Raw genomic sequence first — 426,817 nt, forward strand, 5'->3', positions numbered from 1 at the left:
TCAAATTATTCTGGGTATGTGTCAGAGAAAAGTGCTACTCCTACTATGACAAATGCTTCAGACTAAGAAAAAAAGAAATCTAATGACCTGCTAATATTAGGAAGAATGAAGTTACAACTATTCCACATTTGCTTCCCTTTTCACAGTAGGCTGCCATGAAAAAATTCTTAGAAAACCAAACAAACAGAGTTGCAATTTGAGTATAAGAGTAATACTTGTTAGACTTACCTCAAGAAAATATAGCTTTCCCAAACTTCAATTAAAATGACATTTCTTTTTTTTTTTTCCTGAAAGAAAAAACTCCTGCATGACTTGAAAACCAACAATTTAAGTGCTTTCATTTATTATAAAGTTTCATAAAATGTATCCCTTCACCATAATGAAAAGCCTAGTTTCTGTCCTGTTTTGTCAGAAGTAGCCTTTATGTGAGGGGTTATTTTTTTATGCTTGGAAACACCGCCCCCTGCTGTAACAAATGCTTAATTGCAGAAGGATTTTTTTGCTCTGAAATGAAAAGGATACAAAGAATAAAGATACAAGTATTAAAGTGAAAGAGACTTTATTTTGAATAATAATATTCATTCCATTGATATTCACATATCATTCATTCCATTTAATTTTCATAGTGCATAGCTATGTATGGAAGTAGATAAGGAAGAATTAACATTAGAAATATCTAAGGATGGAAGTATAGAGGCAAAGAAGGCATTTGATATATACCCATGAAAAGGCATCATAGGACAGTATCCATTAGAAGAGAAAGAAAACCATGCAAAATGTCTATCCAAACCACAGCAGGCAAGTGCAAACAGTACAAGTTATAGTTTCTTGAATACAAAAAGTATGCATGTTCTTTGGATTGAAAGCATAATATAAATGAGTGGCTTGGCTTTTACGTCCAAGCCAAAAATCATCTATAGAATTAAAAAGTGTGGATGCCACATGTGACAATAAAATATTCAAGGCCACAGATGGAGGTCATCAGCTTACAAAGAGAATACTGAGAGGCAGAGCAAATAAAAAAAATAGAGATATGCGATAAAGCCACCTCTGCCTAAGTTAGGAAATAGCACATGCATAGGCATTAAAATGATAACGGCTCTTCATACTATGCTGCATTTCTATTTTCTCTGTCAAAAGAATTCATTGTGTATCGCTACAAAATTCAGTGAATAAGATGAGGCAATAAACGTAGGACCTTGGCATTAGGGCAAGTTTAATTTCCTTTTCATTTTATACAAGAAGTGAAAAAGAATATAGAACATGAAATGCTCATCTTTCCATTCAAATACTAACTTTTAAGTGTTTCATATATACTGTGTTTGGCACAAAGGGGGCAGGAATATGAAGAATGATTAAACCCAAGCTTCCAACTCAAAAGATTTTACATCTGGAAAGCCAAGAAAAGGTAAAACTCCTCTTTACCATTTTTAAAATCAAATGCTTAAAGCAGGTTTTAAAAATTGATATGAAAAATTTGATAAGGAAAAACATCAAAGAAAGATACTGAACAAAATCTCCTGGTTTCCTTTATAGTTTGTTTTTTTCCTTTTGTTTTTCCAAATTGCATTTTACAGTAGAAATGCAGAGCACTTTGGTTAGCTATGGCTCAATATTGCTTGGTACTATCCTCTTAAGACATCATCTTCTTACACTCCACTGAACAGAAAACCATCCCTTCTACCGGCATGAACTTCTGCCCAATGAGACACTTGCTGCAGCAGGAGCACAGGAAGCACTCTGTGGACGCGTGCCAGCTGAAGTTGTTATAGGTCACCCGCTGCACTTCGGGATCAATGGCATTGTGGCATCCTTGACATACCTGTTAAGTCAATTATACAAAGAAGAGAATAAGATGAGAGATCTAACTGTGATGGTAACATTTTCACGTTAGAACAAACTCAGCGCATTGCTTTAGATGGCAGATTAAACTAAGAATGACAACCTCAGAGATATACAACTGAGAATGACCTTCTTCTCGTTAACCTTCATAGCCAACAATTGTTAATGGGGGTCTATATGTGGAACACTGTGAGAAATAACAGGTGAAGTCCAAACAGGACTCAGTGCTTGCAAGATATCCCCATGGCAAAAAGTCTTGATGGCAAGTTCCAAAGCAGTGTGTTTGGTTCTAGTGTATTCTATTAGATTGTACATTAGCAATTATTAAAAAAAAAGTTTTATGATTTTTTCTATACTACCAAATGCTGACAAGGATGTGGAATGATAAGAACTCGCATTCACTGCTGGTGGAAATGCAAAATGGTTCAGCTAATTTGGAAGACAGCTTGGCAGTTTCTTAAAATTAAACTTACTCTTATCATACAATCCAACAATCATGCTCCTTGGTGTTTACCCAAATGAGTTGAAAACTTATGTCCACATGAAAACCTGCACATGGATGCTTTATTTGTAATTGCCAAAACTTGGAAGATGTCCACCAGTGGGTAAATGGATAAATAAACTATGGTACATTCATACAATTCAGAGCTAAAAAGAAATGAACTGTCAAGCTATGGAGGAACCTTAAATGCACATTACTAAGTTAAAGAAGCCAATCTGGGAAGGCTACATACTGTATGATTCCAACTATATGACACTCTAGCAAAGGCAAAACTATGGAGAAAATAAAAAGATCAGTGGTTGCCAGGGGTAGGGAGTAGGGGACAGGGAGGTAGGAGAGATGAACAGGCAGAGCACAGAGGGCTTATAGGCCAGTGAAAATATTCTGTATGATACTGCAACGATGGATATATGTCATTTGTCCATTCTATACATTTGTCCAAACCCATGGAATACACAACATCAACAGTGAACCCTAAGGTAAACTGTGGACTTTGGGTGATTATGATATGTCCATGTAGATTCACCCTTGTTAAAAAACGTACCACTCTGGTGAGTGACGTGGATAATGCTCAAGGTGACGCATGTGAGGGGAGTAGGGAGGATACGGGAAATCTCTGTATCTCCTTAACAATTTTGTTGTAAACCTAAAACTTCTCTAAAAAATAGGCTTTAAAAAAAAAGAGATTTTTCCTCACTCACTAAAGCTTTGAAGTGGTAATTTTACCAGTGTTACCTATGACACATGAGATTATTAACACCACTAATTTCTAGACAGTAGTAAATGAAAGTCATGTTCAAAGTAATTAAGGACTCAGTCAAAAAATACTGACAGTGTTTGAGAATAATTAGTTTGCACTATAAATATAACTTGTAGTTAACTGGCTTCTGTCATGTCATAATTTATGTATAATCTAATATCATGGAACATTAACACTTACATTCCATATACCATTCAGTGTACATGTATGTTATGTACAGATAAATATATGACATACACACATCTACACCCACAAACACACATAATTTTCTTCTTTAGCTGGACATGTATAGAAAGAAAATAAATGAATAACTGGCAATATTACAGCAGAAAACAAAACTACCCAGTTGAGAGCTCCAAAACACTAGATAGTTCATATGCTTTCTTGTTTATATGTATTATAAATCAATGTGTCTAAAGTTTTTGTTTTAAATATTTTATAACCAAGGAGGAAACCAACAAGATTGTCCAGCATTACATCAAAGTGACTCATCTTCCACACCCTTCCTGGTCTCTTAATGTGATTGTCAGGAATTCCTGAGAGATGAGGGTGGGTGGGTTGAGGAAGGTCATTTAGCCTGAGCCTTCTTACTTGAAAAGACCTGAAAGTGTGGCTGCCACTCAGTGGGTGAACTGGCTTAGGGTGTGAAGTGAGGCCTTGTTATAAATATGCACTTCAGACCTGCAATATACTTTCCATATTTTTTAGAACTACAAGCCTTCCTAATTACAGAGATTGTAGCTCCTTAATTCACAGGTTATGTCAACCCAATCTTCCCTGAGAAGCAAGGGAGATACTCTCTTTGCATGATCGATCCACTATTCCTGAATACAACAAAAATGAGTGTTTTGATTACAAACATACTCCTAATTTGTAGCTGCACCATGCAAGCAATTGCTTTTGTATATATTCATTTTTTATAGCTTTGTAATTCATTTAGAATGTTGCCCTTTGTTGTTTTCTATATTTCATATTAATTTTTCAATATTTTAAAACTTGTTTGTATACAATACACGCATTTCACACTCAATTTTTTATTCCCTTGATTTTAGACCATGATCTACCTTCTTTATCTCAGCCCTCTCATAATGTTTGTAGATCTTTTTATAATCTTTCAAAACTCACATTTTCATTTGCAATTTAAAAAAAAGTGATAACTACTGTTCAACTGCACATAAAATTAAGGAAATTGTTTTGGTAAAAAAAAATAATTAGCACACTGAATGGTATAGGAATTTAGGGTTTGTGGGCTTCATGAAATTTAGTTTTATTAATAATTTGATTGCCATTCATCCCAAAGTCTGACATGATCCCAGGTAAAAACTACCGATCCCTCGTTCTTCATAAATCTGAAAGCTGCCCAGGTCCCAACCAAAGGTCTGGAGACTCCAGGACCAGTCAGGGAGATGATGTACTTCACCACTTTCTGCTTGGCATTAGATTTTTCCTGGATTCTTAATTAAACCGCTAATAATTCAATAAGTTCTTATTTCCTTCAATCCCTCCTACTTTTTATTTATTTGTATACACAATATAAAATTGATGACACTTGTAATGTGCTCTCTAGAAGGAGGATCCTGTGAAATCTCAGAGATGTGAATTCTGGGGGTGGCCATTTGAGACTAGAATTCCAGAGACCATGCAGAGACAAACTAAGTGTATTTATCACTTTCCTCCTTCCAGGTTAATTTTTTCCTCAGAAAAGCCCTGTTTTGAATTGAGTTCTTGGCTTCAGGTCTAAAAATAATTTGTATTCTCACTCCTTTTTTTTATTCTTTTTAAGATGAAAAGATCTAAGCAGATCAATGCCCTGAACTAGATAATCTTCAAATTTTTATATCATTTAGCATGTTGCATGGGTACCTCTCTTTGCTATCAGCTAAGGTTTATTCAGGTGATGGATAGATATGTTCATTTTAATATTAAGCAAATGGCAATAGTGTATCTTACTGAGAAAGTAAACCTTCTAAAAGAAATCAGGCCATATTATAAAGCTAAATAATTTAGAGATTCTCTCATTCTCTTTTTAATCATATCTGCGGTTATTCCTCTCCAATGATTATTGCAATGCAATGGAGAGAAGCTTGTAACAATAAAGGAGCTTCATCTGTTTAAAGCTTTATTCTATAAATATCTGAGTACCTACAGTGTTGTTCTAGTGTTGGAAATAGAACAGAAAAAAAGCAGACAAAATCCCTGCCCTCATGGAGTTTACATTCTAGTCCTTGAGACCAAGGTAACATACCCCTGTAATGTGTAAAATGCACATTATGATAATTCTCTTCTGTAGAGAAACTGTTGCAACAACATTTAGAGAAGCGTTTTTTTTTTTAGCTAAATGACGTATCAGGCCATATGATGATTCAACATCTTATCCCCAGGTATAAGGAAGGTCCATGTTGACCCCCAAAGCAAATGAGAAATGTTAAAACACAAGTCAGTCACTCAAACATTTCCTAAGTGCAAACATTGAGGGTATGGAAATAAAGAGGCAAGCTCTATCCTCCAGCTGTTTACAGTCTGGTGGAAGAGACAGATGAATGATATTAACAATTCCACACACGTGGGCAAGCACACACAGAGCCCTGTGGGAAGAGAGGCATCCAGCCTAGCCAGAGAGAAAGGGGTGGAGCTTAGGGTAGGGAATCAGGAAAGGTGTTCTGAAAAAAGTTAAGCCTAAACTGAGTCTGGAGCATTGTGCAGGCACAGTCAGGTAAAACAGGGAGGGAATTCCCTGGCGGTCTAGTGATTAGGACCCAGCGCTTTCACTGCCAGGGGTCTGGGTTTGATTCCTGGTTGGGGAGCTAAGATCTGACAAGCTGTGTGGTGTGGCCAAAAAAAAAAAAATTGTAAATAAATAAATAAATAAGTTAGAAAAACAACAGGGAATAGGACATATCAGACAAAGGAATTAGTGTGAGCAGAAGACAAAAGAACAGTGTATAAACTATGAAATGCAGGTAACTTGGGAAATGTATGATTTGGGTTAGATAACTAGTAGAATTGGCTGGACAGGTAAGAAGGGGCTGGATCTATTAAGCAAAGGCTTAATGATCAGATTTTCATTTTAGAAAGATTATCTTCCATCTTTATGGAAGGTGGCTTTGAACAAGAAGAATGGAAGTGGGGAGGCCAAATTAGAGGTCACTACAATAATCCAAATGACAAAAAAAAAAAGTAGTTGTAACTGTGAGAATCTGAGATATATCGATGAGGCAGAGTTGACAGAAAATGACAGCTGATAGATATATCTGGGGGCAGTGGGTAAAGGTTGAAAACTGGCATTGACACCAAAACTTCTTACCTTATTTTCATTGTATCATACTCTGAGAACTATACATAATAAATATGTCATTTTATTCCTTAGCCAGGAGTCTCCTCTACTTGATAGCTCAGGGAGATCTTTAACTAGTACTTATTTATCTGCATGTAAAGTAAACATCTATCCTTTTAATACCCCCTGGGTTATAAGCTTTACCACATATGGTCAACTCTTTCTTTATCTACTCTTTATTTAATTTATCTATCTCTGGGCAATCATTCAACAGAAGCTCTGTGTAAGCAGGGTGTGTATACATATATATATGTACTTTCACACTAAATATTTGAATGTTTGGCTCATGCAAATAAGTATAAATATGCCAGTCAAATTTTGTTATATATATCAATTCAATGAGAGTTTAAGAAATAGGCACTGTACAATGTACAGGTAGCAAAAACAAAGCCACAGTGGGTGATCTGGTAACAAGAACAGAAACATAAACATTAAAATAGAGCTAAAGCGTATGAAAAGCCCCTCAATACCTTAATTTAAGTGAAATCTGATCTGTATGATGAGAATCAATCAATCTCACTCCCATTAAGGAACTTTTTTTTGGTGGGGATTTGATTATCATGTAGCAGTTTAGAGTGTAAACTGCACAGGTAGAATCTTGAGGTGGTTCATCCTAGTCAGTGCATGTATTGTTTTGAATTACCTGGATTTTAACACCCTATGGTAGGAATCACGTGTTTCCTACTTAAGAGTAGTGCTTTCTGGTTCTCCTTTGTAGGAGGCTTAAATAAGGCAGGTCAAGGCTACCACATCCCAAGATGTCTCTTACCACAGCGTGGTTCTTCACATAGCAGGGCTTGCACACGGGCTTGTCATTGACCATCACGTATATTTCCCCAGCTAGGATGTTGTCACAGTCAAAGCAGCAGAAGTGTTTCAGATGCCAGTTCTGGTTTTCTGCCTGGGTATACTCATTGCTGAATATCAGCTGGGAAGAGGATAAAAATAAGATCAATCATGTTTTTTCCTTTTTACTACAAATAACCAAGCTAGGTTCTTTAGACCAATAAGGGATTTAGATCCACAAGGAATATCAGTCAACTTTTTGGGGTATGAAGTCTGAAAACAACCTAAAGCTTGAACTTGGGTGATTATTTAGTTTAGTTCAAATCAATCTTTTACGTTTCTGGACAGTATTTCATTAGGTAACACAGTTAACATGGACACTCAGAATGACTGAAATTAAAAGTTTTTTTCACTCAATTTCTTTGGATATAAATAAAGCAACTAATGCTTGGTTAATTCATCTTACCTTCTCGCTAAGGGTGGCCTGGTTACCATGGTGAAGGAACCATAGGTGGGTGCAAAAAGGAGCCTGCATTTAGGTGGCCCCAGAGAACATACCTCATCACAGCCAGCACACCGGGGTTTCTCACTGTCACAGTAATGTCTGCCACAGTACAGTTTGCCATTCTTCCAGAAATAAATCATGTCGACCAGGAGTTCATGGCACGTACTGCAGACGAAACAAGCTGGGTGCCACAGTTTATCGTAGCCGGCCCTTTCAGCATAGATGGCTGGGTCTCCTTCCTTCATACTCAGTTTGCAGCAGTAGCAGGACTGAAAGCAAAACCAGCCAAAACAATCTAGTCATCCTAAGACTGGCATTTCTCATCAACAGTTTTAGTAGGAATTCAGAGAAGCCACTTTCAAGGAAATAATTTCTACTGAAATCAGTAATTTGTCCATGTAGGCAATATGGTGTTAGTATTTGTGAAAAGGAGTCTCTTGGCTTTCTCCAGGTTCTCCAAACCTAATTCTTGCACCCTATGTGTAACAGAGCACTGTTTTCTGAATTAAAGCTGCTTATGGAAAAAGGTTAATAGTAATTTTCACTTCAATTTTAGTAGTTCTCTCAAAAATGATTACTTCAGAAATTATTGTACTTTTTTTTTTTTTAAATACAGGACTAAGCCTTGTTGGTTGATGTGCTAACGGGATCTATGAGAAACACATTACAGTAAGTTTAATTCTTATTTTTTGTTCATCTGTGTCACAATTTGCTTCTACTTTCAAGGCATAAAAAAAAGACTTCAATATTCCTCTCTAGAGAGACTTTTTAGAAGTATGATTGACCATATATCCACATAAATTTAAGTTTGAATTTTAGGCATGTTCTCACAAGCAAAACTGAATTAACCTAAGCATGTATTATTCTTATTTATGGGAAGAGACAATTAACATCAAAATTATGTTTAGAAACAGACTCTAGATTGTATGTTGTATTCCAGCACGACACCAATGCTAACTGCTATGTATACATAAAACTCACAATTATCTTCGGCAACAAATAATCAGAAAACCTGGCTTTAGACCAAGGCTTCAAACATGGTAGACAATTCTCTAAAATAAGCCTAAACTGAATTATAATTCAATTTATTTCCCTCATCTACTCCCTTTTGGAAACAGAGTAAGTGTATTCCTCCCTGTCGACCCCGCCTCCCCACCAGCCATTCAAAGAAATGGAATGAACCTGTAAAATATACCAACTGGCCCAACATCGTGACTGTTATCACTTACATACTGAGTTCTTTTGTGTTCGGCCGATTTGTCCTCCATGGCCCCTACCGCTGTTGTGGTGCTTCTATCTCCTCCAGGAATGTATGTTCTGTTGGGGCCTTGAGCGTCCATGTCACGGGGTAGTTTGACATCTCCTACTCCCAGAGCCTCGCTCTTATATTTCTTCACAAACTGCTCCATCTCCTTCACCTCTTTGGGAGACAGCTCATGGCACTTTGAAGGGTCCTGGTCATGAGCAGGGAGTTGCTTTGCCAACTGCTTCTTCCGGTACTGCGCCCCCTCTGAGCCTGCCACTGGCTGCTTCTCTTTGGGCAGCATCTGCATGTACTGCCTGGCCTAGACCACAGGGAGACCGGTGTTAACTGGGAGATGCTTGGCCATCATATAAATGATATTTTACAACACTCATTAGAATCAACTTACTGAAGAAAGAAATCAGTTTTATCCATTACTAACAATTGATCTTCATAATATTAATATCTTGAGATGTTAACATGTTAAAAATGGTACAATAAATAGATTGAGGTCAGTAAAAATGAACACATTTTTCTTCATGAAATTAAAGCTTTTTTTTTCCAGTTTCTTTTAATGTTTACATGTGCTAAAATCACTTTGCTGTACACCTGAAACTAACACAACATTGTAAATCAACTATACTCCAATAAAAATTTTAAAAAACAAACCAAAAAAACACAACTGTATAATTGCAAGAGAATACAGTTTTTTAGGCAGCATGTTTAGAATGGTCTAAGGATCATCAGTATTTTCATCACTATAAGAAAATGATATCATCACAAGATTCACTCTTATGATTTAACTAACCTTCTTAAAAGATTTCCAAATGTCTCCTCTAGTTGTTATATTAGTGGAAATAGCTTGACACAAAATTGCATTTTTTTGCCTTACATAGTAAAAGAAATATAGTGTTGAACATCTTTTGAGTTATAAAAAATGAAAGAAAATTCTATTCTTTAGATGTTCTTAATTATCTTAAGAGAAATCGTCTCAAGAGTAACATAGAAGTTACTAGATTTATACAAAACATCTGTTTTTCATTTAATTATTAAAAATGTCAGACCATTTCTTTGAAAAGGTTAACACAGATTATCTAGGTAGTCAAAAATTCTATGAGGTATCTAATCTTACTTTCAAAAGACCAATAGGAGTTGTAAGTCAAAGTAATGGGGACCCCAGAAAAATAATAGACCTGAGGTTGATTAGGGTCACTAAAGGAATTGCCCTAAATAAGTAGCCCATGAACTTTAATACAGGGACTTCCCTCCCCCTTATTATTTACCAATGCCTGATTCTGGACAGGAGGAGCCCATTCATAGGTAACTGTGTTGATGGAGACATTCTTCTTGGCAGCAACTGGATTGGTCAGTATCATAACATTGCGTTTATACATGGGAATTCCATCTGATTTTAGCTTTGCAATCAGGGTGGTATACTTGGTGTCTTCAAAAAGTTTCCCCACTTTTCGATCCTCTTCATTGCTCAAGAGGACATCATGCTCTTCTTGGCCACACTTGCAGTTACGACATATTTTTCTATAATTTTGGAGATAAGTAGGCAATGATTAATTAGATCTAATCAGTCATACATGTATAGTTCAAAATATACTTTTACAAATATTCCATATAATGGTATGCAAAGTCAAGTCTTGGGGAGGGTGAGGAGATTACAAGTAGCCATCCATAAATTTAAACAAGGAAACATATAAATGCATCTTCACTTTATAAGACTTTGAAAAAAGTTAGGTTTTGATTAAAAAGTGCATGCTCAAGGGGGCATGTCTGAGGATAACCCCATCTGGTATTCCTCATTCTCTCAACCAGATATATAAATAAAACAAAATCACCAAAAAACTATCACAGCAAGTAGTTTCATATTTTACTGCATGATAACAGCCATTGCCCATGGGTTTTTGTCTTTTTTTTTTTGTTTTATTCCCTAAGTGAGAGAGAAGGAGGTTGATATATCCTTTTCTGATCAAGGACGGTAATCCAAGATTTAGGTTTAGCTTTTATCATTTCCTTTCTGTCCCCTTTCCAATTTCCTTTCCTCTCTTTTCTCATGTTCTATTTTCTTTCTCCTTTCTCTTTCCTTCCCCCTTCTTTTATTTCTTCAAACACTTAGTGATCACCTATCATGCGCTCCCTTATGTATAAGAAGACAGATAAAGTCTCTGGCCTTCTTATAGTTGAAGGACACCGACTCTCTTCCCCAGACTGGTCTGGCATGTAATCTTTCATTCACGCAATGTATATGAGTGTCCATGTGCCACGCAATGAACTTGATACTAGGACATAATAGTGAAAAAATTAGGCCCAATCTCTGACATTCTAGAACTTGCCACCTGGTGGGGAGACAGACATTAAACAAATACACACACATACAAACACACACACACACCTATAATTGCATTTGTGATAAGAAAGAAAAGTACAGGATACTTTGAGAGGGTATAATTTTGACTTAGAACTGGTGAGGAAAGGACTCCATAAGAACATTACTCCATAAGAAAGTGACATTTAGGTTGAGATCTGAAGGATGTGTAAAACAGGTGTGAATTGTGTATGTGTGTGTATTTGAGAAGAGGTAATGAAAGGAGAAGAAAAGCCTCCAGACATTCTGGGTAGAAAGAGTATTTGGGTGGTCCTGAATTAGGAAAGAGATTGTGCCCTTAGGTCCCATGATCAGAGAAGTCTGGTATGACTACAGTGAGGTAAGTAAATGGGGTGGTGACAAGGTTGGAGAGGTAGGCAAGCCTGAGATCATGCAGGGACTTCTAGGGCACATTAAGAAAATTGGCTTTCATTATAAGAGCAATCAGGAGGCACTGAAGGCTTTTAAGTAATGGAATAACATGATTAGATCATTTTCAAAAATTGTAATACCTGCCACATGGAGAATGAATTAGGGGTAGACATAATTGAAAGTAGGGAGACTGGTTAGCATGTCAATGGTGCATCCAATTTGCAATGGCAAGGTTCTAAATAACAGGGATTCTACTGCTACTTCGCAAGTGGAATTTACAACTTGGATGGTTATTGTTTTGGCCTGGGTAAGATGTGTAATAGCTTGGACTAGAGTATTTGATGTTGGAGATAAAAAGAAAGGAACAAATTTAAGATATCCTTGAATGTTAAACTGACTAAACTTTGTGGACACAGTGATGATGAAGGGAAGGTCCAGTCTGTTTAAAAATGAACCCAGGTTTCCAGGATGAGTAAGTTGGTGAAAGGAATGTATTTTCTTAGATCGTAAAAGCAAAAGAACAGATCTGAGGTATGGGGCAAAAGGTTGGTGAAAGTTATCCAAAACTGAAATAATAAGTTTGAAATGCCTATGAGACAGGGTAAAGATATCAAGTAGATTATAGGATATATAGATCTAGTGTTAAAAACTGTAGCCTGATAGAAAATATAAGTTCGGAAGTCAGGGAATTAATTGAACAGATCACTTTCACTTCCTGGGGGAAGAGCAGAGGAAGAAGATGAGGACTCAGGAAGGAGTCTGGCAAAGGAGCAGAAGCTGGAAAAGGTGACAGAGGAAAACAGAGGAGTAGAGAGACTTTGTGGGGTTAAAAACATATACTGGTACTAAAATACAGGGCAGTGATAGCATATAAGTTAGAGGGAGGAATCTGAGTTTTAAAAAAACATTCTGATATCCTTATATTGTTCAGGAAGATACCGAAGATATAGATTAACATTAGATGTTAAACATGTATGTTAAAATATCTAGATAACTAAAAAAGAAATGTAATTTCTAAACTAAAAGAAAAAGGAATTAAAGTATAAAAATGTAATTAGTCAAATAAGAGAGGAGAAGAAAATAAACGGAGGCCATTAGGACATGCAGAAAGCAAAAATTAGATGGTTGATATAACCCAAGCATATCAACAGTCACAATAAATGGACCCATTTCTCCAGCTGAAAGATGAAGGCTTTCAGAAGGATAATACAACAAAATTAAACAATATGCTGTCTGTAAGAAATGCTTAAATTTTAAACACAGAAAGGATGAAAGTATAAAGATGCAGAAAGATTAACCAGGCAAATACCAACAAAATGTAAGTTAGATACCTATATGAATGTCATATAATTAATGCTTTTTCCTTTAATGACTATTAAAAAGAGTCACTTCATTGTAACAAACATTTAAAAACACTTCTATGATATAACAATTCTGAACTTAATACAACCTAGTAACCTAACTTCAACATATATAAGCAAAAGTAACAGAACTATAAGAAATAAATGAACAAACCCATCATTATGGTGAGACTAAAAAAATTAGAAATGAATATTTGAATAACACAATTATCAAGCTTGATCTAACAGACACATAAAAATATCATATCCAGTGATTGGAGAACATACATTCTTTTTATAAGTATTTGAAACACTCTGAAAATCTAAACATCTACTATGCCATAGAGCAAGGCTCAAGAAATGCCCAAGGACAGATCATCAACCACATTATCTGAACAGAATGCAATTATGTTAGAAATCATCAGCAAAAATGTAACTACAAAGTACTTTTTTAAAAAAGACTCAAAAAATTCAATGTTGAAAGAAAAAAATCACAATAGAAATTAAAACAAAAAACATTTTAGGAAAAAAGAAAGCAAAACTATTACTTCCTGAAACTTGTAGAACACAACTAAAGGGATGCTGAGGAGGACATTTATAGTTAAGGTATGCTCAAATTAGAAAGAAGAATAAAAATTAATAAGCTAAGTGTTTAATTCAGGAAGTTAGGAAAAATTCAGACTAAACCTAAAGTAAAAAAGAAGGAAAATAAAGATAACAGCGGAAACTGATAAAGTAAATGTTTGCTTCCCGTCAGATATAGGAAAAGGATTCAATACATTTCAACATTTCTTCTGATTACATTTTAAAGTAATTTTAGTTGTAGAAGGGAATTAGGATTTTAGAAAGGGTGTCTGGAAAAAAACCCCACAAGACTCAGCATCCATCACACTTAGTGCATTCATTTTAGGATCTGAAGCAAGAAAGCAACCTTGCCATCGTGACTTCATTCATTTTGTCCTGTGGGTACTAATCAGAGCAGTTAAGAAAGTTCAAAGAAATACAAGTCATAAGGATTCATCAGAAAGAAAGAAACTAAACTGTTGTTAACCACACATGCTATGACTGATCATATAAAAATGTATCAGCATCATTAAGAGTTTAATAAGTCTTATGGATTTAAAATTAATATAAATCATTGGATTTCTCTACATCAGAAAATTAGCAAAAAACAAAACAACTAAAAAACTCTTTGCCAAATAACAAATTATTAAATAATTATTGATTTTTGTGTCCTGTTTTCTTAAGGTGAGGTTTGCAAACTGAGAACATTAGATCTGACTTATACAGTCTCAGAAAGAGAGAGAAAGAAAGGGACAGAGTGTCAGAGATATGAAGGTGGAGAGGCTAAATACTTCCCTTGTGCACACATTGGTCAGAATTCTTTATTTGGTAAGAATTCGCTGAAGAGTTTGCATATTCCAGTTCAGCTATAAAAGACTCTTACATCTGGTTATCTCATACTTCCATCTAGTGGAAAGGAGCATACTATTCTACTACAGTATGTTCTTCATTCTTGTTCTTCGGTTAACAAAAACAATATAATTATTCATAAAACTATCACATTGCTTTTGGATCAAGTTTTAAATCACACCTTCCTGAGGGTAAAGAGGTAGGTTGGGAATTTAGTTCTTAATATAGATAAATAGATCCTTATATGGCTTTGAACTATGGCATGCATACTAATATTAGCGAAGTGGTTCACTAAAGAAGGAAGTAATAATTTTACAAGGATGTGATGAATACTGGAGTTCCTTTGGAAATGTTTATTATCCAGTTCTACACCAGTACAACATATATGCTATGAAATGAGGGGAGTTAGATTCTAGAATCTGAAAGACAAATAGTAAAAGAGTAAGTGAAATAAAGCCTGCGGGCTTTCTAAAGCATGAACTATACTACATACGACAAGCTGTAGCATGGTTATATAAATTATATTTACTATGAAAATGTTATATAAAAGAGGTATATTAACCAGCGATATAATAGCCATCTCTATATTTTTTCTTATTTTTCATCTTGGCTATTCTTGGAATATTTACATTCTGAGAAAATCTATATTCCCTGTCCACCCCTTCACCCACCTGAAATACCTTTATTAAAGCAAGAAAAATCAGGTTAAAACACTACACCAATAGCAGCAGTGATGAGGGAAAAAGAAGTAGCTAAAGAAGTCAGACTATGCCTGATTATCAGTTTTCTAAGTGGGGAAAACCTATGATTGACTCATGATAGTTTTTAAAATCCCAGTATATTATTAGCCTCATCTGCATCCTTACCCCAGCATGGTAACCTGCAGTAACAGAGCACTTGGCAGGAATGTGACTCAAGAAGGGTAGGATGGTTCTTTTAGTCAGAGTTGTCATCACTGAAGTAGCTGGAATGACCACATCCCTTCCAGACTCCTAATACCAGAGCTCCATTTCTACAATAAAAAGGGACAGCTACAAACTACTAGGCAAGAAATAAACCCATAAAATCTGGGCCAGGTGCCAACGGCTATCCATGTGGAAACGTGTGCCATCTACTACTTATCTAGGTTTAAAAAAACGTTTTAAATCCTTTTCTTGGGATTTTAGTCTACAGTGTTTTATATTTGAATCTCCCATATTTAAATTAAAATTATTTTATTTTTAGAAATATCTTTTAAGAACTTGCAAAGTCATCTGGAAAATAGCCAATAAATTTATTAAAAGGAGAATTTTGTTAAGGAATTAGGGAAGAAAGAGATACCATTATCTTTGTATCTAAGAGAAGGCATGAGGATGAGTGGGACATTTATAATATATTTAATTTCAGTCTAAAATAACCCAGATTCCATCCCTTTTAAGAAAACAAGGAACTTTTAAAAATTGGTTTTATGCCAACCTGAAACAAAACAAAAACAGGGCTTAGGTGAGCTTAGTATCCATGTGCTAGGGGCTATGTTTGTAAGGTTTGTACAGTATCTTTCCTCAGATGATTCACACATAACTTCTGATGATATATGTAGACTTAAATAGTTTATTTTTATTAAATTTATTTGAGCCATTCCAATTCAATAGCAGTTTGGGGGAGTATATAAATCAGTTCCCATATTTAGCACAGTTGTCTTATCTCTAAATCTTCTAAACTGCCCTAAAGCAATTCTCCCCAAGCTCTCCCTGGGATGTTAATTAAAGTTGTGTGAAGGGAAAAAAGGGAGGGGGGATTCTGAATTTAGTTTAAAACAGTCTTTTTTATGACTTTCTAAAAAAGATGTGAGAGTAGACTGGTAGACTGGGAAGCTCTAAGACCTGGGAGGAGGAGGGTTGTTTGTACTAAAAAGTTTTCGTACAAAAAAGTTTAATGCTGTTAACACATACACATGCAAAGATTAATATGCATGACAAATCAAAACTGTATTCTCAAAATTTTACATTACAACTTCAGAGTTCTTAAGTCCATGAGAGACAGTACCAAAATTTACCAAAAGCATTGCCTCAGAAAAGTAGATAGATAGATTTACAGTTTCAAGCTGAAAGCAGTCAAGAAACTATCCCTCATCCCCTCAATAGAGAAATTATTTTTGTAGTACTATTTGTAAAAATTATTATTTTTCCAAGGCAAGTAGTAGCAACTGGAGTGCTTTGACATGCTGCCAGCAGTCACAGTGATTTAAAGGAATGGTCATGGCACTGCTATAAACCAATAATTTAAAAGAGTTGGAAGCTGCCCTTTTACAACAGGGATATACATATATGGACTTAAGCGTGGGCCTCTGTTACAGAATTCAGCACAAGCATTAATCCATTTATGGTGGGGAATTTTCAGTTTTCAGCCAGCTCTAACCCAATCAGAAATTCTACGGAGAGATGTATGCTATATTCAAGTAACACTTTTCTTGTAAAACGTAACTCTTTTATTGGAAGGATTTATCAAGGATAAGACAAACGAATAATTCTATTACTTATATGATAAATGATCTGTGGTTCCAATGATATGAAATAATTGGCTATAAACTCCTTGATATCTTGGGTTTCTGTCTTGCATTTCATAAATATTTGTTATCTCTAAATATTACTTAAAAGTGTGCCCAGAAGATAGTAGCTCTTATGTGATAAGCATCAGGTCTCCTCAACCTTTTATTTTTTTCTGGTCTTGTAATTACTGTTGCATTGAAAAAAAAGGAGAGCTTACAGTTAAAATATTATTGTCCACCAAGATGTCTATGCCGCAAAAGTGCCACATGTAGGGTGGATAGTCTGGTGCAGTCCACAGTTAACTGGGCAGGACAGTGTAAAGATGGTTCTGAGTTTCTGTTCTATCCTGTAGAAAGGTGGTGATAAGGAAGGTTTTGGCAAGCTTTGGGTCCAAATTCCAGCTCTGCCATCTATAAGCCTTGCTTAGTAAGTTATTTAACTTTCTTAGTCTTTGACTTCTTGTATATAAAACAGGAATACTACCAGTTATCTCAAAAGGTATTATGAGGATTAGGTACAATCAGGTAAATAAAGCAGTAAGCAGAATTTTAAGAAGGTCCCATGACCTTCACCCCTGGTGTTATTCCTATTATTATGTTACTTTATATGGAAAAGGGGAGATTATCCAGGTGTGCCTAATCTAATCACAAGAGCCCTTAAAAAATATTAAGTTTTCTCTGGCTGGGAGCATGAGAGGAATTCAGAGAGATCGAAGGTGCAGAAAGAATTCTAAGCACTGTTGTTGGCTTAGAAGATGGAGGTTGCCAAGTGCTAAGGAATGTGAGTGGCTTCTAGAAGCTGAGAGCAGCCACTGGCTGACAGCCAGCAAGGAAACAGGGACCTCAGGCCTACAACCACAAGGAAATGAATTCTACCAACCTGAGGAGTGAGCCTGGAGGCAGATTCTGACCCCAGAGTTTCCAGATTAGAGCTCAACCTACCCAACACCCTGATTTCAGCCTTTTGGGACCCTAAGCAGAGACTCCAGCTTAGCTGCCTAGACTTCTGATCTAAAGCATAAATGGATATTGAGTTAATTAACAGGTGTTATTTTAGCCTGCTAAATTTGTAGCAATTTGTTATGCAGCAACAGAAAACTATTACAAGTGTTTATTGGTGTGTGACATAGAAGATGTTCATGTATATTTCTTATTAATAACTAATAGGCTCAAACAAGTAATTTTTAACTCCCTTGGGTTTTAGTTCTTTGATCTGTAAAATGAGGTTTGGCTAGCTAAGTTATGAGTCCCACTCTAAACTTCCATACATCTAACAGTTCATTTTCAGCTTTTTACAACTTTTGAGACACACCTTGAATAGACAGTCATGCCTGTTGCATCTCTTCCACTCACTCTCTAGATCCATTCTGCACAGTACCATGTGCTATGCCCTAGGAGGCTGACCCCTAAGGACTGCAGCAGTGTGTTACCTTGTCCCCAGCAATGGAAAGCACCAGCAGGAAGTCCAAGTGATGAAGAAAATGAGGTCTGAGTATTTATTTCCTGGCTTCCTACAAGTGTACAAGGTGCTAAGGGGGAAAATCATTTACTTTACTTGGGAGTGTGCAGAAGCAGGGAAAGAGGGTGCTATGGACTGAACTGTGTCCCTCCCCAAATTCCTATGTTGAAGCTGTAACCCCCGATGTGACTATATTGGCAGACAGAGCTTTTAGGAAGTAAAGTTAAATGAGATCATAAGGGTGGGGTCCTAATCTGATACGATTGGTGGCCATATAACAAGAGGAAGAGAGAGATCTTTCTCTCTCTTTATGTACACACACAGAGAAAAGGACATGTGAAGACACAGTCACAAGGTGGCCATCTACAAACCAGGAAGTGGTTCTGGTGAGGATGCTTTGATCAACCATGCTGATGCTTTGATCTTGGACTTCTACCCTCTAGAACTGTAAGACAATAAACTTCTGCTGTTTAAGCCACCAGTCTATGGTATTTTGCTATAGAAGCCTGAGCTGACTAATACAAGGAGCAAAGAAGACTTCTCAGAGATAGTGCTTGGGCTAAGACTTGAAGAGAACAGGAAGGACTTTTTGTTTCCAGGTGGTGAGATGTAGGGTCTTTCCAGGCAAAGGGAACATGAGACAAGGCACAGAAATTTCAGAAAACAGCACGTGTCCAAGTAGTTGAAGCACAGGTACCTGAAATGGGAGGGGAAGCTGGAACAGTAGCAGAGGCCAGATATTGAGGTTTAACATCAAAGGCCAAAGACTTTGCTTAAAGGATCAACTCCAGTGGGAAGACACTGAAGGTTCTTAAGCTATTGGGAAGTACATAATAGTATCCATTTTCAAAAGACCATTCTTGTGGCTGCATAGATGGCCAGACTGATAACAGTGAAGAATAATTAGGCTCTGATTTTCACAATGTGCTCCATGAGGCCCTAAGGGTCTCAGAAGTCAAGGGTCACCGTGAAGATGGAGGAGGAAGCTAAGTGGACAGGATCCTGAGACCCCATGTCCACTTCAGTCCCAGCCCTGAAGTTCTGTGGCCCTGGACCAGACCTGGAATCTTTGTTACACTCAGGACAACCAGCCTTAGAAAGTCTGTGAAAGTCTTCAAAGACTGTACTGAAAATGGCTCATCTGGAGGTAAAGGCACTTACCCTCAAGCCTTCCAGTTGTGGTGAAAAGGTCAAGGAATTATCAAAAATTCTGAGAAATGTGTCTGGACTCATGCCAGGAATAAGATAGCACTACTAAATAACACCATTTAGACAGACTATATAAACCCAAGTTAGATTGGAGGCCATGACAAAGCCCTAGTCTTTTATGGCTCTTAGAAGATTCTCAGACAATACCCAGGTAAGGAGATGAGATTGTGTGGAAAAACTAAAATAAATAAGTGATTTTCATGTCATAGATATCTGTTCTTATCTGACATTTTTATCTGAAAATATCAGATGATAGTTATCTATAATACAAAAATAACATAGAGCAAATAAGAACTACTATAAACTAACCTGCTTTAGAGAAAAGATGCCATCACTTAGGAATGAGCTTTAAAAATCTCATCAGCAGTTTTTGGCAAATGTACAGTCAAACTAAAAAGAGTATATTTCAAGACTGTGAAGCAAGCACTGTGCCCAGCAGAGGGCAGTGCAGCTCTCCACAAAACTCACTGAGTACAAATGAGAGTCGCGCTCACATTAGGAGCTGAAATATTCTAATCCATGAAAACTATTTTGTGTCTAGTGACTTTACCTTTCTAAAACGTGACAGACATATTGACAAACTGCTATGTCCCTTGAAGAGGTAGCACAAGGAAGAGCTATTAAAGTCTTGTAATTTTAAATTCCCTGGAACATATTAGCTCCTTCCAGATAAAGAACTGTATCATCATTTGGGGAGGGCTAAGGTTTCCTTTGCCTTCACTATTTAAAACAACTGTCTTTGTTTCCTAAAACTTACTAAATAAATGAGCTTTTAAAAGAGCCTAATATCCCAAATTTTATTTTACATTCTCCTTTAACTTATACTGTATACAACCTCAATAGCTGAGGACATTTTTTATTCTAGAGCGTTTCCTATGGAAATACGCAGTACAAAAGTGGTTCTCAAGTAAGATTCATTCCAACAGGCAGCTTCCATCCTAATAATGTATGGTTGATCGTTTTAATTTTTTTCTTCTAGCAATATTGTGCTAATTCTAACTTTGAACAGACTTATAAACTACCATTACGGTCTTGACAGCCACAGATGAACATTTATGTTCTTCAAAAGAACAGGTTTAAAATACCAATTTTAGGTTTATATGATGTATGATAATACTTTTTAAAAAACATGCAAATAAGAGCTATAAAAAAATACACATTTTTGATCCACTAACATTCATCCTCCACATATATAGGCACTTGATTCAAACCAAAACAATGGCAATGAATTATTATTTTTTTAAACTCGGGTTTCAAAGTTTTTCAGTAGTAAATTTACAGCTGAAAATTTTGAAAAGACCTAGATTCAAGTCCATTTCCTGAGAACTAGGACATGACTGCTCAATTCATCATATTTATTATCGCAAATATACAGATGTGCAGTTATACATTTTTAACAAAAGAATAACAAATTAATAAATAGTCCTTCAAGATCACCACAAACTTATTTGCCACTCAGAAAAGAGACGTATTCAGTATTTCAATCTCATAGGAAAACTGAAGAACAGCAAATAAATCAAACAATTCTAAATATAGTTACTATGGCCCAATTAGCTCAAATAATGATGGGAAGTCAAAATAGCTTTACTTCTTAGAAAAGAATATAACAGATCCACAACTTAGCAACCATGCTGGGTAGCCTGTAAGCGATCTCTGCTGTCTGAGGAAGCAGTGACAAAAAGCAGGAATTACTATTGTGGTTGTGGTTTTCAAAACATTACCTCCAGAAGTGCAGTTCGAACCCCTCACATTTTCCTTTGCATTTTAAACAGGGGGCTCCAAATCCTTGCTCATGTCCTAAGCCCATCTGTTAAAGAGAAAACAACGTGAACCTGTTATTACATTTTTTAAAAAAATCTAAAAAAATTCAATAAATTACACCTTTAATTCCATTTACCACTCCTGTTGATATAACTTGCAAATAAATCTTTTATGAGTGTCACATTGTTTAGTCAGTGATGACACCCAGGTATACTAAATGGAGATTCCAAGTACACACACAACATACTTTGTATTCTTATTGCTTTTTTTCATGAATAGAAAAACATTAGAATACAACTACATAGAAGACTACAAATATTGCAAGTGACAAAAAGTCATGAATTTATCTCTTGTGGCCACTTCATGCCCTGTATACAATAGATACAGGGAGCAGTCAGAGGAGCCAGAGCTCGGAAAGCAAGCCTAGCCCCAAATGACATATTTTTTGGCAAACACGGAATATGCAAATGATTTAGGGAAATACAATTTAATATTATTATTTTATTTTTTGATAAATATAATAATAATAATAATAATAATAATAATAATAATAATAGCAACAACAAACATATTGAATGCCAGGAATAGAGATAAAGTACTTATCTCATTGAAATCTTACAGAACCTCATAAAATGCTTATAAAGTAGGCAATATTGTTCTCCATCTTAGAGATGACAACTGAAATTCAGAGAGGCTGTAGAGCTTGCTTAAGATCAAAATGTTAATGGTAGAGAAGAGATCTGACTCCAGGTCTACCTGATTCCAGGGTCTGTGCTCCTATGCCTGAGGTAGGGGTGGAGGGGTTGTACTACTGTCCTTATTATAGCAAACTATTTCCCTTTCCAGTATTAAACAATAACCCTCTGGAACTCCTGAGACATGACTTAATAAGCAGAAGAGGGGGGTGCAGATGAGGGAAGGACACAAGAAGGCAATGGAACCTCTTTTACCCAACTATTGACACTAGAGTAAAAAAGATTGACTGGCTTTGTTGCTTCAGCACATCAGCAAATCACCAGTGCCTCGATTATTCTGTAGTTTAAATATCACATCAGTGACTGCTGACAAATTTGTTACTGCCTAGTGTCTGGCGTAAGAGTTCAAGCCAGATGGGAGATTTATTTCAGTGGCTCCCTGTTGTAGCTTTACCAAGTTGTGTTTCTCACTGTGCAATCAAAACCACATTGTAACTTGTTCCTTGAAAGATCAGCTTGACCATGCCCTGAAGTTTAAATGAAGCCCTTCCATTTTTCCCTAAAGAAAATGACCACATCCTCTTACGATAACTAAGAGCATATTCAAAACCAGCTGGTTCACTCAGCTGTTTAGGAGAACCTACAATATTTTAAAGGTATACCCTCTCAAGAATACTTTCTAAAGGGGATAAAAATCCGTCCAGCATTAACTAAACTTTGTCACCTTTGCCATGTCTCCATTACCAATTTTCAAAAGATTTAAAATTCTCTAAATTGTATACTTTAACACTAGACACTTTTTTTTGAAAGAATCAAATTATTTCCTTGTCACTGATCATTATAGTGCACAGTACGGAAATAAAGTGGGTTACGCAAAAGACAGAGAATCTAGCTATTTTAGTTTTCTGGTCTTTTGCAAGGAACATAATTAAAGAGTTTTCTCCATTACGATATCCACAGTAAAATGAACAGCAAATCTAAAAAGAGGTCAATTCTTTTTCAAGCCCTTTCTAGTTTTCCATTACAGGAGACCTAACAATCCTGAATCCTCCTGGTATATGGATTTGCCTCGTACTGTGTTTCATGCATCTCCTGCTAAACTCTGATCCCAAATGAAAATTAAGATTACATTATTAAGGCTTAATCACATAGCTTAGTTTAAATCAGCTGCTTCAAACTCTCTTGTATATAATTCACAGTAAGAAATACATTTTATCCCATGAAAGAGAACATGCAGACATACACAAACTTATATGTAAGTGTGTATAAAATCCTGAAACAAAGATTTACTGGCTTATATAATAATGGAGAACTAAGTATGCTTCTGCCTCTAAGTTAAATGGCCACCTAAACAAATTCTTGCCTGCCTTCCAATCTAAATCATCTGGTCTGAGCAACACTGGCCTTAATAAACTACCAGGAACATACTGGACCAATACCATCTCATTCTGCATTTCTGAATGAAACTCGGAAGCTCAGCTAATATAACTAGAACCTCAGTTAGTCAGCAGAGATTTTACACTAAGGCCTCAGTGTAGCTCATTGCTGATTTACAAAGTCAGCCTTGGAAAGGGGCAAGTTGTTTCTTTCCTACCTGCTTTTCAATCTTCTTAAAATGGTTATCAGTTTATTTATTAGAATTATTAGAACTGGTGGTGTCTCACGAACATCTACTCTTTTAAAGTGCCCCACATATTCTTAGTGCGGGACAGGCCTAGGCGTCCCCCTGGTGTAAGAGATCAGGAAACTAAAATTCAGAGGAGAGATGATTTGCTCCTGGTGGTACAGCTAGTCAACAGCAAGCTAACCTAAAACCCAGTGTCTGACTTGTGCTGCACTGTGCTAGTGCTGCTGGGGCAGACTCCACAGGGTGTCCAGTGGGAGCCCTTCCATTTTCTAAAAAGATTCCCTGCTTCATTTCTGCTTCAAGGAAAAGAACGACAAGCCCCAAGCCTCCTGCAACGCCTCTCAATGGAGATGACTTTGAGACCTCTATAAAGAGAAGCCTTGAATCAGGCAGGGAGGTTGGGAAAGCCCTTTTGAACAAGTGATAGCCGAACTGAGCTGGAAAGGATGAGCAACATCTAACTCAGTAAAGAGGAGGAGGAAGTACGTTCAAGGCAGAGGGGACACCATATTTGAAGCCTGTGACAGAAGAGGGATGGTTAGAGCTGAGGACATCTTAGAGTACTTGAGAGGTGATACGGCCAGCCTTGCAGCAGGCCAAGTGGGGTTCTCTCTCTTTTTTTTCCTTTTCCTGAGGAAGAAATAAATCTCCTGAACAATTTGGTACGGTGTCTTAGGCCACCAGATTTAACAGAGAAGACATTCCCAGAGAAAGGATGATACTCTAAGGAGGAAGTTTTAGAGAAAAGCCATGCAGGCAATGGGGGTGGGGTGGAGAATGGGGGGAGGGGGGCAAGAGCCCCTCTTAAGTTCTGCTGGCCAAACCTCAGGGTTAGGGAGACCCACGAAAATAAAGTGCGTTATGCAAAAGACAAGAGAATCTAGCTATTTTAGTTTTCAGGAGACCCGACTCTGAGAAAAGCAGTAATTTGAGAAAAGGGCTCTGCAGTCTGCCCTGGAAAGCTCAGAAAGCACTGCTCCAATGTTCTTCCACCCCTGCAGGCCGGCCTGCCTGGAAGGTCAACTTAATCTCCATACAGGCTCTTTCCTGCAGTTTGGGTTTGTGACCACCTTAAGAACATGTCCCTTCCCACCTTCCCAAACACACACACTTTGCTCTTCCCCCAGGGCCCAGACATAAGGAGTGAGGGGACTCTCAAAAATCACAAAGAGACAACAAGTAAATGAAAGAGAGTGGAATGAGGTCATGGCAATATGATACACTCTCTCCTGCTATAACCCAAAGGAAGCAGTTCTAATTAAAAAACAACACTCAAACCAAAAAAGCACCTAGTTTTCAAAACCACTGTTAGCAGCTAAAGTGATTAGAGAGTTTCAGACTGGCAATGAATTTACTCTCTTTAAGGGAATTTTATTAAATTTCCCCTGTAAACGAAGCTATAAAAACTCAACCTCCTTGACACCCAGCATTGAAGATCTCTAACTTATGCCACTTACTGGGTGGATACGTCTTCCATAATCTTACCCTTTTTATCAACCTCAGTTAGGATACAAAAGCACAAAGCCACTCAGACAACAAAGATCTGTGGTTCACACTCCAGCATCTTCCCTGTTTCGTCGATGTGCCTAGTTCCAGGCTAAATTATAATCCAGAGTGCAATGTGTTCTCTAATCCTGTTCAATCCAATTTAGATGATAAAATTGCACCCCAGCAGACACATCCCTACTGGTGTGAGGCAACTTTCTTCTGCTTTTGTTCCCACGCCAATTTAGGCATCCAGGCATCTGCTACCCTCCCTTTAACCAGTCAAACATATATCAAATGAAGTAAAATGTACTGATTTTACTCTGTAGTAAAATGAGTTTCAGAGCCAGAGCTGCCGTAGGCACAGTTTCTCAAGACCTATTCTGAGACCTTTTGGGCAGAGGTCACAGGAGCTGGGATTCCCCAACTCATCCTAGTCTCAGTTTGAGGGTCTGGAACCCCATCTGTCCTAGAGGCTCAGCCAATTTCTCTTCCTCCTTACTCTGTGTTCAGGATTCCCTTAAGTCCAGGATCCAGAATTCTTCTCACTATACCTTGTCCTTCCCTCTACCCGCAGCACAGACTGCATCCTTTGGTCAGGGTCCTTCTCCTTTCCTCAAGAGCCATGGCTGTTACTCTTAGACATCCAGATCTCACCGGTTAGTTTCTGCCCAGGTTTCTGGGCTGGAGAATTGCTGGTGAGGGATGAGAACAGGGAAGGTGTTATTTAACGATACCCATGGTGTGTGGGAGGGGGTGGTAGAGAGGAAGAGGAGTCCAGAAAGTATTAGCTCCTCAGCTAAGGCAGCCTGGCTGCTTAGAACGTGAAGTTCAGATCCTTGGAGTAATGTAAACACCAATATATGTGTGCTCATATGTCATATGTCACAAGAATTAGCTACACCAGGTATTAAGGAAATGATCAAGAATTACATGGCTAAACAGTGAAAATGTAGAAAGGGCACTGGAAGAGAGTCAGGAAAAACTGTGATCTGGTCCCAAGGTATTATATCACTGCCAAGTCCAGTGATTTTAGAAGTCATTTTTCTTCTTTAGGCTTCATCTAGGTAATGAAGGAATTGAACTAGATCAATTCCAAGACACCTTTTAATTCTAAAATTATGACTGAAAATCATGTTTCAGATTAACTTCATCTTAGTTGTTATTCAGCATGGTCATCTCCTCAACATTTAAACCCTAAATAGAAAATAATTATTTGAGAAAGCTAATATATTATTGGCTCTTGCAGGTCAGAATCATTTGGAATTCAGCTTGGAACAGTAGTTTATAAAGTACACATAGGAAACAAAAAATTTACGTTCTGAGGGATAAGACACAGTTCTGTTGCACATAATTATTTCAACAGCAAATGTGATATAGCATTCCCTGCAGAGTCAATGCTTGGTGCCTGAAAACACATGTTTTTCATAAGCACACAAGTCCCAAAGCTGTCTACTTCATATAATTTTAGTAACGCATTCTGGCCAGCATCAATCCAGGGTTATGACAGATTAATTTTTCTTCTTCGATGTCCAAGAAAACAGGTCCTTTGGATTGACTATATTTGGAAAAACTACTGTCACGCTTTAAGAATACCTATCAAGGTCCTTTGAAAAAATAAAAATGACGTATAATATTTATTCTGAAATACTAGTCATAGACAAATAAGACTTTTAAAATATCCTTAATTATAGGATCCAGATACTGAGCTTATAGCACTATGATCTGTGCCTCCAAACATCCATCATCTCCTGCTTGTTTTAGAGTAAGAAATGGGAATGGGTTCAATTTCTCCATATTCATAATTTCAGGCAACCAGATAGGCTGGCAACATTTCAAGTGACCCTTGTGACCCAGGAAAGGGTACTGCATGTCAGATACTTTAAAGAAAGAGGAAAGAAGAGTAGAGAACATCTGGTATTTCAAACACAGTCTGAGTTGATCTGGATACAATTTGGGTCTGGAAGATATTATTCAGTATTCATGGTGAGATCATCTGATTCATGCTGTTTTCATAACCAAATTTCCCTCTGGAGCAAAAAATCATATGTGGTTACTAAACAAGCAAGTGTTACTAAGACTTCTTTAATCATCTTGGAATGAAGCTGACCAAGGTAGATTATATGAAATACACATATATTCTCTCTCTCTGTACATGTGCATCTCTATTCATCTACCTATACATATATATGTATACATGCATTCATATTACACTCTTAGGCATTTTAGAGCTTGTTCACACGAATGAATATTCTGGACAAAGGAACTGCATTTCTAAGTAAATAATTCCTCTCAGCACGTGGCTCTTTTAGAAACCTGGTATAATCCGTGAAGTTCCCCCCACCCAAACCCAAATCGATATGTTTTCATTAATCTCTGACATAAGATTTTAAACAGTTTTAGATTTTTAGCTCAATGCCTGTCTTACATTATCTACTAAGATTTTCCGTAACCACCCCCCATAGAAAAAAAAAAAGGTTAGGTTGCATAGAAAACCAGACTTAAATGTAAAAAGAGAGGCATCCTTTAACTTCTATAGTTTGCCAAGTGTTTTAGGTGAGAGCACTTTATAGGTGAGAATAATTTATTGTGATTAAGAGCCACGATTAATTATTCCTACTAAAATTGCTGTTATCTTTTCCTTTGCTCATAAGAACGAAAACTTCCCATCTCTCACTTACTGAAGTCTGAAGTACATGAGAACAAGAATGAAGAAAAAGTCGTTACCTAGTCACCCAAACTCGGGCCGGGAGGCCTTCTTTATCCTTGTCTAAGCCATGCTTTTTACGTCCCTGTCTTTTCTGGTCTCTTCTCTAAAACCTACACAGTTTCCTCCTTCATCTCCACTCCACAGTTCGTGTTCAAACTTCTTATCACATCAACCTGGGAACATACTCTCCAAACTAATCACTCCTTTCATATAATGTCATAGTGCTGCTCCCAAAATTATTTTAATAAAACCCAAAGATGATAATAACATTCCCCTTGTTAGATATTTTTAATGAGTGCAGTGAATTTCACATGTCTTAGCCTGGCAGAGAAGAGCCTTTTCAACCTGGCACCACCCTCGCTCCTACAGCTCCCTTCCTCACACCTCTCCCCTCCAGCCATGCTCTGCTTCTAGACAAGCTTTTTCCTTGCCTGGATCTCATTCCTCTTCTCCTCCATCTGGTAAAATGCTACTCTCTATACACCCAGTTCAAACAGCAGTTACTCCGTGATACCTTCCTTGAACTATCCTCAGCGAAGTTCTTCTGAATTCCTATTGGTCTTGGTTCAAATTCTACTATTTAGTCCCTTTTTTCTATACTATGACATCCATTTACCCCACTAGACTGTGAGTTTCTTGTTCATATTTGAATTCCTGACGCCTGCTACACAGCCTGAGATTTATAGAAATGCCAAAAAGTGTTATCTATTTATTTAATACTTGTTTTAATTACCAAATGATCTATGACATAGCACCTTTACCCCAAGGAATTCCCATTGCTTTTCACAAGAAAAATAATTTAAAAATTTTTTAAAAAGGGCTCTGGCGGGCTTCCCTGGTGGCGCAGTGGTTGAGAATCTGCCTGCCAATGCAGGGTACATGGGTTCGAGCCCTGGTCTGGGAAGATCCCACATGCCACGGAGCAACTAGGCCCGTGAGCCACAGTTACTGAGCCTGCGCGTCTGGAGCCTGTGCTCCGCAACGAGAGGCTGCGATTGTGAGAGGCCCGCGCACCGCGATGAGCGGCCCCCACTTGCCGCAACTAGAGAAAGCCCTCGCACAGAAACGAAGACCCAACACAGCAAGCAAGCAAGCAAGCAATCAATCAATCAATCAATCAATCAATAAACCCAAAGTTTAAAAAAAAAAAAAAAGGGCTCTGGCACGGGTGATGGTGATAATAAGAGCAATGGCAAATATTTATTGAGCAATTATATTGTCAGGCATGGTTATAAGATTTTTACATGGATCATCTCATTTTATACTCATAACAATTCTATGAAAACTATTAATTATTATCTGCATTTCATCCAGATGAAGAAACTAAAGCAGAAAATTGTTAACGGGCCCAAGGTCAGTTGCATTGCAGGATGCCTGTTCTTAACCTCTAGTGCCTAAACATAGGTCATGAACATGGAAAGACCCTGGGTTAGATAAATATTTAGTAATTAATTTTTTAAAAATAGAAAGAAATATAACTTTAACTTGAGATCAAAATATTATAGCCAAGAATAAAATACTCAATGAAGGGTCTTTAGTTTTCAAGACCACTTATTCAGAAGTGGGAATAAAACTCTTCATAGCAGATTCTAGGATTCATTTCCACATCCCTTCAGCTTTTCAGCGCACGAAGTACAAAGCCAGAGCCCTACATGAATTTGTATCATAAAATCCACTGTGAGACAAATGGACTGACACCTTTTTGTTCACACATAGTAGTAAATCATCACTAACAAATCATTGTGATAGGAAAGAAAAGGAAACAAGTGATCTTTCAGTCTAAATAGTTTATAATAAATTCTATTCTGGAGGTACTGGGTCAATCTTCCTGGAACTTTAACAAATTAAATAGATAACTCCCACCCAGTCTTCCCCTACATTTCTTAGGTCAGTACCAGTATTAGGTAAGTGACACAAGGGCTGTAACCAAGGCAATCTGTCTACTTCGATCTGGGATGTCAAATTGCAGCAGATTACCTAAGACATCCATATAACTTCAGTAAATATGGTAACGTTTTTGACAAAGATCAGAAGTAGATCCTGCTGCTTTTTTCTAGGAAACAGTAATGAATTTTAGTTTTGGTAGGATACCTTGAAGCGATTCTAATTATGCTTTTTATTAATGAGCACTGGTAGTTGTGAAGGTGGAAGTGGTAGTAAAAATACCTCAACCACCATTTGTTAAGATGTTAATACCTACCAGGCACAATACATACATCACCTTATGTAACTCTCAAGACAACCTGTGGGAAAGTGTTATCACTCCTATTTCACAAATAAAGACACTGAGACTTGGAGAGATTAAGAAATTTGTCTAAGATTGCCCAGCTATCTTGTCGGCAATATGCCAAGTGCAGAGCTGAGATTTGAATCTTGGCATTTCTAACTCTAAATCCTGAGCTCTTGACTACAAAGTCACCACTTCTTTCCTCCAAAATGAGACTTTGAAGATAAGTAATAATTTAAATGAGTAATATGCCTCATCTGTAACTTCTGTAGAACAATAGATTTTGATCTGAAAGACTGCTTATTCGTCACCAGCCAGAAGCTCTCCTTCCTAGACAAACCTGAGACTGATTATAAGAAACCTGAGTGTCAGCTGCACTAACACTGAATGCCCTGAGGTGATTAATCACACACACAAGAGGGCCCTCAAAAGAACTGGTCAGGAGTCAAGGAAAATATCCAGGGTCCTGATGCAAAATAGGTCTCTTCCAATGTTATAGCAAGAGAAAAAATGTTTTAAAAGAAACAACGAAATACAAATGAACAAATTGAATCTCAGAGTTGAAAGATCTTTATTCAAAACATGGAGACAAAAAAAAAAACAAAAAAAAAAACATGGAGACATCACTAGTACTGAAAATTACTTACTACATTATATAAACGAATCCATACATTTATGCAGTGTCCAGCAGTTATATAATGAGGCAAAAACTGCAATAATTCTTTTCATTTTTTCTTTCAAATCACTAAATTCCTAAATTTATAATGGAAAATCTCTGCATTAATTGCAAATTACCCTAAAACTTAGGGGCCGAAAATAACAAATATTTGTCATCTCATAGCTTTCTGTGTGTCAGGCAGGTGGGAGTGACTTACCTAGGTGGGCTGGCTCAGGGCCTCTTGCAAGGTTGCAATCAGGGGTCAGCTAGGGCTGCAGTCATCTCAAGGCTCGACTGGAAGGAGATCCACTTTTAAGCTCTCTCACATTGGTACCTATGACATGGCAGCTGGTTTTCCCAGGGGCAAGTGATCCCACAGAGAGTGAGACTACCCAAGACAGAAGCTGCAGTCTTTAATCTTGAAAGGGATATACCATCACATCTGCCATGTTATATTCCTTGGCAGCAATTGACCAGGTACAGCCCACACTCAAGGGAAGGGGAATATACAAGAGTATGAATTCCAGTAGGTGGGGATCAATGGGGGCCACCTTAGAGACTGTCTACCACAGCCTCTATTCTGTTTTGATTTTAAATACTAAGCGATTTGTGATGACGGACTTTACAAAGGGAGAGGATATAGGGTGTGCTTATCTACCACCCCTGACTTTATTTTTTTCCATTTCAAATATTTAAATGTGTCTTCACCCCAACGGGCATAGTAAAACAAAACTTTGCTCATTCCTTTATAAATTCTCTTATTCACCTCAATTTAACTGTTCACTCAGTCAAGATCAGGGAACAGTCTTCCAGAAGGCAGGGTAGAATATGATTTTTAGTCTCTAAGTCTTATTCTCTAACCATCTCAATGTATATACATACACACTTGTGTGCACACATACTTGTGTTTTAGAACACAGTCACAAACCAGAATACAAAATATCAGGTTTGACTAGCAAGAAATTTCTAGAAATATATTTAAGAGAAAAATTTCACAATTTTTATATGTCATAGTCCTTAATGAATAGAGAATAAAACTGGAAAAAGACTGATATAAACCTTATTCTATTACATAACTCTTCTGGTGATGGAAAGTAAAGGAAAAAGTATATAGCACTTCTTTGTGATATCAGAATGTAAATTACTTGATTCAAATTAGGTAGTATTTATAGTCACCAGTTCATAACTAACTTCTCAGTACTGTATACTTTTTTGAAACCTAATGTATCCTCACCGTATTATTAGGGACAAAATAATTTAGATTTTTTTAAAGAGATTGCACTTATTTTAGGTAGCAAATTATAAAAAGAAATGTATTGTGTCTGTTCAGTTTATGCTGGCTCCTTATAAACATTTTTCAAACTGATTACTATCAAATAATTTTTAAACTCTTACGTAAAGGCAGTCACTTGAGATGTTCACCAATAGAATACCTCTTCTGCAAATTCTACTCAAAAAGGGCCTCCTCCTAACTCTGTTACTTTGAGAAAGACAATGCAGGCTATAAAAATGTCACAGGCTACAATTGCTGATGAAATGGCTTCTTAATTAGGATAGGCTGAGCTCTGGCTCAGTGGAAAGACTCCGTAATGCATTTGCTTTTATACACAGGTCTCAGAGACTCCCAATTATTAGCTATAAAAGGGATTTTTAAAACTTGATTCCAAAAGCCATCTGTAGGAGTCTCTTAAAAGAATTTAGATCATGACAAACAGTTCTAATTTGGTCTTGTGTCACTACCTTCACAGCTGGCTCTAAAGAGTGGATTCCACAGATAGTGCTGTGTACTGAGAAGCCTTTATTAAGACTGCATATCCCAAAACTTGAATATTGCCATCATTGTTTACCAGGCCTAAGGGCTATAGTATTATTTCTTTAGGAGTAACCTGTTATAGGAGTGGGGTGAGGATAACTATACAATTAAGTAATTATTGCCACTAATTGCCTATCTAATCAGAGCACATGCAGGAAAAGAGGACAGTACAGGCATGTTTTCAGAGCCAGAATGAAGGGAAAGGCCTGTGGCGTTGGTTGAGAGAGCTGTTAGAGAAGGATGCCCAGGGAATCATGAGCATCCAAAGGAACCTGGAGAGAAAAGCCCAACGGAGAGAAGGCTTTCACAGAAAATTGGGGGTAAAAGGCACAAAAAGACAATCTTCTCATTTTCCACTTTTGCCCAGGATTGGCGTTCAGGTGTATTTAGAGCAAAAACAAAGTCTTATAGCACAGTTAGGGGTCTTGGAAACTGGGAAAGGAAGGGAGAGATACAGAAACCCTACTGCCAGATGCCTTATGCTTATTTACTTATTGTTCAGCCTTTTCACACCATCCCTTACTCTGGAAAAAATGAATTATGTTTATATGATGTGTTGTGTAAACATAAGTGCCTTAACTAATTTTTGATCCATCTTCTGATTTTTGATCTATTAGAGAAGTGGTTTGGATTCACATGCTTTTTATTCTATATTTAAACTATAGCCCAAGGACTTTGTCACTACAAAAGGTACACAGACATCATCTTAGACTTGTCTAGGGTTCAGGGGAAATAGACAACTTTCAAAATCAAAATTAGATTTGACTAGGTTAAAAGGGGGCCCATTCTCAAGTGACCAATGATGTCAGGGAAGCTACAGTGTCCTGATTCTTTATTCTTTCTTATGTACAGAGGGCTACAAGGGTAATTCAGAATGAGAAAAGCCTTCTCTAAGACCTTTTCCATAGCTTTCACTGTGGGAGGCTGAGAAGACTTACATCCTAGCAATAGAGGGGGTATAAGTTATGATCTGTTGCCTAACAAACCACCCTTAAACATCGTGGCTTAAAATAACAATCATTTATTCTGTAGTTTCCGGTCATGATATTCTGCTCATGCTTCTGCAGTTTAGCGCCTTGGGCTGGGTTCAGCTGGATAGTTCTTCTGGTCTGAGCTGGGCTCACTATATCTGTAGTCACCTTTCAGGTGAGGTAGGGACAGCTAGTATGGGGGAACCTCGGCTGAGATGTTTCATCTTTCCTATGTCATCTTTCATCCTCCAGTGGGCTGGATTAGGCTAGTTCACATGATAGTAGCAGGGTTCCAATAAAGTAGTTAGAAGCAAACAAGCCCTTGTGAGTGTGGAGCTTCTTTTTACGGGGAGCCAATGTAGTCCCAACCCACAGCTTGGAACCAAGCCCAGACTATATCAGCTAGACTCCAGTGAAATTTCCTCCTCTACCTCAAGAGATGACAAAGTGTATTAAATAAGAATCAAGATTAGGCTAGAGAGATAGATCCTCAGCAGTAGGTTAGGTTCCTGTACAAGCTCAGTGGCACACTTCCTAAATTCAAACCTGAAATCTAGGAAAGTCACAAATCACTACAGATCATGTACCTTGGCTTTCTTTTAGAAGAGTCAACACTGAAAATGTTACGGTGTGAATACCAAGGGTTTACAGACTTTTTGCAGCCATGTTTCTTTGGTTCATTTATTTATTCTTCCTGGAATTCCTTCTTTGCCTACTGAAACCTTATTTATCCTACAGAAGTTAGTTTGAATGTTGTTTCCTCCATAATGTTGTTCCCAATATACCCAATTAAATTACTTCTGTTTCTGAAACTTCATAATACAGTAGCCACCCCTTATCCACATTTTTGCTTTCTATGGTTTCAGTTATACACGGTCAACCATGATACAAAAATATTAAATGGAAAATTTCAGAAATAAACAATTCCTAAGTTTTAAATTGCACTCTGAGTAGCGTGATGAAATCTTCAGCCTTTGCTCAGTCCTGCCTTGGATACGAATCATCCCTTTGTCCAGTTTATCCAGCTAGGTAGTCACTTAGTAGCCAACTTGGTTATCAGACTGACTGTTGCAGTACATTGCAGTGCTTGTGTTCAAGTAACCCTTATTTTTACTTAAATACATTATTGACTGGAGACGTATTAATTCGTCTTTTGTTACCCGAACGTTATTGACCGAAGACGTATCAATACATTTTTAGAGAGTGGTACAATTAACATAACCGTGAGAAGTTGTTAGAGCTTAAAATTGATCAAGGGTTCATTATACAACTTATGATTGTCGTTATCATTCACATTTTGCTCCGTTAGGTTTTTGGGCCAATCTTGTGTATATTATAAACGTAAAATTTTCAAAAATGATGCATTGCGAAATGTTGAGTGCAGAAGAATTTTTCGGTGAATTTTATGCCGATACTTTCTCCGACTGTCTGAGCGACATATATACTAGTGTCTCAGAAAATGATAGTTCTTCAGAATATAGTTCTGATTCAGATGATGTGAATATTAGACCAACAAAAAGACAAAAAAAACCTTAGTGATCGATTCTGATACGGAAAGTGAAAATGAAACTCACAGTGCTAGAGAATGCTCCTTTGCTTCTACAGAAGAGTGGATTGAAGACAACATTTCACGAAAATTAGAAGAATTTACAGGGGTGTCACGTTTAACTAAAGACTGTAATAACTTGCAAAGTGTTAGTGAAATAACAGAATTAATTTTTGGCCAGCCAAAATAAAAATCGCTGGCCACAGGCATTAGTTTCTGGAAAAATTCCCCGGTCAATAACGAGTTAGTAATGGCTCCAAAGCGCAGGAGCAGTGATGCTAGCAATTCGGATCTGCCAAACAGGAGCCTTAAAGTGCTTCCTTTAGGTGAAAAGGTGAAAGTTCTCCACTTAACAAACAAACAAACAAAAATTGTACGCTGATGCTGCTAAGATCTATGGTAAGAAGGAATCTTCTATCCATGAAATTGTGAAGAAGGAAGAAGAAATTCATGTTAGTGTTGCTGTCGCACCTCAAACTGCAGAAGTTATGGCCACACAGTGCATGCTAATTGCTTATTTAAGATGGAAAAGACATTAAATTTGTGGGTGGGACACACAAACAGAAAACATGTTCCAGTTGGTAGTAACATGTGGCACCAGAAAGCATAGAGCCCATACGAAGACTTCAGCAAGGGATCCCCTAAAATGTGTTACACCATTTACTGCAAGTAAGGGATGGTTATAAAGATTCAGGAATAGGTTTGGACAGAAAAATATAAAAATTACTGGAGAGGCTGCGTCTGCCGATGAAGAAGCCACTGCTGGGGGGCTTCCCTGGTGGTGCAGTGGCTGAGAATCTGCCTGCCAATGCAGGGGACACCGGTTCGAGCCCTGGTCTGGGAAGATCCCGCATGCCGCGGAGCAACTAGGCCCGTGAGCCACAACTACTGAGCCTGCGCGTCTGGAGCCTGTGCTCCGCAACGGGAGAGGCCCGCCCACCGTGACAAAGAGTGGCCCCCGCTTGCCGCAACTGGAGAGGGCCCTCGCACAGAAGCGAAGACCCAACACAGCCAAAAATAAATAAATAAATAAATAAAAATAAATAAAAATAAAGGAATTCCTTTAAAAAAAGAAAATAAATTAAAAAAGAAAAAAGAAAAAAACACCTTTCAATTCAATTATCAAATCAAAACATTAAAAAAAAAAAGAAGCCACTGCTGAATTTGTGGCAGAGTTGAAGTTAATTAAGGAGAGAGACCACATCCACAAAACTTTTATTACTACAGCATATTGCTATAATTTTTCTATTTTATTATTAGTTATTGTTGTTCATCTCTTACTGTTGCCTAATTTATAAATTAAACTTTATCAAAGGTATGTATGTATAGGAAAAAACAGTATATATAGGGTTTGGTACCATCTGGGGTTTCAGGCATCCACTGCGGGTCTTGGAACATATTCCCCGCAGATAAGGGGGGGGATACTGTAGTTGTCTGTATTCCTATTATTGCACTGCTACAAAGTGTGGCAGCCTGCAAACTGTTGGTTACCAGTCTGTGATCAGACATAGAAAGAAACTGAGAGAAAGCAATTAGGAATTGTTAAGCAATTTGACAGTAATTTTATGTCTGATATACTTATTTTTTAAAAAATTGGCCTCGTATTTGTCTTTTTTTCCTTTTAGTAATTCATTTTTATTGTTTTAAAAGTATCAGCCCATGACAGATTCAGAATTTTGAAAAAATGGTTCCTCAACATAGATATTTTGAGCAACACTGTATTACAGCACTTATTTCATTCTATCTAGCACTGTAGTTAACATACATGTCTTGCCCACTAGCTAGCTTGCCTACCTTCCTTCTTTTATCTACCAAAGCTGACATCACAGTATTTTGGGGGATACAAGCTCCACAGGTGATATTGATAGAAAAGGAGTTGAGATTCTGTAGTCTTATATTTAAACTAACCCTTTAATATTCTCTATGAAAAACAAAGGGTGACTTTGTTTTGTTTAACCCCCGATTATTTTTATTGTAGGCCAGTACCCCCATGAAGGAAATATATTCTTTACCTTTACTTTGTGACTCATTCTATCAAGACTTCTATGATGTTACACTTATAGAAATAAAAATCCACCTAACATTTGCATAATCATTTTGCAATGAAACATGATATCACTTTATCTTCAAACAAAGCACAGGCAAGTTCATGGTGGCAGCAGACTTATTAATGGACTCAGCACCAAGGCATTGGTGCTAGGCTTTCAGCCTCTTTTTTGCTAGGCTCACTGTTCAGATAAGAACCTTTATAACCAACAGACACCCTGAAACCCCTTTTTAAAATCTGTATGGTGGTCAGAATGTCACTGTAATAAACACAGGCTGAATCATTTGTGATTTGAGGATGATCCAGCCTCATTCAGAGATTAATTATATTTATATACTGGTAGCCTAGCTGTCATTTAGCAGATAAGCTCTCAGCAGTGCTCAATGCCTGGCTTCTCCTACAGTTTCCCCCCTCAAGCCATGCTCAAACCCAAGCAGTCCTGCTTTCTTGGCGGACTAGCCAAGGATAAGAGAAGTTAGCAATCCTAAACTATGCTCTTCTCCTTTGTTGAGTATGACCAAAATAAAAGTAATGATACCTAGAATCAACCAATTTTTATAGCTAAATACTCATTGTGATAGAAACATGAAACACTTTCATAGCACTGTTCCCAAATTATACCTAGTAAGTTTCTTTTCGTTCTTTCCTCTATCACCTTCTGTTCTTTCTTAATGTTCTTGTCACTGGCTATGAACAGTGATTAAAGTGGTTGAGAAGAAAGGAAGAAAAGTAATTAAAAAGTCATTTTAGGGTCACAGCATGAACTTGCATTAGAAAATTACAGTCATGCATATTATTATCTAATTTCCCATTATTTAAGTAGGGAGTTAGGTAGATCAGGTACTTAGAAAAATAAGCGAAACCAAATATGACTTGAGCTCTTTTATAGGAGAATCAAAGATTGGAGCTAGATAGCTGAAAAGCATAACCTCTAAATTTAATCCTCTAATAACAGTGCTTAAGGCAAGTTTTAATACATGGATTTTACTCAAAGACTAGGGGTGAATTTATCAATTATCAAACTATTTTTCCTTAAAATCTTGAAAATTTATGAGGTTTTAAAACCCATTTTGAATTTGGTTAGTCTTTTCTCTATTTTCCTCTCCTGGAAAAAGTTGATTTCATAATTCATAATTTATATAATGCTCCCTGAACATCACCACTTTGTAAACAGCAAAATAATTTCCTATATGTACTATATATTAATGATCTAATAAACAGATTTTTTAAAAGTCATTCTTTCAGGTACCATGACAGTAGTTACCAAACAAAAATTAGTAATGACTGTAAACAGGAAACGCAATACAGGCATGACTCTTGTAGGGCATTTGTAATCAGGAAAAAGACAGTTTGTGTATTTTATAGGTGTAAGATTGTAAATATTTTAGCTTTATCTAATTATGAGCTTTTTCATATTCTAATACATAAAAGCTGCCTTCTCATTTCTTTTTCATTTGCCATTACTTAAGACAAATAATAACCCCTAATTACAAAGTTTGCAAAACCGGGAACCAATGCCAAGAATCACCACTAAATTAGGATATTCTGGGACTTCCCTGGTGGCGCAGTGGTTAAGAATCCGCCTGCCAATGCAGGGGACATGGGTTCGAGCCCTGGTCCAGGAAGATCCCACATGCCACAGCCTGTGCGCCACAACTACTGAGCCTGTGCTCTAGAGCCCACGCACCACAACTACTGAAGCCCGCATACCTAGAGCCCTTGCTCCGCAACAAGAGAAGCCACTGCAATGAGAAGCCCACACACCATAAGGAAGAGTAGCCCCTGCTCGCTGCATCTAGAGAAAGCCCGCATGCAGCAACAAAGACCCAACACAGCCAAAAATAAATAAATAAATTTATTAAAAACAAAAAGATAGGACATTCTGTGTTGGAAATCTAGTGTACTCCTGACCTGTAAAGAGTTCACTAAGGGATATAATCCCATTTGCGCTTACTTTCTATCATTTATTTTGTCATTTACTTTCATTTACTTTTTTTTGCTCTATCATTCCTCTCAACAGTGTAAGTTCTATAATACAAGATACCTTGCCTTTTTGTTCACACTATACCCCCAGAGTTTAGAACAGTGCTTTGCACATAAACTACTCACATAGTTTTTAAATGACTCATCTTATTTTGGGAGAGATAACTTTTAAAGACAATAAAAGCTCCATTATTTTTCATTTTCCTGTAATTAAGTACCAAGGAAAGTGATACATCATGCCTAGGCTTATTTGACTCATGCTAACAGAGCAGTTTATATGCCTTTGAAGCTTTCTTTATACTACAGATTTAAATTAATTAAACTTAATGTCTTCAAATACCCCACAAATATTTAAAAGGCAAACTAAGTAAAAACAAGTTGAAAAAACAGCTAAGACCTATAAAAAAAAATTGTTTCATTTTTCTCATGGACTTCACAGGAGTATATACATGCCATTTCATTAAAATCACATATATTTATATATTCTTGGCTTGTATGATTTTTAAGCACTGTGGAACACTATTATACTTGGTAAACTATAATATTTTCCATAGTCAAAAAGAGTAACAGCGTTTGAAGAAATCTTAGAAATCACTTGGTTCCCCTATTGATTTTTATAGATATGAAAACTGAGATCCAAAGTAGCCAAGATCACAAAAACTAGAGTGGACCCAGATCTACTAACTCTCAGCCCAGAGTGAATTTAATGATATACTGATAAACAGGAGTGAGAAAGCTGATATAGTACAGAAGATCTTTCTGTATACTACAGCTCTTTACCTATACTGGCACTTACTGACCTTTTCTAATTTCTGAACACACTGTAGTGATCTGGTTTGTAAAAAAACATATTCAAATTAGCATGGGGCAAACTACTTCTGGTTCTCAGAAAAAGAACACAGGAAGTAGTACTCTTTTACCAATTTATCATTCTCTTTCTACTAAATAGGCCCCTCAGAGTAACCCTGATGGTCCATGATGTTAATTTCGTGCTCACAATGCTGGTATCATCCTAGAGCTCAGTGAGAGGCTAACAAAATAGTTCAACATTTTGGCATTTCCTACTGCTTCTCGGTAGCTCTTGTATGAACAGTTCTCTTCCTAGCATTGAACTTATTTTTTTGTTTTTAACTGCTCTATTCTAAGCTGCCTGGTCTGCCATTCCAGTGGCACTTTGAGCACTTTGCTGCTAGGAGAAAGAGAGGTTTAGCCTACCATGCTATGTGTAAGGCTTTCTATCAACTCTGGGCTTCAGCAGGTAGAACAGATTCTTCTACAGGCCAACCATGAGTGCCTCTATACAATTCCAGATGTCACTGGTTGAAATCCCAAAGCAGAGAGCCAAAAGCAGGGTCGCTATTGTTCAGAACAATATTAAGTAGCTAGGAGGCAGCATTATCATTGCTCCCAACAAAAGCTGGGAAGTTGGAAGAATCCAGAAGATATGGTCCAGAATATTATTGGAGCTTATGGAATTTCTTTGACTGTAAAAGTCTCGCAGAAGTTCCTTTTCGTGATATTTTTACTTATTTAGACCTTGTTTCCGTGCAAAGAAGGTCAAAGGCAACTTACACTAAAGGGCATACATATAACCATGGATAAGGTATAAATAAAATGTAGAAAACCAGTAGGGTGGTAACTTTATTGGAATAGAAACCATTTCTTCCAATATAATTCCTTTAAACAAACCAATAAAAAATGTTGAAATGGACCTCAGGTTATTTCTCTTTTTATATTAGGGTACTTCATTCAACATATATGTAGTGATCAAGGCAAAGGATATCAGAGGACTCAGGCTAGGTGGCATGATGGGAGTTGCATGGATTCTGAAGACTATGGTTCAAGATCATAGTTAGGTTCTGCCAGTTTCAGATTAATGTATCTAAGCCTTAGTTTCTTTATCCTTAAAGTGAGGCTAAGATCTACTTCATAAATTGCTTTGAACAGCAAACAAAATAACTATACAAGTATAAATAGGATATGAATTTCACTCTCAAGAAGCTTGCAATCTAGGTAAGAAGAAGACTATAATCTACAGGGAGAAAGTGATGAATGTCCTAAGAGTTATGATAACATACTTAGGGAATACAGAAGAAAGAGATTTTCCATCCAGATAGGAACAAGAAGAAAGATCACCTGGAGAGTGATGTGTGGTGTGGGTAGGGTAAGGAGTGTGTCTTGAAAGATGAGTAGTATTTAGTATTGAAGGTGAGCAAGCAAAGTCAAGGAGAGAGGTGATGGTACACAGCTAACAGCCAGCAGAGACATAAATCCCTAATTCTACTTCACAGGATAAAATTAAGGAACAAAATCAATAGAAAACCTACTATAGTTCTATTCAAACCAATATTCAGAGCAAGTTAGAGAAAGTGACTTTTCATATCCAATTAATGTAATGACTGACACTATGGGTTGGAAGAGATAAAAGCCCCGCTGAGGACCACTTTATTCTATACTTGTTCTGACAGAGTAAATGCCTCTAAGGTAAAGCCCTGGAAGTACGCTGCCCTCCCATTATCCCAAGCCTTGCCAATGATTCTCACAGCAAGAATGGCTTCAAGCAGAGAATTCAACTGTAGATTTGTGCCTCCAGGTCACCATTTACTTGCCTTTTCCATTCAGTCAGGGGCCACCTAAGAGAAAAGGCTCATTCTAATTTCTAATGGAAACAATCTTTGTGGTTCAGTACTCTCTCCAAGTGCAATCACTTGGTTTCACTTTGGTTTTTTGGCAAATGACAGAAGCTTTCAAAACATGTTTGGATGCTGAGAAAGGGGGTTTTTAGTGACTTGTAATCTTTAAAGTACATCTCATCTTTTTAAAATTAAATTAAAGAAACAAAGAAAAGAGTCCTAAGAAAAAAATATGCAAGACATCAGGAAGGATCAAAAGATGGAGGTTAGAATGGAGGCAAACAATGAATAAGGTGTAAAATTAAAAGCTCTGCAGCAATTCCAGGCAGCATAAGGGAAATTACTAGAGTTCTCTTTCTCTCTGGTATGTTTTTAAAGGGAAAAAAAGTGATTCTCATGGGAGAGTAACACAGAAAGGAAAGAAGAAAACATCTGGCTGTGGGCCATGATTTACCATTCACCACCAAAATGAGACTCTGTTTCTGCTTCTCAAAGTCTATTGCTTTTTCCAAGCAGACACAGGCTCTACTTACACGAAGTCAATTATAATGAAGAGACATAAGATAAGGAAGAGATCTAGACAAATAACTCAGAAGACAGGGCCAATATGTAAAAGTCAAATTCTACTCTAAAATATTATTGAAACAAAAACTCTGTATAACCAAACTAGCTCTCACATCCTAGCAACAGCTCACTTACCTCAAACAAAACAAAATATAGTAAAATGTAATTATAAAAATTCCTTGCCTTTGTGATTGTGTGTTTTAACTGGTAATGAATCCAAATTTATGCCAATGATATGGACACCCAAGTTCTCTTCTTATAAACAAAGAATCTTATAATAGTATCATCCACCTAGGTGGTTGTGAATAAAGACAACCCTTTTTAATTCTTTTTACACGAAATGTTAATGGGAAAGTAAAGTAACATTTATCATCTGCCTGGAGAAAATTTCTTATGAAAACAACAGTACAAGGGTTTTAGAAGGAAAAAATGCCATGTGTCTTAAAACAGAAGTCAAATTTAGTTTTACTTAAATGGTTGTGTCTTTGTTCCAACTTCCAACCAGGCTTTTTAAAAGGTACATTCAAACTATTAGTTTTCTTGTATACCCAAGTCAAAAAGAAGGGAGACCTGAAAACTATTTAGGTACCAAAATAGGGTAAGAAGGCTCTGATCATAGATCAGAGATGATCTTGTAATGTTTCCTTCTTCTGGTGTCTTAGAAAGCAATTTCTAAAGGGAATGCAAGTTTCTTTTTGAGATTATGAAATGTGTTCCTGGGACCTCTAAATTCTTTGTGCTGGGAAACATTTTGTTGAGTCCACAGAACATTAAGTCTGTCAAGGGTCCTGCATAGACACAGAGGGTATGGTTGGCAGTCAAATTGGACATCTTTGGGATCTTTTAGTACTTTCCAATTTACTAGTTGAGGACTCTGTCCTGAGAATCACCAGTGATGACAAAGTAGTGAAACAAGGATTTGTTACAGTCATGGTATTGTCTGTAAAAAGCTTTAAATTTATGGAATCCTTTTTCTTGAGGGTGGGGGAAGGGGAGAAGGAGGATTAGAGAGAAGGATAAGATTCTTGGTTGAAAAGATAACCTTTTAAAGTAAAGGGGAGATGGAGGAGAAAAATTACACCATATATCAAGAGCATTACTTATTATAATCCACATTCTAAAACTAAGGAAATTGTTTATAAATAATGTCTGGATTTTTCCCTTGCTAGCGCATGTAATTCTTAACTCTGTACTTTCTCCCTCAGAATTACTTGTTCTTTGTCTCAAATAATTTCAAAATCACTTTTGGATGTTGATTTTTTTTTTCTTTTAAGTAGATGTTATTTTTCAGAGCAGTTTAGGTTCTCAGCAAAATTTAGCAGAAGGGACAGCACTCCCATGTAATCTCCCTACGCCCTTTCGAAGCTTCCTCCAGTGTCAATATCCCACATCAGAACGGTACATTTGTTACAACTGATGAACCTACACTGGCACATCATCATCCCCCAACGTCCACAGTTTATTTTAGGGTCCACTCTTGGTGTTGTTCATTCTGTGGGTTTTGACAAATATATAATGACATGTAACCACCATTATAGTAGCATACAGAATAGTTTCACTGCCCTAAAAAAATCCTCTGTGCTTCACGCATTCATTCCTCCCCTCCCAAAGGATGATGACATTTAAAAAGTAATTTTTCAAGCAATATATGTTTAAGCATAGACAAGACCTCCCAAATTTCTGACAAGTACTAAATTACCCACTCTTTCTCACTTGAAAGACAAAATAAGAAGTGTTCATCAACAGAAGACTAATTAAGCACCAAACAAAATGCTTTCCTAGTAGCAAGCAAAATTAACAAGAAATTTTAGTGTCATCTAAAAGCAAAGAAAATAAGAAACCAAACTGGAAGAGAACAGAATGCAATCAGGACTCTCAGAATTTACACTATGTTTTCCCGTCCTTGGATTCCCTTTTGAGTGCCGGTTCTAGCCATAAGGGGCAAACTTTTTTTTCCCACTGCAGGTTTTCATTTTTCAACAGCCTCCTGACCTACTATTTTGCACTTGCATACACTTTCAAAAATCCAGTTCTGGGCATGAAACAGAATTAATGCTCAGGTCAGGAACTTTGTCTTTAGAAGATGAAATAATGGCAATGTTGGCAACCCACAGTGGGCAAGAGAAGAAAATAAGGTTCTATTTTTTCCCCTTTTTCTCTCTGCAAAACTTCCTTCCTTATTTGATAAGGAGCAGCTAGCTTAAATTTACCGCAAAGTAAATATGAGCAATTCCCTGGAATGAGATCTTTCACACAGAACTTTACACTGGAATGTGACATCAGCATTCCTTTTGAGTCACAGTGTGGTCCCCACCTCTTTCTCCCAAGAAACGTAAGGCTCCCCAAATCAGGGAGCGGCTCAGGTAGGGCCGTGGGGACTGACGCCCGGAGGGCAGCCAGGCAGGAAACGTCTCCTGGAGCTAAACCACTGGTGACAATCGTCCTTTGGGGACAGGTGCCAAACAGGGAGAACACTTTCTTTGGAAGAGGGAGGCAGTGCTTTGGAAGTCAAGTAATGCATGACCAAAGAAAAAAGAAAAAAGAAAAAACATCATCACCTTTCACGTTATCACCAGCCGCGGGTGCGAAGGAAGCACATTCAATCAACGCTCACTCTAGAGAGCCTCGGACAGCCGAGCTGGGAGGGGAGGAGGTCTGAGCTGTCACAGTCACATCAGTGACCCCAAACCACAAAGGCTTAATGAAGTTGAACTTCCTGAGGCAGGAAGAAGTAGTGTCACAGCCTCGCCTTAACGCGCCCTAACCTCATCCTTTTCTTTTAGGGAGGCACAGGCGCAGCTGAAACATCTTAAGGAAAGTTTCGAACACTTCCAACCGTTGGACGTGGTTAGACAGGGAAAAATGTCCCGTGCCACCTTCGCGCGCGCACGACTCTCCGTCGCCCCCAGGTTTCAGGAGTTTGCGAGGCCGCCGGGGAATCCCCTCTACCGGGAGGGTCGGGTACCTGGGCCCCGGGTTCCGGAGACCCAGAGCTGGCTCGCGCCCGGTGGCCCGTGCGCCCCACCCGCCGCTGGCAGCCAGAGGGCGGCGCCCCGCGCAGGTGAAGCGGCCGCTGCCCTGCTGCCCGCGCCGCCCTACCTTCTTTACTTTGGCCTCCAAGTCCATGTCTGTGTGTCAGAGGGGTTCCTCCTGCTGTCTGGGATCCAACACCCAGGCCCGCCTGGCCTCCGGCACCGCTGCGGGTACTGGGGGAGAGCTGCTGGGTCTCCGGCGCCACTGCCGCAGCCACTCGCCCGGCGCCGTCAAACTTCCGCCGCCCAGTCCTCTACAGACGGCCTGAGGCGGGGACAGGGAACAAAGAGGCCCAGGCAGCCAATGGCAGCCGGGCCCCGCCGGGCAGCCGCCAATCACCGAGCGCCGCACGCACCTTCGCGGCCGGAGCGCGGCGAAGGCAAGGTGAGGGGCGGGACCCCGTCCGGGGCGGCGCCCTGCGGAGTGCAATTCGGTATCCCTGACCTGGTCTCTGAAGCTGCCCTGGCCTTCAGCCGACCTGCTGGTAAAGAATTGGAACCCAGCCTACCTCCAACTAAAGAAGAGCCCTTCCATTCAGTCAGCTTGTACCTGTTTTTGCTTGGGACCTTGGATATGTGTCCAGCGGAGTATTATACCACTACTAGCTTCTTGGTTTCTTTTCCTAGCAAAGAGATCGTGGAGGTTGTTAGGGATCCTTGTGATGGGTGTTGCACCCTAATTTCACTATTAAGTTGTGGAGATGGCCTTTTCTTAAATGCTTTTCTCCAAGTCCCAAGCACTGGCTGGGGATCTCCTCTCACAGCCTTAATGTCAATGAAGATGGTTATGTGTTTTCTGAGCACTTGGTAGTTCAAAGATGAGGATGATGTGAACCACTTCAGAGACAGGTTATGTCATTCCTTTGGAAGCAGAGGCTTGCCCTTTGTCCTTGTTGTGTGAAATGGTGTGAGGGTGCTCATGTGCCTCATGTTTTGATGAAGCAGTTTCATAGACATAAGCAGCACTGAAGCACTAGAGCTGGATACAAATCATGGCCTCATTCAGGAGCAATTGCAATGAACATACCATTAGCTTGGTGGATCTGAAAGGGATCCTAAGGATTATTGAGTCTAGCTTTCTCATTTTGCAGGGAACTGAGGACCCCAGAGGTATAGGGACCTGCCCAATTTCGTAGTCTCCTGGGGGCAGAGCTAGTGCTCATGTGTCTTTAAGCAATGTCTCCAGCATGTTTGGGACAGCAAACACAGCATTTTGATTAATTAAAAGAGAATAATCCTTCCCCCCCCCCCCCGCCCCAGTTCACGGTAATGACAGAAAACTATAATGGTCAGATAGCAGGTGACCTCTTAATCTGGCATCTAATTTTAAAAAGGAAAAAGTCCCAAATCATGTAGATATTTAGGTCCAGATTTCTCTCCCCTTTACCTCTGGAAATTTGGTAACTGAAAACACCCCAAATTCATTTTAGCTAACACTTTTAACCCTTTGCTTACTTGGCTATTTATTAATGTTGTTCAACATGAAACCAAGCAAGACCCTGCAGTACCTTCCCAGGGACAGACCCCTGGTGTCCTCTGCTCCTTTTCTGTAGAAGAGCTTTAGCCACCTACGCCTTTCCCAAGTTCCAAAGAGCAGATTTAAACAGAGAACTGAGAAAATGCAGAAACAAAGGAAAACAGTCAAGCAAGACTAAATAATAATAGTTTAACCATAAAATAAAGTCAAGGACCTTTAGTTCCTCCTTAAGGGCTATAGATAATATCCTGAACCATATCCTTGAGTTGATTTTGCAAAAAGCAGACCCTCCCCCCCAAGATGAAAACTGCTGACCACCAGCATGTAGACCCCAGACCAGTTGGAATGAATGAATCTTCAGGGATTCCTGAAACAGCACCCTGTTAATTCACCATTGACCAATCAGAGAATTGTGCACAAGCTGGTCAGGCACCCTGCAACCCACACCCCTAATGTTGCCTTTAAAAACCCTTCTCTAAAAGCCATTGGGGTGTTCCAGTCTTTTTTTTAAATTATTTATTTATTTATTTATTTATTTATTTATTTTATTTATGGCTGTGTTGGGTCTTCGTTTCTGTGTGAGGGCTTTCTCTAGTTGCGGCAAGTGGGGGCCACTCTTCATCACGGTGCGCGGGCCTCTCACTATCGCGGCCTCTCTTGTTGCGGAGCACAGGCTCCAGACGCGCAGGCTCAGTAATTGTGGCTCACGGGCCTAGTTGCTCCGCGGCATGTGGGATCTTCCCAGACCAGGGCTCGAACCCGTGTTCCCTGCATTGGCAGGCAGATTCTCAACCACTGCGCCACCAGGGAAGCCCTGTTCCAGTCTTTTGAGCATTAGCTTCCTGTTCTCCTTGCTTGGTGCCTTGCAATAAACACTATACTCTACTTCACCACCATCTCATGTCAGTAGATTAGCTTTACTGTGCATTGGATGAGCAGACCCAAGTTCAATTCAGTAACAGAGCATTGATTTATAATGTGATGTTTTCCTTATCCTATTAATAAACTAAAAATGGAATGACCGAAATGGTCATGAATTTTTCTTCTCACTCAGTTTAAGTAAAACTTTCCCATCCCATTTTCCCAAGCCATCCTATAATGTTTGGGCCCCTGCAAAGTTTACCCAGTGTAAGCTCCAATGAGCATGAGGTTTAGTTATGACAAGGCAACTTGGTCTCTTTCAAGGAGCTTAAAATGTCCAGTGAAACAGTTTAAATAAGGCATCAAACAAATGTTGTAACATAAATTTTGGGCTTATTTGGTGAAATTTCAGAGACAATACTAAGAAAAAAATGGAAACATTTTTTTACCATCATATTTTGCCCTTCTCTCTCTCTTCCCTCTCAACCCTCCCAGCATCACTTTGTGTATCATTGGCAAGGTGAAATGCAGTGATTTCTACCTGGAATCATTACTCTGCCAATTATATAGAAGATAACTTTGAGGTAGATAAGTATTAAGTTAGGAGGATGAGATTTCAATTTCTTATTTAGCTATTCAAGTGTTAAGCTAAAGAGATATTAAGGAGTTAGAACTGGCATTGATGACAAGATGTAGTTGATAACAGAAAAATGAGTAGAAGATGACACACGTTTCTGGCTTGATCATTTATATAGATGGTTCAGGAAAAGGGAAAATACAGGATGATGGGCAGTGTTTTTTTAGTTGTGTTTTCTTGGGGGTGAGGTGGGGACAAAGGGTACAGTTTTTTTTTTTTAACATCTTTATTGGAGTATAATTGCTTTACAGTGTTGTGTTAGTTTCTGCTGTATAACAAAGTGAATTAGCTATATGCATACGTATATCCCCATATCCCCTCCCTGTTGCGTCTCCCTCCCACCCTCCTTATCCCACCCTTCTAGGTGGTCGCAAAACACCGAGCTGATCTCCCTAAGGGTACAGTTTTTAATATATTGGGTTTGAGGTTGGGATATTGAAGTAAGATATCCAAATATAAATCTTAGATATGAGACTTGGACTGCTATGGTAATTTAGGAGTCAACATCTTACATAGACAAATAATTGAAAGCCATGGATGGAGTAAGATCAGCATGGGAGATTGCAAAATAAAACAATATCAAAGACTACAATTGAGCAAAGCTGAGCAAGAAAAGCACAGAAAGGAGATGAGGGTTAGTCAGATGGTAAGAAAAAAAAATTAGAGTCCCAACAACTAAGAGAAGAAATTCAAGAAGGAATTCATCAACAATGTCAAATTGTGGAGAAGTGTCAAATTCTCATTGGATTTAACAAAAAGGAAGTCATTGGTAAACTTGGGAAGTGATAGCTATATCCCATGTGAAATAGGCTGTGGGCCAAACTGAGGCAGCAACAATTATGGAGAGTTAGAAGGAGTGACCAATTATTTTAAGGAGGTAGAAAATATTGGAATTGAGTGGTTGAATTGAAGGGAGGGAGGATGAGCATAGAGTGACTCTTAGGAATCTATTTTGGTAACTGGTATGATGGCTGTAAATCACTCAAGATAGGAAACAGGAGGAGGAAGTTTGAGAAAGATGAGGGGTTTCATTTGTATGTAATGATTTTGCAAGGCCAATTGGATCTGAGTTTGGCAGTCAAAAGAAACATCTGGGCTGGAGATACAGATGACTGATTATAAATACACAGGCACACACATCTACATATACACATGTGCATATAAACACACACACATGGTCAACATACTGTAAACACTAGGAAAAGGAAACACCAATTGGAAAGTTTTCTATACCAGGTAAGGTAAATTTTCAAGGTAAAGCTGACTGTATCTGTCTCCTCAATTATTAATGTGGTCCAAGGTGGCCTCTTTAGTGAATATTAATCATTTATTAACACCTGTTAGAGGAACTCCTGTGCTACTGACATAGCTATTATTGCTCATTAGCAGCTTGTATAGGATTACACATTGTTCTATAGGGATATACCAACATTTCTCAGAGCAAACTATTACCTGTAAAAAATTTTTTAATTGACTAGGCATTGGGGATTGGCTAAGCAAATAATGGATGATTCACATGATAGGTTTATATTAAATTGTTTTGTAACAGTAAACAATTATAATGTTATAGGAACAAAATAGAAAATAGAATTTATATAGATTGTGCTCACAACTATGCAAAAATATCATACACAGAAAAGAAACATGAGGAAAATTCACTAAAATGTCAGCAGTGGTTTGTCTGTGATTGGTGGGTCCATGGGGATTCCTTCCTTCTTTTAAAAAATATTCCATGTTGATCATGTCATATTTCTTAATGGAAAAACCTTATTTAAAAATATATTATAGTGAGTCCCCTACATACGAATGAGTTCCATTCCCAGAGCGCATATGTAAGTCCAATTTGTTTGTAAGTCCAACAAAGTTAGCCTAGGTACCCAACTAACACAATCAGCTATATAGTTCTGTACTGTAATAGGTTTATAATACTTTTTACACAAATAATATATAAAAAACAAATACAAAAAATAAAGAAAACATTTTTAATCTTACAGTACAGTACCTTGAAAAGTACAGTAGTACAGTTCAACAGCTGGCATACAGGGCCTGGCATCAAGTGACAGGCAAGAAGAGTTACTGACTGGAGGAGGGAGACTAGGTGGGAGATAGTAGAGCTGAAGATCATCAGCAATAGGAGATGGAGGGCAAGCTGCAGTTTCACTCACCTGACATTGATGGCACAGGTTCTGGTTTCTTCCTGTATTCAATTCTACCCTCTTGAAAAAATGATCCAGTGTTGTCTGGGTAGTAGCTCTTTTTTTCTCATTATAGATGACACGGTAGCCCTGGATTGCATTCTGAACAGCTGCTGCAACCTTCGTTTACAATTCTACGTTCGGTTCCTGTGCCTCAAAAACTAACAGTGCCTCCTCAAATAAAGAAAATCCCCTTGCTATTTCCTGCATCGTGAATCTCTTAGTTCTTCAGTTACTTCTTCTTCCTCTTGCCTCTCTTCGTCCTTTCTATGGGCCTCCAATTCCATCAGGTCTTCTTTAGTAAGCTCCTTGTATTGCACAGCAAGGATGCATCTTTGAAATTTCCCAACTTGAAGGTTCCTATGTAGGAGACTTACTGTATTCAAAGCATTTTAGGAAGATAGGGCAGTGGCAGCATAATTTTTCAATCTGCCTGAAAATCTACATTAAAAAAACAAACAAACAGATCAACTGGTTAGCAAAGCTGAAAGCTATGGACAACCTTTACAATAAAACTGGGTGGCAAGATATGTCCATAAATCCCCAAACACAAGAGGTAAGGACAAACCACCAAGAGCCACAAGACATGCATGTATAAGAAATTCTGTCGGGAGAGGGAGGGAAGCAATAAGTTGGTGTCCGATGGACAGGAAAATTCAAGATGTTCTCCTCCAGTTACTCATTTTAAAACACTGCAGGCCAATTTTCTAACAGCAACTGAAACAGTGAAAAGTGACTGAAGGGGCTGAAGCAATCTCACCCTATGATATCTCAAAACTAACCCACCAGGACTCCTTTCTAGGAGAGGATCCCACAACAAGAAACTTTGTCGAGGGAAATCAAAATCAAGTAGGATGGGGCAGAAGAGACAGTGGAAAGTGAAAGGCTAGAGGAGCTCTCTCCATTCGAGTAGCCAGTAATCACATGTAGTTGTTTAAAATTTAATTAGATTAACTAAAATTAATTAAAATTTAAAATTTAGACATATTTCAAGTGCTCAACACCAGAAAGGGGAACAGAGTCCGGAAATCCGAAAAGTCCTGCTGTATTTTTAAGCACTCCATAAAAACAAGGGAAGATGGAGCTCTCTCAAGTTGGACACGGTTTTCTGAACCCTGCATCATTGTAAAAGTTTAGGAAAATTAATATCACATAAAAATAGGTAACAGTAAATGTTATATTAAGGTCAAATCCAATACAAGGTTATAAGAAAAGAGAGAAAACAGAGCAGAATAACTTCCCTACAGATAAAGAAAGAACGTCAGAAAGATGTGTCCACAAAACAGAACAAAACTATAAGCTATTACTTTAAAACAAGTTAAAGACATTACAAAGTTAATGCATGTCATGAAAGGACCACACAAATCAGAGTTAGAAAAACTCAGAAGTGAGGTGATAGAACTCAGGAAAGAATTAGAAATGAAGAAAATAATATTACATAAATGAAAACTAAAGTGAAAAGAATACTAGGGCAAAAAACTGATAATGCCTACAAACAATGGATAGTAAAAATTTTTTTTTCTAACAAAATAAAAAAATAATGAAGACAGAAATATAGCGTTTTCTAGAGAATGTAACAAATATTGAAAATAAGATAAAGAGATCAAACATGGATGATAGGAGTCTCTGAAGAAGAAAACCAAACCAAAGGAACAAACAATAAAAAAATGTGATTCAAGAAAACTTTCCTGAATTAAAAAAAATGATATGAAACTAGATATTGAAAGATCATACTGCATACTTGAGAATATATTAACTCAAAATAACCAACACAAGACATAGTCTAGTGAAGCTACTGGACTTTGAACAATAGGAAAAAAATCCTTTGGGTATCCAGCTTTAGGAAGGGATGTGACTTACAAGGGGAAGACAAATATATTAACATCACACTTTTTCTACAGCAATCCTCTAAATCAGAAGAAAGTAGAGTAACATATTTAAGCTATTCAAGAAAGATAGTGTAAACCAAGGATTTTATATGAAGTGACTTTCAAGTATAAAGAGCACAAACTTTTATAAACATAGAACTTAGGAAATACAGTTCACATGAGCCCTTCCTGAGGAATCTTCACATGGCTGTTTTCTCTGTGTCTGAGTCTAAATCTCTCCTCTCTCTCATGAAGACACCAGTCATTGGATTTAGGGCCGACCCTAACCTGGTATGACTTCATCTTAACTAATTACATCTATAAACACCCTATTTCCAAATAAGGTTGTATTCTGAGGTTCTGGGTGGATATGAATTTTGGGGGGACACAATATGACCCATTACAGTGGGGGAACAAAAGTAACATACCCACAATAAAACTACTACTTGGAAAAAGCAGAAGCAATCAGTGGCCATTGTTCCACAGCAAACACTATGTCTTGCAGAATTGAGAATATAAGAACTAAATTTACTGTCAGCGGGGCTAGTTCCTTTGTCTTCTACTGTAGATGCACTGGATTATTACTTCTGGAAAACTCTTCCTTATCCAGTGTTCCCTAAGGTGAATTTCTAGAAAGGCATTGATTGAGGTTTTCCTTCTGGAGAGCTGTGCTAGCATACCCACCTTTTTGGAGGACTGAGGTATTTGGGATAACATAACACCTTTTGCCAGGCTTGAGACTTAAGGTAACTATATGCCTGTCATTTTTATTTCAGGGGAACTTTAAATCGGCATTTCTCAAGCATGAGACCAATGACATTTTGAGCCAGATAATTATTGATATTTGTTGCAGAGGGCTGTCCTGTGTATTGTAGACTGTTTAATAGCATTCCTGGCTTTAACCCACTAGACGCCAGTAGCATCCCTCCCCAGTTGTGACAACCAAAAATATCTCCAGACATTGCCAGATGTCTTCTGTGGAGTAAAATCATCCTCGGTTGAGAACCACTCAGCTTTAAATGATTCCAGAAATCTATTATCTGTTGCTGTGTAACAAACCACCCTAAAACTTAATACAATACAATAATACAATAATAATTGTACAAACAATAATAATAATACAATACAAACTTTACACAATAAGAACAACAAATTTATTTTGCTCACAGATCTGCAGTTTGAGCAGGAAAGGCCAGAATCCCTTGTCTCTGCTGCATGCATTATCAGCTGAGATGGCTGAACTGGAGTACTGCAAAATGGTTTTACATGACTGGCATGTTGGTGCTGGACCTCAGTGATGTTTGTAGGGGGGCGCCTCAGTTCCTCTCCAGCTAGGGCCTCTGTGAGCTGCTTGGGCTTCTTTACAACTTGGTGGCTGAGTTTCAAAAGCAAGTGTTCCAAGAGAGTTAGGTGGAATTTATGGCATTTTTATGATCTGGCTATGGAAGTCACATAGTGCCACTTCTATCATGCTCTGCTGTTTGAGATAATCATAAAGATCTGCTCAAGTTTAAGCGGAGGAGACATAGACCCCACATTGATGAGAGGAGTATCCAAATCACAATTTAAGAAGAGTATATAGGATGGGAGATATTGTTGCAATCTTCTTTGGAAAATATCATCTTCTACCTTCTACCCTATTGTCAAAAAAACTCACATCCCTTCCACATGCCAAATATAATTATTTCATTCTCCAAGATCTTCAGGTCTTCTCAGTACAAAGTCTATTATCTGTCATCTAAATCAAGTCTAGATGTGGATGATACTCAAGTGTGGTTAATTGGTTACAGCTCTTTGAATACCATTCCTCTTGATCTGAAAAACTCTGAACTAAAGAAACAAGATATCTGTACCTCACACACACTTAATATATAGTGGGCCAGTCCTAGAATACCTGCTGTAGACAATCCCTTTCAAAAACGGGTAAAACAGGAGGCATATAACAATCACTGTTCCATAGCAGTTCTGAAATCCAGCCAGGACCATGTTGTGACTTTCTTGATTAGGATTCATTTCTACTCCCTGGCAATTGTTCTTCATGGATCTTGGCTCCACTCTCTGGAATCTTGGCTCTGCTCTCTGAGGCATTCTTCCTTTTCTGTCAAAAGTACTCCATGTTTGCTTTTGGGTCATTGTCTCAATCTGCTTCCTGAATGCAAAAGTTAGGAATCCAAAGCCCTCTTTGCATTTTGTACTGACTCTGTCCCTTTCAGTCCAAGCTGGTATAATTATTTGAAAAATCATGTGTTGTCTTATGTGTCAATGTATAATCTATTTTATTAAGCCAAAGTCGTATCCACAAACCTCTCTGATACTATCCTTTCTTTATCTTGTCCTGCCAGTGTGAAATTTCCATGAGATATTACATTTAGTATTCTTAGAAACTCTCTATTTTAAATGCAGAAGATTTCTGAGACACACCCTTAAGATCCTTAGGGGTCCTGCCATCTGTCTAAAAGTTTATATATGAGTCACTCTGTTAAACCTTCCTGATGTCTTAACAAAGGCTGTTACACACCAGCCTGGATTTGATCTTTACCCAGAAGTCATTTCTCAATTCTTAATTTAAAAATTATTTGACATATGGAAATGTTGGGTACGGGAAACAGTTTTACTTTTGAACGCAGACAGTACCAGTCCCTTTTTATTTAACAGTGCATTTCAGTCTTTAGTTCATCTCTCTTCTCACATTTTATCATAGATGGTAAAAAGAAGCCAGATGGCACTTTCAATATTCTTCAGTCATCAAGTTCTAGGTATTTTCTGTTTTCTACATTACTGCAGACAACAATCTTGGCAAACTTTCTGCCACTACATAACACCTGCTTTCTTTCTTCTAGCTTCTAGTAACACTTTCATACTTTCCTTTAAGCCCTCACTGATAGCTTCCTTTAGCTTCAGATAACTGTCGCCTAGAAGCCCATTAGACTTTCAGATAGTATCCTTAAGGCCCCTTAAGTTTCTTCTCACTTCTTCCCAAAGCCAGTGCCACCTGTTTTAGATTATTTTGGGGGTGGGGCAGGACCCTACTTCCAGTGCTCAAAAGCTGTTGTTGTATTTATTGCTTTGTAACAAACCACCCCAACGTTTGCTGCATAAAACAGCCATTTTAGTAGGGGTAAAAATTATGTGGGCCAAGAATTTGGAGAGAGCATAGTGGGAAAGTATTGTTCCATGATGTCTGGGACTTTAGCTGGAAGTCTTAAAGGCTAAGGATGACAAAATGGTTGGGGAACAAAATTCTCTGGAAGTGTCTTCACATGTCTGATTAATGATCGATATTGACCAGTACTATCAGCAAGAACATCTAAATATGACCTCTCTATGTGTTTTTTCTGCGTAGGCTAGTTTGAACTTCCTCACAGCATGGTAGCTGAATTCCAAGATCCCAGAGAGCAAGGTGGAAGTGCATGGCATCTTTCTGAACTAGCCTTGTGCTCAGTAGAGGGTTAACTCAGCAGACCTGGGTTGTTCAAACCCTGCACATTCCAAATATAAGATTGGCTTTAATTGTCACCTAGGAGATAACCTCTAAACCTTTGGAATATCCTGCCTGAGAAAAAAGTCTTTGTATATCTGGAGACTTAGGATATGTTAGATGGTTTATATTAAAAATGTGAATCTTGGTAAGGGCCTTGGACTGTGCTGTATCAATTTGACCTCTTGAGGGGCTATAGACTGAGTAACTAAGATCCATGCCTATGTGAATGACTACTAATAGTAACGGTGGACACCAATGCTCAGGAGAGCTTCCTTGGTTGGCAATACTTCATGAATATTGTCACACATCATTACTGGGAGAATTAAGTGCTGTCCTTATAACTCCACTGGGAGAAGACAACTAGAATCTCATGTCTCTCCTGGATTCTGCCCTATGTGCCTTTTTCCTTTGCTGAAATTAATCTGTATCTTTTCATTGTAATAAAACATAACCATGAGTATAACAGTTTTTCTGAGTTCTTGAGTCTTTCTACTGAATCATTGAATCTGAGAGTGGTCTTGGGACCACAGACATAGGAAAAGGCTTGTTTCTGTTACATCATGTTTGACGCTTTTGCTGGAAGACTTGAAACCTGAGGTTGTCTCAATGGTTAGGGTTAGAATTATCAGAAGGTGTTTCATGTGTCTAGCTGATGATGGCTGGTGATTAGGACAATCAACAAGAACATCTATAAATGGTCTCTCCATGTGTTCTTTCAGCATGAGCTAGTTTGAACTTCTTCACATATGGTAGCTGGGTTCCAGATTAAACATCAGAGAGCAAGGTGGAAGTGACTGACATTTTCCTGAACTAGCCTCATAAGTCTCATGGCATCGCTTTCACTAAATTCTGTTGGTCAAGGTAGTCACAAGGTCCACTCAGGATCACGGGGTCATAGACTTTACTGTGCAATAGGAAGGATGTCAATATCACATAGTAAGAATATAGCATGGAAGATATTTTTGTGGCCATCTTTGGAAAATACAGTCGGCCACTCTTGTCAAGTAAAATCTTTGTATCTCTAGCCTATAGCCATAGATTTGATCTCTTAGCAACAAGTTTGGGTTTCTATCTACCCCCTCTAACCTCAATTTAATTGCCTGCTCTAGGCCACTGTCCTCAAACAGAGATAATAGAAAGCTTCACCTTGCCACAGGGCTAATCCCTGGTTACTATGGCTTGAAATGAGGGTTTTGGAGAGTAGTCTAGTAGGGAGTACACAGGAGATAATTTGGTGAATCATGGGAGATTAAATCTTCCCCATTTCTATGATTCCTTCTGAAAGCACCACTCTAAGCCAACACACTACAATTAGTATGGGACAAAGTGTTCAGTCTTTGTAATGAGCAGAACACATGATTTTTTGACCTTCTGCTATTTTGGATTTCTGGCAACAGGTGGAAAGTACTTCTCTTAAAAACACTGTTGATTGATCCCAAGGGATCCTTTCTTCTTTCTGATGAGCCAGCTTGGATCCTAGCTTATCTCTGTCTTGTAACTTATGAAGACTTCAAGATGTCACCCATACCCTCCAATACCCTGACATTTGCTATGGAATTCTTTTAAGTGACAGCCTTGATGTGTATGGCCTGTGTCCTAACAGAAAACTGGAAAGAAATTTGACTAACTTTCTTAATATCATTTTCAAAGAATTGTATCTCATTGTCACCTCCCTCCACCAACAGAATCACATATTAAAGTCTTTCCTTTGCAATACCCCATTTTCAGATAGTAATTTCTCAATGTCTTGCCATTATCTAGTTGCATAGGACAGAAACATAATTTGAACTAGTTTAAGCCAATTAGGTTTATTGACTTCATTATAATTCTTACTCTCTCTCTCTCTTTCTTCCTCCCCCCGCCCCTTGCAGTATTTCAGGTTCATTCTCTCAGACAAGCTTCTCCATGTCATGGGTGACAAGGCTACAGATAGTTCAAGCTTACATCTTTCATAACCAAATAAAATAAGGCTCTTCTTTACAAGTTCAATTTTGAAAAATTCTGGGAATGATCTATGATCAATCAAGCTTTCTTTACTTATTATACTAAGGAGTCACAAGGTGTTATTATCTATTTAAGTCCCTTATAATCTTAAGGAAGATACTGGCACAAAATACTCATTTTTCTATTCTAGGAAAAAAACATTTTTCTTTTGTTATTTTGGTTGAGAAAACTCCATACTATTGCACCAAAATTTAGTAATATTTATTTTTAACCTAAACCTAGAGCACTGAATAATCCTTCTTGAATTGCTGGATGAATTTAGAAATGATGTATAAAGCAGAAAGGAAAGATATTATCTGTTTCTCCTACAAGTCAGTGTTAAATGTTAATAATAATGCTAAGTATATGCTCACTACTTTCCTAGGCAAACAAGGAAAATGTGATATAAAAGATAGGGTTGTAAAATAAAAGGATGAGACATTATAGCATTGGAGTTTATTGAGGTAATTGGCTAGGAATCCCTGTGTGTCTTGTAATGGAGAATTTCACATCATTTTTATAATAAATATTTTCTTGTGGGCAAATGCAGTGAGTGCTGAATGGTATTTGTGGAATTATTGTCTATGGCAGCATACTTCCTGGGTAGAATGATACCTTTTAGGAATAAGCAATGAGGGCTTTTTAAATTTTGCTCAGTAATCAAAACAGCTGTGGAAAAGAACCATGAGCACTGCCATAGACTAAATGTTTGCGTCTCCCCCAAAATTCATGCTGAAACCTAACCCCGATGTGGTAGTATTAAGAGGTGGGCCTTCGGGAAGTGATTAGGTCATGAGGGCAAAACTCTCATGAACGGGATTAATGCCCTTATAAAAGAGACCCCAAGGAACTCCCTTGCCCCTTCAGCAATGTGAAGACACAGGGAGAAGCAGGCTTTCACCAGACACCTAATCTGCTAGTGCCTTGAACTCAGACTTCCCAGTCTCCAGAGCTATGAGAAATAAATATTTGTTGTTTAAGCCACCCAGTCTATGGTATTTTCATTATACCAGCCCAAAAGGACTAAGACAAGTACCATGCAAAATTAAACAAATATTATTGTCTTACATTCTTTTAACTATTTTAGCAGTTTATATTTTAAACAATGTAATTATGGTTTTTCTAGTACAGTGTTTTAGTACAGAAAAAGACAAGTTGGCTTGTACATAAGACACAGTACTATGTGCAATTCCTATACAGCTCAAAGCTCACAGATATTTTAATTCTACATTAATTATAACACAATACCTTGCCTTAAAGGAGTGTTATTACTTAATAGTAAAATCACAATTTTACTTTATAGGAAAATATTCTTCTATCTAATATATTGTCATTTAATAAATTTTCTTACCTTAAAAGTTTACACAGATCTCATTTTTTTTTAAACTGATTTTCCTTGGGTATACCATTTCCTGAGAGCTCAATATGTTATGGCTAATGGAAATGTTGTACTTTTAAGATTGCCTCTTAACCATAGTATAAATATGAGTCTCTGGTAAGCCTAAGTGTGAACACAAGCTACTAATTTATTTTTCATAAGTTGAATCAGTCCTAAAAAGGGATGACAACAGCCTATTGATGACTATTTTAGTGTCATGCTTGCAGTAATAGCTGGGTAAGGAGGAAAATCAATTATAGTTCTGAAAGAGATGTAGATTTTGTTCACTTAAAACTCAGGCTTTTGGGGCTTCCCTGGTGGCGCAGTGGTTGGGAGTCTGCCTGCTAATGCAGGGGACACGGGTTCGAGCCCTGGTCTGGGAGGATCCCACATGCCGCGGATCAGCTGGGCCCGTGGGCCACAGCTGCTGAGCCTGCGCGTCTGGAGCCTGTGCTCCGCGGCGGGAGAGGTCACGATAGTGAGAGGCCCGCGCACCGCGACGAGGAGTGGCCCCCGCTTGCCGCAGCTGGAGAAAGCCCTCGCACAGAAACGAAGACCCAACACAGCCAAAAATAAATAAATTAATTTAAAAAAAAAAAAAAAACTCAGGCTTTTAATCCCTGGACAAAAACCTAGCCTGGAATGCATTCTAAAAGGCATTTCTTCTACCATAAGAGGATGTACTAACTCCTAGACGCCTATCATTTAAACAAAAGGATTAGTCAAAATAATGATGTGAGAGATATGCCAACATGTTCTTTTTGAATACGTGAAAAGGAAATTGCGCAATAAAATTTCCATCGTATCTCATCTGTTTTTGATAGGTCATAGAAGCTGTATCAGTATTCATATGTGCACGAGACATTCCAGGAGTATCAAAGGTGAATGAATTAATTGACTGGTTTGCTTCTCCTTAAGACTGAAGTTCTCTGTAACCTTAAAAAATAAACACCTATACATATTCAAAATAGGTATACAGTTAATTTTGTCCTGGTGCTTCTGCTTTTGGTGAATAAAAGGAAAGAATGTTACATTTCACTGCCTGCAGCAGGCTACTAATTCCATTCAGTTTAATTAAACTCAGTTCAATTTATTTACTACTGAGAGCACATTCCTCTCCTAGTCAATATGGTATATAGCCCAAACATGTAAGACTATCCTCTTTTTCTCAAGTCCTAGTGTGAAAGGAGTGAATGCATAGTAAGAAATAGTTAAATATCAGTTAATTTATTCAATTAATGCAAGTTATAAGTGATAGACAGTAAGTGCTATAGACTTTAGAAATAAGGTGTTATAAGCACATTTACAAAGCTCTGCTTATAACTGCAAACTTCTGGAAATAACCAACATGCTCATTATCATTGGAGAAGATAAATAAGTTGTTTATATTCACACAATGGAATTCAACATTTAGAATGAATGAACTGTGGCTATATGCATCAACACTGGTGAATCTTATACATAATATTGGGGTTGAGCAACCAGGTAGCTCCATTTAGGAAAAGATGCAGTTAGAGCGAGTCCTTGTACTACGCACTGATATAAACTCAAAGATTTAAATGAAATTATGTAAGTACTGGAAGAAGACATAGGAGAATGTCTTGATAAAATTAAATTAGGAAAGTACTTTGTACCTTTGATTAAAAATCCAGAGCTATGTTAAAACTGTCAAAACTAGTTACATTTAAAAAAATTTCTTGGTGGCAAAACTACAATACCCAAGGTGAAAAGACAAATGACAAATCAGAGAAAAATTGCTACTCATGTAAGTCTAAGAATTAATATGCTAGGAATTAATTTGAAAAAGTATCAATAATTTAAGAGAAAAATGTGCAAAAGACATGAGAAGCTATCTCACAGGAAAGACAGACAAATGGCTTTAAACATAAGAAAAACATACGCAACTTTAATTATAATACAATAGATGCATTTTACACCTATTAAATTAGCAAAAATCTAAGTTTAATGAGATAGCGGGGAAACAGGCACTTATATATCATTGGATGAGCATAAAATAGCACACCCTTTCTGAAGGGCAATTTGGTAATGCCTGTCAAAATTATAAATGTATTTCCCCTTCAACCCAGGAGTCCTACTCACAGGAATTTATCCTACAGAAATATATGCACACAGAAAAGAAATGGCATATGTTATTATCTGCAACATTGTACTAGTAGAAGATTAGAGAATATCCAAGTGTCCATTAGTAGAGGACTAGTTATAAAACTATGGTAGATGGACACCATGGAATGTTATGAAGTTATAAAAAAGCATAAGAAAGTGCTCCAAGATTTATATGGAAAGATTTATATGTGACGTCAGGTCCTTTATAAATTAAAAAGGTGGGGGGGGGCGAGTAAGAATACAATTGTGTTTGCTTTTATTGGAAAGATTCAAAAGAAGCTGATAGGAGTGATTATCTATGGGGACAATGTAGAGGGGGACATAGGTTGGCTGCAGCAGGGGAGGAAGTCAGGCTTTCAGTATTTTGTATTGTATTGTTTTGCTTTTTGAACCACGTATGTAATACCTACTCAAGTTAACTGACAGACCCATGATGATAAGAAGGAACAAAGTACAGAAGAATAAATACATTATGATTGCTTTTATGTGAAGTTAAAAAAAGACAAAATGTAGCAGTTTATTATTTCAGGAAATATACATGAATGATAAATTCTGTGAAACAAACCAGGAAGTAGTAAACATAGAATTCAAAATGGTGTTTACCAGGTTTGGGGAGCAGGGGATAGAGGTATAGAACAAGGAGAATACAGTTTTAGAAGGGAAAAAGGAAGGAAGGAAGGAAGGAAGGAGGGAAGGAAGGAAGGAAGGAAGGAAGGAAGGAAGGGAGGGAGGGAGGGAGGGAAATATAGAAAAGAAAAAGAAATAAGAGATCAGTGAGGACTATAGGAGTTTAGTAAGACGTCTTGGAAGAAGAGGAGACTTAAACTGGTTCTTGAAGAGTGTGAATTCCAGTAAATGTAGTTTACATTAATGTATTATTATAGTTTACAAAACTTTGCATACACGTGATGTCATATTGAGTCTCATACTGAGGCAGAGAGGTGAGAGCAGGCATTCAATAACATAGCCAAGGCACAGAGGATATGAAGGCATAAAACCTTGAGGAATTAACCTAGCTGGGCAGTTGGACTGGCAGTAATGAGTAATAGTCTAATAGATTCACAAGGTTTGATTATAATGGGATTGGGAGCTTATCTCAGAAGCCATTAAATGTATGTTTGTTTGCAGACAAAGACAGATCCAAGAAATATTTGAGAGTTGAACACAGCAGCATTTCTTAGGCCTTACCTAACACTGCCTCTAGCCTTAAGGCTTATCACCAACAATCATCCACAGGAGTAACATCTCCCAATCCAGCTGTCCAGCCAGGTAGATCCACTGATTATTTAGGAGTGTGTTGTTTAACTTCTGTATGTTTGTGAATTTCTCAAATTTCCTTCTGTTATTGTGATTTTCTAACTTCGTTTCACTGGAGTTGGAGAGCACACTTTGTATGATTTCAATTATTTTAAATCTGAGACCTAACATATGATCTCTCCTGGAGAAGGTCCCATGTACATTTGAGAAGAATATATATTCTGATGTTGAGGGAGTGTTTTATAGATATTCTGTGTCTGTTACTATGTTTATAATTTGATCAAGTTTCTATATCCATGTTGATCTGTCTAGTTGTTACATCCATTATTGAAAATGGGATATTGAAGTGTCCAACAATTATTGTTGAATTGTCTATTTCTCCCTTCAGTTCTGTCAGTTTTTCTTCATGTATTTTGAAGCTCTGTTGTTAGGTGCATACATATTATTGTTGTTTTATCTTCTTAATGAATTGACCCTTTATCATTATGAAATGCCCTTTTTGTCTCTAGTAACAATTTTTATCTTAAAAATCCATTTTGTCTGATAATAGTACAGCCACTCCAGCTCTCTTTAGTTACCATTAGCATTTGTCTTCTGGGACAAAGTAGTGTATAGGAAAGAGGAGGAAACTAATGTTTATAAAGCTTCTAAAACTTCCTGAACTATGCAGGAAAATTCCCATATAAGCAATATTCTTTAACTGAGGATGATAATGCTTTCCAGGAATGAATACTTTCTGGCTTACCTCAATATTGTTATTATATAATAAAGTCCTAAGTTTTTTTTTTTAATTAATTAATTAATTTATTTATTTATTTTTGGCTGTGTTGTGTCTTCGTTTCTGTGCGAGGGCTTTCTCTAGTTGAGGCAAGCCGGGGCCACTCTTCATCGCGGTGCGCGGGCCTCTCACTATCGCGGCCTCTCTTGTTGCGGAGCACGGGCTCCAGACGCGCAGGCTCAGTAGTTGTGGCTCACGGGACTAGTTGCTCCGCGGCATGTGGGATCTTCCCAGACCAGGGCTCGAACCTGTGTCCCCTGCATTGGCAGGCAGATTCTCAACCACTGCGCCACCAGGGAAGCCCCAAGTCCAAAGTTTTGATAGAGAAGGTATAGAGTTTTTGAAAAACCAGGAAAATCTCATTCTATGACATGAAAATTAGTAAAAATCATTCAATTGCATAACTACTTAAATACTGATGGGCCATGATTGTGTTTATAGTTCAACACAATAGACCAGGTATAGCCTTTAGGAACATATTATTTGAAATATGACTGATATAGAAAACACATACACACTTTCACTCACATCCCTCAATAAATAATTGATTTAAGTATGTATACAGATGGTCCCCTACTTACAATGGTTTAACTTATGATTTTCAACTTTATGATGGTGCAAAAGCGATATGCATTTCAAACCATACTTTGAATCTTGAATTTTGATCTTTTCCCTGGCTAGTGATATGCATTAGATCTTCTCTTGAGATGCTGGGCAGTGGTGAGCCGCAACTTCCAGCCAGTCATGTGATCACAAGGGTAAACAACTGATAAACTTACAACCATTCTGTACCCATACAACAATTCTGGTTTTTTACTTTCAATACAGTATTCAAAAAACTACATGAGATATTCAACACTTTATTAAAAAATAAGCTTTGTATTTGATGACTTTCCCAACTGTAGGTTAATGTAAATGTTCTAAGCACGTTTAAGGTAGGCTAGGCTATGATGTTCAGAAGGTCAGGTTCATTAAGTGTATTTTTGACTTGATATTTTCAACCTACAATGGATTTATTGGGTCATAACCCCATTGTAAGTTGAGGAAGATCTGTGTTAGTTTTCTATTGCTGCTGTAACAAATTACCACAAATTTAGTGGCTTAAAAAATACAAATGTATCATGTTACAATTCTGTAGGTCAGAAGTCCTACAGGGGTCTCACTGGACTAAAAACTAAGGTGTCAGCTGGATGCATTCCCTTTTGGAAGGTCTAGGGGAGATTTTGTTTCTTTGCCTTTTCCAGTTCCTAGAGGCTTCCTGAAATCCTTGGCTCATGGATCCCTTACTCCATCTCCTGACCCTGCTTAGGAGAGCAACTTAGCATCTCTCTGACCCTGCTTTCATCACATCACTTTCTCAGACTACATGTGGGAAAGGTTCTTTGCTCTACTGGGAAAGGTGATTAGACTGGATTCATCTCGATATTCCAGGATAGTTTCCCCATCTCAAGGTCCTTAACCTTAATCACATCTGAAACTTCTTTTTTTTTTTTTCATGTAAGGTAACATATTCATAGGTTCTGGGGATTATGACATGAATATCTTTGGGGGCCTTATTGTGCCTATCACAGTAGGGAAAATTAATGAATTCTAAAACCATTAAATAAATGGTTGATGGGGAATACAGATTATATGCAGGTCCCAAAAGAAAATAATTTAACTTTAAAACCGAGAGATTAGCTCGTCTCCCATTTTTTAACTCAGTAATCCCATTTACTATCACTAATAGTGGGACATCAGACATGATATGACTTTCTATGTGATGCACAATGTTGTCCACAGTATCACCTAGGAAGAATTCTTGTTAAGAGTATAAACCTGAACATAATGCAGGAGGTCCAGTTTTAACCTCCAGTATATAGGAAATACAGGAGATAGAGGGTTAATTTAAAGGATACCAGAAGGAAATGAACAAAGCAAGGAAATGTAATATTCTACAAGACAACTTGTCTCAAGTTTGTATTGTAGAGGAAAAAGGAAGAGGGAGTTGTAATTGTTTTAGATTAAGGGAGACAACAACAAAAGACAATGCATGGTTCTTGATTATCTCTTGGTTTGAAAATAAAAACAGTTATAAAATATGTTTTGGAAATAAGTAGCAGTATTAAAATATAGACTGGGAAATAGATGACATTAGGAAGTTTTCTAAATTTATTAGATGTGATGACAGTACTGTCAATAGGTAGGAGAATGCTCTTATTTTCTATAAATGCATGCTAAAGCAGTTAGGTTGAAGCATCAGAATATTTATAATTTATTTTATAATGGTTCAAGAAGAAAACATATACAGAAGAAACAAATACGGCAAAGTGTTAACGATATAGGGAGTCTCTGGGTGATATTTTGGTACTTCTACTTTTCTATATTATTAAACATTTTCATGTTAGTAAAACTTTAAATATCTAATATAAAAGTACATATACACATAACTTAATTGCAGTATAACCTGTTGGAGATAATGAGGTTGTCATTACAGAAATAATGTCATCTGAAGGAATAATTAAGAAATAAATGTTTGTCAGCTTTGTCTAGTCTCATCTTTTCTCATTGTTCTAGGGGACAGACTATTTTTCCTCTCATCTTTTTTTTAGAAGAGAGGGAGAGAGTTTCTAGAGTCACTATAACATGATGAAATTTTTAGAACTTTCAGTTTTTTTCAGTATGTTTGGAGGGCTCACCAAACCTTATACGATCTATATGTTGGGCTCCAATGTGTCCTAGGCAGATAACCAGTCCCAATTCTTGAAATGGGAAGAGCATGTTTCATTCATTTATCATGTGATAAAGCTGCCAGTGCGAGAGACTACATGGAGGTCAGTAAACCACAGACCACTGACTCACTTGAAGGACTCATCCGAACTTACCTCAATCAAGAGGGTCAGGCATCCAATAAACTTCTACTGCTGTAAGGTACCTGGTCTTCTTGATGAGTGAATGACACTGCTGGAAAAGCCCTTGTAATGATGTAATGACAGCTAAAAGATACTTGTTGAGGGCTCGCCAGACAGATATTGCAGGAGTTGTTGGAGACCCCTGGTGGCAACATAAAGGAAAAACAGATCACCACAAAATTCCAGACTTTTTTAGTTTGGAAATCAGAGTAAATGGAAACTGAAACCAACTTCTCTAAGTCTCATTTACTTCTCTGACCTTTCCATTTCATTTTTCTTTCTCCCGTTCTTTAAAAACTTTGTCATTCTTTAAAGGTTTTTTCATGCCATTCTTCTCATTTATATGTTCTCCTTTAATGATCACATCCATTCACCAAATCATAATTTTAGCATGGTTTTCTCTATTGAGCTTGTGCTCATACTTCTAACTCCCTGCTAGATTTCCATTTAGATAGCTCTTAAACTCAGCATGCCAAAAGAAAGTTCCTTGGGCAAACTTGCTAATCCTTTATTTCCTATCTCAGGAAATGCTGTCATAATACAGCCAAGCCAGAGGGCTTATACTTCCATAAAGCATAAAGGTACAAAGAGTCTTGCACACTTACCATGTACCAAGCACAGGAATAGTTGCTGGGATGAAGAAAATTAAGACATATCTTAGAGTGGAGTAAAGAAAACAGACCCTTTAATGTGACAGAGGAATGTATATCCTGCTTTGGGAGTTCTGAGGAAGGAAACCTAACCCAGCCTGAGATGGAAAGATTCAAGATGAAGGATTCCTAGAAGAAATTAAGAGCAAGCTATACACTGTACACAGTAAGAATTTGTATTATGGGCTGAACTGTGTCTCCCCCCACACACACTCCAAAGTTGAAGTCCTAACCTCCAGAATGTGATGGTATTTGGAGATAGAGACTTTAAAGAGGTAATTAACTTAAAATGAGGTTATTAGGGTAAGCTCTAATCCAATATGACTTCTGTCCTTGTAAGAAGAGGAAATTTGGACAAGATGGAAGACAATATGAAGACATGGGGGAGAAGACAGCCATCTACAAACCACTGACCTTGTCAACACTTTGATCTCGGATTTCCAGCCTCCAGGAAGTAAATTTGTGTTGTTTAATCCATGTAGTCTGTGGTACTTTGTTTTGATAGCTCTAGCAAACTGACATATTCTGATTTCTTTTTCAAAATAAAGGTAAGACTTTTCTAAGCAGAGGGAAGAGAATATGCAAAACAAGTAACCATGAACGATCATATCTTACTTGTGAAACTAGAGTAGTTCAGTATGACCAGATTACTGGGTATGCAGTGGGGACCAGATGTGGGGAATTGGGGGGAATGAGGCTAGAAAGAGAGGGGGAGGCCAGATTATGAGAGGCCTCATGTGCCAAATTAAAATAGTGGAAATTGAGGGTGAAGATGCTATGGAATTAAAGAAGGTAGTATTAAAGAAGATCTCATATTATAGTTAGTTCCCTCTAATTAAAGTTTATTACTGGTGTGCAACTCTTAGGGCTTTGTCTAATCCAGTTTTCCATGTTAATACTATTATTTCATGATGGCAATTACCAGTTGTTCACTAGATAGAGGACTACTTTTAAAGAACTACATTAATCCTTATGTCTCACAAGATGTTTATCCCCCGCTGAGCAATCTAAATATTTTTTTACTGAATTTTATGTCAATATTCTTTCCTTCACATTTTATTCCAGCTTCAAAAATTTCTTCTTTCCAGTGTTTATATTTTAACAGTATCTGGAATTTGTTACAGCAAGGCTGTCAGGCTGATGCTTATATAAACTGTATCTAGCTAGAATATCATTACCTTTAAAAGTCAGTATTTTTATTTCTCAAGTCTTAGTATTTATTTTGCTTCTTTTTAATTATGATTAATTTTCCTAATATCTCAGATATGGATAATTTAGCTTTATTGCCCTTTCTTCAATCTCTCTATTATCTTTCAATGCTTGGATAGGACAGAACTGTTATGCCTAATAAAAAAAGGTATAAGCTCCCTGAAGGCAGTGGCCCTGACCCACCTGTTTATCAGTATGTTCCCAGTGCCTGATATAGTGCCTGACATATGATTGATAATAAATATATTTTATTTTATTTTTATTTTTTAAAAATTTTTATTGGAGTATAGTTGATTTACAATGTGTTATTTTCTGCTGTGCAACAAAGTGAATCAGTTATACATATAGCCACTCTTTTTTAGATTCTTTTCCCATATAGGTCATTACAGAGTACTGAGTAGAGTTCCCTGTGCTATACAGTAGGTCCTTATTAGTTATCTATTTTATATATAGTAGTGTGTATATATGTCAATCCCAATCTCCCATTTATCCGTCCCCCCCACTTCTCCCTGGCAACCATAAGATTGTTTTCTACATCTGTAACTCTATTTGTGTTTTGCAAATAAGTTCATTTGTACCATTTTTGTTAGATTCCACATATAAGGGATAATTGATAATAAATATATTTTAAAGGAAAAATACTGTTTGCTCACAGCCGTCTATCAACAAATCCTTATAAGACAGTTGTTCTTAAATTAGAGCAGTACTTCAGAATCCCCTGGATTTTCAGTATACATATGTGCTAGTCCCTCCCTATACCAAATACGAATTTGAGAGGAGGGGATAGAGGGTTCTAGGCATAAGTACTGTACAGTGAAAAATCTTCCAACATTATTATTATTATTTTTTAAATTGAACCCTGATGTAATAGTTTTTTTTTTTAATACTTTATTTATTTATTTTTTATTTATTTATTTATGACTGTGTTGGGTCTCTTAGTTTTCGTGTGAGGGCTTTCTCTAGTTGCGGCAAGTGGGGGCCACTCTTCATCGCGGTGCGGGGGCCGCTCTTCATCGCGGTGCGCGGGCCTTTCACTATCGCGGCCCCTCCCGTTGCGGGGCACAGGCTCCAGACGCGCAGGCTCAGTAGTTGTGGCTCACGGGCCCAGTTGCTCCGTGGCATGTGGGATCTTCCCAGACCAGGGCTCGAACCCGTGTCCCCTGCATTGGCAGGCAGATTCTCAGCCACTGCGCCACCAGGGAAGCCCCCCAACATTATTTTTATATTTACTACTAACTGATAAGGGCAGAAGTTGTTACTGCTTTCATCTCAGGTAAATTCCTCCTGACCTGGGTACAAGGATGAGGAAATAGGTAGTGAGTGAAATGTTTTGGAGAAGGGGATTTTACCTAGAGCTTCTCAACACATTCTTTAGCTGCTTGTACTATTCATAAGGCTGGTCTCCACTGAGATCAATATCCTGTGTAGTCTTATCTTAAAAAAATGGTGGCTCTGGAAAGATGGGTAGTCCAATAGACTTAGAATCAGGGTTTTATGGCTAGCTTTTGCACTTATTAGGTTTGAGATCTCAAGCAAAATGGTTAGCTCTCTGAGATTCAGTTAACCTCATCTGTAGAAAGGGTGTAATAATATCTACAGTTGACCTTTGAACAACGTGGGGGTTAGGGGCACCAACCCTCCAAGGAGTCCCCAGTACCCATATAATTTATAGTCAGCCCTCCATATCCGAGGTTCCCCTTCATCCTCGGTTCTGCATCTGTGGATTCAACCAATTGCTGATTGTGTACTACTGTAGTATTTACTATTGAAAAAAATCTTTGTATAAGTGGACCCACATAGTTCAAACCCATTTTGTTCAAGGGTCAACAGTATTTGAAAAATAAGTAAATATCGGCATTTGAGGAATGAGTTGTTTTGATTAACTTTTGTACTTGAAGAGTACAACTTGCCACTCTGAACCTTAAGGCATGTGTTTTGCTTTCAAGAAGTAAACCAAGTGCTATTTATAGAAAAAAAAGAGGTGTGAAGTTCTTAATAATAGACTTCCAGAGTTAGCTGTCTTCATAACTAAAATTACTGCTAATTGATTTCTCCTCCTGTAACTCAAATCAAGGACACAGCTGCAATGGCTTTTGGCAATGCCTTTCCAAACTGCCCCTTTAGGACAAGGCAGATCTCTCTGTGTTTTAAAGCCTTCATATTAGCTAGGTGATGGTTTTTCACCACTAGAGATTTTTTCCCTGTGTCTTTGTAAGGGAACTTTCCATTCTAAGCAACTGAAACTGCGTAAGCTGGTTTGTTCTAAACATGAGGAAATGATAGCGAGTACAGGGATACCATGGGTCCCAAGGACAAGAAGTGCTATTGGGCCTCATATGGCTCTTGCATCAAGAACGGAAAGTTACAGGAGCAGAGGAATACCATAAAGCACCAATATCCTACCTATTTGGGATACTTTGCAATGATGACTTCTGTTTATAATAGGGAATATGGTAGAAAGACACAGAATTTGATACATAAAAAGCAAGGAGGACATATAAAGTCACGAATATTTGACTATCAAGCTATAAACACTGATATGCTTCACATTTTTGTTTTAAGATTTACTTTGAATTTTTTGCTTATTTTAAAATTAATAGGAGTACTTTACTCAAATACTGGAAAATGGGAAAAAATAAATGCAATCCCCCGTATTCCTACCATCTTAGCACAATAACTGTTTGTCTTTTAGAGTAAGATTTCTTATGCATTTTTCCCCCTACAGTTACAAACATGAGGGTAGGTAAGCGTGGTCAGAGGTTGGAGTCAGGGCACCCATAGGAATTCCTTTCTTTGTGGCATTTAAGGGAAGCTGTTAGAATTTAAATTTGTAATTTCTTTCTGAGATTGTTCTGATCTGCCAGTGAACCAGCCATTCATGTTTGGCTGATGTGCTGTGAATTCTTACAAAGGTTCGTGAAGGGAATGGTCTCTCAGGATCCAGTGCAGAAACCGTGTCAGCCTGCTGGGACACCTACTCCAGGATCCCAGATGGCACTGGGCAGTGCCAGAGAGTGTCCACTGGGTAGCTGGCAGTGGAATTTCCGAGGGCCTTAGAGAAATGTGCAGAGGAGACAGCGCCACTGTCAGCTATTGAAGAGACATGAAGTACACTCTTTAGACAGATATTTGTGTAAAAAATCAGAGAAAAAAGTGAGTTATAAAGGGTAAATACAGCAGGCCCAGTATATGGTAGAAGTTCTATAAAAAAGAAGAGGTATGGCAGGAAGAAAATTACCAAAGACATAAAGGAAAATATCTCAAATTAGAAGAAGAAAGACAAAAGTATGGAGATAGAAAGAGCACATAGAGTTCAAAACAGAGTATAAGAAAAAAATGACTCATACCTACACATATTCCCATGGAATTTAGTTAATCTCAGGGAAAAAAAATCCAATATCAATAGCTTTCTTAAAATATAGGTAACACCTGGGCAATTCAAATCATAAAAAATAATTTATCTGAGTTTCAATAATAGATAAAAACAAAATTAAGAGATGTTTTACTATATCTTGAAATCTTATTTTGTGTGGTAAAAAACTATTTATGCTTGCTTTTCTATAATATAATAGATGAACCTCTGTCTCTTTGTCTGCCTCTCCTAAAACCAGTGGTAAGGGATGTGAGAGGTAGGGTGCTTTTAATTTTCTATAATTGAAACAAAATATAGACCCTCACCATCAAAATAGAAAGTAAATAAGACTTCATTGAAAACAAACAAACAAACCCTTTTGACTAATATTTCTCTCTTAGATCTCTAGATCTTTCTTCACACTGTCCTACAAAAAAAGAACTAGTTAATTAAGAGCCCAACAAAGAGAAGGGAGTCCCCCTGCTAGTTGGCCAAGAGGTTCCCTAAAATATTTTTATATCTTTCTTGGTTTTTATTCCCCTTCCTAGTGGCTAGTCCCATTTTTTCAAGTTCCAGTTAAGATAGTCTTCTATCAGTCATATTCTTCTGTTTCTCATAGCTCATCTCTCTCAGATACAAGATCAGAATGATATTTATGATACCCATGAGTCACACTCCTGATGCCTCAGGATAATTGCCCTAGGAATCCTTCCCTCACAGGCTTCCTGTGAGACTCAAGTGAGGTTAAATATTTGATATGACCTTCAAAATGTACTTTTTTTGTTATTTTTTAAATATGTGAGCAACTATGCCTTTATTTATATAAATCTACACTGTACATATAAATCTACATTTATAAACACATCAGTGAAATACAAAGCTGGAGTTTTGACCACATAAAATGGATTATCTTTCAAACCACAAATTATCCTTGTATTGTAGCAGTTTTACATTTAATAGTAGTGTGTGGCATTTTTCTATTTAATAGAGAGGTGTACTCACTAGGCATATAATAGATTTTAACTGAGTTATTTTTATTCATGATATTTAAAAATGATAAGTACTTATAAAACACCAAAAGACATCTAAAATAAAATTCTAGTCATTTCTGTAAACCAAATTTGACCAAAAAAATTCTTTATATATTGGCAGACAGGATATACTCTGGAAAGGTGAATTTATGTGTAGCCTCCTACCCTATTTCAATTACCCTGTTGATGCAGACCACCACAAGAACTTCTAAATACACACTGAGTAGATTTGCATGCCCTTAAAAACAGATCTTTGGGATATCAGCAAAATGGCAGAGCAGGCAGCTCCAAGCTCCTGTCTCTCTACAGAAACACTGAAAAGAAACAGAAATTGGCAGAATCAACTTTGTCAGAACTCTGGAAAACAGTCAAAGGTTTACAGCAACCAGGTGAATGCTGAATCAAAAACAAACAAACAAACAAAAGGCAACTTAGCAATGATAGAAAAGCTCTGTGGCATTTTTTACTTCCCCTTGCCCCACCCCCTCCCCAGCTTGGTGGTGTTCTTGAAGGTGGCAGCCCACCTACCCAGTGTAAGACTCTGACCCCCAGTTCCATAGGGAGCAGAGCAGATCTAATTGGCAAAATATTATGTTTGTCTGTTCTAAGTTCTCTGGGGGCTGCCTGAGACACTTATGCAAGGTCTCTAGTTTGCCTAACTTGGAACTCACTCAGGCTGGAAAAGTGGCCAGCATTGCTCAGAAACATTGTAAGGTGAGGAACAACCCACAGCCAGCTGGGGCTAAAGATTACAATGGAGACACAACAGACTGCCCAGAGGTTGGGAAGAAAACCTGGGGAGAATTGTTTTGAGAAATGAACATGGAAAAGCATCCATGTATATTGGGGAATTTAGAAAACCACACATTTGCTCAAGGAAGGTCAGATGCTCAGAAAAGACCATAGAATGCCCTAAGATTTTACCTCTGGCTGACCTCTAGTCTCAGTGTAAGCAGGAAGTGAAGTCTAAGTCAGAGTTGTAAACAGCCTGGCTGTGTTGAGGGAGTGACTCATCACAGAGCCAATCTGTGAAAACTGGGAGAGGATTTTTTTTTTTTTTTAAGTTCCTAGTGTACAAGGAAATTGCTGTCAAAATACTAGCTGAACACAGATAAAGGAACAAAGACTTCAGTGGCAACACACAGAAATGGAATAGTTTATATTCATTTGGAATTGTAAGGGGCCCTGAATAGCCAAAACAATCTCAAAAAAGAGGGCAAAGTTGGGCAACTCACATTTCCCAATTAAAAAACTTACTCTAAAGCTACCGTAATCAAAACAGTATGGTATTAGCATAAGCCTAGACATATAGAACAGTGGAATAGAATTGAGTGTTTAGAAATTAAACCCATACATCTATGGCTAATAGACTTTCAACAAAGGTGCCAAGACCATTCAATGGGTGAAGACTCATCTCTTCAATATATGGTGTGCAGACAACTGCATATCCACATTCAAAAAATGAAGTTGGAACCCTACCTCACACTATAAACACAAGTTAACACAACATGGGTCAATGACCTAAATGTAAGAGTTAAAACAATAAAACTATGAGAGGAAAACATAGGGGTAAGTCTTTTTGACTTTGGATTTGTCAGTGGATTCTTAGGTATGACACCAAAAGAAAGACTGACAGAAGAAAAAAATAGATACATTGGAATTCATCTCAAACTTTTGTGTATCAAAGGATATTATCCAAAGAAGTGAAAAGATAACCTACAGAATGAGAGAAAATATTTTCAAATCATATATCTGACAAGGGACTAGTATCCAGAATACATAAAGAACTGTTACAACTCCACAATAAAAAGACAAACAACCCAATTAAAAAATGAGCTATGGATATGAATAGACATTTCTTCAAAGAAGATATACAAATGGCCAAAAAAGCACATGAAAAATGTTCAACATCGTTAGTCATCAGGAGAATATAAACCAAAACCACAATGAGGTACCACTTTACATCTCCTGGGATGACTATAATAATAATAATAAAATGGAAACTAAGTGTTGGCAAGGATGTGGAGGAATTGGAACCCTCTTACAGTGCTGGCGGGAATGAAAAATGATTCGGCCATTGTGGAAAGCAGTTTAGGAGTTCTCAGAAAGTTAAACATAGAATTACCTTATGACCCTGCAATTAAACTCCTAGGCATACATCTGAAAAAATGGAAAACAAGCACTAAAATAAGTACTTGGACACATATGTTCATGGCAGCACTATTTGTAATAGTCAAAAAGTAGAAACAGTCCAAATGTTCATCAACAGATAAATGGATAAACAAATTATGATTAAAAATATACATTTCAGGGACTTCACTGGCAGTCCAGTGGTTAAGACTGAGCTTCCACTGCAGGGGGCGCGGGTTCAATCCCTGGTGGGGGAACTAAGATCCCACATGCTGTGCCACCCAGCCAAAAAATAAAAAATAAAAAACCTGTCTTGTTGTCATTAATACACACACACACACACACACAAACACACACATATATATTTCAGCCATGAAAAGAACGAAGTACTTATACATGGTACAGTGTGGATGAAGTGGATGAACCTTGAAAACAGTATTCTAAGTGAAAGTCAGACATGAAAAGTCTAATACTGTATGATTCTATTTATATGAAATATACAGAATGAATAAATCCATAGAGAATTCAGATGTCCAGGGGCTAGGGAGAGGTGGAAATGGGAAGAAATGGCTTAATGGATACAGGGTTTTACTTTGAAGTGATGGAAATGTTTTAGAACTAGACTGAAGAGGTGGTTGCATAACATTGTGAATGTACTAGATATGTCACCAAATTATCACTTTAAAAATGCTGAATTTTATGTTACATGAATTTTATTTCAATAAGTTATTAAGAAAACAAATAAATCCAGGAAACACTTGAGACTGGCTTGAGGCAAATTTTCTTGTCTCCAGAAGCTATATCTCAACAGACAATTCCATAGGAACATCCAGTCTATTCTTCCCTGATGTTTCATGATAATGAAACTTCTTTCTCCAGGAACAAATGCATCACCCGTTCTAATCATTTTACACCAAACATGGTCTCTAGCAATGGCACAAGGAGTGTGAGGCAGGTTGTTACAAGGTGATTGTTGATCCAGTGTTGCCAGAGTGGGTTTATAAACATCAAAGATAAGAAAAGGGCCCAGAATGAAATGCTTCCAAAGAAGCTTCCCCCCAAACACAGTGAGCTAGAGTCAATCCCTTCCCATGACACCATGATTCTGTAACTGGCAGGTGACAACACGTGGTGGAGGCGGGTTTTGAGGGGTATGTGAATGAGCTTAGGAAGCCACAGGGGCACATCCTCCCTAAATGTGTGCTTCATAGCATATTTATAAAATAGAAATGGAAGGAACGAGTTTCTCTAAATTGATCACTTTATGGACCTTCTTGTGAACAGTGATGTAGGGCTGATTTATTCACGTGGAAAGTTACATAACTTTTGCCAGATTTCTTATTTTACACCACAGGTAAGTCCTGTGCTTAATGACAGGTTCTCAGGATGTAGTAGACCCATTTCAGAAGTGTTTTCTAAGTCCACTACTGAATCTTCTCTGAAACTGCTTGCTCCACTGGGGCCTTCAACCCCTCCCTTGCTCCCAGAATAAAGAGAGAAGAGTAATACAAATGAGGGGACGCTGGTTACTAATTAGGTGCCAAAAGATTCTGACTGAAACTGACATAACAGGACAAGAAGTAGAGGCTTAAGTATATGTCTTAAAAAGCTTCCCGGGCTGTTTCACATGGCATATACTGAAAATGCTGTTTGTATGGCACTTGGAGGTAAATGGATGAGGCCCTTTGATCTGGAAGTGAGCATCCTGGGAGATCTGGTAGTCCTAGGCCTGGAGATCCTGAGAGCCAAGGAGATAAAGATATCTGTACATCTGTTATACGTATGTGGTATAACCACCATGCCCCAGCTCACCTATTTATAAGTTCTTATTAAAGTTATGTGGAGAACTAAGGGGAGCCTTAAAAATAGTAGCATTAGAAGATATACAGATTGCCAACAAACACATGAAAGAATGCTCAACATCACTAATCATTAGAGAAATGCAAATCAAAACTACAATGAGATATCACCTCACACCAGTCAGAATGGCCATCATCAAGAAATCTACAAACAATAAATGCTGGAGAGAGGTGGAGAAAAAACCCTCTTGCACTGTTGGTGGGAATGTAAATTGATACAGCTACTATGGAGACCAGTATGGAGGCTCCTTAAAAAACTAAAAATAGAACTACCATATGACCCAGCAATCCCACTACTGGGCATATACCCTGAGAAAACCATAATTCAACAAGAGCCATGTACCACAATATTCATTGCAGCTCTATTTACAATAGCCAGGACATGGAAGCAATCTAAGTGTCCATCGACAGATAAATGGATAAAGAAGATGCGGCACATATATACAATGGAATATTACTCAGCCATAGAAAGAAACGAAATTGAGTTATCTGTAGTGAGGTGGATGGACCTAGAGTCTGTCATACAGAGTGAAGTAAGTCAGAAAGAGAAAAACAAATACCATATGCTAACACATATATATGGAATCTAAAAAAAAAAAAAAAAAGTTCTGAAGAACCTAGGGGCAGGACAGGAATAAAGATGCAGAAGTAGAGAATGGACTTGAGGACACGGGGAGGGGGAAAGGTAAGCTGAGATGAAGTGAGAGAGTGGCATGGACTTATATATACTACCAAGTGTGAAATAGATAGCTAGTGGGAAGCAGCTGCATAACACAGGGAGATCAGCTCGGTGCTTTGTGACCACCTAGAGGGGTGGGATAAGGAGGGTGGGAGGGAGACGCAAGAGGGAGGAGATACGGGTATATATGTATATGTATAGCTGATTCCCTTTGTTATAAAGCAGAAACTAACACACCATTGTAAAGCAATTATACTCCAATAAAGATGTTAAAAAAAAATAGTAGCATTAGAAAATTTAGGATGATACCACTTTATACACATTAGAATGGGTAAAATGAGAAATACTGACAATATTAAGTGTTGGTGAGGCTGTAGAACGACTGGAACCCTCACGTATTGCTCACTAGTGTGTAAAAGTACATAACTCTGGAAAACAGTTTGGCAGTTCCTTAAGGAATTAAGCCTTTCACTCTATAGGTACTTTGAGTCCTTGTACTTGGTATATTTCTGTCCCTATTTGGACCTTTTTCTGCTACACCCCAAGATATTAATGAAGGCAGGGGCAAGACCAGCATCCCATGGCAGAACTTCAGGGATGGACGTGGGCCCTATAGAAGAGCTGAATTTGGGGATGAAGGAAGTGGATATCTTTATTTTATTCAGGAAATCTTAGACGAGCAATTTTGACAACGCGTGTTATAATGATTTTCAAGCTTGAATTTCTAGTTAAGAAGTACCTTTTTAGAAAGAGGGTAATTTCACTCAGATGACACAGGACTGGTGATAGAGGAGATGAAGGTTGCAGCCCAATGTTTTTGATGTTGCTGGTATTTATCGATTCCACGTTGAGTTCTTCCCACTGGAGCCAACTTCATAAAAATAGAAAAGTCCTAGAGTATTATTGGCACGTATAATCGACGAATTCTTTGGATTGAACTGAAAAAGAAAATAACTGATTTTTTTTTTAATTTGAAAGATAATTTGCTCTAACCATTAAGCCTTTAAATTCAATACACTGTTAATCTTGATGTTTATGGAGCCCCTTCTGCTGAGAGGTAACAATTGAACATGTTTATTTCTGTGTGCAGTCTAACCTGTCAAACCTGTTAGGAAGGCACTTGAAGACAAAGGCTTTGGAAGTGTTTTGCTGCCACCTAATGGAATAAGTGGAATATTTTTCATTATTCTGCAATAGACAATTTCCCTTTTACCTCATGGAACATTCATATAAACCTCTAATAATTATTTTAACAAATATACTTGCATTGCAAATAATTTTTAAAATTTATATTAATTTTAACATTATTGGTGTATGTGTGTGTGTGTGTTCTGGTGGTGGTAATGCAGTGCGTATGGTAGAATGTGAAAATTAGTTTGATTAACCAGGTTTGAATCTAAGCGTCATGACATTTTCTAGAATTTTATTTGAATTAAATTTACCAAAGGCTTAAGGATCTAATAGATTGTTTATGAATACTGATCTTTTTTTTGCTCAATGAACTTTAAGCAATTCAGATAAACCTATGAGTGAAATGAAGAGTTAGTCATAATGTGAAAGGACCCTGGGGGAATAAATAGGAAAAGCATATATACATATATATAAATATGTGAGAGAGAGAGGGAGAGATATCTGCCTGTTGAGCTTGAAAATATTCAAAGTTGTCTTTTTCTATTTATAATCTAATCTCATATTGTATTTATTTTAAAAGAAGGCAGGGATTGATTTTTGCCTCTTTTGCTCACTGATGAAGAATGCCTGGTACATTCTAAGCATTGGATAAATAGTATTTATGTGAGTATGTAAACTCTAGAAAATAAAGGAAAGAAACCAAAATCATCCATAACCCCTCTTGTAACATAAACCACATTAGTCTTCTGATGATACATAACTATGTAACTTGCAGTTCACTAGGCCCCTTCTGTCCCTTAAGTAACCTGAGGGTTGCTAGAGGATTTGACTGCAAAGTTTTTCATCTACATGTCCTTCTGGAGTATTTTTCAAATCCCAGGGGTCCTCCTCCATTGCCAGTTTCCCTTTGGACTCTGGTATTTCTCTTCCCCCTTTGGGATTCTGAGGTATATTTACCCCAATATATTAACACTCTTTCCATTGGATCCATGGAACCTCTTGGCTATCCTATTGCTTTATCTTCCACAAAACCATCACATACGGTTTTCTAAGAGTATGTGACTTCTTTAGGACAAAGACAATTTTAGAAAGGAATTACAAGGTTGAAAGGACCAAACTTAAAGGCTTAGTTAACTTGAAGTTTCTCTTGTCCCGCATGTTAAGGAACCTAAATACTTACGGCTTCACGGGGATGGGGCTTTATGGATGACTTCTGCTCTGCCTTCTAAAGATTACCAGCCAGTTGTGTCTCCCTTCTAGCTTCACACACTCCTTCTTTGACACTCTTCGTTCATAACTCTACTATTTTCTCTTGGAAAAAACCACCACTTTCCACAGGAATGGCCGTCACTCCCTGGATCCACCTGGGTCTGATGATACTCTGGGCTTCAGTCTGATGGACACTGACATTCATCACTGCCCAGACTCTAGGGGGACTGGCTGCAGTCATAAGAGACAATGAATGCAGGTCCTTCAATTAGAATTTCCTTTTTAACACTTTCACAGCAAGAACTGTGTGTTTGCTGATCCCTTTATTACATGACCTATTACCCAAAGTACCTTTCCTCAAAGTAATGACTAGGAATGATTATGGGAAGTTAAAATGTACGCTTTACCATTCAGATGTGCAAGAAAAACCAAGTAACCTTTCTTTACTTTCTTTATTTTTATGTTGTCTTGCTTACAAACCCCCATCTTTGCTACTGGGAGACTTGGGGGATAGGCATAAATATAAATTAAATAGCTCATGCTTTTCTGTTTTAAAATAGTCTCTTTTGGTTAAATTCAGTGTCTCTTTTGTTAATCTCAGTCTTTCATATATTCTCTTCTACTTTGTTTCACAAAACTCACATCAGAGCCAAGGAAGAATATTTGCTTTGTACTTTGTCTCTATCTGTGGCTCCCATGGACCTTGGGTTGGGTTCTTTGGGCATCAAATTACACTCTTATAACTTAAATCACATCAGTCTTTTGTTGACACATAACTATGTAACTTACGGTTCACTAGCACCTTCATTGGGCTTTCCACGTCCACTGCCTCTTCTAATGTGTCCTCAGGTGGTGTAACTTGTGTTCTCTTCTCTTGGCATTGATATGGTGTGAGATTAAACTTGGTCCCCTCCCGCATCTGACCAAATCCTGTCCTGACTCTGTCGGAGAGGAAGAAAATTTCCTCCACCCTTCTAAGTTCTTATGGTTGGTCTAAGAATTAAATTGACATGAAGCCGATTAACAGGAGCAAATCACACAAAAGTTTAATAACATGTGTACATACAAGAGCCCCAGAAAATCTAACCCACCAAAAAGGCTGAAATTCTCACCTTAAATACCATCTTCAGCTAAAGACAAAAGAGGATGTTGAGGGTAGTGGTTTGGGACCTCAAAGGGGAAGAAGGCACTTGACATGGAGATGGAAAAACAAATGTTTGGTAAACAGATATTGCTAGGCCATGCAGAGACACAGAGAGAAATTTTAACAAACAGACTTTGCTAGGTTCCTCCCTGTCTACGCACCTAGTTCATACTATAGTTTTATATGGTGACAGCTCCCTTCCTGGAACAGGTCCCCATCTACATTCTTTAGGCAGTTAGGGGGAAGGTCAGAGTTTCTTTCTGAGTCTTTTGGGCCTTGATTGTTTTCATCACGAAATAATCCACATGCCAAAGAGACATTTTGGGGTGGCAAATTTTGCTACAACTCCTTCCCACTATATGTGTCCCTGAAGGTCCAGCTATGATTCCAGTTCAATCCCTTACATGGGTAGTTAGCCTGAAAGCTGTGTGGTATAAGATAACTTCCTACTCATCCAGACCCCTCAGGTAAGCTCACTTCATCTACTTTCCACCCCACATGGGAACTTCTGGATCACTTCTCTGTTACTCAGGAGGCAAGGGGATGATGCAGGAATGCCCAGCCCCATGTACCTAGACCCTTTTCTCTGGCCCTGCTGATGTAGGGTTCCCCACGGTGTAAACTGGAGTATCAGCTCAGTTGCTCTCAGATTCATTCTCAACTTATTTGGAATTTCTATAAGAATTTCTATAAACCACTGGGTTGAGGCCCTTTTCAGGTACTTGCAGCTTCCTTACCCTGGACTTGTCTCATCTGACTTTCTCTGCTTACTCCCTGCATCTCTCATCCCATCTCCTATCCTCACCCCCAACATTCTCCTTCCCAATCGTTCATTTGAAACTGATAGGTGGACATGAGCTCCAGAATATTATGTGCTATCCTAATTCTTCTCTACTCATACCTTATAAAAAATTATATATTCAGACCTCTAAGCTTGATATGCAAAGGCAAACTTCAGATTTTAGAACATTCTTTACTCTCTCAACAAAGCCTGACTTTCAAGAGTATTCTCTTGCTGTGGACTCAAAAATTGAAGCTTCGAGCTTCAAAGAGAAACAATGACCTCTTTGTTCCAGGCTTTTATCACTTTCTTTTTCTAGGACATTGAACTCTATGCCTTAGCCTTAGTGGTAAAAGGAATGGCTTTTAAAAGAAGGAGAAAAATAGGATTAATACAAGGGAAAATACAATGTGAGGTTTTTCAAAATGCTTTTATTTTCAAAAATTTATTTATTTATTTCTTAGAACATACTGAGGAAGAAAATGCTCCACATGAGCAAGGCTCTGGGAAACCCTTGATATTATAGGTCCCTACTGCAATGCTGAAGAGATGGGCAAAGTCACAGAAGAAGATCTGTTTGCAGTCATTGCTGCTGCTGTTACATGGGGAATGGCAAGGCCTGGATTGCATTGTTTTGCTTTTGTATCACATTCAGATAGAAGATGTGGATGGGGGATAAGGGGGAAGGATGTGTAGCTAATTCTTGCTTTTGTTAAAATCACAGAATAAATACAATTTTAAACTGGGATGTAAATAAAACTTAGTGATAATATATTAACAACAATAATTCTTACTTTCAATGTACTTGACAAAATATTTTTGTTTCATTATATCATATAGAACCTTCAAAACCTTTCATTTAGGAGTTGTAAGTCCTACTTCAGAGATGAGAAACAGAATCCAGGGGGTATTAAGTAACTTCTCTCATATGTGTAGATAATCAATGCCAGCTAATGAATGGTGTTAATCCATTTATATTTGTTGATGTTGTTCTTGTTTAAATCATACCATAATACCTCTGCTGATAAAAGATATTATAATAATAATAGCCTTATCTCTTTTCTGCATGACATCCCTTCACCTGTTTGAAGGTCTTTATTATGTGTCTCTGTCAGATCTCTCTTAGTTTTCATAACAAAAAGGCTAAAGAAAGCTGGTAGGGAGGGAATAACCAAAGTGGGTGGAAGAGTCATTATCAAAGGAAGAATATGAGTGTGTAGAACCAGGAAGCTGAGTCCAGAGGTCCCACTCTGAAGGCATTTTAACTTCACTTAGAGTCTTCTCTCTTGATTTTTCCCTCCACTAAATCAAGTCAGATAGGATCTTAGACTCATAGAATTGGGAGTAAAATTGCAAATGTTGAACTATTCAATGCTGGAATTCTATAATACCTAGTAGTGTGATAGTAAATGTTTAGCCACCAGGCCTTGGGGGAAAACAAAGGCCCTTGTTTTCAGTGTTTGCTGATATTTTTGGTGTAAATACTACCATGATGGCCAGTTTCAACCTACTGAAATGATGTCAGTGAACATGGAGTTTGGAAGAGTTGCTAGCAATTATCTCTTGTGAGCTGGTACAAGACAACTTTAACAAACCATTCGTAGGTTGATTGGAACCCTAAAATGCTACCTAGCCTTAGCTTTGAATAGTACTGTGTCCAACATTACCATTCCACTGTTTGGTAATTCTAATTATTATTGTTCCTTTCCTGATAATGCTTCTAAAATAACCTTTGGTCCACTTTGGCCTTAGTCCTCCCTGTTTATTACCATCTTAAACCTTCCCTTCTCCAGGATGTGTATTTTTTGCTAATTAAATCATATATATATATGATATTTTTCACATGCCAAACCATTCGGATAACCCTGCCTTGGTAATAATAACCCTGCCATTGTTAATGTTCTTTTACAAATTTGATGTTTATAACTGACCACATAACACAGCTCAGTAGAACTCTCATACCCTTTTAGATAGATATTTCTAACATAGATTAAGTCTATGTTGTTTTTCTTTTCTTTCTTTTTAACTAATTAATTAATTTTTAGCACCCACATGACTTAATTGGTTACTTTTGAGCTTGTGATCAACTACCAAAAATCCCCTTGGTCTTTTTCATGAGAATGGCTATTTTTACATGTCTTCCCTATCCCAATCAACCAAACTATAGAATGTTATCACAAAATGATCTACTTGCAGATCATCTAGTCCAAGTTCCTCACTTTAGAGATGAGGGAACTAGAGATCACAGGGGTTAATTAATTGAAATAAGATTGCACACCTTGTTGGTGACAAAGTCAGGTCTAGACCAGATCTTATGGCTGCTATAATTTCCTTGTATTCTATTATTTCCTCTTACTCTTAGAACACCATCAGATAGGAAAAGCAAGTTCTGTTAACTCCATTTTAAACATGATAATATTTAGAGTCAGGAATACCAAGTAATTTGCTAAGGCTACATGGGCAATAAATGGCAGCTGATTTTTTGAGCCTAAGTGTAAGGCTGTTATAGTTTATAATTTTGGTTATGGCCCCTTACATTCATTAGACTGTGAGATAATTTTTAATTTTGGCTATGTAATCCAGGGTTTTAACCATTCTTCCCATCTTCCCATCTTTTATAAGTGTAATAAGAATAGGTCTCTGTCAGCCAGGGTCCCGACAGAAAACAGAAGCCAACTCAGATGGTTCAAAAGAGTTTAACAAAGTATTATATTAGTTTCCCAGGGCTACCATAACAAATTACCACAAACTCAGTGGCTTAAAGCAAAAGTTAAGGAGGCCAAAAGTCCAAAATCAAGGTGTTGGCAGATTTGGTTCCTTCTAGAGCCTCTGAATGGAAAAAACTGTCCATGCTTCTCTCCTAGCTTCTAGTGTCTGCCAGCAATCCTTGACATTCATTGGCTTCAAAAGGCATCTTCACATAGCCTCTTCTTTGTGTATCTTTTTGTGTCCTCTCCTCTTTATATAAGGATATCAGTCATTGGCTTTAAGGCTCACCTAAGTCCAGGATGATTTTATCTCAAGATCTTTAACTACATCTGCAAAGAGCCTGTGTCCAAATAAGGTCACATTCTGAGGTTCTGGGTAGACATGAATTTTTGAGCAACACTGTTCAGCACACTACAGGTACCATGTATGAAATTGTGGGTGGAATAAGGAAACAGGCAAGATGTAAGAAATGCTTACCAACCCTAAGCTTGAAGGGACAAGAAGAGGAATTGTGCCCCAGGGTCCCACTAAGGTGGACCAGTGAAGGAGGGGCCCACGGCAATAATTCTAGCTGTAGAGATATGAGTGCCCTGCCAGGACACTGGTTTCAGAACAGGTAGAGAACAGGAAGGAAACATCCCAACCACTTTCTCCTCTCAGTTGCCACTCTTCTTCGGATGATTCCTGTTAACCACATCCAACCAGAAGCCAGGTGTATAAGTTTCCTATTACTGTTGTAAAAATTACTACAAACTTCATGGCTTAAACCAATTCAAATTTATTATCTTATAATTCTGGAGGCCAGAAGTCATACAGAGGTCTCACTGGGTTAAAATCAAGGTATCAGCAGGGCTTGTTCCATTCTGGAGGCTCTAGTGGAGAATCCATTTCCTTGCCTTTTCCAGCTTCTAGATGCCATCCACATTCTTTAGCTCATGACTCCCTTCCTCTATCTTAAAGCTTGCAACAGCAGATTGAGTCCTCATATCGCATCACTCTGACCTCTTTTGCTATGTAAGGCAACATATTCACAAGATCCAGGGATTAGGATGTGGACATCTTTGGGAGGAGCCATTCTTCTGCCTGCAGTATCAGTTGACAGCCTTTAGGATTTAGCCTCCTGGGCAGGGTTGGATACAAGTCATGTGGCAATGGAGCTTATACAATTAGGAGGTACTCTACAAAAAAAATAATTCAAAATTATCTTAGGCACAATGCTTGGAAGGGGCAATACATGAGGGGCCCTGAAGAGGAAGCTTCATTAGCTCAACAGTAAATCAGCCTCTGCTCCTGGGCACAGAACATGGCAAAGCAGGGCAGAGAATAATCTGGGGTGGGGCAAATGGGCAAGAGTCAGAAGAGCATGCCTTAAACATTCCTCCAAATAGCTGATTAAAAGTTTGACTTGTGTGGAATCTGCTGCATTCTACTAGTGCCTCTACTTCAGAGTGATACCAATCTTCTTCAGTCAGCCATAAGTCAGCTGATTTTTGATCATCTTTTTCATGAGGATAGCATAAGAGATGGCCAACAGCTTAGGAAACTGATTTATACCATGCCTTCATAGAAGCCATTTTTCACTCTTACTGCATTTAGGCAAATGTATAGTAATGGTATTGGGGTTGGTGTATTCCTACTCAATACTATTCCTTAGCCTTTTAAGGCAGTGTAGATTTCATGGGCAACTTTCCCTCCAGTCTTCCCCTCAAATGACCTGTAACAAGTTTTTCACTCAATCCACAAAACGTACAACTGAACCTTAGGTTTTATAATAAGTTCAGTCTTATTGTATCACCCATGGAAGTTCCATCTAGCCATAGTCTATTCAATTCTAAATTTGCTTCTCTCTTGTGACTATGTAGTGTATTTGATACAGAATTTTTCTTCTAGATCCCCTAAGTTCTAGGACTTTACAGCGCAGTCATATGAGAGTGAGTCAGCAGTTTAATTCCAATATCTGTCTCACCACTGCCCAGGGACTTTCTAACAAGAACCAAGACAGTTATTAGTTTTATTATCACCCAAGTAGAATAAAGAGGAACTACATTAACAAGAATAGAGAAGTGAAGAATACCAATTGCCCATGTCTTAATAGTAAAAAAATAAAATAAAATAAAAAAGGAGAAAGGGAGTAAATTCCACTGTAGATTTTACTTTATGAAAATAGAGCGACTTCCTGAAGAAAGTGTGGTTTTCAGGGTATTTTCTTGTTTTATTTATTTCCGCAAGTAGGAGGAATTCTCTGATTGCCATAATTGAACCAAACTTCCAAATGGGAATTGCACTGAAAATAGAAAAAGGAAGGGAACTAATTGCACTTATAGACTGTAGAGGTTAGTGCATATAACCTAATGATGGACATTCTGGGTAATGTTCTTTTTTCAATTTAGGTCCATTGAATGAGCAAGTCACAAATAACCATAATGAAGTTAGGTGTTGGTTCAGTCTCTTATATCTATCAGCCAAGGGCTTTATTTGATATTAATATCTTAAAAAGAGAAATTCCTAACTCTGTAGTGAACATTTCTTAGATTTTTTTCTCCAGATACTTAAACAAAATATGAAAAGAAATAGCAATGGAGTAAAAATCAAAGGAAATTCAGGGAAAGGGAACTTTTAAAATGAAAGTGATGGTTATTTCAAGTGCTGGCACTTTCCAGAAGCTCATTGTCTGACTTAAATAGTCCATGGAGCACAACTTAATCTTTGATTCAACAGCAGTGCCAACACAAAATGCTACTTTAACATGTCCTATGCAAATGTGACATAAATACTGAAAGACCTCAGATGACCTTCTGGCTCGGTCACTTACTACCTGTGTGATCTTGGGTAAGATACTTAATTTTTTTAACCCTCTATTTCTAAGATTTAAAACGGGCATCATGTTATTTTCCTTAAGGTGCTGTAAGAATTACAGGTAATATGTGTAAAATGCCTATCGCCACCATAGGCAATTATGGTGCAGTATTACTCATATTACAAATTGCATAGAAGTTTTTAATTAGTTTATGTAACTCTTTCTTTGTATATTTAATTTTAAATAAGATTCAAGATTTTAAAATAATCTCTAGCTGGGGAATTATATGCATTTGTTTGTTAATGGGAGCGATAATTTTGGGTGAAATAGATAGCATACATCTTTCTCAATCTTTCTCAGTCAAAGGGGCTTTCCTTTGAGGATATGGTCTGCAGATGTTTATTAAAATGTGTCTCTTCTTTAGTAGAAGAAATAGAGAGCTCAATTATAGCTAAGTTTTACATGGTATATTCTATAATTCTTAGTCTTCAAACTCCTGGGCCACAGATAATTGTTACAGTACTTTATGGAAGAACAAAACTATTTTCAGCAATATTTTGTGTAATTACAAAGGATATAAATACTTAAGGAAAACAAGTACGTGAACATGGAATTTTTATAGTGAATGATAGCAAGGAAAGTCACTCACATTTTCCAGATATTTCCAAATAAGTTAAAAGATTTCATAGAACTGTATTTTAGTTTCTTTATCTATAAAATGGGGGGAAACCCCATAAATCTCTTCCTCTCAAGTCTCACATTTGTAATACTTTGTCAAGTTCCCTATGGCAGAGTCTCCTAGATGTCACTCAGATGCATTCTCCCCTTCTTTATTAAAAGAAATTATGAGTTTCAGCAGGGGGCCTGGCTGCTTGGCTAGGCATTATGTTTCCCAGTTTCCCTCACTGACTTAGTTCTGACCAAAGGGATGGGAGAGAAAGTGATGTGTGCCACTAGAAGATGAAGGAAATGGGACAGGTACATTGGCTCAGAGATGGAAACCCCTTGTTGAGAGTAGCAGATCGCTTATACCAGTCCTGAGACCTCTTATCTCTGTACAATTATATGAACACAAAATAAACTACCTTGTTTAAGGTACTGTATTTTGGTGTCTATTGAAGCTTAGCCTATGCCCTCCTAATTTGACTCACCAGAGGAACATAGCACTGTCCTACAGAAAAAGTAGGCAGTTTCTAGATAAACATTATAGTGGGGTCTTTACCACACTGAGTGTACACTCCTGACAGTCGGTAGTGGTAGTCAGAAAAGTCAGAGTTCTTTTTTTAAAATTAATTAATTAATTAATTAATTAATTAATTAATTAGTGGCTGTGTTGGGTCTTTGTTGCCGCAGGCGGGCTTTCTCTAGTTGCAGCGAGCGGGGGCTATTTTTCCTTGCAGTGTGCGGGCTTCTCATTGCGGTGGCTTCTCTTGTTGCAGAGCATGGGCTCTAGGTGTGCGGGCTTCAGTAGTTGTGGCACATGGACTCAGTAGTTGTGGCTCATGGGCTCTAGAGCACAGGCTCAGTAGTAGTGGCGCACGGGCTTAGTTGCTCCGCAGCATGTGGGATCTTCCCGGACCAGGGCTCAAACCTGTGTCCCCTGCATTGGCAGGTGGATTCTTAACCACTGCACCATGAGGGAAGCCCCAGAAATGTCAGAGTTCTTTAAAATTTCTAGAGATTCTAACTGAGCAGTGATCCATAGTTCTGAGCTGTGCAAACATTAGTAGTCTCAGAAGTTCTCAGTAGTTATTGGAGCTGCCTCCTGGCTTCCTTGACTTCAAGATGTAGACTCACATCAGCCTTAACTTTTCTTCTTTGCTTCCGGACTGCCCTGTGGCTTCTTTGGCATGCACAATCCAGATTATGCCTCTCTGCCTTCTTCCTGTTTCCCTGGGGCATGACCCCCAACCAACCTGAGCAACTGACTTTGTAACTGTCCTTTGGAACTGCCTGGGAATGTAGGTCCCTGTTTGGCTTCTCTGGCATTAAATGCTGGGCTATAGCTTAGGGGGGGTCACTTTTCGATTGGCTCAAATTTCTCTGAAGTTTAGGAAAATGCCTTCTATAGAGAGTTTGAGATTTGTAAACCCAGACACTGGTAATAATTCTGCTGGTTGTATGTAACAAAGGGAAATGTTCTTGCAATAATAGAAACCAGTAACTATTGAATATTTTGCAAAATGATGTGTCACAGTAATTCCATGATATCTCATGGTTTGTTTTACCCCCTGTTAAAGTGTCATAGAAAATTCGATTGATTTAGAGGTTCATCTTAGACTTCTAGACTGATGTGTCTGTTGTACTTCATAAGCCTACATTGCCTCTTGCTAGCTGTTCTTTCTAAATAACTTGTCTGATGTCTCCAGTAATAATAGGTCCACAGGTCTTTTTTTTTTTTTTTTTTAAGCCATATGTGTTGCCTCCATGTTCTTCTGTCTATCTGGATTGTCTTGATTCCTAATTTTCCCATTGAAGGTCACGTTTTGAAAATAACCAACCTTTAGCAAATACAATCTCTCCTCCTCCTCCTCTACTTCTTCTCTTTCTTCTTTTACACAGACTCTGTTCCTGTGCATCTCTCTTTTTTAAAAAATTTTTATTGGAGTGTGGTTGACTTACAATGTTGTGTTAGTTTCAGGTGTACAGCAAAGTGAATCATTTATACATATACATATATCCACTCTTTTTTTAGATTCTTTTCCGATATAGGTCATTACAGACTATTGAGTAGAGTGCCCTATGTTAAACAGTAGGTCCTTATTAGTTATCTATTTTATATATTGTAGTGTGTGTATATCAATCCCAAACTCTCAATTTATACACACACACACCCCGCCCCCTGCTTAACCCCTGGTAACCATAGTTTGTTTTCTATATCTGTAACTCTGTTTCCGTTTAGTAGATAAGTTCATTTGTCCCCTCTTTTTAGATTCCACAAATAAGCATTATCATATGATATTTATCTTTCTCTGACTGACTTACTTCACCCAGTATGACAATCTCTAGGTCCATCCATGTCACTGTAAATGGCATTATTTCATTCTTTTTTTATGGCTGAGTAATATTCCATTGTATATATGTACCACATCTTCTTTATCCATTCCTCTGTTGATGGACATTTAGGTTGCTTCCATGTCTTAGCTATTGTAAATCGTGCTGCTGTGAACATTGGGTTGCATGTATCTTTTCGAATTATGGTTTTCTCCGGATATATGCCTAGGAGTGGGATTGCTAGATCATATGGTAGCTCTATTTTTAGTTTTTTAAGGAACCTCCATACTGTTCTCCATAGTGGCTGTACCAATTTACATTCCCACCAACAGTGTAGGAGGGTGCCGTTTTCTCCACACCCTCTCCAGCATTTATTGTTTGGAGATTTTTTGATAATGGTGTGAGGTGATACTTCATTGTAGTTTTGATTTGCATTTCTCTAATAATTTGTGATGTTGAGCATCTTTTTTTTAGCCATCTGTATGTCTTTGGAGAAATGTGTATTTAGATCTTCCACCCATTTTTTGATTGGGTTATTTGTTTTTTTGATATTGAGCTGCATGAGCTGTTTGTATATTTTGGAGATTAATCCCTTGTCAATTGCTTTGTTTGCAAATATATTCTCCCATTCTGAGGGTTGTCTTTTTGTTTTGTTTATGGTTTCCTTTGCTGTGCAAAAGCTTTTAAGTTTAATTAGGCCCCATTTGTTTATTTTTGTTTTTATTTTCATTACTCTAGGAGGTGGATTGAAAAAGATCTTGCTGCGACTTATGTCAAAGCATGTTCTGCCTATGTTTTCCTCTAAGAGTTTTATAGTATCTGGCCTTACATTTAGGTCTTTAATCCATTTTGAGTTTATTTTTTTGTATGGTGTTAGGGAGTGTTCCAATTTCATTAGTTTCTATGTAGCTGTCCAGTTTTCCCAGCACCACTTATTGAAGAGATTGTCCTTTCTCCACTGTATATTCTTGCCTCCTTTGTCATAGATTAGGTGACCATAGGTGCGTGGGTTTATCTCTGGACTTTCTATCCTGTTCCATTGATCTATATTTCTGTTTTTGTGCCAGTACCATACTGTTTTGATACAGAAATCTCTTGTGCATCTCTTAAGGCAAAGCCCTTCTTTCTTCCTTCACCATGTCAAGAGGCTATTCCTGACATACATATACCCCTGCATATCAACACATTCCTTGGCTCTCTCGTTTGACTCTTGCCATAGTAACATAGCTCTGAGAATGGCTGCAGAAAGGAAATCTGATCCATGTATATATTATATAATCTATAAATATATTTATATGAATTTATATTAATATATGAATTTATATTAATATATAAATTATATATATATATATATATATATATATATATCAAACTACTTGGAGCCAGTTGTCTCACCTGGACTATTTCAATAACCATCCAACTTATCTTCCTGCTTCCATAGTTGGCCTCCTACAATGCATTCTCCACAAAGCAGCCTTGATGATCCTTTGAAAATGTAAGCCAAATCATGTTCTACTCTGCTTAAAACTTTCCAGTGCTTTCTATCTCATTCAGAAAAATTTCATTGCCTTCATCATTGCCTACAAGAGACTTGGTTCCTCCTCCATGTCTTTGATCTCACCCCTTGTATTCATCCTCTTCTCAAGGTGCCTCAATCTAAATGGCTTTCATGCTGTTCTTCAGCTACACTAAGAACATTCCTGCCTCAGGGCCCTTGCACATGCTGCACCCATTGCCTGGAAAACTGTTCCCTCGAGTATCCACATGGTTCACAGTCCTAATTCTCTGCTCAAGTGTCAGCTTAACAAGGAGATTTTTCCTTACCACTTATCAAAATCACCCTTGCCTCCTTCTTTTCTCACATGCAGCCTCTGCTTGTCACTGTCTGTTTTCCTCCATCACAGCAGAGAATTTGCCTAATTTGCTTAATTATCCACTCCTCCAGTGCATAGAACAATACCTGACATGGTAAATGATTAATAAGTATTTAACACATTAAAAATAATTAAACACTTGGCTAGTGAAAAGTATTACCTGAAAAAGATGTTCTCAATTAGTCTATAAACCAGCATTAGACATTGATTAAAGGCTTAAATAATTGTTGGAATAGAATTTACCTTTAGTTACTAATATTTATTTAGTATCCATTGTGATATAAAATATTTTACTTGGTGATAGGGCATTTAGAGAAGAATAGAATATATTTCTATCCTTTAATAAGGGCAACACATAAAACTTGTATATTATTTTATTTGTTACTCAACTTTGTTATATAAACAAAGAAATCATTATTGTACCCATTTTACAAACGGGAAACTTAAGTTTAGAGTGCTTAAATGACTTGCCCAAAGTAATGCAACAAGTTAGTGAGAGGTTCAAGCTTTGCTACTAATTAGTTTGCATTACTTTGGACAACTATCCAGATCTCCAAGCGTTGTCCTCTTTCCATATGATTAGTCTGCACATTCATTGTAGAGGCAAGATAGCTCACAGGAGGGAGTGGAGGCTTGTTCTTATAGACACAAGTATTTAAAGGTACACTACTTTTGAAAATAGAGTAATTATAATTTCATCCCCTGAGCCAGTTAAAATTGGTTAGGTTAGGCACATAACTTCCAGATATCAGTAGTTAATAAAATAGTTTATTTTTCATTTGTGTTACAAGCCCAATGTAGGTGATAGGAGGGTTTTGTCTATCAGAGTCAAACCCAGGGGCCCTGGGTTGATGGAAACTCTTTGGACACTTGCTTCCATGATCACCAAGGCAGCCAGAAAGGAGGGCTGTAGAGCCAAGCACCAGCAAGAAATGTTTCAAACCCTCTTATTTCACTGGCCAAAAGTTAGTTCCATGGTCACTCCTAACTTCAAGTGAGTCAGAAGTATAGTAGAATGGAATATGAATGAAAATGGTGAACATTAAATGATTACCACACCCACCCATTGACAAATACTCATACAGATACAGATACACAGATGTATGTATGTTACTTTTCTTTTCTTTTTTTTCTGGAAACATAACTCACTTGTTCTTCCAAATCTTTGACTGAAGCAAGCCCAGTATTTCCTACTTGAGTTTGTTAACTTTTCTAGAAGACAACTTGTAAAATCCAGAGAAACTACAGCCAGACAATGATGACAGAGGAACAATTTATCTTTTCCTAGGAGCCTTCACCTAAGGCAATATTGTCCTCTTATTACACATTGAAATTTGTGCTTACTTCTCAGTTTTTATATTAATCACTTCTAACTTTTATTTGTATATAGAGCACTGTTGATAGAATAATAAAATATTTGATGGGGGGAAAAAGAATTGGGTTGTCGTTTGTAATTACAAATTATTAAAATCATGGTCAGTTAAATATTACTCATTCTCTTCAAAACTATAGTCAGGAATATGAGAAATGAATGTAATACCAAAAAGAGGAACTAAATCATGCTTTATATAGCTTGGCCTTCCTTAGAAGTAGAACAGGTAGAGAAGTAGGAGTCAACAGAAAGATAATGCTTACAGTACATAGAAAGCAAATGGAGAGACTGACTCTTACAGATTATGTTCCTGAGACATTACAAAGGTAATTTTTTCCTCCAAATTATTTAATTGGAACTATAAAATATAAAATAACATATATCTAGGGGTTTAAAAGCACAAAACTATAAATTTCAACTTAATTTGAAATGTTTACATATTAAAAACGTTTAGATTTTAAGTTACATTTTACTCTATAAATTAGAAATAGATAAAATTTAGTGCTATTTTTTAAATTATTGGTAACATTTGATTATAATGCTTCAGTGATGAATTTAATAGAAGAAAAAGGAAATGAGTTGAAGAACTGATATGTGAGATTTCTAAATAGTTTTCTCTTTTGGCTGTGCAAAAATGGTTTCAAATTTTGCCAAAGTTTATAGAGAATTGGCATGAGTATGTTTATCTCATTTTATGCAATATATGTGTTTACAAAGAACTGGTTGAGGATATAATTATTATCTTAATGTAAGGGATATAATCTATCTATCATCTCTCAATCATCTATCTAATTTAAAGAAAGATCACCAGACAAGAAAGTTATTCTATAGGGTATATTTTTGATAAAGAAGTATGCATTATAAATTTGAAAATTTGAAAATTATATATCCTTAAAGTGAGGCATAAATAGATTTGAATTTCATAATTTAATGGGTGATATTTATTTCTCATTATTCACTGCAGTAAATACACTTGTAACTTAGTGTTCATTTCATTTATCACATTGAATCCTAGTTCAGATAGCCCTTAAATGGAGAGAAATGAGTTATTTAAAAATAAAAACAATTAAAATAAAGTCTGTGGATTAGCTATATGAATGACATGAAATACAGATTGTTCATATTTGTATTTGTAATGATAAATTATATAATAAATAAATTAGTTCAACATTTTATAATCTTTTAAGATAAAAAATTCAAGGATATTTGATTATACCTTTTTGTCACTTCATATTTTTAATATAAGCAAGCATCAAAAATAAAAGCAAGTACAATTAAGCAAAGGCCCTCTTCAAATCATAATGTTAATGAAGAATTGTGAAATACTATAAGACCGAATTTACATTGTTATAATATGACATTAGTACTATGTTTTTACAGTTGTATGCGATCATAAAAGAAAGGAAAAACAACTGTTTATCCATTATTGTTTAAGCAAGGCCAACACAGGACTTCATAAAATATTTTTATAGCTCAGAACTTCATTCTCAGCTCCACACTTACCATCTCATTTTTTGTTTTCCCTCTGTTTCCTGGTTTCTCTTCCCCCCCCAAACACTGTTCATTCCCTACTAAATGTATTTTGTCATCACATATTATTTGTAATAACTAATCCATTTCACTTACAGCATATGTTTTCCTTACTATGTTATTCCACATGCACTGAATATAGTATGCATTGTATGCATACTGTCAAGTAAAATTCAATTTGTAATGTTATTTTACTTGCTCATATATTCTGAACTGAACATCTAGGATCTTCTCTACTGTCATAAAGGAAGTTAATGAGAGAAAAAGGAAGAAAATGGGAAAAACAAGCCAAGGAAGAAAAAAGAAGAGAATGGAGAGAGAAAAGACAGGGGAAGGAGGGAGAGAGTGAGAGAGAAAGAAAGGAAAAAGAAAGGTTTCTTAAGAAATATAAGCAGCACTAAGCTAGTTCTTTTCATGTGCTTGCGAATCTTCTGCATGTGAAAGGAAGGTGTTCTGAGATAGCACATTTTAGGGAATATGATAGAAGAAGGACACAATTTAAAAACAGAACATGAGAAAGTATAGGAAAGATCATCTGAGACATGTTAGAGGCCTAATATATGATATCAAAACTCTTGCTATGATTGGAAGTCCCCAAATTACTTTCTAAGTCACCAATTTTAATTGAAGATACTTCAGAATAAAGTTTAGTACACACAAAAGCAGAGATGAAGGGAGAGGGCCAACAAGTCCAACTTAAGCTAAGTCTTCCATATGGTCTAAAATGTGTATGTGTAGCAGAATTACTTGATCATAGGATGTGAATATGACAAAATATTTTAATGACCTTTTAGTCCAAAACCTTCATTTTGGAGATGAGGAGATGGAGGCCTAAGTATCTTTTCCAGTTACAAACAAGGAGCCAATAGGAGACCTGCCTAGATTTCATAGCCTGTATTCTTTTCCCATTAAGTTGAGGCCTATTAACATTACTACGGAAAATGTCAGATTTGTGGGCTACACTCAGGAAATGTAAAAGTAAGCCCTTGAGAAACCAAGCAGAAATTCTAGAGACTCACAAGAGAGAGCTACAAAATACATGTGACCCATTTCTTTGTGGCCAAGCTGTTTGAGAGATTCAAGGCTGAGGATGGGTGCAGTTATGGGGAAGCCCACATGAAATAAAATATTTGTCTAGTTTGTAATATCTTGTTTTCCCATGTTTCAAATGTATTTTGCTAGTTGTGGGTTGATTGTAATCTTAGAAGTAGGACTGAACAAAACAACTCTTTGCGTTAGCCCTCTGAGGTAGACTCTGGCAGGCTTGCTGTAGGTTCAGTGGCACAGTAAGAAGTACAACATGGAACTATGTCAAGTGTATATCAGAGAAGTGCCTTTTGTAGAATAGTCCTTCTTTGATATCTTAAATAATGTGATATTTGATCATCTGACGTCCCTTCACCTGGCTAACTTCTATTCATACTCCAGTTCTTAGTTTAAATATTAATTCTTAAAGGAAACTGTCTCTGATTCCCCAGTATAGATTAGATCTCCCATTACATATATTCATTGGACTATGTACTTGGCATTAATCAATATGATACATGTATCAGTCAGGAAAACAGAAATCACACTAGATCTTTCAAGGAAAGTGAATTTAATAGAACGAATTAGTTATGCAATTGGCAAAATAGTTGATTCCATACTCTGGGTTCTTTTCGTACTGGACTGGGGTCAATTAACAGTGATATGGAAGATGTCAGATTTGTGGGCTATACTTTGGAACTGTAAAAACAAGGTGAGGTAACCCAGATTGGGAGTGTGTTTATGACTTCTTAGGGTGCCTAGCAGGGTGCTAGAATTGCCAAAGGGGACAATTTAGCATGGGCTACTATAGCTGAGTTAGGGAAATCAGAGCCAAGGATGGGACCCCAGAAGGGTCACACCCACTTTCATGGACACCACCACAAGGCAAAGAGAGAGGAATAAATGCCCAATAGAGAGGAAGACCCATGACTTTTCCCCTCCTGTCACCTTCCAATATTGTATCAATTCCTCTTATCAGCCAAACTTAACTGGAAGTCAGTTAGCAAGGAAATATGGGAAATATACTTTCTGGGGGTCTCTGGCCCCCTGTAAATAAGGCACAGAACATGGAAGAAAGTGATTGACCTCAGACAAATAATGTTAGTATACTAAACAAGTATATATTAATTAATGCTATTATCAGGGTAATGCCAGTCTTTCCAGGCAGTCTCTAATTTCCATGGATCAAGAATGTATCTGCCTTATTCACTAATATATTCCCAACACATTTCATAGTGCCTGGCCCATAAAAGATTTTGAATAAATAAAAAAAATATGGATGAATATTATTATTGCCACTATGCTTTCAAGAGTCATGATCTCCACTGAGAGTTATGTGCTCTTTCCAGTGCCAGTGTGAATAGCAGCTCTGTGATATACCAAGAGATAGTAAAGCCTCCATCTGAAGAAAGTGAGGGATAGAGATGAGAGCAAGGAAGGAAAGGAAGGGCTTTAATAAGTGACAGAGTTTCATAGCTTATAAAGTTTTCTTCAGCCTGAGTCTTAACTGCATTATCCATCTCTCCCTCACACCTTGGAGGCCACTCTAGTACATGTATCAACTTGGGAAGATTTTTGTCAAAAGTGGGAAGACAGGCATCATATGAAGAATGGCCACTGTAGCTCAATACTCTTACTAAAGTTAAATGATGATACTCCTAATGTCTGTTGCCTGACAATGTTTAGTGAACACTGTGTTCTTTACCATTATGCTAGGGCAGGATCACTCTTCTCTCCTTATGGTTTTATCTAATCCTCTGCTTCAAGGGATGGGCCACATACAAAAACTTTCAAAACCTAGGGACACTTTTTTGTTTTCCTTTTCCTTCTGTGACTCCAATTACATGTATATTAGCCTGCTTGAAGTTGTCTCATAGCTCACTGATAACCCCTTAATTTTTTCAGACTTCTTCTGTTAGTTTAATTTTGAATAGTTTCTACTATTATGTCTTTAAATTCACTGATCTTTTCTTTGGTGGTATCGAATCTGCTTTTAATCCTATCCAGTGTTTTTTTTTTTTTTTTTTTTACTTCATTATAAATTTTATTTGGTTTGCTAACCAGTAACGGAAGAGAGAGCTTTTTTTTCCCTTTGCCTAACTATTGCTAATCACTATGGGTAAAGTGAATGATCAGAGGTAGAATGCAAAACACAGAATAAGTAACTACAACTATAGCATCAAAGAAATAGAAAATAGCCAGATTAACAATCATAATTGTTGCTTAATTTGCTCAAAGGATATGGAATATCAAGGCTATTTGTCCAGCCTTGTTGGTGTTTCCTGGTTGCAAGCTACTCCAGTTCCCAGGCTAGGATTTATATTATCCAGAGTAAACTTTATTTTAGACATTATATTTTCCTTTTCTAGAACTTAGATATTTTGTAGTATCTTTCATGTCTCTCCTTAAAAGGCTCGTTCTTTCCTCTACTTTCTTGAAAATATGGAGTATGGTTATAGTAGTTGTTTCAATGTGCTTTTTATTGTTGCTGTCATTTGTGTGATTCATTGGTCAGTTTCTACTGAATCAGTGTTTTCCATATTATTCTTCATATTTTCCCACTTCTTTGTATGTCTGGTAATTTTTGATTGGATACCAAGCATTGTGAGTATTGGCACTTTTAGTACTTTTTAGAAACATTTTTGAGCTTTGCTCTGGGATGAAGTTAAGTTGCTTGGAAACATTTTGATTCTTTCACAAGTAGCTTTAATTTTTGCTAGATGGAATCGAAGCAGTCTTTAGTCTAAGGCTAATTTTCTGCCTTAGTAAGGCAGTACCTTTCTGAGTACTCTTCTTGAGCCCTGTGTATTTTCTATCCCCTGGCTCTTGGGAACATAAACCGTTCCCAGCTTTGTGTGATCTCTAGAAATTATTCCTACTACTTCTTTCTGGTAGTTTGTTGCCCAGCCAAAAGGTAGTTTGCTTATACACGTGCTCTGATCAGTACTCAGCTGAAGTCTGTAGGGGAACCCTCTGTGGATCTCAGGAGCTCCCTCTCTTTGTAACTCTCTCTGTTGTGGTACTTTGCCCTGCAAATTCTAACTGCCTTTGCCTCCCCAGATTCTTGTCTTTGTCTTCTCAATTCAGAGAGAACTCTGGGCTCTGCTTGGATTCTCTCTCCCTGTGGTGTGGTTTGGAAACTCTCTCCAGGAAGTAAACTGAAGCAATCACAGAGCTTAAGTAGTTTATTTTCCTTCTCTCAGGGATCACTGCTCTCTGCTGCCAGTTGTTCAATGTCTGAAAATCATTGTTTCATATATTTTGTTAGACTTTTTAGTTGTTTAAGATACAAGCGTAAATCTGGTCCTTTTTCCTCTATCTTGGCTAGCAATGGAAGTCCTTGACATTTTTTCCAAACTAAAACTCATGAACACATTGCTCCTAAATGCTATTTTTTAAATTCTAAGTTTAATCCAGGTACACTTGGAGAGATCTGAGTATTACTCTGCACCATCACTTCAAAAGGTTTTAATACTTTGATAAAATGACCAGAGAGATCTACATTTATGTTTAAATTATCCTATTTCCTACATTGGGATATAATTAAAAATTTTCCAGGAATTTAATCTTTGCTGAAGTCCAAGGTGCTTACTGAATTAGAATGGATATTTCAGTGAAAAAAAAGTTAAAATCCAGTGAAACAAATCAATTCAGATTTTGTTATTATCTTATGAACCAATTAAATTGATGACTTTATGTTATCTTACACTACAGATGTTCATTCACTATTTCATCCATCAAAAATGCAAATCTTCCAATTATGAAAGTTTGTATAATGATATAAAGAGTTAAGTACATTTGTCCTACTGAATAAAAGAAAATTCCATTGTAACAAGTTTTCATTCTTGTTGAAAAAAAAACAAACCCTGTTAAGATAAGGAGAAAAATTCAGCTGGAGAGTAAAAATTTCAAAAGCTAGTATCAAATGAAAATGTTCTGTGTTCAGATTAATGTTAGAAAAAATCTGTTTTGAATTTAACTGAGATTAATCAATCTTTCAAAAGAAATTCAGACTTTGTCACACATTTATTCATTTTCATGTGCTAATGATGGAGTATATGCTACACACAACTTGCTAAAAATCTACTGCATTATTTTCAAAGGAAATCAATGAAAATATTGTAGTGTGAATAAAATTATGTTTAGAAGTTACAATTTTAAAACCTCAGATGTTGGTTTTATACTATTTATTATACTCACTTAAAAGAGATGCATACCAAAATTAATGTTTATCAAATTAAGCTTTGAGCCAAGACAAAACCATACATCACAAGGGCTTTATTTCTATATGAACAAATATAATTTGAGTTTGAACCAAACTCACATGTTTTCCAATCACCCTTACTCTACCTCTGGATGCTAATATAAGAACACAAAAACCCTTTCATGAATTTTTAAATGTTAGTTTCACTTCCAGTTAACACACTATTAAAATAGTATTCCCCTAACTATACACTCTGCAAGAAAGAAATGTGACAGCAATAAAAATGCAAACATATTCTCTAAACATGTAGATGCCAGGGTAGTTGTTGTTGTTGTTATTGTTATTGTTTTAATATCCTTAACCATTTGTATATCACCATGTGACTGTGGTGGTTTAGTTTTTGAGCAGGAAGTTGAGCTGTGGATTTTTTTTTTCTTTAAGGCCATTTAATCATAGTTCTAGTGACTCCACAATAAAATTTAAAGACAAGGAAGCCCATAATCATTGTATTCAATATTGTAATAGAGGTCCCAGAAGATATAATACAATTTATTCCCTGACTTCTAATTTAAAAACAGATTTAATTCTTCTTATTATAAAAATAATTCATGCATATCATTGAAAATCTTGAAAGTTGAAGTTGGTAATTGGGAAGTCATAATTCCACTCCCCAAAGAAGAGGAGCTTTAACTGAAGTAAGGTTTTCTATTAACATTAAACCATTTTAAGTAAGAGACAGAAGATTAGTAGTAAACTGTAAAAGTAAACAAGGTGTAACAAAAAGGAAATTTTAGATTGTGTGAAATATGTTTTGGTCTGTTGGAATGTGAAATTATTTGGATTTTAAAAGTCAACAGAAACTAACATCTAAAGCCCAGAATTAATTTACTAGGTGGGGAATCCAGATAGGGAGGAGGAAATTTTTTGGGTTAGTCTGATTTCCATCTGGTTGCACATTGGCTGTTGTAAAGGAATTACAGTATGGATGCCCCATTACTTAGAGGCAATGCAAAATACTTGAGGAGTTAATGGTGAACTGCTGAGTTCAGTACCTCTTAATGTCTTTTTTCCAGCTCTTTATTGTCCCAAGGCTGAAAAGTTGTATGAATTTTTGTTTTGTTTAGCTGGATGTAGAATGTGGGAATCGGAAGAATGAGAGAAAAGTGTGAATTTTTCTACTGAAATTTGAAGATATCACTAAATATAACAGCAAATGTATTATTATTTAGAAATAACTCAAAAAGCCTCTGTTCATCTGCTTGAACTTGTATATACATACATACACCAGTCATACCCTCTCCTTACTTGTGTGTTATTCTTACACAGTATAATAGTTAAACATTGATTATTTGTAATCCTCAAAATTAGATATTGTTATTGATTTATTTAGATGCTTATTTAGATTCAACTGCTTTTTTTAACTACTTCTGTGCTCACCATTCATTTTAGCCCCTCAAACCTTCCTTCTCAGATCATTTTCTTCCTAATTCCTTTAGTGAGGGTATGTTGGTAATAAACTCTTTCAATTTTTATTTATCTGAAAAATGTCTTTATTTCATCCTCATTTTGAAAAGATTATTGAAAGCCTTTTTTGGGGGGGGGGCTTCTCTTCTCTCCTCCAACGCTCCCTCCTCCAGCTTTACTCTCAGTTGATGATCTTGCAAGATCTGATCTATGTGATGGAAGGAAAACCAAAAGAGGTACGGTGTGGCAAGTCAAGAAAATATATTAAAGAGTAGTGATTGTGTCAAATGCTACTGATAGTAGAGTATAATGGAAATTGGGAATTTAGTGCTGGATTTAGCCATGTAACCTTGAAGTAAGCGATTTGGTGGTGAGGCACAAACCTGATTGGATAGTTGGATAAGATAATTGAGAGAAATGGAAATAGGCCTTGAATAGTAGTTATTTCAAGGACCCTTCCTGCAAAGGGAACAGGGAAGTATTGTGGTAGCTAACCATGCAAATAAGGGTGAAAAAAACTTTTTAGAAATATTTGGAAGAAAGAAGAACATGCTATATGCTGATGTGAATGTCCAGTAGAAGAGAAACAAGTGATTGTGCAGACGAGAGAGGGAAGAATTGCTGGAGGAGTCAGAAAAAGGATATGAGGTCCAGCACCCAGTGGGTCATGGTGAGTTCACCTGAAGTTTCAGCCAGGACTGTCCTACACTTTCACTGATATGTCTAAGTATGGATTTCTTTCCATTCATTCTCATTGGGACTTACTGAGGTTCTTAAATATGAGGATTTAGTATCTTTCATCATATCAGGAAAGATCTCAGCCATTATTGTTTCAAATATTTCTTCTACATCTTTTCTCTCATTCATCTCTGGAACTCCAATTAGCAGACACGTTGGAATCTTTCTATTTTCATGTCTCTTAACTTTTATATTTTCCATTCTTTTGACTCTTTGTGCTCCATTTTGAATATTTTATCCATATATGTCTCAGAATTCACAAAATTTCTCTTCACTTTTGTCTAATCTGTTGTTTAATCTAAACTTTGAGTTCTTAATTCTAGTTATTACATTTCTTCATTTCCAACAATTTTATTTTATTCTTTCCTCAAATCTCTCCAATCAGTTCCCATAATTTCTTCTTCCTCAGTTGTAGTTGATTATGGTCTCTTTTATTTATTTAACAGTAACAAGTAAACTCATTTTGTAGGCTTCTTCTGATCATTATAAGATTAACCATCTTTGAGAGTCTTGTTTGGCAGTTTCTTGATTTATATCTTAACTCTCATTTATAGTTGTTTGATCCTTTAGTGTTTGGTGACTTTTCACTGTGAGTCAATCTTGAAGCATTAACTGTGAGACTTCTTTGAGGTGTGTTAAAGTGAGTTTGTCTGTGTAAGGCTTGTGTTTGCTTTTGTCAGGAACCTGTGTTTACTACCAACCCTGGATCACTTTAATCGACATTTCCAGACATGGGTATTTTGGACCATAGATATAGCCTGAATTCTTGCTTTAGACACCTGAGACTGAGGCCTGTGGTTAGGAAGGGAAGACCATTAAATTTCTCTGACCTCTGTATGCTCTCCACTCAGAGGTAAAGCTGCAGCATGCAAGTGTCTCCACAGGCTCTACAAGCAGGGCAGTTTCTTTCAGGCACTGACCATAGTGTCCTTTCTTCAGGGGTTCTGGCTTTGGTGGATTTTCTTTGATCAACTTAGGTCTTGGACCTTTGTCTCTCTTGCCCCAACTGTAAGCCTTTAAAATTTTGACTGCTAGTTTGTCAGGGATGGCAAACAGTCCTGGGCAAACTCCTGCTCTGGGGTTTACTTCTTCTGGATTTGCAGTTTTTTGTGTTTCTGGTGGTTGAGGAATTTCTTGATTGTCTTCTCTTGCTCAGACAGATATTAAAGTGATTTCTAAAAATGCTATTCAGCTGTATTAGGTACTACACTGGTAGGTTTTTCACTTAATTTCTTGTCCTTCATAGTTGCTACAAACAGAATTCAAATATTTTCATTTCCTGTCAGTGTTTTACCTTTGTCTGTGATTTTAAATTTTCTTTCTCCATATTCTACTTTGAATTTGAAAATGTAAAGAAATTGATGATGACCAATTTTTATCATGTACCATACTTGAGTCTTAAAATATTACTTTTTCAACTGTCCCAGAAATTATGGTATTTCAATTTGTAAGCAACCTGAGAAGTTTTGCCTGCTCTAGAATTACCTTGTTTTAGTGGGTGTCATGGGTATTTCTGAGACAATGTTACTGAGGAATTCAGGTCCATTCATGTGTGGACCTAAATTAATCCAAAATAACTTGATTTCCTGCAAGTATTTCTGAAACTGAAGCTACTTGAGACCTGATTATAGCTCCTGCATCCCTTAACAAATCAAAACTTCATTTTTGGCTTTGCAGTCTTGGTACTTGGTTGGAAATACTCTGCTTCTCAGAATTGCCTGTAATCCTTGAGCTCAGAGTGTTTGCTGAGTGTGAGTCTAGCAATTATGATATTCTACATATATGCAGAAAAGGAAGTGGCCTCTGTGGTGTGATTTTTTTGGGTGCTGCCAGGCCCCTCCTGACCAAATGATTTCCTCCTCTTTTTAACTGTGGTTCAGAGATGACAGTTTTAGCCACTTTACATCATACAGCAAAAGCAGAAGTCACTATCTTCAGATAGTTCAGGGAAAGAGCAGGATTTCTAGTTATCAGCCTGCTCTCTCCTTAGCGTGGATTTGACTATAAGATAAAGTAAATGTCACTTCCCAAGGTTGAGAGCCTAGGGGGGAAGAGATTTAGGACATGTAAATTTCTAGGGAAAGAAGAGGAATCAGTTTTATCTTGTTTGGACAATTTACTGTTGTGAAAGAATAAGCATCCAGAATTTCCTGAGATCAGGGTAAAAGAGGGTAATTATTAGTAGTATACTGTTTTATTTGTATTTATTTTTACTTTTTTGCCACAGTTGGCCAGGATTGCATTTTCCCCTAGCCATACAATTTGTATTAGTCAAAAAAGTTCTCCAGAAAAACAGAGCAAGTGTGTGTGTGTGTGTGTGTGTGTGTGTGTGTGTGTATCAATCTTGAGTCTTCATGAGTTGATGTTGAGTCTTGAGTCTGAAATCTGCAGAGCCAGCCATCAGATGGGAAACTCAGGCAGGGTTCCTATGTTGCAATCTTGAGGCAGAATTGCTTCTTCTATGGGAAACCTGTCTTTTCCCTTAAGGCCTTCAACTGATTAGATGCGGTCCACCTACATTATGGAGGCACTCTGCTTTACTAAAGTTTACCTGTTTAAATATTAATCACATCTAAAAAAATACCTTCATAGCAGCATCTAGTTTGGTGTCTGACCAAACAACTGGGCGCCACAGCCTAGCCAAGTTGGCATGAGAAATTAATCATCACATAATCCTTTAAAATTTTAGTGGACTGCTTGCCAATTTCATTTAGCATGATTGCATTTACTATATCCTCAAAACTTTTTTGTCATGCCAAATTTAGTAATACCCAGATGAGTGATATTGATGGAGTTTTTGTGCTAAGACACTCTACCCTTTCCGAGTACTTGAGTATCAGTGAATCAGGAAATAGTTAAAAAGGGCTTGCAGATACCCTTCCAGGAAGAGGAAGGGTATCTGCAAGCCCTTCATCTCTAGTCTTCTCTGGGCCTCTTTCTCCCCATAATCCTGTACTAAACTTTATAATTAGAGGCATTGTGATACGTTTGTAGAAAAAGTAGAGACAGCACAGAGGACAGGTTTCCTCAGTTTTCTCGCTCTTCCCAGATCCCATACCAATGGTCAAGATGTTGCAGTTCCATAATAGAACATCAGTAATATACACATCAAGGAGTGATGTGCATAATTCAGTTTGGCAAGACATCTATTCATTTCTTGATTTAGGCTTCAGCAATTTCAGTTCATTAAATATGTTTTCTCTATCTGCATCCAGATGGGACCCCTGGACTGTTTTCCTCTTTTATGTTGTACTTCATTGATTATCACAAAGAGTAGGCATCACATTTTAAAATTCTCACTCTAAACAAAGAATTCTCCTAAAACATTGTCATCTTTGGGGCAATATCATTTGAATTCCCAGACACTATAGGTAGGATTTTAACTAACTGCTTCAGCATCACGTAACATAGACAGTAGGATTTTCATACCGAAATAAAAATTTTACCCCACATATTCTCTACTCAGCTAGCTCTGCATTTTCTCTGAAGGTCTATTATGGCAACCTCTCTGTATTGATTAGGGGAGTCTTGTCTTCTGTAGCAAAAAGACCTCATGATATAGCAGTGCAAATGAGATAGAAGTTCACTCCTCTCTTGTGCTGGTCTGTCAGGCAGGTGGTGTGGGCACAGTGGGAGAATCTTTTCTCCTGAAGGTCACAGGTACATTGGTTGGTGCGTTGGCTTTGTCATCCCAATTGTGTTTCTGTTTCTGGTCCAAGACAATTGTTCCAGTGGTCGCCATTTTCCAGTCAGTGAGAAAAGAGGAAAATTCAGGGTAGGCAGCTTGTCTAAGGGAGATAACCATAAAGTTGCATGCATCAATTTCACATACATCCTATTAGACGGAACACAGTGATATGGTCACACCTAGCTGCAAAAGAAGTTGGGAAGTGGAAGCTTGAGTACTGGGCTACAATCAGTGGTCTGTGCTACACTTACACCTGGCATTAAATTGTTTATTATTGCTAGCAAAGAGTTTTTGTAAATTATAATAATAGAAACATGCTTGAGTTGGCTTAAACAAAAATGGAGAATGTATTATAAAGATACAGGGAACTCAAGAGTGAGAATGCAGCTGGACCTCAGGAAGAGACTGGAAAGAGGAAATGAAAATTCTCAGGACCCTCCCTTGTCAGTATCTCTGCTTCTTTCTGCAGTTCTGATTCATTCTGTCTCCATAACCTGGCTTTTTGTGATTGTCAGGCCACATAAGGAAAAGAGCATCTACAGAGCCCCGGAGTTAACCTGCGACAATTCCAGCTGCATGCAGAACTCATTTGGCTTCTCTGAATCCCAATTCCAGGTTTCTAGGAGGGGGAATTCGGTCCAGCTAGGGTCAGGTATCTACCTCTGTCCACTTAATTGTGGCAAAGGGGTATCAAATAATGCAATTGTAGCTGGTAGAACCCAACAATGTGTGGGAATGCGTTCTGAAAAATAAGGTGGGGCTCCCTAGAATGTGTCCACAGTTCCAGCCTTATCAGTCTTCTTAGAAATCCAGCACTTAAAAGAGGACCCTTGTCTTTTGTGCCCAGCTCTTCCAGTTTACTGATAAAGTGAGTGTTCCTAGGGACAAGCAGAATTCATAGCAAATTCTCATCAGTTGGGAGTTTTGAAGAAAATGAAGAATTCCTTCAGAAGATGTATATTTTTCTCACTGCATGGACAATCTTTGCATCACAGAAAATTGTGCTTGAGAAAAAAGAGCAGCTCTGACAGCTGTCAGCTGGTAGCTGGCCTGATCCTAACAGCTAAGGCATGGTGTTCTGCTTATCCTAAACAGCACCAGCATCTGCTGAGGTCACTCTGAGATTATGATAGAATGAGACAAAAACCAAACCCTGTGCCAGCCACAAAAATGACCAAACGACTCCCTCTAATGGCTGACATGAGTGGCTGCATTTGTTTACCAATTACAGCTTTAGACAATCTGTGTTTTCCTTGATTCCTAGAAAATTACTGGTACCCAACCACTGAATTACCCACAATTCCTGATAACATCCAATCTAAAGCCAAGGATGCTTCTTTGAACCTTTCTTAAAAATCACCTAATACGGGGCGCGGCCTGGGCGCCGCTCTGCTTCTGCAGCTCCTCTCCCATCAGCGTGATCGACGGCACCTGTGCTTCCTCATCCTGCCTGTTGCCAATTAGTCTCGCTGCCTGCTGGGAATCTCTGCTTCCCCGTGGCTTCCGCCGCCTCCCGGCCTCCGGCCCCTTGGCTTTTGCGGGAGGTCAGTGCAGGCGGCTCCCCCTTTGAGCCTCTCCCTGCAGCCGCCCCAGGAAGCATGGACAGTCTTGGGGGGACACCCAGGCTCCTCAGCACCTGCCCCATGTTCACCCCGGACTGGCTTCCCGCCTCTTTCCAAACTGCTTTCTTCTTTCCACCCGCTCCGGCCTCGCCGAGGTTTCAAGGTAAGTTGATGGCGGCGGCAAGATGGAGAAAAATAGTCTCTAGTGACCGTCGGGACGGGTGAGACTGTGGTCTGGTTTCCCTCGGTGAGTTGTGTGCCGTCCGTTGAGAATTCCTGCCGAGGCTCGTGAGTTCCGCGTAAGGACTGTTCGGGGAAACTGAACCCGTTTACGAATCCTTTCCGTTCAACTCGCCTGAGAACAATCATGATTTATAAGTTTTCAGTTAAGAGAAACCATTTCTAAATAACTGAGAGCACATACCTAATATTTTAGCCTTCACTCACCCTATACTTATTTCTTTCTTTTTTTTTATTACTTTCTATTGTAGTATAGTTGATTTACAATGTTGTGTTAGTTTCGGGTGTACAGCAAGGTGAATCAGTTATACATACACATATATCTACTCTTTTTTAGATTCTTTTCCCATATAGGCCATTACGGAGTATTGAGGAGAGTTCCCTGTGCTACGCAGTAGGTCCTTATTAGTTGTTTATTTTATATATCGTGGTGTGTAGATGTCAATCCCAATCTCCCAATTTATCCCTCCCCTCCCCTTACACCCTCTTAACCATAAGTTTGTTTTCTACGTCTGTGGCTCTGTTTCTGTTTTGTAAATAGGTTCATTTGTACCATTTTTTTGGATTCCACATATAAGCGATGGCATATGATGTTTGTCTTTCTCTGCCTGACTTGCTTCACTCAGTATGACAATCTCTAGGTCCATCAATGTAAAAAAAAAAAAAAAAAAAGAAAAAAAAATCACCTAATAACAAGCCCAACCCCTCTAACCAGCTCCCTGTAACATCCTTGAACTGAGGTGCTCCCTAATTCCTCATGAAATAAGGTCTCCTTGGCTGCAGCAAGTAATCAATGTAACTTTGTTTGACCTCAGCGGTACTTCCATAGTCCTTGGTTGGTGATGCTTCTCTAAGGCATCTGACTGAAAGAAAATCAACAAAATGAAACACTCTAAGCACACATGTACATACACACAGAGACTCTTTTTGTCCCTTTGATCTTCTGTCCAGATGGACTGAGCATGTTTTCAGGCTGGTGAGTTGGTTTGTTTGGAAAATTATTAGATATCTATTATAAGTCAATTGGCTCAATAGTTTGTTATGAGGGAGTGTGTTACAGAAACTTCATTTTTTACTTAGCTTTTAAAAATTATTAAACATTTGGACAGATACCCATGAAAGACTATTTATTATTTGTGACATTAAGACAATGATGAGAATATAATAGTTTGAACGGCTCCAGCTCCTTTTCACAGTTCCAGATATTTAAAATTACTCAAGCAATTTAAGTTTGGAAATGGCAATTAGCCTGTTAATTTTTACTTTTACTAGTTGTATCCTCGCTAACTGTTATATCCCTCCTGTGAATTCCTGGAACAACTTCTGCAGCACTTACTTACTTACCCTGCATTATTAATTAGCATGTAATAGGTATGCTTCTGTTTATGTACTTGTGTAATTTGTTGATTGTAAATTTCGGAGAGTATTGACCATGTAAGAGGGTTTCTCCCAAGTCTCCCACAGGGCTTGATACTTTTATACAGAGTAGTTGTTTTATTAACAAGTGGCTGGTATCTGGAAGGTGGGGAAATTCGGTGCCAGTCTGGAAAGGACTAGATGGGGCAAGTGCCTTGAGGGCATAGATTGTGTCATATTCAACTTGATGAGGCTGCTCTATAAATATTTGTAAAATGATGAAAAGACTGCAATGGTATGACCTCTAGAGTGTGGAGAGTCTGGTGAGGGTCACAGTTGGGAAGGAAGAAATTGAAGATAATTTCCACCTGATATACCATTTGCCTCTAAGTCTGGGTGTGTGGACTACCATATCCCTTTAAGTAATACATTTAAAATAGTTATGGCCATTCATATGCTATAAGGCACTGCCAACATATCATTGCTTTAGTTTATATTGCACGTAACTTCTTTTATTATTATTTGTTTTAAGGATATAATATTGATACCTTGAAATATGAAGTTATCCTCAGCAGAAATTCAGGATATTTACTCTAGGCTATCTCAGAGATGTTTGGGACATAAAATATCTCCTCATGGAATGGAGTCACTAAAAAAAGACATGTTTATTGAAATATGTTATTTATTCTGTGGAATACCAAACAAAATACAGATGAAATTGGCTCTACCCTTGGGAGAAGAATGTGAAATTGTGGTATCTAAACAAAGAGTAGGTTCTTTTCCTGTCTAAGCCACACTTTTCTTTCATTTATCTCACTTTTCACCAAGCTTGATCTCTCAGATTTGCCTCTTTTTCTATGTTGAAAAACCAATCATCTGGTCTTGGCCCTATTATCAAAACCACAGATTGTGTTAATAACCAAGTAATGCATTTTCTGACAGTCCTTCACCTCTCTTGGTAAACTTCTACTCCTGCCTCGACAGCCAAATCTGCTGTGACTGTATTTCTAGAACATTCCTTCTATTGCCTCACGTCCCAACATAAAACACTATAATGGCTCCCCTCTGCTTTTTAAACTGGTGGACCTTTTTCACTTGAACCTCTACAATCCAGCCTACTGGAGGTTATGCCCTTTTCTGTTCAAGCGCCTCTGGATGCCTGGTCCAGCTGGCTTCTCTCTGTCTTCTGCTTGTGCAATGGCCATTTTTGTATCTGTGTCCTTTCACTTGATGATTTCTCACCTGGTTTCTCCTTTTGCCTCCTTTTTTTCTCCCAGGTCCCTGAATCCTTTAAGATTTAGTTCAAGCTCCCACTCCTCTCTAACCCCTTCTTTTCCAGGACACAAATATAATCTCCTGTGAATTACATTGGTGATTCTTGCCAGGATCCCATAGTTTATCACTAAATTGTTTTCTAGTTGCTTCTTATGATTGGATCGACTTTCCTAACCTTGATAATTAACTAAATGAATCCAAGGCTCATTGGTTTAAACTCTTTTTTTTGACGTTACCTCCATTCTTGGAATGCGTTGTAAATATTAACAATAAAATGCTAGAGCGATGAAAGGTGAGCTTTAATCCAAAAAAGCACTATCAAGAAGTGGCTCCTGAATGGAGAAGGTTTGTTGAAAGGCTGGGGACGGGTTGGGAAGCGATGAGGATTGCGCACTGTTCAGACACAGTGCGGGATGGAGTGCTGGGCAGTGAATGGAGCTGTCAGCTCTGGTTAGACTTGGCCATTGTTCCTGGGAAGCCCGTGTTAGCTCCGAGTAAGAGATAATTCATCAGAACGCTCTTGTACTTTTTCTCTCTTTTGCTCTGGGGCAGAAACTGTTCTACTTCACAGGCTGAACTTTTTACCTCTTGCCCTGTGAGGCAGAAACACGCTGCCTGAGTGCTTCCATTTTGAGACACCTTGTAGGAATCCTTATTGAATTGCTTTAGAAGAGTAGATTCTCAGCCCTCTAGTGCAGCCATCTGCCACAGTAACCCCAGAGGGTGTTATTTTTCACTCAGAGGCAGAAGCCTCCTGTAATATGGGCTCACTGGGCTTTTGGGGGGGGAAAAAGACAGCATTTTGCAAGCCTAGTTCTAATTGAATATCCCCACGTTGCAATTATTATTGTATTTCAGTCTTGTAGCCTTTGTTATAGAGGTTTTTGTGTGAGTTAGGAGGGGACGCTTTGGGTGACTGTTCAGGCTTTTACTTTTCTTCTTTAATTTATTAAAGTTCAAATTAAACAAGGCTCCTGCTGTCACCAAAGTTTTCTGAACTATTTTGTATAAATGTTATTCACCCTTTGAAACCAATACAATTAAAAGTTGTGTTAAGAGTCGTTCTTTTCAAGGCTCTGAACTTTTTCTCTAAGGATTTTGAACTTGTTTCAGGTCTTTGATTTCTTCAACGTGTTTCAGAAAAGAAGATATACATGTTCTTTAATTGCTTCTTACATTAGCAAAGTTATACTCTGTCTCTTAGACAAAAATCTTTAAATGATTGCATTTCTCTGTAGATTAGTAGCTTGCTAATTTTCAGGATGAAATGAACTCAGGAAAAAAAATCATTTGACGAGGTATCTCAGAAACTCACTTCAAAAAGAAACAGTAGATGCAGATTCTAACAAGGCCCCATCTGAGATCAGAGCTTCTGTATGACATACTGGGGACATCTAGTGGACGAAAGACAGAATGGAACATAAAACTACCCTCAAGCAGGATCCTCACTTTCAGATAACATACTTTAAAAAAAATCAGAAAAAATTTCCCTCCTATACTAACATCAGTATGCTTTCTCTGAAGATAAGATGCCGGGTTCATTTTAAACCTGCTTTTAACTTTGTATGTTATTTTGAACTCTTCATGACTATAATGGCTTATCTTTCTTGATTAACTTGGTATAGTTTATTGTGGCAGCATCAGATGTTAATTTAATACAACCTATGTGTAGAGGGAGATATCTTACAATCAACCTTGGAGAGGTAGATTTACATAAAACAGATAAACGTTGTATTTGGCTAGTTACGTAATCTTGGGAAAGCCTGTCTGAATCTCTTTTCTTTCACATTTATGGTTTTCTTCTGGTTTAGAAATCTGGGATACTATTTGTATAACATTATTTTTGTTTTCTATACTATTTGATACGGTTCAAGGGTTTTTCACAACTATCATCTAAATTGATTCTTAATAAAAATGTCCTGGCTATTTAGTTCAAATTTTATTCATTGATGCTCAGGAAGGTGAGGTGACTTGTGAACTGAAGAAAGAATCCAGGTTTCTTGGCACTCATTCTGACACCCTTCTAGGAGCTATCACTGTTGGCACAGTGCCAGTAAACTTCTTAATGTTTGGGGGAACCCAGCTAAACTGTCAACAACTAGTCACTATCAGCTAGCATCTACCATTACCATATCCCTTACATACATCATTTCTATTCATCTTAATAACCTTGCAGAAAAGAATTGTTTAAACCCAGTTTAAAGTTGAGAAAGTTAAGACTCAAAGAAGTGAAATAATTTGCTCAATCTCATCAGAGGGTCTTGTGATAGGACCTATGTTCACACCCAGGTCTCTGACTTTGTTACACTAAACTGAAAAGCATCCCTTAACCAAGCCAGGGAACCCAAGAAAGCTGGTGCTGGGTGTGTTTATTTCCCCTGAGGATTTAGAAGCATGTTGGTAGGTATCCCCAAAGTCTCAAACTAGACCTCTGGACACAAAAACACAGGCACATAAATACAACTTAGAGTTGAATAGCTCAGAAGATCTCTTAAAAATCATTTTAAGAGACAAATTCAAGCAATGTGGTGAGTCTTTTACTGAGAGGAAAAGATCAAGAAAATTTATGACAATTGCTGGTCACTACGAGGTCTATATTAATGAAAAAATGATATTTAAGGTATGATAGAGACACAACAGGACATATAAATATATTTTAAGATTAGCCAAAGACAAATTTATGGAAGAAACAATTCTAAACAGCAAAATTGATTAAATTTGAAGGAATGGTTCATGAAATTAACAATTTTTACACATTCTCGGTTGCCATCAAAATGTATAATGCAATGAAAAATATTCATTAGGAAGCAATTTGGAATAGAGAAAAGGATCAATTAAGTAGATGTGATGACTTAAAAAGTCACATAATATATTTTGCTAACATTGAGTTGATTAATTTTACTTGGTTAAAAATACTTTTAAAATGTGGCTAAAATGAAATATTGGTCATATCTTTAGAAACAGCACCTTTTTTGATATTTCATTTATTTTCCTACAAATGTTTAATTTTACAAATAAATCGAGAAATTATTTGGATACATTGTATATTGATATAAAACAGTGCTCAAGAATAAACTGGTTTTCTGGGGCTTCCCTGGTGGCGCAGTGGTTAAGAATCCACCTGCCAATGCAGGGGACACGGGGTCGAGCCCTTGTCCAGGAAGACCCCACATGCCGCGGAGCAACTAAGCCTGTGCGCCACAACTACTGAGGGCGCGTGCCACAACTACTGAAGCCTGCACGCATAGAGCCCGTGCTCCGCAACAAGAGTAGCCACCGCAATGAGGAGCCTGCGCACGCAACGAAGAGTAGCCTCCGCTCGCCGCAACTAGAGAAAGCCTGTGCGCAGCAAGGAAGACCCAACGCAGCCAAAAATGAATAAATAAATTTATATATAAAAAAAAAAAAGAGTCAACTGGTTTTTGAAAACTTGAAAGTCAATGAGTTAGTATTTTAAATAATATTAATATTTAAATTTCTATTGAGTTTGAAAACATACTATGATTCATTAATGGTGAAATGTTTACGTTATTATCTTTGATCCTTTTAAGAGAAATTCATTGTGTTCAGTAATTACATTTTGAAAGAGCAAATCTTCCATGGTGACGAAAGAATTCACTTATTAGTATATAATTATAGATTTCACCTTAACTAGATCTGTAATCCTTGAAGTATGTCCTGTTTACAGCTATACCATTGGCTTGATGAAATTTACCAAAATTTAATCAGTTGTTAGCATTTAGCCATATGTGAATTTTATGTAACTCCAATTAATATAAATTAATATACATTTTAAAGCAATACTTTTGAATCATTAAGCTATTGGAGTTGTTTTCATTAATAAGTTCAAAATATTACTGCTTAAAAGTCATATCCATTAACAATGTCTTATTATTATGGTTTCCCCTACCCCTCCTTTTTTCCTGAGTAAATTAAATGCATGGCTTAAAACCAGTTTCCTACGTAATGCATACAATAATCTCAACACCTTCTTGGTAGTATAAAGGAATATATAGAAAAGATTCATATCACTGAACCAAAGAAACTGTAGGGGTATGCAAAATAAACAAATGAGTCACATACATACTAATAAGCTTTAAGTAAAGCCTTCTTTTATTCACGGTGAGGAACCAATCTGTCTTTGCAGAGAACCCTAAAAACTAATTTTCTAAAGCTCTATTTTTTTCACATAGTTTTAGTGATCAGGCACATTATAGAAAGGTAGTAACTAAATAAATATCATTTTAGTTTAATTAGATTAAAAATTAGAAATGCAAATTCTCCTTGTACTATATCTACAAGCCCTCATCTCTGTTTTTATGGTAATACCCTTTTAATGGTTTAAGCCTATGAAGAAAAAACACTGAAGATTTTTAACTAGCCGCTTTGCAGGGGGCAGAAAGGAGCAAAGAAGATTTAGTGGTGAAAAGAGCAAATAAATAGGTGCTCCAAGATTAAAAAGAGGGTAGAAGTGCATGCTGAGCTGTTGAAAGACCTCTCTGTGTTTAAAGAAAAATATTGTTTGGTGCTTTCACCAGTGCATGATCAAAATAAGAGGTACAAATTAGTTCATGGCTGCTGAAGCTACAAAACATCATGCAGAGCGCTGTCTTTGGGAACGTTTTAATGAGGAGAAGAGGTCATCAGACTGTGACATTGCTTTTCAGAATTCTTCAAGAACAACACAGACTTCCTGTTCCAAATGTGGTAGAGAATAAAACAACCTTAGTAGTAATCGTACAACTTTTGAACCATGTTCCTTGGAAATGCCGTACAGTGCTCATTTTGTAGCTTTAGTTAGCCATCTCAAAGGAAACGCTTCCATATTTTCCATGTGCCCTTATTTCAAAAGTACAGTGAAACGGTGGAGCTTTAACATGGATTATATTTATAAAATAAAGTTTTATTCAGGCTTCTAAAGAGATTTTAATGTTTTCATTGCTCCAGGTGAAATGGTACACGGTGGCTCTGTTCATTAACATTTAGCATCAGCAAAAAATCAAGGATTACCACATACAGCATAAAAGGAGGGATAGTATGACTTTGAAATTAAATTCACTACAATCTTAGTTTTGCCGCATTTCAAAACGTGGTTTTAAAATGTATAAGTTGTTAATGACATTCTAGGTCAAATATTCATAGCCCAATATCAGTCCTACAGAGACTGGCATTATTCAAATGTTGCAATGTATTTGAACAGAAGCTGAAGAGGTTTTCCTAATGCTTAATAAATAAGACATTTATTTTGGTTTCAAAGACCAGTATTATAACAATGTTTAATACTTCACATACAGGTTGGTGCATTTTTGCCACTCCACTGTGAAGCTAAAATATACCTTTTGTTTTCCATTAGTATGGCCACATTTATAGGATTTGTATAGATAGAGAAAATATTTATGTCCATATATTTAACTCAGATATCAAAATAAAAGATGCAAAAACAGGACTTCTAATTTTTCATATAGTAATGCTTATAATCTTATTAATTTCAAAGTTTTCTAATAATATTTTTTTTCCAAAATAAGGGATTCACAAATAATCACATTTCCTCTTGATGTGTAAAATTAATTGTCAAATGTGTGAAAATAATGTCAGAGACCTAAAGAGAAGAGTTTTAACTGGAGTTGAGAGGGAAGACAGGTTATTTCTGTATGCAGTAACATTTCTGATAAACTTATAAGTAAGAGGTGATTCAATTTGTGTACAATTAATTGATTGAGAGGGAGCATTTTTTTCCTTCCTCTTTCTTTATCTATTTTTCTTTTTTCTTTTTAGCATAGAACAGAAGTCAAACATAGACTCCCTGCTTAACGTGTGATAAAGGATAAAAGCTGTAATTCTAGTTTTACAGCTTTTCAAGTATTTAATCGAAGTTTCTGAACTTACATAGATCATTTACTTGACTCAGTCTTTTATATTAATTTCATTTCTTTTAATGTATGTAGTCTTTGTTCTTAAATATTCTTATTTATAAACCAGACACATTTATGTTGACATCCTTAGCATGCAGAAGTTTTCTACAAAGACTAGTGAGGTAGTTCTTTTTATCTTAAGCTTTTAGTCTGGTTTGCCTGGCCTACTATCTTTTGGCTTGATTTGCAGGCTTTTCCTGTCAATGATTACATGTTAGGAGCTTGTGTCAATCTGGGTTTTTTTTGTTTTGTTTTTTGCATTATTATCTTTCTTGACCTATTCTCTTTTATCTACTCTATGAATTTAACAGTGTTCTACTTCATCAACATTGTTTTAAATCATAAAGATGTCTTAGGCATCTAATAAGCTGCTATACATTAGGCTTCAATTAGCACTTATTACAATAGCATAAGTTAAGCCCTGAAAAACAATGCAAAAAAATGACAAATAGATAAGAGGTAGAAATCTAAAATTTTCTTTTAATTATTTCAAAATACAATTCAGTCAAGAAAGAAAAGGCTGAATTTTTGGGAAATCAACAAGGGTGGCATGAAGAATCTTTAATGTAAATGATTAAGTTACGTTATAGTTTCCAAAACACATTTTTCAGCAAAGAAACTTTCTAATTAAGAAAGGAATTAGTTTTTGTTTGCTAAATAAGAAATGTTTGCACTTTTTGTTACCAGGAATCTTAACATAAGGCATTGTGATTTAAACAAATATTAAATTACTATTTATCACTATATAAATAACTATATAACTTTTGAGAATCAACAGAAACTTAAAAATATTATAAGCACTTTAAAGATTTACGATAGCTTTTATTGCATACATTTATTTCTCTTTAAGTTACTGTAATAATGGCTTTCTTCATCTCCTAATCTATAAGAAAACCATTTTGAAGAAAAATAAAAAGTAACTGGCAAAGCTCTAAAATTGACATTGTTCTGTACCAGAGCTGTGTTATAACCATCCTTTGGGCCCTCTGCTGGAAAAGTAGAATCAAGTCTCAAATAATGCCTTTTTAATTATATCCTCTAGTATTATAGATGTAGGACTGTACTGTATCATACCTCTGTGAATGTAAAATATCTTGTACCTGCTTTATGATACATAGTAGTGACCGTGCTTTATCAGATCTGTTTTTAATGACGTTATTCTAGAATGTTTACTTTCCAGATGATAATTGAGAAGCTAATTTAAAAAAAAAAATGGTGCCAGGTACCACAACAGTAACAGAATTTGCTGTTTTCTGAGGTTTTGTTTTTAACCTTTTTTTTTTTTAATGGAGTGTGCTGGATGTCTCTATAATTTTGTTCTGATGACTGCAGAACCTGGAAAAGCTGTTGCTGCTATTGATGCATAACATACTGCTGTTGGTCTTTTTATATAAATAAATAAATCTATCTGTCTATCTATCTATCTCTATATATACATATATATATAATTTGAATTTTTGGAAACTTTAGCTGTGCTGTCAACTTCGGAGAAGTATCCCAGTTGTACTGTGTTGGGTTGGCATTGTACAGAAATCAAGAGCCATATTGGTCTAGAAACATTAAACATAATTTTTTCCATTTGTACAGGGGTAACGCACTGTATTAAATATGTAAGGTCTTATCTACATGGGTTTGATTACAGAAACTAATAGAGTATTCTTTAAATAAAAAAAAATAAAATAAAATTGACATTGTTCTGGAAAAAGGACAAATAAGAAATGAGATAAAAGCAAAAATAAGTGATTTCAAAGTGTTACCTATTATATTGCTTACATTTTTACATAAATATTTATTATATAAACATTCACAATAAAATGAAAAGATGTTTTGCCGTTAGAAAAAAGAATTCTCACATTTTTTCAGCTACTAATGTTCTATAGTTTGTTTAAATGCTGAGTAAATGCTATAGTTCTCAAAGAGTGTTCCATAATGGCCAGGGAGTCTCTTAAGACACTTTCAGGAGGCCCACAATGTCAAAATTATTTTTATGTTAATTGTAAGATGTTATTTGCCATTTTCACAGTCTTGGTATTTGCGCTGATGTTGCAAGAGCAATAGTGAGTGAAATTTCTGGTGTCTTTTCATGAATCAAGGCAGTGGCACCAAACTGCTAGTAATTACTGGGTTCTTCACTGCCATTTACTCACAGTTAAAGAAAAATACTGCCAGTTTTACTTAAGAATGTCTTGGATGAGGCAGTAAATATTATTAACTTTATCAAATTTTGACCCTTGAGCACATTCAGTTTTTTTTGTTTTTTTTTTTACATTCAGTTTTTTAAGAGCTGTACTTATCGATGACATTCCAAGTAACTCCTGGATAATAACTTTGATCTGTTCTGCATTTGTATTTTCCATTCAGTGTAGACCTAAATGGCCAAGTATTTCATCTGATGCCCAAAGAAGCAGAAATTTATTCAAATCCTTGAGAAAACACTGAGAAATGATATTTTTGAGCAGTGTTGTATAGATAAAACTAAAGGATACAGCTTATGGTTGATTGAAGGGATTTCCATGAGTAATTTTGACTGTACATTTTTTTTGGACTCATGGGTCAACTTTAGGCACTAACTCCTAAAGACGATGCTGCCAGCTGCTCTGTAGTATATCCCATCACCTGCTGTGCATGTGATGATGGAACATCACCTAGATCTAGAGGGAACAGCACGAGTTTATCATTAAAAAAGAAAAAAGTAACTATTCCCACCTCTCCATCAAATTCTCTCTACAGATTTTTGGAGCATAAAGTGAAGCATAATGATCTAATATGATTACAGGCAAGAGTAAAACTTCAAAGGAACATTTTTAGCAAGGCAGAAAGTGGCAACCATAATTAAGTACCTGTATCCTACCATTTTATTGTGCCATGTAGAAAAAGCTCTTTTCAAGCCATTTTATATTTAATATGTGTTAACATCTCAAGGGTACTAAATATTGCAAATCATCGCTGGCAGTGAGTACTTCTAGGGTAGAGTCTCATCCTAATTTTTATTATTGCTTAGAAATCTCCTTCTTTATGGGTAGTGGAAATGATATAAAAGCTGGAGGAAACAAAATACTTGAGGAAACAATTTTTTCAAGTACTCTCATGTTCTCTAGAAAAATATATTTAAATATAAACAATAATATTGCTAATTAAACTCATTCCTTTTCCCCTCTATTTTATGTTATTTATTTATTTTTGGCTGCATTGGGTCTTTGTTGCTGCCCACGGGCTTTCTCTAGTTGTGGCGAGTGGGGGCTACTCTTCGCTGCGGTGCGTGGGCTTCTCATTGCGGTGGCTTCTCCTGTTGTGGAGCACAGGTTCTAGGCATGTGGGCTTCAGTAATTGTGGCATGCAGGCTCAGTAGTTGTGGCGCCACGGGCTTAGTTGCTCCGTTGCATGTGAGATCTTCCCGGACCAGGGCTTGACCCCGTGTCCCCTGCATTGGCAGGCGGATTCTTAACCACTGCGCCACCAAGGAAGTCCCTCCCTCTATTTATTTTAGAGTATTCTTTCTATGAAGTAATATTTTACCTGCATTTAGTAAAAATAATATAACATGATTACACTTGTTTTTACAATAGGTATAATGTTGTTAGACTGGTAAATGAGAAATCTGTTCTACATATATATTTTCATGATATCTTTGTGGCCAAAGTGAAGATACATGTTCTGAATGATGATATTGTTAATTCATTTTAACTGATTAACAGACCAGTCTTGATTAGTGGATCCATATTACCCAAGAAAAAAGTCTGTAGTGGCTGATCTTTGTGCCCTGTTCTTGTTTTTAACCTCTCCAAGATATTTATAAATTATTTGCATGAGGGTTTGGATGACTTACTGATGGCATATTGACCCAACTTACAGATGGTCTGAAAGCACAGCCATATCTGTTTATCATCTATTGCATATTTAAAAATTAGTTGCAAATAAACTTACTTTAAAAATTTGCTGTACATAGACAATACTATAAATGAGATCATGGGTCTTAATGTACTGGGTACAAATTTGTATTAATACACATTGATGTAAATTCTACTAAAGGAAAGGGAAAGTTTGGCCATATAGTTATGTCATATAGTTAAATTAGTGTTCATAATATATTTTGGGAAATTTTGATCTAGGCAAGGCTTGGCAAAAGGAAAGATAAAGGGACGTCTTTGAGAAATAATGTACAGAGTAGAGACAGTAGGACTGGAGACACATAGTTTAGCTCTAAATGAACAGTTTTACAAATGTTATGTCTGATGTGCCTGTGGTACATAGGTGGAGCTGTCCACTAGTTGGTTGCAAATATGGCCTATGGAGTCATAGTTATCACTGGTGTGAAATTATATTATGAAATATATATTGTATCTATAACTATTTGCTCTTCAATACAAACCTGTGACTGAGTTACTATTCTCATTTTATATATTTATTCATTCACTCATTTATTTATGTAACAAATAATTATTAAGTGCCTACATCTGCCAATAACTGTTTTAAGTGCTGGGATGCAGCAGTTAACAAAACATGCAAAACCCCTGTTTTTCTGAAACTTCATTCTAAGATGAGGCAAAAAAAAAAAGAAATTTAAAGAAAGATTAACTAACCTAAGCTAGTAAGTGGTAGAGTCCAAATTTAAACCCAGGTCATCGTTATTTTAAAATCTCAATTTGTTGATCTTTTCAATATAAATCAACCATATGATGTCACAGGAGAGAGAGACAGAAAGTGGGGGAGGGGGGGAGAGAGAGAGAGAGAAAAGGAAATTACAAAACACTAATAGTGGTTATATGAATAGATATGGCACACAGAACAAGGAAACATACATTTCCACCACAATTAAATTGGTCATCTTATGTCTGGGGTATTATATTCCATTTTTGGCACTTTAATAATTCTTATGAAGTGAATTTTTCAGAAGAGATACTATGATAAACTATACTATATGAGAAAATGGATAATTGCATGAAGTCAAAAGACTTCTCTTAGCCTTGGTGGTTGTATTATAACTATGAAGGATTGTTAAGTGATAGAGATTTGATTGGTCTGAAACCAATAAGGTTGCCCAATCACAACAATTAGGGTTAGAGTTAGGGTTAGGGTTGCATGACAGTTTTCAAGCACTTTGTGGAAATCTTTTATTATATGAAATATGAGATGGACAACTTCTAAGGCCCCTTCTAACATGTGGAATATTAGATGGATAACATAGAAATTTATGATTCTATTCTAGAATTCAAATATATTATTGCTTCTGCATGGTTTTCCATTACTTCCTTTTAAATTAATGAGGTTTTTCTATAAATTAAAATATAGAATATATAAACATTTCATAACAAAACTTTTTACAATCCCTCCTTTTGTTTCTTTCTTAAAAACTTGATAAAATCTCTACTGACTAATGTTTCCTGTCCTAGTCTTTTGTGTTTAGAGGTTCATCACTTTTTAATTTTTCTTTCATCATTTGGTATCTTAGAAAGGAATGTAAACAACAATGTGTGATAAATTTGGAATGATTATCTGGACAGTTTACATATTTTTTAAACTCAGAATTCTGACCGCTTGTCCCTTATAAGTCTCTTCACTGGAGTTTCACCAAGTCTTAAATATAGAGCATTAGTTTTTCTTGTAGGTTACCATATTATCAATTTCACTTCCTTCTCTCTGCATTTGATAGAACTCCTTCCATTTGCTTACATATCTGTCATGCTGTACTAGTTGGCAACAGTGAAAGAGACAGATTAGGTTTCAGTGCTCATGGAATTCATAGTCTAGCTAATGAATGCATAAGAAAACAAAATACTAGCATTCTGTGATAGGGCAATATTAGTGAAACTACAGGGAACTAACAAAAGAAAATAGCAGCCCTGACCTACACTTTATTAGTCTGAGGAGACTTCTAGTGGATAGGGCTTCAAATTTGTAAGTGAGCAGAAAGGAATTTGCCAAGCAAATGTGTGTGTGTGTGTGTTTGTGTTCTTGCATTTGTGGTAGTAGGAATATGGTGATATAAACAAGAATGCAGAAAAAAATATTGACTCATTAACATCATAGTGTGAGGGCAAGGAGAACACTGGGAGTTGAAAGTGTTAGACAACCACCATTGAAGGGAAAAAGTACATAGGGGAATGACAGTAACTTTCTTCTTCTTCTCAGTTTGGTTAAGAATTGGCTTCAGAAATTATAAAAATGTAAAAATATTAGGAACCACAAAGGTAACAAGAAAAACACCATACAAAGAGTGTTGTGTTCTAGATCTTGTTCTTTCACCACTTTATTGGTTAGTCTTGGGAATCAATTATATTACTTTCACTACACAAATTACATTTGATGTTCTCTGTATGCTTAGTGAAATATGGTGTGCCAATGTAAAGGCAACATATGAGAAAGAAAATGTAAATTTGTGCTTGTTTCCCTTATATCTCTCAGTAACAACTCTTACTCCACGTTATACAGGTTGCCTTCTCAAACCCAGTCACCCACATACCTGTATTATTCTTTGCTCACTTGCCTTTAAATAACATTTTTTTTTTTTTGGTTGAACTAGTCTTTTTTACCTATTTTACTATTTGTAGAGTCTTTGGGTTTATAAAGCCTTTCTAAATGTAAAACCAAAGCCAGAAACCACAGGAAAAGATAAGAAGATGAACTACTAAAAAACAGGTAACTCAAAAAGGATATATAGCTTTTTAAAAACACAAACTAAACATGCTCTGAAGCAAAATTCAAAAGGCCAATAAAACTGAAGCTGTGAACATACTAGTTTGAAGTCACATTCCCCATATTCAGGAAGTTAAACCAACTTAAATACATACCCAGCAGAACACCTTATATGAAGCAGAAATATTTAAAGCTAGTAGAGAGAAAAGAATGATTACCTTAAAAGGGGTGAGAATTAGAATAATTGAAGATTTCTCATCAGCAACAATAGAGGCCATAAGATAATGGAGTAGTGGAGGGAAAATAATTATAATGTAAAATTTTATACCTAGCTAAATTATTACTCTAGGGTTGGAGCCCCAGCTTTTATTTTTTGAATCCTAATCTCCTTTTTCTTGGTTTACTTCCACAATTGGCTAAAGTACATTATTCAGTAGTGGTCAGAAGAGTATGTAAGGAAATGAAATTTCATGATATCACGTGTTTGTAAGATTTTTTTTGACCCTGACAGCTAGGCCTAATAACTAACTTGGTAAAGATTTCTAGACCAAAAGTCATTTTCCCTCAGATTTTGAAGGAATCATACCTCCATTGTGTTCTTGCTTCCTGTGTTACTGATACCAATTCCATCTGGCCATCTGGAGTTCTAACTCTTTTTCACTGAAATTTCTTGATAGTGTGACTTTGTCATTCCTTTGATAGGTTCACGAGGGCCTTTTCAATCTGGAAATTGATGCGCTTCAGTTCTAGGGAACTTTATTTATTAATTTATTAATTCTTTGATCATTTTACCTACCCCTCTTTTTTCGTTCTAGAATTCCTAGTTGTTTACCTAGTGTAAACAATTAAGAATTCTTATTTTTTTCCTCTCCTATATTCATCACTCTTTTATTTTTGCATTTTGGATAGTCTCTTATATTTATTTAGTTAATTGAAATTGATTTTTTCTGTTTTTAGTGCATCCTGATTTTTATTTCATAAAATATATAATATATCACATATATTTTATAAAATATATAATATATAAAAAATATAAATATATAATATATAAATATATAATATATAAAATATATTCTTTTATCACTCTGAGGCTAATTTCAAGCTTTATTTATTTTTTTCTTTTACCCCCCATATACATTGTCTCATTTACTTTAAGTTCTTTTCCTGTGATGGTCTTATTGGGAAATACTTTTGTACGCTTGGTTTAACTTCTCTAAAGAATGAATTTCCCACCTCCTACCATGTTGGAAGAGGACTAAATGTAGAGTGGGGACATGGAGAGCTAACTGCTTCTACTCACCCTTTCTCATGAGTTTCCTATTTTCATTACTAGGTTTCTGTGGTATCAAATTAGCTCTTCTTGCTGCTTTTTGTACAAGGTTTGAGATTTCAGTTTGTTCAGTTCTTTTATACTCACTCTGGTTGTTTTCCAAATCTACAACTTTAATCTTTGACCTCAATTGTCCTACATTGTAATTCCCATCTGGATATTTCATTCTGAAAGGCACTTCAAGCTGAAAAATATGTCTGAATGAAGTCATCAACTCTCCATAGATACCAACCTTACCCCTCTTCTGTTCTTAGTTTCCCTAAATGGCATTATCTTTGAGATGATTCTCTTGGTTCATATTTGATCTGATCAACCAAATCTCAGTTAATTTTATCTCTGTAGGATGTCTTGGAATTCTCTTCCATTTTGTCCTGGTCACTACATATACCACCAACTTTACTTCTTCTCTAAACTAATGTAATATAGCCTCTTAATGGATTCCCCATGTCTCCACACTCAAGGCCATTCCGTGCATTGTCATCTGATTAATTGCCCTAAAGCACAACTGTGATTGTGTCACTCTCTTGCTCAAAATTTCAAGACTCCTTCTTTGCTAGATTAAAGCCTAATTCTTAAGCTTGGAATTGACTGTCTTCTATATTCCTGTTTCAATCTAGCTTTCCAATATAATTTCTCAATGTTTCATTTCACATTTTCTGTATATCCCAGTAAAAAAATTAATATTCTCATATTCATCTGTGCCTTTGCACATGATAAAATCTCTGCCTGGAATGCTTTCTCTAATACTTCCCAACCCTGCATATTTAAACCATACCTGTACAATAAGATGAATCACAAATTCTGCCTCTTCTATCAAGTACTCTCTTGCCCTATTTAATGTACCTGCCATACATTTTTTGTTACACATACTGCTTTTGGGGGTCAGTTGTGTAATTGATTTACTTCTTATTCCCAAATGACTAATATAACATCTTGCTAATTGTGAGCCTTTAATATTTGTTGAGGTATGAAAATATAGACTATCTGCATAATGTGTGGTATACTTACTTAAAAGTTACCATGGAATTTTTTACTATCTGTTATATTTTAAATTGTATAGGCCTTCTTGCCCCAGTAAGAAACTTGAGGGCAGGGTCTCTGGCATTTATATTTTTTGTTTCCTTCTACAGTATCTTGCACAAGGACTTGCATATGTGTCACTCTTTTGTGGTGAAATAGCAGTATATACACAGCATATAAGTAATTGTCCTTTTTCGATCCCTTTGAAAATGTCAGTTTAAGAATTGGGGAGGGGGAGATTTACATAGGAGAGGCATTTTTTTCTCTCTCTCCTCAAGATAGAATCAGCTGCTACCCCTTAAAATAGTCTAATTATTTTACTGGGAGCCTCGTTATAAAACTACTTGCAGTTGCACTAGAAATAGAATTCTGGTGTCACTTAATGAGATTTTTCAAGTTCACATTACTTATTCTGCAGACTTCTTCATTTGAGTAGATTATTTAATATTTTATTTGTTTTATTATTCACATTTTGGGGGTAAAATATTTCTGTTCACATTCGAAGTTGGTTGAATTGTATGCCAGAGTTTGAGTGCAGAGAACTTTCTCCTGGTCCTGTTATTTCCAAGTGTGCAGCTGCCTAATCTGTCTGTAATTCATATCCCTGGAGCAGATTTTCTGCTGCTACCCAAGAATTAAAACGTTGTCTTACCTTAGAATGCAAGTTAACATTTCATTACCTTTTAAATAACAATTTCTTTTTCTTCTGTGTTTCTCCTCTTTTTATCTGTGAAGTGAGCTCCTCTCACTGGCTGCACCCAAAGCAACTATATTCTACTGCAAACTTCCATGATTAAATTGTTCTACATATTTTGAAATATTAGTTTAAATGTATCCTGGCATTTTGAGAGATACTCTTTTGTCATTACTGTTTTACATGATAAAGGAGGATAGAATTAACATTTTTCAATTCATAGGGTATAATTCCGTCAATCTTTCCCCATTCTATCCTCCCTCCTCTTCCCTTGTTCCCCACCACCAGACCACCAAAAGCACTTTAATTACAGGAATTCTTCTCTATCCCTTTCTAAATAAATCATTTATTTATTGCATTCTATGTTATGTTTAATACCATGCTGAGGTTTGTGGGAGATACAGACATGTTTAAGTTACAGAATGAGGACTTCCCTGGTGGCACAGTGGTTAAGAATCCGCCTGCCAATTCAGGGGACACGGGTTTGAGCCCTGCTCCGGGAAGATCCCACATGCCGCGGAGCAACTAAACCTGTACGCCACAACTACTGAGCCTGCACTCTAGAGCCCAAGAGCCAAAACTACTGAGCCCACTTGCCACAACTACTGAAGCCCGCGCACCTACAGCCCATGCTCTTCAACAAGAGAAAACACCGCAATGAGAAGCCCGCACACTGCAACGAGGAGTAGTAGCCCCTGCTCGCCACAACTAGAGAAAGCCGGTGCACAGCAACGAAGACCCAACGCAGCCAAAAAAAAAAAAAAAAAAAAAAGAAGCTATGGAACGTTCTTGGCAGACATAATACACATAAAGCAATTAGAAAATAATTAAATAGTAAATTCAGTGGTAATAACCATGAATGTAGGAAGTTAGAGAAGAAAGAAGTGAGCTTGGCAGGGGTAGTAGATGAAAACTAATAGAAAAGGTGGAGTTTGAGTTGGATCTGAGTACTCAGCGATAGGTAAAAGCGTGGTTGTGTCTGAGATTTGGAGGTTGTGAAGCAACAGTGAGGAAAGTAGCCTAAGGGACAGGCAATACATTTACTAAGTGGAGTGTGGGGTTATGTGGGTTAGACCAGGCTTGTTAAAGATTACAACAGGATCCACTTAAGCATTCAAGCTTTTAATAGGGAAGTGGTATGACAAAAGTGATGTTTAAGGAAACTGACCTCAGGTAAGACTCATAGGGGCTTATGGCATAAAATGAAAGAAGAGGAACTCAAAATGTGACAAAGTAGACAGCTAATTGTAAAGATTAAAATAAAGATAACTGTAAACAGAAGGATTTAGAGACTATTTAGAATTATAAACTAGAAGAGACCAAGTATGAAAGGAAAACGGGAGGTTGGAATCCAAGGGACAAAAGGAGACGCTTCAATGTTATGTTACATTCTGGTAACAAATCCCAATATTTCTGAATTTCAATGCACTTTGTTCAAGTGCAATTATCCTGCTGGGGCCACTACGTGGTGATCTTTGTTAGTTGGTAACTCGTGATTCCTTGATACGAGTTCAACAGTTACAAGAAAACCAATATTTTTGTTTCAAACAATTCCCCATGTACAACATTGAAACCTATGGATATACATCTATAAATGATTTTCCTTCTTTATTCTTTTATGTCTGTGCTCTCAGGTAAGGGAGATAGGAAGGAAATAAATATTTAGGTCTCAGTCCTCATACCTGTTTGGCTTTAACACTATTCCCGGCATTTCCCACTCCTGATCACTGCTGTATGGGAGAGTGAAACAGTAAAAAGCATCCTTTATCATACTGGCCTTTATTGGTATCATCTCCTAGGGCTTTCCTACTGTAAAGCCAATGTGGCCACGGTGTGGTGAATGGGGACAAGGGCATAGACGGCTTGGTTGGTGGATGGTTCCTATGCCATCACCTTGTTTTACTGATTGCCAACCCTCATTATGCCAACTTACCCTAGAGTCTCATCTTTGCCCCTAGAGGGACCCCCACCATGATGGAGTTTATAAGCTAGGCCACAAGGTACTTACTCCAAGTTGAAGAAAGTCTGCTACCTGGCAGATGGAAAGGGAGACAACTTGTCAAGGGGCCTGGCACATAGCAGGCACTACCAATGCTTGTTAAATGAGTGACGGAATGATGAATGAATGAATAAGCATCAGTAATGCAGTGGAGGGAAGAGGTGGTCTTGGTCCCAGAATGCTGAATGAATGTTTCCATGAAAATCTTTTTACATATATGTTGCACTCTTTAGTACTGTTGGTGCAGGTGTGTATCGATTACCTGTTCCTTTGTACCCCATGGATGTACAGCTCAACAACCATGGCTAAGATTGATCTGCGGGGAAATGCTTTCTGAGCTCCAAACATTTAACTTACTAATGAACTTTTGTTAACCTGTGACTTTATTCGAAGTTATTATTAAATTAAATAATAGCACAGTTCATAAAAGTCACTTTTGAAGTGCTTAGTCACAGCAATATGTAATTAACAGTAAAGGCTTAAAGTGCAAACAGGGGTCTTATCTATCTAAACACTTTTTTAATGCCAAGCTTCCTGATGATCTTTAATAAACCCTAGCAATTGTAACAACAATTACAACTTCAGTGGCTTCAGTAAGTCTGAAGGCTCCTCCTAAATTTATTTCCAACATTTCCCAGTAGAGAAGAAATTCTGGGCACCTTGCTATAGCCATACATCTGTTACCTGTTCTGAAAATTAGGTTGTCAATTTTCTCTTTAGTAGAAGAAAGGAAGGTTATTTCCTTTCCTCCCAATAGCTAAATTTAAATGAATTTTTTATTTTACTGATTTATTCTTGACTGCTTTTTCCTTTCCATTTGACCTTTTGGGCCAATCAGGGCTTTTAGCCAAGAATCAAAGAAATCTGAGTCCTGGCTTAGGCAAATCCCAGACTCATTTCTTTTACCTTATTTCCCTGCTTTATCTCTGTCTGGCAGAGGTAATCATCACATAATATTAATCATTTGGAACTCTGACCCCTGAAATAAGTGAGTCTGTAGCACAAAGTTTCTTGGTAGCAAGTCAATACATTTATGCTACACTACATTTTAAAATAGTAATTTACTTTTATTTATTTATAAAATTCCTATAACATAAAATTCACTATTTTAACCATTTTAAACTGTACAATTCAGTGACTTACAGTACATTCACAATAATGTGCAACCATCACCACTATCTAATTCCAAAACATTTTTGTCACCCCCAAAAGAAGCCCCATACACATTAAGCAGGCTCCCCATTCCTCCTTCTCTCTAGCCTCTGACAACTACTAATCTGCTTTTTCTCTCTATGGATTTGCCTCTTCTGGACATTTCATATAAATGGAATCAAGCAATATGTGTCTTTTTTGTGTCTGGCTTCTTTCACTTAATATTTTCAAAGTTCATCCACGTTGTTAACATGTGTCAGTACTTCATTCCCTTTTATGGCTGAATAATATTCCATTGTATGTATAAAACACATTTTGCTTATCCATTCATCCATTGATGGGCTTTTGGATTGTTTCCACTTTTTGGCTATTATGAGCAATGCTGTTATTAACATTCATGTCCAAATTTTTGTTTGAACAGCTGTTTTCAGTTCTTTTGAGTATTTGCCTAGGAGTGGAATTGCTGGGTCATATGGTAATTCTAGTTTTAATTTTTAGAAACCTCCTTTTATTTTATACATGCTAATATTGGTTATTCTTCAGAAAGTTATCAGATAGGATTTATTATGCACCAACAAATATTATTTTCACATGATGTCTTGGACTGGAATATTTATCCATTAGCTTTTGTCTCCGTATACGATAGGAAGGTTTGAAAGACAGAGTAACTTAGATAATTAAGGAAACATGAAATAGTATATTTCTTCAATGAAAATCACTGAGGTATCCCTCTCCCTATCCTATGCTTTCATTCAACAAATATTCACTGTGTTCCAACTGCACATCAAGAATGATTTTGAGAACTAAGGATACAGGCAAAAAGACAAAAAGGTTTTTGTCCTAATGGAACTACATGTAGGAAGGAGAGAGAATTTTAGAGATGAATAAGAGCTATGAAGAAAATGATGAAGGAAATTGGTATGGGGTCTCTATCATAGACTATAAAATCAGTGCTTCTCAAATTTTAGTGTGCACGAGAATCACCTAGGGATGATATTAAACTACAGATTTGAATTTAGTAGGTCTTGGGTAGAGCATGAAATTCTGACTTCCCAACAAATTCCCAGGTGATGACCATGCTGCTTTAGGTGGGCAGGAAAGACCTTACAGTTTACTAAATGACTTTTAAGTGGCAACATGTATGTGGAATGTGCATCAGGAGCCAGCCAAGTTAAAATCTAGGAGAAGAAATTTCCAGGAAGAGAAAACAGCCTTTGCAAAGGCTCCATGGGGAGAGTAGGCTTGGTGTATCTGAGGGAAAGTGATACAGAGCAGCAATCCCATCTCTTTCCCTAACATTTAGGGGTTATACACAGAACAAGCTACAATTCCTTGACCCTCTGTTACGCCAGTGACAACCTATTCCCCACCAGCAAATGAACTAATTCATTCCTAGACCCAACTGTGCCTTTACATCAGCTTCTTTTATCTTGTCCAATATATTTTTGCAAAAAATCCTCTTCTCTCATACCATATATTATAGCTCTAATTTCTTTTTAACCTTTATTTTATTTGTATTTTGCCATTTTCACTTAACATTGTGAGCATTTTCAATGTAATTATTCTGAAACATGATTTTTTATGGGTATATTGAAGTAAATTTAGAAGTTCCTGGATTTGTATAGCTTCCATTGTTTTAATTCTTTTCAGGGGGACCTGTTATAAACAATGAGTATTATTGAGTGAATATTATTATGAATATTATTGTGTATATATCTAATGGTTCATCTCCAATTAGTTTCCTAGAATGCATTTTTAGACATTTATTTATTTATAATAACTAGACTTTTTTTAAAATAATTAATTAATTAATTTTATTTTATTTTTGGCTGTGTTGGGTCTTCATTTCTGCGCGAGGGCTTTCTCTAGTTGCGGCGAGCGGGGGCCACTCTTCATCGCGCTATAATAACTAGACTTTTGATAAACAAAGCTTAATTACTCTCTAGAAAAAAAGTTCTAATTTACATTTATACCATCAATGAATAGTCCTTATTTCACCCGCTTTCTCTCATGTTAACTGGTAGTATAATCATTTATTTTTTAACTTTTATTGAGATACAATTTACGTACTATAAAATTCATTCTCTTAAAGTGTTCAATTCAGTGGGTTTCAAAGTATATTCATAAGTTTGTGCACGTAATTAAGATTTTTAAAAATTTATTGTATTTAAACTCTTGTTATTTACAATTTTTGTGGTTGTTGTTGGTTTTTCTTAGGTTTTCTATATAGCTATTTGTATCATTTACAAATAATAATCTTGTATCCTTTCAGTAGTCTTAACTCATTTCTCTTTCCTGACCTACTGCAGTGGGTGGATTCGTGTTTTTCTCAAGTATTGCTAAGACTATTTTGCTGTATAATACAGGAGTTTGGAAACATATATTTTGAAGTCAAACTGACATGAATTTAATATTCAACTTACTAAATATGTAGCATGGGACAAATTACTAGTGATTGTTTTCAGTTTCTCCATTTGATAACAATAAAGAGCATTAATAAATAGACTTATTGAAACTGTTGAAGGAGGTAGTAGATACAAACTGCTTAGCAAATTTTCAATGTATGGTGATATTGATATTTTTTGTGTGTGAATTTCTAAAGATTGTTTCTGCCCAGGAAATAAAAATATGTGAGATGATACACAATAGAAGACTTGTGCTATTATTAAATTATGTTCGTATAAACATAGTTGCTGTTGAACAGTTTCTTCTAGACATCCTTGAGCCAGATTATATCTACCTCTCCTACACTGTTATGTTATTTTATTATGCTGCCTACCCGTAACCAGGATCTTATTTATGCCAGCTCAGAAATATAGCTGTTTATATCATTAAAAACCTCCAGAGAATCTGCATTCTCCCTTGGGTAACTCACAGAGGTGCCTCACGGTCCTTATCGCCATAAACTCTTAATTCCTAAATTAGATACCTCCTACAGTACTTTTGGACTTTTCTCTTTGGTATTGTAATCTTTCATAATATGCAACTATTAAATTTGTTTTTGTTAGAGAAGGACTGTTGGACTATACTAATCATGTCTAAATCCTTTAAATATACCTCATTTATTACTTTCAAAATAATGGGATAGACCTGAACAATTGTGTATAGGTGTGGGACTTATCTAGGGGGTAAAAGAGGCACCAGAATGCCTTGAAATTAATTTCTCCATTAGGAAACGATGCCAGCAGGCAGCCAATTGATCAAAAGAAACTGTTGTAACTTTTTAAAAATGCAGACACAGTCAGTTGGTTATTTTTAATGTATAATTGAGCACAAACATTTTAGTGAAGAGCTTAATAACTCTGAATAATGCAGATTATTTTGGAATTTGCAAATATTTTACAGTTCTGAATGTATTTGAAATGGAGGAAATACATAATTGAACAGAAAGTTTTAGTGTTCTTTATATGTTGAGGAATGTTTTTTCTTTGTTAGACTGACCATCAGCAGTGGTATGAAACAATGATTCAGAGGCAGAGATGTCTATTCTTGTCCCAAGTCAAGGCATTCACTGAAAAAATTGCTTCAGGCCATAACTTTGGCATGCCATGGGTTAAATAAAGGCCAACTCCAAGTAAAAACTAAAAATCAGTTGATCTTTTGGTGTTAAATGGACAAAATAGTTTTCCTTTTAGATTTTTTTAGTGCTCTTATAATTCAAGGGTTTTGGATTTCTTTTTCCCTCAACTGAGAATTTTCAGGCCAGTGAGGTCCATAATGTATACGAGTGACTTGAGGCATTTTGAAGGGGAAGAGAAGAAAATTGACCATATTTTAAAAATGTTCTTACCTATACTGGCTCTTGCATGATATTTAATAACTCAGTGACGTCGCTAGCCCATGGGGGCTGACAGTGGTTTTCATATTTAAATTAGTCAATAGTCATTTGGAACACTGTTATCTGGAGAGCTAGGTTCTAACCCCATCTTTGGCACACTGTTTTTTTTTTTTGTAAGAGATATCTAAATACAGACTTGTAATTACTTTTTAAATATTTCTGCTAACTTATTTATCTTTGTTAGGGAGGTGGTTAAATGTTGTGGTTTATCAGTCAATGGGAGCTCAAGAGCATGTCCCTTTGCATTTTAATCTTGACCTCATCACATTCATTAGACAAGGATAAAGGTGATACCTGCTCAACAGGGTGTTGAAAGGATTGCCTATGATGGTTCATATGATGTGACCATCACATAGTAAGAGCTCATTCAAGGTCCACTTGTATTAGGGTTATTATTATCCCTGCTTTGTGTCTTCTGCAAAGAAAATATTATAAGCAGCAAAAATCAAATAGAGGGCTATCCAATTATCTGGTCAGTTCTGACACATACTAACAGCTCTATAATAAATGCTAGTGGTTGCTGTGTGATGAAGTGTCATATGCGTGGTGTAGACACTGGGCGCATTCTGCTCAGTGGCTGGAGACTTTCTTGGATTACCTGTGTAATTCAGGTCATTCTCCAAAAGCAATCTCCCTTAGCCAGAGAGATTAGGTGAGAGGTAGGTAGACAGCTTCTTAATAATTCCCAGGACAAATCAGACTTAATAGATTTTTACCATAATTAATTTATTTGTGGGTCCACGAGAGTGAGTAAAGTCTCTGCATATCTTTGCTGGAGACAGTGGCAAAGCACAGACTGTTCCAAAGTGGCTTATGCTTCAGATCAAATGAGAAGGGTCCCATCTTTTCCCCTTCTTTGGATTAAAAGAGGTTGATTATTATTATATTTGTTTGCCTAGGCTGAAAGGAAAAGTAAAGTAACTAATGTGGAATAAAATTCTCTTCTCTCCTTTTAAGAAAAGCCCCTGCTATCAGAATGCAAAATAAGTGATTTTTCCTATTAAAAACTGACTCTTTAGTGCAGAAAAAGTCTCCCTGTGACTAGTGATAAGTGATTGTGAAAATAAAGGCTTACTGCAGATCACACCAGACCAACCAGAGAGCCTGGGAGCTGAAGAATCAGTAAATCCAAAGAGAATCAGCCTGAAATTATGTCTATTTTTGTAACATGTGTTCTTATTTGTTCATTCATAGAATAGGAGATTCTATTATTTTCAGAGTTGTAAGGGGCCTTACAGGCGGTTCACACAGAAGATGTTCAGTAAATATTTACTGAATAAATGCATGAATGTATTCTAATGTCCTTCTCATTGTTGAAATTCTTTCCATATTTTATATACTACAGAAAGTCACTTAGCTTGTGCTTGAACATTCCAACGGACTAAAAGCTTACAAAATTCTGAGGCAGACTTTTCCATTGGTGGATCGCTCTAATTATTAGATCTTTCTCTCTTTTTTTAAGATTTTTTTTTTGATGTGGACCATTTTTAAAGTCTTTATTGAATTTGTTACAATATTGCTTCTGTTTTGTGTTTTGTTTTTTTGGCCCCTGCATTGGAAGGTGAAGTCCCAACCATTGGACCGCCAGGGAAGTCCCTTTCACTTTTTTTGAGCCAGATTTTATCACCCTGTAATTTCTACCTTTAGGTTTTAGTTTGGTTTTATGGAGGAACATTAAAATAAATCTACTTCCCCTTTCACATGAAAGCTCATCACATGTTTCAAGACAGCTATCATGTCCCCATAATTCTTTTCTTCTCCAAGCTAAACTATCATTGTCCAGATCATAGCATTTCCAATCCTTAACCACGCTTATTCTTCTTTTCCTGTTTTGGGTTGGTTTTTATTTTGGCCAATGCTTCTGATATATTTATTTATTTTATCATTTACCATGTAATGAGTACATTTTGAATGAACAACTGTGCTGACTATTTTGTATACATTATTTTATTTTTTTTTTTTTTTTTTTTTTTTTTTTTTTTTTTTTTTTTTTTTTTTTTTTTTTAAGGATTTTCTTATTTATTTATTTATTTATTTATTTATTTATTTATTTATTTTTTTGGCTGTGTTGGGTCTTCGGTTCGTGCGAGGGCTTTCTCCAGTTGCGGCAAGCGGGGGCCACTCTTCATCGCGGTGCGGGGACCGCTCTTCATCGCGGTGCGCGGGCCTTTCTCTATCGCGGCCCCTCCCGTCGCGGGGCACAGGCTCCAGACGCGCAGGCTCAGCAGTTGTGGCTCACGGGCCCAGCTGCTCCGTGGCATGTGGGATCTTCCCAGACCAGGGCTCGAACCCGTGTCCCCTGCATTAGCAGGCAGATTCTCAACCACTGCGCCACCAGGGAAGCCCTACATTATTTTATTTAATCCTTATAACAACTATATAAAATAGGGTTTTCCCAGAGAAAACACTGTATCAAGGCCACCCAGCTAAGAGGTATTATTTGGATTCATACTGCCTCTAAATAACCACCAAACCATCTGTGAGTAACTTATCCTTTCTGTACCTCAGTTTTCTCACCAGTGAAATGGGGATTATAATGATTCCTACCTCCTAGGGCTATCATAAAGATTAAATGTGTTAATAATGTAAAGCATTTAGGAAAGCAGCTGGCCAATAAAAAGCATTATAAGTGTGAAACAAGCAAAACTAGCTTATGCTTTCATGGACCTTGCAGATGTGGTTAAGTATCTTAAGACAGAGATATCATCCTGGATTATCAGGGTGAGCCCAATGTAATCACCACAGTACTTATAAGAGGGATGCAGAAGTCAGAGTCAGGGAGAAGGACATGTGACCACAGAAGCAGAGATTGGAGTGCCCCACTTTAAGGATGGAGGAAGGAGGCACAAGCTAAGGAATACAGGCAACCTCTAGAATCTGAATAAAGGAAGGAAATGGATTCTCCTCTAGAGCCTCCAGAAGGAACCAGCACTGCTGACACCTTGACTTTAGCCCAGGGAAACTGATTTCAGTGTCTGTCCTATAAGAGAAAAAAAATTAAAATTGTGTTTTTTAAGCCACCAAAGTTTTGGTAATTATTTTACAGCATCCATAGGAACTAGTAATCAAAACTGTCTGAAGCCTGGCATAGAAAGAACTCAAGTATAAAGAACCCGAGTTACTTTCTGTGATCAGTATCATAGGCACTGTGTTCTAGTCAACGTCTAAGAAAATACATTTTACATACAGAAGGTTCCCCATTGCAGGTAATATTCCTAAAAGCCTTGAGATAGAGGTTTATTAACAAAAAGCCACACTAACAATATTAGACCTGCCCTTCTTTGTCTCCTTTTCTTGGGTATCACCAAAACTCATGACAGTGTGAGCTTCTCTTCTCATGCCTTTGTCTTCATTCTCTGGCAAATGTCTTCCCTCCCTCCTTACTTTTGGTGTCTCCTTTGGATATTTGGGAGTGATATGCTCCAAATTCTCTTCCTAACTGGTGTCTTTCTTTTAGCCCCTCAAATGCCTGTGGTCATTCTTTGCACCCTTTGGTCTTAGCTGAGGGAGACTCTGGTATTTCTTAAAGCTGTTGCATTTCTTGGATGCTGCTATTATGAAGCTTCAGTTGTTTCAGTTGCTTCAACTGAAGCAATCTGGCCTTCACCCAGATCTTCCTGTGACACTGATTTGCATGCCTTGGGAGCCTACCTCTTTTTGTCTTCCTGTAATTTAGCTGGGAATGTGCAGAAACCCTCCATCTCCTTTGGAACTCTCTCTTCTTTCTAAACCATGTATGCTGTTGTCAAATGTAAAGAGGAGAATTGCTGCTTTTAGAAAAACCTCCCCCTTCTGCAAATTATCACAGGGTTACATACACCTATTAATTCACCCCAAGTTTTCACCTTTGTTGTTTGTTTCATTTTGTTTTTGTTTTAGAGGCCATAAAAACACTGGACAGATTGAGACTTTGGTCAGCTGAAATGTCCAAATCTATTTTATATGAATTTATGATGAACCTGGATATTTCCCACTTCACATACTTTTATAATTTTGAACCCAAATGAAATATTGTATATTTTCCACCTAAGTGAGATTGACCCATTATTCTAGGCTATAACGCTATTAATAATAGTAGTAGTTTATTGAGTATCTATTATGTATCAAGTACTGCTAGGAGTACTGTTAGTGGTTTAAATTATTAAATTGTTAATAATAGTGATTACTAAATTATGCTGTTATAATAATAAATAATTATTAAGATAATAATAATAATTTTATTTTTAAATGTTGTTTGTCTTTCAGTGAGTGTTATTTCTCCGACTTATCTTTTTCCTTATATTTGAGTAGCATCCATTCTGTGTATTTCTCTAAATCTTGTTAAATGTGTTAAAAGTAACAGGTAAATGAAGGTCCTGTGTCCACCATTACAAATGTTACTCAAGATCAGTTTCCCAACTTCTGTCCATTTGTCTCCAAGAGCCCTAAAATATAGACATCCAAGGCCTGAGAGCTATTTTCAAAGTATCAATAAGTGAATTTTTTGGAAAAAATTAGATTTATGTTGAGTTATTAATCAGCTCTCATTGGGAATGACAGTTTTAACAACTTTGAACCTAACTCATAATTGAACTCACATAGATTGATTTTATTAGTAAATGCATTACAAGAAACTTTGTGAAATGTTTTGCTGAAATTAAGAATTGCTGATGTCTTCCTGACAATCACCTTAGGAAGATATATCACTAATTTCATTTTATAGAAGGGTATATTAGTTTAGTAGGGCTGTCATAACAACTTACCAAAAACTTGGTCACTTAAAACAATAGAAATTTATTCTCTCACAGTTCTGGAGACCAGAAGTCCAAAATCAAGGTGTCAGCAGGAGTGTTTCCTTCCTGGGAGTCAAGAGGGAGATTTCCATGCTTCTCTCCTGGCACAATTCCAGTCTCTGCCTCCATCATCACATGGTCTTCTTCCGGGTGTGTCTGTCTTCTCCGTGTCTCTTCTCCTCTTCCTTTCAGGTCACCAGACATGTAGACTAAGGGCTCACCCTCCTCCAGTATGACTTTATCTTAACTTGCAACTTAATTACATCTGCAAAGACAGTGTTTCAAAATAAGGTCATATTTACAGGTACCAGAAGTGAGGACTTCAACAGATTTTTGAGGGAGACACAATTTATCCCACAACAAATAAGAAAAAAGAGAAATAACTAAAGTAACCGGGGTACACATATAGAACATGAACCTAGAACTTTTGTTTTCATACAATACTCTTTTGACTTTATGCAATACTAAACTCTCCTAGTGAATTCCTCTTTATTTTTCATGACTTCCTAGACTATATGTTTAATAATCTGCTTTGAATTTCACGGGGGCTAAAAATCAAGCTCACTAGTTCTTGGTATCCGAATGTATCATTTCCCATTTTTAATAAGTTATTCTTATCATTAACTTAGGTTCCTCACATACTTTCCTTGTTCTAAGCTTACATAGTTGTTCTGGGCCTGGACAGTTTAATTTATTTAGATTGGTTTGCTGACCCCTTATTATCTTTCCTCCTATACTGGGCTTCAATTTCATTTTAATAATGGCTCTGTATATTCGGGTTTAAAGCATAGTTCAGAGTTGAGTAGTTCTGCTCTTCTATATGTATATCCATTGTTTCTGGACTGTAAGTTTTCACAGAAATTGTTGATGTCTTCCTAGATCCACCTTCCCTTTACAATTCTTCTGCTGTCTTCCAGGAAAGGGTTGGTAGTTCAAAAGGGGACACAAATTGTCAACCGCACAACTGTATTTAATAAGTTAACCACCCAACGAATTAATAATTATTCAATTACTATTACGTGCCAGGGGCTGTGTGAGATGGGGGTTCTTAAAACATAAAAAAGTGACATAAGAAATCTTGCCTTCGAAGAGCTTGCATTCTAGTATGAGAATCACAGCAGAGTAAGTAGGCAATTGCAATAATATCCGGTAACTGCTACAAAAATCGTTGAGCAAAGATGTCCCTGTATACAAGAGGAGAGCCTTACCCAGCTTTGAAATAATTGTTGGTACCACGTTTTGTAATTAGTTACATTTTCTGCAATATTGTTCCCTTATTGTTCCAGATTATTATCTGCTTTTTGAAGGCATATGCTTTTTAAAAATATATCCTGCTGTGCTGAGGACTGGTGCTATCACACTGAGCATCCAATGTTTATTTTTGCCTTACAGTAATATGCAACATACTAATCAAATAAGAACAGTATTATTAGAGTTGAACAACATTAACCTCTTTTTTTTTTCAGATTCATATTAATGATATAGTTCTCTAGAGAAAAATCAGAAAAGCAAAGGTTGGTATGATATCTTGTGAATGCTTAAACCAGACTTTATCTAAGAGGGGTTATTTAAAGATATGTTAGAGCATTAATTCTAAATTCCCTGGGCTACGTTTGTTTAATCCAGCCACTTCACATTATTACAATGTCTTATGTGGCGAGAGATTTTATAGAGACTAGAAAGAAAAAATGTTTTTCCAGATACACATTCAGTTCCTCTAGCAGCTTCCTCGTTTTACTTTCATAGCTTTTTACGAGGTGACTTCTAGGACAGCACTGCTCTTCAGTCTGTGATAGCTCAAGTCAGAAACATACTGAGGGAAATGCGGCATCTACTGTGGTCTGTTTTTCTATGTGACAGTTGTTCCTATTTTGTGTTTGTTTCTCCTTTAATGAGGATACAACTTTCATCCAGGGAGATGTATGGGTCACTTGTTAGTGCACTTAAATGCACTAAGGCACTCCTGCAGCTGGAAATTGTGACTTGTAGTTGAATTATTTTTGCACAGCGAATGGTTTTCCTTTTGACATATTTTAATATACTTGCACACTGAGAGCAAGAGTGGGTGAACAGAAAACAGGCTGTTTTATTAACCCAGCAGTCACCTTTGAGGTTTGTACATGTCCACTTTTTTTCTTGCCTTTGTACATAATCCCAAGAGACTGGTACCTGGCTTTGCTCAGAATAACAAAGTCAGGCACAAATCTCCAAACACAATTGTTAGCTGAATGCCAACTGTTTCTTCTCATCTTTTTTTTTTTTTTAACTTGAACATTAAGAATTGTATTATGGGTGAACCATAACCATTAAAGAATGAATTTGTTTTTCTATTTCAGATGCTTCCCCTATCATTTACTAGATTATTTTACAATATGTAATCTCAGGTGATAAAAGAAAATAATTTTTTGCGTGTTTTTTGGAGAGCTTCTTTTTTTTCAAATCATTAATAGTGAAAAGAAAAGAAGAAAAATATGTTACAAGCTTTAATCGGATTCCAATTTAAACTGAAAGAACAATTAGGAGAAAAGGAGAGGAGACTTCAACTCAGCCAGGAAGCCAGGACCCAGCACACACAATTCCACATGCAATTTTCATACAAACCAATGTTTCAGAGACTTTTCCCAGTAAGACCAGAAATTTCTTCAAGTCAGTTACCATCCTTTTCCAAGGTACATATCTGTTTACATAATAGCCATAATTTCTAAGTAAATATAGTGGGTAATCACCTACTTTTTAATTCATACATTTTAATTGTACTCAAAAGTTGAAGACAAAGTAAGGATATAAATCCAGAACTTCCTCTCAATACCCAGCAAGTGGTTCATTTAACAGCATGTAAATATTAGAGCAACAAAACCTCCAAAGTACATAATTTTCTCTTTCCTATCATCATCATTATAATCAACATCATCATTAAGATAATAATATGGCATTTTATACTATACAGAGAAGTTTCATATCATCTCATTTGACTATCTAAACCAATCAGTGAGGTGTGCCATGTAAGTAGGAAGATTATTAGGAATGATAAGCTTTCTAAAGTCATTCTAAGACTTTAAAACACAAGTAAGTGCTAGAGTGTAAAGAAAGGATGCCATCTTTGAGTTGGAATTCTGGATCTCTCGCTGACTCTGTGATAATGGGTCTTTTAAAGCATTGCTTTGTTGAGTTGTTCAACGTGAGAGAGAATAATTATGCCAAAAAGTGGTTATGAACTTCATTGAAGATTACTTTTTTGTAGAGGGTCTGAGTGTGCAAACGTATTTTATTTTATTTTATTTTTTATTGGAGTATAATTGCTTTACAATGGTGTGTTAGTTTCTGCTTTATAACAAAGTGAGTCAGCTATACCTATACATATATCCCCATATCTCCTCCTTCTTGCGTCTCCCTCCCACCCTCCTTATCCCACCCCTCTAGGTGGTCACAAAGCACTGAGCTGATCTCCCTGTGCTATGTGGCTGCTTCCCACTAGCTATCCATTTTACATTTGGTAGTGTATATATGTCCATGCCACTCTCTCACTTCGTCCCAGCTTACCCTTCCCCCTCCCTGTGTCCTCAAGTTCATTCTCTATGTCTGCATCTTTATTCCTGTCCTGTCCCTAGGTTCTTCAGAACCATTTTTTAAAATTTTAGATTCCATATATATGTGTTAGCATACGGTATTTGTTTTTCTCTTTCTGACTTACTTCACTCTGTATGACAGACTCTAGGTCCATCCACCTCACTACAAATAACTCAATTTCGAGCAAATGTATTTTATAGGGGATTTTTGCACTGGAGTAGGAGGTTAGAGTACCTAACTTTGAAGTCCACTGCAGTGAGTATATGACTGTAAGGCTATTGACTTTTTAAAGGGAACACACTGAGTGAATGACAGAGGCAAGATAGGAAACCATTTCTTCTGACTCCCAGTAAACTTCTAGAGTTCAGTTTAATTTAATACTTTGAGCAGCTACTTTTGACCAAGTTCTTGAGCTATAATTATAAGGTACAAATATGAAAAAGAGAGACCTTGCTATGTAGGTTTTATAATGTAGAAGGTAAATAAATAAATATCAATACAATGAAAGAAAGACTAAATACCATAGGTATGGTGTCTAGTAATTGTACATAGGTTTGCTGAAGTCATGGAAGGCTTTATTATTATGGAGGCATTTGGGTTGGGCCTAAAAGTATTGTTATATCCATTCTCAGGGAATAGCTATATCAATCACATTTGCTTGTTTTTATATTAAACCTATTCTTAAAAGTAAGACTATTTCATTAACCTCTAGTAAACTTTTGACCATGAATGCTTATTTGTTGTAAATTAAGCTTTTAAAATCATTGCTTCTTAAGGTAATGGAGATGTTTTGTTTATAATTATCTCTGACTGTGTTACATTTTTCTTTTCAGTTCCTGTAACTTTCTTTACTAAAATATGTTTGATCAGGCATGCTTTTAATAGAAAAATCACATAAGATTCTGAGTCCTGTAATCTTTATCTTTTCAGGGTCATCTTCATCATTATCCTCACATCCTCACTTTCAGAAAAATAAATTTTTAGCACTTTTTAAGAAGTGCCATGGAAAGCCATTATGCTAATACTTTACAACATTATTCTTAATTTTTCAATAATCCAGTAGAGTAGCTGTAAGCCCTATTTTCCAGATAATATACTGAGGCTCAGAGATTTTAAGAAATTAGCTCAAAATTGCACAATTAGAAAAAATGTTATTGTTCTATGACCATTACAGTGTTGGCAGTTATTATTTGTCCATCTGGTTGGGGTTTACCCACTTTCTCACTAGCTTTATTAGTGAAGACTCAGATGATGTTCAGTAAGAACAACCCAATTGGAAGTAGATTAAGTCACAAAGAGAATTCGTTGACCCCTATTACTAGGAAGGATAGCAGATATCAGGGGTGACTGGAACCAGGACTTTGAATACCGTTAGGAAACTTCAAATACGGTTAAGAAGTGTCTATTTCTCATCTGTGCTTTTCTCTGCATATTGTCTTTGTTCTCAGACCAGCTCCTCCTTGTAGCACACGGTGTGGGCTTCATTCCCTTTAGGCCTGCATCCTCACAACTTGTCACCTAGGAAAATGGGGGCTTATGTTATTTGGCTCTAGTGTGAAAAATTCCAGATAAAGATTTGCTGGGATCACATTTGGGATCCCAGCCTTTTTTTTTTTAAATTTTATTTATTTTATTTTTGTCTGTGTTGGGTCTTCGTTGCTGCGCGCAGGCTTTTTGTAGCTGCGGTGAGCGGGGGCCACTCTTCCTTGCGGTGCGGGGACTTCTCATTGCAGTGGATTCTCTTGTTCCGGAGCACAGGCTCTGGGTGCACGGGCTTCAGTAGTTGTGGCTCGTGGGTTCTAGAGCGCAGGCTCAGTAGTTGTGGAGCATGAGCTTAGTTGCTCCGCGGCATGTGATCCCTTGGCCTGGTCATTAAGGTGATGGTAATGCTATGATCAGTTTTCATTAGTCAGGTATTCACTTTTGTGGCTGTAGGGAGAGATGGAAGGGATAGTATATTATTAGAATGGGCAGGGGGTGCTTTACAAACATGGCTCCAGAAATTACTATGAGCCAGGCAGTCATCCCAGTTTGTGGCTATTAACACAGGCCATACCTGTTCTCGTTGCACTAGTTAATTCTCTACTGGTTAACAGCCTAACTGATTATATTTGTTAAATCACTTCTGCAGGGTAGAGGGGCTTTGTCTAATTTTGTCCATTAGCTGAAGTCTGTCAAATTTGTATGGAATGTTTGAAGCTGGTTTGACCTAAGAACCAAGCTTCCTGTTAGCTCCCATTGCCAAGTCTGTGGCTAATGGGATTCACGGTCTGCCTCCAGCAAGGGCAGCAGCAGTGGTCAATGCCAGTGGACCCTGGGCCTCAGTCGCAGAGCCTGGGGCCTGCTGGAATATTTGTCATCATTTCTGATATGCTGTGGTGACTCAACACCATCATAAAATGGAAAATGGAGCAAAAATCCCTCTTTTTATGTTTCTTCTTCTCTCTGACTCTCCACTGCATATACAAAAATGGTTTTGTCCCAGAACAGGGAATTAGAACCCTCATGTTTGTCATCTTGTCTCCCTTTGTCCTCTTACTATAATTTTTTTTTTTTTTTTTTTTTTTTGGTGGAAATGTATTACTTCTCATTGCTTGATCTGCCAAGAACTTCCTACATCTTCATTTTTCCAGTGTTGGCATTTGCCTTTACTTTTCTCTGGAGTCATAGGACAGGAGGGATGCAGGGAAAGGATTTGGCATACAAAAAAAGGAAAAATCCACAAGAGGTGTATATCAAGGATACTGATTCTGAGGCAGAGGTAAAACTTAGAGAACAAGTGAAAAGAGTAAGAAACCAGAAATCCAGTTACAGAATCAGTTGCTAAATCTTCCATGCTTAGATAGCATTTTCTAGTTGTCCTTTGGATGTTCTAAATTTGTTAAATAACCTGTAGGATTTGTTCATTTCCTCCAGACATAGATTTCATTTACATCTATGCTGAGCAAACTTTTGAAGTTATCTATTCCAAAAACCTTTTAAAACCCTTCTTTTTTTTCTAATAAGACTCAGACTTAAAAAAGAAATTATGTCAAGTGGCCTGTGTATTACACCTAACATACTTAAAAAACCCCTCTGCCTCTAGTGTTGATCAAAGGGACAGAAATTACAGAAGCTGCGGAGCTGAAAACATAAAGTGAGAACTATACACTGTCTATAAAAAGATTTTTTGATCAGAGTGAGGACATGTTTTCCACAAACATGTATTTCCTTTTGTTATGAAAATGAGGAATGCATGGTTGGACCTGAGCAAATGCAGCTACTACTAACTGATAATGAGTAATGGATGAACTAAGATGGTAGCTGTGGCTTAAGCTGAGTTCATCCAAGTTATGATCAACTTCATAAGCAAGAGTCTCAAGAAGACAACTAATCCCCATGGTGTTGTCTGAATAAAAATTATTATACACCTGAGACTAGTAGCATCTAAAACCCTATGAAATATCTTTATAGCTCAAAAGCTTACTGATGGAGGAAAATGGCTCACTGAAGTCAAAGGGGACAAGAGTGAGAGTGACCTGTTTCTTTGGAAACCTCAAGTATAAGATAGTCTGGCACTATGATTCTTATGAATCAATACCTGCTTTTCAGGGCCTATCTTGATTTTAGGTAATGAAGCAGAGAGAATTATACAACCTTCTGGGTAATATATTGTGGCATACATAGAAGTTTTAATATTAATCTTCTTCACTATGATTGGCTTATAATTTTAACCTAATTTCCTTTTGCTTATCTTGAAACATAGAAAATTGGTCACCTTTAACTTTATAATCTCCCTCCATAAATGTGAATACTGTTGTTCTTTTTCAACTTTTCCTTGTATGTCTCTTTTTGAGGATTTTAATAAATTATTATGACTTCAAATTATTATGATTTCAAATTTCAAGGAATCTTCAAATTTCTCATAGCTACTTGAGAATGCATCATGGGGATTAACCAAATATTTTTTCATTAGAATTTTAAAATAATGTGTGCTCAACCTATAACTTTGTTTTGCTAATTTTTAGTGGCAACACAGCTATCATCATTAAAAATTATTTTTTAAATATGTAAACCCAGATATACAGATGCTAATTATTTCAGTAGCTTCCACTAGATAAATCATGATGTCTAGATGTGGTAACTAATCCTGAGGGTGAAATATCAAACATGAATAACTGAGAAAAGCAGGAATAGTATACATTTCCATTCCAAATTACATTTTTGATATTAATATATAACTATATTAAGGAAAGGTCTTATCTCGGTGTTTTCTTAATCGTTTTTGCTCACTAGATTCAGCAGTTCCCAAACCCTCCTTGCTTTCCTTTTAACTTTCTAGACTTTAGATTCAAGGCACTGTCTTTCTACAACTTTTCTGAGACTTGTCCAGTTTGATTGCACACTGTATAAGCAGCAGTTTTAGCAGAGAAACTTTTGGTGGCCTTATTAGAGAGAAAACTTTCCGTTTTCTGCCTCTTGGTTGGCTCTGAGTTGCAATAGTTTCCCTCTGCCCATAAAAGACCTGTTCCTATTGCTGCTCTCCTTCCTTAGGGCTCCTGCTTTCCTTTGCATGCTGCATCTTCTTATCCCTCCCTCAGTGTTCCACCATGTTCCAGGCACTTGTTATCACCATGTGCTCTTTTATTTTCTACACAGTTTCTCTGAGTATCTGAAAATACCTAACTTATCATGTTGGAGGGTTTTGCTCTTACATGTTTACTGGTTAGTTGTGTGGCTCAACCCCTGAAAATGTATGCTACATGGTAGAATACACCTTATCTGTTTTATAGATCGAGATAGATCGAGCTCTGGGGACTAGAACAGAGTAGGTGCTTACAAAATACTTGTTTAATAAATCTTTTTCCTTAAAAGTGTTTTTGAGATTCTTTGCTTCTGATTTTCCACATTATCCTCGGGCAAATTTATCCACTACCATGGTTTCAATAAAGTAAATCCTGCTTCCCTAAAAATATTTGTCTTCAATTTACAGCCCTCCTCTTAGCTACACATCCAAATATCCAACTGCTTCTATCTAGATGCCTCTTCAAACTTAATATGGCCTAAACTGGATTAGTAGTGTCTCCCAATGAATTCACACACACACACACAAAAACAAAGACCCTGCTCCTTCTTCAGAGTTTCGTATTTCATAACTGGAATATTTATCCATGCCCTTGCTCAAGCCTTAAAACAGAGATCATCCTACTGTCCTCTCTCTCTTTCATCCCTGTTACTGCAAATTCCTGTTTGAGCCCCCCTCATAAATAGTTTTCAAATCTCTCCACTCCTCTACTGCTGCAGCCACAACCCTAGTCAAGGTCATCATCATTTCTCGTCTAATTACTACAGTGCTCCGCATTGGTGTCCTTATTCGCTGTCATGTTACCCTCCAATCTTTCCCCACCATGTATTCCCAGGGACCTATGGTGGTGTAAATGTGACTGTGGTACCCTTCTCCCAAGCACACACCCCAACAAAAGCTTTTCAGTGGCTTCCCGTTCCCTTTAAGATAAAGTCCAAACTCTTTAAGTGGCCTCAGAATAGTGTATGATTGATCCTTAGGCAATTTCCCCTACATTATACTTTTGTCAGCTGGATTATAGCTAAAAGAAAATTTTGAGATTATAGTCTCAAATAAGGACCTTGTATCCTGTTTTTCCATATTAACAATTGTGGATGGGTTATTAAACTTTGAAAACAGATGAACGTGGTAGGATTAATATCTTATGATAAAAATTATATTTCTTAAGATTAAATTACTTACAAAGGTATATAGGCAAGCAAGCCTTAGAATTTTCCTCAAGAATCACCTTTGAATCTGCTCTAACACATGAACAAATGTTCTGTTGACTCACAGTTTCCGGACATTATTGAATGGCCAAATTATTTTTGTCCAAAAAATTCTCAAAGCACTTATTACTTGTGTCTAATTATACTCATAGAAATGTATCCGTAACATCCTCGAGCATTTTCTAATTCTGAGATATCAATTAATGCTTGTTAATAATTTACAATATATTCATTATTGTTCCCTGCCCCAAGACCCAGGCTTTTTTCTGGAGTCAATGCTATTTTAAAAGTAAAAATTCCTTTGCTGGTTCTTGTGAACAAAAACATTCCTCCTCTTTTTCCAACCAATTATTTGGATAGTCAATCAGGTCTGCTATGGAGGCAAATAGTTTAAATATTTTTAAAACTTTAGTTCTTGAATTGTGAAAGCTACATATATGTTAAACTTATTTAAAATGGTTACTTTCTGATTCTACCTTCATCTTCTTTTCTTCCATTACAGTTGGAGCATATTGCAATTGCCTTCTTTCTTCACTGTTATTAACTTTTCCCCTTTTATCAGAAAAAGGACCTTGCTTTCTTTGATTCTCTTATTGATATTTTAAAAGAACTTTTTCCCCTCTCTTGCTGTCTCTCTCAGGCAAGTCCCATCTCAGTTGTCCTTTGTCATTCATTGTCAGTCTTTGTGACCCTCCTCTTATCCCAGCTTAGTTTTTTCCTTTTTCTTTTTTTGGGGGAGGGGTGGAAGTAGCGGGCCCTGGTGTTGGGAGTCTCACATCAGTTTCAGGCCTAAAGCAAAATGCATTCATTTCAAATGGAAATTGCAGTTTATACCAAAAAGGCAAGGTTTCTTTACTTCAGTAAATTGGAGCCTTATGAAACACATACTCATCTAAAGAAATTTTAGAATAGAACTTCTAAATAACTAGTAACTGGAAAATTCTGATCTTGAGCTTCAGTTGCTGAAGATGAGGAAAGACATCTGCTTCAGTGCCCCCATCTGGCTTTTACGTATCTATTTCAGACTCAGTATGCTCTTGCTCTCTTTTATCTAAGCCCATCTGCTTGTATGGTGTGTTCCCACCCTAACATATTTTCAGACCCTTGCCATAGGGCAGAAGTGCCAAGCAATTATTCGTTGAGATAGATAGTCCACATAATACTGTAAGTGACATCTGTTCTGTAGGAAATCCCTCCCTAGTGGCAGCAATGTCATATTGGCAGCTCATAGGAATATCGGAATTGACATACAGGAACAATTGAATGTTTCATCTTATCCTGAATTCTCACTCAGAAAGCATCCAATACCAGATGCTTTAGAGGGCCGTGTAACCCCTGGACTCTTTCTCTTGTTCTCTCTACACCTATGGTAATTGGCAATACTACACTATGGAGAAAATTTCTTCCTGACCCCAGCTGGTAACCAAATTATGCCCTAAAGCATGAAGATTGGCATATTTTAAAGTTTATTGTAGCTAAGATGGCGAAAAAGGAGATGTTTTTCATATTAATGTTCTTACTAGATTGACCTAAATAATAGCTTGAATAATAAATTCCACAAATTATTCAATAACTTATTTGGCAAAATTACAATGACAGATGAACATTTTAATCTTTTTAGTGTTGATCTCCACATGTGGCAATTGGTTCTTCTTCTTTAAACTATTTCAAAAGATGATAAGAAAAACAGTCCACAGTCCACGATTGTTCAAGACTTGAACTTTGTATAAAGGTATAATTGGTAAAACTTACATTAATTGGTTCTGAGTAAACTCTGAATTTGCTGGTTTTTAGCCATTTGATATTCCGAAGGCAGGCAGAATTTGAAGCCAAAATCATTACTGGCAAATTAAAAATACATTATGTAAGGTAGGTTCTGAATAAATTCACACAAAATTCAACTTCCCAAACCAGCTACATTGATGCTGTTACTCTCTTCAGTGATTCTCATAATACCATGAACAACTTCAAATTTTAAAAAGTTAGAGTGTATAATTATGAAGGGCTTTCAAAATTAGAGTTGAAATGAAAGTACTCAATTACATAATTGAGTCAACCCATTTACTTAAGTTTAAGTAAGATTTAAATATTTAGTAATAATAAGCTGTATCAGTTATGTGTTGTCGCGAAATCTACCACTGTGAAAATTAGTGACCTAAAACAACTATTTTACCTCTTTATCATTCTCTGGGTCAGCAATGTGGGCAATTCATTTTATTGGTTCCTTTGCTGCTAATTCTGCATACTATCTGGTGACTGTTCTTGGGATTGATGGTGTAAGACAGCCTCACTCAAAAGTCTGGTTGTTGGTGTTGGCTGTCTGCTGGACCATTTGTCTCTAGTAGGATAACTTGGCTTCATATGTAGCAGGGTTCTAAAAGCAGGAAGAGATGGGGCCAGCCTGAATGTGACATCATTTTGCATGATGTCTCATTGGCCAAGCCAACATGGCTAAGCCCAGAGTCAATGTAGGAAAAGACTACATAATGGAGTTAATACAAACAGGTGTGATTTTTTGGGGGTACTCTAACTGTAATAATCTATCACATATTGCTATCCCAGGATTATCAGTTGGCAGAACCTTACCTTCCTGATTACTTAATACAGTGTAGCCATTACTATTGTGCAGAGTTCTGTAAGTCTGTAAGAAAACTGTGTAAATAACATAAAGATCGGTGAAGCTAATTCTTTATCCTTCTTTCTATACATTTTAAAGGTATAAGTCATTTGTCAGATATGTGATTTGCAAATATTTTCTTCGAGGCTGTAGTTTTTCTTTTTATCCTTTTAATAAGGTCTTTCACAGGACAGAAAAATTTAATTTTGATAAAATCCAATTTATCAATTCTTTTATGAATTGTGTTTTGGTGTTATGTTTAAGAACTCTTTTTATACATTGCTAGATTCAAAATGTTCATATTTTGTCGAGGATTTTTTGCATTTAAGTTCATGAAAAATATTAATCTGTAGTTTCCTTCCTTTCTTTCTCTCTTCTTCCCTCCTTTCTTTCCCTTCCTTCCTTCCTTCCTTCTTTCCTTCCTTCCTTCCTCCCTCCCTCCCTTCCTCCTTGCCTCTCTCTCTTTCTTTCTTCCTGTATTGTTTTTGTCTGACCTTGATATCAGGATAATCCTGACCTCATAAAAAGAGGTGGAAAATGTTAGTTTCTCTTCTATTATCTAGAAGAGATTATGTAGAGTTGGTCCCAATTCTTATTTATTGTTTGGTGGATTCCTCCACCGAAGCCATCTGGATCTAGAGAGATTATTTTTTGTAAGTTTTTAATTTACAAATTAAATTTCTTTAACAGTTATAGGGTGTTGAAACTGCCAGTTAAAATGATTTGTCTTCTTTTCCTTTCAGTTCTGTTAGTTCTTGTTTCATGTATTTTGATGCTCCGTTGCTTGGTGCATACACATGTAGGATCACTATGTCTTCTTGGTATAATGACCCTTGTAATATGCTTCTGTGTTGTTGGTAAGGTCTTGGTGGGGTTTTTTTTGTTGTTGTTGCTTGTTTGTTTGTTTTTGGTTTGATTTTTTTTTTCTCGGAAGTCTACTTTACATGATATTAATAGAGCTACTCTTTTTAAAAATTAAGTTTTGTATGGTGTATCTTTTTTCTGTCCTTCTAATCTGCTTATATCATTATGTTTGAAGGAAGTTTTTTGCAGACATCATATAATTTAATCATTTTAAAATCCAGCCCACTAATTACTGTCATTTAATTAATATATTTAGAACAGTTAAAATTAATGCAATTGTTGATATATTAGGAGATGTCTTCTATTTTATTATTTGTTTTCTATTTGTTCCCTCTGTTTCTCATCCTCTGTTTCCTTTTCCTTTCCTTCTTATGGATTACTTGAATGTTTCTTAGAGTTTCATTTCTTTATTTACAGTTTTTAAAGTATATATCATTGTATAGTTTTTCAGTGTTGACTGTAGGTATTAAAGTAAATACATATATATCTACCATCACAGTCTACATACACCACAGTCTACTGGTATTGACATTTTACAACTTTGAGTAAAGTGTAGAAAATTACTTCCATTTAGGTCCTTTTACCCTGCCCACTTTTAAAATGTAATTTTCTTAATTAGTTTTTCTACATACTTTGAGCATACATCAGACAGCACCATAATTTTTGCTTAAACCATCAAATGTGATTTTAAAAACTCATGAAGAAAGAACTCATAAAACTCAACAATAAAAAACAAATGACCCAATTAAAAACTGGGCAAAAAAATCTGAACAGGGACTTCACCAAAGAAGATACAGAGATGTCAGTTAAACATATGAAAAGTGCTCAATATCATATGTTATTAGGGAATTTGAAATTAAACCAATAATGAAATACCACTACACATCTATTAGAAAGACCAAAAGCTGAAACACTGACAATTCCAAATACTAGTGAGGATGTGGAGCAACAGGAACTTTTATTTATTGCTGGTAGGAATGCAAAATGGCTCAGCCCCTTTGGAAGACAGGTGTTGTTTTTTTTTTAAACATCTTTATTGGAGTATAATTGCTTTACAATGGTGTGTTAGTTTCTGCTTTATAACAAAGTGAATCAGTTATACATATACATATGTTCCCATATCTCTTCCCTCTTGCGTCTCCCTCCCTCCCACGACAGGTGATTTTTTAACAAAACTAAATATTCTCTCTGTCAGATTTTCTACATAGACAATTAAATCATCTGAACAAAGTTTTATTTCTTCCTTTCCAACATGTATATTTTAACTTCCTTTCATGTCCTACTGGATTTTCTAGGACTTCTAGAAGGTGCTGTAAAGCATATGTGAAAGGGGACATCCTTGGTTTGTTCATGATCTTAGTGAGAAATCTTCGAGTTTCTCACCATTAAGTATGATATTAGTTGTAGGTTTTGTGTAGTTGTTCTTTTATCAAGTTAAGGAAGTTCTTCTTTATTCCTAGTTTGCTGAAAGATTTATCATGAATGGGTGTTGTATTTTGTCAAATGCCTTTTTGCATCCATTGATATGATTATGTGATTTTTCTTCTTCAGCTTTGAAGTGATAGATTACATTAATTGATTAATTGATTTTCAAATGTTGAACCAGCTTTGTGTATCTGGGTTAAATCCTATTTGGTCATGGTGTATAATTATTTTTATGCATTGTTGGATTCAATTTGCTAATATTTTGTTGAAATTTTTTTCATTTATGTTCATAAGAGATATTTATTTGTCTGTAGTAGTTTCCTTTTCTTGTCTTTGTCTGGGTAAAGCTGGCCTCATACAGTGAGTTAGGAAATATTCCCTCTGCTTCTGTCTTTTGGATGAGATTGTAAGAACTGGTATAATTTCTTCATTAAATATTTGGTAGAATTCACCAATGAGCCCATGTGAGCCTCGTGTTTTGTTTTGGAAGATTGTTAATTATTGATTCAATTCATTTAATAGATGTAGGCCTATTCAGATTGTTTGTTTCTTCTTGTGTGAGTTTTGTCGAATTGTGTCAAGAAATTGGTCCATTTAATCTAGGTTATCAAATTTGTGGGCACAGAATTGTTTATAATATTCATTTATTATCTTTTTATGTCCACGGGCTCTTTAGTGATATTCATCTTTCATTTCTGATATTGGTTATTTGTGTCTTTCTCTTTTTCTTAGTCTCACTAGAAGCTTATTGCTTTTATTGGTATTTTCAAACAACCAATATTTTCAAAGCTTTTGGTTTTGCTGATTTTCTCTGTTGATTTCCTACTTTCAATTTCATTGATTTCTGCTCTAATTTATTATTTATTTTCTTTTGGTTACTTTGCATTTAATTTGCTCTTCTTTTTCAAATTTCCTAATGTGGAATCTTAGATTATTGATTTTAGATATTTTTTCTTTTTTAGCCTGCTCATTCAATGCTATACATTTCCCTCTAAGCACTTCTTTCACTGCATCCCATAAATTTTGATAAGCTGTATTTTTGTTTGCATTTAGTTTAAAATATTTCTTAATTGCTCTTGAATTTTCCTCTTTGATTCATGTATTATTTAGAAGTATGTTATTTAATCTCCAAGTATTTTGGGATTTCATGCTATCTTTCTTTTATTGATTTCTAGTTTAAATTCACTGTGATATGAGAAAATACAGTGTATGATTTCTATACTTTTAAACTTGTTAAGATGTGTTTTATTGCCCAGAATATTGGTGACTGTTCCCTGTAAACTTGAGAAAAATGTACATTCTACGACTGTCGAATGGAGTACCCTATAGATGTCAATTATATCCAGTCAATGGTTAGTACTGTTGAGTTCAGCTATGTCCTTAGTGATTTTCTGCCTGCTGGATCTTTCCACTTCTGATGCAGGGATGTTAAAGTCTGCAACTATAATAGTGGATTCATCTATTTCTCCTTGAAATTCTAGCAGTTTTGCCTCATATATTCTATAGTTAGATGCATACATGTTAAAGATTGATTCACTTTGTTGTACAATAGAAACTAACACAGTATTGTGAAGCAATTATACTCCAATAACGATCTATTAAAAAAGAAAACAGATTGTTATGTCTTGGAGAATTGACTCCTTTCTCATTATGTAATGTCTCTCTTTATCGCTGATAACTTTCCTTGACTGAAGTTCACTCTGTTGAAAATTAATATAGCTACTCCCACTTTCTATTGATTAGTGTGAGTATGGTATATCTTTCTCCATTCATTTACTTTGAATTTATATATTACATAGTATATAGCTATATAAGTATAATCTTTATATTTAAAGTGAGTTTCTTATAGACAACATATAGTTGGGTCTTGTTTTTTATCCACTTTGACAATCTCTGTCTTTTAATTGATGCATATAAACCATTGATCTCCAAAGTAATTACTGATATAGTTGGATTAATATCTACCATATTTGTTATTGTTTTCTCTTTGTTGTCCTTGTTTTTTATTTCTGTTTTTGCCTTCTACTCTTTTTCTACCTTTGTGGTTTTCACAGAGCATTTTATATGATTCTATTTTATTTCCTTTTTTAGCATATCCATTATACTTTTTAAAACTTTTTTAGTGTGTGACCTAGAGTTTGCAATATACATTTACAAGTAATCCAAGTCCATTTTCAAATAACACTATATCACTTCACAGTAGTGCAAGTACCTTATAATAACAAAATAATTCTAATTCCTCTCATTCTTTGTATTGTTGCTGTCACCCATTTCACTTACACATAAGCATACACATAAGTATACAAAATTTAATATATTGTTATTATTTTGAATAAACTGTTTTCTATTAGATCAATTAAAAATAAGAAAAACAAAAGCTTTTATTTTACTTTCACTTTATTCTTCTCTGATGCTCTTTCTTTATGTAGATCTGAGTTTCTGACCTATATCATTTTCCTTCTCTCTTAAGAACTTCTTTTAACATTTCTTGCAAGGTAGGTCTACTGGCAACAAATTCCCTCAATTTTTGCTTGTCTGAAAAATCTTTATTTCTCCTTCACTTTAAAGGATAATTTCAGAGAGTACAGGATTCTAGGTTGGTGTTTTTTTTCTCTCAACACTTTGAATATTTCACTCCAGTTTTTGCTTGTGTGTTTTCTAAGGAGAAGTTGATGTAAATCTTGTTTTTGCTCCTTTGTAGGTAAGGTGTTTCTATCCTGTGGCTTCTTTCAAGATTTTTTCTTTGTCTTTGATTTTCTAAAGTTTGAACATGATATGCCTAGGGGTAGTATTTTAAGCATTTATCCTACTTGATATTCTTTAAGCTTCTTGGATACATGGTTTGGTGTCTGACATTAATTTGGGGAACTTCTCAGTCATTATTGCTGCAAATACTTCTCCTGTTCCTCTTTCTCTTCCTTCTCCTTCTGGTATTCCCACTACATGTATGTTACACCTTTTGTAGTTGTCCCATGAGTATTGAATATTCTGTTCTGGGATTTTTTCAGTCTTTGCTTTCCTTTTCATCTTTTGGAAGTTTCTACTGTCATATCCTTAAATGCAGAGATTCTTTCCTCAATTATGTCCAGTATGCTAATGAGCCTATCAAAGTCTTTCTTCATTTCTGCTACAGTGTTTTTGATTTCTGACATTTCTTTTTTATTCTTTTTTAGAATTTCCACCTCTCTGTTTACATTATCCGTCTGTTCTTACATGTTGCCTACTTTATTCTACTAAAGCCCTTAGCATGTTAATTGCAGGTTTTTTGTTTTTTTTTAAATTCCTGGCCTTATAATTCCAACATCCCTGCCATATTTTATTCTGACTCTGACACTTGTTTAATCTCCTCAAACTGTGTTTTTCACCTTTTAGTATGCCTCATAATTTTTTTTATTGTTGAAAAGTGGACATGATGTATTTCATGAAAGAATCTGCTTTAAAAGGTCTTTAGCAATATAGTGGTAAACTGTGGGAGTTAAGGGAGATTTTAAAGTCTGTGATTAGGTCCCAGTCTTTCGGTGAGCTTAGGTCTCTGGACTGTGAACTTCATACCTTCTTAATCTCCACTTCCACACACCCTGGGTGGGACAGGATGGCTAGGTGGGGCTGAAGTTGTATATTTCCTTCTCTCGGTAGGTTAGGATCTGGTAAAATAGTTTCTTCTGAGGGAAGTTCTTGTTAAGAAGAACAGAATGCTCCAGTGTATTTTAAAATGGCCACTATCCCCCTACCTTTGCCAGGAGCAGGAGGGAATCTGTCTCTGATTATTCATTACGAGAACCTGGTAGAGCTCCTGGAGGTAAGACGCATGAAAGTGGGAGGTTCCTATAGGTCTGTGTACCCTTAGAGCTTTTAACTCGCAGTCTTGTACTCCCTGAGCTTCCAGCAATTCATCAATTACAGTTTAGGTTTTTCTACCATATTACTGGTTCCCAAGGAGATTTCTGCTTATGGATTTCTGCTTGAGTAAGTTGTGATTCTCTATATCTGCCTGTCTCTCTCTTCAATTTGGTGGGCAAGAGTTTGCCCTGTGAGAGGTCTTTTTGACAGATCTAAGAAGAGTTGTTTATTTTTCAGTTTGTTCAGCTTTTCACTTGCCTTTAGGAAGGAGTGGCTACTTCTAAGCTTCTTACATTTGGACCAGAAACCAGAAGTCACACACTTTTGTTTTGTTTGTGCCGTTGGTATAGTGGCATTAGTGAAATGTTTTTCATTTCAATAAAACAGAAACAATTCACAGAGGAAATAGGTTTTGAGGTGAGCTAAGGCAACAAAGTTTTGAAAATTCAGTGGTTTTATGCTTAAATATTAAACTGCATTTTGAAAAGGTCAACCTATAAAAGGAATATTAAATAACCAACTTTGTATTATAAATTCTATAAATCTTGGATACAATTTAATGATATCTTTGCAAGTGGGTATTACACCTGTTAATTAAAGTTGAAAAAATAACCAGCATCCTCATTATTAGTATCTATAAGTAGCAATTCATCTGCTGGGTATCCCAGGCATATATATTTAAAGCGCAATGTGCTACATGAAATCAGTGATAATCAGTTTAATTAGCATCTGATGGGAGTTAGCAATTTAACTTCAATTTACAGCATAATGGTTAGATGTGGTGAGCTCATTCTGTAATACTGGTGCTATTATAATAATGAACAGTAAATTGACCACTGAATAAAAAATAAGTAGAGGAAAACAGTCCACAAGTTTGGTAATCTGTAAAGCTACTACATCCCAATAAAAATGTATTCTAATTTTTAATTTTAAAATACATTTGTCATTACATGGTAGTGCTTATGGGAAGCTAAAACCTGAAGTCTAGTCTAGTCCTAGGCATAATGAGAAAAAAGTAATCACATTAACAGCAGTTGGTCTTACCCATCTGACTTCAAACCAATTCTGATTTTTATAAAATTGTCCAGGTTACCAGATGTTGGGGCAAATTCTCTGTAGTGTTTATAATCTCATATTCAGGAATCAAGATTATTAATGTCCTTTTTTACCTCCTTGATGTATTTAAAACTACCTCATACATTATTTTGTTGGTCTCCAAACTGTCTCAGTGGTTTTAAAATGTGTTCTTTATCCTTTTAAATAGCTCTTGTGGTGTTTGCTTTTGTAAACGCACCTCACTTTTATAATAAAATCTGTCAACTTGTACAGTTTGGAAAAAAACGGAAAATGGGGGAGACCTTCAAGATGGCGGAGGCATAAGACGCGGGGATCACCTTCCTCCCCACAAATACATCAGAAATACATCTACATGTGGAACAACTCCTACAGAACACCTACTGAACACTGGCAGAAAACCTCAGACCTCCCAAAAGGCAAGAAACTCCCCACGTACCTGGGTAGGGCAAAAGAAAAGAGACAAAAGAATAGGGAGGGGACCTGCACCAGTGGGAGGGAGCTGTGAAGGAGGAAAGGTTTCCACACACTAGGAAGCCCCTTCGCGGGCGGAGACTGCGGGTGGCGGAGGGGGGGAGCTTCAGAGCCACGGAGGAGAGCGCAGCAACGGGGGTGCGGAGGGCAAAGCGGAGAGATTGCTGCACAGAGGATAGGAGCCGACCAGCACTCACCAGCCTGAGAGGCTTGTCTGCTCACCTGCCGGGGCAGGCGGGGGTGGGGAGCTGAGGCTCGGGCTTCGGTCGGATCCCAGGGAGAGGATTGGGGTTGGCGGTGTGAACACAGCCTGAAGGGGGCTAGTGCACCACGGCTAGTCGGGAGGGAGTCGGGGAAAAAGTCTGCAGCTGCCGAAGAGGCAGAGACTTTTTCTTGCCTCTTTGCTGCCTGGTGCGCGAGGAGAGGGGATTAAGGGCGCCGCTTAAACGAGCTCCAGAGACGGACGCGAGCCGCGGCTATCAGCGCGGACCCCAGAGACAGGCATGAGACGCTAAGGCTGCTGCTGCCGCCACCAAGAAGCCTGTGTGCGAGCACAGGTCACTATCCACACTGCCCCTCCTGGGAGCCTGTGCAACCTGCCACTGCCAGGGTCCCGTGATCCAAGGACAACTTCCCCGGGAGAACACATGGTGCGCCCCAGGCTGGTGCAACGTCCTGCTGGCCTCTGCCGCTGCAGGCTCGCCCCGCATCCGTACCCCTCCCTTCCCCCGGCCTGAGTGAGCCAGAGCCCCCGAATCAGCTGCTCCTTTAACCCTGTCCTGTCTGAGCAAAGAACAGACGCCCTCAGACGACCTACATGCAGAGGCGGGGCCAAATCCACAGCTGAACCCCAGGAGCTGTGCAAACAAAGAGGAGAAAGGGAAATCTCTCCCAGCAGCCACAGGAGCCGCGGATTAAATCTCCACAGTCAACTTGATGTACCCTGCATCTGTGGAAAACCTGAACAGACAACGAATCATCCCAAAATTTAGGTGGTGGACTTTGTGTGATTTTGTCTGTATAGCTTTGCTTTTACTATTTGTCCTAGGGTTCTGACTGTCGGTTTCTTTTTTTTTTTTTAATATAGTATTTGGCACTTATTATCATTGGTGGATTTTTTTTGGTTTGGCTGCTCTTTTCTTTCTTTCTCTCTTTTTTTTAAAATTACTTTAAAATTTTTTTATTTTTAATAATTTTCTTTATTTTTTATTTTAATAACTTTATTTTATTTTATTATTTTTTCTTTCTTTCTTTTTTTCTCCCTTTTCTTCCAAGCCATGTGGCTGACAGGCTCTTGGTGCTCCAGCTGGGTATCAGGCCTGTGCCTCTGAGGTGGGAGACCCGAGTTCAGGACATTGGTCCACCAGAGAGCTCCCGGCTCCATGTAATATCAAAAGGGGAAAGCTCTCCCAGAGATCTCCATCTCAAGGCTAAGACCCAGCTCCACTCAACGACCAGCAAGCTACAGTGCTGGACACCCTATGCCAAACAACTAGCAAGACAGAAACACAACCCCACCCATTAGCAGAGAGGCTGCCTAAAATCATAATAAGGTCACAGACACCCCAAAGCACACCGGATGCGGTGCTGCCCACCAGAAAGACAAAATCCACCCTCATCCATCAGAACACGGGCACCAGTCCCCTCCATTAGGAAGTCTACAAAACCCACTGAAACAACCTTAGCCACTAGGGGAAGACACCCAAAACAATGGGAACTATGAACCTGAAGCCTGTAAAAAGGAGACCCCAAACACAGTAAGTTAAGCAAAATGAGAAGACAGAGAAACACACAACAGATGAAGGAGCAAGGTAAAAACCCACCAGACCAAACAAATGAAGAGGAAATAGGCAGTCTACCTGAAAAGGAATTCAGAGTAATAGTAGTAAAGATGATCCAAAATCTTGGAAATAGAATGGAGAAAATATAAGAAACGTTTAACAAGGACCTAGAAGAACTAAAGAGCAAACTAACAATGATGAACAACACAATAAATGAAATTTAAAATCCTCTAGAAGGAATCAATAGCAGAATAACTGAGGCAGAAGAACAGATAAGTGATCTGGAAGATAAAATAGTGGAAATAACTACTGCAGAGCAGAATAAAGAAAAAAGAATGAAAAGAATTGAGGACAGTCTCAGAGACCTCTGGGAAACATTAAACGCACCAACATTTGAATTATAGGGGTCCCAGAAGAAGAAGAGAAAAAGAAAGGGACTGAGAAAATATTTGAAGAGATTATAGTTGAAAACTTCCCTAACATGGGAAAGGAAATAGTCAAGTCCAGGAAGTGCAGAGAGTCCCATACAGGATAAATCCAAGGAGAAACATGCCAAGACATATATTAATCAAACGATCCAAAATTAAATACAAAGAAAAAATAAAAGCAGCAAGGGAAAAACAACAAATAACATACCAGGGAATCCACATAAGGTTAACAGCTGATCTTTCAGCAGAAATTCTGCAAGCCAGGAGAGAGTGGCAGGACATATTTAAAGTGATGAAAGGAAAAACCTATAACAAAGATTACTCTACCCAGCAAGGAATTCATTCAGATTTCATGGAGAAATTAAAACCTTTACAGACAAGCAAAAATTAAGAGAATTCAGCACCACCAAATGAGGTTTACAACAAATGCTAAAGGATCTTCTCTAGGCAGGAAACACAAGAGAAGGAAAAGACCTACAATAACAAACCCAAACCAATTAAGAAAATGGTAATAGGAACATACATATCGATAATTACCTTAAATATGAATGGATTGAATGCTCCAACCAAAAGACACAGGCTCGCTGAATGGATACAAGAAACAAGACCCATATATATTCTGTCTACAAGAGACCCACTTCAGACCTAGGGACACATACAGACTGAAAGTGAGGGGATGGAAAAAGATATTCCATGCAAATGGAAATCAAACGAAAGCTGGAGTAGAAATTCTCATATCAGACAAAATATACTTTAAAATAAAGACTATTACAAGAGACAAAGAAGGACACTACACAATGATCAAGGGATCAATCCAAGAAGAAGATATAACAATTGTAAATATTTATGTACCCAACATAGGAGCACCTCAATACATAAGGCAAATGCTAACAGCCATCAAAGGGGAAATTGACAGTAACACAATCATAGTAGGGGACTTTAACACCCCACTTTCACCAATGGACAGATCATCCAAAATGAAAATAAATAAGGAAGCACAAGCTTTAAATGATACCTTAAACAAGATGGACTTAATTGATATTTATAGGACATTCCATCCAAAAACAACAGAATACACTTTCTTCTCAAGTGCTCATGGATTTTCCAGGATAGATCATATCTTGTGTCACAAATCAAGCCTTGGTAAATTTAAGAAAATTGAAATTGTATTAAGTATCTTTTCCGACCACAACACTATGAATCTAGACATCAATCACAGGAAAAAAGTATGTAAAAAATACAAACACATGGAGCCCAAACAATACACTACTAAATAACCAAGAGATCACTGAAGAAATCAAAGAAGAAATCAAAAGATACCTAGAAACAAATGACTATGAAAACACGATGACCCAAACCTATGGGATGCATCAAAAGCAGTTCTAAGCGGGAAATTTATAGCAATACAATCCTACCTCAAGAAACAAGAAACATCTCAAATAAACAACCTTAACTTACACCTAATGCAATTAGAGAAAAAAGAACAAAAAAACCCCAAAGTTAGCAGAAGGAAAGAAATCATAAAGATCAGATCAGAAATAAATGAAAAAGAAATGAAGGAAACAGTAGCAAAGATCAATAAACTAAAAGCTGGTGTTTTTTTTTTTAAAGATTGATGGATTGATTGATTAATCGATTGATGGCTATATGTTGGGTCTTCGTTTCTGTGCTAGGGCTTTCTCTAGTTGCAGCAACCGGGGGCCACTCTTTATCATGGTGCGCGGGCCTCTCACTATCGTGGCCTCTCTTGTTGTGGAGCACAGGCTCCAGACGCACTAGTTGTGGCTCACGGGCCTAGTTGCTCTGCGGCATGTGGGATCTTCCCAGACCAGGGCTCGAACCCATGTCCCCTGCATTAGCAGGCAGATTCTCAACCACTGCGCCACCAGGGAAGCCCCAAAGATGGTTCTTTGAGAAGATAAACAAAATTGATAAACCATTAACCAGACTCATCAAGAAAAAAAGGGAGAAGACTCAAATCAATAGAATTAGAAATGAAAAAGGAGAAGTAATAACTGACACTGTAGAAATACAAGGGATCATGAGAGATTACTTCAAGCAAATATATGCCAATAAAATGGATAACCTAGAAGAAATGGACAAATTGTTGGAAAGGCACAACCTTCTGAGACTGAACCAGGAACAAAAAGAAAATATAAACAGGCCAATCACAAGCACTGAAATTGAGACTGTGATTAAAAATCTTCCAACAAACAAAAGCCCAGGACCAGATGGCTTCACAGGCGAATTCTATCAAACATTTAGAGAAGAGTTAATACCTATCCTTCTCAAATTATTCCAAAATATAACAGAGAGAGGAACACTCCCAAACTCATTCTACGAGGCCACCATCACCCTGATACCAAAACCAGACAAAGATGTCACAAAGAAGGAAAACTACAGGCCAATATCACTGATGAACATAGACGCAAATATCCTCAACAAAAATTAGCAAACAGAATCCAACAGCACATTAAAAGGATCATATGCCATGATCAAGTGGGGTTTATCCCAGCCAGGAATGCAAGGATTCTTCAATATATGCACATCAATCAATGTGATAAACCCTATTAACAAACTGAAGGAGAAAAACTATATGATGATCTCAATAGATGCAGAAAAAGCTTTTGACAAAATTCAACACCCGTTTATGATAAAAACCCTCCAGAAAGTAAGCATAGGGGGAACTTACCTCAACATAATAAAGGCCATATATGACAAACCCACAGCCAACATCATTCTCAATGGTGAAAAACTGAAACCATTTCCACTAAGATCAGGAATAAGACAAGGTTGCCCACTCTCACCACTATTAGTCAACATAGTTTTGGAAGTTTTAGCCATAGCAATCAGAGAAGGAAAAGAAATAAAAAGAATCCAAATCAGAAAAGAAGAAGTAAAACTGTCACTGTTTGCAGATGACATGATACTATACATAGAGAATCCTAATGATGCTACCAGAAAACTACTAGAGCTAATCAATGAATTTGGTAAAGTAGCAGGATATAAAATTAAGGCACAGAAATCTCTTGCATACCTCTACACTAATGATGAAAAATCTGAAAGAGAAATTAAGGAAACACTCCCATTTACCACTGCAACAAAAAGAATAAAATACCTAGGAATAAACCTACCTAAGGAGACAAAAGACCTGTATGCAGAAAACTATAAGACACTGATGAAAGAAATTAAAGATGATGCAAACAGATGGAGAGATATACCATGTTCTTGGATTGGAAGAATCCACATTGTGAAAATGACTATACTACCCAAAGCAATCTACAGATTCAATGCAATCCCTATTATACTGCCAATGGCATGTTTCACAGAACTAGAACAAAAATTTTCACAATTTGTAATGAAACACAAAAGACCCCAAATAGCCAAAGCAATCTTGAGAAAGAAATACAGAGCTGGCGGAATCAGGCTTCCAGACTTCAGACTATACTATAAAGCTACAGTAATCAAGACAGTATCATACTGGCACAAAAACAGAAATACAGATCAATGGAACTGGATAGAAAGCCCAGCGATAAACCCATGCGCATATGGTCACCTTATTTTTGATAAAGGAGGCAAGAATATACAATGGCAAAAAGACAACCTCTTCAATAAGTGGTGCTGGGAAAACAGGACAGCTACATGTAAAAGAATGAAATTAGAACACTCCCTAACACCATACACAAAAATAAACTCAAAATGGATTAAAGACCTAAATGTAAGGCCAGACACCATCAAACTCTTAGAGGAAAACATAGGCAGAACACTCTATGACATAAATCACAGCAAGATCTTTTTGACCCACCTCCTAGAGAAATGGAAATAAAAACAAAAATAAACAAATGGGACCTAATGAAACTTCAAAGCTTTTGCACAGCAAAGGAAACCATAAACAAGACGAAAAGACAACCCTCAGAATGGGAGAAAATATTTGCAAATGAAGCAACTGACAAAGGATTAATCTTCAAAATTTACAAGCAGCTCATGCAGCTCAATATCAAAAAAACAAACAACCCAATCCAAAAATGGGCAGAAGACCTAAATAGACATTTCTCCAAAGAAGATATACAGATTGCCAAGAAACACATGAAAGGGTGCCCAACATCACTAATCATTAGAGAAATGCAAATCAAAACTACAATGAGATATCACCTCACGCCAGTCAGAATGGCCATCATCAAGAAATCTACAAGCACTAAATGCTGGAGAGGGTGTGGAGAAAAGGGAACCCTCTTGCACTGTTGGTGGGAATGTAAATTGATACAGCCACTATGGAGAACAGTATGGAGGTTCCTTAAGAAACTAAAAATAGAACTACCATACGACCCAGCAATCCCACTACTGGGCATACACCCGGATAAAAGCATAATTCAAAAAGGGTCGTGTACCACAATGTTCATTGCAGTTCTATTTACAATAGCCAGTACATGGAAGCAACCTAAGTGTCCATCGACAGATGAATGGATAAAGAAGATGTGGCACATATATACAATGGAATATTACTCAGCCATAAAAAGAAACGAAACTGAGTTATTTGTAGTGAGGTGGATGGATCTAGGGTCTGTCATACAGAGTGAAGTCAGTCAGAAAAAGAAAGACAAATACCATATGCTAACACATATATATGGAATCTAAAAAAAAATAATGTTTCTGTATAACTTAGGGACAGGACAGGAATAAAGATGCAGACGTACAGAATGGACTTGAGGACGTGGAGAGGGGGAAGGGTAAGCTGGGACGAATTGAGAGAGTGGCATGGATATATATACACTACCAAATGTAAAATAGCTAGCTAGTGGGAAGCAGCCGCATAGCACAGGGAGATGAGCTCTGTGCTTTGTGACAACCTAGAAGGGTGGGATAGGGAGGGTGGGAGGGAGATGCAAGAGGGAGGGGATATGGGGATATATGGATATGTATAGCTGATTCACTTTGTTATAAAGCAGAAACTAACACGCCATTGTAAAGCAATTATACTCCAATAAAGATGTTAAGAAAAAAAAAACGGAAAATGAAACAAAACAAGAAAATCCTTTGTTTTACAACTCCCTTAAAAAATGTGGAATCTCAGGAAGATGAGATAAGTGAACGTAACTAAATTTCTGATATTAATTTTTTTCTGGGTAGGGTTATGTCTATAACAAACTCTTAGAGCTTGCATTTTGTCTTACGTATACCAACCTATGCATGTATTTTCCAACATCAGCTTAGATCTTGTTTCACTATTAGAACTTCAGAAATCAATGAAGTTATGCGTTGGGAAAAAGGTAGGGTTTTTTTAAAAATAGGAAGTGAGAGATTATTTTAGGTATACAAAGATGTGAGGGAAAAGAGTATAAAACATGAAATCACAAAGAGAATATGCATTTGGTATGTGCAAAATGGCAAAGCAACAAAATTAAACAAACAAAAAGAAGCAAAGAACAAAAGTGCACCTGCTGTAAAACCACATAGCAGGATAAGTCATGTATTAGATTGTAGACTAGGTAAATTTAACCTTCAGAATTCAAAGCCTCAAATTCTGCATTCTTTATTTTTTTGCTAGAGCCCTTTTTTGCTCATTTTGTTTCCTTGTGCCTTTTTGATATCTCTTCCTCACATGTATGTCCTTGAGAAATTTTCTTTTGCTTTAGAAAACAAAAATGAAGCCTCTTGTATGAACTGTAACTGTAGATTTTTCTTTTACTTTCCATTTTTTAAGCATGTATTTTCTATAGACCACACTGCAGGGTTCAGGTATCCTCTTACCATGGTTTCATGGATGTCACGTATTGTCTCTTACTAGGAAATTTTCCCTGAGGACAAGGCCCAAGTTTACTGCTTTCTTTGAAACTTCAAAGTATTCATCTGCTGATGTATTAACTCAATAGGTACTCAGTAAATTTAATTGGCTGAATAAATGAGCCAATGAAAGGGATGCAAATTCTTCTACCTTTGTTAAGAATGGTTAATCTATTCTTGCTTAGGATCTGTTTAAATTGCTATAAGGGCATTTGGTGGGGCTGTTTGTTCATCTAACTTGCTTTTTGTTTGTAGAACCTATGGAAGTTGGCTGATTATCTAATAATGACCATACTTTGCAATATACTTTTTGGTCACAGGATTAGAGATCCAGTTTGGCAATTACTCAGTGACTATTCAAGTGACCTATATTTTTTACATTAGAACACATGGCTAAAGAGAGCAGCAGTGACCATCATGGAAATCTGCCTTGTTTACTTGGTGGAGATTGCCCAATTCAAATTAATTAAAGTTATTAATGTTGTGAGTATCTCCTTTAGCCTTGGCCCTTATTTTAAGTCAGAAGAATACTACCAAGCAAGAGTGTATATTGAGCAAAACTTTAATTAATACACACACACACACATACACACACACTAATCTTTCTTTTTAAAGTTTGGTTTTAAAACTTTACCATAATGGAAAACAATACTTTAGCTAAAAAGCAAAATGCTACAATATCTTATTATGCTTATGTTGCCTCAGGTAACATATTTATTTTAGAATTCATGGGATACATGAAAGATGTATTTGCCAAGATTTTTGTCTATTAAAATCTGCGGTTCCAAGGCAGTGTTTTAATCCTATTAAAGCTAATTGAATGGATTCTACAGGCTTTGTCAGTAAGGTGAAGTTCAAGTTGTAACTAGTATTAAAGGAAGAAAAATATAAGAATCAAATAGTAACGTGTAACTTCTGCCATTTATTCTTTCCACTTGAACCTAGGGCAATGTGCAAGAGTGCTTTCTGAGTTCACAGGGCAGTTCATTGGAGACACTGGATGAGATCTGATCTCTGAAAGGACAATTAGTAGGTAAAAAAGGCCCCTGTGTTTGGAAGTTTAAATTATGTCTTTATGGGTCCAGTAGCTCTACTGGAGACAAAGGTCTGACAGTGTTTCCATTAAAATACCACTTTCCAGAGCAGACACTGTCAGTGTAAAAATTTGCTCCAGGCTAAAGTTGGCATCAAGATTCTAGCCTAGAAGCTATTTTGTTTCAGAAATTCATTTGGGCCAGTTTAGCTTAATGGTTAAAGGGTATAAATATATGTGTCCAATTACTTTGTTTTTAGTGAAGTTATGAAATTCTTTTATCAATGCCATGTGCAACTGGACAGTTTTTTTCTATACAACTAAACAGACTGGTTTATAAAAAGAACAGTTTGGAATGAAGCACATTTTCAGTCTTGGATGATTTTGTATATTGGGCTAAAGGATTAGTGTTCTTGTTTATTTTTATTTTTATTAAAAATATTCATGTTGAAGGTGTTTCTCCATTTAGAAGGCAACTCAGTCAATTTTGACATCCATTTTGAAGCTAAATATCTTTGAGTCTCTGTTCTTATTCTCCCATGGAGAGATTTTGTATACAAATAATACTGATTTTTAAAAGCAGAAACATTACAGATGTTTATGAATTGCTTATATTAAGAATCTCATGTTAGTGATGACCTAACTGAGGGGAAAACAAATTGGGGGAAAATACAATCCTAAACTTTTATGTGAAAGGCAGGACGATTAATTTATCTCACCATTTACACAGTATTTATTTTTATTCAGGATCTTACATCATTTAATAGGTTTTACAGCAACTGGAAGCTTTGTATAGTCTAACCTGTAAGATTTTAGAAAGACCATTTTTCATGCTAACACTATTTCCCACTGTATTATTCAATGTTCTTCACACAATTCTGATCTATATAATGAATTTTCCTGGAGGATTTTTTTATGCATAAAGTCTTGCAAAAAAGAGTATTTTCTGTGTATTCTCTTTTAAGTCCACAATTCAGATCTCTAAAATAGCCTCTGATCTTTTAACATCACATGACTACTGGTAAAACATTTTTGAGCATCTGCAAATTATGTATGTCTTATTATATTTAAAAATGTATACTGGTAATATTATACTAATATATTTCAGATAAAAATAGTTTTATCTTTGAGGAAAAAAAACAGTAGTAAAAATTCTAGTGCTTTCTCCTTCCACCCCAGTGATATGACCTCACCTTGAAGACAAGCACCCTTGATATCTGGGAGAAGTCATTCTAGTCCTCTGAGGTTTGGAACTTCTTCCCAGAGGGCTGGATTTATGTGATCCAAACCTTGACATGAGTATTCCTTGAAATTTCCAGGGATACTGGCTAGTAGAATAGGGAGAAGGACTTACCCTCTTCATTTTAAAATCAGCTTCTTCATACATTCTTATTTGTGTGCATCCTTCCACAATAGCTAGTGGTTGACATCTACCTACATCAAGGCCCAGCTTCAATAATCCTTCTTCAGAGATACTTTCCTTAGTCTTTTTTACCCTCAGTGGGAATTAATATCTCTTCTCCTAAATCATCATTTTAATTTCTATTTTAAGAGTAGTCAAAGCTGCCTTCTATCAGTTTTAAAAAATATATATCTATATTCCTCAGTTCACTTGATTATTTTTTAACCTATAAGACTAGTGTATATTTCATCATTATATCCCCATCAATGTCAATGATTGTGATTTGTACCTGATGGTGGTTCAATAAATACTTTTAGCTAACCTCTTGCTCAGGCTACTACAAAAACTTTTAAGTGGTCTCCTTGCTTAAGAGTCCACCTTCTCCCATCATCTTGCATATTGTGACACATTACATTCCTGAATTAGAGGTCCAGTTGTGTCATTCTTCTACTAAAAAGTTTCATTGGCTATGCTTCCAAATAAGTGTTTACTCTTCATCTTTGTATTGTAGGCCTTAAATAGTCCGGCCCATTCCCACCTTTCCACCGTTACTTCTTTACTACTTTTTATATACCTTATTTTCAGGACCAGGTATGATACTCACTATTCATCAAATATGCTTCAGGCTTCTCTGTGATAAATACTATAGAGTAATTATAGGTTCAGAAGATAGAGATCATTTCCAGTTACTATAGATTTAAGCAAATACATGCCAAAATCATAATGAAATATTGATGTGATGATAATGCACTGTAGTGTGGTAAATTTATAGTTGACTAAACGTCTACAACAAAGAGATTAATAATGGAAGAAAATGAGCAACTTTTCCAAGTTTGTACAATCATTAGGTGCAAGAACTGAGACTTGGACCCAAGGCTGACTGTGTCCAGAATCCTTGTACTTAACTAATACATTTCCCTCTCTGTCTCTCCCATTCTCTCCCACCCTTCTCACTCCCATCTCTCTGTCTCTCTGTCTCTGTTTCTATTACATACATATATACATATAATATATTATATATATGTTTCTTTATTCATATTTTAGGTGAAAATACTAAATGCATACATATTTCAATTATCTTGAACAATTGGCTAAGATGAAAAGTAACTAATACAAATGTTAAACTTGTCCCTTAATTTTTTAAAATCAACACTGAAAGCACAAAATTGTGTAGACACTTTAATATTAAATTATGTGAAAAAGAAAGTGGTTTTAGTTGACCACAGAAAAAAATAACCAAGATTTATCAAAACCTTCCTGTGTACGAGGGAATTTTCTAAGATTTTTTATATATTGCTTCAGTTGATCTTTTCAACAAGCTCAGTAAGTGGATACTGGTCTGATTTCCATGTTACATATAAAGAAACTGAGGAACACAGATGTTCACTATTCTACCTCATTCTTTAGTTTTCCAGTGCCCAGTTTTGGAGATATATCAGTGATTAAGGCAGTTACTTTCATTAGAGAGCTGGCAGTCTATTTGGAAAGACAGAGGAAAAAGGGAGAATTACAGGACAGTATGAAAAGTTCCATAATGGGTCAGCCCACAGTTCTATAGAGATAACTATGGGTGAAGGTGAGAGTGGTTATCCAACCCAGTTTTTGAGAACACGAGAGAAAGCTTCCCAAATAAATTTATCCCAAAATTAAAATCTGGTAAATGAGAGATAGGTAGCCTGGAGCAGTAGAGGGTGAGGAAATAGTGCTCCTGGCAGAAGGAGCAGCAGGTACAAAAGCTCTGAGGGGAGAGAAATCATGAAGAACTTGACAATAAAGTCATATAAAGCATCATGAAGGAATAAATATAGTATCTCAGAGATTGGATTTAAGGGAATTGTGATAGCAAGTATTTTTTGAAGGACTGTTGTAGGGAGAAAATAATCTTCTTCCACATTTTTCCAAAGGAAGAATGAGAAACAGAAATTAAGATGTTAATTACCATGTTAGAATGTGGTGATTTACAGTTTAAGATTAAAAATAAACACTTAAGCTATTAGACTGATCGAACAGCAGAATGGGTTTGAGATCTCTGTTACTGGAGGCATTTAATAGCAGTCTGAAAAATTTTCCTTTTTCATGAATAATCAAAGATTATATTTTTCTTTCTCTCACTGGGAAGGAACTTAGAATGTTCTCAAAGATACTTTCTACCTCACCCACCCCTGAAAACATTACTAGATTGGAAAGTGTGCTGTTAAGAAAAAGACAATGGAATGTAGCACTCTAAGTTGCTGACTATAGAATCTATAGAGAAGGGGATATATCTGATAATATCTGAAATTCAGTTTGTAAGCAATCTTACAGTTCATGGGTCAAAACCCTATGTACTTTGGAGAAATAGTGAAGGAATATAAAATTATGGTCTTTATTGTATACAATTTCAGTTTAGATATGAAGAGTAGGATATATTACAGACAATAGTCAATATTTTTTAGGATTCTAGACATTCTATTTTGATAGGGTATTTGTTTTGGAGGGTCCTAACATTAATGCAATTTTAATTTTTTAAATTTTCATCTGAAATAGTCCCTTAAAAGAGAAATAATTTCATGTGATATATGAAATGGTTTAGTACAATATTTAACATTTTAGGTTCTGAAGAACCTAGGGGCAGGACAGGAATAAAGACGCAGACATAGAGAATGGACTTGAGGACATGGGGAGTGGGAAGGGTAAGCTGGGACGAAGTGAGAGAGTAGCATCGACATATATACACTACCAAATGTAAAATAGATAGCTAGTGAGAAGCAGCTGCACGGCACAGGGAGATCAGCTTGGTGCTTTGTGACCACCTAGAGGGGTGGGATAGGGAGGGTGGGAGGGAGACGCAAGAGGGAGGGGATATGGGGATATATGAATATGTATAGCTGATTCACTTTGTTATACAGCAGAAACAAACACACCATTGTAAAGCAATTATACTCCAATAAAGATGTTAAAAAAAATTAAACACCATTTTAAATATGGTTTATGTTGAATAGATGTGTTTTAAGAACAGTTTTATTGATATAAAATTGAGGACCCAAGGGTGTGAGTTGGAGGTATGGAAGTTTATAACATTGGCTGAGATGCCTTCTCTTCTTTGACCTCTAACTGATTATGGGTCATGTACCAAAGAGTTTTGCCATAAAACTCCCAGTGATGGTTCAAATAGTGGCAGATTAAGCTAGATAGTTAATGAATTTACCAATGGAAAATAGCTCAAATATTATTGTTGCTGCTCTAAGGATGTCACTTCACCTCTTTTACAGCATTTGGGAGATTCAGAACTATCTCACTCATACATCCAGAGGGAATATACCAGAAGAATACCTTGTGAGATATGAGGAAGCAAATGTGGAGGCAGAAATTACATAACTATACAGTTTCCAATCTATATCAGTTCAAGCAGTTTACTAGTAGCTTATAAATAGGGGAGGGAAGTTTAAAATCATGAGTTGGCAGTAGATTCTGCTTTCTCTCTTTCCTATGGAATGCTGAATTATCATTCTTCTAGAATCTGATTCCTAAAAATAAAATCCAACTTTCTTGAAGTATTGATATTGTCACACTGCATTTGCTAACACTTCATTGCAGGACAATGAATTTATTGTGTCTTATAGAATTACAACTTGAGAAACAGTGGGGAGGGTAATCATAAAGGAACATTCAAGATCTTAAAAAATGAGGACGAGAGCAATTGAATGGTCATTTGGAGTTGGCCTTTTTTCAATTTCCCTGGTCATAAATGTGGCATCATTATTTTAGGATAGTACCCATAATGTGACTAGCCAGAAATAGAGAGAGAAAAATATTTAGTTTGACAAACTGGGCCAGGGGAGATGAAGGGGTTTGGAATGAAGCAAATAAGTTCTTTGAATTCTGCAGGGGGCAAGAGGGAGTTAAGGGGGTGCCAACATCAATCTAGAGCACCCCTCTTTACTTCAAGTGTGGAACTTCGAGTTAGATGAAAATCATTAGAATGAAACTACATTTTAAGACTATCATTTACCTTTCATTTATATTAAGAAAAAAGAGCTTAATACCTTAATTAATCATGAGTGAAAGAAGTTAAATTTAAAAGAGAATAATTGGCATTCTAAAAATTAGAAATAGGCAAGCCACAGGCTCTGAAAAATGTATTTTTGCAGATGTTATGTAAGAGTCAATTAATTCATGGAACTATTTTTGCCATCCTAGTGTTAGTGTTACAGCATCTTATGAAAGAGAGGTTAAAAGGATACATTTAATAACTTTGGAATCATGGTTGGTTATTTTTGTGTTAGCTTTATTAAAAGGTCAATCTGAAAAATTCTGTCATTGATAGCACTGTGAATGAACTAACCAAACACATTTAATACAGGGTTGCAGCTAAAGGTGACATCTATGTAACTTTGAATGAATGATTGGTATAACTTCACTGGTACTAATCATTTCATTTTGGCTTCATCTTGGGCTTATATTGTTCTTGTGACATTTAATAAAATCTATAAACCAACTTAAAAAGCTTATTCAACAATTATGTACTTTGGGCTTTTAAACGTATTTTATTTAAGCCAAGAAGTTATTGGCCTCTTCTTTTGACACAATTGCTTTGTGGAGTGTAGGATTCTATCATCTGTGTAATGGAGATTAACAAATGGAATCTATGTGGTCAAATTAGTCCTGTAAATTAGACTCAAGTAAGTTTTATGGGTATATGCAAAGAATGCTCTCCATCACAGAAGTAATTAGAAGATTTATGGAATTCCTACTTAAAAACTGATCTCTGGCTTCGCTTCTCTTTTAGTTTAAAAACCCTTTGATGTATTCTTCTCAGCAGTATAAAAAATAATCACATCATATGCATTGTTCCTTAAATAAGTTCTTATCATAGTCTAGAACACCCTGCATGATCTGGTTCCTATTTTCCTAATCTAGTCCCCAGTCATTCTTCTCCCTCTCACTATACTGCAGATTGGCTTAACAGTTTTTCAGACTCAGCTTGCTCACCTCTAATGGGGAGCTTTTGCATATACTGTTCCATCTGCCCTACTCTTTGCATGCAGGGCCCCTTTTCATTCTTCAGGTTAATGGTTCTGTTTGTTAATGGGCCTCCTTCAAGGCAGCTTCTGTGTGTTACTATTTATGTTAGCATTTGCTTATCTGTTGAAATTTTGACAGCTCCATTAACCTAAGGTTCTGTGAGAGTAGACACTCTTTTAAACTCATTCACTCTCTGTCCACAGCAGCCAGCAAATGCTGGATATGTAGTAGCTGCTTAATTAATTGCTATTCAATGAAAACACAACTGCAATAACTGAAAATAAATTGAGTACTTAATTAGTGCATAGCTCTGAAATAGATGCTTTCAAACAATTGCCAGATACTATTGAAACTGATACATGAAAAGCAATGGATTCTTGAAGGTTTTGAAAAAATATAAAGACGTATAAGGCATACTCAGGAAGCACTACAAGGCAGGATTATTTACTTTTGGAATTATATTTCAGAATTATAATAATGGTCAAATATTGAAAATTTACAGAAACTGTGTAGACTCACCACAGGTGATTTCTTTAAATATCCTGATAATATTGGGATTAGTTCATATATTACGGGAACCTCAATATGACATGTAAAAACTAAATCTCAGTTCAGATCTTGGCTGACAAATGTGCAAAAAGTCATTTTTATTAGAACGGGCTGTGACTCAGTGTAGGAAGGTAGAATAAATAATTTAAAATTGCTGAATGTTCAGCAATTTGTTAAAGAATTTTTATGTTATAAATAATGTATTTATGACAATTAGTACAGAAGAAAATTTAATTGTGTCATTAGAAGTTTATGAAAGATTATATCATAAAGTAAGTTTTAATCAAATCTTAAAGTTGCTTGGTTTACTCTGTAGGTAACCCAGTGAAAATATTTTAGGCAAAGCTCGAAAAGATGCTGGAAGGCCAAGTAAAAATGCCAAGAATTGGGTTAATTGGCATAATTCAAGGTGGCTGGGCACAGTTGGGGAAAGTGTCAGAGTAGGGAGAATCCCTACCAAGAAAGACGGTTTGTGCAATTAGCTCTCTGAACTTTAACCCTTCCAGAATAATTAATGAGTAACAGAGGGGATCAAGACAAAGACACAAAGTGATATGGTGGGTGCTAGCAAGTAATACATCAAAGAATGCTTGTAATTGGCCCTGTGGCTTTCATTCTTTGCCCTATTTCTTTCAATCCATTGACTCAAAATAATGGGTTCAGGTTCATTATCAACAGGTTTTTAGCTGTAAGAGTACAGCATTACAACAAAGCTTGGATTGTGGCAGTGTTGATGGCTAAGTAAGAAGTTGTAGTTGGTAACCACACTTTGAGGAGAGAAAATAACAGATTCCTTCTAAATGAATCAACAGCTTTTACACACATATTCAGAATCTTGTAAGCCTTAAATTCTCCAACTCTACAATGCTGGAATATGGTTGGTGTGGGCAGGTATGTGTATTTCTATTTGAATGATTGATGTTTGAGGCTGTGGTGAAAGGTTTATCATCCCTATATTATTTTAAATGAAACTGAATTATTGGTATATGACACACAAAGACACCAAGGGTTTTGTCACTCTAAGCCTGTAACTGTAGATTATTATATTTTTGAATTATAAGTTTGCAGAAATTTTGATTTCCTTTAATTATTTACTTTAGATCATAATGGGAGAAAATTTGGACATTTCTAAGATAAGTGGTCTGATTTCTTTTAATTTAGTAAGCTAAACTTAATAAGAACTTATATTGTACACAAGATATGTATATAGTTTCAAGATTTATGCTTTGTTATTTTATTTAATTTTGTGTGGTCATTATGTAAGGCAGGGTAAATTTTATTTTTGTACTTCAATACTTAAAAATATCTTTATTAATCACTCTAAAGTCTTTAAAAATTAGCATTGCAGTTATTAATTTATATTATCATACCAGTACAGGTAATTTCAATTGTAGAAATTAGATATCATTATGCAATTACAAATATCAGAATCTAAAACTAATTAATGCATCTAATGTTTATCATTTAAAATTTCAAATATTTTCATAGTGCTTAATATTATCATTTTATCTAACTAAACATTTAGCTGTATATTTTGAACTAGAATTTTATTAAAAGCTTCTGTATTTTCAGCTATTATATTGTCTTTCTCAAAAGGATACTGTTTACTGGTAAACAAGCCATCTATTTGTTGTTAATGTTGCAATCAAATTTCTCTCAAACTTTAAATACATATTGGAGTCAAATACTGAATATTAGATTGACTGAGTTAGACATTTAGCTTTGGGATTCCCATTAATTAGACATCTATTAAAATGTATTGAAAATGATTGATGGAGATGAGATTCAGTAGAGATATATATATATATATATATGTATATGTATTTATGTATGTTATATATGTAATTTTATTGTGAGATAATAAAGTTATCTCACAATAATGAAATTATACTAATTACCTAGCATGTATCTGCTGAGACTACAATTTGCCAACAAAAAATTTATGACATTATCACTAATTCATATGAGCATATCATTGGAAATCATTATGCTTATGATCATTATGAGTCACTCTAACAAATCTATGAATTTACAAATTTAGCTTTTACATTTCCTGGTGGACGGTGTTTCACTTAGCATAGTTTCTTTTGTTTTAGATCATAATGGTACATTAGATTTTAAAAGAGGAAGATACTCATTTTTAAAAATCAGTAACAGAAAGCACTTTTTCATTTGGTTAATAAATGATCCATTAATACATAATTTTGGCCAAGTATTTCCTGTAGTGAGTTAAAATTTTCTTGGACTTAAAAGTTTAGAGTTTTAAAGACTCCTTAGAGAGCATTCTTTGACTTTAGTTTATCAAGTTAATCTAGAAAAAGGTCCTCCTAGCTCTAATATGCTATACTAAATCTGGGTGAAATAGCAAATTTAGGAGTGAGGCTTTGGAGGATTTGTCTCTCAGTGTTAAATTCTCCACTTAGCCTGAAGCAAATGTGTATGTATAACATTCATTAATTCTGTATGCGTTTTATTCTTTAATAAGAATTAATTAAGCATTTCCTAATATAACAAGGATTCTAATGGATGGATTGGAAAATCAAAGATGAATAAATGTGTTATCACTAAGCTCACAGTCTACTGAGGAAAACAGATGTGTAAACAAATAATAACAATACAACAGTGTTCAATACTATAATGAAGATATTAATAAAATTCTTCCCAAGCAGAAGAAAAGAACCACTAAATATGCCTGAGGGGGTCTCCTAGAAGACTTCATAGAAAAGGTGGCATCTAAACTTGGGTCTTGATTGATAAATAAGAATTAATCTAATCAGACAGGAAAGGTGAGAGGTGGAGAGGATGTATTATACAAGGTTACTGAGGCATAAAGAGCATACTAGTTTCAAAAAGCAGCAAGTTGCTTAAAAGATTACTTTGAACACTGAGTACTGGTTGGAAAGTTGTAGGGATATTAGGCTAATTTGTTGTATGGGGTCAGGTTGAAAAATACCTGAATCTATGCTAAAGATTTTGGACTTAATTCTGGGAGCTATGGGGGAACTCTGGAATATCTCTCAGAGCATGCTTTAGGAAGACAAGTGTATAGGCAGTGAGTAGCTGGTCTGGAGAGAGCAGAGACTGGTGGCTGACAGCAAGGACTTCTGGGAGGCAGCTATTATTTAGACAGTAAACTATTATTACTGATTACTGATCAGTATTACTGATTATTTAGACAGTAAACTATTACCTACTCAACCGAGGCAAGGGCAGTGGGCAAGGAGAAGAGTAGGAAGGATTTAAAGAAGATTGCTGAATGGTTCCACAGGATTTTGATACTGCGATGTAAAGAAGATGGTATAGCTGAGAGAAAGCCCCGAGAATTTTTTTTTTTTTTTTTTTTTTTTTTTTGGTGTTTGAGACATTGTAGGTGTAATATTTCTTTGTGGGAAAATAATGAGATGGACATTTTAAAAATAGCATCTTTGAGATATAATTCATATACTGTTCAGTTCACCCACTTAAAATGTACAATTCAATGTTTTTTTTTTTTAAGCGTATTCACAGAGTTGTGCAAAATCACCACAATCTAATTTTAGAATGTTTTCATCATCCTCCCCCCAAAACACCATAACAATTAGCAGTCACTCCTTATTATCCCCATTTTCCCAACTCTGGGCAACTACTACTGTGCTTTCTGTTTTTGGTCTATTCTCGTCATTTCGTATAAATGGACTCATACAATATGTAGTCTTTTGTCACTGGCTTCTTTGACTTAGCATAATGATTTCAAGCTTCATCCATATTGTAGCATGTATCAGAACTTTGTTCTTCATTCTTTTTTATTGGCAAATAATATTTCATTGTATGAACATATTTCATTTTATTCATCTATTAATTGGTTGACGGATGTTTGGGTTGCTTCTACTTTTTGGCTATTTTGAATAATGCTGCTATAATATATGGGTATAAGTTTTTATGTGGAGGTATTCTCTCATTTTCAATTCACCAAGGTGTCGAATTACTTGGCTTTTATAGTAACTCTATGTTTAACATTTAAAGAACTGCCAAATTATTTTCCAAAATGACTGCACAATTTTACATTCCTACCAGAAATGCATGAAGGTTCCAATTTCTCCACATCCTCATCAACACTTGTTATTGTCTGTCTTTTTGTTAGAGTCATCCTGGTGTGTGTGTGTGAAGTCATTGTGGATTTACATTTTCCTAATGAATAATGATGTTTAGCATCTGTTCTTGTGCTAATTGGCTATTTGTATATCCTCTTTGGAGAAATGTCTATTCAGATTCTTTGCCTATTTTTAAATTGGGGTCTTACAATTTTTTTTTTTAATTTTTGAGTTGTAAGAATTCTTTACATATTTTGGATAAAAGCCCCTTGTGAGGTGTATGATTTGCAAATATTTTCTCTCATTATGTGGGTGGTCTTTTCACTTTCTTGATGGTGTCTTTTGAAGGACAAATATTTTTAATTTTGGAAGTCCAATTTATATATTTTTTCTTTCATCACTTGTGCTTTGAATGAAACCTCTAAGAAAGCATTGCCTAACCCAAGGCCACAAAAAGTTCTTTCTATGTTTTTTTCTAAGAATTTTATAGTTTTAGCTCTTATAAGGTCTAGGATCCCTTTTTAGTCAATTTTTGTGTTTAGTGTGAGTAAGGTGTTCAGCTTTATTCTTTTGCATGTGGATATCCAGTTGTCTCAGCACCGTTTGTTGAAAAGATTATTCTTTCCCATTTTACTGTCTGAGCACCCTGTTGAAAATCAACTGACCATAAAGGTAAGGGTTTATTTCTGGACTTTCAATTCTATTCCATTAATTTATGTCTATCCTTGGCTAGTACCACATTGTATTGATTACTGTAGCTTTATTGTAAGTTTTGAAATTGGGGATAGTAAGTCTTCCAACTTAATTGTTTGTTGTTCTTTTTTAGTACTTGTTTTGGTTATTCTGGGTCCATTAAATTTTGATATGAATTTTAGGATCAGTTTGTCAATTTCTGCAAAACAGCCCACTGGGATTTTAATAGGGATTTTGCTGAATCCGTAGATCTATTTGGTACACATTGCAGTTTTAACAGAGTTGAATATTCCTATCCATAACCATGGGATATCTCTTCAAATATTTAGAACTTTGTTTTCTTTCAACAATATTTTATAGTTTTAGTATACATGTCATATTTTCATTAAATTTATTCCTAAGTATGGTCTCATTTTGGTGCTGTTGTAAACGATATTGTTTTCTCAATTTTATTGTTTGGATTGCTCATTGTGGTTTATAGAAATATAATTTTTGTTTATTGATCTTCATATCCTGCAACCTTGCTGAATTTATTTATTAGTTTTAATAGTTTTTCAGTGGATTCCTTAGGATCTTCTGTGTACAAGATCATGTCATTTGCAAATGTAGATAACTTTTCTTCCTTTCCAATCTGGATACCTTTTATTTATTTTTTTAGCCTAATTGCTCTGGCTAAACTCTCTAGTACAATGTTGAATAGAAGTGGTACAACATCCTTCTCTTGTTCCTGGTCTTAAAGGGATAGCATTTAGTCTTTCACCATTAAGTATGAGCTATGTTTTCTTCAAAGATACCCTTTATCAAGTTAAGGAAGTACCCTTCTATCCCTAATTTGTGTTTTTTTTGTCATGAAAATGTGTTGAATTTTTTCAGATTCTTTCTCTGCATCTATTAAGATGTTCACGTGGTTTTGATGGGATGGAATGAAATTTAAAAAGAATTAGTCCATGGATACACATAAATACAACATTATAAGACTACTTAAACATTTCTGTAGCAAACATTTTATTGTTAATAATATGTATTTTTAAGAAAAATGTTTGGGCCCAAATACAAAGGCATGATCTGCGTATTCCATACTTCAGTATCCCATACTGAATATATCTTTTTGTATAAGATTTAAAATACATTCTTTTTGTCTATAAAATAGAAATTAACCAATTTTATAAACACACACAAGTATGAAACTGCAGCTATATTTTTTGCATGTATGCATTTTCAATAGAGACAGAATAAGGGCTAATCTTTGGGAAAGAAATGAACAATGAATAAATTTACTTCATAGAGTCTTGTTTGTATTTTAGTTATGACAAAAACACATTTTCTTGTTTATGTAGTACTAAATATTTTACTTAAAATGGTGGCATACATTACTAAAAATGAGTTTCTACTTTGATATGTGGTATTTAGACTTGAGAAAATCAAGTGCATTATCATAGACAGTGAGGCATTATAAGCAGGTGTTTAGATCAGAATATGAAATTATTAACATTTATAGGAGAATTATTTAAAATGAGATTTGTGTATTATGTGGCAGCTGCAGAATTTCTCTCACTATACCCTTTACATAATTATAGCAATCATTATAAATAGACTAAGGAAATCTCTTTATATCTAATAAAGTATATGTTTTAGGAAAAGGAAAGAGGGATATTTTAGAAATTCAGTAGTTATTCTTAAAATAATAAGTCATTTCTGAAATGTACCTTTGATTATATAGTCTATTAAAATCTCAGTTCAAGATAAATATTTCTGTATTGCTACATACCTGAGTTGCCCTTTAAATGCCTAATACCTTGATTCATATTCAGGGTTTTTTTTTTAACTTTAGTCTGCCTGCTGTGATGAAAGAGTCATCTCATCTTGTATTAATTTCATTTGATATATAGAATATCATTATGTCATAGCTGTTGGGGTAAGCTTAAATTTCAGAGAATCTCTAAATTTTAAAAGTAATATTTAAAATTTTTCTTGTGTTGGGTATATTTTTCCTTTTCATAAAAATGTCTATTTTAGCATCACCTAATATAGTAAAAATATTAACTTGTTGAGCATCAGAATATTTTAAGAATTCCCCTTCTTATACAATAACCACATAAAATAGCTTAAAATGTGTATATGCATATTCCTTATCATTTGAATCTTTGCCTTTTTTTCCTTTAATCATTATGCGTGGAGAATACTGATCACGTTCAGATTTATAGCTTAGAGGAATATCTTAAGTCGATTTCATTGTGCATTACTTGAGTGAGCATGTGTGTGTCTATGTGTTGCTTTGAGGTTTATGCCCTTACTTTTTTGTTCTGTCTTGCTCTTCTTAGAGGATTATTTCTTCAAGTACATTTTTGAAAAAGTATTTTTTCATGCTTCTCTGATAATAGTAACATGAATAGTCACATTGTTAAATTTGATTTTAACTACATGATAAAAATATCGAAGAGTGTACCACAGTTTGGTCATAAGAGAACATTATTACTTTAAAATGAAATTTTGTCATTGAAACTTCAGTTTAGATCTAATAGACACTTGTGTTTATTGTTATATATATTAAAAGATGGTGTTTCTAACCAACTGCCAAATAGAATATGTATGTTGAATGTGTTTCTTTTTATTTCTAATGTGTTTATGTTTTCTTCAGATTTATCTCATAACCTAATGATACTCATTTCTGAGAGTATAATACTAGATTCTTAAGTACCAAAACACTAAAATACCTAACTCTATAACTTTGTATTAGATGATCTGAGAGAATTTATTTGTTTATAAATATTACATTTATAAATAACCTTATTTTTTCAAACAAATACATTTTAGGAGATTTTTGTATAAGTCAACAAAAAAGATCCATTTGTTTGCTTTATTATCTCTTGCTTTGTCTGGTGACAAAGAAGTAATAAATGAATATACTTGACATTTTAATACAAGGAAGCATATTGAATTTTATAGGTTTTACTAACAATTAACAAGGTTGGATTTCTTTGGAAATTCTGAAAATGGCTTTGTACTTATACACACACATTTATATTGCTTTATATATGCATACATTTATGTATATATAAAATACATATGTATATTATATTTTTATATTGTTTAATAAATTATTTTATTTTATATATGTATATGTTTATATATGTATTTATATTGTTCTGAGAAAACATATCTCAGAGAAAATTAGAGTATACATCATCACTGGAGACTAAAAATGGTTAAATATCTTGATATATTAAAATTACCCCAGACCAGTAATTTGAGGTAAATTTCTAAAAATATTTTAAATTTGATTAGTAGAAAGGATTAAACATTAATTATGACATCTCTGGAAAAAGAAGCAGTGCTCACTAAAAACCTATATGCATAAATCATGCCAATCTAAAATTATCGTTAAGAATCATGACAGCAGACTATTACATTGTTGATTAATAGTGTTTTATCAACCTGGCAGTAAGGCTCTAGCAGCATTTCAGAGAATATAGTCTGAACTTTTCCTCTTCAGGATTTTTTATCATTAACAAGAAGAGGAAATGTGCATCAAATATGTGCATAGGATTACTTGACCTCTTCATTTCTTATTGAGTCAATTCTGATGAGACATATTTTTAGGAATTTGTAAATTTTATTTTCAAAATCAGAGCCTTATAATATTCTATAATATTCTCTCTTTACTTTTTTAGTCTCTTCTTTATCTTTGGTTATGTTCCTCTTTTAATTGATTATATTGTTTATGTTTTCTTTATTCTTTTAATCAATTTTGTCAGAGATTTGTCTGTTTTGTTAGGCTTTTTTTTCCCCCTCAAACAACCAACTTCAGCTCTGTTGATCTTCTCTAGAGTACCTCTAGGTGCTATTTCATTGAATTTTAAAAATGATCACTCTTTCTATGCTCAACATGTTAGCCAAGAATCAAGTATGGAGAAATGTAACGTTTGCAAACCCCACATTTAACAGATATTAATGAATTGTATGTATCTATTTTTCCTGTTGTCTAAAAGTTGTGTTCTTGTTTCTATTATTTCTTCATGTTGTGTTTGTATTTTTATTATTTCAATGTGTTCAAGTACAGTATATCCTATTCTTGGAAATATCCTTAGAAAATATGTGTTATTAAAAATGAGAAAGTGGATCTTTGTTAAATAGCCTGCATATAAATTAAAGAACTAGATATATCTAACAGATTTTCTGCAGTTGCTTTATGACTTTGGGATGTATTTTTTGCCCTTTACTTTTAGATTTATTATTTATTATTAAGATTTGTGAAGGCAAAGCATTCTTTTCTGGTAGTGTTAAAATAATAATTAAAATTTTATTTCATAGATGATCTGTTCATATACAAGTCAACTTTTCTCCCACTTTATTAGTTATTCCAAAATTTTCCAGTCAAATTATTAAAAAAAACTGTAGCTACAGTGTATTGTAATATTGTTTGGAATATTAGAACTTTTAGTGTTAGGGACTCAGCTTAATTATTTCTTTGACATAGATGGTATGTTTTCTAGCTTTTTGTCTTCCCATTTATTTATGCATCCACATTATACACCCACAGTTTACTCTCCTACCCTTTTAGGTTTTTAGAGCCAGAATCTCTGAATCCTTGTTTTTAAGTTGCACTTAATGTAATACTTAATTAAACTATTTCCATGCTTAGCAACATTGAAATAGTTATTAACCCTGATTTAGGGAGATCAGGGCTGGGCTTATAGGAAAAATAATTAATCATCCTGTTATACAATGTAAGGGAAACAGAGACTTCCAAGTCTCCCCACTGCCCTCAAAAATACAAAAATGTAATTGCTTCTGTCTTGCTAGAAATCCTCATTTCATTTGGCAACACTCCTTGAAAGTCTACCAATTAAACATTCATTTGTGATATTAAGTATTCCCTTTCAAAACAAACAAGAAAAAAATTCTCAAACAGTGCATATTTATGTGGATTTATTCTTTTTTAGGTATCTTAAATTAGAAAGATAGAGTAGGACTTCTGAGAGGAGAAAATGGTGGGCAAATTCTAGGTCAAGATTTTGAGTGAAGGAAGGGCTTAGGTGAGTAGTAGTGCACTTTAAGTTAAAACTGAGAGGAGAGCTCCTCCCTTTTCCTACTCCCTCAGGGAATTTAATTTACCAAAGATCCCTTTGATAGCACTGAATGTTGCAGGTTAATGGACAGATTATTAGGTGGAGGAGGACTGTGGTATTAGTGGAAGAAAGACTTTACTCAAGAACACCATACCTTTTCACTAAAAGATAGATTATTTGAGTGAGTTTGGGAATAATAGCTATGAGTAGTACATAGTAAATCTTTATTTATTTATTTATTTATTTATTTATTTATTTATTTATTTATTTATTTATGGCTGTGTTGGGTCTTCGTTGCTGCACGCGGGCTTTCTCTGGTTGCCGTGAGCGGGGGCACTCTTTGTACTATTTTACATACCTACCAGCAGTGTATGAGGGTTCCCATTCCTTCACAACCTGACACCCAATATGGTCAGTGTTTCACATGTTAACCATCCTAATTGGTGGATACGTGCATGGTGGTATCTCATTGTGGTTTTAAATTGGATTTCCCTAACGACTATTGGTATTGAACACATTTTCATTTGCTTATTCACTATACTTACGCCTTCTTTGGTGAAGTGTCTGTTCAAATAGTTTTCCTCCTTTCTTACTGGATGTCTTGTATTAAATTTTGAGAGTTCTTTATGTATTCCAGCAACATGCTTTTATTAGATATATGATTTGCAAATATTTTGTCATAGTCTCCTAGTCCTATCTTTTCATTCTCTTAATAGCATCTTTTAAAGAGAAGGTGTTTTACAATTTGTTGACATTCAGTTTATCAAATTCTCCTTTTCTGGATCAGACTTTTGATGTCATATCTATGAAATTGTTCATTATCCCCAATTCACCGTGGTTTCTTTGAGAATTTTTGTAGTTTTAGGTTTCATATTTAAGTCTTTGATCCATTTTGAGTTAACTTCTGTTACAGTGCAAGTTATGGAAGTTATTTCTTGTTTTCATATCTAACTTTTCCAGGACAATTTGTTGAGAAGGTGACCTTCTCTGTGCTGAATTACTTTACAGCTTGATTGAAATCAGTTGTCTATATATCTATTAGTCTATTTCTGGACTCCCTATTTTGTCCCATTGGTCTATGTATATGTTTTAACATCAATTCTACACTATTATGATTACTGTAACTTTATAAGTTTTGAGATCAGGTAGTATTAGTCCTCCAGCTTTTAACTTCTTTTTCATTTATTTTGGCAATTTTACACCCTTTCCACTTCCTATGAATTTTAGAATCAGCTTGTCAGTTTCTACAAAGACCCTGCTTGAATTTTGATAGAGATTGTGTTGAATCTATGGATCAGTTTGGGGATTTTTGACATATTAATAATATTGAATCTTCTGATGCATGAAAACAGTATACTTTTTCAGTTATTTAAGTCTTTATTTTTTCCCAGGAATTTTTAAAATTTATAAGTGCACTGGTATTTCACATATTTTGTCAGACTTATTCTGACAATTTTTAATGCTATTTAAAAAGTATTTTAAAATTACCCATTTTCTAATTGTTCATTGTATTTTCTAATGGTTCATAAAAGTGTCATTGATTTTTATGTTGATTTTGTATCATACAACCTTGACAAAGTCACTTAGTAGTTCTACTAGCTTTTTTGTAGATTCAATTGCATTTTTTACATGGACGATCATGTCTAAGAATAATGACAGTTTTACTTCTTCCTTTCCAATCTGGATGCATTTTGTGTCATTTGCTGCCTTATTGAAATGGCTTAAATCTTCAGTAAAATGTTGAATAGAGATGGTGAGAGTTGACATCTTTGTCTTGTTTCTGATCTTAGTGGCAAAGCACTCAGTCTTTCACTATTAAGTGTGATGTTTTCTTAGAATCTTTTATCAGGTTAAGTTCCCTTTTGTTCTAAGTTTGCTGAGACTTTTTATCAAGAATGAATCTTGTAGTTTGTCAAGTGCTTTTTTTTTTTTCATAAATTTATTTATTTATTTATATTTATTTTTGGCTGTGTTAGGTCTTCGTTTCTGTGCGAGAGCTTTCTCTAGTTGTGGCAAGCGGGGACCACTCTTCATCGCAGTGCGCGGGCCTTTCACTGTTGTGGCCTCTCTCGTTGCGGAGCACAGGCTCCAGACGCGCAGGCTCAGTAGTTGTGGCTCATGGGCCTAGTTGCTCCGCGGCATGTGGGATCTTCCCATACCAGGGCTCGAACCCGTGTCCCCTGCATTGGCAGCCAGATTCTCAACCACTGCACCACCAGGGAAGCCCTCAAGTGCTTTTTTTAATGTCTTCTGAGATGATCGTATCATTTTTCTTTTTAATTATGTTAATAAGGCAAATTACATAGATTAAGATTTGAATGTTAAACCAACCTTGTGTTTGTAGGATGAACTCCACTTAGTAATGATTATTTCTTTCATTTGATATATTGTTGGATTATATTTGCAAAAGCTTTGTTTAAAATTCCTGCATTTGTGTTCATGAAGGATATTGATACATAGTTTTCTTGTTTTGTGACATCTGGTTTTGATTCAAGGTAATACTGACCTCATAGAATAAGTGAGAAAGGATTCCCACCTTTTCAGTTGTCTAGAAAAGTTTGTGTAGAATTGAAATTATTTATCCATAAAAGTTTGGTAGAATTCATCAGTGAAGCTATCTGATTTTGGAGTTTTCTTTTTGGTAAGAATGTTAACTTCATATTCTATTTTTTTTAGATAGACGTAGGCTATTCAGGTTATCCGTTTCTTCTTGAAGTCTTGTTTGTGCCTTTTAACAAATTTGTCCATTTAATTTTTTAAAAAGTTTTGAGGGTTTTTTGGAATAGAGTTATTTGTAATATACATTGATCACCTTTTCAAGTAGCTGTAGTATCTGTAGTGATATCATCTCTTTCATTCCTTATTGAGTGATTTGTGTTTTCTCTTTTTTACTCTCTTTTTGGATCAGTATGGCTAGAGTTTTATCAATTTTATTGATTTTCTCAAGGAACAGCTTTTGATTTCATTGATTTCTTTATTTTTTATTTTATCAATTTTCACCCTGATCTTTATTATTTCCTTTCTTTTTTTACTTGATTTGTAATTTGTTTCGTTTTTCTAGTTTCTTAAGGTAGAAGCTGAGGTTTGATATGAGACCTTTCTTCTTTTTAAATATAATCATTTAGTGCTAAAGATGCATGCTCAAGTACTGCTTCATTAGTACTTCACCCATTTATTTAGCTCACATAGTTTTGTTTTTATTTTTATTCAGTTCAAAATAGTTTCTAACATCCCTTTTGATTTCTTTTCTGATCATGAGTTATTTAGAAGCATATTACTTTGTTCCAGATATTTGGAGATTTTCCATAAATCTTTCTGTTTTGATTTCCAATTTAATTACACTATGCAGAGAACCATACTTTGTATGACATGATTTCTGTTATATTTATTCATATTTATTTATTGCCCATAATATGTTATCTAGGTAAATTTTCCATGTGAATGTAAAAATAGCGTGTATTTGTTGTTGCTGGGTGGAATGTTCTGTAGATATCAATTAGGACAAGTTGGTTGATAATCCAACACCTTGCTCACATCTTCTGTATTCTTACTGATTTACCACCTTCTATCTGTTATTAAAAGAAGGTTATTAAAATTTCTAACTAAAATTGTAAAATTTTTTATTTCTCTTTGTAGTTCCATCAGTTTTTGCTTCATATATTTTGAAGCTTTGTTATTAGGTGCATAATTGTTTTAAATCATTATATTGGTTTAAATGAATTGACAGTTTCATTATTATAAAATTACCTTCTTTATCCCTGCTAATATTCATTGCTGAATAACCTACTTTAACTGATATTAATACAGTCACTCCAACTTTCTTTTGATTAGTGTTAGTAAGGGTATAGCTTTTTCCACCCTTTCACTTTAAAACTATTTCTTACTGTATATTTAAAGGACATTTCTTGTAGGAAGCATATAGTTGGGTCTTGCTTTTTAAAAAAAAATACAATCCTACAATCTTTGCCTTTTAATTAGGGTAATAAGACATTCGATGTGATTAGTAATTTGAGTGGCTTAAAACTATTATTATTTGTTTTCTATTTTTTCCATCTATTCCTTGTTCTCCTTTCCTCTTTTTCTGCCTCGTTTTGGATTAGTCAAATTAAACAAATACTGCTTATGATTGCACTTTATCTCTTTTGTTGGCTTATTCTCTATAACTCTTTATTTATTTCAACGACTACTTTAGGGTTTATAGCTATGTCTTTGACTTCACACAGTTTTCCCTCAAGTGATATGACTCTTTATGTATAGTGAAGAACCTCACAATAGTATACTTCCATTTCTTTTCTCCCAACTTTTGTGTTATTTTTTGTTAATTTTATTTTTATGTTATAAACCTCACACTGCATTATTAATAATTTTGTGTAAATAGTCAATTATACTTTAGAGAGATTTAAATAATAAGAAAAAATCATAAATATGTACCCATAAATCACTATTTCTAGTCCTCTTCTTTCTTTAACATTTCTGATAGTATGGGTCTGCTGGTGTTGAATGCTTTCAGATTTTGTATGTCTGGAAAAGTATTTCACCTTCATTTTCAAAAGATGTTTTTGTTGAGTTTAGAAATCTAGGTTTACCATTTTTATCTTTCAGCACCTTAATGATGCTGTTTCACTATCTTCAGTGACAGAAATCTGCTGTCATCCTTATCTTTGTTCCTCTGTACATAACATGTTTTCGCTGGCTACTTTTAAGATTTTTGTCTTTATCACTGGCTTTGAACAATTTAGTAATGGTATGCCATGATGTTTAGGGATTGGAGTTATTTAATTGAGCTTCTTGTGTTTATATGGGTTTATAGTTTTTACCATATTTGAAGAGTTTTGGGCTATCATTTCATCCGATTTTTTTTTTTTTTTCCTGTTCTCTCTCTCTTTCCTAACTCTGGGAACTTCAATTACACATATTTTAGGCTACAGGAAGTTGTCCCATAGCTAGCTGGTACTATGATTTTTCAAAGAAAAAAATCAACATTTTATGTACATTTAAGACCTCTTTAAATATTTTCAATATTAATTTTATAAAATATTTATTACAAATATTTTTGCAGTATATAATCCATGTATGTTTCATATGTTACTTATATATTTTTCAGGAAAAGCCCATAGTATGAAAACATTAAAAGACTCCTAGTAGATTGTAAAATCACTACTTAAGTAATATCAGAAAATATTTGTATATTTAATTTATTTTGAATTTAGATTTCTATTCTTCTTTTACACACGTTTTACTATCTTTCTTGATCTTGATTTTGTCTACATCATTCAAAAAGAATTTAAATTAAAGATGAGATAGTGTGAAATAGCACTGGAAAAAGCAAAAAAAAAAAAAAAAACCCCACAAAAAACACATTTAAATGACAGAGATTACTATAGCATTGATTGCAAACTGTGGGGCCTATTGCTTTTAAAAGCATAACTTCAAGCACAATGCTAAATTGTTTTAAATATAACTATGGAATTACTGAGAGGAATCTTTTCCCATTTATGTCAAAGATGAAAGATAATTTGTGATGATGCATAGCTATTTTCCTGTCATCATAATTGAACTTATTCTCTAAACTGTGTTAACAACAGGGGTGATCAGGGAGCCTACCCACTGATATCTTACTACACATATAACTAGTGATAAAAATTTTAGATCACAGTTTATGCTTTCAAAATGCTTTTGCTTTCATAAAATGCCATGTGCATTTATATATTCATATGAATATCATATTTAAGATCATGAAATGTATTTACTCTAGTTTAGCAAACTAGGAGTATAATTTTTGACTCAATAAGATTTATTCATTACTTTATTTGCTTAAATTAATACTAGCAATAAAGATATGTTATCAAGTTTAGGAACTAAATCTGTGAGTTGGAAAAATCTGAATTCAGATGCTGGCTCCATTAGTAAGGTTGCCAGATAAAATATAGGGTGCCCAGGTCTACATTTGAGTTTCAGGTGAACAACATGTTATTATTTGGTATGTATATGTCCCATACAATATTTGGACATACTCAAAGAAAATTTATTTTTCTTATCTGAAATTAAAATATATCTGTGCATCTTATATTTTTATTTACTACATCTGGCAACCCTATCCATCAGTCACCATTTTAATGGCAATCCCCTTATTCCCTCAACATTTTAGCCCCTGGATCTATGTCATTCTCCCTTCAAATTGTTCTGTCTTGGTGATTTCAATTTTTCTGCAGATAATGTCTCCAGTACTTTGGTCTCTTACTTCCTTAACCTCTTTTCCTCCAGTGATCTTTCTCTATTATGTTAACCCCCCTTTTACGTTAATTATTATATTCTAGACCTCATCATTCCAAATATATGCACTTCCCTCATAATCTTTTTTTTTTTTAATTTATTTTTATTTTTTGGCTGTGTTGGGTCTTTGTTTCTGTGCAAGGGCTTTCTCTAGTTGCAGCGAGCGGGGGCCACTCTTCATTGCGGTGCGCGGGCCTCTCACTGTCGCGGCCTCTCTTGTTGCGGAGCACGGGCTCCAGACGCGCAGGCTCAGTAGTTGTGGCTCACGGGCCCAGTTGCTCCACGGCATGTGGGATCTTCCCAGACCAGGGCTCGAACCCGTGTCCCCTGCATTGGCAGGCGGATTCTCAACCACTGCGCCACCAGGGAAGCCCCCTCATAATCTTTAATTCCAAGAATTCCACTCTCCAGCTAACACTTCTGATTTTTTTATTGTACATCATTGAAAATCCACAGTTATAGTATTTGTTCTTTTTTACTCCACTGGAACCTACAGTCCACTGTTCCTTCTACCATTTCATTCTTCACGTTCTTAATTCACTCCTTATTTGATAGATTCCACAGTTGTTCATGGCAGTTTGGAATTATTATATGGAGCCAGACTATCTGGAATTAAAGGACTTAAATCCTGCCTTCACCATTTACTATCTATAACTTTCAACAATTTACTTAGTCATTCTGCCTCAGTTTACTCATCTATAAAATGGCAATACTAATAGTTAAACATGCCACATAAGGCTATTGTGAAGAATAAATAATTTATGTAATGTGTTTTGAACAGTTCCCTCCTGGTACAAAGTTTGCACTATAAATTTAGCTTTTGTTATCATTATCATCATTAACATTATTACCATTGGCAGCATCAAAATGCCCTAATTCACACTCTCAAATCCTTTGTCCATCTCTTCCTTCACTTTTCTTGTCTTGCAAAACCTAAATCCTATTCAAATCCAACTGTACTCTGTACATGAACATAGGAAGTAGAGGGAAAAATCGCAAAGCAAACAGGCTGTCTGGTTTCACTTTAAATTAATAATTGTGAACTTCAAATTGTCCCTTACTGCTCCCCAGAAATCCAATTACATGTCCAAGATTCATTCCATCTCTGTTTCGCATGTCTCCTTTCTCACCAGCCTTGAATGCCTCTCCTCATTCTTACATTGTACTTCACTGAGGAAGTGTGAACCATCAGAAAAGAACTTCCAAAAACTCATAGCCATGTTTCCCAGCCTCTTGGAGTCTGTGCACCCTTTGGCTTCCCTCCTTTCACTCTGAATGGACTCTCCGTGCCCCTACCTTGACCAGTCCCCCCATTTGTACACTGCATCTCCTCCCCTCCTGGGTGTTTGCATTTGGATGTATGTCTAATAGACACCTCAAAGTTAACACATCCAAAACCACACTGCTAAATTTTCCAGCAGATTATCTCAGGAAATGGCAGCTCCAGCCTTACAATTCCTCAGGACAAAGCACTTGGCTCCTCCCTTCCTCTCACACCTCACATCCTTTGCATGAGGCTCTGAAGAGCACCTGATGTACCCAAAAGTTATTTAATCCAATCTTTAGTTTTATAATTTGGAAAAGTAGATGAAACAAATAGTATCATCTATCAAAATTTTGGGAGAGAATTAAACCAATAATGCCTGGAAAGTGCTGACCGCTGTGTCTGGTGTATAGTAAATATTCAGTAAGTGTTTGTAGCTATTTTTACTATTATTCATACTGCTCCCTTTTCTGTTTCTCCTCCTCCAGACTATGCTAATGTAGGTAAATATACAAACACATGCAACTGAATATAAAATGCTATGGGCTTAAACGTCATTAGATGTGTATTAATACAAAATATACTATTTGCCCCAGTTTTGTAGAAAAGTAATTCCTTTTGGACTGCTTATATGAGTTTAGTTTGAGATACCCAAAGAATCTCATCATTTAGTAATGATGTTGTATAATGTAAAAATTCAACTTGAGCCAGACTTCCTGAGCTTGAATTTTGCCTCTAGTATGACTTTGGTCACTTACTTGAACTCTATGCCTCAGTTTTCTCATCTGTAGTATGGGGATTATAATAGTACCTCCTCATAGGATTGTTCCACTGTTTTTCATATTTGTGCAGTTTTAGTGTGGTTACTGAGATATTATAAGTGTTCACCACTTTTGTTTCTATTTTGTTTTTGTTTCTAAGAAGAGGTCTTCTTCATAAGCTTCCAAGGCATGAATTCAAAGGATTGTATTCTAGCTCATTTCTCTTGCAGGTATTATGGTCTATGTATATGAGTATAGTTTTTCACAACTTTAGAAATGTAAAGTACAGTGTGATTTTGCCCCAGATGCTTTGCCGTTTTTTTTTTTTTTTTAAAGGATACCTTTAATTTATTTATTTATTTTTGGCTGTGTTGGGTCTTCGTTACTGTGCAAGGGCTTTCTCTAGCTGTGGCAAGCGGGGGCCACTCTTCATCGCGGTGCGCGGGCCTCTCACTATCGCGGCCTCTCTTGCTGAGGAGCACAGGCTCCAGACGCGCAGGCTCAGTAATTGTGGCTCACGGGCCTAGTTGCTCCGCGGCATGTGGGATCTTCCCAGACCAGGGCTCGAACCCGTGTCCCCTGCATTAGCAGGCAGATTCTCAATCACTGCGCCACCAGGGAAGCCCTGCCGTGTTTTTTTTTTTTTTTTTTTTTTTTGACATACATGTTTCTGAAACAAAAATGGATGACTTTGGCTGCATTTAAATTATGGGGAGTATAATCAATACCAAATGTCTATCAATTTCATTCATTCCACAGAGAGCTATTAAACACTGCTTGTGCACAAAGTTTTGTAGTGGGGTACAATGGTGATTAAACTGAAAAAGCTTTTGCCCTCTTTGAACTTACGGTATGAAACAAGGAAAAGATATTTTTCACGTAAATAACTATAAGCCTATTTCTTTTCTTTTTTATAGTCGTGTTGGATTAAGGATCTGGCCAACTTTGTAGCATCACATGGTGCCAATTTTTAGGCAGCACTGCAACAACACTGGGGCTCTTTGGATCCGGGGTGCTAGTTTGCTCAGGTTTTGCCCACGCAATTCCTTACCTTACTGGAAAAATTGAATTTGGTCTCCCTTTCACTGAAGTAGACAGTGCTGCTCAGTGTAAACAAATTTGGAAAAGAGAAACTTCTTCATGGGTGCTGCTTGTCCCAATCAAGTATTTTAGATCTTACACAGGCAGGTTCCAGGTAGAACTACAGATCATGCCTCAGAGCCTGAGACTGGGAAGCTGTCAGTTGCCTGGAATCAGCAGGTGTAGGCAGTCAAAATACTGAAGAAGAGGATAACATTCAGCATCTGGCTCTTTACCAGGAACCAGTGATTCATTTTATTACCTAACATTTAGACCCTTAAATATGCTTCCCAAGTAGTTGCTCAAAAAAACCGAGAAAACTAACACTAAAGGATTTGAAGGACATTTTGCTGATACAGTAGCCAGAGGAAAATAAGCTTACGTTCTAATAAGATTTTATAACAAAGTAAGTGTAGGTCAGTTTATCTATTCTTGGTAACTATAACACTGTGAAAGGAAAAAATATTCTAAATAATTTAAATTTTATGTTCAGAGCATGTAATAAATCTCTTGTTTTGAATATAAAGAACTACACGATTAGTACTAATTAAAAGCAAATGCCTATTCGCATTAAATAGATGTTGTACAAATACCTTAAAATATCAGTTAGAAGACAGTAACATTATCATACTGCATGATATCCGATAAGACTTGTTCTGACCATGATGGAGAATATGCGTAGAAGGACTTTAGAATACTTAATGAATCCTACTCCTGTCTTCTTGGGGGCAAGTCACTTCTTTGTTTAATGTTCAGAGGCCCAAGTTTACAACTTCTGAGTAAAATTTAACATCGTTCACATTGGAAGACTTAGATTCTAATTCTGCCATAAATTTAAATGATATACTTTTAGAGATTGTAGATTACCTTTTTATTTTTGAGAAAATAACTAAGCATTATTTGGCAGCTGAGGGTCCCGAAATTGGATACTAGTGGTTTTGTAGTTCACATTCACAGGAAGGCCACCTTTAGCTCCCAGAAGAGTTTTCTTTCATAGTGTCACGATTCCCACCCATATATTCTACTTCATTAATCAAAGAATTCAGTAATGTTTAGTTCATTTTGAGCCCCGCGTAGACTGAATATGCATAAGAAGTTGACCTTGGATTTGTCAGGGTATAAATGAACCCATTGGTGACCTCTCATGACATTTTTTAGGTAAAGCATCTCAAATAGTCATACTCTGTTAAATACTAAAACATGCATTTTCATATGGGTTTCCTTTCCTTTTTGTTCTTAACTATTATTTGCAGGTAAAACTTTATACTGTTTTTGATACTTTTTCTTTGAAAAATAAGAAATGGTTTATTTTTAACACATTTTGATAAATGTAAATAGAAATCTCAAATTTAATCATAGTTTGTTCAGCAAGATTTGCTAGGTGAGAGCCCCTTATTTTTACTTAAACCCTTACATATTGATAATATGACAGTTTTAACAGTTCATGTTTTAGCCCACCATCTTCCCGTAGGAATTTGATGAAGGATTTTTAAATGACTATTTCCATTCATAAGCTTATTCCCCTTTGTATAACCTTCACTTATAGTGCATATAGTTTTCAAAAACTTTGGTCCTCTGTTTGTAGAGTGTGAGATATCTATTATTAATGAAATATTGGTGGATTTTTTTTTCTGAATTGTCTTGAGAGAATAATGTTCTCTTACTCAGAAGAAAGTCCTTCAGAATGAGGTATTCTAACAAAAAAATCATTATATCCACATATGTTCATAAGATACACTATTAAATTTAGTAGTCCCATCACATGTAAGCTTCAGATATTGTTGCTTTAATGCATTCCCTCACTACTTTGATAAAAGCCTTAAGATGTTGCCACTAGTTCTTTGATGATTTCCTCTGATGTTACAGTACCTTTCTTTTTTTTCTCCAAAAAATCTGTTTTGCATAAACATGAGAAGTCAAGGCAGTTTGAGTTAACCAGTAAAAAGATTCAAGTTTTTTCAACAAAAGTACATATATTTGTGATCACATATTATAGCCCTCTCTCTCAATGTAAGGGAAGTTTATTTTCTATTTCTGGAAAATTTGAGCCTTTAGGTTTAAGAGAAGCCCAAATATGTTATTCAAATTTATAATTTTGAGCTTTATTCAGCTACTTCCATGTTGAATTAATGAGATTTATTAATGGAATTTAGAAGGAGAAGAGGCATATTGACCTAGATATTGACTTATTCATTTTTCCCCATCATCCCTGCCTGACTCCTGAATGAGTCCTGCATTCTGTTGGATTCAGGCATGGATAATTTTCTTTTTAATGTTTAGTTCTAGCTTCCAAATCTGTTTGTGGCAATTTCTTTTAATAAAAAGCCATTCTGGATTACTTATTACATCCATAATTAGGTTTAATATTCCTATAAGGATGAAATATTAACAAATTAATAACAAACTTAAGTTTTTCCATTTTAACTACAAAGTTCTGGTTTCAACTAGACTATAGTTAATAATATGGTGTTACATACTTGAAATTTGCTGAGAGTAGAAAAGTGTTCTCAGCATTTAAAAAAAGAGTTAACTAAGTGAGGTGATAGATATGTTAATTATTTTGATCATGGTGATCATTCCACAATGTATATGTATATCATACTTCTTTTAAAGCCAAGCATGTTCTTCTGTGACTCTATTCTAGAAAAGAATGCCATTCTACCAACTGTCAGTGGCACCTGTGGGTTTGCATTCATCTCATTGTGCTAAAATGTCATTTTTCACTTTGCTACCTATATTCTGTGACCTGATAGTATAGACATCTAAAATCTAACTATTGCATCTGATACTTTTACCTGTATTTCCTTTTCTTTAAAATGAAGCTTACTAGGCACCACTTTCACTATTGTTTTTCCCATGTCACACTTGTTGTTTTTCTCTAATAACTGATCTGTAGCTTTATATCAGCTTGCCAGCAGAAGGTGAACAGTTGTAGGTCTATATATGGTGTGAGAGATGCATCTTTTGCCCCTTGTTTCAGGAACTGGCTGATTGTGAACCTCTGCCATATTATTTTTGTTCATGTGCGTGTGTGTGTGTGTTCTTTGTTTCAGAGCTGTCATCCAACACAGGGAGCATAGAACCTCTGAAATCCCTGGGTTTTTCAAAACTCAGCTCTGCCTGCTTTGAGTTGAAACCAGAAAATGAAGTATAGTTTTCTACATGATTAGCAAGATCCATACACATGAGAAAAGAATCACTTCTGAGCACACTATTACTTGTTATAGATTTTCAGATATATCAGCATGGCCACTACCACTTACGAGCTCTCTTTTTCTCTTATTTAACATAGGAAGTTTTCAGCTGGTTGAATTTTCCAATATTCTAACTTTATAATTTCTGAAGTATGTTACCTTTTAAAAAACTTTTAAATCACTGCATTTCATATTCAAGTGAAAGCACCTAGCACAGCTCCTGGCACATGACACACATGCCCCAAGTTACTTGAATCTAGAACTGATATCTGAATAGAGTTGTGCTTATATTTTGTAATACTTGGCTGACCTTCTCTAGCAGTTTAGTTGGATATGTATACATATATTTTTTTTTCTACTTTTCCCTCATTAGTTGATAGCAAAATGAAAGGAAGCATTACCATATGGGAAATGCAATAAATACAAATGTTATATTGAAAGATAAGGCAATTCACATAGCTTACACCCAGTGTAATTAGTATGTTTACATGCTAGTCTAGATACACCCAGTTATTTATGTTTCAAGAAGTATTTCAGTATATTTGACAGATCCTTCTCATTTCAGTGTCACAACAGGAGATAGATACTCAAGTTACGATACTCAAGTTACATTAACTAAGTATCCTGGGAAATTAAGTCTTAACATTCCCTTGAGGGAAACCTCTACCTAAAAAGAATGTGTTCCATTTTAAATTTCCTAAGCCATGGCAGTGTATTTAATTTATCCTAACATTTGAACTCTGACAAAATGAAAGTGAATAATCCAATGTTAATTCTTTAATATCTGGCATAAGAATCACAATTCCTACAAATGCAAGAACCATGCATGGATTCTGGCGAATCTGGGTTAACCCATATCAGATAAGTCCCAAATGGCAAAGGTGGGGATGGGAATGTGATTTAGAAAGTGTAGGATGGTTTTCATTGGCCATGATGTTAGTGGGTCTGTGTCATGAATATGTGGCTGCACGTTTGTGCTTGCCAGGTTTGACGTCATTAACCCAGGAACTCAAAGCTGACCATCACGACACTGTGCAATTTAAGCATTACAATAGATTCCTAATATGGGGAAAGAAAATAAATAGAAATGGAGTACTTAAGATGCAATGGTAAAACAAAAATAATATTAGAATATCAGATCTTTCTATTTGTAATTTCTATTTTATGTGCCTTGTAAAAATTGAAATGAAAAGATATTTCCAAAGCTGATTTGTGAATTTAGTTTGGCCTCTCTCTTCTGAGCCCAAATGAGGTGAAAAATCTTATTAATAGAAAATATTAATGCTCTTTCTCTCTTTCTCTCTCTGTATGTACATGTCTTCCTCAACTTACGATTGGGTTACGTCCCAATAAGCCCATTGTATGTTGAAAATATCATAAGTCAAAAATGTATTTAATACACCTAACTTACCAGACATCATAGCCTAGCCTAGCCTACCTTAAATGTGCTCAGAACACTTACATTAGCCTATAGTTAGGCAAGATCACCTAACTCAAAGCCTATTTTATAATAAAGTGTTGAATATCTCATGTTATTTATTGAATACTGCACTGAAAGTGAAAAACAGAATGGTTGCGAGTGTATCTATTGTTTATCCTTGTGATCATGTGGCTGACTGGGCTCTGCGGCTCACTAATGCTGCCAGCATGGGGAGAGAGCATCTTACCGCATATGGCTAGCCCAGGAAAAGATCCAAATTCAAAATTTGATGCATGATTTCTGCTGAATTCGTATTGCTTTTGCACCATTGTAAAGTCAAAAAATTATAAGTTGAACCGTTATAAGTTGGGGACCATCTGTATACATTTTTTTAAAAATTAGGGAATAAGAACAAATCATGTTGGCTAATTCCTAAAACATTATCAATTAAACAAAGACTATTCCTGCCAGTGCCATCATTTTCCTGGCATTTGTTGACACCTTTATTGAAGTCCTATGAGCCCCATTTTCCTTTGTTTTATTCCCACATCATCATGCACCTGCTGACCAAAGTGAATTTAAATACCACTGGCATTTCTTGTCACCAAGAGTATGAATTATCCCCAGGAGAAGATTTATACCTTGCTTTATGCTACTCTCTTTGTATAGGTCACACCTAGACTTTGTAGATTATTGCATATTACTTCCTATCTTACTTGAGGAACAAGACAATCTTACTCCCCTCTTCCCCCTGCTATTTCTTCTTATTTTACTTTGTCAGAGTGTAGTTTTATCATAGTTAAAAATGTCAACCAAAAATTATAGATTAAAACAAGAAGTATACTTTGATGATACTTTGGTGTGCATGGGCATTTTTTTAAACCTCTAAAGGAATTTTAAAAACCCTCAAAATGGAAATAGGAAACACATGTCTACACTTATTCTTTCTCTATCTCTGATCTTATTACCTTTCCAGATTCTATTCCTTTAAAAATTATTATACTTTTATAATTATTATAGTTTCCTCAGGGAAACTTCATGTTTGCTTATAGCGAACTATGAATTTGTGAAGTGTCTCATATTTTTATACTTCTTTGAAAGATGGCAATTCCCTCCTTGGGATTCCGGAAAGCATTTTTGGCATAGATCATAAGAACAAAAATAATAATACTGATAAACACACATATACTCATACAGAGAGTTTTTCTTTTATTTTAGTTTTTATCTCCCCGAATCATGGTAAACAAAATTATCATCTTCATCTCTCTGTCAATCTACTCCCTCCCTTATTCCTGTACCTACTCTCTCTTCCTATTTGTATTTATAATGAGTTTCAGAATAAAGTTCATAGCTTATTATTGCATGGACTGAATTTGTTTCTTAGGTGACAATACAGATGAACTAAACTTTACTAAAGAGTGATTCCCTTGGGAAAAGTTGATAAGTTAAAGGCTATTAGGAGAGTTTTATAGTCATTGATCCTAATGACATATTAGGAGAGTTTTATAGTCATTGATCCTAATGACAAACATCTCAGTTCTCTCAACATATGGAAGGATTATGCAGGTTAATTTCCTTTGAAGTAGACATGGTCACTGACAGCTTTGGCCAATGAATGACAAACAGAAGTGACAAGTGTCACTTCCTACAGAAGCTTTAAGCACCTGCATATGGTTCATTGTATCCTGTTTGCCTGCCTCAGTGGTGTTGAAAACATATATGGAGATGGAGCCTCCATTATCCTGGGTTCTTGAGTAACTGTGTGGAACAGAGCCTCCCTCCCCCCACCCCCCACAATCCACACTGGACTTATAGAATATAAAATAACGTTTTGTTTTTAACACTCTGTATTTTTTGAAGGTTTTTTATTACCACAGCATATCCTGTCCTCCCCTGTCTAGCAGAGAACAACTGTACAATTTTGGCAGACTGCAAAAGAATTATCATTTTCCCAATCTCTAGGGAGCTGCAGTGTCAGTCATGGGAGATGCCTTCTCATTTGGAACTTCCTAATATTACAAAGGAAGAAGCTTTATACTTTTACTTATTTTACGGATAATAAATACATCGTCTCGTCTGAGTATAGGTTAGATGGTAGCCTCCATGGAATATTTCTGATTTCTGGAATTTTATATATAATTTTCCCTTCCCAATTTTAAATATATCTTCTGTCTTTACCTTAAGGATTTATTACCTTCCAAATGCAAATGCTTTGGGGAAGGAGAATATTTTAAGTCTTATTAGGCATTTATACCTTGGCGAATAAAGTACATAATGAATTAATTAGAGAGTTTCCTAAAAATAGTTTTAGATAGTGGCAAAGTGGGGAGATGATAAGGGATCATGGCACCTGTCTGGCAAAAGGGAAAAAGACATAGAGATTGCATGTTAAAGACAAATTTTGCCTAGTTCATAATTTTTAGAAGAGCCGATTCTTTGTTTAATTCTCTGGTGTATGCCAAGATTAAACATAAGCTCTAGAGAATTCTTAAAGCCCTTGGCATCATAGAAGAATTAAATTATATTAATGCCTTAAAGGTTTCTAGAGACTTCGTGCTCTTCAAAACTGATTTGTTGGGGACAGAAAAACTTGCAAAAGTCATTTGATTCTCCATTTCTCATGGAGCAATGTTAAGTCATGCACTTCTGCTGACACTGTGGATTGATGAGTTGATGTTTGTGAAGTTCACTGAAGTAGATGAGAGCATTTTAGAACTGAAAAAGTAATACTATTGCAATTGTATATTTATACTGATTTTACACGTGTTCCACAGCTCTCATGCCTAGTACACTTCTTGTTAAGGACATAATAACTTTGATGGAGTAAAACTTAAATGCAGTTTTAAAAGATACATCGAAAGTTTGCAAATACTACACTTGCTAATGTGCTAGTGAAATAGTAGAAATCTAGATAAGTTTCAGTGTTAGTATTTTAGTGGGATGAACTCCTATATGTTTGATGGTCTGTAATTCTTAAATGATATTGGAATTTAAGATCAGATTTGATATTTAGTGTTTATCTTAAAGTGCTATTCAGGCAAAGTGTAGAGTAATCACATACAAACAGGGAACATTCACTTTCTAACTTATGCACTTCTGGTAATGAAATCAGACTTTTGAATAATCAATGTGAATTATTTGCCAAATGACTTAATGATAATATTAATCTCTCTGTAAAAGGATAATTTCTATCCCTGAGGGACATATAAACTCCAGTTCTATATACTCACATCTGTTTTTGTTTGTTTTCTATGGTAATATTGATTCTGGACTTTCTCTGCAAACTTCTTAGGAGAGTTATATCTTTTCCTTGAATTTAGCTTTTGAAAAGAGAAGTTAGATTTCTTCAGTGTTTATCAGGTTGGAAGTTTTTAAAAAATTAATGATTATCTTAAACTAGGCTACTTGTTGGTAAGAAAAAAGGCATACTTATGGGCATAATGACCCTCAACATCCCAGGTATATATGTATAAAATCAATTGCCATTAAAAGGATTCTTTGCCAATAATCTTTTATCTTTGAGACTTCTATGAAAGCAGTCTGAAGTTACAATGAATGCATTGTTTTTCTTTTTTGAAGAGCTGGTATGCAATCTTCTTGTCTCCTTTCTACTTAGTTGTAGGAATGTTTTTTGAGTCCATTTCCAAAAGTGCGTTAGCTGCCATTTGGCAAACAGAAAATTTTTTCTTCTATAATCTGTTAATATGCTTTTAACTTAAACATTATTTATCGTAGACATTATCTATTACTGATTGTTACCTTAGTGCCCCCAAATATGTTTGACTTTAGAAACCAAGCAGCCTCTACTTTTGTGGCATTTCTCATTTTAATATCCCAGTCCTGGGCTTCCCTGGTGGCGCAGTGGCTGAGAATCTGCCTGCCAATGCAGGGGACACGGGTTCGAGCCCTGGTCTGGGAAGATCCCACATGCCACGGAGCAACTGGGCCCGTGAGCCACAACTACTGAGCCTGCGCGTCTGGAGCCTGTGCCCCGCAACGGGAGGGGCCGCGATAGTGAAAAGGCCCGCGCACCGCGATGAAGAGCGGCCCCCGCACCGCGATGAAGAGTGGCCCCCACTTGCCGCAACTAGAGAAAGCCCTCACACGAAAACTAAGAGACCCAACACAGTCATAAATAAATAAATAAAATAAATAAATAAAGTATTAAAAGACTACCTTAAAAAAAAAAAAAAAAATCCCAGTCCTTCACAAAATCAGATGTAAGAAAACAATCCATTTATTCCTTACATCATTTTTGTTTGCTATTTCATATATTAATCTATTAAATTACTGTTTCTCTGCCTTTAGCTAACTTAAACCGTAGGTAATTTATCTTCCAAATTCTATTAGATTTTAATCTCCTTGAGGGTAAGGATCACAACAGCTTGTCTTTGTATCCTACTGCCTGATACATGGTAGACATTCAGTAGAAGCTGATTAATGAATAATAGATAGATAAAGTATTGGTTTTGATGGAGAAGCTACTGTGAAGAACATAAGGCTTAGTATTTAATATACATGTCTGTTGTGTGACAGGACTAATTATAAGTACTTGGAGCATATGCTGTCCATGTTCTGTCTATACTTCCATATACCACTTACCATCTCAGTGAATGACAGCTTGTCTTCCAATCGCCTGCAATGGAAGTTTTGTCAGAAGGCTGCCCTCAGCAGAACAGATTCCACTTTGCCCAGCTGCAACTTGGGCAGGATATGCTTGGGAGTTAATGTTCCCTTGGAGGCAGCCTGAAGCCAGTGACTGATGGATTTTAGGGGGTCTAAATATCCCAGGTCCTTTGCTCCCTGCCTGGAATAAATCTAACCATTTTACATAATTTCCAGTGTCATGAAACTAAGAATTACCAATACAAAGAAGAAAAAGTTATGGTCCAATCCAGCAATAAGTACATCTTTAGGTAAGAAGACAAACAATCAAAACTTTATAATACAGTGTAACGATTACCTACATATTATATGATTTAAAGCTAAGGAATAAAAGCATTTTCCCAGGTTTTTTTTTAGTCATTAAAAAGTATTTCTTTTCTTAGAGAGATTTTAATCTGTATGTGGTCAAATACATTAGACTTTCTTGATATTTTTCTCTACTTTATGAATTACAAAACAGTCACATTTTGGGGGGTGATTTTTAAAATTTTATATTTGCATCTTTAAGAGTTTGAAATTGAATTTTTGGTATAGTAGAAGTATGGGTCTCTTGTCTACTTCTCTCTTCCTCTCTTCCTCTCTCCCAACAAATTGTTAGCTATTTGCCCTTAAATTATTTATTGAGAAATATATCTATTTCCTACTGATGTGAAATACAATCTTCAACATATACTAAATTTCTAAAAATGCATGCTTGAGTTTTCTGTCTACTGTATGCCAGCAGTAAGCTGTTTTAATTAGTGTAGTTTTACAGTATGTCCAGTATCTCATTAGTCAAGTCCTTCTTCACTATTTTTTTTTCAAAATATCTTGACTATGTTTTTCATTTATTCTTCTTAGTAAATAATAATAGAAACACCAGTAGACTGTAACTAGAATTTTGATGGATATTATATTGAATTTATAAATTTATTTGGGATTAAAATATACTGACATTAATACTTATAGTAGAAAGATATGTAAAGTTCCGTTTGTTCACACACACAAGAGCATTTAATTCTTATCTTTCAAGAAAAGCCTATAGACAGGTGGTCAGACACAATCTAGACTTTGAAAAAGGGAGAGTCTTGCATCAGGACATTCTAAGCAGAAGGAAGGAAGGATGTTTATGATGAAGCTTAAAATCCAGACTTAGATTTGGTTGTGAGGACTTTTATATGCTATTCTAGAGTAATGGGAATCAGTTTAGGCAGTAGGAAGCTTCTGATGGTTACAAGTAAGGAGAATAAAATTATCAAATCTGTGATTTAGAAAAACAACGCTCTAATCACGTGGCTGTTTCCTCTGACAACCAGCCCTCATCCAGAAACCATTTTGGGGCCTATGAAGTCACCTCTTCAAATAAACTCATGTACTAGTTGAAATGGGCTTATATGATTAAAAAAAGATGCTCTACTCACCCCTATTAAGAACCGTGAACCAGGAACCAAGGATGAAGACCAAATATTTATTTCTTATTATATCACAACATCACACAGAGTAGTATACTACCCTTAAATGTTTTGGTGTACAAACAATTTTTAAAATCAAAACTATATTTTGATACAAATTACAAACATGTTTATTATATAAAATATAGAAGCTATAGGTAAACAAAACTTTTAAAATATCTTAAGTGCTCCTCTAGACCACCATTAAGATATAAGCACTGTTAACACATTGGTGCCTTTTGCTTCAGGTGTGTGTATCCACGTGTGCATTTCCAACTTTTCAAAAACCAAAATGTATGCCCTTATAATAATAGAGCTTCAAAACTTACCTTCTGAATCACACAAATGTTTTTTAAATTATAATTCTATCTGAAGTAGTTTCTAATATGAGTTAAAATCCCAAATGTTTCTCTTTCTTAACAGTATTTCTTATTAATCTTGTTTTTTTTATTTCTAAAATTAGCTTAAATCAATCACCTTTGCTCTAAATTAAGTACTTATTCCTTCCCATCACCTTAGGAGATTTAAATGTGTGATAACATCATAAGAAAATGTAAGGTGACTCAAAAATTAGTTATTGATAATGAGAGAACTTTTAAAATTTTTACTTAATAGTTTTGCAGTTCTTCAAAGACACAAAGTGCTGAGACATTTTCACATAAACGTCACTCCTTGACAAACATCAGTGTCAATTTAATTGCATGATTTTATAAAACACAAAGAGAGGAATTTGAATGTAACCTTTGCATGAAACTTTAGTAATTATGTTATATGTAATGATGTAACTGTTATAAAATAAATGCAGATTTTCACAGCACAAATTATAGTGTGGGAACAAAGTTGTATCTTTAGATTTTTACTTTCATGCAGGTAACTAATATATAAAATGAGACCTCTTTAGATGTTTCATTTATAAAGGCAGTGAGTGAGTAACCAGTACTCATGTCCCTTAAAAATATGTCACACTGGGATATGAAAAATAAAAATAATAATAAAAATTAGAAATCTTGTAAGTTGAAATATATATCTTCCAACTACATGGGAAAATAAAATATTCCTGGACAAGATGAAAATTATCCTGGAATTTGAGAGCTAAATCATATGTAAGGAAAATGTGATTATATGAAATATGGGAAATTTAATGGCCTAAAGCAAAAACTCAAAATCTGTTAACACTCTTAACAAAACTGCAATTCTTAAAAACTGAAAATCGGTGCAGGTCAGCTTTTTGAAGAAACGTTAAGTGTGAGACTTGACATGTCGCAATAAATGTGGGATCTTAGTCCATTTTGATAACAACCATTTACTGCTTGTGTTTATTCTGGGAAGAAATGTTGATTATGGGGCAATAATGGGATCAACTAGAGCTTTTACTGTGGTCACATTACTGTGGAGTACTTTTGTTGGAGTGCTGTTTCTCAAATTGGTAGCATATTTCACATAAAGAAAGGAAGTCCCCCTATGTGAAACTGCTGTGTCATTTCTTCTTCCTTAACTGAAATTCCAACCAAGGTTCAGGAAATGCCCTAATGAGCCACTTCTCTTTTCTCTTTCCTCAACTAAGTGGATTCCAACCAGCCCAAACTATTCATTATTCATGATCAGGGCGTTTACTTTGGTTGTCTCCTTTGGCATGGTGCTTATGTTATGGGAAGAGGGATTATAATTTGGTGCTGTTTGTAAAGGTGATAACACTGATAGAATCCAGTCATTGCTGGTAGGTAACTAAACGGGCAAGTTAATTTTCTGTACTTTAAACTGTGAAAGACAAGTCTAATCAATACCTATTTTACTTTGATATGTGTGGCTTGCTGATAATTATAGATTCATCTTGCATGATCACTGGATATCAGGATATTAGAGTAGTTGAGCTACGATTTGCTGTAATTTGGGTAAAATATATCTAAAACTCAATCTATTAATGTCTTATTTTAATCAAGATGTAGAAATCACTGTTTTATTTCATGATAACCAAAAGAATTTCTTCTCTTCCAGTTTAATATTCCTGGGTATTTACTAAATTGGAACATAATTTAACATTTTATTGCATCTTTTATGTTATTTTATGAGTAAATGTTAATTTCTGTTTACATTTTAGCAATATATATTTTATTGGCTTTTAAAGGTAAGAAAATATGCGTACTATTCATAGCAGAAATAACACCAGATAGTATTTTAGTATATGTTATTTTTCCAGCATTAAAAGTTATTCTGTTTTTTTTATGGAGATTTGAATCTGAAAAATTTGTGTAGGAGATGTCAAATATCCCAAAGCAATAACGTTTTATTATAATAGTTTTCAATTAGTTTATTAGTAATAGTTTTCAACTGTAATAATTAGCAGAGTTGTAGTAGGGACTGGAAGATTATATATATATTTGTTTATATATATATGTATATAAAAACACATATATTTTATATATATTTGTTTATATGAATTATAATCCCATGCTTTCAGTATCATCTTAAAATGTTTCATTGGGAATACACATTTTGAGAAGAAAATAAACCTGAGGTAATCTTTAATTCATTTTGGGTAGCTTTTTAGTAACTTATTTACTAGAAACTTCATTTAAAGTTAAGAGAATTTAAAATAACCTTCATAGTTCTTCCTTGTTCAGAGACTGTGTCAACAAAGCAAAGTGAAACAGAATATAGAGTTCATTATCAAGATTATTCAGACAATTCTGCTTCACTTCTATTTTAGATGAATCTGAGCGTAGCTTTACACTTTCAAGTAACTTTTGAATTAATACTAAATCTTTTACTTTTTTTGGTGGAAGCTACCTTAAATAGGCCAAACTTTGTAATCTCCATTTTGAGAATAAAAACTCTTCTTAGCTATAAAACAAATGGAATAGAGATAATTTTCATGTTGTCTATTTCTTTGGTTTATCATTATTTTTAAAAAAATTTCTATTTCATTACAAAGCAGTAGAATAGTTCAATGTATGAGTAATTTTATTGAACTGGAAGTCGGAGCTGATGTCAAAAATGAAACAAACTGCAAAAAGTTCCTTAAAAATCAGCTTAATTTTAATGACTGTGGCACAAGTGTTTATTATAAGTTTTAGATAGCCAAAATAATTATGAGGTATTTAAATCTGATGGAAATGTCTAGCATTAGTGACATTTTCAGAAATTGTGGTAATTACACAGTGAAAGTGGAAAATAATTTTAAAAATAGTGGTTTGAATAGTTAGAAAGGAGAAATAAGGAAAGGAGAAACTGAAAGAAATAAAATATTCTTACATGATAGTTTCAAATAAACTAGTGAAATATGATTCAAAGGAATAATGATGGATACTGATAAAGTAATAAACATACAAGTGGATGTATAATCATCAATTCTTTATTAATCAATTATAAATAAAATTCAATTTTATTTTTGTACAAATCAATGTACAAAATGAAATTCACTAGGCATACCAGATTCTTCATGGAGGAAAATTTAATTAACTCCTTATAGTAAAAAATATTGGATTAAGCAATGGAGTGATAGCAGATCCAGAGAAGCGATGTTTACAAATAGCAGATTGCAAATTTTATACTATTTGGCAAAAAAACCCAAAACAAATGTATAGTGCAAAATATAGTTCTTGCTCAGGTTTTACTGATTATATTTACTAAGATTAGGAAGAAGAGTCAGTGAGGCATAGAGCAGAGGATGTATGAGGAAAACAGTAAGAATCACAAGTGTTTTCAGAAATATAACCTATAAGGGGAGAGCTTAACAGTAGTCTTATAGAAAAATGAGTATCAATAAACTAACATACAAAAATATCCCTTATTTTCTAGAGTTGTGAATTACCAGCCTGTTCAGGAAACTGTAGGTCAGGGTATAGGTGTTTGGAGATACCCCAAAATTGGTCAGACATTATTTTGCTTGTGAGAACTTAGTTGATGATAACTTTATGATTCCATTAAATTGTAGCTATTGGAGCATGATGTCTTGGTCAATTACTCATCAGCAAAAAAGAATGGTATGGGAATGTATTACAGGTAGTTTATGTTAAACATTAGGAAAATTGGGGGAATCTGTATTATTGAAAAGTGAGATAGTAAGATAGGTTGTGGAATTTCCTCAGGTGACAGTTTTAAGAACAGATTGGTTAAGGACAGAAAACCCTAGGTTCTAATTTTGTAATTGTTCTCAGAATACAGCAGGAGGTTGAGCCTAATGATCTTAAAGCCCATTGGGTTGCTGTTTTACTTTTTATCACTTCACATTTGAAAGAACATGTGAAATTCAAAAATAGAACTAAAAAAGGCAATTGAAGGGAATGAGGCTAGGAAAGAGATTGAGGTTTAATACGAATTCCCATATCCCCTTACGTTTATTCCCAAGAGTTACCATGGAAGAGTATTTCCAAATCATTTCTTGCCTTTCCTGAAACACTTCTCGGCCTGTGTACTGGGACAGATTGTGATTCACTTTCTAGCTTCTTCCACTGGGCCAGAGAATCCTTCTATCCCTCCCTTTGTTCCTTTCTTTATTCCTTCTATTGTGAACATGTTTCCAATACAAAAGTTCATATGCACATGAACAATTAAGTTCTGAAAGATATTTAGCTTCCTTGGGTGTATTTCCATCCAGAAAAGCATTTGAGCCAGGATTATCTGTTCAATCAGGCATTTCACTGTATCCCTTTTTTTCCTCCATTGGTGAAAACTCATTCTATCAGACACCTTTCCACACCCCCCAAAAATCTAGACCAGTACCTATTTGCCTTGAAAATCTCTCTATAGACAGGTAATGCTGTCAGCTAGTGTCTGCAGGGAATTCCTCAGCAGCTAGGATGTTTACATTCTCTGCTCCCTTTGATCCTGTGCAAATTCAAATAGATTTGAACCTACTGAACTATTGACGTCCGTAACAGAAGTTTTGTCAGTAGCATTTTTACCATCAGACTCTAAGGTTTGGTAAACTTTTAGGCTTCTCTTTAATTAGGCTTAGGCTAAGAGGCATCTCTCAAATGTTTCTCTCCGTTTAGTCAATCACTTTTCCTCTTCTATAGCTTATGATTGTCCTACACATATGTAAGGCACTTTTCACATGATGGATGATTTACTCTTTCCATCAGAGCAGAGAAGTGAAAAGCATGGCACATTCAGGGGTCTTTGATTATAGCTTGGAATCATTGTGGGGAATAACATAAAGAAGAGCTGGAGAGTTAAGGTGGGGGCAGACCATAAGAGCTATGCTTTTAAGGGTTGTACAGATTTAACAAGAGTAGCTTGTTCTGATTGTGTTTTAGCAGGATATCTCTGGCCATTTGGAACACAGATTGGTGGGATGAAAGACCAGAGTCATAAGTTTTAGATTTTGTTTATAGAGTGCTCCTGTATCTGCTTTAATACAGTAAGGACAATTATGTGTCTCTGGATAATACTTTGCAAAGTGGTTGTACCTCTGGCAACAACAGAAGGCAAGTTCTTTACTAAAAATATTGTAGAACCTACTTCATAAGAAAATCAAAGGTGGTGGACTGTGTCATTTTCCACTGTAAAAATAACCACTTAAACTGAACATGGATTAGCTCCCAAACCAGTGGGCCAAGGAAATATTTGCAAGTGATTCAGTGATTTCTTTGTGGTTGCTTTGTTTAGTGCTGATAGAACACACTGTAAAATAGGAAGTCAGAAGTTCAGCATTTTTAGCTTGCTACTAACTTGCCATGTGACTTTAAATAAGTCTGTGTGTGTGTATGTGCAAGTGTTAGCTGAATATTTTATGTTGAATTAATACCTAGTGTGGAGAGTGAATGAAGGGCTGGGGCTGGGCCTGAGTGTGAAGGAAGAGGGGTCTGGTTGTGTTAAAGTCTCCTATGCTTGAAGAGTAGTTCTGAATTTGCTCCTAGGATATCAAATTTAGATTGGTCATGGGAGCTCTAAGATTGGAAATAAAGGTCACAACCCAAAGGGAGGACTTCTCTGCTTCTCCCTATGGGATCCCTGATCTCACATTTCTGACAGATTTCTAGAGCATAGAACATAACCAGGTGCTACTGTCTCATATATTCTCTCCTATGAAAATAGCCTTGGAGGACTCTGCCTTAGGACAGAGCTCTCAGAGCAAAATGAAGTAGAGGATGAAGCAACTCTTTGCATAATTTGCCTTTTCTTCATAGGTCACATCTACTTTTCCATATTTTCTAAAAATACATTGCCAGTTCATTCTCATTTCTATTTATTTCAATAGGAAACACTGGTGTACTAAGTAGTATCTAAATTCATTTAGATTCAGCCCCACTGAACACACCCAGTGAAATATGTAACACAACCTTTAACCAGTTGCTTAAGATGTATTTGTCTAAAGACAAAACAAGCAGCAACAATGACAAAATAACAAGCAAAAATATCCTATAATATGCTAGGAGAAGGAAAGAATTTATAAAATAAATGCATAAGCTGAAATATTAAGTCCTCTATTGAGGGATAAAAGAGAGACAGTGAATGTTAATTACTTCTGCTTGAGTAGCAGTCATCTTAGAAGTTTTAACCAGTATCAAAATCAGATATCGTACATGAAATAGTCTTTTCTCTTCCACAGTTGATAATAGTTAACATCCATTGGGCTCTCATCATGTACTAAAGACTTTATCACCTCATTTGAGCCTGACATGCCCTTGAGGCAAGTCCGCTATTGCCATTGTTGAGAAAAGTGAGGCTTTTGAAGGATAGGTAACTTTTCCAAGGTGACCAGTGGGTAAGTGATGGAGCAGTGACCTGGATCTAGGTCTGTAAGGGTCTTAGGCCTAAGTAAACTCTGTAGTCTTTTCTGGGGAACTTTTAAACTTAAACTGTATCTTTGTTGTTCTACTTTATTCATTTTGAACAAGATCCCATCTTTATAGCAGAGAAGGGGAAACAGTTCAAGGAAGAAGGGTTGGGGGAAATCAAAAATCACAGCTCTGCTAAAAGTGGTTCCTAGGCTTATACATGGATAACGAGGTCTTTGACTACATTAAATTTGCAAAAATGGCAGTTGCAGAGGTAACAAGGGACCAGAATAGATGGCTCTATTTCATAAAAGAAAGGGGCAAATTGAAGAGACTCATTAATGTTGAAGCAGTAGATGGATAACCAGTGACAAATATCAAGCAGATTTGCTTCAGTTTGGTCAGAGAAAGGTCATTGATTATTTTTGGTTAAACTGGTTCACAGAAGCCAGGTCTCCACTAAAAAAAGGGAATTAATTGCTTCCATTTCCCACTAATTGCCTCAACATTTCCCTTTGCTTTGTCATTGGAGATTTGGTCAGAGAGGCAAAAAGTCAAAAGTCAGAGTTTGATGGAATCTACATAAAAAGGGAATCTGAGGAGACCAAATTATGGCATTTGGTGTAATAACGATAATGATATTTAGCATTTTTCCCTGGGAGTGCTGTGGATTTTTAGAGACCTTTTCAATCTTTAATCAGACCATAGGGCACATTTAAGAGAGTTCACTGCTTTTATTTCCATCTAGAGGATAAGGCATCACAGAGATATGAACTGACCTAGGGCAGATCTCCTGAGATGTTAATCCTCTATGTTGGATTATACCCTCTATGTTGAGTTTTAGCTGGAAGGCTGGGCACTTCCCAGAGGTATCATTCATTCATACTCCTTCAGAGTCTAGACTTTTTGCACATTACTTTCTGAGATTACTACCTCTATCAATGGCAGAAAAATCACCCAAGAAATTGGCATGAAATAGTTTTGATGTCACAAGAATTGCTTAGTTTTCAGGCTATTAATTGATTCTTGAGCCATCTTCAATTAATGAGATATTCTACCTGTATTTTCTTAATTAACCAGTCTTTGAAATCCTTTATAGCTCTAAATCCTTTGGAATCTGTGAGTTTTGTCATCCAGACATTTTGTACTTTTTTGGAACCCAAAGTGGCAGTGTAGAGAGTAGGAAGAACATGGGATCTGGATATGCCAGGTCAGTGTTCAATATTCCTGGTTCCTCTGATTTACTAGTAATACCTTTGGAGGCCCAATAGACAAATGTTGCTCTTTAGGAAGTCCCAAACCTGCAATTTCAGCTACTCTTCTTTGCTGGAAGAACCAGAAATATGTTATTATTAATTAGATATTTATTACATTATAGGTTCTTAGAAACATGGTGTATTAGAATGAGCATAGGTTTTAAAACAAGGCGCTTAGGTTTCAAAACCAGCTCTGTCATAACCGGCTGTTTGATCCCAGACAGGTCATGTAATTTGATTGAAACTCATGTGTAAACTCATTTCTTCATGTGTAAACCTGGTATACCTCATTGGGTTTCATGATTATTAAATAAGAAAGTAAAGATAAAGCACCCAGCTCAATGTCCACATATACTTATTAGCCATGTACCTATTAACATCGTTATTAGAAATGATAAAGATATTAAATGGTAAAACTATTAATTGGGGCATGACTTAAAACATAAAACCCTAGTAAAAAAGAAGTCTAGTACTTTATAAAAATCCTTCCTTTGAATAAGATACTCTCATAGTTATGGTGAACTTGAGCTGGACCATCTTCTGGTCAGATGCCTCTCTACAGCAAGTCCTCCTTACCTTCCCCAACTGAAAGTGCTTTACTCACATTAAGTCATGTAGTAATCAGAACAATTCTGGAAATTAAGTAGTATTATTGCACCCAGTGAACAGGTAAGAGTGTTTACATATGGGGAGGGAAATATCTGGCCCAAAGTCATACAACTTGTCCGTGAGGAACCCAGCTTTGAAGCCAGGTGGGCTGATTCCAAACCCTATAATCCTAACTGCTCCTCTAACACTGCTTTGGAAACATCAGACTGCAGTTCAAGGTTGTCATTTGTGCAAGCTGAGAAATTAAATAGCCCTCACCCTCATTTTTAAATTAAGGGGATTCTTAAAGCTTATCTTTTGTCTGACAGAAATGGCTCTTCGCACCAAGAATCAAAAACCATTGGTAACAGTGGTATCTATGTCACCAAACACTTCCTTGGATTCTTTCTAAGTGTCAGAACACATCTCAGTCCTCTAACCAAGAAATGTTAGGAGCTGGGCATATGGTTTCTTCCTGCTCCCATGGTGCTTTTCCCTTGTCTGCCCCTGCCCTTGCCTCCCTCTGGAGCTCTCAGCAGGCCCCATGAGCCTTTTCTCCCCAGTGCTGAAGCTGAGGTCCAGCTCTGAGGGGAGCCCTAATTGTCAAACTAGTTGCTCATAACTTTTTTGACTTGTTTCTCTTAAACAATGTAACTTAATAAAACTCTTTCAAATATGTAAACAGGGCACACCTACTAACACAGGAAGAGCTAAGACCGTGTACACATGGGAAAGCTGGTTTGACTGTTTTGATTAACTTGACTGCTCAAGTCAGTCAAAAAGTAATCACCAGTTAAGCAAACCATTTTGACAGATTTTTGGCCCACTGTGACTGCTTATTTGACTGGCTTGCCTGTCAGCTTGAAGTGGTCAGATTGACTGGAGACAGTCTAACTGGAAAATTTAACTTTGGAGTACGTGTATACCAGAATCTACTTTAAATAACTTTATTTGAAATCTGTACATATTTTCCTGGGACCAGTGAGAGAAGTTTGAAAGTGACACATTGCAGCATTTGACTTTCTAGAGTGAGATAGATGTCTTGCCACCTGCTAGCGCTGGCAATATATTTATAGGCTACAAAACAATCACATTTCCCCCCATGCACATATAGAGTTCAATAAAATTGAAACTCTACCTTAACTTGGCCAGGTCCTAATGTAAGGCATTACATTCTCTTACTCTTCTGAAGGGTTTGTGATAGACGTATGACAGCGAATGACTTCTCAGATATCAAGTTACCAATTCAGTCATTAGTGACTTGGGGTAAGACAAGGTTGACCTTGCCACTAAGAGTAGTCCTTCTAAGAAGAATTTATGAGAGAAAGAAAAACAAAACAAAACCTTTGATGAGAGGCAAAAGAATCTGGTTGACATTATTATTTGAGCTGCTTTTTCAAAGCAAGCCCCTTTATATCTATCTATCTATCTGTCTGTCTGTCTGTCTGTCTGTCTGTCTGTCTATCTATCTATCTATCATCTATCTATCTATCTACCTATCTATCTATCCTTATGTTCCTTTAGGAAGTTTACTTTGAAATGAGCTCCAGCTTTGGGCAAGACATAAACAACACTATAAGGATGGAAATAATGATTTATTCTCACATTATAGTGTTGGATTTTATGGGGAGAACATAATGAGGTTATTGTCTGCTGTAAGCACATTTTTATAAGGTCTGGTTTACGCTGGTTGAACATCCTAATACATTTATGTTGAGATTTTGAAATATCCTGTTACTGTTTGAAAGACGTTCATGTGCTGCTCTTCAACACTCCTAAAATTCTAACTTTTCCCATGGAAATGTTTTGTAAATGTTCAGGACTTAGATGCTATCTCATGTACTTCTATTAAAGTTCAGTGGTAAGGCTAGATAGAAGTTAAAGCCAGAGTGTTAGTAATGACTAAAATAATGATACTTTGCTTAAAATAGCTTGCTTAATAGTCATATTTTCTCTTGTGTTAGAGTCACTTGATGTATAATTCTATTTTTAAAATTTTGTGATTAATAGAGGGAGAGGAAGCTTACTTTAACTTTGCTTTCAAAGTTTATGCTTTCTAGTCATTTTACGATTAAGTGGTTTTAGCAGTAAAGCCCTTTGACCTGAGTAAAAGAGAGAAATAAATTAAATCTCACAGTTTGAAGAATGCTATAGAGAGTCCACTGGGGTATATATTTAAATTGTATATGTTCTCTACATTATAGAATCATTGTTAATAATGTTTCAATGATCATCTTGATGCTTCAAACCTTTTACACATCTAGGACTATTTCCTTAAGCTATGCAAATGTACAAATTTACTTCCCCAGCAGCAACTCACATGGATGCCTATTGCATTGTTCCTTCCTCAGCCCTAGGTATTATCATTTAAAAATATTTGTTAATTTGAAAGGAAAACATCTTCGTTTTAATAATCAATTCTGATGAGGAACAAAGACTCAGTAGTGAGACCAGTGAGGCTTTGAACTCAGGCTTTTCTTCAGAGCTCCTCAACCTATCCTTTATCTCCACTTTCTCATGAAAGTGCAGAGAAAGGCTGCTCACCTCACGGCTTGCTGAGAGGATTATATGAGACATGGTGGGTAGCACTCCGTGCTCTGTGCCTGACACAAAGCAAACTTTCTATACTTATCAGCAATGTATGCCATTATTATCATTATGATTATTAACATACTTTTTCACTTTCAAGAGCACACCGGCATAGACATGAGCAGACTTCAATTGATTTTAACTCTGCGTGCTGCTTTATTAACATGCTTAACATGAGCCTTAATTAGCTTATCAAAAAAATGGGTCAAATAAGGGATCATAATCATAAGGGATCAAATGAAAAATGAAGTTGAATAGGTAGGTGGGGGACAACCTATCCATAGGCCATGATAAGGAAACTGAACTTTATTCTAGATGAAATGGGAAGCAACTGAAAGATTTTTAATCAGGAGAGAGGTTAATCCATTTTATGATTTTAAAAGTCCATTCTGAAGGGTGTATGAAGAATGGTTGAAGAGAGCAAAGGAGGGGGCTGGGAGATGAGTAATGAGGGATTCACAGTAAGGGATGATGGTGGCTTGTACTAGAGCTCTGGTAGTTGGAGATAGAGATGACTATTTGAGGTCCATTTGTGAGTTTGAATGGATGGGGTGGATTATATATGAGGGTAAAGGAAAATGAAGGACAAAAGGAAGACTGCACAGTTTCTGAGTTGAGAAATTGGATGAATAATTATGCCATTAACTGATTTGGAGAAGAATGAAGAGAAACAGGCTTTGGGGAGGATTATCACGAGTGGTTGGACATGCAAATTTTAAATTTTGAGATATTTGTGAGATATCTATCTATTTATCTAACATACATAAACCTCGGCCTCCCAGAGAGAAACTTTGGGATTTATGTTTTGTTAGTGTGTAACTGGTATTTATAACTGAGGGAATAAACGATATCATCCACATACATGAGAAAGAGGAGGTGTCTAGTGCTGAGTCCTGTGTCATCTCCAATTCACTTCTCAAGTTACTGCATTCCCGTTTCCATTTCATAGAGAGTTCTGGAAGAGAATTGCAAATTTGGGTATCATTAGCATATTGGTGGTATTTAAAGCCAGGGGAACAGATGAGACCCTCTTTGGGGAGAGTGTGGAGAGAGAGGAGAAGTGCCTAGTGCTGAGCCCCAAGGTCTCCTCATTTACAATTTGCAATGTCCCTCCTGTCCCTACAGGCTGACTTCTATTCTCACTATGTCCCTGAGATCATTCTCCTGAGGGTCACCAGTGACCCAGTTATTTCCCAATCTGCCAGCAATATCTCCTGCTCTTTCTATTCCCTCATCCCTGTGCTATTTGACTCTGTTAACCACGTTTTCCTTGAAATTCTATCCTACTTTGGCTTTGTTATATCATTCTGTCCTAATTTTCATTATACTTTCTTGAGATTTCTTTAGTCTTTCCTGCCCATTACATGTTGCTATTCCTCAGAGTTCTTTACCTGGATTCTGTCTTTTTACTTCTAATTCTTTGTCCTGTGTGATTTTAACTAAAACCCTGATTCAGTGACTTGTTCTAAGCTGGCCACCATATCTGTTTCTCTAAATCCACGCATCTAGCTGTTTACTAGGCATCCCCATTGGATGTTTCACAGCCACTCTGATTTCATTATGTCCAATACTGAAGTTATCATCTTTCCTTCTAATCTTTTGCCTCCACTTTTATTCTTTATTTTGATAAATGCCATCTTCTCCACCACTTCATCATATGTGAATCTTCCCCTTCACCACATGTATCAATCAATCAGAAATCCTGTATGTATTTTACAATTTTTATCCTCTATATTATGGGTAATATTTAACCTATCTTTTTTTTTTATAAATTTATTTATTTATTTATTTAGTTTTGGGTGTGTTGGTTCTTCGTTTCTGTGCGAGGGCTTTCTCTAGTTGCGGCGAGCAGGGACCGCTCTTCATCGCGGTGCGCGGGCCTCTCACTATCGCGGCCTCTCTTGTTGCGGAGCACAGGCTCCAGACGCGCAGGCTCAGTAGTTGTGGCTCACGGGCCTAGTTGCTCCGCGGCATGTGGGACCTTCCCAGACCAGGGCTCGAACCCGTGTCCCCTGCACTGGCAGGCAGATTCTGAACCACTGCGCCACCAGGGAAGCCCTAACCTATCTTTTTCGTATCAAATACTATTGCCTTAGCTTGGGCCCTCTATTCTTCTCTCCTGGAATATTACTAAAAACTCCTAATTGTTCCCTTTGTGCCCTGGTCTTTCAATAATTCCGTTTCCATATTGTTGCCTAAGGGATAGTTCTGAAATACCGATTGATCATATTACTGTCCTGCTACAAGTCTTATATGGCACAGCAGGGCTCTAAGCACAGACCTTAAAGCTGTACTTATTCCTCTTTATGAGCTGGCTTCTGCCTAGTTTTCTATTTTCATTTGTTCTCACCTACACTTTATTCAGATCATACAGAGGAAGAAAGAAGGGAAGAAAGGAAGGGAGGAAGGGGGTAAGAAAAGAAAGAACATTTTGTCTTTATAACTTCTGCTTTTGGAGCATTTTAATAACATTGAGAGCTTACTTAAAGACATTAGATTTGGGGAACTGAACTCCGTAGGATTTTCCTCAAATGACTTCAGCTATGATGAGGAAATCCCATAGCACCAGAATTTCCAGGCAGGGTGTTTCCTAGAAGCCATCATCAGGATTCTTAATGCTACAAGAATGAGGAACTCAGAATTTAAACGGAGTACCTATTAGTTTCCTATTGCTGCTGTAACAAAATTACCACAAACTTAGTGATTTAAAACAATACACATTTATTATCTTACAACTCTAGAGGATAGACATCTGAAATCATTTAAACAGAGCTAAAATCAAAGTGTCACCAGGGTTTGTTTGTTTCTGGAGGTTCTAAGGGAAAATCTGTTTCCTTGCCTTTTCTAGCTTCTAGAGGCTGCCCACATTCTTTGGCTTAATTCTCATCACTGTGTTATCTGCTTCCATAGTCATATCTCTCTCCTTTGTCTAATTCTGACACTCCTGTCTCTCTTTTATAAGGACCCTCCCTTGAGATTACATTAGACCCATCCAGATAATCCAGGATAATTTCCCCATCTCAAGATCCTTAATTTAATCACACCTACAGAGTTCCTTTTATAGCTTAAGGTCAGATATCCACATGTTCTGGGGATTAAGATGTGGACATCTTTGGTGAAGGAGGCATTATTTTACCTACCACAGAATAATTGAAAATAAATGGAAAAAGTTTAAAAAGGCTAAAACAAATATGTTCAAATATATTTTTGTTTTCAATGAAAAAGTTTTATTTTACTTAGTTTGTCTGCTCAGATTAGTGTGGAAAATAGAATCCTGTATCCTCATATATGAAGTTTCAGTAAAAATATTTTCCATATATTCCAAAGCTATAATATTAACTAGCACTCTGATTTTTCTTTATTTCTCAAAAGTAATCGACACAAAAGAAAGCTCTTACAAAGAACTTTATTATTTCAATTCTTACCAACTTTTTATATGCAGTTATTCATTTCTTAAATTTATCCCCGAGAGCAGGAAGTTTAAAGATACTGAATAGAATAGCCATGATATTTATTTAGAATAAGCCAAGCTAAAATTAATATTATCTTCTGCTGTTTCCACCTGCTGCCTTCCCATCCACCCTTGTGAAAAGGAGTAAAAGGTTTTTGGGAAAGGTAACAGTAAAATGATACAAGGGAAATAAAATTTCTCCTGGGTAAGGAGGCTAATACTCTTCAGAATAGTGTATATTTAATACATAGATCTAGAGACTAAAGTGGAAAAAGCATCTTAAAGAAAGGAAACACTTATCTAGGGTTCATATTTTCTGATGGTATATTTCAATTACAGCATTACCCAACTTGTATGGAAAACCCAGGTCTTGCACCATAAGGTGGTTACAAGATAGATGAAGTGAAACACAAAATAAGACAAAATCAAAAGTGAATCAAGCCAAACCCAACTAATAATGGGGAAGCAACTCCAAAGGTTTTTCCACTACAGAGTAGAGTCAATTGATTCATATTTGTATGCAGATGTGGGACATATTTTTTTCTATTTGCAGGGGCTGGAGTTTTACTATCCTTGTGTGCTGATAATAAATAACTTGCAATTGAAAGAATGCCCTCCTTGTACTCAAAAGACAAGAGGTCAAATTCACTTTTCTGCCTGTGTGATTGTAAGTGAGTCTGATAACCTGTTTGAGCTTCAGTTTTTTCATCTATAAAATGAGGATAAAAGTCTTTACTTAAATCGTTGGAGTGTTTGATTCAACTTGTGACTGTGGCTACTATTATCTTGCATTCTGGGGCTTTCAACTAGTCCATGAGGTCCTGTGATCAATCTTCTCAACAAACTGATGTTTCACGGCTATATACTTTCCATAACCATAAAAAAATTAAAACAGAAGTATATTTATTTGATTCTAAAGGAACATTATTCTTCAGGGATAAGTGGAAAGTAAAACTACAACTTTGTAACTGAAGGCCTTTCGTACATGAGGGCACAATTACTTGAGCAGTTTGATTTATGTAAATAATGTAGTAACAGGTGCCTTTAAAACATAGAGAACCAAAAATAATTATATGTACTAGTTAGGTAAAACAAAGACAAGATAAATTTTACTTTTTTTTTTTTCTCCAGAAATACTAGTAATATCTGCGAAAATTGAGTGATAAAATGTACTTATGAAACAAAGCCATTTTCTGCCGTTTGCCAATCAAAATGAATAATTTTAAAGTCTCATTTTCAATTAGGTTATTTTAATATTTAACTACCTAAAATTCCCCAATCATATTTTTTAGAAAATGGTTACACTAGAATACTGCAGTTCTAATGATGACATTTTATTATGATAAAAATGACTTCATTAATTGATGACCATATATCAACTCATAAAGTAGATAAGGGATATAAAAAGTTTTCAAGCCTAAGATAATATAAACCAATTTGAATTGTTAGATTTTCTTTTTTTAGGAATAAACATTTATGATCCTTTTATTCTTACAAAATACATAAATTTATTTGTTATAAATTCACCTGCATTAAGTGGCCTATGAATTTCTTTTATAAGGTCTGCATAAGTTGGCAATATATTGATGTTATCCCAAATCTTACCATTAAGATATACTAAAAATTAAAAATGTAATGTATTTGCAGCATAATGATACAAGAGATGACAAGTATTATAGGGAAGTTTGGATTTTTGTCACAGATATTCCTATTTATGGCTTTGGATCTATTTTAGAACATGTAAAAATTTTTTTTAAAAACACATTGATGACATTCCAAGATATTTGAAATATGACCTTTTGAAGAAGTCATTCTTGGTTCTCCTTTATTCTCTGCATCCTTGAAAAAACATTCACAACTTCATAATGAAAATGATATCAAAAAGTCACTATATGGAAGATGAAAAATAGTACATTTAAGCATTACATGAGAGCTTTGTTTTAAGTTGAAAGTAACTGTGAAGTATAAAGCATCATTTAAACACAATTGTTGATTTCTGAAGCAAAATGTCTTTTGTTTTATAAAAGTCTTATTAATAAAGATTAATGTTTAAGTCTTAATGCCATTAGATAAATATTTTTTAAAGAAGTTAAGACTTTTTACTGAATCTAGCTTAAATAATTTTACTTGTATATTTCTACATTTACAGGAAACAATTTAATTGTATGAGAAGCTTCTAAAAAGAATATAAACTGTAGTATTAACTTACTTAAATACAGCCATAAGCACTAAACATAAATATGTCTAATAATATCAAAATATAATGTTACAACGGGACAATTCTTTCTTATTAAAGGAAGAATACATCTTTCATTCATTCAATTGGTTTGTTGAATTGGAAAGGACATTTCCTCATCTCATTATTTCTCCAAGAGAGAATATGCTCAATTTTAATTTTAATTTTAATTTTTGATACACTATAATCTCTGAAAACAAAATGCAGTTAAATATTGTACTGAAGTTTTAGAAAATAATTGTGGAGGCCCAACTGAGTATTTATGTATGATATTATAAGATTAAATAAGATAATATATGCAAAGTATATAGCATAGTCCTTTCTATAGGCTGTTCACTCAACAAACAAGAAAAGGTACAAAATCTATTATTTAAAAACCTAGGGCTAGATGTGTTTCAAAATTATCAATACTTTAAATTTTGAAAGGTAATATGGTACATATTCCTTGATACCCTGCAGAGTCCAAGACAGCATCCCATAATCAAACGCATTAATATACCTGCAGCAGTACATATGAATATCTACTGTAAGGAGGATAAAGAAAGACTTTAAATAACCTTACTTCATTTCAGGTTTGATTTTACCACCAACTGAGTTTGTGCCAAACATAAAAAAAAAAAAAGAAAACTCCTACTTTCAGAGCTTTTTGGATTTTGGAATTGCAGTTAAGAGGTGGAGGACTAATAGAATTGTAATGCAATTGGACTAGGAAAATAGGGCTGTATCTACATCGAAAGGTTGAATGCATAATTTTAGAAATAGGGCAAACTAACTATTTAATTAATGAGGATTTACCTGACAATGTAACACACACAAACTTCAAATAAGCATTTTGCAAAATGTGAGAAAAAATCAATGGAGCCAAGGGGAAAAATAAAGTTTAGAATCGGAATAGATTTCCCTACGTGTAGTTAGAACATGGGAGTTAACCATCTTTGGCACTAGGTCCTCTCATCTTCTATTCTGTACATCCTCCAACGATCATCTCAGTTATCACCTCCGTGTAGATGTTATGTAAATTTTATCCACAGTCCATACCTTACCTCTGAATTCCATACCCATAAATGCAGCTGCCTACTTCACATACCTTCTTGGACACTTTCAAAACATCACAAACTCAACGTGTTCAAAACTGAACTTAAAATTCTCTGTCCCCCTCAAAAAACCTAGTCTTCTCTGTGAAAGCCATCACTATCTATTTAGTCACTTAAGCCAGAAACCTCAGGTGTCATTTCTTAATCCATTTCTAAACATCTCTTGAATCCGTCTACTCGTTTCCATGTGACTATGCAATGCTTATCACATGACCCTAGTTCAAGCAGCCCTTTTTTCTTTCCTAGACTCTCTCATTTTACCTCTCTAAAATTCATCCCACTGAATTGCTACTGCCCCCTTTCTTATGATAAAGAAAATAAGACATCTTTCTATACCGAAAAGATTGCATGAATTGGCCCTACTGGCCTCCCCAGCCTCCTACCACACTCTGCTCTAGTCCTATCATCTCCTTTCAGTGCATTTTTTTTCATCTTGTTTCTTCCCACCAGGGTCTTCACATATGCTGCTTCATCTCCCTAAATGTTTTTTCTACTCTTCCTCTCTTTTATTTCCTACTCATCCTCCAGATCCAGCCCTATCATCCCTTCTTTAGGAAAGTTGTCCCTAACTTCTGTCTAGATAATCTTTTTCTACAGGCTCATAGTCATGTGTCTCTCTTGCCTATCACTTGTTTCACTTGAAAATTTACAGTCATTTGTGTGATTATTAAATTAAAATGTCTCTTCCACCTGTCCATAAACTGCATGGGGAGAGGGACCATGTTTCACTTTATTCATCATTGTTACACACACAACTGGCTACTATATATAGGCACACACATATCTATTAAGTGAATGAATCAGTGAAATTAATAGCAGAAACTGTCATTTGAATGACTCGTTCCCATTTTATCTAGGTCTTTCTGCTTGATTTTGTGACACCTTTTACTTTCACAGGGTTTATCACATCGTGTTATAATTATATTTTAATTATCTATTTCTCCTAGTAGACTGTGAACTCTTTGAAGACTGGGTTATGTCTATTTTGTTCATAATTATATCCCCAGAGCTTATCACAGTCACGTAAAACCTGATGTGTAGTGGCACTCAAAAATATTTATAGAATTAATGAATACTAAGCCTGAGAATGCAATGCCAAATATATTTTAAAGTATTATGGCTTAAGTTATCTGCATTTTTCATATTAACTTATTTTGGTTATTGATGATATTTCCAGTTGACTTTAGTGTGTACATGGCTGCTGTGTAATTTTGAAGTCAATGGGAAGTGGTCAGTGTCTGCTGTGATTCTTAGTTGATATTTATGGCTCTAAATTTCTATATACACATACTCTTATAAAACAGATCAGACTAAATAAACCACAGTTATTTCTGGCATTAGTTCTAATTCTTTTAAAGGTATAAAATGGTAATTTTCCTGAGATCCTAACATAAACAAAGCAAATCAATGCAAGTATAAATGGAGATAGATGGAGTTGTAAGGGAAGCTTAGTCTTTACAGTAATAATATGAGTGCTCATGGAGTGCAAGCATTTTTACTGCTAGAACACTATTGAATTAGGAAAACTATGCTTAATAATATTCATGCCTCTTTAAAGTCTCTTAAGTGTGGATCTCTTCTAAAGACACACCATTGGAATTATCCAAATTCAAGTGATAGGGACTGAAGGAATATGTTACAATCACATTTTATATTATTATCCATTAAATAGCTTTGGATTATATAATGATCAGCTGAAATATGCTGACAGTTATTCAGAAACCTAAGTAAAACTTTTGATGAACCCGGCCCTACTTTGTTCAGTAGTTATTTCTCAATCAGACAAGCTCGACTGTATAATTTTAGGTTTAGTCAGGATGAGATTTATGGGTATATCATATCCAAAGACTGCTGTGAAGAAAGTAAGATTTGAAGAAACGAGTTATTAATCTTTGCTACAGAATATTAACAAACGTCATGTGGCTTTTATGAGTAGGTATCTAGGAGGTTGTAGATTCATAGGCCCCCCAAAATAGATTTCTTCTTATATACCTCTGCTACTAGGAACATAATTAATAGTTACCTATTACTCACTTGTGAAGTCCAAGCTTTTACTTCATTTATTAATTTCAACCTTAGTACAAAATTAACAAAATTAAATGAGGGTTGTCATGTTGTAGTGAATGGGATCGTCTGTCTTGCTTTTTGATGGGGTTGTGTGTATACACCTGCCTGTATGTGTGTGTGTGTGTGTAGTGGTAGTGCATGTATTTTTATTTACTATCACTAGATAGTAAATATGTATAGAATAAATATTTTTCTTGCTGAAAATATTTCTGTTTCTGCTTTTGCAGATAGTCTAAACACACTCATTAGGTAGGTGCCCATATTTGCCTGATTGATTTGTTTGGCTAGTCAAATTAATGGTGATAAAATGTCTTGTTATTCAGATGATTGCTTGTGTGATGTTTGCCACCACTTTTTAGTTTTGAATTTCAAAAGGCCAGTACCCAGAAGGTGTTTCATCTCCTCCCAGGTTCTGTGCCCTCAGTTTAGATAAGTGATCTCCAGGTGGATGGTGACACATGGATCATAGACCCGCTTTCTGGAGAGGAATGACTTTCCCTTGGGACTGGCTTTAACAAAGAACAAACTCTCATTAAATGTTTGCTGAGTGAATGTTAAAAGAATTAGCTGAGGGCTTTTACAATTATCTTACGGTTTCTCTATAAAAAGGTAACTTTTTAAAGAGGCTATCATATATATGCATATATATGAATTATGTTTTAAAGTATTTATATGATTTGTAGCAATATTTAAGAAGATATGATACAAGTAGACAATATTATAGACAGAGAATCACAGGGTTGGTGAAATCCTTCAAAGTTGCTTTTTTTTGTTTTTGTTTTTTTGTACAACAACCCACCCAATTGTTTCTAAAATTTCCTCATTCAAAATACTCTCCTTGTTGTTTATCTACTGGATAGGACAGAAACCCATATGAGAACTAAATCAAAAGACTACAGTGTGGAACAATGAAACGTAAATTGGGAGAATTAATTCATGTATTTAGGAGCATAATTTGAAAACCACTGTGTGAAAATAAGAATGCCTCCTTCTAGCCAGCACTGCTTGCCTGGGCTGCATTACTCCATAGCTCTTCTACCTAGCAGGAGATTTTAAATACAAATGCATATAGGGCCACATAACATTTTGTTAGCCTTAATTTCTAATTAAATATTTGCTGATTTACAGAGTTGAAACCTCCCAAGACTGATCTAAACTCTGGAATTAAAAAACAAAACAAACAAAAAAACCCTTCAGGTATCAGATACCCTAAATCATCTTCTGTTGTGTCAGAGAATGAGATCTGACTTTTTTCTATGGCATTGGGCTGCTGGCTCATGGATTTCCATCAATGCTCTCAATAGTCAGGATTCCTGCGTCTATTCTAGTCTAAAAGTAGGAGTAGGAAAAAAAAACCCTACAGTTACATAATTTTTTTTAACATCTTTATTGGAGTATAATTGCTTTACAATGGTGTGTTTGTTTCTGCTGTATATCAAAGTGAATCAGCTATACATATATCCCTGTATCTCCTCTCTCTTGCATCTCCCTCCCACCCTCCCTATCCCACCCCTCTAGGTGGACACAGAGCACGGAGCTGATCTCCCTGTGCTGTGCAGCTGCTTCCCACTAGCTATCTATTTTACATTTGGTAGTGTATATATGTCCATGCCACTCTCTCACTTCGTCCTAGCTTACCCTTCCCCCTCCCCGTGTCCTCAAGTCCATTCTCTATGTCTGCTTCTTTACTCCTGTCCTGACCCCAGGTTCTTCAGAACTTTTTTTTTTTTTTAGATTCCACATATATGTGTTAGCATACGGTATTTGTTTTACTCTTTCTGACTTACTTCACTCTCTATGAGTCTCTAGGTCCATCCACCTCACTACAAATAACTCAATTTTGTTCCTTTTTATGGCTGAGTAATATTCCATTGTATATATGTGCCACATCTTCTTTATCCATTCATCTGTTGGTGGACACTTAGGTTGCTTCCATGTCCTGGCTATTGTAAATAGAGCTTCAATGAACATTGTGGTACATGACTCTTTTTGAATTAGATACATATATTCTGTATTTGTGATTGTGATTCCCCAGTGATTATATTTTCTACAAGCAGAACGCTTTTTTCTTCCTGACCAATTTCTTCCCATTAGCTTGTTGTACTTACAGGAATTTACGTATTTCTAATTTAAAAAAAAATACTTCAATTGACCCATTAAGCACATTGCTCTGGTTCTCTTATTAATGAATCTAAGCATTTTTTTTAAAATTTATTTATTTTTGGCTGTGTTGCATCTTCGTTTCTGTGCGAGGGTTTTCTCTAGTTGTGGCAAGCGGGGGCCACTCTTCATTGCGGTGCACGGGCCTCTCACTATCGTGGCCTCTCTTGTTGTGGAGCACAGGCTCCAGATGCGCAGGCTCAGTAGTTGTGGCTTACGGGCCTAGTTGCTCCATGGCATGTGGAATCTTCCCAGACCAGGGCTCGAACCCGTGTCCCCTGCATTGGCAGGCAGATTCTCAACCGCTGCGCCACCAGGGAAGCCCCTAAGCATTTTTTATAGCTCATCAATACATGCATTTCTAATTTTTAAAAATACCCACATCCCTTTATTAGAGTATGAGAACTTAACTACATTTGAAACATATTTTAAAAAAATAATTGGATGTTTTAAGCTAAGTTTCATTTTTGTAACTCCAAATAATGGAACTTTTTGAAAAAAAACAACATAATTTCTATAGAAAGCCTAGTTTGAGATAATCGATATTGGGTTAATGGTCTAACCAGGTGATCCTCTAGGTTAGTGTATTTAAATATGGAGTCTGAAGTATAAATTGGTTTGGAAAACATTGCTCTGCCTGCTCTAAGTGCTGTCTAAGGTATCTAAGGGTCAAGTCAGATCACTATAAAGTTATATGTTTGGGCTTTCACTTGAGCTGATTCATATTATGCTTTGGGCCTTTGATCAAGAATAAATGTAGTGGATGTTATGGTGCATGGCCAACATTATCCCCTTTATGACTGAACCACTCTTGCCTCCACCTGATCCTGTTTCCCTCACCCTGCTGCAGCGCCGATTCTGAGAGCACCCCCCAATAAACATCCTACAGGCAAGTTTCAGATTATGTTTCCCGGCTAACTCAATTTACGACAATAAATATTTATTTTTAAATATGGGCGTATAAAGAATTTCACTACCTATTTTGCAAGTTGGAATTTTGTTCAAGATATCATTCAAGTCTTCCATGAAAAAATCTACTTTATAAATTCTCAGATACTATTCTGAAAAATATTTGTCTTTCCTCAGAGCTGGCATGGTTTAATTACTTATTAAGAAATATATATTAGGTTGAACTATACAGAAGGGACAATTCGTAGATCAAAAATTGTCAAATATCTGCAATTTCACAAGGCTCCACCTAATATGTTTTAAAAATTTTCCTTTTTCCTTGGCTGTCAGGATGCTCATGGGTAAATTTTGTACTCAATTGCAATATTAATCTTCAGCCTACATTTTCTGGTGTAAATACCTCTCACCACATTTACACCTAATATTTATTTATAATGTTTTGGAAAAGAGGGAGAATATAAGTAAATAAATTCTTTTAAATGGAATAAAACAGATCTCTGCACATAGACAAAACCTTGGACTTAAGCTGACCATCATTATTTTTAGTTTGCAATAACAGCATGCCAGAGAGATAATGCTGAGACATAATTCAGAGTCAGGAGATATGTTTTACTTATTACTCTCAATAGCAAAACTTCCCTACATCTGGGTGGTCTTAATTTCTTTGATAGTCCAAAGAACCAAATCACAATCTACAGCTGCTCTAGCCTTCTAGGTGAAGACTTTGGTATTCTGATTATGGTTTACCTGCTTACTCTAGTGGGTTCCCAAAGCTCTCTGCAGTCACCATAGTTATTCACACACTGTACTTTAATGATTCATTCATAAAATCACTCATTGAACACATGTGAACACATATTTTTATGTGCCTGCTGTGTGCCCCTCTCTGGGTTATGTATAGGAAGTATGGCAGTCCAGCAGCCAGCAAGATAAATGCAGCCCTTGCCCTTGGAGATCTCTTATTTTTCTTCCCTGACTAGACTACGAGTTCTTTGAAGGCAGATACTGTGGTTATCTCCCTTTTACCTTCAGTGCACGACTCAGTGCACACACACTTGACACTCAAAAATATTTCTTAAATAAATGAATAAATGAACAATGGCAACATATTGTTTCATTTACTTCATCTCACCAACTACCAAGACCTTCAGTGAAACCAATCCAATAAATAGTTTTATAGTTGTGTCTTCAGATCCCAGGCAATTTAAAAGTATTTTAAAATTGACTGCACATGGTTTAACTGATGTTTTACATTTAGTTGTCTCATTGTTCTGATATCAGTCCATACTTGGAAAAGACAGAGGTTTACTGGGGAGTAATTTAATTACATTCCACTTAATCTTCCCTGGCTCCACTGATCTTTCAGACTCTCATGCTTAGTTTATAGATGTTGTATACATAGGATCCAAGAGAGTCTTCACTTTTGCCTGCTAAACCCTTGTAATTCCCTATAAATAACCAATAATTTAGGCAGAATTAGAATTTCATATTTTTTATTGTGTCTCTGTATAGAGTGATCTAATGAGATGGTAGTTTTGCTTTGAGAAAGGAAAAGTATTCATGTGAATTCCTTTTCATGACTAATATTTGTGACTGTCTCCCAACTTCTTTTCTTCTTTCATTTTGATCTTTTACATTTGAGTTTTCCTTCTTTCTGTCCCCTATCCCAGGACCATCTCCTTCCAACACCTGATTTATAACCATTTTCTCTTTCAATTAGTTTTTAAAAACCACTGCTTCTTGTGGCATTTTAAATTCATTGTATACATTACTGAGCTTTTGCTTTGTATTCCAGTCATTTCAATCAGGAGCCAATATCTTGTAGTGTTTAGGAAGCCAGGCCCTGTATTCCAGTTCCATCCCTTACTAGCAGAGTGATAACAGCCACACCATTTAACCTCTCTAAGTCTCAGTGGCTTCAGTTATATGGTGCAATGCGGGTACTATTGATACCTATCTCCTAACGTTGTAACAAGGATTAAGTGAAACAATGTGTGTAAAATGCTTAGCACAGTGCCTGATACCTGCTGCATATTATTATTTTTATCATCATCATCATTTTTGCTGTAGTTGATATTAATATTGCCCAAGTATATTGTAAATTCCTAGAGCCCTAGGATCACATTTATGACTTCCCTTGGACTCCTGATGTAACACAAAACGCAATAAGTACTCTAATGATGCTTTTAGCATCCATAGATGAAAAGTGAAAAATGAATTAGTTAATGAATGTTGTAAATTCTGATCCAGCATACTTTTCTTAAAATAATATACAGTGTTCTTTAGCATTCAGTTACGTTGTGTGAAAGTCCTTCAGATTTGTGAATCTGAAAATGCTGTTTATAATGTATATTTTGTAAATGTATATGGATTAAGAAGGATTAATTTAAAACTGTAGGATAATCTAAATAGCTACCCCCAAAAAATTACCACAGGCATTTTAATGAAATGTTGTTTTACAACTTTAAAGCTCACAGCAATTTAATTAGTAATATGTGTAATCTTTATTACCAATCTTAATCTTTTTTATATGACTGAAAAATTATTTTATGGTAGTACAATTAAAATAATGCTAAAAATGTCAGCATAACAGAATTAAACTAAAGTAACTACTACAATATTGTACCCCAAACCAGCTAATTTAAATGCAAAATACTTTGTAAAGGCTATTTATCTGAGCTAATGCATGTTAAGGGATTTAAGGAGTAGTTTGTGTAGCTGAAATAAAAGGAAAAATAAGCACTGTACAGCAATCTTTACTATTGTTTAACACGAGGGAAATATTAAATAGGTTTATATATAGGCCACTTGAGGAAAATGTATTAGAAGTCACATCGCAGCACAGTAAATATAAAGGGGACTGGCAGGCAATACTATTTTCAGAGGTTTTTAAAGGGAAAGCTTGAAATACTTAAAATTGTCCTTATACAAATAGTGGTATATCATTAACTATGATAGCTAGACTGAAGATGCCCAGAATTTTATGTCTATGATTTGAAAAAGGGATTTCAATATACTGGATAGTTGCTTAGTTGGCACATGACACTGGTTAGATTTTTCTCTGAATGCTTCTTTCTGTCAATTCATAATGATTCTACCAAAGTATTGTTATTATAAAGTGAGAATATGGAAGGGTTTAAAATTAAGATTTTTTAAAAATTAAAATAAACTCAGTATAGAAACTCTGGAAAATACAGAAAACTGAAAAAAATCACTTAGATTTTCACCACCCATAAAGTATCAGACAATATTTAGTATATATATTTCTAGTCTCTGTTCCCTCATGGAAAATTTTTTAAAATCTTTAATTAAAAATGGAGTGATTATAGCCAATGGAATATTTATATGTAATATAAAGGAATACAAGAGATATATGTTATATAAAAATCACTAATAATAGTAAATCAGCTGTGTTTTCCTTTTATTATTTTAGTCATTCTTTTTCAGACCCTCAAAAAGTTTTGCTGCTTTTATATTTATTCCAAGTTGGTTTCATTTGCATATTATTTTAAGAGCTATTCTTAAACACTTGGTTAGCATTTAAAATATTTTAGTAAAGTTTAAATGACTTCTCAAAAACTATAGTCCATTAATATCTTATGTAAATTATGACAGAAGCATAGACAATAAATTAGAAAGAAACTAGATGTTATAGTGTTTATTGTCATAATCCAATTGTTGAAAGTGGAACTCGTTTACCAGATGATGCTACACATTGCATTTGTTTGGTTTCTATTTGGTAGGTCCCAGCACACCTGGAAAGTTCTGCTAGAACTCAGCTACAGAAAGTTCAGAGACAGCACGTAAAACCTTTCATGACCCTTGACCACCAGGTCGTCCACCAGACTCTTAAACGGTCACACCCTCCAACACCAAGCAGTGCACTTCTGGTACAGCATGGACACCCGTCTCCCGAGAGTGACACTGGGCTCACTGGAAATCCACTCACCAAGTTGCTAACTCTTGGGAAAGAAGATGACAATGTGGAATGGCATGTATGTCTAATGGCTGCTTATGAAAATATATAATCAGTTTCTTGGGAAAAAAAATACCTCAAGAAATTGAAGTCAAATTTTTATAGTAAACATTCCATATGCAAATTTATTTAACAAAAGGATGTCTTAATTTATTAATTTGTAATAATTAGTTATGCCCATAAGAATTGTTATGCATAAAATATAACAATTCATTTTTTAACACTCATTTCAGTTTTGTATCAATGTGAGTCAAAGCAGGTTCTAATAGTAATTTATGTTAAGAAGATTTAGCTTTAATTGTAACGGTTTTCTGATAACTTTAGTTAAAACATTTATCAACAGTTACATTATCTAAAGTACCCATTAAGATAAAACAAGCAAAAGAATAAATAACAGTAAACATGTGCTCTAGAAATGTTTATCAGAATGAGACTAATAATCTTCTTGCACAATATTTTGCAGAATTATATCAGAATTTATTACTATTATCTATCCATTCATTTCTATTTTCAACAAATACTTGCCTACCATTTACTAAATAAGAGGAAATCAGAGGTGCTGAGGATACAAAATGGATGAGTGTCTAGCTTCGTGGAGTTCATAATTATTGTGACTTGCTTGTAAATGAACCTTCAAAAAATACTGAAGAATGAGTAGAAGTGGGAAAAAACTAGAACTGGGAAAAAGAGTTCCTTTAATATCTCAATGTAGAAAAACTACATCAGTAACTGAGCTTTCTATTCTTTTCTTTTTCTTTTTTTCCATTTGATTTTTAGATGGAGACATGGTTCTGTGAGCTCCCAGATTTAATCTCCCCATCTACATTCCTGGTGATTATTACTGATTTCAGGTCACTGCTTTTTAGCTAAGTCTGTAGCCTCCAGGTACAAAAGAGTAATGCTCAGTATATCATTATTTGAATTCCAAATGATAGAGGAAGATTTTCTTTTGCAAATTTTATGTTAATCTAGAAAAGAGAAAAGAATAAGGATCTGGTAGATTGTTTAATAAAATATAATACAACCACAAAACAGGACTAGTTGAAATCCAAAACTGAACATAAATCTCTACATGTATATTTACTTAAACTTTTCAGTAGTGGATATACAAAGAATTTTCAAAAAAATATGTAAAACTAGGTTCTCTATTCACTCTATGAAGATAATAAAAAATATATGTAGGTTGAAAATCATCTGTACAGTAAATATTAGAACTCACTCAATACAATTTATCTTACAACCACCTTCTTCCCAAGTTCATTTCCTTGTGTGGAAGAGTGATTCCCAAAGGAAAAAACAAATCCCAAAGGATATGCATATGCCAGTCAATTCTAGGCAAAACCCAGAATATGATCTTATTATGTGTCTTATGAAATATGTCTTCTAAGAAATGAGAAAGGATAAGTCACATATATAAGTCATCTCAGTTTTTCTTAGATAATATTTTTATTCCTTAGGCACACAGATTACCTTTTATTTTATAATAAGTTTGTATAAGAGAAATTTACCTGATCTTAATGGACCTTTAGGTGGTGTCAGTCAAAAGGAGTTGCATGGCTGGGAAGGGTTGAAAGCCTCATTAAGTGCAATGGGCTCGGGACAACATGCACATTGGCCGCAAACAAACACTTTCTATTTTTTTAACCATTGTTCTTTAAACTGTGTATATGTCTCTTCAACCGTTAATGTCAATCATAATTTTATTCCATCTGTTATAGTTTTAATGTGTGTTCTCTTTGAATTTGACTTATCATGTACACATTTTCACATACTGCCATCAATTCCAGTCTTGCTATCTTTAGTAGCTAAGATGTATCCAACTTGTTGCCATTTCCTAATATTCTTTTTTTAACATCTTTATTGGAGTATAATTGCTTTACAATGTTGCATTAGTTTCTGCTGTATAACAAAGTGAATCAGCTATATGTATACATATATCCCAATATCCCCTCCCTCTTGCATCTGCCTCCCACCCTCCCTATCCCACCCCTTTAGGTGGACACAAAGAACCGAGCTGTTCTCCCCATGCGATGCAGCTGCTCCCCACTAGCTATCTGTTTTACATTTGGTAGTGTATATATGTCAATGCTACTCTCTCACTTCGTCCCAGTTTACCCTTCCCCTTCCCTGTGTCCTCAAGTCCATTCTCTACGTCTGCATCTTTATTCCTGTCCTGCCCCTAGGTTCATCAGAACCTTTTTTTTTTTTTTTTAGATTCCATATATATGTGTTAGCATACGGTATTTGTTTTTCTCTTTCTGACTTACTTCACTCTGTATGACAGACTCTAGGTCCATCCACCTCAATACAAATAACTCAATTTCGTTTCTTTTTATGACTGAGTAATATTCTATTGTATATATGGGCCACATCTTCTTTATCCATTCATCTGTCGATGGACACCTAGGTTGCTTCCATGTTCCGGCTATTGAGAATAATGCTGCAATGAACGTAACATTGTGGTACATGACTCTTTTTGAATTATGGTTTTCTCAGGGTATATGCCCAGTAGTGGGATTGCTGGGTCATATGGTAGTTCTATTTTTAGTTTTTTAGGGAACCTCCATACTGTTCTCCATAGTGGCTGTATCAATTTACATTCCCACCAACAGTGCAAGAGGGTTCCTTTTTCTCCACACCCTCTCCAGCAATTGTTGTTTGTATATTTTTTGATGATGGCCATTCTGACCGGTGTGAGGTGATACCTCATTGTAGCTTTGAGTTGCATTTCTCTAATGATTTGTGATGCTGAGCATCCTTTCATATGTTTGTTGGCAATCTGTATATCTTCTTTAGAGAAATGTCTATTTAGATCTTCTGCCCAGTTTTGGATTGGGTTGTTTATTTTTTTGATATTGAGCTGCATGAGCTCCTTGTATATTTTGGAGATTAATCCTTTGTCAGTTGTTTCATTTGCAAATATTTTCTTCCATTCTGAGCGTTGTCTTTTCATCTTGTTTATGGTTTCCTTTGCTGTGCAAAAGCTTTTAAGTTTCATTAGGTCCCACTTGTTTATTTGAACTGTGATTAAAAATCTTCCAACAAACAAAGCCCAGGACCAGATGGCTTCACAGGCAAATTCTAGCAAACATTTAGAGAAAAGCTAACACTTATGCTTCTCAAACTCTTCCAAAATATAGCAGAGGGAGGAACACTCCCAAACTCATTCTACAAAGCCACCATCACCCTGATACCAAAACCAGACAAAGATGTCACAAAAAAAGAAAACTACACACCAATATCACTGATAAACATAGATGCAAAACTCCTCAACAAACTACTAGCAAACAGAATCCAACAGCACATTAAAAGGATCACATACCACCATCAAGTGGGGTTTATCCCAGGAATACAAGGATTCTTCAATATTCGCAAATCAATCAATGTGATACACCATATTAACAAACTGAAGGATAAAAACCATATGATCATCTCAATAGATGCAGAAAAAGCTTTTGACAAAATTCAACACCAATTTATGATAAAAACTCTCCAGAAAGTAGGCATAGAGGGAACTTACCTCAACATCCTAATATTCTTTGATTGGTGCTAAGAGTCATTGTCACAAAGCAGAAAGTTTGCAGTCTTCAGAGTCAGGCACCATGAGGTTAGAACCACCACTTAGTTGTTGTGTGGTCTCAATCCTTAACCTCTCTCACCAACATTTCTATGGGTTGAAGAGTTGTCTTTTTTTAATATATATATATAAATATATTTATTTATTTACATTTTACTTTTGGCCGTGTTGGGTCTTCATTGCGGCGAGTGGGGGCTACTCTTCATTGCGGTGCGCGGGCTTCTCATTGCGGTGGCTTCTCTTGTTGTGGAGCATGGGCTCTAGGCACGCGGGCTTCAGTAGTTGTTGTATGTGGGCTCAGTAGTTGTGGCTTGCGGGCTCTAGAGTGTAGGCTCAGGAGTTGTGGCACACGAGCTTTGTTGCTCCACGGCATGTGGGATCTTCCTGGACCAGGAATCGAACCTGTGTCCCCTACATTGGCAGGCGGATTCTTCATCACTGCTCCACCAGGGAAGTCCTTGAAGAGTTGTTTTGATGCTTACATTTTCCAGGCGGGTTGGGGGGAGCTTCTGTGATCTTTTATTTTTATAATTATTTTAACATTATTTTATTTTTTCAGCTTTATTGTGAAATAATTGACATAATCACTATATATGTTTGAGGCATACAGCATGATGATTTAATTTACATATACTGTGACATGATTACCACAATAAGTTCAGCTAACATCCATCTATCATATACAGTAAAAACAAAAGAAAGAAGAAAAGAAAAAAATTTTCCTCTTAACGACTTTCCTGTATGTCATACAATATTGTTAAATATAGTCATCACATTGTAGTACATTATATTATATAAGTACTGGTTGTAGTACTTATATAAGTACTAGGGTACTTATTTATCTTAGTATTGAAGTTTGTACCTTTTGACCACCTTCCTCCAATTCCTCACCACTCCCCCAGCCAACTTCTGGTAGCCACAAGTCTGATCTCTTTTTTTTTTTTTTTTTAACGTCTTTATTGGAGTATAATTGCTTTACAATGGTGTGTTAGTTTCTGCTTTATAACAAAGTGAATCAGTTATACATATACATATGTCCCCATATCTCTTCCCTCTTGCATCTCCCTCCCTCCCAACCTCCCTATCCCACCCCTCTAGGTGGTCACAAAGCACCGAGCTGATCTCCCTGTGCTATGTGGCTGCTTCCCAATAGCTATCTATTTTACGTTTGGTAGTGTATATATGTCCGTGCCACTCTCTCACTTTGTCCCAGCTTACCCTTCCCCCTCCCCATATCCTCAAGTCCAGTCTCTAGTAGGTCTGCATCTTTATTCCCGTCTTGCCCCTAGGTTCTTCTGAATATTTTTTTTCTTTTTTTCTTTTTTTTAAGATTCCATATATATGTGTTAGCATACGGTATTTGTTTTTCTCTTTCTGACTTACTTCACTCTGTATGACAGTCTCTAGATCCATCCACCTCACTACAAATAACTCAGTTTTGTTCCTCTTTATGGCTGAGTAATATTCCATTGTATATATGTACCACATCTTCTTTATCCATTCATCTGTTGATGGACACTTAGGTTGCTTCCATGTCCTGGCTATTGTAAATAGAACTGCAATGAACATTTTGGTACATGTCTCTTTTTGAATTATGGTTTTCTCAGGGTATATGCCCAGTAGTGGGATTGCTGGGTCATATGGTAGTTCTATTTTTAGTTTTTTAAGGAACCTCCATACTGTTCTCCATAGTGGCTGTATCAATTTACATTCCCACCAACATTGCAAGAGTGTTCCCTTTTCTCCACACCCTCTCCAGCATTTATTGTTTGTAGATTTTTTGATGATGGCCATTCTGACCGGTGTGAGGTGATATCTCATTGTAGTTTTGATTTGCATTTCTCTAATGATTAATGATGTTGAGCATCCTTTCATATGTTTGTTGGCAATCTGTAAATCTTCTTTAGAGAAATGTCTATTTAGGTCTTCTGCCCCTTTTTGGATTGGGTTTTTTGATATTGAGCTGCATGAGTTGCTTGTATGTTTTGGAGATTAATCCTTTGTCAGTTGCTTCATTTGCAAATATTTTCTCCCATTCTGAGGGTTGTCTTTTCGTAATGTTTATGGTTTCCTTTGCTGTGCAAAAGCTTTTAAGTTTTATTAGGTCCCATTTGTTTATTTTTGTTTTTTGTTTTTTTTTTTTTAAATTATTTATTTATTTATTTATGGCTGTGTTGGGTCTTCGTTTCTGTGCGAGGGCTTTCTCTAGTTGCGGCGAGCGGGGGCCACTCTTCATCGCGGTGCGCGGGCCTCTCACCATCACGGCCTCTCTTGTTGCGGAGCACAGGCTCCAGATGCGCAGGCTCAGTAATTGTGGCTCACGGGCCCAGTTGCTCCGCGGCATGTGGGATCTTCCCAGACCAGGGCTCGAACCCGTGTCCCCTGCATTGGCAGGCAGATTCTCAACCGCTGTGCCACCAGGGAAGCCCTATTTTTGTTTTTATTTCCATTTCTCTAGGAGCTGGGTCAAAAAGGATCTTGCTGTGATTTATGTCATAGAGTGTTCTGCCTATGTTTTCCTCTAAGAGTTTGATGGTGTCTGGCCTTACATTTAGGTCTTTAATCCATTTTGAGTTTATTTTTGTGTATGGTGTTAGGGAGTGTTCTAATTTCATTCTTTTACATGTAGCTGTCCAATTTTCCCAGCACCACTTATTGAAGAGGCTGTCTTTTCTCCACTGTATATTCTTGCAAAGATGAGGTGACCGTATATGCGTGGGTTTATCTCTGGGCTTTCTATCCTGTTCCATTGATCTATATTTCTGTTTTTGTGCCAGTACCATACTGTCTTGATTACTGTAGCTTTGTAGTATAGTCTGAAGTCAGGGAGCCTGATTCCTCCAGCTCTGTTTTTCTTTCACAAGATTGCTTTGGCTATTCGGGGTCTTTTGTGTTTCCATACAAATTGTGCAATTTCTTGTTCTAGTTCTGTGAAAAATGCCAGTGGTAGTTTGATAGGAATTGCACTGAATCTGTACACTGCTTTGGGTAGTAGAGTCATTTTCACAATGTTGATTCTTCCAATCCAAGAACATAGTATATCTCTCCATCCGTTTGTATCATTTCTAATTTCTTGCATCAATGTCTTATAATTTTCTGCATACAGGTCTTTTGTCTCCTTAGGTAGGTTTATTCCTAGGTGTTTTATTCTTCTTGTTGCAATGGTAAATAGGAGTGTTTCCTTAATTTCTCTTTCAGATTTTTCATCATTAGTGTAGAGGCATGCAAGAAATTTCTGTGCATTCATTTTGTATCCTGCTACTTTACCAAATTCATTGATTAGCTCTAGTAGTTTGCTGGTAGCATCTTTAGGATTCTCTATGTATAGTATCATGTCACCTGCAAACAGTAACATCTTTACTTCTTCTTTTCCAATCTGGATTCCTTTTATTTCTTTTTCTTCTTTGATTGCTGTGGCTAAAACTTCTCAAACTATGGTGAATAATAGTGGTGAGAGTGGGCAACCTTGTCTTGTTCCTGATCTTAGTGGAAATGGTTTCAGTTTTTCACCGTTGAGGACAATGTTAGCTGTGCGTTTGTCATATATGGCCTTTACTATGTTGAGGTAAGTTCCCTCTATTCATTGTCATTTGTTTCTAGGTATTTTTTGATTTCCTCTTGATTTCTTCAGTGATCTCTTGGTTATTAAGTAGTGTGTTGTTTACCCTCCATTTGTTTGTATTTCTTACAGATTTTTTCTTGTAATTGATATCTAGTCTCATAGGGTTGTGGTCGGAAAAGATACTTGATACGATTTCAATTTTCTTAAATTTACCAAGGCTTGATTTTTGAGCCAAGATATGATCTATCCTGGAGAATGTTCCATGAGCACTTGAGAAAAATGTGTATTCTGTTGTTTTTGGATGGAATGTCCTATGAATATCAATTAAGTCCATCTTGTTTAATGTATCATTTAAAGCTTGTGTTTCTTTATTTATTTGCATTTTGGATGATCTGTCGATTGGTGAAAGTGGGGTGTTATAATCCCCTACTATGATTGTGTTACTGTTGATTTCCCCTTTTAAGGCTGTTAGTATTTTCCTTATGTATTGAGGTGCTCCTCTGTTGGGTGCATAAATATTTACAATTGTTTTATCTTCTTGGATTGATCCCTTGATCATTATGTAGTGTCCTTCTTTGTCTCTTGTAACAGTCTTTGTTTTAAAGTCTATTTTGTCTGATATGAGAATTGCTACTCCAGCTTTCTTTTGATTTCCATTTGCATGGAATATCTTTTTCCATCCCCTCACTTTCAGTTTGTATGTGTCCCTAAGTCTGAAGTGGGTCTCTTGTAGACAGCATATATATGGGTCTTGTTTTTGTTTCCATTCAGCAAGCCTGTGTCTTTTGGTTGGAACATTTAATCCATTCACGTTTATGGTAATTATGGATATGTATGTTCCTATTACCATTTTCTTAATTGTTTTGGGTTTCTTTCTGTAGGTCCTTTTCTTCTCTTGTGTTTCCCACTTAGAGGAGTTCCTTTAGCATTTGTTGTAGAGCTGGTTTGGTGGTGCTGAATTCTCTTAGCTTTTGCTTGTCTGAAGCAAAAAAAAATGGCAAGACAGAACCCTAGGACAAATGGTAAAAGCAAAGCTATAAAGACAAAATCACACACAGAAGCATACACATACACACTCACAAAAAGAGGAAAAGGAAAAGGGAATATATATATATATATATATATATATATATATATATATATATATATATATCATTGCTCCCAAAGTCCCCCTCCTCAATTTGGGATGATTCGTTGTCTATTCAGGTATTCCACAGATGCAGGGTACATCAAGTTGATTGTGGAGATTTAATCCGCTGACCTTGAGGCTGCTGGGAGAAATTTCCCTTTCTCTTCTTTGTTCGCACAGCTCCCAGGGTTCAGCTTTGGATTTGGACACACCTCTGAGTGTAGGTCAACTGAGGGCGTCTGTTCTTTGCTCAGACAGGACGGGGTTAAAGGAGCAGCTGATTCGGGGGCTCTGGCTCACTCAGGCCGGGGGAAGGGAGGGGTATGGATGCGGGGCGAGCCTGCAGTGGCAGAGGCCGATGTGACGTTGCACCAGCCTGAGGCCGCCGTGTGTTCTCCCAGGGAAGCTGTCCCTGGATCACGGGACCCTGGCAGTGGCGGGCTGCACAGGCTCCCAGGAGGGGAGGTGTGGAGAGTGATCTGTGCTTGCACACAGGCTTCTTGGTGGCTGCAGCAGCAGCCTTAGCGTCTCATGCCCGTCTCTGGGGTCCGCACTGATAGCCGCGGCTCGCGCCCGTCTCTGGAGCTCCTTTAAGCGGTCCTCCTAATCCCCTCTCCTCGCGCACCAGGAAACAAAGAGGCAAGAAAACGACTCTTGTCTCTTCGGCAGCTCCAGACTTCTTCCCGGACTCCCTCCCGGCTAGCCGTGGCGCACTAGCCCCCTTCAGGCTGTGTTCACGCAGCCAACTCCTGTCCTCTCCCTTGGATCCGACCTCCGCAGCTGGAGCCTCAGCTCCCAGCCCCCGCCTGCCCCGGCGGGTGAGCAGACAAGCCTCTCGGGCTGGTGAGTGCTGGTTAGCACCAATCCTCTGTGCAGGAATCTCTCCGCTTTGCCCTCCGCACCCCTGTTGCTGCGCTCTCCTCTGCGGCTCCGAAGCTTCCCCCCTCCGCCACCCGCAGTCTCCGCCCGCGAAGGGGCTTCCTAGTGTGTGGAAACCTTTCCTCTTTCACAGCTCCCTCCCAGAGGTGCAAGTCCGGTCCCTATTCTTCTGTCTCTGTTTTTTCTTTTTTCTTTTGCCCTACCCAGGTACGTGAGAGAGTTTCTTACCTTTTGGGAGGTCTGAGGTCTTCTGCCAGCCTTCAGTAGGTGTTCTGTAGGAGTTGTTCCTCATGTAGATGTATTTCTGATGTATTTGTGGGGAGGAAGGTGATCTCCGCATCTTACTCTTCCACCATCTTGAAGCTCCTCTGATCTCTTTTTCTACGAGGTTTTTTGTTTTCGTTTTTGTTTTAGATTCCACATATAAGTGAGATCATGCAGTATTTGTCTTTCTCTGTCTGACTTCTTTCACTTAGCATAATGCCTTCAAGTCCTGTTCATATTGTTGCAAATGGTAGGATTTCCTTGTTTTTTATGGTTAAATAATATTCCTATTTATATATTTCACAATTTCTTTAGCCATTCATTGATGGATGGACACATGCTTCCATGTCTTGGCTCTTGTAAATACTGCTGCTATGAACATGGGGGTGCAGATATCTTTTTGAGTTAGTGTTTTTATTAGCTTTGGATATATTCCCAGGAGTGGAATTTCTGGATCATATGGTAGTTCTAGTTTTAATTTTTTGAGGATCCTCAATACTGTTTTCTTTAGTAGCTGTATCAATTTACAATCTCAACAATATTTTAAAAGTATGCCCTTTTCTCCACATCATGCCAGCATTTATTATCTCTTATGTTTTTGATGATAGCTATTCTAACAGGTATGAGGTGATACTTCATTGTGGTTTTAATTTGCCTTCCCCTAATAACTAATGATGTTGAGCATCTTTTCATGTACCTGTTGGCCTTTCATGTATTTTCTTTGGAGAAATATGTATTTAGGCCCTTCAACCATTTTTTTAAATTGCGTTTTTGTAGTTGTTGTTGTTGTATGAGTTCTTTATATGTCTTGGATGTTAACCCCTTATCAGATATATGGTTTATAAACATTTTTTCCCATTCCACAGATTGTCTTTTCACTTTGTTGGTGGTTTCTTTTCTGTGCAGAAGCTTTTTAGTTTGATGTAGTCTCGTTTATTTTTTATTTTGTTTTTTGTACTTCAGGTGTCATATCCAAAATATCATTACCAAGACCCATGTTGAGGAGCTTTGTTCCTTTGTTTTTTCCTAAGAGTTTCATGGTTTCAGGTCTTACATTTAGTTTTTTTACTCCATTTTGTGTTATTTTTTGTGAGTAGTGTAAGATATCAGCACAGTTTCATTCTTTTACATGTGAATATCTAATTATTCCAGCACGATTTATTGAAGAGAATGTCTTTTCTCATTGAGTATTCTTTCCTCTCTTGTCAAGTATTAGTTGACCATATATGCTTGGGTTTATTTCTGGGCTCTCGACTCTATCTTATTGGTCTATTTGTCTGTTTTTATGCCAGTACCTTACTGTTTTGATGACTATAGCTGTATAGTGTAACTTTAAACCAGGAAGGGTGGTATCTCCTTTTTTGTTCTTCTTTCTGATGATTTCTTTGGCTATTTGGGGTCTTTTATGCTTCCATATAAATTTTAGGAGTGTTTCTTTTTTTTAAACTTCTGTGAAAAATGCCATTGGAACTTGATAGGGATTGTATTGAATCTATAGATGGTAGCATTGACATTTTAACATTATAAATTTTTCCAATCTGTGAACACAGGATGCCTTTCCATTGTTTGTGTCTTCTTCAATTTCTTTTATCAACTTCTTGTAGTTTTCAGCGTAGAAATCTTTCATCTTCTTAGATAAATTTATTCCTCTTTTAAAATTGCTTTTGATGCTATTGTAAATGGGATTGATTTATTTCTTTTTCAGAAATTTTGCTGTTAGTGTATAGAAATGCTACTGATTTTTGTATGTTAATTTCATATCTGAAACTTTACTGAATTCATTGATTAACAGTATTTTGGCTGAGTCTTTAAGAATATCTGTATGCATATAAAGTCATATCATCTGGAAATAGAGACCATTTTACTTCTTCCTTTTCAATTTTGATATTTTTTATTTCTTTTTCTTGCCTGATGCTCTATCTAGGACTTCCAGTATTATGCCGGATAGAAGTGGTGAGAGTAGACACCTTTGTCTTGTTTCTGATCTTAGAAGAAAAACTTTTGTCTTTTCACCACTGAGTATGATGTTAGCTGTGGGCTTGTCACATATGGCCTTTATTATGTTGAGCTATGATCCTTCTATGCCTAATTTGTTAAGAATTTCTTTCATAAATGGATGTAAAATTTTGTCAAAAGCTTTTCCTGCATCTATTGAGATGAACATGTGATTCTTTTCTTTCATTCTATTAATGTACTACATCAATTGATTTGCATATGTTGAACCATTCTTGCATCCCAGGGATAAATCACACTTGATCACTGGTGAATTATACTTTTAATGTGCTGCTGAATTTAGTTTGTTAGTATCTTATTGAAAATTTTTGCATCTATATTCATCAGGGATATTGGCCTGTAGTTTTCTTTTTTGGTAGTGTCATTTTCTGATTTTGGTATCAAGATAATGCTGGCCTTGTACAGTAAGTTTGGGAGTGTTCCCTTCTCATTGATTTTTTGGGGAAGAGTTTGAGAAGTATTGGTGTTAATTCTTCTTGAAATGTTTGGTAAAATTCACCAGTGAAGCCATCTGGTCCTGGGCTTTTCTCATTGGGAGATTTTTGATTACTGATTCAATCTCCTTACTAGTAATTGGTCTATTCACATTTTCTACTTCTTCCTGATTCAGTCTTGATAAGTTGCATGTTTCTAAGAATTTTTCCATTTCTTCTAGGTTTTCCAGTTTGTTGGCATATTGTTTTTCATAGTTATCCCTTATGATCCTTTGAATTTCTGTGGTTGTAATGTCTCCTTTTTCACTTATAATTTTGTTGATTTGTGTCCTTTCCCTTTTTCCTGAGTTAGTCTAGCTAAAGTTTCATCAATTTTGTTTACCTTTTCAAATAATCAACTCTTAGTTTACTTAATCTTTTCTATTGTTTTTCTGTTCTCTATTTCATTTATTTCTGCTCTAATTTTTATTATTTCCTTTCTTCTACTAACTTTGGACTCAGTTTGTTCTTCTTCTGCTTCCTTAAGGTGTAGGGTTAAGTTATCTATTTGGGATCCTTCTTGCTTCTGTGAATGTAGGTATTTATTGCTATGAACTCCCCTCTTAGAACTGCTTTTGCTGTATCCCATAAGTTCTGGTATGTCATGTCTCTATTTTTGTTTGTCTTAATAAACTTTTTTATTTCCCTTTTAATTTCCTCTTTGATCCATTGAATGTTCCGGAGAGTGTTGTTTAATTTCAATGTGTTTGTGAATTTTCTAGTTTCCTCTTGTTGTTGATTTCTAGTTTCATGCCATTGTGATTAAAGAAGACACTTAGTATGATTCCATTCTTCTTGAATTTGTTAAGACTTGTTTTGTGGTCTAACATATGGTCTATCCTAGAAAATGTCACATGTGTACTTGAGAATAATGTGTATTCTGCTGTCACTGGATAGAATGTTCTTTATGTATCTTTTAGGTCCAGGAAGTCTATAGTGTTGATCAGATCCACTGTTTCCTTATTGATTCTCTGTGTGGATGATCTATCCATTGTTGAGAGTGGGGTAAAAAGGTCTTCAACTATTATTGTTTATAGTAACTATACCATTTATTTTTCTCTTTAGCTCTGTTAGTTTTTGCCTTATATACTTAGGTGCTGTGATGTTGGACTCATAAATAGTTACATCTTTTTGATGTATTGACCCCTGTATCATTGTATAATGACCTTCTTTGTCTCTTTTTACCATTTTTAGTTTAGTCTGTTTTGTCTGATGAAAGCAATATAAGCTATCTACCCCTGCTTTCTTTTGGTTACCACTACTTGAAATGTCTTTTTTCCATCCCTTCACTCTCAGTCTATTTGTGTCTTTAAGGTGAAAGTGAGTCTCCTGTAGACAGCACATTTTGGATCTTCTTTTTTTAATCCATTCATCCATATTATGTCTTTGAATTGGAGAATTTAATCCATTAATATTTAAAGTAATTACTGATAGATAAGGGCTCACTACAATAAAATATTGTTAGTTGTTTTCTGGTTATTTTGTAGCTCCATCATTCCCTGTTTCTTATCCTGCTATCATTTTTTGTGTTCTGCCTTTTGGTATCAATATGCTTTGACTTCTTTATTGAGTTCTTTTGCATAATTACAATACTATAAGATTTTCCTGTGGTTATCATGAGGCTTACATAAAATAACTTAAACTTATAACACCCTATTTTAAATTGATAGCAACTTAACTTCAATAGAATTTGTATTCTTTACACTTTTACTTCTTCTCCCCATCACACTTTAGGTTATTGCTGTTAAAATTTATACTTTTTTTAATATTGGGTTATTAATAATAGATTATTCTATTTATTCTATTTCTTAATTTTGTTTAGTTATCTGTGTGTGTTTTCATGTAGGTCACTAAACTTCCTTAAAAGAATTATTCTGAATTCTTTATCTGACAGTTCATAGATCTCCATTTCTTTAGGGTCAGTTATTGGAGTTTAATTAGTTTCCTTTGGTGGTGTCATATTTACCTGATTTTTTATGATCCTTAATTCCTTATGTTGGTATCTGTGCATTTGAGTAATAGGGCTCCTCTTGCAGACTTTACAGGTTTGCTTTGCCAGAGACAGTTCTTCACCAGTCTGCTCAGTTTGGGTTTCTGGGTGTGTCTGCCACGAATGCCTTTGGGCAGGTGGGGCCTGATATTATGATATATTTGGGTGAGGCAACTGTTAGAACTCTGAAGACAGGGATTGGGGGTTGTGCCACTAGCTGAGAGCAGTTGGATAGGACTGCTGGCTTTGTTTCTTACTCAAGTGAGGCTGTAGAATGGGCTCCACAGTTGCCTGAATTCTCTGATCAGGCTTACTAGATGGTTGGGACTGGATGTAGCAGGTGGGGCTATGAATTAGCTTCCCTGTCCTAGCAGGGAAGTAGGTCAGGGCCCAGGACCTGTGCAGTTCATTGTTTGGAGGCCTGAATAAGGCCTGAGTATGCACTGAATTCCCTGGTCAGGTGAGGCCACTGATTTTGCTCTGCAGATAGAGGAAGCCATGGCTGTACTCTCTGTTCAAGTGCCACTGTATGTGGGACTGTTGACTTCCCATGTGTTCTGGTTAGGTTTCCTGGTTGGATGGGCTGAAGGCTGTATTCAATGATGAGCAAGACTATAAATTAGATTCCCTGCCCAGGCACAGTTGCAGAAGCTGCTCTAAAACAAGTAAAGCTCTTTGTTGTCTTAACTCAAGCTGACCCACACCCAAGTTCCTTGGCTGAACAGGGCTGCTGGCTTTGCTCTCCAGACTATCAGTTCTGTCTACCCTTTGCTCAGCTTGAGTGCTGCTGTGCTGCAAAGCTTTCAGGTATTTTTGCTAGCCCTTCTGATCAGATGGGGCCAGAGGAATAGCCCTCCAGACTATTCTCAATTTTCCAAGGAGGTTCTCAGTTTGAGAGAGGCCAAGAGCTACCGTTGGCTATGAATTAATCTTCCTGCCTGTGCATAGCTTGGGAAGACCCCATGACTGGTACTGGCTTTGCTCTGTGGGTGATCTGCTCTGCCTGTCCACCTGCCTCTTGACTCAAGCACCACTGTGCCACACAACTTCCAGGAGTTGTCACTAACTCTTCTGGTCAGATGGGGCTGGAAGGTACTTTTCACTGTGGGTGAGGCTATGACTCAGCACCTTGCCTGGGTGTGGACAAATGGGCTCTAGGGCTGATAAAACTCCTTTGAGGATCTGAATCAGTCAGATCTGTGCCCCCTCCCCCCAAGTTACCTGGTCAAAGTGTACCCCTGATTTGGTTCTGCAGACCAACAATGTCGCTGGTTGGGTTTACTACTCAGACACTGCAGATATGAACTGTCTGCCAAGATCTGTGTGTTGATTGTTGCAAGCCCCTCCCTGCTTCTCTGTCACAGATTCCCAGTGGCTGGGCCACATAGATTCCTCTGCAATTCCCATAGTGCGAGATCAAAGTAGGGGCTCCCACAGAGCAGCCCACAATGTTGAAGGAGATTGGTTGTCCACCCTGGGTTCTCTTTTCCCTCTGGAGGAACCAGCGGCTCAGAGAAGACCTCTCTGCATAGTGTTGCACTGTCCTAGGGGAGGGTCAATGTGGTCAACGTGTAGCTGCTTCTCTCACCTTCTGATGCAGTTTGCCTTGATCTCTGAGGTTCAGGGGGTATTTCAGCCTCACCCCCGTGCTCTGGGATTCTCTTAGTGGTGTCTTGTTTCTGAATAGATTGTTAATTGTTCTTCTCATGATGGTGAGTGAATTCAGGAACTACCTATGTTGCCATCTTGGTGATGTCACTCTGATGCTTACATTTTTTGAAGTTTTTAACACAAGGGCAGTGGGATTGCTCAGGATTTGGTGGCTGTTGCCATATTTTGGTGTTCCTTTCTTCTATGCTTGTCCTCCTGTGACATCACGGAACATTTCATTAATTCAGAGACCCCAGAAATCATAGCTACCACAGAATAAATCTATGAGAGCATCCGTAGATTTAGGATTTGGGGGAGCAACTAGGTGATTAAAGCTCTCCAAGACAATCAGATATAAAATCGAATAAGCATTTTATAGCATGGGTATTTCGAAGATAAAATTCAAATTTGGACTCACGGCACACAGGACTCTTCCACACTTAACACTTGCTACCCTACCCAGACTTATCATTACACATCTGCATGGTACTCTGTTCTTCAGCCATATGGTTCACTAGTGATTTTCACAGTGGCCAGGTTCTCCTTCCTTATATCCTTTCTTTACCAACTACTCATTCAATCTCCATTTATCTGGATAATTCTGACTGACTCTTCAAAATTCATCTCAGGTTTCTTTTTTCACTGGGGGTACTCTGTGTGGATTAGGTGTCTATCCTCTGAGTTTTCATAGTAACACCTATATCATGTGGATAAAAATTGCTCTTATCATAGTATTTTTACAGCACATGCTCTATTTCAATTATTCCTTGTCTTGTTTTTCTTATCCTCTGTACTCTACAAGAACTCTAAGTTGAAGGGAAGAGAAAAAAAGGAAGCAAATAATTATACTATTATGTAGAAATTATACTATTATGTAGAAGTGCAGAAGTGCTGTTCTGCTTCAGAAGTATGTCAAGTAGACTTAGAGGAAAATGGCTAGTGGGGCAATTTAGCCAAGTAAGATAGCATGAGCAAAGAATAGGAAACAGCATGAGATGAGGAGAAAATGAGAGGCAGGTGATGACAAAAGGTCACACTAGAGAAGCAGGCAATAGACACATCACAGAAAGGCTGGTGCTCCATGTTAAGTAATTTCAAATCCTTGAAAGGCTTAAATGTAAGGGCTAGGGCGACATAATCAGATTTGACTTTAATATCACTCTGTCAACTATGTAGAAGAAGAAGCCTGGAGGGAGGGAGCGACCAGTGGGGAGGTTATTTCTATAGTGCAGTGAGAGATGATGAGGCCTTATATTAGAACAAGTTAGAACTGAGGTATCTGTGAGACCACCACGTGGAGATGCTGGTGACAGCTAGATATCCAAGTTTGTCTTGAGGAGGAATAATCTAGACTGGAGGAAGAGATTTAAGAGTTGTCAGCCTATGGGTAGTACTTGAAAATTTGAATAAGGAAGAAAGCTTCTGAAGAACATGAAAACAATGAGAAGAGTAGGAAACCAAGGGTGGGATTGAGGAGATCACCCACATTTAAGGGGTGGTCAGAGGACTGTAAAGGTAAAGTAAAAAGATAACTAGTGTGGTACCACTGAAGGAACCGGTTTAAAGAAGGAGGAAATGACCCACACACTCAAATGTAGTGACTGAGTCTAGTAAAATAAGGACTGATAAATATCTATTGAATTTATCAGTCAAGCAGTCAAAGAAAATAGCAACAAAAGGAATTTCAGTAAGATGGTGGGCAAGAACCATTCTACTTTGAATTCAGAGTTAACAGGAAGCAGAGAGATAGAACTCCTGGGGAGTTAGGGATGATTGGGCAGAAAGATAATAGGGTAAAGGCATAGAGAGTAATAATGAAAATTGTTCAGTTGATCTGCCATAGGGGGTCTAGATTGGATCTAAATGGAATATTGCATTTGATGAGTGAGATAATTGAATTTAAAATTTCAGAAATGGAGTGGTATAGACTAGAAGGTGGTAGGACCCAGGCATGGCCTAGAGAATAGGTGAAGAGAAGGCTAAATTCAGATTTATGATTTTGAGAGTGGTGAGCTAAAATATTCAACTACAATTGAATTTATTTTTCATAGATTTCTGACAGTTGTTGCTACAGATTTTTTTAGGTGCATATGTATTCATGGTCACTTAGTATTATTTTTCCTTTAACATTTGATCTTGAATTTTATATGGTCTAATATTAACATTGCTACTGTTGCTTTCCTTTTGGTCATTTTTGTGGTACACCTTTGCACTTTATTTTCCGCTTTCTCTATTATTTTATTTTAAACGTGTCCCTTATAGACAAAATATTACAATACCTTTGAAAAATCCAATTTGAATGATAATTTCTTGAGCACTATGTTAACTCATTTACATTCTTGTAATTACTCTACCATTAGGATTTAATACTTAACCTTTTTCACGTTTTTTAAATTACTATGCTTTCTGTTTCCTTATTTGCCATCTTTTTTTCTATCCTCTATTGGATAGGTTAAATTTCTCTCTCTCTCTTTTTGGTTACACCTAACTTAAGACACATAGCTATATTTCTTCTTTATCTATGTCATTGTTTAACAATATCTATGTCATACCCTTAAGTAAAAGTCTATCTGAGTATGGTCTTCTCCTTCTTGTTCTCACCTATCTTTCTTTTTTTTTTTTTTTAATTCAAACAAAAAGTCACAAAAATTATAATCATCCTCATCAGTTCATGCAAAGCATGTAGAACAGCTCCTGCCACATTTCCTGCATTATCTGTGTTTGTTACTATTTAAGGTGTCCATGATTATTATTGTTGTTGATAGTATTGTAATTATTATTATTAGTGATCATTAGGGAAAGTTGGATAATACATTTCCATGTAGTTTCTATCCATGTGGACTAATTGGCTAAAGTTTGATCACTGATATTTGAATATCCAACTATAAGATGCTATCAAAACATTTTAAAAGAAAAATAAAGTTTGTAGGAAGTCATCTCTCTACAAGCTAAGTATATGAGCTCTGGCTCAAGGTATTCATGGTAACCACTCTATTTATGCAGATACTAATTTCCAAAGGACTAACCCAGGGTGATTTGCCCAGCCATCACCTACCAGCTGGCGTAAGCTAATGCAAGGAAAAGCAACACAGATCAGAGTGTCAGGATTACTTCATTTTAAGTTCTAAAATATTCTGCGTTTTGATACACATATAATCTAAATATTCTAAAAAAACTTTTAAAGATTGCTACAATTTTTCTCTCTGAATTCAGACCGACGTGCAACTTTTATCATTATGCACAATATTCTAAATGTATTATATTTTGCTAGATGGAGGACGTTATTGGGGATATAATCGGTATGGAATCAAGTTTTAAAGAGGAAGGAACAGACTCTCCTCTGCTAATGCAAAGAACAGTAAGTGTTTCCAGACCTGAGGAGGTCAATGAGATTAAAATCAATAATAGCATCTGATGATAAAACAAGAAATTTCATTTGATTAGTAAGTGGTGTTTTCTTCTGCACTTTTGAAACAGGTACAAGATAGATAAATATTAAAAAATATTTATTGGTGCAGAAAAAAGATACATAATTTTATTGAGGAAGATAATAGGACGTGTACTATTCTATCTATCTATCTATTTACCTACCTAATCTCTATAAACACCCATCTAATTATATATCTAGTCTGCTATAGCATTTTCTGTGAAATCTTCAGATTTCCATTTGAAGCACAACATATCATAATACCCTCATAAGTTCATGGCTAAATTTTAACTATTTTACCATGACTAACAGCTATCAGATTCAGAGGCTCTTCACCTTATAGAGGAAAGAAAAAAATTACAACAACAAAAATATAACTTTACTTCTGAGCCAATAACCAGAGGTTAAAGATGAACTGAAGAAAGGTAGAAGAGCCTCACACTACTTTAAGGCATGTAGACAGACTTCTGTGTTGAAATCACAAATTCCTGGAATAATATGCAGTGAAGAGATATCTTATCTCCTATTTGATTACTGTTGCCTTCTCATTGTTCATTTATTAATCTCTAGAAATGAATCTGTAAAGAGTGTGCAAGCTCTTTCTATACAGTTTGAAGGGTTGTTGTTGGTTTGTTTGTTTATGGTTTTAGACCTTTTAGAAAACATGAGAAAAAATATGAAAGACTGTGATTTAATTGTTATTTTAAACATTTCATTTAAAGAAAGTGAATTCTGACTATATTGTGTAGTGTAGATACTGTTCATCAGTAAATCAGTGGGCTAAGTTGTATTAATGTTAACAATGGACATTTTAAATTTAAAACTTTAAGAAAAAATTAGACAAAGCATCCCTCTTTTCTTTATTAATTCCCAAATAGACTACAAAAAGGAGAATTATCTCTTTCCTCCTTTTCTCTCATACAAAGGACCTCCACTTTATAACAAGTCACTAATACCACTATTTATCAGACAAAGATCAAATGAGGTTTAAAATCTAGTTTTTTTTTGAAGGTTTTTTTGGTGGGTTTTTTTTTTGTTTTTTGCCTGTTTGTTCATTCGTTTTTTAGAATGAAGTGACAGTTCTTTCTACCTCTTCTCTCTTCAGATTTCAAGCAGCATATTTATAGGAAATCTGACTAATTATCTAGATAAATATGTTATTAATGCTAAGTTTCCCCATCTAATTCCACAGCATGAGGTTACTATTTTCTTAACTAGTATTCAACTTCTGGGTTTGAGGAAATGATATTAATTTCCTGCAATCTTCTCTTCCTTGTATGTGGTACTTATTTCTTTGAAATTGTATATTGAAACATTCTCTTTGTCAAATTATCTTACTTGTTTTGTAGAGGTTGCATAGATTGCTTATTCCATGCAAACTGGTGACAATGACTATTGGGAATTTGCTTTTGATACACAGAATGTAAAAGATAGATACTACTGGCCTATTTGTACTTATATAAAGAAGTATCTGCTGTTGACCGATCAACAATCATTGATAAATCAAGATCTAGGTATAAACCCAAGCAGTTCAATTGACCAAATATTTATTCAATAGTTATATGCAAAGAACAATACATGCACTATAGGAAACTAAAAGTTGAGTGAGACACAATTCACATACCAAGAGGCCACATGATAGTGAGGCAGTGCAGTGAGGCACACCTGAGAGGCAGGGAGGGAAAGAATATGGATCTTGGTATCAACCCAAGTTGTCAGCTAGGTATCGTGCAAGGCACTTCTCTTTATTTCACTTTCTTCTTCTGCATTATGAGAATAATTGAAAATATTTATTGCCAAAGCTATTTTTATATTAAATCTTGGTAGATGACATATATATATATATATATATATATATAGAATTTTTTTTGAATGCTAGTCAGAGAGTTGCCCTGGAGTTTGACTAAAGTAGAAACCATGCGAAATTGAGATATTTTTGGAATGCTTTAGGAAAAGATGATATTTGAGATATAGTTATAAAAGAAGGTTAAGAGTTTAAGAGGTAGACATGAAGGCAGAAAAGTATAACAAGTTAAGAGAACAACATAAGAAAAGGCAAGAAGTCAGAAAAAAAGAGAATGTGTAAGAATAGCTGGTAGAACAGAGATAGGAAATTCTGAAGGATATTTATAGTTCATGTGGATAAAAATAAAGACCTGTTAGATTCAGAGGAATGCTTTGAGTAAGCATTTTAGCTAGTGAACTTTTGGTTGTAGATGATAGAACCTGGCTTATATGGGGCTTAAGTATGAAAGGAATTTGTTGGCTCATGTCATCCATAAATTCCTAAGTAATATTGTATGTGGACATCCCTCCATAACTTTGCCTTTGTTCTGTACTGGCCTTATTCTCAGCTGTTGAGCAGACACTATCACAGCTTATTCCTAGCTATGCACCCAGTTCTTCCTTGCTAACCCAGTTTTTTTTCAGACATCCACTCCTTCACAAGGAAGAGGAAGTTTCTGATTAATTTAAGCCAACGCTGGTGGCCCCATTTCCCTTGCCAGAGATTGTTTTAAGAATGAGCTTGTGTTGCAATTCTGGCAGGTTGAGCAGGTTCCTGGGGTCTTCTAGAATTTACTTCAGTCATTAAAGGAGACCCAAGAAAGAGAAGGTTTTGCCTCTCCATGATGTTGTAAGACAATGTGACTTATGTAGTCATTTTATTGCCCAGAAGGTAAATAAACTGAGGAAAAACGAAAGAAACAAAGGGAGAGGAAAATCCAAGCGGAATGCAAAGAAATACTGCTTATATGCCCCTGGAGAATTCTTTACCTATGGATTTCACACATTAAGTAAGATTTTTTTCCTTTATTTTATAAGCTAATTGTGTCAGGATTTTCTGATTGTCATAACCAAATGCATCCTGGTGGATACATTAAGTCAAGCTTAAAAACTTAAGAGGAGAGCTTCCTTTCCTGCTTAGTTCCAGTTAAATCTCTGGGCTAATTCCTTGTGGAGCAATTTCTGTCATATATCTATCTGTCAGCCAATTTTTCTGGGTCTTGGGCCCACCCTAGAGCTGTGAATCAAGCAGCTCCACAAAACAAATTATCTAGGTTAAGAGTGAGAACCAGGAGAACAGGAGTTGTTACCAAAATAAATGTAAATGAATTCTAGAGAGGCTAAAACAACAGATGCCCATAATGGTAAGCTTCAAAAGTGAGGATATTTATCAATAATAATAATTTTTCTTAATGTCTCACCTACTATGTCACAGGCACGTTGCTGAGTATTTTACATATTTTCTTTAGTTCTCACAGAAATTGCAAAGTCTAAGGGGCAATCTACTGATTGTGCTGTTAGTCACTTTGGGGTTCTTTTGCTGTGCCTTAAGCAGAAAACCTTGAGTGTAGATTTATCCCAGGACCACTGCATATAGGCTTAATTAAAAATCATGTTCTAACTTCTGTTGGTGGAAAGCTTGGAAGCTGCTAAGGGGTAGCTTGGACCACTTGTGGTGGTCCTTCACATTTCCCCAGATTGAATGGAATAGTTCAAGGTTTTCACAGATCAATTTAGCCCAGGTATTTCTGACCCAGAAATGAATATTGAGTGATTAGTGACTAGACTCAGAATAATTAAGCAGAAGTTACCTCTCAATTTCTATTTGACCAAGAGAGCTAGGCAAGTGTCAGTTAGTTCTTACTGCAACAATTTTGTAAATTGGACTGAAAAGACCCAAAGTGCAAGAAACATTCAGTGAAATCAGCTGTGTTTTCATCAATACCTTAACCTCTCAGTTTCTCAGTCTCCTTGGTGTCAATGGTATTTTTCTCCTTCCTATCCAGGCATCCCTTCACATGATGATATCCTAGATCTTGTTATTATGTATTTCTCTATCCTATAACATTTTTATTTCATACTTTTTGACCATTACATTCTGTTTTTCAGTGCACCTACTCTAATGTTCTTACTTCACCAATTGCTCAAGCTTGTGGAGATTCCAAATCAATTGACTCTACCACTGTTTTCAATAGCTATTATTTCTCACTCATGACATTTTTTTTGATATAGAATATGTTTATTATACATAATCTAGGTATATTGAGTATAAAATAACTATCAGTGCAAATAATTACACACACACATTATTAGGGTTAAGCGTCAGGTTAGGGTTTTTGTGTCTCGAAGGCTTGTGTTGTGTGACTTCTCGGTCTGTTTTCCAGATGATCGCCATTCTCAGATACAGCGTTTGCAGATCAGTGTTTTCTCACATTCGGTCCACTGCCTCTTTCGTCATGCGTACGCTTTGCCTGTGCTGTTGAAAACCTTTTCAGTCACCTGGACCCCCAACTGGGTTTATTGTGCTTCTCTTTCCCTTGCCTGAGGACACCAATCCACAAACATGGTTCTAAGACTGTGGTCCAAGAACGCAGTGCCTATGGGTTTCTTCTAGGCCTGGCCTGGGTTCAGGTTTTACGTTGCAGTAGTCGATTTGGTGTGAGTTTCTTGTTGTAGGTGGCACGAGAAAGGAATCCATTGTGATGCTTGTGCGTGGAGCGGTCCTGTTTCCCCAACACCATTCATTGCACAGGCTATCATGTCCCCATGGGACCGTCTCACCTCCTTTGTCAGAGACGAATAGATACACAAGCGTGGCTTTCTTTCTGGGCTCTCCTTTCTCCTCCATGGATCTATGTGGATGTCTTGTGTGCCTATACCATGATGTCTGGATGATGGCAGGTTGGCGAGCTAGTTGGAAATCAGGCGGTGTGGGAAGTCCGAAGTCTGTGCTTCTGTCCGAAGAGCGTATTGACACTCTCTAGGTTCTTCTGTGTTTCCAGACGCATTTCGGAATTCTTGGTTGTACTTGTCTGAGAAAATCCGTGGGTATTTTGAGAGGAATGGCATTGCATCTCTGGATTGCCTTGGGGGTGTGGAATCATTCCCACAAGACGGACTTTTCCAATCCATGAGCACCACCTATCTTTCCATGTTGTGTGTGTATCGTTTTCATTTTCTTTCATTGATATGTCTGTCGTCCAGTTTTCTGAGTTACGGGTCTTGTAGGTCGTGGGTTAGATGGACTCTTAGGTATTTTCTTTGTGTTGTTACCGTCATTGTCCAGAGGGTTCTCTTCTTCCTTCCTCATTCGGATAGTTTGTTGTGAGTGTACAGAAAGGCAACCGATTTCTGTAGTGTCGATGAAGTTTCTACTCTGCAATCGAACTGAGTTTCCTGATGAGTTTTGTTCTGTTTTGTTCTGTTTACTTTTGGGGGTGGAGGGGGTCACCTTCAGCATTCTCTGTGCAGAGAATCAGGTCCATTGGAGTCTTTCCTCTGCCGTTGGATACCTCTTCTTTCTTTTTTCCATGCCATTAATATGGCGAGGATTTCCTCCACCTTGGAAAATGAAAGCGGCCAGTGTGGTCAGTGTAGAGTTGGGCGTATGCAATAACTGGCCCCCTTCTCCTTCCTCCGTCTCTATCTGAGACCTCCAGGAAGGGCAGGACTAGGCCAGGGCTCCATAGAGCTCAGCTCGGTGATCTGGATCGCTGTTCGTCTGCCCCTCCGTCCAGGGCGTAATTTGCTCTACCATCTGTGGCCGGGGTTGTGGTCATGGGGGGTTGGGGGTCCCGTCAGCCTTTTCCCTCTTTGAACCAATCTTTTCTTCGTTATGTGTTGGCAAATTGCAGTCCACCAGACGGGTTGTCTGAGTACAGCCTCTGGTTCGGGCCAAACACCAGCCTCTGGGGGTCACCCTGTGGTGCCCAGCATACAGCCCCACCCTGCTCACCTTTGTGCTCCAACTGGCTGTACTCCGGGTCCTCCAGCTGACACTGGGGGAAGCATGGCATGGTGCTCCAGGTCAGTGCCAGCTGTGCTGTGCTCTTTTCAAAGCCTGGGATTGGGTCCCGTGGACCTCTGGGCCCTGGTTCCGGAGAACCCTCCATGGCCACACTCACCCGGAGCCCACGCTGGCCCTCGTGGGCAGTGGGGGCAGGGGGAGGGTGGGCTGCCCCGGCCCCTCACTCATGACATTTTGACAATTTCTTCCTTAACCTATTCTTGGTCAAGTACTATAACCATTTCTCTTGCAAACACTCTTAGCATATACCCATTTTTCTTCATTTTATTCTCCTAACAAAAGCCCAACCCTGATTAAACTTATTTTTCATCTTACTCTACATCTTCACCTGAGTAGCTGAATGGATAAAATTTTAACACATTGCTCATAGTACTCACCTCCAATACATCACCAAAATTTCATAGGGGCTTTCATTACCAGCAGACAATACTACAGCTCTTCCTTGGTGAAAATTCTCATTAATTAAGACATTATACTTTCTCTTCTCTTCTCAAATCTCCACCATTCCCCATCCATTCCATTTTCTAGCTGATTTCTCTTTCACAACATACTTCAGAAAGAAAATATATGCAATCAGATTAGAACTTACTTGTTAGCTTTGCGTCACAAATTCTATAAGACCACCTGCATCTGTTTTGATTTTCTCTGCCATCCCTTTTATTAGAATAGAATTGTCCCAGCTCATAATCTGAAGCCAGCCCAACTACTTGTGTCCTAGATCTCACAAATTCTTACCTTCTCAAGCACTTTCCCTCTCTAAATAGCAACTCCTCCTATATCATCAGTCTATTTTGATGTATTGAATTATAAATATCAGCATTACACTTGTTTTTACTAAGATTCCCCCAAAATAAAACCAAATCAAACAACTCCCTTTGAATGCAATTCCTCTCCAGCTACCACACCATTTCCTGACTCCCTACCCCTCAAAACTCTCTCTGCTTCCATTTCCTTACCTCCCATTCTCTACTCTCCAATACAGCTGTTGCCCTTACAATTCTAAAAGAGCTCTTAAAACCAACCAATACCGAAGCCAATAGTAAATTCTCCATTCTCACCAGGCTTGGTTTCCCTGTGGCATTAGCCATGGTTGACCACTCCTTCCTTCTTGAAGTATTATCTGGGATTCTGTAGCACCATATTTTTTGGCTTTTCACCCACCTTACTGGTTCTTTCTCTTCTAATAGACATCTACATGCTAAAGTGCTCCCAGGCTTAGACTTCAGTCCTCTTTTCTCACATATCTATACATTCTGTTGGTGATCTCAACCCTTCTCCAGCCTAGCTCTCTCCCCTAATGCTAGATTCCTATGTCTTACTGCTACCCTAACATCTTTTGTGCTTCCAACAGACATCTCAAACCTAATCTGACTGAAAAGAAGTTTTTGTCCCCGTCCTTATCCATCTAGAACCAACACCCCCCCAAAAAAGTCATTCTTCTTCTCTCTCTTACTTCCACACAACCACATTTATCAGTATGCCCTCCTACTCAGCGTCCAAGATTTCCTGAATCTCACAGCTTATCAGCTCCTCTACTAAAACCCTTTTCCAGGCTATCATCATCTCTCACTTGAACTTCAGAACTAACCTCTCTGCTACTTCTTTCCCCCTTACAGCTGTTGATCACACAGCAGCCAGAATGATCTTCACAAGGCAAAATTCAGATCCTGTTTCTCTGATTGCTGAGCATTCTATTAACTTCCTGAAATCCTCAGAATATAACCAGGACACTTTACCATAGTCAGCATTTCCCTTTAACTTTAGGCTCTGGTCTTGATAGCCTTCTTCCTACTCCTTGAATATGACTTGCATATTATCATTTTAGGACCATTGAATTTCCTTTTTTGGGCTTGGAATGATTTTGTCCCAGATCTTTGCGTGACTATCTCTTTATGCCTCAGATCTTTAGTCAATATCAACTTGTCAGAGAGGTCTTCCACAATCACCCTATTTGAAAGACCCCATCCCACACTTCCTAAATCAATATCTTATTCAATTCCCTGGGACACTTAGGATTAGAGTTACAAAAATTATCTTGTTTTTTATTTTATTTACCTATTTATTGTGTGCTCCCACCCTTAAAATGTAAACTCCTGGAAGCTGGTGATCTTGTCTGTCTTGTTCACTGCTGTGTCCCTAAAGCCTAAAAGAGTGACCTGTTCATTATTTTATTCTCAGCACCCAGCACAAATGCCTAGCACATCACAGGTGCTCAGCAAATGCATATGAAATAAATACTTTAAAATTCACACACAATATTTTAAAAAATTGTTCCCATTATACATTACCATTTAGGAAATTTTTTAATGGCTAAAATCAGCAGCAATAAGGATAACAACAATAATAATAGCTACTATGCCTTGGGTACTTGCTATGTGACAAGGATTGTGCAAAACACTTTTCATGAAAATTTAATCACCACAACAAACATATGAGATAGAGACTGTTATTACGGATTATCATTTTACAAATGAGGAAAGAGGCTTAGAGAAGTTCAGTAACTCACTCAAGTTCATATAGTTAGTGAATGGCAGGAGAGGGGTTTGAATCCAATCCTGTATGACACCAAATGCAACAATCTTACCCAATCTGCTGTGCTAGCAGGCTCAGAAGGAAGCCATTTCATAGAATTGTAGAATCTTGGAATCTGAAGGGACCTTAGCCTGATCCGATCCTCTGTCACATTCCAGCCAAAGGATTGTTTAGCCTCTGAGTTTAAATCTGTCTCCCTATAATTTCTACCCTTTAGTCTTAGTTTCACCTCTCCCTTTCAGAGATGTGGTTGTGCACAGTAACTTATTTCTTTTATTATAGATGGGTATTTTTCGATCAAGTGTCTGTAGATGCTGGTGGCATTTGACAATCTCAGTATACTGTTATAGTTCAAGACTATTTCAGAGACAAGGACTGAGTAAATATTAACAACCCCCTGTGCTTGGTTGGAACTTGAAAGGACTGCATAACACCAACAAGCAAGCTTTTGTCAATCACAATCTAGAGCAGATTAGACTTAAAGTCCAAGGAAGAGCCAAAGTTCACCTTAGAAGTTTCTGCACAGCTCTCCCAGTTATTGCTTGCAAGTGTAAGGAAAAGAAAATGATGAAGGAGAAAGAGAAAACCATTGCTATTGTGAAGGTTATAGACACTTCAAAGTTAAAACTGGTGAGCAAGTGCATTTTGGAATTCTTTCAATGTTTGGAGATGAAACCACCTTAAATACTGAATTTAAACTTTATAAACTAATAGTCATTAAAATAAGCTATGTAGAAGTTGAGCATTGAAAAGTGTAACATATAATCTGCTATACTGACAAGCTTGTGTACTTACAAGATAATTTTTAATGCTTTGGCTACAGTAAAAATATTTTTATAGTCTATTTAGTTAAAAAATTGTTAAAAATTATGTTATATTATGACCTTTTTATCAAAAAGTGAAGGTTCTACTAATTATTTGTTGCAGCGTTTACATTTAGTACTAAACAGATTATATAAAGTGTATGATGCAAAAGCATTTATTTTGTTACCATTCTCTGTTTTGTATTTTATCTTTTCTATTTGCTTTATGAACCAGCTGGTCAAGGACAGGAATCTCCCACTCCCGCCCAACATATTATTTTTATTCACTTATAATAGAACGAAAAAAAAATAACTCAGTGGGACTTCTCTTTTCAATGTTTATCATTCAAACCTCATAGCCCTGCTTCAGCAAATAAAATAAAGTTAGGGGAAGATCAATTGTACATGTCCTAAAACTGGAAAAATCTAGTTTACTATGTTTAAATGAATAAATACACAAAAGGAAAGAAAATATTCTCTTAAATGCCAGTTTTTATGTGTGCTTACATTGTGTGATATATGCTCTCCTACAGTGCTCACTCTTTATTCCTGAAGTTTATCTTCTTTCTATGCCTACAGTTATTCTATCTAATAGTCTCAAGCTCAGTTTTGCCATTTTGCATTCACAGTAAATGTCTTCAGAGAAAAGCAAAATAGAGGATCCAAACAACTCAAAATCCCCTCACTTTCCCATGAAACTCACACTAAATATTTGATATAGATATAGACATATAGATATCACACATACACATCTATGTATGGGTTTAGAAATTTTTCTTCTTTTAGTCTCTATACTGAAAAATTGTCTGGAAATATATGTATATATATATATATATATATGATTTTATTTCCTTTTTTGCATTTATAATGAGATTATCTGGGAGATAGTTACATCACACACACACCACACACACACAAACACCCATATATAATATACATAATACATATATGCATATTATATGTATGTATGCATATACACAAATACACATGTATGTATCTCCAGGAAATTCTCAGGGTTTTACATAATAAGTTTTCAGAAACATGATGAGTGTTCCTGGGTACTATAGTACCCTCTGTCTTGCTGAGTGAATATAAATGAAGAGGGGTAAAACAATAAAAATGAATTAAATTATTGAATTTGTGGTCAAGTTTCCTCGTACTATAGCGTTTTGGTGAAGAAAAAAATTAAGCCAGGTTGCCATAGGGAGAGTGTTGGAGATGGTTTGGACCTTAAGTTGAGCCTTAGAGAGTAGGTTGTAGTTTGATACTTAAAGAAAGCTTGAAGACATTTGAGGTGCAGAAAATAGCAGTGGGAAAGAATAAAACTGAGAAAAATATTCTCCAATGGCCTCCAACTTTTTTGAGTTTTCAAAACACTTCTTACCATTAAAAGTGTTAAGGCAAGGGCCCTTCCACAATAGGATAGGTAGTAAAGAATCCAGCCTCTGTGTTATACGGACCTAGGTTTTAATCTCAAGTCTTCTATTTATTACAACTGTATGATCTTGAGATAAGTACTTAATTTTTCAGAGTTTTAATTATTTATATTTAAAATGGGAACTATGAGACTTCACTCACAAAGTTATTATAAAGATTAACTGACAACCTGTTATTTGTTATTACTATGAAACATGCTTATCTGAATATCTGGCATATAATAAATACTCAACTATCTATGACGTTGCATATATATATTATGATATTGCTTGTATTTTATTATCTTTTAAAAATTCTCCATATGCGGATTCATAGGTTCCGTTTGGCAACATTCTATCCTCTTGCCTCTTCCCTCCCACTGGAATGGGAGATCTATTTTTGCAAGCTGTGACATAGTCTACATATGTGTATGTGGTGATGAGAAATCTTTCAGAACTTGAGAGTAGTGGGAAATAATGTTGACCAGATAATGTGGGACCATTTAATGAGATTTTGAAAGCTGGACACAAGGGTTCGAACTTAATATATGAGTTAAAGGGGAGAGGTTTAAATTTTAGGTTTTTGAGCTGGGAGAGATCAGAAGAAAGTTGTATTTTTTAAAACACGAGTTGGTTTGAGAGGAGCAGTTGGAAACTAACTGAGAGGGATGGAGGGCTACTGGAGGGAGGGACATAATTTAGGCTGAAGACCCTGAGGATCTTGAGATACGAGGATAGGGAAGAAAATTTAAACTGACCAATGATTTAAAAGAAAAAAATGTCATAACTGAGTAATAGATTGGACCTAGTACATGGAGAAGGAAGAGGCCAAAACAGTCAGAAAAAACATATGTGGAATTTAGGTCAGATCATTTATGCTGCCCTTTACTGTATTTGGCCTGAGAGTAAATGGTTATATGAACATTTGTACAATAATTTTGGACCCAGATTTTATTTTCTCATAGGGAAGCACTGATTTTAAACACAGGCAAAACTATATTTTTCTATTATTGAAAGTTATTGTCCTCTCACAAACTAAGAATTTTATAATAAATGGGATTGAATTTTATCAGATACTTTTCTTAAATCTATTGAGATGATCATAGAGTTTCTTTTTCTTTTTTAACGTCATAAAATATATTTATGGGAAATCCAACTTGATTATGGTAAGTTACCTTGTTTATATTCTCTTGAATTCAAATTACTAATAATATTTTGCTTAAGATTTATAGTAATGAATGAAATGGGTCTATAGTATTTGTTTTTCATAATGTTTTCATATGGTTTCAGTCTCAATGAATTGGAACGTATTCTCTCTTGTCTCTGTTGTCTGGAAATGTTTGTACAAAACTGAGATGGTATGTTTCTTGAAAATGTGACAGTTTTGCCCATAAAACTGTCTAGTCCAGATATTTTCTTGTGTAATATGTTTAAAGCTTGTTTTGATTTCTTCAGTAATCATATGACTATTCAAGACTATTAATTACTTGTGTAGTAAGTTCTACCAAATAATACTTTTCTAGAAATGTATGTATTTTTCCTAAGCATTCACAGTCATTGGAAAATTATTATAGGTAATCTCTGTTATTATCTTTTTTATTGTGGTAAAACATGTATAACATAAAAATTGCCATTATAAACATTTTAAAGTGTACAATTCAGTGGCATAACATAGATTCACAATCTTGTGCAACCATTACCACTATACATTCCCAGAGCTTTTTCATTCTTCCAAACAGAAACCCTGAACCCATTAAACAATAACTCCCCATTTTCCCTTACCTCCAGCCCTTAGTAACCTCTATTCTCCTTTCTGTCTGTATAAATTTGACTATTCTAGGTACCTCATGTAAGTGGAATCATACAATATTTGTCCTTCCCTATCGGCTTATTTCACTTAGCATAATGTTTTCAAGATTCATACATGTTGTAACATGTATCAGTACTCCATTACCTTTTATGGCTGAATAATATCCCGGTATATGCATATACCACGTTTTATTTATCCATTCATCTATTGATGGGCATTTGGATTGTTTCTACCCTTTGGCTCTTTAATGCTTCTATGGACATTGGTGTGCAAATATCTGTTTGAGTATCTGCTTTCAACTCTTACTGGTATATACCTAGAGGTGAGAAATTGTTGGTCATATGCTAATTATATGTTTAACTTTTGAAGAACTGTCATACTGTTTTCCACAGTGGCTGCATCATTTCACATTCTCAGCGGCAATGCACAAGGGTAACATTTTTTCCATAGCCTCACCAACATGTTTTCCTTTCTTTTAATAATAGTCATCTTAATGAGTGTGAAGTTGTAAAACATTGTGGTATTGATTTATATTTCCCTAATGACTAATGATGTTGAGTATCTTTCAATGTCCTTATTGGTCATTTGTATATCTTTTTCAGAGAAACGTCTATTCAAGTTCTTTGCTCATTTTTTAAATTGGATTGTTTTTGTTGTTGTTTTTGTGAGTCATAGGAGTTTATTTTATGTAGTCTAGATATTAACCTCTGAACAGATATGTGATTTGCAAGTAATTTCTCCCATTTTGTGAGTTGTCCTTTCACTCTCTTGATAGTGTCCTTTGATGTACAAAAGTTTTAAATTTTGATGAAGTCCAATTTATCTGTTTTGGTTGTGGTTGTTGCCTGTAATTTTGGTATCATATCCAAAAAATCATCACCAAACCCAATATCATGAAGATTTTCCCTCATCTTTTCTTCTAGGAGTGTTATAGCCTTAACTCTTATGTTTAAGTTGTTGATCCATTTTGAGAAACTTTTGTTTATGGTGTAAGAATCCAACCTCACCTTCTGCATGTGGCTATCTAGTTTCTCAAGATCGTTTGTTGAAAAAACTGTCTTGGTCTTGGCACTCTTGTCAAAAATCGTTTGACCATATATTTGAGGAATAATTTCTGGGCTCTCTATTCCACTCTCTATGTCTGTCTTCATGTCAGTACCACACTGCTTTGATTATTGTTGCTTTGTACTGAGCTTTGAAATATGGAAATTTGAGTCCTCCAACTTTGTTCTCTTTCAAGATTGTTTTTGCTATTCAGGGTCCCTTGAGATTCCATATGAGTTTTAATATGGGTTTTTCTATTTCTGCAAAAACCACTGTTAGGATTTTAATAGGGTTTGAATTGCATCTGTAGATTGCTCTGGGTAGAACTGTCATCTTAACAATATTAAGTCTTCTCATCAAAAAACATGGGATATCTTTCCATTTATTTATATCTTCTTTAATTTCTTTAAGCAATGTTTTTTAGTTTTCAGTGTCTAAGTCTTTTCCTCCTTGGGTAAATTTATTCCCAAATATTTTATTCTGTTTGATGTTACTGTAAATGGAATTGACTTCTTAATATCCTTTTCAGATTGTTCTTTTTTAGTGTGTAAAGATGCAACATATTTTTGCATGTTGATTTTGTATCCTGCAACTTTGTTGAATTCATTTATTAGCTTTCATACTTGTGTGTGTGTGTGTGTGTGTGTGTGTGTGTGTGTGTGTGTAGCCTCATGATTTTCTACATATAGGATCATATCATCTGTGAACAAAATCATTTTACTTACTCTTTTCCAATTTGGATGACTTTTTTTCCCATGCCTAATTGCTCTGGCTAAGACTTCCAACACTATGTTAAAAAGAAGTGGCGAAAGAAAGTGGGTGATATCCCAGTCTTGTTTGTTCCTGATCCTTGAGGAAAAAAACTTATAAATCTCAACTTGTACTGTGGTTATATCCTCCTTTCATTTAAGATATCATTTGTTGGGCTTCCCTGGTGGTGCAGTGGTTGAGAATCTGCCTGCCAATGCAGGGGACACGGGTTCGAGCCCTGGTCTGGGAAGATCCCACATGCCGTGGAGCAACTAGGCCCGTGAGCCACAATTGCTGAGCCTGTGCGTCTGGAGCCTGTGCTCCACAACAAGAGAGGCTGTGATGGTGAGAGGCCCGCGCACCACGATGAAGAGTGGCCCCCACTTGCCCCAACTAGAGAAAGCCTTCGCACAGAAACGAAGACCCAACACAGCCGTAAATAAATAAATTAATTAATTAATTAATTTAAAAAAAAAAGATATCATTTGTTTAGACTTCATTCTTTTTAATCAGTCTTGTAAGAGGCATGCCAAGTTTGTTAACTGAAAAAACAAAACAAAACTTGTCTTTTGCATTGTTTTGTTTTTCACTGATTTATGATCTTATATTATTATCTGTTCTACTTGCTTTGGGTTTATTTGGTTATTCTTCTAACTTCTTGAGAAGTTTACTTAGTTTATCAAATTTCAAATTTTTATCTATTTTTCTCATATTTAAGGGTATAAATTTCCTTCAAAGCATTACTTTGCCATATTCCAGAAGTTTCTTAATGTGTGTTTTCAGTATCTTTCATTTATTTTTAAATTCCAGTATGATTTGCTCTTTACTCTTGAGTCAGTTAAGAATTTCTAAATATATAGGAAATCAAGGACTCTATGAAATGTTTGAAGTTTTTTTGGGGGGGGTGGTTTTAGTATTTTTTCTGAGTACATGATCAATATTTATGTACGTTCCATATGTACTTGGAAAACGGTGTGTTCTCTAATTTGTAGATGTAGAACTATATACATGTATTAGGCCAAGACTTTACTTTTATTGTTCACATCTAGAACATTACTGATTATTTTTGTCTACTTGACTTTTCAAAAAACAGGGAGAAATGTGTTGAACTCTCCCAATACGTTGATGGATTTATTAATTTTTCCTTGTAGTTACAAACATTTTGTTTCATATTTTGAGGTTATTCTATTAGGTACAAGCCTGCTCATAACTGCTGTGCCTTTTTGGATAATTGAATTCTTTATTATTAGACAGTGACTCTCTCTAGTCCTAATTTTTCTAATTTTAAAGCCTATTTTCTCTGATATTAATGTAGTTCATTGGTTTCCTATGGTTATAATTTGCTGGACATATCTTTTCCCATCTTTTAACTTTCAATCTTTTGTGTCCTTTTGCAATGTAGCTGTGTCTCTTGTAAGCTATATAGATCTAAATACTGTCTTTTTAACCAAACTGTCAACCTTTTAGCTGAGGAGTTTGACCTATTTACATTGATTATTCTTATTGATATATTTTCATCTGTTCCTCTCATCTTATTTTATTATTTAACTGAGTCCTATATTTTAATATGTTTTTCTTTAGTACTTTTTTTTTTTTTACCACTTTCACATCCATTGGCTTTTTTACTACTCCAATCCAATCATACTGATATTATCTAGACTTTAATACTGAGTTATATGGTTATACATTTCATTTTATCTTTGATTTTGATTCCCTTCTTCTTTTTTAAACTACAACCACTTTACCAAGATATTTGATTATTTTTTATGACATATTTTATTATATCATATTTACTTCATCCAAAACTGTTTTCAGTGTTAGTCTTTGAGGGTAAATATTCTTAAGCATTTTATACCTCTAAGAATATTTTTCATCATGGCCTCATATGTGGATGATATTTGGGCTGGATATAAAACTCTGTATTTTAAGTCCTTTTCTTTAAACATTTGAAAAATACTGATTCACTTTCTTCTTTCATCCATTTTGCTATTGAAAAATTTTATGTTAATCAGATTCTTGTTCCTTTGAGCATAATCTTCTCTTTTTCTCTTTAGGCTTTTCGATCTTTCTCTTTGTCATTGTATACTTTTAAATTTCACTATAATGTGTCTGAGTGTAGGTTTTTCTTCTTTGATATTCTATAGGCCCTTTGATTTTTAAATCAAAATAAAACAATGATAAAATGAGATAAAATAAAAGACTTTTTGGTCTTTTATTTAGTGTTAATTCTAGGAAATGCATCTCCATTATTTCTTAAAATTTTTTCTTCCTTCCAGTTTTATTTATTCTTTCTCTCTGAGAGTCCTAATACCTGTCTGTATTGTAGGTTTAATAATTCTATCCTACATACTAATTAGATTTTCTTTCATATGTTTTGTTTCTTGGTTCTTTTCATCACCCTCCTGAGAGATTACTTTAATTTGGTAATTCCTTTATTTCTTTCTAAGTGTATGCATTATGCTGTTTTTCCATAGTTTTCTTTTGTTCAAGTATTATATTTTCATGGCTCCTATTTCTGCTTCATCACTTCAGCCATTTTATGCTTTCTTGTTATTATTTTATATTATAAATTATTACAAGTTATTTTATATTATAAAGATATTACAAATATCTTTATTTCGTTTAGAATGTACACTAAGTCAATTTTAAAAACTTGGTTTCATGTGATCTTTTACTTTTTATTTCTAAAATTTTTGCTTTTGATGTTATTTCTAACACTCCATATTGTTTAACTTTTAAAATAGTCATTCTTCTCTAACGTTTTGATATATTGACCTGTGAGCTAATTTTCTTTAGGGGATATTGGCTACTCTGAAAGGTAGCGTATGTGTGGAAAGGCCAGTTCTCAGTCCACTTAAGTCTCTATGATCTTAGTAATGAGATGTGACTAAAATCTAGGGTAGAGAATCTTGGACATCAGGAACCACTGCCAATCACTTCTCACTTCAAAGCAACTTCTTAGATCAGGAGTTCACTTTTTTCTGCTGGAAAGAAGAATTGTCTTGACGAGTATGTTTTACCTTGTTGAAAATATTTTATAATAAATTCTTTATTAGATGTCTTTAAAATTTGTGAGTTTATTTCTAATAATAACATTTCCCTATTGTTATGTCAATGATTTTGCTTTTCTGAAAAAGTAACCTGTGTTTTAACCAGAATAATAAATACTTCTTCATAAAATATCTATCCAGTTGCCTACTACTCTATAAAATAAAGCTAAGACTTAGACCTTAATACCTAAGTAACTTACACCTTTAAAAAAAGTAGTTATAATTTTGCTTTGTAAGCCTTTTCCAATGTCTATGTAATCTTTAAATTTTCACTAACACTGTACCCTTATATCTTTTAATGGAGAAAAGGCTCTTTAGATTATGTGAGATGTATTACATACTTTGAAATTGAAACCAATTGTTTAATGATATTCAAAAAGTGATTAGCCATTTACATGAAATAGAGTAGTACCTACAGCATAAAATTAAACAGGATATTAATCATTGTGCTTCAGGGCATAAATTAGACAATAACCAAGGTCAGGAGAGGATGTAATATACCCACAGTTAAGCAGGATTAGATTCATTTTCAGAATTCCAGACCCATTTCTAAGGAAAAATGCATTGGGTACAGTCTGATGAGGTAATATGGACCCAGTGAGATGCTATAGTTAGGAATCTATCACTTTATTGTTGCAGTGTATATGTAATATGGCTCCTTTTCTTCTCACACATTTCTGCTATTTGCTACTGCTGCATTGAAATCCATCGGAATTCAAACTGTTCAGAGAAAAGTGCCCTTTTCCTAGTTCTTTCCCCCTTCCTTCTCCCTCACTGCCTGTCTTTTTGTTCAGCATGTCCATTATGTTTCTCAAAGGCACAGTGGATATGTACAATTCAGGTTGGTGATGCCCCAGCTTATAACCAACAGGGTTTTCAAAAAAGATCTTGGAAACTTTTAAATTTTACCAATATAACTAAATGACTCACATGTTAGGGAAATATCTGCTTTTAGGATTTCTTCCTAATTGTGTTGTACTGATACTAATACTCATCATCTATCCAATTTGGTCAACTTTGTCTCTGTCCCTATTTTTCAGATGAGGAAATTGAGAGGGATTAAATATCCCACTTCAGACGCTCCCTTCTAAGGTCCAAGAAGCAAAAATACATTTTTTTTTTTTATGGCTGCTCTTTCTTTTTTTTTTTTTAAACTTTGGGTTTATTTATTTATTTATTTATGGCTGTGTTGGGTCTTCGTCTCTGTGCGAGGGCTTTCTGTAGTTGCGGCAAGTGGGGGCCACTCTTCATCGCGGTGCACGGGCCTCTCGTTATCGCGGCCTCTCTTGTTGCGGAGCACAGGCTCCAGACGCGCAGGCTCAGTAATTGTGGCTCACGGGCCTAGTTGCTCCACGGCATGTGGGATCTTCCCAGACCAGGGCTTGAACCCGTGTCCCCTGCATCGACAGGCAGATTCTCAACCACTGCGCCACCAGGAAAGCCCCCCAAAAATACATTTTAAAACAATGAATTTATATAAAATAAAGATGAGGAGTCCAAATAGAGTAAATAATGAGAAGAACCAATATATGAAAACATACATCAGAATACCATATGCAATCTATAATGTCCTTATTGATATGCACATACACTTAAATATTAGCCTGATTTCCACTGTATTTTCAATGATTTTTTTTCCTCAGAAATATACAATATTATTATATAGTTTAATAGATTATTATGTCAGAAACTAATTTTGGTCTTTCTTCACATTTATTTTCAGTCTGATTTTATAAGTATTAAAAAATTTCCCTTAGTTTGAATTGGAGTTTTACAAAAAGTGGGAATAAGATGTTAGAGTCTCCATAATAATCTGGTTATAGCTTTGCTTGGTTACTTGTATTATTTTTAGTTCTTTAGGAAAGAAAAAAGATACTGCTTATTCAGCTCTTGGTTGACTTCCCAGAAATGAAATAAAGATACTTAGAATGGAAATATTTTAAACATTCAAATCTTATATTTTAAATGTAGCTTGTTCTGGAATAATGAATATTAACTTGAGTTACGAATATTATTTAAATTTTTTTCTTGGGAGATCAAATCAATAAGCACATTTTAACTAACAAATTGGTATGATTTTAAATTGTGTATAAAGTATCTTAGCTTTCTGAAAAATTGTTCCCAAGAAACACTTTAAGAATTGCAGTGTTGCTATAATTAGACATACCCTATATCCACTAGAGGCAAAAGCAGTTTTAGACTACTTTTGGTTACCAGCTAGGATATTTATAATAATCTAGAACATTAAGTGTACAGTGAGAAAAGTATGCCTTCCAGGAAGGAAAGAAAGTTTTTCACTTAATTAATAGTGTAGAACACCTCTTGACTGTGACTTGCTGGTAGCACTGATGGTATTAAGAAGGCTTCCAAAATGTTCAACCATTATACCTAATTTATGATATGCAATGAACTTTCCAGCTTTGCTAATATGTATATTGATTTTTGTCAAAAATGATATTTTTAATCTTTTTCATTTATAACTGGGTAATGTGCTGGATCAAATTCCCATAACTTTGTAAATATTAATCAAAATTTTTCTTCGTGAGTGAACTAATTTCTCCTTTTGCTTAAATACAAACAGCTTTTTTCAACATAGCTTATCCATAAGCATGCCACAATGATTTTACAAAGTTAAGGCATACTCACTTTTGTTTAAAATTAAAATGCTATCTATTACAAATTACTATTAATAAAGTGGTAAATTTAAAATGAACATCTAAATACTTCGTCAATATCCAACAAAGATTTGATTGATCTTTTCTTCCTTTTTCCTCTAAAGCTTTCTGGAAGTATTTTGGATGTGTATAGCGGTGAGCAGGGAATTTCACCAATTAATATGGGCCTTACAAGTGCTTCTTGTCCAAGTAGTCTACCAATGAAAAGAGAAATTACAGGTAACATTGCTTTTATAGTTTTATCCTTTTTAAAAATCAACTACATAAGACATGAGTGACATATATTTCCAAGTTAAAGAGGATTTTTAAAATATTATTAAAATAGTTAGTTAAAATGGGAGACATTTAGAGAGTAAACCCATCTTTTTTTCCGCTATGACAACCAAACGCAAGTTAACATAACTTACAGTTCAATTGAATTAATTAATTATTTTAGGAATTGGGTGAATATACACATAACCTCTATTCATATGTATATGACAGTTTGACTAAGTTCTTCACTTAACATACGTTCATTTTGATATTGAATAGATGCAATTTATTAACATGGTTGCAAAAGAACAGATTAATAGATTAACGAAAATTAGATTTTCCCCTTTTTAGCTTGTTTTATAGATTTCATGATTCACATTTAACTTTGTCACGTGGGTAAAAACCCCTCAGTTTTCAACAGTAAATCTCAAAATTGTTACAACTCAAAGGAATTATAGGGGCACTGTCAAGTTCCTCCAGTATGTTGATGTGGGAATCAAGAGTCAGAGGAGTTATTTTCCCAAAGTCATACAGCTGATTAGAAGCAGAAGTGGATCAAAATAAGGATTTCATGACTTACAAGACCAGTGTTAGTTTCTCCATAAGAATAAAATAAAACTCAGTCGAAATTTCTGTAACAAGTTTTTAGTTTGGAGCTCAAACACTGGTCTTTAAATATTTTTATACAGTTAATATAAACATTTTTAATAAATGCAATATATCCATTCTTGGAGTCTAACCAATAACTCAAAAATATCTATGCATTCAAATTATTTAGACTAAAATTAATGAATGTAGCCTTAACTAAATTTAAATAAATGTATTTCTATTTTAAAACTAGAATAATTCAAAGAACATTGTATTATTGTCTATTGCTGTATAACAAATTACTCAAAATTTAACAGCTTGAAATAATAAACATTTATTATCTCATACAATCCCTATGGTTCAGAAATTCCGGGAGTGACTTGTAAAACTGGTTTCAGCTCAGAGTCTCTCATAAGGTTGCAGTCAAGATGTTGGCCAGAGGTACAGACATTTGCCACTTGACGGGCTAGAGGATGCACTCCCAAGGTGGTTCACTCACAGGTCTTCCAAGTCAGTGCTGCTTGTTGGCAAGTGGCCTTGGTTCTTTACCACGTTGACCTCTCCACAGGGCTGCTCAGGTGTCCACATGACATGACAACTAGCAATTCAAGGGACACCAAAGTGGGAAGCCGAAAACGTCTTTTATGATGTAGTCTGGGAAGCCACACTAATCATTTCCACAAAATTCTATTAGTTTCACGGGTCAGCTTTATTCAGTGTGGAAGGGAGCTAACAAAGGTGTGAATATCATGAGTGAGAATCATCGTGGGACATATTGGAGACTGACTATCACAAATGCTCACAACTACATAGCACGTGAAGTGTCACTTACTGAAAGTATGGAGTTGTCCAATAGAAATATCTGAGAAATGTAGTTAGTTTCAATTCTTGGGATGTAGAAATCATAATTTTTTATAAAAAATTAAGGTTGTAAAAATTTAGGTTGTAATAATTTTGAATAATCTTAAAATTCTGAGAACAATACTAATAAAAATGATTAAGCAGTTTAATATTTTCTGTGTGCTGTACCTATTTTAATCATCACAGTGATTATCAGGTAAGTATTATATCAGTTTTACAGGTAAGAAGCCTGAGACACAGAGAACTTAGGTAACAGTCCACAAGGCTATTAAATGGAGCGCCAGAATACAAATCCAGGTTTTACTGCTCAAAGCCCATAGGCTTTGTCACTGCCTTCTTACTAAAGAGCACTCTGTTCCAAATTTCTTAATATTTGCAAAATATATATATATATTTTACCACTTGGAGCAAGTAATATTGTATTTTCACTAGTATTTCTGAATTATGTTGACTGGAAGGATTGTAAGGTAGAAATAAGTACTGTTTCAATTGTCTTCCTTTCGATCAGAAACTGATACTCGAGCTTTGGCAAAAGAGAGACAAAAAAAGGACAACCACAACCTCAGTGAGTATATTTTCCTTTTTCCGAAACAAAATTAATTAATGCAAGAGGAAATGCAGAAGGTTAAAATGTGTGATGTTTTATTGTCGCCCCATAAATATTTTGAGGTCAGATGACCAAAACTAAGTGTACATGCTCACTGGTAGAGCTATGTTGGGCAATTTAAACAATGTGAACTCTCAGAAAATCTAGACATTTTTATGAAGTTCAGCATCTCAAGTTCTCTCCTTGATCATTCTCTCTCTCTCAGGAAGACTGCGTGTGAGCATTGAGTTATGTTTGAACTCAGTTGTGACTCATTGACTCCAAGGTTTAAAGAGATTAAAGTGACTTTAGAAAATGTCCACCATTTAAATAGCAAGAAATGTGACTCCAGGTTCTTATCTTTCTGTGTCAATCTGCTCCTCCCTTCCTAATGATAAGTTATCTGAAAGTATTGCTTATGTTGTACTGCTGAATTCCACTGCTGCTGCCAAAAAAGGGGCCTCTTACGCCTTCCTGCGGGTCAGTTTGACTCTGATAATGGGTCACATGAGATGGGTAAATGCATCCAGGGAAGTTGTTGAGGGGCAAGTTGAGCTTTAGAGTGCTTTGTCATGTCTCAAATGCTTAACTGTCTTAAGTGAGCTTGACTAATTGAGTGTGAAGCTTTTTTGTTCTGGGAGCCAAATCAAAAAATGAGAAAAAAATAGAATAGAATAGAATTAAATAAAAACTTTAAAGTTCTAAAACAAACCTGGAATTTCCTTACATGTGGTTAGTTGAAATTGATTCTACATGTACCTGTGAAACCTGCATATATCTGTTCATGAAGCATCTGCCTACGTCACAGAGTAGGTTGACTGTGTGACTGAGGAGAGGGCTGACCTGTGGTTATAACAGTCCTTAGAGTAATTGTGGAGAGGGAAATGATTTGATTCTGATCACTTAGTGGCAGAGCAGATAAGTGTTGGTGCAGTTTATGAGACAAGTAGAACCTGAAAGACAGAGCTAGTTGTTAGCAGAAGGAATTAATACATCAAGGAGCTAAAGGCTTCTCTCTTAGTTTTAAGTCTGCTAACTATTACCTTCCTTGCTCCTTTCTTCTCTCCTCTATGTTTGTGCTTTAAATAACAGGTCATTTAATGTAAAGTATGATAGGTGCCTGGTATGACCATTATCAAAGTGTTTTCTAATTTGGATTCTCTTACTTAGTGATCTTCCTTTTTGGAGATATCAATGTTACAAAAAATTAATATCACATTTTAAATATGAATCTAGGATATCCCTTAACATTTGTGAGGATCATGGCTGGAGGACAAATAAAGTCCCACTTACCAGATGTCTAAATACTTAAAAGCTATAACTCAAGCTAGAAATGCTAAATTAAGTATGTTCTATACTTCCTAAAGATTGGAAGGCCAGGTGTGAAATAAGAATTCTCAGATCCTTGGAATTCTGAGTAGGAATGTCAGGGTGGGGCAATGCCAGCCTTTAGCCAGCAGCCCATCTCACTTCTCTCTTTACCCCCTAGAGGCCACTTGCATTTCTATGCTGCAAGTGGCCTCAAACACGAGTGGGAACCCTCATCCTGTATATTCAAGTTCTATACATATCTCTGCAAACAGCTGCCCCTTGTCTGCATCATGGGACTAGGGTAAGCACCTTGGTGTCCTGATCCTCCCTCCAGAGGATGGACCTGGGAAGCAACCTGAGCAGGCTCAGGGTGTTTGGGAAGATATTCCTGTTGCAAATTACCCAGAATGTAGTTTAGAAGGGGGCTCCCTTTGTCCTGTGGCTGCCTTGCTCAGTGTGGATGGGTATGGTAAGAAAAGGCAAAGGGGGCTCCTCATCAGTATGGGGTCTGGGAAGAGAGGCCCCTTTTGCTTGGATGTAAGGACAGGAATGAGTGAATATATCAAAAACTTTGTAAAGAGTGAAATCACATGTAGCATGAAATAGTTTAGTAATTTCTTAAAACTTGACTCCTTTACAGACAACTAGTACTGGAGATGAAAACATTGAGGAACCAAACTTCTCATCATAATTAGCCATTAAAAGTTTTACTGGGCACAATCTAAGAAGAGCTGGGTAGGAATTTCTGATATTTTACGTAAGGTGCATCTAAATAATAGATTTTGGAAAAACATTATAGGACTAAACCAGTCTCCTATTTTGAGATAAAACTGTGAACATCCTTCCTAGCTGCTCTCCATCTTATATTTAAAAGTCTGTTTTATAATATAGGAGTGAGTATGTGTGAACATAGACTTACTAATAAATTCTCACTGTAAAATATAAATGTATTTCTATCAGCATTATCTTTGTTTATTTTCTTTTCAGTTTTTTATTTGGTGTCAGTTTTTTTAATCACATGCATAGGAAAACAGGATTGGTAAAGAGGGAAAATAAACTCTCCCAAGAATCAATTATATCCTAATTTCAGAGGAATCCCAATGTATTATTTTTGAAGGTCAAGTTCATTCATGGTAAATTGTTTTGTAGAGTAGGTTCACCAAGACAATTGATTTTTTTTCATGACTTTCCTTATTTCCAGTAGCAGATCTTATTTTTGAAGCACGTATGGTTTAATGTTTTTGACATATAGTTTTCTTCTTCTTCATGACATTTTACTTCCTTCATTTCCCTAAAATGCTTTAAAAATGTTATCTACTTAAACAATATTATGCATAAGTTGTGGTTCCTGATACTGGGAATATAGAGTACTGGAAATATAGGACTACTCTGTGCTCTATAAGACTGCTCTTAGGTAAGGGTCAATATAGAAAACTCTACTTATTTGTTTATTTGACATTTATTGAACATTTACTAGATGCACAAAATTTCCATAAGCAATGGATGCATAGAAATGCAAACAGAGAAAACAGTCTCTGAATAAAAACCTATATCAGTAGTTCTCAAAGTGTGGTCCCTAGACAAGCAGCATCGGCATCACCTGGGAACTTGCTAGAAATGCAAATTCTTGGGTCCCAACCCAGTCCTACTAAAATCAGAATCTCTAGGTGCGGGGTACAAATTTACTTTAACTATCCCTCCAGGTGTGTCTGATGCATGCCAGAGTTTAAGAATCACTGCTCTATGTATTATTGAAAGTTGTTAAATTAGAAAACTATATTTATAGTCTAATCAGCGTACATTTATTTAGCACCTTTTACATGCCAAGGCCTCTGGCGATACGAAAGAAATGGTCCCTGCCCTCAAAGAGGTCATAGTCTATTTGGGCACACATACCTACCATGTACCAAACTTTGTGTTAGCCTTTCAGTGGAGTGTATGAGAAAGGAGAGTATATAAATACATATATATCTGTATGAGTGAATATTATTGCATTTCAAAGAATGATAAAAATGTTGTTTTTGAGAGAAAATGTTTTAAAATAATTGTGAATAATAGACTCACAATTCTAATATTGTTATTTTTACTTTTAGAATAAAATGTGTTTGAATTTTTTATTTTTGAGAAGTACCCTTTTCACTAAATGAAACTTTTTTGCTCATTGTTTTTCAAAGATTGTTAAGAAAGTTTACAGCTGACCAAAAATGAATTGTACTTTAATGAGAATAATCAATAATATTTCTTTTTTAATAGTTGAAAGAAGAAGAAGGTATAATATTAATTACCGAATCAAGGAGCTTGGCACTCTTATTCCAAAGTCTAATGATCCGTGAGTTCAACAATCATTTCTTAATAATGTTATGGTTTCAATCCTCCCCGCAAAATGGGTGAGAGGGAGAGGGGGAGGGGAGAACCAAAGACTAAGAAACTAAGCAGCTGTGGTAAAGATAAGCCTACTGCTGGTCTCACTTTTTAATATCTATTCAAGGCTGATAGTTATTAAGCATCAACGTTGTTACTAACACTTGTCCTATTGAGCTATAGGAAATAAGTAAATTATTTCTTCTCAGTATTTAGTGGATTTTTCTGTATGGCACCAATATTTGCAAATTTAGTGGTAGTACCAAATGCTTTCATGATACTGACGGGCATCCTCAATTTATGATTATAGCACGCCTTCCAATTTAAGATTTATGTGTACATGAAAATTGGAATGTTGAATTTTCAGAGGTTCCAAAATTCTGGCAATCTGCAAGCAGAAAAAATAGAATTGTAAAAACAGGCTGATTGATGCCAGTCAATAATCGGTTATTGCAATTAAATTTTCAGCTAGGTTATGGTGTCATACAGTCACAAAGTCAGTTAAACAGGATGTTTGAGGTTGTAAATTTCAAGAAATAGTTGATAAAACAAAATATCAATTTAGCATGTTAAGTGTTTCTCTAAAAACATGAAAACATTGTAGCATTAATAATGACTAGAAAAAAATGTTTTGTTCAGACTGAGAACTGGACTCTCCAAATACTGGCAAAAATCCATTATTCAGAAATGATGATGTTTGATAAAGTGGGATCTGTGAAATTTTTTTTTTTTTTTTTTTGGATCTGTGAAATTTGAAAGTGTTCTTTCCCTAAATATAAATGTGCTAATTCACTTGGACAACTCATCCAATTATAATAGAAGGGAATGCCATATTTATTCTTATGGGCATAGTAGATAGTGAAGGCATCTCCAGTAGAATGGCAGAAAGAGCACTGGACAGAAAGTCTGAAGAGCTCAATCTTGGTGTAGGTCCTACCAATAATTTTTCAAATCTTTTGAAGTCTCTAAGCATGCAACTCTTTCTGTTAGCAGAAGGAAACATCCATTTTCCAGATAAGACATTTTTTTAACACTTAAAATATAAATGCACATTTATTCACCAAACATTTGATGTAAGACCAAGACCTTTTAGTTTGAATGTGTTTCAATTTTTCTTCCTTACGTAAACTGCACAAAAATGTATAGTCTATTTCAATTTCTTAAAGATAAAACAAAAACCTAAGTGCCAGCCACCTAAATATAGATGGATTTTTTTTAATGTTTGCACTCTAATTTGTTACAGCATATTTTTTAGCAACCTATCTCTACTGACATTTTACTTGAGTTTTTCCAAAGCTTTTAATATACTTTTCCTAAGAACAATAGCTATTTTTATAAATGTTCTTTCTTCTTTTGCATTCGTATTTCATTAGTTAACATACATATAATTTAATTATACTATCACAATAATAAGTACAATGGGCATTCATTTAACAGCCTGTCAGTAAGTACATGTCACCACAAGGATAACAGAAGTACCTGGGTGTCTTAGAAGGTAGCCTAGTGTCTACTTTGTTCTGTCAACAGTCAGTGAGTATCACGAAGGGAATGGAGAACATTAATTAATCCTGAAAGTGATTAGGTAAAGGTCAGTTAAGAGAGCTTCCCTTGTAACTGGTAGAGCTAACCCACAGTGCCAGGCCCAGGTTATATGCAGAAAACAGATGAGACTATAAAATTGGACACTGAAGCCTGACTGAACATCTTTAGATGTCACCATGCCTGTAAAGCACCAATTATATGGCTGGGTTTTTATAAAAATAAAATCAAGTAATATGTATGAGAATACCTTAAAAATTATAAAGCTTGTGTGAGGGATAATTATTACTCTACATTTTTATAGAAGCTTTGGTTGTAAAATGGCTCCTTTCTGGTTCTAATTCATTGTCTAGAACAGGGGATGGAAAACTTATCCTCTAAAGGGCCAGATAGTAATTATTTCAAGCTTTGTGAGCATAAAGTCTCTCACAATTATTCAACTCTGCCATTGTAGCATGAAAGCAGACATAGACAATATGTATATGAAAGAGCACGACTGCATCCAATGAAACTTTATTGACAAAAACAGGCTGCAGGCTATAGTTTGTCTACCCCTGATCTAGAATATGGAAAATCAATTTATCACAGAATCACATCTGAAAGGGACCATAATTGGGAAAGCTTCATTTTAAGTGTTCTTAAGGGACTTTCTCTTTGTGGATTTCAGAAAGGGGAAGTATCAATTGTTTTAATTCTATTATATTATATGTAGGCACTGAAAATATCAGAGTATTACATATTACACGTTAGAAGGATAGTAATACCTCATGAAACCTTTGTTGCTGTTATATGTACAAAGAGCCCACTGGGTCACAACAGAAAACACATTTCTTATGGCAGATGCATTTGAAAAAGTGGGAAAGCCACAGATTTGCAGATACAGCACTGAACTGAGAGAGGAGACCTAGGACTCATCTTCTAAACACTGCATGCTCTTGGGCAAGTAGCAGGAACTCTGAAGCTTTGGTTATATAAAGGCTCTGAGGACCTTTCCAGCTCATGGCTAGAATAAACTTAGGGCGTGGCTTAGCAAATGAAAGCTAATACCTGGAAGCATATTGAATTCTATGAAGTTGCCATTTTTGTGTATGAAAAACATTCAGAAATTTGTACTTCTTTCTTCTTTGCTGGGTCAAAATAGTATGGTCAGAAGGGAAAAAATATAGTAAAGAGCTATCGTTGAGGTATATATGTTGAGAAAATGAAATGAAAAACACACAGTCTCTTAACCGTCAGTGAAAAATAAAACCAAACAAAACTAGCAAATACAAAAAGTGAAGCATTTCTACAGATGTGTGGTAGTGATTTACTTCATATGTGCTTTTAATTAATCATATTTACAAAAAAATCATATTTGTAGATATAAAAAGGCCAACAGAGCATGAATTATTCTAGTTGTGCTATCAAATTATTCTTTTCTTTCTACTTTTTTATATATAAAATTAAGGTTTTTTTGTATTGATTTTTTTATCTTCTACAGTCAGAACTTTCTCCGGCTTTTGTGTAAGAATGGCAGTTGAGGTAGTAAATGATACCTAACAAGACTTTCTAAATCAGAAGTTATAAAATGTTGATCAAAGCAAGAAGAATCAGACCTGTCATGGTGTTTTCTTTCTTTTTTATTTTTTTAATGCTTCTAAGTGGATGTGCACTCCTAAGATGACAACAGATTGTACATTTTCCATAGTTTTGTCTGGCAGCATTCTTACTCCAACTTACATATTTCTGTTACCTGCTTTAGCCCTATATACATTCAAGCTTTTAACTTTCTCAAAGATATAAGTTCTTCAAAGAAAATTATTTTGTAGAAAATGAAAAGCCAGTATCAACATTCACTCCTTAGGTATGTCTTTGTATGTGTTAGTATTTATAGTATAATGTCATATATAATGTTTTTTAATGCCTAACTGCATGAAATTATCTTGGGAGAGAGAAAAACATCTCTTTAATATATTTGGAAAACTTGAAATATTTTAAGAAGAAACCTCATATATTAAAATGGCTTTAAATAGAGTGAACTCTTAAACATTTAGTGAAATGACATCAAGTAGATATTGTAGCAAAACCCCTTGTGTGTTTTCTATCACAATTTTTTTTTTAACATCTTTATTGGAGTATAATTGCTCTACAATGGTGTGTTAGTTTCTGTTTTATAACAAAGTGAATCAGCCATACATATATATATATATATCCCCATATCTCCTCCCTCTTGCGTCTCCCTCCCACCCTCCCTATCCCACCCCTCTAGGTGGTCACAAAGCACTGAGCTGATCTCCCTGTGCTATGCGGCTGCTTCCCACTAGCTATCTATTTTACATTTGGTAATGTATATATGTCAATGTTACTCTCTCACTTAATCCCGGCTTACCCTTCCCCTCCCAGTGTCCTCAAGTCCATTCTCTACGTCTGTGTCTTTATTCCTGTCCTGCCCGAAGTTCTTCAGAACCATTTTTTTTTTTTTTAGATTCCATATATATGTGTTAGCATACGGTATTTGTTTTTCTTTTTCTGACTGACTTCATTCTGTATGAGAAAACCATAATTGAAAAAGAGTCATGTACCACAATGTTCATTGCAGCTCTATTTACAGTAGCCAGGACATGGAAGCAACCTAAGTGTCCAGCAACAGATGAATGGATAAAGAAGATGTGGCACATATATACAATGGAATATTACTCAGCCATAAAAAGAAATGAAATTGAGTTATTTGTAGTGAGGTGGATGGATCTACCACAACTTTGAAGGTTTATTTTAGACGTAAATAAACAGTACCTTAAACTTCAAAGTTGACTAGGGTTATTGTTTTCATCCTATTCCTTCTGTCCTTCAAGTTTTTCTTCCCATGAGAAGAAATAAAACAAAATTAAGGCCTTTAGGCTCCTGTTGCTGCTTAGAGTTTTAACTCAGGAGTTCACTACACTTTTAAGTGACAGATAACTTCTGGTTTAATGACAAAAGTAGCCTCTTTTCCCTCTACCCTTCCCACCACTAGATAAATCACTGTGCTTGGAAAGATAACAACAGCTGTATGGCCCCAGAGAACTGACAAAGCAGTTTCAAGCTTGAGACAGACGTGGCAATGGTTTGGTGCTTTTCAGTAGAAGATGGCTTATTCCAGCATTCTCACCTAATAAGCATTTTCACCTGTGGTAGAATAATGTATATTCCTTTAATTTGTTACAGCTAATGGAATTGTCGTCTAACCTGAACTTCCAATGAGGCACATGCCAGTCAGGTTTTTCATAAACTACATTTTCCCACTTCTGAACACTTAATAAATACATATTAAGTTCCATGAATTTCGTGTAGATCACGTAAACCAAAAATACATGCAGTGTAATGTCTTTTAAAATTTTCCCTACAAGTTTACTTACTGTTGTATTAAAAGAAATCTCATGATTCTAAATGGAAAATTCATCCAAATTTTTCAACAGCTCTGATTAACTTTTAGCAATCAGTTTGGCCCTATTCTCCATACATATTATGAATTGTCAGATAGTATTAAATTTATTGATGTATGTTTTTAGATATTAAACTCAGTAGCCTGTTCTGTAATTCCAGATTTATCATCTCTCCTGTCTAAAAATAAGTTTTAATAAAATATTTTTTCTATGCTACAGTCTGAAGATTATTGGCAATGTTCAACTGTATTTACTTATTGTACACTTACTTCAAAATAGATATCCAGCTTTTAAAAAAAATGTTGATGCTTTTTGTGCAGAAAAATTTGCCTAATGATTCTAGAAAGTTTTGCTCTATTGCATAAAGTGATGTTGCCAAACTCCGATTTGTTTCACAATTACTCAGGATCACCATTCAGGAGGGACTTTATTTTATTTTTTTCCTAGAAGCATAAAAGCAACCTTATAGAAAGTAGGTTAAAAGATTGGTACATTTGAAATGATCTTAAAAAATTTAGGCTTAAGTCCTCAGTAATGTACATTTCCTCATTCATTAATGCAGAAATACCGCACATAGATTTTAATCTCGGAGTTAATAATAAAAGCAATTTTCACTAAAAATATAAAAACTGTAATGGTAGAATCATGATATTGCATTTAGCTCTCCCACAAAAAGTCACTTTATTACTTTCTTTTGACACTTATTTTCATTCTGGGATTAATTTTACTATATAAGGGCTTCTTAACTATTCTATTAAAATTTCTATTCAGAAGCAATAATATCTAAGAGTGAATAATAGTCATGTAAATCATTATTTCATATTAATGTGAAAGATTTTGTAAGTTCTTATGAATTCTGCTGACATGCACAATTGTGAAAAGGTTATCTCTCCTTTCTACAGTGATATGCGCTGGAACAAAGGAACCATTCTAAAAGCATCAGTGGAGTACATCAAGTGGCTACAAAAAGAACAACAGAGAGCTCGAGAATTAGAACACAGACAGAAGAAATTAGAGCAGGCTAACAGGCGCCTTCTACTCCGGATTCAGGTTTTTATAAGAACGTTGCCATGAACCATGTAGCTTACATATGACTTATCCATCATCAGTTTTATTCATTGGTCTCATTTATTTTTTTCTCATTAACAATTATTTTTTCTTCCCAAGGATAATTTTATTGCCTTTTAGAAGTTCATGAATTAGATTGATTCAATTAGGTTTCGATTAGAAATCTAGGATCAAGTTGGCTTTAAAAATATATAATGAATGATAACTAATTGCAAGATGCAGAAAATAGAACCAATTTTATAAACACACAAATATTATCCCAGTCAAAAAATAATAATAAGCAGAACCTTTGTTTCTCTGGATAATATTGGACATTAAATTCTCCTCTCCCCCTTTTATTTCTATAGTAACATTGCTATGGATTTCATTGCCTTAAGGCATATTTTGCCAGTTTATATTGTCACTCCTCATCTGTTCATGTGACACAAAATCTCAAAATATAGGTTTTCATAAGCCTCAAGATTTTTTCTTTAATATGCGAGCAAGCTTACTGCCAGGTAAAACACTCCTGTTTCCATGAAATGGACCTATAGAGAGAAATTAATCAGGAAGAATGACTGGAAGATTTCCACTATCTCCAAATAGTTGTACTGTAGCCTGAGCCACTATGGGACCATTATATGTCATGTATTCCTTTAACGAACAATCTGAGTATTTTTTAAAAATCTGAGTATTTTCCTCAGGGTTATTTTTCAGGCATTAGAAATATACCACACTCTGTTATTTGCAAAGAATATTTATAATATGTATTACTCTTCATTTTGAGTGCTTGTTAATATTTTAAATCTATTTGTGGCTTATTCTCTAGAGTTGATTTTACTTTCAAAGTCATTATTTAATTATTCTTGTTTGAAATTGCAGGAACTAGAAATACAGGCTCGTGCTCATGGTCTGCCAACCCTGGCTTCACTTGGCACAGTTGATTTAGGTGCTCACATCACCAAACAACAGGCCCATCTTGAGCAGAATTCAGTAGACTATTGCCAACAATTGGTTCTGTCTCAGGGGACAAGCCCTGAGCTCTGTGATCAAGCTATGGCCTTCTCTGATCCTTTGTCACACTTCACAGATTTATCATTTAGTGCGGCTTTGAAAGAGGAACAAAGATTGGATGACATGCTACTGGATGACACAATATCTCCGTTTGGAACAGATCCTCTGCTATCTGCCACTTCCCCTGCAGTTTCCAAAGAGAGCAGTAGGAGAAGTAGCTTTAGCTCAGATGATGGTGATGAGTTATAAAAAATAAACAGGCTCAATTCATCAACTGGGAATCAATTCTATGCTGGTGCTATGCAATTAAGTTCTGTGTTTCATATATTGCTTTGGCTCAATTTTTCTGAAAGGAATATATTGTTCATGAAAAACTGATTGGTTAGAAACGACAGAATTCACAGGAAGAAGAAGCACAGTGTTGAAGAATTATTAAGAGCAAAAAAGATTTTTTTTCTCTTTGACTACTGAGTCCAAATCTACTTAAATTTTGTTTTCCTGGAAAGAGGCACAACATAAGAAATAGCTCTCTACTGATATTTTAAAAGTAGTGACTTGGTGGTGTACTATTGGAACTAACAGACTGCAAAGAATAAACCTTCTGAAATATACATTTTCTTACTTCCGTCTCCTTCCTATTCAGCTCTGACAACGTTAATTTTCAAGAATCAAGATCGACAGATCTGGTTGTTCATTGCCTTTTTTCCACTGTCTGGGGGATAGTTGTCTAAAGTTCAAGCCTTATAGGGGAACTAATTAAAAGATAGATTATCTACCACTTCTAATTGAAAAGTGAATCTACCATAAACATTAGAATTTTCCACAATAAAATACAGAAAATTTATAAAAACTTAGGATTCTAAAATTAGACTCTAATTCCCTTGGTCAGTTCAATCACGCTAACTCTAAAAGCATCTTTGCATATTTATGGAGACATGCTCAGTTCAGAAAAAGAACACATTGAATACTGTCCTCAAGAATACTGGCTATAATTGTTATCACTTCACACAAGCATACCCACCGCTCCCCCAAACAGGTACACAATGCAGTTAATACATATTCTTTTTTTCCCTTCATTCTTCTGATTTTCTAATCAGCATCTGAAATTACACTCCAAATCCTTTTTACTTTATCAAGAAGAGATATTGGATAATCAGTTTCAGCAAATAAAATATCGAAAGTCCCCCTACTAGGACAATTTGTAATTTGTTAAATAAAACTTATCACTGTTTCCAAAATTGGATTTAAATTAATTAGTTGATACAGTTTTGCTCCAAATTGATGAAATACTGAAAACTGGATTGCCAACTGACAAAATAATTAGTAAAACAGAAAATCTTTCTTATTACATTCAGCTCTGAGTGGAGGATAAAGTCCTATTCCTGTGAGTACTTAGAGTACCCTACGATCTCTGTTAGCCTTGTTAGCATTTATTATTTATATCTATGGTGCTTCACTCAAATTTTTCTCTCTTGAGCTTCTTCAAAGCATTGGGAATTGACTTACCAAGGATGTTACTCTGTGCTAGACCTACATGAATGATCATCTGATCAATGAGTATTTGTGGAGTGATACTCAAAACTTCAGTAAGTTCTGTGAAAATATGGAACAGATGAGCAAGATATGGTCTTACTCCTCAGGGAGTTAAAATGACTGCATGAGAAACCACAACAAAAGATAGAAGACATTTAAAATTAAAGCCTACATGGTGCAGCATAAGCTGCAAATACAGGAGGTCAGAAAAACTAAAAATGAAGATTGGAGAATCACAAAAATGTGTGGGAACAGCAGAATTTAACTTCTTTTAAAAAGCATACATTTGGTGGAGGGGAGGCTATACAGGTGAATAATATCAACCAAATCATAAACGCGAGAATAAGTTGGGGAAGTGTCTTCATGACACATTCATTAGAAAGATCTGACCACCCTAGAAGACGCCTGTTCGGAGTCCTGAAAAATACTGGCAACAAGTTATGAAAGCCCTTGAAAACCAAGATGAAATGATGTAGCAGGAATAGATTTTTTACTAAGAGGAAGAAGCCTAAAAATTAAAATGCTACTGTATATTACTAATGTGATTGACATGTAATCTTTCATGAATATTAATTTTGGGATAAACGTTTCAAAGGGTGCTTCAGGTATTACTCACATGAAAAATACGTCATCACAAAATTTGAGATTTTAATGCTAATGAAAGTGGAAAATATTAAATCTTTATGGTATGTTTATTATCTCAGGCTTAGCTTACAGCATTAGCTCAGAGTTTGGAGAATTAAAATAATTTTCATTTTTTGACATGAAAAAACTCTTAATTTATAGGAATAGTTGTCAAAGCCAGATAGATAAATTCATCTGAAATAGATCATGTGAAAGAGAGCCATAAGATACATTTCCTCAAGAATTTTCAAGAGAACATTATATACTTTATGACAAAATTCCACTTTATTATCCAAGTTGATAAGTTAACATTGCAAATCATAGAGAAGGAATATATCTTGAAGTCAGTGGAAAACACATCATTCTAGATAGAGGCTAATTTCTGTTCTCATTTTATACATTATTCTAATTTCTTCATATTCTGAGAAAACTTACACTGAGGATTTCTTTACTCTGTCATCATTTTCCATTCTGCTAAAACACTACTACTCAGCCTTGAAAGCCATTTCTCATAATCTTAGCTAGTGAATGGCTTGACACAGGATGGTAGAGTCTGGATGAAAGAGATCTGGAAAGGGTAATAATATTTGCTACTACTTACAGATTATAATAACTATCAGGGGATTGTAAAACAGGTAATGGATTTTTAAAGACAGAGTGAAGAGTAGTGTTGTGTCACAGTCAACTGAAGTAGATTAAAAAATTAATTTTAGTCAGTAGTTCTTAACTTTTTAAGGCCTTGAGAATCTATTGAAAGTTATAGACTTTCTCCCTGGAAAAATACAGAATTTATATATACAGCCCCAAATTTGTATGTGTTAAGAGGTGTGAGGGATCTCCTGAATATCTCCTTGGATCCCAGATGAAGAATTCCCACATCAAGTCTGTTACTCAGTTGATAGCATTGTAGCTGTGTATCTATCAAGAGCTAAGTGTACAGTTAATGTCATATGTAATGATGGAGGAGGGAGCCCTAGTTATCTGAATAACATTATCCCAGCCCCAGAAATGATAAGGTTGCATAGGTAAGTGAAAGTGTACCAAACTCTAAACTATTCACTAAAGAAGTTTTTCACTTATAAAGTAGCCCCTTTCTAACATCCCCTGTTATATATATGCCTCTGTTATATGCTTATACATTTATGGGTCAGTTTCTCTATGATACATAGATGTTGTAACTATCTGACAATAACATTTTAAAGTTTTTTATATATATATATATAACTTTATATATATATATCTAAAAGTAGAAATAATGTAAATTCACAGGCAAATTATTTGAATATCTAAGAATCAAGAGTGATCCTTGGGAAAATTGATGCCTAGAATATGTTTGCAGAAATGAGACTTACAACAGTAAAAAAGGCATATTGTTTACCAAATAATTTTGTCACAGAAAATATCAGCTACCACTGAACTATTAATACACAATTAACCATAATAAAAACTGTTAAAAATGAAATAAAACAATTTAAAAATTATTTTTAGTTATCTTTTCAAGATAAGGTCCCATGCAATCTTTTTTCTCTAAAATATTGGCTTCCTTTTCATGGACTCACATTAAACAACCTTTCCAACTCCCAGTTATCTTAAAATAACAAGGGCCTCTTATGAGTAGATGTAGCTTTTCATATTTTTTTCTTCTTAGTGTCCTTTCTTATTGAATTTTCCCCATAACTGGAGAATATATATACAGATCATATTTTCTCAGTTTACAGATGTGAAGTCAGTGACTATAGCTTTCTAGATGTGGGTACAAAAGCTCTAAATAATAAATAGCCAGATGAGCTGGGGACATTGAGAAATAGCCTTTCTCTTCCTTTTTAAACTCATTCTTTTCCACTCATATGACTGTAAATAAAATATTTAATAGCTCTTACTTTAAAAAAAATAGACACAATGAGTTTCTTGATTGGTGTGCTCATTTACCTTCATTGTCAGGGGAGAAGTTAGATTACACAAGGTAAAAAAGAATTTATTTTTTTCTTTGTTTTGATAGATGGAGCGATGCTTGAATTTTCTTATACTTCAAAGTATCATGAATATTTTTTTTGCTGCTCTGGTATTGTGGAATTTTGATATTTAAATAAATGGCATAACTAAATGTTCCAATGTTTTTAAAATATCTCTAGGCTGATAGTTACCGACCTTATAATATCTAAGATGTAGATGAAAACTGGAATCAATTAATCTTTTGCTATGTTATCAACACTAGATCAGCCATCTGGGTTTCTTGAAAATACCTGAAGGATTGAATTTTGCTTCAGTTTTGATAATGGCACAGCCTATATCTGCTACATGGAATTACATCCTTTGCCCTTCCGGTGCCCTGCTTGTTGATAAATACAAGATGTCAATTTGAGTTAGTGTAAGTTACATATACAGAGATTTCATTTCATTTATTTAATAAATACTTAACACATTTAGAGTGTTGCTGATCTAGTGCATCTTATGACCTTTCTGTAATCATTATTCATTGTATATACCAATATCTTATCATTTGTATGATTTCTAATTTGTAAACAAAGTATTCAAAATGATAAAAATAGTTTTCTTAAAATTTTTCTGTGCTACATTTGTTTTCTGTGAGAGTCATAGAGAATTTTAGTATATAGGAGATCATCAGAAAATAATTATTTTGATTAAAAAAACCTCCCACTGGATTCAACCAATTTAATGATGAAATACTGCTATCTGCTGCTTTTTACATAAAAGGGAACTTTTTATCTTTTTCTTGTAAAGGGATCTGTGTATGTATTTCTACATATCCAAATGATTTCTATTGTGTTTTCTACTGATGAAATCTTCAGTAATATATCTTTTTTCCTACATTTATCCAACATGCTTCAAGAATAAAGTTAAAGACTTTTGTGTTTCCAATTCTACCTCTCCTATTCCTGCACTACCATTTTATTTCAAAAGTTCTGTATTTTCAACTTTGCTTTTGCCACAGAAATAAATTTTATTTATACATTGTTTAAAGGTGGTGATTATATATAACAAACAAAATAGAAAGTATGCAAAATATGCTGAAAGAATTATATGCAATCAGGAAGTTACATATTATGTTATTCTTTACTACATGGCTACTGAAGTTTAAAAGCTAACTAAATTCAAGGATCTTATCTAAAAGCACTGCAGTTGCTTATGGCATACAAGGCTACAATTAATTCAGCTATTTAATCTTAATAATAACAACGTAGTTAAAAATCTTTGACTTTAATAACATTTTATATATATGACTAGCTGAAGTAATATTCCTATAATTTTAATCTAACATTGGTTAGATCAAGAAAACATTGTTAGTATAATAAGACTGTAGAATTTATAACTATTGCTATTTTTCATTTTTAATAGCAAAGTAATGTGTCTTATTTTCTAAGAAAATAGAGAGCACTGGTGTTCTCTAACACATAAATGAATGCTTGTACACATACTTTTAAAAAATGTACCAAAATTTTCTTAGCATATGTATAAAATGAAAGCATAGAATCATTAAATGCTTTAATATACTTTTTGTTCTGCCTTTGTATATAGATTGCACTGGAAAATATAGAATGTGGGTTAATCATCTGAAAGGATACTTAACAGCCATGAGACTTCACAACTGACAACTGCTTACTTCATAGTCCATGCTGAAAACAGTAATCCAGTATTTCCTTATTAATGAAAGTAATTGTTACATTTTAAAGTATAGTCTCCTGCCATCTGCTTCTTAAGCTGTTATGATTTTGATTTATGGAAAATGTTCATCAAAATGTTGCAAAATTGCTAACAGGCATACTTGTAGCAATGAAATCACTAAGAAACTCTGCAAAATCTTTTAATATACTAGATAGTCCCCAGACAATCTAGGATAAACAGAATACTATATTTTAATATGTAAAACATTTTAAAGCTGCTAATTGGTATTGACTAGACCTATCCCTTGATAATGAAATTAATAAGAATTTCAGTTAAATGTTAAGACTTTCTAATATTTAATACCATGTTTGTTAATTTTTTTCTACACACCTGCCTCAGAAATAATAAAAAGGATGGCTCTGAGTTGACTATAAAAAGATGCTATTCTGTGTTCAAATATAGGTTCATTGATTTTTAAAAAATGTTATATCAGATAAATTTTTTTCTTAATGAATTATCAATGCCAAAAATACTGATCAATACAATAATTTCTGTGTAGAAAGAAATAACCACTCTAATAAGGTAAAGGTAAGTCAGGATGATTTTCTGACACTATATAGACTGAAAAAAGGATGACTGAATGGGTTCTATACTTGATTGTTTATTTTATGTGTATGTACATATGTGGTGTATTTGGGTACAGATACATGTCTGCCTATGTGGGAGCTCATAAAAAAGTCTTCTAATCTCTTGATGCTAGGAAAGACTCCACATGTAAGAATATGCTATTTTTATGTTATTTTTTTATTGGAACCTACATGTAGGCAACATTTGAAGCTATCAGCAAATCCCTTCTGCTAGAAACACACACACACACACACACACATGCACACACACACACACCCCTTACTCTGAGTTGAGTCAAAAAGATGGAAAAGATGAAGAAAGTTGTAACAAGTTTTAATGTTTTTGTTAAAATAAGTGATATTTGCAGCTATAAACCTTTTAAATATATTACAAACATTGATTTTATTGACCACCAAAAGGAATATTGAAACCCACCTAAAAATTGTTATTATTATTATCACCTGCAGAGTTCTAGCTGTGGGGTGGTTAAGTGGTAAAATACAATAAGGTTTATGGGTTAAGGACTGGATACCCATGATGTTAAATATATATCAGTTTCATTAGTTGGCAGCCATAAGACAAGAGTACAGCATTCTAGATGGTGATGATTTTGATAGGACTGACCACAATGTGGTTAAGTATATAATTCATGTAATAAGAAAAAGGTGCCTGCAGGCTATTGTTCCTAGCATGGATTAAAATTTACATTTTGCTTCTCCTTATGTCAAAACATCTGGTGCCTGCAAATGCTAACATTTTGTTAAAAAGTTTCACAAGCCAAGAAAAGTAGATTGGAAACATTGCATGTGAATCATTCAAGCATTATAATAGAATAAGAGCTATGTTCAGAAAAAATTAAATTGCTGCAAACAATACCGTAGTCAAGATTATAATTTATTTGCTTACACAAGTGAAAGGTGATGCTGTGTGTTTCTGTGGAGAAAAAGAGTGTTTGAGTTATATGGTTATCTCTCCAAAAATACTTATTTCATATAATTACATAGAACAAGTAGGTTTCTAAGTCCTTCAAGACTTTAAAATCACTCTATGTTAGAAGCAGAATGTAGTTGTATAAAACCCATTGTAATATTTCTAAGGACAGGAAGAGGGGATCCCTGAGACTTTATTTATTCTGACATTAAATTTCTATTTATTCATTGGTAAATATAAAAAGTAGGTTTCAGATATAGATGAATTACCTTTTCTTTAAAAAATTTTTTTTATTGAATAGATGAGTCACCTTTTCTACCTAGGTCCTCAAATCAATAAAGATAGTTCTTCCAACTTCCATCCTACTCTGGCCTTCTGTTCTTTAATCTAAGGCCACTTTAAGATTTTCCAACTTTGAGGGTTTTTCTCACTACCCCAGTCAACGGTTATCATTGTCATGGTCCTTGATGGCTATAGCAGCTAGCTGCTACTTAAAATCTATCTTTGTATTGCTGTTTTTCATAGCCATGCATATATTACCTTCTTCAGTAGATGGATGAGCATTGGAAGCAAAAATTAGCTTTCTCTATATCTCACATTATTTAATACAGTGTCTTGCTTAACATGCTATTTTATTAATAAATGATTAAGTGATTGTTAATTATAGGTGAGGAAAGTGTGCAAGTGTAAGATTCTTCAGATAATGAAATGGTGCTCACTCAAGGCTGTGACCATTCATTGAAATGAATCTCTTCCAGTCTCTCTTTGTCAGTTCTTTCAATTGCCAGCTCTGTGGTCTGGGACATGGGTAAACAGACAGTCCAAAGGACAGAAATAAGCTTAAGTACATATTGGAATTAAATATAAAGGAAGCATTGGGAATCAATAAAGAAGACACTATTCTATAAATGGTGTTGGAATTAAACCACATGCCCACCTATATGAGAATTAAGGTACATCCATGAAATGGAATACTATGTCCCTGTAATGAGAAATGAAGGGAAAAAAACACTCTGTGTTCTGGTATGAAAAGTTCCTATAAACAGTTTTTTACTTAGTCATATATATATATATATATATATATATATATATATATATATATATATATGGCATGCATAGAAATGTTCTCTTTGGTGTAATAAAGAGAAAGATAAGAATATGTATTTATATTTGCTATATATGCAAAAATAAGCTGTTGAAGGATGTACAAGAACCTAATATCTGTGTTAAAGGGGAAGCAGATGAGGGAATATTTTCACTGCATATCTTTTTATTACTTTTTCTAATTTTTGAAGCATATAAATGTATTTAGTCAAAGACAATTTAAGATGCATGGTATGTTTATATTAATGGTTTATTGACCCAGGTGTCTCCATTTCCATTCTCTTTATTCACCCATAGTACTTTCGGCAATCTTGGTTTTCAAATCCCTTTGGCCAGTGACAGTCCTTACTTTCTTGTTTAAAGACAAGAAAGGCAGATGAAGCAAAACAGAAGTAGAGTATTTATATTTATTTTGTGGGTGGATTCTCAGCAGTAACTAGATCTCCACCCTGATATAAACATTAGCTTTAAGACTCCTGTAGCAGGCAGAATAAATCGCGCCCCCCCCCCCACCGCAAAGAGTCCACATTCCAATTCTTGGAGCTTGTGAGTACATTAATGACAAATGGGACTTTGCAGATATGATTAAATTAAGGATCTTAAAATGGTAGATTAATTTCTAAGTGAGCCCAATCTAGTTATATGGATCCTTAAAGCCAGAGAACCTTTCCTAGCTATGGTCAGAAGGAGATGAGACTTCATCATTGTCTTGACAAACAGTATTCAACTGAGATAGGAGAAGTTGTGTCACCAGTCACCATCACAGAACTAAACCTAGGGTTAGAATCCCAGATCAATTGGTTTCAGACCAACGTGCTATTACCCAGATTGTAGGATCCCAGTCTAGCTACAGGAGCAACTGATATTGTGCTTGCAATACAATTACTTCTTCAATAAAGGTTTACTGGATGAATAGGAGTTGGAATTTGTCAGCAGATGAAGACGTACACAGAAAAGAATTAGTTCAAGATTTTACACCTTAAAAATGAGGAAAATCATAATACTTGTGTAGACTGGGCTTTAAAAGCATCCAATTTAGAGTGGTGTAAGTAGTATGGATAGTTTATTAGCGAGTACGGTGGAATAACTATGGTTTTTGTAGATCACTGAAGAGAGCATCAAGGAGATGGAGACTGCTCATAGTAGACTTGATGTTCAAATCTATGAGTATGAGTGGGGTCTCAGAAAAAGGCAAAAGAGAAAAAGAAGGATGGAGGGGCTAAGAGTAAAATAGAGTAAAGAGGAGGAAGAAAGAAGAAGAGGGAAGGCAAAAGAGAAGGGGAAAGAGGGAGTGGAAGACAAGGAGGACAATGATGAAGAAGAGGAGGAGATGAAGATGTATCATTTCAATGAAAAAAAGCCTATCTGTTTTCTTTTAAATTACTCATAAAAGGAAAGGAAGAAGGTTGAGTCTTTGAATGACCTTTTGCTTTTCAATTTTTATTCTCCACTCTAGATCTTATTGCTTTCAGCAACTCTTGAGTAACACCAATCACTTTAGGTATTTTTCCAGAGAGATCACATTCATTTAGTGGACAAGAAAATGTGAAGGTTCTTGGAGACTTTCGGATCAGATGCTGAGACAGCATGTAATATCTGAGATGTCTGTAATAATTTGAGAGCCCTACAGTGTTTGTAGTCAGACAAAGTTGGTTCAAGTCCCTGCACTACAATTTAAGGTCTGTGTGACCTCGAGGATTCACTTAATCTCTCTGTGCATCAATGCGTAAATTGGCAACATATTAAGTTGTTAGTGAGGATTAAAAGAGAGAAATTGCAGAAAGAATTTAGCATAATCCCCTGCATATGTTTAGTTAGCACCCAGTAAATAATAGCTATGGCAACTATTATCAACTATTTGCTATTTCCTAACAAATTTTTATTTATTTAATTTTTAGGTAAGCTATTTGGTGGCATGCTATTATCATAGTTTCTGTTAACATATTCAGCCATGTCTTTCTGTCTGTCTATCTAGCCATCTATCCATCCATCAAAAAACTTGATTATTACAGAAAGAATTTGAAGTGCATAGAATTTTTATAATTTTCAAGGAGATTCCCTATACAATAGTTCATTTATACATCATAAATATTCAAAATCTCAGCATAAAAATGATGAATGACAGGCCTTAGATCACATAACCCAGATCACAGCTTCTCACTCTAAACTATTTGCACTTTTCACCACAGAAATGGTGTTTGTGCTTTGTTGGACATTATTACAGATACAGAGACATTGTAGTAAATAAGACCAAGATGCTGCCTGCATTTAACTTAGATTTAAATAGGGAATATAGGCAATTAACAAATTAAAAAATAGAAAACAGTAAAATTTAGTAAAAATTATATAACACTCTGAAGTACAATTAGTCCTATGAAGAATATAAAGGATGATAATATTATAGACTGTGATGAGAATAGAGATATATGCTTTGAACACATAATCAGGGAGTGTACCATAGGTTAGGTGGCATTTGAATAAAGATCACAAAGCTATGAGTGTACAAGTTGCACAAAGGACCAGGCCAGGTAGAAGAGAGAGCAAATGTGAAAAGGGCTCACTGTGGAAACAACTTGGCCTGCCTGAGGAATAGAAAAAGGCCAATGTGCTATATTGTAGAGAAAGAGGAAGAATATATTAGGAAATGTGGGTATAGAGACAGATAGAGTCTTCTAGTTCTGCAGGTATCAACTCCATACCTTCCTGCTACAGCATAATCTTCCAAATGGATCTCATAATAGGACAGTCTGGATTTGCTTGTGGGCTAAAATTATGGCCATACGTGTCTGGTAATACTAAGCTGTTTATTCCCCGATTTTACCATGACTAGATTATTACCCGTTAGGATATAAGCAAGTTATTTATTACAACTTCTCCTTTACAGTACTAATTAAAGTAGTGTGGTTAGCACACTGTTGTCTAGGATATTTCTTGTCAGTCATTTGTAGTATTGAATGTGTTTCTCTGCCAAATACCTTGCAGATAGAGATGACTCATGAGTATTAGAAGGCATTTACTGCAAATATGTCAAAAGTCTACTCTAAAACATTTGAATGTTGGCAAAAGCATTCAGGGCTTTCTTCAACAGTATGGAAATGACATAGATCATCATTCATTCCAGCCCTTCCCCCTTGGGAAGAAGCTGTGTCACTTCGGCAGAACAGATTCCACCCTGAGTTTTGAGTATGTGTTCTTGCAATAGGGGTTGGTTCAGGTAACTCAGGCTTACAACAATCAGCTCATGGCTTTTCCTTGGCAACATAATTGGTAGTAAAGGGTAGTAAAGTTCAGGAAGCTCAAAACTCTCATTTAATCACTTCGAAAAGTGATTTGCTTGCTGTCTCTCCATGTTTGTGAACAGAGCAGCATGTGGGACCAGTTAATGCTGGTGGCCATCCCATCATATGGAGGAAAGTCAGCCCAAGAACAAAGCTGATATATGTGGGGACGAAGGAGCTTTGAGAATTCCAGAGAAACATGGCGGGAACACTCATTGACTCCCACCTAAAGCCTACCTTATCACATGTCTTTTTAAGTTCTGTGGTTTAAAAAAATTCTTTAATATTTCTGCCAGTTTAGGTGGGAATTTATGTTACTGGCAAATGAAAACATAGTAATAGATACACCGGGACTAAGGGGCCATTGCCTAATCTTCTGACAGACTTGGCCTTGTGTGTGAGACATGGTCACTTGCAGAGCAGCAGGTGCTACTCCCATGTGTTGATGTTTAAGACGGGAACAGGGGATTGAGAGATTCTCCATCTGAGCTCTTTGCAAGCATCATAAAGTAGATCTCATACTGAAACCCCCATTTCTTTGTCTTAGGGACATGTGTCCAATATGATAAGTCCCTCTAAGCTTGAGATATGTGCATGAGGAAATTTAGGATGTCAGAGAAACACTTCTTTTTCCTTTTCAAATGCAGCAAAACTTGGTCACAATTCTTTTTTGCATCCCCCCCCCTTACCATTCCTAGATTATTTCTCCTATTGGTGAAAATAATTTATATCATTTAAAAAGTTGTTCTCTTGATAGTCACAGAATGCAAGTAATTCTGAACACAAAATGGACAGGATCACTGTGAAACTGTAGCTTCTCCCATTCACTCATTTATCTATTTATCAAACATCTCTTGATTTCCTGCCAGGTGTCCTATGTTTTACATTCTATCAGTGGTTAACAGTGATAATGTTTCCTTAGTTCCCATCCTTAAGGAACTCATTGGTGGAGGAAAGGAACCAATATACCCACGATTACACACAGGATCACATAGGAGGACCCAGTAACCCAGACTTACGGGGGTCAGGAGAGGATTCCTGAAGGAAGTGGCTTATTCCCTGAGTGTATGGTGAATGCCGCTATTCCAAGTCATGGTAAGCAGATTTCTTATAATTTTTAGTAAATTATTTCTTTCATTTTTTTTAAAGTAAACTAGTATTTATGATTTGTAAACGAAAGAGTTAATAGCTAAATAGCCCAAATATATAAAATAATATGAACAATATGATATATAAAAAGATAAATATGAAATTATATATAATAGTTCAAACTTCTAAAATATATACAACTGATTTATTAGTAAAAATAAATACAACAAAATTTAGATATGAATACTCATATTCCCACTATGTAAAGAAAGATTTCTACTGATATTTTATCTGTTATATGTGTTTGTGCCTGTGTGTGAATATGTGATTCAGTGTACATAACATGTATAAGATTTGTTTTTGCAAAAATAAGATCATATTACATTTTACTTTTTTCACTTATTGTGTTAGGGATATCTTTTTTGTCATGGAATAATCTACATTGTTTTAATGGCTTCATAAGTGTGTCTCCTAGTATACATGTAGAACTTTTTCTCTAGGGCACATATCTAGACAATTAATAGCTAGAATATGGGGTAATATCCTTCAAAGTAGGAGTATTATTTTGTATCCCTAGTTGAAGCATTTGATCATTCTCTGTGGCCACAACTCAGCAATGCTTAGTTTTGTCTTCTGTTTTATTTTGATCAATTTAATGGGATAAAATGTTACTGTTTTGCCTTATTTTACATTTCACTGACTACTCTAGGACTAAATTTTTAAAATATTTTTAAAATATTTGGGTTTCTTTGGTGAGTATTTAAATTTTGTTGTATTTTATTGTATTTTGTTGTATCTAAATTTTTTTGTATTTATTTTTACTAATAAATCAGATGTATATACTTTAGAAGTTTGAACTATTATATATAATTTCATATTTAGCCATATTTTAAACATTTGGTTTTCTTTTGTGAGTATTCTCTTTCTATCCTTTGCCTCCTTTGGCTGTTTTATTGTTTGTTGTCTGAAACTATTTTTAATTGATTATAAGGATTTAAAATATATTCTGGGTGGCAATTCTTTGTTGGTTGTACCTTTGTAGGTATGTTTTGCTAGTCTGTGGCTTTTTTTTTTTAACTTTGTTGGTGATATGTCTTTTTAAAAAGAAATTTTAATCTCCGATGTAGTCAAATTTTTCAATCATTCTTTCTGAGATGTATTTCTTATATCTTATCTAGGAATTTTTTTGCACTCTTGTTGATTGAAGATATTCCATATAATACCTTTTGATAGTTTAAAGTTTTTATTTTACACATATGAATCAAAATCTTCTGGAGTTTATTCTTGTATATATTGTAAGGCAGCAATCAAATTTTCTTTTATTCCAACTTATTTCAATATCATTTGTTCAGTAATCTCTCCTTTCTAAAATGATTGTATTGTACTATGTCATGGTATATACTTGGGCAATTTTCTGTGTTCTCTTATCCTTTTAGTTTTTCTGTTAAATATAATTTTGCCAGTATCACACTGCTTTTCTGCTGCAGTTTTATAATAAGCCTTAATAATAGAATAGGTTCCTAGTTCTTTCCTTCAGAACTGTCTTTTTGTCTTCATGTGAGTATGAAAAATAGTTGTCTATTTTTGCAAATCATGTACATATTTTTATTTAAATTACATTTAATTTGAAGATTAACTCAGGGAAATTTACACCTTTATTGTGTCAAGCCTTTCCCTCTATGGCAAGTTTCATGTGGCTAACAGTGTTCTGTAATTTTTTTCTAAGATCTTCCACATTTTTTATTAGGTTTATACCTCTGTTTTAAAATTTTTTCTTCCATCAAGATGCAAATTTTTTACATTAAAATTTTTCTATGCTTACATTTGGGGTAGAGGAAAGCTATAGATTTTTGTATTTCTAGGAACTTGTCCATTTCATCTGAGTTTTCTAATTTGTTAGCACACAGGTATTCACAGTATTTCTTTATAATCCATTTTATTTTTGTAAGATTAGTAGTGAACTTCTCTCTTTTATTCCTGATTTTAGTAATTTGAGTCTTTTACTCAAATTTCTTTTTTTTCTTGGTCAGTCTAAGCCAATGATCCTTGTATGTTGACATTTAATCAAAAGAATCTTGCTGGGTTTTTTTTGTTGTTGTTAGTTATAATAATACATTTGTAGATGTTCTTGAATTTTCTATGTTGACAGTCTCTGAAATTCTTTTTCTTCCTTTGTAATGCTTATATCTTTTAGTTCTTTTATAAGTATCAGTTTATTGACTTCTATCAACAGTAGAGTGTTAAATTAACAATGATTCGGGCTTCTTGACTTTAGCAGTGTCAATGAAAATTACCCTTTCAAGAAAAAAGTATTCAAAATTGGAAAAATGTAAAAGAGAATACTGGATGCTTTTCCAGTGCTTGTAACTTTGATTGACTTTTTAATTGACTAAATGATTTTACAACTCTGAAGGGGTAGACCTGAACTGGCAGAAAATTGATTGTGATGTAAATTATTCTTGTATTAGAGAAAAGCAAATGATCCTTGTCTATAGCAGTGCAAAGGAATTTTGTCTGGTAGTCATGCAATTGATTTTAATACAAGTTTATTTTATGTTTATATGAAGGTTATGTTTTAACTTTTTAAAACTATGCTTTGGCAATGAAAACATTTTTACATTTTTTAACAATAAACATGAAACTTGCTGTAAATTTTTAGTAAATTGTTTTTATCAGTCTAGGGATGTTCAATCTGTTCATATATGTGGCGGGGGAGGGGTATTTGTCTCTTTTTTTTTTTTTTTACTTTAGTTTACTTTAGTTTTTTTCTGTCTTTATTTTACGCATATGGATATCCAATTTTCAATTACCATTTGTCGAAAATATTACTCTTCTTCCATTGAATTGTGTTTGTACCTTTGTTGAAAATCAATTGTCCATGTATTTGTAGGTGTATTTCTGGACTATCTATTCTGTTCTATCGACCTCTTTGACTAATTTATGTCAATACCACACTGTCTGGATTACTGTACCTTTATAACTTGTCTTGAAAGCACATAGTGTAGGTTTAAGAACTTTTTTCTTCTTTTTCAATATCCTTTACTTTTCCATATGAATTTTAGAATCAGCTTGTCAAATTTTGCAAATAGACAGCTGAATTTTTGATTGGGATTATTTTGAATCTATAAATCAATTTTGGAAGAAATAGCTTCTTAACAAAATGGAGCATTCTGACCCCTGAATTTTGTAGAGTCCATCAGATTTTCTACATGTTGTCTCTGAATAAAGACAGTTTTACTTATCCTTTCTCAATGTGGATTCCTTTTATTGTTTTTTCTTGCCTGACTGTTTCATTGGCTAAACCCACAGTAGAAATTGAACAATAGTGGTGAGAGCATAACTCCTTATATGTTTCTGATCTTTTGGGTAGAAAATATTCATTGTTTCACCATTAAATATGTTTGGTGTATGTGTTTCATCAATGCCCTTTGTCAGGTTGTGGAAGTTTCTTTCTGTATTAGTTATCTTTTGCTACATAAATAATTACACCAAAATTTAATGGTTTAAAACAATATTTATTATCCCACAGTTTCTGTGGGTCAGGAATCCAGACATAACTTAGATGTATCCTTTGATTCTGAGCCTCTGCAAGGCTGCAGTCATTTCAATGTTCATCTGGGAAAGAGCCATTTCCTGGCTCACTCACATGGATGTTTGTTCTGAAATGTAGTTGAGTTACTTGGAGAAAAGTTTGATCCTTTTGAGTCTTACTTTATGACTTTTTGGGAGTCTGGAGCAGTGCTCAATCTAGGGCTAAATATTCCCCATTGAGGCAAGACCTTCCTAAGTACTGTATGCAAACCCTATGAAGAAATTTTTTCAATTTGCTTCAGAAAGCAAAGAGTGATATAAAGAAATTAAAGTTCAGACTCAGTCAAAGAGTCCTCAGTAAATATCTCAGGCTTTTATTTGAGAAAGTTTATGCCCCAGGAGCCAGGATGCCTGACTAAGTTGCCTCTTAGTCAGCCCTAAGAGTAATGGACCTGCCTTTGGAGTAATAGCAAAGCTGAATCATACTCATTTTAACAAAGCCTAAAAACAAGTCTTGATAGCTGTAATTCACCTCCAATAATGTAACATTTTGCCAAAAGAAAAATTTACATTCTACAGAGGAAAATAACATAATCCAGAGTTTTTCTACTATAACTTTTACAACTTTGGGAATATAATTTGCTATCACTAGACCTGTGAAGACGGAAAATGTTACTGATAAACAAGAATTATTTTTTAAGTCAATAGGAGCAAATCCAGGGATGATCCTGATATTGGATTTAGCAGAACATGACTTCAAAAATAACTTAACTTTTCAAATATTTTTACTTCTGCAAAAAATTTTATTTTGGATTTAGAAACTAATTAAATACCTTTGTTTCTCTTTCTACTTCTGTGGTAACAATTCTCACATTCTCATAGGTAAATGAATGGCCTTGTAAAAGTAGGAAAGAGACCAGTGTAAGAAAATAAAAAGGAGAAACATCATAAATAAAGTTTAATAATGCATTATCCTTGTTGAAATTGCAAACTTAAAGATAAATAAAATACAATGTTATGCCTATCAAATTGAGAAAGATGAAAATAATTATTAAGATGAAATTCTATTACTACTTAAAGGGTTTAAATTGTATATACTCAGCAACATGGCATTATATATCGGAAACCTTAAAGTCTTTAACATTTTTGACACTAAGTTCATTTCTCAAAATATATCACAAGAAAACAATGTTAATTGCAGGCAAAGATATATATGTAAGTTTGTTTATTCTAACCTTATTAACAATAGCAAAATGTGATGAGCACATAAATTTCCTATAAAGTTGAACGATTAATTGTTCATCCTTATTAAGAAAAAGTAAGAGCAGTCATTTAAAATATTCATTTAGTTATTTAAAATAAATAATATAAATGTATATGACATACATATATACACATATGCATATATGTATATAATCATATATATAGTACATTCTCAATTACTTAAATAAAATTATATACATGAAACAACTAGAAAAATGTAGAGCAACATTAATATTGATCATTTTTAGCTGCAAGACTATAATTCAAAGTTATTATTTTCTTTTTTTTTTCTTAAACATCTTTATTGAAGTATAATTGCTTCACAATGGTGTGTTAGTTTCTGCTTTATAACAAAGTGAATCAGCTACACATATACACACGTTCCCAGATCTCCTCCCTCCCACATCTCCCTCCCTCCCACCCTCCCCATCCCACCCCCCAAGGCGGTCACAAAGCACCGAGCTGATCTCCCTGTGCTATGTGGCTGCTTCCCACTAGCTATCTATTTTACATTTGGTAGTGTATATATGTCCATGACACTCTCTCACCCTGTAACATCTCACCCCTCCCCCTCCCCATATCCTCAAGTCCATTCTTTAGTAGGTCTCTGTCTTTATTCCCATCTTGCCACTAGGTTCTTCATGACCTTTTTTTTTTTTTTCCTTAGATTCCATATATATGTGTTAGCATACTGTATTTGCTTTTCTCTTTCTGACTTACTTCACTCTGTATGACAGACTCTAACTCCATCCACCTCATTACAAATACCTCCATTTCATTTCTTTTTATGGCTGAGTAATATTCCATTGTATATATGTGCCACATCTTCTTTATCCATTCATCTGTCGATGGACATTTAGGTTGCTTCCATGTCCTGGCTATAGTAAATAGAGCTGCAATGAACATTTTGGTACATGACTCTTTTTGAATTATGGTTTTCTCAGGATATATGCCCAGTAGTGGGATTGCTGGGTTGTATGGTAGTTCAATTTTTAGTTTTTTAAGGAACCTCCATACTGTTCTCCATAGTGGCTGTATCAATTTACATTCCCACCAACAGTGCAAGAGTGTTCCTTTTTCTCCACACCCTTCCAGCATTTACTGTTTCTAGATTTTTTGATGATGGCCATTCTGACTGGTGTGAGATGATACCTCATTGTAGTTTTGATTTGCATTTCTCTAATGATTAATGATGTTGAGCATTCTTTCATGTGTCTGTTGACCATCTGTATATCTTCTTTGGAGAAATGTCTATTTAGGTCTTCTGCCCATTTTTGGATTGGGTTGTTGGTTTTTTTGTTATTGAGCTGCATGAGCTGCTTGTAAATCTTGGAGATTAATCCTTTGTCAGTTGCTTCATTTGCAAATATTTTCTCCCATTCTGAGGGTTGTCTTTTGGTCTTGTTTATGGTTTCCTTTGCTGTGCAAAAGCTTTTAAGTTTCATTAGGTCCCATTTGTTTATTTGTGTTTTTATTTCCATTTCTCTAGGAGCTGGGTCAAAAAGGATCTTGCTGTGATTTATGTCATAGAGTGTTCTGCCTATGTTTTCCTCTAAGAGTTTGATAGTGCCTGATTTTACACTTAGGTCTTTAATCCATTTTGAGTTTATTTTTGTGTATGGTGTCAGGGAGTGTTCTAATTTCATACTTTTACATGTACCTGTCCAATTTTCCCAGCACCACTTATTGAAGAGGCTGTCTTTTCTCCACTGTATATGCTTGCCTCCTTTATCAAAGATAAGGTGACCATATGTGCATGGGTTTATCTCTGGGCTTTCTATCCTGTTCCACTGATCTATATTTCTGTTTTTGTGCCAGTACCAAACTGTCTTGATTACTGTAGCTTTGTAATATAGTCTGAAGTCAGGGAGCCTGATTCCTCCAGCTCCGTTTTTCTTTCTCAAGATTGCTTTGGCTATTCGGGGTCTTTTGTGTCTCCATATAAATTGTGAAATTTTTTGTTCTAGTTCTGTGAAAAATGCCAGTGGTAGTTTGATAGGGATTGCATTGAATCTGTAGATTGCTTTGGGTAGTACAGTCATTTTCACAATGTTGATTCTTCCAATCCAAGAACATGGTATATCTCTCCATCTATTTGTATCATCTTTAATTTCTTTCATCAGTGTCCTATAATTTTCTGCATACAGGTCTTTTGTCTCCTTAGGTAGGTTTATTCCTAGATATTTTATTCTTTTTGTTGCAATGGTAAACGGGAGTGTTTTCTTAATTTCACTTTCAGATTTTTCATCATTAGTATATAGGAATGCAAGAGATTTCTGTGCTTTAATTTTGTATCCTGCTACTTTACCAAATTCATTGATTAGCTCTAGGAGTTTTCTGGTGGCAGTTTTAGGATTCTCTATGTATAGTATCATGTCATCTGCAAATAGTGACAGCTTTGCTTCTTCTTTTCCAATTTGGATTCCTTTTATTTCTTTTTCTTCTCTGATTGCTGTGGCTAACACTTCCAAAACTATGTTGAATAATAGTGGTGAGAGTGGGCCACCTTGTCTTGTTCCTGATCTTAGTGGAAATGGTTTCAGTTTTTCACCATTGAGGACAATGTTGGCTGTGGGTTTGTCATATATGGCTTTTATTGTGTTGAGGAAAGTTCCCTCTATGCCTACTTTCTGCAGGGCTTTTATCATAAATGGGTGTTGAATTTTGTCGAAAGCTTTCTCTGCATCTATTGAGATGATCATATGGTTTTTCTCCTTCAATTTGTTAATATGATGTATCACGTTGATTGATTTGCGTATATTGAAGAATCCTTGCATTCCTGGAATAAATCCCACTTGATCATGGTGTATGATCCTTTTAATGTGCTGTTGGATTCTGTTTGCTAGTATTTTGTTGAGGATTTTTGCATCTATGTTCATCAGTGATATTGGCCTGTAGTTTTCTTTCTTTGTGACATCTTTGTCTGGTTTTGGTATCAGGGTGATGGTGGCCTTGTAGAATGAGTTGGGGAGTGTTCCTCCCTCTGCAATATTTTGGAAGAGTTTGAGAAGGATAGGTGTTAGCTCTTCTCTAAATGTTTGATAGAATTCGCCTGTGAAGCCATCTGGTCCTGGGCTTTTGTTTGTTGGACGATTTTTAATCACAGTTTCAATTTCAGTGCTTGTGATTGGTCTGTTCATATTTTCTATTTCTTCCTGGTTCAGTCTCGGTAGGTTGTGCATTTCTAAGAATCTGTCCATTTCTTCCAGGTTGTCCATTTTATTGGCATAGAGTTGCTTGTAGTAATCTCTCATGATCGTTTGTATTTCTGCAGTGTCAGTGGTTACTTCTCCTTTTTCATTTCTAATTCTATTAATTTGAGTCTTCTCCCTTTTTCTCTTGATGAGTCTGGCTAATGGTTTATCAATTTTGTTTATCTTCTCAAAGAACCAGCTTTTAGTTTCATTGATTTTTGCCATTGTTTCCTTCATTTCTTTTTGATTTATTTCTGATCTGATCTTTATGATTTCTTTCCTTCTGCTAGCTTTGGGGTTTTTTTGCTCTTCTTTCTCTAATTGCTTTAGGTGCAAGGTTAGGTTGTTTATTCGAGATGTTTCCTGTTTCTTGATGTAGGCTTGTATTGCTATAAACTTCCCTCTTAGCACTGCTTTTGCTGCATCCCATAGGTTTTGGGTCGTCGTGTCTCCATTGTCATTTGTTTCTAGGTATTTTTTGATTTTCCCTTTGATTTCTTCAGTGATCACTTCGTTATTAAGTAGTATATTGTGTAGCCTCCATGTGTTTGTATTTTTTACAGATCTTTTCCTGTAATTGATATCTAGTCTCATAGCATTGTGGTCGGAAAAGATACTTGATACGATTTCAATTTTCTTAAATTTACCAAGGCTTGATTTGTGACCCAAGATATGATCTATCCTGGGGAATGTTCCATGAGCACTTGAGAAAAATGTGTATTCTGTTGTTTTGGGGTGGAATGTCCTATAAATATCAATTAAGTCCAACTTGTTTAATGTATCATTTAAAGCTTGTGTTTCCTTATTTATTTTCATTTTGGATGATCTGTCCATTGGTGAAAGTGGGGTGTTAAAGTCCCCTACTATGATTGTGTTACTGTCGATTTCCCCTTTTATGGCTGTTAGTATTTGCCTTATGTATTGAGGTGCTCCTATGTTGGGTGCATAAATATTTACAATTGTTATACTTTCCTCTTGGATCGATCCCCTGATCATTATATAGTGTCCTGCTTTGTCTCTTGTAATAGTCTTTATTTTAAAGTCTATTTTGTCTGATATGAGAATTGCTACTCCAGCTTTCTTTTGATTTCCATTTGCATGGAATATCTTTTTCCATCCCCTCACTTTCAGTCTGTATGTGTCTCTAGGTCTGAAGTGGGTCTCTTGTAGACAGCATATATATGGGTCTTGCTTTTGTATCCATTCAGCCAGCCTGTGTCTTTTGGTGGGAGCATTTAATCCATTTACATTTAAGGTAATTATTGATATGTATGTTCCTATTCCCATTTTCTTAAATATTTTGTGTTTGATATTGTAGGTGTTTTCCTTCTCTTGTGTTTCTTGCCTAGAGAAGTTCCTTTAGCATTTGTTGTGAAGCTGGTTTGGTGGCGCTGAACTCTCTCAGCTTTTGCTTGTCTGTAAAGGTTTTAATTTCTCCATCAAATCTGAATGAGATCCTTGCTGGGTAGAGTAACCTTGGTTGTAGGTTTTTCTCCTTCATGACTTTAAGTATATCCTGCCACTCCCTTCTGGCTTGCAGAGTTTCTGCTGAAAGATCAGCTGTTAACCTTATGGGGATTCCCTTGTGTGTTATTTGTTGTTTTTCCCTTGCTGCTTTTAAAATGTTTTCTTTATATTTAATTTTTGATAGTTTGATTAATATATGTCTTGGCGTGTTTCTCCTTGGATTTATCCTGGATGGGACTCTCTGTGCTTCCAGGACTTGATTAACTATTTCCTTTCCCATATTAGGGAAGTTTTCAACTATAATCTCTTCAAATATTTTCTCAGTCCCTTTCTTTTTCTCTTCTTCTTCTGGGACCCCTATAATTCGAATGTTGGTGCGTTTAATGTTGTCTCAGAGGTCTCTGAGACTGTCCTCAGTTCTTTTCATTCTTTTTTTTTTATTCTGCTCTGCAGTAGTTATTTCCACTATTTTATCTTCCAGGTCACTTATCCATTCTTCTGCCTCAGTCATTCTGCTATTGATCCCGTCTAGAGTATTTTTAATTTCATTTATTGTGTTTTTCATCGTTGCTTGGTTCCTCTTTAGTTCTTCTACGTCCTTGTTAAGTGTTTCTTGCATTTTGTCTATTCTATTTCCAAGATTTTGGATCATCTTTACTATCATTATTCTGAATTCTTTTTCAGGTAGACTGCCTATTTCCTCTTCATTTGTTAGGTCTGGTGTGTTTTGACCCTGCTCCTTCACCTGCTGTGTGGTTTTTTGTCTTCTCATTTTGCTTATTTTACTGTGTTTGGGGTCTCCTTTTCACAGGCTGCAGGTTCATAGTTCCCGTTGTTTTTGGTATCTGTTCCCAGTGGCTAAGGTTGGTTCTGTGGGTTGTGTAGGCTTCCTGGTGGAGGGGACTAGTGCCTGTGTTCTGGTGGATGAGGTTGGATCTTGTCTTTCTGGTGGGCACGTCCACGTCTGGTGGTGTGTTTTGGGGTGTCTGTGGCCTTATGATTTTAGGCAGCGTCTCTGCTAATGGATGGGGCTGTGTTCCTGTCTTGCTAGTTGTTTGGCATAGGGTGTCCAGCACTGTAGCTTGCTGGTCGTTGAGTGAAGTTGGGAATAGATATTGAGATGGAGATCTCTGAGAGATTTTCACCATTTGGTATTACGTGGAGCTGGGAGGTCTCTTGTGGACCAGTGTCCTGAAGTTGGTTCTCCCACCTCAGAGGCACAGCCCTGATGCCTGGCTGGAGCACCAAGAGCCTTTCATCCACTCGGCTCTGAATAAAATGGTGAAAAAAATAGAAAGAAAGAAAGAAAGAAAGAAAGAGGACAAAATAAAATAAAATAAAGCTATTATAATAAAAAATAAGAAAAAAATTATTAAGAATAAATGTATTCAGAAAAAAATGGTTTTTTAATTTAAAAAAATAGATTTATTAATTTTTTATAGTAAAAAATAAAAAAAATTATTAAGAAAAAAAATTATTAAGAAAAAATTTATTAAGAAAAAAATTTTTTAAAATAAAAAATATGAAAAAACTTATTTAAAATTTTTTTTAATTTCTAAAAATAGAAAATAAGGAAAAATTATTATTATTTTTTTTATATAGCTACTTTATTTATTTATTTCTTTATTTTTGGCTGTGTTGGGTCTTCGGTTCGTGCGAGGGCTTTCTCTAGTTGCGGCAAGTGGGGGCCACTCTTCATCGCGGTGCAGGGACCGCTCTTCATCGCGGTGCGCGGGCCTTTCACTATCGCGGCCCCTCCCGTTGCGGGGCACAGGCTCCAGAGGCGCAGGCTCAGTAGTTGTGGCTCACGGGCCCAGCTGGTCCGTGGCATGTGGGATCTTCCCAGACCAGGGCTCGAACCCGTGTCCCCTGCATTGGCAGGCAGATTCTCAACCACTGCGCCACCAGGGAAGCCCCAGGAAAAATTATTAAGAAAACATTTATTACGAAAAAAAAATTTTTTTTAAGTAAAAAAAACACGGACGGACCTAACCCTAGGGCTAATGGTGAAAGCAAAGCTATACAGACAAAATCTCACCCAGAAGCATACACATATACAGTCACAAAAAAAGGAAAAGGGGAAAAATTAATATCTCCTGCTCCCAAAGTCCACCTCTTGAATTTGGGATGATTCGTTGTCTATTCAGGTATTCAACAGATGCAGGCACATCAAGTTGTTTGTGGAGTTTGAATCCGCTGCTCCTGGACCCACCTCTGCATGTAGGTCGCCTGAGGGCGTCTGTTCCCCGCCCAGACAGAACGGGGTTAAAGGAGCAGCTGCTTCCGCGGCTCTGGCTCACTCAGGCCGGGGGGAGGGAGCGGTACGGAGGAGGCGGGGCGAGCCTGCGGCGTCAGAGGCGTCGTGACGTTGCTCCAGCCCGAGGCGTGCCGTGCGTTCTCCCGGGAAAGTTGTCCCCGGATCACGGGACCCTGGCAGTGGTGGCTGCACAGGTTCCTGGGAGGGGCGGTGTGGAGAGTGACCTGTGCTCGCACACATGCTTCTTGGTGGTGGCAGCAGCAGCCTTAGCGTCTCCTGCCTGTCTCTGGGGTTCGCGCTGATAACCGCGGCTCGCGCCCACCTCTGGGGTCCGCGCTGTTAGCTGCGGCTCACGCCCGTCTCTGGAGCTTGTTTAGGCGGCGCTCTGAATCCCCTCTCCTTGCGCGCTGTGAAACAAAGAGGCAAGAAATAGTCTCTTGCCTCTTCGGCAGCTGCAGACTTTTTCCCGGACTCCCTCCCGGCTAGCACCGAAGCCCGAGCCTCAGCTCCCAGCCCCCGCCCGCCCCGGTGGGGGAGCAGACAAGCCTCTCAGGCTGGTGAGTGCTGCTCGGCGCCGAGCCTCTGTGCAGGAATCTCTCCGCTTTGCCCTCCGCACCCCTGTGGCTGCGCTCTCCTCCATGGCTCCGAAGCTCCCCCCCTCCGCCACCCGCAGTGTCCACCCGCGAAGGGGCTCCTAGTGTGTGGAAACCTTTCTTCCTTCACGGCTCCCTCCCACTGGTGCAGGTCCCGTCCCTATTCTTTTGTCTCTGTTATTTCTTTTTTCTTTTGCCCTACCCAAGTACGTGGGGATTTTCTTGCCTTTTGGGAGGTCTGACGTCTTCTGCCAGCGTTCTGTGGGTGTTCTGTAGGAGCAGATCCATGTGTGGATGTATTTCTACTGTATCTGTGGGAAGGAAGGTGATCTCCGTGTCTTACTCTTACGCCATCTTGCCAGTATCCCCCTATTATTTTCTTTTATACATGCTTCTGTATCTCCTTCCAATAGTGATAATATAGAGTGTCTTATCCTCTCTTTCACACACTCAGAAATTCCCACTTTCTTGCCCTTGTGCCCTAAGCTCCTCCAGAATGGGCATCCCTCTTATCTCTGCATGCTAATTAATCTTCATGAATCAGTTCAAATTTCATCTCCTTCAAGAAGCTTTCCATAGGACTTCTGGCTGGAAGTCATTTTTACCATGTCTAAACTGTCATAGCACATTATCTCTACCTTCTTTATGGCCTTATCACTTTCTATCTTGGATTATAACTATTTATGTATATCTTATGATTCAATGTATAATAGAATTTAAGTTCATTGAGAAAAAGGATCTTTTAAAACTTTTTTTGTGTATTTCATAGCATCTAGCTTAGTGCATAGCATGTGTGTTTAAAAAAGCTGTTGAATGAATAAATTTATGAAACTATAGATAACAATCAAAATCAATAATTCAGTAATCCAGAATTTAACAATCAAAGTCAATAATTCAATAATCCAGAATTTACTTTGTAAAAATGTGTGTTCATATTTCAGAATATTGGCTAATTAAGCTCTTTCTTAGGCAAGAATTTACTCTCTTAATGACAAACATATATATGATGATTTTCACTTATTAGTCATTGATGTGGGTACTCTATATAAATTAAAGTACTAAATCTTCTGTATTACTCTATGAAGAAATTTAGGCATGGAGAAGTTAAGTAACTTGACCAAAGTCACACAGCTAGTAAGAATTGTAACCCAGGTAGTCTTATTTTTGAAATCTTGCTCTTAGACATATTACAGTGTTATAAGTTTTTCTTGCATCTTCTGAAATGTTGAATGCCTCTGCAAATCAGTGGCTATGAAAAATTTTTCTTCTGAGTGGAGCTAAGGTTTGGGGATGAATTACATATATATACATATTTATATTTATTTATATGTATATGTGTGTGTATATATAGGGTGTGTGTATAAATATATATGTATTTTTTCATGATGAATGGAATTCAATGCCCAAACAATTCAAATTAAGTGCTAACACTAGCTTGCCACAGTATCAACTGCCCATTCGATTTGCCTTCATGTTTAATCTTTGAATTAATTAACTCTAGAGTTATTACCAGAAAGTGTCTTGAAAATGCTCTCCGTATAGTAATCGATGCCTTTGCAAATAAATGCAGATAGTTTATTAGACAGCTAATTATTATCCTTCTCCTGCAGGAATAAAACTAGAACAAATTTGTTTCTGTGGAAAGGGAAATATGGCAGCAACAAACAAAAATGATAGGACATGGCTCTGACAGTGACCAGGAGAATAATTCTGGAGTGCCTTATCTGATTCTTGGGAAACTAGAGGTAAGCTTGGGGTTGATGGACATTGCTGTTCAATGCCTGAGAGAGAAAAGTAGGAGATGCTCAAGTCTTAACTTATTTTAGAATATTCCTGGGAGATTGACTTCATTTGGGGTAATTAATCTGAAGAGCCAACCTAGAATATTCTGAAATTACTTGTGATATCCCGCTATATGTTATCTTAGTTTCTTTGAGAAAAAAATTAAAATAACAGATGGAAGAATTGTTTGGCTACAATCCAGGCCATCTGGCTTAGTCGCATAGACACATCCACTAGGACAGTTTACTCAAAACAGAAAAATATAACTAAACGAGCTAGAAGACTGGAATTCCTCTTCATCATCAAAGATATGCCCAGAATAGTTGAAGAACTACCATTGTCATTTTATCTTCCCAGAAAAGAAACTGGAAATACATTATTTCAGAGTTTCAGAATGGCTATATGTCAACAAAAACCAGTCCGTTCAGTGGAAAATTAATTCCATCATAATTGTAAATTTCTTGTAGAGAGCACTAACAAGGTGGTTGATATTTTACACTCTTCAGCTAGTTTTTAGAACATCATACTATCATAGTCACTGTGGTGTTATGTCCTTTTGTGTACTAAGAAAACTTATTAAATTTGCTGGTAACACATATGCAGATAGTCTTTTGTACTTCTAGCAATTAGGTTTTGTATGACCGGTCAGAATATGTTCTAACTATTATGGTTTACTCTCAGAGCACACAAATACTTTCTCCAGAATGACAGATATTCTACAACCCTGGATTTCTTATTTTATCCAAAAACACATCTTCTTGCATAAAAGAAGCCTGTAAATACCAAGAAAAATGACATTCCCATATATGTGTTTTGTAAAACTTTATCCCCAATTACAAATAATAATAACTGCACGTGGTACATAATTCTAATGATATAATCCAGTCTTAGTGTTTTACTGTCATTCATAAACTGCTTCAGCAGAACTCCTTGTGATTTACAGCATCAATAGAACCCTTTAAATTACATCCTATATTATGTCGTAGGGCATGTATTGCCCTATGGTCTCTCATGCAATGTCAGAGACAGAGGGAACAGGAAATGAAGAATTGTGATTTCACTGTAAATCAAAAGCTAAATGTTGTTTATGAGCACTGGGGTTTTAGCTCATGGTATCATTTCACTTTTTTTTTCCTTAAAGCAGTTAACCTGATGTGGGACAAACTTAATCCAATCAATAATTATTTACCCTTTAACATCTTTGGTATCAATAAGCAAAAGGCAAGTACTAAACATATAATTTATTTCCCTAAAATTAGTCTGTTATTTTAAAAATTGGCTGCATTTTTACTGTAAGAATAAAAAGAATATTGAAAGATGTGTATACTTAATCCCAATGTCATGTATACATTGTAGGCACTCTATAAACATTTGTTGACTTTCCCCTTAGTTTTAAAAATAAAATTTCCAAATTAAACCAATTTATTAATTTGTATTTAACTAAGGATATAAAACAGTGAAGTTTGCACTTGAGAAGCCATCTATAGTCACCAATGAATTTGTTATTTTTTAATTTTGATTAAATGTTTTAATAACATTTAATAACATTTTCGATGTCACAGACACCCAAACACAAAAGTTGGATTCAGAGGAGACACTCAATTTGTTTCATGGCCAAGTATTTGAAGTGTTCACATCAAATTCAATGATTTATTTTAAGACTTAAGAAGACAACTACGATTTTTTAAAGCATTTTAGGACAGCTTGACCTTGATTTTTCACAGAATAAATGTGTCTTTTGACTTCAGATTTCCTCACAAGTCTGAGCCTAGTAATAAGTAGCTATAAATGAGGGCAATAATAATTTGTGATTCAAATGCAAGCATCTCATCTGAGCAAAACCATTGGTCTTGTAACCATTACTTAGCCCTGGTGCACACATAGGGAGGTATGCTGCTTCCTAATGAATATTATCTTCTCTCTTCCAATTGTGATTTGATGTCTTCAAATCCTGTGCATACCATAAGCAGCAACTCTATGAAATTTCCATGAACAAAAGATATGTATACAGATAGAAAGAGTCATTTAAAAAAATAGATCCTCAAGCCCATTTGGATTCAGTTAGTCTCTAAAGAGGCTGGTTAAGAAATCAAAGAAGTAGATGGGGTTTTTTCTGTATTCTATGTGTCTAATATTTACCCGCAGGCATCTATGAAATAATTCTTAAATAACTGTGGCTACTTAAAATTTACAGAATTGAACCTATGCAAGGAGTAGTTGATCTTAAACTGACACAAACCAGATAGTCTCTTAATGTTACTCTAAGGAATTTTAAACTGACTCTGTTAAAGCTGAGGTTATTTGCCTTGGGGATGCCTAATGGAAGGGTTATTATAACATTGTCCACAAATAGGGGTCTTGAGAGAGTCAGGCCATAGCACTCCATTGACAGCTAATACACTGGGCCATTGCCATGTCACAGAGATCTCCAAAGTCAAAGGTCATATCTCTCCCTTAATATTTAAATAAAGATACTTGACAAAAGCAGAAAACACCTTATTGTCAGTGATGGCTGCTGCTCAATTTATAAGAACCTTTACAAAGTCATGCTAATTCTCGGCCTTCTTAGAATGCATGGTAACCTTTCATAAATCCATCTTTTCCAGATGTCCTTGGAAATGACAGTTATAAAACTACAAATGATTTGTAATGCAAAATGGGACTGACAGACTTGAAGATTAGGGCTCTGTGTGCTAAAATGACTGAGATTATAGCTAACAAAAGGCATAAAATGCATCAATAAATAGCTGCCTAAGTAACTCAAGATTATTTTAAACATCCCTAGTAAATGCTAGAACAACAACAGCAACAAAAAACTTATGCTTATAATTTTACAAGTAGCAGTTTACTTCAAAATAATGGAATAAAATTCCTCTGTGTGGGTCAGCTGGAAGACAGATAGCAAACCAGCTATGCTTTTTTTTTCTAGGCAGTATAATTTTTTTTCTCTCATGTCATTTTTTACATGTCAACATTTGAACTTGATTTTTTAAATCTTTAAGGAACACTGGACAAGTTGAACTTAATTATATATTCTTTTTTCCTTAACTTTTTAAAAACGAATCAACCAAATGCCTTATCCTATTGACATATCTAAGATAAGTCACAAATTAAAACCTAATGAAAAATAATTTTCATACTTAATCTTTACTGCTGAGATGACTTACATTAACAGGGTAAGTTGGGGCAATCTATTTAAGCAATACACACTAATGGATATTTTCAACTGCCTGTTTTCAGGGAGACTGAAAGTCAGGAAATAATTTGAGGCATATAACCTGAGATGCTATAACCTGAGATTTTGAATAATACTTGAAGAAATGACTAAATACTACTTTTTTCTGTGTAATCTTCAAAAACCTACATGATAAGCCTCTTGCCCTGTTGCGCTTGCAAATAGCAAGTATAAGACCTGCCTCTGAAAGCATCAGGAAAGTGCAAAGAGCTTGGATCCAAAGTGACCTTCTGCTGGAGAGGAAGCTCATGGCTGACCCATTTTCAATGCTTTGGTTCTGTTTGCTTCCTATCCCTTTTTTCTCCATATGTCCTCTACTTGAATTTAACTCCTTCCATTTTATTCTCTCTTCTCCTCTGCCTAATGACTGTTCAACAAAAATGAGACCAAGCCCATAGTTGTGATTCCGCTAGATATGGGGGGAAAAAACAACTTTAAATCCATCGAAACCTTCAAATATTAGTCCTTTATTTGCATGCTGCGAGCTTGAAAGTGAGCCATAAGCCTTTCAATATTAGTGACCTAGAACTAGAATTATAGTAAAGACTTTTTTGTAGAGGAGCTAATACATCTTTGGAAACAGGAAATAATACATTTCCAAGGAATCTCTAAGTTTTGCTGTGAATAGTTGCATTCATTAGCTCAACTTTACTCAAAGTAGGAAGTTCATTTCTGAACATTTCTGGAAACCCCATGTGTGCTAAGTTTAGTTAACTGCAAAATATATTTGACCAAAGCATGGAGGAAGGATATTTCCTTTCCTTGCTTATTTTTCCAGTGCCATAAAATACGCTATCACATTTACAATATGTCAGAGTGATGTCACATGCAGAACATAAAAACAGATTGTTTTCAGTATGTGGGTAAAAAAACCCTCAGGACTCACTAGGAGCCCTAAAACCAAGATATTATACTGAGGCTGTATGGACTGTACAGAGTAGGCTAGGTCCCTATGGAAACCAGGGTGTGACTTACCTATCACATGGTCAACTTATTCTCCTTTCTCACTTAGTCCATCTTATGAAATGATTAAGTTGTTGGGTGAAAAATACAGTGCAGTGTGAGGTCAAGCTACTCATGCAAGAAAACTTGCCATTTCTAGATATTTTGAGCACCAGGCCTGCAGTATATCTTTCATTCACCCTTAGCTTAACATTTATTTACTCACCAGAGCCAAGGAAACTGACTCTTCTGGGGTTCTTTGAGTGCAATGTTTATTCACTCATTCATTCACTCATTCACTGTCTTCCACGTATCAGCAAAGCTTCCAGGCACCGCGGGGATAAAGATGAACAATGCAGTGCCCCCTTCTTTAAAGGCCTAATCATTACCTTGGCATTATACCCTCATCAAGTGACTTGGCCTTCTTCTTCTTCATTTTGACTCTCATCTTCAATATTAACTGATATATTTTCACTGAAAGAGACAATTGCATTTGTCTTTCTTACCTCACTAAGCTGTGGATTTCTGCTGGGAAAGAACTATGCTTCATCATTTTTATAATCCCAGAGTAAATGGTCAATAAAAATGTATAGAATGAATGAGTGAATGAGTGGATGAATGAATGAATGAACAGGATACATAACAGCACAATTATACTTGCTTTGTGATCTGCAGCTTGCTAGTGTTCAGTCTGAGATGCTCAAACATCCCCATGGCACAGTATTGCCAATAATCTTAAACATTCTTTTATTCCAAACCTTGGTTTGGGGAAATTTAAAAGAAAAAGCAGAAGGGGAAGCTCATGATTCAAATATGGGACAGAAGTGCCACTGCTTATTGTGTAGCTTAGCTATACTTGAGAATAAAATAGACTCAAAATCAGGATGAGATCCCCAGAACTTTCTACGTTTATTCCAATCAAGATATGTCATATTGACGTTTAGAACATTTAACGCTCTTTAAATGATTCCTCAGTTAATATTTCCTTATGCAGTTTGTATCTCATTTGATCTACTGTTTATTCTAATTAACATGAGTGTCATATGGTCTGATTGTCTTAAATGATTCTTTATAATATTTCTCCTGTATACACAGGATGTCTTCGTTGCCCTATCCCCCTGCGTCACCACCCCTCTGGTTGCAACACAGAAGCTTTTTGGGTAACATATTCTTTTTTCTCTTTTTAATACAAATCCAGCCTGGCAGGCACAGTGCTATGTATAGACTGGATTGAATCAAAGCACTATTCTCCTGCTTTTCCCATGTATAGGAAGTGATACTAACAAGAATCAGATTTTCCTGGACCGGTAACAGAGGAAACAACTTCTGGCACAGTAATTCTTTGAACTGGAACCATGAGGGCAAGTACTAACGTATCCTTCTATTGCATGCAATGTCTTATGCACAAAAGCAGTTTTTTTGACAGTTGAAATGGACTGAATCAGATTTGTGTTACTAAATTTTTTAGGGTATGTGAATATTTTTATTTATTTTGAAAGATTCTGTGTTCACAATTCATCTGGTCAGATCAGGAGTTTCATTTTTATTCCATGTAATTTACTTATGGAATGGATTTAAGACAGATGTTTAGGAAGATGTTTTATAAATATTTTCATTTGATCAGAAGAAGAAGACAACTAATAATCCAAAAATATTAATAATCCAACAACACGATCTTGTATTGTTGGATTAGTATTCGTTAAGCACCCACAGGATTTGGAGTAAGAAGCCTAGAGCCTGTGATCTGCCATTGATTAGCTGAGTGACCTGAAGCAACATAATTAACCTCTGAGAAACTCACTTTCCTCATCTGTAAAAATGGAGCTAATTATACCAACCTCAAATGGTTGTTAAGGTTCAAAGGATATCATGGAAGTAAATGTGCTTTTCAAACTGTACGGTTGCTAAAATCATGTAATATAATATTTTATTTCCATTAGACTGTGAGCTCTTTTAGGGCTAGGATCATGTATTCATCTTCGTAAAAATTTCTACACTTAACAATATTCCTGGCATGTAGCAGGTGCTCAATAAATGCAGAATGAATGCACAAATGAGTAAATTCAGGATATTAGAGCTACGAAGATTCCTATGATCCTTGCCCTCAGAAAACTCATAGTCTAATAAAGGAGGTGGATATATGTACAGTATACTATAACACAATTTAAAATTACACCTGCACAACCTCAGCAGTGTTATGTTAATCACTATCTGGTAATTTCTCTATTCTTTTCTGTGTGCAAACATCTGCAGAACAATATGCAAACACAAATTGAAGCTCACGCTGATATGTGCTATTTTCAAATTACTATGAATTTTACCATATGAACAAAGAAAAATAAAATCAAAGGTTTTAGAGTTGGAAGAGATACTTTAGATAACATATCTAGTGAGGAAAGTAAGCCCATATTATGTGCACGTTCTTTTAAAGAAGATAGGTGAACAACCCCCATTTACTATTTCCCTATATTTGATGTAGGAACAATGGGCTTCCAGAAAATCTATACTGACTGACCTTTGTGATTTCTCATGATAAAGGGAAAGTAAGCGTAATGTTTAACTCTAGTGAAAAAATCTTGAATTGATTAAGATGTCGGGTATAATAACTTATATCTCAAGGATATTTCCTACCAGAAATGTTCTTGTTCACAAACCAGAGAAAGCTCTGCTTACTTAGTAGGTGCTTAAATAATTCCTGTTGTATGAATGAACCAGATAACCTCTTAGGTCCTTCTTTCCTCTGAAATTCCTTGAGGATGAAAAGCCTAGAACAATCAGGGATTAGACACTCTAGCCCTCTTTGATGCAGTTTGCATCTGGAACCTGAAATCGCTTCTCAGCTGGAAGATGGTGTTGAACACTAATTGGCCACAGCTGCTTTATTGGCAAAGGGAAGAAAACACAGGTCACTTCAAAGTTTGGCTTAGTCTCACCCACAATTCAGCGTCAGTCATTTGTGTGGCTCTAGCAAGGTCCCAAAGCAATAGGCAAAGGATTTAAGCTGGAGGATTTCAAGTACAGCCATCAATTCTATTAAGCAGAGGAATTCTAACAGCATCCGACAGCTGCTGTCTTCATTTTCAGATGCATAATGTTACCTTGTATTTGTATTTCTTCCAAGCATTTCACCTTTATATCAACATTCCATTAGGGCAAATAGTGCTATCTTTACATGTTGAGGATAGAGAAACCAAAACACAGAGGAGTTAGGGACCTCCTAAGGTGACCTGTTTAGTGACAGAGCAGTGACAATAATCCAACGCTGCAGAAATGAGAAGTTGGGTCGACTGAGTGCCATTCCAAGGGTGTTTGTTTTTCGCTAGAATGCTTTTCTGTAACAGCACATCTGGTGCCTACTTGGTGGTCCCTGCGGTTAGAATGGGAATAAGGGTGAGGATGACATTGAATGGTGGGAAATGATAAATTCTGAATCAGTTTATTGCAGCCTGAAAAAAGTGTCTGAAAACACAGCCCCAAACTAAAAAGTGAAATGAAAAATATTGCCCATGTTTAGGGCAGAAAGGACTCTGATTCTCTTCCTTCCTTCTTTTCTTTCTTTATTCCCCCCTTGTATGCACCCAAAAGAGAAGCATAAAGGGCAATAGTAGGTGTATAAAAATTAATAATTAAGACAAGGGTCTGCAACAAACCTAAAATAAGAATGAAATTGTATTTGCAGAGTTCTTTCCTGTTGCCAGTGTGTGTGTGTGTGTGTGTGTGTGTGTGTGTGTGTGTATGAATGAGGCCCTCAAGCAAGGCATAAGGTAGTAAGTGAAGAATGGTTTGCATTTACCCCCTTTAGCCAGACCCGATTGTGACTTTTCCTTTTCCAGTGAGAATTCTGGCAAACTCAGAAGGCTTTTGTTTTCACTTTCACTCTTTCTCGCGTACTACGGTGCTTGTGGAAATTAGTCTTTTTGTGGAACATGAATGGTGAGATCTATTAAGATCAGAAAGAGTGCAAGGAAACCATTCACGAGGTGTACATGCCGATAGAGACAGGGTTCAACATTGTTAGGGGAAATAGTTATAAACTGAAATGTGCAGTTTCATTTGAAGAACACACAGCAAGCTAGGAATGTGAATAGCTTTATTTTAAAGAAGAAAGAACCAGAAAGGAGGACAGACAAATATGTTGCTTTATGTTCTTCTACCTTCGGACACTTTCTGTTAGCCATTATAATTATTTTTAAATATAAAAAATCTCATTCAAAGCCTTTAAAATTTGAAGCTATTTTTTTCTCTGAAGAAATGCCATTCTAAACTGGAAACAAAGTCAGGGAAATAAAATTTGAGTGACACTCTCCAGTAACCCCTACCCCCCCACTACCAATTCTCATTTAACTGGCTGCCAGCCGCCAGCCCAAATTTGAAAAGATTCATGAAGCACACTTCCTCGGAATTATGATGTCCTGTTTTATGGGATGTTCAGACTTTGGTAAGAATGGAAAGATAGATCCTCTTCAGCATTAACTGAGATATATTAGTATGAGGAATATAAGGGCTGTTAATAACCTGCCTTGCAAATAGGCTCTAAAATTTCATTGTCCTAAGGAGAAGTTGAAGAGAGTTTTATTAAAGACAATAGGAAGAATTAAAAATGGATAAGAAAACTAGGGACTACACTGAAAGTAAAAAATAGCCTCACAAAATACTCCTTTCCTAAATTTGGATGAACATCTGAACAATAACAAAACCTAAAGCTCTATTGTGGTTAAATTTTTAAAAGTATATGTAACAGTTGTCATTATTATAGAAGCAAATTTCAGAAATTGTTACTGTAAGCAACTGGTTCCCACAGCTATAATACTTTTCTTAAAAACTGTGACCATATTTCAGTGCTGAGTTAATACTACACCTTTGGATTATCAGCTTCTTTCACTTTCTTCCTTATGCCTGGAGCACTTTCAAAAATTATGCAGCTCTGGGTCACCGTGTTTCTCTGAACTCAAGTGGATGTCCTAATTTAAATTAGAACTTATTACCTAGTTCATAAACACAGTTAGCAGACCCAGATTTCTCTGGGATATCTCTAGCCAGAAAACATATCCTAATTATCATATTTACCATTACCATTGTTGAAAGTAGAAAACTGTAATAAGTGATTAAAATTAGTTATACATCAGAGGGAGAATTAAATGCAATTGTATGAAGGACAGAGGAAAACTAATCTTAAAACTAAGGAGCACCAGTTGAATGAGACACTCTAATCCAGAGGCAACTATTTTCTCTAAATAACCTGTACTTGGGTGCCTTCTTACACTGCATTTGCCAGCCTTTGCTGTTTCTCTTTAAAAATAACATTGAATTAATATTTTATTATTAAAAGTTATGGTTCATGAAAAAATGGAAAATCCCCAATCCCTGCTTCTACCCTCCACCCATAGAAAATTGCTTTGATATTTTATATGTAAAACAATTACCTACAATTAAAGTATAATTCAACAAACAAATAAGGCTATAGTTCCTAGCTTATGGAATGCCTCCAAATTCTGGTTTCCCTCTTTTACAAATCTTGTCTTTCTTCTTAGACACCTGTAACATGTTTTCCAAAATCTAATGTCTAAGAACTTGTCTCCCTCAAGCACTTTGTTGGCCCCGTTCGGAAAATCATTATTTGCCTAAACAAATCGCACATACTCAGGATGAAAGAGGAGTTTAGTTTGCTGTCTTGTGGACGCTGTCTTAAAATAGTGTATGCAAGTTCCGTTTCTCAGATGAAGCATAAACAATAAAACCCCTTTCCAAGGCACTTGCATTTTTTTCCACTAGAGGTCTCTCTCGTAACAGCTTTCCTTTTGCTGGGCTCATTAATTATTTTACTCAAAGGAACAATTCTACCTTTTAGATTGGAATGCTGCACTTAACATGTTATGCTAGAGAAAGATATAATACCTTCTCAGCTTGTTCTCTTCCTTGATGAGTAGATATCAGGTTGACTGAATGAATCACCTTGGGTATTTTATTACACAATGGCTATACTTCAGTAAAGAAGTTTGAATTTTCACCTACACTTCCAAAAGTCTCGAAATTTGACCAGTTAAAACAATGTACTACAATAAATATGCCTTATCAACGAGCACTAAATGGTCAGGCTTTGAATTCTTCAGAGAACATCCATGATTTGGTGCCAACTTAGATCATATAATTGCAAGCCTGAATCTTTTTACATTCATTTCTTCCACTTTTGCAAGAAAAGAAAGCATATTTTCTCATTTGTGTAGGGGTATTTAGTTTTTGCCATTTCCTTGTATCTCCCTTTTATAGAAAATAAACTATTCAAACAGATCTATATTATATTATGAAGGGGTTTTTTGTTTTTAATGTATGTTTTCTGGGGGAAATACTAATTAAGAACTTTGTTTTTTACTCAAAAAATTCTTCTGTCATTAATTCAGACAAAAAGACCAATAAGATTCAACAACATTGAAACAGAAAGAATCAGAAATGAAAATGAGCACTGACTACTCTCAAAGATTAATACAAAATTGTATTGAACACAGTACTATAGAATGAATCACACTGACATCAGTCACAAAATCACTTAAATATTCAGAAAACCCAAAGAGTGTTCAGATTTCTGAGGATGGAAGTAGAAAGATAGTGCTGTGCTCCTGACACAAGAAATTCAATGGGAAGATGTGAAATGTGAAGAAGCAAAGGAAAGCCTGGCAAATCAATTTTAGTGTTACACTGAAGGTAGAGTGTGTCTGCATGCACGGATACAGTGGCTAAGCACAGAGCAATGCTGTATAATGAAAAAGGGCGCGGGGAAATTTGACAAGCTGAAAAATGTACCACCACCTGGCCGGGAGAACACAGACCTGTCAGACAACAGTTTGGAGAATCAGAAACTATACTATAACAGAAGCAGAAAATAGATAATGTGCTATTTACATTATTGAAATTTTATTCTGCTACCCAAAGAGTTTACCTGATACCCCTTCCTCCAGTTGTGATTTATTAACCAGTTTAAGTACATATTTTCTTTCAACACCAGTTCAGACATATCAATGTATTTTATAACTGAATTACTGGTCAATTAATAACAAAAAAAATGGTGAAATTAAATATAAGGTTGGCACATTTTTCAACTTGAGTGACTAGATTGAACAGATATTTTTACAAAGTTTTGGTCTCTTTGTGTTAGAGACAGCCCTCCCCTTCACCCTCCCTCCCACCCCCCCCCCCAAAAAAAGCACATGCTGGTGATCAGTTTGAGCTGTTCAGATGGCTGAAATAATAGCATAGGCATGACAAACAGGAAGGAGTCTTAGAGACCAAATTTTTATTTTATATTTGAAGAGACTGTTCAAATCGGTTAAGTGACTACTGTTGGACCCTTATATGACTGGATTATTCTGGTAGTTGAGAAAAAGACCTAATTTGTTGAAAAACAAATAAACAGCAGCTTGGTAGCATCATAGACAAAGGGTATACACCACAGAGAAATACAGATTCTAAAAGCTTTGAGAGTTAAGGACATGTTAATAGCATCTTATTATGGAAAAACTTGTTTTTGAATATTAATTGGCTCATTTTAGCAGAATGTAAAATAAGTGCTATCTTTAAGAAAGATGGCTTTTCAGGATAGGCATTCAATGCAGGAGGGTTTTTTATCTATCAGAGGACACTATGCCCCTAAAGGTATGTTTCCTTCATGTTTCTGTTCTTAACTTATGAACTATTATCTCTGGTTTCAGGCAGATCTTCTTTATTTTTTATTTAATTCAGAAAATTCTAATTAATAAGCGGATAGATTGACCTAGTCATCCACACCCAATAGAACTAACAACAAAATAATCCAAATTAGAACAATGAAGAAGCATTCTATTTAAGTGGTTGTTTTTTCTTTCTTTCTTTTTTTTCTTTTTTCTTTTTCTCTTTCTAAGCCAGTTTGTCACTGAATTTAGTCCATAGTCAAACTTGTGCATTTCAAAGCACAACTTTGAAAAAGGAATGATAAAATAAATTGTCATTAATATACGGAAGCAGAAAATCTCTACCATAGAAATTAGAAGTGAAGGAACAAACCAGGCTCTTTCTTTGAAAAATATGATATTGCATCTTTATGAGATCTTTTTTCCACAAAGCTACCTAAGCAGGGTAGTTGACAACTATATTTCTGTGTGTTTGTCAAGTCACTTTTATTCAGACAAATTATTGAGATTCTGATGTTGAACATATTATGGAAGAAAAATATTATAAGCAATTTCCAAACTTTAAAAAGTCACATTACATTTTTTTCTTAGTAGCCCTTTAGGTAAAAATAATGTGTTTATTCTATTAGTTACCAGGGAATTATAAAGGAATGCAATTGGTTTGAATTAGATTGGTTCAGACTTCAATGCAATCTTAATAATTAGAAGGCTTTACTTTTAATATGTTTTGGAGTGAGGGAAAAACAACCTAGAACCGCCCCCCTCAAATGCTTTTCTCATTTCTTCCTCCTTTTTCATTATTTCTCCCTCTATCTTTTAATCCTTCTTTAATCCCTTTCTCTTTCATTCTCCTGTGATATTTTAGAAAGTTATTTGCTTAACTTTTGTTCCCACTTCCATTTTAAATCCTAGATGAGTTTCATGAGGTCAATGAAAACCATTTGGAAGACAACGTAAATTCATTTTGGTGATTTTTAAAAGATGTACTTCTTAATTCATGTGTATATATAGATTTTTCCCCCTTTTTTGTCTACCACGGGAATAGAACTATTCAGGTACTCCCTCCCAGTATTAAATTATACACTGTAGTAATCCCTGAACGGAGATAAAAATGCCAGGAAGATATGGTTCAACAGTGTGTTCCCTCCACTGAGAAAACTGGGTTTATTGCCTAGGCAATAAGTTGAGCCTTCTTGCTGTGTGGCCAATCAGGGTGTGGGTGCAATTTATTAGAAAAACCCAGGAATAGGTTCTTGTTTTGGAAATTTGCAAGGTTTTTTTTTCTCTGCCCATTAAGCTTTTAACAAGTGTTTCACTTGATGGTGTGATTTACAGCTGGTTGTTAAGGTAAAATAGCATATTATCCTGCCTGCCCAATGATTTTTCTCTGATTAAATCATGCAGAAGTTTGTGTAGGGAAGAGCAACAGGCACTTGGATTTAGCTCTGACTTGGGTGAACTTAAAAGGAGAATTTGTCTTTTTTTTCTTTAAAGGACTTTTTCTTAATGGAGAAATTATTTTTCTGAAGCAAATGTTTCAAACCATCTTATTGACAGTTCTTTCAGTCTGGCAGGTAACTAAAATGTTACAGGAAACAAATAATAATGGAATGTCACTGGCTTTATTTTACTTTTAAAAGGAGCTACTTTATTTTCATAGGACTTTGACATATTTATGTGATTTCTCTTTCCTTTAAAGTACAAGTGAGTAGTTTTTAAAAAACTCTTTGTCAGTAGCCATCTGATACATCATTTCAATTGCTTTGTTTACAGCAAAATTTTGACATAAATAAATAAGAATATTGAACTAGTACAAATGCCTTGAGCAGTCAGCATAGTGAATCAGACATCAGCTGTCATAGTGAGCTGAAACACATCTACATACTGAGTAGCGTGTTTGGTGTGCCTAATCAGAACAGTATGTAATCTGCAAGTACATATGAGGACTTGCCAAGCCAGAATTATTTACAAGTTGCAGTTTGTGTCCTGGAAAGTTTCATAAATGAAGAAAAAGATATCTGAAAAAAAATGGGAAAGAAACATGTAAGTTTCAAATATACAACTTAAAGAATGAATAAAAAATTTTTGAGCTTTTTATTCAATAGATGCTATCAAACAGCTGAAGTTTTGTAGCTCAATTCCAATCAAAAAAAGTTTTCATTAAAATTTCTTGTTTGTATTGTTTTTTATACTGATCCTCTACTGGTTCCTTGTGGATCTGGCCTCAGAAAAAATATCTTTTTGGTTAGTTTTCTGTTTTCTAATTCTCAACTCAAAATGCCAAATCATGATTGGTTGACAACTTAGTCATATAAAAGAATATGCCTGTGGTTGTATATTCCATGCAGGTTGAGGTAAACCTTGCTTGTTGAAGGTAAAATAACACGTGCAATATTAAGAAGGGCATATATGGATTCTTGAAAGAGAAGGAAGGAGACAGTCAAGTTTAAGAAGAGCTTGGAATGAGCAAAATTTATTTTTAAGGACCTCGGAGTCCTCTTCTATACCCTTCTTTCAACTTCAAGCCCTAAGCATTCTTATGCTTTCTTTCCTTCTTTACATAATTTTTACTGACCCCACTCACTATTTTCACACTGTTTTCAAAGCATTTTAATGGCCATTAAATTGTTAAATAAAATGGGATAAAAATGTGTCTTTGACATTTCAGAAAAATTTTACCTACTTCCTGTCCCTAAATTCACACCACAGATTATTTACCCATATATTAGCCTGTTTGAGCTCACTTTGCATACATATATGTATTTTCAATACAATATAAAAAGCTAGATCTCTATTTGAGTAGTTTAATTCTATGTTTATTAAATAATCAATAACCATGATAAATAGTATGGTATTTTTAAAATGCAACTTTGAAAGAAGTGGCTAATAACTGATAAACAGGTAATAATTTCATAATTACAGTTCAAGTCACTTTTTCTCCTATTAGTGTCTAAAGGTAGCTGGCATATGTAGATATCAAAATGTTGTAGTATATTTTGAGTGTCTCTTCTTCTTAGAAGAAAAGATTTTCACTGTCTTATTTTTCACCTTGTGATAAATTGTTCACACACGAGACACAGCTAGATAGAAGAGGTAGGGATGAAAGCATTTTGTGGTAAATAGGTTATTGGTTATTAGTTATATGTACATGAGGATTTCTTTTTAGTTTAACAATAGCGTATCTAAAACAGTGTCTCTTTTGAAAAAGGCTTGCTATTTTATGTCTCACACTACTTAATTATCACCTAAAATTAGTCAGTAAATAAGTCTATGTGAATTTCTTTAAACTTACATTGGCTGTTAACCCTTTCTTACCTTATGATATTTCAATCTGTTAAAACCTATTATCTTTTCTTACATTCATGCTGCCAAATCACTACGAGAATCATCATTAGAACTTAGCTTGAAAACATGGCATTGATCAAACTTGATGAGAAAAGTTAGCGCTTTTTTTGTCCACAAGAAAATAAGATTCCAAAGATTTTATGTAACTTTTAAATAAAGCCTTAAAGTATGTACTTGTAGGGGAAAAAGGCAGAAATAGACCTCTTTCTTGTCAGTAAGAAATTAACTTTTAGAAGTGCTGGCAGCAATATTGGATAGTGACGCTCTTTGTAGAATCTTACTATCTAAGTGACTGCTGTGTCTGTATGATATTTGATGGTATTAGTAAAACAAATAGTTTTAGATAATTAGACATTTCAAGATGTTAGTCATTGTGTAGGGAATAATCTGGATTTGGGAATAATTCTGATTTGTTTTTGTTTTGTCTAAATGCTTACTTCTATGTATACATTGACCATAATATTCCAGTCGATTATAGTAAAAATGGATGAATGTGCCCAAACAGCTCCTTATTTTTTGCCATTAAAAGTGGCAGAGATTTAAATTTTTATAATAAATAAGGACAATATTTAAAGATATAAAAGGAGAGTTATAGGTACAAAGTTTTATAACTCAAGTGTTCATTCAATAGAAAGCTACTCTAGCAGTTCTTGTTCTCAAGTATTCCTCATAATCCACAGCGTTGTTTAAAATAGGTTCTGATACTAGAAAACAGAAGAAAATTTATTTTGAAAATAAATGTTCATTTTTCAGAAAATATATAAGAATATCTATGAAGCCAGACACTTTGTTACTTATTTAAAGATGTAAAGAACTTAAAAACATAAATTTGTCCAGTAAAAGGAAATTACTAAATATATACTCCCCATTGAAATAAATAAGAGTAAATAAAAAATGAATGTAGTAAGATTAGTTATTCCATTTGGAGATGGGCATGTTTCTTGTCACGGTCTGTCCCATAAACATTTTTTTAGTGGCCACTGAGATTGTGAATCAGACCTTGAGAGATTGTGAATGAGATTGTGAATCAGACCTAATTAGTCCTTAACCATGTTAAAACTCTGAGGCTTTTCAAGTACTCAGACTTGGCACTAAGATAATAAGAGAATTATTTTGAATTCTATGTAAGAAAAAAAAGTTCCTTATGCAGAAAAAAAAAACCCAGTTGCTATAATAAACAATGTATTGTCTGTGTTTTAATGTGCCTTTAAGTGTGGAAGTGTGACAGCATTCCAGTGCACTGTGGGGTGTGCAGAAAGCCAGGCCATGGGCCTCCTGACTATAGGGCTCACCCAAAGTTGGAGAGGTTTTACATCCTCATAGGAGCAGTTAGGTAACTCCTACAAAGCAACGCCAGCCATGACACCAAGTATGTGGTATCAACTCTAGGGGCCATGGCAAGGTTGCTGCCTCTGCCGCAGCCCTGGACTATGGAATTTTAGAGAATGAGAAGAATGTTGTGGAAGAGGTGGGAACCTCTATAGAAGAAACCCATTGGTAGAGTCATGCTCTGCAAGATTGGAATATTCTTTGTTGTTCATTATCGTGTGTATACATTTCACTTATGTGTTTAAAAAAATCCATTGTCCTGCTATGTCAAATATTTCTCCTTGCTCATTGAAGTAACATAGTTTTTGGTTAGGTAAACATAAACATAACAAAAGTTGATGATGTCTCTTGTGGTAAGAGGTTACCACAGTGATTTTAATTTTGAAGGTATCTACTGAACTACTCATTGGTAACTACATAATCGCTAATAATTCTGATGGCTGACAAAATAAATACGGAAAACAAGTAAGCAGGTAAAATTTTATTTGAAAATATATCTTACATGAATTTTTACTTTTGAGCCAGATATTTTGGTGTTGCATAAGCACAGCCTATGTTTACTTTATGAACTATAAACTTAACTTACTTTATCATATATGCAAGATTTAGCCCAGGTGCTTTTTTATCTGCAATAAAACCTAATTTCACTTTATACTTGAAATATAATTCACTGTTTTTTAAAGATTTTTCAAATAAACAATGATTCTCAAAATAATCATGATCATGTGAATATATAATGAGTCCCATTTTATAAACATGGAAATGAGGGCTCAGAGAGATGAGATGGCTATTCCAAGGCCAAACTGCTATTTAAAAAATTGAACTGGGTTTAGACATTGAGATATCTTAAACCAGTGCTCTTTTCTGTTAAAAATATTGCCTCATACATCAGAAGGTATATTTGAATTGCTTACCATAGCCTTCATTTAAATATACATATACTTAACATTAAGTCATTAAAAATAATTGAACTCTGTAATTTTAGGGAAAGAGGAAATATGAAATGTATTGGCTCCTAGCAGGAGGTAGTCCCGACTAAAAGAGCCAGGGGGCACTCTATCAGAAACTCCAGAAAGTATTTGTAAAACGTGTCACAGGAAAAACATCACTGAATGACAAACTGCATGGCCAGTTTCACTTAAGAATATCCTGGATGCTGTGTGACAGGGTGAATCAGCTATACATATACATATATCCCCATGTCCCCTCCCTCTTGTGTCAGCTAACACAAGAATGTAAAGCAATTATACTCCAATAAAGATGTTAAGAAAAAATCACTGGATTCAGATATTAATCTTCACTTCTAGTCCAGAATTCACTCATAGGAAACAAAATTTATATTCCTCATAGGAAGGAGAAATATAAAAGGTATCTGCCTAAATGCCTACAAAAGAGGCTGTGTTACGCTGAAGAAATATACATTTGATTTCTTCAGAGGGATGTTCAAAGTTCGTAAAACACATTAGTTAATAATGCAACCATGTAGACAGTTGCCTGAATGCTTATTTAGAAATATTCATTAAAATGCTTGAAATTTCAAAACTGACTTGATGAAAATCCCAAAGTATTCCTCAGAACTTTAAATGAATGCTAAAAACTAAGGAATGCTAAAACTTAAGAATACAAAAACAAACCTAACGGTGATTGGTCTTCAACATTGTTTTTAGAGGTCCCTAGTTTCTATTATACTATTTGCCTTGTCTAAAAAAATATGGTGAGATTTCAGTTTCCATGGTGACACAACTCTTTTCATACATATTTATCATTGAAATGCCAGAAACCCACCCCTTTCTATCAAAGAATGCTACTTTAGCACTTAATAATTGAAGTTAAAGCTGATTTATTTTTTATGTCAGAGTGTTTTAAACAGATCCCTCTATCACTGAAAACTGAGGCAGCATTACAGTCATTTTCTCGTAAGCAGTTTATTTCATACATGACTTCTGAAAAATACTTCTGGTTTTTAAAAACTGGAGAAGACTTTGCTTCCTTTTTTCCTTCAGTCAGCACCACAGGGATTCCCAGCTAAGCTTTCAAAATGTTGCAGAACATACATTGCATAAAGCACACAACCTTCAATTTCATTAATACAGTGTTCAAAAGGAGAACATGCACATCTTGCCTTTGCCAATAATCAGAGAGCAATGAAGTTATCACTTACTATGAAATTAATATTTTGGAAGGCAAAATGCTTAACTTTTGCTCCAATTACTGTTTTTTACAGTTGTCTAATTTACTTGAGGTCTGATGAGAGCTTCTAGTTTTTTTTTCTACCAAGGTCCTTCCTTTTAAAAATAAACCCCATAATTGGGTATATACTTATATCATCTTAGATGGTTCCTCCGTTGTTCCTCTATCTTACGTGACCTCTAATTGACAGTATTCTCATTTTGAGGTCTAAGTTTCATGGTTAGCTTATTATTTAACTCATTTTGCATATTAAAATCACCAAAAAAGAGGAAAAATGTAATTAAGGCAGTTAATTGTTATTAACCTGTCTTTGTTGAAACACAACTAATGTATTTAAGAAATGAATGAAAATATGATGAGTTAAAAAAAAGGCTCATCCACAAATAAGACCTGTTTAAAAACCCTTTAGAATACATTAAAACAATATAAAATAAAATGTATTGGAACCTCAAAGAAAGAAAGTTGAATAAACAGTTAAAGTTCTAATGTGTCACTTAAAAATTAAATTAGATCTAGATAGTTAAAATACTTCTATCCACTATTAGGGTAAAATGTTCAGTTGTATTTATTTATTCCAAAGAGAAGTGAGGGAACCTCTGAATGTGGTACAATTAAATGGTTCTGGTCAACTTCCTTAGCATCATTTTGGGTATATATCCATGAGAATGCCAGCTCAACTGTATGATATGCCTTGATATTTGTTTTCTACAAATAAACCTTCTTAATGACTAAAAATTCAAGAATAAGAAGGAAAAATTTTCAGAATTTTTATATGAGAGGCTGACTTATTCCAATTTAGATGGTTCTCCCATTTTCATATTCTTTGGAGAAATTTTTCTTCTTAACAAGATGCAACGATTTTCTTTGAGGAAAGTAAATTCTTTGACTGGGATGATTATAAATGATGAGATTTTTGTGGTGTCCTGTGCACATTCCACTGTGGTCCAGAGACATTGCTACTTTCACCAATATTCCTCAAGTTAAGTGAGTAGAATGGGCTATTCAGAGAAAACTTAAAAAGGCATTAAAAAAAAATGTACCACTTTAGAATCTGGATTTTAAAGCACACTCATTTATTATTAAATAATATATTCATTTACATAAATTAGAAAACATTAAAGTATTAATAAATGTGAATAAATGTAAAAGTATGAAAAAATATATATGCCATGCAAACAACAACCATAATAGAGCTGGAGTGGCTACACCACCAGACAAAATAGACTCTAAGACAAAACAAAAAAAAATGTTACTAGAGATAAAGAAAGGTATTTTATAATAATAAAAATCTCAATCATTCAGGAAGTTCTAACAATTATACACATATAGGTACCTTACAACAACATTCCAAAATTCATGAAGCAAAGATGGACAGAACTGAGAGGAAAAATAGACAATTCAATAATAATAGTTGGAGACTTCAGTATTCCACTTTTAATTACAGATTAGAGCAAATAAGTAGAAGATCAAGAATATAGAAGACATGAAGAACATTATCAACGAAACAGACCTAACTGACTTCTACTGAACATTCTACTCACGCACAGTAAAATATACAGTCGTCTCAAGCACACATGGGACATTCTCCAGAATGGACCATATGTTAGCTCATACACAAGCGTTAATACATTTAAAAGGATTAAAATAATAAAAAGCATGTTCTCAGAACATAATGGAATTAAGTTAGAAATCAGTAACACATGGAAAGTTGAGAATTTCACAAATATGTGGAAATTAAACAACATGTTCCTAAACCATTGGTGGATCAAAGAAGAAATCAAAAGGAAAATTAGACAACACTTTGAGATGAATGAAACTAAAACACATCACATAAGAATTTATGGGCTGCAGCTAAAGCCATGCTTAGATGGAAATTTAAAACTGGAAAAATCTATATTTATTTATTTTTAATTTAATTTAATTTTTTTTCACATCATTATTGGAGTATAAATGCTTTACAATGTTGTGTTAGTTTCTGCTGTACAACAAAGTGAATCAGTTATATGTATACATATATCCCCATATCCCCTCCCCCTTGAGCCTCCCTCCCACCCTCCCTATCCCATCCCTCTAGGTCGTCACAAAGCATCGAGTTGATCTCCTTGTGCTATGTAGCAGCTTCCCGCTAGCCATCCATTTTACATTTGGTAGTGTATATATGTCAATGTTACTCTCTCACTGCATTCCAGCTTCCCCTTCCCGCCCTGTGCCCTCAAGTCCGTTATCTACGTCTTTAATCCTACCCTGCCACTAGGTTCTTCAGTACTGCTTCTTTTTAATATAGATTTATTTATTTATTTATTTATTTTATTTATTTGGCTGCATTGGGTCTTCGTTGCTGCCTGTGGGCTTTCTCTAGTTGCGGCAAGCAGCGGCTACTCTTCGTTGCAGTCTGTGGGCTTCTCATTGCGGTGTCTTCTCGTGCCGGAGCACAGGCTCTAGGCACGCGGGTTTCAGTAGTTGTTGCACGTGAGCTCAGTAGTTGTGTTGCACAGGCTTAGTTACTCTGCAGCATGTGGGATCTTCCTGGACCAGGGCTAAAACCCGTGTCCCCTGCATTGGCAGGTGGACTCTTAACCACTGTGCCACCAGGGAAGTCCCAGTACCGCTTTTTAAAATTTCATATATATGTGTTAACATACGGTATTTGTTTTTCTCTTTCTGACTTACTTCACTCTGTATGACAGATTCTAGGTCCATCCATCTCACTACAAATAACTCATTTTCGTTCCTTTTTATGGCTGAGTAATATTCCATTGTATATATGTGCCACATCTTCTTTATCCATTTATCTGTTGATGGACATTTAGGTTGCTTCCATGTCCTGGCTATTGTAAATAGTGCTGCAGTGAACATTGTGGTACATGTATCTTTTTGAATTATGGTTTTCTCAGGGTATATGCCCAGTAGTGGGATTGCTGGGTCATATGGTAGTTCTATTTTTAGTTTTTTAAAGAACCTCCATACTGTTCTCCATAGTGGCTGTATCAATTTACATTCCCACCAACAGTGCAAGAGGGTTCCTTTTCTCCACACCCTCTCCAGCATTTTTGTTTGTAGATTTTTTGATGATGGCCATTCTGAGTGTTGTGAGGTGATACCTCATTGTAGTTTTTTGTTGTTGTTGTTGTTGATTGATTGATTGATTGATTGATTGCTGTGTTGGGTCTTCGCCTCTGTGCGAGGGCTTTCTCCAGTTGTGGCAAGCGGGGGCCACTCCTCATCATGGTGCGTGGGCCTCCCACCATCACGACCTCTCTTGTTGTGGAGCACAGGCTCCAGATGCGCAGGCTCAGTAATTGTGGCTCACGGGCCTAGTTGCTCCGCGGCATGTGGGATCTTCCCAGACCAGGGCTCGAACCCGTGTCCCGTGCATTGGCAGGCAGACTCTCAACCACTGCGCCACCAGGGAAGCCCCTCATTGTAGTTTTGATTTACATTTCTCTAATGATTAATGATGTTGAGCATCTTTTCATGTATTTGTTGGCCATCTGTATGTCTTCTTTGGAGAAATGTCTATTTAGGATAGGGTTTTTTGTTTTAGTGATATTGAGCTGCATGAGCTGCTTGTATATTTTGGAGATTAATCTTTTGTCAGTTGCTTCATTTGCAAATATTTTCTCCCTCTCTGAGGGGTGTCTTTTCGTCTTGTTTATGGTTTCCTTTGCTGTGCAAAAAGCTTTTAAGCTTCATTAGGTCCCATTTGTTTATTTTTGTTTTTATTTCCATTTCTCTAGGAGGTGGGTCCAAAAGGATCTTGCTGTGATTTATGTCATAGAATGTGCTGCCTATGTTTCTTCTAAGAGATTTATAGTGTCTGGCCTTACATTTAGGTCTTTAATCTATTTTGAGTTTATTTTTGTGTATCATGTTAAGGTATGTTCTAATTTCATTCTTTTACATGTATCTATCCATTTTTCCCAGCACCACTTATTGAAGAGGCTGTCTTTTCTCCATTGTATATTCTTGCCTCCTTTGTCAAAGATAAGGTGACCGTATGTATATGGGTTTATCTCTGGGCTTTCTATCCTGTTCCATTGATCTATGTTTCTGTTTTTGTGCCAGTACCATACTGTCTTGATTACTGTAGCTTTGTAATATAGTCTGAAGTCTGGGAGCTTCATTCCTCCAGCTCCGTTTTTATTTCTTAAGATTGCTTGGGCTATTCGGGGTCTTTTGTGTTTCCATACATATTGTAAAATTTCTTGTTCTAGTTCTGTAAAAAATGCCATTGGTAATTTCATAGGGATTGCACTGAACCTGTAGATTGCTTTGGGTAGTATAGTCATTTTCACAATATTGATTCTTCCAATCCAGGAGCATGGTATATCTCTCCATCTGTTTACATTATCTTTGATTTCTTTCATCAATGTTTTATAGTTTTCTGAGTACAGGTCTTTTGCCTCCTTAGGTAGGTTTATTCCTAGGTATTTTATTCTTTTTGTTGTGATGGTAGATGGGATTGTTTCCTTAACTTCTCTTTCCAGTCTTTCATTGTTAGTGTATAGGAATGTAAGAGATTTCTGTGCATTAATCTTGTATCCTGCAAACTTACCAAATTCATTGATTAGTTCTCGTAGTTTTCTAGTGGCATCTTTAGGATTTTCTATGTATAGCATCATGTCATTGGCAAACAGTGACCGTTTTACTTCTTCTTTTCCAATTTGTATTCCTTTTATTTCTTTTTCTTCTCTGATTGCTGTGTCTAGGACTTCCAATGCTATGATGAATAATAGTGGCTAGAGTGGATATCCTTGTTTTGTTCCTGATCTTAGAGGAAATGGTTTCAGTTTTTCACCATTGAGAATGATGTTTGCTGTGGGTTTGTCATACATGGCTTTTATTATGTCGAGGTAGGTTCCCTTTATGCCCACTTTCTGGAGAGTTTTTACATAAATGGGTGTTGAATTTTGTCAAAAGCTTTTTCTGCATCTATTGAGATGATGATATGGTTTTTATTCTTTAATTTGTTAATATGGTGTATCACATTGATTGTTTTGCATATGTTGAAGAATCCTTGCATACCTGTGATAAATCCCACTTGATCGTGGTGTATGATCCTTTTAATGTGTTGTTGGATTTTGTTTGCTTATATTTTGTTTAGGATTTTTGCATCTATGTTCTTCAGTGATATTGGTCTATAATTTTCTTTTTTTGTGATATCTTTGTCTGGTTTTGGTATCAGGGTGATGGTGACCTAGTAGAATGAGTTTGGGAGTGTTCCTCCCTACACAATTTTTTGGAAGAGTTTGAGAAGGATAGGTTTTAGGTCTTCTCTAAATGTTTGATAGAATTCGCCTGTGAAGTCATCTGGTCCTGGACTTATGTTTGTTGGAAGATTTTTAATTACAGTTTCGATTTCATTACCTGTGATTGGTCTGGTTATATTTTCTAATTCTTCCTGGTTCAATCTTGGAAAGTTGTACTGTTCCAAGAATTTTTCCATTTCTTCCAGGTTGTCCATTTTATTTTCATAAAGTTGTTTGTAGTAGTCTCTTATGATCTTTTGTATTTCTGCAGTGTCAGTTGTAATCTCTCCTTTTTCATTTCTAATTTTATTGATTTGAGTCCTCTCCCTTTTTTTCCTGATGAGTCTGGCTAAAGGTTTATCAATTTCATTTATCTTCTCAGAGAACCAACATTTAGTTTTATTGATCTTTGCTATTGTTTTCTTCATTCCTATTTCATTTATCTCTGCTCTGATCTTTATGACTTCTTTCCTTCTACTAACTTTGGTTTTCTTTGTTCTTTTTTTCTAGTTGCTTTAGGTGTAAGGTTAGATTGTTTGAGATTTTTCTTGTTTCTTGAGGTGAGCTTGAATTGCTATGAACTTCCCTCTTAGAACTGCTTTTGCTGTGTCCCATAGGTTTTGGATCACTGTGCTTTAATTGTCATTTGTTTCTAGGTATTTTTTAATTTCTTCTTTGATTTCTTCAGTGATCTGTTGGTTATTTAGCAGCACACTGTTTAGCCTCCATATATTTGTGTTTTTTACTGTTTTTTTCCTGTAATTGATTTCTAATCTCATAATGTTGTGGCTGGAAAAGATGCTTGATACGATTTCAATTTTTTTGAATTTTCCAAGGCTTGATTTGTGACCCAAGATGTGATCTATTCTGGAGAACGTTCCATATGCACTTGAGAAGAACATGTATTCTTCCACTTTCAGGTGGAATGCCCTAAAAATATCAATCAAGTCTATATGGTTTATTGTGTCATTTAAAGCTTGTGTTTCCTTATTTATTTTCTGTCTGGATGATCTGTCTATTGGCGTAAGTGGGGTGTTAAAGTCTCCCACCATTATTGTGTTACTATTGATTTCTCCTTTTATGGCTGTTAGCATTTGCCTTATGTATTGAGGTGCTCCTATGTTGGGTCATAAATGTTTATAATTGTTATGTTTTTTTCTTGGATTCATCCTTTGATCATTATGTAGTGTCCTTCCTTATCTCTTGTAACAGTCTTTATTTTAAAGTCTATTTTATCTGATATGAGTATTGCTACTCCAGCTTTCTTGTGATTTCCATTTGCCTGGAATATATTTTTTCATCCCCTCACTTTCAGTCTGTATGTGTCCCTAGGTCTGAAGTGGGTCTCTTGTAGACAGCATATATAAGGGTCTTGTTTTTGTATCCATTCAGCCAGTCTGTGTCTTTTGATTGGAGCATTTAATCCATTTACATTCAAGGTGATTTTTGACATGTTATGTTCCTATTACAATTTTCTTAATTGATTTGGGTTTATTTTTGTGTGTCTTTTTCTTCTCTTCTGTTTCCCGCTTAGAGAAGTTCCTTTAGCATTTGTTGTGAAGCTGGTTTGGTGGTGCTGGATTCTTGTAGTTTTTGCTTGTCAGTAAAGCTTTTGATTTCTCTGTCAAATCTGAAAGATCCTTGCCAGGGAGAGTAATCTTGATTGTAGGTTTTCCCCTTTCATCACTTTAAATATGTCCTGCCACTCCCTTCTGGCTTGCAGAGTTTCTGCTGAAAGATCAGCTGTTAACATTATGGGGATTCCCTTGTATGTTATTTGGTTTTTTTCTCTTGCTGCTTTTAATGTTTTTTTCCTTGTATTTAAGTTTTGATAGTTTGATTAATATGTGTCTAAGCATGTTTCTCTTTGGGTTTATCCTGTATGGGACTCTCTGCGCTTCCTAGATTTGATAGACTATTTCCTTTCCCATGTTAGGGAAGTTTTTGACCATAATCTCTTCAAATATTTTCTCAGACCCTTTCTTTTTCTCTTCTTCTTCTGGGACCCCTATAATTTGAATGTTGGTGCGTTTAACGTTGTCCCAGAGGTCTCTGAGACTGTCCTCAGTTCTTCTCATTCTTTTTTCTTTAATCTGCTCCTGGCAGTTATTTACACCATTCTATCTTCCAGCTCACTTATCCATTCTTCTGCCTCAGTTATTCTACTATTGATTCCTTCTAGAGTGTTTTTAATTTCAGTTATTGTGTTGTTCATCACTGTTTGTTTGCTCTTTACTTCTTCTAGATCCTTGTTAAACATTTCTTGTATTTTCTCCATTCTGTTTCCCAGATTTTGGATCCTCTTTACCCTCATTACTCTGAGTTCTTTTTCAGGTAGGTTGCCTATTTCATCTTCATTTATTTGGTCTTGTAGGTTTTTACCTTGCTCCTTCATCTGTGACATATTTTTTTTGTCATTTCATTTTTTTTTTTTTTTGGTGAGTGGGGCTATATTCCTGTCTTACTGGTTGTTTGGCCTAAGGCATCCAGCACTGGAGTTTGCAGGCAGTTGGGTAGAGCCAGGTCTTGGTGCTGAGATGAGGACCTCCGGGAGTCTTCACTCTGATTAATATTCCCTGGGGTCTGAGGTTCTCCGTTAGTCCAGCGGTTTGGACTCGGTGCTCCCACCACAGGAGCTTGGACCCGACATTCAGCCTGGGAACCAAGATCCTGCAAGCTGCATGGCATGGCAGAAAAAAAAAAGAAGAAAAAACAGAGCAGTACAATAACAATGTATGAAGAATAAAATAAAATTAGAAATATAAAAAATCTATTAGGAAAAATAAAAATATGTTTGAAACAACTGCAACAAGGTAAAACAAAACCACAACAGAAAAAAGAAAAAAATAAAAGGGGGAACAAGCCAAAAGGAAAAGAACAATAACAAAGTATAAAAAATAAAATAAAATGAGAAAAATAAAACATTTATTAGAAAAAATTAAAATATAAATGAATCAACAACAACAAGGTAAAACAGAACCCCAACCTAAAAGAAAAAAAAGCAAAAAGGCTTGGCTATGGGTGGCGGAGATTAGGTGGGGGTGGAACTTAGGCAGGGGTGGGGTTTAGGGTGGGGTGGGACCTAGGTGGGGTGGGTGGGGTGACTTTTGAGCTTGGAGTAGGGCATAGGCTCAGGACCCATGCAGCCAGAAAAGGCCTTGAAGGCGGGGCCTAGGTGGGTGACATTCAGTTGTGGCACAGGGCCTCTGCTTAGGACCTGTGCATAAGGGGAGAGGCAGCACATTCAAAGGGGGGGCCTCTGGAGTATGGAGTTCCAGAGTTTGGAGATGAGGCCCTGGGTGAGGGTGTGTGGGTGGGATTTAGGCCCAGCACAGTTGGAAGTTGTCTCAGAGGGGTCTTCAAGTGTAGAGGTAGGGCCTTGGGTCGGTGTATAGGGGCGGGGCTTGGGCTCTGCAGGGCAGGAGGGAGGCTCTGAGGGCAGAGGATTAGGCCTGGGAGCCCAATAGGCTCCCGAGTGCCTAAGTGGACAGGGAAAGTGCTGGCCGCATTCCCGTCGGTTCCTCCGTGCACCCCCCAAGGTCTCCCCCAGGGTCTCCCTTTCACTGCTGGACCCCTAACTGTGGATGGGTCCCGCTGGGTGTAGGGACTCCTCCCCTCCCCCAGCTGCCCCCCTGGAATGCCAATCCCATAGGTCCAGCCTTTACTTTTGCTCCCCCTTCCCTCCCTCCTACTCCCTCAGGACCTGTGCAGCTGGAGGGGGCCTTGGTGGGCAGAGGATCAGACCAGGGATCTCAGCAGGCTCCTGGGGGCCCAGGTGGGCAGGGGAAACCTGACCATGCTCCCTTTTGATCCTCTGCCTTCCCAATGGTTCCCCAATTTCCCCCTTTGGGTGTGGGATCCCATCCCCTCCCCCAGCCACCCCCCAGGGGCACCAATCCTGTCCCGCCTCCACTTCTCCTCCCCCTTCACTCCCCCCACACCCCACGTCCTACCTGGTTGCTGGGGGTTCCCCCGTCCCCTTAGGTGTCCGTGGTCCCCCACCAGTGCCTGGTAGGTGCCCTAGTTGTGCGGAGACGTGAATTCCACGTCCTCCCAATCCACCATCTTGACTCCACCCCCAAAAATCTATATTTAAAAAGAAAGATCCCAAATAAAAGATTTTACCCTGTACTTTAAAAGTCCAGAAAGATAACAAACTGAACTCAAGTAAAAAGGAGGAAGGAAATAATAAATGTTAGAGCAGAAATAAATGAATTATAGAATAGAAAAACAATAGAGAAAATCAATGATACCAAGAGTTGGTTCTTTAAAAATATTAACAAAATTGACAAATCATCAGCTAGGCTGACCAAAAAAAAGAAAAAGAAAAAAAAAATAGAAAGAAAACTCAAATTAATAAAATCAGAAGTGAAAGAGGTATGAGCCATCACTAATAACATTACAGAAATAAAAAATTTTATTAAGGGAATACAATAAACAAGTGTAGTCGTAAAAATTAGGCAAATTAGATAAAATTGACAAATTTCTAAAAAGACACACACTGCCAAAACTGACTCAGGAAGATACAGAAAAATCTGAATTACTTAAAACAAGTAACTGGGATTGGATTAGTGATTTTTAAAGTTCTCACAAAGAAAAGCCAGGTCCAGAGGGCTTTCCTTTAGATTTCTACCAAATATTTAAAAAATACTAATCATTCACAAACTTCTAAAATAAAGAAATAGAAGAGACTACCCAAATCATTCTATGAAAACCATATTATTCTCATACCAAAACAATACAAAGACATCACAAGAAAATGCAACTATTGACCAATATATCTTATGAATATAGATATAACAAATCTCAACAACACACTAGCAAATTGAATCCAACAATATGTGAAAAAGATTGTATACCATGATTATGTGGAATTTACCCAAGGAATGCACAGTTGGTTTAATATCTGGATATCAATTTATGTAATGCACTATATTGATAGAACAAAAGGGAAAAGCACAAGATCATCTCAATAAATGCAGAATAAAGCATTTCACAAAATCCAACACTCTTTCGTGATAAAAACACTCAACACAAAAATAGAAGGGACCTTCCTCAACGTGTTAAAGGCCATCTACAAAAAACCCACAGTTAATGGGAAAAAATACCATCTACTTTTGCCACTTCTATTCAACATTGTACTGATCACTCTAACCAGGACAATTGGGCAAGAAAAATAATTTAAAAAGAGCATGAAGATTGGAAAGGAAGACGTCACACTATTTCTATTTGCAGATGATGACATGACCTTGTATATAAAAAATTCTAAAAATATCAACACAAATGTTTTTTTAGTAATGGTAAGCTGAACAAGTTTGTGCAATGTAAGATCAATATATAAAATCAATTGTATTTATAGAAACTAGCAATGAACAATCCAAAAGTGAAATTAAGAAAACTATTTCATTTATAATAGTATCAGAGAATACAATACTTAGGAATAAATTTAACAAAATAATGTAACACACTAAAACATGCAAAATATCGTTGAAAGAAATTAAAACTCTAAATAATAGAAATATATCCCATGTTCATGGAACCAAAGATTTAAAATGGTTAAGCTGGTAAATAATTTCCCAAATAGATCTACAAATTCAACATAATCCCCATCAAAATTTTAGGTGGCTTTTCTTAGCCACCTAAGATTAATTTCTTGAGAAGCTAGTCTTAAAATTCATATTGAAATGCAAGGGACCTAGGAAAACCAAAAGAATCTTGAAAAAGAAGAGTAAAATTAGAGGACTGACATTTCCCAATTTCACAACTTACTGCAAATCTACAATAATCAAGACAACACGGAACCTGCCCAAAGACTAACATATAGATCAATGGAATAGAATTGAGAGTCCAGAAATTGACATCTATAATAGTCAATTGATATTTGATAAGGACAGCAAGACACTAAAATGGAGAGAGTATAGTATTTTCAATAAATAGTGCTGGTACAACTGGATATCCACCTGCAAAAGAATGAAGTTGAACCTCTTCTTCACAGCATACACCAAATTTTTTAAGCTGGATCATAGACCTAAGTGTAAAATCTAAAAGGATAAAACTCTTGGGAGAAAACATAGGAGTAAATCTTTGTGGCCTTAGGTTGACAATGGTTTCTCAGATATGATATATAAAGCAAAAAAAAGAAAAAAAGAAAATTGGATCTCATCAAATTTTTAAAACTTCTCTGCTACCAATGATACCATCAAGGGAATGAGAAGAAAACACACAGGATGAGAGAATATACTTGAAAAGAGACTTGTATCCAGAATGTATAAAAAACTGTTACAACTAAATAATTAAAAAAAGACAACCCAATTTAAAAATGGGCAAAGGACCTGAACAGTCATTTTTCCGAAGAAGACAATAGAAGATGACCAATAATCCCATGAAAATATGCTTAACAATCATTAGTTCATTAAGGAAATTCAAATCAAAACCACAATGAGATACACTTCACACCCACTAGGATGACTAAAAAAATAAAAAGAAAGAAAGAACATAAGCAATGGCAAGGATATGGAGAAATTGGAACCCTCACATATCTCACATATTGCTGATGGGACTTATCGCTGACGGGAATGTATAATGGTGCAGCCGCTTTGGAAAAACATTTGGCGGTACTTAAAAATGTTAAACATAGAGTTATTATATGACCCAGTAATTTTGCTCCTAGAAATAAACTGAAGAAAAATGAAAACATATCTCTATACAAAAGGTTATACATGAATGTTCATAGAAGCATTATTCATAATAGCAAAAAGGTAGAAAACCCCAAATGTCCATCAATGGATGAAGGAACAAATGAAATGTGGTATAGTCATCCAAAGGAATATTATTCAGTAATAGAAGGGAATGAGGTACTGATACATGCTACAACATGGATCGGTCTTGAGAATGTTATGCTAAGTGAAAGAAGCCAGATACAAAAGGCCACATATTGTTTGATTTAATTTATATGAAATGTCCAAAATAGTCAGTTACAGATATAGAGACAGAAAGTAATTTATTGGTTTCCTATTGCTGTGGGAGGGTTAGAGAGAATAGGGAATAATTGCTAGTGGGTATAGGATTCTTTTTGAGGTGACAAAATGTTCTTAAATTAGATACTGGTGATGGTTGCACAATTCTGTGAATATACTAACAATCACTGAATTGTACACTTTAAGTGGGTGAATTTTATGGTATGTGAATTACGGGTCAATAAATCTATTAAAAACAATATATGAGGAGAATTTTCTTATATTATTAATAATATAGGAGCATTCCATATTTCATTTAATTAATTGTACATTTTTGTTGTCTTTATTTCTCAGTTTTGTAAGTAACACTTAAATGAATAATAATTATACAAATATCTAGTAATTTATTGTTTCATTTCTTGATGTAAATTTACTGGATGAAGGTATAAAAACATTTTGTATGCTTTTGATTAATTCTGCCAAGTTGTACTCCAGAAAGCTTTTGCTATTTTCACCAAGAGTGTTTGAGAACACCTGATCCTAATAGAAGCAATCTGTGTCTGGGTGTTATAGTCTGTGTATTAATCTCTAATTTCTTCAATACATGTAAAACACTATTTTTAAGATCATGTAAGAACGTTAGTTTTAAAATTTTAATAAATGCAGCAATATACATGTTAGAAATATCAGACAGGAACTTCTATCACTGCCTGCACAAGAGGCATAAGATTTAAGGGCTTAGAATGACCTCATTCCTGTAAACTTTCATGCCTTACATCACTATATAAGAGATATAATACATATTGTTTTTTAATATACATATGAAATCACACTAAAATATTATTCTGAATTTTGCTGTTTTCAACTTCAGAATATATATCAAAGATTTTTTTTATCAGCACAGATAGTTCAAATTCATTTTTTAAATGGCTATATTATACTCCTTTGTATGGCTAAATTAAAATTTATTTAAACAATTCCCTACAAATGTGTTTTATATTAATTATTTCCCTTGAACTTTACTTTTATTTACCTCATATTTTTTATTCCCTTATAATTTTGCCATTACTAATAATAAGTAATGATCAACTTTATATACACATGTATTGGTGTAATTATACAAGTATATTCATTAAGAAAATTTCTAGGCATAGAATCTCTGAGATAAATATAATACATAATTTTAAAATAAATATTTTTCTAGTTAATCTTCAAAAATGTTGCACCAATTCTCAGTCCCACTCAGTGTGTGCTAATGCTTATTTCTCCACCCACTTAACAGTTGCTTTTGTAAAACACTTATATGTTATCTATATGTTGATGCTTTATATTAATAAATATTGTCCCTATAATGCACTTTATAGCCTTTATTAGACTTCATTTTAAAATCTTGTATAGTTTTACTTGATTTTTCTTGACAAAATGTTAGAGTCATACACAAAGAAAATTGATATTTTAATTTATATAAGCTTAGTTAATTAATTAATTTGAGGAAGATTATACTTTTTATAATTGTGTGTCTTTCTACCCAGGAATATAATTTATTTTCCTGTTTATTCCAATCTTTAAAAGTTTCTGTCACATTTCATATATCTTTCCAATTTATTTTAGTGTTGAGTATAGTAATTAATAATCGCTTTTTAAATAGATTAAATAAAAAATATTTTTAACATTGCTTTTAAATAGATCACTTTAGAATAAAATAGGATTAGGTCTTTGTTTTTCCAGTTTCAGATTTGTGACTTGCACATTCCTTTTCCTCTATTGTATCACCTGCTTTTTTGATTACAATAAACACATTTTATTGTGAGTTTGTGTATTACTTTTAGAGCCAACTTGTGGATGACAAGTCTACTGTTGCATTTATGAATTTGTAAATTTTGCTTTTGTACTTTTTAACCCAATTCTTTTGTTTTTCTTTACTTTGATTTTATTTTGTCTAACCTCTGGAAAAAGTGTTCAGTTTACTTATTTTATTTTTCTTGCTAAATAATTAAAGCTTTTAAAGTGATGAATTTATCTCTATACATAGTGTTGGTTACATATGTTTTAGTTTACAATGTTTTCATTTCCTTTTTCTCCTGAATATTATATAATAGAAGTTTGAAGTTTTTTCTTTGTACAATGAGTTATTTAGAAGTTTTTCCCCCTTTTCATGTCAAAGTACTTAGTTTTTAATTTATGGCAATGTGGTCTAATAAAGGGTGTTTTTTGGAACATATTAAACCAAACTTTATATCCTAATATATTATCCACTTAACTCTATGGACACATAAACATCACATTTATTAAAATTAAACTATGATTTTTACATTATTTACCTTTACTTTCAAGTAAGGCTTTTTACAACTTTAATTTCTATTTTGTAATCAGGGTTTTGATGCTCACTACCCCAACCTTTTATATTATACCTACCATAGTCTTCATTTATTTGCTTTGGCTCATCTTGTTGACTGCCGTTGATCATTGAATAACTGCTTTCAAGATTCAGGAGAGGTCTGTAGGTGGCATACCTCTGAGTTATTATGAGCTCCATTTAATGACTATACACAATTTGGTTAGGTTTACAGTTCTTAGTTCATAAAAATGTTTCCATCAAAATTTTGTACACATTATTTCTTTATGTGTTGTTACTGAATGTTACAGAGCAAAAGATTATTTTATTGTCTTCTTGTGTAAACCAGAATTTATTCCTTTTGGGGTATTTGGAAGATGGTTTTTGTTTGAGCTTGGATGTTTGTGTAATGTTTATTCATCTTTAATGAATCTTTAATAAATTCAAACATGTCATCAGAAAATTTTACCTGAAACTCTGGAGGAGACCTTGTGTTCTATACAGCCAGGTCTATAGTATTCTGAATTAAATTTGCTTTTTTGTTGTTTGCCCTCTCTTATCCCATTTGTAGTAATCTTATTCCTCTCTTTAATTATGATTTCTCTTTATGTAAAACAATATCTACATATTTAATATCTCCTGACATTTGTGTCTACTACATTGTTTTATTGTTTTCATGTCTTAATCTTTTCTGTTTTCAGGAGGGTTTCTTAAGTCTGTCTGTCACATCCCTATTCAGTTTTCTACAGTGTTTCTTCTAATCTTTACTTCATTTGATGAAAATTTAAATTTTATTTTTTTACCTTGCAATCCTAATTTCCTCTACAGGTCTTTTTTTCAGCCTGTTCTTATGTCTCCTTGCTTCTCATCTCAACCTCTGTGGTCAAGCTTTTTGCATGTTTAGGCTCTGTCTTGGAAAACAGAATTCACTCTACCTAGCTTAAGTCAAAATGGATGTATTATAGGGTATCTGGCTTACAGAATTGCCTGCATATCTGAAGAAACAAATCTCAGGTTGAGATGTCAGGAGTGACTCTGTAACCACACTGAAGAACCTGGTCACCATGGTAGATGAAACTTCCTGTTTGATCAGAGAGCCATTTTCCAATGTGGACCATGGCTGCTGCTGCTCCAGAACTGCGCTGCCACTAAAACAAACCAGAAACCACTGTGATCAATCACTAAGGCACCACCGTGAGGAAACTGTCCTGATACCAGCTCCAAACCAATGCTATCCATGTTGCAGTCTGTACAGCAAAACAGACGCCATACATCCTGCTTTGACAGCCACAAATCTTGTGACCAGGCCCTGGGACTCTGCTAATGGTGTGGCAGAAAATAAAGCACATGCCTCTGACCATACTTGTCAGTAAAAATAGAAAAATATTCTGTTTCACTTCTACCTTCCAAATCTCTTTAGAGTACATCTGAGTGGCGGAATCTTATTCATATCCAGCAACTTAGCTGTTGTGACTCTGTGAGAAAAAAAAAATGTGATTTTTAGTTTTCTAGTATCTGCAGTATCAGAAAAAACCTTGAGAGGCGTTTAGGTGGATGTTGAATACTGAGCCACCATATCTACCTCAATTTACTGCTTTGGATACTCAAATTTCATCAAGTCCTTCTTTCCAATCTTAACCTTTCAGATGATGGCAAGAGAAAAGCAAAATACATCCTGCACTACTGTAGCTTTCAATGTACAAATGAAAATGCTTTCACCTTCTCTCTACAAAAGAAGACCTAAAATCCCATTAGTCATCGCATCCACAAACCGGTGATATTCATTTCCCACCTTGATATTCTTTAACTTATGGACAAAATTGCAAAGTAAACTAACACTAGTATGCCCTATATAAAATGATAAGAGAAAATGATGAGGAAAATAAAAATTGTTCAGGGAAAATGCTATAGATACAAGCGCATAAAGAAGATAATATGAGTAGTTGTTTTAGTCTTTGTTTCTAAAATTGATCACCAGGTCTTAATTATTATTTATAACCTTCCTCTTTCCAAAACCCTTTCCCAGGTCTCTTTCTCCTTGGGCAACATAACGAGCTGGGATTTTTAACTGGTGGAGCGACCCAAACCTTCACACCTAAGGTGTACAAGCCTTTACTGATCCTACATGCTGTACCATTAAGTTTTAAAATTGGACTTGGCAGAACCAGAATGAGTGCTAGAGGATTTCCTGAGTTGAAGGTATGCTTCTCCCTGCCCCACATGATAACAGCAACCCCATTTCCCCTTAGTAATCAGAATTAGTCACCCCAGAAAACACAACAATCCCCTTTCTATTGGCCCAGTGTCATGCGTAGCTCCATATTAAAAGGTGGCAATCTCAACTTTCAATTCAAAAAACCATTGATGTGTTCCTGGTGGAAGGATTCATCTCTTGGGTACCAAGTCCTCTAAACCATCAGAAGCAAAGCCACAGAAATGAGGAACAAAAATATTGTTAGTAGGTCATTAAATGTACCAGAGCAGAAGTGCCATTAGTAGCAATATTTCTACCCCTTAATGCCCAGACAAGTGTGTTCCAACCATAAGAGAAAAAGGAATGCACATCATTTGCTGGCTGAAAGCATATGTCATCCTGTAGGGAAGCATTCTATTCTAACAAGTTATATTGACTTGTTTTCAATGGTCTGTTCTATCTTTACAAAACACCCATTGTTTCTGAGCACATGCTAAGAATAGTGAATCCCTTGGGAGTCAGCCCACTTTCTCTCCTATTTCTTCTATATAATGAATGTCATGGCCAGTCAGGAGTTGTGTTGTGTGGTAAAACCATGATTTAAAAAGTAAACTATTCAGTAAATCCAAAAATGCTGCTTTACAAAGTAGGCAGTAAAGCCAAATCCATATCCAAAATCAGCCAGTACACTCACTAGTCAGTACACCCACTTCCTCTTCCATATTGGAGGAATCCAATATAATCAACCTGTTCCAGTTCCTGGCTGTACCACCCTGGCAATGGTTTTGTAGGTTGCTGAGTGCCAATGACCAGCAACAGAGACTCATGTTTTCCCTTAATGATGATTATGATTTAAGTAACTTTTCGCCACTATGTGTCCTCCTTCTAAGGCTAACAAGATCATTGTCACCTTCAAATGTAACTACTTCAGGGAGCTAATCACATATTGTAATTTTCTGAGTGTTTCGTGTACCAGTGACTGCATCCATCACAGTACAGTGTGGAAAATGGAATAGCATTCCGGGTAGTTAAAGCCAAAGGGATTTATTATAGGATCTTAAGTTGTTCATAGAACTGTCAGACAGCCTGAAGAAAATGGACACACCTGCCTCTCAACAGCCACAAAGATATCATCCAGACACTAGGGTGTCTATTAATGTTGTTGCCAAAACCCAGATATCTCTATTATGGACTTGCCTGCAGTAGAATTGAGGCAACTGCCACATTTTTGCCTTTAAATCTTACCCAGAGCCATTAAACTTTTGAAGCCTAAATCATAACCAGAATTTAAGCTGCAAAAGAGTCTGGGAGTTGTTTTCAGCTTTCTAGGCACAGTAGAGGGGTTTAGAAAGCTGTCATCCTATTTACAGCCCCCTCCTACATAAAGTTCCTCCTCCTTTCCTTTGGTTGGATTGGTTTACTGATTTATTGATTGATCGATCGATTCATTAATTCATTCATTCCTCAGCACTTGACATTTCATTAATTTTATTAAAATTTATTTTACAAAAATTTCTTTGATGGCAAGGCCTCTGTTTCAGTTTAATATCACCAGAGCATGTCACATCCATAGTAGGAGATCAACTAATACTTGGTTTCATTGAATTTTTGATAGTTCAAAGCAGACTGTGTCAAACATTTACTTCTACTTTCTCTAGATAAAAAAAAAAAGTAGACACTTCATAGGGATGGTTTCTTTCATATTGCAGAATCTCTTGGCAATCTTCACTTGGGTTTTTCTCATTCACTTATTCTTGAAAGAAGAGAGATAAATCCAGCTGGAAGTCTGCCCATAAACACAGACTCTCTTTTTGGGTCCCCTGTATTATTTTCTTGGTTGTTCCCAGATTTCTGCTTTTAGCTGTTCAGATGAAGGGCTGGTAAATGCAAATTTACATTAGCAGAGTAGAACCTTGCTTCCTGAGAGAAGCAAAGGGCAATTCAAATACAGAACTTTCCAGCAAGGAAGTAGCTCTTGTGTAGTTTCTTCTCTATTTGGTGAAGCTAGTGCACCAGGATAAAGTTCTTTGGTGTTTCTGCCCAACCTCCTGGCCAAGTGTATCATGAAGCTGCTCCCGTGCCTCCTCCTGGCCGGGCTGCCTCCTTGTCATGCAAGATCCATGCCTCGGGTTGACAGATAAAATACAGAATGCTCAGTTAAATTTTAATGTAAGATAAACAACAAGTATGTACCAAAGTACATGGGAAAATGCAATTGCAGTAAAAATTTTTTCATTGTTCATCTGAAATACAAATGTTCCTGGGCATCCAGTATTTTTTTGTTTGTCACATCTGGCAAACCTAGCCATACTATATCCAGTGAAATTCTCTGTGCATCATTGAGAAACCAATATAGCTGGTGGCATTCTTGACTTTCTAGGAGACCATATAAAATCATATCTGAGGGCATCATCTCGAGTCAGATTGCCAGAGTGTACATCTTGGTTCTTTCACTTATTATTTTACTTTGGATAAGATACTTGAGCTTTCTATGCTTTAGTTTACTTTCTTATGAAATTAGTCTAATAAGTGTACCTACTTCCAGGGTCAATAAGAGTACTAATTGTGATAATTCATATTAAGCATTTAGAAAAGTATCTGGCAAATAATAAACTCTCTATAATTATTAAGTATTGTTATCATCTCTACTAGGAAAACAAGGACATGCCAGGCCTCCCTCAAACAACTGAATGGAAATGCTTTTCCTCTAAAACAGTAAAAAGGATCCCAAATTTAAACTCCCCATCTGCCCCATAGATTCTCCTTGCCTCCAATGTTCATGCTTCCAATTTAAAAAGGTGACAGGGGTCTGCCAGCCCATCCACTGATTGCTTCCTAAGAGTCTGAACCATTTTCTTCGGAGAGGAATTTTGAACCAGACTTCGGTGCCTTGTCATTTCATCTGCACTAAATCTAGCAGAAATACGCTGCTATTTCTGACAATGGAAATGATAACCCTTCTCTGGTCCTTTAACTGATGCAGATTAGTGTCTATTTTTATATTCCTTTGGTCATTTCAGGAGATATGTAACAGGATGGAAATTAAACCCATGGACTCAAGTTGTCAGCTATCTCAGTATTCCAAAGCATAAGCAGAACCTTCATTTTGTTTTAATCACTTGACTGTATTGATACTTAACAACTAGTATGATACTTAAAATTCAGAGAGGCAAAGATGGAGAAAAGACCTTTCAACATAAGCTTCATTGACTGGCTCACTTCTGTGTTGTTTATAAATTTTGGCTCAAACCTCCTCACCAGTTCTCTATATGTTAATATATGAAATTCCCTCTTTCTGCAGTTAATGTAATACAGATCTAATCCTTATGCAATGATTCTAGCATAGGCTTCTTTCCAGTCCTCTGGAGTTATTTATATGCAATTTTCAAACAGAGATGCTCTTTCCTATATGCACTAATAATATTTACATTTTTAAATGGAACACAGACTTAAAGTTGAGGTAAAAGGTTATGAGGTCAAAGAAACATAGAGATTAGATCTTTAACCAGGGCAGACAGTTACATATTGAAAATAGCAATATCATATTTTTGCAAATTTCATGCTCTCATTGGAGACATAGATGCCTAATTGAAGGAGGATTTCTTTTTTAAAAGAACATCTATGTTTATTAATACCTGTTAAGTAGCCCAGATGAAGGTCAGTGGCTATTAGAATAAAAATATATCTGAACAATTCCAAACAATGAAGTCTAAAACACTGAGTGAAAAGAGATGGAAATAATGGAATAATATTTCAAACAATCAGTGCTAGTAAAGCAAATGTAAAATCATAACTAATGGAACTGGTTTTTCAAGGGGTGAAGTTGCTATTTACAGGAAATCTAAATATTGAAAGATTATTTTAATGGTGCTGTATACAGCTCTTGATGAATTAAAAATTTTTAAAAAATCATGGGATGAATACAGAACCAAAGCAAGGTATGAAAGTAAAAAGCAGACTAACTGAAAAATGTTCTCACTTTTCCCTGGTTCTCTGGACTCATCCCTCCAGAGAATGAGTTTCATGAAAGAGCAGTCTATAGACCTCCCATTAGCTTGCAGGGGTCTTTCTGCCTTTTTACATTAGAATAAGGTTCTTGGTGGAATGGCTGACACTTTGTGCTCTCAACTGTATGAAGTTAGATCTTTTGTAGAGATGATGAATAGCTCCTTCAGTGTCTAACAGAAAGTTTCCTATAGTTTATCTCAAGTGGTGGAGGTTTATACTATCGATGTGGAGCATTTTGACACATAAATGTTCCTTTCTTTTACACATTGACTCTCGTTGCAGAGTCTCATGCCTTGTAATCGGAAAATAAAATATTATTTATAATTTACCCTCAGAAAATGTGACAGCTACCACATTCAACCTATAAATTTAAGGAATGTTGGTCTACCAATATATGTGCTAGATCTGAGGTCAGCAAACGGTTTCTTTAAATGGCCAGACAATAAATATTTTAGGGTTTTGGGGCCTTATGGTCTCTGTTGCAACTACTCATTTCTGCCCTTTTAAGGAGAATGCAGCCATAGAAAAGCTGAAGACAACATGTAAACAAATGGCATGGCTGTGTTCCTATAAAACTACATTTACAAAAACAGGTAACAAGCCTGTGGACCTTAGTTTGCCATTCTCAGTACTAGTTAACTCCATTTTTATGTAATGAAGTAATAGCTTGCTCTTTCATCTTTTGCTTTAAAATGTTAAGGGTGCATTATTTTGTTTCTTACATCTCTAAAGTAAGCATACGATACATAACTCCGGTACTTTTTTATGCATGTGTGTTGCTTATATGTATAAACTACAAATTATATTTAAACTTTTATAGATTATTTTTTTCAGGATCAAAAGAAATATTTCATAAAATATGCTTTCTAACATCATAACTATTTCAAGGAACTCACCTCTGTATCTTTTATTTTTATTGAATTTACATGAATAAACAGCACAAAGGGAAAGGCAAAAAATTCTTTTCTTAACCTTAAAAGGAATGGCCCAGGATAAATATAGTAGCGCATCTCAAACAAGCCCTAATATGAAAAAGAAAACAAAAGTTATGAATTAGAACTACTTTGATCAGATATCATCCAATAAAACCTAACAACATACCAGTTAAAGCATTCAGAGACGGGTAGAAGAGTAATAAAGAATATATAACTTTTCAAAATGAGGTTAGTCCAATCCCATGCATCTGACATATGAATAAATTCCGTTTGAAACCCTCAGTAGAAGTACTGTATGTTAAAGAACAAAAGAGGCAGCAGCTTCAGGCTGTTTTTCTTAATTTTTCTACTTCATTGTTTTAATGGAATAGAAGAATTTGGTGGGACTGAAAGAACAAAAAAAAAAAAAAGAAGCCCTCTCTGATGAGCTCTGCATTTGCAAATAGTACCTGTCACCTGACTAAAGTACAGTACTTTGAATGATGGTGATATTGTCAGTGATGCATTTTAAATCAGTGTAGCTCTAAAAGACGGCAGGATCTTTTCTTCATTTTACATTACTGTATTTACCATTTTTCCTGGCCTTTTCCTAGGCAATAAATAATAAAGGAACTTATCTTAGAAAAAAGTGACCATGAAGGAAGAATTTCTGAACCACAGTTTTATTAATAATAATAATTATTATATTATTAATTCTAACAAACTTTGACAAAAATTGTAGTTCTCCTGTGAAGATTAAGAATCATCCTGCTCCCATGGAATCTGTTTTTTCTGATGAGCCAGAAACCACAGTGGGGATTTCGATACTCAATTTTAGCCCCAGGTTAAGTCAGAGAGTGCAGTGTCTCAAAATTAGAATAAAATAAAAGAACTCATTAAAGACATATTATAACCAGGAGCATTAAGTCTTAGTTAGATAAGACTTTGAAAGAAAGTGATAATAAATAACTCTTCCACTGTATTAAGAAATACATTATGATTTCTGCCTTAGATACCATCATGTAAGTAAACCTGGTGACTATCTATGTGGAGAAATTAGTAATCATTCTATTTATTTATTTATTGTTACCAAAACTGGGAAGTTTGTTTCCTTATTAGAAATTCTGTCTTTTATATTCCTGGTAACTGCAACAGCATGTGCCATGTAGATATTAGAGACTCATGCTTGTTGAGATATTGGTTGATACATGTAGAAAATTTATTTAGCTGCAAAAATAACAGGAAGCCAACTGCTTAACAATAAGAAACAATTGAAAAGAATACTAAAAATGTATTACCTCTCTGTATCACAGAAGGTTCTTAGTTGTAGGTGATAAAAATCAACTCTAGATGATTTAAGAGAAAAAACATCTCGAAGCCAAACCTTGCAAACCTTGTCCCATGAAAACACCATTGTCATTGCCGGTGGGCATAGACAGTCCAGTTTTCACCACTGGCGCCACCAAAGCTGAACCTGGGATATTGAGGCCAGCAATGCTGCCCAGCTGCCCCTGGAAAGTGAACATATCCACTGCTGGCTCCACTACCCTCACTCAAAGTGCTTTCTTCATGGTCCATGCTCTTTCATGTCACTGGCTCCTGGTAAGATCTAGTGCAGAGTCTAGCTTGCAGTCTGACCTGCAAGGGAAAATGGGAAAGTGAGTATGTAGCAACTTTAGTTTTCTAATGTAGGGCTGGCTCTACCTAATAAGAAGGAGGACGTCCTAGCATAGAAAAAGATTAAAATTTTTGATAGTCAAAAAGAAAGACAATTGTGTACTGCTCCCATAGAATCAGAAGTCCAGTGGATGAGGAATTCTAGGTTGATAATTTTTTAACTCCATGCTGTCAGTAAGAACCTAGATTCTTCCCATCTCTTCCCTCTGCAGTCCTCAGTAAGTTGGCCTTTAGTCTTTGCTTTTTTTTTTTCTTTTTTCCTTAATTGTCTTTCTTCATCTACCCATAAGTTTCCTAAGGCAGCTGCAGAATTTCTAAATCAGTCTATATTCCAGGCCCAGGGAATATAGCCCGGGAGAAAACTGTCTGGGCTTAAAGGCATGAAGTTTTCTAGATTGGTAGCCTGTAGCATCAAGAGAGACATTTGATATACTTGAAAGATTTTCACTTAAAAGTGCTAGCCCTGGGAGTGAGTGAGCAAGACATAAAGTCTCCAAGGATAAAATTGTTCTTCTTTTATTACTGCTTGAACCCCGGGGGAACAATAACAAGAAGCCTGCAGAAGCCCCTAGGACTACTTATTGATATGAAGAAATTCTTGAAAAGGGTTCTGACCAAAAGGAAGATGGAGAAAGGGATCAATAATTTCATTATCTATCATTGCTACCTCTACAATTATCCTATAGGGCTCCAACGTGTACCCCACAGAAACTATCCAAACCCACTACTAACATACCAATATTATAAGTTTAACCTTTTGAGTCTTAAAAAATATTCTATTAAAGCATCAAGAAACTGTCTCAGTTAAAACTCTTTCAGTTGTAAGTGAAAGAAAACTTAATTCAACTGGCTTAAGCAAAAGGAGAACTTATTGGATCACACTATGGAAATGTCTATAGGAGATGTTAACCACAGCTTGAGGCAGGGGCTTAAATGATACCACCAGGGCTGTGTTTATCTATTTCTACTGCTGTCTTGACTCCAGTCTCAGAAGAGCACCTCTCTGATGGTTACACATGGCATAGCAGCTCCAGATTTTATGTCCTCACAAGTTCAAGGCCAGTAAAATAAAAAAATCAAACTGCTTTGTTTCCAGATATTCCAACAGTATCTCATTGGCTGTGATTAGTTCACATACCCATCCCTGAACCTCCCACTGACCTGACCTGGGTAATGTATCTACCCTGACATGTCACAAAGTCATCCTTGGAGACTGGAGTGTGGTCAACCCAACTAAAGAAGCCCAGAAACTAAGAGAGAGTGAGAGGATATTCTCTCAGACGGAATTAGGCTGAGGTTAAAAAAAAACACAAAAAAACAGGTGAATGAATGCTGGGAATAAAAATAAACAGACGTCCCCTAACACTTTATCTAAAATGATCTGAACTCTAAAATTCAAAGATTAGAAAGAAGGTAGATATCTAGGGAAGAAAACAGACAAGAAGGAAGAAGTGGATGGCAGATGGAGATAGTTAAGAGCATCAAAGACAAAGAACCTAACTTACAAATTAAATGCTCATAGTAAGCACTAAAAGGAGAGAAGCCTGTGGACTTTTCTGCAGGATTCTAAACCTACAGAAATAAGAAATTATTTTAAAGCTAGGTGTGAAGCTATTTTTCTTTAAATCTGAAGGTTGAAATAGTTTCTGAAATTTGGGGCGTGTATTATTTACATTTGTTAACATTCAGTATTCTTTATATATTAAGAGCTTACTATGTGCTAGTTCCTATCCTAAATATCTGTGTGCATCTAGTAATGATTAGGAGGACAGGCCCTGAGATGAAACTATTTGTATTTTAGTAATCACTTGACAGTTTACTAGCTTATGACTTTGTGCAGATAACTTTAAACTCTCTATGGTTATTTCCTTATCTATAAAATGGAGACAGAAAGGGTATGTCATTCGTAGGGTTGTTGAGAGGATTAAATAATTTAAAGTGTTTAGAACTTTACTCACCACATAGTAACTGCTGAATAAATAATTATAAGCATTAAGGGTTGTTATTATCAAGTACTAATTTCTTTAAGTCTCAAAACCTATGAGATGGGTACTATTATTATGCACAAGGAAACTAGAGAAAAAGAGATTAAATAATCTTTCAAGCTGCATAGGCAGCAAATTAAGTTGAGTTGACTTGAGTTGGGATCAGAATCCAGGTCTCTCTACTATATAACCTGCATTGTAAACCACAAATTAAATGGCTTTTAGGATATATCTTCTGCCAGAATTCAGGACTCCCTGCACACAGAGAGGAGACAGAGGGGAAAACACAGCTGGGCTCTCTACCTTTTACTTTCAGTATATTTCATGATTCATGGTCTTCAGAAGCAGTATAGGCCACTGTACATTAAGTAATATAGATTGTTCTCTGGGGAATAATTAGTCTTATGTAGGCAAGAAACTATCCACATTCTCATTTTGAATTCATATTTGGCCATAGCCTGAAAATAATAGTAACTCCAAGTTCCACTCGAAAATGTAATAGATCAATCAACCAGGTAGCCTGCATACCATTAAAGACTTAATTTGCTGGGACCAGAAGTCCACCTTTTTAAGTTAAAATAAGACTAATGCTTAGCATATCAATATTTAAGCTGAATCTATTTTTATTAATTAGGATTTGAAGGTTGTCAGAAACCCACTGCAAATCGTCAATTACCTAGTACCTAGGATGTCCCTTATAAGAGTATCACATTATACAGACATAAAAAATTCAGAAATAAGGTGGAATGTGCAGGAAAATCTTCATTTAAAATTGAAAGAATGAAAATTAACCCTTATTCTTTAAGAGGACTTATATTTAACTTTATGCCTTTCTAGGTTTTAAAACTATTAAATACTGTACATTTCAGTTCTTTTTTGTTCTACCTAATCCAATTGAATCTACTTTAAATAGCCATAATTGGTGATTTTCTAGATCAAAGTCTTCCTCAGATCAATGAGCAGAGCTTGTCTATATTGATTACTAGCCATGCCTATGAAAATATCATTTGTTACCTCGGGAATGATAGTGGAATGAAGAGGCTAACGCCAAATTGGAAGGAGATCAATGAGTTTCATGTAGATAAAAATAAGCATGTTACCTGAGAAGAGAACATCAATTTTTTATGGACCCTGGACCAAACAGCAAAGGAAAAAAGTGTCTAGTAGGTCAGTCCTCTGAATGCTCAGAATGTCTTCTTATTCATAGTGGAGCTTCTAACCTAACAGAATTTCATCAAAGAGAAAAGGAAAAGGAATGAAAAGGGTTGAGAATTCTTAATTTCTATTGATTGCTATACAAACATCTCTACATTTTGTTTCTTAAAGTCTAAGCCTCACATTCTCTACATATTTATGAAAAACAATCAAAATATTTGATTTTCCTGTAGAACTTAGTTTCATATAATTGTTCCATATCCTGAAAACTATGGCTTCTGCTGCATTAAAATAATATGGTCAAATAAGAGAATTATTAATTTGAAAAAAAAAACTGGAACTAAGGAATCATCTGTACAAAATAGTAGCTTAAAAAAAAAACTAAGATATTTGACAAAATTTTATTTTTCCTTGAATATGCTTATTGTCATCAGTAGGTTAAATTACCTCCAAATATATACTGTTAATACATCCCTACTATCCTAAATGCCCAGAAAGTTTTGGCCAAGTCAGAGTTGATGTGAGGGGTGTAGCCAAGGTCTACTGTAGGAGTTACAATTACCTACAATAATCAGAAGTAGCAGATTTGGTTGAGAGCCAGGCAACCAGAGGTGGAAACTGCAATTTTAGTTTGTATGGCTAGGCTGAGGCTACTCACAAAAGGAAAATAACAAGCAGAACTTATGTAAGAGAGAGAAAATAGAAAATCAGGGATAGAACAAAGAGAACAGGGATGTCGGTCTGACTGAGAAGGATACCTAAGGGAAAAAAAGGGAATAAAGGTAAAGGATCAATCTCAGAGCAAAGGCCAAGACAGTTCCCAATGGGCTAACTAAGCTAACAGAGGCTTTTTGCCTAATGTCATCTTTAGCAAGATGATTGAGGAATTCCTTTAGAAGCCACTTAACTATCCTCTCAGATCTGTCCATTCTGATCGTACAGAGGTCTGTGATGTGTATTCTTCAGTCCAAAAGTTTTATGCCCCTATATCTAGAAGTCATTCCACTTTCTCTACAAACAAGGAACTTTCCCGGGGGCTAAATTCTCAAACTCTGGAATTGTCCATTGGGGTATAGCTCCAGAAAGTGGGAAGTTTATAGCATATAAGAATCCACCACAGTAATCCCAAAATTGGAGTTGCTGGCTTCCAGCATAGAATAAGATTGACTGGGATGCATATATGCAGTGTTTAATTTCTAGGATAGATTGTATTCCATGACTGATTAGTGTGGAAATCTATGGGATGTAAGTATTTAGGCAGAGACCACTCATATTTTTTGCTGTCATGGCCCCCAGTCTTCTTAAAAGCTTCTGTTCAAAGAGAAGTTGCCTAAGGCTCTTAAGACCAGGCATTGGGGAAAGCCAACAGACACAAAGGATTGGAACAGTTCAAACCACACGTCAAAATTAATGCAGAAAAATTCAACTCCAATGTAGGCTTGATGTTGAAGTGTCTTAACCTAAGATTAGTTGATGGGGCATGGCAATGTGATTTCTAAGCAGTGGCAAGATGTCTCAACATTGGGTGAGTGAACCAATCACAGAAGATTATGTGAAGCATTTCAAAAATGTGATCAAGACCCAGAAATTAAAGAAACTAGTAATGGCCTGAGGGCCAGCTGAAGAACCTACAGCCCTAGAAGGCAACTGGAATAGAGTCAAAACCAGAGACCAGGTGAAAATGACCAGCCACCATTGGTCCTGAACCGGAAGGAAGTATATAGCCCACAGTTCCACTTAGATGTTCTGGACACATGTTCAGATCCCTCTCACTAGTAGGAAGGAGCTACGAGGTTCAGAGTGGGTACCTGGGAGAGAAAGGGCAAAGTTGGAGCTTTCAGGTAGCAAGTCTTTGTGGCTGAAAGCTAAGGCAGAGCCGTGTCAGGTGGGAGTGGAAGCTGGTGACTTGGAGGTTTCATAGCACTTATCAGAGACCCTGATGAACTATTTACTTTGCAGACCAGGAGCAGGACCAAAGTCTCTCAGCCAAGTAATCAATGAAAGACTAGAGGTACACCACGATACTTAGAGACTGCTCAGCAGTGCATGTGTTGGATGGGTTTGTCCAGGATTTATACTTTCTTTGTTCGTGTCTGTGTTTCTTAAAATACCTTCAGTGAACACTTACTATTATAATAAGAAGATCTGACTTCAAATTGTACATGTTTTGAAACAATCTTTATTACACTAACTGGATAAAGAATGAATACGTCAGTTAACTGATTATTTCCTCACCGTGGAAAGAGCATACTTCCTGCCTTTTCTTCACTTTCTCCAAACATATAGACCATTTTGACTAGAGAAACATTCTGGAGTAGACTCTTATAAACAGTTTGTGCATGATGACAGACCTAACTGATCAACTGCTAGTTTAAATTTGTTCACTGAAGTAACAATATGAATAAGATAAGTGTATAAATGTTATTGTTCACCATGGTGCTAAAGTAATATTCACAGCAGGAAGAATTATTAGAAAATTATTTGTGTAGAATTTAATTTATATTTTGGGTGAAAGGAGAGAAAACAATAAGTAGCTGTGTAAGTTTCTGTAACTTAATTGCAGATATCTGTATATAATAATATGTGAGCTGCGCTATTAAATTATAACATTAAGAAAAAACAAAACACTTGTAGAAATTCAAACAGATTACCTTTAGCAGCAAGAGTTATAACAGATGATGAAACTCATGATGTAAATACTATTCTGATTAATTATGTTTCCAAATTTTTCATGCTATTAGCCAATTTGAATCTTTAGTCACTTAGATGTTGCTTTGGTAAGCCTTAAGAAATTATATCAATGATAAAACATGCTGTCACCTATGTGAAAACTCTAAAATTATTCTGAGTGATTAAGTAAGATTTGAAGCCTGAACAGTGCTGGTTGTCTACTCCTGATACTTTAGTCACTTTCTGACTTTCTGACTCATATTTTCAAAGTGTTATTTCTCCCTGTGTGTAAACTATTGACCAAAAGCCTATTGGCCAATGCTCATTGCACCCCCTGATCATCTCATCATTGTCTTATAACTTCAAGCTATTTCTTAACTGTTAAATATTCAGAGAAGTGGGTGGTTTTTTTCCCGGTTACTTCACTCCAATTTCATCTCCACAATTCAGTTATATTTAATTTAATTTTTCTCTTACAGTTTTATTGAGATATAATTGACATACAGCACTGTATAAGTTTAAGTACAGCATAATGATTTAACTTACACACATTATGAAATTATTGCCAAACTAAGTTTACTGAACATCCATCATCTCATATAGATACAAAATTAAAGAAACAGAAACATTTTTTTTTCTCTGTGGTGAGAGCTCAGGAGAGTTAATAACTTTCATATACAAAATAGAGCAATTTTAATTTTATTTATCATGTTGTACATTACATCTCTAGTAACTATTAATCTTATAACTGGGAGTATGTACTTTGACAGCTTTCATCCAATTCCCCTCCCTCCACCTCCCTACCTCTGGGAACCACAAATCTCATCTCTTTTTCTATGAATTTGTCTGTTTGTTTGTTTCTTTTTGAAGTATAATTGATCTACAACACCATGTTAGTTCCTGTTCCATAACACAGTGATTTGATATTTCTATACATTTCAAAATGATCACCACTATAAGTCTAGTTACTATATGTCACCATACAAAGATATTACATAGTTATTGACTATATTTTCTGCACTATACATTTCATACCCGTGACTCATCTATTTTACAACTGGAAGTTTGTACCTCTTAATCTTCCTCACCTATTTCTTTCCTTCCCCCCTACTCCCTGGCAACCACCTGTTTGTTCTCTGTACCTATAACTCTGTTTCTGTTTTGTTGTGTTTGTTCATTTGTTTGTTTGTTTTTTAGATTACATATGTAAGTAAAATCATACAGCATTTGTCTTTGTCTGACTTATTTCACTTAGCATAATACCCTCTACGTCCATCCATGTTGTCAAAAAGGCAAGAGTCCATCCTTTTTATGGCTGAGTAATATTCCATTGTATATATATACCACTTCTTTATCCATTCACCTATTGATGGGCACTTAATGTAGCTGCAACCATTTAATCCTTTTAAAAGAATTTAACTAGACCATGGAGAGGGGAAAGGCACTAAAATTGTTGATGGGAATATTTATTGGAAAAAATCTTAATTGGGAAGGCATTAGGGCAATTTCTATCAAATGTTCAAATGTTTTTACCTTCCAACACAGGATTTCTACCTCCAAAAATTTATGCTACAGGTATACACACTTACCTGCAAAATAACATATGTAAAAGATTGTTGTCAATTATTTTTAGTTGTAGTATCATCTGTAACAGCAAGATATTGGAAACAACCTATAAAGTGAAATTATTTCCAAAATACAATGCTGAGTAAAAGAGTGAAGTATAGACTAACATGCACAGACTGTGATAATTAGTATTTACAAGGACAGAAAATAATATACATACATACTGGTTCATATACACATAAAATATCTCTGGAATAATACACAAACATTGATAACATTGGCTGCTTTCAGGACAGGGAACTGGATGGGGCAGATGGGATGAGTGGGAGACTTTTCACCATATACCTTCAAATACCTTTTGAGTATTAAATACAAGAATGTGTTGCCTATTTGATAAATAGATATATATTTAAACAAACTTTGAAGTAACTCATCTTGGCAGTAATTAGGTAGCTAAAATAATACTTGGATAATTGAATGATTTGGAGGAAGAATGCACTGTGCATGCCTGAATATAAGAAGAGATTCCCATCTCCCCCGTTTTCTTTTTAAAGGAGAAAATTAGTTGATTTACATGTAAGCACTTATAAAATATCTCACACTGTAGGTGCTTTCCCAGTCACCTTATTTTGAACATCAACATTCTCTTTGCCAAGTCGCTTCATTTTTTTAAAGATCAATGCTATCGTTGCATGACCTCAGAGGTTAACTGATGGGATTTTTATAAACAAAGAAACAGAAATTTAACAAAGTTTTATTTCTCAATAGGTATTGGATCTGGTTTAAAAATGATGTACTTTATGGTTTGGAGATCAAAACAACAGTGAAAAATATGTCTGAATGTTAAGCTCAGGGGTTCTTTATCTTTTGCAATATACTTTCCAGGGACAATTCACACAAGAATGAAAAAAGTGCTCTACAATCATAGGTGACTCTAAAAATAATATTCTCTGGAAAAAATTTGTTTAAAAACTTTAAAACTTTCCTAGTGATGACTAAGAGACTGAGGTCAAAGATATAGAGAAGGATTTTTAAAAACAATCATGGAATTAGAGTGGAATAAAGCAATATTAATAATTACTTTATTATTTTACATAAGATAAGTTTTTAATATGCATAAAGAAGGTAATTATTTTAATTTTATAAGTAGACATTTGACTACCTCACTTGCATCCCTAAGTATTTGTATGTTCAAATTGACTGAAAAGAATCTTTAATTGGATCGTCTCTTGGAAAAGTGGGGAATTGCCTTATTTCATGATCACCTTATATTTGGTAATGTAAGATATCTTGAACTTTCCCAAATAAATTTATTTGCAACAGTTTCCAAATCTGAAAGTGAGATTCCTTTTGCTTTGTGCTTTTCTAACCATATACCTTTTAATGTACTGTTTCAGATTCAGACAACTTTTATTCCATAGCACTATAAAGTAACTTGTAACTACATAGATGGCATAAAAACAGGTAAAATTGCCTTTGAATCACATTACGTAAGACGCATGACAAACCAAGGAGTAGATAAAATCCAAAAATAAAATCATTTTAATAAAAGGTTAGGTCTCTTTGAGATTTTATTTCCTGCAGTGTCAGGAAGACTACAGAATAAAAGCCTTTCTGTTTCATTAGTAAAAACCACTGTATTATCATGGAGTTTGCAAATTATCCACAGCTACTTCAAATAAATACTTCTCCACAGTGCAGCACTCTTAAAATATTTTGGGTAGTCTGAACAAATCAAATGAACTCATGCACCCATGGGAAAAAAATGCATGAAAGTTGAAAACACAAACACTACTGTGGCTTATGGAATTTGTAGTTTAATGTAAACAGGGTGGCTGAAATGCTAATCTTTTATTTATTTAAAACAACGAGGAAGGTCATGAAAATAATTCACCATACTGATTCTGGCATGTAAGGGAAAAGTGAAAACCCTGTCAGCAAAGAAAGGAATGTTAATACAAAATTAGTTTGCTGGATTCAGCTCATGTTGTTTACTGTAGTTTTGACGGTGAGATCGCTCTTTTTCATGAAGGCTAAAAAGTGGTTTGTACACTTTGTTTTATGAGTGATGCCTATATAGAGGGTAAGGATTTAATATAATTTTTAAGCCTAAAATTGGTACTCATGGTGAGCTAAAACCATAAATTTTAATGAATACGTTTTTAAAGGACACATTTTCCTGTATATTGTAAGATCGTCGTTTACATGTAAATAAAAATTAAATTAAGCCATTCATTAATTTGATTAGGAATTTTCAACAAAATTTCCCTATTATTTTGGTGGAATTCCTGTACTTAAGGCTTTTTAATGAAGGTCACATGAGCAAATCTTGTTTTGTCAGGTGGATGGTCTACGATATACAGAGCCTTGATAGAAACCAGCTGCAATGACCTGACATTGGTTCAGGCTGAAAACTCAGACAGTGCAAACAAATACTATATCTTAGCTCAAAATACTCGCCACATCTGCCAACAATTAGTTCTATATCAAACCTAGAAGAGGGCAACGAAAAACAGGATCAGATTTCAGAGAAAGCAAATAAACAAAGGGCCCTGCATCATTAGTCATCAAATGGTTGCAGAGGTACCCAATTTCTAGACTAAAGCTCAGGCTGTCAATCCTATGGATCAGCAGATAGTGTTAGTTAAGAGAGTTGCAGGGACGTTGCAAGTTGATAGACTAATCAGGCCATTGACTTATGGGTGCCACCCAACAACTGTTTATTATTCTAGATAGCAGAGACCATCCAGAGAGGTTAGAGCACTAACCTTCAGCAATGGGAGACTTAAAAAGCATTCAGATGTCATCTACTGACATTTCTGGTCAAGATTTATGACACAGTTCTAGGTGGCAATAGATAAGAAAAAAGACCGATTTTTCCTGCTGTCCTACTTTCTCCCAGAAATTCACTTTTCTAACTCTCCTTTTAGCCTTCCTTCAACTTTTCTAAGACAATGGGTCTATTCAAGGATGATTTTAAAATTTTGACTCTAAAATGTGACTTACTGGATGGGTTATTCCTGGTATCATGATTCATTTTGGTGGCTTTTTTTGTTCACTTTCCAACCCAAGAATTGTCAGTTTCCCCTATCTCATACATGGCTTCTTGGTCTCCCAGTCTGCTGAGGTGGTCTTAATAGTTATAAAGTGATTGGAGTAGGAACCATAGAAACACTCTATGCCCCTGTCAAGTTGGCTGTCACTGTTGGCTCTCCATGACTTAGCACATTGATGGGCAGATACTACTCCAGATACTGAATTTTAGGCTTGCCTTCCAACCAGAGTCAGTAACTTTCTCCCCTTCTCCCCTCATAGTAGATACCCATCTTAGAGAGCTGAACTGCTGGATGGAATAGACCTACCCAGGGTAATGGGCTTTTCCCACAGAGCTTCTCCCATCACTCTGTTCCTTCCAGTAAACTTTTCTCTTCCTTTTTCCCTGCCTTGTAGTTCATCACTTTTTCTGGAGTGTTAATCAACAAATTCACTGTTAAGTCTTATCTCTCTTATTTCTTTTTTTGTTTAGCTATGTATCAGAGGTATCGGAAAATGAAGGACAAGATAGAAGAGATAGATATATAGATATATATCTCTATATATCTCTATATATGTATGGAGAGAAAGAGAGTCATATGTTGGATTACATTATCTGCAGAATGTAGGTAATTGAATTGGGTGGGGAAAAAGGTTTATTAAACAAATAATTCTTTTAGATCCAATCAACGTTTATTCAAGAACATTATTTTAAATATTCATTAGTAATAAAGCAGAAAAGTTTGGCTATAGAGTCTCTTCGATATAAAAAGATGGACTTTTCTACTCCTATATTCCACTTGAAAGAATAATTTAATTAAAAGGTAAAGCCAGGAGGAACTTTATAATCTGCATGCAGTGCAGGATATTATATAATGACCTTCATTTAAAACCCAAATCATTAAAACTAGTAAGTCTAACTGGTGACAAGGGAGATTTCAACATCCGGCCCAACAGCTTAAAAATATGAATAAAAATCATAGCTTAAATGAATCAGTCCATTGAGAACTTATCGCAAAGTAAAATGAGAGAAGAAAGTTACCTAGGCAATGAATCCTTCTGCTGCACTATTTTATCTTTTGACATGTGCTTGTTTTTTCTTCTTTTTTTTTTTTCCCCAGAATTTTCTCCTCTGTATGAAATAAACCCAAATCTATTTCCTAGGAAAAAATTATTTTAGACAATTTGGATGCAACAGAGAAAATAATCTTTAGAGGTGGCTAAATCACTTCTTATCCACCCCAACCTCATTTGTCACATAATCTCCAGGGAAGTGAGCATTTGAAATAAAGTGGGGGAGCTGCAGCCCCATAGAGGAGCAGAGAGAATTGACTGATAACAATTTCTGGACATTTTTCAGCAGTAAAACACTAGCTAGAAGCTATGAGTTTCTTTTGTGTAACATATCTTTGTTTCGGCATTGACTTCATATGATGTGACTCTTTAACACATATAGGATTAGATCAACATTTAAATGAAAGCAAAAATATCTTTTAGTTGTTGAAATTGTTTCTAAGCTTTGGAGCAAAGCAGCATAACTAAGTGAAATTTTTATTACAATTATATAGGTGATACTTCACATTCACCAAATTCTGTTTCCATACTTTTTCTTTCAGACTTTTTGTATCTGTTCTTTGTCTGTTTACTTTCTCATGTGAGTTATTACCCCAATTTCCCTTTGTCTCCTCCAGTCCTGAGTTCCCAGGTGGCAAACGATACCAACTTTTCTTCCTCCTGATGATTTCCAGAAGTGAAAAAACGAAATCCAGAACACACTGTCTTCTTAGGAAACATGATGCCAGAGTTACTAGAAGAAAGATGAAAAGTAAGTCAAAGTGATTATTTGATGTCGTGTAAAAAAAAAAAAATTGTCTTGAGTTTATTACAACCTTTAACAATTGACTATGGCCTCACTCAGAAGCTGAATGTGCACTAAAACAATAGAACAAAGAATAAAATATATCCTCAACCTCTGAATGTATTTATTTATAAGCAACAACCAGTTTGATTAGTTATTTTAGCATAAACTTACTAGCCGCTCTTGTTAACCAATAATTTAGTCATATAATTAGTCAAACTAATTGCTCAAACAGATTTGACTAAACAAATCAATTTATAGATATACTGGATATGTGGCATTAATGTAGTAAAGGCTAGTAAGTAACCTTAGAAAGGAAAACGAGACAATAGGGTAGAGTGAATTGTCTTTATCAAATCATTGTTCTATCTTTTCACTATTGAAAATAGGTTTAATTGTAATAGAAAAAATACTTACTGAGTTAGGAGTCTAAAGACTGAGTTGTAGTCCTTGGTCATCTTCCTTGTTTGGTCATGTTAGAAAAAGGATGTGTGTACTTTCTGGTCCTCATTTTTTTGTTGTTGTAAAAACATTATGCTAGCTAGATCATCTTATTCTCACTATCTATGGCTGGATGTGATGCTAGGTCTGGAATATGTGTCCCAAAGGACAATACAAATATGAAGCTAGACAGGTCTTTAAGTCACTAAATTTCAATGAATATGTATTACTAATTAATGGTATTGTTAATAACATTTCATAATGCAGCTAAAAAGGGAATAAGCTTGTAACTAAGTGAAATATGAAATGATTACCAAAGACATTTGATACTACATAGTACACTAATGGAATTTCTCTTGTTAAAAGTAATCCCCATAAATTGTTTTTAATAATTGTCTGGATTTTCAATGACCCTGTTTTACAACAAAATAATTAAAGTTTAAATTAGGTTTATAACAATAACCTTAGGAGACACATAGCACAACAATCTACGTGTCTTTGCTTTACTCGGCATTAATTTTAAAATTTTGTTATTTTAACATTTAGTTTCATAGTATATTAAAGCATGTACAGATGAAACTTGGTATGTTACTTAAGAAACAGTGTGAAATATGTCGTTCAGTAGGTAAATTTAAGTTACTTTTTGGCAACTAATTTCCTGGACATTGTTTAATTCGGCAAAATAACAGATAATGAATTTAATTCGATGTAGTGATGAATAAACACTAAAATATCTCAAACGTTTTTAAAGAGTACTATAGTGCATACTATCCTGATAGTTAACTATGTAAAGACTGGCAAAGATTTACCTGACACCCTGTACTGATTTATTGAATCATTCACTAATTCAACAAACATTTAGTGAAGAAATTTCCAGTTTTTATCATTTACTAAGTTAACCCAATAATTTCACTGAACCTCATTTTTCTCTAATTAATAATCCCTAACTCATATGGTTGCTGCGTGGATTGAGAGGAATAACACAGTAAAGTCAGGACAAAATAAAGTTTTGTTGAACTAAATTATCATTTTCTCCATCCTATCATACAACAGGTATTGTGTTAGGGCTTTAAGATTCACATGTGAAACACCATTCCTGCCCTTAAGAAGTCTCAAAACGAGTGCATGGGTCTATTTATTTTGGGTGTGAGAGAGAAACAGGGCAGTATAGTGATGTCAATGAATTGATAATTACTCTGGGAACCCACATTAATTGTGGAGATGAAGAATTCTCCAGACTGAGGTACATTTTGGCCTAGATTTTAAAGAAAAAATGGGATTTTCATATCAGGGGGCAGAGAGAGGAATATTACCAGGAAGAAGGAACAGCATGTGAAAGGCACAAAGTTGGAAAAGTGTCTGAAATAACCAGGAAGAGGTGAGAAATTCAGTTTGGCACAGTGTGTTGTAGCAGAATGATACAAGATGGCACATAAAATGGGTGTGTACCTGTTATAAAGATCTTTGTATGGTGATCTAAAGAATTTGGAATTTATCCTATAGGTTAGCCCAAAACTAAAGGAGATGTTTTTGGCAGGATCAGTTTTGCCTTGAGAGATGTTACTTAGGCAGTAGAGTAGAGGATGAAAGGTCAGGAGTGAGAATCTTATGACTAAAGTATGAAAAAGGAAGTTGATGTACAGACATGGAGACATCAGAATAAAGGAAGTAGTTTAGAATCCATGGGGATGTCTGGGATAATCTTGGAAAAATAAGTAGAACAGGATTAGAAAAGGAGCAAAGACAGAATCCTATGAATGAACAGTATTTCAGGAGTTCAAGGAGGTGACAGATGACACAAGATAGATTGTTCAGGAAGAAAAATTTAGAGAGAGTCAAGGTGGGTGGGATCAAACATCTCCATCCTCTGAGGCAGGCACAGGGAAGGTAAGTGGCCCCATGAAGGAAAACAATTTCTTTGCTAATTACTGTATTTATTTACATAAATGTGATTTATGTAAATTTATGTCAGATTATTAAATCACTGATCTGATTTAGTCATTGTCACACCAAGAGTTAGGCACAGGGGTTTCAATTGCCTAAGGAGAAATTAGAAGCTAAGAAATCTTCAAAGGTTTGCCCAAGATCCCACAGCTATGTGAGGTGCAATAGGAAAGTGTAGCAGCAGGAGGAGAGTAAGTTGAGTGAGTTCTTCCATGGACTTTATTTTCTCTGTAAAGACTGGAATGTGGAAAAAGAGAATTCAAGAATAAGGTATACTTTGGAAATAAGCTATCTAGAATGTGAAAGAGACTTTTCCAGAGAAAGTAAAACATTGCTGGACCCTGTGGAGATGGGAAGCTGTAACCTCAACAGTAGTACCAGTTTTCAAAACTGTGGTTTTCTGCAGCAATGTTTGCCTTCTGAGAGCAGAAGAGAGAATACACTCATGAAGGTTGTATTTCATCAGTTTTGCTCTGTTGGGGGATTTTCATGGACTCTTTAGGTCAAGGTCGTAACATGAAATGCTTATAGGAGTTTGCTAAGCAACTAAAATTCGAGGCACTTGGCCATTGGCTCCCTGGGGAGGATGGAGCTGTGAAGAACTGAAAATTTAAAGGAGCTTCAGGTACGTGGACCCTGCAAATTATTGCCATGAGGAAGCCTGGGTCACAAAATATCAGATCTTCAAGTTTTTCAAAATAGAATGGAAATGCAGATTTTAACATAAAGTCTAATTTTAAAATATTGGCTCTTTAAAAGAAAAACTATATTTCATAAATAACCTACAGCCCTAGTTTGTGACTTGTACTTGAAATGACTCTCCTTGTGAACTTGCAGAGGCTAATTGTATATAAAATCCACAATTGTTTTTATAGTTCGGTATGCTCCATTCATATGTTAGTCCTAATAGAATAAAGTTTCACCCAAGATTTGGACACCATTCAGAAAATATTTAAAGAACTTCATTTGATGACTTGGCTGTAACCAAACCTGAATCCAGAGACCATTTGGGAGTTGGGATGTCATCACAGTTTCTGTTTCCTGTATTCTGGTAAATCACATTGAAACGGAAAGACATAACTAGTCAAGGTTTTCCCATACTCTGCACAGTGACAGTCTTCTGGGACGCCTAGGGAAAAACATATTTTAAAACAATTGAAATTTTAGCTTGACATTTCTCAAAACTTTTTCCTATATGGGTAATAAAAAGCTGAATATATTATACAAGATAACACTGAGAAGACTAATAAAGTGTTTTTCTCATCTTCTACATGCCATCCATGTGCTATATGCTAGAAACACAGAGGTTCAAATCACTATCGTCTTTCCCTGGGACTTAAAATAGTAGAAAAAGCACAGATCAGAACTGAACATTCTCCAAGTCTTGTCACTTGCATACAAATGTACAGATGACATAGCACTACTTAGAGTAAATCTGGAGCAGAAATAACTCTGGCTTCTGACTGATTTCAGTTTCACTTGTTCCTGGTTTAGAGATAATAATAATAGATTAGTATTAAATGGAAATAAGTCAAGGTCATGGTTTTTTGGTCATAAGTGAAATTCATCAGCCTCAGCCTTTTTTCCTATATCTCCTCTGACTTCTGCTGAAATTTTCCTATTCAGATGACTTATGTGGAGAATTTGAGTAGTATTTCTGTAGTAGGCTTCAATACGATATTCAGTCCTTAGTAAGAAAATTACACTACCTGTCAAATTGATGTTCAAATGCTACCATGCCTTTATGGGACAGCTTTCCTCTCCTTTGATATTATATGTTTCCAGTAGAGCAGACAGATTTGTTTCAAGTTGAGATGAGACATTCATTATTAACTCAAAAGGGTTTCATTGGCTGATTAGTTTGCTCTCCGGTCAAGTTCTGAACACTCACATTTCTTTTAACTATTTTTGATCCACTAATAATTTCTTTTCTAATAGCTTCAATTTTTCCATCTTCCTATAACTGGAAAGCGTTTTTTAATTTCCTTATTTGACATAGAGAAAATGACACTTCCGGATCTTCATCTTCCCTTTATCTACGTGGGGATAACAATTATAGACAGAGGAGTTCTGTTTTTTTCTAAGATGCATAGGTTTTTGACCAAAGACACCATTTGTGATCACAATAAAACATGACTAGAGATTCCTTTCCCATAACCTGGTGAAAGACAGTGACATAGATGGTCAGGGGTGGGAAGGGGTGTTCTTAAAGTTATTGGATGGCACAATGCCATGCTGTCAGGAAGGGCTGCTCAGGCATCCTCGCTGTGTCTGGTGGCAGTGTGGTGATAACTCATGTATGGTAGACAGAGCTATGACCATCTAAATTGACCAACGTTTGAGCTACGGTAAAGGCAAGGCCCCAGGACAGAGTGTCCAGAAGAACCTCAACTGATGTGAACAGATGTGAGGCATGACTAGTACAGTGAGCTATGAATTCTGTTTGGCAGGATTCCCTTTACTAACCCTTGGTGGCTGTGTGAGCTTGGGAATGTTATTTACATTCTGTGACCCAGTTTTCTAATTTGCTTAATGATAACAATATTTCTCACACAAAGTCCTTATAAGGGTAATGGTAAGAAACAAAATGTCATTTAAATTCACAAATATTTACAGATGCTGCTATCTTCCAAGGGCTTACATTCTTTTTTCCCTTAAAAAAGTTTTCTCTTTTGCCATTTGGTTGTAAAAAATTGAGCCTGAGGACATGTGTGGGAAGACCAGGATTCTATAGAGTAGGGAGAAGAATGCTAAACTGCTCTGCATGAAAAAGTAAAAATTGTGAAATTTCTGGGAAGAAGAGATGGACCTGGGAGAACCTAAAGTATGAAGAACCCAGCAACTGGGGTGTAGGAGGGGTGTGGAACCTATGGTTAATGAGAATGAACGAGAGTGAAAAATATGTGCTCCGATTCAGACTCTGACTCCAGACTGCCTCCTTTTTACCTTTTATTAGCTCTGTGAACTTTGGGCAACTTTATTAGCTTTTCTGTACCTCAGTTTCCTCATCTGTAAAATGCAGGTTATAATAAAACCTACTTCGTTGAATTGCTATGAGAACTAAATAAATTGATATGTGAAAAGTTGAGACCCATGCCTGGCACATAGTGTTAGATGTGATGCGTAATATGTTTTCCCAAAGTCCAAATTATTAAATTTAGAATGATACCATGGTGACTAGGAGTGGGGAAGGGGATGGTGGTGAGGTAAGATGCAAGGGCTGGTTTCAGCAAGACAGTTCAGGGAAGAGTTGACCACTGCTGGCCTGGGTAAACTCAAAGCCCTGTGTTATTCTTAATCTTTTGTCAGATAATGGTTGCATCAAACCGCACAGACACATATCTCAATGACATGAAATAATCGTCAGAGACAATGCAGTCTGAATCTAGAGCTGCAGTGCCCCATGGAAACATAATATGAACCACAAATATAATTTTAATGTTTTGAGAGCCACATTTTAAAAAGTAAAAAGAAACAAATGATATTTAATAAATATTTTACTTAACACCATACCTGAAATTAATGATTTCAATATGTGATCAATATAAAAATTATTACTGATATAATTACATTCTTTTTTTATATGCCAGGTCTTCCAAATCTGGTGCGTGTTTTACATTTACAGCACATTCTCAATTCAGGCTGCGCATATTTCAAGTGTTTAGTAGCCACAAGTGGCTATTGGCTATTGTACTGGACAGCACAGAGCTCATTTAAGGAAGAGAAATATACCCAGATGTCTTTTTTTTTTTTAAGTATTTTAACTTTATTTATTTATTTTAAATAATTTACTTATTTTGGGCTGTGTTGGGTCTTCGTTGCTGCGCGCGGGCTTTCTCTAGTTGCGGCGAGTGGGGGCTACTCTTCATTGCGGTGTGCGGGCTTCTCATTGCAGTGGCTTCTCTTGTTGCAGAGCGCGGGCTCTAGGTGCACGGGCTTCAGTAGTTGTGGCACATGGACTCAGTAGTTGTGGCACATGGGCTTAGTTGATCCGCGGCATGTGGGATCTTCCTGGACCAAGGATTGAACCCGTGTCCCCTGCATTGGCAGGCGGATTCTTAACCACCACCAGGGAAGTCCCCCAATGTCTGTAAGTACATAAAAATCTACTACCGCTAAATTCTCTCCAGTCAACAGAGCTTTCAACCCCTTCATGCTTGTCATCTGGGTACAAGAAGATACAACAGACATTTTAAGACTACTTTTCTCTTACTTAGAACAGATAAATTCTGAGGTAAGCTCCCCTCTCCACTTTATTTTTTTTCCAGTTACATTTATATACAACTGAGTTGAATTTATTTGAAGCATCAAGTCATGCACATGTTAGTACAAGTAAAGATCTGATTACATTTAAATATGCCTGCACTAATCCAGAGTTGAGACATAACAGTACTTGAGTAAAATCTTTGTAAATCTGCTTCCCTAAACTTGGGATACTGTGAGAAACAATTAGAAAAATGCAACATTATCCTTAGAAATTGTACATGTTGAAGGAGTGGATATTAAACAAAAGTCTGTCAATGACCATAAGTACAAACTAAATACTAAAAAAATTTTTAACCAAGTAAGAAAAATATTCTTGCAAAAATATCTAGGTTTGCCAAAGATTGTTTATTGTTAAAGCAAGATACTTTATGACACACCCAATTATTTGTTATATGATTTCTGTGCAAATCTTTATAATTGGACAAAGCCCCAATCCTAAAATGTGCCTCTCTAAATTTATCCAGACTCAGTCAGAAGAGTCCATTTGAATTTGTTGTTTTACATAAACAACATTAGAATCTATATCTAAATATCAATAGGTCTCAGTTCACATGTATGATGATATGTGTGTGTGTGTGTGTGTGTATGCAAACTAATTATAAAAAACTTTAAAAATATTTAACCGTGTTCCTATTAGGCAGAAATTATGTTTCAAGAGAACATTGAAGTACAAACATAGGTTATACTATAGAAGATTTGACAGCACCCCAAGCAGCTAGTCAATAAAAATGAGAAATAAGAATCTGTAATCAGCCACATTATCTCAGAACTACAAGAGTCCTTTCAGGAGAGTCGATCTAAACCCAAAGGTTAGGTAACTGGATTAAAGTCTCACAATTATTATCAGAATCAAGAATAAATCTAGATTTCTTACCTAGTTTCTCTAGAGATTTTCCAAGTACATATTACTGCTCAAAGAGGAGTGACTAATTTTGAGCAAAGGAACTGACCATCTGGACAGTTAAGGAGAAACAGTTGTAAACAGTCTCTGTTCAAAACAAATGCAACTCTTTGGACATTGTTTCTGTTTATTTCTCTTCTTATGGAAATAAGATAATGTATATAAAGTACTTAGCAAAATGCCTGGTCCATAGTTCACACTTGATAAACTAATATTTTTATCATTGTTAGCCTTGCACTGGACTTTTCTACATCAGAGATGTATGAATGATAATACTCATATGCACGGATCTTCAGTCTTGAAGGACAACAGCATATCTATTTGTGAAATAATCTAAAGCCCTGTAATGGGTGTCATTAAATTTTGTCTACCTGAGGCAGTATAAATCATTCGGGTAAATGAACCAATTAAAAACCAATTACCGACACCGTCTGACAATGGAAGATTGAGGAATGGAGGGAAAGGCTGAGATGGCCTCCCTGAAGCTGGTAGGAAGGCTCTACCCCTGAGGTTCCAGGGAATGGATTTGACAAGATGGTTAGATTGTGGCTGTTCTTCTCAGAAACATTGACTCCTGCATTTCTTAAAAATAAATGCTTGCTGGCTAGCTACAAAAATGAGCTGCATTGAGTAAATGATCATGTACATGTTGGCTCTCCATTTGATATTTTATTCATTTGGTTTGAAATTTACTTGGAGCAAATAATTTTCCTCTGAAAATTGCCTGGATTTGGGTCTCTGATTTAAGATCTTCAAATCAGTACAAGCCATAAAATTATGACTTCATTTTCAAGGTGAGAAAATTTGGTTAAGTCAGATGGGCAGTCTTAATGGAAGCTGAAATCGCCATTTCAGTGGCAAATTTATTTGATACAGCTGAGAGGAAATTGAACAGACATTTTGGGGTGTTTTTTTTACAATAGGCCAATACTTCATTGTTTCACATGGATTTTTAATTTTTCATATGTTGGCTATTTGCAATGGCACAAAACACATTCATATACTAGCCATAAATAAATGTAGGAATCATCTTTGTTATCATATGTAAGAAAACCAGGTCAATGTTTTCCCTTCATATATATAAAAAAGAAAACTTTAGTCTGCTTTATTATTGATATGTAGTTCTAAGGTCCTATGCTTTTATCTGTACTTTCTCCATTTCCAGTCATTGTAACATAATGACAACAGGAAAACACTGCCTGGGTTTTTCTCCTACATTGTTTTTTCTGCACTCTACACACTGGATCCTTAATGTGCGTGTATTGCCTCTCAACACTGCATTTTATTAGCATCCTAATAATGACAACCATTCCTCTAAGGCAGTGGCTCTCAATCTCTAACCCACATGAGAATCATCTGGGGTGCTACTTTAAGGATGTTCCTTTCACTCACCAGAGATTCTGATGTCCTGGGTCCAGGGTGGGGCCCAGGAATATGCACTTTAGCAATCACTCTAAGTGGATATGATGATTTCCTATAGAAAAATGTGGTTCTGAAATGAGTCCATCCTGGCTTTCTTCCCATTAAATTAATAAATCTACTTGGTGTTTGTTACTCTCTCTGACCACACAGTTTAGACTATCATTCTTGTCTAAATTGACCACACCGATCATCCACTGACCATTATCCTGATTTAGTGGAATTGGTCTGGTTGTTGAAAACATGTGTTCACCAGAGCTCTCGGTTGCAGGTATAAGAAACCCATTTGAATAAGCTTAAATGCAGCAAGAAATTTACTGGAAAGGTACCAGGATATCTTATATAACCAAGTTCAAGAAAGTGCAGGACTAATCCCCAGGATGGCTGGTCCATCATCGCCTTTGCTTTCCTCTTTATGTTGGCTTTATCTTCTTTTGGTGCAAACTGACATTGCAGAGTTTGGGAACATGGTAATGAACCACTCAGGGTTATACTTCTCATACATATAGAAAGTACTGGCTAACATTACCTATGGTCCAAAGTAAAAAATCCAGAGAAGGGCTCTGACTGGTCTAGCCTGAGTCAGGTGTTCCTTTCTGCTTTGAGGTATAAGGCCAGTAACACCATGTCGTCTCCCATTCAAAACACAAGCTTGGACTCAGGGCTGGGTCAAGTGTTTCCCAGAAAACTAATGGTTCTTCACTCAGAGAAGAAATGGATTCTGAGTGCCAATAGATGATCACTGTATTTTTTGCTACATAGGTATTATGAAAGAGTCCATTATCTAATTGGCCCCTACCCTTATTGCCTGCATGAGAAGGACTAACATCCAGAGAATGTGGCTCAAGAAAGACCAATCTTTCTCCATGTTTTCCTACTTCAAAATTCCCTTTTCTGCTCTCCATTTCTAACTCACTCACATATGCACACACTCATATACACACACTTATGCACTAATAAATTCAATGATGAATTAAAAAATTTTCAGCATTCTAAATCCTTATCTCTTTTCTGTCTACCATATTTCACTTATATTTTCATTAAAGGTATTGATTAATTTAATTAAGCATTCTCTGTCAAAACTAACTACAAATTTTGACAGAGAATGCTTCTCATTTTCTGTTTCAAAAATATCTTGAGAGTGATAATTTTTATAAGCTTCCATCTTTATATTCTTATTGAGATGTAACTGATACATAACATGGTGTAAGTTTAAGGTGTACAATGTCATATATATTGTAAAATGATTGCCACGATAAGGTTACTTAACACATCCATCACCTTACATAGTTACCATTATTTGGTGAGAACTTTCGAGATCTATGCTGTTAGCAACTTTCAAGTATACAATAGATTATTGTTAACTATAAGTCACCATGATGTGAATTACATCCCCAGAACTTACTCATCTTATAACTGGAAGTTTGTACACTTTGACCACCTTCACCCATTTCTCCCACCCCACCCCTGCCCCTGGCAATCACCAATCTACTTTCTGTTTCTATGAATTTGGTTTTTTCTTTCTTTCTTTTCTTTTTTTTTTTAGATTCCACATATAAGAGAGATCATACATTGCATAGTTTTGTCTCTTTTGTCATAGATTAGTTGACCATATGTGCCTGAGTTTATTTCCAGGCTTTCAGTTCTGTTCCATTGTTCTATGTGTCTTTTTAAATGCCAGTACCGTACTGTTTTGATTACTATTTGTAGTATAGTTTGAAATCAGGAAGTGTGATGACTCCATCTTTGTTCTTCTTTTTCAAGATCACTTTGGCTGTTCAGGGTCTTTTGTGATTCCATGTGAATTTTAGGATTTTTTTTTCTTTTTCTGTACAAAATGTCATTGGAGTCTTGATAAGGATTACATTGAATCTATAGATGGCTTGGGGCAGTATGGACATTTCAATGATATATATTCTTCCAATTCATGAACATAAGATATCTTTCCATTCATCTGTGTCTTCTGTCTTCAATTTCTTTCATCAATGTCTTAGAGTTTACAGTGTAGAGATCTTTCATCTCCGTGGTGAAATTTATTTCTAATTATTTTATTGTTTTTGCTTTTACTATAAATGAGATTATTTTCTTCTTTCTCTTTCAAATAGTTCGTTATTAATGTATATAAATACAACAGAATTTTGTATGTTGATTTTGTATCCTGTCACTTTACTGAATTCCTTTATCAGTTAGAACAGTTATTTGGTGGAGTCTTTAGGGTTTTCTATATATAAAGTCATATCATCTGGATATGCAGATATTTTTACTTCTTCCTTTCTTATTTGGAAGCTTTTTTTTTCCTTTTTCTTTCCTGATTGCTCTGGCCAGGACTTCCAGTACTGTGTTGAAAAAGAGTGCTGAAAGTAGGCATCCTTCAAGCTTTCAACATTGAGTGTGATGTTAGACTGAGAAGGACTGAGTTACAAGAATGGGTTGCATTGCAAAGTGCTGGATAAATGCCATTTTATTGCAGAAATCTCTTGAAAGATGATCAGATAGAAACTTAGAGATAAGAGGAAAAGGAAGAAACTAGAGACTTGTGTTCTGCTTCTGCATCTCCTGTGAAATCCTTCTTGAATAATACATATTTTAAAGTGTGATTTCCATGTTTTGGGAATTTCACAGTTAATTCAATTAAATATATTAAATCCAAGACAGTGCTCATACGTTTGACTCTGTATCCATCACAGAGTTTTCTTTTTTAAGGATCCCATAATCCTACTTAAGATTCTCTGAATTGCTATTCTCTATTTTACAATACATTCCACATTTTCCCTCTCAACATTTTTATTAGCATTTTCATTGTCTTCATTAGTTCCCCTTTATTTGTCTTCATTCTTTTTTAAAGACATTTTTAAAATGGGCTCAATATATCAGCCTTCTTAGTGTAATAATTCTTTGCTTCCTCTCATTTATTAGTTGTCTTATTTTCTCTTCTGTTTCTGTCTTTCCCTGATATATCTGTTACACACTTTTTCATTTTTTCTTCTCATAATGTATCAAGTCAGTATTTTTTATTTGCTTATTTCTGTTTGATTTGTTTTGCTCTTCCATTTATATATATCTATCCTTTTGTTGGAAGAGGGTGAATGAAAATATATGGTAAAACTTACTATGATACTCTAATTTGGCTTTTTTTTTTTCTATTTTTTCACAATGTTTAATTCCTCCTACTATAAAAGTGGTTCTTTGATTCCTTTTACTTTTTGACTTTTTCATAGACCCCAAGTTGCCTCAGGATGCCAATTAACACTATCTATAACAACAGAAAATGGACTCATTGGTATATTGAGAAAGATTGAGTTTTAATTAAAGATAGTGTTGCTGTTTTTTGTTTGTTTGTTTGTTTTTAAGTGAGTCTCTTCCCTTGCCCCCGCCCCATACACAACTTCGTTCTTGTTAGGGCCTTAATTTAATCTTAGAAGACTTATTTTAGAAGATAAGACAAACATATTTTCTAGTATGGACAGTAATCCTAATAAATGACAAAATACTGTGAAAAGGAGTTTTATATTAGATCTTCTTTGGATCATTTTAATTTAGCTCATGTATTCTAGGTTTGCAAATCTTTACATTAATGGAAATTTGTTCTTGTGAATGAAATCACGAGTTCTTAGGAAAATCTAGATAACACTAGGGGGCAGCATGATATCTAGAAAGAGAACAGAGTTTAGCTTCAAGGAGCCTGAGTTCTAATCTCAAATTATCAACAAAGAGAATAACTCTCTGAGTTATTTTTTTTCTACATCTATAAAATTAGAAGTATTGACCATGTAATCCAAAGGGGACCTTCAAACTCCCAGCATCTATGTTTAATTTGCCATTTTTATAGTTTATGCCAGGATAAAAATTAAAGCCAAGTCCAAATTCATGTAAGTTGAGTTTACATTAAACCAACATGTTCCTTCCATCACCGCAGTTTTCATCCTTTATAATTCGTGTGTTGGGGGGAGCTCCATACAGCAAAACCCTTCCCTTAAAAAGTCATATTTTACTTTATGGACAGTGAGCTGACTGTGAACCAAGGAAGATTCAGAGAAATGGCCCAATTCCAACTGCAATACTAGGTAGCTGTACAAAATAACCTAGAAAAGGCTGTGCCTCAGCAATGCCTCAGTTGTGAACTGTGCTGAGAGAGCAGTTATGCACTCTTCATTCTCCAAGGGGCTTGCAAGCTGTTGTCAAGGCACACAGGGCACTGTCAAAAAGAGAAACCCATGGGAGACCCTATCACTATTAGCACAGTCAACAGAAGCAGCTGATGGTGTTGACAGAAAGCGATAAAAGCCACTGTTGGGAACCATTGACTGGAACTTCTTTGGGGAACTCCCTTTAATCGGGAATTTTAGATTGAGTGTTGTACCAGAGAGGACCTCTCAAAGTCTCTGGTCTGCTCCACCATTCAAATATCTCCCTTTCATGTGGACAGTACTTTGCTGAGAACAGCAACTCTATTTGATTTCTAACACAGAGGTGGTGACTATATTCTCTACCATATGAACTCATGCCACTGATTACAGGTGATTGAATTAGGGATTGACTGTTAACTCATAGAGCCAGTCTATAAGGATGGCCAGGGTCTTATGAAGAGGCTTGAAATGTAGTCATTTTCAAGAAGAGATATTATTAATTGGCCAAACCAATCAAAGTCAAACCAATCAAAGGGAGAAGAAGCTAAAGTTAAGGATAAATTCTAAATTAGAATATTCTGTTAAGTCAAAACAAATGACAGAGTAAAAATGTGAAGTATTTGGTTGGTAGGTGCAGAAGAAAAGATAGAGATCACCTGAGAAACTACATTGTGAAAGAATCATTCCCACCATTGAGGAGACAATGAGGTAATATTGTTACTAGTTCAACATTGGATTGTTCTACTACCTGAAGTGTGTTCTGATTTCAGAGACAACTAACTACATGATTTTTCCTACAATACATTCTTATGAAGACTGATCACATGGATAAGATTCCTATTTCTGTACTACTTATTCTCATGTACTTCCTTGAAATAAATTTCCTATTAATTGAGGTAACAATACTGTAATATGCAGCATGACTATAAGCTGATCTCTTCAGGTGCAAAAGCTGGTTATAAAAAGCCATGTGAGGTAGCCAGAATTCAATCAGATAGCATTTTAAATGTAGATGGAATTATATGATGCTGAGAATTTGAAATTGTGCAGAATTCTGTCAAGTTCAAAAGTCTTTAAGCTTTTAGACAGGTGTAAGGAGCAAAATAAATGCAGAATCCAATCAAGTATTTAACCTGGTGTTCCAGTAATCAATTATTTTCTTTCAGCTCCAAATCCATCTCTTTCCCATGCTATGTGATAATGAAACTGGGCCCTGTTAATATATTTAATTTTCCAACTGGCAAAATGTTAGGCATCATCAGTAGAGGGCACTGGAGAGATTCTGCAAGCATGTAACAGCGGAAGATACCTTCCTTTGGGGCTCTGGTCTTGCATTATTATTATTCAATGAGAGAGCACAGGAGCCTCCTGCAGAAGCAATCCAGCTGTGCCCTTTGATTATGATCTCCTATCAGTGGTCACTTCTGAGCAGCTCTGTCCTGACCACGCCCTACAGCAACTGCAGGGCACTTCTACAGACTATCCCCCATTCCCATCCTCAGGGAAGTTTCTTTTCCACCGGTAGTCTTCATGTTCACCGTATTGAAAAAGTTCTGAATCTCAACCTTGAGGTCAGGGCTCTCCCACTCTTTCATGTGTCTGTTTGTTTGGTTTTGGTTTGGTTTTGTTTCAGTTTTATTGTCCACACACCCTCAGATTAGAGGTAGTAGCTGCTTTCTTGTATCTGTTGCTTCTGAGTCTTCTTTTACCCCTTTTATCTACCTTCTACTTGTTAACAATTCTTTTTATTAAATTCAAATAACCACTATGGTTACTGTCTCCTGGTTGGACCCTGAATGATGTATTTGCATAAGTTTTGCAGACTTCTATTAGTACTGCTTCAAAGGTTTGGACTATATGATCATCTCCTTTGAGTAATGAAATTATTGACACAACAAATATAAATAGGGTACAGAGGATGGCCAACAAGAATCTAGTCAGCCTCCCATTTAAAGGCTTAGATAGTTGTCTTCACTAGTGAGAGTGCATCTTTTAACTCTGGGAAGGTTTTAAATTAAATATAGAAAAGCATCTTAGGTTGGATTCCAGGAAAACAGAGCCTGAGATGGAGATTTGTGTATAGGAACACTTTTAGGGAATGCTTTCAGGATCAAAGCCTGTGGGGGAGTAAAGAAAGCAGCATTAGGAAAAAAGAGGAGTTGATGTGCGATGTACCCCAAAGAAGGTCTCTTAGGATCTCACAGAGCTCAGGCAATTCAAACTCTTCCACCTTCACAGTGTTTAGGACAAGAGGATGTTAGCACCCCTACACCAACCAGTCATGTGGTATGAGCTGACTCCAAGAGGGCAAGTTACTTAGGGTGTTGTGTGGCAAATCTCTTTAGCTAAGGGCTATTTCCAGAGAGTGACTCAGCTGAAAACCTTCCCATCAGCTGCCCATACTCTCACCAGCTGGGGAAATGGGTGCCACAGTCCTAAAGGGGGTTTCTGAGCAGCTGTATTAGCTATGAACAGCTGCTTGACCAACCTCCCTGTTTTAGTGGCTTAAAACAATGACAACATATATTATGCTTGCAAATTTGCTATTTGGGCAAAGCTCAGTGAAGATAACTCTTTTCTCTTCCACTCAACATCAACTGCAAAAGCTTGAAGGCTAGGAGCTGAGATTATCTGAAGACTTGTTCATTCACATGTATGGTGGTTGATGCTGGCTGTCAGGTAAGACCTGAACTTGGGCTGTCAGCCTCTCTGTGTGGCCTGGGCTTCCTCACAACATGGTAGCAGTATCACTTTTTCTGCATTCTATTTTTTGCAATAGACAAAAACTTGCCCAGGTTTAGGAGGTAGAGAAATAGACTCTGACACTTGATGGGGAGTGAGGTGTGACCATCTTTCTGTGACCATTCTGGGACAATATAATCTGCCACAGCAGCACATCCCAGAATCTACTAAAAAAAGAAATGAAAACCATAGTATAAATATATTGTTAGAAAAGAATGTATGCATGATTGACATTTTATTTACTCTGACATTTAAGAGAATCTTGGCATTTAAAGTAAAGCCTTATAACTCCAATTTAAAGTGTATAATTGAGCAATATATTTAGAAATGATTTCAAGTTGAAATCGTACAGTGTTTCTTTACAGAGCAAGAACTTCCAAGAAAATGTAAAGCACACGACATTTTTATGTTTAATTCTTAAATTGATAAAATCATATTTAGTATTTGGCAAGATCTGATTTATTAATTGGGTTAAAATATGTAAAAGTAAAAAAGAATGAATAAATTTATAAATGCCATTTGAAATATGTCAAAATATGTATATGTGTGTGTGTAGATATACATACATGTAAATAAGACCAAACATTATTCAAAGTTATCTTCAAAAAGTTTATTAAAATCTGCAGTATCACAAATACAATATTAAAATTTGCAACTTGAACTTAACTATTAGGGGAAAACAGGAGATTTGAATGTGCAACTTTATTAAGTTGAATAACAGCCCTAGTTCCCAAAATGAAATTCTGAATAGTCTTTTGTGCCTACAAAACCCACCTCTGGATGCCATTTTTTTCCTCCACTAAAAATTCTCATCAATGTAATCAAGAGGGTCAACTAACATAGAGACATTAATTATAAATCTCAAATCTTTAATATAAGTTTTTGACCTTGGAGAATAGGTTTGTAGAAATTTACAATATCAGCACAGATCAGCTCAGCTATATGTATAATGCAGCAGACTTAAGATGATGGTACACAAGCTACTCCTTTGCTCCCCAAGATTGTCTTCCAAAGGTACTCATTTTCAGGAGCCTACAATGTGAAGTAGGCAAAAGCAGAGCTGCTTTGTTTATAGAGACTAAGATAGAGCTGGGGTTGAATTTGGCTCTGACCAATGTACTTTCACCTTCTCTTTACAGCATGTTTTGGAAATAATTGGTTGGTCTAACAGATAAAGAAATCCAATTTTAGGGCTCAAGGTATCCTTAGCAATTTTATTGTCAGTAATCTACTGACAATAAAATTAACTGGAAGTGAAATATTTTTTTTTCCTGAACTTAAAGACTCACAGTGTCAGCTCTATAGATGAGAACTCATGCAAAATTCTTTCTTTTGGAAACTTTTGATTTTAAATTGTGTCTTTCAGTTATATTTTCTAGACATACTATAATTAAACTTTCAATGACTGTCTTTTATTCTGTAAATATTTCTTTTGTGTCACATGAATTTTACAGCAAAATAGTATTATGTTAAATAAATTGACTTGTGATGTAATTAAAGATTGTAGTTTTCCCTCCAGAAAAGATATAAAACATGTCAAGGTTGTGGGTCCAGCTTCTAGAACTCTCTTTTTACATTGCCCAGATGACAGATTCTAGATTTGAGATTATGTGATTTAAAAATGGAAAGGTTGATTCAATCCCAGATCTGCATGCTGGCATATTTGCGGTATTTCTCAGCAAGCAGTGCAATAAAATATCTGGAAACTGACTGTTGTAGTCCTAAACTGATTACACCCTAACTATTTATTACTGTTCACCATTGTCATTTATCAGAATAACCTATCTACTCATACCCCTAAAATACTACATACTGATGAAGTCTCAGTGGTATAATATTTCTGATAAAGAATAGCAAGTTAATGCTATCATAGTTAGGCTGCATTATATTAAGTTTATATTTGATTTAGCAAGTTCTTTCAACTTCTTGTCTAGTTTCTATTATGTAAAGAAAATAATGGTTTTGTTGTAGCATAGCTGTTATTTTAAAACTTGCTTAAAAGTTGAAAGACATTAGATACCTGTTACAGTTGGGCTCTTCAGGAAGCAGCCTCTGAGACAAGGATCACAGACTTTGGTTTTAGATATATCTATGGTTGAAAATGAAGCCGTGTAGAGTTTATAGCAAGCCCCAGGAGAATAATCATAATTTAGACCCCTTGACTTCTACACCAAAATATTCAGCAGAAAATTTTACACCACTCAAAAAATAGCAGCTGGGAGCTCCCTGGTGGCCTAGTGGTTAGGATTCTGGGATTTCACTGCCGGGGCCTGGGTTCAATCCCTGGTCGGGGAACTGAGATCCCACAAGCTGCGAGGCATGGCCAAAAAAAAAAAAAAAAAAATAGCAGCTGGATGCTCCTGGGCTCTAATAGTAAATGAGCAGCTGATCATGGGACATGAATTGACCATGTAACCAGAGCTGACCATCATGAGCTGGGCTCTGTTAGGCTTTCCAAAACATAAGGTTCAGGGGGCCCAGCAATTTATTGTAAGACAGAAGCGGTACATGTGGCAGCTGGCAAGAGCAGGGCCAAAGGGTAGACTATCATGTCATCCACCACTGTTGTACTTGGGCCCCTTGTTCATACGTGTTGCTCACAGCTATGGCTGCAAGGGTCCCATAGAACCAGCTGATGGAGAGAATAAATTTCATTCTTGATTTATGTTTGGACTGCTGCTTCACTCAAGGCTGACCTTGAAATATAGAGGTGAGGGGAGCTTCTCCCAGTGGGCAGAACTTTGGGGATGATGTGCCTGATCATCTACCTTGTATGGGAAATGATGTGACGTAGATGAGAATATATATAGACTCATAGGCTGTGGTGACTTGTATTGGCTGGTTGGTCAGGGACCCAGAAAGAGAAAGAGTAGAAGATTAGGAACAAGGGAATCTGGGAAAAAGGCATATAGATAAACCTGTGAGACAGAAAATGAGAGAGTGTAAATTAGGTGTGAAGATCTTCCCAGTAAAGCTCATAAGAGTTATGTATACTTTGTCTCCATTTCCTCATCTCACATGTTCTAAACCTACTTCACTCAGCCTTTCAACCTCACCACTTTACTATCAAGGTCACTAATGGTCTCTGTCTTGCAAATCCAAGGTCTATTCTTCACCTTTATTTACCTTATCTCAACAGCATTTGACATTAACCGTCACCTTCTTTGTTCTTGAATTAAGGTTTTTCACATGTCTTTTAGGATATCTAACTCCCTTGGTTTTCCTTTTATTACACTGAATACTAGTTTTCAGTCACTTTTTCAGGTTTTTCATCTTCTTTATGTTCTTTAAATGTTGAAGTGCTCCAACGCTAAGACCTTCGCCCTCTTCTCTTATCTTATGTTTGTTTTTTCATTAGCTGATATTACATAGTCCTATGGCTTTAGATGCCATTTATAGCCGTCACTCCTCCCTGAGCTCCAAATTGGTATTATCTGCCTGCATGACATCTGCACTTGAATTAATAATGGCTAAATTAAAATGTCTAAACTGGAACTGTGGATTTCCCTCTGGAAACCTGCTTCTCCATGGGGTCATCCTTGGATCCTCTCCATCATACATCACATCTGGCCCATCAACATCAGATCTCACATTTACACTCAAGATACAGCATAAACTCAACCCCTTCCCACAATCTTAGGCAACCTCCCCAGGCTAAGCCTATTAAACTACACTGAAAGCTAATGTATTGACACCCCACAGTTCTATTCTTGCTGTGCTATAGTCAGTTCTCAACAGAGCCATCCCGGTGACCTTTTTTAAAAACAGAAATGAAGTCATGTCACAGCTCAAAGCCCACCACTGGTTTCCATTCTGTTCTGAATGAAATCCAAACTACTTACCATAGACAAACATGGTCTACCTGGTTTAACCCCTGCCTATGTCTCTGACCCTTTCTCCTAGTCCAGTCTTCTCTTCATTGATTCATTCCATTCCCTCTTGCAGAAATTCTTCTTCCTCCTATCTTTATGTGGCTCTTTCCCTTATTTGATTCAAGTCTCTGGTCAAATGCCACCTTCCTGAAGAGTTTTTGCCTGAGTTGCTTATTCAAAATGCGCATCTATCCTCCCCTTAGCTCTCACTATTTTTCTTCAAAGCACTTACCATTATCTGACATGCTATAATCTTTTTGTTTGTTTATTTTCTCCCTTTTCCTATAGAACATAAACTCATGAGGGCAGACATTAAATGTTTGGTTCAATGTTTATATTCATACCTAGAACTGTGCCTGAAATACTAAGCAGCATAGTAAACATTTATTGAATTAAAAATCAATTTTGTAATTCATTGTCTCACCAACTTTGGAAGGTATACAAGATATACAATATTTAAGCCATTTTGCAGATGAGGAACATGAGGCAGGAAGGTTAAGTAACTTGGTGAAAACTTATATTATTCACTGTTTGTATATAGTGGCTTAAATGGAAAATTTCTTTTAGACTTTAGCACCAGGAGAAAAATGACTGCTTGGGAAATATAATGAACGTGATTTTTTTTTTCCCCAAGTTTATGTTTCCTTCTTGAGCTTTGCTTTAGAAACTTATAGCCAGGTTGCCACTTGAATCACTGCATTTTTTTGGTTGTTGTTGATCCTTACGCTTTATTTATTTTATTTCACATTTTCAAACTTTCCTCATTTCAGAAGTCTTATCTCTTCTGCTTATGGTCAAAATGTGCTTTATTTTAAGGTTTAAAATTCAAGTGAATAAATTTGGAAAAGTAAGCCAACTTCAAATCAGAATAACTAAGAAAGAATAAATTGTAAGGTATGAATTTGTTGTAGTTTTAGGTAAAAGTGTTAGCAAGGTAAAGTGAGATGATTTCCAACAGTCTTTCAGAGGCTTTACAGATTTATCAGAGAAGGAAGAGCTCAGGAAAAAAAAGACCAAATAATAAATGAGGGTTACGTATTATTAATAATTCTGCTAAAAAGGCTGATATATTGAGCTCATTTTAAACATCTCTCTTTAACAAGAAAAATGAAGAAGGTAACGTGGGCAATTAGCTACTGACATGACCACTGCATATCTAGGTAATGATCAAAAGCGTGTGGGTGGTATGACCAGCCCAACCTCTCAAAAGGGGATGCGCTTTCTGACATGAGGCATGGAGTCTGGGCATTATTAACTATTTAAAGTTCACAGGGAATGCAGGTAAATTATTAATTTGTTTTAAGATTTTGATATTTATCTTCTGCTTAGTCGTTTGACCTTACAGCACACTAATGTGCTTTAAGTTTACTGCAAAATAGTTTAAGCAATTAAATATGAAGTAATATTTATAAATGTCAGTTTTTTAAAGGGAAGTAAAGCATATAGAATCAGCGACCAACAGGAATATACTTTCAGAATTTTTTTGCCTTGGAAAGAACTTTTCTATTTAAAAAATAGTATCCCTGACATCCTTAGGAGCAAAATGGATCCAAAGGCACATTTAATTATCATACTACCTGATAATATGATTTGTAATGTTACATCACATCATGCCATATTTCTTATTATACCATATTGTATTGTATTATATACTTGTTTTTTATTTTGTACCTATATTCCAAGAAAAGAATATAAGTTCTATGGAGTTGGGGATTGTATCCCTTTTTTTATGGTTATATGTCTGGAATATAATAGATCCTCAATAAATATGTATTGAAGAATGGGTCATCTGACCTGATTGAATTTGAAGGCACAAGGGTCTAGTTACAAGTAGAGTATAGAACAATAGTAGTCTTTGTCAACCAGTGGCAACAGTTCCTTAAGAAGAAATGTCTTGCTGGAATAAAGTGTCGGTTAAAGGCATACCTTTGGCAGATCACACAGTAACTGTCACATCATAGAATGATGAGCATGAAGAATACAAAAATTTTGGATGGCCTGACTGTGTTTAACTGTACTTGGGAGTTAAAGGAAGAACACGACAGGCTCAGGGCTGTACAATCTCAGCTCAAGGCAGCGTCAGAGGAAAAGAACATTTCATCTCTTATAACCCAAACTTACATACAGAATCTGATTCTACAAGTTGGAGAACCTACAATACCGAGTGAATTACAGCTACATTTTTATGTGAAGTTTAGGGTTTCAGTTTGAAAAATGAGGCTCTGAGAATTAGAATAGTGACATTTGGAAGGATTCAGATGACTCTGAGTGACCCAGCTCCAAACTGTATTGAACAAAAGCAGTTCCACCTTCCAGTCTGAAGAGGCTTGTTTACCTTGTTTGGAGAACCTAGAATAACTTTATCAAGGATATTGCTAGTTATCGTTATGCTCTACCACTACCATGCCCCACGACCTCCAATCTCACGGCCAGAGTCAGATTTCACCATGCCCAAGGAAGCCAATTACCAAGTAAAACCAAGGATAGAAAACTTACATGTCAAAAGAATTCAAATATGAGATTAAAAGAATCAGAAACCTGGAGAATATATATGTGGATTCTTCAGTGATAGACAGACCATGGAGAAAACAACAAATTTTTATATAGGGCAAAATTTATTAACATGGGGCATTTACCTAAGATGCTGGATTCAGTGTGCTAGCCTGAGCAGTTAGCATTTTCTTAGTTGGTTAACTAAAAGCAGGATTCAACTGTGTTCTACAGTGAATGAAATGAACACTCCTTGATAATTATGTACAAGAAGGAAGCCAAATACATAGAGAGATAGGGGAGTATCATGTGCAGTCCATTCACTCACCCTCTAACTGTCCTCACCTCCTTCATTTCAATGGGAGTTATGAAATCCTGGTGTTTTGCTGTCCGAGACAATGAAGGCAGAGTTACTATGATAGACACAATGTGGGAACAAGAGTGAGAATTGTGAGGATCTTTGCTACGGGCTAATGGATCATGGGGTCTCTAAGATGAAATAGGTGAAAAGTATACTAAGGCACTGCTTGATCTCTTCAGTGAATATAACTTTAGATTTGGTGTGAAAAACCTTGCCCTAAGTTCCATGAAAGAATTATATCCCCTGTGCAATTCCCAGGACTGAATTACTGGGAAAGTGGTTATTGTTGGGGGAAGATCCCACAGTGATATTTTATATCATCTTCCTTCAGTTGCAACTATTTGCCAAAGTGACTGAGCACTGGGGAAGGGTAAATACCCAGACCTTTTAGGATTATGGGTCATTGGCTCTTAACCAGCACTAATCCTTCGAGACAGAAAACATCACTATTCAGCGTGAGGGTTTAAGGGGTCAAAGGAAGAATGGAATTTTGCTCTGTGTTTGTCTTGTAATTGTCTCAGTGGATCTGTCACACCCTGCGGTTACTATTGCAACCCTGAGTGTTAGGTTGAAAAAGGTACATTTAGAACTTAGCAGAAGCCCTACTCTGACTCCTTGACCCATAGAGTCAGAATCATCATCATAGGAAGCAGAAGTTGCTTCCTGGTGCTGAGATAGTAAACCAAAAACAATACCATTCTTGGGTAAGTCAGAGATATTAGTATTGTCCTCAAAGACTTGGAAAACACAGGGGTGGTAATTCCTACCATCATATTTAATTCTTCTGGATGAGTCATAGAGAATGATAGTGGATAATTGTAAGCTTAATCAGATGGTAATTCCAAATGCAGCTGCTGTTTCAGATATGGGTTCTTCAGTGGAGAAAATCATTATTGCCCTTTGCCACTGGTGTGCATTAGTAATTTTGAAAGATAATGCATTTTTTTTGAACTTTATTTTATTTATTTATCTTTTATACAGCAGGTTCTTATCTATTTTATACATATTAGTGTATACATGTCAATCCCAATCTCCCAATTCATCCAACCCCCCCCAACATTCCCCCCTTGGTGTCCATACATTTGTTCTCTACATCTGTGTCTCTATTTCTGCCTTGCAAACGAGTTCATCTGTACCATTTTTCTAGATTCAACATATATGCATTAATATATGATATTTGATTTTCTCTTTCTGACTTACTTCACTCTGTATGACAGTCTCTAGGTCCGTCCATATCTCTACAAATGACCCAATTTCGTTCCTTTTTATGGCTGAGTAATATTCCATTGTATATATGTATCACACTTTCTATTGATGAGCACAGACCATCAGAAACAGTTTGCATTTACCTGATGGAGACTGAAGTACACTTTTCCTGTCTTACTGTAGGGTTGGGCTAGCTCTTCAGCTCTTTCATAAGTTAGTACACAGACTCCATGACCTTCTCACCTTACCACAAGGGGTTATGATGTTCCGTTACCTTGATGACACCATGGAAGTTCTGTAGGCTCAAGGAAAATACCACCAGGCAGAAACCTTGATCTACAGAAAGGAATAAGAGTACCAAAAATAAGTGAGTGTATATGAAATATTTTTCTTATTACATACATTATCCTTTCTTTAAAAGGATATTAACTCTCTAAAGTAAAATACTGGTAATGTATGGTGGGTTTATAAGATATGGAGATGTAAATACATGACAACAGTAGCGAAAATGGCAGGGGGTATTGTAAGTTTCTTATATGTGAATTAGTATAAAAGTAGTTCAAGTAAGACTGTAATAAATTAAGTATGTACATTATTATCTCCAGAGGCTAAAACAAAGACTTATTGCTAAAAATCTAAAAAGGAGATAAATGGAACATACTAAAACATACTCAACTAATACCAAAGGAAACAGGAAAAGAGAAACAAAAAAGATGGAGAAAGCAGTTAACAAAGAACAAGATGGAAGAAATAATTGTCACATATAAAAGGAGAAATAGATAAATCCCAAATCATAGTTGGAGAATTTAACACTCCATTCTCAGCAATTTATAAGACATGCAGGAAAAAAAAATTTCATTAAGTGTATAGAATATTTGAACAAATGTATTAACAAACTTCACCAATGACATTTAGAGAACACTACACACACAACTTCAAAATAAATATTTTTTTCTGCAAGTGTATGCAGAGTAATCACCAAGATATACAGTGTGGTGGCCATGAAACAAGTCTCAATAAATTTCAAAGAACTGAAATTAGAAACAAACGAAGGCAGAAGAAGCAGTGCCACTATTTAGCCTCTGTCACTCTTGTCACCCTGATAAAATCAGTGGGTTCATTTCAATTATTCCTTTTCTCATCAGCATCTCTCTCACTGTAAAAAATTAGTGAACAGAAACCTCAGATAGAATTGGAAGACCAGAACAGGGAGCTCTCATGCCCTGAAATGATAGCAGAGCCCAACAGGAAGAAGAAAGACACCTCTTCTTTCCTGACAAGGACTCAGCCAATGAAAAACCATGGACTCTTTGTTTACTATGGCCCTCCCGACTTCCTTTTCCCCTCTATAAAAGAGTTCTTCTTCCCTTTCCATGCTGGGACTTGCACATGGTTCACCATGGTTGCAGACCCCAAATTGCAATTCTCTGCTGATCCCAAATAAAGCCATCTTTGCTGGAGAAATATCTGGCAGGCTGATTGTTTCAGGGCAACATCACCTAAAAAGAACCATCACCTATGCATTTCTCAGATACATGTTCTCTGACCACAATGGAACTAAGTTAGAAATCAGTAACAAAATGCCTGAAAATCCCTGAATATTTGGAAATTAAGCTGCACACATGTAATATTGAATTGATTTTAAAAAATCACTTAGGAAACTAGAATATAATTTATATAAATGAAAATATAGAACACAACGTACTAAAATTTGTGATATGCTAAAACAATGTTAAGAGGGAACATTGTAACTTTAAATACATACATTTAAAAAAATAAAGGTTTTGAAATCAATTATCTAATTTCCCAGCTCAAAAAGCCTGGAAAAGAAGAGAAAATTACACAAGTAATAATTTAAAAAAAACAGTAGAAGGAAGGAAATAATAAGAGAAGAAATCAATGAAACAGAAAACAAAAAAAATAGAGTAACTTGATAAAACTGAAAATTGGTTCTTAGAAAAGATTTATTTTAAAAAATTGATAAAGCTGTAAAAAGGGGAACATTGAAGAGTTACAGACAATAAAAGGATAATAAAGAGAAATTGTGAACAACTTTATGCCTATACTCCATTTATATGAATGTCAAGAATGTGAAAAACATGGTAATGCAAGTCAGAATATTCATTGCCTCTGGGTGGGGGAATTAACTGGGAAAAAGCATCAGAGAAATTTTGAAGGTACTAGAAAGAGTCTACTTCTTTATCTGAGTGGTGGTTACATGGTATTTACATAAAAATTCATATTAACTGTATACATAATATTAGAGTGCTTTAGGCAATTTGTGTGTGTATTACCTCAAACAACAACAGTGACATATATTCGTGGGGCCTGTCTGCATGAGTACTTAAAACAATAGTTAAATCTTATACCAAGTGTCTCTACTGAGTTCCTATACTTTTCCTGACTATGTAGTTATTTACATATAGTCTCAGTGAGACTCTATCCTTCTCCCCCACACCCCAAAAAAGTTAAAATTTACAACCCTACCACAACAGAGATCTTGCTTAATTAGATATGACAATGTCTTTGTAAGAAATGAGAACTATGTATCATATGTTAAAATTATGCCTATAATGTTCTCCCAGGAAAATGGCTTGAAGGTCTTGTCTGTGACACATATTCACAGGTAGTCAAGAATGTTACTTTTTGACAGCTAGGTCAAAAAAGTACATTCCCAAACTTGGGACTCTCTAAGAAAGGATTGCTAATAGGTTTTACAGATTATAGATTTTATAGACAGAACCTGGTAATTGTAATTTTGATGATTCATGATTCCTCTTCTCAATAGATAAGCTTATAAAGACAAAAAATATTTCTGATACATAACAGTAAATTACAATCCTAGAGATTTTACAAATCCTCCACATGGATAGTTTTTCACTCATAAGCTTTAGAATCCTCTGGGTCTGTTTTCAAATCTAGATATTAAGGAGTTTTGTATCAATTAATTAATATCTCTCAACTTCCACGAATAAAACTGATCAAATAGAATACCAAATTAACAATATTAATTTTTTTAAAATGTGTGTGGTCAAATTCATTCCTTAGGAACAGAGATCTGCCTACAGTGAGAGATCTTGGAAAGAAGGCTGACCCTTGATTCTGAGGCAGTAGGCACAGAAACACACAATATGTCCAAGAGTCAGAAATAAAACACACACTTTGTACCTTTAGGTAGCAAAAAATAAAAGGATTGCCCTACCTAGTTCTAGTCCCCAAGTTGAAACCTTAAGCATTTCCTGCAAATTACTGCTTCTATAATAAAAACATTATCACTGACTTCTGCAATGCTGTTTTTAGGGGAAATATGGCTCCTTTTGCAACATGAACAAACTAAGGTAAACTTGCTAACCTTGCTTTTTTTGTTTCCTTTAAATACCTCTTGTGTTTTTCATTTGGCAAATTGGACCTTCTCGCATCTGTACAAATCCATTTCTTTTCTTATTTACTTTATATTGTTTCTGAATATTCCTTTCACAAAAGTGAAGTATTCAAATCATTATTAGTGTCTTGGTTGCCTTCAGAACACTAGAGGGAGAGAGAACTTTGAAGGCAGTTGTGACTCACGTACAACAGAGAAAAGGGATTAATGTAGATATATTCACAGAATAGCTGTGAATATCATATCTGATATATTTCAATGCCTATAGTAAACACATTAGTCTCAGTAAAAATTATTTCAAAAAGCAAAAAGGCAGGTTTCACAATCATGATTCTATTTTAATCAATAACTTTGTGCTGCACGATGACCATAAGTTAGCCATTATAATATATTCAATTAAATGACAATATAGTTTGACTTAATTCTTTGTCAGTGGATCTACAGTTGAACCATATATTCTCATTACTGTACTTTTTTGAAACCACATGATTTTAGAGACGAATGCCTGCTGGAGTAGGTTTTGACAAAACCCCTCAACTCTGCTACAAGTAAAGTCATTTAGGAGTTGGATAATATTTAAAGACTCCTGGGAAATAATGTACCCTATAACAAACAAAATCAGAACATGCAGAGATTTATGGAACCCCAAAACCACAAATTTAAATCTCTTAACCAAAGGAGAAAAAGTTTTAACTATTAAACAATTTTACTGAAAGATTTGAAACAGTGCAATCGTCCTAATTGGCATGGTCTGATAGAAATAGAAATGTGCCCATTAAAAAATAATAATGCTAATTGGTGGCTCAGGAAAACACATAGTTCTTCAATAATCTCACTTGTATTACATTATTTTATTTGGGAGAAAATGCATTTAAAATTTTCCAACATTTTATAAACTATAGCAAGGTGTAGAACAGAAAAGGAAGACATGCCCCACCAAAGAAAGTAACTGAAACCAAGAGTAGCTGGCTGGGCAGAGGAGTAAAAGACTTTCTAATTAGCCCTCCGATGCATCCACAATCATCCTTTTTTATAGTTCAGGCGGCAGGATCTAGCCTACACTACTGTCAGGGTTTATGTGTAATCTTCCGTTGTCATTGAACATAAATCTCAGTGAAAATCATGGTGATAGTCAAGAAATGAGCCCTTTCTTCAATTTTGAGCAACATACTGAAAAAACATCATAAGAGTTTGAAAAGGAGAGAGTTTTTTTCTCTCTGCTAGATGGAGAGTGGTTTTTTTTTTTCTTTTTTCTTACCAAACTGACAATGATATAAAATTTTTTTAACTTAAAAGATTTCACTTTCATTTTCAGCCAGCTTACTTGATCCGGGGGTTAAGAATAGCTTCCTCTAATGGTGTCAATCTGGAAAAAGAGAAGGACTTTCTCAGAGGAAGTAGCTAGTCAGTTGCTGTCTGGGCAAAGTGTAATGTAAAGAGAGTGGGATCATCCAGAACCCTCCTACTCTGTCTCCTGCTCCTTCCACCACGTCCAGCTGCTTTTTCCTCAAACTATGGCTTGAGACTGAGAAAAAAATAAATGGACCTGGCGGAAGCACGTGACAAAAGCTCTACGGAAAAGTACCTTTACTACAACACTGACTCTGTAGCTCACAGCTAATTAATCCCACAATAGAATGTGAGTTGGCTAGTTGTATTTTGAATGTCCTCATGTGGCCTCTCTTGACGGGACTTGCCACCAAGGGTTTTAAGCTTTCACCCTATTTAATATTCATGTCTAAAGAAGCAAGGTGCCTTGGGATACTAAGAATTTTTTAAAAATTGGTCCTTTAGGTTTAGATTATAATGGAAAATTCAACAGCTATAGCTGCTGGAGACAAAAGGTGAACAATTCACATTCTGAAAGTAAACTATCAACTATATGCTGAATAGGAAAAGTCATAATTATTGAACAGTGAAGTGACAGGCTTTGCAATTGAGTGGTTTAGTAAATTGTACCCACCAGAAGTTAATATCCCACATGATATGATTCCTGAGAGCAAAGTTCCTTACAGCAGTAACAATATTTCAAGGAAAGATTTACCTTGGATGAAGGGAGTGAAATCAGATATCAAAAAATATATTGTTAAAATGTATGATACTCTTTTTAATGAAGCACCAATCCCTATGTATAACCCATTGTCCATTAGTCATTTAGGTCTTTGACATATATTGTGACTTGAACCATATTAAATCCGTGGGGAGCAGATTTGAAGTTTGCTAGGAATTTTCCTCACTGAAATTCCACATTGCTGCCAATGGTGTGTGCCTGCAGCATGGAACAGGTACAACTGAAGACAGATGTACAGCAGCAACTCTTGAGTTACTGTTCTTGATGTGCCCCAGGGCTGTTCCTGGCCAGGGGGCCCGTTTTGGAAAAACTCCCAAGTGGTGCTGAGAGGCACCTTTGGTTAAGGACCGCCATAATGAGGTTAGAATGAGAAGGTGGATGCTTCCCTACTCTTCAGGGAAAATATATCTGGAAAACATTTTCATTTTACTTCTCTGTAGCATTTTTTTGTGTTTTTTCTTAACCATACTCTTATGTATTTATCTCCAGCTTTCTTCCCCTTGGTAATATATGCTCTCCACTCCCATGGACTCTGTATGATGTGCCAGATTATCACATTTGATTCATATAATAGTTCAAATATTATTCCTGTCTCAACTTTACTTATGAGAGAAATGAGAGAGAGAAGGGTAAAAACAAGTTAAGATTTAAGGCATACCGATAGTGAATGGTGTTTGTTGAGGTTGTTTTTTTGTTTTTGTTTTTTTAATTCCATGATTTTTCTACTATAGTACATTGCCTGGATTTTCTGTTGCCTCTAATTAATTAGGATTCATTCTGGCTCTTAAAAGGAATACCAGCTCCCAGCAAAGTTTACTTAGTGAGGGAATCATCATCTCACGCTGAACCAGTCCTGGGCATAAAGACAGCTGCCTATACATTATGAACTCCAAACATATCTTTTCTTTACCTTGTTATATTGGAAATTTTACAAACTTTCCCCTAAATTCAGATAGATGGTAATAATGGATAAAATGACTCATATTCCTTTGGATTTAAAAAGTGTATTTCCAAGACTCCACCATTAAAATAAAAATTCCTCTGGGAAGTATAATATATAAATATATTTATATAATATATAAATTCCATATTAGGTATTAAAACTTACAGCTGGACTAATATTCCTCGTAATTTTTCATCACTTTGGCAAATTGAAGACAAAATATTCAGCGTACAGGGAAATCTGTACTTTAAAATTTTAATAAGCAAGTGGGTATAAGAAATGTCCAGAAACTGGAATAGTCCCAACTCTTGCACAGGGTTGGAGAAACACAGAGCATCCTAGGCAGCATGTTGGCCCTGGACATCTGAGAGAAGAAGGAGCTGGGTGTACCAAATATGGGAGAGGAGAATGGGTGGGCGAAAGGGTACGAATACAAACGCTGATGACTTCATTTAATTTAAACAGACCAGTATGGCACATAAGCTCAGGCCAAGTAGGTATCTGATGCAAAGAACCTTAGACCTGGAAGAAGCATAGCATCCTTTTTCTAATTTGAGCTCTGTAGATAAGGAAACTGAATCTCAGTGATATTAAGTGAAGCACAAGGTAATATCTTTCATACATGGTAAATGTTTTAGTGTACATTTTTTGTTCAGCTCTTTGCATAGTACCCACAACCTACTAGTTTTTGCTAAATATATAGTGAATGACTGCTCAGCTGGCAGTCATTTATACTTTTATTTGAATGAGTTTTTTAGCATTTTAATTTTTACAGACTCCTTCCTTGATAAGTAGTATGCCTGAATATGATTTAGAACCATTTTGCTGTGGTTAAAAAATTCCAGATTTCAACGGATTTTGAAGAGTGGAAGCTCTTATTTTGGACAATGGATAGATGATTGACACTATATATAAGATATAACATCCAGGCAATTTATTTTCTCTGTGTTGGTATCAAACACATGGGGAACCTGAATTCACATCAGTATATAGATATTTAGCATAATAATTGGCATTACTGAGAAGAGATCCTCCAAAGGGCTACATGGAATTATTTCTAGTTGCTCTTGGTAGACAGTTTGGTGAGTATGCTTTTATTGCTGGATTAAGTTGCCCATGTCAGATGGTAGAAAGAAAGGGCTTTCTAATACCCTAGTGGTCTTCCATGAAGAATAATTACTGCTAATATTGTTTTTGTTCTTTTTATAAATATTGTAATGTGTATCCTATGAAAATTAACTAGGATTTTAAATGACTCAATCTTCACAGTAAACTCTAGTCATTCAACTGACAAAAATGTGTTCTTATTTGAATTATGAACATAAAACTCAAGAGTTTTGCCTCCTCTTTAGCCTTGAAAAACTGTGAAATAAGTAATTTTGAAAGACAGTCCTTATGATTAAAGAAAACAGTGAAGTCATTCACCTTATTGAGATATCTTTTCATATTTTCCTCTTTTTTCCCCATGAAGAAATTGTGACTTCTAAAACTCTAGAACAATCTTTCTTATTTCATTAAAACCATGTACAAATATAATGCCTACTTAAGTTACTTTTTAAAACTTCTTTTTACAAACTTTTCTCTTCCATTCAGCACCCTAAGCGTGAGTATGAAAATGCTTTGAATCAAGGTGCTGGTGCTCGTAGTGTGGTCCGTGTCCTTCTTTTAGATTATGGCATATCACATATCTGATCTCTTTCATGTGTAGATCCCAGTTGGGAGACAGTTCTTGAGGGGTTTATCGTGTTTCCCCATGACTTGTGAGCAGAGTAACTGACAGCCTTTGTTCTGGAGTACCTTTTCAAGGATGTCTGTATAACGAACAACGCTGGAAGAATAAGAGATAGTGTCTGTCAGAGCAACAGGCAGATTTGTTTACTGTCCAGTATAATAAAGATAATGCCACCCTCTGGGAAAAGCTCAGGCATGTTTGCTTCCTTGCAGACTGTTATAAAAGGTTGTGAGCCCCTAAGCTCAGGGTTCCTCAGCTGTAACACAAGCCCTCTGTGTGTGCAGCATTCACTTGCTGCCTCCACTTCACCCATGTGAGATGCGGGAGGCAAGGGAGGTTGATACACACATGATGGTGCTCATGCTACTCACTGTACCATGAGTTATGACGTCTTTTTTCTGTGTGATTCAAGTATTGTGTTTTCTGCCAGCATCCATGAAAATGTGTCAGCCTAACTCGCTAATTTGCAGGTAGGGTAAAATCTTAAACCCTTCCCAGTTCTTGACAACATTTACATTTTTCCATTCTATAGAAATAGTAAGAAATATAGTAAGTCAATTCTATACTTACTAAAAATTTACATTTTATAAATATATGTTCAGTGGTTTTTTAAAAGTCAGTTATACAAGCATTTGGAGGTACAAACATTGAGCACCTTCTCAGATTTTCCTGACTATTCCTTCCTTCTCTTGGTTAGCATCTTACCTAGGCTGGGTTGCCCTTCCACACCATAGGATGTGGCATCTAGCTTTCCAAGCATCTGCCGAAAAGCTAGGTGATGAAACATTCAAGTTAGATTGAGTTAGCGCCCCTTGCAATGGAAAAGTTTGGGCCATATTGCTTCACATATTTCTTCCACCTTGTTCTCTCTGTCTTCTACTTCAAAGTATTCCAATCAGGCTAAAGTTACTGGATTTGATATTGTGTCACAGTTTTTGAAGATATGTTCTCTTCTTTTTTTTTTTTCATTGTTTTTCTGTTTGCGTTTCAGTTTGGATAATTTCCGTGGATCTACCTTAAAGCCCACTGATTGTTTTCCCATCTGTGTTTAGTCCCTGTTCTTCCAGCCAATAGTTGGGCTGTACTTGATGTTTCTTGTAACTATGGGCATCAGGGGCTTCAAATTCCTCCCGCCACTTTGTCACCTTATTTTTGTCTCCCTGCTTGGCTTTGGTGCTTCCTTTTGTGCTGATCCTCAGAAAAAGTCTGCCTCTCAGAGTTCTCCTATTTGTACTCGACTGTTACTGTTACTGAAGTCTAATTAGCTTGGTGGTAGGATGTGGGGCAAGGGGAGTATTTTTGAATCTTCTAATGTAAGCCTCAGTCTTTGGACTGCACGGGGGTGTCTGTGTCTCAGGGGTGTGCCTTGTCCCCGCCCCCCACCTGCTAACCCTCTCCTCAGCTGCAGCAGTTACCTTCCAGTGCTCTCAGTCTATAACCTTCAAACCCTCTCCCTTGTAGATAGCCAAGCAATGCTGTACCTGCATTTTTGATTGTGTTCTAATGTCATTTCTCCAATCAAGCTCTCTTTTGTTATAAAACATCTTAGTGTTTTTTCTTCCAAACTTGAAAATCCTTTCAAAGATGGGTGCTTCAGTGCTGTTGTTGTTCAGGACAGTGTCACATGAAAGATACCAAAGTTTCATCTTGTTAGCCTCAAAATAATAAAACACATATTTTAAATAGGTGTCTAATTGCATCCCACATCTTTTTTAAGTTGAAGCAATTCTTTGCTATTGATAAGTTAATTATTATTGGGGCAATTTAGCCTCATCTTCATGGTCAAGTTCATTGTTGGGAGCCAAGAGAGAGCATCTGATCTGATATAACCCTAGATTTTCAGTTGTTTTGAATTTCTTATTTTTATATACTTTAATAATGGCATAGCATATATTGTTTTTATGAACTCATATGTTCACTGTTGGACATTTAATTTAGACAAACCATACCTTTTATAGGGTAAGTAAAGACTGACATAAGTACATTTATATAAACAGCATTATTGGTACTGTTAAAATTATATTGTGCCTTGGATACTCTATGAATATGCTTTCAGGACAATTGTGACTGAAGTTAAACTAATTTGGGAGAGACAATGATTTTGTGTGTGTGTGTGTGTGTGTGTACATGCATGTGTGTAAATAAAACAAATGAATAAAACCGCTGGTTTATTAAGTTACAAACTCAGTTATCAGAAACCAGATGCTCAGATTGGTCCAGCTTCTAGCTCCTTTTTTTTTTTTAAATATTTATTTATTTTTTAATTAATTTGGCCACACGGGGTCTTAGTTGCGGCATGCGGGATCTTCACTGCCACGTGCAGGATCTTCATTTTGGCTGCGGCGTGCGAGATCTTTTTTTTTAGTTGCGGCATGCAGGCTCTTAGTTGTGGCATGCGGGATCTAGTTTCCCGACCAGGGATTGTACCTGGGCCCCCTGCATTGGGAGCACGGAGTCTTAATTGATGGACCACCTGGGTAGTCCCAGCTTCCAGATCCTTTGATGAGGACGATATTGAGAAGTTGGTGGAATCAGCCTGGTGGAATTTGCCTCTATTTTGATGATCCCTTAACTTTGAAATGACTACAATACTTATATCATTAGTTTCTATCATGATAGATCATTTCATTCATACACGATATTTTAGAATGTTTTAATTATTTTACTAAAATTCTTAAGACAGGCCTACATGATTAGGATTCTGTAACTTTTGCTTTTGTGAAAATGTGATTTTAAAAACAAATGCAAAAACAATTCCTCCTGCCAAATCGTTGATAACTTACTCTCTAGAAGGGTTGATCATATGAAGCTTACCCCACAGAAATGTGTGTGCAATTTGTGGAAACATAGGTCCATAGGATCATTTAGGGGTTTACTGCCAGAAGTCAAGGAAGATTCAATCCCCAGGTTAGGAGCAGACCTAAAGTTTTCCAAATTTCCTGGACATTGATAAGATTTGTCAAATAATCAAATCCAGTCTTAGTAAAGAAAGGCTTTATTCAAATGATTATTGCAAAAGTAGGGAAAGGGACTACTGCAATAGGGGGGACACGGCGACCATAGCATTCGGCGAAAATAATTTTCTTCTCTATCAAGAGGGATAAACAGGACTGGAAAAAACTGGGTGTGTGGAAGTAGGATGAAAGAGAGGCATGGTCTGAGAGTAGATCAGAGAATCTTCTTCCATGGGGCCAGTCTGTTCTCATGAGGAGTTGTATGCTGGATCGGGATGAGGGTGGGTCAAAATTCAGGTCTCTGAGAGAAGGAGCAAAACTTAACCAAATTTCGGTTAACCAGCATTTTGTCCTGACTGATCTATTGGAACAAGCAGTTCAGCTAATTACTTACGAGGCAAAAAAATTGGAATGTGGAGGGTCTGTGCCTGTCTTTGTTATAAGTAAATGAGGTGGGGACAGAGGTGTATCAGGAGTCTTATCTAAGTCATACGGGGAAGGGTGTCCTCAGAGCACAAAGGAGAGAGGGGATTTCTTAACCTTCACTATTTTCTTGGAGCACAGGGCTTAAAAAAATTTCAGCATTGTGAGATTAGAAATTGTTTTCTTTATTAGCTCTAAGACTGACTCTGCAGCACTTGTGCTTGTGTCTATCTCCTGGGCCTCTTGGGCCTTTACAACCTGGAGGGTTGTGTACAGGGCCCTGGATTGCATCTGGGCTGAAGGGAATAGAACTGGAACTGCAAGACAGGTGAAAGGTGTGCTCTGTTTACTGGCCTGACTCCTGGGTGGTAAACAGCACGGAACTTCTTTCGAACTTTTCTTCCTGGGGAAGGGCTGCAGTGAATGCCAGGAATAGCTTTCTCTTCAAGACTGTCTTCTGACCCTTTGAGGTTTGAGATGTTTGGACATAGGGAGTGAACGTTTTCTTCCACTTTGTTGCGGATAGAATATTCAGTTTGAATAGTCTTCTATTTTTTTAACTGACTTTTAAATCCTTCTACAATTCTAATTAAGCTCATTTTCATCTCAGGAGCTTGGCTAGCTCTAAGGCAAGAAATAAAGGATGCTGGCTCGCCAGGCCAGCCTTCCTAAGCTCTCACATCTCTACTTGAATTGATTTGCATTATAATGCACATGGGCAGGAAGATAGGTAAATTGAATGTGTGATAAACTGAGCAAAGAATAAAGCCCATATAGAGTTAACATTATTGCTAGGCTACTTGCAGGTCATTTCTGAAGGATGGAAACAGGCACTCTCTAAGAATGAATGTATGAAATATGATGATTATCTTATTGAATATAAAACATTTATTACATCATCCAGTTTCTTTTTATTTAACATGAAATGTGTTAAACAATTTCTAAGATGAGAGCTAATCATGCTATGTGGAGGTAGTCCAGTGCTGGCAAAGTGGGAAACCCACTGGATCTGGAAATGATCCTTTTAGTACTAAGGAGATGCGGTACAATAATACAACCCTACCTGGGATGCTAGGATTTTCACATAGTTCTGCAAAAACTGAATTAATGGCTTTTTAAATATATATTTGGCAAAAATATATGTCCTATCTTTAACTGGGTTTGGGGGAGTATTAATGCAGCCAGAAATATCTATCGTTGAGAAAAATGGATCCTAGATGACTTAAAAAGTAGCTTTGTGAGGACATGTTTTAAAACATCACCCTGTACATAAGCAAAATGTTTTGTTTGGCATATGACAGGCTGCATGACCTAATGGCACCCAGAGTAAACATCCTTTTGACATTCATTGTGAATTCAGGTTCCCTCATCCTTGACGTTTTGTACAATTCTTTGATAATTTAAATATCACCTTTAGACTTTCACAATACAATCGTTCAGATAAAGTTTGTATTGATCATAACAATACATATATAAACACTTATATTTCATTGTCTCTTTCTATGTAAGGGTGTCCAGGGCAGATTTTGCATAGTCAAGTTAATAATATTCGTGAATCTGCATGATACTTCTGGTTTATTCTCAGTCTTGCTTCCTTCCACTTTATTAAAACCAATCATAATAAGAAAATGTTTATTTCATAGGGAAAATAATCCTATTTGTAATTATTAGCATACCATATAGAGTGAGATTAAGCAGTGTTTTATAATTGAATTTTGTACAATAAAAATGTGCTGGGAATAATGCTTCTGTGTGTTAAGAATGAAATCATAAAAAAAAAAGAATGAAATCATATCTCTAAAAAATGTATTTTTTAATAAATAAATGGTCTGTCAAGTCATTTCTAAAAAGCAATGTTGCTGCTGTTACACATGCTGAAGACACATGAGTATAAGTAAATTATGGCAGAAAATGTTTTTCCTTGTCAATGAATTGCTAGACTTCTGAAAGATATGATCTTTTTTAATGAAAAGACATAAGAATGGTCAATTCTAATACCTAATTCAGCATTCAGCTATGACTTAAGGGACATATAATTAATATATGAAATTTAAAACATTAAGGTTGATATTACTACTTCTTTGTTGTTAAAGTAATTTTTAATTACTTGCTAGAGATCTCAGAATATTACTTTCAACACGTAAGTGAAAACGTACATGATATACCATTTGCCTACTTTAAAATGTGGGATTTAAAAATTTTTTTTTAATTAATTTATTTTTGGCTGTGTTGGGTCTTTGTTGCTGCGTGGGCTTTCTCTAGTTGAGGCGAGTGGGGGCTACTCTTCATTGTGGTGCGCGGGCTTCTCGTTGCGGTGGCTTCTCGTTGCGGAGCACGGGCTCTAGGGTGCGGGGGCTTCAGTCGTTGTGGCACACGGGCCCAGTAGTTGTGGCACGTGGGCTCTAGAGTGCAGGCTCAGTAGTTGTGGCACATGGGTTTAGTTGCTCTGCGGCATGTGGGATCTTCCCGGACCAGGGATCAAACCCGTGTCCCCTGCATTGGCAGGCAGATTCTTAACCACTGTGCCACCGGGGAAGTCCCTGGGATTTTAATTGAATTGCAGTTTCTCAGTTTTAAACACGTGGTCCTAGCTTTCAAAGGTAGAAATAAAATTTCAGCCAATCAGCATACATAAATGGTCGAGGTGGTATGATACAATAACACAATTCGTAGGTTCCATGAGATTCCCATGTCTGTTAATTTCATAGATGCCCAATGTCAGTTAATAAGATTTTAGGGACGTCCCTGGTGGTCCAGCGGTTAAGACTCCGCCCTCCCAATGCAGGGGGCCCTGGTTCGATCCCTGATCAGGGAACTAGATCCCACTTGCTGCAACTAAGAGCCCACATACCACAACTAAAGATCCCGTGCACAGCAAGGAAGATCCTGCTCATGAGACAGCAAGGATCCCGCGTGCTGCTACTAAGACCCGGCACAGTCAAATAAATAAATACTTTAAAAAAAATAAGATTTTAAAGAACAAGAAATGGTACAAAATGAATTCAATCATGTGGTAATTACAACAAAAATTTAAAATTCTACAAACTTACCTGATCTGGTTACTAAACCAGATTTTGTGTGTTTGTTTGTTTTGCTCAACTTAAAATCTCCAAGTCCTCCCGCTTTTGACTTGTAAAAACAGTATTAACTTTGGTCATTTGTTTTAATTGCAAAGCTGGTGAGTGTATTTACCTTGTCAAAGAGAATTATCCAAAATTTGAGTTTCCTTAATTCATGCTAGAGAATTATCTAACAAGGTTGCCTGAGTCTGAGGATCACCTGATTTTCTCTGGGAATGTAACTTTGTTTTACTTAGAATTCATGCTTGACTAGAGCCCAGGCATTTGACAACTCTGAAAAGTTGGAAGTTAACTTTTAAAAACTAAGGTGTGATAACATTCTTTTCTGTCCAGTAGAAAATTTAACTCTAAAAATTACATATTCATTGAGCCATAGGATTAATCAATCTTGTAATTTTCTAATCTTATTTCACCATTCTTGTTTCAAGGGCTGTACACAAGCCCAGTTCCTCTCATCTTTTTTGAACTAGCTTTGCCATCCTGCTGGTTCCCTCATTATTAAGTTAAATAAAACATTGAGAGGTGCTCACTATTTATTGGTGAGAAGTAGGTTTCTTTTAATATTTTGAGAATTATGATTTAATAACCTAACGGCTTTTAGAAATAAAATAAGTAGAAATATAAGCAGAAAAAGAAGCAGGGGGAGAAGAGGGGGAGAAGGAATTAGGTACTTATCTCTGAGATTATTCTGGACGGTGCACTCATTCCAGTTGTTGTGATAAAATATTATAAATGTCTAAAATCTTTTAATCAATAAACTGAAATTGTGCTGTCCAAGAATAACTGCTTTCTTTCTCTAAGGTATATTCCAGAATTGGAACACATAATTAGAGAGTAGACTTGTGTTAAATCAAGTAATATCTGATATAAAACTTTGTGGGAAAGAGGCTTTTTTTTCCTTATTCAATCCAACTCTTACTATATTGGACAGGTTCTGTTGAACCCTTTCCTGTCAAAAATTTTAGTGAGTTTTACTGTGTATGTATGTTTGTACATGCATATATATTTTGTGATTACATTTAAGATGTTGATTGCCCACAGAAAGGCTTTATGGATAAGAAGAAAAGTTTTCAAATGATGTTTAAAATTGCATTGCTCATCAAATCAAAAGAAAAAAGACACCAAATGTTGGAGCTTAAAGACAGGAATGCTTTGATATTAAACCTAGAGAACTTTGGTTAAATTCTTTCTGCACTAGGTATGAATGACACCATACCTCCCTGAAATTAGTATTGAGAAAAAAAGACACACACACACAGGCAATCACGCATATATATATTTCCTCATTGAGGATCTCTTATATAAAAAAGGTCTGCATATAAAAGACAGTCCAGAGACATCTTTGAAGGTTCTCTTTCAAAGCAGCTTCGCTTTCTTATGTGTCTGGGGATTTCTGTTATTAATTGAAGTTAATTTTCTAGGATATCAGTTTGCCATGCACGTGGGAAAGATTGATAGCCTCTTCGATTCTCAAGAGCGTTGAAAATGACACTGTTCCATCACCGGGTGCCTTCACTTTTATCATCACAAATCAAATTATAAACATCGGGGCAACCTTGCTGGAATCTGGCTTCGGGAGATTTCCATAAGATTAATTAGGCGGCCAAAGCAAAGATGGTAAAATAGAGAGGGGGAGGGGTGGAGGGAGGAGGGAGAGTGGAACCATTCATTCCTCACAGAATGGAAAGTCAATTCAACAATGGGTAATTAGCGTGGGCCACAGATTCTCAAAGGCACTGAGGACACTGGACTCTTTCTCGCACTCTGATGTTTAGTGCCGTATTGTGGACCCCTCATTTAATTAGTGCACTTTGATACCCACAGGAGTTTGAGGCTCCAGGGCATGCTAAACACAGACTGACACCAGCAAGCTTCTGCCTCCTTCCACTCTAATTAGAGACACAATGAGCTGCAAAGACAATGTTTTACTCCAAGATTTCTTCTGCAGATACCTCTGGCAGGAAACAATCGTTTATTTTGTGTCTATATTGGTATTCAGATTAAATTGTTAGCATGCAAAAGATGAGCTAAGGGCACATATCTATTAAAAATGCTTAGCAGGGTTCAAAAATTATGGAAGCAATTTGTGCGAAAAAAATGTATTTTCCCTTTTGGAAACTATTTTCCACTGGTCTAATTAAAATAAACTTTACAGCAAAATGCAGGTTGCATTCTAAAGTAAATATCAGTACTTTCTTAAAATAGCCGTAAGTTCTATGCCTTAAACAAATGGTTCTAAAATTATCTAAAGGGGAGAGGGAGAAAAAGAGGGGAAACCCCTCTCCTCCTCTGACTTCAACTGCATTGAAATAAGTAGCCAGCACCGGGGAAAATGACAGAGGTCATTTTTACAGGAAGATTGCTAATCTGTCTAGAGCTCTTTAAAGAAAGCCCTGAAACATTTCTCAGTGCCAAGTTAAAAAAATTTTTATAATGTTAGTTTTGATGGACAGTTCCATGCTGATTGGAAGAATATAAATATCCCAAGGGAGACTGCATATTGAAAATTAATCTCAGCATACACAAAATACTAGTATGTGTTTCTTTAACTATACACAGTAAATTCAGTGTCCCTAAAACTTAAACATAGGACAAATATTTCTCTGTGGTATTTTTGTCTCTATATTTCTATAACACAAAACCAGCTTGCAAAATAAAATGTTGCAAAGCATGGTCAACCAAAATGAATCAGTGCTATTACCTCCTTACGTACCTATATGTCCACCCAGCTACTTACCTGTCTACCAATCTGTATCTAACTTTTGAGAAAATGAAGCCAAAAAGCCTCAAATGAAAAAAACCAAAAATCCATTTTGAGATTGTCTCCACAAAACGAATACGTCTTAACTAACTTTCGACGCCCTTTGACACCAAAAATCTCCCCCTGCCCCGCATGCCCTGTATTATTCACTATGAAATCAGAAAGGAAAGACATTGTTTTTGTAGGAAAGTGGCTTGTTCTGTTGCTCAGAGTTACCCTGATACTTTCCACAGACATTTTTTCGAGCCCCATTCTGAATTTGCGTCTATGTAAGGATCGGTAAGGATTATTAAATAGGTTTCATCTACAGTGCCAAACCCGGTAGATTGTGAGGATCTCCTGGGAGGACAATTTTAAGAAAGATTGTGTATTAGTGGGAAAGAATGCCATGGTTATTTACCAATGCCTTTCACTGGTTTGCTTTGGGGTGAAGTGAGAGTCAGAGAACACAGGAGTGGTGAGATCGGCTCCATGATTTTGTCAGCTCTGCGCTGGACTGAAGAGTCAAAGGTTTAGACCTAATGTACCCACTGTGCCAGTTACCCAGAGCTCTTTTACAGTGCATAGAATTCGTGCCCAAATCTAGGAATCTAGTGGAGCCTGTCCTACCTATGTGCCTCTCTGGATAAACTCATGGCATTTTAGATTCCATTTCTTAAAACTACGATCTCCTTTGGGCATTCTGGCAGATTACGGTCTGTCATTAATTTACACTAACCTTGCCTGTGAATAGTGGACATGTCCCACATCTGACTTGAATCTCAAAGTGAGACATCTAGGCCAACAAACTTTGATAATGATCTCAATGCGTTATTGATGAACTTTTCCATCTGAAAATGTCCTTTTATGTTTGAGAAGTTCAAAAACTTCTAAGTTAGTCACTAAGAAGCCATTGTCCTGCTCAAGTCCTCTCCTGTTTTTTGTTGGTATTCAGAAAATGACAAGAGTATGCTGCCCAAGTGTGGGAAAAAGACTATACCTACGAAAGCAATATTAAAAATTCACAATTAAGCCTAAATTAAAGAAAACTTTCTTGTCTGTTTTAACCAAGCAGATATTTTCCAAGCACTCAATGACTATGCTCCTATTAAGCATTTTATATTTTAGAAAGCAATGTACCTATACTTTTTGGGAGAGATTAGCAGTAACATGTACTATATAACTGTTAGTACTAATACTTTAGTTAGCACCACTTGAAAGCAGAATCCTGTCTCCCAAAGGAAACCTATTCCCCATCTAAGTCACTGAAGTAACCGCTGAATAATTAGCTAGCAATACCTTACATATTAATGTTTCAAATCATCCATCACTCGAAATCCTGTATTCAGCCTCAGCACACTTTCCTAAAAAAAGATTCATGCTTCCAGCTAAAAAAAGCAGGGGATTCTTTTCAGATATAACAGAACACAGTGTGCTCAAGGAGAGACAATCAGTCCCAGTTTGAATAGTTTACAAATGGTTAATATGCTTTCATTTTTTCTGTATGTCCTATTGAAAATCATCTCATCTATTATTGACATGCACTAGATTATAGGTGCTTATGGGAAACAATTTATTTTTTAAAGCAACAGACTAAGGAGGAATTCCTTGAATCTGCAACATCCATAGAAAAGTTGAACTTCATTGGTCAAAAAGGTGGGTAGTATTCTCAAACCACCTATTTGCAGAGTAGAATTACATTACATAGAGTTGTATTTAGACATCCCTGAAGATAGACGAATGTTAAATGCCATGTAGCATTTGGTTAAATGTGACAGCATGGGGCACCACGCTATGACATTATTTTAGATTACAGGCTATGCCAAAAGCCATTTAACAGCACTATCAGGAAGAAGTGAAGGGACCCCAGTGAAAGGTTTCTCTGCTCATCATACCTGCCTTTTAAAGTCTCTCTTGTTTCCATCAGCCTATTTTCTTCCTGTTCTTCTCTATCTTCCCTTTTCATTTAGAAATTCATTCCATTCCCTCCTGTATTCTGTGATGCTCCTTGCTTCAGGGGCCCTTTATAGTAATTTATTCCAAATGCTTATTATCCTTTGTGTAAAAGAGTTTTGCCTTCTTTTTTCCTTGTTCCCAACTTTCTAATTTTCAGATCATATCTACTCACTTCTCTGGTCTTGAAACATAAAGAGTTTGCTTGGATCAATTTTATCAATCCACCTTATAATTTTTAAAACTTCAGTTGGGTTACATGAAGTCTTTCCTTTTCCACTGAGAATTTGCTCAACTTTCCCCATCTTTTCACATAACTTAATCGTTGAGATCTGGTATCATTCATGTAATTGCTCCACACTGTTCCCCTGAAGAGCAATTAAACCTTGCAAAGGTTTGGTGACCAGCACTGTTTAAATTATATAAGGCAAGGACTAGAAAAGTTCTATCAATAGCAACACTATAATGCCTTCAATTGATAAAAGACCTGACTGCCTCAATTTATATTTACTATTACTAAAAAATATTATATCACATACTTCAGTAAACATTTATTATCTATCATTTGACAATTAGAGGAGTTGTGTGTGTGTGTGTGTGTGTGTGTGTGTGTGTGTGTGTTTTAATAATCCAGTTAACCCAAAAAAAGACAAATTTTTTTTTTTTTTTGTAAAACACATCAATGCCCAGATTTCTATTAGGGTCATGCCCACACAGTTTGGAGGGCTGGTTTAATAAAATCACATTAACTCACCTCCCAGAAGGTGTATTCAAGCTTCCCCTGCCCCATTAGACAGTATTGGTACATTTTAAGTAAATAGATATTTCTTTTTCCACAAAACTTCCCGCCTATACCAATGAGTCTCTTTATTTCCAAATGGTAAAAAAGAGGGATATTAATGCACAAGGAAGACAAGTAAGCAAGAAATATGCCCTCAAAGCTACAATTTCGATAAGGCACTTCTAAGGGCTTTTTAAAAAATCATTTACTACGAGTCGTCCCTCAGTATCTGCGGAGGATTGGTTCCAGGACCACCGCCCCACCCATACGAAAAGCCATGAATGTTCAAGTCCCTTATGTAACACGGTGTAGTATTGCATTCTGCCCTCCCATTCAGCGGGTTCCGCATCTGTGGATTCAGCCAATCACGGATCTACCGACCCCAGGGTCGACTGCATTCAGCGATATCCATAGAGTGGTTCGCTGCCTATGGAAGTCTAAATTGTTGCGTATTTTTACAGGGTAATTATTCATTCATTGAATTGATGTTTATTGAGTACTTACTGTATACCATGCACTATTCTAAATACCAGGAGTGTAAAATAAACAACATAACATATACACAGAAAAATCAAATAAGGTAGAAAGCAAATGGCAGGACTTCCCTGGTGGTCCAGTGGCTGAGACTCCGCGCTCCCAACGCAGGGAGCCCGGGTTGCATCCCTGGTCAGGGAAGTAGATCCCACATGCCGAGAGGAAGATCCCGCACGTGGCAAGGAAGATCCAGCGCAGCCAAATAAAAAAATAAATAAATATTAGAAACAAAAAAGAAAGAAAGAAAAAGCAAATGGCAAATGCTAGAAGAGAAGTAAATGGCAATGGGGTACCTGAATGACTGGTAGTAGTTGAACACAGGCACTCTTTGGGGAGCTAATGTTCCAGCGGAGCCCTTGACAAGGCTGATCAAAACGTTGCTTGACATAACCGAGGCTGGATTGACTTAGGACAGCGAGACCGTTTATTTGTGAGAACTTCCAGCACTATAACTTGTTTGCTCTGCGTCAGTCCCAGATCCCCACCCCTCCTCCATGTGCCTGACAACAAACATTTCCTGCCTGCTCTTTTCCTGTTATTGCAATTATTTAAAGCAGTTTGTTAAGTTTCAAAACACTTCCCCACTCCTCCACCATCCTGCACTTACCCCCCTGCCCTCACCCCACACTATCACCCCAGCCCCGCCCACAAAGCAGTTTTTAACAAGTCCCTCCTTCCCTCCCCAGCCACTGGCCTCCGCATATCAGAGCTTTGTTCCTCCATTCCTTCCCTGAAACGATTCTGGCTAACACTAGGCGTTTCCGCCTGCTGCAATAGTCCCTCCTAATAGTCATTCCTTACTGAAAATAGAAAAGTAAATAAATAAAATCATTTACTACTTACACATTTAATTGAATACCAGTTTTGACTTAAAATAAATATTGAAATGAAGTCTTAAAGGTATTACATGATGGAAGCTTTAAAAACATCTTTGTTAATGGTGGATTCTTTCTCAAAAAGAAGAATAGTGCTTATTTTTAAAAGCCTTGCTATGACCTTTACTTAGTATGAATTAGGTGACTTGGGAAAAACTAGTTCTCTGATAACTGCACTTACTTGGAAATTGTTCAAATGAAGTTAAATTATAAAATGATTATTTTTAAAGGCAATGAAAAAAGCCTTTTAGAGGCTTTTCTACACCCAGATGTCTACAAATTGCTTGTATGTAATATCCAGTTTTAAAGCTCTGAATGAATATGGATGGAGGGCAGTGTGCAAACTGCCCAGATCTCATATTATCTTAATGACTCAGAGCAGCAATTCTCAACCACCTCACTGTCCTGTACTTTCTGAAACACCACTTTGATGTTCACCATTCTCCATATAGAGACAAGGGACCCTACACAAGAAATTTCAGCATAGACATTCTTTTGACTAATACCCACCACTGAAATGACTGTATTTTTAACTTAAGAACAAAATGATGGGTAGTTTTGGTGATGGGGTCAAAGAAACACCGTTATTTTTCTTAGACCAGTGGTTCTCAACTCATGCTGCATATTAATATCACCTGGGAAGCTTTAAAACCTGCCAATCTCCAAGTCTCACCCCAGGCCAATTAAGTCAGTCCGTGCGTGGGCTTTGGAATTGATGTTTTTAAGCCAGAGTGATGCTAACGGGCAATCAGAGTTGAGATGCATTTATTTAAACCAATAGTTCTCACCTGGGTCAGGGTGCGCATTGTAATCACTAGACGGTATCTTCCAGAACGCCCGGGATGTGGGGCGGGAGTGTCGGGAACAGTATTTTCAACAGTCCCTGCAGATTGTATTGCCATTCTTGTTTATCCAAAGTAGAACCTGAATGATCTATCTATGTGTATTTTTATAGAAGTCACCACATGATTCTGATGTGCCCTTCACTCACATTTGAGAATCACATACTTGGGTTATTTGTCCAAGCACATATGTATTAATAGAGTCAAAGCAGCAAATTAAGTGGTTCTAAGAGCTGCAGTTGTATCTGGCAGACTAATCCTGAACTCAGCATTTCTGAAATGTGCCAGGGGATACCCCAAAATTCTTATTAATAACTGGGAGATGTGCTACACTAACATGTTTCTCAAGGTGTTTTCTTTAGAACAAAATCTTGTGGAGGGATAATGGTTATGTCTTTCCCCGAAAAAATACATGTTTGGAGGGGCAGGGGCAGTTCTTTGATCTAATAAGATTGGGAGATGCGGTTTCAAGCAGTACTAAATAGATTTCTTTAAAGCATAATTTATGAGAGCCTTGAATGTACTGCTTTACACTGGGAATTTTCTAGAGCGGTACTCCTCAAACTTAATGTACATACAAACCTATCTGGTGGCACAGTAGAAAGAATATTTGTTAGGAATCTTGCCACTGCTAATAATTAGTCAAAACAGAAAAGAAAGGGTCATGAAAGAAACTAGTATTTCTTGATTGACTACCATTAAATAATTTAATGTGGTTAACACATCTATGAGATAGGTGATGTTTTCCTATTTTACAGGTGAGGAAACTAAGGTTGAAAGAGATGAAATAAGTTGCCCCAAATCATAGAATTATTAAACTCAAGCTATGATTCTGAATCCAGGTTCATCTTATTTCCAAACCTGTGCTCTTTTCACCAAATCTTCTTTTATCCCTTCCCCTTCTTTTTTTAAATAAGGTATACTTTTCATATAGTAAAATGAATAAATCCTAAGTGTATAGCTTGGAAATTTTTAATATATGTTTATACTCAAGTAACCATCACTCAGAGCAAATTAGTATATTTCCATTCCCCAGAAAATTTCTTCATACTCCTTCCCAGATAATGATCCCCCCTCCCAGAGGAAGCTCTATCCTGATTTCTATCACCATTGGTTAGTTTTTGCCTATTCTTGGACTTCATACAAATGGAAATGTACTTTTATGTACTCATTTATGTCTGTCTTCTTTCACTGAATACAATTGTTTTGAGATTCATCCATATCGTTGTGTGTATATGCGGTTTGTTAATTCTTTCTCCTATTGGTAGACATTTACACTGTTGCCAGTTTTTTGCCTATGCTGAATAGAGTCTCTATGAATATTCTTGTACAATTTTTTTAAGATATAAACACTCATTCCTTTGGGAGGTCTACATAGCAATGGAGTTGCTATATCGTAGAGTAGGCATGTATCAAACTTTATTAAAACCTCTCAAGCAGCAAAAGTAGTGGTGCCATTTTACAGTCTTTGTACCATCAGCAATGAGTCGCAGCTCCAATTATTCTACTTTTTGCCTCCTTTTATTTCTTGACTGTCTTTTTATCCATTTCTTCCTAGATATGCAAAATCAAGAAAAAGGAAAGTATAACCCTTCTAAAAGACTATCTTGGAATAGTGTACAAAATTAATGGGAAAAAAATTCCCTTGATAACTGGATGCGGGCCCACCCTACCCAATTTTAATAGGGTGATCTTTCAAACAGTGAAATGACCATCATAGAACCCAGAATAAGGGCCGAACACGGCTATTGATAAGGAAAAGACAAAAAGGAATATGAACAGACAAGATGCCTTAGAAGGAAAAGGAGGAATAAGCAGGGGAAAGCAGGAGGCATCAAAGACAAATGCAAATGTGGATAGAACAATAAAGGCAGGTTGCAAGGTGACTGGGATCCAGAATAGGTGAATGCCTGAAAGCCTTGATTGGCAGGGCAGACACTGAACAAAGAAAGAGTGGCAGCCAGGGGGCAGTCAGGAATTGCCTACTCTGAATGGGTTCTGTTTAAAAATCAACATGAAATCATACTTTATATAAGTTTTTCCTAAGAAGAATCACATTTCCCTCCCTCACTTACTAAGAGACTAATGTGATTTTAGCCCTCACTTTTGTTCATCAATCACCCTCTTTCATTCGTCAACCTGGTTTGGTGCAGGTGCATAATTTACTCGGTCCTTTTCCCCTATGTGTGCTGAACTCAGATGCAGCCTCATTTTGGTTTTGCCTCCTGCAGTGTTACCTCAGTGCTGTGGCGTCTCTTTATGTAACATGCTTCTGTTTCTAGGCCAAACATTCAACAACTTCCCTCAGTCAATTCCAAGAGCTCAGCGGTATCATCTAAATTTGGAGCTCTAAACCAGTCTCCCCAGGCTAAAATTAATCACAAATCCCCAAAAAAGCATTTTAAAGACACTCACAGCTTGAGCCTAAAAGTAGCTCTTTGAATGACTAAAAAATAAATAATACTCAGCTGTACTTATTGATTCCTATTCTTGTCTATTGGCTCAATTTGGTCATGGATATTGGTATGGTAAGGCCATTCAAGATGGCTGTTCTCTTGCTCTCTGTCCATCCCATGCTCAACCAGGACCTGCTTCACGCACATGACTATCCAATTCTCTTAATTACAGGGCTTAATCAGAACTGCTTTCGTGCTTGCCCCCGCCCAGTCGCTGGTTTCCCCGGTAACGTATGAGCCAACCTGAAGTCAATTCCCCCTATAAATGGTAGGCTGCTTCTCCTTCAGGTGGTAAGATTTTTCCTGTGTCCTGCCTGCTGTCTGCCAAACACCATCGCTCCAGGACTTCTGACTTGTAAGATTCCCTATCCAACAAGTCCTTGATGTCCCTGTCACTGCTTCTGGGCTCTTCCTTTGGTCTTACTGCTGGGCAATTACAAGCCTGCAGGCCTGAGGGGTGCAGCCCAACAATGTTATTTTACACTTGTGGAAAGTTTGCTGTATATGGTGATATTGAATTTAGACCCAGCTTGCTATGCTCAGCTCTCCCATTTGCCCAAGGAATTCTTAAAAACCCATTTATGAGACTAGAGCCTAATGGGCAACAACTGTGCTAAACTTTTTCTAGCCGCCACCAGGTTAGAAGTGATCATTCATATAAGGGTACGTAGAAAGAAGATAGGCCTTGCCGTCTGAATATCCTTCTTAGAGTACTTAGCATTTGGAGATGCATGACCAAAAAATACAAATGAGTGGCCAATAGCAGGGTAATTTATTTAATCTGTTCATCTCTCTTATGTTTTACGCATTGCTGAGTAGCAAACTTAAGATGGACATGTGAAATACATGAAGCATTATAAACCAATGGCCCAGAGTATATATGATTGTTTAGTTCTAGGTTGCTATCCATATCAGGTAATTAACATTTTTTCAAAGGACAGATTTTTGAAAAGCATGTTTTAAATCAGAAGCCTATCTTGCTCAAAGCTGCTAAATTTTTTACTTATTTTCATTAAAAGTTATACAGGGTTTCTGTCTCTTTAGATATTACATAATTGTTTAAAATTAACCCAATCAGAACAGAATGCAGGTGATAGGTTTTACTGGTTCTGTGGAGATTAAAATAAGAATTTTACCAACTGTTTTTTTTTTCTTTCGTCAAATATCAACCAAGGGTAAATAAAACAGGAAATAACGTAGGAAAGCTATATGTGGCATATAAATGTATGACAAAGGATATCAACAAAATTTTGGAAAAGTCATCTAAATTTTTTATAGTTCTAAAAAATATCCAACTATTCTAAAAGGAAAAATAAAAACAATATAAAGAAAGTAATGGAGAAAGCAGCACCTGCTTTTTGACATAAGAACAATCCCCATAGTTTCATAAAATATACACTGGAGTCGCAGTCCTCACATTCTATGTATTTTAGTTTTATATTTAAAAACTCACTTATATAAGAACTAAGAAAAGATCAATTATCACCCACTGCATAATACCTTTAAAATTCTACAATACATCTTTACCTTTTCACTTTTGCATTATACCTCCACTTGTTACAATTTATGACTACCAATTAATATATGATGCAAGAAATGCACATACTGTCAAAATCGCTGACTTTATAACTTTTTTCTCTACAATTTTCTACTTGAAATAAGTGAATCAAAGACCTTTTTTCTTTTTTATCCTATTGTTTTTTCTCTAAAAGCCACTCGGCTCTTAATGAAAAGAAATAGTAAGTAGTAGTTGTAAAATAATCTGTCAATCAATCAGGCACTTACACTTTGGGCAGACCACTCATGGAGCTTTAGAAAAGATTTTTTAAAAACACAAAGGAAAATCACAATTAAATGTGGATTGGAAAATTGCATTTTATATTGATTTTATTACTAGAATTTGGAAAGAAGCCTTGTGACTATATTAAGCTAATGTTGTAATGGGTGAAATGAAAGAGACAATTTAGAACATTGGCCAGTTGATCATGGAAAAATTGTTCCCCTGAGCCCTTCATTCAAGTACCTGGGAGAAGGAGAGCATCCCCTTCTACTTAATTGGTCCCTGTAAATCTCTTGGTTAGTTTTTGGTGTTTTACTATATTGTCTATAATGGGGAAGATGAGATGAGGGAGTCAAATCCCCAGGAATGAAATAGAAGGTGCTATGCTACCTGCCTTCTTTCGTGAAGCTAATTGCAAATAATAAAGACTTGGGTAAAGATTTTAGATCATCTGGTATGTACCATAAAATATTTCAAAATTCTATCCTGCTTTTCCTTTTTAAGATAAAGTTTGTGGATATAAGTAAACTTTCAGGTTTTTCAAGAAATTTCTTAGGGAGGCTACTCTACCTTCTAACAGCATGGTCTCTAAAATTGTGTGCATCAAATAACATCCTCAAACATTGCATTTTTATCTAACTACCAGAAATATTTACCCAAATAATTTGTGTTTGCAAATTTAGAGCCTGGGTTAAGACCATTTGCAAAAATTGGCCCTGGAAATGTCAAGTACACAGAGCCTTTATATAACATCATAAATATTAAAAGGTAGAAAACCTAGATCATTAAGTTCCAGAGAAGTAATACACCATATCTACCCATTTGACACTCAGAGGAACAAGAAGCTTCAAATCTTTGGGGGAGGGAGTCCTTAGAGCTTCAACTTTAAAATTCCCCACCTTAAGCACAATTTATAACATGCTATCACACATTCTTGGGTTCAAAGATAAATCAAGTGCATTTTTTTCTTTTTAAAAATGGATATTTTGTTTTCCATTGGCCTGTTTCCATGTTTAATTAGACACAGCCTGAAAGGGAGGCTGATCTCCAGGGGTCCCTCGTTTTGGCTTGTGAGGAATGGGTGTGATAAGTGTTTACAGTACAGTTCTGACTGCAGCAAGTCCACATGGCCATTGCTTCCTATTACCTATTTTAAAAATATACAGTTGAGAGGTAAAACATGGATAGTCTGAGGTGCTGGAAAAGGAGAAAATTGGGTTTCATGACATTTTTGCAGCAAACAGGATTCAGAACATAATGGTTAACAGCGACTAACCCATAAGATTCTAGATGAGACTCAAATTCTAGATTCTATATGAGAAGGAGCAGTTTTGTTGAACAATTTCAGAAAGAAAAATCCCATAGGCCCCTTTTTTACTTAAGGGTAAATTTAAAAAATAATGAGATAGTATTCCTAATAGCATGCCTTAGAGTTAACAAAATGTTTTCCCACAAACTATCTAATTTGATCTTTATCACATAGTGGATGGTTTGCTTTATTATTCTTATTTGCACATTGAGAACACTGGAAGCCAAAGAACTAAAGTATTTCACAAAATACTATGCCATTAATAAGTTTCATGTTCATTATTCTAACACACGAGATTTAATTCCAAAGTTTAGGACGGACTAAGTACCTGAAAACTATTTTAATTTATTTTATTTATGAAAACTGTCTCCAAGTATATTGGAAACTATTGGAATCTCACAAGCTTGTGTAAAAGGGAAGTTTATATTTTTAGACTTTAATGTTTCTGACCAAATAAACAGTGATACAGCTTTTTAGATTTTGACTTAATTTTTCTAATCACTTTTACTTATGCAATGTTTTATATTTTGATGTGACCACAAGGTGGGGGGAGTTCACTGTGTGAACTTAAATTTCTCCATCAGTTATTTTCTATGGGTTCTTAACAATGGAATGGGGCTATTATTCTTCAACTTGAGAATTTAAAACTTGTTGGTGTGGTATTATTTGGGCCACGTTATGACCTGGGCATAAAATATGCCATTCCTGGTGTACTGGGTTGAGTGACATTATCTGAATGCAATTCAAGACTAAGAAATAGGTGGAGGGATAATTGTTCAAAGGTGGCTTTGCACTTAATTCCTTCTGGGACTATTAGGGTCAAACTCTCTGATCTAGTGATCTGACTCTCTGATTCTGATCACTGGCCTGACCGTAAGCTTGGCTGCAATGTCCTATCACATCTTAATTTAAAAAATAAAAATAAAAAGATTTGGGAATTTAAGGAGGGAATGAGTCCAGGATTCCACCTTTCATCCTATACCTCTGTATTAGTTTGCTAGGGCTGTCATAATGAAGCACCACAGACTGGGTAGCTTGAACAACAAATTTATTTTCTCATAATACTGGAGGCTAGAAATCTGAGATAAGGTGCCAGCAAGGTTGGGTTTTTTTTGAGGCTTTTTCCCTTTGCTTGCAGATTAATGTCTTCTCCCCATGTGTGTTGGTGTTCTAATCCCCTCTTCTTATAAGTACACCAGTCCTATGGATTAGGGCCCACCTTCTGAAGACCCCATCTCTAAATCCAGTCATGTTGTGAGATACTGGGGGTTAGGACTTCAGCATATGAATTTTGAGAGGACATGATTAGCCCATAACAACCTCTCACTTCTTCACCATCACTTCCTGTGAAGGAAGAGTTGCTTACCTGGTTGCTTAGCTCTGACACTGATGAAACCACTTTGTTAGGTGTCATCAGAGGGTGGTAGGAGGCCATGCTTGTGGGTGTGGTTCTTCAACATCTTCTCTACTTTCTCTCTTGTACTCACACCAACAAAGTGGCATGACCCTAAAGTGCTTCTTTTTCTGATGCCTTCTGCGTGGTCGGAGAAGAAAAGGACAAAGAAAGAAAATAAGATTATAATGTTCCACGTTGCCAACAAAAATCACAAAATCTAAGCTTTTTAAAAATTTTATTTATTTATGGCTGTGTTGGGTCTTCGTTTCTGTGCGAGGGCTTTCTCTAGTTGCGGCAAGTGGGGCCACTCCTCATGGGGGCCTCTCATTATCGCGGCCTCTCTTGTTGCGGAGCACGGGCTCCAGACACGCAGGCTCAGCAATTGTGGCTCACGGGCCTAGTTGCTCCGCGGCATGTGGGATCTTCCCAGACCAGGGCTTGGACCCGTGTCCCCTGCATTGGCAGGCAGATTCTCAACCACTGCGCCACCAGGGAAGCCCCACAAAATCTAAGCTTTTGTTAAAAATATGTCCACATTAAAAAAAAAAAAAGAATAAACCTCTCGGCTCCACGTTACCCCCTCTAGCTTCTGTGATGGTTCTCCCTGTCACGTCCCAGACACAATCTGAAGTCTCCACTTTTTTTACCTCTCTTCGTTCTTCCTCGTACTGCATCTGGTTCCCTCTTCCGTCAGTTCAATGACACTGTTCTCTTGAAGGTCACCACAGAGTTCCCTAAAACCACATCCGACCCACAATCTTCTTATCTTCCTCATTGAACTTCATACTGCAGTCTTTTCCTTCTCCAATCCATTCTCAAATCCACTTTGTAGCTCCATATAGTTTTGAGATTTCTGTAACTTCCTGGTGGGTTTTTTAAAATTATTATATGTTGATATTTTATGTTGTCTTTTTCCTTAAATTCTACTTTGCCAGATGTCAAAATGACTAAACCAGTTTATTTCACTATTGTTTGGCTGGCATATATTTTCCCAAGACTTTAATATAAATTGTTCTCTATAGTTTTGTTTAACATTCCTTTGAAGATAATCCTTCTTTTTTCTCTAGGTGATTTTTTATGTGCCATTAGCTTCTGCCATTTCACTATGATGAATTATAATTTGTATTTTTTTCAATTTACTCTCCTTGGAATTTGTTGGGCTATCTGCTTCCCTAAGTTGGTATCAATATAAATATATATACACATAGTTGTATATATATATTTGAGTATATATATATATAACATATATATGCCAATATATAAACCTATATATTTCTCACTTCATCCTTCGTGTCTCTCAACCACTCTTTAATATTTTCTACTTCTGTCTCTCTCTGCCACATTCTGGGTAATTTCTTCATCTGTATCTTCCATTTGCTAATTTTCTTTTTATCCATCTATTCCTAAAATGCTGTTATTCCTGCCCATTACTTTTTTCATTCAAATAATTGTATTTTTTCCTCTTTAGAAGTTCTATTCACTTCTTTGCCAGATAATTTTCTTTTTTCTGGATTTCAGCCATGTGTCTAATACCTTTTATATATGCTTGTACTTTGTTTTCTGGTTACTCCTATTTCTGAAGGCTTGGAATTTTATTTAGCTGCCTCTTTGTTTCTGTTCTAATTTGCTCATGGTATCTTATTTCCTTGTTTGTTTTATAGATTTTGACTGTAAGCTTATTTTTTTTAATTGAAGTATAGTTGATTTACAATATTGTGTTTTAGGTGTACAGCAAAGTGATTCATATACACATATATATTTAAGATTATTTTCCATTACAGGTTATTACAAGATATTGAATATTATTCCCTGTGTTACACAGTAAATCCTTATTGCTTATCTATTTTGCATATGGTAGTTTGTATCTGTTAATCCCATACTCCTAATTTATCCCCTAAGTTTGTTTTCTGTCTGTGAGTCTGTTTCTGTTTTGTATATAGATTCATTTGTATTATTTTTTAGATTCCACATATAAGTAATAATATATAGTATTTGTCTTTCTCTGTCTGACTTACTTCACTTAGTATGATAGTCTCCGGGTCCATTCACGTTGTTGCAAATGGCAATATTTCATTCTTTTTTATGGCTAAGTAATTATATATATATATATATATATATATATATATATATATATATATATATACCACATCTTCTTAAACCAATTATCTATTGATGGGTATTTGGGTTGTTTCCATGTCTTGGCTATTGTAAATAGAGCTGCTACGAACATTGGGGCGCACGTACTGATATCTTTTCGAATTAGAGTTTTTGTCTTTTCTGGATATATGCCCAGGAGTGGGATTTCTGGAGCTCTATGTTTACCTTTTTAAGGAACCTTCATACTGTTCTCCATAGCAGCTATACCAATTTACATTCCAACCAAAAGTGTAGGAGGGTTCCCTTTCCTCCATACCCTCTCCAGCATTTATTATTTGTAGACTTTTTGATGATAGCCATTCTGACTGGTGTGAGGTGATACCTTATTGTAGTTTCGATTTGCATTTCTCTAATAATTAGTGATGTTGAACATTTTTTAATGTGCCTGTTGGCCCTCTGTATGTCTTCTTTGGAGAAATGTCTGTTTAAGTCTTCTGCCCATTTTTTGATTGGGTTGTTTGTTTTCTGACATTGAGCTATATGAGCTGCTTGTATATTTTGGAAATTAAATCATTGTCGGTCGCATCATTTGCAAATATTTTCTCCCATTCTGTAGGTTGTCTCTTTGTTGATGGTTTCCTTTGTGCAAAAGTTTTTAAGTTTGATTAGGTCCCATTTGTTTGTTTTTGCTTTCATTTCTTTTGCCTTGGGAGATCTAAGAAAATATTGCTACAATTTATGTCTGAAAATGTTTTGCCTATGTTTTCTCCTAGGAGTCTTATGGTGTCATGTCTTATATTTAGGTCTTTAAACCATATTGAGGTTATTTTTGTATGTGGTGTGAGAGAGTGTTCTAATTTTATTGATTTACATGAGGCTGTCCAGCTTTCCTAGCACCACTTGCTGAAGAGACTGTCTTTTCTCCATTTTATATTCTTGTCTCCTTTGTCATAGATTAATTGACCGAAGGTGTATGGGTTTATTTCTGAGCTCTCTATTCTGTTCCAGATGTCTGTTTTTGTGCCAATACCATGCTGTTTGATTACTGTAGCTTTGTAGTATTGTCTAAAGTCTGGGAGGGTTATACCTCCAGATTTGCTCTTTTTCCTCAGGATTGCTTTGGCAATTCTCGGTCTTTTGTGGTTCCATATAAATCTTAGGATTACTGGTTCTAGTTCCATAAAAAAAGTCATGGATATTTTTACAGGGCTCACATTAAAGACTTTAGCTTACTTTTCTTTTCTTTTTTTTTATTCAAACAGAAAGTCACAAAAATTATAATCATCCTCATCAGTTCACTCAGTCCCATGTAATTAATTTTTTTTTCATCTTGATCTTTTGTTAGCACTTTTATGAATTCATCAGTTTTCCATTAGAGTTCTGAAACTGCTTATTCATTCAGTTCAGCAGTACAGTCAGTTACCAGAAACCTGTACTTGTCAGAGTCTTTTCCATGTAGCTTACTTTTCTTGTAACTTTTATCTGTGGTGATTCAATAAGAATGGAGATAGAAATCGATTTTTCCAGAAAAAATTGAACTTGCTCTTGATAGCCATCTGAGGGCACCATCAGTCCAGGACCACTTTTTAACTCTGGAATACCTATTAGTTATTTATTGGAGGCTCTTGATTATCCTTCATGTCTTGCAATATTTTTTTCTCTCTCTTTTCTAAAAATATCTTTTCTTCTTTTTCTCTGGGTGTTATTCTGAGTTAACCCCTCAGAAACCTTTTGTTTCACCTATTTTTTTTCCTCTGAGTTCAATCTGGAGTTTATTCTAGGTATAGACTTTTGTATTTTCATAACTCTTTTTCATGTAAAATTTAAGGTTTGTTCTTTTTGTATCCTTATGCTAATTATTTTTGTATGGACATCATGAGATTTTTAGCATCCTCAACTTATTTAAAAAAAACACTTTTTCCATACTATTCTAGTCATTATTTTAATCTCAGTGAATTGACTTCTGGTAGTATACTTTTGGGTATCTTTTTAATGTGTACTCTCTTCCTTTCTTCCTCTTCTCTCTCTTTCATCTTTTCTTCCTCCTCCCTCCCCCCTCCCTCCCCCTTCTCCCTCCCCTCCCTCCTCCTTCTCCTCCTTCTCTCTTGCTCACTCTTGCTCTCACTCTCACTTTCTTGCTCTTGCTTTCACTCTCACAATTTCTCTCCTCACCCCTATCTAATGGTTTTTCATTTCCTGTGATACCAAATCCTGAAATGCCTTCTGCACCAAGGTTCTATTGGGGTTCTTGCATTCCAGTCCCCAAACAATTTTTTCCAGTTTTCTTGTGCTACTGTGTATATTTTCAGCTGCCTCTCTAAGCTTGAAGTTGTATATAAAGCACAGTTCCAGTCTCTGTATCATCAACATCTTGGAATCCACAATATCCTCTGTTTTCAAGAAATCTTCCTACCAAATGTGAAGCATTTTAATCCCAGTTCCCTGCATAAGCTGAATCCCAGCTACCTTTGCTTTCTCTGGAATTTGACTTCAGTGGGCTAATTGCTTCTGCCTACTCTTTGCTTTGTTTGTGTGGTCAGTTGGGAAGAGTATATTATTTCTGTGCAAGGTTGAATCTTTATTTTTTTTTTTAACTTTATATATCATCTTTATGTGGCTGGAACCATGTGGTTACCCAAAAGCATGAACTTACAGAATCATCTTGTCTGGAAGTCCAAACTGTTTCCTATATTGCTATTTCTTATTTTTCTAAAACATAATTTTGACCATTTTACTCTTTCCTAAAATAATTTATTGAACTCTCAGAAGTATTAACCTAGTAGAATAGTGAAGTCTCTGGTTCAGAAATTTTAAACTAAGTGAAATTTTTTATTTTTTAAAAAAGTATTGAGACTTCCCTGGTGGCACAGTGGTTAACAATCTGCCTGCCAATGCAGGGGACACGGGTTCGAGCCCTGGTCCAGGAAGATCCCACATGCCGTGGAGCAGCTAAGCCCGTGTGCCACAACTATTGAGCCTGCACTCTAGAGCCCACGAGCCACAACTACTGAGCCTGCGAGCCACAACTACTGAAGCCCGTGCACCTAGAGCCCACACTCCCCAAGAGAAGCCACCGCAATGAGAAGCCCATGTGCCACAATGAAGAGTAGCCCCCGCTTGCTGCAGCTAGAGAAAGCCCGCACGCAGCAACAAAGACCCAACACAGCCAAAAATAAATAAATAAATATATTTAAAAAAATATTATTTGACTCCTTGGTTAATGACAAATTTTCATGGTGAAATCTCAGAATTATAGCTCTTTAGATGCACTCTTCTTACCTTCTTTTAAAGGGCACATGTCCAATTTAACCAGCAGTAACCCATTTAAGATGTTCCCATGAGAAGTAGCCTGAAAAAAATATTTTCTTGACTAGATTTTCATATGGAAAGAGAGCATAGGTAGTAATTTATGAATCAAACTTGAAAACAATATCTAACCTCAAGTAAATTTGATTTGAATGCAGAAAGTTGATGCCTCCATTATATACAAATTTACCAGTTTGAAATGTCTTTAATTATAACATTAGCTGGTCTTTGCAGGATATCTTAATACATTTAAAGAAGTTGAGTTATATCAGTTTCCCATTGCTGCTGTGTCAATTTATCACACACTTAGTGGCTTAAAGAAAACAAATTTATTATATAGTTGGGGAAGTCAGAAGTCTGAAATGGGTATCACTGGGCTAAAATATAGATGTCAGCAGGGTGCATTCCTTCTGGAGGCTATAAGGAAGATCCATTATCTTCCCTTTTCCAGATTCCAGAGGTCACCACATTCCTTAGCTTCTGGCCCCTTTCTCCATCTTCAAAGCCAGCAGCATAGCATCATCAAGTCTTTCTCTGACTCTGGTCCCTTTTCTGACTTCTTCATGTTTTCAGAACCTCAATATTTCCAATGGCTCCACTCAGATAATCCAGGACAATCTCCCTTTTTAGAGGTCAGTTGATTAAAAACCTTAATTCCATTCATAATCTTAGTTCATCTTTGCCTTGTAACCTAACATAGTCACAGGTTCTATAGATTAAGATGTAGGCATTTTTGAGGGAAAATTATTCTACCTATCACAGGAATATTTAAGAAATGTACAAACTCTATTCCAGGAAAAGTTTACAGTTAACACTGGTCAGTTTGTTTTCTCTGTTTTTATCTTATTTTAATATTTTATTTTATGCCATAAAAAGTGCTTCTGATCTTAAAGATCCTGATACCTACAACTTGGAAGTGTGAGGTATTACTCATGGCATTTGCAGATTAGACACTGTTCAATTCTACTTCATCTGCTATGCTCTATCTGGTAAGGTTGGAATTTATTCAATCATAAAGTATTAGGTTTACATAGTATTAGAATATCAATTTCTCAAAGTATTTTCTCTCATACATGAGTGTAATTAATATGAATATTTTCACTTTTCTGAATGTTAATCTTAAAAATTAATATTTCAATATTTTCTGTTTCACTTTCTGCATTCTTATATTCTTATATTTTTTAACTTGAAGTTAAACATTTTCTTTTTAATATTAAGCATGCCATCAGTCTTAAAAACAGCCTCAACTATTTTTTAAAAAATCTTATTTTCTGAAGTCTTAAGGCCTACATTTCTCATAAAAATTTTTTTGTATAGGTGTTAAAAAATGATTAAAGAAGGCAATTTAGGTGATACAAACAAACTTTATATATGAAGCAGATAGTCACCTTTGGGAGACTGCAAAACGGGGCAGAAGGAAAGAAGTTTTTATAGCATAGGTAATAAAGAATGAGGAAGAGATAAATAGAAAATATCTGATTGGCTGGGGTCACATAGTTAACATTGTTTGGGGTGAGAAGGCCCAGAGTTGGCTTCGCATTTGGGGATTGGCTGACTGACTATACTGCATTTCTGATCAAGTGGAGCATTTACAGGGACATGAAAGTTATCTTTCAGTTGGTTGATGTGGCACCCTGAGCAAACGCAGCTCCATCTTGGGCTTAGAAATTTTTTTCAACAATATTTATTTTTCTGTTACAATGGACTTTTTGTTTAAAGCTAACAAGTCATTGGAATCATCAATCAAACACAATGATCCAAAAAAGTCTATCATTATTTAGATGATAATTTTCTGAATTTTTCTTATTTTCTTCAAACTAAATGTCTTACTTTCTTCAAACTAAATGTCTTATTTTCATGGAAAAGTTATAAAATATAGCAACAGTACTAAGCAAACTATTTCAGAATGTTGTCACATACATACATTTTACACAGAAAATAATTAAAAAATTTTAAAGTATCTACAACCACATAATAAGAAATGTATAATCTCATTAACTATTCCTCTGAAAACAACCTAAAATACTGGATATTTTGAGAAGTTGTCTTGGCTGTTTTAGTGAGCTGGCATGGAAAATAACTTTGTTAAATGCTATATTTAATGTGCCAATCTTGCAGCATTACGTTTGTTGTTCAGAAAAAGATAACAGCGCCCACTATCACCACTTTTATTCAGGAGATAGGAGTATTTGAAAAAGCTAAGAATTAAGCAGTCTTTCACAAACCTAATAAAGACACAAAATCCAAACACAAAAAATGAGAATGCTTTGAGGGATACACACCAGATGTGGTTTCTAAGCAAAATAATTTAAAATATGGAAAGAAAGGTAGTTTTCAGGAAATGTTAATTAATTATACTGAACCAAGCTGAATTAGAAAATCAGACAAGACCAACAGATTCTTAGACAGTGTTTTATATGTTATCTTTTCTGTTAAAAGTATTTTTCCCCATTCTTTGACTCTCAAACTTGAATTATTTTGTAATCATTTACTTCTCAGTTGGCTGGAAACATTCTCCCACCCCCGTCTGAGGAAGGATATTTTTTTCTAAGCTTCTGTATGCTCATTTGATATGATGCTCCCTTTTTCTTCTGCTTGTATATTGCAGATGTTAATCACTGTGAGTTTCTGTTTGCTTGTTTTCTTCCTAGATATCTACAGAAGCTTTTTTTTTTTTTTAATCTTTTAAACTTTTCACTTGGTATCCCAGCATTATCTTTCAAATTTTTTCATGTTTTTAAATTTTATTAGTAAAATGTTTTAACCTAGAGGAAAGTTGCAAGAATACAACAACCCTATACCTTTCACCTAAATTCATCAATTGATATATTGCCATATTTGCATGTTCTTTCTCTCAGTTGTTTATTTTTTGCTGAACCATTTGAAAGTTACAGACATCATGACCTTTCACTCCTAAATATGTCAGAATATATCTACTAAGATCAAGGACTTCTCACATACCCATAATACAATTATCAAATGCAGACAATTTAACATTGATACAAAAATATTATCTAATATTTGTTTCAAATGCTAATTTAAAAAAATGTCCTTTATAACTTTTCTAATTCAATATCCAATCCGGGTTCACGCCATGCATTTAACTATCCTGTTTAATAAACGTTTTTCTCGTTCCCAGTGAACTCTCTTGATTCAGAGAGTCTGTTTTGTTGGTTTACTGATATCGAAGATTCCTATTATATAAATATTGAATCATCTAGATCTGTTCTCTGTAACTCTAATATTTCTCTCCTTCCCCTTCCCTGTTTCCCGCTCCTTCTTTTTTTGGTTACTTTAAGGGCCCACCAGAGAGGTGATGGTGGGCAAGAGTGGTCTTCAGAACTGCAAGGGACCTCACTGACTCCTGCAGACCCACCAGCCCAACTGCCTGGAAACTGCCATTGTCCAAGATAATCTCCCACTTCGGGCCCCCAATTTTAGTCTCCCAACAACGCGGGATTCCGCCTCCATCCGATCCAGTGATTGCATCCAGTTCTTGGAGCAGCATGGCGTCCACAGCCCTTTCTGCGGTGCCGTTATCAACATAGCACCAGATTATCCACCCAGTCTGAGAATTTAACGCTGCAACTTCGTTCTTCTCTGTGGCTAAAACCAACTTTTTGGATCCAGGGAAAATTCCAAGACGGCAAACCTGAGCTTCCCCAAATACCGCTGTCTCCAAACTTCCCCGCTTGGTCTCTATAGACAGCAGCTGCACGGATACGCAGAGAAGCCCAGAGTCAGAAACCAGAAGCCTACGGGCACAGCCGTGCTGGGAGCCTAGGCCCCGCCCGCTGCCGGCCCGGCATGCACCGCGGCGCAGGCTCGGACTCCGCGGAATCTGAGAGGAGGCACCGCACGCAACATCTTTGGTGAGTTGCTCTTAATACTTATTTTCTTGGTTTTCACTTCTTTGTCCATACGAAATTGCTATCTTGGGGTTTTCTTTATCTCATTACTTTGATTTTCTGCTCTATCCAACATGAGGCTCAGTCCTTCCATTATTTAATTGAGAAAATGGTGGTCGGGGGTTTTACAACCTAGCCTTCACAGAACTCGGTTCTTTGTTTTTTATAACTACATGCTATAGTTTTATAGATGCAGTACCTATCCTCTTGAGAAAAGCATAAGAGTATTTAGTTAATCTCCTAGTTTTTTTAGAGTAACTTATTTACTTATTTTTTCCCTGAGAGGAGTTTACTCTTGTCTTAAAAGAAATGTCCTCTTTTCTGGCTGCATTTTCTCTACATGTGTTGAGTAATGTTTCTTTGCTTACTTGGTACAAAACCTCACTGTGCTGGCCTTCTGCCTATAATGACCATCTGGTCCAGAGAGAAAACTCATGCTGACTTTCTGCTTGTGTATCCTGATGGAAAGCTTACCCTTATACTATTGTGTTAAAGACTCTTTAATGAAGTTGCCCCGATACACACACGAGTGTCTATGTCTGTGTATATATGTCCTTTTGAGAAAATATTTACTGTGAGAGAAAAAGGTGTTACATACCTATATTCTTGTAGACATTTTACCTCAGAGACCTTCTCGAGAAATCAGTGTGCATATCTACATTGCCTTAGAGTAGTTCATACTTGTTGTGGCCTGATAATTTAATTTCTAGACTTTTGTCTTAAGAAATTAGTTATATATCCAGGTTTCAATATAAATATTCTTATTATAGTTACATTTGTAATTGTAAAAATAGAAGAAACCTGTCATTAAGTGAACAGTTACATAGTCAAGTTGCTTTTTGTTTGTTTTTTACATTGGGATACTCACAAGGTCAAATGAAAACAGCAGGATACAAGAATGTGTATAAAATATAATCCCACTTTGGTTTTATATATTTATGTATGAGGGGGAAAATGTGTTTGGAAGGAAATACATCAAAATGTTAACAGGTTATTTTAAATGCCTTCTTTCCATTTTCCCCTGATATTCAGAATTATCTACAAAACCAAGCATTACTTTTATAATCGAAAAGAAATAATAAGTATTATTTTAAATTAAATCTCATTATCCAAAATTGAATTCATCTTCCTTACCAAATGCTCTTCATTTACTGACATCTCTATCACTACGAATGGAATCATTTTTTCTGGTT

General features: G+C 35.9%; 2 protein-coding genes and 1 long non-coding RNA gene across 11 annotated transcripts in view; 2 read left to right on the forward strand and 1 right to left on the reverse strand.

Moving 5' to 3' along the window:
• Nucleotides 1-542: 542 nt before the first annotated feature.
• TES (testin LIM domain protein) lies at nt 543-45,677 on the reverse strand. Of its 3 annotated transcripts, XM_057549623.1 has the most exons (8): nt 45,486-45,677; nt 31,047-31,123; nt 21,388-21,473; nt 10,256-10,508; nt 8,959-9,294; nt 7,783-7,998; nt 7,208-7,366; nt 543-1,822 (listed from the first exon to the last, which is right to left on the reverse strand). In XM_057549623.1, exons 3-8 carry the CDS (start codon nt 21,471-21,473, stop codon nt 1,634-1,636), a joined length of 1,239 nt encoding a protein of 412 aa, XP_057405606.1. In that variant the 5' UTR covers nt 31,047-31,123; nt 45,486-45,677; the 3' UTR covers nt 543-1,633. The 3 variants fall into 3 exon arrangements, with proteins under 3 accessions (XP_057405606.1, XP_007195174.1, XP_057405607.1); XM_007195112.3 differs by lacking the exon at nt 31,047-31,123; XM_057549624.1 differs by lacking the exons at nt 31,047-31,123; nt 45,486-45,677 and adding an exon at nt 44,945-45,070.
• TFEC (transcription factor EC) lies at nt 8,390-286,557 on the forward strand. 5 transcript variants are annotated; one of them, XR_009008780.1, is made up of 9 exons: nt 204,870-204,949; nt 230,048-230,299; nt 249,089-249,175; nt 269,240-269,354; nt 271,345-271,401; nt 274,987-275,062; nt 280,937-281,084; nt 281,964-283,937; nt 286,468-286,555. XR_009008780.1 is itself a non-coding variant. In XM_057549625.1 (8 exons), the coding sequence occupies exons 2-8, from the start codon at nt 230,120-230,122 to the stop codon at nt 282,342-282,344; spliced, it is 1,044 nt and encodes a 347-aa protein (XP_057405608.1). In that variant the 5' UTR covers nt 8,390-8,398; nt 230,048-230,119; the 3' UTR covers nt 282,345-286,557. The 5 variants fall into 5 exon arrangements, 4 of the variants coding, with proteins under 4 accessions (XP_057405608.1, XP_007195173.1, XP_007195171.1 ...); XM_057549625.1 differs by lacking the exon at nt 204,870-204,949 and adding an exon at nt 8,390-8,398 and having other exon boundaries at nt 281,964-286,557; XM_007195111.2 differs by having other exon boundaries at nt 281,964-286,557.
• A 92,269-nt stretch (nt 286,558-378,826) lies between these two features.
• Nucleotides 378,827-426,817, forward strand: part of LOC130708642 (uncharacterized) — a 331,810-nt gene continuing 283,819 nt past the window's right edge. For all 3 annotated transcript variants that reach the window (XR_009008925.1, XR_009008926.1, XR_009008927.1), the window contains exons 1-2: nt 378,827-379,070; nt 425,016-425,588. This is a non-coding gene — a long non-coding RNA (uncharacterized LOC130708642). The remainder of the gene's footprint in view (nt 379,071-425,015; nt 425,589-426,817) is intronic.

The sequence above is a fragment of the Balaenoptera acutorostrata genome, chromosome 7 (assembly GCF_949987535.1).
Source record: "Balaenoptera acutorostrata chromosome 7, mBalAcu1.1, whole genome shotgun sequence".
In the NCBI taxonomy this organism is placed as follows: domain Eukaryota; kingdom Metazoa; phylum Chordata; class Mammalia; order Artiodactyla; family Balaenopteridae; genus Balaenoptera; species Balaenoptera acutorostrata.

Excerpts from the sequence above, each read along its gene's own strand:
- TES (XM_007195112.3), bottom strand. The coding sequence starts at position 45,512 with ATGGACTTGGAGGCCAAAGTAAAGAAG. Across the intron at positions 9,295-10,255 it reads CTGTCCAGAATCAGGCATTG|GCCAGGCAGTACATGCAGAT; the intron begins GTAAATAATAAG and ends CCTGTGGTCTAG. Across the intron at positions 1,823-7,207 it reads ATGTGAAGAACCACGCTGTG|GTATGTCAAGGATGCCACAA; the intron begins GTAAGAGACATC and ends TTGACTTAACAG.
- TFEC (XM_057549625.1), top strand. The coding sequence starts at position 230,120 with ATGACCCTTGACCACCAGGTCGTCCACCAGACTCTTAAACGGTCACAC. Across the intron at positions 275,063-280,936 it reads ATTCCAAAGTCTAATGATCC|TGATATGCGCTGGAACAAAG; the intron begins GTGAGTTCAACA and ends TCCTTTCTACAG. Across the intron at positions 281,085-281,963 it reads GCCTTCTACTCCGGATTCAG|GAACTAGAAATACAGGCTCG; the intron begins GTTTTTATAAGA and ends TTGAAATTGCAG.